Raw genomic sequence first — 576,716 nt, 5'->3', positions numbered from 1 at the left:
ACAAATGCTATACCCTCAGCTTAGAGCATTCTTTCCATCTCCACATCCCATCTAAGTAACTCCCTTTTCATGCCTTTAAGAAGCAGCTCAAATGTTGACCTAATCAATAAAGCCTTCCCCAAACTCTCTTTGGCAAATTTCAAATTTTTGTGTATCCTATTTCATTTATATCTCAATTCTAAGTCTAACATGTTATTATAATTTCTCTCTTTACCTGTCTCTCCATTAGATTTTTAAGCTACTTAAAGGCTGGCTTTAGTGTGCTATTCACATTTAAATCTCAAACATATCTATCTGGCACATATTAAGCCATCAGTAAATGTCTATTGATTAAAAAAGAATAAATAAATGAACATGCATATATTTATTTCCACATTTCATTTCAATAGTATTTATTGATTGTCTGTTATATAGCAACCACAGTGCTAGACGCTTGACGGAATCTTCACAATTTTTTAAGTAAAAAAAAAAAAAAGGAAAACATAGTTCAACTATATTTTCTAAACATTTAACCTCATTTATCTTTTGGGTATTTTGTTTAAAGACTGGTAATTATTTTCTAATGAAATTTGGAGTGGGACAGTGTCATTTTAGGATATCTTTTGTCATCAAAGACCCTTTGCATCAAAAGATCCCTTCCCAGGAGTCAAATTAAATGAATATATTAAAAATAGTTTATGCCTGTGGTTCTACCTCTGCACCCTTATCTAGTCAATACACATGAAAGGAAATTAGAACAAGAAATGTTTCCTCACTTGAGCAGAAGAAAGCAGCTTGTCTTTTCTAAGATAGCTTGTTATAAAGTCAAACTAATTACAGGGCCATTTCCTCTTTTAGATGTATTATTTCCAATAATTCACTGTGGAGGTGAGGCAAACGGTAATGGTTCATGTCCCATGATTTGCATTTCTCACTGTATCTTTATCTCACTTATTTTTCATTTCAGCCTATTATAATGACAAGGATAAGTTGGCATTTTCTTCAAGTGTTGTCCTTTAAATACAAATCTGTGGCAATTTTGCTTTTCTAATGGGGTTGTTTCCTGATTCCAAACTTAGTTTATCTAAATGTAATTGCTACCTCAGAGTTCTTGTAAGAATTAAATGAGATAACATATGTAGGTACTCAATAAATGTTACTTCTCTTTGGTCCCTCTTCCTCTGAAACACAAATGACCCAGAGAATATGTCCTAAAGCAGACTATTGTTAGGGAACCATGTTGACACTGTGTGCACAATTGGCTTCCACTCTGTAGATATTTAAGATGTTAAAAATAGTAAAAAGTGATGTATCTATCTTTGTTAGAAATAGTTGAATGACAAACTGTGAAATTAAAAGTGATAAAGAGTGGAGATGAGGTCTGCCTAAGTAGAAGTGTAGACTGCTGGTCATGTATCCATTTTCACTCCACCAATTTCTCCTTGTGACCAAGGAGACTGACCAGAGTTAGATTCTGAATCTATGCCCAAAGCATAGAATAAAACAAAGTTAACTTTCACATAGGAATCAAATTCATATTTTCCCTATCAGAAAAATTCATTGATTTTAGTTAACTTAAGGGCTATTAAAACCAGTGGTGCTTTAGGGAGGCAATATCTTGATAGCATTATGTGATCCTAAGATCCAGAAAATCCTAAATGAAGAATAAAATCTGATTAAGTGGAACCTAATTAAACTTATAAGCTATCATACAGCAAAGGAAACCATAAACAAAACAAAAGAAAACAACCTATGGAATGAGAGAAAATATTTGCAAGTGATGTGACTGACAAGGGCTTAATTTCTAGATATACAAACAGCTCTACAACTTAATTAACAAAAACAAACAACCCAATCCAAAAATTGGCAGAAGAACTAAACAAGCAGTTCTTCAATGAAAACATACAAACGGCCAATAGGCACATGAAAAAAATGTTCAATATTGCTAATTATCAGACACATACAAATCAAAATTACAATGAGGTATCACCTCAAACAAGTTAGAATGGCCATGATTTTAAAAGTCCACAAATGATAAATCCTAGAGAGGGTATAGAGGAAAGAGAACCCTCCTACATTGTTGGTGGGAATGTAGTTTGGTTCAGCCATTACGGAAAACAGTATGGAGATTCCTTAAAAAACTAAAAATAGACTTACCATATGATCCAGCAATCCCACTCCTGGGCATGTATCTGGAGGGAACTCTAATTCAAAAAGATACATGTACCCCAATGTTCACTGCAGCACAATTTACAACAGCCAAGACATGGAAACAACATAAATGTCCATCAACAGATGACTGGATAAAGACGTTGTGGTATATTTATATAATGGAATACTACTCAGCCATAAAAAGAATAGTCATTTACAGCAATATTGGTGGACCTGGAGATCATCATTCTAAGTGAAGTAAGCCAGAAAGAGAAAGAAAAATATCATATGATACCATTTATATGTGGATCTAAAAAAAAAAAAAAAAGACACAAATGAACTTATTTACAAAAAAAAAACAGACTCACTGAAATATAAAACAAACTTATGGTTACCAGGAAAAAAGGAGTTGGGAAGGGATAAATTGGGAGTTTGAGATTTGCATATACTAACTACTATATATAAAATAGATAAAGACATTTCTACTGTGTAGCACAGAGAACTATATTCAATTTGTTGTAGTAACCTATAATGAAAAGAATATGAAAAAATATATGCATGTATATATATGACTGAAACATTATGCTGTACACTAGAAATTGACACAACATTGTAAACTGACTATACTTCAATTTTAAAAAGAAGGAAACAAAAAGAATAGAATCCAATGTATAAGCTTGGATTCTATCTAAAGATTCACATTAAAATATATAAACAAGACAATGCCAGAGTAACATAGATCCATTACTTTATACTTAATAAATCAGGGAAAATGTAACATATAATCCACCAACTCTAAAAATTATTTGCCAGCTAATAGTGAATTGTTGCTCTCTTTTATCTCCAGTCTTATCTAAAATACATATGCTTTATTTCTTGTTCAGCCTCTCACTCTACCAACACACTCAAAATTGCCCCATTATTTGTATATTTGTGTATTTGCCCAACATGGTTGCAGCCAGGATCTGTGAGTGTTTTTGCATCCATGTTCATAAACCAAATCTGTCTACTCATAGAAGTATTTAGGAGTTTCATCAGCATCTTCCAATCATGTACTTATTACTGATCATGTTCTTATTACATTCTCCCATCACTGAAAGTACTCTTTCTTAAATTCCTCTGGACTTCAAAGTATGTTTTTTGTTGTAGTACCTTTGAATCCAAGTTCATCTTATTCATCTTATTCCACCTTGTCTGAGTACCCTTGAGGAGGCTGGTTTTAGAATCCTGAGTTCAATGAGGCTTAGATCTAGCACACCGGCCTGCTTTCAAATTCTCCTCTGGGGTAGCATCACATAGCAATTACATATTGAACAAGTCCATCTCCTTGTATAAAAGTGTGTCTACAAAGGTTCATTTATAGTTAGTGTGGCAGAAGTACCTGGATCAATGCCAATTTTTAGTTTGGAATCTTTGGTTTTCTCATTAATGGTCATAAAATGACCATAGGTACATCTCACTCCCAAGAAGATACAAAGTAGAAAGCAATATTTCAACATTTTCCAAAAATAGGACAATAGATTTCTTCTGAAAGTGTATGTCTGGCTTATGGGAGAGAGAGAGATGCAAGAAGGTAGAAAGGATGTTATTTTTCTAGATCATCATTTTAATAAACAGAAACAAGATCCATTTGCACCTTACTTAGAAGATTCAAGAATCATCTTTCCAGTACAAGAATGAACGTGATAATGGAGATTATAAGGACTGTAAGAATGAAAAAATGAAAGAAGGGGCAGAGGAGATAAGGTAGAGAGGAGATTAGCAGAGAGAGAGAAAAGGGGACAAGAGGAAAGTCACAGGAGGAGAAGAGAAGGGAAACAGGGAAGAGAAAGAGACAGAGAAAGGAGGGAAGAGAGAAACTGTCTAGTATTAAACCTAGGAATGTGGCAGTGGGTGGGACGGGGAAAAAAGAGGTTATAAAAGCCAACTGTACCCATTATTTTCTTTCTAAAATACTTACCACTTTACAGAGAGAGATTGAAAAAATGAGGTAAGTGAATTACCTTCACAAAAACTTACTCTTGTTTGACTTAATTAGTTTCATGGAGCCGACAGCCCCACACCTTGCTTAAGAATTTCAGTGGTCATATTTCTGCATAGTCAAAGTGATCCCAAACAATTTCTCCAATGTATTACACATATAAACAAGTTTTTCTTGAAAACCAGTCACGATGGTCATTTTTTCCTCCGTTTTTCTCTTCAACAAACATAGTTATTATAGAAAACGAAAGGAAAATTCCACTCTTCATTCATGTTTGAGTTCCTCTGACTTGCTAAAATATCCCAGCCTGTAGCATAAGATGTAATTCCATGTAATGTATTTCTTTTTTCCTTAAAAAGAAGACTTTTACAAGATTCAATTATACAAGATTTAAACAGAGCATCAAGTTTTTCTATTCATGGCTCTGGAGAGGCTTTTTTTGTTTTCTTTCTCCTATCCTTTCTTTTTCTATTTTTCTTTACAGAATGAAAATTATTTTATTTCAAGGAGTTTATATTCAAGAAGTTTCAATTTACATTATTAAAAATATGTGGCAATCATCATCACAAGTCTGTTTTTCTTTACTTTATGATATATACTCTTCACAAAAGCACTTAACTTTTTTTTGAGCTAAAATTAAGACATTATTAGAGTTGAGAGAAAAAGTATGGTCATGGAGTAAAACAATCATGATTTTTAATTTGGCCACTATCATTTTAGTATGTTATTCAGGAAAGCTGATATACCACTCTGAGCCTCAATTTCATCAACTATAAAAATAGGTGTAATAACAATTTCTACCTCACAGGATAATCATGAGGATTAAATAGTAAAATTCTCGAGTCAAGTATATATAAAGCATTTAACACAACATTTGGCACAATTAAGCACTCAATACATGCTGTTATTAACAGATTATATATGCAACTAGTGGAGTACAAAATGTATCTTTCTAATAATAAACAGGCAGCAGAATTAGTATCCATTCACTTCAACAATGAGTGAAGGAGACTCATTGTTTAAAACCAACAATATACCTGTTCATGAACTATACTTCAATTTTTTAAAAATGGTAGACCAAAAAATATGAAGATCAAGACTTTTTTAGGAAGTGCCTGCTTTAATGAAATATTTTTCAAACTATGGGTTGAATGAGTGATAAAATCAATTTTCTGAGTGCCAGCCAGCATTTTTTATTAAAAAGGAAAGGAGAGAAGGGAATGGAGGAGAGAGGAAGCAACAGAAGAGGAAAGGACAGGGAAGAAAAGAGAAAATAAAATACATTGCACATATTAAGGATAAGTATTTTTCGTGAAAACTTTTTATTTCAGTTTTATTAGACTGCATACTGGGTCAGATTATAAATTCATTTCCTACTCTGAGTCACAACCAAAAATGTTTGAAAGCCTCCTGACTTAATGGAAACTAGAACATGTGAATCCATAAGCGTTTGTCTAACAGGGAAAGAGCCAACCAACCACCTCGCTCCTTCAACAGTTTCTCTTAATTCATGCAGTGTAGCAGTTGAAGCTATCTAGTGCCCTTTGGGATATCTTTTGATATCTTCTTATTTGAAATACTACAACACAGAAGTAGCCACCTATCAGAGTTTACCCAAGGACAACAGAGAGAGATTAGATGGCTTCTGAATAACTATTCTAGTTCTAGAATCATGAAGCAAGCAGTGAAGTAAAATGAAGAAAAGTTAATAAAAGTAAAAGATTTGAGGTATTTTTCACATTCAACAAATTCAGGCACTTACAAATAAAAGACTGAGGAAACGATTCTTCTCCTAAAAATCTGATGGATTTGTGGAATAACCGGACAGCAAAGTGCCACCCAGTATGCTTTAACTTAAAGAAACTCAGTTATATTTATCTATCCTTTTGCAAGATACATAGGGTATGTGTGGAAGTTGGGGTGGCAGCAGTGGAGAGAAGTGTTCAAGTGGAAGGTGCATATAAATGGTTACGTTCACTTCAGTCTTATTTCAAACCAAACCAGTATGGTGGTCAGCTGTCAGCCAAAGAGAACAGGGGCAGGAACAGAGCCAATCAAGCTGTGTTAAGTAACCCAGCCATTCCATAGAAATCTGTACAGCTCTTGTTCCCTGGCAGTACAGCTGGCAACAGCACAGCAGTAATTTGAGGGGTTTTCTATAGGGTGCTTATGAGTTTGATTTCACTGTTGGCTTCTTGCCATTGCAACTTATACACTGGGTAGCTCTGTTTGTGAGTTACTCAACTATGTGCTTAGATGATAAAGAATCAGATTTTTCACTTGGTAGGCATGAAGTCAGCTGAGTTTTCACTTTGCCAAATGCTTCTTTTTTATTTTTTTTCAAACTCCCCAGGTTAAGAAAAATACATGGTTTGTATTGCCAAGCACTTTTCCCCTACACTTTGAGCCATGTATTTCTTTGGGAAACTAAATTCTTTCTATTTTACCCATAATTCATCAAACTGTTTTCTCTGACAGCTTAAATCTTTAGAGCCTTTTAAAATACCACTTCTCTCATTTTCTCCCCACTACTCTCCTTTTTTCATACTTTCCCGTTGGCAATCAAAAAAAAAATACATAATCTGCCAGATTTGAAGTAAAAAGGATGAATAGAATTCAACTGCTCAAGTTCAAGATGATGTTTTACATGTGACCAAATAAACTTTCCATTACCTGTCTGCACTTTCATATGACTTTCTTCAGATACTCTTAAAGAACATAATGTAGTTAGACAGTAATGTTATGTAAATAGTTTCCAGTGTATGGGAAATTCAGGTTTTGCTTTTTGGAACTTTCTGTAATTTCTTTTTCTGAGTATTTTTGATCTGCGGTTGGTTGAATCCACAGATGTAGAACACTCGAATATGGAGAACCAACAGTATTTAACCTTGAGTCAAACTTAGATGCTTCTTACATGTATATAGCATCTCATCTTATATGAGACCTTATCAATAAAACATTACAAAACTGTTCTGATATTAGAATCTGAACTACTATTACCAGTACTACCATTTAAAAGCCAAAATTATGGGAGTGGGTGGGGGAATAAGAAGAAGGTATACAATGAAAATACTTGGAATACACTGTAAAGCATGGTGAATGAGCATAAGTACTGATCTTCTCCACACTTTTGGCTCATCAGTGTAAAACCAGAAAATGCTCCTTTTTCACCCTCAAAACATATAAACCTCCAATGGGAAGTCTTTCGTGTAAACAGACATACATCTCCATACCAAGGCCACCAGGGTCATCCATTCCCTCCTACTTCAGCCAGGATACCCAGTTACTCTCTTTCCGTAACTAGGGACATCAGGAAGTCTTCCCAAATTCAGTTTCAGTGGGTGTTTCATTTTCACTACTGTTCACTGGTAGAGTGGAAGTAGGAAAAGTCAAATCCAACCATCAGAAATTTGTCAAAAGAATGTTATTAAAGTTAGATTTCAACATGAGATTTCATATCAAAACCACTTAACAGATAGTAGTTAGCTACTTGGTACTCTCAATATTATAATTCAGCCATATAATAAGGTAAAAGGGTTTCAACAGGTTGCTCAAGGAATCAAATCACCATCTGTAACATGTTTTCTGTAAGAATATCCATTCCAAATTTCAAGCAACAAACTTTCAGAAATTTATCCATTAGTAAGTTGGAAATTGCCTACAAATACATCCCTGTGAATACTTCAGAGAAGTCTTTTTATGATATAGATTTAAAAATACTAAAAAAAAAAAAAAGGCAACTGACTATTAGCCTTTATTAAGTAGGTCATATGCTTTACAAAAGGGGAAGCACAAATTTTAAAAAGCAAGAATTCAATGTGAAAGTTATAAATTATGTCCTTATTTACTATATATGAAGTCTGGGATTTTCAAATAGAGCACTTGGAAGTATTTGTGAAAAAATGATTATTTGTGGCTGTAACACATTGTTAATATGATGACAACAAGAGTTATAATCAAGCCAATACTATGAGTTATGAGTAATGGGGAAAATATAGGCAGTTTCTAAACCTACATATATTATTATCTTCTCCTGAATATAAGTGATTCAGATGTTGCCTAAAAATGATACACAAGGTTTCTAAGGTGAGGGCACTAGGAAAGTTAACACAACTACAAGTCAACTCACTGTCGTGAAAATTTGACAGAAGTAACTAACAGCACACTTAATTATCTGTATGACTCAGTATTTTCTTTTCCTGTATAAGCAAGGCTGTGTGGATCCATAAAAATGTTACCTGGGCAAAGCTTTGAACATCTAGCATCAGAACTTCTTAAAAAGCCACCATATGTGCTACACTAATATATGTATAGTAATGCCTAAGTGATCTTCTAATATAAGCCAATTTCAAACGATTAAGAAAAACTAGCCTGCTCTAGGAAGGCAAACAGCATTCACAAAGCCTGGATTCAAAACAAAGATGGATGGGCAAAAATCATTTAACTGTTTGTAGGAAATAACATATGGACCTTTTGGCACAAATTAGAACAGAATTTCAATTGTTTAAGAAACTTGGGGTTGGGGAGAGGGAAATATTAGGCCTTCTCTTGAGGTAGCACAAGCCACAACTAAATATATCATTGCTCTCCCATTTATAACATAAATCAGATATTGAGACTTGTAGTATGAAGTCAGAAGTATTGCCTGTAACCAACTGCTCTGTGACATTCTCATCCAACTCCTGAGCCTGAAGTCCCACAACAGCTGAAGACTCTGATAACACCAAACCTTCCCCCTGAGCACACTGCTAGTGGACACCACATTGCACATGCTCCTCACTCATTCTTTACACCCCTCTCTACCATCAGTGATCACTTTATTTACCAGCATGCTGTCCTTCAGCCATAGAAGATATGCTTTAAAATTGGAGCTCTGCTAACAATTTCTGTCAGTTCAGCTGGGAATGGAAGGTTCACTTATTAGGTTGTATCCATTGGAGTAGTTCATCATTCCGGGTAATCTAAACAATTCTAAATTTCTAAACAATTGCATTCTAAACAATTGTAAAGTCTCCACTGAAGAAGCATGTTTGAGTGGTATGCCCTCTTTTTGTGACTGGGCAAAACTATCAGTATATGTGCATTTTGAGTAAAGGGGTGTGTGTGTGTGTGTGTGTGTGTGTGTGTAATCATAGTACATATTCAAACATCTGAGAGTATAAGATTATACAGGAATGAGAAAAATATTCTTACCAAGAGGGTTAAATTCAAATGAAATGTTGTTTATCAAGAACGATTCTGAAGAAGGCCCCAGTGTTTGACGTTTTCATTAGTGGTTCTAAGAAAACAATGTATAGTGCTTTAAGTGAAATAAGGGTAAATGGCATTTCATTGCGATGTGTTGCTGTGGTCTGTATGACTCAAACTGTACAAATGAGATTTTCTGGGATTTTGTCTTCCCTTAGAAAGGAAAACAGGAAGAAGAATTTTTTCATAGTGATGAGGCATAGGGCAAGAAATGGACATATAAATAACCGTTAGCTCAGTGTAAAGGATCCCTGAAGAAAAGAGAAGAAACCCAGGAGATGTGCACGTCAAATAAAAATGGAGAATATGGCTCTATTTCAGCTCAAACCAATATTCCTTTTTCAGGAATCATCCCCTCTGGCTCACTGCTGACAATCCACAGATAGCATATGAGTGAGATACATTCATGAGTAAGATGAACAGGGATGTTCCACAGCAGGTAAATAAATTTGTTTCCACTGAGATAATTATTCTTACCGTGTGTCACTGCTCTCATGACATAAACAGGACAGGTGATGACATCCTATAAAATGCAATTTTTATTCCTATACTCCTGACATCAAGATACATAACTCATTCAGCCCTCATGAATTTTTTTTTTCTTTTGCTCTAAAGCTATGAGTGAGTTTTTGTTTGTTCTTGTTTCTTGCCTTTTAGAAAAGTGCTATCATCATCTGTGCAATACTGTTGAGAGGATACGGGAAAAAATGGGACTGTCATTATTTTAGACTACCTGGTCCTTTACATATGTTACATAGGATTACATATGTTATTATGTGAGATAGCTGAATATAGCTATTTTACTTGGATTTTTAAGGTTAACATCTGCATCATATAATCTCTATGCAATACCTATATCCTCAAATCAAAGCCTTCTCCCAAACCTCATGTCTTTTCAGACCTAACCTAGGCAAGAAACAAGGAATCACAAGCCTTTGTACCAACAAATAATTTTTCCAACTATAATTCATTAGTACCTTATTCCAAAAGCATATGAATACTTACAAGATGGTTAATCCTCATTAAAAACTAAGATTACATGACATAATTACTTGTAAATAAGAAAAATGAATTAAACTCTTACCCTTTCCTATGTCGGGCACTAGTTGTGAATCATATATACAATTAGAGTTACATTGCTAAGCTAAAAATATTGGTAAAGATCTAAAAATGACAAACAGTGCCTTTTAAATTAATGTCTTATTAGTTGAGTGAAGTACACTGACAAAGAATAATTTATGCTTATTCAAACTGCACTCGACATCTTCAGGTGTTTCCAAATGAGCTCACAGAAGAGTGATTAAATGCATCTGATAACAAGCCACACATTGCTGAAATTACTTACCGCCTCATTTTATGATTAATTAAACATGTAGATTAAAGTTGCAAAAGAATTTAGATTAATGAGCAAGTTAAGTCTTGCTGATATAAGTGAATTGGGAATTGGATGCTCTGTGGAACTTTATAAACATGCATTTTATAATGAATAAGACAAGGCTACATGCAGAATCGTGGCCACCAGGGCCTTTTGACGATGCAGTCTTTTTTAACATGGTTTGACAGCTTTCAAATAACATTCTTCTATAGGCTTTAAACTTTGTGCTTTGCTGTAAAATACAAGACTACATAACTCATGTACCAGGAGTGCGATTATTTTCGAGCTCTCCAAGGTAATGACCCCCTGTAGTAGCAGCTGTTCAGAAAAAATTACAAGCTCAATTGTTATTTTAATCAGAGATAGTTTTGTAGTTAAAAACAGCTATACAACTTGTAAAATTATATGACATCCTCATCAGCACCTTCTCTTCAACACTCCTTCCTCCAGAAGTAAAAGTATCCCCCCAAAAGTCACAGCTTTCTAGAGGACTTATTAGCAAGGTAAGGTGCTCAGTCATTCATAAAATATTCAAAGCCATTTATTAGTGAAGTTTCTGTGCTAGGAAAGGTAATGTTTAAATTTATAACAACTCTTATCAGCTCCAAGATTGTGTCAAAATATCTGCTGGGGTTTGCTGAGTATCCAATTTTTCTCTTTTAAGATCAGCTTTACCTAATCTGAGTAGTTTAGACTGTGTCAAAAGCCAAGTTGGACTTTATGATTTTGCAGGGCAAGAGAAATTCAGGTTGTTCACAGAGATGTAATGCATTCTCCTTTGCAGGGGATACAGAAGTGGCAAGAAATTCAGCCAAAGTTACTAGCTTTGGGTTTAAAGCCTACTTTATTTTTATTACTAAGCTTGTAGCACTTATAACTACCAGAGAATAATGAAGACACTCCTACAAATTCTTTGAATGGATCCAATCTGCTATCTAAAATAAACCTCTGATTATTTTCTTCTTATTTTCAGACCTTATGTGTGATACATTTTTTAGCAAGAGTGAGATTTTTATGTTAACTTTTTTCCTTTTAATTCAGATTTTTTTTTATACTCTAAAGACTTACCAAGAAAACTATGGAAATTTTTACAAAGATCAAAAGGATCTGCTTTCATGACACAGGTGGAAAATTACCATCATTAACCCTACATGTTTATCAAGTGGACATAATGTCCCATTTGAAGATTTATGTGAATGAAAATACAATATTGAGACATAAGTCTGACTATACTAAAACTTATTAAAAGCTTATAAGCAACCAAAACAAATAGTCTCTATTTGATTTGTTTACTTCCTTTCAGTTTTAAGTCAATGCCTTTTACCAAGTAATGTAAACCACATTTTATCACCACAAAAAAGTTATTTTCTTAAAATTTATAAGCTTTTTCCCCTTGTAGTACAACTTGAACATAATAGAATTTCTAGGTAGAAATATGGACCCAAATACTTCAAGGACCAAATATTATACTTTTTCTTCAGATAAAAATTCAAATTCATTTATACTCCTTAAAATAGGAAATCTGACAACACAGTGGTTATATCATATCAAAACAAGCTAAGTTAGAGATCTAAAAATAATTCTTTTGTGATCATAAGATGTATTTGGGTATGTGCCAGAAGGACATAGATTATTCAGATAGCTCAGCAAGCCACCAAATTTTAGGGAGCAAGATCTTTCCACTCTAGTCATTGCCATATTATTTCTAGGCCCCACAAATTATGAGATGTGTCATAGATTTACTAATAATTTAATAAAATTGTGTCATTCCTGTGGCATTTTAATATAAGAAGATACATTTATTTCCTCATGAATGTAATTTTGATAAAATAACTGTCCTATACTGACTATACTTAGCTATTATATGTACTTATTATTAGCATGTTTTAAATTTTATGATAAATATACAGTTTACTTGCATAGATTACATAAAGTTATCAGTTATTTAAAGTTAACAGTATATGTTTAGCGGAAATAACAAAATAGGTACTTCACTCTGAAATTATGAAAAAATGGGAAATTTAAAATATCAAAAATCAGCCATGATACAATATAAAAATTCTTAAGCATTTATTTCATTAAATCAAGATGGCAATTTATTATAACACATTTTCTTTTTTACTTCAGAAGAAGACATAGTCATGTGGGCTATGAATCTTGCATTTCTAAGAAGCAATCAATATCTTCTCTATTTCACCTATAGTTTGAAAAAAAGTATAAAAATACTCACCAGAAACCAAAATTAGAAGACTAAACTCATTTTCACACGTGATTGGGCCCAGGTTTGTCAAGGTGAACTATGAATGCATTAATATCCATAATACTGCCAAATGCTGAACTATTAATATTATTAATATTGTTGTTGTAAGATTCATCAAAACTCAGCCTCTCAACATGTTTACAAGCACCCTGGAGGCAACATGTCTCAAACTAAAAATAAGGTGACTCTCAACCAAGCAAACTGTCATCAAGGCCAGACTAAGGTTCATAAATGCAAAGAACCAGTTTATAATGAAACCAGCAAATGAAGTCAGATGCCACCACATGCCAGATCCTTGCCAACTCAGCACCCAGCAGTTGAGATCCAGGCAGATGACTATAGGTGGTTCTTCACTTGGCAGGATCAGCAGCATTATGCACTATACATATGAGCTGTATGTATCAATGGAAGTATTCAACAACCAAAAACAGTGCTGAAAATTGGCTCCAAAACTACTATGGTTTATCAATTTTTATTCTATTAACTGTGCAAATTCTTTAGTTCTTTTAACCAAGCACATAGTTAGTTAACTGGAAGAGTCCTGAATTTTCCCTTGAGGGAAAAAATAAAATATTACATGGCATTAGTTATGCTTGAATCCCTTTTAAAATCCCCATACATCCAAAATATTTTGTGAGTAAGTGCACATTAACAATGGTTTTTTATAAGCCAATTGGAGATTTAAAGTATAATTATTTTTTTAAGTCAAAGGTTTCTAAACTTGATTCTGTACCTTATATTATATGAATTCTATGATGGGAAATTAAAATTGAAACTAATTTTATTTGTAAAATAAATAACTTAAAAGAATACAAGTGGTTTCAGAACTCGGAAAATTTTAGGATTTCGGATACTCATCTTTCCATTTTTTTATTCAGTAGATATGTTCCCTATAAATAGAAACATTCCTGAAAAATATTGAATTGTAGTAGTAAAATTGTTTCATTTGTATGTAAAATTTAGCCAATAATCCCAATAGTTACAAACACAAGTTAAAACTAGAAGATGTAAAGAAATTGGGTGTTAAAGTTACCTAGGCCTTAGTATTGGACCACAAAATGCAATGCAATCCTCATTTGCCATGGAAATAGGAAATAAATGGGAACATTAGTTACACTCACAAATTATATATTATACCTGGGCTCTTATACAAAGTGATGAGGGGTCACAAAGTCCTTCTTGAAGCATTTTTCTTTCCTCATCGGAAGATATAGAATGTCTAAAAAGAAGAAACTAATAGTTATCAGACCCACTATCTGCCAGAAATAAAATAAATTTTCTCTATGCATCATATAATCTTTCCAACAACCACACCCATTTTACAGATGAGAGAATTGAATCTCAGAAAGGCTAAGTAATTTGTCCAGAGTTACACCAAATGGCAGAGATAAGAGTGAAGCCCTAGTGATCTCAGCTCCAAGGTCCATTTGATGTTACATTATACTTATTTACAGCCTATACTATTCTTTGGTTTTATGCTATTCTCCATTACCTAGAATTTCTTTCTGCTTCTTCTCAGTTAATCCATACCCCTCTCCTCCTTCTAAGTTTCACCTACTCCAAAAAGTATATTATTTTCTCTCAGCACTTTGTTTAAAAGCCTCTATTACAATTCAAGTTATACTGATTCACACAATATATATTTATGTAATGTCACCAATGTTACCATCTATATTATAGCAAGGTGCTGAAGGTATCACAAAATCGTTCCATTGACACACTACAGTATGTCTCTCTCATTGTCCATGCTATATTCCTCTATCCTCTCTCACCATCACAGTAACTTTAGTAGTAGTAGTAGTAGTAACAGCAGCAGTAGTATTTACTAGTATCATCATTATCATTATTATATATTACTAACCTCAACCAACCACTTTCTGCTCCCATGTTGCTCTCTGGAATCCCCAAATCTTACCCCCTCTCTCCTTCATTCTACTCAAATGTTATCATACTATTAAACTATCTCTTTTTCCTTCCTAATCAAAAATTCTACTCCTGAATATTTCATAAAAGGTGTCTTGACTATTCATTTATGCAACAAATACCTAAGCATTTACTAGATGCCAAAAACTAAGGATAGATAAACAAGATAGATCTTATTTGTTTAAGGGCTTACAATCTACCACAAACAGCAAACACATAAACCAAAATTTATAATGCAGATGTGTGTCAAATGAAAGTATAAAAAAAAGTTATGTGAGTACAAAAAATAAAGAGTAATAATTCATCTGGAAAGCTTCATATAGAAGGTGGTATACAAAATAAGGCTTATTGAACAGGATGCAGGCAGAGAAATGACAATATTAATGATCAATTACTGAATACTTTCTCAATGTGTGAAGCACTCAATATACTGCATGCTTAATATATATCATATATTTTCTTCCTATATGTGGAGATTTCTGTTACTGGCGAAGATGGACTAACAGGGACTGGATTTACTCTTCTGGCTTAAACAACTTAAAAACTGTAAAAAATATATGAAAACAACAGTTTTTAGAAACTGAATATCAGGCAATGAAGAACAGTGATTCTTGAGAGAAGAAAAACAAATGAGGTCATCCCTCTAGTTGTCCCAGTTTACTGCCTCAAGAAAGAAATTACCAACTGCAGTGTACAGAGGCAGAGCCTAATGGTCTCAATGAATTAAGAAGATAAATCTGGGCGTCTAAAGAGGCCAACGTGGCTGGAGTTAGTAACACAGAGTAACAAAGGAGAGACCTGCACATAGACTTCCAGAGATCTACAGAGAATCCTCCACAAAAATTTAGACAATCACTGATAAGCACACATATGTGAGGAAACTAACCAAGATTAGGGAAAGATGTACCTAAATGGAGCAGAGAAAAAAATCTCCAGAGCTCATACAAATCCAGGAATAATTCAGTTTCCCATCATCAAAGTGAAAAACTTCATAATGTCAGTGCTGGGCAGAGTACTTGGAAAAGTATTGCCTCAACAATGCAGAAAAGCAACCCTACACTAGAGGTTGTGTTGGTTCCAACTGACAGTGCTTAAAAGAAAGTACTGAAAAGATCAAACTATTTCCAAGTATCTTAATTGCATACCAGAAAAAAAGTCCAAAAATATTTATAGGATTCCTGATAATTCAGCACTTAACTGGGTAAAATTCACAATTTCTGGCATCTAATAAAAAAATCACCAGCCATGCAAAGAAGCTGAAAAATACCACCCATTATGAAGTAAAAAAAGCAATCAATTGAAACTAACCTAGAAATGATACAGAAGATAGAATTAGTAAACAAGGATATTAAAATAGTTATTAGTTGCATTCTATTTGTTCACAGAACTTGAAGGCTAAACATACTAAGTAGAGATATCAAATACATAATAAAGACTCAAATGTAACTACTAGAAATAAAAAATACAATGCCTGAGATTAAAAAAAAATACACGGATTAGAATTAAAATCAGATTAGACACTGCAGGACAAAGACAAGGGAATGTTAAGACTTAACAATAGAAACAATCTAAAATGAAACAGAAACAGAATGAAAAAAAAAGATGAAGAAATGTGAACAGAATCAATGAACTGAAGAACAACTTCAAGCTGCCTAATATATGTGTATTTGGATTCCACAAAGAATAGTAGTGAATAAAAAATTCTGAAGTAGTAACAGATGAAAACTTTTTAAATGTGGTAAAAACTATAAACCAAGATCCAAGAATCTCAAAAAACCCCAAGCTCAATAAACATTAAGAAAACTACACTAAGGCACATAATAATCAAGTTACTTACAACCAATGATAAAAAGAAAATCTTGAAAGCAGCCAGAGGAAAATGGCACATCATATACAGATAAATATATAAAAGAATTACAGCAGACATTTTTTTTAAAACAATGCAAGCCAAAAGACAATAAATCAGTATTTTTAAATTATAGAACAATAAAACATTAATCTAAAAGTCTACACCTAGCAAAATAAAGATTTTTCAGAAATATAAAAAGTGAAGGAAATATCATTATCTCACCAGCAGATATAGCCTACAAGAAATATTAAAGAGGTCCTTCCTTCAAGTAGAAAGTAATATTATCAAATGGAAATCTGAATCTAAACAAAGAAATAAAGTACAATAAAAATGGTAATTATGTGGGTAAACATAAAATACTTTTTAAATTTTTTAAATATCTTTAAAATATTATTGAGTATTCAAAGCAAAATAATTACCTTTAGATTTGTAACATGTATAGAAGTAATGTGTACAACAACAATAGCATAGAGGCCAGGAGGGAGAAATGGAAGTATGCTATTGCAAAATTCTCATGTCATATTTTATGTGGGATAATGTTACTTGAAGTAAGACTGTGATAAGTGGTAAAGGATTGTTATAAATACTAAAGTGACCACTAAATATAATAAAATAAAAAAAGAATCAGGATTAACAAGCCAGTAAGGGATTTTAAATGACATCATAAAAATTCTCAGTAAATTAAAGTGAAAGCAAGAAAAAGGGGAAAGATAATAATGAACAGATGATATAAACAGAAAACAAAGAGCATATATATTTAAACTCAACCCATGTCAATAATCACATTAAATGTAAATGGTTTAAACACCCAAATTAAAAGGGGGAGATTGTTATATTGAATGAAAAAGCAAGACTCTACTGTATGCTGGCTACAAGAAATTCACTTTAAAAATGAAGACACAATACTTTAAAAGTGAAAAGATGAAAAAAATATATATATATATATACCACAGCACTACTAATAAAAGAAAGCGGCTTTGGCTATAAGACAAATTATATTCAGAGCAAAGACTATTACTATGGCTAAAGGGATTCTTGTACGATGATAAAGGGGTCAATTCACTAGGAGGACATAATGACCCTAAACATGTTTCTACCTAATAGAGCTTCAAAATACAAGAAAGACAACTAATAAAATTTCAGGAAGAATTTTAATCAAAGATCTCAAAATCTCTCTTAATTAATAACAGAACAAGAAAACAAAAAATCAGTAAGGATATAGAAGACCTGGACAATATTGTCAACCAAGTTTATCTAGTTTACATTGATAGAACTTGTCAACTAACAAAAGAACTAGGAATGCAACACAGAAAGATATCTGGAAAATCTGCAAATATTAGGAAATAAAATAACACTTCTATATTACACATGGATCAAAGAAGAAATCAAACAGGAAATTAGAAAGTATTCTGAACTGAATAAAAATGTAAACACCACATATTAAAATGTATGGAATACAGCTAAAGCGTAAATTTTATAGCACTAAAACCTATATTGAAAATGAGGGTCTCAAATCAGTGACCTCAGCTTTTGCCTAAAAGAAGAGCAACTTAAGCCCAAAGTATGCAGGAAAAGTGAAATAATAAGACTAAACAAAGAAATCAGTAAAATATAAAACAGAAAAGTAATATTAAATTTCATGCTGTTTACATTCTCATATCATAAATAAGAGAAGTGACAGCACTAAAGATTCTACAAATATTAAAATTATAATGAGTAGATATTATGAACAAATCTATGCCAATAGATTAAACAACTTACATAAAATGCACTTAAATAAAGTATATAATTTAGATGAAATACATAACCTACATAGCCCTGTATCTATTAAAGACATTGAATTTGTAGTTAAAAACCTTCTCAGAAAGAAAACTCCAGGCCCAGATGGTTTCATTAGTGAGGTCTTTGAAGCATTTCAAAAGTAATGGTACCTATTGTACACAAACTTACAGAAAATTGAAGAGGAGGTAATACTTCCCGACTCATTCTATGAGTTTATAGTAATCAAGTAATCAAGATAATGGCATAAAAAAAATAGACAAGTAGATCAATGGAACAGAATAGACTCCAGAGATGAACCTATACATATATGGTCAACTTATTTTCAACAAAAATGACAAGGCAATTTAATGGAGGAAAAGATAATCATTTCAGATAATGGCACTAAAACAACTGGACAGCCATAGGCAAAAATATAAACCGCAAACCTCATCTTACCCTATTACAAAAATTAACTAAAAATAAATCACAATCCTAAATTAAAAACTAAAACTATAAAACTTCTAAAGGAACCCATAGGAGAAAATCTAACCTTGGGTTTTGCAAAAATTTCTTAAATGTGACACAAAAAGCATGAAATACGGAAGAAAAGCAATAAACTTCACTGAAATTTAAAACACTGGCTCTTCAAAAGACAAAATTAAAAGACAAGCCACAGACAAGTAAAAAATATGTGCACGCATATGACTGACAAATAATCTGAATTAAAATAAATATAAACAACTATTACAACTCAATAAAAAAGAAGACAACTCCAATTTTTCTAAAAAAAAAAAAAACAGCAAAAGATTTAAAAGGCACTTCAACAAAGTAGATAGATGGATGACAAATAAACATATAAAAAGATGCTCAACATCATCAGTCATTAGAGAAATACAAATTAAAACCACAAGGAGCCACCACTACAAACCACTTGAATAGCTAAAATTGAAGACTAAACATGCCAACTGTTATTAGGAATGTAGGGCAACTGGAACTTTTACATATTGCTAGTAGGAAAATAAAATGGTAAGCCACTTTGGAAAAAATTAGCAGTTCTTATAAAGTTAAACATGCACCTATGTAACCAAGCCATTCCATTACTAGGTATTTACTCAAGAGAAAAGAAAGCATACGCCCACCCAAAGACAAATGTTCAAAGCAGCTTCATTTGTAACTGCCAAAAACTAGAAAGAACTTAAGTGGATAATCAAATTATGATACATCCATACAATAAAATACTATGCAATTTAAAAAATAAATTATTGACATGCACAACACATGTACCTTTTCAGTGAATCTCAAAATAATTGTGCTGAATAAAAGAAACTAGACCAAAAAAAGAGTACATAATGTGTGATTCCACTTACATTTAAAAAATGTTAAATGCAGTCTACAGTGGCAGCTGATCAGTGATTGCCTGGGGATGAGGTTGAAAAAAGATCAAGGACAGGTAGGAATGAGAGACTGTGATGGGGCATTAAGAAACCGCTAGGGGTTATGGATATATAAACTATCTTGACTTTGGAAATGGCTTCCGTGGTGTATACTTATATCAAAACTTATCAAACTATATATTTCAAATACTAGATCATAGCCAGTACACAGCAGCAACCAGGGGTGGCAGGAATTCCACACGGTATGTTTTTAAACTAATATGAAGTATCTAATACAGTTCTAATTCACAGAAAGCACTCAAAAGCTGTTTTGGGGTTTTAATTCTTCCTTTACCATTTTAAATTCTTCCCTGCGTCCACAAGAATCCTGAATTAATATTGTTATTGAGTGAATGAGTAAATGAACGCATGCATGTTAGTGTCAGTCTGAATGATAAGGTAATGAGGATAACAAAATAAACTTGACTTCATTTCACTTTCTTGAGAAAGTCTATTTTTTAAATCTTATTTTAATGTCTTTTCTTACTTATGAATATATTTTCCTGCACTATTTCCTTTTCCCTTGAAAGAGACAAGTAGAGAGGGCCTATATCCAAAGTGTAATAATTGCTGTGACTATACCTTCTGTGGAAAAGGACAGAATGTAGTGATACAACCAGGGAGATACAGTCATCACTTTGTCTAAAAGAGTCTTAAAAGTAACGAAACTCTGTGCACACCTGTTTTATTCCTCACAGATGTCATGTACTAATCCCCATGTGAAAGCCACCTGATAGGGATGCCATAATCTCCAGTATCTTCACTTTTCTCACTCATGGTAGCCAAGTTTTACCTTACGCCTCTGAAATCAACAGGGCTCTGCCTGTGCACTTGAGCTTCTAGTGTTAATATCTTTTGTGTTTATGTTATGCCTCTAAATCCTCAAAGTAATTTTATCTTTAGGTATATTCTCATTCCCTTAAAAACATACCTTACTCCCAGGTCTCCATGGGAAGAAAAAACTATCCTTGATTTTCAATGGGTTTCTAACCAATGAGATGCAAGGGATTTGAGCCCTGACAAGAGATAATTGGCATGATATTTTCCCTCTGCCTTTTCAAAAATTCAATGTTGTGATGAATCACTGGAACACGGAGAAGCAATAAGCAATTTTGACTCCCCTCTTTTCCTCATACTTTCCACCGCATATAATCCAACCAGTCTTATTGATGCCACTTTGGCAAAGTCACTTCCTTCTGTTCTAATGTTCTGTTCTAAAATACCCATCCTTGTTTAAACCTCTTACCTCCTGCCTGAACTATTGTAATAATCCTTACAAGGTGTTTATCTAGTTAAAGTCTTTTTTCCCCCTCTAATCTATTCTAAAAACTGCTGGCTGAACTAATTTTTCAAAAGCAACATTCTTGCCATACCACTGGACTGTTTAGTTTGATGGCCCCCTAAGATCTACCAAATGCCTTAGCTTAGGTTTACGGGCCACAACGATATGATAATACTAAATATTCTAGTTTGTACATACCCTGAACCTCAGTCAAATTGGACTTCTCATTGTTCCCTATCCCATGCTTCCCTGCTTCCTTCTATCTGTTCCATACCCATGCTTGTGCTATTCCCCTCACCAACAGGATGCACCTCTCTCCTCATTCTCTATTGCACTGAAAAAATTCTACTCAATTTTCAAAGAATATCAAAAAGTCTGCTTCCTAAATTAAGGTCCTTCTTCTTAAAAGGATGTATCTTTAATTCTTTCACACTCTCTAGAGTACTATTTTTTACTTTATTAAGGCACATAACATATTCTGCATAGGAAATTACAAATCTCCTCTACAATAATCAAGGTAACTTAATTAACATTCATTAATCCCTCCTTTGAGCCACACACTGAGTTAGACACAGGGACACAAAAAGCAGTAAGAGAGTTTAATAATTATGTTTAGATGCTAAGGTTCTTGATGGCAGGACCTCTGTACATTTGTATTTGTTTCTAATGCAGCATCTAATGTTTTGAATACAGTCAGTACCCAGTATATATTTGTGGAGTTGAATTAATTTCCAACAGATGCTAAGCACACTCCTTGAAAGAAAATATTTGCTACCAAAAAAGGATTTACCATAACTGGGAAAACAGATAATCACATCTTTAAATAGTTTTCAGAGGGCAACTTGGAGATTAGACTGACCACTGATTACACCATCCAATGTGAAGACCCTAATGGCTCAGATCACTCCTCACTAAGATACTAACTTCCAAGTAGGCCAGGCTGCTTCAAATGATAGATTCCCAGATGGCCAGAGCTTCCAAGATTATCAGTTTGGTCCAGTAAAGATGGTTATTGCTTCATATTACAGAAATCTATTTCTTGTACCCTCTTGGGAATTTATATAGGACACTTAATATCAAGTTTTAAATTAGGCTCCATTCAATATATCTGGGAGATACACACTTCCTGTTTGAATTAACCACATCTAAACAGCCTGAAAAATGTATGCTTTCAAGGCTACTAGCATTGCTGAAAGACTAACTAAAATGACACCTTTCTGCACTGAGATTAGGCAAAGCTTGCATTTACTCTCTATAGTCTTACATTTCCTCCCATTCTGGGAAATAGAATGGAAGGACACAGTAAAGTTTTCAAAAGATGGCACCGGGAATAAAATGAAATGAAAATGATCAACAGTGTTATGCAAAAAACCCAATATTAAAATAAAATCTTCTTAACAATGATATTTGTCAAGAAAAATTCAAGGAAAAATTGAAGCAGCAAAATGAGGTAAATGGAAAGAGATCACTGCTGAATGACCAAACCAAGCCCCAGTGCCTGGCACCTGCCAGGATAAGAGCCCCTTGGGTTGAGCCCAGCAACTCCCACAGGCTCTCTTTAAATAAGAGTGACACATATCTCCTCCAGCAACAAACTCAGCAGGGCACTCAACACTCCCTCTGCCATTACTGAAAGTCAATTCAGCAGCACAAGGAGCTAAGTTAAGGGCCAGTCTCAGAGAAGGAAAGAGAAATTCACTTCTTGCGTAGGAGGAACAGAAACCCAAATATCTAGAATATGAAGTCTGTATTTCTGGAGAGAATTGTTAGCATAAATTGGCTGTAATATTCCAACAGGATGAGAAAAAGACAGGACACCCTTTTTCATGGCATTCAGTCTCAGGATAAGATGTAAGAGTTCTCATAATAAGATGTAAACAGATTTGAAGTGCTCTAAGACAGCTGAACCTAAGGAAATTTTATCAGATAAGTTCATAATCAAGAATATTCTACAAAAGTGAAACGCTGGTGTTCAAGAGTGGGAAAAGATGTGTTCTCAAGTCAAAGAGACTGTGTCTGAATCCCAGTTATGCCTTTTTCTCCCTTGCATTCCTTCCTTCCTTCTTCCCTTTATCTTTTTTTTTTTTTTTTTTTTTTTTTTTTGCTGTTCATTTGTTTATTTATTCAACAAATATCTATTGGGAACTAGTACATGTCACTCACTGTGCCAGAAACTGGGTATACAGGTTGAACAAAATATTCATGGTCTTTGTCTTGACAGAGCCTTTAGTTTAGTGAAGAAAATAGACATTAAATAAACATACAAATACATGATAATTAATAATTATTTTAATTGCTATGAAGGCAAAAGGTAAATCGGAATTTAGAGAAAATAACCAGGGATTCGGGGGATTTGTTGAAAGGATTAAAAACAACAAGATAAAAGTGCCTTGCACAATTCCTGGAACATACAGGTGTTTAACACTAGCAACAGTTGTTTTTAACTTCTCTGCCAAATATAGACCCTTGATTCCCTCCCCTTCCTCTCCTGCCACAGAAACTGTGGAGGACTAGAGCACTGGTAGGTGCTGTTGGAGGAGAGTTGCAGCCTGTTCACTCTAGACACTTCACATTGCTGCACAGCTTGTTGTTCTGTTGATTTTCTGTATACTCGTACTTTTGGCCAATCCACGACTTTCTTTCAGGAATATCTGGGTTTCATCTCCTGCTTAGTATCCTTGAGATAATTTGTAAATTTTATCCTTTTGTTTGCAAAGGATATTTAACCCCCTTTATGCCTAAGTCAAATTATTCTCAAGAAACAACCTACAACAAGAACTGAGAGGGATTCATCCCATGTAGAAGACTCACCAGAAAAACACAACTATGGACTTCCCTTAAGGTTATAAGTATATGGTTGTATATAATATCTCACTGTAGGAAGTCTTTCAGAAAACTTAAAAATTCTCCTTTAGACCATAATTATTCCTCTATCTTGTTCTTACGGAGCAAACACTCAACAAGCCTTAAAATCTGACAAATCCTAATTCAGGTTTCATAAACTTCTGGGTCAATAAAGACTGTAATTTCTTTCCAATTATCTTATCTTCACTTCACAGTAGTAAAACTAATTCCAACAGTTCCCTAGTTCCTTTGATTGCACAAAACGAATGCAAGTGCTCTTAGTTCATACAAGAAACTCAATCAGAACTCTAGTCCTTAATCAAAAAGGTATATAACTTAATGAACACATGTTAGGTATTATCTTACAGCTTGGCAAGAAGCATACACACTAATTGAAAACTGTCTCTAAATTAAAGAAAGGAGTGAAAGGATGGAGGGAAAGGAAAGGAAGAAGGGAAGTGGAACGAGATAGGAAAGGTAGAAAGATTCATTACACTAAAAGTCACTTCACAGAAATGTGATTCAAAGAGTTTCCCAACCTCCAAAACTAAAAACATCGTATACCATAACTGAAACCTAATTCATGTGATTCTTTCCTTCTAGAAGATATAAGGGTGCTACTTGGTGATAGTTACAGTGAAACTCTTCCAAAGGTCTCCAATATAAGACATAGAGTGTGATAATAAGATGACTGTATTCATATATTTATTTATATTTATATTTATATATGTATGTTTGTGTGTGTATTCATCTTTACCCAGATAAAGCAAAATTATTCTTACTGTTTTTTTTTAACCAGGGAGGTGCCCATTTCCTAAAATTCCTACAGTTGTCCTTAAAAATACATTGAACTGAAATCAACAAAATTGAAACAGATTAGGGAAAAAAAAAACATATAACTCTTTTTAAGTTACTACTGTCTGAGCCAAATAAGTATTTCCACATCTTAAAAAACAATCCTCAAATCCATTTTCTGATTTTGCAAAAACTTCCTATTTCAGTCATTTCCTGTTTCACTAATTTCTCTGCGTTTTATCTCCTCTCCTCAATTACGGCTGTGAAACTTGAGGGACAGGTATTTCTTCCATTTGTTCAACCATGTATCTTCTCCTCAGAAATCTCTAGGACCTCAAAGATTTCTGACACTCAGATCTCTTGTCTACACCCACATTTTTCATGCCTTACTTTCTCTGTCTTCCCCCAGATATTGTCTTGCAGCTATCTATTCTGTGACTGCAAGTCCAGGGAAAAAATTCTCTGTAACTATCACAAAATCAACAGTGGCCTCCACATACTGTCACTACCAGGGACAAAGCCCAGAATGCTTCCAACCCTTAAAGTTGTCAACCATTCCATGTGTGTGCACCTACTGCTATATCAGATATCAAATTATATATAACCAATCTCACCTTAAAAATAACCCATTCTAATTGATAATGCCATATATATGTATTATTGGAAGAGAAATAATATTTACAAGAAAATGACATCTGTATTTCTTCCATACTTTGTTCAGTGAAACTCAGAATACTAGCAGCAATAATTAAAACCAAGCCATAAGCTTGTTACCAGCCGCCATAGCTTTAGGAAAAAAAGAATCCATATTCTGCTTAATGTAGAGAGTTATGACTTGGATGCAGACTTGGGGTGCAGACTTGGATTCCATTAATGCTATTGCTTAATTATCTACTATACATGGGTCAAAAAGGTAAAAACAATAATTAACTGTCAAACATACCTTTTTGTTGTGCTTCTATTTTCCAAAGGTATAAAAGAGCCCAAAGATGAAATAAAAATAGAAAATCTGCTTTATTAATGAATTCATTCACTTAAGTTTATATGAAACTGTGTGAGCTGAAAAGAAAAAGAGCTAACTCCAGTACCATTTATATCCAAAGAAAACTCCACCCACACAAACTTTCCAATAATAAATCAAGTTTTAAGGCTTTACTCTAGAGACCACCTTTATTTTTCTCTTGCAAGCACTTTCTAAACAAATAATAATAAAAAAACAAGCATTAGATCATGTGGATAAAACTTCTGACTGATTAAATATTAAAGATAAGTCTTTCTGCCAGTCATGTATAGAAGGTAATGCTTAGGAAATTAATCTTTTTACATAATAATTGCTTTGCATCTTTGAAAAACTCCAATAAGAAATATGGAGAACAAGAGAGAGTAGGGCAAAAGGGAAGGAGAGAGAAGGAAGGGAGAAAAAGAGAAGAGAATGCGGAAAATGTTTTTATCTTTACTGGTAACATTTAGCTCACATTTTAATGTTTGGAGCTGGCAAAAATTTGGTGAAATGATAAGCATTTATATCCATACTCCAAGATAACATAAAATATGTACTTCAGACAAACTATGTGCTGAGAATGATGTGTAGAGACAAGTTTACAACAAAATGAACTCGATTTTGTTGATTATTCAAACAATCTTTATAAACTGAATAGTTACTTAAAATATTTCTATCTAAATGCTTGAGTAAAGCACTGACTTTACTTTTTCCTGAATTATAGACAGACTATATTTCACACTTTATAGATTTTTATATTATAAAATAATAGTTAGCTGTACATAATTAATGCGTTTATTGGTTCTTCTTCACTTCCTATACTTGAGACCACCACCCAGTTCAAATTATGGCTTTATTTCCCCTTCTCTATATGCGTTTAATTCCTTTAAACATTAATAAAAATATGTAAGAACACTGAAAGACGATTAAACCTATCTTCTTGGTTAAAAACAAGTTCAGAGAACAGCTTTAGGGGGAATATTCAGATTTATTAGCCATTCTTAGCAAACTGCCCTCAAGCCCCACATTGTTTCCAATATCAAGTTAAGAAGAATTTTTCTCCAACGGGCACTGAATCATTTTAATGTTGACTCTTGTGCTGCTCTACTCCACCTTCAAATGTAGCCAGTAAATTCAGCTTTACTACAGTACCATAAAAATGTGAAAGAACCATTATAGCAACTAAAAAAGAGCTGTTGGCACTATATTAGTTTAGAGAAAACCCTAAACTGAATACTAATGCAAAATTTAATGATAGTTTGCCTAGTTGCCAAAAGAGTTACAATAATTATTTTGCCATAATGTGTAAGTTATCTTGAAGGCATCCAAGAATATTACTGAGTAGGATATAGAAAAATTCCCCAAAGTGTCACTGTTCTCATGGGGTTTTTTTTCAATATAAATAAATCATTAACATAATACCTTCACTCTAACACTGTCTTCTGATTAGAGGATTGTGTAAATGAGTGCAGAAACATTATAAAGAGATCATTCTCCTTCTTTAGTAAGTCAGCTTCCTTGATTGGTTTCCAATATGGATCCACCTCACACCAAATTCCACTTTACAGTGAACATCGTGATTTTGAGGTTCCAGTAAAACATTAGAACAGAATCAATACATTTTTACTTCCCTTTTCCCTTATGACCACATCCAAATTTTTAGAGTTGAAAAGGAAACCAAGATCAAATTTAGATACGTTGTTTGAAATTAGCAAAGATGAAACACTTCAGTGCCAGACAAAAGCCCTGATTTTAAGAGTAGGTTTTTGCCTTCCCTGAAATGCCTAGCTCAGGCAGTGTATTTTTATGATTGCAGATATTGGCATGTTTCACATTTAAGATTATAACACACCAACTTATTTTGAAATTTTTAAAATCTTCCACTGCGCATGTTTGAAGTGCTTCATAACTATTACTGATAATTGAGCAATTAACTTGAAATTACTAAATGTGCTGTGATGGCACAATATGTAGTAAGCAACATGAAAAAATAAAGAACAGAGGAACTTAGTATAGTGAAAAAATGTAATAAAGGGTAAAATAGGCCATAATAATAATAACAATACTGAGTAAGTTTTAAAGGTCCCAGGTCTCAGTAGTTTAATGGTGCCAGTAAAATGGTTTAATGAAGTAAGTCCAGAATATTAGAATTTTTTAGAGCAACTTTTTCTGATGGTACAAAAAGGAAACTTCTTTCTAACTGGTCTTGTGTAATACACAGGGATTGGTCCAAAAGTATGTGTGAAAGTTTCATTAAACAAAAAGGACGAAACAATTGGGTTACAAAACCTGACAGGCAGATTCTTAAGAAACACAAATTTACAAAAAATAGATATAAGATCTTCTTTTAAGACAGACAAAGCAAAAACTCTATGACTAAAGATGACTCAAAAAGTCATCAAGCAATTGTGAACATATTTTAAAATCAAAAATTAAAATACATGGTTTGACATCAAGAGGGAAGGATGAATCTCAGCTACATTAGGAAAACTAGAATGCCTCTTCACTGTTCATCACATCAAGGTCTCTAATACTGAGCTTTTCTGGCTAAAACCATAGTGTGATGGTGAAGAGTAGCTCTTTAGTGCTTAAATATAGCCAGTGAAGCAAATTCCATAAACCTAAATCCTACCTTATTTCAGTGTCAGGCCATCTTAAAGGTTTGCAAGAAAAACCAACAATTTAGAAAGTCAGAGAGGGAAAAAAGATTCAAACTACAGCAAATAAAAAGACACTATTAAAAACCTTTTTTTCTCAAAATTCCAGCAATATTGCTCCAAAACACCTCTAGGAGATTAAAAATAGACTAGGCTGTCCTTTCAGGTATAAATTAGAAACAGAAAGTAGAAAGAGCAGAAAAAACAAGTATCTAAGGGCACTAGTATATAAAACGTAAAAGCTTAAAATGTAATGGATATACACATTCAGATTAGCAAACTGCTTTCAATTAAAGTAGATTTCTGGCCACAGTTCACAAATGTATAGTAGCTGTGTGTATTAATGTAGATACTTCAAATGTCAGTATATCTCTAATTAACATGAGCACACAACTGTAAAACTGAGAAGGCACAATTTTAAATTCCTTACATTCCCAGCATTAATGCTTTCATGGGGCAGCTCCCGTTGTCATGGAAAATGGCATTCAAGCCCTATTTGTGGATTTTCACAGCTCATCTTTTTTATTTACCTGCTCTATGTCAAGATTAGCCTGGAATAATATTTTTTAGAGATAATGCACTTAGACCTACTTGTCCTTAAAAGCACAGATGTTCTCACTGAGGGCGAGCTTTGGTCTGGGCTATGCTCAGTTTGAAACAAATTTCTTTCCATTTTAAAATACCACAAAGAGATGATTTCATGATTCTTTTTGTTTGTTTCCTAAAAAATCTATGCAATTCAAAAAATTTCAGCTGAAGCATGACATGTGGCAGTTTTGGAATAGGGGGATAGGAAAATGTCAGGGAGGAGTAAATGATCCAGGAACATGAGGAAATAAAGCGGTAGAAGGATCTCCACAATCTCCTCCCTGACTTACTCTACCTCAACTTTTCAAAAATATTTGTATAGCAACTGCGTAGAGACTGAGATAGTGATCAAGTAACAAAAGAAAGAGAGCCAAAATACTCTCTGAGAGAGGATAGATTGGTGTTATGAAAAGAGCACTGCATTTATACTATGAATCCCACGGTTTGAGTCCTGCTACTCTGCAAAAATGAGGATAATAAGTTTCACAAAATTTAGCCAATTTAATGTCTGCAAAAGCAAGTGTTATTCCAAATTAAGATATTATTATTATTACCCTAAGCAGGGGGCTAAGCAACCATCACTTTTTGTACCAGACAATAAAATATTTTTGGACCTTTTCAGGGAAAAGATTGCCCTTAGACATGAACAGAGACAGAATTTTATAAAAGGGAATTCAGTATCAAATTTCAAAGCTCGGGAACCTGAAAAAGCAGGCTATCTAATGATCTATCTCTGTTTTTTTTGTTGTTGTTGTTGTTGTTATTGTTGCTGTTTTTAACCAATCATTTATTGCCCTGGTAAAACTGAATGGTCAGAATTAATTATTTTTTAATTAGAGATGAAAAATTAAATGTAGGATATTAGCATGCAAAACAGAATCTTCTTATACAATGCTTATTTTGGGAAAAGAAAAAGATAGTTTTTTTTTTTAAGAGAAAAAAAATAGAATAAGATGCTTTCGGCTTTTGAAAAGATAACCATTTTCCTTCCCAATGTTTTCCTACTCCAACCTAGATAGTAGATGTGGGTAGGTAAGATTCCAATCGCTTCTCAAACACCCTTGGTGTGGCCTATTCATTATGAATGTGCAAAACAATATCCCACCTTCCTTATCGCAGAGATCGACTTCTGCACACCTTACTAAGAAACCTTCCCACGGCCATGAGGTATAACTTTCTGCCTTAGATCATGTAGCAAATAAGCAGTTCTAAGACATGGAAATTAAAGTTCCTAAAAGAAGCCATTGTCACTATTCCCATTTGTTTGTTTTTAGCCTAGACTAGATAAATATTTCTATTGTTTTAGCTGCCTCACCATTCAGTGTAAGTGGTGGACAGTTTCTGCAATAATTGAAAGAAGTGAGAACTCAAGCATTCTGGATGCCATGTTAATTTTATCTGACTGTTCTTAGTCATAATAACCTGCTACGTTCCTTTAATAAGAAGGTTCCACAGTGAGATGGCCCTAACAAAGCTTGAGACCACTGACCAAAGGAACAACAAACTCCATGCCCTAAACTACCATACGGACATTCTCAAAACTGGAAAACGAAGACTAGGCCTGTATGATTAATATGGCTTCTACCTAAGTGATTAGACAAAATCTGACTAGAAGATTTTGGAGCTTTTTAAAATTTGAACTCCAGAAATAACCATATGAAAACTATCCCTGCAATGCCCTTTCTTCTGTTTTTAGCCTCTTCCCTTGTTACATCACAAGAAAAAAATCTTAGCTAATTGGATCACCTCTGTTCAAAGCTAGTCTGTGTGTGTCTGCTCAGGGGCTGGGGGTCGGGGAAGAAGTGAAGAATTCAGGAAACAGCCTTTGGGTGATGAGAAATGTAAACTACATATTTTAATTAAGGCCATCCTGTTTGAAATGCTGTTAATTATCTTGTATTTATCATTTTTAAAGTTTATTTATCCTAAAAACTTAATAGAGGGAATGACTGAATGATATGACAGAAGAAAGAAAGGAAGTAAAAGAAACAATAAAGCAACAACCAGATTTAGACCGCTCAGCATTATTTCCCTTCACTCAGATTTCAAATAAAATAAGCTCAGGTCCTTGGAATCATCCTTTTCCTTGAGATATTTTCCTTCAAAGATACTTTACATTATTTTCTCCATCTTCTTTGCCTCCTAATCCGCACTATGATACCTTGCACAAATTAAAAGCTTATATTTAATCCAAATGAACCACACAGTTTAATATTTTGTGTTTTACATAAGAATTAAGTCTTCAAATAATAAAATGTGGATTGACAGTTTCATAAAAATAACATCTTATTCATTCTTTAAGCATTAAAAATATGCAAAATATATTCAACTATATTAATATGCACATCTTTTTTTTTAAGTTGGTTAAAAATGCCTGCCCCAATCAATGCTACTACAAAAAGAAAAGTAAAGCTGGTTTTAAATTAATTTTCACTGCTCTCTGCTTAAATACTGAAGCATTTAAACTCTAATTTATAATGTTACTTTTTTTCAAATACTTTCCTAGAAGTATATTATCTAAAACTCCTTTATAAGAGTACACTGACAGAGGAAAAGTTTCCTCTGTCTTTGTTATTATCAAATGTAAAAGATCACCTTAGATGCCAATGGTTTACAACAATGTACACATATAAATATACGTTAAACTCAAGTTACTTAAATGTGGTCTTATATATGCACAGGCATTTTAATACCTGTCACATACTCTAAACTTCTTTTATATTAATCAGTACATAACAATTCAAAGTATTTCAGTTGATCATTAAGGTTCATTCCATTTTTTTCTTGAAATTGACTTTCTTTCCTGAGAAAAATTATCTTTGTTTCTTCAAAATATCATTTAAATATAATGGTTTTGAGGATGGTGAAGAAGGCAGGAACACTCCAATTTTGATATACATTATACATTCACTAAATAAGTCTTTGGTTCCTTCTTACATAATATCCTCATATACTGACAGCTCTTTGAATTTTGTATGATCTCACGTCTTTTCAATGAGTACAGACACACGGCACTTTTCAAGACCAGACAAGCAAGAAGACTGTACGAAGTTATCAGGGTAAATTATTCATTTGTATATAGACTAGCCCCTTTAAGGTAATCCATTCCTACAATTGAGTCCTGTCTTCAAAGAGTAGATATTTATTCTTTCAGCCCATTGTAATTACCCCAGCTATTGTGTTATTTCATTGGAAATAACAACAAACTGAGGCTTTTTTCACCAGCTGATACTTTCCCATACTCCTTTTTAAAAACACTTACAAAAAACAAACAGTACTTTAAGAACACTGTAACTGTTTCATTACACAATAAGAAAAGTAATAGGAGTAATAAATAAACCAATACTTACAAATACGCACAAAAAAATCAGCCCAGCACCCAGAATTCACTGGTAAATTGCCTTTGAATTCATGAAAGTGACCTGAAAGTTTAGATAGAAAATGAAAGGAAAAAAGGATAAGTAAATTGCATTTACATGCTTTATTAAAGAATACATTCTGGCTACAAATTATTCTATTTTTAACTCAGGCAGTTGTCCCCATCTACCCTAACAATTTTTTCCGAGAATGATAATACCAAAAGAAACAATTATTTCATTGTTCTGCATCTACATCTAAAAGTACAACATCTCCATCCACTATGGCTTTTTCGAAAAATTGTCAGTAATAAAGTAGGTGTTTAAAAATATAAGTAAGTAAGAAAAGGGGAGAAAATTTTGAAGGGGATAAAGGCTTGCAAGTCACATTTGAAAACATGTTTAATTTCTGTCTGCAAGTTAAAATAAATTAACTTCACAGAAAATATTTTGGATATGTCCAAGAGGAACACCTTGTAGGTATAATAAATATGAAAAGATGCAGTTTTTGTTCTACCCAAGATATGAAACCCATTTAGATGCTTAGGCTGTATACAGTGCATTCTGTATGAGCCACAATTCAATCCAAAATTCTTTTGCTTGCACACACTTTCGTTCTGGCTGAAGAGGTAACAGATGCAACTCAAACACACAGAGCTAGCCTTGTAAAGTTTTAACTAGCACAATGACTCACTTTATGCCTCTAAATATCTATGGTTTCCTCTCTCCAGAACCCCCATGCATTAGAAGGTAGTTTGGTAGTTTATTTTTATTGTTTGGTCTAAATACAGCACATTTTCAGTTCCATGAAAACAAAGAAACTTTGTTGCAAAGGCCATATTCTTTCCAAAATGTGAGGATGGATATGAGTAGTGTTCAACTGAAAATAATAATGGAACTTGGATTCCTAATTTAGGTCAGAAACTTTCCTAGACCCTGGGGATTGATTTGATTCAACCCACATATTTTAAATAAAGCCAGTAAACATCTAGGTTGGTTAACTAACCTAGTTAGTTAGCTAACTAGATTTAAATAAAATTCATTCTGGAAAAAAAATGGATCTAGATCATCATCACTTATAGGAACTATTACTCCCAACATGGCATTTATAGCACAAATGGCTATAATAGATTAGGTACTGGCATCTGAAATTAAGTTGCACTATGAAATAAACATATAATTCAGCCCTTCCCCAGCTCCTATGATTTCCATATGCTTTTGCCTAAGTGACCCAGATAATTTATTCCATTTTCTAGTCAGAATTGATAAAGTCTGGGGCATCTGGACAGCTTTAAGTATCTATGGCTAATACATCCATTAGTTTTCTTCACCAAACCTCCTTCTCTTTGTAGGGAATGGTGTCTCAGGCTTCCCCAATCTAGTTTCACCAGTTTCTAGCAACTCTGTAATGCCTACTTCCATGGGTACGAGAAGTACAGGAGAGTCTGACCAGAGGAAGATAGCTCTGTCATTTATTTTTGGCATTTCACCCTTTTCCTCTTCATGGCTTTCTGATATTTTGGGATTCAGAAGAGCAGTTTTACCTCGGACTCCACAGAGCCCTATGTGGACACACTTTGTGTACTATTCAAAGCCAGTAAAGAATACTGGTTCTGATATAAACTATTCTCACATTTTATCCAATATTGAATTATAAATTATAACTTTGAAGTTACCCACAAAATAAATCTATAGCAAAATGCTGTATATACAAAAGCCTAAACTCATAAAGAATCCAAAAGATTCTTAAGTACTCACATTTTTAAAAAATGATCTTACCTTGTCTCTCTAGAAACTATTTTTTTAAAAGTACGGATTAAAATTATGCAATATACACAATACATCCCATTTCTTCATTTGCATTTAAACAATGGGGGATAGAATAAAATGCATCCAGAAAATAGTGTGGCTGACATATGTCTCAGTTTTTCAATCACTGGACTCATTAGGAGTTAAGATCTCTAACTCTGGAGATACTTTATATTTGGAACAAGTTGGATTCCAGAGATTCAGGGCAAATAATATTTTAATATATGTCAATATGAAGTCAATAAATATCATCTGTCATATCAATTCAGTCTTGTTGCATATATTAAAAACAACAAACAACTTTGAATCTCATTATCAACTGATTTACACTATTGGTGAATTTTACAGCAAACAGGTTAAAAAGTACAAGCTTCCAAAATCACAGAGTTCATTATTATAAAAAAAGGAAAAAAAGACTTTAATGCATACCTCCTCCTGCAGAGAATTTAGGAATAAACAAGCAACATTTTATGATGGGCAAAAAATTAAGAATTATCTCACAAGAATTAATATGCAACTTGAAGGAAGCTACTTCTTTAAGAACTAGAAAAGTTCTAAGAAGACATTTACAAAATAAAGGTAGCCACTTTGTTCTTGAGGGCAGCACATTTTCTTCTCTATCTTCCATCTTTCTGGAAAATCACAATCTGTTTAGTAAAACGAATCTTCAGAACACCCAGTAATCATGGATTGTTCCATTCCTCTATTAGTTCATTTATTCATTCAGTAAATAGTGACCATGTGTTAAGGACTGCATTGGACAGTATGAACATGGAAGTTTTTTAAAATAAATAAAATCATTATGTTGTACACTTAAAACTAATATAATGTTTAGTGTCAATTATATCTCAATTTTAAAATCAATATTTTTTTTAATCATGGCCTTTCCACTCAAAGATTTTTCAAACAAGCAATAATCCAAGTTGGACAACAGACTGTTATATCTGACCATGATAATGAAATCCTCCATATTATTTAGTCATCAAATCTTTTGCACATTCTTAGTTTACTAAATAAAAAGTACATTGCTGCAAATACTTCAAAATAAAAATGCACAAAGAATAAAAAGAGGAAATGTGCAAATGAAGAAATACAAATGCCCAATAATAAAAATATGTACAGTCTCCCTAATAATCAAATAAATGTAAATAAAATATTTTCAGCTATAATATTTTTAAAATATTTTGTAAACTGGACAAAAACTAGTATTTGGAGGATGTAGAAAAATAAACAGTTTCATGTACCATTCATGGGATTATAAATTGGATATAACTTTTCTAGTAATCTGACATAAAGTGTTAAAATTTTTAATATCAATATCCTTTGAGTTTTAAACACTACTTCCAAAAATTATCCTAAGGAACTAATCACAAAAATGTTTAAAAGATATATACATGTAATACACATGTTCATTACAGATTTTTTATAACAGCCCCAAATTAGAAATAACCTACTAACTGCAAAAGTAAATTATGGTACATATATATAACACTACCCTGTAGTCACTAAAAATTATGATATAAATCTATTTTTATTGACATAAAAAGATGGCCACAAAAATCACTGAACAAAGAATACATGTATAAGAACCAGCTTATATAAAATCAAATGTGTACACATACACACACACACAAACACAAAGTACAATTTAACAAAAATATTAACACTGAATGAGATACACTTTTTTTTATTCTTATGAGTTGGTATTATTTAGATTTGTTATGCTTAACAGGTCCAATTTGTTCCAAAACAATAAAACTATGTCTAAAAGCCAGTATATCATTTACATATTCTAAAGTAGTCACCAAATCCAGGCTAATTTGCTATTAATCTAGCAGCAAAAGCCAAACAGTAATATTAGCCACTAAAAGAAAAACCTCTGAATTATAAGGCAACTTCAAACAAATATCTTGACATCAAATGAAGAAACCATAAACATTTTCACAAAGCATGTCCCACTCTACCAAAAATAGGTAATAGATCAAAGGTAAACAGCAAATAAAAACACTGCCACCTCCCTGTATAATAGGACTTTAAAAGCTTTCAAGCTACATTTTTAAATCCTGCTTAAAGCTATCTTTAAGCCACACCCATTTTTCTTTTTTTAAACACAGAACTCCTTTTTTTTTTTTTAGCAAGAAGGGTCAAGCATCAACTGTGGTTGAATTAAATGACCTTCCAACTCTGAGAGTCAATAATCAAAGGCATTTTTTTAACGTACCAGAGTGCTTCCAAAAATACCTGTAACAAAATTTTGCCACCTTTACATTAAATTATAACACCACATGTTTAAAACTCAAGTCAAAGACTGATTCATTGATTTAATAATGTTATACATAATGAGCCACTGAAGTTAAAACAAACTACTTTAAAACATTTACTTTCTCAACTAACTTGAAATACATCAATATATCAATGCCTTGTCTTTTATACACCAAAATAAAAATTAGAGAGACATTTAAAAATATTATGTGTGCAAATTCAAATAGGTTTTCCTGGAAATGTCATTTTACATTAAAATTACTATTCTCCTCCAGGTTGCATCAATTTTAAAAAAACGCAAAACCCTCCTCACTATTATCTTTTGCTGTGTATAGCATTGCTAGGCTGAAGCCGTGTTTTTTAACTCTATCATTCTTAGCTTTTCTTTTTCTCTTAATAAACATACTAAATTATGTAGAATTTGAATGAATATAAAAAATGAAATGCAAAATTCATCTTGCAAAGATCCAGCAATCCCATTCCTGGGCATATATCCAGAGGGAACTCTAATTCAAAAAGATACATGCAACCCAATGTTCACAGCAGCACTATTTACAATAGCCAAGACATGGAAGCAACCTAAATGTCCACTGAGAGATGACTGGTAAAGAAGTTGTAGGTATATTTATACAATGGAATACTACTCAGTTATAAAAAAGAAAAAATAATGCCATTTGCAGCAATATGGATGGACCTGGAGATTGTCATTCTAAGTGAAGTGAGCCAGAAAGAGAAAGAAAAATACCATATGATATCACTCATATGTGGAATTTTAAAAAAAGAAAAGAAAAAGGACACTAATGAACTCATCTACAAAACAGAAACAGACTCACAAACATAGTAAGCAATCTTATGGTTACTAGGGGAAAGGGGGTGGGAAGGGACAAATTTTGGAGTTTGAGATTTGCAAAGGTTAACCACTATATATATAAATTAATTTAAGAAAACAAATTTCTTCTGTATAGCACAGGGAACTACATTCAATATCTTATAATAACTTTTAATGAAAAAGAATATGAAAACAAATATATGTATATATATGCGTGACTGGGACATTATGCTGTACACCAGAAATCGACACATTGTAACTGATTATACTTCAGTAAAAAAGGAAACTGATACTAATTTAATGCCCAAATTTTTAAAAATGCAATTGCTAACGATTAAGAGTATCACAATAGTAAATGGGAAAATGAGGTTTTACTTACTGATATTTATATCTCCTAAGGCAAAAGAAGAGTATTTCTGATGTATCAAGGAAGGTAACTTAGATGCTACTTAGTGCAACATTCTGCTTTCCTGGAACAAGAACCTATTTTCTCATAGAAATAAGAACTTCCCCTAATCTTAAAAATCTCACGATAGTTATTACTGAAGCCTACTCCTAGTCGCCTATCTATGTATTCTATGCAGCTTAATCTACATTTTCAATATAATTTCAGTATTGAGGTCCACAATTTAGAAGGGACATTGGCAAGCATACAGAGGAGAATGGCTTAAAAATTTTAGAGGAAACATTTTATATTAGAATGGATGTATGTTCTAAAGATAGTTAGTTGGAATGAACTTTGGAGATCGTCGAGTCCAGAGGTCCTCAAACTCTTTGGTCTCAGGACTCCTTTACATTTTAAAAACTTATTCAGAGTCTCAAAGAGCTACAGTTATATTTATCAAGTTATTATATTTGAAACTAAAGCTGAGAAAATTTTCATTATTAATTCATTTAAAATAAAATAAATGATTAAATAACAATCATTTAGTGATAAACCTATTACATGGCAACATAAATAACATGATTTTAAAATATAAGCATATTTTCCAAAACAAAAAGATTAGAAGACTGGCATTGTTTTGCATTTTTCAATATCTCAAATGCCTAGTTCAAGAAAAGACAGTTGGATTCTCTTAGGTGCTACTGCATTCAATCTGCTGTGATATGTTGGTTTGCTGAAAGTATGTGAAAAATATCCATCTTCACATATATATGAAGTTGGAAAGAGGCAGAGTGTTTTAATAGCCTTTCAAAATAATTGTAGCTATTCTTCTTTAATACTATATCAAAATTTGGCAAGTCATAGTTTCTAAAAGGTTCACTGTAATATTGAATCCAAAACCTGTTATCAATGAACTTTTTATATTCTGTTACTTTAAAAACCATGTCTTTAAATGTATCTTTTACTTATGCATGATTGTGCAACATCATGCATTGGTTCATTTGGAAAACATTAGTTCACTAAGTTGTGCAGATCTTCAAAACATTGACATTTCATTGTTCAACATTTTTAAAAATCACATTTGTTAATATCACCACCAAACTTAGCAGAAAAGTTTTTAAATATTGGAAAGCATCAAGCTGATGGTTGTGGCTACAAGTTTTCCAAACAACTAATTTTCTTTTGAAAGCTCAAATTTTATTATTGATAACAAATAGTGTCAGTTGCTTTTCTTAAAATGGTAGGCTCATTTTGCTCATTTTTGAGAATATATCTGCCAAATATCCAAGTCTGAATAACCACTGTGTGTCTGTTAGTCATACTTTCAAGTAAAAATGATGTTTTATTAAAAAAAGCAGTTAGTTCAGCTTGCAACTCAATCTTACAAGTGATTTTCCTCACAATAACTTCAGTACTTGGATGGGGAGCATAAGTGCTTTATGCATACTTCCCAGTTCATCACAGAGTATTAAAAAAATGTACTTAAGCATCAAGAATTAATAAAATCAACAATTTATACTGCTTTATCTACAACATTCTTAATCAAAACTAGGGTTTTTTTTTTTCTGTGAGTGGCCATGATTTTAAAAAATTCAATGACTACTAACATAATTTGGTGCCGCTGCCTTGATCTGTGCTAAGGCACCAACAGTTCTGCCTAAAATCACTTTGCATCCTCAGTGTAAATGTCAACACAGTGAAAAAGGCAAATAGCATCATAGTATTATGTTGAAAATAGTTTTGACTTTTTAGACCCCTTGAAAGGGTCTCAGGGGTCCCTATGTGTCCATAGACCACATTTTGATAGCTGCTTATCTACTCTGATAATCCATTTTGCAGCTAAGGGAAGTATCTCATTTAATATCTTCAAGACAACAAAGGAAAGATAGCACAGTGAGTGTAATATGGTAAATACTGATTGAAAGTTAGTTTCTCTTTCTTCTTTCCAAAAGAAAGAACAACACTAGTGGGTGGGAATTACAAGGTGGTGGATTTTTAGCTCAGTCCAGACAAATCTTTAAAGCAATAGAATAAGCTGCCTCACAAAATAGAGATATATTCCTGGAGTTGTCAGAGTTAAGGCTGGATGACTGTTTGCCAGGGATGCTGTAGAAAGAATTCTTACACTAATTTTAAAGTTGTACCAAAACTTAACTGATTATATAATCACCTGGAAAGCTTTTATAAAATTTAAATATCTAGGCCCCACCCCAAACCTACTAAACTGGAATCTCCTTGAGTGGGCCAGGAGTTTCCAGGTTTTTAAAAGCTCCAGAAGTGATTGTTAAAACCTGCCTGGCTGTAGATGGTGTTCAAGAACTGCTACAGCAGATCTCCTCTAAAGTCACTACCACTTTAACATTCTACAATTTTATATTTTATCCACATCCACTGGGAAGTATACTCTTACACTTTAATATAACATTTCCTAAGTACTTTAACACATTATAGATGGTCAAGATCAAGGTATTTCTGGGTCAGAAGAGGAGGAATTAATGTTACATTTCCTAGACCTGCCATTTCTCCCCTGCCAACATGGGCAGAAGAATAGTAAATCAGAGATAGAATTGCCTAAGTTTGACACATTTTCACAACTGCTAACACTTTATTACCCTCTGAAATAACACTTTAAGAGATCTGTCTGTGAACAGAATGGTCAGTATAAAAATAGTATCTACATGAAAAATGAATGAGATTATTTAGAAGAAGGCAGCATGTCTCCCACTTTACAAAGGCAGCTTATTGCCATGAACCAAAACCAAAATATGGACCACAAACTTCCAAAGCTATTTACAGAATTACCGTGTGAATTCATCACCAAAAGTCTTTCATCTTGAGGTCTTGGCTACAGAAAAATTCTATATACTTCATAAACACAACATAAGGCAGCTTTTCCACTTGATCAGAATCAAACAAAAATTTGGCAGGTCAAAAAAAAAAACTTGGAAAATATTTTGTAACTTTTCACTGAATAAATTGTTCTCTTTTATCCCTTCCTTCATGTCCCCTGTTTTCTTAGCAAAATAGAATCCTTTGAAATAAACCTATTATTGTGTTTTTAATATGCTTTTTTTTTTGCAGCCTGTCTGATTTCAGACATATACGATATCGGCTTAGTAAAAAATGTCAGAGAAGGTCTTGTGTGAGCAGGACTGAAGAAAAAGTGATCATCAAAACATAATCTTCAGACCCCATGCTTCAGAAGTACTGGGGTCCTTATAAAAAAAAAAATTTTTTTAAAGATTGTTGGGCCCCAGTCCCTACCCAGACCTATTGACTCTGTAATTCTAAAAGTATGGCCTAGGGGTCTATTTTAAAGCATAGCCCCCAGGTGATTCCTATGCACACTAAAATTCAATAACTGCTGGCCTAAAGGGCAACCATGTTAAATGAGGGTAAGCTCACAAAAACTTTTGTGCAGAAACAAAAATTTTATAACTCTACAAAATATTTTTACCTTACTAAAAAGATTCTCAATGTTTTTGGATTTCTTATTTTTTTAATAAAATGTTTTCTTAAACGTAAGGATGAATCAGAAACTAGGCATGGAATTTAACTTAAAAATTAAGTTTTAGTTATTGCAGGGTTTTTTTTTCATTTGATAACGATGCATGCAATTCTCCACAGAGAGCCCATAGGATGCATAGCGTGAGTTAGAATCTCTGGGGATACAGAACAATAAAGCACAATCCCAAATCTCCAGCAACTGACAATTTTAATATTTATCTTATTATTTATTTATCTTATAATATTTATCTTATTACAAATTATAATATTTATCTTACAATTTGGATTCATTGTAAGATAAATATTATAGTCAGAGTAGTCTCAGCATTTGCAGGTGCATTATCATATCCAGAAAGAGTAGAGGATTCCATCCCTGATGAGTTTTCTCTCCCTGAATCCAGCTCACAAAATAAAGTGGCATAACATTTTAAAAGCAATCATTTAACCAAAAGTTTGTAAATAAGTACTAGTTTTTTATGACTGTAATTTTTTATAATCAGGCCACTATTTCCTATATGGTAAATTCACAGAAAAATGAGGCAGGGCTGTTCTTTATACTCATTCTAGATAGTTAAATAAAGATAAATTTAAAGACATCTATAAAGGGTCCATTTTGATACTCATTTTAAGAAACTCTTCTTGTTACCACTCTCCGTACCACTCCCTCTTAACCACAAATAATGACTTTGGTAATGGAGCTCTGTAATTTAAAGTATCAGGCAAACAACACCAAGTTACTTATATGAATTGACACTGCCTGTTGTGCAAATATGTACTTAGGATGAGATTATAAAAATAACAGCTGCATTATCAACTGGATTCAGACCAGAACAATTTCTGTGAATGCAGAGTCAGCACAGTCTGAACTTGCTACATAGCAGGTATGCTGCACTTTATATTTTTTAAGCATTTCTCAACTCGTGATACAAATTGAAAGGTAAAGAGATGCTAAAAGTAGAAGAGAAAAATAAAGATTTGGTGACTATGGGCTAATTATCTAAGGGTCCTAATTCCTAAAGTAAATCATAGTTACTATCATTTATGTTTGTTCTGTGCCAGTACTGTGTTAAGTACTAGAAAAACAAAAGTGAATGAAATAGACTTGGTGATTCAAGGAAGTTCACAAAGTAGTAAAGGAGAAAAGTAATTACAGCTTTGTGTGAGATACGTTAAGTAAAGAAAACATTATTAAACTATGCAATCTCATTTTCTGAAATAAAAATTATGCATAGAAAATGGAGATGTTGCCATTTATCGCCCAAGATTTTTGTGAGGATTAGAGATAAGAAAATGCTTCCTAAATGGGATATGTCTTCTATAAGTGTATTTCCCTTTTTGCTTTTTCCCTGAGATTCCATTGAAATGTGCCAAAGTCACAACTTACACAGATCATCTAGTGGCTAATATAACCACCCACTTTTTGAAGAATGTCTTAAGGGTACATGACCTTGGCAATGCTACCCCATCATCACACCTAGTAACTACACACTGCATATCCACAGGGAGCTCAGTCATACACTATGGATTAGTCCTTCTCAGACCTAATTAAGTCTTTTGCTCACTCTCAAAAACACAGAAACAAACGAAGAGACTCATGTAGAGAGATTCTGCTTATCTTTTTAATGTATACCCTTCATAAATATTCAAAGATTTCACTGTAAAGTCCAGATAAGATCTGGCCTGGCATCTCTCAGAGACTGTCTCACTTCCTAAGTGAAAAATATCTGGGGTAGCAGGATGAGATGCACTCAAGTTTACAGACACATAACTCACATGACAAGTTAGTGACAGAGCTTTCATTTTACTCAGTTTCCAATTACTGGGCTCATGTCCATTCTATGAGGAATATAAATGTCTCCTGTTACTTCATCTGTAAAATGGGATACTCAGTATTCACTTCTCTCATAATATGTCAGTTTCATTACTTTTGACAAAAGACATTTTGTAAAATGAAAGGGGATAAATATCCGGGGTGAAATATATTTCTCTGGTGCCAGCACCTTCCCATTTCCCCCAACTGCAGTCAACCACCAATTTCTACATCTTCTCCTTGGAAGCTTTCTAATTTCACTTTTTCTTTTTTCTGATTCACAGTGAGATTGATGGGAGTGTGTGTGTGTGTGTGTGTGTGTGTAGATATACTTAGGAAAAATACCCTACACTCATAATTCTCATTTCCCTTCATTACTGCTCTCATGCCACCACTGGGACAAAAACCATTGCCTTTTTTAATGTGAGGAGATGAAAGAAAAGCACAGGGTTCTCCACTACTCTAATCCCAGCCCTAAATTTTATCCTTATCAGTGCTGTTTCTGCAGAATACTCAACAGAAGAAAGAGGAGAAGGAGGAGGAGGAGGAGATGACTAGGCATTATTAAGCAATAGGCTGATATTTATTTTCTCATTAACTCTTCATAATTACTTTATGATGGGATTACTACCCTCATTTAAAAAAAGAAAACTGAAATTCAATGGGATTAAATATTTACATAGGTAGTAAGTGGCAGGGGTTGGCACTCAAATTCACAATCTCTGGTTTCAAAGCTAGTGTATTTTCCATATTTCATTAAGTAGCATTCCTTAATATTTCAAATCTTACATTTTTCAAAGCCTACTGATTCTGAAGCTGAAAGAGCTTCTTTTAAGAAATTCTAAATCTCACCATTTCTGTACACTGATCCTACTCCTGCTCTTCAGCCACCATATTTCTATGGGACAGGCACCATGCCAAGTCCACACATCAGCCTATAACTCAAAGCCTCCTTCTTGCACTCTCTACTTCAGAGTAGTTTTCCAGGACAATCTTACTGGACAGAGGAGTCTTTCTTCTAAAAAAAATGAAAATATTCACCATGTAGATCACATATGTAATAAACAAACTTCCAAAACTTAAACAGCAATATTCTTAAGATCAAGGAGGTTATTTTATATATTAAATAAATTAAATTTAAGGTGGTTTCAAAATTAAATATGCAAATTTAATTTATTTCCAAGAACAAAATAATCTAAAATTTTAGGCTTAAAATGTGTAATGTAAAAGTACAAAAATTAAAACAGTATATTATTGGTATAGGAATAATAGATCAATGAACAGCAAAAAAATCTAGAGACAGATGACAATTTATAGAAGAATTTAGTCTATGATATAAGTGACTTCAAATCAGTGGACAAATGATAAACTATTCAACAAATGATGCTGGGAATGGGTAGATATTTGGAAAACTAACACTGAATCTCTACCTCCACTTTACGCTAAAGCAAATTCCAGATAGATTTTTTAAATGTAAAAACTAAAAACATAGAGAATCCTCAAGAAAATCTAAATGACTATATTTATAATCTTTAGATAAGAAAGATCTTTCTAAGCATGACATTAAAACAAGAAAAAGATTAATAAAATGGACTGTATTAAAAATGTTAAACTTCTATATAAAAAAGAGGCCATTAACAAAGTTAAAAAATAAACCACAAACCAGAAAAAAAAAGTCTATTTTTGGTATCATAAGGCAAAAGGGAACAACAAATCAATAAGAAAAAAAATACAAAAATAGGTCACAAAAATAAATGGAATATTTACAAATGAGAAAATAGGAAAAGAAAATAAGCTTTAAAAATGTATTAAATATCACAATTAATTTTTAAAATGCTAAGTAATATAACAAATCATATTTCAATACAAGATAAGAAAGATTTAAGATATTGTTAATATGAATGTTTATGAGCATAAGGAACTGGGCATTCTCATTCACTGGTGAGAATGTAATATAGCACAACTTTTCTGGAGGGCAGCTTGACAATTCTGCATTCCTTGTATCATTTACAGAAAAAATTTAAACAATATGAAAGAGCATAAGAAAAAGTAAAAGATACTCTTTCTAATACATTCCAATTTTAAATGCACATGTCCTTTGATACAAAAATTTGACTTCTATTTTATCCTAAGGAAATTATTGGACAAGTGGGTAAAGAGCACACATATAAAAATATTCACTGAAGTCTTATTTATAACAGCAAATAGCTGGAAACAACCAATTATTCATCAACATTGGAATAAACAGGGTATAACCATAAAAAGACTACAATTAAGTCATTATAATTGTGACATATATCCATAATTCTCAAGAAGAAAGATACCCACAGCATATTGTTACTGAGGGGAAAAAACGCTAAAGAAGCATATGTACTTATTCCAATTGAATAAAAACATATAAACTATTATATAGGTATGTATGCATATGAACACAAAAAAGGATATATAGCAATATTCTGTTTATGAGTGTTGCTATCTATATCTATGTATATAATGCATAAATAGAAAGAGAAAGGATATACAGCAAAAGTTATTAATGAGTGCTGATATTATCACTGAAATTTTCTTTTTTCTCTACTCATTTCCTTATTGTCTGAATTTTTTAAGTGCACTGACATTCATTTCTTGTATCATCAGAACAAAAAGGATATTTATTTTTAATTAAATTTAAAAATAGGTAAAGGTTTAATTAAGGTTCAAATACAACTTTTTTATACCAAACTATAACCCCAAAAAAGATATTGAAAAGGATAATCCTGACTAATATCAATAAGAATAACAATGCTAAATCTAAAATGTTAGGTTTAAATCTACTGTAGGAGGAAAATGACTAGATCCACCCTGGTTAAACAAATTCGGTGTGTGTAAATATACATATTACACATGCACAAATAATCTATGTAAATATGTTATATCCATAACAATAGCATGATCTAGTATTTGGTGATATTAGCATACTCTTCCTAAAACAGCAGTGTTTTACGTTGACAGCACTTAGTAAGAGTCTTCAAAATGTCCATCAGTTTAACCCAGCTCCACTGCTATAAATCTAGCTTAAGGAAAAAGTCATAAACACAAAAATAACTTTTACACAAATATATTTATTCCATAATTATTTAAAAGAGTAAAGCCAGAGAGGCTGGTTATAGATCCTATTTCTGTAAAATAAGGATAGATATAAATGTGTTTACATAAGCATAGAAAAAGTATAAAAGAATACCCAGAAAACTCTTCATAGTGGAACAAAGTATTGACTCTTCACTTCACATGTTTCCATATTTGATTTTGGACATGAGCAATATTACTTTCATAATTTAAAATGCAAAAGAGTAAAAGAGAGAAAATGGCAATAACAATAACAATAATTTAAAGCAACCTATATCTAAAAGTAAGGGAAAGTTTAATTAAAATATAGTCTACTCACTAGGCATAACATTATGTGGTTATTAAAATTCTTATTTAGAATACTGGGTAATAGCATAGAAAAACATTTATGTCATAATGTGAAGCAAAAAAGGGATAAAAATTATATTTACATACTTCTAAAAAAATAAAGCCAATGCTTAAGAAAACAACTGGGAGAAACCATTAAGCTGTTAACAAGGGCTGCCAATGGGTATGGGACTAGGGATAAATTCTTTCTTTTCTTTCCTCTTGTATTTTTCTAAATTTCTATAATGCTGGACATTATGGGAAAAAATGAATTAAGCAGGACAAAAGTATGCAATTCTACTTTATACAGAGTTCACACTTGCACATGTCACTATCTTGACCAACTTTCAGGGAGTTTTTTCTGAACTATAATTAGCATGCAAGTAAATCTCTTTAATTAGTAATGTGAATTTTATATCCTACATCCAAAAATAAGGGAAAGTTTCAGTAAACTATAGCTCATTACTAGGCATAATATTATGTGTTAATTAAAACTTTCATTTGGAATGCTAGGTAATAGCATAGGAAAATGCTCATGTGGCACATATTCACTCTATCGTACAAATAAAGTTTTAATTTAGCCAATAGAATTACCTAACTTCCTTTGAATCAGCAATATATCTGTGAAGTATGGAGTAAGATTAACTGCTTTCTCCTGATAAATAATTTCAGTTTCTGCATCTATAAAATGCACATAATAATACTACACTGCCTCACAGATTTGTTGCTAAGATTAAATCAGACAATATGTGTAAATCAATTAGTACAATCACCTAGTACTTATTATACTCAATTAATGGTAGCAATTATTACTATTATGGGCAACTTACTCTCTCCTTTCTATTAGGATAAACTCTATGCAAGACAAATCAGAATGAAAGAAGGATGTTTTTAAATTAAAAATAAAGATTTAAGTATCAGGATCAACCTAAAACAGTTAACAGTGTGAAAATACAAAATTATATCTGGGAAGTTACTTATTTAAACTTTATTCTGCACATGTACATTTTTAAAAGAATGTAATATTTACTCTTCCTATGCTCAAGTAATTGTTAGCACACAGAATCTCAAAATAAAAGAAAATCACCTGTCCTTGCATAGTTAACCTCCTAAAGTAAGAATTACATTGCATACTATGAGTTTTTTAATCTTCCTTACTTACAAAAATAAGTAGTGGGCCAGGTTCTGCCACCTGGACATAGTTTGCTGAACCCCGATTTAGTGGACTCCCCAGCTGGATATCCTCTAAATCACTCCCTAATTTATGACCTTCTAGGAATACTTCTTCAATAATAATATCTTCTAAATCAGTGTTTTCAAAGTGTGTTCTATATTACACTCATTTCCTGAGATATTAGTAGAAGTTACACTTCAATAAAATTCTTTGATTATAAAAGCTTAGGAAATATTGGTTGAACAAATTTTGTGTCTCTAGAACTTCTTTATACTTTAATGTTTTTCAAAATCTCCAAAAAGACCATACAGAGTGCAACTCACTGAGTCATTATTTTGGCAAAAAATTTTGAATGCCTATTCAACTAGTGATGTGGATATATAAATAAATCACATAGGCAAAAGTCTCTGCCTTCATTGAGTTTACATTCTAATGGGGGGGGTGCCAACAGTAAACAAAATAACTAAGTAATATGAATAGTATTTTAAATGATACAGAGAAAAGTGAAGCAGTCAGAGGATAGAGCATGCCAGAGTTGGAAGTATGATGCACAGGATGTTCAGAGATTAAATGTAAATGGGAAATACTCCAATTTAAAATCCTCATTAAATGTGGCTTATCAGAGACACTTCTAAGTCATGATAATACAAAAAGATAACAGTAAGTGGGTTTTAAAATATAACATGCAAACACTAACCAAAAGAAAACTTAAAAACCTTTAAAAAATTAGGAAAAATATATGATTTAAACGATCAGCAAATTTGACTTAATTGACATATTTAGACATATCTAGAATGGTGCACCGAACAATTGAAACAACTACACTATAAATATTATTTTAAGCAAATATTCATCATACTTAGTGGTAAAATGTTGCAAGTTTTTACTTTGAGGTAGAGAATACAACTAGGATGCCCACCATCACTACTTCTATCCTCAACATTGTATTAGAAGTCTTAAACAGTACAAGAAGGCAAGAAAAAGAAATACAAGGCATAAGGATTGAAAAAGAAGAAATCAAACTGTCCTTATGTGCAAATCATATGATCATATAGGTAGAAAATTCAAAAGAATCTACAGAAAAAGGAACTATAATTAAAAAGTGAGTTTGGCAAGTTTGTTTTATGCAAGGGCATTGTACAAAGAAGTATACTGCATTTCTATACACAACCCCAAACAAATGGAATTTATAAACCCATTTACATGAAACCATTACAAATATTTAAGTAAAATTTCTAATGAAATATACAAGACTTCATTGCAGTAAACTATAAAATGTTTTTGAGTAAAAAAAACTTAGAGTGCTATTCTATGCTCATGGATTGGAAGACTCAAATTGTAATAAAGTCAATCTCAGATTCAATGCAATTCCAATCAATTCCACCAGTTTGCTGCATGCGTATGCATGTATGTATGTATGTATGTATATATATATACACACACACACATATAACTTGTTAACTTGATTCTAAATTATGAAAATCCAAGTATCCAAGAAAAGCTAAGAAAACCTGAAGAAGAACACAAAGGATAGACTTGGTCTATCAGATATCAAGATTAATTATAAAGCAAAAGTAATTAGGACAGAAAAGAACTGGCCCTGGGTAGGGGGAAAACACTCCAAAGGAACAGAATCAAGAGAGGAGGAAGAGGACAATAGCCAAGACATGGAAGTAACCTAAGTGTCCATCAACAGATGAATGGATAAAGAAGATGTGATGTATATATATACAATGGAATATTACTCAGCCATAAAAAAGAATGAAATAATACCATTTGCAGCAACATGGATGGACCTAGAGATTATTATACTAAGTGAAGTAAGTCAGGTAGGGAAAGACAAATATTACATGATTATCACTTATATGCGGAATCTTTAAAAAAATAGTACAAATGAACTTATTTACAAAACAGACTCACAGACATAAAGAACAAACTTATAGTTACCAAAGGGGAAGGGGGGGCTGGAATACATTGGGAGTATGAGATTAACAGATGCACACTACCATATATTAAAAAAATAACAAGTATTTGCTATGTAACACAGAGAACTATATTCAATATTGTAATAAAATGTAATGGAAAATAATCAAAGAAGAATATAGATACATACATATATGTATAATTGAATCACTTTGCTGAACACCTGAAACTAACACACTATTGTAAATCAAGGATATTTCAATTAAAAGAAGGAGGAGGAGGGGGAAGGGAAAGGAGAAAAAGAAGAGGAGGAGGAGGAGGAAGAAGAGAAACTAAGCAAATATAGGTACTTGATTTACAACAAAGTTATAAGTTGGCACTACTAAGCCATGGGGAAAGGATAGGGTTGATTTTGTTCATTTATTTTTTTCAATAAATGATCCTGAGTCAATTAGATATCCATATGGAAAAACAAAGTAAAATCTGACCCCATCCTCATATCATACCAAAAAAATCAGTTCCAAGTGATCTATAGATCTAAATTTGAAAGGTAGAACAACAACCAGAGACTTTGAACCTGAGATCAATGAACTTCTAGGGATTCCATGGGAAGATTTCAAAGGTTCCATAAACACCACAAAGTTGTACATAAGCATGTACATATTCCTGGGGAAATTATCTATACCTTCTATCACCTTCTCAAATAAAACAGACAAACAAAAAATGTATAAGAATGTCCTCATGAATTCAAGGTAAGATTTCTTAAGACATTGAAATCATTAACTAAAATGAAAAAAATAGATAATTATTAAATAAGTATATATAATATAATAAATATTAAGAATTTCTGTTCATCAAAAGACATCATAAGAGAGTGAAAGGGACCTCAAAGTGTGGGAAAAGATATTTCCAAGACACAAAGGACACCATTGGTGTCCCTACTTAAGAGTTTCCTGGCCCACTTATGATTTTAGCCAGATCTGTAATAGACAGTTCCATGTAAGCTCAGACTCAACTGGTTCTGGCAAGTATTTCATCTTAAGTACTCACTAAACATCCTGCCAACTTCTGCTTCAGGACCTTCTTTAAAGGCTTTGGGAGTACATTTATCCCAACAGAAGCTCAGCTTGGGAATTAGGGGAGTAAATGCTCCTAGAGGAAACTCTGAACCATACTGAATAAGTGCTTCAGACTCCTTTCCTTCAGGAAGGCATTCTGTGCTCTTCTCAGAGGTCCTAGAGAAATGAAGTCCTCAGTGCCTATAGTGGTAACCTTAATGATGGCTTTTCCTTCTTCCCTGATGCACTGTCACCACCAACTCTCTTCTACTTCCTGGAATCACTCCCAAAAAGCTATCTGTACCCTGGTCCTTGTCATAGGCTCTACCTCTGCTGACATCCAAACTAAGACAATATATAAAATGGTTTGAATCCAAAATATATTAAGAATTCCTCCAAATCATTAAGAAAAAGATAAGCAATTGAATAGAAACATAAGCCAAAAAAAAAAAAAACTTTAAAAGGAACTTTACAAAAGAGGATTTCCAAATTGCCAATAAACATACAAAAATGTTTAACTTCATTAATATTTAGGGAAATGCAAGTTAAAATCATAATAAAAGGTACATCATAACCACCAGAATTCTAAAACTACAAAGACTGATACTCTCAGTAACGAGAAAACTTGTATGACAGGAAGTTTTATGTATTGCTGGTGGAAGTATAAATTAGTAAAACAGTTGGCATTATCTAACATAGATAAAAATACCACATCCTATGATCTAGAAATTCCACTTTTAAGTATTTACACAACAGACTTGCAACCAAGAGTACAAGAATGCTTATAGCAGCATTATTGATATTGGCCCCAAATTAAAAGGGTCTATTAACAGTAAAATGAGTAAACCATGATACAATCATACAATAGACTACAACAATGAAAATCAGCAAATTACTGCTACACAAAATAATAAAGATGGATCTCAGAAGTATAATATGAAATGAAAACATCCAGACAAAAATAGATACATAATGTATGACTCCGATTATATAAAATATAGAAAACATGCAAACCAAAACTATATTGTTTAGGGATGCATGCTCTGGACATAAAACTTTAGAGAAAAGCAAAGAAGTGACAACTTTATCTCTGGAGGAAGAAAGTGAGTAGTGGTTGGTAGAGGAGCAAGAAGGACTGCAGGGGGTTTAGAAATGTTCTATTCCCTAAGCTAGGTGGTGGTTACACAGATACTCACGCTATGATAAAACATCTTTGCTGTGTGCATCTTTCTACTTGGACATTATATTCCATAATATAATGGTCAAAAAAAGTTTTTCTTAAATGTCTGACATTTATACATAAGATAAGCAATCTAATACAAAATGATAAAAATGCAAACTAAAACTATGAGATACTAGTTTTCACTTGAATGGTTTAGGGCATGAAGAAATAGGCATTCAAACATTATTGTTAGGAGTACAAATGGGCACAGTATCTATGAAAGGCAATTTGATAATTCCTATTTAAAATTTAAATTGCATACAACTATTAACCCTCAATTCCACTTCTGGGAATTTTTCCTACAGATATATTTGTACATGAAGGATGTACATAAAGGATATTCAATGCAACATTGTTAGTAATACCTAAAGATTAGAACTAAACAAAAAGTCCATTAAAGAGAAAGGGTTAAATAAGTTACAATATATTAATACATTGAAATATTATGTAATCAGTTAAAAGGAATGAGAAAGCATTATATGTCCTAGTAGGTATATCTTTTATATGTATATATAGTAGGGGTGAAAAAAGCAAGATACAGGCAAACATGTACAATATAATACCATTTGTGTTAAGAAAGCACTTCATAGTATATCTCTAAATGGATCCATAAGAAACTGCTTATAAAATGGCTTTCAGGGAGGGAATCTGAGAAACTGAGGAACTCATAGGAAATAAATAGGAGATCAACTTTTTACTCTATACTTTCTATAACTTTGTAAATTGTTACCATACATTTGACCTATTTAAATAAATAAATATATTTATTCTGTTTTCTTTTTTGTGTGTGTTTTTCACTTGTTTTTTAAAAATATATTTATTTTGGAATTGAGTTTCACAAAAGTCTCATAGTCCCTGAAATATAATAAATATATTATTTTGTGAATAATAATAAGATATAAAGATTACCTGGCAAGGCTTTATTTTTAAAGTATGCTATCCTATGCAGAATTCATATATTAACTACAAACATCTTTTATATTCCCTGGAGTCAGTATAACTGACTAAATCTAGGAATGAAGTTTTGGGATTTATCATCCTGGTATGATGATCTCAGTATATGGAAATACCTTTAAGATGACATGCTGTTTTTCAAATATACTACAAAATACTGTAAAACAAAGCAAGAATGAGGGATATTTTAGACTTGTACTAATGAATAACAGAATAAACACTATAGAACAAGATCATATAAATGACAAGAGAACAAGTCATGACTATGCCTAGACAGGTCCACTAAACATATACTCACTCTTTTTGTAATTTTAGATAATTTTTTAATTTTACTGAGGCACAGTTGAACAATTCTGTCTTCCAGCTGACTTAACCATTTATACAAAAGTAAAATGACTGCTATAAAATGGGTGGAATCAAGCAGTTCATTCACTTCAACTTGAGCCCTTTCTCTGTTTACAAAAAAAAACAAAAAAAAACTCAATCTATTTGGCAACACCCCAGATCATTTTAACAGAACATTTCATTTAAAAAATTCTTGAATCTAACTTTATCATGGCTTTTATGAGTGTCTGTTTCATTTCAATTAGTTTCATGTCTGTCTTTTAAGCTAATTCAACTATCTAAGGCCTCATTTTGTGTATAATCATGAAGAGTATGAAAGATTTACCAATCTCATGTCACATCAAAACAAACAGGAATGAATGACATCTGAGAAAGGAAAATGTTGCCACTCTCAAAATTCAGAAGCTGTTAATTCTCAAATTAGTAGACTGCAGCATGGTTTTGGCCCATTTGTTCAAAAACTTTGAAAACTGCAAGTTCCTGAATTCACATTTAAATCTACCATTAGTTACTTATTTACTCATTTCTTCAGGTCAACAAAAATCTATTATTCTGAACTAGCTGGAGTCAATGGTCTTATTTATCTTCATCCTATGTATAGCTGTATTTTTTTTCCTTCAACATATATTAAGCACCTGATCCTGGCATACATGAATAAGGCAATTCTTAAATTGATTTAATATGCATTTCTTCAGATTGCAAATCTCTTAATGGTAAACCAGTATATTTCTTTCCTTTTGTAAATGTATACAGTACCTTAGCATAGAGTCTTCAATAATATTTTTTATTATACCATACTTTTAAAACCAAAGGACAATTTAGTTAACCTATTTGGTGAAAACAATATTTTGATGTATGTCAACTTATTAATCAAACTCCATCTTAATAAGAGCTCATCTTTTTATGGTAAATTATGATTACTGACACCCTGGTTCTTACTTCCATTACAATACTCTTGTCGGGTAGGTTATTCTGAACTTCACATGTTGTCATAATTGTTGTTATATGTGGTTACATCTTGGAGATTAGTATCACCATTGCCTTAGATTTGAGGTCCATTACAGAAACACTTCTGATGGGTAGCAATTAATTTTAATTCTCCATTTTCCAGTGTAGTAAACTGATTAGGAGGGAGGGATAGTAACCAATCCTTCTTGCAGGCTAACTGAAGGTAAATTTTATCTCAGTTAAGAGTCTAATTCTGTTGAGATGGATGGAGAAGATGTGGTGTATATATGCATATAATGGAATATTACTCAGCCATAAAAAAGAATGAAATAATGCTATCTGCAGCAACACGGATGGACTTAGAGATTATCATACTAAGTGAAGTAAGTCAGACAAAGACAAATATATGATATCACCTATATGTGGAATCTAAAAAAAAAGATACAAGTTTTATTTACAAACCAGAAATAGACTCACAAACATAGAAAACAAACTACAGTTACCAAAGAAGAAAGAGTGGAGGGGGTAAATTAGGCATTTTGGGACTAACAGATACACGCTACTATATATAAAATAGTTAAACAGCAAGGACATACTGTATAGCATAGGGAACTATATTCAATTTCTTATAATAAGCTATACTGGAAAAGAATCTGAAAATATATGTATATGTACATATATATATAACTGAATTGCTTTGCTGTATACCTGAAACTAACATTGTAAATCAACCACACTTCAATAAAAAATAAAATTTAAAAGAAAGAGTCTGATTCTGTTGAATAAAAAAATAAGTTAACAATTTGAGATAATTGTCAGGGCAAAGGGAAAAGCATGGTAAAAGGAAAAAAATTAAGTTTCCAAGGCAATATGTACAAACATATTTCTTTGATGATTATACTACAAGAGGGGCTTCATTCTAAATGATACCTCCTTACTGCATGGCAGTTTACAAGCAACTTAAACTCTTTCCTCAGAACTAATAGTACTTTTTTTACCTTAATATGTTACTTAATTGTCTATTCTTCAGTCACAAAAGCACATGTTGCCATGGATGATGATGACTATGAAACTACAAAGTTTACCACAGCTTCAGTCACCAGTGCTCCCACCCATACGGTGTCATCCTCAGAAACCATCTGGTGCTCCTTCTGCATAATTAGTGAAACACTTAACACTGTAGGGAGGATTAAGCCAATTTTTTAAGCAAAAAAATTCTGACCAAGTCAAATAGAATTGTAATGTATCAGAACTTTATCTAAAAGAAATCTTTGTATGTCCAGGCTTTACCTGTTTCTTTTATTGCAGTACCTAAACTCTGCAAACAGTATATTCTGTGACTAGAATGCTGACAAAGCAGATGTTACCCCTTGCATCCTCTGACTAAATTCTTATTCCCAATTTGGTTGTCCGCAGTGGTGAATCAGAGCAAGGTGACCCACTCAACTAAAGACAAGAAATTTGAGGCTAACTTACCTCCCAGTGTTTACCTTGAAATAAGACTATTATGCTACTGAAACTTAAAAGCACAGGAGCTAGCCAAGTTGCAAAATAACATTCAGGGTAAGACCACTGCATCATAATTTTTCTCTAATTATTTTTCTTAGAATAGATGTCTAAGATTAGTTCCTCACATTGAAAACAAATGGGAAGAGATTAAGGTTTTGAACTATGCCTCTGACAAGCCCAGATGAGTGTCTTACAATTGTCAGAACTCATTTAGGAGGAAAGCAAGAAGCATGGCAAAACATAACTCAGCAAAGTACTGCACTTGAAAATATGTCTTGCACCAGAACTGTTATTTTTTTGTCCTAATTTCTGTGAAACAACTGCTTGCCAAAGGACAGTGGAAGCCAACCAAAATTTCATGAGTGCCTACCATCTTTCAGACACTTTGATGCATACCAGAAAAACACGATGTCACGCTAGACAGAAGTGCCAGAGGCTGCAGTTCCTGCATCATGCATCAACACTCCCCTTGTGCACCACAGAGAACTCATAGAAATACTAACAAATATTTCACCTTTTTAAGAGAAATACAGCTCTGCACGACATCTGTTGATCACTCTGTAAACTACAAAAACAAATTAAAAGTAGTTCACAGTTTCAACTTTGTATCACACTACATTCATCTCTACGACATCCTATCTCTGCAAAGCTGGTTTTCAGTGGCAGTGGTAAAAGGCAACAAAGCTAAAACCAATGTGGAACGGGAAATGAAGGCTGCAATATAAAATCTCTTCTCAGTGTTTGAAAAAGTTGTGAAAGTTGAAAAAGGCACACACATATCATTAGTAATTGTGACTACTTAAGGATGAAATTGAAGTAGTATCTTTGCTTTCAGTTTATCTGTATTATTTTTTCAAAGAACTACTAAGTTTTTAGTACATAAAAACTTGAGTTGTTTGATCCAAACTATGTGCTGAAGTGAACTGTTAGGTATTTCTTTTGGACTAGAGTCACTGTGAAAAAATTACTGACACACTGAAGACACCATGAACCAAGTAAATTTGAGAACTTCTGGCCTAGAGCCTTAGAAATTTCTTACTTATGAATAGACAAGACTCAAGTAAATAAAAGAAAAATCACTGTTGATAAGTAAAGGAAAGTAACAAAAGTATCTGAAAATGCACTATTCCAACCAGTGTCTAAAAAACTTGGCCCACAAGAAGGGAAAGACTCTAGGGTGACTATGAGCAAAATCAGTAGTCTCAATGCCAGTGCCAAATAAGTCAATGCCTTGAAATACATATGCAAGCCAAAAAGGAAAAATGTGAGATGAAAGTGGTGAGACAACCAGAGAAAAGTAAATCAGAAGCACTCTACATACCAGAAGAACAACTCACTAGAAACACCACATTGTTAGGTTAGAAAGTGACAGAGACATAAATAAGCATTTGTGTAACTTCACGCTCAGAGGTGTCCTGGCAGTGTGTGGTAGTATTTCTGTTCCTAGACCAAAATGTAACCAGGAAGTGTATCTGTGCTCATGGGAGAAGCAGATAACTAATAAAAAAAAAAAAAAAAAACAAAGTCATAGGACTTTGAAATATTCACACACACAAAGAGGAACATTAGAGATAAAACAAAACAGTACAAGGGGAAGGATCCTCTCAACGCAGAGTGAGAAGGATAACAAATCTAAAACAATCTATAAATTCTCATCTAAAGTCAGGGGAAGGCAGACTACAGATGAGGCCGGCAATGCCTAGAACTGTGATTCCAGCAGGAACATCACTAGCACATTATGGCAAAATACCATGTCAACTGATATGAAGGAATGATCTTTATTCCCAAATAAAAAAGCATGAGACTTGAACCTGATTGAAAGTTACACTTTCTTAAACAGGACACAAAGAATTCTAATGTAAAAGCAAAATTCCATCTAAACATAAGTCTGCAAATATTGGTAAAATGTTATTTTTAATGCCACAAAGTACACTATTGATATACACGTGTTATTTAATGGAATTGGAGGCAATGGAGCAGTTACCTGGGATATCTGTGCACAGTTATTTTACTAAAACTAGGTCACACAAAAAGAAAACTAGGAAAAGCAGAGTAAAGTTGGTACACAAAAGTGGCTAATAGTCCAAAGTTGAGCACTCTCTTCCTTTCTCTGCTACTAGCTAACTGTGTAACCTTAGAAATATCACTTAGTCTTATTGTTTCTCAGTTTCCCCTAGCTTCTAAAGTATATAATATATGATATTTATTGTGTAAAGGTTGTTGAAAGAACAGGATATGATGAGAAAATGAAAATTCTTCAAAAATATAAAATTCTACAACAAGATATTGTTATAACCACTCAAAACAGTACTTATACTTTCACTCTCACATTAGCTTTACGAACAGCCAGACATGCTAGTAAAGCAGTTTCAATACATCTTGTAAGTAACCTACAGATTTTACACCCCGAAGTACTAGAACTTAAACTCATGGACACATCAGACTTCCAGGAATCACAGAAGACTGAAGAAAATAATTGCTACTGTGATTGGGTTAATTTAAAATAGAACATTAAAATTATTTCTGAATAATCAACTGGTTGCCAGATCAACCGAATTCTACCTACAAAATGCATCTTGAGTCTGGTAGCTAATCTGTCATTAAATTATTTCATTTCCAAATTAAATATTTATTATTATTTATGTCATCTCCAAAATGATTCTCTAAATTGTTAACTCCTTCTCACTCTCTCACTACCCTCGACTAAGCCCTTATTGTCTCTCAACTGAACTTCTGAACACTCTAATTGATATCTCTAATTCCAATCTCTTCTCCTGTTAATTTATTGCTCACTTCATCCATAACCTTTCTAGTTATCTTCCTTAAATAAAGATATGATCACTTCACTACTATGCTCAAAATCTATTCATCCCTCAGCATAAAGCCCAGAATCTTTGCTATCCTATTCAAGGCCTTCACAAATCTGGCCACAGTTTCCTTCACAGCTTCATCATCCTGAACACAGGCAAAACTTCAGCCAAATAAGATTGTTTCCTGCTTCCCCAAAGTGGGTTTCATTTTCCCACCTTGAGGCCTTTGTTCATGTTCTTTCCTCAAAGCAAGTGGAATTCCACTCCCCTCCACTTCTACCTGTTGAATACAAATGCTACTTCTTCCATGAAATCCTCCTGAGAGTTAAGTTTTCCAACTGGAGTTAATCTCTCATTCCTCAGCATGCTGGCAGCATGGGTTATATATTTTGCTTGGACACATTAGTTTTGCCTTTTATTGTAATAATTCATGTAAGATCTGTTGTCTCTTATAAAAGGCTATAAGCTCATCAAGGAGAGAAGACTTGTCTTGTTCATTTTAATTTTACATGCAAAGCCTAGAAGAGTGCCCTGACTATCAGGAGCTCTGTAATATGTCTTTTGAATTTAAATATGGAAACCTTATGCAAACAAACTTCACCCAGAAAAATCATAGCAAAGGAATGAATAGAAATACATTCCTACGATGGATGGAGGGAAATATTTGCCATGATGTGTGTCATATCATAACATACATCTCATCTTCAATCACTGGCAACTTTTAAAAAAATTAACAAAAACAAAACTTAAAAAGCTGCACTTATATCCTTTATTTTAAAAGACACAACAGTAACTTTCTCAGTAATCATGCATCATGGGAAAAGAAGTGTATCTGTCTCTCCAAAAATCTCTATTTCTTGAATCAATTCATGAACATAAGTCATTACCCTTCAAAAGCTAAACAGAAAACTAAATTCATCATTGAAGACATAATTTATTCACATCTGGACAGACCTCCCCTTTATACTTATATCACTGATGGACTTCTTGTTTCACCTTTCTTCTGAAGGCAAAGTGTTCTCAGATCTACTAGTACATATCCCAGTAAGAAAGGGAAGGAAGGCTATTGATCTCTTCCACTTGCCAGATTTAAAGAAAATGAGGATCAAAGAAGGGAAATAACATAAATATGTTTTCATTTTCTATGACTAGGATAAAAATCTAATTTATCATTAATCATGTCTTCCACGTTCTATTTCAAAAGTCTAAACTTCTTAAAGAAAACCTCTCTTCCAAATTTCATGACATGATACTAAATTTAAAATGTAATAATTTACCTGAAAGTTAATGCATCTTCTCCTATATCAAGTTTGCTTAAAATAAAACTCAGATATTTTTTAAGTGACAAGAAAATAGAGACAGAACAGAGAAGAGAAATTAAGGTCACAAATGATTTTAAATATAGCATTAAGTTCAAGTTTTTCCCCAGACATTTCCTAAGATACTCTGACCTCCACAGACATGTATAAAGATAGGGAAAGGAAACTTTGGCATGTTATGTAATAGATAAAACACTATTTAAATGAGCTTTTACTCCCAAGTACAGTGAATGCCAATCCAAAGAAGAAGCTCTAGTGGCCAAAGGGACTTTTCACTAGGGGCAACAACTAGACTACAGATATCACCTGTTCGTTGCAAGTATCCTGACTGGCATCTCAGTTACTTTAAAGAGGCTCATAAAAATTCCTAGAGCACTGAGGAGGGGAAAAAAAACATCAACCTAGGCAATTAGTCAAAAAGAAAGGGTCACTGCCACAACCATTTCATTTTAGAATCCTAGAAATCTCACAGCATAATAAAATTACATTTCCAAGATGAAAAGCTTTCCCCAATGCTTTTTGGGAATCATATTCAATCTGCATGGATCCAAAACACTTCCTAATACTTAACTATATTTTAAATTCTTTTTTGTTGCCATTATACCTTCAGCTGGAATCTGCTCAAAGTACATAATAGTTCTACCTTGAGTGAAATTAAATTAATCAATTACCTCTCTCAGATATATTTGTATTTTATATCTGCTCAGAAATCCTGCAAAAGAAAGAGAAGTGCTGAAGACAAGAAATCTAACGTGTGTGGAAAGCCTAGTGTGGACAATTGTATTGTGTTCCCAACTATCTGTTTGCACGCTTTGATTTGTAACTTCCAGTGCCTCCCAGTAGATGGAGTATATTTCCCTGCCCCATTGTTAGGCTTGGAAAAGTGACTTGGCCAATGGAATATGAGAAGATGTGACATATGCCATATCCTTATGGAAGCTTTATTTGCACCTACATGATTTTGTTCAGTCTTTCGTACTCCTTGTCTCTGCTATGAGAACAGCATGTCCCAGATAGGAGCTGCTCCTTCAACCTGGAAAACAGATTGAAATGACATGTGACCTAACAGAGCCAAGCTCAGTCACAGACAACCTGAAGATCTGTGACTGAGAAACAAATGTTTGTTGTTTTAAGCCACTGTGACTTTGGAATTCTTTGTGATTGCAGCAAAGCTGACAAATACAGAAACTGGTAACAGAAATGGTATTACTGTTGACCCTGTATTTGTGGGTTTGATATCAGCAGATTTAACTAACCAACAAAGAATTGAAAACATTTGGGAAAAAAATTCGAGAAAGTTCCAAAAAGGAAAACTTGAATTTTCCACCTGCCGGCACCTATTTATATAGCATTCACATTGGATTAGGGATTATAAGAAATCTAGACATTATTTGAAGCATACAGGAGAATGTGCATAGGTTATATGCAAATATTATGTCATTTTTATAAAGGATTTGAGCATCCTTGGATTTTGGTATCCATGAGTGGGACTGGAACCAATCCTCCGTGGATACCAAGGGACAACTGTATTCTGCATAACAACTTCAAAATCTTAGTGACTTACAACAACAAATATTTACTTCTCTGCTCATATTACATGGTGGAAGGAGGTCAGCTTCTGTGTCTCATTCAAGTCTGTTCCATTGTCTTCTCATTCTAGAACCCAGGCTGAGGATATATCCTATGTCTGAAACATGTTCTTTTTATAACAGAGGGTACAGGAATAAGCAGTCTGGTGGAAACGTGTGCCTTCTAAAAGATTCTGCTCAGAAATGACATGGCCAAGACAGGCAGAAGTACACTTCATCTATAGAACTGAAGGAATAAATAATTTTGATCAACAGTACAATATGCACATTTATTATGTTTTAGTCATTGTACTAATCGTACTTTATGTAAGTTATCTCACTTATACTGCACACCAACCCAGTAAGGAAGGCATTATCTCCATCATCTTCCAACCTGTGGCTCAGAGAAGTAACATAAATTATCCAAAGGTATTCTAAGGATGTGTGAATGGAGGGTTGGTGTCCCACCCAGGAATACATGACTCCAAAGCGCTTGCTCTTACACTTACCTCACACTCACATGCTGTTTTTCTCCATCAAGTTATAAGCATTAACTTAACAGATGGGATCTGTTCTTGTGTAAAACCAGTACTGGTTTTAAAGACTTCAATAACTAACCTTTCTAAGTGGAATAAGGCAATGTAAAGGTAGTAAAAAAGAAAGAAACATCTATGGAAATAAACTTAAGGAAAGATAGACAGGAATGAGTACAACAATGAGAAGGTGTGTGAATGAGAACCCAAGGAACTGGAAAATAAGAAGAGAAATTGATAGCAGTTCTCTAGGCAAGAGCACTTACAAAAATAGCTTGCCTCGGGGGAAAACATCTTGGACTCCGATTTCACAGGCTGTAAGAAAAGCACTAGGGTGTTTCCCTTTCCTTTAAAAAGGGCACACCCAGTTTTTTCACAGCTGCCTGAATATTACCATGTACTTACTACAGTGACTGTTTTGAGACTGATGGTCACTCACTTAAGTGCATCACCAGTGCTTTTTAAATTTAAAAACAAAAAACAAAAAAATGCAATCCCTGATGCACCTGAATGGGTTGCTCTCGACATACTTAAGGAGTCATTTTTCATCTGAGTCACATCCTTGTGACTCCAGACCATGATATGCTCTACCTGACAATTTCTACCACAATTGTAATTCTATCTGAAGTATTAATACACTATGACAGCAGTGTAACTTCTAGGTGTTATTGTTGATTTTTTTTAATTCAAGAATTTAAAAGTGATAAGATACATAATTATGCCAGTAGAAAACTTTCTAACCATTAGGTAAGTTGTAATTAAAGTTGCAGAGGCACCAAAGTACATTAGAGCTTACAATAGAAAGCTGGATAATCTTATAGCAGGCCCTACACCAGATAACCAGACTGCTACTGGAGAAAAGGCAAACTATATCAAAGTAGCACCACCCACTGCTAGTAATTAAGCCTCTTACAGGTGTGCCATGCTATTTTGTTTGTATATGTTTGAAGACCCTGTTACTCTATAACACAATAAGAAAATTTTTTTTGAAAAGAAAACAAGCTAGTTGTCTCCTAGATGTACAAAGTAAAACTGGAGCAGTCAGTTGTCCATACAACCTGGGCCTAATTTTTCTCTCCTTCAGCCCCCACCTACTTTTTCTCTAAATGTTGCTAAACAGCTCACCATTCAATAACTTCCAGTACAATGATAAGCTGTGTTTACCTAAGATGGCTTTGGATATTTTTCTGCAATTCAGAACATCAAATAAATCACATGGTAGATTAAATCAGAATAGGATCAACTGGTGCATGAATAATCTATATCAAAATGTTACCTTGTTCGTGCTCAGGCACCAGTAGATTATTCTACTTGGTGCTACTTAAACCTAAAGTTCCACTGCTTCCTTTGAAAGATAACCAAAAGGTGGGGTGGGGAATTTTACCAATACAGTCTGTATCTGTGCATACTCAGACACAAGTCATCAAGGTAAATTTATGGCCTATTATTATTATCATTATTATTAATGCATGCGTAAATGATGTGTACAGACACATTTATCACATTCAAATTAGCCAAGAGGTAACAGTGAAAAGTCTAACTATGAAATATGTACAAAATCTCTTATTCAGAATTTGTGATTATGCAGACAGGGGCTAGGTAGGGTATAGCAGAAATAATAACAGCTTTGGAGTCAAATAGACCTGAGTTTTAATTCTAGATCTTCTATTGTATGACCCTGGACATTTCAATTTCTCTGAACCTTGGATTTCTGATTTTTAAATGAGATAATACTGAAAACATGCAGGATTTTTAAGATTATGAGAGATAATAGTTCTATAAAGATCACTGAACACGGTTTAACACATTACAGATACATAATACATGTTAGGAAATGTTCAGTTGACTTAAAAGGAGTAGAGAATATACTCATGAATATTTTTTTAAAGAGCCAGTTCAGAATTCTACTCAAAGATGAAGGAGTAAAAGCCATTTTTTCTTAACTCTTCTCTCTTGAAAACAACCAAAAAGAATGAAAAATGGGAGATGGAGAGATCTTCAGTGAAGCAATGAAATACCTACAAGCTCAATCACAAAATGAAGAACATACGCCAAATAAATTGAAATCTAAACCAGAAAAAGGAGAATACTATAAGCTGACACCCACCTCCTCAGTCCTCAAGCAAAAATAAATTTCTCTAAAACTAAATGCCAGTCTGAAAGGGTTTCAAATCACCCTTTGATTAAAGTGGTAAGATTTAAGGGCATGAGAGACAGCAGAACTAGTAGGGACTATTCCTGTGAAGACCCAGCTTCACACTGAGGAACTACAGGTGAAGTTGAGCTGAATAAGGAAGAAACATGAAGATATACCATCTTGTCTATAATCTAATCTCCTAAAACACTATCTGAGGTGAAAGACAGGAAGCAGAGATGACCAGACCACAACAGATATCATCTGACTTAAGGTACTTCATTGTAATCCACATCAAACTTTCAATTTCAGAACTAAGGAGTGATATAGGCAGAATGCAAAAAAATAATAATAATAATTGAGGTTTTTCAAGATAAGTGTCAATTTTAAAGCTGCAAAGACTGCCTCTATTCACTCTATACTCCCACTTCTAATACTGTCTTTCAGCAAATAGCTATCCAATATAAATATGCCACCATTTTTAGATAAGCAATAAGAAAGGAATTAGCACAGAATCCAAATATACTTATATAACAGAAAACATAGGATATTATTGAAAGACACATTAAAAAATAATGATTTCCTCCTCTACTCAAGGAAACAAAGGAAAAATTTAGATAAATATTTCTCCTTAGTCTTAAATAAAAATAACATGATTCTCTGTGGGGGAGAAAAAAAGAACTCAAAGAAAAGAAAATGAGATCAAGGAAGAGATAAGACAACAGTAGTTGAAAAATGAGCTTGCAGACCTCAGGAAAGAAATGGAAGAAGGAAAATTAAGTCATTACATAGGTAAAAAGTCTCACTAGATAAAATAGAAAAAAAACCTTTAAATAACTGAAACTAGGGCATAGAGGAAATATTAAGGAAATCATTAAAAGAGATGGTAAAAATGAACAGAGAGAAAGTATTGGAGGTAAAACTGATAACTAGGAAAACAAGGAGATACAGCATATTTATAATAACTAATTCTGAAGAAGAGGATTTTTTTTAAATGGACCTCCACAAAAAAAAAATTACTTAAATAGAAGCAGCTCATGTCCCCAGGAAAAGGTAAAGAATGACAATTCATATATTAAAATATATCACAATAAACTTTGTACTTTAAAGGCTTACAGGTAAAAACAAAAAAAGTCACCTGCAAAGTTGGAGGCGGGAGGGACTGTTGCAGAAATCATGCCTTTGCCTCAACAGCATCAAATGCCAAGGAAAAAAGTGGAGCAAAATGTACAGATTTTACAGATCTTTTAGCTAAGTGCGACCCAACAGTATTATACTCAGCCACGTTATCCTTCAAGTATGAAAGCAACAAAGTCTAAACATATGAAAATACATAACCTTATAAAGATTAAGGAAGGCTGCATATAAGAAAACACTACCTGAAGATAAATTCAGCTAATCAAGGTATGAATCAAAATGAAGCTAGGGCTATATAATATTGCACATCAACTATAACTCAATTAAAAATTTTAAAAATTTAAATTTTAAAATAATTTTTAAATAAGAAGCTAGGGCTACAGGGTGAGCACTAAGCAACACTGTAAGTTATGATACAATTGGAAATAATAAAGCCAGAGAAAGGGAGGAAGTATAAATTAATTATCTTTCATTCAGAGAATACTATCTGAAGTTGAACTAGGTGGTTTTCCTTTTTGATGATATTTACCTTATCTTTTTTTTTTTAATTTTAGAAAGATCTTTAGGAATTACTATGTCTTGCTATAAATATATATCTGAAGTTAGAAACTTATTTAGCTTTATTTGAAATTTTCTTTTTTAAAATCAGAGAAAAATTAAATTTATAATTTTATGAAATATAGTACATGTGGAATATGATCCAATTTTTGTGAAAGTATTTTCTCTTTCTAGGCTTCTATTTGTTCTCATGGTTGGTGATGTGTCTGGAATACTTACCAAATGTGATTTAGTTTTTATTTCTGGGAGGCAAGATTTGAAGTAACATTTTTACCTTTCTTTTTGTATTTTTGTATTGGTTCAATTTTCTATAATGAGTATAGTTCATTTTATAAAGTTTCTAATAGTATAAGGTGGAAATAAAAAGTAGAAATTTAGATGTAAACATACAATTTCATAAATACAAATCATTTTTTCTACTCACTAAAATAAGTTAAGAGTCTGCACTTAACAACAGATCATAACAAAATGTTTTATATTCCTGATTTGTGTCGCTATATTTATTTTAAAAAGTAAAAATCCCAGTTTCTTTAAAATAATCCATTAGTCAGTTTTCCTAACTCAGACAGACCAGACATTAATGATGTTTCATTATACATACACATTTCCTCACATAAACAAATAATACATATACATAATATAATACATATAATTTAACACAATATATGTGCAACATACAATATAAGAATAAATCCTAAACTTTTATAAAAACAGAAAATAATAGGAACTAAATATAAAACTTTTATATTTTTATTTTCTCTTAAAGCTATTTTCCTAGGAAAATATAGTTTATATTCTCCCTCTCCAAAACTTAAAAGTATTTATTTTTCTAATATTTTTTTATGAAAAAATATTTATCAGTTAATTCGTGGGGAAAAATTATTTCTTGGGCACAAAAACTCAACAAGAATCTCACTAATGGACACTTAGACTCACTACATTAAAAGCATGAGAGATGATTTCAGTTTTATTTTATCACAATGTCATACAATTATGATAAAAATCTTATTTCAATAGCTAAAAATTAAACAACAAATTACTTGAAAGTTACTAATGGTGTTCTTGACAGTTCTTAATCATAGGACACTGACAATGATGAGGACCTGAGGGTAACGTTGGATGCAGAAGAGAGGATAACCATCAGCTGCATCTAGCCCATCATATCTGCTATATTACTCCCTGCATTTGGGAGAAAAAAAAAATCTGAGTCCTGATGGAACCACAAATGGAGACAGATAAAGGTCCCCCTCTTGGCTGGAAGTGGGGAAAATGGAAATAGAATATAGATTGCCTCCTGTAATGCAGGTTCTTTTAAATTTATAATAATTATCATGAAAAAAATAATACCTCTTAAAAATGTTAACAATGCCTTTCACATAGGAAATACTCAATAAATATTTACTTTAATAATAACTTCCTTAATTACTTAATATAATTTTGGCCTTGTTTTGTAAATAAAAGCTAAAATCCCCTGAGTATTCTATGGGAAGCAAGCCAGAAAGAGAAAGAAAAATAGCATATGATATCACTCATATGTGGAATCTAAGAAAAAAAAGAATAAGAAAAAAGAATACACTAATAAGAAAAAAGAATACACTTTCCCCTCGGTTACCAGAGGGGAAAGAGGGTGCAAAGGGATATATTGGGAGTTTGAGATTTGCAAATATTAACTACTGTATATAAAATAGATAAAAAACAAATTTCTTCTGTATAGCTCAGGGAACTATATTCAATATCTTGTAGTAACCTATAATGAAAAAGAGTATGAAAACAAATATATGTATGTATACATATGACTGAAACATTATGCTATATACCAGAAACTGACACATTGTATCTGACCATGCTTCAATTTTAAAAAATCATCTAAAAAAATAAATAAAATAAAATAAAATTCCCTGAGTAGAAATGTTCACATATTCCCCCAGAGGTCATAGTAACCACAACTGAAAGATATAACCTTATGATTTTTCACACTTCTCTAAAGGTAACAAATGATAATAAAACTGATTTAAGAAAATATATAGACATATAAGAAAAGACAAGAACAACATGAGTTACACAATATAACAAAGGATTAAACTTTGTGAATGTCTTGATGTGGGAGCAGGAGATAAAATAAAGTGGATCCAGCAAAGAAAATAATTTATTATATAATATGGACTGCAAATCAATGGACCCCAGTTTGAGAACTCTCCTTAAAAGAACCTGAGACTGGGTAGAAGGATTTGATATGGGCATATATTCTAATTCAGTCTACATTTATTTAGTTCTACTAAGTGCTAGATATTTCCACTCATGTCATAACTAATGTAATTTTAATTTATACATATATATATATATATATATATACACACACATATACACACACACACACACACGCATATATATGAATCCTGTGGGATAAATCGTACATCCAATTTTTTAATAAGGAAAGTGATGTTTAAAGTCATACAGCAGCTATTAAGTGTACAAACCTAGAGATAAATTCAAGTATTCTGAATTCAAAATACATACCGTAAACTGTGCTTCAAAGCTTCTACATAAACCACTGAATATTGTGGGGTTGGGGTGGGGAGGGAGAGCTAACATGATAGCTAAATCCATTTTCCCTTCATATATATTCTTTATGAGTATTTTTTTTTGTATATGAGTATTTATACTTAAATCATCCACTCTCAGATTTCATCTTTCCAAACCAAAAAGTTATAAGGTTTTAGTCTATACTGATGTGAATTCACTCACACTTCCTAATTTTTCTGGATTTTTTCTGGTTCTGCTTTCTGAAAATGTAATTTTTTTAAATGTGGTTTTCTAGTTTGGCTGCTATATTGTTTTGCTTAAAGACAAGATTCTGCTGTATTTTGTTTCTAATACCTTTTCTGAAAATATCCATTATTCCGTCTGATTTGGGACTCTCAAATACAAGGACAACAAAGCTTTAACTCTTACTTATTACACAGAATAAGCAGAATTATTTTAGATCTTTGTTGTCCTTGTATTAAATAGGAAGAAAAATGGGAATAATCACCACTTTGGACAAGTGAAGTTTTTTTGACATTTTTATACTATTTACCTATGTTTGATATCTTAAGTACATTACCCATTCTTTATTTTCAGGTTTTGCTTTTCTATTTTATTAATTACAAAATACATTTTCCTTTCTTGATTAGCATGTTGCTACCTGAAAAAGCTTGGAATAGACTTCCTATTCCAAGAAAATAAGAAATTTCCTTGTACATTCTCTCTTCAAATCATAAAGTAAAAGTGACTATACTTAGAAATAATCCCCAAGGAATTCTGTTAACACTACTCTATTTAGGAGTGGGGTCTATTTATCCCTATTCTTTAGGACTTTTTATTTCACAGTATGATCAAAAAATAAAGCAAAGCTAAGTAACTGGCTTAAAATTCCACGACCTTAATCTCATGTGCACTGGGCCCTAAATTCAATTCTCTGAAACCATAAAAGTTTACTTGGTTCTGTAAAATCCCATTCAATCTTGGTGCCTAATATACAATTATATCTAGTAGTAATCTAGTTCACTTAATAATAAAAGGAAATTTGGAGTTCCTATAGTCGCCTTAGCAAATCTCAGTTACTGAATCTTACCTAGAACATGTCCACTATATCATGATTCAAAAAATTTTTAAATAACATCATATATTCCAGAGTAATTTAATGAAGTTACTTTGTAAACACAAACCTATACCTTATTATATAAGTCTAAATAAAATGCATTCTCACTATCATCAACTCCTAGTCTCAATGAGACAATTGTAGAGTTTAAAATATCCTAAATATCTTTTGAACATAATATGTCAATGTTTTTAAGCATCAGGTACATAAAGCTATGAGTTGTGAGTTACAAAGGTCTTAGAACAAAATTTACAAAGTGTAATCACCCTTTGCAGGTGAGATTTTCTGTTTATTCTATGGAGAAATATTTCAGTTTAAATTAAACTTTTGAATGTTTTGGCGACTGTCGAAATAAGGACATGATAAGGGAAAGTGGAAAACATTTCATCATGCTCAACATAATACAAGTAAAATATGAATTTCTGAGAGAAGTGTTTTCAAAGAAATGTAATCACTGGATTAAAATTTCATTTAATACTGATGCCCTATATTATCAAAAAAATACTTAGACACAAAATTACATATTGGCATCTGTTTAAAAAGTAATACTTAGCACAGTGATTATATTTATTCAGCAAAAAAATCATTGAAAAGCTCAACATAAATTAAAAGTATATAGTATCAGTACCTTGCAATAGAAACATAATATTTAAAACTAAATGAATATATCTTTAGTATTTTGGGCATAATTTAGTCTGTGAGACTGGGTCAAATGCAATGTGACTATGGTGATGGAAAATTGTATATTCCGAAAAGTTAGGTAAGATGGAGGACTAATAGAAAGCTCAATGAAGAGGATCAAGACCAAAAACTCTTGTATCTTAAGATATGAAATGTCATAGTCTGAGATTTGAATTCTGAAGAAGTCAAATGTGAAAAACATGCTTGAAAGTCACCTATTAACTCCTTTCCAGCAGCAGAAAATGGTTGCTATATTTGCAGTCTAAAATTAAGATATTTAAAGTGAAAAAGCTTTTAAAGATAGTATACCCTTAACAAAAGTATGAGATTTTGTCTTCAGTATAATATTAATATCTCTAGCTTTTTATTTTGACTTATTAGGGAGCATGTTAGAGCAGGAGAGAGATGTAAAAGGGAAGTTACCATATATCATAATAATAATATGTCATTTGGTGACAACAAATTTGTTTAAAATGTCATTTTTTAAAATAAACATATTCTTTTAACAAATAGCTTTACTGACACACTTTAAGATACCAAGAAAAAATAACACAAAAATTAAAATGTACAGTTCCAAGCAAAGATAGTTTTGAATTATGGTCAGTTTTTGAAAACCAGTAACACTACATTTATTGAGTATGTGTTCTTCTCTTGCCCACTTTTAACATAACATACCAGTCTACAGAGCAAAAGCACATAAATGTTCAGGTTAACACATAATAAGGAATTTTTAAATAAATAAGTTCAAGATCAATAACTGCCATTTAAAGCAATGACTCGTCCATCAAAACATTTTCAACACTGTGTCAGGAACAATTAGTAAAACAACACAGCAGAAGAGATAAGTCCAACAAAATAGACAAAGGCTTATTACCTTTTAATCTAAAGATCATATAATATTGGTTAGTGATACAGAAGTCCTCAAACATAAACCTGGAAAATTCTTTGACCTGTACATCACAACACTATGAAAATTTTGTAAACCAACAGTCCTGGAACTTAAAAGAAATAAGCTTGTAGTTAAAAGCATTTTTTAATGTCTTAAAGACCATATCCCATGGGATGATATTTTTCCAGCCAAACTAGACTCAAGTTTCTTCTAGAATTTTGTCTTCTTATCTATAAAATGAATTTAAAATAGATGACTTCCAGGATCTCCCCAATTCTAAAATAATGTAGAACGTCCTATATTTCCTACAAGAAACATTTAAACATACAAATGGATTTAGTTCAAAAAATTTTTCTTAGATTTTGGAATGTACTTTCTCATAGAAACAATGATATTAATAGTGGTTAGACTTCTATGCCAGCCCACCCATAGCATAGCTAAGCACTGAATTATATGACACTCTAGTCTCTATAAGAAAATATGCATTAAGTTCTAGCATAGCTAAGCACTGAATTACAACACTCCAGTCTCTATAAGAAAATAAGCATTAAGTTCTACCTCGGGATCCCAAAGTAAAGTATTTCCTGATCCTAATTCCCTACCACCCAAAAAGAAGTAAGGACTCCCCTGGTTTGGGCAGCAGCAATTCCAAAAGCCAAGCATAAGACATTAGTATAGCTTCATCCCATCACATCTCCAACTAAAACCTTGATGCCACCCTCTTTTCCTCCATCTACAAAGGCCCTGTCAATAGGACCCTCATCAACCAAGGTATAGCCATGTTGCTAATGTCCTTGCAGCTGCCAAAGAGGAAAAGGTATCTACAGAAGATTTAAGATGAGTATTAAACAACTTGAACAATCTGATCACTAGAAAGGAAATAGAAATAGCAATTAAAAACCTCCCTACAAATAAAAGTCCAGGACCGGACGGCTTCACCGGGGAATTCTACCAAACATACAAAGAAGAACTCATACCAGTCCTTCTCAAACTCTTCCAGACGATTGAAAAGGAGGGAATACTCCTAAACTCATTCTATGAAGCCACCATCACCCTGATACCAAAACCAGGCAAAGACACTACAAAAAAAGAGAATTATAGGCCAATATCACTGATGAACATAGACGCCAAAATCCTCACCAAAATTTTAGCAAATAGAATCCAACAACACATAAAAAAGATTATACATCATGACCAAGTGGGGTTCATCCCAGGGACACAAGGCTGGTTCAACATACGCAAATCAATCAATGTAATACATCACATCAACAAGAGAAAGGACAAAAACCACATGATCATCTCAATCGATGCAGAAAAAGCATTTGATAAAATTCAACACCCATTTATGATAAAAACTCTCACCAAAGTGGGTATGGAGGGAACATATCTCAACATAATAAAAGCTATATATGACAAACCTACAGCCAGCATAGTACTCAACGGTGAAAAACTCAAAAGCTTCCCACTAAAATCTGGGACAAGACAAGGATGCCCACTATCACCACTCCTATTCAACATAGTCCTGGAAGTCCTAGCCACAGCAGTCAGGCAAGAGAAAGAAATAAAAGGGATCCAAATTGGAAAAGAAGAGGTAAAAGTGTCATTCTATGCTGATGACATGTTACTATATATAGAAAACCCTAAAAGGTCCACACAAAAGCTACTAGAGCTGATTGAAGAATTCAGCAAGGTAGCAGGTTACAAAATTAACGTTCAAAAATCAGTTGCATTTCTTTACACTAACGATAAATCAACAGAAGAAGAAAGTAAAGAAACAATCCCCTTTAAAATAGCACCCAAAGTAATAAAATATCTGGGAATAAATCTAACCAAGGAGGTGAAAGAATTATACACAGAAAACTATAAACCATTGATGAAGGAAATTAAAGAAGACTTTAAAAAATGGAAAGATATTCCATGCTCTTGGATTGGAAGAATCAATATTGTTAAAATGGTCACACTGCCCAAGGCAATCTACAGATTTAATGCAATCCCTATCCAATTACACAGGACATATTTCACAGAACTAGAACAAATCATAATAAAATTTATATGGAACCATCAAAGACCTAGAATTGCCAAAGCATTACTGAAGAGAAAGAAAGAGGCTGGAGGAATAACTCTCCCAGACTTCAGACAATACTATAGAGCTACAGTCATCAAGACAGCATGGTATTGGTACCAAAACAGACATATAGACCAATGGAACAGAATAGAGAGCCAAGAAATGAACCCACAAACTTTTGGTCAACTCATCTTCGACAAAGGAGGCAAGAATATACAATGGAATAAAGACAGTCTCTTCAGCAAATGGTGTTGGGAAAACTGGACAGCAGCATGTAAAACAATGAAACTAGAACACTCCCTTACACCATATACAAAAATCAACTCAAAATGGATTAAAGACTTAAACATAAGACAAAATACAATAAACCTCCTAGAGGAAAACATAGGCAAAACATTATCTGACATACATCTCAAAAATTTTCTCCTAGAAGAAATAAAAGCAAGAATAAACAAATGGGACCTAATGAAACTTACAAGCTTCTGCACAGCAAAGGAAACCAGAAGTAAAGTAAGAAGAAAACCTACGGAATGGGAGAAAATTTTTGCAAGTGAAACTGACAAAGGCTTGATCTCCAGAATATATAAGCAGCTCATACGACTCAATAAGAAAAAAATAAACAACCCAATCCAAAAATGGGCAGAAGACCTAAACAAGCAATTCTCCAAGGAAGACATACAAATGATCAAAAAGCACATGAAAAAATGCTCAATATCACTAATTATCAGAGAAATGCAAATCAAAACTACAATGAGGTATCACCTCACACCAGTCAGAATGGCCGTCATTCAAAAATCCACAAATGACAAATGCTGGAGAGGCTGTGGAGAAAGGGGAACCCTCCTACACTGCTGGTGGGAATGCAGTTTGGTGCAGCCACTATGGAAAACAGTGTGGAGATTCCTCTAAAGACTAGGAATAGACTTACCATATGACCCAGGAATCCCACTCCTGGGCTTGTATCCAGAAGGAAATCTACTTCAGGATGACACCTGCACCCCAATGTTCATAGCAGCACTATTTACAATAGCCAAAACATGGAAACAGCCTAAATGTCCATCAACAGGTGACTGGATAAAGAAGCTGTGGTATATTTATACAATGGAATACTACCCAGCCATAAAAACCGACAACATAATGCCATTTGCAGCAACATGGATGCTCCTGGAGAATGTCATTCTAAGTGAAGTAAGCCAGAAAGAGAAAGAAAAATACCATATGAGATCGCTCATATGTGGAATCTAAAAAACAAAAACAAAAACAAACAAACAAAAACAAAGCGTAAATACAGGACAGAAATAGACTCACAGACAGAGAATACAGACTTGTGGTTACCGGGGGGTGGAGGGTGGGAAGGGATAGCCTGGGATTTCAAAATTGTAGAATAAATAAACAAGATTACACTGTATAGCACAGGGAAATATACACAAAATGTTATGATAACTCACAGAGAAAAAAATGTGACAATGAGTGTGTATATGTCCATGAATGACTGAAAAATTGTGCTGAACACTGGAATTTGACACATTGTAAAATGATTATAAATCAATAAAAAATTTTTAAAAAGATGAGTATTAAACAATTAGGAATTATCTTTAACCTAAGTCAGAAACCAAGACATGTCAATGTTTTTATAACAGAGTGATATCCATGATGACGGGATTTAGCCTGTATATTGCAGAGCAGTAGTACATTAGTTTTGAGACACTAAATATATTATCACTAAGATCTTTCTAAGAACAAATATGCTAAAGAACATAAGCTTGTGAAAATATCTACCAGATGCAGGTGTCCTTAAATTTATTTGCAAAATTGGTACAGTTCTTTAGCTAGTAGACTACTATCCAGGTAAATCCAGGCCAGACATGGTCTAGCAGGGAAAGCTATTATTTATACACATTCTCCAAGAATCAAATAAGCAAACTGCTTATTCCTTGTTTCTTTCTTTTTTAAAAGCATGATTGATGCTTTAAAAAATTGGTCTTAAATGCTAAATAAAATTTTTAATTTTTCATAAATGTAACAACACTGGGAATGTCTACAATCCAGGCATTGGTTATTTTGCTTTTTTAGTTGCAAGAATTGCCAAATACTGATTTAGAAGGGCATTTATTTTAAGGAGCATGATAGACAAGTATATAACCAAGGAACAACTCCCCCTAAAAAAGGCATTGTGAATCAGGCATCTGTTAACATCTTCTTTTCTCAAAATATTTGGTTAGATAAGTTGTTTTCATTACTTTAATCTAGGATCTAATCCAAGCATATTTCAATTCTGCAGTTTAAATTTGCAAATGTTATTTTCCATCATGCTGGCACATTGTTATTCCCCAGATCACCCTCACATGAGGGGACTATTACTGATTGTGAAAGCAAAACAGGTGGGTCACATCAAAGGTCACATTAGTTTTGTTCACAGGCCCAGACACAAGGTTTTCATTATCCTTAATAAAAACGGAAGCTAGTAATAAAAACAGATCATTGAAATAACATCTCTCTGCACTCATATGCAATAACTTTACACACTAGACCCTACCATTTCCAAATCTGCTGCTAACTACTGTATTTTCTAGTGTTACTTATAAAAATAATGGTATAAAGCATGACTTCATAAATTTCTAAAGCAATTGTTAAGTTAAACTGTTGATTCACAAAAGTCTCCCAGAACAAACCTGTCCTACAGAATTTAGCAAGGTAAAAAATCTTGAGCATTTTAATCAATAGTATGACTAAGAATTTAATAACTCCAGAAGCAGCAAATCAAGAAGACTTCAGAATCAAGTATGCAGCTGCATTTAAATTCTGCTGAGCTAAAATAGAAATATTACCCAATCTTAACATAACATGAACAAAAACACTAATGTCTTAAGTAACCTCAATACTCTGCACCATTAGAATTCAAAAGTTTGTTCAATAAACAGATGTTATTTTAAAGACTGACTGATCAAATCAGTGGAGTACTTTTTTCGAGTATCAAGGGCCTGATTGGTAAATGATAGCTAACATTATATTTATATTACCTGTAGTTAGTCTAATAACTCCACTTCTGAAAAGGTATGGTATTTTATTTCCAAATTAAGAGTAGTCTACACACAACACTTCTACAAAAAATTGTTTTAAAAGTTAACTTGGTAGAGGTGTTAATTGAGCACTTACTAATATACCACATAATATCTATTATTAAGGACTCAAAAACATGTTCTTTTTAGTAGTATATTCCTCCATACTAAAGTTGGAAATGAAAATAACCAAATTGAATGAAAATGCAACTTTCTAGAATATATTTACTGTGTAGACTAATATATACTGGCATATATTTTTGCCCAAAATCTAACTATAATATCATTTTTAGAGTTTAACAATATCAATAACCTGAGCTTCTATTTAAAATGTGAACGGCTATGCTATAGATCTTTTAATTTCTAGCCCAGTAAAAATCTCAGCTTAGTTTCCTTTCAGTTCTCAATATTGATGATTTCAGTAATGACATCACAGATCTAAGGAAAAAATTTGCTAGCTAATATACTCAAGTTTCACAGAACCATAATTCTTTGTTGAGCTCTATATTACTAGCCCAAACTCCAGACTGTGTCTTCAACTCTTCATGCCAAGGATATTCAAAATTAATATATCCAGGAATAACTTGATATTAAATTATATAAATATTTTATAGCTTTAAATTTAATGATTTAATTCCCTCCATGTCTCCTCATATGATAATAAAAATAATTATTATGATTAAGATAATAATAATGTTTCACACTTACATAGCACTTAGCATATGTCTGGTACTCTCCTAAAAACACATACATATATCCCATTACATATATCATTTTTTATATATCAGAACTATATTTTTATTTTCTTAATTTTAAAGATGAAATTGAAGCAAGAGAGTTCAAGATCATATCTCCCCTTCCATCTAACACACACACCTGTCATCATTAAAATGTTATGCTTTTAAGGTTGAATTTTTTAAAGAATTCTTAACATTGTGGACATTGTGTCATTAAGCCAGTATTTACTTGGAAAATGGCACAATTAAAAAATTCTCAATAATAATTAACTAGCATTAAGGATGTATTCAACTTCTAAGATAAATTTATTAAAGACAGTGCCTAAATTCTTCTAGGCACTAAACAAGAATTAAGGTGTTCTCTTCATTTTACATCAGTGAAAGTTCAACTTGACTTTTCTTTGACACAGTTATTCACAACTTCTACTTCTGACAGTATTGAAGTAACCTTCATGCTTTAAATAACCAGAAACTGAAATATACGAAACTATGATTTTCAGAAACTAAACAATAGGCAGTACAAGACTATCATTCCTGAGAAAAGAAAAACAAATGAGGTGAGCCTATGATTGCTTCTAGAGTCTTTAGGCCACAGTACAGACAAGGGGATCCCAAACAAGAGTCCAGAGGTCTAGTTGAGTTGAAGAAACAAAGATGAAAGACCAGAAAGACCAAAAAGACTAGAATTAACATGGGAAAGTACTTTTAAAAAGAGGAACACAGAACAGAGAAGGGGATTCAGAGATGTGCAGAGGGGTCCCATTCAGTTTCTGATTGAAGAGAGATTTGCACATAGGTTAGAGGAAATTATCCTATTCTGGAAATGTAACTATTGTAAAATAATAGGTTGAAAAATATATGAAGCCCACCCAGGGCTGACAACAGTTTGTATTCCTTCAACTACAGAGGAAATACATGGACACTGAGAAAAGTCATCAAAAAGGTCTCATCAAGTAATGGGCTTAAATTATTACTAACATGTGCTACCTCACTAAAAAAGTTTAAAGGCAAGCCTCACTTACCTAATTCCAAGTAATTTTATGTTCCAGACATATCATAGTATTATTAAAAGGAACAAAACAAAATCTAGCATTCAATATCATAAAATTTGCAATGCTCATCATTTAATCACAAATTACAGCCTTACAAAACATTATTGAAAGGGAGTAAAGAAGACCTAAACAAAGAGAAAGACATCCCATGTTCATAGATTGTAAGACTTAATATTATTAACATGGCAATACTACCCAAATGAATCTACAGATTCAGTACAATCCCTATCAAAACCCATGGCCATTTTTGCAGAAACGAAAAGCTGATCTAAAATTTATATGAAACTGCAAGGGACCTTTAATATCCAAAACATTCTGGAGAAAGATGAGAAAAGATGGAAAACTCATACTTTCCAATTTCAAAATTTACTACAAAGTTACAGTAATCAAAACGTTGTGGTATCAGCATAAGGATAAACATATAGATAAATGTAACAGAAAATGAGAGCCTAGAAATAAACCTATCCATCTATTGTCAGTTAATTTTAAAAAGGGTGCCAAGACCCTTGGGAAAAGGATAGTCTCTTCAGCAAATGATGCTAGGAAAACTGGATATTCACATGTAAAATATCCTTACCTTACACCATATTAAAAAAAAAAACAGAATTAACTCAAAATAGACCAAAGATCTTTATTTAGGAACTAAAACTATAAAATTCTTAGGAAAAATATAGGAATAAATCTTCATGGCTTTGGATTTGGCAATGGTTTTTTAGACATGATATCAAAAGTACACGTAACAGAAGAAACAATATATACATTGGACTTCATCAAAATTAAAAACTTCTGTGCATCACAGAACACTATTAAGAAAGTGAAAACCCAAAGAATGGAGAAAATATTTGCAAATAGCCTATCTAATAGAGGTCTAATGCCACAATATATAAAGAACTTTAACAACTAAACAAAGAAAAGACAAACCAATTTTTAAATGAGCAAAAGATTTGAACAGATATTTCCCAAAGAAAATATACAAATGGATAATAAGCATATGAAAAGATGCTCAACATTATTATTCTTTAGAAAAATTCTAATCAAAACCACAATGAGATACCACTTAATATCCACTAGGATAGCTATAATTTAAAAAAAACAACAACAACAGAAAATAACAAGTGTTACTGAGGACGCAGAGAAAATGGAACCTTCATATATTGCTAAAGAGAATGTGCAATGGTGCAGCCACTGTGAAAAACAGTTTGGCAAGTCCTGTTATGATAAACAGAATTACCATAGGACCAAGCAATTTCACTCCTAGGTGTAATCAAAAAAAAAAAACTGAAGACAGATGTTCAAACAAAAACTTACACATGAATGTTCATAGCAGCACTCTTTCACAATAGCCAAAAGATAGAAACAACTCAAGTGTCCATTAACTGATAAATGAATAAATAAATTAAGGTATAGACACAAGAGAATATTATTCAGCCATAAATATAGATGAAGTACTGATATGTGCTACAGCACAGATGAACCTAGAAAATATGCTAAGGAAAAGAAGCCAGATACATTGTATGATGTCATTTATATGAAATATTTAAAACAGGAAATCCATAGAGACAGAAAGATTAGTGAATGCCAGGGGCTGGGAGGAGAGATAAATAGAGAGCAACTGCTTAAAAGGTATAGTTTTACTTCTGGAGTGATGAAAATGTTCTGTAACTAGATAGTTACAGATGGTTGCTCAACATTATGAATGTACTAAATACCACTGAATTGTATACTTTTAAATTGCTGAAATTACTAATTTCTATTATATGACTATTATCACAATAATTTTTAAAAGTTTTTAAAAATTACAGGCTTGCAAAGAAACAGGAAAATATGCCTCATGACCAGAAGAAAAATCAACCAACAGAAATAGACCCAGTAGTGACAGAGATGATGGATATTAAAATAGCTATTAAAATATGCTCCATATGTTCAAAAATATAGAGAAAAACATGAACATGTTAAGAAGATACATGGAATATATTAAAAAGATGCATAATTTCTAGAGAGGAAAAATACGTGAAATAAAAAACACTGAATTGGATTAACAGTTGAAGACATAGCAAAAGAAATGATTCAAGTTGAAGCATTCAGAGAAAAGTAGAATCTTAAAAAATGAACAGAGCATCAAGTAATCTAGCATACATGTAAGTGGAATCCCAAAAGACAGGAGGAAAAGTGAGAAATACAGCCTAAGGGATTAAACTTGGAAGAAAACTATAAACCTATAGCGCCAAGAAGTTTAATAAAGCACAAGAAGAAACATAAAGAAACCACATAAAGAAGACATACAGTACATCATAATCAAATTGCTGCAAAACAGTGATAAACAGAACATTTTAAAAGCAGTGGGGGAGGTGGGGAATGACACAATACATATGAGGGATGGGGGGAAGAGTGACAGCAGACTCTTCATTAGAAGCTATGCAAGCTCAAAGACCATGAAGTAACATCTTTAAAATATTGAAGGAAAAAAACTGCCAACATAGACTCCTAAGAAAAATATCTTTATAACATGAAGGTAAAAAAAAGAGTCTAAATGGTCTAAGAACTCTAAATAAAAGGCAAAGATTTTCAGATTGGATAAAAATCAAGACCCAACTATGTGCCATCTATAAGAAACTCGCTTTAAAATAGATTCATACCATGTGACACTCTCCTATTTGGCATATATGCCATAATATTTATAAACATGGGGTTAAATTTAAAGCAGTAACACAAAAATAATTTTAATTTTAATTTTGGTTTTATCCAAAACCAAAAATGATCAAATAGAATATGTTTTATGCACTTCTTAGTTAGCAATTCAGAGTTCTCTATAAATATTCTAGACCTTTTTAACCAAATTTGTAGTGTACATTTTGCCTACAGATCTATATCTCTTCGCTTACAAAAGCTATACCTTCTACTTTGCATATTTCATTGGCACTTAAATACTGTATGCAGAGAAAAACTACTGCAGTAATATCTAAAACTGTCTCCAATACCTTAATAAACTTTAATATATATAGCCCCAAAATAAATTAGTACTTTTTTGACAAACTATAAAGTAAAATACAGAGGTTCTGTGCTTTTTGAAATCTCTGTTAATCATAAAAATCCAGTGAGCTAAAATAATAACAGGAAAATATATATTGTATAGCTGACATTTTACAAAGTCCAGTATAAAACTTAAATGTGGGATGAAAATTCTCAGAATAAAAGTGAGATCTGTGTAATTTACAAAGATCAGCCTTATTTACTAACCCCTCCCCACTAAAAAAGGCAGGCAACTAAAATATGTATCACTCTATGAGTTAGTGTGGGAGTTTTGTTTTTATCTATTCATACTTAAGAGTCTATTAGTTTGGTCAAATGATAAAGGCTGAGTCAAACATTTATTGCACACAGCAACAATTAGAACTTTCCACAAATGAAAGTAATTTTTCTAAATATTTAGTTACAAAATGTTGCTACCTGTGCACTTCATAAAGAAATACGTACTGTATATTGCCCAGTCCTGGAAGTTACAAAAGAGTGAGATTCAGATCTCTCAGGAAACCAAAGGGTTTTTTTAAAAAGCTTTATATAACATTCTTAAAAGTTACACATTCAAGTCTAACGTTAGAATGAGATCCTCTATGCCATAAACAATTACAGCCTACTCTGAGCTGACACTCTTAAGTTAAGTTGATTTAGTAAACATCATATAGTACTATGACACAATTAGGAAAACTGGAAAATTAGTATGGTGTTGAATAATACCTATCTAGAAGGGAATAAAAAATATTTGATATGGGGAGACTACCAAAATGGCAGAGTAGAAGGATGCATAGCTGTCCCTCTCCCACAAATATACCAAAAATTATATCTAAAAATTGAACAATCCACACAGAATACCTACTGAACTTTGGCAGAATAGCTCTTATTTTGGAAATACAAGAAAATCCTCAAAAAAACCAGGTAGAAGGAAAAAAAAAACAAAGAAAGAAAAATGAAATCAGTGCATGATCTGTCCCCCAGGGAGGGAGTGGCAGAGGAGGAAAAGCACCCTCACCCTGAGAAGCCCCCTCTCCAGTGGGAGATCAGTAGGGACAAAAAGAGCTCTGGAGGCTTGGAGGAGAAAGCAGTAGCCACTTGGCAGACAGAACTGAGACAAACCAGCCAAAAGGGTCCTTGCAGTCCCCATCACCAAAATGTGAGCAGGCAGGGGCAAGCCAGGCCAGACTGCTGGAGCTCAGGCTTCTAAGGATGAGCCCAGGGAGAGGACTGGGGCTGGAGTGTGGTGCACACTGGGGTTGAGAGTGCGCAAAACAGAACAGTCTGGGACCCCAGCTGGTATAGGTGTGGAGGAGGGGCACAACACAGCCCAGCCATAGCAGTTATCTCCACCAGCTCAGAAGGCATTGCTTGGCATCATTGTTGGCACACTTTCTCAGAAGCAGAGAGGTGTGATTCAGATACAGCCGTCTTCTTGGCTTGCTCTGGAGGGACATAATCCCTGGTACATGGATCTCCAGTGGAGGCAGGGCTAAAACTTGAATCCTGCAAACACAGAACCTGGGGGACACCAGAGCAGGTTGCTGACATTCCCACAGCTGAGGTGGGGACAAGGGCAGCATCAGCAAACTGTACTTTGTAAGCCTGTGTAACAAGTGACAGACACCACCACTGAGGGCAATCAATGGTGGACATCTTCTGTGGAGGAATATTCAGCAGCTCCTCTTCCAGCAGAAGCACTGCAATCCTGTCGACTATACACTGTTCAGAAAGGGGTCTGGAAGTCTCTATTCTAAAAACAAGGGCACAGACCCAGCCCCTGTTGGGGCTGTGACAACCAAAGAGCAAAGAGAAGGCCCCACTCAACAACCAGGGCAGGCTCTGGTCACCACAACACCAACCACACCCCCAGTCAAGGGGATAACAGCCAGCACAGATAGAGGAAAAATATGTCAACTATTCATACTAAAAACAGCCCACACAATAAAATTATTAGATGCTCACAGTCTACAGAGTAATGCTTCCATTTTTAAAAATAAAAAATACTTCAAGACCAGAGTAGATAACTGTTACTCCCAAATTCATAGAGTCAGAGAACTGTAAGTAAAATGAAGAAGCAGAGGAACCACTCTCAATTAAAAAAACAAGAGAAGTACCCTGAAGGAATGAACAATGAAATAGACCTCTACAGTCTACTAGATCATGGCTTCAAAAAGGAGGTGATAAAAGCACTGAAGGAAATAAGAGAGATTATCAATACAAATGCAGAATACTATGAAAAGGAAATAGAAACAATAAAGAGAGACAATTAAAATCAGAAAACTCAACTGCTAAGTTAAAAGCCAAGGTAAAGGCAGCCAAAAGCAGGCTAAATAATGATAAAAAAAAAAAAAAGCAGAAAAATGAATAAGTGATTTAGAAAGCAAAATAACAGAAACCTCCCAATCATAATGGTAGAGAAATTTCCAGTCAAGATGGTGGATTTGTAGGACCACAAGCTCACCTCTCCTCATGACTACAACAAAACCACAACTGACCGCTAACCAATCATCAAAAAAAAAAAAAAAAAAAAAAACAGGCTAGAACCTGGCAAAAAAGCTTTTCTTCAATTGGAAATATAAAGAGGGAATCATAGCAGGATGGTAGGAGGGGCATGCTTGTGATGTAATTGGGCCCCATACCCTCAGGTGGGTGACTCACAACCTGAAGAATAATTAGGTCACAAAGTCCCTCCCACAGGAGTGAGAGTTCTGAGCCCCACATCAGGCTCCTCAGCCCAGGGTTCTGGCATTGGGAGTAGGAGACCCCAGAACATCTGGTTTTGAAGGCCAGTGGGGCTTAACTACAGGAGCCCCATGGGACTGGGGGTAACAGACTTTATTCTCTTGGCAAGCATACACAGAATCTCACATGTGTCAGGTCCAAGGGCAGAGGCAGTCATTTCATCAAGACCTGCCTTCTGGTTTTGGAGGGTCTCCTGGGGAGGTAGGGGACGGCTGCAGCTCACCCAGAGGTCATAAAAGCTGGTAGTGGACATTCTGGGATTGTTCATCTACATGAGCTTTCCTAGAGGCTGACATCTTAATTGGATCATTAGCACCAAGACCTAGCCCCACCCAACAGCTTGTAGGCTTAAGGGCTGGAAAGCCTCAAGCCAAACAACATACTGGGTAGGAACACAGCCCCACTGATTGGCAGACTTCCTGAGCCACAAACGCCTCTAGACATGGCCCTACCCACCAGAGGGACAGGACCAGGCTTCACCCAGCAGTGGGCAGGCACTGACTCCTCCTGCCAGGAAACCTAGATAAGCCTCTAGTCCAGCCTCATCCACCAGGGGTCAGATACCAGAAATAAGAAAAAAACAATCTCAAAGCCTGTGGAAGGAATCCACAAACAGAGGCCAGACTCTATACTGGGACCAGCTGGATCCTGGCCCTTGGGTGACAATAGAGGAGTGTACTGCTAGAACATGTAGGACATCTCCCACAGAGGGCCACTTCTTCAAGGTCAAGAAATGTAACTAACCTACCTAAAAATATAAATAGAAAGATAGACAATAGACAATATGAGGTGGCAGAGGAATATCTTCCAGGCCAAGGCACAAGATAAAACCCCAGAAGAAGAATTATGTGATGAAGAAATAGACAATTTATCCAAGAAAAAGTTTAAAGCAATGACAGCGAAGATGTTCAGAGAACTCAAGAGGAGTACAGATGCACAGAGCAAAGTTTTTAGCAAAGAGTTGGATAATATAAAGAATACCCAAAAAAAGTTGAAGAAGAAAATCACTGAAATGAATAACACACTAGAAGGAACCAAGAATAGACTAAATGAGGCAGAAGAATGGATAGTGAGCCAGAAGACAGATTAGTGGAAATCACTACTGCAGAACAGAAAAAAAGAAGAAAAGAATGAAAAGAAATTAGGATAGTTTAAGAGAACTCTGGGACAACATGAAGCACAATAATATTCACATTATAGGGGTCCCAGAAAGAGAAGAAAGGACCTGAAAATTTTTTTGAAGAGATAATAACTGAAACCTTCCCCCAACTTGAGAAAGGAAACAGTCACCCAAGTCCAGGAAGCACAGAGTACCACACAGAATCAACCCAAAGAGGAACACACCAAGGCACATAGTCATCAAATTGACAACAATTAAGGATAAGGAGAAAATATTTAAATTAGCAAGAGAAAAGTAACAAATAACATACAAGGGAACTACCATAAAATTATCAGCTGATTTTTCAGCAAAAACTCTACAGGCCAGAAAGGAGTGGCATGATATATTTAAAGTGATGAAAGGGAAAACCCAAGAATACTTTATCCAGCAAGGCTCTCATTCAGATTTGATGGAGAAATCAAAAGCTTCACAGATAAACAAAAGCTAAAAGAATTCAGCACCACTAAAGCAGCTTTACAACAAATGTTAACGGAACTTCTCTAGTCATCAAACCACAAAGTAAAAAGAACAAAAAGAAGAAAGGGCGGGGGGAGACCTACAAAAGACTGCTTTGGCAATTCGGGATCTTTTGTGGTTCCACACAAATTTTTGGAATTGTTTGTTCTAGTTCTGTGAAAAATGACATGAGTATTTTGACAGGGGTTACATTGGATCTGTAGATTACTTTGGGTAATATGGCCATTTTGATAATGTGGATTCTTCCAATCCAAGAGTACAAGATATCTTTCCATCTCTTTGTATCATTTTCAATTTCTTTCATCAATGTTTTACAGCTTTCAGAGTATAGGTAACCTCCTTGGTTAAGTTTATAACTAGGTATTTTGTTGTTTTGGATGCAGTGGAAATGTTTATGCTAGTTATAAAATTCTGGTTTTTGAAGTTAAAAAAAAAAGCAAACAAAGGACCACAATGGCAAAATAGCCTTCTTTTTTATGAGAGAGTTGTATTCCATTGCATACATATGCTACATCTTATTTATCCATTTATCTGTTGATGTGTACTTAGGAGGCTTCCATGTCTTGGCAATTGTAAATAATGTTGCTGTTAATAGCAGGGCATATGAATCTTTTTCAATTACCATTTTTATTTTTCTTGGATATATGCCCAGGAGTGGAATTGCTGGGCCATGTGGTGGTTTTATTTTGGGGTTTTTGAGAAATCTCCATGCTGTTTTCCATGGTGGCTGCACTGTTTTACATTCCCACCAACAGTATACAGGGGTTCCCTTTTCTTCACATCCTTGTCAGCATTTGTTATTTGTGTCCTTTTTGATGATGGCCATTCTGACAGATGCGAAATGATGCCTGATAGTGATTTTGATTTGCATTTCCTTGATATTAGTGATGTTGAGCAACTTTTCATGCTCCTGTTGGCCATCTGCATTTCCTCTTTCGGAAAAATGTGTGTTCAGTTCTTCTACTTATATTTTAAATGGGTTGGTTGGTTGGTTGTTTGCTTTTTAGTTGAAGTACAGGTGATTTAAAATGTTGTATTTGCTCCTGGGGTACAGCATGCATGAACTTGGAGGGCACTATGCTAAGTGAAACAAGTCAGACAAGGAAAGACAAATAAATATAAGATATTACTTACATGTGGAATATAAAAAAATACAACAAACTAGTGAATATAACAGAAAAGAAACAGACTCACAGATATAGAGGATGAACTAGTGGTTACCAGTGGGGAGAGGGAAAGAAGAAAGGTAAGATGGAGGTGGAAGATTAAGAGGTACAAACTATCAGGTATAAAATAAGCTACAAGGATGTATTGTACAACATGGGGAATAGAGCCAATATTTTATAATAACTATAAATGGAGTATAATCTTTAAAAATTTGTGAACACTACATTGTATACCTGTAACACATAATATTGTACATCAACTATACTTCAATTTAAAAATATGACATTGTAAAATAAATACATAAATAAATTTTTTAAAGGGTCTAAAAAAAAAGACAAGCAGACAGAAAATCAAATGAAAACAATGTCAGGAACCTATGGGATAATATAAAGTGTGCCGATCTACACATAATAGGGGTACCAGAAGAAGAAAGAGAAGAGGGGATTGAAAAGGTAGTTTGAATAAATCATGACTAAAAACCTTTCAAACATAATGAAGGAAACAGATATCCAAGCAGAGAAAGCACAGAGGGTTCCAAACAACATGAACCCAAACAGACCTACACCAAGTTAAAGATAAAGAAAAGATTCTAAAGGCAGCAAGAGAAAAAGAGTTAGTTACAAGGGAGCCTATTAGGCTTTCAGATGTTTTCTCTACACAAACAATGCACGCCAAAAGGGAGTGGCAAGATATATTCAAAGTCCTGAATGAGAAAAATCTGCACCCAGGATACCCTACCCAGCAAGACTATCCTTTAGAAAAGAAGGAGAAACAACAAATTTCTCAGACAATCAAAAACTAAAAGAATTCAGCAATATTAAACCTATCCTAAAAGAAATACTGAAAGACCGTCTCTGAATAGAAAAGAAACAGGATGCCATAGAAAAGATAACACCATAATTGGAAATGCAATAACTACAATGAGCTGCAAGAGAATAAACATGAAGTTGTAAAAGAGGACATTAAAATCATAAAATGTGGGAGAGAGAAGCAAGAAAATGTAGATTGTCTTTTCATTCTTCTTAGAATATGTTTGAGCCTATATGACTACCATTCTACAGCAAACAGATATAGTAATGGGTTAACATACTTGAAAAACAGGGTAACCACAAATCAAAAGCACACAATAAAGTCACATAACCAAAAAGAAACCAAGCTAATACAAATGAAAATTATCAAACCACAAAAAGAAAAAGAAGAAATACAAAATCAACTGGAAAACATAGTTTAAAATGGCGATAAACACACATCTATCAATAATTGCTATAAATGTCAACAGACTAAATGCTTCAATCAAGAGACACAGAGTGGTAGACTGGATAATAAAACAAGAGGTTACAATATGTTGCTTACAGGAAACCCACTTTAGGTTGAAGGACACACATAGATTGAAAGTGAGAGGATAGAAAAAGATATTTCATGCAAATGGAAATGATAAGAAAGCAGGGGCAGCAATACTCATATCAGACAAAATAGACCTTAAAACAAAGGCCATAAAGAAATATAAAGAAGAACACTATGCAATGATAAAAGAAACAATACAAGAAGAGGCTATTACACTCGTTAACATATATGTAGCCAATACAGGAGCACCTAAATATATAAAACAAATACTAATAGACATAAAGGGAGAAATTGATGGGAACACAATAATAGTAAAAGACTTTAACACCCTACTAACAGCATTGGACAGATCTTCCAGACAGAAAATCAATATAGAAACTGAGATACTAAATAACACAATAGAATAGCTGGACTTAATTGATATTTTTAGGATATTTTATCCCAAATAAGCAGAATATACATTCTTTTCTAGTGTGCATGGAACATTCCCTAGGATAGACCACATACTTGGACACATAAGAAGCCTCAACAAATTTAAGAGGACAGAAACTATTTCAAGTGTCTTTTCTGACCACAATGGCATGAAACTAGAAGTAAACCACGGGGGGTGGGAGGGGGGAGTGAGGAAAAAAAAAATGACTGCATTGAGACTACACAATGGGCTACTACAAAACCAATGGGTCAACAATGAAATCAAGAAGAAATTTAAAAATACTTTGAGACAAATGACAAAGAAAATATAACCACACAAAATCTATGAGATGCAGCGAAAGCAGTCCTAAGAGGGAAGGTCATAGCAATACAGGCCTTCCTCAAAAAACAGGAACAATCTCAAATACACAACCTAACCTACCACATAAAAGAATTAGAAGAAGAATAAACAAAACCTAGTCAGCAGAAGGAAAGAAATAATACAGGTGAGGAAAGAAATAAATAAACTAGAGATATAAAACAACAGAAAAAAAATCAATCAAACCAAGAACTGGTTTTTTTTGAAAGAGTAAACAAAATCAACAAACCTCTGGCTAGGCTCACCAAGAGAAAGAGAGAGGACACAAATAAACAAAATAAGAAATGAGAATGGAGAAATTACAGCCAACAACACCGAAATATAAAATATCATAAGAAATACTATGAACAACTATATGGCAACAAATTGGACAACTTAGAAGAAATGGACAAGTTTCTAGAAACATACAGTCCACCAAAACTGAATCAAGAAGAAATAGATAGTTTGAACAGACTGATCACTAGAAGAGAAATAGAATCAGCAATTTAAAAAAAAAAAAAAAAAAAAAAAACTCCCTGCAAACAAAAGTCCAGAACCAGATGGCTTCACTAGGATATTCTATCAAATATACAAAGAAAAGCTCATATTGATTCTTCTCAAACTCTTCCAAAAGACTCAAGAGGAGAGGAAACCCCCAAACTCATTCTATTAAGCCACCATTACCCTGATAACAAAACCAGACAAAGACACTACCAAAAGAGAAAATATCATTGAAGAACATAGATGTAAAAATCCTCAACAAAGTATTAGCAAACAGAATCCAGTAACACATTAAAAAGATTACACACCATGATCAAGTTGGGTTCATCCCAGGGACACAAGGATGTTTCAATATACGCAAATCAATCAATGTGATACACCACATCAACAAAAGGACAAAAATCACATGATCATCTCAATAGATGTAGAAAAAGCATCTGATAAAATTCAACACCCATTTATGATAAAAAAAAAAAAACCTCTTACCACAGTGGGTATAGAGGGAACGTATCTCAACATAATAAAAGCTATTGATGACAAACCCATAGCCAACATAATACTAAACGATGAAAAGCTGAACGCCTTCCCACTAAAATCTGGAACAAGACAAGGATGCCCACTCACACCACTTCTATTCAACACAGTATTGGAAGTCCTAGCCATAGCAATCAGACCAGAAAAAGAAATAAAAGGGATCCAAATTGGAAGAGACTGAAGTAAAACTGTCACTATATGTGGATGACATGACACTATATATAGAAAATCCTAAAGGCTCCACACAAAAACTACTAGAGCTGATAAAAGAATTCGGCAAACTAGCAAAATACAAGATTAACATACAGAAATCAGCTGCATTTCTTTACACTAACAATGAAATATCAGAAACGGAAAGTAAAGAAACAATCCCTTTTAAAATTGAATCCAAAACAATAAACTACTTAGGAATAAATCTGACCAAGGAGGTGAAAGACTTATACAGGGAGAACTACAAAACACTGACTAAGGAAATTAAAGAAATGGAAACATATCCTAAGCTCTTGGATTGGAAGAATTAATATTGTTAAAATGGCCATAATACCCAAAGCAACCTACAGATTTAATGCAATCCCTATCAAATTATCCAGGACATTTTTCACAGAACTAGAACAAATAATCCTAAAATTTATATGGAAAAGATCCAGAATTGCCAAAGCAATACTGAAAGGGAAAAAAATGAAGCTGGAGGAATAACCCTCCCAGATTTCAGACAATACTACAGAGCTACAGTAATCAAAACAGCATGGTATTGGCACAAAAACAGACACATGGATCAGTGGAACAGAACAGAGAGCCCAGAAATAAACCCAGGCACTTATGGTCACAGACTTACATGGTCAATTAATCTTCTACAAATAAGGTAAGAATATACAAGGGAGAAAAGACAGTCACTTCAGCAAGTGGTGTTGGGAAAACTGGACAGACACATGTAAATCAATGAAGTCAGAATGCTCTCTCACACCATACATGAAAATAAACTTAAAATAGCTTAAAGACTTAAACATAAGACAAGATACTATAAACTTCTTAAAAGAAAACATAAGCAAAACGTTTTCTGACATAAATCTTACCAATGTTCTCCTAGGGAAAATAAACAAATGGGACCTAGTTAAACTTATAAGCTTTTGCACAGCAAAGGAAGTCATAAGTAAAGCAAAACAACAACCTACAGAATGAGAGAAAATATTTGCAAATGATGCAATTGACAAAGGTTTAATTTCCAGAATATATAAACAGCTCATACAACAAACAAACAACCTAATCCAAAAATGGGCAGCAGACCAAAACAAGCAATTCTCCAATGAAGACATACAAATGGCCAATAGGCACATGAAAAAAATGCTCAATATCACTAATTATCAGAGAAATGCAAATCAAAACTACAATGAGGTATTACCTCACATCAGTCAGAATGGCCATCATTCAAAAGTCCACAAATTATAAATGCTGGAGAGGGTATGGAGAAATGGGAACTCTCCTACATTGTTGGTGGGAATATAGTTTGGTGTAGCCATTATGGAAAACAGTATGGACATTCCTCAAAAGACTAAAAATAAATTTATCATATGATCCAGCAATCCCATTCCTGGGCATACATCTGGAGGGAATTCTAATTTGAAAAGACACATGCACCCCAATGTTCATAGCAGCACTATTTACAATAGCCAAGACATGGAAACAACCTAAATGTCCATTGATAGATGACTGGATAAAGAAGTTATGGTATATTTGTACAATGGAATACTATTCAGCCATAAAAAAGAATAAAATAATGCCATTTGCAGCAACATGGATGGAGCTGGACATCATCATTCTAAGTGAAGTAAGCCAGAAGAAAAAGAAAAATACCATATGATATCAGTCATATGTGGAATCTAAAAAAAAAAAGATACAAATGAACTTATTTACAAAACAGAAACAGACTCACAAACATAGAAAACAAACTTATGGTTACCAGAGGGGGAAGGGGGTGGGAAGGGATAAATTGGGAGTTTGAGATTTGCAGATACTAACTACTATACATAAAACAGAACAACAGGTTTCTTCTGTATACCACAGGAAACTACATTCAATATCTTGTAGTAACCTATAATGAAAAAAATATGAAAATGAATATATATATATATATATGTATGACTGAAACATTATGCTGTACACCAGAAATTGATACAATATTGTAAATTGACTATACCACAATAAAAAAATTGATATAAAATTATTTGAGAAATAACACCATATGAACATGGGAATCTTTTTACATAATGACTATATTTCATAATAAAAATTACAATTGTTAAACAGCAGTATCAACAATAGGATCAAAATCTGCACTTTAAACCTAGAAATTTATCATCTTCAAAAATACTTTTTCTAATAATTTTCCTTTTATTAACTAAACTATCTGTAAAAAGAAGACACTTGATGACATTTTAAAACAGAAATGCGTAAATGACTACAATCCACTAGCCACATCTCCCAATAGAGACTATACCTTTAAAGAGGCATTGATCCTAGGGCCATCTATTGTAGACCGGTGTCTCTAACTTCAAACAGAGCCAGGATAAAATTACCAGTAAATAAAACGACAACAAATTCATAGACAGGATAGATGAGTTTCATTGCTGACTTACAGCACAAGGATGAACTCTATTACTCAAGTCCTTTACCTGTCTTAAATTCTAACACCACTTCATCAAAGACCTTATCTAAAAGATGAGTAATAAACCACTTTCTATCAATGGGCTAACTAGCAGGTATCTTTGACTCTTAAATATCATATACATGTTACAGAGTATTTGAAGTGTTTTAGTGCGGTCAACAAGCCTGAACAGGAAGTGGTGGCCCCTATTGCCAGAGGGCTCACAGCCCATTCAAAAGGAGAACTGGTCACAGGGATCTGCAGTTTTAAGAGAAGAAACAATAAGTGATACTTTGATGATACTCATCATCAAAGCTTTCCTTAAAATGTCATATGCAACCCTACATATATTGTTTCCAATACTATCCAACCAAAATGAACAGGAAGAAAAAGAATTGAGCTACCGTGAACTAACAGCAAATAAAAGTATCTAAACCTTTGCAACAACAAGTTTCTCAAAGTTATACCATGTTTGTGCTCAGTGTAAAGATCAAACCCCTGTTAGTGTTTGGTTAGGGAAAGCAATGCAACAGACAAAAAAAGAACACAACAGGGTAACATAGGATTTATCACTTTGTCCAATTAACCTAGGTTTTTCTCTCCTTCCTTCCCTCACATACTACCTTCCTTTGCTCTTTCAGCAACTATTAAATATCTACAATGTACCAGGCACAGTACTATGTACTAGGTTGGAAAAGTTAAGAAGTTGTAGTGTCTGCCTTTATATTGCTCACAGTTGGATTTTATTCCAAAAGCAGTAACTCTGGAAGCTAACTGTATAGTATTTGGTCCAAGGTTTTAGTCATTTCCCCAAGATTACTCAAGACTATCCTTACTCTCTTAACAATTGAACTGTACCATAAATATTAAGGATTTCTGAAAATATGAAGCAATCACAAACATAACTTTTCTTTCCAGTTCTATTTCCTATAAACTATTAAAATTCAAACTAAATCTTTCAAGAAAGAGGTCAGTCTGAACTGTTCCAATAAATCCTACATGTGATGAAAGGAGAAAGGGGGAGGGGGAGGGAAGCAAAGGAAAAAAAATCCTTTGTACCTGCCAAAATTCAGCAGTTGTGTGATCTCTTAAAAATCAGTTGTTCTGCACGTAGTGATATAATGATGGGGGGAAAGTAATTATAATTAGGTGTCTATTTTGATTCCTCTCTCCATAGTATCAGTATTGAATGTCATTTGATTTTGGCAAAAGATAAGGTCATTGACTGCTTAAAAGATGTGCAGGATTACTTCTCTGAATGTTTCACATGAAAATAGCTAAAAATGGAAGACATCTCAATCTCAATTATATACTAGTCAGCAGGATTATTTGCAAAATTCACAACCAAAAATAAATATATAAATAAACAAACAAATGTCAATAACATTTTAAAAATCCAACAATCTAGAAAGGAAAAGAAATTTTTAGCTTATACATTAAAAAGTGGACAATGCTATGAAAACTCATTGAATCTTTCAGTGTGTATGTTTACTGAATTTAAATTAACACTAATTAGCTGATCATCGACCAAGATAACTGTATTTCTTTTTTTTAATTATTTTTGCTTAGGTATGATGAGTAATTTAAGCATTTAGATGTTTTATTAAATAAAATATATTATCATTATTATTATACATAAAGTTTTAAACATATAAAAATTTTTACCAGAAGAATTTCACACACCAGAAAATTAAATAACTTTTAAAAGTGGAGATATGATGAACATATTCATAAAAAGAAGTGCCTTCCACCATGTTCTCTTGACTAAGTAAAATTATGAACAAATTCATATTTACCAATAATTCAGTAGTATGTTTTGCCAGTTCTATAGCCAGATGGGCTTTTTAATACACATATTTCCTTCTCAAGATTCTGATCTCAATATCTTGCTTGGAAAAGCTGACATACTACTTTCAGGTTTTTGATATTTATACATTTTAAGTAAAAGAAAAATGAATCAAAACTTTATTGTTTGATTCAAAATAAGAACTTATGCAAAAGAATATCATAGCTCTTAATTATATTTTATAGTATCTTCTACCTTAAGTATCTAACAAAAAGTCCTTAAATGAATATATAATCATCACTGGAAAGATTAGTTAGTAACAGGTTCAAAAAGCCAGAAAGACTGAGGATATTATTCATTCATCATTATCAGAGATTCATTACAGCCATAGCCTAAAAATGAGAAAGAAAACAAGTCAAAAGCACTGAAATTACTTGTCCCCAAATCAACAACATTCTCCAATCACTGGTTAAGTTTGACTGATAAAGGAACTATGGTTGAAAAATACACTAAATGGTTAGATATTCTAAAGGTACCTGCAATGCTGATCTAACTCACATTTTTCTCAGTGAACATCATATTTTTCATATTTCCTCCCATAAAAATAAAAATACTTTAATAACATCTTTTGGCTCAAATATTGAAAAACAAAGGATAACTATGCCATCCTCTTTAAAGGTATATTCAAATAGAACCACAGAATCACATATAAAAGTGACCATAAACAATTAGTTATAAATCTAGGACAAGTATCTCTAGCATTTTATATGTTGATTAAAATATTTAACATTTCAGATTAAAGTATCCAGTATCAAGCCATGTAATATGGCTTTGCATTCAGCAAATAACATTTTATCTGGATCATAAATTTATGTTCATTCAAATGCTGCTAATATTTAAACATTATTGTTCTTGCACTTTGTTTTATTGCTTTTGCACATAATAAAAAGCATTGGAAGTTAATTCATAAAATATAAAATCCTTACAAATTTTATTCTGTAAACAATGCAACACAATTCATAGGCCTTAGCTGTGAGTGCTTCTGGGACCAAATTAAGTAGTTTCATATGAGGAATTTCTGACTTTATTCTCCAACTTTTCATTACTGTTATATACCATAATATGATTGCCACACATAAGTTTCCTTTTCCAGCATTAGTTAAATGTCTTCCAAACTTCAGAATCCCAGACTTTCTGATGATATTCTCAAAATGTAGTATTTCCAGTTAGTCTTGTTAAATATACTATTGAGAACTAGTAAATATGACTATAGTTTTTCATAAAATTTTATCTTTCTTTCTTCTCCTATATACTGGAAAATGTTATCAAAGATGTCAAAAGTCTCCTAAGTGTATATAATTAAAGTGTATCTTTGTGTGTGTATGTGTGTATATGTGTGTGTCCTCATGGAGGTTAAGATGGACAAAGTAAGATAAGGAAATTTTCCATGTGGCATCTGCACTGCATTTGACAAATGTCTTAAGCCCTTACTCTCCAATTTGTCCCTTCGTACCTGTTTCTTCTCTCTACTGCATAAAGTCCCCACTGGAAAATTTACTCCACACTAAATGTGCCCAGTAAATCCATTCCCTCATCCAAATTTCTTCTTGACTATACACTACCCCCAGAATGTCCTCCCTGGCAGTCCCAGCTTACCAATTTTCCTTTCTTTCATAACTAACATAAGACTGGCAATCTCCACATAAGAGTTAATCTAAACATCAAATTCCATGACTCTTTTATGCACCATTCCTTTGCTCATATATAATTATCTTATGTATTTATTTCAAATATCCTTATTTCTCATCTGAAAATATTACCTTTGTAATTATAAACGATAACATTAGCAACACTATCATTTATTATTATTATAAATTAAAATATCAGTTAATATTATCATAATTATTAGCTCATACAAGCTATGGAAGTATTTCCTGCCTTATATAGCATAAGAGCTGTGCCTTTTTCTGATGATAGTGTCTTCTTATCTTTTGTATAATAAAGATATCTGATTAGGCCCTTTTGTTATGTAGCTACATCATAATGACTTATAAAGGCCCACTTAGTGATATGATTAGCTCAGTCTACTAAAGACCCCTGTTAAGGTTCAGATGTTGGCCCTATCTTCAAGGAGCCAGAACACAATTTCAAAAATTAGCCAAACATCTAAAATATTTTTTCTATGCAATATCAAATATCAAGAATCTCTGAGTATATTCCTGACTTGACTAGATGTTTTGGCACTATGTAAATAGCCTCTAAGAACTAAAGCAAGAAGAAACATCCTGGAAGAACATCTTCCTGAACACTGTTCATAGTAGGACTCATATAGCTCTATAAATTCTGCTAGCTGGCCAAAACTTTAAGAAATCAAATAATTTATTCTTAACTTTCCAACCTCTTCCCTTCACAACCTTCCGTTCACCAGAAAAATGTCCTTGCTACCACCTGGGAATTTTTAAATCTTCCACCTGTCTAGAAAGACATTCTACCTTTTTCTATGCCCAATCTTCAAGCAATGCCAAGGATTTCTCTCATACCATTCAAGTCCTACAAACTAGTGGGAACTTATGCTTGCCTAAGTGGAAAGGATAATTTACAAAGAATGAAGCTATTCACTATGAACTACAATTGCTGGTTTGCAACTGAGAATTTAGTCAGGTTTCTAATATGCCCCTTTGGAAACTTTTGTCCAAAGCAAAAATCTAACTTCACTAATCTGTTCTTTCTCAAGACTTCCAACATCCCAAAGATGAAGGGGTTGTAATCTAGTAAACCTAGAAGGCAAGGATAAGGCCCTTGTTTTTCAGCTATGATTAGATCAATGCTTTAGTCCAGGGACTGAATGAACTAGTTGTGAAACCTAACCCTCAAGAGCAAACTAGCTTGTTTAGCAATACAGTAAGTGTACCCTCTTATGATTTTCCATATGGAGCACCAATTTAAAAAATAAGAATTCTCAGCTAAATAGCAGCTTTTCTTTCAAAGTAAAAAACAAAGCCCCTCTCACAGTGCTTACATTTGTGATACATCTGTAAAAAGTGATTTTTTAGCATCAGAAAGCATTTTAATTGTAGTAAACTGAACAATGCTGAAATTGTTTGAAGAGGAGATTAAATTTAATGAAATTCACAAACAACCCCTTTTAGGAAGTAACAACAATTTTTTTTAACATTAAAGAGGAGCTCATTATATCGAGACAACTCCACTGTAAAAAGCAGTCTGACTTCAATCACTGCATATCTACATGTTAATGAACTTGCTGTATAAAAGCAGGGACTGAGCAGAAGTAATAGGAAGACTGTCTTAACGCATATTTGCTAGAAAAAAATCTTCTTTAATCAATAAAACACCTTTTCACTAGTACCTTAATAGTATCTGAAACTCTTTCGAACAACACAAAAGGAAGATGATACTTAAAAGTTTCTTTAAGACCTTACACAGCTTGCACATTCCTGCAGTGTTCACATGCTGTCAGCATCACGGTTCCAAAGACTTTCAAGTTTCAACAGACAGATACAGCCTAGTACAAAGTCTTTGTCATAATAATTTCGTTGCTGCCCCCTGATCAAACAGACAAATCTGAAACTGAAAAGTGAGAGCCAACCAATGACCTTTGATTAGAACCACAAGCCTCAGTTTTAATAAAATGCCTCATTCATTGCTCTTTGGTGCCAACAAGGAAGGTGTGTTATAGACTGAAAAGAGCAGTCAATACAGCACTTACACCCATTCAATAGTTTCCATTATTCACAGCTGGAATTTGTGATCGTAGCAAGTGAGACACAAGTCTTCAAAATATCAAAATCAAAACACAAAAAAATGCAGCTTTCTACCTTTAAAATAAATGAAATCACTTTACCTCTGCCTCTTAGTATATCTGCTAATGCCTTTCAGGCTTTATTAATTGTATAGTACTATTGTCTTTCCTAAACTGCAATTTCCACAATATTTGTTGCTATTACTTAAGAGTCTAACGAGTGCTGGCAATACTAACCTTTGAACTTCTGATTTTTCTAGGCTATCAGTGCACCATTAAAATGCATGTCTATAAAGCTTATTTTAATTAAAGCAAAAATTTGAAATTCAGGTTTATTTTATTTTGCCTTTTTGGTTTTTGCCAAGGGAAAAAAGTTTCCGACTACAGCCATAGCTAGCATATTTTGATTGCTAAAGACTACCCTAGAAAGCAATGGCTCCAGAAAATGCAAAGCAAGTCCAGTTTATATGATTTAAATGATGAGGGTGGGAGACAGGATAGGGAAATTTTCAAAGCTAATCCATTCAGAAATATTGTACATTCACACAAAGAAACTGTTAAAGCCCGTTAAAACTAGAAACGAGAACAGTTAGGGAAATGCAACCTCTCAGAGCATGCCTTAGAGTGATCTCTTTAAGTCATGATATTAAAATATTCCAATTCTTGCTCTAAGAACAGAGGGTCAAATTCAATTGCCAGTGTTACTGCTAGTACCCAGCAATTTGCCTGAAATATAGCAGGTGCTTGGTGTTACACATACATATGTATTCTATATATGTTTATTCTATACATTATATATAATTTATTATATATAATATATTCTTTATTATATATAATAAAGAAGCATAAGGCTATAACTTTTTGAGAGAGTGGTAAGATTGGAGAGGTGATCTGAGGAAAAAGTCTACCTACAACTTAAAGTGGAAGGAAGGAAGGGAAGAAAAAAGGGAAAAAGGAAGGAGGAAAGAGGTGGCGGGAGGAAGGGAAGAGAAGAGAAACAAGTATCTTAAAAAGAATCTTGCTGTCAAAAATCTTGCTGTCTGGGATGCAACTAAATATTGTTGTCCACTCGCTTTGGGCACCGCAGTCTTCCATTACTCTGAACTCCTGTCAACAAATGCAGCTGTACTGCCTCACCTGCTGTAAATAAATAGCCCCCCACATGCCTTGACAAATCCTGAGATATGAATGTAAGGACTTAGCTTAGTCAAATAGAAAACTCATGACTTCATTCAGTTGCCAGATCAACTGACTAGAACTCAAAGCTCATGAGGGCAGGAACTTTATCCATCTCCTACACTGCTATATCCCCAGAACTTAGATCAGTGCCTGATTAGAACACAGGTATTTAATAAAAGTTATTTTAAGATTGATATTGTCAACATTAGTATATTTAGATCCCTGGATACATTATAATTTAGGACAGCAGTTCTCAAAGTATGGTCATGGATCTATAAGTATCCCCAAGACTCTTTCAGAGAACTGCAAGGTCAAAATTATTTTAATGAGGATAATAACATGTTATTTGCCTTTTTCACTTTCATTCTCTTGCAAATGTAGAGTTTTCCAAATGTTATATAATGATGTCATTCCTCTAAAAGTTAACAGAATATGTGCTTCTATATTCTTGTGTTTTAAAGTTTCTATTATAATGGCTTCCATTTCTGGGAAGATAAAGAAGTTTAGAACTTCTGATTTAAGGCTCTACTTCGTTAGTTTACTAATAGCTACCTAAGGTGCTAAAATGAAGCCTTCAAGAGTCTTCTGAAGTATGAGCAACTCCTCTTTAAAAGGGGCTTATCTTCAAAGTAAGCCCTGTGAGGATCCAAAAACATTGTTGCCAGCCTCTACAACATTTAACTTCATCTGTCCTGGGGTAGTTAGGATCCTGTTCTGTTGATAACAGATTGTGGGGAATGAACAATACTATGAAGTACTGAGGTCTGATCAGCCTACAGGTATCTCTGGGAAGCTCAGGATCTTTCCTGCTGAGAAAGAAGAAATAGATTCAGTGACGACTATTGTAAGCTCAACCAAACCCATCACTTCCCCATGGTTTTCAGAGATTCCTAGTTCTGACTTCAAAAAATAGGCATCAAAATAGTATCTGACACACCCAGTAAGATGGCTATCATTTTTTTAGTGGAAAATAACAAACATTGGCAAGGATGTGAAGAAACTGGAAGGTTCGTACATTGTTAGTGGGAACGTAAAATGGTGACGCTACTGTAGAAAACAGTATGGCAGTTCCTCAAAAAGTTAAACATGGAATTAACATATAACCCAGCAATCCCATTCCTAGGTACACATCCAGAAAAATTGAAAACAGGTACTCAGACAAATACATGTACACACATGCTCACAGAAGCACTATTTTAAATAGTCAAAAAGTGTAAACAACCTAAATACCCATCAATGGATGAATGGATAAATAAACTGTAGAACATACACAATAGAATATTATTCACTCATTAAAAAGGAATAAAGTACTGATGCATGCTACAACATAGATGAGTCTAGAAAACGTTATGCTAAGTGAAAAAAGCAAGTCACAAAAGGTAATATACTGTATGATTCCTTTTATATGAAATATCAAGAAAAGGTAAATCCATAGAGACATAAAGAAGATTAGTGGTTGCCAGATGCTGAGGAGAGAGAGAAATGGGGATAACTGCTTGATAAGCATGGGGTTTCATTTTGGGATGATGAAAATGTCTGGAACTAGGTAGGTGTGCTGATTGCACAACATTGTAAACATACAAGATGCCACTGAACAATTCCCTTTAAAACGGATAACTTTTATGTGATGCAAATACTATCTCAAAAAAAAATTTAATGTGAAAATACCATATTGAGCTGACCTTAAGGCAATGGGGTGAACAATAAAAAATTCAAGTTATATGCATAAAAAATAGTAGCTCAGAACCCATCATTCAGTCAAAATTAATATTATGCCTTATGGGCTCCCACAGACCTCTGCCCATTACTCTATTAAAACATTCTTCACATTATTGAACCTAAAAATATTTTTGATGCCTTTTACACTGCCCATCTCACACTCCTAATGTATCTTTTATCTCTACTTTCCTTCATTCCCAATCTTGCCTCTCCCATCACCCAGTTGTGAGTTTATCCAGGGCAGTATCCACTTATGTTTCATCTCTATATCTTTGATGCCCGATACAGTGTATATGCTCAATAAATTTGTCAAGTGAATGAAATAAGAAACAAATTAAAAAGTGCAGTATAGATCTGCATACATAGAGGCTGAAGGAAATTATCAAATTATGCACCTTGAGTTGGGATTTGTTACACTAATAAACTCTAAACCCAAGTATTTGATTGCTAGTATTTTTTAATGTGAAAATGACTGCAGTTTCAAAGAGTTGTGAAATTCTCAAAAAATCTGAAGTTAAAATTAATTTCAACCACTTAAACTTTTAAATAAATAAACGTATTTTGCCCTTTTTTGAAAGAGTATACCTCAAAATTCAACAAAATAAAATTGCAGTATAGTAAAATAGTCAGATTTACTTTATACATTGGTGCCCTTTTAAAAGACAAAGAAATTCAAATAGCAACAAAAAATATTTTTAAATGCTCATCTATTTATGTTGAGAAATAATTTTAAATATAAAAATTAATTACCAAATGATAATAACTAATAGGATCATCCTTTTAACTGATTATTCCCACCAAAAATCAGAAAAAATATATATAAATGATAAATTTTGTTTCTTGGATATAGCAATGCACCATCTGATATAAATGAGACTATTTACTTGAAATAATCTTGTTTCTCTTACATTTATGATCTTCTGAGTAGTCTTTGGTTTGAATGTTTTCTTTCACTTTAGGTAAAAAGAAATCATGGCTAATTAAATAAAATAACTAAAACTGAAGCTAATTTTGAGCTCTTAAATCACATCTCAGTAACTTAATTTTTTTTATGTTTTAACTTTAAGACAAACTGTTAACTTTTGGGTATCTTGGCATTTACCAGATATATATTTATAATGCTATAAAAACATAAATTAGGGTATTGAATAGTAATAACAATCTCTAGTCCAGAGAACTATAAATATTTGCCAAGAACTACATAATATAATTATGAGTTTCTCTTTATGTGCAGATTTGAAATGGACTTAACATAATGTATGAAAATGTGTTACATTTGCAGTAGGAAGGCAAAGATAGTTAGAAAAAAAACAAAACAAAAAACCTTCTCCTCTGTAAACTTTCAGCCTTTGGAGATTTTCTCTTAGCTTTCACTTACTAAACAAAATCAAAACTAGATTTTTGAGGATTCACTTCAATTATATGACCTGTTTACTGGTGGAATTTTCAAGTCATTTTTGCCGCTATTCATTAAAAGAGAAATAAGAAACTATGTTAGTTAAAAAGGTATTCTATGCTGGAAACTAGGCTTCTGGATTTTTATGGGAGAAAAAATTCTGAATGCATTTCCTTTAATAAGTTTAATTAAGGTAAGCTCAAAGAAAAGTTCCCAAATAATATAAATTTGTAAACACAGCAAAGTCAAAGGCAAATTCACCCACCCTGATATGTTCACTCTTCAACAATGCCAATTTAAGTCCTTTAAGGCCTTTAAACTTCAATTCAGAAGTGTACTTATAGAAGCCTACCCTTATTTCTCAGTAGCTGATTTTATTCTTTCTCATCTCCGAAGATATAGTCTAACCACATATTCTAGCAATTGATTATACATTCTCTTGTACTGCCCTAACAACTGTAAAGTTCTTTGAGTTCAGAGATGCACACTAATTATTTTCTATTCCCATAAGGCCTAGTACATAGTCAGCACCTAACAAATTATTTGTTGATTTGAAAAAGTATGAAACACATATTTAAACCCCAAACAATACAAATGAATATAGAATGGTTTCTGATTATTAGGTTTTTTTCTTAAATGGAAGATAACTTTTATTTAAAAAGGCATCTGTGCCTCTCATAACATAATGTCCAACAAATTCTCCTCAAAATGTATTTCCCAGTAGCCTTTAAGTTAAATGCACAAAATTTTCAAAAATAAATAAACAACCCCTTTTTTTTAACATTAATTTAGCAGTCCCTTGGGAATAGCTGACTGTACCTATAATCAGCTCTCCTGAGAACACCAGTGCTGATCAATTGTTTCATAGACAGTGTGACAAACCAGACTTTAAAAGTTTTTCAAAACAGTTCAAATTAATTAAAGTACTCACACTTTCTTTCATCATCCTATGAAAAAGACTAAAATTTTTTATAGTCCTTCAGTCCTTCAGTAAGTAAGTATACTAGAAAATTTTAAATGCACCTATGTAGCTTTTAGCCAGCTAATGGCAACATTGCTCAACTCTATGTATCCTGTTTGTAGAATGGCAATTCAAAGCATTTTGAATTCGGATGCCTGCAGTTGACAGAAGTAAAAGGATTGAAATACTATTGATAATATAAATATCTATATAGGATTACTGCTTTTAAATGAGTAAACATCTAACCCAACAGTCACCCTTTCCTACCAAATATTATAATTTAAAATTATAACATTTTAAAAGAAAAATATTTAATCTATTTGGACATTTCTGAAATATAAGATTTCAGGGTCCCCAGAGAAGATATTATAATATCTTTTTCATATTTGGCCTATTGCTTCTTTTGATTTTTTATCACTGCATTTTGCTACACCAGAAGTAAAAACAACACAAAAACTTGTAAAGGGTGAAAGCATTTTTATATAATCAAATTCATTTTAAGTATCTCAATTTCAACAAGTGGTATGAGAAATAGTAGAACTCCTTGGCCATTTTATTTCACAGTAATCAAGTTTAATGATTTTTAAAGGATGTAGCAATATTTCCTGGTGCAATCCAATCTATCTGAATAAAATTGTGAGATACGTCAGAGCAAAGACCTTTAAATTCAGTTTCTAAATAATTGTTTTCATGATTATATTACAGAATACTTTCAACTGAATGGAAATTATCTTGAAACATGATCAAACACACAAGTACCTATAAAGAAATTTTTTTCCTCCAGTTGCTTCTCAACTGACAGTATTAGTATTATATTATTTAAAATAAATGTATCATGGTATTTTATTGAAGTATAGCTGATTTACAACATTGGGTCAGTTTCAGGTATAGAGCAAGGTGATTCAGTTATTTTTTTCAGATTATTTTCCATTATACTTTACTGCAAGATTTTGAATATAGTTTCCTATGTTATACAGTAAATTTTTGTTGCTTGTCTATTTTATGTTTAGAAGTTTGTATCTGTATATAATTTTTAAAAAGTTTTATTTACTATTACTTTAATAAAAACAAAACTACAATACTGCGTACATATTCATTTTAACATATGATTTATTTGCTTAATCTCAAAAATTGTTATATTGCCTAAAATGTCCAGTCATTGAATTGTGCTTATAAAATTGACATTTCATATTACCAAGATTATTTCATGAAAATACAGTAATGTTACAGTTACAACAATGCTTAATTGATTTTTCTTAAATAGAAAGCCTACACAAACAAAAGTGACTAATAATATTTCCCAACATTTAACAAAAGTTAGCCTTTTCTAAAGATAATATTGTAATCTTATTAATTTTTAAGTTACCTATATTTATACAATTGCTATGAAATATTAAGCCTTTTTAGTCACAAGACTTTCCATCTCTTTACTTGCAATTTAAATTATACTCCTGTAACTTTAATAGAATATGTAGTTTGATTCTTTTAACTAATTAGTGGATCTTTTAACTAATTGTAGTCAGGCCATTGCAATTACTGTCCACTTGTTCATTTATATCAAATACTCTACAGGTCAACCTAACCATTTTTTTAAAAAGGCTTTTTTCCTTATTCATAATGTCTTAAAATGACCAACTATCCTATCATTAACATAACAGTCATTTGCACTTTTTGTAGAAATAGAACATAATAAAATTTGGCTTAAACAAGTGGAGACAAAGAAGCCAGCCTGTAGATTCATCATTTCTTCAATCTTCTTTAAACCATTCTAATTCTGCCCCAATCTCTTATATTAAAGTCTGACCATATATATTTAATTTCATTCTTTAAAATTTCAGCAGACAACTTCAGTGCTAGCCTACCACTGCCCTGTCAGAAAATCTTTGATGTCACAGCATAATAGCTCCTGAAAGAACAGCACTAATACTTAATGTAACATGAAACCAGGTCTCTGCAGTGGGGCTGTCTGCTGTCAGGAACAAACAATTTCACTGCTGTTCCTCAGAAGTGACAAGGTTAGGACCTATCTGTACAGCAATCGTCAAGACCAACAGAGATTTATTTTTATTAGGAACTAAGAATGCCACCTAATTCTTTTAAATATGCCAATCTCTATTTTGAAAATAAAAATAAATTACATTTTAATGTCAAACAATGAATGTGGTTCAGTTCTCCCCTGAAGCCTATAAGTCACACACTGAAGAAAGTCTCTGATGTTTCAAAGAATCAATACGCCAAATGGAAATGGCTAAACTTACCACTAAAAAGCAACTAATACACTATTTCACTATTTCAGAAGTCACACCAAACATTCATGTTTCAAAGACTTTTATAACATACTTGGGTTGGAAATGACAATAAAGAAGACCTTACCCTTAAGATATTTTTACATGATACCAAAATATCTGCTTAAGGATAGCCATTTCAGCCAAAAGATTCAACAGAGAAAAAAAGGAATCAGTAAAATAGTGACTGTGCAAATAGTCAATGAAACAATCAGTACATTAGTTCTTTTTTAATTTCGTAACCAACCAAAAATATGAAAATTAATTTATATACATGTATATAACACCTATGAGGGAACTAAGATAATACTGTTTATTAATATTGGACCCAAAATCTCTTCGAGTTTCATCTATCATGAAACACTAAAGTATATCTGTTCCCTTACTGAATTCTTAAAGCAATTTATGGTTTGTATTGCTCATTTAACAATTAACTTTCTGACCTCTCTGTTACTATTGTCTTGAAATGTTATTTAATTTTCTTAACATTAATGCCGCATTAGACCTGTACAGGAAAATTTATAAACTCCATTGGGACACTTTAAAGAGGACTGAAATAATTGGAGAGAGATAAATGTTCATGGGTTGGAAGATACAATGTTAAGTATCATTTCCATAAAAATTGACTTATTGATTAAATGCAAACTGAATTAAAAAAAATCACAACAGGTTTTGTCTGTGGAACTTAACAAGTTAATTCTAAATTTATATGGAAATGCAAAGGATCAAGAAGTGCCAAAACACTCTTGAAAAATAAAAACAAGGTGACAGAACTTATTCTACAAGATAATAGACTTAGTATTGAGCAAATATAAGTAAGTAGGGTACAAGGAGAGACAAACACATCAAGAGAACATAATAAATGACCCCAAAATAGACCCATGCTTATATGGGCATTTGATATATGACAGAGGTAACTCTGCAGAGCAGTCAGGAAAGGATGGATTTTAGTAAATTATCTGGTACAGCTGGATACCTATAGAAGGAAAAAAATACAACTACACTCCTACATCAAACAATATCCCAACACAACTGCAGCTGGATTAAAGGTCAATGTGGAAGTCATTGAAGATTATCTTCATAACCTCACATAGGAAAGAATGTCTTAAACAGCACAGGTTTAACCAAAAAAGAAAAGATCAATATTCAACTTTATTAAAATTAAGAATGCCTGGTCATCAAACAATTCCATAAAGAGAGTAAAAAGCAAACCAGGAGTGGAAAAAGATATTTGCAACACATAAATAACAAAGAATTTATATAAAGAATATATAGGAAGTTAAAAATCATTTTTTGAAAAAGGCAGACAACCCAAAAGAAAAATGAGTGAGCAAAAGACTTGAACAGGAACTTCCCAAAAGAAGAAATCTACCAGATCAATAACTTTAAGAAAAAAAAAGTGCTTAACAACCATTTGTAATCAGGAATACAAATTAAAACCATGGTGAGATATTACTACACAGCCAGCAGATTGGCAAATATTTAAAGTCTGACAACATCAACCATTAGCACAGATGTCAAGGACGGGGTATGCGCATAGACTATTAGTAGCAGTATAAATTATCACTTTTTTTTTAATTTTAGCATTATCTGGTAAAATCCTCTGATCCAAGAATTCCATTCCCGCAAATACAACCTCGAGAAACTTGTCCATGTATGTCAAGAAGATACATGTACAAAAAGGTTCATAGTAGAATTGTTCATAATAATCAGCAACTGAAAATAGCCCAAATGCTCACTGACAATAGAGAGGACAAACTCTGATACTCATAATACTCATACAATAAAGAGCAAATTAATAAACTAGGATTTCATCATGATATATGTTGAGCAAAAACTGCAACCCATAAAAAATGATTCTGTATAATTTACATAATGCATTAAAAACAGGCAAGATCAAATCATATTGTTCAAAGTTGCATTCAAAGACAGTAAAACTATAAAGCAAAGGAAACGACTAACATTACACATACAATGGTGTTTACCTTAAAGAGAGAGGGTGAGGTATGACTGGGAAGGGACACAAGTGGCTTCTGGGATGACATTAGTATTCTGGTTTTTTTTAACCTGGATTACATGGTTACATGGAATTCACTTTGTAAGTATTATTATATATACATACAATTATATTTTATACATTTTGTATGTTTACACTTCAGTTTTTTAAAAGAACAAATTTACTTCACACAGAGTTACTTTGAATATAAGTGAAGTAATGTATAAGAAAAGCCTTTGAAAACCACAAACAACTACACACATACTCATTTTTTAAAGTTAGTTAAGGACTGAAACCACTCTCATTCATAGACCAACCAAGCAATAAAATATATGGTATAAAATCCCCAACCTCAAAAACACATGTTGTCACTTCAAATAAGAAAAATCTTCTGTAATATAATGAAATAGTATTTAACATTTTTCTTTTAAAGATTCATTCCTTTGTATTAAAACATTATTCTTTTTTAAAATCCAAATGCTTCTTGAGAAAATATTCTAAGAAGAGAACTGAAACCGTAAAAAGTTGCTAAAAGAATGGCAATAGGAAGACCTGGGAATTTTCAAATTTAGAGTAAATATACTCTCATGTCTCCCTACAACACTCCTACGCAAAGGTCTTTACCCCCATTTAATAGCCTCTCCAAAATAATACAGATCGGATAACTATCTTTAAAAACTAAAGAGGAAATTTTGAAAAACATAAATGACTAATGGAAATCAACTTTTAAAGTGAAAGAAAAAAAAGAAAAGAAATAAGAAAGAAGGAAGGAAGGGAGAGAAGGAGAAAGAGGGAGGAGGGAGGAACTGAAGAAACTAATTAATTTACACTTACTAATTTCAGCTTTAAAAATAGAATCTCACACACAAATTCCATTTTCAAATGTATACACACAAATGTATATTATCTCACTTATTAAACTGGTAAGCAAAAGGGGCATGACTAGATAATTTTTTAAATATTTAACTTTATTATATTTTATAAAAAGCAATTTAAATATGTATTGCTTTGCACAATATTATTCATTATATCTTTCCTAATTTCCCTTCTTGCTATATAAAAGCTTTCTTTGTCACCTATTCCATTTCTGAGGGGACAATGTCTCAGCTAGTGGGAGTAGAATTCCTGGGTCCTATAGCAGTTACGTGTCTAACTTTTTGAGAAACTGCTAAACTGTTCTCTAAAGTTGCTACAACATTTTATGTTCCCTCCAGCAATGTATAAAGGTTCCATATTCTCCACATTTTTGCCAGCTTTTAATTTCAGTTTTTATGACTACAGCCATTCTAGTGTCTGAGAAGTAATATCTCACCGTGATTTTTGATTAACGTTTCCCTAATGACTAATTATCTTGAGCATCTTTTTATATGCTTATCAGCCATTTGTAAATCTTATTTGGAAAAATATTGATTCAAATCCTTTGCCCTTTAAAAAAAGATTGGGTTATTTGTCTTCTTATTATTGAGGTGTAAGAGTTCTTTATATAGGTTGAATACTAATTTTTTACCAATGTATGACTTGCAAATATTTTCACCCATCTTACAGGTTTTTTCATTTTCTTGATGGTTTCCTTTGAAACAAAATTTTTTAATTTTGATATAGTTCAATTTATCTTTTTTTCATTTATGCTTTTGATGTCATACCTAAGAAATCATTGCCTAATCCAAAGTCATAAAGACATACCCCTATGTTTTCTTCTAAGAGTTAGATGGGAGGCAGGAGTCCAACTTTATTCTTTTGCATGGGGATATCCAGTTGTCCTGGTACTATTTGTTGAAAAGATTATGTTCCCATTGAATTGTCTTGGCACCCTTGTCAAAAATAACAGGTGTTAAGATGTCACTACTGTTTCCTTTTAACAGGGAATTTTGAATTGTGGCTACCTGTCTATAAGCACAACATGAAAAGCAGATTTTTGGAATGACTATACTGATTATTCAAACTGTATGTAAAGATTTTTTAAATTTTTTCCCACATTTTAATTTCACTACCTAGCAATTGAGACTAATTTTATGACAGCCAGAAGGAGCTGACCACTAGTAGCTGTGAAGCCCATTCAGTACTTCAGTCTCCTCTGTAAAGTATAAAGATTGGGCTAGGTTACGTTTGATTGCTTTTCCCCCTGTGTATGCCACTCTCCAGTTGTTGTGGGATAAAGAGGGAAGAGTAAGTTGAAAAGGAAAATTAAAGGAAGAGTTGAAGGGATCTGAGCAGACAAGATTTCATCCAAAGTTTGTATCATTGTTAGATTTCCATAAATAAGGATTTACTTGAAAAATGGGTTCTAATGCTTACAAAAAGTCTGAAAGCTATAAATTCCTGTGGCTCTGAGAAGAAAGAGAGGCACAGAGAAATAAAGATAAAGATACATTTAAGAGCCATCCAGAGTAAGAAGTCATGGGAAATCCTAGGCAGTGAGAAATTACAGCATGAGTAATAAGGCATCTGAATGGAGAATATAAGTTACAAATTAAAAAGGAAAGTTTGAAGAATAAAAAGACAAAGGTATTTTTAAATTTGATTTCCACAATAGCTAATGAGAGTTTGTTTTCTTGGGAGTTTCACATATCCCTTCAAAACAATGGAAATGTTCTGATTTAACCAAAATTTGTTTGAACTGTGATTCTATTATCCTAAAATCCAATGACACCTATACTTATTATTTTAAGGAATCAGCTGGCTACATTATTTCACTACCTTTAAATACATTTTTCAATAGTTCCATGCAGTAAATGAATATGAATGGGAACATATATAAACTCCCTTGAAAATCAGTTCCACTGCTAAAATAATATATAGCCCTGCTTAGATTTCAAAAGGTATCCCCTTTTTAATGCTCTATTTCTTTTATTAAAGTAAAAAGTTTATTAATGGATAATACAGAGGGTAAAGTGCACTAATCTTACGTTCAGTCAGTGAATTCACTCATAAGCTTTACATATGTACTCTCCCATATAAATACCACCCTGACTAAAATATAAAACATTCCCAGCACCCTAGAAAGTTCTCACATGCCTCTTCCTTACTAATAAGTTGGGAATCTCTCTCTCATCTCCAGAGATAACCACCATTCTGATTTTTATAATTACAGAGTAGTTACACCAGTTCTTGAATTTAATAAATAGAATCATAGTACATACTCTATCTCTATCCTCTGTCTCCTCTAATCTTTATCAAGCTCTATTTCTATCTCTTTAACCGGTTTCTCTCGATTCCACATAATGACTGTGAGATTCATTCATGTTGTTGTGAATATCAATACATTTTTTATTGCTGTGTTGTATTCCACTGACCAAGTTATACCTCAATTTATTTATCCATTCTCCTGTTGATGGATATCTAGGTTGTTTACAATTTGTGGCTATTATGAATAAAATGGCTATGAAGATGCTTTGTATGTTTTTTGGTGGACATAAGCACTCACTTTTCTTGGGTATATACCTAGGACTGGAACTGCTGTCATAGATAGGAATATGTTTAACTTTGGTATATAATACCAAATAATTTTCAAAATCAGTTGTAACAGCGGGGTTGTGGGTATAGCTCAGTGGCATAGTGCATGCTTAGCATGCAAGAGGTCCAGGTTCAATCCCCAGTACCTCTGTTAAAAAAAAAAAATCGATTATAACAATTTACACTCCCACCAGCAGTGAATGAGAGTTTCAGTTGTTCTACATCCTCACGAACATGCGAGGTACTGTCAGTCTTAATTTTAGCATAAATGCCCTATTTGTTAATTTCCTAAAATCTAGCCTCTTACTAACTGTGAATCAGAATATATACTATCCATCTGTCCTCAAAATGTGGTCCCACTCAGTATCCCTGAGGAAAGCACCAATGATATTACCTGCAGGCTTGTTAGAAATACTGAATCGCATGCCCCATCCAGACTTACAGAATCAGAATCTGCATTTTATTAAGATCCCCAGGTAATCTGTATGCCTAATAAAATTTAAGAAGCACTTCACCAGGTGATAAAATATATAAGTTCTAGAATGATTTAAGTATTTCCTAAAAATTTTTCCAATAGAATCTCTATTAATGAGCAAGATATGTTCCAGTAACACATTCCTTATACTAACTTAATTATCAGGAAACAATTCTAGAATGTATAACTGACCACCTACAAGAACAAGAGATAATCTTTAGGACTAAACATGAGTTCACAAAGAACAGGTCCTGTAATATTAACCTCTTTTTGTTTCTTTGCCAGAAGTACTTTATTACTAAATGAGTAATGTAATAGAAATAATGTATCTGAATTTCAGCAAGCCATTTGACAAATGGTCTCCAATATGCTTGCTATACCATAAATGTCTTAGAGTAGGACACTGTTTTAATCACCCTTTATATCTCTAGCATCTATCTGGTATATAGAAGATAGTGAATAGATGTTTGTTAAATTTTATTTAATTAATTAAGCCTTATGGATATATGGATAAATGCAGGCTAGATGCTAGCATGTTCAAAGTTTCTAATAATTAATAGGTTAAATGACAGAATCAGGATCCAAAAATATCTTAACAAAAATTTTAAAACATGAGGAATAAAAAAGAGACTATAACCACAGATAAGGAAAAGAAAAACATAAGAGAATATTGTGTCAATTTTACCCCAATATATTTTTTAAATTACAAAACTGACTTGAGATAGGGTAGAAAATATGAACAGACCACTAAAATACTGTTAAGTACCTATTTCTTTTAAAGGTGTGAAGACCAAATGGTTTTACAGGTACTTTTTTTAATGTGTAAATAACTAATAATTCCTATGCTCTCCAATAGACAAAGATGGCACTAGACAATTCCTATGCTTCCAGAGTATAGACAAAGACAGAAAGCTTCCAATTTGTTTTATGCAATTGGCATGACCTTACTATCAAAACTCTACAAAAGACAATTCCAAAATTAATGAATACAGATGCTCACTGATATACTGTATTCAATTATAATTCATATACACAAAATTCAAATTCAGCAGCATGAAAATATATATATGTATGTATAAACATATACTGTAGCTAAGTAGCTTATTTGAGGAACATAAGGATAGTTAAGCACTAGAAAAATCTATCAAGATTTTTTACAGAATATTAACAAAACTAAAGAATAAACAAGTTATTTTACAAAAAAAAAATGCCAAAAAATTGTTGATGAAATTTTAAAAGCATACTAAACTAAAAAATCTTAATAAAGAAAGATCAAATGAATCCAACCAGAGAAAAATCTATCTGGAGTAAATGCAAGGTCCTGAACCACTTACCAAGCACAAAAAAAAAAAAAAGTAGCAGCTCAAGTATAGGATGGAAGAGACATGGTAACTAAAAGGCTTGTGAGTTTTCATTGGCAGTAAGATTAATGAATCAACAGTGTGATGTGGCTTCCATAAGAATTTAGGCTCCATTAATAAAAGAATATTATCTAGAACAACAAAGGTGATAATTAAACAGTACAATGTAGGGGTTATACTTATAGATTCAAATCCTGACCATCATGTTTTAGTAATGGTCACTTGAGAAAATTACTTAATTTCTAACCATCATACACTATTGGTGGGAATGTAAACTGGTGCAGTCAGTATAGAAAATGGTATGGAGGTTCCTCTATTAAAAATAGAACTACAATATGATCCAGCAATTCCACTTCCAAGTATCTATCCCACAAAAATGAAAACACTAAATCAAAGAGTTGTACACAACCCTATGTTCATCACAGCATTATTTACAATAGTAGAGAGATGGAAGCAATCTAAGTGTCCATCAATAGATAAATGGATAAAGAAGATGTAGTATACATATATACCGTAACTAAGTAGACTATATATATATGGAATATTAATATATATTGGAATATAATGGAATATTTCTCAGTCATAAAAAGAATGAAAAAAGAATGAAATCTTGCCCTTTGCAACAACATAGATCTAGAGGGTATTATTCTAAGCCAAATAACTCAGACAGAGAAAGACAAACACCATACAATTTCACTTACATATGGAATCTAGAAAACAAAACAAATGAACAAACAAAACAAAATAGAAACAGACTTACAGATACAGAAAACAAGCTGGTTGTTGCCAAAGGGGAAGGAATGGGAGACTGGATGAAATAGGTAAAAGGGTTTAAGAGGTACAAACTTCCAGTCATACAATAAATAAGTAATGAGAATCTAATATGCAGCAAAGGCAATGTAGTCAATTATACTGTAACACATTTGTATGGTAACAAGTAATTATTAGACTCATCATGATGATCATTTTGTAATGTATATAAATGCCAAATCACTATGTTGTATACCTGAAACCAATATTATATGTCTAATACTTCAATTCAAAAAAAAGAAAATTACTTAATTCTTGAGTCTCAGTTTCCTCATCCATAAATTGGAAATAATAATACATACCTCACAGGGTTAAGGTAAGGCTTAAATGAGATAATACTTGGTACATAATATTGTTAAATATATAAAACAAAACTTTTAAACAAGTCATCCAAGCATTCTTTCATTCAACAATATCTGCTGAGTACTATTAGGTTCCAGGAATTGCTCCAGTCACTAAAAATTAAACAATTAACAAACAAATGAAATTCCTATCCATGTGGAGATTACATTCTGGTGGAAAGGAAGAAGTAACTTCTCTAACATTGCTCACCCAGAATGGACTGGATGATCATGTACATGAAATCATACCATTTGAACACCCTTTCAACTCTGAGGTTCCATGATATAAAGACTATGAGTTCATGATTTGAGGTATAAATACTACAGGAACACACAGAAATGTATTTCCAAGTTCTAACTATCTATGAAAGGCTTATAACAACTACCATACCATGTCATCTCCTCCAGCACAATCATGGCATTGCTGCCTGCAGGCAACCTCTCTGATTTCACAGCTGCCCTCTCAGATACTTATATCATATATCCATTTAGATGCTGAACTGATAGATACCTCCACTGTCATGGCTACTTTCCTTTTTTCCACAGGCGCCCTCTTCACCAGGGAAACCGTATGCAGGCGTTAGTGGAAAGAGCTTAGCTTTTGTCAGAAGATGAACTTGGGTTCAAATCCTAGATCTAGCATAGCCAGAATGCTGCCTCCACTAAGAATCTTCTGGGACCTGGAGGTCAAGCCTACAATCCCTGGCCTTGTTTGGCTGAGGCTGAGCTCCTCCTGGAGGATGCTGCCTGAGTCCATAGGATAATGAAGGCTGCATCAAAAGAGTCTGGAAGGCAGTAAAAAATTACCAACTCCACACCCTAGTCTCAGCCAGCTGCCTCTGAGTGTAACTTTCTAGGGACTGGAAGCCAGGTTTACATCAATGATCAAGTCAGGCTATACCTGGACCTTCCCTGGGGGAAGTGGGGTGGGGTACCTCCTGGGTCAAACTCCTTGCCTGCTGTCACCTCTTTAAATTCACCACTGCTTCTTCAGTTATTGCTACTGTCACAAATCTAGCCCCAAGAAAACTCATACCCCAACTCACTCTGTACCCAAGTCAACTAGTCTCCATAAATTATGAAACTCAAAAATAAAGGTGTTGACCATATTGTAAAGAAATTTTAGTTCCAATAGATTTGTTGGTTTGCATTTGAAGAAGTTCTCAAAGTACCTATTACTATAAAACAGTGAGTATTCTCTCTTAAAAATACTTGAGAGTCATTGTGTTGGGGAAATTGTGGGATGATTTTACATTAAATTCTAATAGTATTTATTTTTACTTTCTCAATAAATTATTTTGAATATAATACTCTACTTTTGGCCAGATCCTCCTTTTAAAGACACTCACTTTAATAATAGCTAATGCTTATGCAGCACCTACGATGTGCCAAGCACTGTTCTAACCACTTATATTTATTCATTTAATCCTAAAACAACTCTAAGAAGTGGGTGCTGTCTTACAGAAAAGGAAACTGTGTCCTAAAGAGATTAAAGTACCAGGTCCAAGTTAAAGTTTAAAGAAAGTGGCCACAATATCACAAGCTCACTTTAAACCCCAATCTAATTCTCCCGCACTGTACAGGTAAGAGAAGAAAAATCAGAGTCAGCAAAAAAAAAATCTACTCGTCAGAACGCTTGACAAAGAAAACTAAGAACAAGTTTTAAAACATAACCTTAAAGGAGGGGCAGGGGGAAGGAGAACAATAAAAATTCAAGGGAGAAGAATTTATTAAGCATTTAGGACAAGAGTATGTTCAAAGCATCAAAATCAGAAGTATATTTTCAATCTTATTTTGCCCTAAAATTGACATCTATGTAATCTATCCATCTATCTTCAGGTTGAAATTATTATTAAGTGCTTAAAAAGAATTTAAGCGTCTATATTTTAAAAGAAATTTAAATAGATTCAGTTCTTGACTATTGGCTGCTCTCTGTCAACTGCAACTTATCACTTTTCATGTAGTAAAACAACAACTGAGAGATAAGTGGCCTCACTGGATTTTCTCTGCATTGCTGGAACAGACAGAAAGAAACACATCAATTCAGAAAGAAACTTAGACATGTAATGGAGACTGGGGAGAATTTTTTTTTTTTAAGTAAAGGATATGGGTGTTTCTGTCAAAGTCCAGAGAAAAATCTACCGCTGTATACAATGTCAGAGGTAGTGTTCCTATAATCCAAGAGCCAATCATCAGTGACCTTCAAAGACCCTACTTAAGCAACATAGTGCTCTCCCTTAGCAGGAACAGAAACTTGTAAGCAAAAGAATGCAAAAATAATGGGTCATCAAGTGGAAATGAACCACCTAACTGACCCAAAGGAAAGAAAATGTGAGAATATTTGTGTGTGAATGCGAAGCTCACAGAAATACCAGCAGTTCTCAATTTGCATTATACCATGTTAACTGGAACTAGTGCATATGAGAGCCAGGCCCTCATTTTGCAAGCTTCTACAGTAACTGAGATCAAACCATGACATTCAAACTATGTAAAGTTGAGATCAGAACTATGCAAAGAGAAGATACGGTTCTGATACAGATGAGTTTCAGCTAACATGGAGCCATTGAAAGCAAGGATTGCCTTAATAACAAAACCTACTGAAATTCAGCATCACATAATATGTTCAGCTTCTGATTACCCAAGCTTTTGATTATCTAACTTGTAGATTATCTGGGGGAAATCTCATGACTTACTTGGCTGTTAGAGGCAAATGTATTACATAGCAAAAATACCATATGACTTCAAGCCAGGACATGTGGGTTTAGATTATGGTTATGGTTCTGCCACTCAATGGCTATGTGATCTTGGGCAAGTCATTTTCCCTCCCCAAACCTTAATTTCTTTACCTATAAAATATAGGATAATGACATATACCTCCCAGAATTGTAATGCAAATGAAATAATAAAATAATAGTCACCAATGTTTAAAGAGAGCTTACAATGTATCCGGCACTCTTCCAAGGGTATTTTGTATATTGAAACCTCTCAAAAACTATGATACACAGGTTATTATCTCCAACTTATAAAAGCATCCAGAAATATGTGGCTATTGCCCAATAAATGTTTGGTGACATGCATCTATTTCATTACTCAATATTGCCTCATGGCAATGAATAGGTACTAAAAAGAAAATGAGAAAATCTGAAATCTGCTCAGTCATTTAATGCTTTAAAAAACTATTGGAAGAAGAGAATTAAGTTCTTACTGAAAATAGGGGGGATTCTTATTCCTAGAGATTATTTTACCCTCCTCCTCTTGAGCATTAGTTGCACTCTAAGATTCTGGAAGAGGCTAACTAACAGACTTCAAAGACAGCCAGCTCTACTGGTGACAGAAACCATACTCAAAAATCCTGGCACTGTTCACGGCTGCCAGCTTGGCCAAACACATGCAAAGAATTGATGGCTGTGTCCCAATGTCCTGCCCATCTCATTGAGCCCAGCCTCCTTCACAGACACAACCCCTCAGATGCTAATACTTCCTTCCTAAGGTTCTTATTAGCCACTTTAGGTTAGAAAGCAAGAGCCCTATCTAGGATCACACTGTAGGAATACATTCTATCAAAGCTGGAAGAGTGAAGGGAAGAAGATAGAAATATTTTATAGTTTTTGTTTATGAGTCTAGCAGCTTGAATTAATTTATAAATTAAATTCCTGGCAGTTTGTCAGTTTAGAAGGCAGAGTGGACATAGTGCTTTGAGGTTGATAGTTCTGTGTAGAGGCAGCACAGAGCCCTATCCCAGAAGGTTATAAACAGGATGTCAGAGCTGTAACCTCTTTGAAGATTATCAAACTTCCTATTCTACCAGTAAAGAAACCAATTCCTAGAGAGAAGTGATTTAGCCAAAGTCACTCAAAGTTTATTGGCAGAGCTGAAACTCCCAAACTGGATCCTGGCTACTACACCAAGCTGCCCCCATAAGTATATCAAGTTAGAGAAAAGGGGGAAAGGAGGAAAGAAGAGAAAGTTGAAGGCAATCTTAGCCTACAGATATCCTCACTGCTGCCTTACTCACCTCTCCCAAATTCTGATTGTATCTAAATCCAAGGAAGGCTGCGTGCAGAAGCAACAAAGTGCCCCGGGCATTCACAGGAGTAGTGATCCTCCACTTGGTCCCCTCCCCTGCAACATGATAAACACACTTAACTATGGAACCTCATTGACTCCTTCATGCCAAAAAATGACTCAAATTGTTTTGCCTTGGAATAAAAGATGGCTTAAGCCTGCTTCCTCTCTCATATCAGAGCCCTATAAAACATGCCACCCCAATATTGATAAATCTGTAGCCCCATTCTCTGACCAGATTTTCAGTGACTGCCTACATATTTCAGAGGGATCCTGTACCAGGAGAGTATTTTCTGGAAACTATGCTTTTCCTCCTTGACTTGACTCATCATACACTTACCCTGCTTTCCCATTTACTCTTCTAATTTCAGTGGTCTCCAAAGTGAGCTCACACACCCTAGGAGTACACTATATAAATATACTTTCTATTTCTTTAAAAAGTGAGAAAAATTAATCCTTACTTAAATTTAAATACAAAATATCAAGCATTAATGTTATATCCTGTACCAGAGGAAAAAGAGGAGGCCGATTATTGATAATATTATCTGGTTTTTAACTAAATTAACCCTGAACAAATGCTCAAGTGGTTTAAAAAGACCCTTCCAAAGAAACCACAGTTTGAGGAACACATTAATATTATATACCTTAGTGACCCTAATACCATGACCCTCACACCGTGACCAAGCTAACATTTGTACCATAGTGGCATAGATCTTTAGCAGCCACAGTACAGGACAGTTCGAGCAGATCTCACAAGAAATAGGTCAAGAGTTTTTTAACTTATCAAAAAGAAAATTTGATACAGATTTTTATCTAGTACCATTAACAGTGTACTTTGAGATGTTAAATAATAATATGAAGCCTTTGCAATTAGCAAGGCATTTAAAAACAAAGTATACAGATATAATTTTTTGTACTTGCCATAATTTCTCCAATAACATTTAAAAATTATACAATACTCAATCCAATGGTTTACAAAATTTTCCCGAACAATGTTAAGTGTTCAGAAACCTCTCCTGAAGCTCCTTAATTGCAAAAGACAAAAAGCTACATGCTACTAGAAAAGTTCTTGTTCTTCCTGCTTATATAATAATAGCTAAAATAACACAGAGAAAACAATATGGTCACAAATTTAAATACATTTCCTGTCTAAAATGTCAGAGCTGCCACAATACACATCCTTGGGTAAGCAATTACCTAGAATGCAATGTGAACGATGTCCTCATGGGCTGTACAGTGAGTAGTGCCACGAACAATTTTGGAAGTTGCATAGTAAAAATAGCTAAAGATTTGAAAAAGAAACGTCTGTCATGTAGAATGTTTGCTCTTCAGATAATGAATGTACATATTTTGAACATGCCTCAGTTTACAATCTTTGATAGGCAAAGTGCTACTTTTGAGTGAGCCACCAAAATATGTACCAAAGAAGATATAATCTCAACAGTGTTACTTTTTTAAATAAAAGTAACTTTTAGAGAAAAGTGACTAAGTATAACTACTGGTGAAGTGATTGCCTTTGGCAGAACTAAAGGAAAAAAAATTGGGGATAAGATTACAGAGATAGCACTATGGACTTCACTAACTACATCATTCATAGCCAAACAATTTCAGCACAATGTTAAAGCCAAGTGCTACATGATGATGCAATTACTTTTTAAAATAGACCTGTAAAACACAGTAAAATCTTTAGAATACTTTGAAATCAGATGAGGAATAACCATTAGAATTGTCTGCACCATCCACACATTCCACTGCTTATCTCATGGCAAAGATTCCAAACTTAAGGATAAGAAACAAAAAAACTAGAGTACCAAATGTTTTGACCCTTCATGTGATGACAAGCAGCTGTGTGTGTGTGTTATCAAATAGCTAGACTAGACTAGATGTGTAGATACATACATACATACACATATACAAACATACACACTATCAAACAAACTTAATCTGTCTCTTCAAGGTGAAGGTGATATTTTATCAAATAAGAAAGTAAATGATTTTCAAAACAGATACATGCCATGAAAAAGTATTTTTGAAAACATATGTTTGGAAATGATTCCAACATAGTGTGATTTTTGTTACCAAAAATTCTATGTCTATCGCCTACAAAAACTCTCATCTGCTTTCAATTTAAAAATTAGGAACAGAATATTCTAACCTATTTAAGGATGTTCCAAAGAGTTTCAATGTGTTTTTGAGCCCATTTATTAAAAATATGAACCTCATTGGAAAAATAACTGAATGCTGTCAGGGAAAATAGAGATTTACTAGCCACATTTTAAAAAACTTTTTGCACATTTTATGCAAAGAATTAATAAATCAGTATCACATTTCATTAAGGGCAAACAATGATGTACTTCTTCCATTTGGATCTACTTTTCTTTCTGAGGTATCAGTTTCAGCTGTGGCAGTATTAAAACCATGTAGCAAAGAAAACTGAACTTAGAACCAAACCTTTAAATCACTTCATCACAAAGTGTTAAACTAAGACTTTTAAAAATAACAAAGCATATTAAAGTATAGGGTTTGGGGACCACAGTTTTAAAATATTATTTATTCTATCTATACCTCTTCCTTTTAATATCTACTTATGAATGTCTTATAGCATATACTAGCACAATAGTACATGTATATACTTTTAAATAAATATGGACATGTATCAGGGCACATGCTCAGAAGTATTTTGCTGATGGCATGCTCTATCCAAAAAATTTGAAGACCACTATTCTATTATAGTCAGAAGTTCTCTCAAATTAGTCTTAAAATTATTTTGCCAAGGAGAATTCTCCAGCCTCACCCTTACCAACAATACACTCCAGTTGCCCTTTAGGCTATCCCAGCCACCTAAGATTTCTATTTCCTTCTCTCCTTAAACATCCTAAGTTATGTTCCTTTCACCTCAGCTACTGAAAATGCTACATTCACCTCAATCAAGCAGGGAGGATAACAACTACTGCTACTATGTGATGACATTCAAACATTTTATTAATAATCAAAGTTATCTACTTTTAAGATGTAATAGCAATGTTCTCATTTAACATTAAATGGAGACTTCATTTGAAACATTTTAGGATGACCAAATGATTTAATTCCCCTCCTAATAAATTTAATAAAATTGTATTTCTGTTTTAAATTATCTCAGCTATAATCTGTTAAACAAGCAAAACTAAAAATTATGTAATGATAGCCTCACAAAATTTAAAGGACATTTATACAAATGTCCTATGTTTTTAATAACTAGCATAGATCAAAACAGAAGAAGAAAATAATCCAAAGATGTGAAACTGATATTAAGAAAACTCAAAAGAAAAAATTAGCATACAATATGAAGGCATATACATTTCCACATACTGTATTCGCACAGCTCCTGATGAGTTTTCCGTGTGGACATAACGAAGAAGTTAAACACAAAACTTCACAACTATGACATAACTAATTATGATGAGTGCTTTGGAAAAGGTCCCAAGGTGTCATAATTAAAAGCTGAGCTATTTCTCATTCTTTCCCCGTCATGCCATACATAAGAATTAATAGTCACCAAGTTCACTAGTCCCACCCAGTTTAGGCTGCTATATATATTTCCTTGGAGAAAATAAGCCTATTACAAAAATAAGATACAATTTAAAACACATAAATATTCAGAGTACATAACCCTACTTTCGCATACCTGTAAATCATACACTCTGTACAAAAAGTACAAATGGAAGCATTCTCTGGAATTATTGTCTGTAAAAGTTTACAGGGTCTAACCTCAGAAAAGCTGAAAATTTCTTTTAATAATGCCTCAGAATATTGTATTTAAAAATAAAATTAAATATAACATGCAAATTTAATTGTTCCAAGATTAAAATTCTTTTTAAACCTCAATATACCTATTTTCAATATGCATCTTTGTAGTGGGAAAGGACTACGGCTAAGAAATTTTAAAATAGTCCAGCTTTTCTCCAGTGCGTATTTAGATCCTCAGACTCAAGAATAAAAAATTTTCTTGAGACTCAGTTAACTAATATGCTGTGTTCTAGGTTAATTAAACTTTGTTCAGTTGCTATATTACTTCAGCTTTGGTTTGTTTTTGGTTTTTTTTTTTTTTTTTTTGGCTTGGGTTTTTGCTTCTTATTAAAGAACTCAACTGAAAGTCCTGAAGGAAAATGTTCTTAAAAGCATCATAACTAATTTAATATGGCTAAAGGGATGTTTTTAAGCTGTTTTATAGAATTTTCACATATTTGTTCCCCTTCTTTACTCAGCTTCAGAGCCTTTCTTTTTAATAGAGAGATTTCATCATATTTTTCATGGCATTATCAACACTTTGAGTCTACAGCATGGCAAAGCAGAGGTAAGGAAAACAATAAGTTAAGGCCATTGGAAATCAGGGCCGTAACTTCTCCAGCCTATGTGACCATAAAGCCCTTTTCAGAAAATGATTATGTCACAAAATCATACAAGCTGCAAAATCTCCATAGGTGTATTTAATTTGGAGAAACAAGTTATTAAACACCAGAAAATTTCCAGACTCAAAACAGAAAAGAAGACTTTTTGGCTCAGAGAAAAAGTATTCAAAAAGTTATTAGAAAACATGAGATCCCAGATTACAAAACTAAAAAGGGTGGATTTAGAATCCCTATTTGAAAGTTATCAAGAGTAAAGAGAGGTTGTTGCTGCGACTGCTAATTCTGCTAGTACTACTGCTTCATCATCATCATTGTATAATAATAATTTGTATTTCTTCCAAAAAATTTGAATCACTCTGAGGATTAATTTATTTTCACATTATCCCTCAATAAAAAATCAGTTATGGAATATACCAACTTTACAGTTGGAAAAATTTAATCATAAATGCGAGACACCTAAAGACCTATAACAAAAAAGGAAAACTCAAAAATAACACCCAGATCAAAAATAAATAAATAAATAACACTCAGACCTAAAAATTTCCAGATACTGCCCCTTTTCTAAGACGATGCTTGCCAATTGAAAAAAAAAAAAAGTTTCTTACAGTGCAAGATACAAGATTTTCTTAATTCATGGTCCAGATCATCAGTTCATATATTAATAAGCCACTTGTTTTAATTTTCATGCTTAATAGTCATATTTGAAGGAAGCAAAAAACTTCTCTGTACCTTAAGATGTACTCACAATGTCCCTGACCACAAAACTGAGCCAAGAAAGAGAAGTGCAGAGGTTAAGCTGCTGGCTTATGGTCACTTCACATTCATGATAGACATGGCCTTTCTAGGATCAGAAAGACACAAATATGAGACATTTTGGTATCAGACTTACAGAATAGTCAATAATAATATCAAATGTTTCCCCCATGTCCAATGCTCTTCAGGATGTTACTTCCAATAATCTACTCTTAATTATCCTTCAAGTCACAGCTTAAAGGCCATGTCCTACTAGAAGCTTTCCTTGGCATAGTTACTTCTGCTCTTACATGTATTTCCATTATAGCAACTAGTACACTGCATAGAATTATCTAAATTTATACCTCCTCACTAGGATCATGCATTTTCATCTTTGAAACCATGTAGTCAAGTGGTTCTCACCTTTTCATCATCAAGGATCCCTTTATTAGTCCTCCCTCATAAACCTCATATTTTGAAAAACAGTTGTCTCTCAAACTAGCCATACTTATTATATAATAATTAAATTATTTCCTAATTTTTTAATTATCAAATACATATACAAACTGACATTTAATGCTGCTGATCAATGTGGTATTATTCATTTACATTTGGTTTATGGAAAATGCAGCATTGGTTTGGCTCTGGAAATGAATATGAAGATAAAATAAACGAGCACTGACATTATACAGCAGAGAATGGAGGAAAAAAGAAGGCCAGAAAAGCCAGCCCTAATTTATGACACACAAGCTTTGTTTGTAATGAATAATATCCTGAAGCAAAACCCAGTTGAAACATTTATTTATATTAAGTAGGAAGTTAGACGGTACGACTGGTAAGGTTATCTACTCTGTATACCTTTTATTGAATGAGGCAATGAATATGAAAGCACTTTGAAAACTGAGTTCTATAAAACATAAGAAAATTAAGAGCGCTTTTCATGCCAAGGTTCTTCTACTGATCACATAACTATTGTCAATTAATCCTAACACAGTTGTCCAGAATTGTTCTATGCACTTCTAAATATATTATCTTCAAACTTAATCTTCCCAACAACCCTAACTGATAAATTTTATCACAATCCTCAATTTAAAATTAGGAAATTGAGGGGGAGGGTATAGCTCAGTGGTAGAGTGCATGCTTAGCATGCCCCGGGTCCTGGGTTCAATTCCGGGTACTTCCATTAAATTAATAAACCTAATTACATTCCCCCCAAAGAAAAACAAAAAATAATAAATAAATAATACATGAAAACATAAAAATTAAAAATAATAAATAAAAGTTCCTAAAATTAGGAAATTGAGACTTAAAGAGGTTGTATAACTTTTCTAAGGTCACATAACTAGTTTAGGAAATAAGACTTCAAAGGAAAGATTCAAGAAATAAAAATTGATAGTTTAATTTTGGTTTTTTTTCACATGCAGGTCTATCATTCAAATGAAGAATATGTTTCCATTTTTCCTGAAAATCAGACCAAAAGAAAGCAGATTAAGATATACATACCTGACATAAAGAACTTCCCAATATTAACTACTGAAACATAACCAACGATTATAAAATCTCTTCTTTGCTTGTTTTCCAAAAAAAGAGAGCTTCTTAACTGATTACAGCAGAGAAATACACCCTTGGAAGGAGGATAACAGATGAAATGACCTTTTAAAATCTCTTCTAGCCCTTAAATTGGAATATTCTCAAGTTTGAGAGCCAGACATCCAAACTCTACATTTAGTCACTACTCTGTCCCAAGTCTGCCAGACTACTAACGAATTCTTCTTTCTAGGAAAGGAAGAAAGGAACATACATTGCTGGAAAGATTTCATGTAAGAGAAAAAGAAACCGATTATATAATTTGCCAAAGATTACACAACAAATATGTAGTAAAGCTGAAATGGGAAGCCCTATCTGTACAATTCTAAGTACAGCACCACACCAATGTAATAAATAACATGTATTAAATATCTGTTTTATACCAAGCCCTGAGCTTAGTGCTTTGTGTTTTACATTTATTTATCTCATTTAATCTTCACAATAACTTTATGATGTAGATATTATTATTACTCCCATTTTTGAGATGAAGAAATGGAGAGTTAGAGATGAATACACTGGGGGTAGATGGGGTGTCTGAGCTCTCCTACATAGAAGGTTATTGCCCATGGAGATACCTGAAGATATTTCTGAGAAAATGACAACATTCCTGCTCTTTGAGATTCTTTCCCAAGAAAGAACAATGAACTATTCTCCCCTAGTTAGGAGCATTCTTCTCCACTTCTACCAAAGATCTGCTTAGCACCATGACAACTGTGCCTAAATTTCCCACCTACCAAATATTAAAAATCTTCAATAGAAGAGAGATGCCTTAAAAAGTAAAAACTTGTGACTTCAAAAATGGCCTTCAGGATGCCTAGAACTTAGTAAGTGCTCAATCACACTATACAATGATCTGTTTGTAAAGTATAAAAGGAAATGAGTTCCATTTGAAATCTATGCTTGTCATTTTTTTTTAATCTGTTGCATTTTCATTTTTCCACATATTGTGCTTGTGTAGTCGTGGAAAGTAAAGCATCTTTAATTTTCTTTGTCTAATTTTAAAGAACTACTTTTCAAAGAAGCAAAGAGATTGTTCTCAGTGAAGTCAAAATCACAAATAGCACTAAAGTCCCTTTTTGCATTTGAATGGATATATTAAAGATAGACAATTCAATTCGCCTCTTTAAGATGACTAGAAACAACAAATTATTGAAGATAGCAGGGATAATAGATCATTTAAAGATTTATCTTGTGAGATTTTCAGAGGAGAAAGAGATCAAGCAAGAACTTGAAAGAATATAAAATGTTTGCATAGACACTAATATGCACATCATATAAAGTACTTTGAATTTACCTAATATTTATTATGCTTATTTATACATATCACCACTGAAAAGCATCAAAACAATATACTTAAGTAATTTTGATTCAAAATAGTTTAAAACACAAAAACTCTTAAAGGATTTCATAATATCGTATTAGGCTTCTTCAATACATGGTGCTTCAATCAAGAGAAATCTTAAAAGATAAATCTAAAAGGCTTTACAGACTAGGCGAGCTTAGTAAATAAAATATACTAGTGAATTCCTCGCCATATGCATAGACAGAGAGCAAATATGGAAATAGAAAATCTAGAAAATTACAGAGCAGCGAATTCAAGTTAGTTACCAAAGATGCGAAATTTTCTAAAATATATAAAATATTGGACTACCAGTTGTTAGATTTTTTTATTTCACTATTCTGTCCCCAGATAGTCACAGGTTATGATGCTAACCCAGTTCTTTATAAATAAAATCAAACATCTCCCTATAAATGCAAAGAGATAACTCTTTAGATAAATATAAAGTATTCTATAGTTTTAAATAATTGTTTTTCACCTGAAGTAGTCTGAAAGAGAATGGCACTGTACATTTTCATGCCATTAAAAGGTAAAGAAGAACATTTCAGAATTCTTTAAACATTTTGAAAAGTAATTTATTCCAGTATTATGCACTGTGCAAATTAGTGAGAATTACTAAATATATTACCATTATAAAATAAAAATAACTGGGTAGTTGATTTTTTTAATGTAGTTTATTAGTTTACAATAGATTACAGCATCTACAATTAACCTCAGAAAATAATTTACTTTACTAAAGATGAAAGTTTTTTTGAGCGAATAGTAAAATATGGGTGATATATAAAGGGTCTTAAAGGAGCAAGAAGAGATTCTGAATATAAACAAGCCATCATTCTGGTAAAAGGAAATACAAACAAGTAGAATAAAAATAGTTGATGCACAAAAGCCATAATGAGGGGGTAGCTCAAAAAATAACTTCTACTTTGAATGGTTTGGATGAAATACAAATTATCCACAGAAAAGTGTGGACTAGCATAAATGTTTGTACAAAATTATAAGTGTATTTCAAGAAGTATGCAAGAAGCAACCGCCTGCATGATGCACAAGGTCCCGGCAATGCTCTGCTTAAGTGCTAGTGCACAGAGTCCAAACCACTGCATTTTAATTACCATGCAGCCTCAGATATATTGCCTTTGATATGGAAATGTTCTTGTTCTCTCATCTTCACATATGGTCTCATGCACAGAAATCTTTATCTGATTCATAAAAAATAAACTAGAATCCAATCTCAACACCTGACCTCAGTGCTTAGAAGTTTTTTACTAAGTATGGTGTCACTATAAAAAGAATGGCTAATATTAATGTAAAGTTGGATATTTTGAACAACGATATGAAGGATTTGCAGTTAAGCACGAATCAATACTGTTTCTCTGAGGTTTTAGAGTTTCGCGGTCCCTTTCTTAAGACTACCACAGATTTGAGGAAAAACAGACCAGCACCCGTTTTTGGAGGTGAGAGAGTCCATAGTAGGTTTAAATGATATTCCATCTTACAACTTCCACTTACACTCTCAATTGATATTTTCATCTACATCATGACAATGGTTATTTAAATTTGAAAAGCTCTACCAAAAATCCTAACACAGAGTTAAAATTATTTCCAGTTTGACTAAATGTCTAAACAAAACAATTAGTTGAAAAGCTTTTACCCTCTTCCACAGAATAAGGAAAATAAAAATTCTTCCTATAAATGAATAATGAATACATAACAACAGAATGATGAAAGTTTCTGATATAACTATTACCAGAACAATTAGTTTTCAGATCACAGTTGAAGAACTTCAAGTGAAAAAGATATGTTATACATTTAAAATGGGCTTACATCTAATAAAAAATTGCTTTTCATTGACTATACCTGAGTGCCAGTTTGTTTTTGTTTTTGTTTTACTTAAGTATGTTGATATTCAGAGTACAATCAGTGGAAAATATGGAGTTAGGATAAAGACAAACTGTTCAATATATTATTATTCTTGTTAGGAAAAATAATAGGGGAGAGCCGTATTTCTTAAACAAGAAGCAATCCAAATGCAAAGATAGTCCATTTTCTGCTCTTAAAAACAATGAATATTTGTTCATTTTTTAGCAAGTTTTCATAATCTGTTCTTATTCAATCTCATATACCTACATAACTTGATAATTCTGAAATAACCTAGATTAATTTTTTTAAAAAACAGTAATTTGACCCATCTAACCTCATGACAGCAGATAATACGTCCCATCTGCAAATCATCTTGCTGCATGTTATCTGTGTTTTATCATTTCTAGTACCTGTCTGTGCCTGATATGGTACTCTCAGACACATTAGCTTGATGGAATGTTTCACTTGACTTCAAAAACATCAATTGATATATATGCACCCCTTAACCAAATTTAAACAAATAGCTTAGATCAACCAAAATTGTAGTTGTACTGTACTCCCCTTTTGTAGAATGCTGCTTGTAAATAGTTAAAAGGTATATATGAATTCTCTCACTAACAAGAGAATTCTTTCAGAGATATACAATATAATACTGAAAAGTACAGAAAATATTAAAAGGGTTAAAGCCAATGTATATTAAACTTTGTTAAAAGAAAATTCATTTATTCCTAGTGTACTAATTGAAAGAGGATTATTTAAAACATCACTAATTTCTTCAATATATGATGGATATGTGTAAAAATTTCATCAATGACCAATAACATAACAATTCCTAAAAGGAGTCAAATAGACATAAAATCTCAATAATGCCACCAAAATTTATCATTAATGTATGTAAAATGATATATTTAAAGCCTTATAAGAGAAAGATTTACTAGCTATGTTAACTTATTTTAAGTATGTTTTCCCTTACTAAGAAAAATATCTGTTGCTTCCTACTACTAATGAAAAAATGTACAGCAGACAATATACCTACTGAATGTCATTTCTTCTAGGTATTCAGTTACTGAATCTACTATAGAATCAACTTAAGGTATAGATATTAATATTGCTTTATTATTAGTGTTTGTTACATTCATCTTTCTTTATAGTATAATATTGAGTGTTGTGGTTATACAATGTACTATAGGAGTTTGTATCATGCTCCATTATAATTTCTTGCATTTAAAAAAATACACATACACAAAATTCTTTTTCATTATTTCCAAAATAAAAACTAAGAACAACAATAAAAGGATAAACAATAAACAAAAAACTATCTAGCTTTGCCACTGTAAATAAAGGACTATGGTGGGAGAGCAAAGGAAAAAGGAGGTGTTGGGGGTACAAGAGAAAAGCAACAGAGGGTATCAGTTTGCCTAAAGAATTAATGACCTAGCACTTGTCTAGATCCTGGTAACTTACTGCCTTTGGTCATAAAGTATATCTAAGTGTGGTACATATTTGCTTGCTTTCAGTCTGAAGGTTTTTTTTTTTTTTTTTTTTTTTTTTTGGTTGGTGGTGGTTGTTGTTCTTGTTTTAGAAGGGAACAATCTCTCTTGATTTATGAGGTTTTCAAAACTGTAGGAGAAAATAATTTACATGTTATTTGGCCTAAAGCCCACGTACTCACATATGTGTATTCAGGAATATACACTCAAATATACATGGACAATACATTTATGGTCTTGTAGAGTAAAAACAAAATCAATCACAACTTTTCCCCTCCTAAAAGAAAATGAAATATTTCATAGATTCAATTAAAAGCAAATGCAACTAAATAAACGGTGTCCCCACTTCCCACCAGAAAAGTGCACTCTTGCTGCCATAGAAAAGCTAGTCCTACCCCACTAAATTTGTGGAGAGTTTAGGATGTTTGCCTATTTGTTTGTTTTCAAATACAGAGAATCTTCTAGTAGGTATCAGGAATATCTGAGTAGCCTAGAAACAAGGGGAGGAGGGAGGCAGATGAAAGTGCCTAATGCTGAGTGTTGAATTCCACGGTGACTGCACCGGGTGACAGAGGGAAGGTCATGTTCATGACTGCAGAAATCCTGGTCTCCACCAGAGTGCAAACTAAAGCTAACCTGAGGCTAGGGTCTGGGAAGCTAGGTAGGAAGCTCAAACAACAATCTGGATACAGATAGAGAAGACAAGGCACTGCTCCTAAGAATCCCATAGTGAACAGAGACAGGGAAAGACAGCAGATCTTTCCAGGTTCGCCCCACAGTGAACACTAGCAGCCCCAAGTGGCTAGGCCTGGAGGGGCCTGCAATCAGGGCACAGACAGTAATTTGCTGAAACTTCTGGGGTGAGTGTGGGAGTGTGCACAGAGACAGGTGAACAGTCCAACAAGAAGCTGAAGCTCCTACCAAAGCCGGGATACAATGCCAAGTCTGAGCTGGTCCTACTGGGTTCTCGCAGATAGAAAGCCATTCGCAGCCCTCCCCCATGGGCGGGGTGTGGAGAGTAGGTATATTGCCAGATTTACTCTGCATCCCCTTTCTTCACTCAGTCTGCGCCCTGCCGCTAGTGTCCGGTTTGCCCATCTAAGCAGTAGTCTGCCTTCAACCAAAAATAAAGAGAGAAGAAGCAGGAAAAGAAAGGGAAAATGAGAGAAAAATCAAAGACAAGGCTACATTGTCAGTCTTCCCTGGTGCCAGGGCCTCCCGGGGCTGTCCTGGCTGGTTCGGCCCTCCCTCCGGAATCCTGCAGCCCAGAACCGAGCTGAGTGGACCAGGTCCGCCAAACCCGTGCCTATGGGCCTTGGGGACGAGGTGCTGAGTGCGCAGGCTAATTATACATGTGGCATTTGGGCAGCCGACTGTCCAGTGACACCTTACCTTATGAGGAAACGTCAACCCCAGCAACTGTTCAAAACAAAATGCCATCGCGGGATCAGCTTCGCCGGCTCTTGGCCGGTTCGGGATTGCTTTTCCCACAGCCTCTCGCACTTAGCGCAAGAATGTGGCCTGGGGAGGCCAGTAGTGAGCGGGCAGACCGGCGGGGGGTGGGGGTGGGGGGACAGGCGGGGCGGTCTTTGCCAGGTGTCCGTCCTGTCCCCCCTCGCCGTGGACCAGCTCGCAGACCCGACCACTTGACCTTTTTATTCACTAAACCCACCTCCTAGAAATAGACTGGGCGGGGCTGTGTCTGTTCTCCTCCGGGACCCGAGAAGAAACCTGGGCATGTGACTATAAAGGGCATAAGGGAGGAGACCCTAGGGAGGCGGGGAGAGGGGGCTCTCTCACATCCCGACTCCATTGGGTTGTTGGTTGGGCTGCCCGGCCAGGATCAAAAACCCGGCAGCAAGAGTGCGCGCCGCGGTCAAGCGCCCCGGACATGGACGTCATCTGAGCGTCCCATTGACAGTGCAGCGGGAGGTCCCGAGCCCAGCCCAGTCTGCCGCAGCGACGGCTTTGGGCCATCTCGAGACCGAAACTCCAAGCACGGCCCTCGGAGGAGGTCATACACAGAGAAGCAGCCGGGGACAACCCATCTTGCTAAGAGCCCAGCCCCGCCAGCACAGTCGAAGACTTATTTTTAGTCCCCAAATAGGAGCAGCATTCAATATCTGGCAATTCATACAAACAAACGTTTTCAAACTTGGTCAGCCTAAGACAGCTTTTATTTAAAAAAAAAAAAAAACCCTCAAAACACGCCAGCAACAACCACCTTTTATCTATTCCAAACACCAATTCTCTTTTTATCTTAAAGCTCCGCGGAGCGCCCGGGAAACGGAGCTAATCTGTCCTCCGCAGCCCCGGGCCGCTCCTCTCGGTGCCCGAGCAACCCCAGCAACCTTTGCATAAGCCCCTTCCCTTTTCTGACCGGCCCTTTAAGGGAGAAGAAAGCAGCTCCCCCTGGGAGCGGCCAGACTCGGGCTGGGCCCCGGACGGGTGGCAGCACCGCCCCCGGGCCTGGGCCGAGCCCCAGAGCGGCAGATCTCGGCCGGTCTGCGGAGAGGGCAGCGGGAGGCCGGGGCCGGGCAGGGCGCCGAGAAGGACGGAGGGCGCCGGCGGGGCTCTGGGACTCCGGCGGGGCTCTGGGACTCCGGGTGGGAGAGCGCGGGGTGGGGAAGGAACGTGCGGGCGACCATGCGCCTGCCGCGCGACTCCGACGCCGAGCCCACGCGGGGCAGGACTGAGCGGACCCCTCACACACGCCCCCGCCGGCCCGGCACCACTGCCCGAGCGTCCGGGGAAAAGAGGGCCACGGATTAGCACTTAGGTTTCGGATTGTCTTGGAGTTCGGTTTGCTTATTCCTAAAAAGATCAAAAAGTCAAGTCCAAAAATGGGGGGAGGGGGAGGAAGCGAGATAGCGGAGGGAACTGGAAGCAACTCCCGCAGGGTCCCGGGAAAGTTGCAGCGGAGCGGCGGTGGGGTGGGGTGGGGTGGGAGTGGGAGGAGGGAGCGTACGGGTTTTCTAGCGACCCGGGTTTTCTTATTAACTCCTCCGGGTAAACTTCAACCGGGCGGAGAGCGCGGCGGAGATCCTCGACTCTCGCCCGCCATCGGCCAGCGTCAACCGCACAAATAGCCAAAGTTTCCAAACCAAAATGGGGGTGGGGTGGGGGTAGCGTTAAGAAGCCCAGAAACCCAGCAGGTCCTCCCGACCTCCCGCACCCCGAGCCTGGCTAACACTGAAGCGCTCAGGAAAACTGCGGCGTCGCAGTCAGTCACACGGCGAATCAACCCAACACTTTTCAAGAAAACAAAATATTCGCTGGGAAACTTACTTTGCATTTAGTCTCTATTCTTTGGGGGGATGCGGTTTAGGTCGGCTCGTAAGGGAAGCTCGTTTTGTCCAGGTTGGATATTGTCTACTTATGGATCAGCCCTTGGGTGAGGGTTTATTTTAATTTATGGCTTATGCATTCTTTTAAGGTCGATTTACATGACCTCCGGCTACAACTAAGACAGCCGAGGAGGGCACTCCAGTCGTCAGTCGGCCAAACCCACAATTAAAACAGCCCTCCCCCTAGTCTTGGTGTGACTAGGACTCTCCCGGGGTAGGCTGGCTGTCTGCTTTTCTTTTTTCTCTCTCTTCTTTCTTCATTTTTCTCTTTTTCCTTCTTTCTTTCTTTCTGTCTTTCTTTCTTAAATATCACGAAATAAGATGTGATATCAGTTTGAAAGTTTCGGTATAACTTTCTCTAAACCCAAGCCTGCAGCGATAACGAGAGATACAGCGCTCACAAAGCCCTCAGGATGCTGCCCTCTTGTGGGCACAAAGGGCCTTTCCACCCGGCGGTCCCATCTGAACCCTCACAGAGCACACACGCTTATGCTTACACAGTGGGGTTGAGAGAGGGAGAGAGACGGGGGGGGGGGGGGGGGAGAGAAGACTACACACGCAGGCACACAAGCTTCCTCCATCACATACTTGCGCAAACTTCAATGAAATACCTACCTCAAACTTCACGGAGACTTAAAATTTCATTCTCTAAGCCACCTGACTTCTTTTTCATATCATGCCCAGTTAATATAGATTAGAATATCTATACGGGGAGGCGGAGGAGGAGGAATAAGGTGGGCCGAGAGGGCGGACAGATTTCCGGACGAATACTTAGGATGGCGATAACAGCTTTCTGTTGTCAAAGGTTGCGTTGTCTGTCTCTCTCCCCTGCCCTTTTTGCCTTAGTGTCCCACGCACAGTTATCTACAGCTACAACATGTGTTTTCTCCTTGTGGATTTTGGGGGTGGGGGGTGGCAAGAAAATCAGGAGCCCGCCACGCAGATCTGTCACCGCCTCCGGAACAAGGCACAACTCTCCGAGAGGGGGACGCATCCTGGGGATCCGCGCGTCCACCAGCGAGCGGCAGACGCTCGGGCCCCTTTCTCAGCCTCTACTCCCCCCCACTTCTGCGTCGGCCCCGCTGAGCGCCCTCCTCCCGCTCCTCCTCCCTCCTCTCCCCTCCCCAGCCAAGTACGGAAACCCGCCCCGGCTGGGCAGCCGCGGCTCCCGGCAACCCGCGCCCTCTCAGGGCTCCGCGCGTTCACTTCTTGTCCCTCCGCCTGTCCCACCCCAACCCCTCAGTCCCAGCTCAAGGAAACTAACCCTAAGGGAGCTGCCCGGAAGGGCAGGAGCGGAAAGCGCTGGGGGGCCGGCGGCCGAGCCCGAGGTTCCTGCCCCTGCCCCCTCCGGCTCCCCAACAGGTAGCTCACAAATGGGCCGCGCGCTCTCGCTCTGCCTCCCTCGCTCTCTAGCTCGCTCGCTCCGTCCCGGTTACCTGGGCGGGCTCCAGGATGGTACTGCACGGGAGGGTTCCTTGTGCGCTGAGCCGCGGGAGTAAATAGCATTAAAGAAAAAGGGAAAGATACAAATAAAAAAATGTTTTGTTGTTTAAGGAAGGGGAGTCGTTGCTAGGTCAATTAGCACAGCCTGGGGAGCAAGGGAGCAGAGCCCCCCAGCTCCACGGCCGGCGCAGCCGGTTAACTCAAGTCTGCGGGGGCGTTCCGCCCCGGGTGGGGGGAACGCTGACCCGCAGAAGTTTGCCGCCGGGGTGTCTGGAGGTGCGCGCAGAGCGGGGTGACTAGGGGCTTCCCCCTTGAAACAAGTAAAGACGATGGTTAGTGCTGTCAATCTTGGCAATCAGTGTGAGCGGCCATGTCGTAAGTATTCAAAGCATTTCCCGTCGTGCAACATCAGAAAGTGAGTGGCCAGGGCATTGATCTGAGCGAGGGAGAGGAGGCAGGGCTCCCCTCCCAGACAACACAGGCAAGATGAGACAAGAGGCGAGGGAGGCAGCGAGCCAGGCAGGGAAGCTGGGAGGGAGGGGGAGGGCCGGGGAAAGAAGAAGGAGGGGAGAGCGGGAGGCAAAGGAGAGCGAGCCAGAGAGAGAGGGCAGAGACCGGCGAGAGCGGAGGTTGGAATTGGAGAAAGCGCCTGGGAAGAGAGAGTGAAGCAACCAGTAGGAGAGGATTGGAAAGGTGACAAAAAAAAAAAAAAAAGAGGGAGAGTTGGGGTCAGAGGGTAATGGTGACAAGTATTAAGTGGGAGAAAAACAGGCTGAGGAGTAAAGGACCCAAGGAGCGCTATTAGGGCTGAGGCTGCTGGAAGGAGGAGTCTAGAGGAGGCAAACTGAGGTGAGGAAAAGGTAGACAACTGGGGAGAAAGAAAGCACGCTGGAGAAAAGGAAAGAACAAAGTGAGAAAGGAAAATGTAGGGATGGTAGTTTGTGCTCCGAAAAAGTTATGTGACAGAGGACGAAGGGGCTGAATGTTAAGAAGTACCAAAATACAGAACTGGACCACAGAAGTGAGTCATGGCAGATACAAACAAGGGGAAGGACAAGGGCTGAAGCAGACCAAGAAGAAGGAGAAAGGGGTGAATATTAGGATGAATAATAAGAAAGATGAAGGAAATGAAAAAGAGAAATGATCAAAAGCGAGTAAAGAAAGAGATGCAGGAAGCAGAGATCTTGAAAACACGTGGGTTAATAGGATCTCAGTAAATAGAGGAAGAGAAATTTATTTTAAAAGATGGAGGAGGAGGAATTGAAAGAAAAAAAGAAAAAACAATTGACAGTGATTCTTAACATATGTAGGTGGCAATGTTTTGGAGGCCATCTGGATTATGGAATTTATGGGTTAAAATTATTATAAATAACAAGACATATACAAACTACCAAAGAAAATGATTATACTGTTACAACAATAAAAATAGTTCCACATTTATTATATGGATACGTTTGTGTTACATGGAATTGGGTAGGTGATACATGTGTAATACCTCAACTTTGTAGAGGAAAAGATTTAGAGAAACAATTTCAAGATGGGTGGCTGGGATGTTACAGAAGACGAAGAGTTTCAGTCACCCAGGACAGCATTTTACAGAAACATGTAAGTCAGATGTAGAAAATTATGTTTTTAAAAGCCCCCCCCTCAAAAAACTACACAAATTAAAGATTGTCTTTGATCCATACGTAGGGTAGATAAAAGATATGAAGGGTAGAGAATGGCCTAAAGGAGCACAGACCTGGAATTTTATCTCAGTGCAAAAAAAAAAAAAAATGGGGAACTGGGAGGGGAGAGAATAATCATGGTGTCAGGTAGTTGATAGAGATGCAGAGTAAAAAAGATAGATGAGAAAACCAGCTTTGACAGCAGCAGACAGAGAGCTAACGAGGGGCCAATGTGCACTAGGTGAGGTTGGCCTGCCTTAACACAGGGCCAAAGAAATAGATTTAAGAAACTGAGGTCAGTAGAGACTCCAAATTACATTAAGATTAAAAACTGGGAGAGAGGTTCTGCCATGACCAGCATAAACCTGCAGAGATCTGTGGAGGTGAGGTCCTTACTATGTAGAAACTGATATGAGATGGCCACTTTGAGACATTTCATAAACAGGGACTTTTTGTGAAAGAAGATATGGACCAAGGGAGAGAGGTCAGGAATTTTGACTAGGAAATTCACAAACTTAATGGTAATCTAAAGTTGCCAATTTGAGGAAGATCTCTCACAGATTAAGTGACAAAAGATACAAGGGAGAGAGCCTCATCTTTGTTCTATTAACTTTGAAGAAAATAGAATAAGCAAGCACAGAAGATGGAACAAGCTGAGATGTTTGTCAGTCATATATTGGCTTATTAAAGTATACTCTATGTTTGATTTCAGATGAACTCCAGACATGGGAAGGAAAAGGACAGAAATAAGGATGGGGATGAGCACCTCGGATTAGTGGGGCAGAAGGAATAGCCCGGTTCTTCTACCCCAATAGGAAAGATGATGTTTGAGGATTGAAAGCTTGGAGACTGCAAGTTAAAGTGACTTGATGACTGTTGGCTGAGAGGAGAGCTAGTCCCCAGCCAGAAATCTTGTGTCCCTATCGTCCACAGAAACTCTCAGGACTGGGAAACCTGCTTCCAGATGCCAGAGCCTAGAGGCCGGTGAAAAGAATACCTGGCACCTCGCATGCCAGCTTCTTCCGCCCTCGCTTCCCAGAAGTCCCGGGAGTGCCCCTTGACCTCAAAAGCCCAACGGGCAAACCCAGACCGGTGTTTCTATCCTAGACAAGGGTCATATCTTTTCTGGGGTTTGATTTTGTTTTTGTTTTATTTTGTTTTTGTGAATGAGTGTGGCCTGGCCCACGCTCAGTTCCAGAACCTCACGCTCTTCGGCCGCCGGCCCTGGAACTCAACAACAGAGGGCAAAAAATCTCTCCGAACCCTAAACAGGTCAAAATTGAATGACCTGTCCTAAATGTCTGCAGAGTAGGGCGGAGAAAAGAGGGGGTAGTTTAAGTCCCAAAGCCTGAATCCTCAGGGTAGAGCCACCGAGGAAGGTGAAACATAAAGGATGGAAATGCTGGGGCGCGATTTGGGTTCTTCAGAGTTGCTGCGACAAATTTGGCTTTGCAAGTGTCAGCGCATTCGTCTCTTTACATCACCCTGCATTCGGAAATCTGGGGAGTAAGACTGACCCTGCCGACCAGCTGCAGGCCGCTGGCGGGAGGGAAGAAGGGGGTAAAAAAGGCGACTTTATCAAGATCTCCAGCGTCCAAGGCCCTAATACTGGGCCGCGGTGGACCTTCAGAGAAGGAGCGGCAGGGATCCTCTTTAGATTTTATCTAATAAACTGATAACAAAGTAGACTGATAAGGCAGAACCCCAAGCCGGTCACAACATCAATCCCTAAAGGAAAGAAAGTAAAGTTTGGGGTCTCAGTGCCGCATTTCAGGCTGTGCATGGACTGACACGTGGCCCTTGGGGGCGGGGGTGAGCCCTAAGGGTTTCCTTTCAAACCCTGGGCGCGATAGTACAGAGCAGAGGGGCAAGGCAGAGAGCGCTGCAGCGGGTTAAAGTGCCGGGCTCTCCACCTGGTCCGCATTGGCCTGCGGGCTCCAGAAAGTCCGAGAAGGAGCGGAGGATACCCAGGCACCGTAGCTAGATCCCGGCGCACTATGCTTCATTTTCCCTGGGGGTCGGAGTCCCGTGAGGCGCAACAATCCAGGGCGCGGAACAAGGGGAACCAGGGAGGGAAGGAAAGGTGAGCAGGAAGGAGCTGACTTACCTGCCCGCAACTGTCGCTGCCTCCGTGCTGTCCGGGTGTCCCTGCGCACGGCAACCGGCAAAGGCAACTCGTATTTGCTAAGTTTGGCCTCGCACCTCCAGGAAAGAGGCGCGAACCGGGAAAGGAAAGGCGCGCGCGGTTCCTGGAGAGAGCTCCCCCTTAACTTGGGAAGGGCAACGCAATGAATTCTGCTAGAGAAGTTAATATTTAAAGCACCGACGCAAAAATCATAACGACTGTTAAAACCTCGTATTCCTGCCTTGAAAGTCTCCTTACACCAGCGAGGAGAACAATTCATACCTACATGACTTCATCCTAAGGTCGCTAACTTCTTTCACGAAGGGCTTAATAGGTACTGTATAAATAGGACAAATATAAATGTCTTCACTTCTAAAACACGGGGAATAAGAACTTTTACTGAAACGAAGAATAAGTGAAAGAGTATAAAAAGCGAAAAAGGAAAAAGTTGAAAACTTTAATTACAGCCCGGAGAAAAGTTTTAGCAATTGATTTCCTTAAACAGGGATAACAAACATACCAACACTCCAGCAGTCCATCGCACTTCATTTAAGTTTGGTGTAACCAAATAACCCGAACTCCCAAATAACAGTGCCCTTGGGACTCTGCCTCAAAGAGGTCGGAACTCGTGTTTCAACAACAAAAGCAAAAAACAAACTGTGAATAATGCTCTGCGTTCTTTAAGACGTCATTTTGCAAAGGACCAAGCATTGTCCCTCGACTTTAAATGGATAGAGAATAACAAAATTTCATCTGAATCTGCGCGTCTTCCTGTTGGGAAGACCACAACGGCGGCGACAGTAGCAGCAGCAGCAGCACCGCCATAAAGGAGGTGGGGGAAAGTGGTAAAAATGCATGAACTTTTTTCAAAGAAAAATAAAGATAAATCAAAAATAAGTTTTACAGACATGTCTTTCCTGGCTTAGGAAAGTTAATTTTTAAATGTTCTTCTGCTGTCTAAGGTGCAAAGCCGAGTTTAGGGGAGTGCGTGGCTGGAATCTGCATGCTGATAAGAGAAGGCTGATGTACTTACAGTGACAGAGGGCAGGCTGCGGGAGAAAAGCTGTTTGTGTTAGCCTGCGAGTTACCCAGGGCTGCAGTGAGAGCAGAAGGGAGGAGTGGGAGTGCCAGTCTGCGTACACCTTCACCGCGTCTCATTACATCTGCCAGCCTCTCTCTCCCTCTCTCTTTCATTTCCACATTCCCTTTGTTCCTGAAAAAAAAAAAATCTACACGTCACATCAGAGTCCCCAGATGCAGTCTACACCAAAGAAAAAAAATGAATAATTCAATCAAACTGTGCATAGTCTCTAAGGCAATAAATCTATTGCACTTAAAGAAACGAAGGGTAATTACCACCATGGAATTAGAATAAGGCCAAAGACCCAGAGATGTCGTTAAGTCTCTGGGTAAACTCCCGGGTCAAATAAAGTTTCATTTATTTAATCCTTTTGACATCTCAAATGCAAAGTCAGAGAAAGATTTTTAACTTATTTTAGAAGGATAGTCACTTCTCTTTAAACACATTTTAGAAGGGGGTTAAAAAGAAGGGGAGAAAAAGCCTCGGACGTACTACCCTGCTCAAGAGGCTCCCAAAGGCTTCAGCAGAGAGCAGGAACAAACACGAACCAAGACAATGTGTCCGTGGAGCCTGCCCAGGGTCAATTTCTCCTCCACTCTACACTCCTCCACTCCTCTTTAATCAGAAGAGGATCGCCCTCCACTCTCACCCGACACCGCAGCTCGACTGAAGGGCAGCTGGAATCTGGGAACCTTACCTGCAGGAGCAAGACCTAAGAGAAATCGCGCTTCCCTGCCACCAAAACCCCATGCCATCCCCATGCACCCCTCCAAGTCCCATAACCATCTACTTCTTCCATCTGCTTAAGAGAAATTGTAAACGGGATCACCCCCACCCCCATGATTGAATGGAAGCTCTGTACTGTACCGACTTCTGGATTTGCCCTGGGTTGAGTTTAGGGAATGTCTGGAAAGAAAAAAGGGAGGAAAAAAGGAGGGGGGCAGCTCAAGCCTTGTCCAAGTTAGTCAGAAGGCTGTGTTAGGCAGGAAAGAGCCTACGGGAGAAACAGCTGGGATGCAGACTGGCTATGGAAATCTCAGTCCTAGGAACCGTGTCCTTTCGTCCCGGAGGTAAGATTATGTGACTGTCGCACGTTTATTCTTTCGCTGTCTGTGTGTCTCTCTTCCCCACCCTGAGGGACCCCTCCCACTCATGTCAGCCGGCAGACACCCGGGAGAAGGACACAGAACGACATAGGGCTTTATTTTCCAGGTCTCTCTACTCATAAATTGTGGGTGTCACTGAAACAAGATTAGCAAATCTTTTACCGCTGGCGGCAGGCACCAGACCCTCTGTCCGTCTGCCGGTTGCACACTGGTCGCGGCATCTCGGACTGAAGAGCGGTCCGGAAGACCGAGCCCGCTGGGTCGCCTGGCCTGAGGTCTCAGGTGATGCAGGGGAGAATTGCGGCGTCCCAAACGGGTTCCGCCGGGAGTTCTCCTCCCTATCACTACCTCCCTCCACCTCCACGCGCGCGATTGCACACACACACACACACACACACACACACACACACACACACACACAGGCACACTCATTCTGCTGTTCTGGCCGAACTCCTCATCTCAAGTCCCTTTAACAGTCAATTCAGCCTGCTTGAGAGCAGCGGGAAAACTAGGGTGATACGTGGATGAACCGCGAGGGTGCCAACCGTCCGGCTTGGCCGAGCTTTGTTTACGTGCCTAAGTCGCCACCTTGAGGTCGAGCGGAAGACTGCGCCCGGCTTCTGGTTGTCGAGACCAACCCGGCTGACACCGGCCCGGCAGCCTTGGAGACTGCCGGGGACTGCTTTAAAGGAAAGCAAAAGGAGGGCACCCCGCGAACGGACCGTCTGAGCGAGGCATGGCTTGCCCTCTGAGACCTGGGCTGAGAAGAGTGAGGGCTATATCTGCAAGTTAGCTGAAACCAAGAGCCGAGAACCGAGCAAAAGAGCACTCTTCTAGCAAAGTACAAAGCTCCAGGCCAAAGAGTCTGCAGCTCCAAAGCAGGCGCTGCTGCCCTGAAACTTCAAGCACAAACTCCCAGGGCAGTAGCGGTGGGTGGAGGCAGCCTTGGAGAGGCGTAGCAGCAGCTCAGGTCCCGACTGAGGACCCAGCTCCCTTCTGTAGCGACCTCGGCTCAGCTCGAGCTCCGCACTCCCCAGGGCTCCTCTCCCGCTTGCTCTCCACCCTCGGGACAGGAGACAAAGGGACTCCGGGACGCGGCCAGATCCGAGGTCACTAGCAGGGGGCTTCCGGAAGAGAGCTGCGTGCATAAGCTGTGCTCTGGCAACCCAGCCGCCTGCTGCGAGGGCTGAACACTTAGCCCTATAGTCGCCCATTTCTCAGGAAGTCAGTCCTTCTGATTGTCTAACAGTGGATTTGGTAAAATAGTAATGATTGCTAATTATATCAGCGATTTTCAACTTTCCCACACCTACCTCTATTGAAACCCTTTTTCGCACAGCGTTCTTCCTGTACTCACGCCTCGCATTACAAGGATCCAGGCTTAAGAATACCCTAGCTAAATTCTGAAATAACTTGCGGTTGTTCTTTGTTATGCCTGGACACTGCCTCCAATGCTTAAGGACGTCTGCAAGGCCACTCCAAGTCTATCCTTCTCCGTGAACTGTCCCAAGGATGCCTCAGTCGTTTCCCTGTTACTTCAGTGCATACATTGTTTAAATGTAATGCTTTAAAAAAGGAGAAGAAGAATTTTATTTATCTCCAGAAAGAGGACACTCAGGGACGATCTTGTGCTATATGAGGCTACAAGTCATCCCTTGCTGACTTCAACTTGGGCGTTTCAGTATTTTGCTCAGAATAATAATTATTATATTTTATTATTATTGAAATATATTTTTTAAAGAGAAACACAGCAACATAGTGCTAATGATGGACAACAGGAAATGTCTCTTCAAAGAAGAGAAGCAACAGGCCCCCAAGCCAGACCCCATCCCCCTGTTTCATGCCACCACCTAGCAAATTAACCTTGGATCACTCCTCCACTCATGTGGAAAGCTGAGTGTTATTGAATACAGTACTGAATTTTCCCAGGGAATCCCAATTATAGAAACACCTGTGCTAAGTAATGCTATTTTAATCCACTATGAAAACCTCAAGCATGTAATAGCCCTCAAATCATCTCATTTCTTAGATGTAGTGGGGTGGGCCAACCTCATGGAAGAATTGCCCCCAGAGCCTTATCTCAGAGGGACCTTGGTTTTACCACACATAATCCTGGCAGTTCATCTCTTAAATGGAAGGGATATATACATGAAGTCTACTGTAACTGGCAGAAACTAAGCCTGGGTAGAAACCTCACAAAGAAAAATCAAATCAAAGGCCAATGACTATGAAACTGAAACACATGGCACATGTGCCGTCAGGCACCAATTCCATGATCTTTAAATCAAAATCCTAACAACATAGGAGAAGTTATCGCTATTCAGCACATATGCTTCACTTTACTATAAATAGAAAATCAATGGCAAAATACAGTGAAATAAAACCAACTAAGAAGGAATGTGGTAGAAATCAGAAAATGATAAACCTCTACCAATTTCCTCCTTAAAATACACATCAGACCTAAATATTGTTAAATGCCATATCTAATAGTTTTGAAATGCTATCTGAAAGAAAATTATTTATTAAAGTAATGACTGTTTTATAGCTTAAGGCTGCCAAAACTAATGCCACTAAAAGATCCGTATGAAAAATGAAATTTTTATCAGTCATCCAAATGTTTATCTTACAGTGATACACAGAATTATTTTTCTAACTAAAAGTGATCTAGATAATTACACAGGTAAGCATGAATATTGCAAAAACCACAGACAGTAAAAATATGATGAAGAGTTATAGGATAATCAACCACAGAAATAAACTTTATTCACTAAAATTCAAAGAATCTCACACGACAGGATCCTTCTGAAATATTGTTACCTTGTCATCATCAAGGAATATTGCTCAAGCATTTGCATTCCTTCCTATGTGCCACTCTCTGTTTAAAGAAATATTTACTTCTTGCCAAACTAAGGTTTACAATTAGCTAAGATAATTACCACTCCATTCACTATATATTTTAGCCACACTAGAAACATTTTGTAAATCATGTAGATCCATTCCAATGCCTAATAAAAGACAAGCAAGGGACACAAAAAAATGCTGTAAAACTGTTCACTGATAAATATCAAACAATAAAACAATAATCTACTAATATTACTAGCCTTTAAAAGTTTGATAATTTACCTCAGAAATTTTGTGCTTTATGTATTATTATGCATTAGCATTGTTTTTAAAACCTGAATTTGACTAAATTATATAATTTTAAAATTTGTTACTTAAAAGTCTTTCTTCCAAATTCCAGATTGCTATTTTTAAAATTTCTAAATAGAGGATTTTTTGTGTGTTTGTGTTTAAATGTCACATTCATGTTGAAGATTTTGCTGTTTTCCATATTTTTAATTCATATTAAAATATTTATTGAGGACCTAATATGCAAAAACCAAATAATTAAATGTGTTAACTAAGGCTCTATCTTTGGCACTTTTATAATTTAATAAATATTAAGTAAAAGTCTATTATATATATACTGAAAATTATTTTTTACCAAATATATCAGCAGAAGTATTCTTTTCAATATAAGTACATTTGATAATTACATGTGATGTTAATTCATTTTATTTGGTATATACTATTTAAGTTACCTCACATATTTTTATTATCCAACAAACTATCACACTTTAAAATGCTTTTCTGATTTGTCAAAAGATATATCTTTAAAAAGCTTTATTTAAAAACAGAATCCATAGTTACAAATCAATTCCAAATAACATATTTTGCACATTTTACTTTTAAAGGAGTTCTAGAAGAAACTTCAGACCATAACTTCAAATCAGTCTTTAATGTAATTGCTATGCAAAATTATTCTATAACTTACTAAGTTTTATGTCTCCAACATGTATCATAGTTGTACATACAAGATAAAAATATTATCTACCTAAAGTCAAACTAACAAATAAAGGCTAAAAAACAAATCAGTGTTCCAAGTATCTGGATGTTTGCTATTATTTAAATAACTCATTGGACTTTACTGAATTTTCAACTTTGCATCAAGATGTTTTGCATGAGGTTCAAATATGTTTTAAGTCAGGGGAAAGGGGAGGACAACAACATTGGGAATCTGCAGCAATGATCTTCTTCATGTTAATTCATGTCTCTTTAAGACAATAATAAGTGAAAAGTTTCACTTATTCATACTTAAAGTTCAAGAATAGTAGTCTCCTGGAGAAAATATTTAAACTCAAGAGCTCAAAACAAAACCTCTTTTAATTGTATACAATATGTTATCAACCTACTTTCAAAGTTGATGAAGTTTAGTACTAAACTGAATATTAAGCAAATAAGTGTTAACTATGTTCACTAGAATTAGCATATTTCAGATTATAGTTTATAAATTTTTAAGAACATCAGCATCATGATATGGTTGCCATAGAAACTGCAACAATATGTCATTTCAATTAATTTTATATGCAGTGATAGGGCCTAGTTCTACATCACTTCAATACAAGTTTGAAAAGCAAAGACCGAAAAGCAATATAAATAGCGAATAATGAGTTTCCAGTTTATCCAGTTTAGAAACTAATAAATTACAAGCCTTTTACAGAAGAAAAATGCACAATGCATTCTAATTGCATGAAAGGATAGCAATTTAATAAAGGTTATAAAATGTTTTTAACTGGGTACATTCTGAAAAAAAAAGTTTTCATTAACAATCAGCTACTTCTCTTAGTATTCCATACTCTTGTTACTTAGGTTTATTTATAGGTAACAAAAATTATTGGTTATTAAATTACTTAATTATTAAATTATGAATGCTCTCTCTGTTCTCAAGAGATAGGTGCATTTGCTTTTACATTATAAATTCAAAACAAGTAGAGCAGAATTTTAATATTTTTAAAGTAATTATTGCAACAGATCCTTTTCACTTAGAAGGAAGACGCAATGTATTATTGCAAAAGCCTTCTTAGTAGATCACTGCCAGAAATATTCCACTGACATTAATGGCTTGATTATTGAAACAGAAAGAGCCCATGAAAATAAAGCATATATTTCCTAAAGAATAAATATGGAAAGAGATTTGGAGCTCTAAATTAATCTATTCTTTGACTAACACATACCTTTTTCTTATATTTTCTATCATTTCACATTTTGAAATGGAATATGCCTAAGAAAATTCTGAAAATGATTTGAAAAGGCACACTATATTTAAATCTATATTTATCACGCATCTTTTTTAGTTACAGTATAACCTATATTGCTAATAATTTCAATTAATTTCTATAAAGCAATGTCCTCAAAATAGCTATAAAATATTATAATCCTAAAAGTAATTTTTAGGAAATAAATGAAGACAGTATGTGTATTTTTCTTCAAATGATAAGAAACAATCTAAAGAAGAAAAGATAACCATATATAACTTATTCTTCTTGATAGGATTAAGAGGATTCCGAAGAAGCATTTAAATCCCTAGTTTTCCTGACAATTAACAATGAAAAACAGATGTTTACAAAGCTGTTTCATTTGCTGTCTTAAAAGACGATAAAAGATGGTTTGTGGATAGTAAGAACGAAGAGCCAGATAACTGCTTGTCGGGTGTATATTTAAAAAGCGTTTTCATTGGCTCAGTTATTGTTAATAGTGAAAGAAAACACTCTGTGCTTCACATACTGTATGACTGTGACTATAGAAAACTGCCTTCATAAAGTCCTCAAAAACTCTTAAGATGTAATTTACAAAGATAATAATAACACAGAATTATTTCACTTCTCTGAATGCTACACATTTGCATACCAGGATTGTGTACAATATACTCATAATGCACATTCATAATAACAAGGACTTCTTAACACTATAACTACAGATCTGTGTATTAGACAATCTATCCTACCAAGTTTTACTTATTGGTGTGAAAGTGTTAGTCTGAGTAAGCCAGGTGTTAGCTGTCTACACAACCAACCACATTAACTACTACATCACCATTGTGAGAAAATATAATGATACAATTGAAAATCATGTGACCCTGCAAGGCAATAACAGTATCATCTAATATATCTAGTATTATATTGGAAAATGTCAAATGAATACTTTAAAAGTTGTATGTCATAATCATGGGCCTATGTTACCAAAAAAACACTTAAAATATAACTGATGTTTTGGATATATTACTATTTCTTGAACCAAGCACCGTGCTAGGCTCTTTAAAAATGTTTATTTTTTTAAATATTAGTTTGTGTATTTTTATTTAGTGAAACTAAATCTTAATAATAAATCTTCTTCATGAAGCTTTTATCTCCTGTCTTCAGTACAGGAACTGTATATTTGATATCCACTACAGATAGTAGGTAAGTTCTCATTTTGGTTATTGTCCATGTTGTTTCTTGTTCTTATTCAACAGAGAATAAATATAGCTTAATAAATAACAGAAATATAGTGTTTTTACTGCCCAGGTGGATTATTTTCTAAATTTACCCCTGATATTTTCTAATTAGTCAAAATGGAAAATATATTTTTGAAAAAAGAAAGAAAATAGGTATATTGCAACAGGTGCAATATGTAACAGTACCTGGATGACATAAACTGAGCAAAAATATCTAATTAGGAAAAATCCTGAATGTATTAAAAATTTACATTTTAAATTAAAATTTTGTTTAATATGAAAAATGCAACAGAAGATAATTACTTGTCCTTAAAATTTTATTAACTATTCAGTAACTCATAGACATTTATATGAATATTATTATTGAAATTGAATGTAATTTACTGAAGCTTGAATTGTCATCCAAATTATAAAGTATGAAATATATTCATGTATTTGACTTCATTCAATTAAAGTTTTTTAAATATTAAGCTGATTATTTACATGAACATTTCAAATTATGTTAGACATGTGACACTTATTAAACATAAGGAACAAAGAATCCACGTTGAACTAGCAACATTTTGGTTCTTGAAATTATTATTTTAGTTTAAAGATTGTTAAAATCATCAACAGACTTCTATTACCCTACCCTTAAAACTCAGGTTTAATATACTATACAATAGGGAGAAATGACTTCGATGTTCAAAATCAATAGTTGTGCAAAATCTCTTATATATATATTAAGTTTTATGAGTAAGATTCCAATGTTTTTGCTCCTATTCTCTTTTTAAAGTATTTCTAAAATAATATTTTATCTATTAATGTTTAAGAAATAATTTTGCATAGTCAATGAGACAATTTTATCACTGATATTTTCTTGTGAGCATACATTATCTGTCCGGACAGGATAATGGAGAAAATTGCAATGACTTCCTGGGTGGCAGGAAATGGAATACACTGTAATAGTCAGCAGTGGAAGACTCTTTAAGTGTAAGATATGTTCAAGGTTTCATCAAAATCAAGATATTACACTTAATATCAATAAGACTATACACATATGTGTGTGGGATAGGTGATCAAATATAATTGTTTTATTTTTACTTTTTAATCTTTTGACTCAAAATGTTAGCAATTTTGTGATTTTTCCAAATATAGAAATAGGAAAATGAAGTACCAACCCACCTTTTCTGAAATAGGGCCATATTGGTCTGATCTGGACAATATGTTACAGGACCTACTCATTTTCTTTTAATTTCATTAACTCTTTTTGCCATAATTTTGTTTGAGCCACTCAGTCACCATATTACAATTTTGTGTAGTTGTTCTTACTTTTAATATATTTCCCACTGTTTCACAAATTATTTCTGCACAGTGATTAAAAATACTATTTCCCTTTTATCATTTGACAAATCTGAGCACCTGAAATGTGAACTTTCTCATTCTTTTTTTAACTGTGTGCCTATATTTGGAAGAGCATGAAATCTAATTTTTTTTCTACCAACATGTTCAATATTTCATCTTGGAAACTTTAATAAGATATGTCCTGCAATTAGCAAACTTGGTTTTGGTCTGTTTGCAATTAGTATTTCACACACAAAGTTATACATACCACAGCTAATATTCTACAGCTCTATAGTTATATACAGAGTGCTCATGTACTGCTTACAATTACTTTGAGGTATCCTTAAGTAAGCCAAAAATCTTAAAATGAAGAACTAAGAAAAATGTATCCAAGCTATATCCAAATGTGCAAGGCATGGGTGCTAAGATCTAAGAAGAGTAAGAAAAGGAATCACAGTCTCTGGATTCCATGAGCTCACAGTTCACAATCATCACAAGTCATACTAACAGATGTACTGAAAGATGCATCAGATACATTGAAATGCACAGTTACTCAAATGTCACAAAAGGCAAATACAACCTAGAAGTAGTGGGAATAATATTCCAGAGAGTATAGAGCTGTACTTAGAAATGACCTACAGTATCAGATTGTCTTAATATTACAATTTTGTTCTTGTTGACTATGTATATATAGACACTACCCTAAACTAAAGACCAGCATATAGTTTAATAAATCAGTTTCTAAAATAATTTATACAAATCATTCAACTGCAGAATTTTTTTCAGACTGCCAAGTTTGTAGTCCCCTTTAATACATCTATTAATAATCCTGCATTCTAAGTCATTTCTAGGGCCTAAGTACTACTTCTACATTCACAGAAAATAAAAGCATCTCCCTATAGCAGATATCCTAAGAATGCCTATACACAGAGAGTCTTATGAAATTCAGTCAGAAAAAAAGACAGAAATCTTCATATTTCTTTTAAAGCTAGTATGAAATTATCTGATGTGACTACTTTTTTGTCCAGGATATGATTTCTTTTTGGAGCTAGGAATGTACATGTTTTCACTTACTTATGACAATCACTGAAAGGATCATTGCCAAGTCATCCTGTACATACTTTGTTTTTAATTTTTAATTAATTTTCATTTTTGTTAAAGTAATGCTTGAAAAAGGTAAAAGTAGAATTTTACTTAAAAGCTTATATTATAAAACAATGGATCTTTGCCACACCCTTCCTCATCCCATTTACATAACCTAAAGACAAGCACTTTCAAGTCTTTTCATTTTCAAGTCTTTTAGTATTTAACTGTACATTTCTAAATTATGTGCTTATAAGTATATTTTAAGCTTTGTACATAAACTGATTTTTAATTTTAAAATTTTAGCTATTTTCTCTATTGTCTTCTTATTTTACAGGTGAGTGTTTAATTCTTATATAGCATCTCTCCCATCCTCCCAATTTAATTATGTAACAACTCACTGACTCTAAATCAAGTCAATGCTTTATTACACAAAGTAAATCTGGTTTATGGCTGAGCCAAGTAGTATACTATAAATAAACATCATTTATTTTACATATTTTTGTTCTTCCTTATTAAAAGCCTATTTGCAACAATTTACTTACTTTTATGGAACTATCATCGCCTTATCCACATGTTTTTGCCTATCGGTATTGTTTTCCAAATTGTCAAATATATCAGATTAAAATTTTCCTTGAAAACTGTAATGATTAATTTTATGTGTTGATTTTGCTGGGCCACAGTGCCCAGATATAATTGGGTGAACATTTTTCTGGGAGTTTCCATGAAGGTGTTTTGGGATAAGATTAACTTTGAGTAAAGCAAATTGCCCTCCAATGTGGGTGAGTCTCATCCAACCAGTAGAAGACCTAAATAGAACACAAAAATAAAAAAATTTTAAAAAAGGCTGACCCTCTGAGTAAGAGAGGATTCTCTAGCAGACAGATTTCAGACTTGAACTGAAACATCAGCCTTTCTGGGTCTCCAACTTAATGGCCTCTGGACTAGAACTGAGGCATCAGCTCTCAAGGGTCTCCAACCAGTCAGCTCCCCCTGCACATTTTCAACCTTTCAGCCTCTGTAATCATGTGAGCTAATTCCCTATAATAAATCTCTTTCTGTATATATGTGTATATATATATATATATATATATATATATATATATATATATATATATATCTCAGAACAAATAAGATGTATATGTATGTGTGTGTGTATATATATTTTAGATATTATATATGTATATATATAAAATATTTAGATATTATATATACACACACACACACACACATACATACATACATATACATCTTATTCGTTCTGTTTCTCTGGAGAACCCAGACTAATACATAAACTCTGTCTTTCAGCTCAAATTCAGACTGATTACTCCTTATGCCTTTAGATAAGTCATCCTGGTATTTGCCTTTATGCTTTCTTGTGTTGGGTTCCATGTCTTCCTTTTTTTCTTGGTTTACTTATTTTATTGAAGTACATTCTCTAGTAACTTCTTTAACAAAAAGAATACATGAGAAATAAAGTTCAGTTGTTGCATACCTAAAAATTTATCTATCCCTCATGACATTCAATTGACAGATTGATTATGTACAGAAATCAAAGTTGAAATCATTTTCCCTCAGAATTTTGTGAGCAGTGCTCTATTGTACTCCAGACTCTGTGTTGGTATTGAAATGTCTCTTTCCTCATCCTACATGATCTACTTTTTTTTTCCTCTCTGGAAACTCTTGTAGTCTTTTCTCTATCCCTGTTGTTTTCAAATTTTACAATAATGTACCTTGATGTGGATCTTTTTTCATTCATTGTCCTGGGCACCTGGATGCTCTTTCAATCTGAAAATTCATGACCTTTAGTTCTGAACACTTTTCTTGTATTATTTCTTTTTCTACCCTACTCAATCTCATATTCACTTTTTCTGGGATGACTATTAGCAGGAGGTTGGATTAATATCTAAAATATATATTAAACAGCTCATACAACTCAACATCAAAAAACCAAACAACCCAATTAAAAAATGTGCAGTAGACCTGAGTAGACATTTTTCCAAAGAGGACATGCAAATGGCCATCAAGCACATGAAAAGATGCTCAACATCGCTAATCATCAGGGAAATGCAAGTCAAAATCAAAATGAAATATTACCTCACGTCTGTCAGAATGGCTATCTTCAAAAAGAACACAAATAAAAAATGTTGGTGAGAATGTGAGGAAAAGGGAACTCTTGTACACTGTTGGTGGGAATGTAAATTGGTGCAGCCACTGTGGAAAACAGTATGGAGGTTTCTCAAAAAACTAAAAGTAGAACTACCATATGACCCAGCAATTCCACTCCTGGGTATATATCAGAAAAAAAAAAAACAAAAAAAAACAAATTTGAAAATGTACATGCACCCCTAGTTCATAGCAGCATTATTTACAATTGCCAAGATATGGAAGCAACCTAAGTATCTATCAAAAGATGACTGGGTAAAAAAATATGTGATTATATATATACACACACACACACATACATACATGCAATGGAATATTACTCACCCATAAAAAAGAATGAAATTTTGCTATTTGCAGCAGCATGGATGGACTCAGAGCATATTAGGCTAAGTGAAATAAGTCAGACAACAGAAGACAAACACTGTATGATATCACTTCTATGTGAGACCCAAAAAAAAGATGCAAATTTTATTTACAAATCAGAAATAGACTCATAGACATAGAAAACAAACTATGGTTACCAACGGGGAAAGGGGAGGGGAGGGAAAAATTAGGAATTTGGGATTAACAGATACACACTACTATATATAAAATAGATAAACAACAAGGACCTACTGTATAGCACAGGGAACTATATTCAATTTCTTGTAATAGGCTATAACGGAAAAGAATCCAAAAAAATACATATATACAGTATGTATATGTATAACTGAATGACTTTGTTGTACACCTGAAACTAACATTGTAAATCAACTACACTTCAATAAAAAATAAAAGTTAAATAAATAAATAAACTAGTGAATATAACAAAAAAAAAAAAACCTGACTCACAGATATACAAAACAAACTAGGTGCAATATAGGAATAGGGGATTAAGAGGTATAAACTATAATGTACAAAATAAGCTGTAAGGATATATTGTACAATAAAGGGAATAAAGCCAATATTTTACAGTAACTATAAATGGAGTAAAACCTTTAAAACTGTGAGTCACTATACTGTACACCTGTAACTTATATTGTACATCAATGATCAATAAGATAAATAAAACCATAAAAAATTTTAAAAATCAATAACATTCATCATATTAACAGATAAAAGAGAAAAAAATACCATTTTAACAGATGCAAAAAATTGTAAAAATGCAACTGAAGTTCATGATTTTAAAAAATTCTTAAAGATTAGAAATAAAAGGAAACTTCCTCAATTTTATAAAAGGTATCTGTGGGGGAGTAAGAAGGAGATGATAGCTACAATAACATTATACTTAACAGTGAAATATTGAATGAAGACTCCTCACTTCTATTTAACATTTCACTGAAGATCCTAGCCATTGCAATATGGCAGGAAGAGGAAATTAAAAGCATGAAGATTAGAAAATAAAAGTAGAACTGTCTTCCTTTGGTGATGTTATGACTATATTTTTTAAAGGTTAAGAAATATACCAATCATGACATCTAATAGATAAATTTAGTAAGGTCACAAGATACAAGGTTAATATTTTTAAATTAGTGCATTTGTATATATTTGCAGCAAATAAAAAATTACGTTAATGCCAAATATCTTGTTAAATTTCTTCAAATTATGGTTTCAAATTTTATGATCCTTTTTTATGCTTTATTTTATCTCTTTGGACATCATAAACATACTCACTTTAAAGCCATTATCAGACTCTTACAAATTCAATTTCATATGCAACACATTTGTATTTCAATTGTTGATTTTTGTTGGTTTCACATGTCTGCCTTAACTTTGATTTTTTCATATGTTTTAAACTTTAGATTATAATCTTATTTTTGGTAGAAAATTTAATTTTGTTTTCTCCTCTCTCTCTCCTTACTCTCCCACTTAGTTAATATATTTACAGTTATATCCATCTAATCCAGCAGTCCCCAGTTCAAAATCAGATCATGCAACAGTGGTTGGGGGTCTTTGCCGTACAATGAGAAAGAGCATATCAGAGATCAGCCAATGAAATCAATTTCAGAGAAGAAAACTTGAGCGAGTTCCTAATTAAACTATGACCTATAGCCACAATAGGCAGCAAATTTTATAGCCTCCTAGCATTAGTAGCAAATCTCAAAATCAGCCCTTGAAATATCAGAGTTCTTTACATATTCTTTATGTATTATGAATACTAATGTTTATCAAAAATAATCTCCTAATTTATTTGTTTCCTTATTATTGTTCTTTGAAAATTCCTTATGTGGTCTGCATACAAGTCCTTTAACATCATATAGTTTTGGAAATATTTTACCCAATCTGTGGTTTGCTTTCCCTTTTCTTAACAGTGACTTTTGAAGCACAAAAGTGTTTAATTGGATGAAGTCCAATTTATCATTTTTTTCTTTTATTGACTGTGCAATTATGTCATATCTAAAAAATATTTGTCTAAACAAAGCTTACAAAATTTCTCCTGTTTTCATATAGCAGTGTAATAAATTGAAGTTTTATATTTAGGTCTTTGATCCATTTTGAGTTAAATTTTGTATATGGAGTGAAGTATTGCTCAAGGTTCTTTTTGTTGTTTTTTTTTTTTTTTTCTATTTTCTCTCCCTCTACTATACCCTGCATATGGAATTTCACTCTCCATTTATTGCCCTGCTCTCTAATGTCACTTGGGGTAAAGATTAGCTACTTGTACAAAAAATCTTGTTGTTCTGGAGCACAGAATTATATTACATTTCCAGCATCCCAAAGTGATGGAATCCTAGTGGATGAAATGGGAGCAAAAGTAAAGCCACACCATTTCCACTCCTAGCCCACAGGAGTTGCTAGTTCCTACCCCCTAGCAACTTCTCTTACATGATCCTCCATGTCTGTTTATTACAGTAACCTTCGAAGCCACATGTTAAATATGGCAGATCCAAAATAATGGGAAGAGCCTGAGTACCTAAATCTCTATTTGGTGGAAAGCCACCCACTAATCCAGAACATCTGTTTTGGATTACCCTGAGAAAGAAAGAAATATCTGCTATACTAAACCACTGGCAAGTGGAGTTTATCTGTTAAACCAGCATAACCCTAACTAACACATTATTCAATAAAGTTTTGTAATATTACTCTCAAAGATTTTTGCACATCTTCTGCTAGATGTAGTCTTGGGGTTTGGTGTGGGGTTATTTTTCTATTATAATTGATCTTTTGCTCCATTTTCTAATGCTTTGCTGCTAGCTTATAAATATATAATTATTTTTCTAATTTTGTACACAGCAATACTACTAAATTATCTTATTGATTCTAATAATGTATCTGTAGATTAATTTTGGTTTTCAAAGTACATACTCATATTATCTACAATGATCCTTTTATATCTTAGTTCTTTCCCTGTGTATACCACATAAACTACACTTTGAATAGCATAGTACAAAAGAGGTAACAGGCAGCATCCATGACTTATTCTTAATTATAAAGGGAATACCTTTACTGTTGCAAAATCAAACATGAACTTTAAAAGAGGGTTTTTGGTAATATCTTTTCTCAAATTAAGGATATCCCCTTATGTTCTGGATTTGTTGAGTATTTTTATCATAAATGAATTCAGAATGTTAGCATATAATTTTTCATCATTTGTTGATATGCCCCTGAGGTCTTCCTCCTTTAATCTTTTGTTGTATTGAACTGTTGGAGCACAAACTGCTGTCACCCTGTGTCCATTCTTCCCTCTTTCCTTTAGGCAACAGGACCATCTTCAGTTTTAATAGGACAATTGATTGTTCAGATAAGCCATAAAGATGAGAAGCTTTTCTTGATGGAAAAATTCAGGTTCCCAAAGCTTAGGTTTCCTCTTCTGTACTGCAGCCTACTCTATGTGCAAGCATCACCTGACCCCTGACATGTCACGTGTTGGATTTTAGGCTTGGGACACATAATAACCAGATTTAGCTATTGCTGTTGCTGAGAGTCATAAACCGTCCTTTGTGGCTAATCTAGGATTTCATATATCCTTCCAGGATCCATAAAACTGTGTCAGACTCATTTATTTACTTGCAAGCAGAGCAAAATACCAGCTTCTTCATAATTCTTGACAATCCTCTAATAGATTACATTTTTAAACACCCATGCATTATTGAGATATTTATAAGTTTTCCAAATATATGATTTTTCTTCTAGTTATATTTTTCTTATTGATTTCTAACTTACTTACATTGGGATCAGAAAATAAAGTATTACTTTAAATGTATTTCAAAAATTGTTTTCTGCCTAGTATATGCTCAATATTGAAATATATCTCATTTATACTTGAAAATAATAAATATTACCCAATTGCTGAGTGTAACATATGTCCATTGGATTGGACATATTAATCATATTCTTCAAATTTCCTGTATCATTACTGCATTTGACCTGCTTGAAAAATTACTGAAGGGGTTGTGTTAAAGTCATCTGTCAGTTTCCCCTTAGGTCCTGTGTATTTTGCATTTACACATGTTGAATCCTTGCTACTTAGAAAATGTAGTCTTCTGACTGGGACACAAACACCTTAAATAAAACTGAGGTTCTGTAACTAGGATACAATGGATATTTGACTCTCCCATAAAGTTATAAATTCTATTCTATCCATTTTGCGATTAATATATAAAATCTAAAAGAAATCAATAAATTTTATCCAATAAGCACATTAAAAAATGCTCAGTATAATTAGTTATTCCCAAAATGCAAATCAAAACCACAATGAAAGCCACTTCACACATACTATGATGGCTACAACCAAAAAGATGGACAAATTAAGTGTTGGTGAGGATGTGACGGAGAAATTAGAACTTTCAAACATTCTGAGCTGGAAACTCAATGAAGACAAGTCTGAGAGCTAAAAATTCAATGGAACCCAGTCATGGGATGCCCCCAGACTTTTGTGTTTTAACTCCAGAGCTTGATCACATTCACAGTAAATATCAGAGAAAAATTCCCTCATGCTTCTGGCAAGGGGAGATGGAAAGGAAACTTTTTGAAATATGCCAGAACACTCTGTTCCTCCTAAAAAGGCCTGACCTCAGGAGCTAGTTACCCAGAGCCTAATCTGCTCGTATATTATCAGAGCCTAATTTCCTGAGGAAAAGGGAATAGTTAACTCTACTCAGCTCTATTCCTCTACTTGGGAGAAGAGAAATACTGAATTTCAGCCCACTCTACCATTATGTACCCTTTAAGAGGGAACAAAAAACTGAGAAACAAAACAAACAACCCAATCCAAAAATGGGCAGAAGACCTAAACAAGCAATTCTCCAATGAAGACATACAAATGGCCAATAGGCATATAAAAAAAATGCTCAATATCACTAATTATCAGAGAAATGCAAATTAAAATTACAATGAGGTATCATGTCACACCAGTCACAATGGCTGTCGTTAAAAAGTCCACAAACAATAAACGCTGGAGAGGTTGTGGAGAAAAGGGAACCCTCCTACATTGTTGGTGGGAATGTAGTTTGGTGCAGCCATTATGGAAAACAAAATGGAAATTCCTCAAAAAACTAAAAAGAGACTTATCATATGATCCAGCAATCCCACTCCTATGCATATATAGGGAGGGAACTCTAATTTGAAAAGACACATGCACCCCAATGTTCATAGCAGCACTATTTACAATAGCCAAGATGTGGAAACAACCTAAATGTCCATCAATAGATAACTGGATAAAGAAGTTGTGGTATATTTATACCACAGAATATGACTCAGCCATAAAAAATAATAAAATGCCATTTACGGCAACATGGATGAAACTGGAGATCGTCATTCTAAGTGAAGAAAGCCAGAAAGAGAAAGAAAAATAACATATGATATCAGTTCTATGTGGAATCTTAAAAAAAAAAAAAAAAAGGCAAATGAACTTATTTACAAAACAGACACAGAAAACGAACTTATTACCAGCGGGGGAAGGGGGTGGGAAGGGATAATTTGGGAGCTCGAGATTTGCACATACTAACTATATAAAATAGATAAACAGCAAGTTTATACATATGGAACTATATTCAATATCTTATAGCAACCTATAATGAAAAAGAATATGAAAACAAATACATGTATATACATGTAGGACTGAACTATTATGCTGTACACCAGAAATTGATACAACATTATGAACTGACTATACTTCAATTGAAAAAAAAAAAAAACTGAGAAACACTTGTGAGGTTCATGGTCCAGAGGCTTAGGCTGATACCTAATCACAGGATTATACAATGTTTTCCTTCCCCCAACACATTACCATCACATTACTGAAGGCCTATTTATAGCAGTTCTTTTTACCTAGTACCTCATGTCAGGCTATCAGGAAAAAATTACAAGCAATACCAAAAGAGAAAAAACACAGTTGAAAGAAACAGAGCAAGTATCAGAACTAGATATATCAGGGATACTGGAATTCTAAGACCTGGAACTTACAACTATGATTATTATGCTAAGGGTTCTAACAGATAAAGCAGACAGCATGTAAAAACAAACGGGCAATATAAACGGAAAGATGGAAATCCAAAGAAAGAACTAAAAAACACTTGAAATGGTTAAAATGGTAAATCTTATGTCTTGTATATTTTAACACAGTAAAATAATAAAGATTCCAAAAACAAAGAATTAAAAAGAAATGTTAGAGATCAAAATCAGTGTAATAGAAATAAAGAATGCTTTTGAAAGCCTTATTAATAAACAGCTGAGAAAAGAATCTCAGAGCTTGTGGATATATAAATAGAAACCTCTAACCTGAAAAGCAAAGAGAATGAAGACTGAAAAAAAAAAAGCAATATTCAAGGACTGTGGAACAACTACAAAAGGTGCAACACATGTGCACTGGGAATACTGGAAGAAGGAAGGAAGGGAGGGAAGGAAGAAGTAAGGGAGAAAGAAAAAAAAAGAAAAGAAGGAAGGAAGGAAAGAAGGAAAGAAAGAAAATATTTGAAACAATAATGACTGAGATTTTCTCCAAATTAATGCCAGATAGCAAGACACAGATCCAGGAAGCTCAGAAAACACCAAGCAGAACTAATGAAAACAAAAACAAAAACAAAAAACCTGTACCTAGGCATATCATATTCAAAAGACAAAAATCAAAGATCAAAAAAAAAATCTAAAAGAAGCCAGAGGAGAGGGGAACACCTTACCCACAGAGGAAAAAGATAATAATTACATCAAACTTCTCAAAAACCATGCAAGCAAGAAAAGAATAAAATGAATTATTTAAAGTATTGAGAAAAAAACTACCAATCTAGAATTCTGAGAAAATTTCATTCAGAAGTAAAGGAGATGTATCACATTGTTTGACTTGCAGATATTGAAAAATCCCTACGTCCCTGGGATAAATCTCACTTGATCATGGTGTATGATCCTTTTAATGCATTGTTGGAGTTGATTTGCTAGTATTTTGTTGAGGATTTTTGTATCTATATTCATAAGTGATATTGACCTGTAATTTTCTCTTTTTTTTCGGTGCTATCTTTCTCTGGTTTGGGTGTCAAGTTGATGATGGCCTCATAGAATGAGTTTGGAAGTGTTCCTTCCTCTGCAAGTTTTTGGAATAGTTTCAGAAGGATAGGTGTTAACTCTTTACTAAACGTCTGGTAGAATTCACCTGTGAAGCCATCTGGTCCTAGACTTTTGTTTGTTGGGAGTCTTTTAATTACTGATTCAGTTTCAGTACTGGTAATTGGTCTAATCATATTGTCTATTTCTTCCTCATTCAGTCTTGGCAAATTTTACTTTTCTAAGAGATTGTCCATCTCTTCTACCTTGTCCTTTTTGTTGGCATATAGTTGCTCATAGTAGCCTCTTATGATCCTTTATATTTCTGTAGTGTCAGTTGTAACTTCTTTTTCATTTCTGATTTTATTAATTTGGGCCCTCTTCCTTTTTTTCTTGTTGAGTCTGACTAAAGTTTTATCAAATTTGTTTATCTTTTCAAAGAACTAGATTTTAGTTACATTGATCTTTCCTATTATTTTTTTAGTCTCTACTTCATTTATTTCTGTCTAGCCTTTATGATTTCTTTCCTTCTACTAACTGGGTTTTGTTTGTTCTTTCTCCAGCTGCCTTAGGTGAAAGGTTAGGTTGTTTACTTGAGATTTTGCTTGTTTCCTGAGGTAGGCTTGTATCACTACAAAATTCTCTCTGAGAACTGTTTTTGCTGTGTCCCAGAGGTTTTGGATCCTTGTGTTTTCATTTTCATTTGTCTCAAAGTATTTTTTTATTTCTTCTTTGATTTGTTCAGTAATCCATTGGTTGTTTAGTAGCATTTTGTTTAGCCTCCTCGTGTTTGTGGTCTTTGCAGTTTTTTTCTTATAGTTGATTTCTAACCTTACAGTGTTGTGATCAGAAAAGAAGCTTGGCCCGATTTCAATTTTCTTAAATTTACTGATGCTAGCTTTGTGGGCCAGCATGTGGTCGATTCTGGAGAATGTTCCACGTGCACTTGAGAAGAATGTGTATTCTGCTGCTTTCAGATGGAATGCTCTATAGATATCAATTAAAACATTTGTTATTTGTGTTCTTTTTGATGATCGCCATTCTGACAGATGTGAGGTGATATTTCATTGTGGTTTGACTTGTGTTTCCCTGATGATTTATGATGTTGAGCATTTGCATGCCCTCTTTGGAAAAATGTTTACTTAGGTCTCCTGCACATTTTTTAATTAGGTTGTTTGGTTTTTTGTTGTTTGTTTGTTTGTTTTTGATGTTGAGTTGCATGAGTGGTTTATATATTTTGGGTATTAACCCCTTATCAGTCATACCAGTTGCAAGTATCTTCTCCTATTTAGTAGGTTGTCTTTCATTTTAATAAAGCCCACATACGACAAACCCACAGCTAACATCATACTCAGTGGTGAAAAGCTAAAAGTATTTCTTCTTAGATCAGGAACAAGATAAAGATACCCACTTTCACCACTTTTATTCAATATAGTATTGGAAGTCTTAGCCACAACAATCAAACAAGAAAAAGAAATAAAAGAAATCCAAACTGTAAAGGAAGGAATAAAAGTGTCACTGTTTGATGATGACATGATCCTATACATAGAGAAATCTTAAAGATACCACCAGAAAACTATTAGAGCTCATCAATGAATCTGATAAAATTGCAGGATACAAAATTAATATAGAGCTATCAGTTGCACATCAAAACACTAATGAACTATCAGAACGAGAAATTAAGGGAACAATCCCATTTATCATACATCAAAAATAATAAAATACCTAGGAATAAACCTACCTAAGGGGGTAAAAGACCTATACTCAGAAATCTATAAGACACTGATGAAACAAACTGAATTTGACACAGATGAAAAGATACACAGTGTTCTTGGATTGGAAGAATTAATATTGTTAAAATGGCCATACTACCCATGGCAATATGCATATTCAGTGCACTCCCCTATCAAAATATCAAAATCAATGGCATTTTTCACAGAACTAGAACAAATAAGCCTAAAATTTGTATGAAAACACAAAAGACCCCAAATAGCCAAAACAATCTTGACAAAGAACAGAACTGGAGGACTCACACTCCATGACTTCAGCCTATACTACAAAGCTACAGTAATCAAAACAGTATGGTACTGGCACAAAAATAGACACATAGATGAACGGAACAGAATGGAGAGCCCAGAAATAAGCTTATACACTTATGGTTAATTGATCTATGACAAGGAGATAAGAAAATACAATAGATAAAGGACAGCCTCTTCAATAACTGGTGCTGGGAAAACTAGGCAGCTACATGTAAGAGAATAAAATTAGATCATTCTCTAACACCGTATACAAAAATAAACTCAAAATGGATTAAAGACCTGAATGTAAGACCAGAAACCATAAAACTCCTAGAGGGAAACATAGGCAGAATACTCTTCGACATGAATTTCAGGCAATATTTTTTGGATCTGTCTCCTAAACCAAAGGAAATAAAAGCAAAAATAAACAAGTGAGACCTAATTAAAATTACTTTCATTTTTAAGCTTTTCATGAAAAACATATTTTTTCCTATTCATACTACAAACTCCTTAATGGCAGGAACTGTTCTTCAAAGATCTGAACATTTCTTAGTTTTTATATCTAACTGAGCATTAGCGCTTAATAAATATATGTTAAATAGACCTAAATGAGTCACTCTGGGTAAAGTAACAGAAAAATATTTTAAGAATTTGCCCTAAATCATTGTTAGAAAAAGGTAGGAGTATACATAAACTTAAAATAAACTACGTACATAAATATATAATACAACTCTCCTTCCAAAACAAAGTCTAGTTTGAGCTGAATTTCTCAGTCCCAATAAATCCACAGTCTCTCCTTAGCCTATGAGAATGCAAGGGATTTCTCCCAAACTAATAAATACTGGAGTTCTCTGGACTGGCAGCATTAGCCCCAAGTCCAAAAATAGTCCATTTGACGGAAGCAGTTGTCAACTTACATGCCTGTAACAGAATAATATATAGTAGGAAATCTGGATTACAGGCTATACATATAATGCCCCTTGACTACTGTGGAAATCAAGACCATTTTGAGCACCTAGATCAGTGCTGTACAATAGAACTTTCTACCATGATGGAAATGTTCTGTATCTGTCTGGCGACTAGCTACTAGTGACTATTGAGAATCTGAGTAAGACAAATGCTAAATTTTGAAATTCATTTAATGTTTGTTAGTTTAAATACAAACTTAAATAGCCACATGTGGTTAGTGGCAACCAAACTGGTTAGACAGCATATACCTAGATGTTTTGGTTTCCTTGAAATAAATTTTGATTTTTTTATAAACTTGTTTGTGAGTTTTATAACTTTGGATACTATTATTCACTTCTAATTAATTATTCATTATACTGTAGTTTTTAGTGTGAAGTTTACTTTAAAAACATAGCATTCCTCGAAAACTAACCAACTAAAACTGAGACCGAGTACATTAATTTCCTAATGGAGAGCAAAGACAAAAACCAAGGTCTTTTATTACAATTCTAGTACACTTTAAACTATATCATACTGTGTTATCACCTCCTACATTGTAAATTCTAAATAGAGAGTAAGCTTTTCAAGTGTGATATACAATTTTTTCCTATTACTGACTTTCATCCTGATTTCAATAAGGATTTTACAGCTATGAAAGGCTTACAAATCTGGTTCAGCAAAACAAAGTAATCAGTTAATATTCAATAACATAAGCATGCAGTTCTATCTGAAATAAAATCAAATGTTCATGTTCAGAAGATAATAATTGAAAGTTTCCTAAAATAGCACACTTCATTATCTGGTTCCTGAAATTAACCTAAATTTAAATATTTAAATAATTTTATTTAGCTATTTTAAAGTGTTTATGAAACTTCAAGGAAATATTAATAATTTGAGAAAATTCACAAGTGATTTACAAATTAGTAAAAGTTAAAACTGATGGATTATCTAATTCTATTTTTATTATAAAATATCAATTATGTATGCTAATGTTCATGCAATTTTGCTAGTCACTATACATATTCAATACAAATTCCCAAATCTTTGTCATCTAAGACTCTATATTTTTAAAAAAAGTTTCCATGTATTTTTTAAAAATGCAATACTGGTATTTATTAGAAGAGATAACTTCTTTGAAGTATATTAACACTCTATGAAATAAAGCATATGTCCCTGTAGCAGCAAGTGATGAGTATTTACTTGGGAAAAACACAATGACTATGTAAATTGTTAAATTTACTCTATATGACTTCTTGAGTCAAACCATTGGAAGGCACTTCTATAAACATCAGAACCCTCCTCTTACAGACCATTTTCCAGTCCAAGGAACTGGCTAGCTCTGAAGTTCAGTTGCTTTTTTCCACTAGTATTCTTCATTCCCTCTAGGAATGGAGAATTTGGAACAGTCCCCATTCCCAGCCCACTGGCCAGCCTTCTTGTTTTCCTGAGTTCCCCAATCTTCTGAAGGTGTTTGATGTCCCAGACACCTTCAGAAAGCCTGTGTTGTACTGTAATATTTTATGAACAAGGAAAAAAAATCCTGAATATTGTATTTCACATCTCAACTGAAATAGTCCATGTCAAAGAAACTACCTATGTAATAAACACATACATAAAATTCTTCCCTGCACATCTGTTTAAAGAATAAGTTTCCCTTAAACATTTAGCAATAAATAAATAAATAAATAAATAAATAAATAAATAAATAAATAAATAAAACAATTGTTATAAGGCCACAAATAGCATGAAATTTGAATTTACTTTCCTGCAGCATTAAAAATGTGCCTTATATGCTTATACTTTAATAAGTTACAGAGTGTATGCATAGAATGTACTTTACTACATGATCAAATCACACTGATCAGTGTGTACAATACATGGAAAACACATAATTCACAAATATGAATTAATGACCATAAGGGTGTCACAAAATATTTCATATAAATGCTAAATAATATAGCTTATAATTGGTCATTATAAAATTCCCTGAACACCTGGTAATGAAACATTCAATTATTTTGCAACTGCTAGAAACTTTCTTTCAAATTTTTGTTTGATTAAAAAATGGCTAGTGATGGGAGAGGATATAACTCAGTGGTAGAGTGCATGCTTAGCATGTATAAGGTCCTGGGTTCAATCCCCAGCACCTCCATTATATAAATAAATAAATAAACCTAGTAACCTCTCCACCTCTCCCCCTGCCAAAAAAACAACAAAGTTAAAATAAAAAAGAATTTTTTAAATGGCTAGTGAATATTTTTTATGAAAAAGACTACTCAAGATAGGAGACTTCTTTGCCAAGTTCTAGCACAGAGGAATTTTTAATTACAAAGACTTACTTAAATTACAAAGACCTTTTTCACTTTTGAGTTTCTCAAAATATTTCATAATAATATAAACTAGAAATATAAGCTAGAAAGTAGAGGGGAATGCTAATGGAAAGCTTGAGTGCTATAAAATAAACTTGACACATTTTTGGCTCTTACTTCTCCCCCCATCAAAAACAAACTTACTTTAAAAAACTCATTTGTGCTTATTTGTTTATTTCATCTTTTTAGTAACATGCTTAATCAAACCTGATAGCTTGTTTTAAAATTTTACCCATTGGTGGGGGTAGGATATAGCTGAAGTGGTAGAACACATGCTTAGCATATGCAAGGTCCTGGGTTCAATCCCCAGTACCTCCTCTAAAAAAATAAATAAATAAACCTAATTATCTCCCCCCAGCAAAAAAAGTAAAAAATAAATAAATAAATAAATAAATAAATAAATAAATAAATAAATAAATAAAATTTTACCCATGGAGCATCACTTGTGAGTTACAATACAGAGGAATTTCAATGAAGACATACAAATGGCCATTAGGCACATGAAAAAATGCTCAATATTGCTAATTATCAGAGAAATGCAAATCAAAATTACAATGAGGTATCACCTCACACCAGTCAGAATGGCCATCATTCAAAAATCCACAAACAATAAATGCTGGAGAGGGTATGGAGAAAAGGAAACCCTCCTACACTGCTGGTGGGAATGTAATTTGGTGCAGCCATTATGGAAAACAAAATGGAGATTCCTCAAAAAACTAAAAAGAGACTTACCATATGATCCAGCAATCCTACTCTTGAGCATATATCTGGAGGGAACTCTAATTCGAAAAGACACATGAACCCCAATGTTCACAGAAGCACTAATACAATAGCCAAGACATAGGAACAACCTAAATGTCCATCAATAGATGACTAGATAAAGAAGTTGTAGCATATTTATACAATGGAATACTACTCAGCCATAAAAAGAATAAAATAATGCCATTTGCAGCAAAATGGATGGACCTGGAGAATGTCATTTTAAGTGAAGTAAGCCAGAAAGAGAAAGAAAAATACCATATGTTATCACTCATATGTGGAATCTAAAAAAAAAGGGAAAGAAAGAAAAAAAGAGGACACTAATGAACTCATCTACAAAACAAAAACAGATTCGCAAACATAGTGGACAATCTTATAGTTACAAGGGGAAACTGGGTGGGAAGGGATATATTTGAGACATTTGCAAAGGTTAACCACTATGTATAAAAGTAGATAAAAAACAAATTTCTTCTGTATAGCACAGGCAACTATATCCAATATCGTGTAAGAATTTTTAATGAAAAAGAATATGAAAATGAATATATGTATGTATGTGTATGGCTGGGACATTATGCTGTACACCAGAAATTGACACATTGTAACTGACCATACTTCAATTAAAAAAAAGCACACACACACACACAAACACAGAGGGTATTTCTCTCAATAGTATCACTCTGTAATACACCTTGCAAATAGCTTTCATAATAATAATTTTTCTATTTTTCTCTCACCAACAGGTACTCAATACTTGTTGAATAAATGAATAAAGCTCAGTTGAAGTGCCTTAACTTCTCTTGCCAGTTATACAACTTCCACTTCAACCTCTCACTTTTAAACAGTTACCATGTCAAACCAACAAATCTAATTTGCTATCGAAGGAATCATCAATTTTATTCAGAATCAGTTACATAAAGATCAATGCAATAAATTCCTCTTAGAATTGAATGCTAGAGAAAAGTTTGTATCATTTGAGAAACAAGTATATTTCCTTTGTTGGATAACAATACCATGATTTTCATTTACTCTGGGTTGCCAAGTAGCCTAAAACCAAATGTTATACTCAATTCAGCTAAAATGATCTCCTCCACTTCATTATTTGAAAATAATTTATTTTGTTTCAAGAATTACATGAGTTTCCTTTCTGAAGTACATGGAAACCTAAACATAGTATATTTTCAAAATACTGTAATAGACATGGGTAGTAGAATGATAACAAGCTAAGCAAACAATAGCAACCTTTTAAAAAAATAAGTAACCACTTATAAAACTTCTCTGTATGAGATTCTTAGCACAGGATTTGGCACAATAGTATTCAATAAATAACTTGTTGGATGAAAAAAGCCTAGTGAAGTGCTATTATTACGCAGGTAAGGAGTTAACAAAGGGTTGAACTTTATATGTAGCTTGAGTTTCCTACAAAACACCCAAATGTGCTGTTCAGAGGTTAATAAATCTAGACTGGGTTCTCCCAAGCTAAAAAGTGTTCATTACAAAACACAGTTCAGAACTCAGCTCTTTTTAGGTGCAAAATTATAGGGAGTTTGGGGGAAGGTAAAGGAAATTTAAAGAATTTTCCAGCAAGAAAATATTCAAACACTCTCTCGGAAACTTGAAATTTTATTTAACGAAAAAAATCCATTTGACATAAAGCAAATCAAAAAAACTAAAGATCATCTAGTCTTCCATCCCTTCTGCTCATATTCATAAAGGAGGAGTTGCCTAACATAGTATGATAAAAAAAAAATTACCTTCTACCCCTTAGAGAAAAAAAGTCAAACTTTCTAATCAGACGTCCAAATTCCATCATTTAATATCTTTATGTTGAACACTGCTTTCTCCTTACAGTCGTCTTTAAAAATAAAAGAACTTGAAAGGAGGAATAGCCTGGCTCCCTAACCTTTAAGAGTAAATGAGTTGACCAGATCTCAGACTAACAATAGGGAAGGACTGGGTGTCTGATGGGATGGAGCTGCTGAAGAAAGAAGAACCAGAAAAAAGACCATGAGTGCCTGAACACTGAAAACAAAAGAAAAGGTCATCAACATCACTTCCTCTTACCTTCCCACCTACCCCTTCAATCCCTGTCCTTCTTATCTAATTAACCCTCTTACACTTATTTTCCTTTTTCCCTCAACCACCTGTACTTTGACACATCCATTTGTTTTCTTATATTTATTCGATAGTTCTTAACTCTTGCTCCCACCTTCTTTCTTTCACCCACATAAAGGACTATCTCTAAAGCAAAATTTATCTATAGATTTTTCACTCTTACTTTAAGTACCTGGTGTCCTCTTACTGCCAGTCCTAACCACTTCTCTCCCTCATTCCCAGAAACTCCCTAATCAAAAGTAAGAAAGTCAATTTGCCCCATTTATCTGCCACCTGACAACCCAGTTTCATTACATCTTCCCTATCCTCAAAATCTCCTCTGATCCCCACTTCCACACTCTTTCTACACATATCTTTTCAAAACTCTCATAGAATGCTCTGAAAGCATTTATGTAGCACTTTTATTCAGATATAATTCACATACTATATAATTCACTCATTTAAAGTGTGAAATTCAGTGGAGTTTTATATATTCACAGAATTGTGCAGCCATCACCACAATCAGTTTTAGAATAGATTTATCATCCCCCAAAAGAAACTAAGTACCCATCAGGTATCTCTTCCCTTTTCCCCCTACCCCACCCTCATGCCCTAGGCAATCACTGATCTACTTTCTGTCTGTATAGATTTGCCTATTTTGGACATTTCATATAAACAGCATAATATAGTATGTAGACTTTTGTGACTAGCTTGAACTCCAAGAGAATTTTGCTTGTACTTTTGTTCATGCTTCTCATTTTTTCCTTCCTTGTTACTAATTTACATATTTTGTCTTTCTCCTAGATTTAACCTCCTTCAAGGCAAAAATGAGTTGGGAACACCCTTAATGCCTAATATGCTCCCTTATATATGAGGTGTTTGATAAAATATACTGAAAGTGAATGGATTAGGGTTTTTTTTTTTTTTCACTGTAGCTTCTTCTTTTTCATTCTTTTTCCTTTTTAACTTGTTGATCTTACCCTTCTTATATGATTTTTTATTGTGAATCATTTTCTTTCTACATGAAAAGTCAAAAAATTTTGAATATTTCCTCTGATCTTTGATAAATAGGTTTTCTTTTTTTTTCTCCATTTGGATTCTCTGTTGTCTTGTGTTGGTTCTTTCTTTGGCCTCCTCGTTATCCTTAAGATTTAATTGCACTTGGGATGGAGGGGTAGAGCATGTACTTGGCATGCATGAGGTCCTGGGTTTAATCCCCAGCCAGTACCTCCATTAAAGAAAAATTTTTAAAAAAGAAAAAAAAGATTTAACTCCACTTACCTGAACTACTCTGTACTCATGGTAAATAAATGTTAAAATAAACAAGGGAGCCCACTATACTTCATTCCTTTATTCTATAAATTAAAGCACATTCTGTGCACCAGGAACATCCATCTAGGTAGTAGGAATATAATATCAAGTAAGATAAACAAGATTCTTGCTGCATGGAGCTCTTATTGAGAAGACATACAATAAACAAAGCACACAATAAATAAAATAATTATAGACTGTGATTAGAGTGATTGGAAGGCAATAAACAGGTTGTAATATTAGAGAATTAGGGGAAGACAAGATCTCAGAATCTCAGATAATCTATAATCTATATGTATTCATGTATTTCTTCCATTTGTAAGGTTAAATAAGAGAAATCTTACTGAGCATGAATGCTTGGGTAATAAAGAATTCATTAAAAGTCTGACTCTAACATCCACAATTTCACATGGATTGAAAAATGGGGTAACATTTATATAACATTATATCATTTAAAAGTATAACTCTGTGATCCAAACTGGTCACATAACTTTGATCAACTGAATTCAGGCCCTGATTTCTATAGAGAAGACTCAGAGATTGTATGTACTTTGACTTTCTAAAATTATAACAATTAAATTGTTTTAAGCCAATGAAAAAAACTTTTTATCCTTATTGATAAATTATTTAGCTGTTTTAAAATGCTTTTTCTAGTTTTTAAATTTACAGCATACCATTAGAAAACTACTGTTTTCTACTATACCTAGGTGATCATAATAAATTATTCTAGGCAAAATTCTCCTATCTGTGCATTGATTCTTTGTCAACTTCACTGTCATTCCTTTATCCATGTTACTGCTTTATTTTGCTTTTGCATTTTTTTACTTTCAGAAAAACAAAATACATATTGGTGAACAAATATACTTTTCCATAATACTATTATCAGTTTAAATAAGCAAAATATTTTAATAAAAGATGGTTCGTTAAGGCAGTGTTTATTTCCTATTTATATCCCAGTTCTTTACTCTTTCCCAGTACTCCAAAATAAATTCCAAATGAAATCCTTAATATGGAATTTCAGCTTAAATGCTCACAAATTGAGTAAAGTCAGTGTTTTGTTTAAAATAAGTCACTTTTTCCACTTTCAGTTTCGGCCCTAAGAAATGAGATATAGTTAATTTTAAATGTAAAATGTTGTACACTATGCAAATCATGTCTGTGTGTCTAAGAAAAATAACAAACTTAATGAGGAATGTTTTAAAAAAAATCAGAACCCATTAGTTTAAAGATACATAGGAGCAGCCAAAGATGACAAACATGCATAAAATTCAAAACATACTGGGAAAAGGGAATAGGCACTGAAACACATAAATCAGTGTTTTGAATTCTTTTTCTCTGTGGGTATAATTGTACCTTAGTTTCTTATAATGATTTATTGAGGTAAATATTCTGTATGGTTTAACAGCTACAGCTTCAAAGTGTCAGGCACAGGCTCTCCTTTATTCATGAGGCAGCTGAGTATTGGGATGTGAATTCACTTCTGTATTCTGGGACTTGGCAAAGTTTGTTTTTAAGGTCCTTATAAAGAATTCATGTTGATGCAGTCTATTCAAATGTGAAAAACACTATGCTGTAATGAGTGAAGTAGAAAATCTTTACAGTAATTCTGGAGAAAAAAGTAAATAAATTGAAATAAGCCACACAGAATTACTTTCAGCAAGTAAAAAATGCCCCTGAGTTCATTTCAACCATTTTTTCAGGTTTAGGGATGCCTACAAACCCCATCATTGGATGGGCAATTAACCTGGATACTGAATCTAATATCATACAAAAAGAAAATGATCACAGAGAGAAACAGAATGAAACCTCACTTTGTGATATTCACATAAGGAAGTATTTTGAGTTGATTTTCAATTTGCACATGCTACCGCTCTGGGACCAAGGTTTAAATGACAGAAACCAGTAATAACAGTTGCACAATAGATTATTAAAGCTACCATATAACAACCTTATAGTTTGGAGGGGGAAATGAGTAATTTACCAAATATATCTTCTTTTAAAGCATTATGCCAATAGAAGTTACACATGGATACTTAAGGCACAGAGCCCCATCTTGGAAATCATTGATCTTATGCTTGCCTATGCCAAGACTTTCAGCAGGAAATTCAGATTTTTCCAAGAAATACATGTGCCTTAGATGTATAGGCTTAGATACAGAGGAAATTCAACCTGCCTGGACAGGACAACCTATCAGTGGTTCTCTGATACATGCATACTCCTACCCATCTGCCAGAGTAGCTTTATCATTCCCCACAAGAAGGTTTGCCAGTTTGGGTGTTTAAATGATAACTAAAAGAAAATTTAAAAAAAAAAAAAAAAACCACACAGCTTAAAAACATACCTACTTTTTTCGTAATGAGATTCTTTCATTTCCAGTCAATATAAACTAGACTTTCAAATTTTGTTCAATTGAGAGAGCATTTCACATTATTAGAGAGAGATACCACTAAAAAGTGACTTTGTCTTTTCACTATTCTTCCTTTAAAATTAATAATTACTTAAAAATTCTGCTTTCTAAAAGCGACTCATTAAATTATAAGCTTTTTAGTTATCCTCACAGAGCCTAATATAGCCATGCTTGGGGTAGATAAACAGTAAATAAGGACTTAAATCAGATAGCAACTTACTATTTTAAAACAGCTCTGAAAAAGTTTTATCACTTTTCAGATGACATTGGTTTTTTTTTTTCTAGAATAACTTCTTCACCCAAAACACACTAAATAAATATACTATAAGATGTGATATTTAGATATTATAATTTCAGGCAAAAACACTCACTAGTTGACTGAACAATTTCTAGTCAGAGAATATCACCTGGAAAATTTCACATTTTTACCATGTTTAGATGACCCAAAATGTTATGCCCTGCTAATGAAGAATGAAGAGGTAGCATCTTGTATAACTCTAAAAGTGTGCCATAACTCACACTTCTCTTCCACCACCCATTATCCATTCTTGTTTTCTTCCTTCAACAAGTATAATAAAACTCTATTATTTTATAGTTTATGTATAACCTACATTTATATACTTTTAAATGTTGTCTATTATTTATATAAATTTGTTTTCATTGTTCCTCAAATGATATATTTTCCTATCTGTGAAGAGTTTGGGTATCTTGGGTTGGGATGAAATACATCCTAATTTTTACCATTAAAATTAATGGAAATTTTTTTTTATTTTATAGCTTTTCACTAAACAGCAGAATTTTCAGAAACAAAGTTAACATCTTTAACCAAAGGATAAGTGTACCCTATTTAAAATTTCAAAAGGCATCATACAACTTCAGAAGAAACAAACTAATATCAATTGAGTATCCCAAATTTGTCAGGCACTGTTTCAGGGAAACACATGTTAGTTCTTCACATACTTCACAATAACCATGTGAGAGAAGTATTTTTATTCCCTTTTCTGAAAATGAGAAAATTGAGACTTAATAATGTGAAATGAAGTGTTCAAGGTCACTCAGCTAGAAAGTAGCAGAGCCAGAATTCAAATCAAATGTTGCCAAATCCAATGGTCATCTCTCTGTGCTCATCCAAATCGCATTTCTCACCAGCATTCAACACAATCAACACCTTTCTTTGTCTTGAAACACTGACCTCTTTACTCCAAATACTATACTCTCTTGGTTTATTTCATCCTCACCAGCTACTACCTCTTAGTCTCCACTGTTAAATCTACCTCTTCTATCTGACTTGTAAGTTCTAGGGTTCCTCAGACTCAGGCCAGAGCCCCTTGAAACTTGTCTCTTGTCTTAGAATATTTCATCCATTCCCATGGATTTAAATACTGTTCTTATGCTGATGATGTCCAAATATGTATCGCAAGCCCTGACTTATGTAAATTTCATGTTTGAATATTTAATTACCTACTCTGTTTCTTGACATCATCACCTAAACATCTCAAAGACACTGTAAACTTACTGAGTCCAAAGAAGAAATCAAAAAAGAAATTATGATATCTATTCACCCAAACATATCAATCTTCCCCTATCTGGGAAAACAGAAATTCTGTCCATTGGTTGTTCAAGTCAGAAACCTAAGAATCATCTTCTCTTCTTCCTTTCCATCAAACCCAATATACAATCTATTAGCAAGTTCTGCTGTTTCTAATTCTAAAATATATCTTAAATTGTTCCACATTTCTTCATCTACACCCTATCACTTTAACACAGGTCCTCATTATTTCTAAACTGACCATACAAAAGCTTCACTTCTACTCTTAAATCTCCGTTAATCCTTTTTCACACTGTAATAAGAGTTTCTCAAAACATCAAGTCAATCACTGTTTTGCTAAAAACCCTACAATGGCTTACCATTGTACTTAGGATAAAATCCAAACTCCATATCATGATCTACAAAACCCTGCCTGTCTTTCCAACCTCATCTTATGCCATTCTCTCATCTTTTCACTTCACTCTAACTCACAATGCTCTTCTTTCAGCTCCCAGACCACACTAAGTTCTCTCCAGCTTCAAGGCCTTTCCAGATGCTGTTCCCTCTACCTAAAACACCTCCCCATTAATCACCTAGCTATCTCCTTCTCATCCTGAGTCACTACCTCAAAGATACAGTCCTAAACCACACTGTCAAGAATCCCTTACAATGTTGTAAATTTACTATACTTCAATAAAATTTGAAGAAAAAAAAAAGAATCCCTCATTTGTTTCCTTATGGTAATTATTGTATTTTATAATTGTTTTATGTATTTGTATTTTTGTTGTCTACCAAGATAGAACATAAGTTCCACGAAGGTAGAGATTAATTAGTTAATTTATTTATATTGTTAATTACTATTTCCAGTATCTGATATAATAAAGTTCTCAATAAATACTTGCTGAATGAACGAAAACCAGATAGGTCTGATTCTAAAACTAATATTCTTTCTACTGTATCATGCTACCACCTTAAAGGATAGTAGAAATTATCTAGTTCAAACCTCTCATGTAAAAACTGAGTTCCAGAAAGAAAAATGATTTCCCCAAGGACACATCATAATAAGAGACAGAATCACAATGACCCCAGGCTTTCTGACTTGATTCAGGCTTTTTCTTCTATACCACACTGCTTTATGCTGATAGCCCCACCCAAAAATATGCCTAAGAAGTTTATTGCAAAGTGGCCAAAAATACCACTAAAAACTTTTGCAACCATTTACAACCTCAGGTGATACAAGAAAAAAAATATATAGTAGCAGTAGTAGTAGTACACAAAGCATTGACTGTCAAAATCTTTTACATAATTGTTTTTCTTTTTAAAGAAAAATTTCAAAATGTAAACAAATGGTTCTCTATTTTACATTGCATAAATCATTTACTTCACAAGATAAAAAGTTTTATTTCATATGGATAATACATTTAGAATACTTTCTTAGGGAATCATACTTTGTCCCTAAAAATTTACTGTAAGTTTTCCCAATGCCAGTAACACTCTAAAATTCATGCAAAATATAAAATTCATATAATTTTGAAACTAAACAAGAAACTGAGCAAAATATTTACAGTTAATAATAACTACAGATAAAAGAAGAAACAATCCAACCCAGGAATCCTATACTGCCTACTAACAGAATCTGATTTCTCGTCTGTAAAGCATTTAGCCATGTGTCTATTTACTCAGTCCATGAATCAATACAGCCTACGTTGCCACAACTGCACACTACCTCCCGCTCCTTCTACTCCTTCAGAATCCAAATTAACTAGCTACTAAACTATCTCAAACTCCAACTGTCCCCTTGGGACTTGTGGAGGAAACTCTAATCTAACTTTTCTTTGCCAAAAACTTTTACTTTCCTATTACATATATAGTATCAATACTCACTTGTGTATATGTATTTAAAATTCCATAATAAAAGGTTAGAAAAATTAACTTCTTTCATTAATCATTTATTCTTTAAAAGTAGCTATGTCTTCATCTACTCCTTTCTCATAAAGAATTCTACATAATTTTCAGTATTAAAATTTATAAAATATGAATTATTTTCCTTTACTTTTATCATTATAATAGTATTTATTACTGCAAATGATAAGTATTTCAGCTATATTATAGTTCAAGTAGATTTATGTAGACTATCCTAGTGAACAAGACATTATTTACAGAATTGTTCTCAAAAAAAGAATCCGCTTTTATGGGATTTTTTTTTTACTTCCCCAAAGTTACTATGCTAAACTTTCATAGTTTGTCTTAGTCCATCTGGACTGCTATAACAAAAATACCATAGACTAGGTGACTCAAACAGCAAACATTTACTTCTCCCAGTTCTAGTGGCTAAGAAGTCCAAGGTCAAGGCTCTGCAGATTAGTGAGAACCCACTTCCTAGTTCACAGGTGGCTGTCTTTTTGTTATGTCCTCAAAGGGTAAAAGGGTCAAGGGAGCTCCTGTGGTCTCTTTTAAAGGGGCACTAATCTCATTCAGAGCCCTCATGACCTAGTCATCTCCCAAAGGCTCTGCCTCCAAATACATCACACTGGGGATTAGGTTCTAGCATGTGAATTTGGAAGGACATAAATATCCAGTCTATAGCAGAGTTATTTTCATATAAGTCATATCCATTGTTTTTCCTTTATAAAAATTTCACGATTATTATATATACATTATATATACCTTTGTTTACCTACCAGTTGTTCTGAATGCTGTGTCTCTTAATTTTCATTGGGTCTTTTTAGTCCACCAGATGTGTGTCTTGCCACTACTCATTAGTATGAAAATTACTTTGGAATATACTGGACTCCTATAGGTTTCAAGGTTCTGATTTAAAAGTAGTCATTTAAACTCTGGCAAAATAGTCCTGTTGGAAAAGTTTCAAAAAATAAATTTTAGTAGTAGAGTTCAGAGTTCTTTATTAGCCACTTTTAGAAACTCAAAATCCTATATCTCAAACATAAACTAACAACCCACTATTAGTATATATTACAATGGAATATTGCTAAAAGTATGAGTAAATCATGTCTAGTCTGTACAGCATGGAGCTATCTATCATGGAAAACCTCAAACCTTCCAATGTGGTAGCCAATAGCAACCTGTGACTTATTGGGCTACTAGAAACATGACTAGCCCTAATTGAGATGTGCTGTAGTATAAAGAATATACCGGATTTTTGAAGACTTAGTATAAATAAATAATGTTAAATATCTCCATAATTTTTATATTGATTGCATGTTGAAATGGTACCATTTGGATATACTGGTTTTCATAAAATACATTAATATGTCACGTGTTTCTTTTTATTTTTTAGTGTAACTACTAAAAAATTTTAAATTACATATATGAGTCACATTGTGACTCACTTTATTTTTTTTTATATAGTTCTTTTTTATTTTTTGGGGTGGGGGTATTAGGTCAATTCACTTATTTATTTTTAGAGGAGGTACTGAGGATTGTACCTAGGACCTCATGTGTTCTAAGCATGTGCTGTACCACTTGAGCTATACCCTCCCCCGTGACTCACTTTATATTTCCATAGGACAGCACTGGCCCCACTGAATAAACAGAGTTCTACTATCTCTAAGCTGTTTATTCCTCCCCCTCTTACAAAAAAACTAAATTATCCCTATGGTAATAGTGATCATGATCATGATAACACCTTAAATTTGAACATGTACTTTCAAACATATGACCTCATTTGATTCTCTTGATTTTCTATTTTGATTTATTACTTCTTTCCATATCAACTCAACCATCATCATCTAGGATCCCTGCATTTTTATAATGCTTTGGTTGAAGAAAATCTATTTTCCAGAATTGAATTTAAAATGGAACAAAAATATCAGGACACTAGTCAATAAAGTCTTTGAAAATATCTGGATTGCTACAATTAAGTTAGTTATTGGTGTTTGTTTTCCCCAAAAGAAATGGCTTTTGATTAATGTGTTGTAGTAAACAGCCCACAGAAGCAAAGTCCTTAAATGAAAATACATACTTTCAATGAGATTAGCCAAAAAAAAAAAAAAAAAAAAGGGGGACATAAACATCATCATAGGAATAGATAATAAGTATTTATCTCTTCTCTGCTCAAAGCAAAAAGTACTATATATTCAAGAAGAACTAAAGGAATTTATTATTATAACATTGCCTAGCCAAGGGAGTAAAGAAGAAAATAAAAACAACAGTTCAGTTATTGTGAAGTTTTATTTTTCCCCAATCATTCTCAGTTCTCTGAGCAAACAAAAGTTGGCCAAAAAAAGAAAAAAAAAATCTATTGCTTTTCCCTGGATCAACTGATAGGTGAGAAATTCCAGAGTCCTAATTGCCAAAGAGTAGAGTTATGACATTTTCAAAAGCAGGCATTAATAAGCTTAATTAGTATCCATATGCAATTTTTTTTCTGGGAAATATCAAATGTTTCATTGAAGAGATCATTCCATTCCAATAATAATAAAGGAAATTTTAACATTTTATGTTCTGAGCAAGTGGGAGTATAAATTGGCACATGTGCTTTGGAAAAAATTTTGGCATTATTTTCTACTCCTAAGCATATATCCAACAGTAATGAATGCACAGTTCTATCAAAAAAAAACCATATACAGATGTTATAACACCATTATTTACAATAGCCCCAAACTGGAAACAATGCATATATCCATTAATAGGTAAATTCATATAATGTAATACTATACAGAAATAAAATGGGCCAACCACTGCTACATAATGACAAGTAATGATTCTCACAAATACAACAGTGTGTAAAAGAAGCTAGATATAAAATAATACATACTGTATGGTTCTATTTAAATAAAACTCAAAAACAAGGAAAATTTATTTATGTTCTTAAAAGTCAAGATAGCTATCTTTGAGAAGGATCAGAAGGCAGTAATGGGGAGGGAAGAAAGACTTAAGGGGCACTTAAAATGTTTTATTTCTTGACCTGAGCAGTGGTTACATAGATATGTTCATTTTGTGACAACTAAACTATACTCTTAAAATTTGTGCAGTTTTCTGTATTCTAGCATATTTTGAAAAAATTATTCAAAAAATAAAATTCTGTGTTCACACTAAAATTTTGTTTTATATTACTAGTTAAATTAAGACATCATGTGGAATTTAAGAATTTTTCTAAACTGAGATTTGCTTTTTAAAGAAGATTTTATCCTTAACATTACTTTCACATTTTTTTTTTTTAAAGGAACAGAATTACAGAGCTTTGGAGATGGAAGAAACAATGAACTAGTTTGGCTCTGAGAGAGGTTAGGTGATTTGGCCATGATTAAATTAATAACAGTCATGGGACTAAAATTCAGAACTTTCATATTACACTGCAGGTTTAAAAGTTTTTAATTTAAGTAGAGTTAGACTCCATTTGAGAGACTTAGAGTCCCTCTACAATCTTGATGGATTATAATGTTAAAAGGACAAAAACTAAAAGTCACTGAATGTTGGTCATTCATTCTTCCATTTCAGTTATAATAAAATAATGAATAAATCATAAAACAAGGTAGAAAAGTCATACTTGGCCTTCTGGTGAGAACTTTATAAGAATTAGCAATCCATGTCCTTTGAACTTTTTTTTTTAACTTATTCTTTATGAAAACAGATACAGAACATTTGTGTTCAACCAAATACTGTACTAAAAACAGAATAGTCTCAATGTACATTTCCACTTTTACTTTTTGGAACTTGTTCACAAACCAGTTTTGTAGCAACAAAATCAAAAAGTGCTGATTCCTATTAGAAATGCACCTACATTTGAGCTACGAGGAATTTGTAGGATTCAAAGATATAACCACTTATTCTCTTTGTTTCCTTTGGACTTTGAAATATGGCAATTCTTCCTCTTTGTCCTTTTTTTTTTTTTTTTTTTTTAAGAAGCAGCTGTTTTTCTGGCTCAGAAATTTAAAATAAGCTATTGTAACATCCTTTAGGTTTGGTCTTTTCCTGTTTAATTTCTTTCTTTCTTTTTTTAAACTATTTTGTTTTGGGGGAGGGGGAGGAAAGAGAGTTCTAAGAAAAGCTTTCATAACAGGTTCAAAAGTATAAAAGCCATCTCAAGCTCCAGACATTTGTAGCCTTTCTTTCTTTAGTCCTTGAAAGGGTTTTTTAAATGTTAACAGCTAGGATAGGACTGCTTTTCTATACTGATATTCCAGGCTTCATTTTCTTTGTAGTCTATGGTTCTTCCCCACCCTTAATCCCCCAATAACCTCCATGCCATCTTCTTTTTTAAAACAAAACAAAAACAATTAAAAAAAAAAAAAAGATTTCATTCATCATGCTATGTGTACAGGCAGACTTCTAAGATCCCAGAGAGGCCACCTCTTGAAATTTAAAGTATTAAAACATTTTTGCTTTAATTTCTTCTGTATTTAGTGATTTCATGTGCCTATTTAACATCATTTCATTTTTAAAATAACATATCACCTGCAAAATTATTGGAACTAAAATAGCTAACAAGAAGCTTTGTTAGCTCCCTCTCTTTAGAAATGCTGAAATTCAGTCTTCAAAAATTAAATGTCAAAAAGGTGCTCATTTGTATACTTCTAAATTTTAAAAAAAGGTGTAAATAATTTAAATCAATATAGAATACAGTATTACCCTATTTTACCTTTTTTTTTTTTTTTTTTTTTTTTGATGTGGGTAGGCAATTGGGTTTGTTGGTTTGTTTGTTTGTTTTTAACAGAGCTACTGGGATTGAACCCAGGACCTTGTGCGTGCTAAGGATGCCCTCTACCACCAAGCTATATCCTGCCCCCGGAGTATTATCCTATTTCAGAAAAAAAATTGAATAAACATGTATTCCAAGGTCTTAACAGTGATTATTATTTCTGGATAGTGAGATCATAAATGTTTTTATTTTTTAATTTTCTTTCTGCTTATGAATATATTTTAATTCATCTTAAGTGTGTATGCATTGTTTGTAGTAAGGGGAAATGTTACTTTTAGTTTAAAAAATAAGTGCTGTTTCACTACTTTTCAGCATATCATATGAGTACATCTTAAAAATTCATATACGTATATGCTTATAGTTAACTATATGTGCATTATATAAGAAGTTAAAAGTTCTAAAGTATAATTTCTAAAACGATAAAATCATGTGTCCCATAGAAATGTTTTTTTAAAGCATGAGTCAAAATGTTAAGTGCCAGGGATTTTATTTAACTTATTAATTAATGAGGAAACCAGTAAGAAGTGAAAACCAATTCATAACAGAGTTTGTAAACAGATTTATCTTCTCTCCTGGAAAAAAATCCATTTGCACTGCAAGAATAGGAATCATTTGCATTGTTATGGGCAGAAAACACTTGCATTGTTTTCAGTTCTCTACAATTTAACTTTTATCCCTACACAGTTGTAAAATAGCCTAGTCAATCAAAGATGATCAAAAGTGCACTCATTTAGAATCAGATAAACCTTGGAGGTCCCTAGACATTCAGCATTACCTTGAAAAGAAACCCAGTGATTTATTTTTTGTCCATTTCCAACTCTTTGACAAATTTTCCTGATACATTTTACTAATTAACTGAATTAAAACTGTTACAATTAAAATTTAAATTCCTTGAAGGCAAAAAACTGTGTCTCTTTTTTATGCATCCCCTAGAAATGTTTAGTAAAGTGTTTTGAACTTAATGTGTATATAATCAAGGTATATCACAAAATTTTTGAGGTAGTACAAACTTTAGAAACTTTAGACAGTTTAAATAATGAAACTAACAAATTATAAAGCATCATGAAATACAAATATATGAAATAGGAGAAACTATAAAGAAATTACTGGTAAATTGTATGTATACAATATAAAAGCACAATCACAACAAGCTGTCGAAGTATGATCAACTGTGTTTTTCCATCAGTAACTTTTCTAAAGTTGAGAACATTTTAAGGGAGAAAATCTTAAAACTGAGAAAATCCCATCTACTAAACTAAATTCCCCTTCTCAACTAAAAAAAAAGTCATCATAATGAATCTTAAAACAAAACAACTAAATCCAAGTCATAGAAACATAGTCTGATGTAGAACTGAAGCCCAAAGAATTTGTTACTCTCCAAGGTCATACAACTACTTAGATATTCAACAATACTTGCTATTATAAAAATTATAATTCACAGTAGTCCTATATTACATAAAATATAAAATATAATAAACATAAAAACATAAACTAAAAATATTTTTTTAATTACTAGACACAGTAATGAATGAATTGATTACTAGACACAAGCCCATTGAGGGAATCCTTGATTTTTTAGATTACTGTCTTGAAAGAGAACAAGTATTCCTGGGAACTATACATCCTAAATTATAGGAAATTGATTATTTGCAGGTTTTCACTGAGTAAACATCATATATACCATGTGTGAATTAACTCTACATGCAGCAGCCCAGCAGCATAACATAGTAATTAAGAATATAAACACTAGAGCCAGAGGAAATCATCATTTCCACTATTTTTAGATATGTGATCTTAAACAAGTTAGTAGCCTTTATATGCCTGAGTTTCCTTGACAAGTTTCTTAATCTGTATATGCCTCAATTTCTTCACTTGTAAAGTGAGATAATAAAAGTACCTACCTGTGTGAAGATTATATAAATTAACATAGATAACACTTAAGGAAGAAACTGGGCACAAAGTAAGCACTGCCAACCTGTTTTCAAATCACTGGTTCTAAAAACGTGGTCCTTAGACCAGCAGCAGCATCTACAAACTTGTTACAAATGTAAATTTTCTGACACATCGCAGTCCTACTGATTCAGAAACTCTAAGGTAGGGCTCGACAACATAAGGTTTCACAAAAAATCTTCTAGGTGATTCCAATGCAAACTAAAGTTTGAGAACCATCAGTGTTAAATTAGTAAGATTTTATCTTTCTCTCTGGACTTTAATATAAAGGCATTAGTATACATAGCCATTAGTATGCTTGGTTTCTTGCACACCTTGATTTTTGTCACAAAACAACTCAAAGATTTGGTTTCAAAACTGAAGGTAACTTCACATCCACTAGGATACTTATAATCAAAAAGACAGATAACAAGTATTGGCCAGGATGTGGAGAAACTGGACCCTTAATGCACTGCCAGTGAGAAAGTGGTACAGTCACTCTGGAATACAGTCTGACTGTTCCACAAAAAGATAACCACTGAGTAACCTGATGACCCAGCAATTCCACTTCTAGACATATTCCCACGAGAACTGAAAACATGTTCACACACAAATTTGTACATAAATGTTCATAACAGCATTATTCACAATAGTCAAATAGTGGAAATAACCCCAAGTGCATATGAAGTGATAAATGAATAAACAAAATGTGGTGTATCCACATGATGGACTCTTATTCAGCTTTAAAAAGGAATAAAGTACTGATCTGATACATTCCACAGCACAGATGAACCCTGAAAATATTAATGTTAAGTCAAACCAATCACAAGAGACCACATATGGTATGATTCCATTTATATGAAATAGCTAGAAAAGGTAAATCTACAAACAAAAAGTAGATTGGAGGCAAATAATGTAAGATATCACTTACATGCAGAATCTTAAAATATATATATAACTAACTAGTGAATATAACAGAAAAGAAACAGACTCAGATGTAGAGAAGGAACTAATGGTTACCAGTGGGGAGAGGAAAGGGGGAGGGGCAAGATGGAGGTGGAGGATTAAGAGGTACAAACTATCAGGTATAAAATAAGCTATAAGGACGTATTGCACAACATGGAGAATACAGCCAATATTTTATAATAACTATAAATGGAGTATAACCTTTAAAAATTGTGAATTACTATATTACATACCTGTAACATATAATATTGTACGTCAATTATATTTCAATTTAAAAGATATGATATTATAAAATAAATACATAAATAAATGTTAAAAATGAAAAAAAAAAAAGAGAGTAGACCTGTGAGTGTTCATGGATGCAGGGTTTCTTTTGAGGATGATAAAATTGATTGTGGTGATAACTGCACAACTCTGTGACTATACTAAAAAATATTTAATTGTGCATTTTAAATAGGTGAGTTATGTAGCATGTGAATTATATCTCAATAAATGTGTTATTTAAAAAGTTTAAGGCATGTCCCAAAATATTATTGATGGAAAATATCTGTTATATAAAAATTAATGCAACAACAAAAATCTGTACCTAAATCCTAAATTATATTATCCTGGAAGTGAGGAAGGGAAGAACAGAGCAAAACAAAAGGTGCTAAATTCTTTATACATCTGACAGGGGAGTCAGGAGCCACTGAGACATTGTTTCACCCTTGATTAGAATTAAAACTAAAATATAACCATTAGTAGTATTGAAAACAAAAAGCATATCATCCAAATCAATAGAAAAAAGAAACCAGAAGGGATTACACTTAAGATGTTAACTGGTTACCTTACAACTCTGACCCTATGAGTGATTTTTTATTTCTTCTTTGTCTTCCACATTTTCTACAAAGGGTTGTTTTATCTTTACGTATGTGTGCTTACCTTTGTGACTCTGTCTTAAAATTCAAGTTTATTTACTTATGTGTTCATTTATGGTTTATATTTTAATATGTTAATAGATTCAGATAATTTAAAATTCAAAAGATACAAAAAGTATGGTGAAAAGGCTCCTTGTTAACAACGCACCTCAGTCTCCCAGCTACCACCACAAGCATGGAGTATATGAATATTGCCAGTTACTTCTTGGGTATCTTTGTGGGAATATTTGATGCATATATATTAATTTTTTTCTTTTTAATATAAGTACAATGTAATATATACACTATTCTCCACTTTGCTTTTTTTATTCAACAATATATCTTAGAGATTGTCCCATATCAGTACCTGCAGAGCTTCCTCTTTTTAATGGCTACATGCTAGTCCACGGTATGGATTATCACAATTTATTTACCTTCATATTGACATATTACTTTTATAATTGGTAAGAACAGCACAGTAATTTTGGAGAAAAAAACTAGAATGTTCTCATTCACTTTCCCCTCCACCAAAAAAAAGACATCATCCACTGATTTAAACTTATAAGCTCTCTTTGATAACAACTATTAGAACATTCTGCTTTACGTGTATATAGATCTTATATATAAGATCAGATTAGAAAATCCATCAACAACAATTTTGTTGAAGAAGTTTTATAAGCAAATACATTTTCATTTCCCTTTTCATTCTTTACTCTTTCAAGTGTCTGATTATGTGTAAAACAATCAAGCCAATATTTATGTCATGTTTTACTTTTTTAATTTTTTAATCTTTATTTTTTTCTTTTAAATTTCTTTATGAAAGTATAGTTGATTTACAATATTGTGTTATTTTTGGGTATACAGCAAAGTGGCTTTTGTATATATATGCATTTTTTTGGATTCTTTTCCATTATAGGTTATTAAAAGCTATTGAATATAGTTTCCTGTGTTAATATAATAAATCTTAATTGTTTTCTATTTTATATATGGTAGTATGTATCTGTTAATCCCATACTCCTAATTTGTTCTTCCCTCCATTACCCTTTGGTAACCATAAATTTGTTTACTATGTCTGTGAATCTGTTTGTTTTATAAATAAATTCATTTGTATTATTTCTTAGATTCCACATATAAGTGATATTACCTAATATCTGTCTTTCTCTGTCTGATTTACTCTACTTACTATGACAATTTCTAGGTCCATCCAGGTTGCTGCAAATGGAATTATTTCATTCTTTTTCATGGCTGAGTTATATTCCACTGCATATATATCTCTCTCTCACATCTTTTTTATCCATTCATCTGTTGATGGACACTTAGGTTACTTCCGTGCCTTGGCTATTGTAAACAGTGCTGCTATTAACAGTGGAGTATGTCATCACATTTTAAATTACAGTAGCACTGTGGCAAATCAGCATGTCCAATGAACAGAATAGGAATTTATGTCATCATCAACCACAACCACATTTATTTTTTTAAACCTTGTCTTCAAATATTTTTCCCTTGGCTTCAATGACACCTAACTCTCATTGTTCTACTTCTACATCTATTTTTTAATTTCAGGTTCTTCTCCCTCATTCTACTCTTAAATTTTTTCCCCTTTTCCAAGTACCTCTCTTCTACATGCTCATTGAGTGAACTCAATCACTCTCCAAGTTTGCCCATCATCTCTAGATGGGTGATATCCACATGTATGGCTCTCTCCTAACTTTGAAGCTCATATTGCTAACTGTCTACTAGATAACTTCACTTGGTATCCCACTAATACTTTAAATTTAACACATCTAAAATCAAAAACTCATTATCTTACCACATAACCTGCTCCTCTTTAACCACATCCATTCATACATTAACACAACAAGAATTAGAGTCATGGTTTATATACAAGTCATAATGCTAAGCTTAGATCCTACCAAAAAGAATCTTACAGCCTAGAATAGCCAGCAAGACATGTATCTTTGTTCATATCTCTATTATAGCACATATATTTTTGTTGTAACTAGTGATGACAAACTAACCAAGATAAATAAAAGGTAGTAGTAGAAAACAATATTGCAATGGATCATTGAAATCAGAATATAGACCCTCAATTATAGGCTTAATTATATCAACTTAAATCTGTATAAAATGGGAAGCTCCAGGAAGTTTTTGAACAAGAGAGCCTCTACATTCCATTTTCAAGTGATGGACCTGGCCATGATGTGTAAAATGGATTTAACTGGGTAACTATTAGAGGATGGGAGGTTACTATAAATCTGTGAAACAGATGCTCTGAACCTGAGCACATACAGGGAGATTCAAACTCAAGGTTTTGATTAGGCTGACTTTGATAAGCCTACACAGTTGTCTCAGAATATGATACTTTTGTGCATATCGGGTTTCAATCACACAGGACACTAACCATTCCTGACTATATGCCCCACCCTGCCTACACTATTTTTCAAGGCCTAGCTCAAAAACTTTTGGGAAGAATTTCCCTATTTCCCTCAGCTAAAATGAACTGCTCCCAGAGCATTTCATCTGTAACTTATTGGTGCCACTTAATCATTCTTCCCCCCACTGAGATGTAAACTCCTTGAGATAAGGGATTACACATTATTTATTCTAGTTTTCCTCAAATTTAGCACACTGCCTGACACATACTAAGCACCCTATATAAATGTTGAGTTATACTGGAACAGTGGAAAATGCCTCGGTTTTTGGAGTTAGACTTAAGGATTGAATCCCAGCTTAGCCACTCACTTACTAGTTATATGACTATGGGCAACTATTTAACTTTTCTTAAGGTTCATTATCTACAAAATAAAAATTCTTGCAAATTGTTGTGAAGCTTTGAGATCAATTATAAAGAAGCACCTAGCAAAGTGTATAGTGCATAATGGATATTTAATAAATAATAGTTATAATTAAGGCACAAGGAATTTTTTTTTAAAGTCTCAGGTAAAACAGCAGATTTTTTTGTACAGAGCGTATTCATCAGAGATTTTACTTCTTTTTAGGTCTGTTAACTATGCTCAGTTATGGCTACCCTTGGTTGAGGGATATTAATGTATGTACTCAACACTTACGAATGCCAAATGGTAAGCACTAGGTAAATAAAAATGAGGGAGGCATGGTCTCTACACTCAGGAAAGTATTTTAAAACCCTATTAGTAACAGGATATCCTCTCCTTGTCTTTACTACCCAAGAAAGAAGCACATTGCTGAGTTTCTGGGCCTTTTATGAGACACCACTCTGTTACATTATACAATTTCATACTTCTTATATTAATTCAAAAAAACTTATTAACTACCATGTGGCAAGCATTGTGCTAGAAAATACAGAAACAGAAAAGGAAGATGGAACAGTCCCAAAACTAAAGAAGGTATTTCAGAGTATCTTTTTGTTTTTACAAAACCAGGAAGAAGTGTATTAACCAAGTTTCTGTGCCACATATACGTTTCTATAACACTGTATCATATCATCCTTACCTATATCCTTCTGTATATGAAACTGAGTAAAATCTGATGAAATGATCCAATCCTTATTATTTCCTATGTTACTTTTTGGCTTTTAATCTTGTTTTATAATAACTTGAAGGTTTAGCCATCCAGGAGCCAACAATTCTGGTGAAGAAATAAAAGACAAGTTGCTAGCACATTAGACTTTTCTGGACTTTCACCAATTAGTAAAGTTAGAACTATATAGTAACTATTAACCCTACTGATAGCCCTTTTTTATTTCAGAATTCTCTTAGTGACCTAAATTACCTATTCAGCCATCCTATTTTTCTACTGGCAACAAAACTAAGGTTTCTAAATTGTATATATTATAGTCTGTCAAACCCTTTGGATGTGAATTGTAGTCCATCCCAGAAAATTCTTTAAGTTAACTATATCTCATAGTAGTTATATTTATACTCTGTAGAATTATAGTTAGGCAAAATATTTTTAAAATTTAAAATTAAAGAGTAAGCAACCACTTCCAAAAATACTTTTTCTCATGGGTTAATTCTCCTCCTCCTTGATTTCTGGTTTATTCTCACCACAGAACTAACTGATAAAGGTACCTTTGCTTGGTTATAAAATATGACCCCATCTGAGGTTTTTCTTTCATATCATCCTACCTAGAATTGTTATTCCTTTGCTTCAAAATAAAGTAATATTTAAATACATGACTGCATAAATTAAAGAATTGTCTTCCACTGGTCAGAGTTCTATAAAAGGTTCAATGATCACCTGAAATCTAGGAAAGTATTATTATTTCTACATAGGCAGTCAAACTAGAGTAATTGCTGAGTTCAGAAGCTAACAGTTAAGCAGTTTCACAGGCTGCTGCTCTCAGTACCAAAATGCACTCTAGATCTGTATTGCCTGTATAGACTGTACTTACTGATTTTTGTTCTTTAAAAAAAATCAAAAAAACTCTGAACAAGGTCAGAAAGCTTCAGATTAAGTAAGGGAAAAGGATCCTGACAGAATGTTAGGGTTGAAGGCACCCAGGTTCAGGCCTGGTTAGAAATTTAGACACCTTGATACCACATGAATTAAACTCCAATATCCAGATAATACCTTTAGATTCAGTGCTTTCTGAGTAGATTAGCGGTTGGTAGGGAAAAGGGAGAAGGGGGAAAGGCAGCTTAATGGGTATTGAAGTTCCTTTCTGGGTGAGAAAAAGTCTTAGAACTAGAAAGAGGTGATGGTTGTACAGCACTGTTTATGTATTAAATGCCACTTAATTTTACACTCCAAAATGGTTAATTTTATGTTAATTTTTTTCTTAATTGAGGTGAAATTTTAAGTATTTTTTAAAGGAAAAGAAAAAGGTACAAGACTTTCTGGCAGAGACGGACTTCACTTGGTGAAAGCCCCTAAAGTACAAAGCCTACACACCAGCAGTGAGGTCGGAGAGGATCACCCCAACCTCACAAGGTCCTGTGAAAAGCTTATAGAATTCCCTCAGGTGGACTCTAGTTTCAATTATAGCCAATTAACTGGCACGTAACACCAATACTGAACTCACTTTCATGAGAGTAAGAAAGTGAAAAAACGTTCGCCGGTAACTTTCCAAAAGCTGCACCACAGATCTAGAAATATCCTGGGTGCAGTAGAGAACACTACGGGGGAAACAGCAGAAGCCATTTTTTTTGGAAAGGTTTTTGTCTTCCGATGAGCGTACGCGTGAGGATTCAGTAGGCCTCAAACACTATATTTCAATCTAGGTGCTTAACTGTAACAAATTCACTTGTGTCAGTGGGGCAGCGTCTCACAGTACAACGCGAAAACCCAGGCTGAGTTTCCTTCTGTGGCGACGAAGGTTGACTAAAGCTCACCGCCATTCTCATCCGCGAGAAAGCTCCCTTGGCCAGCCGATGGAGGCGGAGCCTCGAAGGGCACTCCCGCCACACAGCGCGGGCTGTGCCGCTGAGCTTCCTGGGAGTTGTAGTTTTAGTTACCCATCCATCCCTTCTTCAGAAGGGTGTGGAGTGAACCAGAAAACTATAACTCCCAGAGTGCTCCGGGGTGGCGAGAGGCCGCGGCGGTGACGACCGTGGCAGAGAAGGCCCGGAGGGGCTCTGCCTTCTGGAGTGGCGCTGCTTGGGCCGGTGGCAGGTTGCGGGCTGTTGGAGCCGCGACTGAGGAGAACGGCGAGTGGGTTCGGCATTTCCCGTCTGGGTCTCCACAACGATGAGTGCTGCCAGGGATTCCCATCCGCACGGGGTGAAGCGTTCAGCCTCCCCAGACGACGATGTAAATAACAATGGCGGAGTGGATGAGGGTTGAGGCCTACTAAAGGTTGGGGTAGGCCGGGAAGGGTGGGTGCGGAAGGAGGAAGCGCCTGAGGTGGCCTGGGGGGAAGAGGTGAGGGGGAGGACCCAGAAGAGTGGGAAATGTCCGCTTTTCCTAATTAGGGTTGGAATGTTTGAAGAGGTCCACACGCTAAGAGCCGGAGACCTGCGTAGGAAGGGGGTTCGAGGAAAGAAATACTGAGTGGTCGAGAAGTGAAAGAGCTTAGTCAGAGAACCATATTTGCCTGTTTCGGGGCTGATGAAGCTTCTTTGTGGGGCCTTTCTATTCACAATAGAGACGGCAAAACCCTCCTCCCTGTTTTAGGCTTTAAATGCTTCTGTGACAAAGTCAAGATGTTCGTGCGAATTTGGACATTTTCTGGCCGGGGTTATTTTTGTAATGCGCTGTTAAGAGTTAAACTTAACTGTACTGTTAAGAGTAAACCAAGAACAGTATTGAATGGAAAAACTGTACCGGGGGAATAATAGTGGTGCACGGTGCTGAGGTCTAAGACGTTGAGACCTAGAGGCCCGTTTTCACGTCAAGTACCTCTCTTCGCGCCCCCCCCCCCCGCCCCCGGCTCATCAGTTTAAATAGCAAACCATTCATTCCTTAAAGTAAACAAATATTTACTGTTGTGTCAGCTGTTGAGAATTCAAAGATGAATAACTCTGGTGCTTATCCTAGGCTTTTTGTATAGTTGTACTAGCTCCTAGCGCAGTGTCATGGAGACTGCAGTAACGAGTAAACGTACAACTAAATGAATAAATGCCATGAGAACGCTGATGGGGGAATTTGCGGGAAGGGGACATAGGTCATCATTAAAGATGTCGAAGGGAGGTTATGTAGTTTTCTTTCTTTTATTTAAAGCGGTATCAATTTATGAATGTGTAGAGTGTTTTATTTTCTATAGTGCAGTTAAGTGCCTTTCATATTATCTTACTTTGTGAACCATAAAAGGCTCACTGAATACTATTAGTGCATCAGTTGTAGCAAATGAGATGACGTTAAGACACATCCCCCTTTTGAGTAGGTGGTGGGGTTAGGTTTGGAATAGTAAGGCCCTTTAAGAAAATTGATTTTAGCTCTTCAGAAAGATTAGTAATCAGTGAAGATTTGGAGGTGAATAGTTATATAGTGAGATTTATTCATGCCTACTGTTTGGCCCTACAGCTGACTTTGAGATCTTTTCTTGTTAATATGGTAATCCAGTACTTATCAGGAACTTATCTAGGCTTTTGAGTAACCTGGGTGCCATTTTAAAAGCTATTACATTGTTTTCCTCCTGGTACTTAGCTGTGACTTGATTGCTTGAAAGTCAGGCGCCTGTTTTGCTAGGATCAGAGACATACTCTTAGTTGGACAGAAAACTCTTGGTGATACTAGGTAATTTAACAAAGTTAAAGGAATTAAGTAATTAAACCTTTACAGTTTAATGGGATCAGTTTAACTAGATGACCTTTAAGACCTTTTCCAATCCTATAAACATTCTCTTTGAAGATGGTTACTGTTGCAATTCAAAATTAGAGCTAGGACCTTCACACATTATCTAAAAATGATTATGTTGCTAATTTTATATTTTAGTGCAATACAGTAACATGTCCCTTGATAATGATCTTTTTAAGCCAGTTTCATATTTTTGCTGGTGATTGGGAGTTATCTTTAAGTGCTTGTGTTTTTAATATTTTAAAAATAATATATAATTTAAAAATTTAAATATATGTTTAAGTTTATAAAATCAGCTAATTATAATATGTAGTTGATCCGCAGTTTCTAATGAACATCTGCATGTAAAAGATAAAGTTTTCTTTGCCTGCTAACTTCACATGTTAAATGGGGTAACAGATCATGGAATCCAACTCTAGAAAAATGCTGACAATGGTAGAAATAAATTCTAAGAGTTACTACAGTGTGTGCTGAGGATGAAGTAAATTAATTACAGTTTTATAATAAAGGTATTAAGGATGAAGCCAACTTAAAAATGGTTTCATTGGTTTGAATGGAATAGAGAAATGAAAGCTATCTTTTAGGAAGACGAATGAGGGATTAATTTTGGTAAGTGGTGGAGAGTCTCTAAGAATGTATCAGGCACCCATATGCTTTTCAGAATGCAGCACTTAGGCATGGTACTTGCTGCTGTATGCTAAGGTCTGAAAGGGAGAACTAGAAGGACTTTGTGGCTTAAAAAAATTAAGATTATAAATTGTAGATAAGTTATTTATGTAAAGGCATTGAAGATACTTGCCCTTTTAAAAGAAAGTTTGGGAATCTTTAATTTTTACTAAAGACAAATTGTTTTTACCTTAATTATATATATATATATATTTTTTTTATAGCTGTAATTCATAAACTACTTTCATATATCTTGTCTCATTTGATTATGTACAGTATGATGTGGAAGGAACAGAGGATCAAAGCAAGTCAGTTCGCCTCTTTGCCTCAGTGTCCTTATTTATTAAATGGACTCTTGAGATAATGTACGTGAAAAGTGATTTGTAAGTTGTAAAACACTATGCAATTCTTAGGTGTTAGTATTCTTAAGACAGTCTTTCAAAGAAGACTTTTTGTTTCAATGAGGAATTAAAACTAAGAAGTTAAATGCCAGGTCTGGTGATTTAGTGAGAATTAGAACTTAAGCTTCACTAGTACTTTTTTTTTTTTTTTTAAACTGTATTGAGCCAGAAATAGTTAAGAACTAACCAGTTGGAAAGAAGTAGAGATTTGGAACTTCATTAGCCAGAATCATGAGAATATATAGTAAGCCCGCCACCAAAAAGAATTTAGAAGAACCGTAAGTGGGTGGCCAGTGTGGTACAAATACTTCAACAGTCATATGCCCAGGAAGAATGGTCATCATTGTTTTTATATGTCTATTCTATTCATCTTTTATGAGTAATTTTCAAAAGTAAGAATAGAAGAATAGTTAAAAAAAACAACTTTATTAGAAATTTTGATATGAACTTAACCATAGCAAACCAAATTTTCTTGGTTTTCACAATATATAAATTATATATTTGGGGTATATGTATTGTGAAAGCATTCTATGAATACAGCTAACTGCTTGTCAGTTTTCATGTGTGAAACTGAAACAATTTCAGATTTCAAACCAATTTCTGATAGATTTTAGTTTTATTTTAGTTCTTGAGTTCTTGCATTTGCATCATTAAAATACTTGAAGAATTTTTTGAAACCTTTGATTGCTCATAGTTTTGTGTCAAAGGAGTGTTGTCTTCTTTGCTCTGTAATTGCAAATCATTTTCATTTTTAGATTATAAACTCAATTAGAATGATCAGCCCAGTGAATGTTTTCATTTCTGTATTCCTTCTCGTCTACCCTCAGCATTTACTTAGTATGGTGCTTATAGACCATGCCAAGTAAATTTTAATGTACAAATGCCATGAATGATAAAATGAAACATATGTAGCTTAGAAAAACAGGGTGGTCCAGACTGTTACTGCAATGTTGCAAAATATTGCAAGATAAAGTTCTTCCTGTTGAATGACTTTCTAGATGAGAGTATCATCTTTTCTTATCTTTTTTTTTTTTTTTTTTTTTTTTTTTTTTTTTTTTTTTGGTCTCTCATTGATTGCTGGATTGGAGAAAAGTGATCATCCAAAGACTCATAGTCTAAGATTTTGGCATATACACTTAAGTTTGCCATTATCATTAGTTTAAGAGTCCACTTTCTGTTATTTTGTATTCGCCTAATTCATCAGTAATTGTGAAATGCCTCCTGTCAGTTTTCAGTTTTCTACTCAATTGCCATTATGAGTAGAAATGTAAAATTGTCAACTCTGTCCAAAGAAGGCTTAGAAGTATACAACAGGAGTGATTTCTTCTTGAAAAATGATGCAATACTTTGGACAACATGATGAGAAAACTTTTCTACCATTTTTCTATGTACTATTTTTGTCAGTTTGAGCATAATTAGGATGATTAATGACTTGTAGTGAAATAAATCTTACATTTGTTTCAAGATGTAGGGAATTATAATGAAGTAATTCTTATATTTAAGATGCAGGGGAAAATATAACTAGGATTCCATAGTATTTCTTAAATTTATAAAAGGGTTTAATAGACCCATTTGTTAATCACAAAATAGAATGAGTTTTATTTCTTCCTTTTTAAAAAAAAAAGTAAATTTTCTCATTGTTCTTTGGAAGACCTTTAAGGATCAAGGTCATAACACATCAGTCCTTACAGGAACTACTCAAAAAACTGAAAAACTAAAATTGGGTCCGATAGACTCTGATGTTATACTGTCCTTTAAAGTATCACTAAAACCAGAGTTTTTAACTTCAGTTAACAACTGTAGCAGTAACAGCCTTCTGGGTTAAAAGTATTAGGTGCTCTAAGGCCCTACAAGACCCAAAGACAGTAGGTCTCAAAGTGTGGCCCCTACATCAATAGTGTCAGCATCTCTTAGGAATTTGTTAGAAGTGAAATAAATCCTCAAGCCCCACCCTAGACCTACTGAATCTGAAACTCTCAGGGTGTAGCCCAGCAGTGTGTTTTAACCAGTCGTCCAGGTGATTCTTACAGGTGTAAACTTTTGAGAACCAAATTCTGGCTGCAAAGGAACTAAAGGAGTTTGCCTTGAGGTAACAGAAAAGGAGTGTATATATTCATTCGAATATCATGCTTATGCTTAACTTCCTAAGCAAGAATGAGCCCTGTTTATAATTAAAACTGACAGGGAAAAAGCTTGGGATTTAATTTTCAATATTTATTATTATGCAAAAAAATTAATTGGCCATTTTCTTTTCCAGCTTGGATCTAGCAATTGGGAGGCAGCAGACTTAGGTAATGAAGAAAGAAAACAAAAGTTCTTGAGACTTATGGGTGCAGGGAAAGGTAAGCATCCGGCAGAATATATTTTTATTTTTTCTTTGAAAATAATGCCCTTTTTTTTAATGTATGTTCAGTGAGAAGCAGTGAAGATACTTACTGTTCTGCATGATTACTTTAGGCTTTCAAAATATAGCTGACCTAACTGAGCACTTAAAATTTATACTATTTCTGAGCCACTTCTGGGATTCTCAGTGCCACTGGGCGGTAATGTTTAGAGACTATACAGAGAAAAAAAATTGGAGTTTATGACTTGCCATTTGTTAGCATGATGAATTGATACAGAGTATTTCTGGGCAGACCATTTGGGAGGCCTTTCATATTTTTTACCTCCTTCCAGCCCTTGAAGTAGTAGCCAAGGGAATGGCCTTTATCAAAAAATTAATTTTAAAAATGTTCAGTATATTTTGAAATCTATTTCAGTTTGATTAACATAATAGAAGATATAAAGTATAGGTGCCAGGAAAACATCCACTGAGAAAAAACTTGTTCCTAGCAGTTCATTTTTACATGGAAGTACAGTGATTTCTAAACATTCATTTTTTTTGTAAGCAAGTAAATTTATTTTCCTACCATTGTCCCAGTAGTCTTTCTGCAAACCTAATGTGGGAGAAATAGGAAGACTTTTTCTGTTTTAAGCATTTTGGGATGAAATTTTGCACTTTGTTTTTGCTGTTCATAGGGGAATGCTTCATGCATTTTACCAATAATTATTGACTATCTACTACAGGCCAGGCAATATAGTAGGTCATGGGGGGGTCACATAGATTTCAATAACATGTTTAGAGCCATTATGTGATGAAAGAAACCAGATAATAGCAATATAGAATTACAATTGCTATGAGAGAGTTACGCACATAGTGCTGTGAAATTAAGACGGGGTAGCCAACCTTGGCTTAGCAGCACAAGAAAGCTTCCCGTAAATAGAACTGATCTGAATCTGAAAGGATAAAGAGTTAGCCAGACTAGAACAGTGGGGTTCAGGATAGGGAGAGATCATGTAAGATGTTAAGTCCTATGCAAAGGAAGGAGAGGAGAGGAGCCACTGAGTATCCTTCTGTAGGAGCTGTCTGCTAGGACGTGCACTATGTGACATTGCCTCACCTGTGTGCATACAAAGTACAGTGTCATTGGCACTGTCTTGGCCATGGGAATTCAAGGCATTAGCCCAGATGTCCCTCGTGCTGTGCACACAAACTCACCACACAAATCCGCTGAAGTCAGTCACTGGCACCTGCTATAGTCACACATCTGGACTCGCTGTGGAAGCCATGGAATCAGCCCAGACACTGGTCGCTGCTCACACCAGATCTGCCCCAGCCACAGGAGCACCAGTAAAATCGCTTGGATGTCCCACAAGCATTGAGTTTACAAAGCCACAAGTGTCGTAACTCCACCAAATTTATACAGCCCCTGGGACACAGCTTGGATTTCAGCCCACTTTCCTTCTGAAGTCACATGGCCTCTGGGGATTGGCTCAGATTTCAGCCCCGCCTCTGTATGGGCACCCCGCCAGTGCTTGTGCACTCCCAGATGTCATAGAGGCAGAGCTCCGCATGCTGTGAGAATGCGGCTGCTATGGCGGGGACCTGCCCCTCCCTTTTTTGCACATGCGTTAACAGTAGGGCTATATCGTGGATCCAGGCTTCATCCTGTGTACCCACTCAGTAGTAGCCTGAAACACACTTTAGTCCCTTCGAGCTGTCTCCACACAGCAAATCCCAGTCCCCTCCCTGGATCTGTTGGCTAAAGCCGGATGGCAGCTCCCATGCCCACCAGCAGTCACACATCTTGGCCTGGGGAGTGCAGCAGGGTAGCCAGGACCATCTGTGCTGGTCTCTATTCTGCCTGTCATGAGCCAGCTGTTACACTCTCCTCTGAGCCTCGGGAGCTCCCTATCTGTCCCAGTTGATCTCCCAGCCAGTGAAGGGTATTCCCAGGGTGAGGATTGTTTTTTCAAAGCCTCCTCCCACGGGTGTAGGTCCTACCCCGATTTCCTGGGGTTTTTTTCCCTCTTTTGTCCTACCTGGTTATGTGGTGATCTTTCTTGCAGATTTGAATTTTTGAGATCTGCCAATGTTCAATAGGTATTCTGTGAGGGTTGTTCCACATGTAAATGTATTTTTAATGTATTTGTGGGAGGAGGTGAGCTCCATACGCTTCGATTCCACCATCTTGATCTCTCCCATTTTTTATATTTTAAATTTCTGTAACTTTGTATGTTATAAATATATTGATTAATTTCATTTTTTAGCTAGCTAAATAGTGTCATTTGCTTTCTGTCCATAAAATATGTGTGAGGCATCAGAAAGAGAAGGTAGGAAAGTTAAAGCAACTCATTTAACTGGTCTTTTAGGAAAGAAACTTGAGGTTGATTCATTTTTCTAGTTATCTACTCATCCATTTAAAATTGCAGCTTGATCTTTACATACTCTCTATCCCCTTCCTCTGCTTAGTTTGCTTTAATGACATTGCTTGCAGACGTACTATAATTTACTTACTGATTTTGTTTCTCCTCCCCATCCCTACACATGCAAAAATGGTAAGTTCCATAAAGTCAGGGATCTTAATTTAGTCCTTTATCTTAACTGTGTCCTGCAAGTCTTGAATAGTGTAGGGCACATAGTAGACACTTAATAATTGTGTTGAATTAGTGGTCTCAGATTCTAATACATTTTCTGCCTTCCTATTATAGAAAGAACATACTGGTCGTCTTGTCATAGGAGATCACAAATCAACATCTCACTTCCGAACAGGTGAGAAAGTAAAATATAATTAAAGTGGTGGTGCTAAATTTTGGAAGCATTTGTACATATTTTAAAATATTCTAACTTCTGTGTATAATTGATGATTAATTTTAATGATTAAAATATTAGAAATACATAGTATATGTAAACATATATCATGTAACAATATATACTTTGATTTTTAAAAGATTTGAGAGTATTCATCAATATATTTTAACCAAGAAACTGACCTATTTCTGTCTTCATTTTTACTTATTCACAAGATGTAGTTGAGGTTTATGCCTTGTCTTGTCTGTAATATCTATAGAATTTATATATTTTTTATGAATTATTTAATATACAGTGTCAGAGTTGGCATATTATATTGGTTTTTAGCTTACTGAGTTTTGCTCTGAAATCTTTGAAGAATACTCATTGCAAAGCCTGAAGAAATTAACTTTTTCTTTTAATTTGGGGGGGGGGGAATTTTTTTAAATTAAAAACTAAAAATGAATTAGAATTTGGATTTGAATTCACCCTGCTGAAAAGTAAAGTTTGCTCCTATTTAAAGTTGACCCTAATCTTGGACATTTTTAATAATAGAGTATAATGACCTAGATATATTTGGGAGAACTGTTAATCATGTTATTTAAATTAACTTTACACTGATCTAAAATATGTAGCACATTTTAGACATCAATAGGTCTTTTTTTCTAGCGTTGAACAATTATTTCAAATTGATTTGTATCGCTACAAAAGGCAAAAGAGTCTCTTAGCTTTGGCAGAATAGAAATATATTTAACTGCTGCATTTATTCTTTTAAAATGTGAAATTCTTCTTGTATTTACAAATTATAATGTCACGTACAGAAAGCTTCAGTGGTATTGGTGTAATGTTCTAGTTTCTGGGTGATAAGTATATAGGTGGTTGTTTAGTATTCTGTTTCATAACATACAATGTATGTTTATATATATATAAAATCAAATGTTGCATGGTAAAATAGCAAGTTTATATTGGTTCAATAAAAGAAAGTCATAAAGGAAATAAAAGAAAGCCAATACAACGTCATTGTATTAAGCCATTCTCTGAATAGAATTGTGTGCCTTTTCATTATTTTTGTTCAAAGACAGAAGCTTTCATTTGTTAGAGGGTTTTTGTATGTGACTAGGAGAAAATTTTACTATCAGAAGAACTATCATTAGACTATAAATAAGCTAAAACATATAATGCCCTAAGTTCTTAGTAATTAATATTTATAATATCTGAACTTCAGGGAGTTCCTTCTGAGACTCTTGTATCTGGTTTGAATTACTACATGGAAAAATACAAGTTTTTCATCTTTTATAAACAACTTTCGTAGTTCAGGGGGTTGGTTACTAAAGGAGTAATCATAAATAACATCCTTTAGTTATTTTGTGTCTGTTCAGTAACTACTTAATGGTATATAAACCCATACACAAAATTGACTGTAAAATTAGTTACAGTTGGAGAAATCAGCCCTGAATATAGTAACGTCTGTACTATGGGTTTTTTGTATAATCAAATATTTTTATTAATTTGACTGAAACATAACCAAAGTACACTGGACATGCAGGGGAAGAAGACAAGAAAATTAATGAAGAACTGGAGTCTCAATACCAGCAAAGTATGGACAGTAAATTATCAGGAAGATATCGACGACATTGTGGACTTGGCTTCAGTGAGGTAGTAATTAACATATTTTCATTAAATAGGAAGATAATTTCCAATTTGATATCATTTGTTTCTGTTATATTACTCTAGCAGTCAAGAATCCTATGTAGAAAACCTTATGGTTACTTAAAATATTTTTCTGTGGTAAACTAGGTCTTTGTAGATAATGAAAACCATTTTTGAGAGTTTTAGGATACTAGCTTAATGTAAATTCTGTTCAGATAATCATTAGAGCACATCTTAAATAGGCATGAACAACATACTCAAGTTAGGTCAAATATTTCATATAAGCAGTGGTTTAGGAGAGTTCTCTCAGTTGTTTCCTAAGTTGTCTCTTTTCATATTATAACTACTGGTTAATTACTCCAAAGTAATGTAATATGTAAAACATCGATGGCCGTTTTCCACATTTCTGTGGATCAGTGGTTAACTTGCCTTACTTACTTAAAAAAATAGATTGTTTCCTTCAGGAAGATATTATAATAATATGTTGTTTTCAGAGTGGGGGGAAAGGAGACAAGTGAGTGGGCTTCAGAGCCCTTTCTTAAAACAAAATCCTACTCAAGTCCCAGTGTATAAAACACATGGAGATGCCTGAGTCCTCAGTTCTTCCTTTGGCAGCCTCTGATCATAAGACAGTCGGAAACTGTTAATTTAATGGGTAGTGAGTGGGCTGTTTTAAGACTGTGACAAAAATTAGTGTCTTTCCCAGTTTTTATAGTGGGTAACTTATTTTAATAGCTTGTTAATTGATGGTTTTAGGTAGAAGATCATGATGGAGAAGGTGATGGGGCTGGAGATGATGATGATGATGATGATTCACCTGATCCTGAAAGTCCAGATGACTCTGAAAGTGATTCAGAGTCAGAAAAAGAAGAATCTGCTGAAGAACTCCAAGCTACTGAGCACCCTGATGAAGTGGAGGATCCCAAAAACAAAAAAGATGCAAAAAGCAACTACAAGATGATGTTTGTTAAATCCAGTGGCTCATAACTCCCAAACACTCAGTCTTTGTATTAAAAGTAAGCCTTATTGTTATAATGCACAGTGGAGGACTGCTTATAGAGCACAGACCTTTGTATTATAATTTTTAAAAAGGCCCTTTTAAATGATTACAAAGAGTGTTTGCTTTCAGATGCCATGGGTTACACTTTTATGGGCATGACTATAACCATTTTTGTAAAGAGTAAGAGTTGTATAAAATAAGAAATACAGTACTCAATTTCCTTTCATATTAGCATCATCAAACCTTTAATATCACCTTTTTATCCCTTCAAATACAGTTATAGGGGAGACACTATTTTTTGTGTGGTAGCTGTTTCATCTCTTTTTGTTCCTTCATGTTTTTCTCTTATAAAAAGTTTATCTGGTACTGTGATGAATTCATGAAAAATATTCTTTTATTGTACTTATAGTAGAACTATTCATCATGGATATTTCTGCTGCCAATAGCAATCTAAATTAATGTTGGCAAAAGATTTAGGTATTTACAGTTTACTCTTACTGATTCAGCTCTATTCTTTTGGACCAAAGCAGCATGAGAGCAAATACCACACTGGTTAGGATGGAGTTTCAACTGTCATATATTTGAAATGTTATGATCCCAAGCAATCTTTACATAATTTGAATTACATTGTATGTTAGATTTTTTATAAAATTTGGCCAGTTTTTACAGAAGAAATTATTTCTCTGATCATTTGGTTCTGTTTAGAAATATGTAAAACTGGATTTTTTTTTTTAAGGTAATATGTGACCAAAATTAATTTTCTTCCCAAGGCCTAAATAAAGAGAAAGCAGTTTCCCATATTTTGTTGTGACACCTTTATCCTCATTATCTGAAAATGAGAAACAGGCTCATTGAACAAGAAGCTGGAACAAGAAATTCTCATTTTACCCAAGTCTTATTATCCTGATTATCTAATTACTAGAAATAGTATTGCTTTCTTTCTTATTGTTGCTTTTGTTGGAGTAAAAAGAATCACCTGACTACTGTTACATGGTTGATTTGTACAGCAGATTAACACAAACTGCATTTTGGACTAGTCAATGATCTATGAGTAATTGGGTCCAAAATCTTAATGTTTCTAAGTGACATGTTCAAAGGTTTGAGTTAAACTTGTTTGTTTGCTGAACTGTTACACATCTAGATACTTAAGTATGTGTTTGATTTTTTAAAAGAATTATTCCTTTGTCATTTTGAAATTTAGAATGTCTTAGATGAGTGCAGCAACTAGAACAGGTCATTTCTGGTTTATGCAATCCATCCTGAAATATTTTTCATGTATCAGACCCCCAATATCTTGCTTATTTTTTATTTCTCACATTGTTTTTGTATGTGCTACCCTGTACAGCAAAAAGGTGAGTCAGAAGGTAGTACACAGAATGTATGACATTTAACAAATAATATTTGGTTTATACAGTATGGTTTATTCAAATTTCAGTTTGGCCACTGATTTTCAAATATTTGATCTGTAGGGTTGCTTAAGACAGCTAGTTCAAGTAGATAGTGAAAACTGATGTATGTTTAAGAATGGAAGAAGGCAAGACCAGTATTACGTTTTTAAAAGTATTTTCATCAATTTATTGTTTGTGCTAGGTTGTTTATAAGACTTGGTTCTTAATCTGTAAATAGAACAGTCTTCTAAAATAACTACACTAGAAGACCTTTTTTTCTTAATCTCCAAATAGAGACTTCCATTCCAATTCACACATTATTGGACATTAACAAAATTCAGAGTTGGAATAAATTTGGGTCTGTTGGTCCATGTGGCCTAGTGTCCCAACACCACATTAAATATCATGGCTGTCTTTTAAGCAGGAACATCAGGTTGTTTTTTGCTTTGACTTCTCAAATTGGGCGGTGGGGGTGGGGATAGTAAAAGGAAGACAGATGCCATGCCACCCTAATAAAGTACCAGGAGGAAAAAGTTTATTTTTGTGCAGTGAAACTTGCTATTCAGTGGAAAGTTGAATGGCAACTTTTCCCTATTACTGATCATTTCTTACCTGAAATACAGTTCTCCCAAGTGTTTGACTATACCAGTGATCTAAAGATCTTTTTATTGTAAAGGTTTTCCAATTTTGTGTGTATTACTAGGTAAAATTCCTCAAATCTGTAGGTTTTCAAACCTGAAAGAATTCAAGATATAGAAAAAAGTTTGAAGTGATGTTTTGATTAAACAGTAATTTGAAAGGCAGATAGGTCACATTCTTTTCTTTAGCTAATTTTTATTTTAGCTGTAGCTTTTTTTAAATTGAAGTATAGTTGATTTACAGTGTGTTTAAGGTGTATGGCAAAGTGATTCAGATATATATAATATGTATATATATTTTTCAGATTCTTTCCCATTGTAGATTATAACAAGATAATGAATATAGTTCTGTGTGCTATATACAGTAGGTCCTTATTTATATATTTTATATATGGTAGTATATATCTATTAATCCTAAATTCCCAATTTATCCCCCCCGCCCCTTTCCACCTTGGTAACTATAAGTTTGTTTTCTATGTCTGTGAGTCTGCTTTGTAAATAAGTTTATATGTATCTTTTTTTTAGGTTTCCCATTTAAGTGATATGTGATACTTGATTTCTCTGAATTACCTCACTTAGTGTGATAATCTCTAGGTCCATCTATTTTGTTGCAAGTCGCATTATATCATTCTTTTTTATGGCTGAGTAGTATTCCTCTGTGTGTGTGTGTGTGTGTGTGTGTGTGTGTGTGTGTGTGTGTGTGTGTGTGTATAGACACATATATAGATATAGATATATTCATTCATCTGTCAGTGGACACCTAGGCTGCTTCCATGTCTTTGCTGTTGTAAATAGTGCTGCTGTGAACATTGGGGTGCATAAATCTTATTGAATTACTTTTTGTCTTTTCTGGATGTATGCCTAGGACTGAGATTGCTGGATCATATGTTAAGTCTATTTTTAGTTTTTTAAGGAACCCCATACTGTTTTCCATAATGGCTGTGTTAATTTACATTCCTACCAACAGTGTAGGAGGGTACCCTTTGCTCCACATCCTTGCCAGCGTTTGTTGTTTGTGCTCTTTTTAATGACAGCCATTCTGACAGGTGTAGGGGATATCTCACTATGATTTTGATTTTTATTTCTCTAATTAGCAACGTTGAGCCATCTTTCATGTGTCATGAGCCATCTTATGTCTTTGGAGAAATGTCTACTTCGGTCTTCTGCCTATTTTTTGATTGGGTTTTTTTTGTTTGTTTGTTTTTTGATGTTGAGCTGTATGAACTATTTGTTTTCAAAATTAACCTCTTCTCAAGTGCATTGTTTGCAAATATTTTCTCCCATTCCATAGGTTATCTTTTCATTTTGCTTATGGTTTCTTTTGCTGTGCAGAAGCTTTTTTAAGGTTAATTATATCCCATTTGTTTGTTTTTGCTTTTATTTCCTTTAGGAGACATCCAAAAAAATACTTATATGATTTATGTCGAAGAGTGTTCTGCTGATGATTTCTTCTAGGAGTTTTATGGTTTCTGGTCTTATATTTAGGTCTTTAATCTATTTTAAGTTTATTTTTGTGTATGGTGTTAAAGAATGTTCTAATTTTTTTTTTTTTACATGGAGCTGTGCAGTTTTCCCAGCACCATTTATTAAAGACACTGTCTTTTCTCCATTGTATATTCTTGCCTCCTTTGTTATAGATTAATTGACTATAAGTACTTGGGTTTATTTCTGGGCTTTTTATCCTGTTCCATTGATCTGTATGTCTTTTTTGAGGCAAGTACCATACTGTTTGATTACAGCAGATTTGTAGTATAGTCAGAAGTCAGGGAGCGTGATTCCTTCAGCTCTGTTCTTTCTCAAGATTGTTTTGGCTATTCGGGATCTTGTGTGTTTCCATACCATACAAATTTAAAATTGGTCTTCTAGTTCTGTGGGAAAATGCCATTGGTAATTTGATAGGGATTATGTTGAATCTGTAGATTGCCTTAGGTAGTATGGTCATTTTAACTATTGATTCTTCCAGTCCAAGAACACAATATATCTTTTCATCCGTTTATGTCATACTCAATTTCTTTCATCAGCATTTTTATTGTACTTTTTGGAGTACAGGTCTTTTGCCTCTTTAGGTAGGTTTTTTCCAAGATATTGTATTCTCTTGGATGCAGTGGTAAATGGAATTGTTTCTCTTTCTGATATTTCATTGTTAAGGTATAGAAATGCAACAGAATTCTGTGTATTAATTTTGTATCCTGCAAATTTACCAAATTCATTGATGAGCTCTAGTAGTTTTCTGGTGGCATTTTTAGGGTTTTCTATGTATAGAACCTTGATGTCTGCAAACAGTGACAGTTTTACTTCTTCCTTTCCAATTTGGATTCCTTTTATTTTTCTCTGATTGCTGTGGCTAGGACTTCCAATACCATGCTGAATAGAAGTGGCAAGAGTGGGGCGTCCTTGTCTTGTTCCTGATCTTAGAGGGAATGCTTTTAGCTTTTCACCATTGAGTATGATGTTAGCTGTGTGTTTGTCATATATGGCCTTTATTATGTTGAGGTATGTTCCCTCTGTGCCCACTTTCTAGAGAGTTTTTATCATAAATGGATGTTGAATTTTATTAGAAGCTTTTCCTGCATCTGTTGAGATGAACATGGTTTTTATTCAATTTGTTAATGTTTTGTATCCCATTGATTGATTTGCAGGTATTGAAAACTCCTTGCATCCCTGGGATAATTCCCACTTGATCATGGTGTATGATCCTTTTATTGTGTTGTTGGAACTGATTTGCTAGTGATTTGTTGAGGATTTTTGCTTCTATATTCATAAGTAATACTTATAATATTCTCTTTTTTTGTGATGTCTTTGTCTGGCTTTGGTATCAGGGTGATGGTGGCCTCAGAGTGAGTTTGGAAGTGTTCCTTCCTCTTCAAGTTTTTGGAGTAGTTTCAGAAGGATGGGTGTTAACTCTTCTCTAAATGTTTGGTAGAATTCTTTGAAGCCATCTGGTCCTGGACTTTTGCTCATTGGGAGTTTTAAAATTACTGACTCAGTATCAATACTGGTAATTGGTCTGTTCATATTTTTCTGTTTCTGCCTGGTACAGTCTTGGGAGATTGTACCTTTCTAAGAATTTCTTCATTTCTTCTAGGTTGTCCATCTTGTTGGCATGTAGTTGCTCATAGTAGTCTCTTATGCTCCTTTGTATTTCTGTGGTGTCATTTGTAACTTTGTTTTTCATTTCTCATTTATTGATTTGGGCCCCTTTTCTCTTGATGAATCTGGCTCAAGGTTTATCAATTTTATTTGTCTTCTCAAAGAACCAGCTTTTAGTTTCATTGATCTTTTCTATTGTTTGTTTGTTGTTGCTTTTTTGTCTCTGTCTCATTTATTTCTGCTCTCTAATCTTTATGATTTCTTTCCTTCTACTAATTTTGGATTTTGTTTGCTTTTCTTTCTCTAGTTGCCTTAGGTTTAAGGTTAGGTTTTTTATTTGAGATTTTTCTTGTTTCCTGGGGTAAGCTTGTATTGCTGTAAACTTTCTTAGGACTGCTTTTGCTGTGTCCCAGAGGTTTTGGATTCATTGTGTTTTTGTTGTAATTTTTCTCTAGGTATTTTTTAATTTCGTTTTTGATTTCTTCAGTGATCCATTGGTTATTTAGTAGCATATTGTTTTGCCTCCACGTGTTTTGTGGGTTTTTTGCAGTTTTTCTTGTAGTTCACTTGTAGTCTCATACAGTTGTGATAAAAAGATGCTTGTTATGATTTCAGTTTTCTTAAATTTACTGAGGCTTGCTGTGTTTGTTGGCCAGCATGTGATCTATCCTGGAGAATGTTCCATGTGCGTTGGAGAAGAAAGTGTATTCTACTGCTTTTGGATGGAATGCTCTCTGTATATCAGTTAGGTTCATTTGGTAATGTGCTATTTAAGGCCTGTATTTTTCTTACTGACTTTCTGTCTGGATGATCTGTCTGTTGATGTAAGTGATGGTTAAAGTCCCCTACTATTATTGCGTTATTTTTGATTTTTCCTTTTATGTCTGTTAATGTTTGCCTGAGTGTATATATATTTACAATTGTTGTATCTTTTTCTTGGATTGATCTTTGACCATTACATAGTTTTCTTTTTTGTCTCTTGTAACATTCTTTAAAGTCTATTTTGTCTGATATAAGTATTGCTACTCTGGCTTTGTTTTGATTTTCCATTTGCATGGAATACCTTTTCCATCCTCTCATTTTCAGTCTGTATGTGTCTCTAGGTCTGAAATGAGTCTCTTGTGGGCAGCATAGATACAGGTGTTACTTTTGTATTTGTATTTAGCCACTCTGTCTTTTGGTTGGAGCATTTACAGTGTTCACATTCAAGGTAATTATGGATATGTATGTTCTTATTGCCATTTTGTTAGTTGTTTGGGATTTGTTTTTGTAGGTCCCCCCCCCCACTTTTGTTTTCTTGTGATTTGATGACTTTTTTGTGTTACGTTTGGATTCCTTTTTCTTTTTTGTGTGTATATCTATTATAGATTTTTGGTTTGCAGTTACCATGAGGTTTTCATATAGCAATGTATATCTATATATAATTGTTTTAAGTTGATCTCTTAATCTCAAATAAATTTTAAAACCTCTGCATTTGTACTCTCCTCCTCCCATAATTACTTTTTTGATACCCTATTTTACATTTAATTGTTTTGTGTATCCTTTAACGGCTTATTGTGGATACCAATGATTTTACTACTTTTGTCTTTTAACCTCCCTACTAGCTTTGTGTGCGGATAATTTCCTACCTTTATGTTTGCCTTTACTGGTGAACTTTTTTATTTCATCATTTTTTTGTTTATACTTGTGGCCTTTTTCACCTAAAGAAGTTCCTTTAACATTTGTTGTAAAGCTGGTTTTGGTGGTGCTAAATTCTTTTAGCTTTTCTTGTGTCTAAAGCTTTTGATTTTTCCATCAAATCTGAATGAGAGCCTTGCTGGGTAGAGTATTCCTGGTTGTAGTTTTTTCCCTTTTATCATTTTAAATATATCATGCCACTCCTTTCTGGCCTGCAGTTTCTGCTGAAAAATCAGCTGGTAGCCTTATGGAAATTGCCTTGTATGTTATTTGTTGCTTTTCCCTTGCTGCTTTTAACATTCTCTCCTTATCTTTAATTTTTGTCATTTTGATTACAGTGTGTACTTGGTGTTCTTTCGGTTAATCTGGCATATAGCTCTCTGCACTTCCTGGACTTTAGTGACTGTTTCTTTTTCCAGGTTAGGGAAGTTTAGCTATTCGCTCTTCAGATATTTTCTTAGGCCCTTTCTCTCTCTCTCCTTCTGGGACCCCTATAATGTGTGCTTGATGATGTCCCTTAAACTATCCTCACTTTTTTTTTTTCCTGTTCAGTGGCAGTGTTTTCTACTGCTTTTTCTCTCAGCTCACTGATCTGTTCATTCTTCTGTATCATTTAGTCTGCTATTGATTCCTTCTAGTGTATTTTTCATTTCAATATTGTATTCTTCAGCTCTGGTTGTTCTTTATATTTTCTAACTCTTTGTTAAAAACTTCTAACCTCTCACTCTGTGCATCCATTCTCCTGAGTTCTTTGATCATCTTTATGATCATTACTCTGAACTCTTTCTCAGGTGGATTGCCTATCTCCACTTCACTTAGTTCTTCTTGGTGTTTTTGGGGTTTTTTTAATCTTGTTCCTCTAAAACATATTCCTCACTTTGTCCAAGTTGCTATTTGTATTTTTATATATGTGATAGGTTAGTTATGTTTCTCATCCTTGGAGAAGTAGCCTTCTGTAGGAGATGTCCTGTGCGTCCCAACAGTGCACTCCTCTCTTATCACCCAAGCCACATGCTCTAGGGGTTCCCCCAAGAGGCTGCATACATCCTATTGTTGTGGATGGCTGACCATATACATGGGCATACTGGTAGGCTTAGTTGGCCCCTAGTCTGGTCGGTTGCCTTACCCTGCCTTGTGTGGATGCTGCTGGTTGCTGTTTAGCAGGGCCTGGTCATGAGGCTGCTGGTTACCGAACCCTAGGGGGTCCCTAGGCTAGTGCTGGCTCACTAGTGGGTGGTGTCAGGATCCTGCAGACTCTGGGACTGTTTCCTACCCACTGGCAGGTGAAGCCAGATCCTGATGACAGTGTCCAGACTACTGACAGGCAGAGCTAATTCCTGGAGTCTGGTTCCCAGAATTTATTTCAAATCATTGGTTGTGGGCAGCTGTTTCCTGCAGGATCATAGTTTTCTTGCTTCTGGTATTAGCCCCCTGGTGAGTGAGGCAGTCTAGAGGCTAGTGTAGGCTTCCTGGAATGAAGGGCCAGTGCCTGCCCCAATAGTGAGTGGAACTGGGTCTTGGCCCTCTGATAGGCAGGGCCATGTCTAACGGCATGTCTGGAGGTGGCTGTTGGCTCAGAAGTCTTTATGTAGCCTATCTATCTGCTGATGAGTGGGGCTGTGTCCCCACCCAGTTGCTTATTTAGCCTGAGGAGTCTAGTACTGGAGTCTATAGGCTGTTGGGTGGGGCCAGATTTTGACACTAATGATCCAAGATGTTAGCCTCCTGAATACTCCAGAATATGTCTGCCACTAGTGTCCACATCCCCAGGATGAGCTGCAGGTAACCCCACTTCCCCAGGAGACTCTTCAAGACAGCAAGTAGGTCTGGCCCAGGCTCTTTTCAAATTGCTGCTTTTGCCCTGGGTCCTGGTGCACATGGGATTTTTTTGTGCACCCTTTAGAAGTGAAGTCTTTCCTGTAGTCCTGTGGGGCTCCTGAAATTATCCCCACTGGTCTTCAAAGCCAAGTGTTCTTGGGGCTCATCTTCCTGGTGCCAGACACCCTGGGCTGGGGATCCTAACATGAGACTCAGAACTCTCACTCCTGTGGGAGAACCTCTGCCATATAATTATTCTCCAATTTGTGGGTCATCCACAGTGGGGTGGGGGTGATGGGGTACAGGATTTGATTATATTGCAAGTCCGCCCCTCCTACTCATCTCGTGGTTCCTCCTTTAGGTCTATAGTTGTAGATCTTTTCTGGTAGGTTCCAGTCTTTTTTATCAATGGTTCTGCAGATAGTTGTGAGAGAAGGTGAGCTCAAGAGTTTCTGTTTGGCCATCTTGGCTGCCATCCCAGATAGGTCATATTTGAGTTAATTTTGAGGAAATAAACTTCAACTTCCTGTTTAACATCAGTGACCACTTACAGGGCTTTAGTTCCACTACTTTGTCTCAACAACAAAATCCAAAGACAATACCCAGTATGCAAAGACAACGTTACCTCTGAAGTCATGAATGTAGAAATCTCACCTCTGACCGTAACAGCTCTATTCCTTTACACATGTTCAAATCAGGTCATTATCAGTCTGTTTTCACCTCTTTCATAAGCCCTGTCTAGATTTTTAACTGATCTATTAATTCAGTATCATTGTTGTCAGTTAGTAACCCTCCCCAATGTCATACCTTCCTAGAAAATACAGCCCTAGGTGTATCCAGTTTCCTATGGATTATTTTTAGAGAAAGACAACCAAATGTGTAAAGCAGTATTACTAAAAATTAATGTTAACTGACAACATTGCATGTTATCCTTACTGTTTTCTTTGCCATTCTTAACTGCTGAAAACCCCTGTTCTCAAACTTGTGACACTCTCTTCTTCACTCTTAAAACATGTCTTTGCCTTCTAGCTTGCATTAAAAAGAGATTTTATTAGACAGAAATTTCCTGAACATCCATCTAAATCAACAACCATGGAGAAGTGCTCCACTGCTCTAGGTCATATCCCAACTCTACTAACTTAGTGATGAACTGAGTGACCCTGGATATAACTAGATCTGAGTCTCCTTTCCTCATCCGTAAAATGACAGCAATAGCAACCACCTTGTATGGTTATTGTGAGAATTAGTTAAAATAGCTTTAACACTCTGATAGGTAATAACTACTCAGTTAATACCAGGTACTATTAATCCTTCGCATTTTCTTGTGAACCTAGTACTTTTGATTATATTCTTTTATATTCTCTCTTGGTCTGTTGACCCTATTTTGTCAACATTTGTCCCCAAGTCCCTAGGTATTTCACATCTTTTTAAAAAGATTCTTCCTAGATACCGTATACTTCAGCTCTAATCTTATTTCCAGTTTTATTAACTTGTTTCTATTACTGTCTCAGCTTCACTACTATCTCCTTTCTCCTCAGTCCACTCCAGTATGGTTTCTACCCAACTTTAATATAACTGCATTGAAAATACGTTCATCAAATCAATGATTCTTATTTTCCAAAACCATGTTTTCAGTTCATTCCTTGCTTGACCTGTTAGCAGCACTTGGCATTGTTAACCAGTAGTCTTCAAATGAATATACATTCCTAGGGTGCATGAAGAGGTTCAACAGAATCAATTCTCCCCTGTACATCCATATGTACTTACTCCTAGCCTTTCGAGGCTCCAAACAAAAGGACAATTTGGAACGCTGTTGAGGCCTGAAAGACTCCTTTTGCAAGTCAGGTGGTTTCTAGTTCTATGCCCTCAATAAAATTGGTAGAGAACAAAAGTGAATTGTCAGCTGATAGATTTATTAGAAATACTATTTGATGAGAGATCTCCACTAGGATACTTGGCCTAAATTCCAAGAGTTCAGAGGATTGAAGTTTCTAAAACCTATTACTGACTTATTTCATATGAGCAAGTTTCCTCAGTGCTTCCACCTATAAAAGTAGGAAACAAATTTTCTTCTTTAGGAACACCACTTGTGTGTGTGTTGCATCTCCTATCTCTATATCATTTTTTTCTTTATTTTTAATCTGATCTAAAACTGTTCTCTGTTCCCTTTATTGTTTGAGCACTGTATACGCTATCATTCCAATTTTATATTCATTTTTATGATTATTATGTAATCCTTTCCCCTGCATCCTGCTGGCTCATGTTTCTCTTTTCTGTCTCCTCATAGCCTCTTATAATTCTGATGTAGGCTCTTATTTTATAGAAATATTATGATATTAAGGTTGTCATGAGATCTTTGATCACAGTTTAACTATTTTGAAGCAGCATTCTTCTGGTGAGTGTTCTTCACCTGCCATTTTATTTTTTCTCGATCCTTTTCTATTTTAATATCCTCATACAAAGCCTGTGCTAGTTTTTTTTTTTTTTATTGTTTAGTCAATTGCAAATATTTACTGAGTACCTACTATGTCCCAGGCACTGTTCTAGCCACTGAGAGTACAGCAGTGAACAGAATCAGTCCCTGCTTTAATGAAGCTCACATTCTGGGGGAGAAGGGCCAAAAATAAACAAATATATATCAGATGTGATAAAAATTGTGATAAATATTAAGGAAACAAGGTAAAGGGATGCAGTGAAAGTAATAAAATAAGCTAGGGGCAGCAGAGGGTTGTGAGATGAGTTCAAGGAGACAGCAGGAATAAGATCATTATAGCCATGATGTGAACTCTGGATTTTATTCTGAGGAGACTAAGAAGACATTGGTGAGTTTTTTTTTTTTATTAGATTGACATGATCTAACTAATACAGCTTAGGCAACTGTGTTTGGGGGGAAAAAATGCTATAGGGAGTCAAATATGAAAATGGAGAGCACTGTTACGAAATTATTGCAATATTCCAGGTGAGTACAGAGGCTTGGACTCAGATGGCAGTAGTGGAAGTGGTGAAAATTAGATTTTGGATATATTAGACCCAAATGTATTTGCCAAAAATTTGGATGTAGCATGTGAGAGAAGAGTCAAAAGTGAACTCTTGGAAGAATGAAATTTCCATTTACCTAGATGAAGAAAACTGATGACTCACCTTTAAGTGAAGTTTTTTCCAGGTATTTGCAGGCTTTTCATGTTGGGGAAGGGTCAAGCTAGCAGAAAGTTTTTTCATGATCCAGAGTTATGTGTGTGAACACTTGTAGCCCTGCCATTGAAGACCAGAAGCTAAAGGCCTCTTAACATTGCAGGGGCTTTCTTTCCTGCTGCTCTAACAGACCGGTCCTGCAAACGGCCTCACCTTAAAGACGACACTAGTTAGGTTTCTCAAACCCTACAGAGGCAGGCATCTCCCTGTACTCTTCTTTGATACTCACTTTTTCAACTCTTGCCCGTTTTAGAGTTAAGAATTTCCAGTGCCTCCTTGTTTTGTTGAAGCTGGAGTCGGAACTTTGTTTTCTCATTCTCTTGTTGCTTTGGGGTGATTTTCAGGAGAAGAATTAAAGGACTTTACTCTTCTGTCTCCAAATTGGAAGTACATACTAACTTTTAACAAATTACTATGCCTTGAATTCCTACTTATTTGATTTCTGAGCTTAGCTACTAACCCTAGTCTGAGGAAGCATTCCACAATTACTTCTAGTCTGGGAAAAACCAAAGGAGAACCTCCTGAATGCTCCCACAAGGTACACCGCCCACAGTTACCAAATAAACAATGCCTTCCCTATTTTTCCCACCTCGCAAAACTCACTGCCCTCAAAGCTGCTTCAAGGAGCCTAACCTGCACTGCTGAAAACAGTGCCTCTTGTGCTGTTACCAGTATCAAGATGTTCCCTCCTAAGGGTGCTTCACATGGAGACAGTCTGCCAATCTTTTCAAATTACTTGAAGCCTTTTCCTAAAAGACTGTTACACTAGAAATAAGATCAGTCCTGAAAACTGAGGCTCACAGTTCATGTAGTAAACAGGAAATTCGGCTTTGAGCTTGCAAACAGCCAAAGCCGAAGGAAAACATGCCCGTGTCTCTACGTTAAATGGGTGATGTGCTCTCCTTGATGAAGTGGACTATTGGTATCATCTTCCAAGTGGGTCTCTCTTGTCTGGAGCAATATCCTTAGACCAGTAGTTCTCAGGGATTTTGCCCCACCAGGGAACATTTGGCAGTAATCTGAAGATATTTCTTCTCATCACAACTAGGTACCACTGGTGCATAGTAGGTAGAGGCCAGTGATGCCACTAAACATCTTATAATGCACAAGACAGACTTTCACTGCAAAGAATTGTCTGGCCCAAAATATCAAGTGTTGAGGCTGAGAAACCCCGCCTTTAGACCTGGGTGAGATAGACTCCCTCCTTGGGGCCTATGCATTGGAGAACCCTGCATATCACAAATACACACATTTATCAAAGAGCATGTAAGTGCCTCAGTCACTCAGTCTGCCACTGAGGACAAGCATAATGCAGCCTAAAACCTTAAATATTGAACCTTGTGATTGGAAAAATCCTCCACATCTTTTGCCCTATGTCCTTGAAACAAAAGATGACTATGTCCAAATCCCATAAAGGTTTGTGGGCTTTATCACTGCTGATGTCAGAGACAGACACGTCGTAGTACAGGAGAATTCGACTGGCAAAAGCATTTCAGTAAGAGGACTACTTGATTTGTCAAATTGTTTCCACATGGATGTAATGGATTCTTGCATAATGAGATATTGTTTCCCGGGAGTGGAAAGTAGAGTGAAAAGGGCTAGCAATCATATCATTGGAGTCCCTGAGAGAAGATAGAGTATGGGGAGAATCAATTTTCAAAGAGATAAAGGTTAAGAATCTCCCCAAACTGACAGAAGATACTCACCCATAGACTGGAGAGCTACAAATCCCAAACTGGATAAAGACAAAATCACATCTAAGCAAATTATAGTAAAAGTGCTGTGAACCAAAAACAAGAAAAGTGCAGAGAGAAAAGAGACACATTAAGCTTACAAGAATAAGGCATTTAACGTCTCAACATAAACAAAAGCCAGAGGACAATATAAAGAGATCGTTAAAGCACTAAGAAAAAAAAATTTTTTTAAACCTCACTAATTTATAGTCCTTCACCGAGTGAAAATATCCTCCAAGAATAAAAGTGAAGAAATTTGTGTTGGCCAGCCCACAAAGGGCTTCTGATCACTGAAAGACAAGCACACGTAGTGAGTCCCACATTCTACCCAGATATCTCCCTGAGGTCATTTATCAACTGCAGTAAAAACAAAAAACAAACAAACAAAAAAAAAATGAGAGCCCAGAGGGGGCAGACCCGTTGGATGGAAGAAGCAGAGACATTCAGGGCTGCCAGCATTCAGCACAGCATTCAGGGCTGTCAAGGACACCGGGGTTTGGAGAGAAGAGCCCCAGAGACGGGAGCTGTAGCGCCCCCAGACTCTATAAAGAAACTCTCCTGGATCCTTGGCTGACTCCTAAGCTGAACATAAACAGGGTGAGACTAGGAGAGTCCATCAAGAAAAAATAGTAAACAAACCAACCAACCAACCAACCAGCTACATAGAGACTAACAGCTAAAGACCTGCTCAGATTCTTTTCGGTCACAGTTTCTGGAACAGGCAGCCCACGTCAGGGGGGAATGTGGTGCCAAATGCTGACCTCACGCTTCCTGTCTTTCCTCCTTTCCTCTGGCTCCATACATTTTCACACCTTTGATAGCCCTCCAGTGCCTTCAGTTATGTGTGTGTGTTTAATATTTTAGCCTATTTGTTCTCAGTGGGAAAGCTGGTTCAAAGCAACCTTGTCTACCATTGCTAAAAGCATAATTCTTTCCTATAAAATAATTTGGAGAGAAATATTTAAAGTTTTAAATAAATGAATATATATATATGATGTTCATAGATTAGGACGCCCAATATTGTAGAGATGAAATTCTCTCCAAAGTAATCTACATACGATGTAGTCTCAACAGAAAAAAATCCAGTCAGGGTAGGGGGTGAAATTTGGCAAGCTAGTTCTAAAATTTACAAGGGAATGCAAAGTCAAAAAAATTAGTCAAAATACTTGTGAAGAGTAAGAACAAGACTGACGTTTTGTTTTTCTGGGCATCAACACTTACTATAAAGCTTCAGTAATTAAAATAGTGTGATGTTGGCACAGTAACAGACAGACAGACATGGAAAGGAAAAAAAGAGCCCAGAGATAGATTCACACATAGATCCTTGACTATGACAAGGTGGCACTACACAGCAGTGGGGAGGAAATGAGACTCTTCAATAAGTTGGACATCTATATAGAAAAATGAAGCCTGATGCCCACTTCACACCTTACTTAAAAACCAATTCCAGGTAGACCGTGTATCTGTGAAATGCAAAACAACAAAGCTTCTAGAAAATACCAAAGGAGAACATTTGTATGACTTAAGTACAGGGAGAGTCTTTAAACAAGATGGAAAAACCCACAAACTACAAAAATCTACAAACTCAATTACCTTAAAATTAGTCATGTCTCTTCATTAAAAGTCACAGTGAAAAGGCAAGCCAGAGTGGGGCAAGATACCTGCAATGCATATTATCCATAAGAGGTTCTGTGTTAGATACTCCTTGTGCTCCCCGGCACCTCCTCTCAGCCCCCATTTTACTCTGTTACTACGGCAGGAACTCATTTTAGCCACGCCTCTCATGTGATGCCCCAGGCCTTCTTAGCAGCCCCAGTGTGGGTTCACAAGGGAATCACTCACACATGTGGGATCTGGGACACATGGGACTTAACACCCCATGGGGAGCTCTTGGTCAAGGAGGGGCCCTGAGCTAGAAGATCCATGTTCTCTTTCATACCACAGGTGGATAATTTTGAGGAGCATTTTACATGGCTCTTCAGAAGGTCCCAGTGAGACTGAGCCCACGTTTCCCACAACACTAAGCAACTTGAGAAGGCATTCTTCTTTTGGTTTCCCTTCCTTTCCTTTCCACTTCTGTTCCATAGGATCATTTCCCCTTGCCTCGGGCTCTACTTTCTAGGGGTAACCCAGGCTAAGATAGGGTTGTATCTAGAACTCCTGCCAATCAACAAGAAAAAGACATGTGTGTGTGTCACACACACATACACATATATATATACATATACACACACATACACCCATGGAATATGACAAGAATCCTGACAGGTACTTCACCAAAAAAGGAAATCCAAAAGGTCAATGAGCATTTGAAAGATGCTCAGTATCATTAATAACCAGGAAGATGCTAATAAACCTGATTATACACATCAAAATGGCTACAATAAAAGAAAGTTTTGTTGCATATACATCTATTGCTGTATAACAAATTACCTCAAAACTTAACAACTTAAAACAATAAACATTTACCTCACAGTTTCTGTGAGTCAGGAGTCTGGGCTCAGATGGGCTGAGGGTCTCTCACAAGGTTGTAATCCAGGTGTCAGCCAGGGCTGTAATCCTCTCAAGGTTGACTGGAGGGAGGACTCATTTCCAAGCTTAGTCACATGAGTTCTCAGGTCCTCACTGGCTGTTGGTCAGAGACGTCAGTTCCTTGTTCTGTGAGCCCCCCCGTAAGTTAGTTCACAGCATGGCTTCTCTCACAGTAAGCAAATAAGCAACGGAGGATACCCAAGATGGAAGCTACAGCCTCTGCGTAACCTCATCTTCGAATCCTGTTATGTCCTGTCACATCCTATTCACTAGAAGGGAATTGCCAGCTCCAGCCCACACGTAGGGGGAGGGCCGACAGAGGGTGCAAGCCATTTCAGACACTGCCACCACAGCTAGCATGTGGCGCCACTCACAGATTGACGGTAGGAGCATAAATTATACCATGACTTGGGAAATTCTTTGGAAATGGAAGTTCAGCATTTTCTACCTCAGTTGAAGGTATGCTTACCTTATAATCTAGCAACCCCACACCTAGGAATATACCAAAGAAATATGAGTGCACGTGCACCGAGAGATATGTAGATAATGCCCACAGCAGCACTGCTTGTAACAGCTCCACCCTGGGAACGCCCAGATGTCCTCTGACAATAGAATCGATAAACACTTGTTGACTATTCCTGCAGTGAATACTACTACACAACAGCAAAATGAGGGAAATACAGTTACGTGGATGAATATCATAAACAATGTTTAGTGAAAAGAAGCCAGACAAAGGAATATATTCTTTATTATTCTCGTCTACTTTTCTATCCATACACATTTCAGAAAGCCAGTAAGACTAAGTTACAGACTCTGGCAATGTCTGCTTAGATAGTAAAACTATAAAGAAAAAGAAGTAAGTAGTTAGAACAAAAGTCAGGAGCGTGGTCACCCTTCATGGGAGGGGTGGGAAGGGGCATGAGCAGGGCTTCCTGCATCCTGGCAAACTGATTTCTTGGCTAAAGCAGTGATTGCGCAGGTGTTCGTTTTCTGATCATTTACTGCGCTGAACGCTGTTATTTTGCACTCCTCCTAAATGCATGTTACATTTTGTCATAAAGAGAGCTTTCACAAAACTACACACATGCCCACATCCTATAATCCAGCTGTGCACAAAAAGGGGCCTAGCAGAGGGCCTGGCCTGAGGTAAGTGCTCAGTGGCTATGAGCCGGTGTCCACTTTCAAGGCTCCTTCAGGTGGGAAATCCTGTCTGCCTCTCCTCTTGACCATGCCAGGCCCTGGAAGGAAAGGAAGACAACAGGGCTGTGCCTCCTGGAAGCCCTACCATTTGCAGCAGGGTTTGGCCTGGAGGAGGCTGAGGCCCCTCTTCCTGTGGGAGGGCCTGATCTTCTCCCAGGCTCCCCCATAGGAGGCAGCCAGCGTGAGGGGGAGCAGGGCGGGCTAAGGGGAATTCGGGCTGGGGTCATGGGACAGGGAGCCCTCCTGGAGAAGTCACTGGAGCTCAGCTCTTAGACAACCTGCCTGCCCCATGTGACTTCAGGGAGAAGACACGAAAACCCTCCCTAACCACCTCCCCCCAAGAACTTCAATGAAAAGGTCAAGGGAATTTTCCTCCCCTATAAATGGAATGAATCTTTCTTGGGCCCAGAAAGAATTATTTATCAGGTGTTCATGGCATTACGCGTGCCTTTACAGGGCCCAGCCGTGCTCTGAGGCACAACAGACAGCTTTCTTCCTGAAAGCTCAGTTTATAGACCAACTTCAAAGTCCAGGTCCTCAGAGCAGGGGACGAGGCTCCAGTTTGGGAACTGACATCAAAGGGGCATGCACAGGTTGATCTGCTGTCGGGGTGGACAGCCGCAGGGCTGCAAGGGGAGGCCTTAGAGGGTTCGCCCGTCCTCAGCCCCTGGAGAGTTCAGGGAGGCAGCCTGGCAGTGGCACGGCCTTGTGAACCCCAACTTCAAAAGCCCTCAGCCCTTGCTTTACTTGCTGCAGGCAACTGTCTAAAATGGCAAGCAGATAGCAGAGGGCAGAAGACTAGGGCGGGGGTTGGCAGCTGACCCGAAACCCCTTTATCCTGCCGAGCCAGGGAAAGGAGACAGGGTTTGAATGTGGAAGACCCACCTGGAGCCTTGCTGTTCACACTAAGGATCATACACAAGGGCAAACCAGCACGATGCCCACTGGCTGAGAGGGTCCCACGCCAGGGGCGGTGCTTAAGGATGGTCTCATGCAGTTTCCCGTCACCCATGTAAGGTAGGTACTGTTACTCACATTTTTCAGAGGAGGAAACTGAAGCTTAAGGAGGTCCAGTGACTTGCCCAAGGTTGGAGTTAATATGGGTGGATTTGTTTTCCACAGTCCCTGCTCTTACCTACAACTCAAGAAACTTAAAAATAGGGCACTAGGGATGCTCTCTGGGGACTAGAGCATATAACATGCAACTGATCAGAGCAGAGAGAGGCAAAGTGATATGAAGAAGAGAGAGGGCTCCCTGGCCAACAGCTTTTGACTTCTTTCACTCCCTTATTCATTCAATGAATTATTTCTCAGCACTCTGTGGCAGACATTGTCCTGGGCACTAGGCATAATATACTGAACAAGAACCCTTGCTCTTACCAAGCTTATATTCTTGTGAGGGAGACAGGCAATAAACAAATAGACTAATTAAAGAATGAGAATGTGATATGTGTTAAATAATTGTAACTTAAATGCGGGTAAATGATAACTTACATTTTTTTCTAATGCTTCCTATGGGGCCAGGAACCATGCCTAGCACTTTCTACATAAAAAGTTATTTAATCCTCACAACAACTCTCCTGAGGTAGCTGCTAATATAAACCCTTATTCTACAGGTGAGAAAACCGAGGCATGGAGAGGTTAGGTAACTTGACGGAGGTCACAGGGCTGGAAAAATAGTACAACCAGGATTAGACTCTAGGAGGAATCTGAATGGGGCTGGTGTTCCCAGTTGTGGGCAGAGAAGACTGGGTGTCTTACCTTTTGTTACTATGATCCTGACCCAATTTTGACCTCCCCAGGCCAGTCTTCTAGGCTCGAGGTTTGGCAAGGACACAAAGGACTTTGCTGAGATACTCAAACCTGGGTTCTTTCAACATAGGACCTGAATTTCCAGCTCCTCCTACAGACAATTCTGTCTCTGATCCCGAATTCTGGGTTTAGGAAGGAGGTGCTTTCTAGATCCAAGAGGCCACCAGAGGCCACCAGACACTCGGCTCAGTCAAAAGGGGCTGTGTGCCTTCAGTGGGAGAGGAGAGGCCCCCGGTGGTGGTGGGGAAGAAGACCTGTGGATGCTTCCAAGGGCCAGGCCAGGGTGGCAAGAGAGACACTGCTATGGCCCCTGCAACTAGCAAAACATCCCAAGATGTTGAAACAGCTAAGGACTGAGATGTAGCTCAGGGCTCAGTGGGAAAGTACCTGCAATTGTGAAGTGATGTCAAGGGCTGAGGACAGTGGCAGCTTCTTGTCTGACTCTGTGACCTCAGCCAAGGGACTGTGCCTCTTACTACTTCTCAGTTCTAAAGCACAGTGTGCGAGAAAGAGAGTGGCTGAGTAAGGAACCCCTGATTCATGAGGACAAAACCCTCATCCGTCAGGAGACCCCAGCAAGTACTTCTCAGCTGGGAAGCCCCTTGCCCATCTCCGAAGCTGTCCCCCTTTGCAGCATCTGTGTATGCTGCTCTCTCCCCAAAGCTTGGCCCTTCCTGGGCTGGTCCGCACACTCCAACCACGACCTGCACTCTCCACTGTGCGGCACGTCCACCCCCACGTGCACCCCTGCTCCAGCCTCATCTGCATTTAACATCCCTTGTTGAGCTGTGGCAGAGAATACTCAACAGACTCGTATTAAAAATGCCCTTTAAAATTCAAAAGCTTTGAACTAAAGAAATACCTCGAGAAGTTTTCATGGAAAGTTCAGCTCCGCTGGTTCAATTCACTACACTTAGATGCACCTTTTCAAATAATAGGGAAAAAATGTAACAAGGTCAGACCCAATCAATATGCTTGTTCAAACAGAATTGCAGGGACTGTGATGTGCACACATTTTGTACTCTGCCTTTGTACCCCGCCACTTGCTCTGAAGAAAGGTTTCTTTGCTCAGAGAGCAATGAAAGTGGTAGCCTTTGGAGTAGAGGCGGCAAAGCAATGGCGTGTTTACCAGGCCGGGAGGGGCTGCCATTTTCCGCATCCCCCCAGTCTCCTCTTTGTTCTTTTCATAACGGCGCACAACCCACATGGGCAAAGTCCCTCACGCGCCCCGGTGTCTGATGCTGGATTCGAAGCAGAGGGCTCCTAGCATTTGCCTGCCTCATCTCAGAAATGTGATTTGTGGATTAGACAAATAATTTGCTGCTTCTTTCCCACCCTTGGTGTGAACACAAAAGGACTCACCATACAGTACAGCACTGCAGCTGGGGAAACTCCCAGAGTCAAACATGGGCTCTTGTCTGGCTGAGCCAGGGTCCCCATCCACTCCACCCCCCACCTTCCATCCTCCAGCTGACCTTGGGCAGATGGAGGTTTCCCCAGCCTTAGGCTGCAACCTACAACAGCCAGGAAAATTCTGGAGAAACCAGCGTAAGTGAAGGTGGCCAAGGGGTTTGAGGGAAAAGGGGCAAGCTGCAGATTCTACCCCGTGCCCCGCTGCCCCGCCAAAGCCAGACACAGAGGCGGGAAGAAAAAGGAAGGAAAGGGAACAAAAAGGGCCAGCTTTCAACCTCTACATCAGCCTGGGCACACCTACTTCACATGCACTCACACATGTACCTACATCTCAGCTGTAATCCTTTAAATAACACCCTGGACATGTTGAGAATCTGGGCAGTCCAGGAGGATCAAGTGAGGGTTAGGGGAAAATTATTTCCAACCCCCATTTTACACCAGATCCTAAAATGTTCTAAAATAAGACAGAATAAGACAGACATTTTGGGCTCAACCGGAACCTGGGTTAAAGTTAAGATCAGGAAGCCAGGAATGGATGTCAGCAAGAGATGCAAAAGCATGTTCGCGTCCCTGCTGCCAACTGAAATCCCACTGTTTAAAACTCTGCTCAGGCCCCATGAGCCCCTTTAAAGAAGTGAAGCTGGAATCGCTGGGCCATGTGGAGTTTCCCAGGATGGCCCCCAGCTGGAGGGTCCCTGGTCAGCCAGTACCTTCGCAAATGGACCCATCTGACCTAGAGGGGGCTGGGCCTTGCTGCCTGCTCACACAGGACTTAACTGGAGCTACGGGCCTCTTCCCAACCACACGCTCTTTGCAGAGTCTGAGCTGAGGGCCTGTCATGAACTCTGTTTGAAACCTGGGCCACAACTCTTAGAGAACAGGCTACCCCTCCTCCCAGCTGGAGCTGGAGTCACCACGTTTGCTCCTACACAGGGTGGGACGTGCAAAACAGAAACTGAGACCAACTAGTAAGAAAACCACCACCGCGCTTCTGCTGAGAGAATGTCTACAGGCGGCCACCCTGTGTTGGGGGTTTTGCCTCCTGTCCCTCCTTCTCGCCTTGCACTCACTTGTGGACAAATCCTTCCCCCATCCCTTTCATCTGTCGTGGAGATACCTCCAAGTAATGCTTAACAGCAAAGAGTATTTTTCATTTTAAAATTCAAAGAGAGATCTGTAGCTAAAAAAGCAGCAGTGTCCCCTCTTCCGAACGCCTTGGCATCTATTTTCTCCAGTTTAAATAGTTGGAAAGTCACTGTAAACCTCGGGTGCTCTTCTTGGCGACAGAGAAAAACTGTCATGACAACTAACTTGGAAACGTACACATCCCTAAACCGAACTGGCCTCCTGCCTTCTGTTTTAAGGATACATCACAAGTCAAAACGAATTAAATACAAATCCAGTTTGCAATGGTCCGTCACTAACCCGCCTCACTGGAACAAGCTGATGGCATGCGGGTTGGAAGAGGGGCCTGTGGAGCCCCTCCCGCCACCTTGGGTTGCAGTCCGCCTGCCAAACCAGCCCCACATGGGAGTCCACAGCCCGGCAGCCCCTGGACAGGGCGGGGGTGGGGCAGGGGGCCATCCTGAGCAGCTGCTGAAGCCCAGCCAAGGGCCCAAGAGCACAGGCCTTCCTCCCCTAGGCCTCCAAAGTCAATGAAGTGTCAAGGAACTGTCATCAGGAGAAACTTCATAGGTGAACATGGCAGGATCGAGAGCCGACACTGGGGATTCTCCAAAGAAATGGAAAAAAACTAACACAGGCCACTCATGAGAATATAGCCAGCAAAAAGCATATCAGGTTAATACTTTAATCTGTACATCACATTTCTTTTTTGCAAACCATTACACTTTTATTTAAATTAACTTTTTCTTGCAAAATATTCATTTCATTTTTCCAACAAAATCTTATAAAGGCAAAAATAAAATCTTATTTTGGCAAATGTCATGAAGTCGATACTGGCAGCATATGGAGTTAGTTAAAAATAGACAGCAACTTCTAAATATATTCAAGATTATTTTTCTGACCATAGTCAAAGACAAATTTTCATTTAAAGTGTGGCTCCACCCAATGGAGTTTTTTGTTTTTTGTTTTCCTTTTCAACCTCCTTTTCTGTATGCAGAATATTATGAGCTCATGACTTATATAAAGGGCCACAAACACTACGCCTGGCTTGGCAGTCCCCTCCCCATTTTAGGCTGGAAGTCAGGTCACGGTCCTGCCATCATGGCCCTACTGGCTGCTGGCCATCAGGGATGGTGGGGGCATGCCACCTGCCCTCCTGCCACCTGACCCAAGTCCTCAGGAAGTTGACCTGTGTTCTCCAGGGCAGGCCGCCAAGGTCCCAGGGTTCCTATCACAGCCCAGTGTGGACTTGGGGAGTTGTAGGCCACCCAGGGTGACCATTATTGCTTATGATACAATCAAAGGTGCTTCCTCTTACCTTTTCTGTATTTCAAAGCATATTTTTTTAATTAAAGCGAACTGCTTATTTGGGGTGGGGGGCGGGGGGAGAAGAGCCCTTTGCTGAGAGAGAACCTCATGGGTAGGTTGGGAACCAAAGTTTATGGATACACCATTGGCCCTAAATCAGACCCAAGGCTGAGACACAGCCTTGGGCTCCACGTGCCACCTTGGTGGAGTTTCACCCTCCAGAGCTGGTCATTAGGCAGGTCAGGGATGGCTGATCTCTGCCCCAGACAGCACGCCAACGAGCCTAACACTGGAATCCACTGGAAGCAACCAATCCAACCTCACCTGAGTTCATCAGACGTTGAATGCACCTGTTCCCCCACCCTTGTCCCCCCACCCACACCCACCACCCGGACGGTACCTGAATCTGTATGTGCAGCTCCAAAATCTTGCATCCTCACCTTCTCAGCCACTCAGCCCTTGAGGTGAACATTATAAAATATATTCTGATTCTAAAATACAATGTCAGTATTTTACAATGTGTATCAAAAGTGCCTCTGTCACATGTAAAAAGGAGTCTGAACTAAAACAAGTGGGGGTATTAGGACCTAGCCCTGTGGTGAATGCCCCACAGTCAGTGGGCTGCTCCGTCCTCCAGCCGGAACCCCTGCTTAGCTGGAAGGGGCTTCTCTGGAGGAAGAAGGATCAATCTTCTCAGAGGAAACTGGTTCCACTGGCCCCTGGCTCCAGACTTCTCTGCATGTTGGGTCACGGGTCAGTCACTGCCTGGGCTGGCAAAAAGCACAGGAGACAATGAGAGGCTGCCAGGACCCCAGGCCACGTCTGGGGAGCAGGCGGTAGGCATGTCTGCACACACATGTGACGGGGAACAGCAGGCTGACAAGACAGAGAGCAGCAGAGCAGAGGGCTGGGGCAACGCGGCCGCCGCTGGGGGACCCTCGGCTTCTAGGACTCATGGGTGCCCCAACCCACCCTCCAACCCCACCACTTCTAGGAAGCTCACCAGACACATGCTGGCCCTAGATTGGGTCCCTGCTCCGAAAGGACAAAAGTCCTGAGCAGAGAGGACTCGGGGGTCCAGTTCTGACCCTGCCCTTCATTAGCTGAGCAACTGTGGGTAACTCAGCCTCTGCAGATCTCAGTTTTTTTAAATCTAAAAACAGTGATCATACCCATCTTCTAATGAGGAGGCTGGGAGGGTAAAAGGAAATGTGGATGTGCTCTAAAAAGACAGTAGCCTCCCTCACAGCTGCGGAGGCAACAGAGGCCGGGAAGGACAGGGCCTCTCGCCTGCCTCTCTGTGGCCTGGGGTGGCATCACCACGTCAGATCTCACACACCCTCTCGTGGCCCCAGAGGACCCTGTGGCCTCTACAAAGGACCTGGCTGAAGCATTTCCCTGGGGTTCTTCAGTCCTGGGGTCCCCATGGCACACGTCCTGAGAGCCTGGCCCAACAGGCCAGCCTCCTCCTGCCACCCTCAGGCTGACGGAGCGCCCGGGGAGGAAGGAGTGGGGGAAGCACCTGCCCAAGGTCATGCCTCCGCCCTAAACACACAGCCCCATCCCTCACTTCACTCCCTTCTCCAACACCTCGAGTTCCTGGGGGTGGCCCAGATGAGCCCACCAGTGGTGACAGAACAAAGGCTCTGAACTTGCACAGTGGTTCCAGCCCTGCCTCTGACGCTCACAGCCGTGCCTCCCTGGGCAAGTCCCTCATGGTCTCTGAGCTGCGTTTCTTCATTTGTAAAACAGGGTGAGTATCTCCCTAGGGATGTTGTCAGAGGAGATGCTCAGCACCATGCCTGGCATGTCACATAGAAGGTGCTCAACAACATTACCATTAAGAACTCAGAGAGGAAAGAAAAGGCAAGCCCTACACTATTGAACGAGACGGGACATCAGGGAAAGAGCTGCTGAAACCCCTGATCCGCCCTCCCGTCCAGGTCAGGCAACTGGGCTCAGAAGCAACAGCCGACAACTCGCCACAAGCCAGAACCAGACGCCAGCCTCCTGACTCCTGGTCCAGTGCTCCCTCCTTAATCTCATGCTGCCTCCTCTCCTCACTAAATGCTCACGTGGGGCGAACTCAGAAGGGGTGGTTCTGGAACATTCTGCATGGCTAAGGCCACTGCCCCAGGCAGATTCCCCTGAAGCTTCCCTTCCTCTCCCTCCTGAGAAGCTCAAGTAGCTCAAGTGACAAAAGGGCAGTCCTAGTCCTTGCTCTGACACTCATTCCATGGGACCTGGAGTGAGCCCCCATCCCTCACTGGCCCCATTTCCTCATCCGCAAAACTGATTTTTCTAGGCCTCCGTTTCTCCAATTTCTTTGGCCAAAACCTGGACAGGGAGAGGCTGAGATCTAACTCTTCCTTTCCAACTACTATCCCCCCTCCCCAAAGCTGGCAGTCTGGCCTGCACTGGTCCCCTGGGGCACTGGGCCGCCTGCGGGAAGGATAGCAGGGTGAGAAGGGGTACAGCTCTGGCTCCTGAGATTTTAGGGAACCAGGAGTTTTGGGTCACACGGTCTCTATCATATCGGAGCCACTGAGCACTAAGTTCCTAAAAACCATCAGCCCCCGACCTGCCTCCCAATCTTGGGTGGTCCCCCCAGCGGCCGCTTTGCCCGTGGGAGGGAGCGTCGGCAGGTGGCACTGCACGCATCCCAGCAGCAGAGGGAAGGGGGCATGCTCAGCACTAGGCGAGGGGCCACACCAGGCGGGGGCTCTTACTTGGAAGGTGTTAGACAAAGGTGTAGTGGAGTCCGTTGCTTAAGGGGGGGTAGGGTGGCACCGTCCTGGCGGACAGGGGGGCTTTAGGCGGGAGGAGGGCCAGCTGCTGCGCTAGACGGGCACACAGGAATTAAGCGGTGCGTTAGGCCCCTCGTCTGCTCCCGCAGCACCAGAAGCCCCGCTTAGCAGGGCCGGGGTGGCGTGGGTCCCATTGTTCACCACTAACGGCTTGGGCTTGGGGGGCACATCCATGGGGCCTGACTGGGATTAGCCTGCAGTTCCCAGAAATGTCTCTGAGGTGAAGAGAGGGAGCAAGAGCGAGGAAAGACTGCAGCAAAGGTGGCCATTCAGTGGGGACATGACTACCGGGGGTTAGAATGTCAGGTCTGAGGCGCGCTTGCCTGCTGGTGGTGAGGAAGCCGAGGACAGCAGATCCACACAGCCAGAGCAAGCACAGGCCAGAGAGGAGGGCACTTCACAGTGGGGAGGGGGCCCCTGCTGGACCCCTTGACACAGGAAGGAATTCAACTTTGCCGAGATGGGCCACAGGGAGCCACCTGCTGTCTCCTCTACAGTGACCCCTCTCAGCCCATTCACATGTCCTCCAGGGAGTCAGGACAGCAGAGATTTCAGGGACTCCGTATGGGATCAGAGCTTAGGGACAGAGAACAGGGTTACCCTTGTCCTCGGTCACTCCCATGGCTTCTTGAGGAGATGTTAAAGCTCTGCTCCCCAAGGACAGTCACCTCAGAACCCAGCAGGCCCCACCCTGGGTCACTGCTAGACCCTCTGGCCAGGGTTGGAGGACTGGTGGGGACTGTGACACCACTTAAGGCTCTATGACCACCCCCTCTCACACCTGGCCAAGGGCAGGGGCACCACCTGGACATACAGTGGCATCTGGGAAGAAAGAGCACTGGGTGAAGTGTGAGGGCGCACACGGGGAGGGCGGATGTGGGTGGAGAGAGGGGCCAGGAGCCTCTTTCCTGGCTGAGAGAGAAAGCCTTTTTTACACACACGCACATGCATGCATACATTCACACACACACCCTCCCATCCCATGGTGCTATTTCTTCCCACTGGAGAGCAAAGTCGCACTTTCCCAAGTCCTGCTTTTTGGCACAGGCCACTCTGATAAGGTGAATAGCGGCTTTGATTTTGGGACCAGAGCAGGGCCCCCAGGAAGGTTAGAGGGGGCCCCCTTCTGCCTTGTCCCAGGAAGAAGTCCAAGCACCAGCGGCTCTCCTGCCCTCTTCTTTGTGAGGCCAGAAACCTTGGCCTTGGCCCCTTAGCTCAGGAGCCTAAAAAAATCTGTTCTTACTCGAAATCTCAGAGAACGCTGAATAGCACCGCTCTTAGATTTAGGAGTGAGCTACAGACGCCCCCTCCCGGCCCGCTTTCCTCTGACAGTCCTGAGCTGCAGGTGCCCCCACAAGCCCCGAGCCGCTCACAGGTCAGAGGAGCCCACCGCTGGCCCTCAACTGCCAAGCCTGATGCCCGGTTTTCCACTGACTGCCTGACAAACCACACTGAGCCCTGAGCCCCAAAATGCAGCGGTTGGGACCCGACCTCAGAAGCTGAGCCCGCGGCCTCACCTGCCACCTGCTTGCTGCGCTGGGAGGCCTCGGAGGCCAGGGCGTAGGAGATGGTGATGATGCGCTCCTGCTCCTGCAGCTGCGTGTCCACGTCGGCCACGCTGCTCCAGTCCTGCCCAGAGGGTGGCTGCAGGTTGCACATGCTGCGGGAGGGCCAGAGAGCAGGCTGAGGGCCTCGCCACCCCGGGGCACCTGCCTCAGGGGAGGAGGCTCTCCCCGGCCTGAGGACCTCACCCTTTTGGGAGCATCAGAGAAAAACGGTGCACTTTCTCTAGACGAAGGTGCACACGCTTCTCTGCAAACACCCAGGCACAGCTTTGTTCTTCCTTTGGCGGATCACAGACCTCAAGATAAGAGTTCTAGCTCTAGGCTCCTATTAAATCCAGACGTGGAAAGGCTAACCTCGCTCTGAAAGGAAGGCCCTCAGGTACCAGGTTTAGTTTCCAAGGCTACAGAGGATGAGGGGAAGGAAATTCCATCCCGGCCTCCAGGAAAGTGGGCGAGGCCTCTGGCACCTCAGGACAAGGCTGGGCCCCTAGCTCTGGTCTGCGAGGAAACACAGGCCCTAACACTGAGAGTGCCATCCGCGGGGCCAATCTCCAACTATGTCCACCTCACTGCCATTCCTGGCTCCACTCCCCATGCTCGCGAGGGCCACAGGATTTGGGGCCAAGGGCCCAGGACGGCCCTCAGAGTGTTTCAGGACCCCTCATGTGACCTGGGCAATCTTCCCTGCTGATCTGTTGGTGATGTGCCGAGAGCCAGCCTGCCCCTTCCAGCGAGCAGGCTTGTCTGAGACGGAGGCCTGGCACAACACACATCCTGGGCAGCCCGGCCCAGGGCCAATTCAGTGGAGACACCCCCAGTCGGCCCAGTGGGCTGTCAGGACTCGGGCAGTGCGTGGGCTGACCTGGACCGGGCGAGGATGTTGCGGATCTTCTCAGCTTTGCGGTACCGTGCCTGCAGCTCCTCCAGGCTGGGTGGCTCTTCAGGATCCAGCTCCACATAACGCTCAGGGATGGAGACCTTCTCTGGTTTGGAGAGCTGAGAAAGGACCAGGAGGTGGTGGGGGTAGGGGGTACAGATGTTTAGGTTTGAGAGCTAGTTGCTCCCCGGCCCTGTCTCCCACCAGAGGAAGCGCATGGAGCCCACAGACTGAAGTCACGTGCTAAGATCACAGCAGCAGTCCATGTGGAGTCGGGATCTGAACCTGAGTCTGACTCCAAAGCCCATGTTCTTTCCACCATATCAGGCAACCTCCTCCAGGCCAAGGGAAGAGAAGAGGGAAGGCAAAAATAACTAGACCAGAAGCTCTGAGGATAAAAATGATCACCCTTAATGCCACCCTTGACGTGACCTGACCTCTGCCGACCTCTCCACTTCACGGACCCACCTCCATCCCCTCTGCCGGGGATGCTGCTCCCTGTGCTTCATGAACTCCTTCTCACCCTTCTGATCTCACCTCCAGAGCCCTTCCCTGCCCCTCCCCCGTGTCCCACCCCTCCACTCCCTCTGTTTTCCATTTGTCTCTCCACTGTCTAGCACAGAGACCTGGTACTTGGTAGCCCTTCAGCAAACACTCCTTGGATGGGTGGGTTGGTGGATGGGTGGGGGATGAAAGAGAGCAACAGTGTGTTCGGTCCCTACAAAAGCCCCTCTGACCCAGACAGGAGGCAGCCATGCTGTACTTGCTGCTTTAAAGAGAAAAATGGCCCAACTCCTCCCCATCAGTCTCTCACACAAACCAAACAGCAACCTCAGCTTGGTGAAACGCTGCTGGGGCCAAGAATCCTAAAGGGAACTTTTGCACACCAAAAGGAATTTTTTTCCTCCTTGAACTACAACAGCACATTAAAACAGGGTTTGTTGAAGCTTCTAAAAACAAGCTAAATTCAATCCCAGAACAAATCTGGACTTGAATTTAAACCATGGCGAAAGATGGCAAGAAATAAGCTCTTCTCTGTTATTTCCAATGAGAGCAGATCCAGAGGAAGGAAGAAGATTACATTGTAGCAGGAGGGATTTAGGTTAGAGATAAGGAAGGACTTTTTCCCCTGGCTGGCAGGCCAATTAGGACACCACAAAACACACTTTCATTGCCAAGGCAGCGTGCAAAAGTTTCTTTTGTGAATCTGAGAAAGCACAAACCTTTGGCTGTTTTAGAGGTGCCAAAGGGAAAAGGTCTGAAGGCAGGGGACTGGCCTCGTCAACCCCTGAAGTTTCAGCTGAGCCGAGAACTCAGCAACTCCACAGGCATCAGTGTGTCCAAACCTGGATCTGTCCTTCATGTGGTGACAGCATTTCCTCTCATGCAGTTTCAGGCCAGGCCAAATGTGTCTGGGAAATCTATCCGCCACTGTGCACTTCAGTAGAATCGTCATTCAGCGAACATTTACAGAGCATCTACTATGTGCCAGGTCTAGTGCTGGGTGCATAAAGGTGAACAAAACAGCTACAGACACTGCTCTACAGAGCTTACACAGGCCACCGGAGACCACCACATGTCTTGAAGACCTTGAGTCTATGTCACCCTCTGACCCCTCTTCTCTTCTCTTCTCGTGGATAAGATACATTCTTGATTGGGGTTACTTGCTTTCCGGGGCCTGCCTGGTAATGATACACTTTAGCCACCAGAGGGCGAAAGAATTCAGACCAGAACTATGCAGAGCTGCCCGCCGCTATCTTGGCTGGAAATTTTGTCTGTGATTTCCAAACCTGTCTCCCCACCCACTCTTCTCTCTAAGTCCGATTGCTCAAGTTGGCCTGACCGGCTGGATGCAAAACCAACCTCTGGTTTTGCAGGGTACATATCCTAACAACTACCTTATCACATGTCTATTATGTGCCAGGCCACGTTCTCACGGCTTTCTGATCCTTGCTAATCGCTCCGGTAGTGTGCTGGGTCACCTAGCCCTCACCACAACCCACTTCACTGCTGCAGAAACCAAAGCACTGAAAAGTTAAATGACTTGCCCTAAATTATAGAGAGAGACAGATCTGGACCTGCATCAAAATGCCTCAGCTCCTCTTACTGGCTCAAGCTGCTGTTCACGCATCCTCTTGGGCCTCACTGAGGCTGAGCCTGTCCCCATTCAGAACGACACCCTCCCAGGGCCACTGGGAGGGTTGGTCAGGCTGGGAGTCTGAAGGCCATGCCTCCTGGTGGGGCATGAAGGAAGCCCCTGCCCTCACCTCTCTGCTGATGTCCAAGTCATAGTCTTGTGGTTCCAGGTCCAACTCAGTGACAGGCATGGCCTGCACCTTCAGCCAGCCATTCTCCTCTTGGTCCTTTCTTTCCCCTTGTACGGCCCGTTCCAGCAGCTGCAGGTCAAAGTCCTGCTCGCGCTTCCACTGGCAACAGAATGAGAGGATGAAATGTAGTCACTTCCCGACTCCCTTTTGGGTGGGTCTTGCAGGCAACTGGGGTTCTTGGGAAGATGGGCCTGTGACTCATTAGGGAAAAGCTATGTGACCAAGGACCTCAACCTCATCTCTGAAATAAGGCAGCAGTTTTGTGATATGTATGGTCTCTGCTGTGTGCTGAAACTGTGAAACAGAGACCAAGGCTCTGCCTCTCTGATGCGGCCTGATTCTAGACTGCTGATTTCTCTCTGATCTGGGTCCCAGAGTGTACAAACCTCCAGGGCACAGACTTTAGACTCACAATGGTCCTCGGGGACATAGGAGGCTCCCAGGTCCAAAAAGGTGACCCCAAAACAGAACCTGGGACAGAGCTCCAGAGAAGGGATTTGCTGCTTCTGCTGCCTGACAGCTCATGGAAGACTTTCTGGTTCAGGAGCCATATGTCCCAGCTCAGAAATAATGGGGAAAACATGCCCTTTGAGGCCCTGGTAAGCAAGTGAAGTAGCCAAGAGCCTTTCCAGTAGGTATTCTCAACAGGACAAAGTTAAGGGTGGGGAATACTGCACCCACAGTGGCGTTGGGGAGGTCCAAATGGGAGCAGCTTGGGCTCAGTGAGGCAGATAAACCGCTGCATAACACGTATCTATTTGGGGCAGATGTTTTATGTTAGAAAAAACAAAACCATGTAAAATTAAAATGCTAAATCAAATACAACATTTCCAAGGCTCTTTCTCAGTACCAACTCTGTAACAAGCAGGCTGCACAGAGGGAAACAGTAACCTAGTCACTTTAAGATCCCGAGCACAACAGTTCAGCTCTTCCTGATCACCTGTGGCCTCAAAGCTGAGCGGGTTGTTGAGAGGAAGGAATGGGCTTAAAGCCTCTTTTCTCTTGAGCAAAAGCCAAGCAGATGTTTCTACATCCCAAGTCACCTCCTCCCTCCCACCCCATCCACCTCAGAGCCCTAAGTGGTCACAACAGGTCTTTAATGCCCTACCTAGCCCCCCACCACCCCCCAGTCCCATACCCATTATCAGCACATTTCACCCATTCATGCACAAGCTCTCAGTGATGACTCTAAATCAGTGTAATTTCTCTTAGGTGATAGTTTCCAATTATGGTATGAAAGGATTAGGCAGCTGAAAATTCAGGGGTCAAAAATTAATTTAATGATTCACAAAGAAAACGCACATTTTCTTACACGCTCACTGGTGCCCCAAATAGAGACAAGTCCTCACATAAACCCAGCCTGATTGTTTCCACAAACAGAAAAAGTTCACTAGATTTTACAATGTTTCCTGGGGAAGAACCACGCCAATCCATTATCATTAAGCAACACGTTTATTGGCGCTGAGGCAGAGACTTACACAAGTCTTCTTTTCAAGAGAAAAATTACAAGGTATTCAAGTTACGATTTTTAGATCACCTTTCTACATTTGAAACATCAGGTTGTAAAAAGTCAGTGTTACCCCACATGACATTTACTTAAAAAGTTTAAAAGTTACTGGCTTTGCGGCTTTTCAGGTTACGTGTCCTGGGTCTTACCCCTTTGGTGTCTGAGCTAACCAGCTGCAAGGGGCCCCCTAAGACAGAACATAATGTCTCTTCTATCTGTTCATGTTATTAAATACTAGAAATACAAAAAGTTTTCCATAAGAAATTGTGCTGATGGGACTGGAGGAATTAAAACCGAACCACCTCAGACCTGGAAGAACTTATTCAAACATGCAATCTCTGAAGTCCACATCTACTATCTAGGTGTAAGGCATGGACTTTGATAAATGCATCATGCACAGACCTCTGCCGATGACCACGGCCCTCAGGTAGTGGGGCTGGCTTAGCCTTGCGGGGCGGCCTTTGGGATCGTGAATTATGAGTCAGTAGGCCTACATAAAAAGGGCAGCAGAAAGGTGAGTCACACATGGAAGTGCTCGCTAGGCTATGGAGAAAAGAGCTGCTATTATAAGCCTGGTAACAAGAGCACAGGCCAGTTAGAGAATGCTTGATGCAAATTAGAAGCTTCTGTAAACACAATCAGGCAGGGTTAGAGGCAATGAGCGGTAACACTAAAAGCAAAAGAGCTTGTGCAATGAATTAGGGAAAGAACAGTCAGGCTAGCAGTCTAGGGAAACACTTGATGTCAAACAACAGGGAAAAGTCAAATGGAATGTTTCCAAAAGGGACCTAAGGTGACAGTGGGCAGGGTGCAGTGACTGGAAGCACCACCAGGGGGCAGCGTGGACACCCTGGTTCTCCTGGGGCACCAGGGGGCCAGCACCACAACTGTGGGAGACCCCCAGGCCTCAGAGGTGTGGGGCACGACCCTGTGCTCAGCTGACCCACAGGGCACCTGCTCGGAGGTTTGGGAGGCTGGCTGGTTTACGCTCCTCCTCCTCAGATCATAGCACCATCTTCCTCTTCCACCTGCCAGCCCTGCACTCTCAAGTCCCTGCTTCGCCGAGACTCTGGTGCCTACAGAGTCCTCCCTCAAGCTCCACTGGAGAACTGACTTTGGACATTTTCTCCGGCTCCCAGGCTCCTGCCATGACAACCTCACTCTTGCTCTAGTTTCGAGCACTCTGACCAAGTCATATATGTGTCCCGGGTTGCGGACACACAGCCCACGGGGTGTTCTCTGAACCATCCAGGCCGACGGCCCATTGTCTCGAGGGTGTGATGTGCTTGTGTCTGGGGGACTCGGGGAAGCTCTGCTCCCTGTCCCAGCCCCGCCTGCCTGGACCCTCCTAACATACTGAGCCGAGGTCTCCGGGGAGCGGGTGGCTGAGGTAGCGGGACGAGGGCAGCCCCGCCCTCTCTCCTTGGCTCAGCGTCCTCTTGCGCTCCCGGACCAGTGCCTTCTGGTGCCTCTTCATGCGCTCGAGCTGCTCCTCCGCACTCATCTTGCCCCGCTGGTGGTCTCCTGAGTACAGGCGCTCCAAGGCACTCTTGGGTCTCTGAGGGCAGGAGGGTGAGAGACGGAAGGGCAGCTGGGCTGGGAACACACTAGGCAGCACCCTCTCTCTCTCTCACATACATATTCACACGCACAGTGGGCTCCACTTGGCCACTGAGAACCACTTCTGCTAAGCACACTCATGGACATGATACCCTTGGCCCTCACGGGCTCTCAGGGCAGTGCCCCAGCTGCAGATGTGACACTGAGGCCCAGGCCTGTCCAGTCGGGCACACATGCAGCACATGATGGGCCAGAACTCAGGGTGTACACTTCCTGGGCGAGCCTCACAGACTAGAGAGAAAGGTGGGGGAACTCTGGGCAATGGAGAGGGCAGTGTGATGCCCTTCTTGGTGGGCAGTAGGGAAAGTGTCATGAGCACAAGGTGACAGGGACTCTGAGCTCAGGAAGGGCTGAGGTCACTTCATATGATCTCCAGTCACTGTCCACCTCGGAGCCCTTCCCTCTGTGCATGAGGGAGCAGTGAGCCCCTCGAGAATTTCTCAAGGCCACTCACAGGGTAGGTCACCTTGCTGCTTTCGGCATCTAGGCCCCTCCGGAGTGTGACGTAGGGAGCAATGGTGGACGACTGCTGGAGCCTCGACGTGGACCCTGAGAGCCCTTAGTGAGGAAAGACATGCAAATGGATTTGTGATGAGGAGGACAGACCACCAGCCCCTCCCCAGTCACCTCCCACTCCCGTGAGGGGACCACAAGGACCTAACCAACAATCTGCTCTCCTTCCTGCCCAGGACCTGGAAAAGCAAGTCCCCAGGTAGGGAATGAGGGCCAGCCCTTGGGTGCCCTCTGTCCCTAGAGATCTGTGGACTACCCTAGTCTTCCCTCACATGCAGGAGACCTGGGCTACTTGGCAAAAGGAAAGGATAGAGGTCGAGGAATGCCCTGCATCCCTTTTTCCTGATGAACTCCTATGAATCCTGCATGACCCAACCTGAGTGCCTTGTCTGTGAGAAGCCTTTTCAAATGCCCCAGGCAGAATCAGTTATTTCCCCACATCCTTCAGTATATTCACTGGTTGCTGCACTAACCACAGAGTCAACATATGTCTAATCAGATTGCAGATTCAACACTGCCAGGTTGACTGACTGACTGAATATATGAACAAATGAAGAAGGGAAAGAAGAAAGCACTGAGCACAGAGTACCTCCTGTACAGCAGGCAGGCATGGCGCCAGGTGTTTCATATAGATTTTGTCCCACTGGCCCTACCAGGTAGCACTGCCTAACAACACAGAGGTGTGCAATCTAAAGCTCAGAGAGGTTAAGCAACTTGTCCAAGGTCACGTGAAGCCACAGCCTGCGCTTTCTCCACTAGCGGCATTCTTACCAAGGGTGGTCCCTGCCATCCAGAAATGGGCATCACACTGACTGAGGACACCACTAGTATTCAGCACATGGGAAGAAGACTGACAAATGTCCTGCAATGCCCAGAGAACCTTAAGCAACAAAGAACCATCCTGTCCCACATGCCACTAATGCTGCACTGATGATCACCACTAGACTGTGATGAATGAAGGGGACAGCATTCCTGGGCATAACACCAAGGGTTGCTGTGGCCCAACTCAGCAGAAGTCAGAGCCCACCGCCTCCAGGGACCAGGGCAGGCCACAGCAAGCCTAGACAGCATGGTGGGCTGGAAGTCACATAACCCCACAGGTGCCCAACCTGCGGCTGTGTGGCCTCCCGCCTCCACATACAGCCAACGGGGGAAAGCACCTGACCTCCCACGTAGGGAGCAGACAGGAGGATCAGGTGAGGAGCAACGAGGGAGTGTGGTCAGCCTGCTCAGGGGTTCCAGGATGCCCAGGTACAGAGATGTCTGGTGTCCTCCCTTTAAAAGGAATTCTGAGGAAGAGGGTCTGGCTGTGGGGAAAATGGATGAGTCTAAGGGCCCAAGTCTGTTCCCACCCCTATCTCGAAGGGACAGAGGAAGGGAGTGAGAAGGGGGTCAACTGAGGAGAAGGGTGTGCTGGTTTAAAGAAAGGACTCATTGAGTCTTGGAGTGGCACAGAAGAGGAGAAAACCCTCCAGAAGGCCTGAGATGGCCACGCTGATGGCAGTCACCCAACATCCCAGCCTGCAGGAATGCTGGGCTTGTATTCTGGCTCCATTCCTTATTGGCTAATTGGCAAGTCATTTAATTTTTCTAGGCCTTAGTTTTCTTATCGCTAAAATGGGGATAATAACAGTACTTTTCTCTAGGATTATCATGAATCTTAACTAAGTGAATAGAATGCTGGGCTTTACAAGTAATTTCTATTATCATTGTTCCCGGGGCCAGCTGTAATAAAAGAGGAAGAGAATCAGGATGTGAACCAGAGGAAGGAAGGACAGGCCCTCCCTACATCCCAGAGACTGTGACAGCTGCTAGTCACACCAAGGCCCAACGCCATAGAGAAGGGTGTGAGGACCGGGTGAGGGCTGGGAAGCAGTGGTGTGGTAGTGGCGGGGTTCCCAGAAAGACTCCATGAAGAGTCCTGCCTTACCTCTGCCTGGCAGCGTCTGGTACCTGCTCTCGGGGCCCACGAGTCCCAGGGAGGGCGGGGCCATGTCCCCACTGAAGGTCGCCAGCTCAGGCTCACTGACATATGACCGCAGCTCCACCTGCGGGCAGAGCCTAAGGCTGTCATACCTGCCCGGTGTCAGGCCACCTTCCCTCTCCCCACACACAGCGGGGTGACCCCTGGGGCCCTGCCTGCTCACCCTCGAGTCCCCGTTCACACACTGCCCCTGCTCCCGGTCTCGCTTCCTCTCGTCTGACTGCCGCTTGAGGCCCCTCACTGAAGTGTGCCGGATGATGGTGGCCTCCCTCGGCAGAGGGGGCACGGCTGGGGGCTGGTCCTCCGGGCTGTAGAGCTCAGGCAGTGGGGGCCTGGGAGGAGCCTCGTCATCCTGCTCAGGAGAAAACCCCAAATGAGTGCCAGTGAAAGGATGCTGAGGGGCGCCATCACAGTGGTGGCCCAAACGGCCAGAGCTGGCCGCCTTGGCCTACAGAGCATAAGCACCTCAGCACAAAGATGCCAACACTTCCCCTGCTGAGGGTTGAGCCGTGAGCATGCCTCTGCTCCAACCCCATCCTTCCCTGATTTACACATCTTGTGTGTTTCAGAGCGTTGACTATACACAATTCAGAACCCAGTCTCCTGGGTCCATGCTCTCCCTCCACTGTTCAGGGTGCACCATCAGGGGAAGCAGGCTGGTAACTGCACTTATTTGTATGTTTATGGCAGCACCCCACCACCTCCACCCGACCCCCGGTGCTCAGACTGAGCTGGCTCACTGTCCCTGCACAGTCTCTGCGTCCTCCCTCCAGCAGGCGGGGGATCTGAGCAAGGACAGTCGACATCCTCCTGCCCTTTCTATCAAAAATGTGCATGGTTACAAAATATTTCCTCCTTCCTGACGCAGGCACTGAATAGGCAGTCGAGATGGGTGACTCACTGCCTTCCCTGCAGCCCACTCCCTGCACTGTGATGAATGTAACTATTTTCCTTGAACCCCCAGTCCACAGTGCTCTCTCAAGGCTGTGGCTTCTCTACAGACCGACAGCCTGGCCCCCGGCTGCCATGAACACCCACTTCTGGGACAAATGACCATCAAGACTCCTTCCTCCTAAACGCCCCTTTTCTTGGTCTAATTTTGCTTTGTTTTTCAGAATTTTTCAGAATTCAGGGAAGGGTTCTGCAAGCTTGTTTGGCAAAGGTTTATCAGCATTCTTTTAAAGCAACACATTTCATTGTTGTGAGAAGTTTAAACCGCCTACCCAAGATACCCATAGGCTCTCTGAGCATCAGTAATTTCCAACCCTGACAAGATCTCAGAATCACCAATTTGTAAAAAGCCCCACAGAAAGATACACACAAACCTCTGATTGCCTTTCATTGAAGGCAATAGAATGTCTCACGATAGAGGCTGGGAGGGAGACATTTTACATACTTTTTATATCCTTTTATTTTGCACCCTTTCAGGATATTGTCTAATAAAAACATAAATGACATTAAATACAAGAGAAACCAAACAAAATGAAAGAACTACAGCTATATGCACAGGGAACCATATTTAATATCTTGTAACAGCCTATTATGAAAATGAATATATATGTATAACTGAATCACTATGCTATACATCAAAAGTTAACACAACATTATAAACTGACTATATTTCAGTTAAAAATTAAAAAAAAAAAAAAAAAGGACTACAGCTTATATGCACCTCTGGCAGAAAGAGAAAGGGCCTGCACTGAGAAGGGCCCCACAGGCTCCAAGGGCTTCTGGTTGCTAGAAAAGTTCTATTTCTTGGTCTGGGTGTTGGTACAACGTAAGTGGTCTCTATTACTATTTGCTAAATTATATATTCATGCTTTATGTCAATTTCAGGATGCATATCATTATTTTACAAATATAAATATAAAACAAGCAACCAACAATTTAAAAAATGAACACACATACAGTACTAGGAGGGGAGAAAAGATCCTGTCCCCTCCTTGGTAACCCTGTTGTTCAACCAAGTTGAAAAGCCCTGGCTCGAAGCCACAGAGACTAAGCTCTGAAGAGGAATCTCCATGATCGTCTATTTCAAGCTGCCTGTTCTGCATAAGGGGAAACTGAAGAAGCTGAGAGAGGAGATGGGTCCTGTCTGAGGACCCAGAGAGAGACAATGGCTGCGATCCAGGCAGCCCTGCTTGTTTCCCTTTGCTCCTCGTCCCAGCTGGCAGCAGCCGTCTGCCCCAGTCATTCCTTCTATTTGTTTTGCTATTTTCTACCTCCTATTTGGTGGCTGGTGCTCCATGACTCTTTGATCTGGCACTGGGAAGGAGATCTCAGGATAAAGAAATTCACAATGACCCTGGGTCCCAGCACCTGTCTTCTAGCTCTGGGCCCTGGGCTGTGGCTGGAAGCAGGTGAACAGTGAGGACCAGGTACGGGAACTTGTGTGTTTCAGCCAGCACCGTGCACCGATCTCGTCAGACGTCCTAAACACACACGGTGCCCAGGCAAAGCTCCTCCAAGCCCTTGTTGGCAAAAACCTGGAGGCCCCATTCCAAGGTCCCCTTTGCCATAGCTCCCCTGTCACTTGGACCAGGCCCCTCGTTTTTCCCAGCCAAGGCTGGCCTGGCCCTGGAGACATGAGCCCGGACCATGCCTTCTATTTCCTTAGAGCCTCCTGTGCTCCCAGATTTGGCCAAGGGCTTGGCCCTTCTCCATGTCAGGCAAGCCAAGGTGCTGGCCTCGGCAACCTCATGGGCCACAGGCCTGACCTGAGGACCAGGGCTGAATGTCTAATTAGACGTCAGATGGTACAAAGAATGGCCGGGAAATGCGGATTGGATCCACTAGCATGGAGACCTTATGCAAATGTTAACACTGTAAGACCTCAGTTCTCTTGTCTGTGGGATGGGGATACTGCCCTTCCTGCCTCTACTCCATGATGCTGTTGTGAAGATCACATGCATCCTCGCAACCCAGCATGGTGCTCAGCTACAGGTGAAGATAAGGACGCTCTTCTGCTGAGATGCACTCACTGCCCACAGGCTTATGTAACTGCAGATATGCACGAAGCCCTGCACAGGGCAGGCACACACCTCCCTGCACGATGCAGATCACAAATTCCGCCCTGCTCAGTGCAGTCACTTCCTCTTACTTGGCCTCAGCCCTCTCAGCTGTAAATGGGGAGGGCTGGGCTAGACCACCTCTCAGGGCCCTTCTAGCTCAGAGAGACTAAGCACAACGGCAGGGCCCCCATCACTCCTTAAGTGCTCACAGCTCAGGAACCCCTCAGGACTCTGCCTGGTTCTGTCTCCCCAAGTTTCCTAAAAAGCTTCTTTCCCAAGAGAAGCTGACCTGAGGACAGAGAGGAACAATCATCCACCAGAAAGGAAACGATCGTGCTCGGCTCCTGGTCGTCAATACTCACAACTTTGGGCTTCGTCTTGGTTGGTGAGTGCAGGGGGGACGTCACCTTCCTCAGCTGGGGCGGGTGAGGTCGGTACGGCAGGTAGGTTTGCAGCTGGGGGAAAAGTCGAACCTCCAGAGGGGTCCGCACTGGGCTGGTGGGAGGGCTGGGCTGCGTGGGCGGCTTGCTCTCAGAAGTCGAGAGTGAAGGCACAGGCGGGTGAGGAAGCAAAGGCACCGTTTTTCTCTCTGAGGGGCACGGAGGGAAGCAAAGGGTGCGATGGAACAAAGACCCTCTTCCTCGGAGGACACAGGAGTGATTTACGCCATGAAGATCCAACATTCCCAGGGGCCATCCCACATCCCTGGGTGCTGGCCTCCAACACCCTCACCCCCAGGAAGATGGCCCGCTCACCCGGATTTTTGACCGATTCCACCAGGATTCTAAAGTTCTCTTTATTTGCACTCAGGCCTGCAATGACATCTTCAATCCTCCAGAGATCCTTCTGTATCTGCGATTTCTCCTGAGGAAGATGAGGCCAGTTGTTCATTTCCTTTTTAGCTCCTTACCAGAATGCTGTCATTTCAGACAGAGCCCCTGACCCTGGGGGTCAGTATCCCCTTTGGAAATCCCACCGGGGCTATAACCATGCCTGCTTCGCAGCTCCCTGGAGAAGTGCAGGCGTGGAAGATGCCCGAGGTCCAGGGGAGAGATTTCAGAGGAGCGCTCACCTGTTCACCTAATTTAAAAACAGACTGTCTTAAATACTGTATGATTCCACTTATACGAGGTTATCCAGAGTAGCCAAATTCAGAAACAGAAAGTAGAAGGGTGGTTGCCAGCGGCTGGGGAGACAAGGGACTGGGACAGTTGTTTAATGCGTCCAGAGTTGCAATTTTGCGAGATGAAAAAATTTCTGGAGATGTGGGTGTATAATAACGTGACTACACTTAACACTACCAAACTGTACACTTAAAAATGGTGAAGGTTGTAATTTTTATTTTATGTGTATTTTACGATTTAAAAAACAGACTGTCTTAGGCAACCACGGCAGAAGGGAAGAAAAGGCAAGGACTAGAGGTTACACTATCCCCAGGATATAAAGAGCATCTATCCTGGGATCTGGGGTTTAGTTAAGAGTACATGGGCAGTGGATAGTACCTGGCAGCAAAAAGGAATGAATATATGTGCTACAACATGGATGAACCTTGCAAACATTATGTCACGTGAAAGACGCCAGACACAAAATTCCACATATTGTATGACTTCATTTATATGAAACGCCCAGTATAGGTAAATCCATAAAGACAAAAGTCGATTAGTGCTCGGCTAGAGCAGGCGTTGAGAGCTGGGGTGGGAATGGGGCGTGGTTGTTACTGGGTACTGAGTTTCTTTCTGGGCATGATGAAGATGTTATACAATTAATTGTTGGGGATGGTCACACAACTCTGTGAATGTAGTAAAAATCACTGCATTTAAATTTAATTCACTTTAAAATAGTGAATTTTGTGGTATGTGAATTACATGATAAAGCTGTTATTTTTTTAAAGCACAAGGGAAGAAGAGCCAGGCTATGTGACCTCACTTTGAAAGTTACAACCAAAACCACCTGGGAAGAGGCCCTAGAAAGACGTGAGCAGGGGTCGCGGGTTTCTTTTAATTGAGTTGTTTAAACATCAGATATGGTATTCTTCTAATTTTAAAATTATCACGGTCCCACCCCATGGACTTAAAAAGGAAGGCTCCACTCCCCTGTCTCCTCTGAGGGCACCTGGCCACCCTTAATTGGAAGAGTTCTCACACGTGCGTTATTTACGGATCTGCCCGATCCTGCACCTAGACCACTGCTCCTGGATACATCCCCACAGGGCTGGGTACGGAGCAGATTCTCAGTACGTGATGCTGAATAAATAAAGGACCAACCACATAAAGTTCCTTGATCAAATACTGACCAACAGCTGTGACAACAGACGTCTGAGGCCTCCCTCCTCGAAGGGGCTCACACTCTCATACTCTCCCCACCCTTCCAACGCCAGTGCATGTCCTCAGGGCTGTAAGCAAATATAAGGCTTGATGCTCAGCTCCGCACTGAAGTGCAAGTGTCCTAGGACAGATGTACGCCTGGGCAAACTGGGACTATCTCTAGAGCTGAGGTCCCTGAGCAGAGTGTTAGGGAACAGGTGAAGGACGAGCCTGAGGCTTAAGTCATCTCTCTCCTCCCTGGCCGTCTACCTGGCCTACTTCTGTAAGTTCACAATGCTGCCCCCGTTTTGCCTGTCACCCTGACATGTAAAAGAAGAGCAGAGAGGAGCAAAGGCCAGAGAACTTCTATCTCTCCCCAAAGACAATGGAATTTCAGAACTTAATGACAAGGTGAATGAAGCTTTTGGGGAGCACAAAGGTGGGGTTTCACCCCTCTATCCTCACATCACACTGTGCAGGAAGGCTCCTATGTTCCACATTCAGCAAAGGCTTGAACTCATTGTCCAGAAGCAGGGACACCTATAGGTTGCCTCACCTATTACTGACTCTCACAGTTCCCTGGAAGTTATTTTATCCTCCGGTTTCCCTGCCTAGTGGCCATGAGGATCTTCATAAATAAAGCTACTCATCTTTACCAAAAAGGCCATGGATTTTCTCACAGCCAAACCTGGCTAAAGAGAAGCGAGTTTCCCAGCCCCATTACTAAGAATTTGCATCTGGGGACTGCAAGCCTGTCTCCGGTGTCAATGATTTATTCAGGACTCTAACAGCTTGTCTGGCCTAGAATTACACCAAAGAAGTTAGCATGGAGCCTGCTCAAAGAAGGGCTTTGTGAGCTTCCCAGGTCACTGTGACACCCAGGTAAAGCCTGGGCAATGCCACTAGGCTGGGTGGAAACAGAGCTGCAGGAACCAGGCTTCAAATTGGCCTGTCTCCTAGTAACTAACAGGGCTAGGTTCTCTAGAAGTCTGTGACAAGACCTATTTGGTTTTTGGAGGGGAAAGAAGGACTGTGGACCTGCTGTACATTAAATCATTGTTAAATAAGGCACAATAGAAATACAAATAGCCAATAATCATATGAAAAGATGTGTAACCTACTAGTATTTAAATATACGCAAATTAAAACAAGATGTCCTTTTTTAGCAGGCAAGCTGGCAAAAGCTAAAAACACTGATAACATCAAGTGCTGGCAAGGATGTGGGTAAACAGGTTCAGTGCTCTCATGCACTGGAGTGGAAGGGCAAATGAGTGCAGCCCTGCAGAGAGGGATCTGGCAGTATCTGTCAACATTTAACATGCACACTCATTTCAACCCAACAAGTCCACTCCTAGGAGCCTATCTTAGAATGATGCTTATAAACAAGCTTAAAAAGGCAGTTACATAAATGCTCATTGTGACACTGATTATAAAAGCAAATCACTGCAAATAACTTACATGCCTATAGAGGAGGAATGGCTAAATAAAAGTATGGAGTATCCAGACTACGAAATACTACGTAGCAGTTAAAAACTAATCTCATTGACTCAGACCAACAATGTCCAATACAATTTCTGAAATTATGGAAATTTTCTACAATCTGTGCTGTCCAATATAGAAGCCACTAGCCACATATGGCCACTGAACACATGAAATGATTCTAGTGTGATTAAGAAATGTATTTTTAATTTTGGTTAATTTAAATTAATTTATGTTTAAATTTAAATAGCTATTGTTGTGGGCAGAATAAGCTTGGGGGTATCTTTCCTGGAAAGATTCCCATAACAAAGTTATGACAAAAAAGTGGGTTATCAAATAATGTGAAAGTATGATTCCTCTTTAAGTAAATCCAACTCCCACCCGCAAATAAATTATATGATACTATGTATGTACATACATTTGGAAATGTGTAGAAAATGATCTGGAAGGCAACGCTGCAAACTGATGGCACTGATTACGTACAGGGAAGGCGATGGGACTGGGGCAGAGAGAGGAAGGGAGGAGGAGCTTTTGCATCCTTTTTTGGTTTTGCTTCTCATTGTATAAATTTTTCAGAGAGATGCATTTGTGTTATTTGTATGATTAAAGAAACATAAGGAATGAAAAGCTAAAAAAAAAAAAAAATACTGCTGAAATTCATGTGAATCACTGAAGTCCAAGAAGGTAAATATTATGAGACAGGACAGTTCAAGGAACAAGTAACTAGAGAACTGTTTGAAGGACTTTGCCAACAATATTCATCTATTTATTTCAAGCCACTATGTTAAATGCTGGGGATTCAAAAAGAAGAGGAAAATGTTAGTTCAAATGAAGGCAAATTATGGGGAAAAAACAACAGCTACAGAAGCTAGACAAGTTCTGGGTGACCTCATAGGCCAACCTTAGCCACAGGCAAGAGTCTCTTCCATGTGGTCCTGGACCCGGCTCTCTGGGACCAGCTCCAAGTGGTGAGTGGAGGGATAGCAGCGCCTGGGAAAACCTCCTGGTCCACAAACCTAAACCCCCTCTCGAATTCCTTCTCTTTTCTCGGGGTGATGCTGGTGTCTAGATAGTCAACACATTCATTAAATCACTTCAGTGAAGAGCGCTGGCTAGAGCTACTTCATCAGTTAGCAACTCTAGCTCCTAAACTGGCCCAGCACAGGGCCCTGTACACAAGAAGCCTCAATGCTTGCTGAATTCAAATAAACTGAATTTATGTCAGAGCCCTGAAAGAGGAGACATGGATCTGAAGTTGGGTTTGAAAGTGGGTTATTTTCCATTTTCAAAATCTTGAGGGTGGGGTGGAAGCCTGGCTGGGCACCCCAATGAGGGAACACTGACAGCAGAAGGACCCAACCCGCCGCAAGAAGGAAAACCACACAGGACTTTCACTCGCTCACCTTTGGAGTCAGAGGCAGCTATCAATGGGCGGCCTGGCTTTAAAGTCGAGGAGGCAGGGCTCTAAGGCTGCCTCTCCTGAGCGAGGCAGGGGCCGCAGCCACAGGCATCGCCCAGCCTGGCCTCCAGAAATGCGAATGGCCACCTGAGACCAGAAGCGCCTCGATGAACGTGAATTCACACCACCGATCCGGTGAGGGCTTAATGACATCAATCCCCAGGAGTCAGGGAGGGAAGGAGGCGGGGCTTCCTGCTGCTAAGTGAGCAGCTAGGACCCCAAGACCAGGCCAAGAACCACAGAGGACAGATGACCCTCAAGTCTCCGTAAGGTTCTTAAGGTCAGTAGTAGTGTCTCCTCTGAGGGAGACAGTAGTCTCAAATGATCAGTACAGTACAGCATGGTACTACAAATGATCAGTAGTAAAACCTCTTAAAAAAAAAAAAAAACACCCAAGACCTTGTCTTTGAGAGCGGAGAGGCAGAGGGGGCTGAGGTGAGGCTTCTCACAACTGTCTGGCTGGGGGAAGGATTCCCCAGAGGAGAGCCTGGGGTGGTGAAGGGCCCCCACAGGGGTAGGCTCTCAGAAGAAACCAGAGCTCAGAAGGGATGAAGAAACCTTGGGTCACCTGGAAGAAAAAGGCTCTTCTGTGTTGCTCCTGCAGCGTCTGTTTCAGCTGCTCCACATCTCTCTCCAGCTTCAGGTATTCATTCCAGGCGTTTTCCATCTCCTGTGGGATAAGGAAGTGCTTCTCATTCTCAGTGGCCCCCCAGAAGGGCCCATAAGCACCTGTGCTCCTGCCCTCTGCTGCCCCAGCCGGGAGAAGGGGAAGGGGAGCCCAGTGAGCCCCAGGCAGGCCTCGGCAGAGAGATAGGGTTGTCTTCTCATTCACGCTCTGACCCTGGCCACCTGCCCTGTGCCCTCTCCCACCCTTGAGGATGCTTTGGTTCTCAGCTCCAGCAGACAGGGCCTGTATCACATCAGATGTACAAATAAAAAAGCAGAAATTCTGACATCTTAGAATTAACTGCACACGGATCAGGGGAACAACATGGCAGGCTGTTTTGAGACATCTGACCCTTTGGGTGTCACTGTAGCCATCCAGGAGTCACTGATAGAACAGCTTAAGGCACCAGTAGAGATAGACTTGTCAACCTGGACAAAGTAAGCTACAGTCAGGAGGCAGCCTGGAGGAGTTCTGCTACTCCAAGACTCTCACCCCTGGCCACCAACTCAACTACAGCTTGGGAGATGAGAAAAGTGGCCTCCTGGCTAGCCCATCCTGGGAAGGGAACGGATAGGGTAGGGGGGTGTCTGCCATCCTCCACACCCTCTACGCACTGTGGACTCTCTGGAGAGCTCTGCCCGGATGTGGACAAGGTCCTCCTGCAGCAGCCTCTGCTGGTAGGCAATCTTCTCCAGGTGCTGGGGCTGGTCTCGGTACTGTTCCATCTGTCTGTGCAAGACCTCCAGCACGGATTCTAGCTGATCCTGCATCAGACCAGGGCCAAAGAGCAAGAGGATTGTTCAGGACAGTCCCTTGAGACTCCCCCACCATGCCAGGAACTAAACAAACCTGCTGGATCTAACTGAGGCTGAAGGGCCAAGATCCAGCTGGGGGCCTGAAAGTCAGGGCCTCTGATTCCAGCTCTGACTCTGCCCACTGGGAGGACTCCTGGGACAAAGACGTAACAAATTTGCACCTCAGATTTCTCATCTATTTAGTAGGCCGAAGGCCATCCACTTCTTATGGGACAAACTATGAGGCTAAACCAACAAACAGATGGAAAACTTGCTAAGCTCTTGAAAAAAGAGTGTATTATACAGAAACCTTGAGTACCACAAACTTAATGCCACTTAAATGCAGAAAAGAAAAAATTCACACTAAACATCAGTGGCCCCCAGACCACTTCTCCCCTCCCACCAGAGTTGCTTCCTCTATTTCCCAGATCTCAAGGGGAAAGGAGCCTTAGGAAGTGAAAACCCCAGCCCTGTTATGACTATGGCCACCTTCTCCAAGGCAGCCCCCTTCCCTTGGGTTTAGGGGTCCAGGGTCATCACAAATAAGCCAGTGGAGCCCTCCGCTCCCAGGCTCACCTCACAGGGCCTCCAAGGAGAGACGGGCCAGGGCAGTATTAAGGTCGGGGAGGTGGTACTTGAAATAAGTATGCTGAGGTCTCCCTATACAGTTTCAGATAGAAGCTCCACAAAAAATACCCTTTAAACCCAAAGACACTGTTCTGGATACATTAATACCTGTTTTTCAATACTAACATGAGACTAGGCTACAGAGCGGAAAGACAGGATGACAAATCCCACACCACCCAGCCCAAGATTATGCAAAACTGGTGCATACTTTGTTCTCCTTGAGGGCTCGTATCTTGTCTTCTAAGTCCTGCAGGATCCTGTCTTGTTCACAGAAGACACTCAGTTTGACCTGTGAACAGAACAGGTTGGAGAGGGCCTGGGATGATGAGAAAAGTGCATGGCCTTGGAGTGTGATCAGAAAGCCGTTGGCTACAGAACCATCTAAACCCTGCCTGAAGCTGCCACCCCGGGTTTGGAGGTAGCAGGCAGCCAAGGGGTCAGCCTGTCACTCTGCTCACTCACGTCAATGTCACTCTCGGCAATCTTCACCGGCTTCAGACTTCGGTCCTTGAGAAGATCCCGGCCTGTCATCTGGGAGGTGAACAATTTAAAGGAGATTTAACTACAGGGTTCAGGATCAGAACTCAGGAAGAAAAGTTAGCCCTTTAATGGGCAGGTGTGGAAGTCTTGGCAGTGGCAGGTAGGGTCACAGCATGGAAAGGGCAAAAAACTTGGGCAATCCCTGCTTTACTTTTATGTGTATTTCATTTTAGGGAAAAAACAAAACCTTTTTGAGATCTTATTAGTACTCGTAAATTTCTCAAATGAACAAAAACAGACTTTCAAGTTACAGTATCTCCAGTGTAAAAAGCTTAAATTTTCCCCAAATGAGCTCAGTATGAATCTCAAAAGATTTGCCATTGATTTAAGAGAGAGTTTTGCTACTAAACCTGGGGTCAAACTCAGATAACAGAAGTCCATGACCCCCACCCAGGGCTGTGGGGTGGGTAGGCCAAGAAGAATGAGCAAATCCCCTGGGTATCATCAAGCTCTGATTTAAGAACATCTGAGCAGCCCACCTCCCCATGAGTAAGACCAGCCCTCCTCACTCTCCACTATTTGGGAAAAGGATCTGGCCAAGGGAAGAAGGAACCCAGAGAATGCCTGGTTGGGGTTTTCAACTGATCCCTGAATCGCTAAGGTTAGGCCGTACTTGTAATACAAGTTACAGGTTACCCTGTCCTGTCAAGAAAGGAAACCACAAAGCGGTAGGAAAAAAAAAAAAATCACTCAGACTTACAGGCTAGTGGAATCCCACATTTGCCATCTTTCCCAGGACCCAGTGTGGGCAACATGTTGCCCATCTCTCACTGACCCATACAACACCAAGGCCTAACTCTTGAGTCCATGTTTTCATTTCCTCCAAATCTCCTTCTTGCCAAAAGCTGTGCAGGGGCAGGGGGACCCTTTTCAAAGACGCACCCCCACAGCTAAGCCATGGTCAGGGACAGCTGGGTCAAATGTGCACCATGTAAAGGAGGCCGTCTTGCTGAACTCCATTTTGCGATCTGACCAGAAAAATGGAGGGTGGAGCTGACCACAGCAGAGACAGGTGGCGTGTGTACTTTGCAGCAGGTCCCAGTGCGGATGAACACACAGCCGCTGGAGACACGGCCCTCACTTTCTCCCTGCTCTATCAAGTTTGTGAGTGTGAATCACAAGCAGAAATATATTAGCAAATATTCCCCTCAACTCAAGCCAGCCATGTATTCAACTGGCCGACACTCCCTTCTCCCTGACAAGTATCACCAGCAAGTCCAAAGGTCAAGGTCAAGGGAGAAGCCCTCTCCATGCCTTGCGCTGAGGACTGCGCCTGGGCTGTAGCCCCGCCCCCACCATTCCGATGCTCTGGTGGCACAGCAGAGGACAGGGACCACTGTCTTCTTCATCTTGGTAAAGTCAGCCCTGAAAGGAAGGCGTGGCACACTGGAAGGCACTTGGCAAAGTATTTACTGCCTTGCAGGTAGGTCAAAGGGAAATACATGCAGGTCAGTCCTAGAGAAAGAAGAACTCCAAATTCTGCTCCTCAAACTGGCAAATTATGTGTACATACAACCATACACACAGTCACAGAACACACTGACCACAGCAACAATCTACAAAAAACAGACTGTGCTGGCTCCTTGGGGACAAGGGGTGGGGGGTGCAGGAAAGGAGAGAGGGTTATTAATCACAAACAGCAGAATTTCCCAGACAAGACTTGGGCCTTTAAACCCAGGGGAACCCAGCAGGTAGAGGTGGGGAAGTCTTCGCTGTGTCACAGTCCTTCACCAGAGTGAGGGGTGATGAACTTGTCTACTCTCCAGGGCGCTGACCCTTAGCGCATTTCCCAGGAAGAAACCATTTTCAAGTGGAGACATGCTTTGGGGAGTTTTCCTCTTAGCAAAACTCTTCCCTTTATGCCAGTGAAGCTTTTTCCAGATGATATCTTTTTTGATACTGAAATAGCAAGGCAGAGACTCTAGCTGAGCAGGGCCTCATTTACCCAGCACCATCAGGCAAGGAATGAGGTGTTTCTACACAAAAAGGGCACTTTCAGAAAGCTGAGTCTTTCAAACTTTTTGATGGAAAGCCTTCTAAAAGTATGTCCTTCACTGCCTTCACAGAATACTGAATATAAATTCAACCTTGTGGGGGATGAATCAGAGTCATGATTATAAAAACCAGTAATGCAGAATTTCTTAGAAGTCCGTGTTTAGGACTATTTGCCTACTTGGTTAAATGTTCCCAAATTTCCGTGCTTTCACTTCCACTTCAGACTGACATGTTTCTCTTCTCTCTGAGGATGTTAGCACTCCCTCTTTCCTAAGAAGTCACTTTCTCTTTGTCCCCCTTTTAATGTGCTGCTTTTAACGTGCTATGAATTAGGAATTCAAATGACTGAGTCCCTTAGGATTAGAAACTCAGCAGAGGTGACACATTTGCTGTTCTTTCCTGTCTCCCTTGCTCCATCTGGGTTTGGTGCCCATTAAAGGACATTGTCCCACACCTGGGTCTGCCACTACTATGGGCCTTAGTAGCGATACGTTCCGTCTCCCCTCACTAGTCGGTAACCTAACTGGGCTGACTGTGGGGCCTGTGATGCATTTTCTCTGTATCCTCAAAGCCCAACCCAGGGCCCAGCATACTGTGGATATTTGAGAAGCATCTGCTTAGTGAGTCTGTGAATAGAACAAAGCAAGGTGACCTGGCTGTGCTCAGGGCCTGAGACCATTGCCTAAGGGTTAAAGGTCACAGGCTTTGGAGCACGGGCTTCGTGACAATGTTCACACAGCTCAGAGGTCCTTTAAGCTTCTGAATTCAGCTTTGTTCCAGAGCGCCAAGGCTACTAAGACACAGCCATATCTAACTTTCCTTTTCAAATTGCCCTTTGTGATAGCAATGTTTAAATCTATTAAAAGAATCAACTATGGGTCCCTGGCATCTCTGTGACCAGGAAAAGTGAAAGTCAGTGGGCACTCATCCATTTGAAAGAGTCTCTGCTTCAGAAAGGAATTAAAGGCTGCCCAGGCATCTTACTCCCCTCCACCACATCCCAAGACACCTGTACTCAGGGCTCAAGATGACTGGACACACACCTGCTTCCCAGCCTGCAGCCCCCTCTGGAATGCTGTAAAAGCTGGCCACATTTCACGCACCACTTCTGCACCACTCAAAGCGGGGCATGGTGAGGGTGGGCATTTTACCCTACTCCAGTTCCAGACTGTTTTCAGACAACACCCTGCCCCGAAGAAGAGCCACGCTAATCCCAGGGAGGAATCTTAGGACACCCGGCTCCTCCAAGGTGACCAGGAACTGCTGCTCCCTCCCAAGGAATTCATGCTCTAGGTCAGCCCTCACCGCGGAGGCAGACAAGTGACAATGGAAACACAACACAAGCTGGTGGCAAGCTAGGCAAGCCCCACCCCCTCCCACCACCCCCCATGGCAGCACAAAAGATGGAGCCACAGAACACCACGGGTGAGAGGCTCAGCCTGCGCACCAGCCAAAATGCTGAGGGAGCTTCAATAGAATGAAAATAAACCAAAATGACTTGCAGGAAGCCTGGGGGCGGTCAGGAGAGCCCCTGGTTAAGCAAGTGATGGAGTCGGCACTGAGCCAGAAGCAATGGAATGGCCCCGCCTGGAGACACAGATCAGATCATCTTACGCTTCTCCTGGGCCGACAGCCCCGTGCTGACTTCTTCAGCACTTTGTAAAGCACGTTGATCAAAGGTTCATTATTTTTTATCTGTTCCAAACAAAAAGGCAAATACAACAAAACGTAACAGGTGAGACATCAAATGACATTTGAAGGAGCCAGAATCTGGGGAACTGGCCAGGGGAAGCCTGAAGGAGTATGTGAGGGTTGTGCAGTTCAGCTGAGGAAGTCTCAGTCTGGCTACGCTGCTTCCCAGCTGGGGGACCTCTCCAGACTTCAGTTCCCTCCTCTGTAAATGGGGGTTCATAAGCGCTGCCTGATGGATCTTCGCACAGGCCAGTTTATGCGAGAGTGCCGATTTTAGTGCCCGTGCCCTCCCTGGTTCTGCCTAGGAGGTGAGGGGGGCCTCTACTTCTTCCTTCATCCTCCCTGGTCACAAACTATAAGATACCGAATGTTCAGAGTGAAGCATTAGTCTCACCCCTGCCCAACATTTTCCACCTTTGACTCCACACTTCAAAAATGATGTCTTACCAATGATCCCAAAGGCTTCCAGCTCCTTTGAGGGAACACTGTCTCCATCCACCAAGACGCTGCATCCCAACCCTGGCTCCAACACTGGGACCACCCAGGAGCTTTAAAATGTATGGACGCCTGAGTCCCACTCCAAGAGAATCGGGATGTAACTGGTCTGGAGTGGGGCCTGGGATTCTTAAAAGCCCTCTCCTGGAGGAGACTAATGTGCCGTCAGGATTGGGAACCACTATTCTAAAAGTGGCTCTCAAACTTGAGCAGGCTTCAATCACCCAGAGGGCTGTTAATATTCAGACTTGCTAGGCTCCACCTCCACAGGTTCCCACTATGCAGCTCTGGGGTGGGACCCAAGGTTTTGCATTTCTAACAAATTCCCAGGAACTGCTGATGTTCATTTGGGATCACACTTTGAGGACCATTGCTTGGAAACCATGTTTCTCAGCCATGGCTACATATTAGAAACACCTCAGGGGTTGTTTTTCTTCTTCTTCTAACTTTCTTTTTTAAAGAGTAATATCTGAGTATTACCAACTAAATCAGAGTCTGTAAGGGATAGGATCCAAGCATTCATATTCATTTAAAGACTCCCCTAGTTGTTCTAGTTCATGACCGGGTTAACAATCTCTCTCCAGAACAACAGACCTCAATTTAGTGTGCACAAGAATCACCCCAGCGCTTGATTTTAAAAATGCGGAATTCTGGGCACCATTACCAGAGGTTTTAATTCACCGGAACCCTCTAGATCTGCAATTTTTTTTTTCATCAAGCTCTCAGGTGATCCTGAGATAGATAGTGTCCAGACAATGACTTAAGAAATTGCTCCAGAAGCTAACTGGAAACAGACCCTGAACAGAGAAGCCCAGCTCTCAGGCTTAAACAGGAAGAGTCTGAAGGCCAGGCACTCGGCATCACTGATGACATCCCCCGCCTCTGGGGCTGACTGCAACTTGCTCCTCCTAAAAGGCACCACTGCCGGCACCCTCCACCTCACTTTCCCAGCTGTGCTTCCCCGCTGCATAAAAACAATTCAAGCTGTCAACAGCTGAGAACCTGCACACTCCCTTTTCAGACCTGGCTGGGGTGTAAGGGACTGAAGAGCAGAACTTTAATGCCAGAAACACAATTCAGTGAATTCAGCTTTAGGGTGGGCAAAGGACATGGTATACAGAAGAAAGAAGGCAGGTGTGGAGTTAGTCACTGAGTTCACACCCCAGTGCAGAACTCTGCAGAAGTCACCTCTCTGTTACTTGGGTTCCTGGTTAGTAAGGTAGGGATAATAATCCTTATTTGCTCAAAGTTGCTGGGAGGATTAAGTGAAGCAATGAACATCCGGTGTCCAAACATTGCCAGGCAGGAACAGACGCTTAAGCAACATGAAATCCCCTCCACCCTGGCACCGCCAAGTAAAATGCCAAGGCAGTAAACGTTTCCAGAAAGAACAGTAATACAGAGAGTCTTCTAAGACAGTGGAGCCTGCCTTTATTTGATCACTTGGCACCCCAGCAGGAACGCTCACTTCAGGAGAGCAAACTCCACAACACACGGGCAAGCAAACACCACCAGCTGGTTCTGAAAGCTGAGTGTCAGCTGATGGGGGTGGAAGCGACACTGGACTCTGGATCCCTAAGTCTGTGGCCTTTGGGACAAGGACACAGGGGGACTCTAGGCCTCCTAGGGGCAGGGCAACCACACCCTTCTCCAGAGAAGTTCACCTTCTTATTCTCCCCACAAGGACCCAGGAGGGACTTCTCACAAGAAGATGGTCACAGTGGGGTGCGTTCATTGCCATCTCCACACCCAGGCTGGGCTCCAGGGCCCAGTTCACTTGTGTCCTCAGAGGCCCTCGTCTCAGGAAGCCCAGCTGGGCTCAGCATCAGCTCCTCCTGTCTAGCGTATCAGAGGCTCTCAAGAGCCATCGGGCCTGAGGGCGTTCCTGATCCGGTCACTCCTCCCATTCAGTGCTCACCTGGCCTCAGCTGCATCCCAGTGATGGGGAGGTCACCACGACCTATGGTGGCCCTTTTAGAGTTTTTCTTCTACTACACTGAAACCTGTCTACTTGTAGCTGCTATCCACTTGCCTTAATCCCCACCTTAGACCACGGAAGACACATGGTAATATTTCAGAGCTTTACAGACGGTCTCTGTGTCTTGCCTGAACTGCCCATTCCTCCGCAACCATCCGGCACTGCAGCTGTGTGGCTGTTGATGCGTTGCCTGTTTCTGCCCAGTGTGCTTTCCCATTAGGGAACCCTTCCTTCTCTTCACAGGGAGGCTGGGCTGGGACAAAGCGAACCTGGGTGTGCAAGCGGCCACTTTTCTTCCCTGGCCACGTAGGAAGTAGAAGAGGGGCGATGTGCCCAAGCCCCTGGAAGGCAGGCCCTGGCCACGTGAAGCAGCAGATTCCCTTCGTGGCTCAGCCGGCTGATGTGGGGTTTAGACGCTGTGAACAAAAGCATCCCATCCCACCTAATACACTTCTTAGCCATGGTTCTCACAGTTCCTCAGCACCTCCTTTGATTCCAGCCCTTTACTCAACTGGATCCTGAAGTGAGACACCCATCTGGGATCTGAGCAGAGCAGACCCACTGCCTCCCTGATTTGGGTGCCCTGTCCCTTGGAAGGAGGCCAAGGTGGCATGAGCCTTTCTGAATGATGACTCACACACAGCACAAACCCCAGCATCTTTTCCCACACATGTTGCTGGTAAGCCAAGCGTCTCTCACCTGCTGGTGCTGTTCATTTGGGGGACTGGTTATCTAAGAGGAGCTTAGCAACTGGAGTAACAGCTATAAGACCAGGGAAGTTCTGGTATCAACACAGCTGTTTTCCATGACAAACAGTGACAACATCTAATCACTAGTTAATGTCCTGGTCACATTCAGCTCCTAGCTGATGAAACACCCCAAGGATGCACCTTGCTTGTACCACATCATACATACTTCCTGGCAGATGGACCCCAGTTCAGCTCCATAAAAGACTTAATGCCTTTGGGTCCACAGTAGAAGCAACATTTTAAGAGTGGCTGGGAGGCAGGGTGATTAAGAGCACCAGCTTCAGGGTCAGCCCTACACCCAGATATCAGCTCTCCAGTAACTACTAATGTGGCCTTGGCTTTGGGAAAGTCATTTACTTCTCTGAGCCTTAGTTAGTGGGAAAAAGGTAACACCACCTCCCTCAGAGGGCTACAGCAAGGGTTACATAATTTAAGAGAAATAAAGTAAAACGTGGTGACTGACACACATTATACCCTCTACTGCTCTTCAGTTTATGCAGGCAGTCAGGACACGTGAGGACTCCTGGCTCTGCTCTGCTATCCTGTGCCTCAGTTTCTCTCTCTCCCTAGATCCCCTTTATTTAGCTCAAGTTCTACAGTCTTTAAACAAAACAAACCTGAGCTGGATCCTCTCTCTAGATCAACTGTGAGTTTCAGCTATCCCACAAACAGGAATCAGAAGACAGATGTTTCCTGCACCTTCCTTCCTAAAGCCCAGGACAGAAGCAGAAGCCTGGACTACCTGCCTCCACTTCCCCCTGCCCCAGACATACCACCCTCACCCTCGCTCTCCTTGGCTCCCACTGTTCCCTTCCCTTTAATCTCAACCAACCCAAACCCTCTGGTTCTTTAAGGCTCCAGACACGTGCCATCTCCTCCAGAAGCCTTCCCAGTATCACAGCCCACAGTGATCCTCACCCTCTCAGCTCTGAGCCAGACAGATCTTTGTATACTCACTGCAAATAAATCGGTGTTGTTTGGGGATATTTTCTTTCCCCAGCCTAGATCGTTTGGAAGTTTCTCGAGTCCAGAGAGCCTCAATTTTTCTCTTGCATCTCCCTTAGGCTTCTCCAGAGGTGGGTATACTGGGAGTGCTCAGCTTATTAACAGATAATATAAGTCAACTGAGCGATTCCTAACCAAAGGCCCCGATCTTGCCTCAGAGTCAGGAGGCCCCCCATCTGCTACCTTGGGGCCTAGTGTTCATACCCCTGCTTTTACAAGGCTGGGTGCCGATCCCTGGGTTAAAAACATCTCAAGCCAGGTACACTGGGGGCTGGGAGAGGCATGCCCCCATGGCAGTCACCTGGGTGTCCTTCCACGGGGCACCTCGCCCGCCCTCTTACACCCGTAGTTAATTAAAGGTCACATTCCTTCAGTCTGTGTCATGGCTCAGATATAAGAAGAGCTCTTCACAGTGGGAGCTTTCAGAGAGCTGTGGGGAAAAAAACAGCAGCAGCTCTCTTCCAAGCAGAACGTCTCTAGCTTCCACAGCAGCTTTCCTGGGCTTTCTCTGTGTTATGGAGGCTGACTTAGAGCCTGAAGCTTTGTCATCTACAGGGAGGGTGTTCATCTCCTAAATGCAGATGGGAGACAATTGCGCCCCTCAGAGCCACATAAGTCCATCTGGAACTTGCTCTCCCAGCAACAAAACTGAACAATCCACCAAACTGCTTGTGCCTGAAAACACACATCAGTGACACCCCGTAAACCAAACCCATCCCCACCCCACTGGAGGCTCTGAAGAAGCCACTGGTTACTATTTGGAGGGAACTTGAGGTTCTGACCAAGGACAAGAAGAGATCAAGCCCTCATGCCCACATTCTGTAAGCCAGAGCCCTTACAGCAGAATTCACAAGAAACTGGGAAGAGCCCAGAGTCTGAGACTGTAAGAAATAAAACTCTCCTGAAAGGTACAAACTTCTAGTTATAAAATAAGTTAAGTCATGGGGATGTAATGTACAGCATGGTGACTATAGCTAATAATATTGTATTACATATTTGAAAGCCTCTAAGACAGTAAATCTTAAGAGTTGTCATCACAAGAAAAAAAATATTGTAACCAAGAATGGTGATGGATGTTAACTAGACTTGTGATCATTTCCCAATCTATACAAACATCAAATCATCATGTTGTCCACCCAGAACTAATACAATGTTATATGTCAACTACATTCAACTTAAAAAGTGAACTTTTCAAAAGCCACAGCAACATAGAAAAATAAAAAACTCAAAAACAAAAAACTCCCTTCTGATGACAGATGTCTTCATTTGGAACCCTTATTTGACGAGACCTGCACAGCCTATGGCTTTGGGCTGGGCTCCAACGAGGCTGACACCGTCAGGAATCTAAGCATCCAAAAAGCAAGGGAAATCAAGACCCCTGCAGCCACTCACCTTTAGGTCCAGGTACTCCAGGTCTTTCTTCAGCTGGAGGTAGGTATCGTCAGCCTTTAAGTGAAGCACAGACAGAAAAAGACAGTTATAAACACCAAGGGGTCCGTAACTCAGGGCTTCATGTGTAAATCATTCACACCGTGCAGCTTCGGGGGCAAGAGACCACAGCAGACAACACATCCGGGCCACAGAGGAAGCGCAAACGTCTCGGTGCAGCTCAGAGCCCTTTCAGCATGGTGGGTCCTGCGGGTCCACCATGTGGGGAAAGCCAGTTTGTCCCCTCATTGGATGGGGGCAATTTGATGGGGAGGAGAGAGAAAGCACGGACAGAGCTAGACAGGTCTACCTGGAAGAGCCTCAGCGCTCACCAATGCTCCAGTTCTTGTCATCAAACCTCTGCACTGGCCACTTCACATGCATGAAGCAAAATGACCCCCTGATTGGTGTGGATGGATGCCTGCAAGAGGCAGGGAGATGACCTAGGTGACCCAGAGAGGTCCCCCTATGACCTTGTGTTCCAGAAAGATAAGCACCAGTAGCCGCTACAAGTTCCCTGGAAGTTTTGGCTGCCTTTGCTCAGCATGGAGCCAACGCGGCTGTGTCATGAGCTAGATAAGGAAGGCGGAGGCAGACCTACCTGCCTGCATCGTCTCTGACAGCCCGCTGGGTTCTTCAGTATGACTACCAGAAACACTGAGAACAAGGAAAAGATTCTTTGATTTCCTAAAACTTGTGCTTCCCATGTAACAGATCACAGAAGCTAACTGTGAGCAGAGGGCCTATAAAAGCTTAAGAAAAATAGTGTAGGCATGACTTTCTCAGACGACTAAGAGACTTCCCAGCAAGCCAAAGCAAGCCAGGGCTAGGAAGGTGGTCCAAGTTTACAGCTCTGATGTAAAACAGACACAAAAGTAAATAATGTGAAATGCTCAGGCAGTGCTTTTAGGCATGAGAAAACCTGAAGGACCACTGCCGGGGACACCAGTGACTTGCACGATCTTATTTCTGCCCCTAAACTGTCCCCTTACCCATCCTTACTTCCTCAATCAGCCCAGTCTGACAGCAGTAAGAGGGACAGAGCAGAGGAATGTTATTAAAATATCACTGGAATTAACAATGTAAGATTTCTGCACATGCTCCCTTACATTCGTTTTTCCAAATACATTTCCTGAGTCCCCCAGGCCCCACTAAAACAGGACAGGTAAGGAAGGTGACAGTCTCATCATTCGCCTCATCTGCCCTCTGCCTACTTCTGTGCAGCCTAAAGGGCTCAGCCTCATGTGGACCAGCATCTTCTCTAAGCCGCTCAGGATGCCCGGCGAGAACAACCGCCTGGCCGCTCTTTGAGGAGCACGCCTACAACCCGTCATGCCTTGGAAACAGTTCAGAACACTGTGCCAGACAGGGCGTGGATTTTGGCTCTAGCCTGCATGCCACTAGCTGAGGGATCCTGAACAAGTCACTTTGTTACCCGCCCCCTTACCTAACCTGTCCCAGGTTACAGTGAAGTTCACCAGGTTGAGGGATGTGAGGACGCTCTGTCAACCAGCAGGGCACTGTCTGGATGAGACAGCCTTCTCCCTCCAGGCTGATGCACACCTCGCAGCATCCCAAAGAGCGCTCAAGGTGGCAACAAGGATGACAGTCAGCACAGCCCTTTGGACATGACCACACACCAGCCTGGCAGTCACTACTCACAGCCACAGAAGCCACAGTTCAGGTTCCTCACACCACATGCAGCCTCCTCCCCAGCACCAGGGGCTTGGGCCCCAGCACGGCTGCAGTGGCTGGCAGCAGCATCCAGAAGCAAACAGGCGGGGGACAAGGGAGAGAGCCAGACAGCAGGACAGACTAGAGCACGGGCACGAGGGAGCACGGGCCAGCATGTCACTCCTTTTCCCCCGGGGTGGACCCCGGCCCTGAGAGAGCCCACCAGAGCTGACCTGGCAGGTGGGGAAGGTCAGCTGGTGCTGCAGCAACTGGCCGATGGCGAAATTTCGCACACTGGCCAGCTTGGCCTGGTGCCGCCGTAACCGGGTGAGAAGCAGTGAGAGCTCCTCCAGCTGCAGGTGTGTAGACACATCACGAGGAAATTAGCCACCGCAAGAGCACGACGCTATAACTACTCTTCACCCCGGTGCCGGGACAGCACTGATGTGACACCCTGAAGTAATTACTGCGTTAATTCTCTCATTAGGACAAAAAAAGTGACTGGCAGAAAAAGCGGCGGCAGGAAGTAGTTTTCTCAGGAAACAGCCACCAGCAATGCAACCTCACCCAGACTCAAGCTCTGAAGACAGTGAACTAATCAAAGCAAAGATCGGGAAGAAAGGACAAGAGCTAATGGGAGAAGAAAACAGGTGGCTGGAAAATGCTGCAGACTAAATGCTGCCCGAAAGAGAAGAAACACCACATTCTCCTCCACTTCCCCCAAGCAATTCTGCTGACCTTGGGAAGACCCAGTGCCAGTGGGCTGAGCCTGAGCAAATCATTTGACTTCTCTGAGCCTTAGTTTCCTCATCTCTAAAATGGGGTTGATAGCTGCCCTTTGGATTGCACCTGACAGGGTCAGGGGAGAACTCTGATGGGATTAGCCTTTCGCAGGCTATATCAGATCATTCACCAGGAGGTGGAGAGGAGGCACCGCTTACCGATTTTCCATGTAAACTGGGAGCGCTGACAGTGTGGGTCATGTAACCCATGGAGGGCATGGAGCGTCGGTCCATGTGAGAGGAGTTCTGCAGTGAGGAGACAAGAAGTCACGTGAGACAGGGCAAGGAGACGGAGCTGGGGCCAGAACCTCTGCCACTCACTGCCAGGGCAGCCGAGCACATGGCACTGCACCTCTCTGAGCCTTAGACTCTTCTTCTGTCAAACGGGGATCCATGTCTTTCTCACCAGGTTATAACAACAACAAACTGTGAGAGCCCCTCAGAGAGTTAAAACTTAAGTCAAGTTAGTATAAATAATTGAACTAGCTGAACACAGACATCTTTTCCTGCCTTTCAAGCTGCGAGGAAGCAGACTTCTAGTTGTGTGACCCTGTGCAAGTAACTTCATTTCTTCATGCCTCAGAGTTCTCATCTGTGAAACAGGCATACAGGTATCCCCCTGTTTCACAAAAGTTTGCTTTATGCCACTTTGCTTTTACAGAAGACCACCTTACTGCCTCTTCTTGATAACCGAAAGAAATCCAAAGAGGATTTTCACTTTTACAGAAAAAGGTACTTGCCTCTTCACTTCACACCATTTTGGCTTATGAAAGGTTTCACAGGAACACTTTACTTTTAGGTAGTGGGGAGTGGGGAGCCTGTAATATGAGCGCCTACCTCATAGGGGTGTTGTAAGAATTAAAGCAAAGCCTTTAGTGCTGCACTCAGCACCTATACGTTCTGTGTAAATGCTACCTATCATAATACCAAACTGCTCAAATTTGTGTTCAAACCATGTAAGGCTCCCAGCACCCTAATGCTGGGCCTCCGGAGTCTCACCTTGGTGGTGTGGCCCCATGCCTTCCTGGGAGAACCCCCCAGCGAGATGTCCACACTCCTCCTCTGGTCCGGTGGCTTCACAGTGACCCTCTCTGCTGGCGTGTGTGGCCGCCGGGGTGGGAAGACCCTCGGGGGTCCCGGGGGAGGGATGTCCGAGGGAGATGGAGGCACAGAGATGGAGCGGGGCACCTCTAACATGCTCCTGCTGCGGCCCTGGTCAGTGAACTCCGGGGAGCCAGCACCGATGGGTGCCGTGGGGCTGCCGTGGCGGAACTGCTGGCGCTGCTGCCACTCGTAGAGCTGCCACACGGTGCCATCGCGGTGTGCCCGGCGCTCCTCGCTCGACATCTTCAGGTGGCTGGCTCGGTCCTGCGCGTACTTATAGTCACTCGGCAGATTTCGAGGAGGGGGCGAAGAGCTCCCTGAGGGGTGTCGGGTGCTCTTGGGAAGAGTCTGGTAGTTTTCTGGGAAGGACAGGGGCTGGCTGGGACCCTGGCGAGGAAGGGTCTGGTCCAAGGGCAGGCTGAGGAGAAAGGAGAGGACAGGTAAGAGGACCAGCAAGGGGTCTGCTAGGCTTCTGGAAACACAGCCAAGTAAAACCACAAAGCCAGGCATGTGAGAAAAGCCAGAAAGACCCCCACAGAAACAATCAAAGGAGACACCCAGGACTTCAGTCATTTCTTCCCTTCGCAGCAGAGTCCAGAATCATTTTCTCTATCAACCTTGGAGTGTCAACCCCCCTACTGGGCTGACCTGGCTGTACTATACCCATCACTTCAAGTGCGGTGTGATTAAACCTGCCCTCTTTTGTTGTCAGTCAGCTCTTCCAATAGGTGTGCATATTTCTAGGAAATGCCTCCTCCCAGTCACCAAGACTTTCCCTAGCGCCAAGTTCTGAAGGTTCTTAAAGGAAGTGGCTGGCATTAGTTCTTTTCTTTCCCTTTTACTCTAGTCCAGATACTAATTAATTCCCTCCCCTAGATAACTCTGAGACTTTCCTAAGTTTCCATGCCGTACACAGTCAGCTGCTTAGATCCAGTCACTCCTGCGCTCCAAAAACTTCAGTGGCTTCCTGCTGTGGGAGGGGAGGGTACAGCTCAGCAGTAGAGTGTGTGCTTAGCATGCACTAGGTCCTGGGTTCAATCCCCAGTACCTCCATTAAAAATAAAATAAAATAAAATAAACGGATATTACCTCCTCCCTGCTGCTTATGAAGTTCAATCTAAACCCCTCTGCCTGGTACTTATAGCCCTCTAGCACCTGACCTCAACCCACCTTGCCTTCCTGCTGTTTCCTCACTGCCCCTCCTACTGGGGCCAGGATCAGACTGGGGCAAGTTGGGCGTTGAGGGTCAAACACTTATGGAGGCATCCCCTCCCAGGTGCACCCCTGCACCTGCTGGGCCCTAATCTTGCCTGGCCTCCTACACACCTGGGCAAAGGAAACTTTTTGCAGTGGAAAAAGCAGAGGTAGTCTGAACTAGGGTTGAGTCCACCGGCTGTGTGACCCTAGGCAGCTTACCTGACTGCTCTGAGCCTCAGACTCCTTAACTGTAACATGAAGACAGAAACACCTGCCTCATAGGGCCGTCCTGAAGAATAAATGAGACAAGAGAACACAGGCTCCACGCCTGACTCGCAGAAAGTACCTTTACCAGTGGGTGCTCCCTCCTGCCTTCTCCTTATTCTCATAATACTGTTCCTCCTTCCCCTCCCTGTATGAGCCCCCCTTGCCATATCACCAAATCTCACTCATTCCCCAGGACACTGGCCCACGCCTGTTCCACGGAGGCAATGCCATGCCCTCGGGCTTCCTGCTCTGCTCTGACCTGGTTACTGTACAGTCTGTAGCTTTTCCAAGGTACTGTGTTGACGTAACCTTCTCCTATTTGCAAGATGTCTCTTATCCAACCAAGCAGGAACTGTGTCTCACATTCTGTGCTATTGTCCACAGTCTGAGAAAGTCCTGACGCACAACCAGCCCTTCAGCAAATACTCCGGCTCGCAAAAGCTGGACAGGATCAGGAAAACTACTATGAACCAGCCATTTTATTTTCTGAAATAAAAATTCAGCAAGGAGCCAAGGAGAGAGTCTTATTAAGCCTTATTAAGCCTTGAGAGGCAGCATGATGTAAAAAGACAGGTTTTGGAGTCAGGCCTGGGTTGGAATCCTGACTCCACCTTCATCTATCAATTTCATCTCACAAACCTTCACATAGTGCTTACCATGTGCCAGACCTTATTCTAAGCCAGCGCTACTCAAAGTGTAGTCCGGCAGCATCAGCACCATCTGGGAACTTATTTGACATGCAGGTTATCGGGCCCCCACTCGAAACCAGAAACCCTGGGGGTGGGGGCCCAGCCACCCGTGTTTTTAGCTATTCTCTTCATTTTTTTTTTTTTAAATTTAACGAAGGTACCGGGGATTGAACCCAGGACCTCGCGCACGCTAAACATGAGCTCTACCCTCCCACCTGTGTTTTAACGTGGCCTCCAGTGGCTGATGTTTGAGAAATGCTGCTCTAGTTGTTTTTAAACTCATCTCATCACTTCCTACCTATAGGACCTCAGGTTAGTGTCTTTTATGTCCTCCCTCTCCTTACTGTAAAATGGGGCTGTGAAGAACCATTTAATAGATTGTTGTCAAGATTAGAAGTGGCTGTCATTCAAAAATGCTAGCTTTCTTCTCCCTTTTTATCTTTATCTTTACAATTACAGGAGGTAATTTTAAGATCTCTTCAGCCCAGACTTTCCTGGCTTGTCTGCTTGCCACCAGGTGGCAGGGTTTGCTATTGATTTCCCAAAGACAGAGAGAAATATGTCTCTGAGGAAGGGGCCGTGCCTGACTCCTCAAACAGCAGTGCTGGCAGCGGCAGAAACCAGGCTGGGGGCTCCCCCAACGGAGATCATGACTTTACCATCCACTGTTCACTCTGCCTGAAGCAAAATGCCAACCACGCACAGCAAGTCTTAGCCACGCTCCCACCATACCGCCCGCAGTCTGGTGCTGTGGCCCACTCCTCGTTTTGCCAGTCATGCCCAGACAGTACGAGCCCCCAGTGGGGCAGTGCCACAAAGCCCTCAGCTCATCCTCTAGCCTGCGCCCTCCACTTATGCACTGCCTGCCATCCCCCCAGTGCTAGCCATCTGGGGGTGACCCTAAAGACCCCAGTGCAACAGTGAGCCCTGGTGCCAGAGACCAAACCATGGTAACTAGCTGACGGTGGAGGGAGGGACACAGGTGGTAGGGTTGTAAAATGAGGTAAAGGTCCCCTTGGGAGCATGCAGGAGCTGCTATGTCCCTGAGAGCAGATCCACTGGCTGGCCCCCAACCCAGCCTTATCTAAAAAGAAGGCTTGGGGTCTCCTGCCCTCATACCCTGCTCTGTGCCATGGGGCCTCCCTGTTCCAAAAGGCACCAAACAGGATATTTTGATACAGCCACTATAAAATGGTCATATTGAAATGTGAAATCAATTTTTATAACCAATTACTTATGCAGTAGATAGTCCACACCCAAACTTCCATATCAATTGTGCAGGAATTTCACATTCTACTCTGTTCCTCATGGTAATGTTTGCATCCCTGACTCTGCCCCTACCCCTGCCATTTTACTTCACAAGTATGCATTACATTAAACACCAGGAAAAAATTAGAAGGCTAGAATTTCAAAACAATCTCATAGAATGTGGTAAGATTCTAAGTGTATATCAGTCTGTCCTCCCAAACCATCATTATAAAGGAGTTTAATAAAGTAAAATATATACATCTCCAAGTACTAAAAGAATAGTTAGAAACAATGCCCTGTGTGGTCTAGAGCCGCAAATATGAGATCATATTACAGTTCACATAACCCTCCTTCCAGTGTGTACCGTGCTCCATCTAATGAGATCAGCACTGTCTCAGTCCCACAGGGCAGGGATATCCCTCCGCTGTAATTTCACAGAGGAGGTTCCTTTGTTAACCAGCCAGATATACTTAAAACTTGACTGTAAGAGATTACAAACTCATCTTTAAGGAAAAAAAAAAAAAAAAAAAAGATAACTCTGGGATGCAACATGCAGTCCTTCCCAGATACAAGTGAATGATCGGAGACTGAGCACTCTGCTTCCTCACAGACTGACAGCTTTCTTCTCCAAAGGGTCATCTTCAATCCCTTTTACTTTTCAGCCCACTGAGAACAGCTTCTACCACTGGACTGAAATTCCTCTCACTGAGTGCTCAAGGCCAATGAACTGTTTTCATCTAGAGACCTAATGTCACCCTGTCCCTTAGATAAGAAAGGCTCAAACTCCCATCTCACATCCTAGGGACAGTCCAATGCCTTCCCCAACCACCTTTATCTCCTTGTACTTGACCTCTCATCCTTCAGCTCCCCAATTTGCCCCCAGCCCCAGTTATGTGTAGCAGAGTAACGCAGGGCTGTGGGCTGCCAGAGAGTTATGTAGAGACACTTCCCAACCACAACTTACAACTGCCTATCAGTTTCACAGCTTTTGAGAGCCCTTTCTGTGCCCCTGCCACAAAGGGTTTCTCACTGGCCATGCCATCTTTCTGGTTCCCTTCCACCTCCACCTCCCCCTCCCATTACCCTGCCTCCTGACTTCACTTCAAAATTCTAGCTCTGTTAAGGTCTGCCCATCTGAGCCCATCAAGCTCAGGGGAACCAAGGCCTCTGCTACTGGGCATAAGACCAGCAGAGACCCCAAGGTTCCAGACTCCTTTGGTGGTGCCCAGCCCCCTCAGAAGGCACCATCCCCAGGCAGCATCTCATGCTGCCAACTGGACTCCTTCCAAATGAAACTCCCTTACACTCTGGTTTTCCTCCTCTGTCTCCTGCTAGACTTCTATATGGAGACTCTGCTTTTGCCCACCCCCTTGGGCTGGGGATCCTCAGGGTTCTGCATTTGGCCCTCTGCTATTGTTCTCTCTAAGCTAGGAATTCTCAACCCTAACTGCATGTTAGGACTGCCAGGGGTAGGGATGTTTTGAAAACTCCTGATCCATCAGAATCAGATTTCCTGGCACGGGACCCAGGCCTCAGTAAATGTCAGACATCTCTCATATATTCGTATCATCTGGGGGGCTTTTAAAACAGACTGGTTCCTTCCTTGACCTTGCCCCAGACCACATATATCAAATTCTCTGGGGCAAAGCCTCAAATGATCAAACCATGCAGCCAAGATGAAGAATCACAGCTCTAAGCATTCAACCGTGGGTGATCTCAACTACTGCCAGGACATCAGCTACCACCTCCAGGGCAATGACTTCCAAATCTCTCTGTGATCTGAACCCACATTCCCTATAACATACCGGTTACCTCCACCTGGCCACTCTATGGGTACCACATTCCTCTTCAAGCTCATTTCTCTCTCCCATGCTCACATCTTTCACAGCACATCGACCCATTAATCAAGTCACACTTGAATGTTAGCCTCAACTCCCCCTGTGGCTCTCCCCACCTTCCAGTCCTGGATAAATCATTTTACTAAGCCCTAAACCTACCCAATCTCAACATCCATGCATCTATCCATCTCCTCCTCACAAACTGCTTTTGTTTAGGTCTCCCTCGCCTCCTACCCAAAATATGACTACCTCATATTTGAACATGTTCTCTTTCCAGACTTTTCTCCATTTAACCATCTTCCATATGGTCACCAGAGCAAGCAGTTAACCTAGCATAGCAGTTTTCAGTGAGGATATGGGAGTGGGGAAACAGGAATACTTTTGGTGGGGTAGAAACTGAAACAGCATTTTTGGAGGTCAATTTTGTAATATCTATCAAAATTAAAATCACATATATCCTTCGACATAATCATTCCATTTCAAGTAATCTGTTCTTCAAGTATACTTGGACTTGTGTGCGAAGATGACTGGGCAAGGAAGGATATTCTTCGCAGCATAGTTTGCAACAGCGTATGTTTATAACCAGCCTAATTGTCCATCAATAGGGAAATGGTATAAAGAGCACTGGAGATCCGTACAACGACATACTTTGCACCATTTCAAATTAATATGTCTGTATGTGCTGGTATGGAAAGATAATCAAGATATATTAAAATATCTGTATACATATATATTTACTGACAATATTAAATGAAAAAAAGCAAAATGAAGAATATGGGTTTTTTGTTCTGTTTTTAACACAGTGGCCTGTGTTTTAACCTAGTGGTCTCCTAGTCTGTCCCACAACAATGTGTCAATTGCTGAGGGGGTTTCCCATGTGAGTTCTTCACCATCATCCCTCACAACTGCCCTCCAGGACCAGATTAAAGAAGTTACACAACCCACACGTGCACAAGAAAAAGAGGCCCCACCCACTGAAAAAGAGGCCTAGGCTCTTCCCCTTGGAGCACTACCTCCTCCAGAGCCCACAGGTGGAAGGCCTGGGCCACACAATGGGGAGAATGAGGGGGGTACCTCAGAGCAGATGTGTCAGGTCTGTGGCCAATGCGGCCTGAGCTCTGGCACATCTACTGCGCCCCTCCAGCCGCGGGGGCTTTCTGAACGCACCGTGGCTTTGCTATCTCTTCTCCAGTTCACGGTTTGTTTTAGAAGCCTGAGGATGGTGAGGGGGGTGTGCTGTCTTCACAGTGAGGACAACACACAGTGGCTTCTGGGGACAATGGGGAAGCTGAGTGACCCTGAATTCTTCCCATTCATAAATGTGTCCTAACTGATCTAAAATTATAATAAAAAACAGATGGTGCTTTGCACAAAGCAGGATATGCATGCCTCTAAATAATTAAAATCACTTCTTAAAGGAATGGGTATGATAAAGGCCAATGTCAACAGTGCCTGAGCACTTCTCTACGTGCCTGGAATTAAACATGGATCTGTATTACTCTAGTTGCTACAAATGTTTCCTGGATGCAGAGAAGTAGCCAAGCAGAGAAGATCAGTTACTGTCCCCTGGGTTTCTCTAGGGAATGGGGAAGCCCTGGATGTAATTAATCTATGTGCCCTGGGCAGGTTCCCTCACTTCTCTAAGCCCCAGTTTCTTCATCTATAAATTGGGGCCACCACCCTTCCTTGCAAGGGTGTTGCAGGGATTTATGGAGATAACGGAGGTAGAGAGTTTAAGGCCAGTATGTACCAGCACATGCTGGGTAAGCGATGGCTAGTGTCATTGTGTTATTATGCTCATTAGTAGCAGTGACGTGAGTCTCTTACTGACCTCCTGCTGTCCCCCTTCTGGGCCTTTGCCCACTGCTCCACCTGGGCCAGGCTGCTCTTCCTCTGACTGTGCTTTTCAGCATTGGTCCTGGGAGGAAAGGCTCGCTGGTACCCGCCAGTCCCGTTCTGCTCTCCCGGGCCATATGTGGCAGGCAGCACACCGTTCTTCTCCACCCGCTGGGGCTGAGCCTGCTGGCCCCTCGGGCCACTGGGTAAATCCACGAACAAGGCATCTTCCTCAGCTGGCGAGTATGGAGACCTGGACTTGCTTCTGTCCCGCTTGCCCTCCAGTGGGTCCCTCTGGGGGCGGTACCGATCTTCCTCCTGCTCCCGCCTCTCGAATCCGAAGGACTCCTCATGGCTGCGATGCGGACAATCCCTCGTGTGCCCGGGTCCCACGCGGCCACACTCCCGACAGGACTCTGCGTGATTGGCCTGGGGGACCGCCTGCCGCTCCACTTTATCCACGTCCCTGCAATGACAGCAGCACATTCAACTAGCTCTAGACAGCACGGCTGCAGCCAAGACTCCCCAAAGGACACACTTTATATTCTAATTACCTCCAGGCCTTTGCATGGCCTCGTCCCTCTGCCTCAAGCCCATTTTGTGCCTAGTCCCTTACTCTGCTGGCCTAACTTCTACTCCTTTGGGATCTAGCTTAAATGTCACCTCCTCCAGGAGGCCACACACACACACACACATCCCCAGTCTAGATCAAGATCTTAGCTGACTGCACTGTCACACTAATCACACTGGATCATAACTGTGTGTTTACTCAACTAACGCCCAGGTAGACTATGAGTTCCTTCAGGCCAGAGGCCCAGCTGGCCATTCACAGTATGCCCAGAACATCTCTGCAGTGACAGCACAGGACAGAAGCCCTACAGATACCACTGAACAAATAAATGGTACATGCGACATTCTCACGCTTTTCCTCTTTGCTATTTTTGCACCTGTCTGTCTCGGGCAGGCCAGTTTGAATAGAGGCTCCTGAGCCCAGGGTCTCTCCCACTGGCAACAACCACAGCCCAAAGTGCAATGAGCAACACAATTACATTCTTCCAAGATAATAAGCAGAGAACTGGCAGCAACCTCTTTATACGACCACTTACCTATCTCATCAGGGAACTGCTCCAACAGGAACCCAAAAGAGCACTGACCTAACAACAGTTCTCTGCAGTATTATTAGTCAGATTTCAGAGATAAGGAAAGTGAGGTACAGAGAAGATAAATGATTTGCCCAAGATCATACTGCCGGAAAAGAGAGGCACCGGGGCTTGACCCCAGGCAGACTGCCGAGCCCACGAGCCTTAGCCACTGTTCTCTGCCAGTGCTCCACACACATGTCCTCGGCCTACACGCGCAGACCTGGAAACGGCAAAGAAGGATGGGGTGGGAGTGACAGGTCGGGATGGCAACTGAGGCTAAAGAGCTTCAGGGCCACAGCGAAGAACTCCCCTCTCATGACCATCTCCCACTGGAAGCCACCTGCTGGGTCACGCCCTGGCCAGGTTTTTGAAGCTTTATAACCTGGTTGCTCCAATTGTGAGACCAAAGTAACCATACCCTCTTGTTATTCCCACCCCAAAGATAAACGGAAAAGGCCACGCAGGGAAACAAATATGCACTTAAATGGGTGATATTAGAACTGAAGGGAAAAGAGGGTTTCTTCAACAGTATCTCAGCCCAACCAGTTGTAACGGGGATTTTTCTTTCTTTACCGATCAGCTTCCACATGTTTACTGAGCACCTATACGTCCCCACTGGGATGGGCACTGGGGGGCAAAAGAAAGCAGTGGAGAAAATAGCTGCTGCTGTCAAAGCCAGACGCCCTTAAAGTCCAATTTACTCACAGTAACCACACTTAATACTGTTCTCACAAGCTGACCCTAAATCATGGATTTTGCTGTCTCTTCCAACCTTGGAGCTAATTTATAACTATATATCTTAGTCCTTACTTTGTGTGTACATATGAGCGCAGACACCCCGATACATGTCAGTGCATCCTAAAAATAAAGCTGAGAATGATAAATCCTTTTCTCAGATTGACACCAGCATTTCCTCTCAAACAAACCTCTAGAGGGTAGGTAAAAGAATGGCAGTCTGCCTGCCACCTGGCAGCTTTCTAGGCCCCAAAACTTGGGGTTATGAACATCTTCTATTTCCACAGCCGCTGGGACTTTCATAAGATGCTTTTAGGCCCTAAATGTTCAGGCTAAGGCAGCAGGTAAGAACGGTGAAGGGAATGATCTCCACTTCCCCACCTTACCTGACTTAAACATTTAACTTACTAGGTCACAGGATTTAAGACAAAAATATTTTTTGGTTCTCTTCCTGTCTCCATTACATTCCCACCAATGTAACATACGACTTCTCAAACCAAGAGACCTGTTACAAAATAGATTTGCTATGCTCGATGTAGCACAATGGTGGGAAAGAATGAAGTACCCCCTCGGCTGTAAGTGACTGTTTCATCCAGAGAAGGTGGCCATGCAGGGCACTGATGTTCAGCTATGACAATACAAGCCCTTCTTGTACAGGTCATTACTGTCATTGTGAAAAGCTGGAATCAGTGATGTTCAAAAACACAGGGAATTCCTGACACTTGGTGACCATTTTGGCCAGATGAGTCACTTCTCAAGCATCACAAACCCAGAGGACATAGGTTTAGAGCCAGTCAGACCTGGATTCAAGAGTTGGCTTTAGCCCATATAAGCTGGGTGACCTTAGGCAAGTCCCTGACCATTCTGGTCTCACATTCTACATCTGCAAAATGGGAACAAACCTCATCTTCTTGGGTTGTGAGGATGCAAGATGACGCTCAGGAAGTGCACAGCACCACGTCTGGCGCACAGCAGGCCCTCAAACACAAATGTATCAGCTCCCAACATCTATTCTCTTCCTCCTTGCCCTAGTTTTTCCAAAGCAACAATAAACCTAACAAAAACCTCACACTTCCTAACTTCCCTTGGAGCTGAGGGTGATGGTGTAACATAAATCTGGATAACAAGACATAATGCAGAAATTGCTGGATGGGTCTTTCAGGAAAGTCTTTAAAAGAAGGCATGCTTAGCTGGCTTAGCTAACCCTTCCCTTCTTCCTGTCTGGAATTTAGACATGCTGGACCGCAAGGCGACAAAAATGAGGACAAAAGCCACCTGCCAAAACCTGGGTAGAAGGTGAGAGAGAGTTCGGTCCCCGATAGTATCACAGGGCTACCATACCAGCCAGAACTAACTCTGGATTCCTGTTCGTAAGAAAACTAAAACACAATTTGATTTCGCCATCCTAAGTCGGGTTCTTCTATTCTGAGCAACCAAACATAAACCCTAACTGATATAAAGGGTGAAGCTTATCATTAGCAGGGACCGGGCCCCTCCATTTTCAGCACATCACAGCAATGCTGTGTACCTGCTTAGAGCAAATCCTTGCCTTCCCCCGCAGTGGAAGGAGCATGTATCTCAGACTGAGGACACTTCTACCTTATTCCTGTTCTTCACAAGAGCTTGGAAGTTAACAGAACATACCAAGCAATTATCCACTGATTATTATTTTATTCTGCCTCCAAAGCCTTTATCTCACCAGGAAATAAGGAATAATATTTACTTTCATCTTAATGTTAAACACACCCACATACCCCACATGCATGAAACCTCACTCAGGCTGGGGCGAGAAGTGGAACGGCAGCGTGTAGGGGCTTGTTAGGACCTTGGTCCTGTTGGCACACGCAGCCCCTCTGTCTCAAGCCCACTGGAAGACCTCTCCCTACTCACCATACCTAAATGACCACACATTCAAATAACCCAGGAACAAGGGTCAGGCCACTGATCCTTGGAGAGTTTGGTCTGAGCCAGGTCAGGTGGCAGGAGTCTCGTCCTGGAAAACCAGCTCAGCCTGTGCTAACAGACGCCTAGTCCTCAGCACGGACCCTTGGTCTGAGGAGGACAGTAGGCTTGAAAGCCAGAACCCACCCCGGACACAGTCCACACACTTGTACAAAATGTTGATGGGAATAGGCACAAAGCTTCTAGAGAGTTCTAAGATAGGCCTGCTCACTTAAATTAATTCCTAGATTTGAGGAAGGAAATGGCTGGAGAGACATGGGGACAGGGGCTGGTTTCTTCTTTTCCCAGACTTAAATAGGGCAGTCCCCCTGGGACGGGGGAAGACATCCAGCTACTGTTCATGCCCTGCTCTAAATTAACAACAGGGGGCCTGCCATCTCTGGCCACACACTCCCTAATTCTCCAGGCTGCCCTCCTCCAGAGAGGAGTGAGGCTGAGGGATTCATGAAACACCAGACAGCCAAGCTGAGGCTGTCGCTCGCCTCAGCACACAAAGCGGCTACTGGAAAAGTCCCTTGTGAAGTGTTAAGGAGCTGACAAACCAGACAAAGCAGCAAGGAAAGATGTGTAACGGCTGCCAGGCCTCCTCACCCTGTCCATTCCTGCCTGGAGAATCCTCCCCTCTTCCTTCCACCTGGGTACGTCACACGCAATGGTCACAGCCCAACCTGAGCCAGTCTGGAGTCCTGGCACGTGCCGAGTTCACTCAGTTTCCATCTCCCTGTGGCAGGTACAGTCTGGGTCATTCACTTTTTGTGGCCAATGCCTGGTCACTGTATGCTGGGTCCTACTGTGTGCCAGGACCTTGACATAGACCTATTCCCTACAATCTTGCAAGGTCAGTACTGTGAAGCCCAGGGAGGCTGAGGGCAGTCACACGTGTACCAGATTACTTACAATAATTTGCCCCTCCTGAAGGACAGGGACTCTGGCAGCAACAGCCATCGCTGAGCACTTAACCAACTGCAAAACCCCGAGCTAAGCACTTTAAATATATTACCTCTTCTTATCATCGCACAAAGCTAGAGATATTATTCTTTCATCATAGGTAATGAAAGTGAAGCTCAGAGAGGTTAATCAATTTGCCCTGGGTCATGCAAGCAGTGACAGAGAAGCAGGGCTCAAATTCCATCTGGTCCAACTCCAAAGCTCTGCACCTGGGCTGCAAACATGTCTATAAATGGCTTCTGTCAAGGGTCCAAGGGGCTTGTCCAACCTCAGGTGTTGTCCTGCCACACTTTAACCAAAGTGATCAAGGTTTGGAAGACCAAAGATTTTGTTCTCTGAAGAGAGTGCAGAGAGCCAGAAACGTGTGAGCCACTTCAGAGCAGGCTGATTCCTACACATCAATCCCACTACAGTGCTTGGATTGCTCTCAGACATTCTGAGTCCTTTTCCAAACATCTTAGAAGTAGAAGTTCTGTTCATCCATCCAACCACCCATCTGCCCAGCCAGCCAAACATCTAAGCACCCATTCATTAACTGAGCATTTCCTATGTGCCAGGCACTATGCTCAGCTTCAAGGAACTTACCGTCTAGCAGAGGTGACAATGTGTCAACACAACTTCAGCATAAAAGTTCTCTGCATAAGGAACGACAGAGTGCTTCAATCAGGGGCATCTTAACACACGGAAGGTCAAAGAAGGAAGAAATAACATGGAGGCTAAGAATGAAGGATGTGTTGAAGTTGTCCTAATAAGGGATCCTGGGCCTCATAAGATGGACCTCTATCCACCTTCCAGAGCTCGTCACAGTCTTTTCCGCCCATTGCTAACTTAAATGCAGCCACAACTCCCCAGCTTTCTGTTTCCTGAACTAACCAAGCTTATTCTTGCCTCAGGGTGTTTGTAAGTGCCATTCCTTTTGCCCAGAATGCTTTTCTTCAAAGCTTTACATATGCAACTTTCTCGTATCAATCAGGCCTCACCTGCACATCTTCCCCATACAGAGGCCTCTCCTGACCACCCAAACAAAAGCGGCTACTCCTGGCCCCCTAGTGCCTTCTCGCCCCATCACTCCATATGATCACTTCATGCACTGATCAGAAAAGAAAACCATCTTGTTGATTTGTTTGCCTATTTACAGCCTGTCTCTCCTACCTTCACTCAAGAATGCATGGAACTTTGCCTCTCTCTTGAAGACTGCTTTACTTCTCAGTATCTTTAACGGTGTCTAATGCACAATACGCCCTCAGTAAATATCTGTAGAATAAAAGACTAAATGGATGAATGCACAGACAAATGCACCCAATTCAATAATTTGAGCATGGCTGGGGCAGACAGGATGGGGAAGACAAGACGTGAGCCAAAGGCACCTGCAGGAGCCAAACCCAGACAGGGATCAAAAGCCCTACTAAGGAGATTGGATTTTACTGCAAAGGTGACTAGACTATAAATTCCTTCAGCCCCATGACAGAACTGTGTGATGCCAGAGACCAGAGAGGTTTGGAAACTGAAAAAAAGAGATAAGTGGTCTTCCGACAGGCCTCCTATCTGAACTGCTTGTCAGTTTTGTGAGCTGTAACAACAAGCTGACCTCCGTGCTCAGTGCTTTAGCTTGTTCGGGAGGACAAGACATCCTTAGACAAGAGAAAGAAAAGCGGTTCAATGAGGGGAACTTGGAAGACAGATTTCAAGGAAGCTGTAGAGAATCAAAACCCAGACTCTCAAGTCCGGCAAGTGGAAGAATGTGGAAACAGGGATTCAAGAACGAATCCAACCCAGGGCTCTGGCAGGGGTGCTTGGTGCCCCTCACAGTGTGGGGTGCGGTCTCAAGAGCATGTGTCTATTGAGGGAACCTGAAGCCTGTGTAGGAAGCAAGAGGATGGAGGGAGGAGGTGCAGCGAGGGTGCTCGGCTCCCTCTGGGGTCAGAGGAGTGATGCAGGAAGAGCTGGAGGGGAGGAGCAAGGAGCAGGCCAGGGGCCGGGGCTGCAGAGAGCCTGGGCTGTGGGGCCACACGCACACTGCTAGGTGATGGGCACACCCCAGCAAGGGAGACAGTCTAATGTGCTCGTGGGAGATTCACCATCAATGTAACCCAGGGGATTAACGATGAGACTGGAAGAGTGTAAAGAAAAAAGGGCGAATGACATTGTTAAACCAAACCCTATGGAAGCTAGCATACCTGACATGGAGTGCCTACTATGTCTCAAGCATGATAAGTAAGCACTTTGAACATCCATTTAATTTAATCTTTGCAACAACCCTGTGAACCTAAACTGAGGTTTAAAAAGCATACCTAGATTGCACAATGACACAGACAGAAAGCAGTAGAGCTGGGACATGAACCCAGGTCCATCTGACTTCAGAAACTAAACTCTGGGAGGAGATGCTTAAGGCAAAATAAGTCGATACAGCAGGAAGTGTCCTGGACATTGGTTGTCTGCACCCCCTTTACCACATCCCACCAAGTCACTTCTCCTTTCTCTGCCCACAGCCCTAATGTTACTTGGGAATCTACCCTACCTCACTCTCAGTCCCCATGGTCTGGTTCTCAGAAGGGAAGCAGGTATCCCAAGCCTGTGTCAATCAGCACATGCATCCCCTGGCATGTGATGTAAGGTACAAATGGGCCCTGAGCCTGTCTGATCAGAATAGATCTCAGAGCTTCTGGACAAGACTTTGGCTTTTTCTTGCTGGACTTGAACTTGGATGATGTGAGTCTAGGGCTACTGTACCTATCTTGCCACTAGATCCTAGATCTGCCAGGGACCCCCACATGGAGTTCAAGAAGGAATCCAGCCCAGGTGGGCAGAGTCCAGAGCCTGAGAGAATGACATGTGATGATACTGCCTTCACCTTGAACCTAGCTATTTCTAAAGCTAGATCTATCCTGAATTTTTCAGTGGCATGAATCAGTAAGTACCCCCTACCCTTTAAGGTAAATCTGTCTTCATTTTCTGTTACCTACAATCAGAAATCCTAATATACCACATCCATAAAGAAGGCATCTGTCTGTAAGAATAAAGATGGAACATTTGGGTTGAGAATCAGGGAGGGATGGAACAAAAAGCTACTGTTGATGGGCAGGGGGGAGCACCCATGTAACAGAGATGGAGGTTTTCCAGTGCAGATCTCAAACACGGAGGAGAGGCAAGGTGCAGTCCTGCCTGATGAATAATTCTAACTAACCAAATGTCTGAACATCTTATTCCGGGAAAATAGAACATTTAATAAGTCTCAATTTTCTTGGTTGATAATTTCATCTCTCAAAAAGTAAAAGGGAAATGCTATTCTGCTTTTAGTCTGAGTCAGAAGGTAGAACAAGTTGGGTTTTTTTGTTTGGTTTTTTTTTAAAGAAGGATCTTTGGCAAAGATGATTATAGGATTTTAAGAGATTATTAAGAGCATAGTAAGAATACATCTTAAAAGTTCAGAAAAAAGCTAGTGACAATACAATGGCCTGAGATCCTAAAAGGGAAGGCAGCCCAATGGATAAGAGAGAGGAAGTCCCTCTAAAACCAAGATCTGATAATTACAAAATCTGCAGGTAGGAAGAAGTAAAAAAAAATTTTAAACCCTAACCTCGGCTAGCAAGTTCATCCTGAATTGTGCAAGGTAGACACCACTTATAAATTAGAGCACTTTTTCCTGTTAAGCCTGATCTCATACTCCAGCTATCTTCGACCCAGTGCACTTGTCAGGCATGATGAACTGAGCAAAGCTGGGGCTCAAGAGTGAAGCCATTGCCACTGCTGGTCGGAAGAAACCAGTGTAACAACACAGGGAGCTCTCAGAACTCTCGGTATAAAAGGACACAAGAAGTGCGTGTGGGGCAAAAATCAAGCACAAATCCAGTGGAATGGGCCCACATGAACGATGGCAAAAAGGGTAAAGTCTAGGGGGAAGGATATAGCTCATGGTAAAGTGCATGCCTAGTGTTCATGAGGTTCTGGGTTCAATCCCCACTACCTCCTCTATAAATAAATAAATAAGTTAATTAATTAATTAAGTAAGTAAGTAAGTAAGTAAGTAAATAAATAAACAAACAAACAAACAAACCTAACCCACCCCCCCAACAAAAAAAAACAGGGTGAAGTCTAGAAGCAACTGAGGTTTGTTTATTTACATCAAAGCAGAACAAACCAAAACTTTCTATTTTCTAAGAATTAAAACAAAGGAGGGGAGAGCTTTAAAAAAAAATTTCGAGACATAGGCATCTCTGCTTGGGAAGATGACATAGCACAAATTCTTTAACTTCTGGATTTAGTTCCATATCTTCATCAAGATGACTGGCCTTCACCATGAACAGGAGAACAACCTTGGTTAAGAGAGACTGAAAGTCCAAGATGGGGAGGAAGATGGGAAAGGCCCAGCTGTCAGCACCCCAGGGCCCTAAGGGACCCTGGAGATGGGCTCAAGAAACCTCCCAGTTGATCTCTGAGGAATCCAAGAGGACAGAGAAAATGCCGGAATACTACAGACTGACAAACAGCATCCTCATTTTCAAAGGAAGGGAAAAACAGATTCTCTTAAGTCACAGGACTGGTGAGCCGGAGAACCCACCACCAACCTCTGCAAGAGGCTAAGCTGCATTCCTAAGTGGGCAGATTTCAGCACATGTAGTAAAGGAAGCACCGAGGAAAAGTAAGCAACTCAATAGAAAGATGGGCAGAGAATAGGTACCAGTAATTCACTGAAGAGAAAATACAAGCAGCCAATAAATAGAAAAGGTTCCCTTCGCCTCAGAAATACACATTAAAATAACCAGATACCATCCATCTACACAGCAGCTCAGCAAAAAATGAAAAAGACTGATAATATCAACTTTTGGCAAAGATGTGGGGAAATGAGTACACTCACCAGTGAAATATACAACTTTCTTTAAAGGGCGGTTTGGTGGTATTGATTAAAATTAATAATGCACTGTATATTGACCCAGCAATCTGAAAGCCTCACACATGCAGAGGTTTATAGAAGGTTTTTCATTATATGACTATTTATAACAGTAAAAAAGGACAACAAAATAAACTATCTAAGGTGTGGCACATGCTTAAATATATTACGGTACATCTACACTACAAAATACCATACAACAGTCAAAAATAATATCAGCCCATATATACTGATACAGGACGGTTTTCAAGATCAGTATCATTCATGCTATTAAAAAAAACAAAATAACCCTTATACAGTATAGCACAGGGAAATATATACAAGATCTTGTGGTAGCTCACAGTGAAAAAAAATGTGACAATGAATATATGTATGAAAAATTGTGCTCTACACTGGAATTTGACACAACATTGTAAAATGACTATAACTCAATTAAAAAAAGTTAAAAAAAACAAAAGTAATCCTTTATATTTCTATAAGCACACATATGCACATAAATGAATAGAAAATAGTTTAAAAGGACCTCTATTAACCTAGCAATAAAGGAAACCCTAAGAAGGTTAGTAAGGATATTTCTGTCTCTACTTTTTGCACTTTTTATAAGAAGAACGTCTTCACTTATTATATCACTAAATGTATACAATTTTTTAAAGAATGAAAAACAAAGACTAGGAAACAGTGAGCTTGAGGGACCAGCACGTGCACTAGGAGGAAGACGTGGCAAGTTTCCTTCTCCCGGTAGGATGATGGACATGCCAGTGTCCCTCTGAACAGACTGCCTGCAGGCAAAGAGCACAGCCTTTCGTATTGTCATCATGGACACAACAAAAATTCAGACTGGATGACGATGCTAGGAGGTAGAGGCAAACTGACTGAATACCTGGTTTAGTTACTGATTCAGGGCCCACTGAAAACTTCCAGGACAGTCTTTGGTCCTGTCCTACCCAACATGTTAATTCAATCTTCCAAGCTCTCACTCACTGAACAGACACATGAAGGCCTACTATGTGTCAGGCGTGCAGAAGATACAAAGACGATCCTTGCCCTGAAGCCTAGGATACTGAAAAGCAGACAGAAGGGGGAAGAAAAACAGTGTAACAGGTGCTTCCTTAGCCGTGGGGTTAAGGAAGCTCCAAGGGTGGTGCTTGCCCCCCACCTGGCCTCTTGAAGGGATCACTCTCTATATTAAAGGTCTGTTCGCCTCAAGAAAGAGGGCATGAAGCTAGGAAGTACCACTAATACCAAAAATCACATACACGAGTTGGAAAAGGTGGACAAGATGAAAACACCACATGATATCCATTTGCAGTCACTGAAAAATCCTGCCTTTAGGTTGCTGAAGAATGCTACTCTTTTGTTTTGAGGAATCACTAACAGACTTTTGTCAAAGAGGCCTCTAGGCAGAGCAAGGTGTCCGGACAGTGAAGAACGGGGCTCACGTCAGATGAGGACTGGCTAACGGCACCCTGGCTTTTCCAGGGCTACCCTACGCTCTCCGAGCCCTACTCCACTCATGTTCCTCCTCCGCTTTCTCTCTGGGAATCACGCATGGCCAGTAGACTCCGAAACTTCAAGATCCCTGATGGTACCATTGACTGGCCCGCTTGAGGGAAGGGGCAGCAGGAAGACAGCTCCCAGGTCAGCTCTCAACAACAAGGTGGGCGGTTGGTGGCCCATTTCTAGTTTGCAAGACCGTTCTTGCCCATCCGCTCCCTCCTCCCCAGTCTTGTGCCCCAAGGTTGTCGCTTCCACCACACACAAGAGAAGAAAACCTGAGAAACACACAACCAGGTTCTAATGCTGAGTATCCTGAGAATCTCCCCCCACCCCCAGCACCCCCTGTTTCTCTGTTCAGTGAGGACAGTGGACTACATCATTTCCAGGGTACCTCCCAGCTCTGCCTGCAGCATGTGCTGGCCATGTATGCATCCTCCTCCCAGAAGAATTCATCATTAAAAAGGACTTCCATGAGAGGGTAATGCTTAGTATGTGTGAGTGAACGGTGGAATTTTGGGCACCCAACCAAGAGTTCTTATTTGGGTCCCCCTCCTGTGTAGGAGGTGCTCTGGCAGGGACCCTCCACGGGGACTGACCTCTTCAGTGATGACCGAGACAGCACCTGTGCAGCCTGGTTCATGGCCCTGACCCAAGCGTTCATGTCCTCCTGGGTGTCGGCGCTGAAGTAGTAGGTCCTCATGCCCGACTGCTCGGCCTGAGAGCCCCCAGCGGAGCTGTTATAGATGAGCGCTCGCATGCCCGTGTGCACAGCCTGTGAGCAGGAGACAGAAACCCAGGTCGCAGAGGTTAGCACACGCTTCACTCCCAAGAGCAAAAACCAGGACCACCCTGGCCAGGTTCTGCCCTCTTCCAGAGGGAAACCCCACGCACCACCCGGCTTGTTTCCACACCTGGAAAACGTCATGGGCTGGGCTCCCCTTTCTTAGTGCAGCCAGGCAGGCCCAGGAACGGCTGTGTCTGTTCCCCACAGCAGAAGCCCTGCAGCTGTACCTGTTCCCTATTATTTCACTCCCATTTAGGGAGGGGCACACAGTCAATTCAAGGCTTAGGTGAGAAAGAGATTTTTTAAAAAGGCCTTCCTTCCATAGAGGCAGACTCTCGGGAATCCCTGTTTCGGTTCTTCTGAAGCACCTGATGGCTGGAATTGATTCAAAAATCAGCAGCAAGAGCAGGCGACCTGGTGCAGATATTCACTGTCTTCCCTACCTGGGCTTGAAACGTGATGCGTGCCCATCAGGGACGCTGCTCTTCCGTCTCTCCAAAGCAGCACCACAAAGCTCACCTGAATGGGTCTAACACTTGACGGAGATCCTGGCACACCTGCTATGCACTAGGAAGCCTCAAGGTGCTTTCACATGTTCCATGCGCCCTGGGAATGACCCCTGAAAAACAACTGGGACGGACTGCGAACGAGAGGCAGCACCAGTTCTCCCCTTGTGTCGTTTACATTTGCAAGGAAAGAGCTCATCAAATCTGCACGGGAAGGTAATGTGGAAAGAGGAAGATTTACAGGGTGCCTCTTGCTTACTTCTGTGACTTTAACCTTTTAATTCCAACAGCCTTGAGTCATAGGAATAGAGTCTCTGTTTTACAGGAGTAGCTAGTAGAGCTCTGAGAAACGAGGTAACTTTCCTAGATTTCCATGTCTGGTCACAGATTCTTCACAGCACTTACCATTACCTTGTATTGTTTACTTTACACACTAGTTTATCGTCTGTCTCCTTCTTGCAGAATATAAACTCCATAAGAGCAAGGATTTTATTTTGTACACTGCCGCACCCCCAGGAACAGTGCCTGGCACACAGCAGGTGTCCAATAAATATTTGTTGAATGAATGAAAAGCTGGAGCCAGGATTTACACCCACATCTGTCAGACTCCGAGTCCAAGCTTCTCTGTACAATGCTCCCAAGGTCTACCCAGAAATGAGTATGAGGATACAGATCACTGGCATGATAATCTGGATCCAGAATGAAAGGCAGGTGCCATGCAAGGAACAGTCAGAGAAGGCAAAATGAGAGAACCAAATAGAATCTGGAAAATGACTTGTTTCCAAAATCACCAATGGTCATGGATGAAACCTCCCAGATGAACCGTCAGTGTCTACTTCCCCTCTCACACCCCTAACATCCAGGTCCAAGAAGGACATTAAATATGGGCCTGCTTCTGACATTCACATATCTGAATCCACCCAGCCTGGTGCCAAGGGAGTCCAGGCGAACCTGGCCTGCAGCTAAGGGTCCCTACAGTAGCCAGAGAAAACCTGACTTGCTTCCTGACATGTATAAGCAGTCACAATCTGTCCCAGGAGGGATTCCTCCTTCAGCAAGGTGGAGATGTGGCAGAAAGAGGAGCATGAAATGGGACTTGTGCCTGCCTTGCTGTGTATCAGCAGAAATTCTTGGAAAAGTTCCCTTGGACAAAGACCCGGTAAGATCTCTGACACTCCCTGTCCAGTCACAGCGAGTTCTAGGATAGGCATTTATTTGAGTTACCTAAGGTAGTTCACTGAGTGAGCCTTCTGGAAACTTTAAAACACTATTCTCTGCCCTCCCCCAAAATCACTAACTTATAGGGGACTAACCATGAAATACAAATAAGCCTGAACCTACCTTAACTTGGGAAGCAGGATCGTCACTGACCATGACTCCTATGACAAATGACTGTGCCACGTGATCTGTTTGCAGAATGGGACTACCTGCATCCACTCAGGCAGAACTGGCTAATGACTAGTTTTCCTGGAGAGAGCTCTGCATGCGTAACCAAGCATTTACAGTGCAGTGATACCAGCTCCATGGATGTTCAGAAGAAAGGGACCCAACCTGTCCAGAGGGCTCAGGGAAGGCTTCCTGGAGTTGGGGGAAGGTATTCCAGGTTGTGATTGAAGCTTAAGCAAAGACCTAGGGAGAAAGAAATGTCCTGGACCTTTAGGCAACTGTATATGGCTAGAGGGAAGGTATAAGATGGAAGTGGGAAAGGCAGGGAGCTTAAAATGTGGCTGGAGAGATAAGCTGGGACTTCCAAGCCAAGACTGGTCTTTATCCTAAAGGCAGTGGAGAGCCACTGAAGGGTGGATGGTGGGTGTACAACCTAAGCAGGTGTGCAATGTAGGAACAGTGTGAAGGATACTAGCGGCTGCAGAGGAGTTTGCAGGCTGAAGCAGGGACGGCCAGCGCCCAGGGTGCTTACTACGTGCTCGGCGCGGGTCCAGCAGTGAGCTAGTTATCTAGCGGAAGGATGACGGCAGCCAAGATGGAAGGGCGACAGCAGCAGTGGAAAGGAGAGAGATGTGAGAGATACACAAAGCACAAAATCGAAATGGTAGAGGAAAAGACAGCTCTTTCCTGTTCTCTTCTTATCCCCTAATAACCTCCATGCCGATGCAGACAAAGGCAAGGACTCTGTCCTTTTCATTGGTGTGTCCCCAGCATCTATATGCATCTATATCCAGCCAAGCACAACAACAGAGCACAATAAATATTTGCTGAACAGACATAAGTAAAAAAAAAAAAACCCTGTCTTTTGTCTGGCATTCAGCCAGAATCTAAAGCAGCGGGTCCTAACCTTTTCATGGCATCAACCCTTTGGACAGTACGGTGACTCCTATGAACTCTTCTTAGAATGTTTTTAAGTGTACAAGTAAAACAAAGGAAATACATTATATTGAAACACAGTTATCAAAATATGTTTTAATGTTGTGATATAGTGATACAAATGCCTCTTTAATAATGTATTGCATATAAAATCTAGTGACAGATATAATAATTATTGTAATCTCAAAGTGGTGATGAGCATAAATGGTATTTCAAGGTATTTCCGACTGTAATGTGATATAAGGATATCTCTGGTTTCTATTGGTGACCAAGCACAGGTTCTCCCACTACCTGCTGGTGCCTGCTTTCTTAATCAAAGGAAATGTTATGGGTTACGAAAAAGAAAGATACGATTTATTCATCGACATGTAGAGGTTAAAAAAAGGAAGGTGTGATTTATCTACTTGGGGGTCTGTAGAGCTCAGGTCACAAACCCTTAGCCTTGGACTTGAGGGAGGGAGAACAGCTAAAAGGGAGGCAGCTAAGGCTTTTCTCCACTGAAGACTCTTAGACCCTTGGCTGCATGGGGAAGTCTTCTGCTCCAAGTCCTGGATCTGAGGGGCTCCTACTGGATCCACAGGCCAAGGGAAACTGTGGATCCAGCAGGAGCTCTGTGGGGAGCCTGCAGAGCACAAAAGGCCCTCTGGTCGGGGGGTGCACAGTGGCTCCTGGAGGCCACCCTCAGCCCTGCCTGGCCCATCCTGCAGACCTGGCAGAGCCTCAGGGTCCATCTAGCACCCCAGCTCCCTGGCAATGCCTGGAGGCTTCCAGGCTGCGAGCACAGTTGGAGAAGACACACCTTCTGAACAATCTCAGGCAAGGTGCCCTAGCAACAGTCAGAGAATTTCAGCTCTGGAAATAGAAAAGAACTGACAGCAGAGGCAACTATAAGGCCTGGGACACGGAACAGCGCACAGTCCTCAGTGTACCCAAGAACACGGATCCTGAACTGCCCCAGGGCCCATCCTCTGGTCCATAAAATGATGGTGCTGCAACCCGAAGGGAAAGAGAACTGTTCCACACTTAGGAAACCACAGCCCTTTCTGGAGAACCAGCTGAGCATCACCAGATCTCTCTGTAGTAGCTTTTCTCTGCTCTCAGACTCTCAAGACCCTAATGACTCCCCCCAAACGTGCATGCCTTCTGTCTCCCAGACAAAAGATTTAGGGAACACTCTTGGTGAAGTCTTTCTAAAAAAAAATTTTTTTTTGGAAAGAAAAGAATCTATGACACATAAAAGATGTTTTCCTAGAATCTATTTTCACACTATCCAATGAAGTGTTAAGATGAAATATATATAGTTACTATAATCAGTTACTTTGGGGATATTCCAAATGCTGCTGCCCAAAAATCACAGACAGCGTCATTACCCCAACTGTTTGCCCAGTAGCAATGCTCAATCCTAGAAAGGAAGGTTTTTTGAGAAAGACTTTCAGGCTGCAAAAAACCACTCTGAAATTCATTGAACAAAACATTTGCAGAGCCAGCAACAAGCAGGAGAGGCTCCTGAACCATTAAACAGAAGAGTATTCCTAAAATGATACCAATAAACATTAATGCAAACCACCTCCCACCTCCTGCAATGTGTGTGTGGAGGTGACCGGAATAAGACGTGGAAGAAAAAGCAGAGGAAGAGATAGAAATCGTCCTCCCTCCCTGTAACATCGTCGGAAGGGCATGGAGTTCAGGGTGCAGCTCTGCCTCTAGCAGCTTCCAGTGTGGGGACTTTGGGCAAGTTTCTTTACCTCTTTGATCCTCATGTTGCTAATTTTTAAAATGAAGGTAATTATATTGACCTCACAGGCTCCCCACAAGCATCAAACGAGGTAACATGGATAAAAGCACTTCTTAATCATAAAAGGTTTTACAGACACAAGGCAATACCGTTTCATGCAACGTGACGTGAAGGAGGATCTAGAATCTTCAACCCACAGCAACTCTGGACTCACCAGGGATGGAGACAGTGATAAGAAAACATGAGAAGGGCCATGCTCGATATGTAACCACAGGATGAACAGCGATAGGAAAAGAGGGGTCTAAATACATCAGTAAGGCTGGGGCAAAAGCTCAGATACAAGTGAAAGCACTTGTGATGTGATATTATTCTTGTTTAACATGAGTCTGAAACGCTCAATTTCCTAACTTCTTCCCCCTTCCCAAAAACAATGGCTTTTGTGAAGCCATTATTTTTGGGAACATGACGTTTCTTAGGACGGAGGTGCTGCATTAGCAGAGAGGGCGCAGTACCTTAAAGGAATACTTGCGACTGATGCGGTCCTCAGGGGTCACCGGCGAAATCACGTAGCTGGGCAGAGGGATGCTCCCAAGGACCACTTCTTCTCGGCTGTCTTTGAATGCAAAAACACATCAGAATAACCTTCTGTGGCACTTCCCTTGGGCTGGTGCATCCACTGCCCAATTCAGGGCTCCTCATCTCTCCCAGGATGACTGCAATTACTGATGGTCTAGGCAGGTGCTCCAGGGACCTTTGTGCTAATGCTGGAACTACACAGGCTGCATCAGACAGGCCCCACCCCTGGGGACGGGGACAGGCATGTAAACACGCTCAGCTCCACCTGCTAACTCCTGAAATACAGCAGCATACCAAGTGCTGCGGGAACACAGAGGCAGGAGCGGCACAGAGTCTGCGGAAGTTGAGAAGGCTTCAGAAGGTGATATTTAAAGTGTTGTAAAGGATGGGATAGGGACATCTGGGTGGGGCAAACCTCACAGGCAAAGTTAGAGCAGGTGTGACATACCCTACCTTCCACGTCCATTCTCTTCCTCCCCCAAACCATCTTCATTACCAGAGGTAACTGACTTCCTCATGACAGAGTTGGTTCCATTGCTCTCCTGCTCAGAGGTGCTTGCTGACTGTCCACTGAATACAGAATGAAGCCCAACGTCCTCTGCCTAGGGTCACAGCCCTCTTGCATTTTGGTCCTGACCTACCTCCTGGGCCTCATCTCCCAGTATATGCTCCATGCAAGTCTCACTCTAGCCTTGCAAGTCTGTCATTCCACTTCTTCGGATTCTACAACTTGAATCATGTTGTTTCTTCTGCTTGAATGCCCATCTTCCCCCTGCACACGGGCAAAGCTCTATCCAACCTTAAAAGCCCAATTCAAACCCTATCTCTTCTAAGAAGCCTCCCCCAATTCTCCAATATGGGATTAACTTCTCACTCCCCCTGAACTACCTAAGCACTTTGGATATCTTCTAACGCACCTATCACCCCCTAGTCTTGTCTTAAAAGTAGGCTATCTCTTCCTCTGTATTTTGAGCCTTACTTCCTTCTCACCTTTGCACAACCCCTAATTCTATGCACTGGGGCTTCACAAATGTTCATATGGCCATTCACCAGTTACCCATCCAATAACAGGGGATAAATCCAGATAACAGGTTACAAAATACAGTGGCTCATTTACACTTCTAGCTCTCTAGATTTCATCAAAGGCGTGCCTATGCCCCAAGGCGGGGCAGAAGCTGGAAAAACTCCAGACCTTGAGACCCTTAAGTAATAGGCAAGCCAGATTCTATTATTTCAACTCAAAAAAAAAAAAAAAAAAAAAAAGGCACTTCCAGTGCTGGGACTGGTAAAAATGAAGTCACCAATCATCCATGAATGTAAAAGTGAACACTTCGTCAGCTTAATGGGTGATTAATGAGCTCAGGCCGCTGGTCCGATCACTGATTTGAGAAGACCACCACTTGCATCACCTCACCACCCCCTCCAACACAAAGAGCCCTGGTGGCCCGAGCTTCAGCTCACCTTTATAGTAAAATAAGCAATAATCAGCAAGCACAAACCACCTCCTTTTCCATAGCCTCATCCCAGAACTGTCCTGCAAAGCAAAGAAAACTAATCAGGGCAATATCTGAGCAGTGTTCCCCGTCCCCAGTCATGTAAAACCTGATTCTGGAACCAACACTTGCCCATATTCATTCTTTCTTTAAATAAATGAATAATATTTTATTGCATAGCTATTCTTTGGGTAGGACATTAAAACTTAGATCCAGTGATGGTTTATCTCCAGGAAGTTTTGTTTCCTGGAAACAGATTAATAGATCATAAGCATCCTTCTTTTAGAAAGGAAGAAATGAATTCAAAAATACAGTTCTTCCATGTGACAATAAATATATGTATGTTCATGTATAACTGAAAAATTGTGCTCTACACTGGAATTTGACACATTGTAAAATGACTATAACTCAATAAAAAATGTGAAAAAAAAATACAGTTCTTCCATTTAGAAAGAAATCAGCCTTTAACAAAAAGCAAGTTATTTATTTATTTACTTAGTTAACCTATTTGTTCAGGTACTATGCTGTGGAATACCTTCACTTGTACTGATTAAAAAATTGATTTACATAGTATGGAACAAAGAGTTTAAGTTAGCTAATTAATCAGTGAGCCGAAGTTCTCGTCTCAGCAAGTTCAGTTCTCTACCACCAGGGACTGGTCCTGTTTTCCTCCACCCACAGAAAAAGACCTGGATTTTCTTGTTATCATAACAAGACTCTGTCTTTACTCATCTAAAATGTAAATCATTACATTTACTGAAAACATTTTAGGTGATTGCAAAAAATTTTTTTAAATATGGCTAGGGTAGGAAAACAGTAGTGTTTTAAGGTCACTTTTCTCCCAAGCCTAGGAAAATTCCAGAGCCACTTTTAGCTGTTAAAACTGTCTTCCTTCTGCAAAAGTTTCTGACAGGCTTAAATTTTTAAAAAATTTTGTTCATTCTCCACTTACTAAAGTGCTAAAAACAAATTTAATTTGTTGAGTTCGTGCATTTCTTGGTTTTATCTTTTGCATTAACCAGGTGGTCTCTAACGTCTTGGTATATATTTGCTTTGTTTGGAAAGCTCTTCTCCATCCTTTCATACTTGGTTCAAATGTCACTTCACAAGCACAGTACATTCTGCTGTGTGTCCACAGCACTCCACACAGACCTCTGTTACAGTGACAGCACAGCCAAAGGGCCTGGGCAAGGGGGTGGTGGTTGGGGAGAAGAATTATTCACAATCCCTTCCCTCTCCCTCCACATTTCAGAGGAGCATCCTTTTGTTTAATGGGGACAGGGATACAAACAGAAAAAGTCAGAGGGTTAGATTACTTAGATAAGAGATGGGCAGAGCTAAGAAAGAATGAGACCGAGCTGTCAGGGAAGGGGGTATTACTGAGAGAGGTGGGGTGCCAGACGAGTGTCTGCCAGAAGAGGCTGGGGAGCTGTGGTAGCTGCCATTGGGAACAGAATCAGGGGAGAGATTTCAAGGGAACTTTAAGGAATTTCTTCTGTGCAGTATACAAAGAAATGCCCTCTTCTGTCTTCCCATGAAGACTTTAGCAAAAATTTACATCACTTCTCTCCGAATTTGTGGTTTTTTGGATAATATGATATGTGAGAGACTGTGCTGGGTGATGACATGACGAGGGAGAGGTCCATATCTGTTTCCCCCCGTAGACTATGACATGAGTCCTCAAGGGCTGGAAGCACACATTGCTCTTTATAGATCCTGTGAAAGCACTTAGAACATGGAGACACTTGGTGCATGGGTGGGTGAATGGATGGATGGCAAGAAGGGAAGGAAGGAGAGAAAAGGGATGTGTTCTCTGCACCTTGGAGCTCACAGCCTATCTATCGCCAGAGGATCAGAGGCAGAACAACTGGTGTGAGGCTGGAGATGAAGGATGGCCTGGAGGGAAGGGAGATGGAGTTGACAGGACTTTCTGACCAAATGGATGTGGGAGAAGGAGGACCTGGTGATGGTGCTGTGGTGTCTAACCTGGGTGACTGGGAGAATGGTGGTATCACCACCAAGATCCAGAAAAAGTAGGTTGGGGAAAAAAGGCAGGTAAGGGGTGAGGAGATAATGAACTGAGTTTGGCTGATTTGGAATCTGAAGTTCTAGGGAGCTAGATATGTTTGCTACACTGGGCGAAAGAAAAAGACGGAATTTTTTTCAGCCAAATGTTAGCAAAGGCTCTTTAAATCAGGAAGAGAAGTGCTGGCAGAGGATTCAGTAAGGCTGGATTCAAGCTGACCCACCCACACTCAGGCCTGGGTCCCAGGACAGCCAACAGCACTGGGAACCAAAGCAGTTAAGTGGTTTGGGGAAGGAAGCTGCAGCCATTGAGCAGACTGTCCACTCACAAAAAGGAACAGCAAATCACTGAGCACGATGGGTGAAATCTACAGGCCTCAGACAAACTCAGGAACAGAAAGCTTATTACGAGCCTGTTCCCAGCTCCCGGGGGTCAGGGTAAGGAAGGAAACCGCCAATCTCCCTGCCACCCTCCCTCCTCAGTCTCCTCACCTGCTTGTGCAGCCAGCCCCTCACCACCACCGGAACATTGGGGTTCCTCCGAATGGCCTGGTCCCTCTTCCCAAAGCTGTGCACTTTATTGCTGGACTTTAAGATCTAGGAAAAGAGCAGACGTGAACTCTAGAAGCAGGGGGGATTTAGGGAGGCCCAAAAAAAGCACCTGCATGACATGAGGGCCGCCGGCTCCCTGTGCCTTCATCTAAGCCATAGTGCCCTTTGATCAAAAGGACAGCAAGAAGACGGAGAATGGGCATGCATGTGGCCACAGCATTCTAATTAAAAGGCAAGTCCAAGAGTTAGCAGACTTCCTGTCTGGGTCACAGAGAGAAAAAAAAAAAAAAACGTACAGGGGTTTTTCAATCAACTTTCACCAGCAGCTCCTGGCCCTAATGTGTCCTATGGCTTTCTGGAGCAATGCTACCTTTTGGTCACTGATTTTGCCAATTTCCAGGTATTTACCCCTCCTATCTGGTTCGGTCCTCAGCATTCTTCCCTTCTCCACATTGCTGGTTCTCTTCCCTGCTCCTCAGTCAGTAATTCCATATCTTGGGCACAGAAACCTCTGGGCCCCTCTGTCATGAATCTCACCACATGTGCACAGAGGTGGCCCTCCCAAGACACGCCGGGAAAATGAAGACTGTGTCCAAGGCCCTAGATGTCAATCCGGGTTCCGTGAGCAATCACCTGGCTTCTTGGACAAGTGACATAACCGCAAAAGACTCAATTTCCTGATTTGTCATTTGGGGAGAATACTTGTTACATGGCTCCCTCACAAAACTGGTGAAGGTCAAATGGGTCTCTGGCTACAAAGGGACCTGGCAAAATACAGAAGAAGGGAAGGTAGGGACAAGTGACCTAGAGCTCACCTTGGGGCCAGGCTTGGCCTCCACGGTGGACGTGGTCCCAGCCGTTGATGTTTCACTGACCATGCTGGACGGTCTTTGGTTTCTCTCTTGCTTTGACATATGTGGATTTGGCCTGTAGGGAGACAGAAGAGAACCCAGTGCATAAGTGGTCAGGCTGCAATGGGAAGTGGAATCTGATTTATTTCCAGTTAGAACTGGTTGATGAGCCTTACAGAACCCAGCTCGGATCTTCTAGAGATCACCGAATCCCAGACTGCAGCTGGAGGGGCACGCTGCCCAGCCTACCCATGAAAGCCGGGCAATCTCCACAGCCTGACACCCCATGAAGGGCCCAAGGCAGTCATTCCTGCCTGCTCTCCCAAGGTCCCCACATTTATTCTCTTCCTTGGGTGTCTGTGGCAAATCCCCCATCAGATGGGCACACACAGTCACACCACTCTTCTCAGCGAGAGCAATCCATACTCCTTACACACACACACCTCCATTTCCCTGGCTCCCAAAGAAGCTGGTTATACTTAGTAACAAGAAATCACTTGCGCACACATCCACACCCCCAGATACACATAGAGAATCGCTTACATAAATGCCAGTGGGGCTTGCCTCCCAAAATAGACTACTCAACAAAGAGTCCTATTCTAGGAACACTCCATTAGCCCCAAAATAGAGCCATCGGAGAGATTAACCCCTTGTGCCATGTCTGGAGAGCAAGAAAAAAAGAAGCATGCCTAGGTCCCCAGTGAAGAGCCCCTTGACGCATCCCCGTCAGTATCCAGTTACATCATGCTTCCCACCAAGGAGTCCCACCTGCCCTGGGAGGGCCAGCACCCTGGGAACATCCTGGTGCGGCACTTAACAGACATTGTAGAGAACCCTTCTCACCTGCCTCCAAAGAACCCCAGCATTTACCAGAGTCTTTCAAAGCAGCAGCGGCAGCAAATGACTCCACACAAATCCAATCCCTATCTGTGAACAGCTCGATGCCTGATTCCCAGACCCTGCTAACTCCAGGATCTGTAAGCCTTGCTCAAAGTATAAGTTCCAATGTTCAACGGTGTGGGTGTCTGCTGCTCTGATGGCCCAACAGGATCTAGGCAGCAGTAAACTGAGGTTTTTTGCCTGAGGAGTGGAGAAAACCTAATTTGGAGGCCTGGGCCAGGGCCCTGAGGAGATGGAGATGGAGGATCCAGGAAGAACACAGCTGAGAAAAATGTGCTCTGGATGTCCGTTCGCCAGGCTCTCTTTCACAGAGGTGCTACGAGGGAAAATCCTGGTTTCCACTTCAAAGATGAGCTGCTTTCTTCAAAACCACCACTGCTCAATGGAATAAGCAATCCTTCCCACGCCCCAAGACAGAGCCCAGATACCCTGCACCATTAGGGAAGTTCTTCGCAGAAGTAGCTCTCTGAGCTGTGCCAGCAGCAGGACCGCTGCAGTGGGCAGCAGCTTTCCAAGGGGCTGGGCCCTGCCTGATGCTTGGCAGCTAGAGGTGCAAGTCCCACCAGGCAGAAAGATCACTGGCTCCTTATCAGCTCAGGCACTCACTCCAGATTCCCCGCCCCCGGCCTCCATCCCAGCCAGACTTCTGTTACTGCTCCCCACTCAGAGAATGTCGCCACACTTGGAGCCCGCTCACTGTTGGCAGAGGCTGTGCAGCAGAGAGACAACCGCCAGCTGAGGGTGGGAAGGGGCTCTGAGAGGCTGCCTTGTCCAGGCCCTGCCTCCAGGCAGAACTATGCCCAAAACGTCTTCCTGGAACCTGGTCTTGCTTGACTTTTCAGATTTCCAGAGGTTGAGACAAGGAAGAAGAGTTCTTAGGTCATCTCAGTTATGGCAGCTGTATCTCTAAGCCAAAATGCAGGACACGAAGTCCAACAATAAAAAAGACTGGTTTGGAATTTTATCAAGTTTAACTGGTTCCAATTTAAGACACTGATAGAGAGTTATTATAGAATACTTGAGAAATATAAGGAAAAAAGCTAAAAGGAAAGAAAAAAATCACCATAGTCCTGTTATCTAAAGGAAAATCATTTTTAATACTTGGTATATTTACTTTCATTCTTTTTTATATGCCTGGGTTTTGGGGGGACAGGGGGCAGGGTGCTTTTTTGTTTTTATATAACTGTGATCATACTGTGCTTATGATTTTGCATCTTGATTTTAAAAACTTATTGTAATATAAACATTTTCTCCAGTTTTTTAACCTCAACCATGTCATTTTAAATGACTGCATCATATTCCATCAACTAGATATGCCATTCCTCCACGTGGGACAAAGAAGAGACTCTCTGGATTTGTGACTGGCCCAGGAAATCAGGGCAGATGGCCACTTTTGCCATTTCTGCATCTTCCAGTCTTGAGCTCTAACTTTAATCACCCTCCTGCATTCTAACCCCACGTCCCCTCCCCACACTAGCTTCTGGGATTTTGGCTGGCCAGGGAGCTCCTCCAGCCAAAAGTACTGGAAGAAAGATGACTGTCCTGCAGCCTTGGGTGGGTGAGAAAAGGAGGTACCACCATCACCTAGAGGGCCAGGTATAAACAGATTTCAGCTAGAAAAGGCCTGGCTGTGGCCCCAACACTGAACATCGGTGAGGGACAGTTGAGGGGCAAGGGTCAGGAAGAAACACATAGAGACAACTCTATTCTCCATGACTACAGAGACCACTGCTCAGCCTCAACCACAGAAAGCTGGCTTATTAGGAGATAGGACTAACGTCCAAACTCAGTCTGCTCCAGGGAGGGGACCATGTCACCTCTACAAACAAGTAGTATGTCTCCACCAGGGCTCCCCACTCAAGCAATAGACTCAATCACTGCCTGGCAGTCCCTGACCTGGCTCTCTGGCAGAACAAGGCACACAGAGCTACCCACTTGGCCAAGAAACAAGAGCTGCATTCAGAGGATGTTCCTCTGAATCTCTTCAGCATGGGTGATGGTCTCTGAGGTCCTCCAAGGGTGACTATGACTTTTGGAAACCTCTAGAAGTTATCTGGAACTTCAAACAGTTTAAAAAAGAAAAGAAAAAAGGATGATGAAGATGGTGGTCATGCTCGGGCACCACTTGGTATCCAAAAATGAGGATATTAAAAAAGTCTCAAAGTCTCACCAGTTACATCTTACAGGTGTGTTCCCCACTTAAGAGTCTGGCAGGGCAGACACTGATTTGTCCTCAGTTCCTCAGACTGAGTTACACTCCTGACAAGTTTCATCCAAGAACTGGCCCCTCCCCTAGCGAAGAGCCCCTGAGCTGAGCAGCTGTGAAGGCGGTTCAGTTCCCAACAGCATGCCCTCAGGCACATGAGTCACAACGATCCCAGGAGAGGAGACCAAAAAACCTGCACACGCTATGGGAAGACAGACTCTTGGTGTCATTAAATAAAATCTATTAACTTAAAAGCCTGTTTGCCAGGTTTCTGTGTTATCCTGATTCCCAAAGTACAGTGGGATGATTCGAACAAAGACTTCTCTTTCCCTGACTTGGGCTGCATGAATGCTGATTATTTTGCCGGAGGGGTGTGGGCTGAAGTTCAAAACAGTGAGCTGGAGTTTTAACTCTATTGCCTCCCATCTGAAAAGAACAAAAGACGTTAGAACCAGATAAAAATCAGTCTGGAGAAGCCCAGGAGGAAAGTGACTTCATTCTACTCTGAACTTCCTCAAGGATATGTCAGGTGAGCCTGGGCAGGAAGTCACTTTCTCTGTCTCTCAATTTACCCACAAAAGGAGCTGCTTCTGCCTCCTACGCATCCAGGAGCCAATGCAAATAACCTTCCAAAAAAAAGAAGTTATGAGTTAAGAAGCCATTTCCTTCTGTTGGGTCTGAATTTAGTGAGTTTGCTTAATGGGATCCTCAGCTACTTCCCAGCCAACTTCGTGAACTGAAGCATCCACCTGAAGTGGCATCACAGCAAGACCCTATCGCTGCTGTAACAGGTAGGTTGCCAGGTCAAGTGCCACAAACCCTCAGAGACAGGTACACAAGGTCAAGCAAGCAGAGGGACTGGGCTGTACTTGTCTAGTACCTACTATGTCAGGCACTTTGCCTGCATTATCTCACCCACCCCTGCAAAGCCAGTTTTACCATCTCCATTTTATCGATGAGGAAACCAAGGTTCAGAGAGATTAATGATTTACCCAAGACAAAAGCTAGACTCCAAAACTTGGGCTTTGCCACAGAGCCACCATCCTGCAGCAAGTCCCAAGGTCTGAAAGAGGTAGGCATCTGCTCTTCTCAGCCCCAAGACCAATCCTCAAGCTAAGGAGATCCTACGGTGGTGGAAAGACCACGAACCCAGAACAATGGGGTCCCAACAGAGCTCTGCAGCTTACTGCCTCCTCCACGAGTCATATCACTTCTCTGGGCCTCAGTTTCCATTTCTGCAAAACGGGGTGAACACTACTCTCATTTCACAATGCAGCTAGGTGGACCGAAGTTACGCTTCGAAAACCACAAAGCATTGCACTCAGTGAAAAGCACTATTTGTGACTGTTACCAGTGGACACTCCAGAATTTAAATCTCAGGTACACTTTATTTTTATTTCCAAGGTACTTTTCTCCAGAAAGGTCAAGTTGCCCAACAATTAACTTCTAAACAACAATCGTTTCCTACAGACACCCCTATAAACATCTTACTGGGGCTTCTATAAAGGGCAATATCCCTGTGGCTGGGGGATTAGACTCCCATTCCTTCCCCTGGTGAATGATGATGTCAAGAGTCTCCACGGCCATCAAGGGAGGTTAGAAAACTATGGGGAACTGGGGATCTCTTACTGAGAAGACGTCACCACCTGACATCTGTATCCCATTCATTCCTAGAAAAAACAGGCCCCAAATTGATGCTCTGTCCTCAAGGATTCTACATAGAGAACTCAGCTAAAATTACTGGGTGCATAAGAAGAGGCACACTCACAAACAACCAGCACAATTTTTAGGAGCTCACACCCACCACCTAAGCGGTTTGGGAAAAGAAACGCACAGTGTATACAGCACAGGGAACTATGTTCAATATCTTGTAATAACCTTTAATGAAAAATAATATGAAAATGAATATATGTATGTATATGCATGACTGGGACACTGTGCTGTACACCAGAAATGGACACATTGACTGAACTTCAATTTAAAAAAAAGAAAAAAGAAATGCACAGTGAAGAGCAGGAATAAAAGTTCTTGTCCCAAACAAGCAGACAACTCCACACCCCGTCTTCCCAGAGAAAGAGACACACAGACTGCCAACGCTCCCTGTACACCCCAACACCCCACAGGAGGCTGTCTGACATGGGTTTTCATTCAGCAACGGTGGCCTCATTACTCAACTATGGCTTTCTGTGTTCCCTTCCCTTCACTCCCAACTCCTCTCTCAAACACAGGCTCCAGGTTCTCCCCCTACCCCAAGTCACCTCGGGAGCTGGAAACCAGCCCAAACAGCACCCCAGCACCCCTCATCTAGCATAGAAATAGCCTAGTGAGCCTCCAGGGCTCCTCTCTCCCACCTCCAAATCCAAGCACTGCCTTGATCTTGCCTGAGCCCCGCTCTGCTGTATGAGCTTGGCCCAGCCCCTTCCACTGTCCAGGCTCCATGTCTCTGTGCCGAGGGAGAATCAGACCTTGACCTCTACTGTTCCTTTCACCTCTGTTCTGCTGTTTCAGAGATGCTACAATTCTAGCCCCAGCCTTTGGGCTAGAATTCTAGCCTATTTGCTCCCCCTGACTACCAGACAGCCACTTTACTCATTAGAAAAGAGCTTTTTCTAAGGGAGATCTGGACACTTCCAAGACAGGGGGAAGGTAAAAGAAGAGGACAAGAAGGGAAGTCACAGAAGAGACAAAATGACTGTTTGCAAGCAGCAGCTTCCCTTCCACACACAGCAAAGCCACCACTACAGCATCTTCACCTGGCACAGACAGCCGGAGACACGGTTGCTGTGTGGCAACGAAGGTATTCCCGGTGCCAATGCCCTTCGAAACATCAGCACCAAAAGCCAAGCCAACACCCAGGCACCTGAATGCACTAAGGACACTGTCACCATCTCTTCTCCTACCTGTGACTGTCACAAACGCCGTCTCCTTGACCGGGAAGGAAAACTGAACAGTCAAGTTTCTGCATCTGCTTGCCAGGTGTTCCTATTTTTCCTCATTTTTTTCTGCTGCTATGGCAACCAAATGCAACAGGCAAAGCTAGCCCAAGACTGCCAGTCTGGAAAGACAAGGTGCTGGCTCTATCAGCTGCAGACAGTAACACAGCAGCCTCACAGCCCAGGGCTTAGTAGATGAGCAACAGGACACACTCCTCCCCTGAGCTCCGAGTTGTAGTGCACCCCCTCCGCCACCCTGTGCCCTTCATCTCTCACTGCGAGCTTTCACCACCTTGTAACTGCAGGAGGAAAAGGAGACAGCCATCTCTAGCAGCAGGAGATACCCCACCCCTGGGCCCATAATCCGCGTATGTCTTGGAGAGTCTGGCTCTGCATCCTGCAAAATGAACCCCAAAGAGGTCAACGGTCAGGAAGGTAATTCTTACCTTCAGCAAGACAGTATCTTTTAAAGTCCTATCCTCCAAACACCACTCATGACCTTCCAGGCAATTCCAACTGTGGTTCTTTTCTAAACAGTCCAATGAGCAAATGGACGGCTGCTCAGACCCCAATGGAAGGAACAAGCTAAACTCACTAGGATGCCCAGAAAGGCAGGCCAGGCAAGGGTCCCCTCCCCAGTTAGGAAACTCCAAGGCTATCTTGGGGGCCTTGCTGCTGGCTTCTGAGCACAAAAGCAGCTTCTGAACTTCCAGAGCACATACTCTCTCAGTGAGGTCCCGCCTCAACATCAAATGCTTGACAGAGCCTGGGGATCAGTGCACACAGCCTGCTGCCAGTCAGCCGCCAGCGTCACAGCTCCAGAATGCTTCTCTCCTCTTCCCCAGGAGCTGCAGAGGCATCCGTCAGCAGCTTCCTGGGCATCCCAGCACTGAGGAGAAAATGCTCCTGTGCAGAGAACCAACCACCGAAACCACAGCCCGGGAATTCCCTGCACCCCGGCTTACACCTTTAGGAGGGCCCCTGTGTGTGGCCCTCTAAGCCACAAGCTTCCACTTCAGGAAAATCACTAAGAATCAGCAAAGAAGCCTTCAGAAGAAGAGACTGCATGATTTAATCACTGTAACTGAGGCTCTGTTAAAAGGCTTGAGAACATTTTCTGGAGAAAAGATTACCGAGGAAACTTGGTGCCTTTCAAGCAAGCATGAAGTTATTAGATCAAATTTCATTACTGCAAATACAATTACAATTAAAATCTCTAAGTAACAATAGCCTACTTAGTCAGCACATTAATGCCCAAGTACAGCCAAGGAAGGGGAATGTCCCTTGAAGACCACCGAAATGAGAGGCATTGCATCTGGGGCCAGACCACGTAGATTCAAATCCTAACTCTCTCACTTATTAGCTGTGTGACTTCTGGCAAGACATCTTAACTTCTATGTGCCTCAGTAGCCATAATAATAATGGTATCTTCTTCATAGGACTGTTGTGGAAATTAACATATGGAAAGCACTTAGAAAAGTACCTGATAATAAACCATAAGGGCTCTACGTGCTAACTGTGAAACTAGTATTATTATTAATAGAAAAAGCCAACTCTTATTCTAGGAAGTAGATTACTTCATTTAATGTTGAAGGTGAAATTCTAGATCCTGAAACAACAGTTGCTAGAAGATTGCTCTCCTGGAAGATTATGGACTGAGATGAAATTTGCCTGCCTATAACTTTGATTCATTGATCTGATAACTGCTTTTGGCAGCCACTTCCACCTTCTTGAAGACTTACAGCATATCCTCCTTCACCTTCTCTCCTCAGACTAAACATGATCAGTCATAGGACAGGGTTTCCAGACCTCTCACCATAATGGTCCCCCTCCACAGAGGAATCTCAATTGTTCAACATTCCTTTTGAAATTTAGTACCCAGATCATAATGTTTGGGGCTTGGCACGTTCCTGGACTCCACAGACTTGGACTGAATTAATGAAGTAGTCCACAAACAGCCTAGTATACCAGCTATCCTCCCCCTTTCCTCTATGCATTGTATTTTTATTAATGCACCATGAGCTTACATTAGGTCTTCCAAGAGGGATTTCCACATGCCTGTTGGCTTGGGTGTGCAGGGGTATCCCCTGGGGGTCAAGGCTGCAGGACCGATTGACTGACACCTCCTCACCTTGGGGGTTCTGACAAAGAACCAGGTAGCATAAAAGAAAAGGTGAAATGAGAAAGCAAACACTCTAGTTAATGCAGCAAAGAAAGTCATCAGTGACAGACTCAAAGGTCCTGCTTCCTTTAAAAAAAATTCTGCACTGTGGGTTACTAGGTGTGGTCATTAGTGCTGCCCAGCAAATGTTTCTGATTCTCTTCCCAGGTGCCCGGTAGAAAAGCACTTCCCTGTCCCCTTGGAGTTAGGGGTGGTCATGTCACCCCTTGCCTTAGCCAGTTAAATGTGAGTGAAAGCACCAGTGCAGAACTCATCAAGTTTCCTTTTTCTTGCCTTTGGAAATCAGGGAAGCACAGAGACGGAGCGTCCCTCTGTAAAGGTGACAGAGCCGAACCCCTCAGGTGACTTGTGACAGATATGGATTAAAAGTGAGAAAGAAATCTTAATTGTTTTAAGCCATTGAGATTTTGTCTGTCATTGTTGTTACCACAGCAGACACTATCCTGACTGATTCTATATTGCTGACACAGAACTAGAATACTCAGCATTCATGTCCTCTGCATCCACCAGATCACAGCTTTCACATTATTTCTCTTCCCCATGCTTCTAGTCTGTAAGACAGGAAACCATCTTCTGGTGGGCACGCACCTGGTACACCAAGCAGCCCAGGCGAGCCCCCCTGCCAGCAGTGAGGGAGGTGTTCCCTGTTCACATCAGTAATGCTCTAAAGAAAATCACCATGGAGACTTTTTTAAACTCTCACAGGAGAAGGAACCTGAGATTATTTGACTAAAATCCACCTAAGATTATCATTGAAACCCAGAGAACGACGGGTTATCTGGAGACTTCAAAATGAACAGAAGAATCTGGGAGTAATTTAGGAGGGATGGGAACAGCAGGTTGTCTAAGCTAGGGTTCTCGGGCTTTCACCAGAATTAGAATCCCCCGAAGGCTTGTTAAAACATACTTTACTGGGTCCTACTTTCAGAGCCTCTGATTCAGTAGGTCTGGGGTGGGGCTCGAGAATTTGCCAGGAGATGCTGGTTCAGAGACCATATGTGGAGAACCACTGCTCCAGAAGGAATCACTCAAAGAAACCAGGGTGAATGTTCTGGCAAGAGAAGTCTGTGTGACTTTAACCAACGCTCTTTGGAGAAGGAAAAAGAGCCAGCTCTCCTTTTTCTACCCAATAAATTAATCTGAGAGCTGATGTAAAGGACACAAATGATCATTGCAGCCTTTTCTTCTCACCACTTAACATACTACACAACAAAATGAAGCTCGTCTAAGGGAACAAAATAGGAATCATATTCATTGTCACACCTGGAAAAAAAAAAGGTTTCTGGAGGGGAAATTATGTCTCACCTACCTTCCAGAGCTCTCTCAGGATTTACCTGGACAGAAAGCCAGGTGTACTTCAGGAGGAAGCAATTTGGATAACCGGTTGCAAACTCTCTCTCCAACCTTACCTCCACCTTCTCCTTCGCAAACCTCCGCTACAGGACAGTCTCCTTGCCAAGGCAGGTCACACTTCCTTAGGCTGTGAATGAACCTCACACACGTGCACCCTTATCTTCACTTATCTAATGCTCCCCCTTCCTCTAACTTAGGGCCAGACACTTCAAAGAAGTCTTCTCTCTCTTGTCCCCAACACAGCCAATCAATCACCAAGTCCTGCCAACTTTACCTCCCAAGCATCTCCAGAACCACCTGGTGCTCTTCGTTTTTCAGCCTAACTCAACTGGTTTAGATCCTCCCTGCTCTCCCCTCTAGGTTTTTGTTTTTTACAATTGGGGGGGTTGTCTGTCTGTTGGGGTTTTTTGTTTGTTTGAGGGGAGGTAATTACATTTATTTATTTACTTTAATGGAGGTACTGAGAATTGAACCCAGGACCTTGTGCATGCTAAGCATGCACTCTGCTACTGAGCTATACCCTCCCCCCATCCCCTCTAGGTTTTTGAACATGTTGTTCACCTTGACTGAACAGATTTCAATTTAAACAAGATCCTTCCCAGGATGGAGAGGTCTTCTACGATCCCTAAGCCAGGTTAGAACCCTCTTTTATCAGCTCCCACTAAGCCCCATGCTCCCTCTACCCTCAACATTTGTCTCCTTTGTGATCGCCTGCTTAATTATCTATCTTCCCTACTCAACCGCAAGCTCTTCACAGGCAGGACTACATTTGTTTTGCTTGCTGCTTTAACTGCAGCGGCCGGCACAGCCTCTGACACACGGAAGCACCTACTAAGGGTTTAACAAATAAGCACAGGAGTCACCACATCAGTTCACAGGAATCCTCCCTTCCTCTCAATGCCTAAAGCACATTCTATCTCCTTCAAGGAATGTCTGGCCATATAGCTGCACCCATCATCTGAGACAAGCAAGCACCTCTTATGACATCGAAGAAATGGCACCTCAAGGGAAAAAGTGACCCTTGAAAAGAAGGAATAACTTTTCCTTGGAAACTGGATGGAAGTGAGATTAGAGACAGATATTTTGGGAGAATAAAGAGGCTACCTTCTCAGAAGTGGTCAGGATCTTTTGCTAACAATGAGGAAAGGAAGGTGTGTGTGACAGAGGTGTTTAGTGATGGAAAGTCTGCATTTCTCCAGAAGCTCTTATTATTATTAAAGTTGGCAACTTCTCAAGCTAAGTATTCTGAAAGATTCTGCATCCAGACCTTTAATAATGTCAGGCGCCCATGTCTCCAGGATGCCTAAGAAAGGGGGCTGAATTCAATGACCTCCCAAGAGCTTCTGACCTTCAGGAGTCTATAAACAAACTCACTCCAAGCTGGAATTCGGAGAATCCACATTCTGGCTTTGTCTTTACATAGCAGTTCCTATTGGATGAGGAGACAAGACAATCTTTACCTTCCACCCACTCTCTAATAGTATTAATGCTTTCAGAGTCAGGCACACCCCGTCACCTCGAAACCCACAGTCTGGCTGTCATGTCCCGTGGGCCACCAGCATTAAAATAACTGAGCAAACAGCTTCTGACTAGGGCAAGGGTTAGACTGGACTAAAGAAATCAAGCTTGGATGATATCCTGGTTTCTACTTGTAGCCAGGCAACTTTGGGCAAGTGATGTGACTTCTTTGAGTCTCAGCATCTTTGTCTCTAAAATGGTGATGATTGTCTACTTCTCAGGATTATTGTATTAAATGAGATATGCACATAAAATCCCCAGCACAGAGTAAACATGCAAGGAATGCCAGTACGACCATAATTACAGATTTTTAGTTTTTAAACGTTCTGTAGGATAATGACTCTAAGCTGAAAATATTACTGAAATGAAATGATACGTTTGGAATTTGCTTCAAAACAATCCCAAGGGGGAAGGGGAGGGTATAGATAAAATAAAATCAGCCATGCTTTGAAAACTGTTGAAGATGGGTGATGAATACATTGGATTTATTACCGTATTGCTCTACTTTTGTATATGTTTGAAATTTTCCATGTTAGTTTAAAACTGTAAGTATTGAGAGAGGGAAGTGCTGTCAAACTATAAATACTGATAATTTAAGATAGTATTTGAACATGTCTAAGTGACTGAACACAAAAAAATGACTTGGAAGAAAAAGAAAAAAAAATTAGAGCCAATGCCTCTATTAGTTTCTGAAACAGAATTGTTTTCTTCGACAGAACTGTCTCAAATGATCAGAAGGGAACACAGATACTTGCCCACGTTGCTCTGCCTTCATGGTGGGGAGAGCATGTCCTGTGTGGGCTGTACATGCATTTTTAAGTAGACAAGCCTTGGGTGGCAGAACCTGCCTCTGAGCACCCGGAGGCCCTCCTGAAATGGGACTGAGGGGCAAGAAGGTTCCCGCGTTAGGAAAAGCAGAAAGGACTCAAAACATTCCGGGACAATGGGTGCCACCAGCCCTCCTCTCTTCTAAGCCCTGGCTTTGCACTCCTATTTGAGGCTTCCTTGGGAGGCGGGCTCAGCTCAATCTGAGGTTGTATTCAAGGTACTTTCACAATAGATGAGTGGGTCCTCCCAGAGCACAGCTAGTGTGTTAGGTGGTGCTTGAGGGGAAAGGGTTGCAGGCAAGAGAGGGCTCTGAAGAGGCTCCGACAACACCCAACACAGCGCATCCCCATATCATCTTCCCCTTTCACATCCCGTATCTACCTGCTGAGGGAAGTCTGGACACTGGAAAACAAAATTCTCAAGTTTCACCTCAAATCAAACAACCTACTCCAACCCTCTATGTATGAGAGAGAAAACAGTCCAACAAGCTTCGTTTTGAGCAAATGCCTTTAAGCTCCCAAGCTCTGCCTGGAAAAGGAGAATATACAAATGTACTTACTCTTCTTGAAGAATAAATTCACTATTTTCTGGAGAAAACTGCCCACTCACAGGATGCCTGAACGCTGTGGTCTGCTGGTTATGGCTAAAAAGAGAGAGAGAGAGATAATGAATGAGCAGTCACGTGAAAGGAAAGGCTCATAGACACAACAACAGGTCAGCAAGGTCTGAGGACCCCTGACCATCAGATTCCTCCCAGGGTGAGACCACAGGCCTTTCCTCCAAGAGGCACTTTATCTGTCAGAACCCAACGCATTTAAACACCAAACACTTCCAGCTCAGGTGCCAAAGCCCATCTAAGACATGGAAATTTGAATTCTGGGCAAGCCTTGGCTCCAAGAGAACACTGCATCTTAGAGAGACAGTCCACGAAGCATTTACTCCAACAAACTGAATCACTCAGCGAAAAGTTACTTTAAGACGGCACGAGCTGAAAACAAGAATGAAGGAAAGCAGACGGCACTTTCAACAGCTTCCAAAACCCATGAACCAGGGAAAGAATTCTAAGAATTAACCACCCACCCAGAAAAATCTATCTTCTTAAAATTCTTCTTCCTACTACAAAATGTCTTCGCTTCGATGATGGGATATAAATGTATGGGCATGTCTCTGCAACATGACCTGTACAATTTCAACACTGTGAAGTTTCTATCACCCTTTTGAAGTGAGGAGGGATCGGCTTCCACGCTAAGTTGACAGACACAACCAAAGTGCGTAGGTGTTTTGTGTATTCATAAAAGCTGCCTGGTTCTTTGAAAGGAAGGAGGAGCTGGCTCTAAAGGCTCCATGAATAAACTAATCTAACCTTCTCATTTTTTAAAAAATATGATTTATTTTAATGTTTTTCTCAATCACAAAAATCATAGTCATTTAAAAAATTTTAGAAAATGTAGACAGAAAAAAAGTCACCCATGATCTCACCACCTAGAGATGTATCTGGGTATCTTCCTAGCTTTTTTATCCTTCTATATATTAAAAAAAAAGTGATTTTACTATACTTAGAAATCTGTATCCTGCTTTTTTCACATCCTATTAACTTAGAAAATGTCACATGTCATTCAGACTTCATTTGAAACAAGTGAGTAACAATCTTATCATATACTGTAAAATTGCTTTCATACAACTGTTCAGAAAATGTTTACTGGCCACCCGTGTGCCAGGTACTGCTTTAGATGCTGGAGATACACAGTAAACAAAAGAGCCTCACCCCGTGGTGCTTATATTTTAGAAAGGTTTACATTCTTCTAATGCTGGGCAGTTTAGGTGCTCCCCCTACCCCACCTCCACTGTTATAATCAACACATCTTTGCATATATAAGCTTTTTCTGCAATTCAAATGATTTCCTTGGGTTAAAGTCCCAGAAGTGAAATTAATCAAAGGGCATGGTCATTTTTTAAGGCTCCTAATACAGACGGTTAAAATGCTTTTACTGTCAGAGTCAATATATCATCTCAGTTTGACGGTGTAAAGATATCAATCCCATCTCCAAACTGAGCCCTGACTCACCACGGAGAATCGTAGGTTTAAATGAGCATAGTATAAAGGTTAAAAGAGAAAAAAAACTCAAGGCCTACAAAGCTTCCCTTACTCTGCCCTGGGGCCTGGTCAGCGCATCCTGTGTCCTGGTATCTGGGGTAAGCTGGCACTGAGGGCTGAGCAGCCTGAATCCTATAAGCCCTGGGGCCAGGCTGCTCCCTGGCCCTGTGACTGTGCACCCCCCCCACACACCCCCGCACCCTCTCACCCCTCCCAGCCACTGCCAGCCCTTGGAATCGTATGACCTCATCAGGCAGGCAGCAGGCTGCTCTTCCCAAAAAAGCAGAGTTAAGGTGTGAGCATTTAGCTAAGGATGAGAAGCAGGCCCCCTCAACACCTATTTCAGAAATCCCTGCACTGTGTTCGTGGGTTAGGCTTTATTTACACCCAGCTTCTATTAGAGACATCTTCATTCACCAGGGAATTTGAAAACACAAACTCTAACCTAAGCCTGTCTCATTTCCACCCGGCGAAGAAAAACACTCTGCTCATGACGGGAGTAACGATAAATCCTATCCACTAATTACCTTTACAAAGTCTTTTCTTACACAGCTGAGCGGTTAACACTGTCCACCCCTGTTTTATGAATGAAGAAATGGCTCAGAGAGGTTAAGTGACTTTCTCAAGAAAACTTCGTCAATAAGTGATAAGACTGAGACATAAATCCAGGTCTTCCACTTCTAAATTTGATGTTCTTTGCATGATAACCTGCTGTCCTCTTCCCTTAGGATTCTGTGGGGCTGACAACTTCCTGGCCATGATCACAAATCACTAAAGACAAAGCATCAGAAAAACAGCAGCGTCTACTGCTCCTCCCTCTCCTTCCTTCCCCTTATGCCCAGGGTCAAATTTCTGAATGACTGCATCTATATGGCACTTAGGAGCCCCCACACAGTCTTTGGTCCTATCACGAGGTCAACTTGGATCCCTGGTAGATGCGGGCAAAGAGCAAATCTTTCATGTGCCTGGAGCAGCACCCAGCATCCAACAACGGCTTCATATACACTGTACAACAGTAACAGCAACTCCTGGGCTCCCTACACCCAGCTTGTACCAGCGTAAATAAGCCCAGAGTCTTGAGTAAATGAATCCTGAGCTGGAAGGTGTAGGCATGAATTATACATTCTAACATTAGAAGAAAAATAGTTTTTTAAAGTGGACAAAAATATAGCTGTCATTTGATCAGATCTAAAGGCAGCTTCCCAACATTTCTTGCCTTATATGGTTGTTGCCCTTTTTGCCAAAAATAGTTATCAACCACAGCATCATCACCACCGTTTCTTGCACTTACACAAAGTTTGAAGTGTGGTCACGTTCATCATCATATTTGACCCTCCCAAGTACCCACAGAGGTAGGCAGGGCAGCTATTTTTATTCCCATGTTACACAAAAGGAAACTGAAGATCTGGAGTATGGGATGTTATTGGATCGTTAAATTAAAAAAAAAAAAGGACTCAATACATTGAGAAAAGAGAGGAATCAGAGTAATGCCTCTTGAATACTGAGATCTTAAAATTTGATGGCCTCCGATCAAACTCGCCTAGCTTGCTAACTGCAGAGCTTCTGGTTCAGCACTTTTTGAGCAAAGAAGACTGAGGTCCTTGCGCTATTTCATCTAATCTTCCTGAATACCCAGCAGGGCAGGCTGTAGTCAGTCACATCAAGCCACAGGTGAGGAAGTGCCCAGAAAGGGTAAATGACATGCCCACATCAGTCAGCTTCAGTGTCCCTACAACCACCGTCCTTCTGATCCTTCTACTACTCCAGGCTCACCCTCACCACGTGGAGGTTGCCTACTGAACACTGAAGCCCCACACCCATTTGGAGATACCAAAGTCCCCTGACTTCACCTGCTGTCCCTGACCCCTCAACCCCAAAGCCCCCAGCCTGCTCCATATCCTGATTTTTGATTTTCTAAAATCCATGAAGAATCTCATGTCCTATCACCCTGTCTCAAGACGCTGTTAGCAGGCACAGACAAATCCCCTGAAATACCTGTTCTTAAACCTGAATTGCCACCTTGCTCTCCGGCAGTGATGGAGATGGCCCGGCGGGGAGCCAGGCGGCTGGTTTCAATGGAGCACAGAAACTCTCTCTTCTCCATACAAAGGCTTCTGTTGCTCTTCAGGCTCCTGAGAAAGTACTTGGCAAATGAGGTAGAACACAACCTAGCCTTTATTCTCGGATCCCGCTCTTCCTCCCAGGAGCACCCATCCAGGTGGAATGGTAGTCAGTCTCGCCTGCAGAGGACCAGGGATTACAGGTGGAAGTCAGTAGGGAAGGACAACCCCTGTAAAGGCGGGCCACGTAAACAAGCACGTCTTCACAGGCCAGAAGGACTTGGATTAGGCCCCGAAGAAGTCCGACAGCCAACACAAGGGACTTGATAAGAGGACAGAGTGAGGTCCAGGGAGAACTGGAGATTGATTTGAGCTCAGCAGAAGGAAGAGCCCACCTACAACCACAGACATGGCCAGTCAAAACGTAAACGGGTCCTACAGTTTCTTGCAACATTTTTGCAAGATTAATCTTCAATTTATACAAATTTTGACTATAATGTGAGCAGTGACTCTGGCTGGTTAAACATAAAGGTTCCGATTTACTCAGCATGGCCATTTTTTTCAGCGTGGCAAGTAGTTCCGGAGTTACGTGAATGGTGCTCAGGAGTGGAGGTGGGAGCAGCCTGATAAATCTGCTTTTCTGACAGGGGTGGTATTGGTATGCTGAGAGCGGGCAGATCTGCTCTGTCAGCACTAGCTCTTATCTGGCCTATGCTATAGAGAGAAGAAACAGTTTAAAGTGTAAGGAAAGTATCCGACCTCAAAGCCCACGGGGGGACTCTATCAAGGCTCTCCTCACTGGTATGCTTGGCCACGGCCACCCCCTGGACTTTCTGGCTCCTCGATGCAGCTCCTGGAATATTGTTAAGAGTCACCCTGCAGATCCGAAGCCACATTCAGCACTGCCTCCAGGCTTGTTAAGGTACTTACTATCTTTGTTCTAAATCCCAGTGTCTCCAGAAAACCAAGAGTTCTGGGTAACCATATAATGCTCCTAGTTAGGTCCTCAAATTGATAATCAAAACTCCAAAAACACAAGAAACTGCCTCCTCGCCTTCAGCTCCCATTTGGGCTGCAGCCAGAAGTCAAAATGGCACCTCCACATTCCTTCAGCACTTCTTAAGCAACCTGTTTTATTTTACCTAACACTTTTACACAATTGCTCGCTTAGTACAAAGTGTCACTGGTGTTCATGTGGCATTTCCTATGGGGGCTGAAGATGTTACTGAAATGGTCTTTGGAGCTTGCACTGTTTTGAAAAATGTTAAGATTTTTAACAGCTCGCTGCACACAGGCATTATTCTGACAGGACCTTCTTCCAGAAGTGTGGGAATCAGGCCTTGAGAAGCCAACATATGGTCCCCATCCTCTCTCCAAGTGAGTGCCGTCAGCACAGTCTAACCAGCCTCCTTCAACTTCCGCCCTAGGCGACAAGTCAGCCCAGAGTCCTGGAGTGAGTAGATCTGGGTTCAACCAGAACAAGACGTCTCAGGTCTCTGAGCCTCAGTTTTTCCATCTGCAAACAGAGAAGAACAATAATACCCTTCCAAAAGGCTGCTGTGAGGACAGAACGAGGGAACATACATGAAAGTCCATCATGCAACGCCTAGTGTAACATTTGCTGAACCTGACTGTGTCCCGACTACGGCAATGATGAATAGGTGTCTAACTTTTAACAGGGCAAAAAACAGGATGAGTTTCCTCTCTTCACTCCCACCAAACCCAGTACTCCTCCTCTGGGTTTCTCTATGTCCATGAACGGCATCACTATCCAACGACCTTGGAGTCATCCTCCACTCTTACCTTAACCGCCACACATCACTGAGTAGCAAGTCCTGTTGCCTCCATCTACAAAACACATCTGTTTCTTTCCATCTCTACAGCCAGCCCCTTCGTCATCACAACAGCCTCCTGACGGCTCTTCCCACTTCCACCCTGGCCTCTGTACCACCTACCCTCCTCCCCGAAAGCCTGACGGATCTTTTAAAATGTACATTAGATCACGTCACCCTCCTCCTTTAAACCCTCCAATAGCTCCACATCACACACACAGTAAAATTCTAGCTCCTTACCTGGGCTTACAAGATCCTAGATGATCCAACCCCTGCCTGGCTCCATCCTCCTCTTGTACCACTCTCCTCCTTCCCCATCCTGCCCCGGCCACACCGACCTTCTTCGTGCTCCTTGAACATCAAGCTCCTTTCTACTTAACAACCTCTGTACTGGACGCTCTTTCCCTGGTACTCTCGCAACCGGTTCCTTGTCATTCAGACCTCAGCAGAATTATCATCTCAGAGCCCTTCCCAGCCACCCACTGAAGTAGGCTCCCAGTCACCTCAAACCACATCATCCTAATTATTACTAACTGTTATTCTTATTAATTATGTATGTGTTTGATGATCATCAGCCTCCCTGACTAGTATGTGTATTCCAGAAGAATAAGGACCTGGTCTGTCTTTTCACTGCTATCAGCCTGTAACAGTATCTGGCTCTGTTCTATTTGCTGAATGAGTGAATGAGAAATGACTGAGAAGACTCCTACTTTAAAGTGAGGCCGTGCCTCCAAACAGGCTGGCTAACCCACAGAAGTCTATACTCGGGTCACAAAGAGACAAGAACTTAAAGGGCCAGAAGCCATCAGAAGTTACTGCTCTTACCATCTGAGGAAGGAAGCACCAGACACCAATATGCTAAGAATGCTTCATCCTTGGCTCTCTCCTAACTGTGTTACAGAGTAATTTGAAGAAATTAGCCCTCCCCTGCACCTCCCCGCCACGCCCACAAAGGAGAGATAACCCAGTGGGCATAGAGAATCAAAGAACGGAATGCAAATACCCGAGAGGAAATTACCAAGTGATTAAAACCACACAGAAGGATAACACAAACATCACCTGTATCTCCCTTTCGTGAACTGGGAGAGCATTTGGTGTGGAACCTATAATTTGGTGACTGATTATACGCTCTCACATTGCTGTCTACTATTTCATGCGTTTGCTCTCCTCCCCCTCACCCCCACCTCCAGGAAGATCGTAAGTTCCCAGAGGGCTGGGAGCAGCCATTCACTTATTTCTCCCATATCTCCTGCAGCACAGAAGAGCAATACCCGTGGAGCAGGCACTTGAACTCCTTTATCTCAACAGCCTGCTCATAAACACACGTCACCTTCAGGGCGAGGCTGTGCAGAATCCATCTTGTTTTCTGATTTCAGCAGCCCAGTGTATCACACGTGCCCCAGAGAGAGTGGGAGGCAGGGACCCTGGGGCCCTGATAAAGGATCCTACATGGGAGACTCCACCAGCCCTCGGAAGCATGGCGCGCGGACCAAGGAAGGACCTCCCTCACTCCCACACTGCCCACAGCTGACTCACTCACACACCCAATGAGGCAGAGACACTGAAATCTGGCCAAACCTCAGACCCACCAGCTGGAGACGTAGTTAGTTCCTGCTCTCCTTGCCCAAAGGTGCCAAAAGGGGCTGAGCCTGGCACAGACCAAGCTGGGCTCAAGGGAGTCACAAAACTAACTGAGTAAACTGAAAGCTCTCACATCTTGCAGAGAGGGAGGTCTGTCCTTTCCAAACACTGGATTTAACAGACTGAAGTCTTCTAGCGTGATTTGAACAAGCTCTATATTTCATTAGGCTCTCTAGGTGTTTTCAGATCCACTCAGTCGCCAACTCACTTCATAAATTACCTCTTCTGACCCAGTAGCCCACATTGCAAACCTGTCCTCTTCCCAGGTCCCCACATGGGGCCCCAAGTACTTAGGATTGCTACTCGGTTAATAGGAAGTTTTAATTGTGGCTCCACAGGACTTCAATAACCATGAAAAGACTAAAGCCAAACTCCAGATTGAATGAGGAAATCAAACCCAGATAGCCTCCCCTCTCCTAACTTTTTTTTTTAAAGGAAGCTGACAGAGAAGCAATGAGATAGGAGCTGAGGTACCAGCTCTATTACTATCAACTAGTTTCACAACCCTGAGCAAATACTCAACCTCTCTGGGTCTTGGTTTCCTCATCTGTCCAACGAGGGGGTTAGACCTTCCATCTGAAGAGGCCAACATGAAGCCTTCAAAGCATGAACCCCAGGCTGTTCAGAGTTACACAGGCTAGAGTTCAAATCCCAGCTCTGTCGTACGCTGGTGGTGCACGACCTTGAAAGAGTTAATGACCTTTCCAAGTGCTGGTTTCTTTCTCTGTAAAAAGAGGAGACAATTCCAACCCTGCAAGATTGTTACAAAGAGTACTGATAATGTGACAGACCTAGGGCAGACACTCAACCTCCAGTGCCTGTTACATTTTTCTTTGCTAGCTCGCAAACTCCACTCTAATAGAGCTGTTTCGTCTTTTTCTATGTTGCAAACCCCAGTATTATTAGTCTGCCATAGGACAGTGGCTCAAGAACGGATTTTCTTCCCTTTGAATGAAGGCACAACACTTAGCCCCCTATTTAAACTTCTATTTAAAGAACTTGCCTGCCAGGCAAAGTGGTTTCAGATCAATAAGTACCTTCCTTCCTTCAGCCACACTTCTGTCCCTCACTGGGTTGAGCCCCACGGTTCGGAAAGTGCAGCCCAAGAAAAAAGCAGCCTCCCCAGTAGGCTGTGCTGAGCCAGGAACACACACTCTGTGGAAGTTTAACAACTTCACGGGAAACATTTTCGACCTCAGAGAACACCTGGTTTTATGCTTCTGTTTAATGCTCTTCAATAAGTCAGGTTCCTCAAGTGTAAAATGAGAAGGCTAGACCAGGTGATGATTTAGGGATCTTCCAGCTGTAACATCTTAAGACGCTGAGGTTCGTCTCAGACTCTTGCCGGAGCCAGAGACTGTAATGCAACAATACTGCAAGTAATTGAAAACACAAAGGAAGGAGGCAGAACAGCCGTCCTCCCCAGTTTCACTTGCCAACAGAATATCCTTTGTAATGACATTAGGGAGGTGCAGTTAATGACACTTTTGTCCTGTTTATTCCCAATTAAATTGGATTGTTTGGGGTTTTCTTTAACTGCAGGAACTCCCAACCAAGCCATCAAAAACTCCCTTCTCTCAGTCATTACTTGACTTTCTTGAACCCGAACACATCGCAGCAAACTGAAGCCCTATGAAACCAGTACAAGACTAACCTGCTCTCCCGTACTTCCTGGGAAACGCGGCAGAAACACTCTCTCCTCAAGCTCCAGGTTGTGTCTTCCCAGCCTTGGGCCTTAAAACCCCAGTTCAGGTCAGACAGGGAGGGAGGGGCCCGGCCGTGGGCCCAGGAGAAGCGGAGGCTCCCAGCCTGCCTGCTCTCTTTCAATTTTGGTTCTGGAGCAGCTGCCTCCCAAGGTGTTACAAATCCAGCAGCCACTTGCTCCTACTCATTCATTCTCCTTCCTCCCCACCCCACCATGCAAAAGCTGGCAACAAGGCAAAAACACAGTTCCAACTCTGAGTCACCGCCCTGCTGTGGCCAAGGGGAGCACTGGCTGGGGGTAAACAGTAAGGTAAGCACTTCGTGTCTCCAGGCCCCAATTCTTCTGTTCTTCTTTGAGACCATGGGGTTGTCTGCCCCTCTGGTAGCAGGACATAAGAAACACTTCCACTCGTGAGCCCTGGAGTCAGGATGAATTCCTCACGCAGTTCTGTTCTGCCACACTGTGGCTTTGACGGAGAAATGAGGACTCCTTTATCACTCTCTCTCACGGTCAGGGCCATGAAGGGGGTGAGCAGTTATAAGCTGCCCATACCCACTCCTACTCATAACAATCTATGATTCTTTCATCACCGCTTGGGATGGCCAAGGCCTTCTCAGCATCAGTTTAACCATGTGGCTCTCACTCCCAGCACAGGCCTGGAAAGGAGAAGGTGAGGGGGTCAGAAAGGCATAGCAAGGCATCAAAGTGCCTTAACTGCCACAGCCTCAGATCAACACTGTGGCTCTTCGCTGCACCTCTGTAGGTCTACAAGTCACAATGCAAGTGACCACCTGAAATATGAGCTCCACAGGACAAGGACTTCTGTTTTCACAGCTATGTTCCAATGCCCACACAGTGCCTGCACATAGTAGGTGCTCAATAAATATTTGTTGAATAAAAAAAAAACACAGGAGGTTTTGTTCTGAGCCTAATTTGGGGATGACAGTTTTACTAAAACCTGTATCCATTACCATGATGTTTTCCCTTTCAGAAATTTCCATAGCCTTCATAACTCCTACCACTGCCTGTAGGGAACATTCTATAAACCTTTAAATACAGAAATGATATACAGTGAAACTAATGAAGCTCAAGCATTAGGGCCCCTCACTTTCACAAGCCCCTTCCAAGGTCCTAGAAAAGGGCCCACCAATGTGTGTACATGCTTCCTGAAATTTTATATATTTTTAAAGAAGGCCTCCTAAATTATATAAACATCAAGCTTCACAAAATATAGATCTGCCAGAGAGTGAAAGAATGAAGGGATATGAGCCATCCCGACATGTCACCTTAACAAGGGCATTTGATTTGATAAAACTTGTTCTAACCACAGAGGAGATATGCCCTTGACTACAGACATCCTAAGTAATCACAAGCCAATTGCTATAAAGACTGGAGTAGGTTCAAGAGCTCCAAACTCCATTCGTCCAACATTTATTTAGCCTTACTGTATGTTCTGCACTGAGTGCTTTGGAGTAAAACAATGATTAGTACATAATTATCTCCACTGAATATGAGCTTACAATCCAACAGAATAGACTGATACGGTCATAAATAGATACAAACAAATAGGTATTTCATAATATTAAACATAAATAATATAAATATGTGTTAACTGCAGATCAGAGTGAGTACCACGAAGTAAAAGTACAGCAAGGCACACTTATTTACTAAGTATTAACCTGCTGGGTTTCAACAGCCCTATGAGGTAAATCGTTTCATCCCCATTTGGCAAATGAGAATATTGAGACCCAAAGGGATCATGTGCCACCCCGAGGTCACATAACCAGTAAGCGACAACGTCAGAATTCAAGTCCATATCTGCCTGATTCCAAAGTATGGGCTTGTTCTCAGTGGCTACACTTAGCCAGTCGCCCCACAGTACCTCCAAAACGTCTGGGGAGGCCTGCTGGTGGCAGAGGTACAGAACACCGAGCACCAGCAGAGGCTGGCCGACTTCCAGGGCCCACACTGCTGGGAGTGGAGGAACAGGAAGCCTCATAAGCTTATTCAGCAGGTGTATACCTGTGACCCTCGTCCACCAGGCAACACCCTAGTAGGGATCAGTGAAGCTACCTGCAAGCCGGAAGAGGCCCCATGAGAGGCTCCCACCCTGTAGTCCTGCCTCCAAACTCCCCCGTCCTTGTTGGTGGATCCGCTGGGGCATGGCTCGTCCCTTATCTCCTGGTACACAGCCCTCGTGGCTCCTCACTGCTAAGGCCTCCTATCTCTCATCTCTTCCCTAGACCCTCAGCTCCTGCCAAATTTAACCATTCACCAGTCCCCAAGTCACCCTGTCTCTCCCACCCCTGGGCTTTGGCTCCTGTCATCTTCTGCCCAGCCTTCAAGGCTCCTTCTCTTCCTGATCACCCCAGACCACTCAGCCTTCTTCCTTCCTTGGTACTCTCAGCACTGAAGGCCTATCCTCTTTATACTGCAATTATACTTCCCAACAATTTTAACTTTACCTTCCAGAATTTAAGTACAGAGGTCCCTGTATCTGGGGGGGATTGGTTCTAGGACACTCCTACCCCCAATACCAAAATCCACAGATGATCGGGTCCCTTATATAAAATGGCACAGGACAGTAGGCCCTCCCTACCTGCGGGTTCTGCATCCATGGATACAGAGGGCTGACTGTATTCTGTGTTGCAGATGGGTATAAACTAAAGCAGAAGGTCCCTTTCTTGCCTTGAATTCAGTGTCAATCTCAGAGGCAACACCTTCACCAGTTTCTTGTGTAGCCTTTGTTTTTGTTTTTTTGCCATATAAAATTTTTATGCATTTAAAATTTTATATACCCATCTTTTTAGAAAATTTACATATATAGAATAAAACTGTACACATCGTTCTATAACTTGGTTTTTAGTCTAAGTATCTTGAATTCTTCCATATTCATATGCAAGGATGAACATAAGCAGTCCCCTCCACACACCGCTCCCCTAGGACGGCCTCCCCCCAGCCCCAGGCCAGACCAACCCATACAGGGAGAGGACCCAGGAGCCCACCCCACATGCCAGTCTACCCCAACATGAATGTGAGGTTTCAAATTAATTACCTGCAAACCAATCCCAAAATTCATTTTATTTGAACCACACAGATTTTTTAAATTGAGCCAAAGTTTAAAAACAGGAAAATTTCATATAAAAATCCAGCTCATCATCTTGGAAAACCAAAAACTGTGGCAATACTGGGGCCCCATGAGAGGTGGAACGGGTTCACTGCAGTCCCCACCACTCCCCGCCGCCTCCCCGTGTCAAGGGTGTACACCTAGCACTATTTGTCACCACACCTGCATTTCTAAATTTCTTACAGGAAAGAAATTTCTTCGTACCCATGTCTCAACCAGAATTAGGGAAACAAAAGATACAGAGTGGACAGAGGACTCCTGAAACAAACGGGAGCACACACAGCCTGCTTCTCTGTTATCTGCTAAGCCTCTAGAGACAGCTGAGTTTGCAACCCCTACCCTGTACCAACACCACTGATTCTAGACAAGCTCTTCCTCTTAGAGGATATATTTTTTTAATTAATGGAGGTCCTGGGGATTGAACCCAGGACCTTGTGCATGCAAAGCATGTATTCTATCATTGAGCTATACCCATCTCCCTGGAAGAAGATCTATCTTAAAGAATAAAGATTCCTTGCATAAGAGTAAGAACTGAAAGAAGATGGCAAAAATAGGTTAGAAAAATTTCCTTCTCATGAAAAAACTTACAAGTCTTCCCAACAAAAACAACAAGTAGACTCGCCCTTAGCCTTCCCTGCCTGGTCTCCTGAAAAGGTAAACCCCACCACAGCCAGCACACGGTGAAAAATCCAGAGAGGAGCTACCAACGGTGCTGTCCCTAAGGAATCCAAAGGAAGAGAGGTGCCAGTGGCTGCAACCCCTTAGGGACACCCACAGGGGCCACTGACAGCAGGCGGGGGCTCCTGCAGCAGAAAACCATCTGAGCAGGTGCTGCCTCGAACAAGATGCCAGACTTCTCCCAACCTGAAAAATGCAGTCTCGCGTGGTGTTAAGAGCGCAGGCCCTGAAGTCCAGCCCTCACAGCCGCCTGCATCACAGACAAGGAAACCACTCTAGAAAGCAACTTTGAAACATTGCCACCATCTTTGAAAAATAATTGCTTCTTGGTTAGAGGAAGGAAAGAAACAGGTGAGGGAGATTAAGATGTACAAATTTCCAGCTGCAAAACCAATGAGTCATGGGTATGAAATGTACATGTGGGGAATACAGTCAATAACTAAGTAATTCCTTTAAATGGTGACATATAACTAGACTTATCATGGTGATCATTTTGAAATGTCCAGAAATAGTGAATCACTATGTTGTGTAACAGGAACTAACACAGTGTTGTAGCTCAATTATACTTCATAAAAACATATACAAACAAACCCACAGAAAAAAAATCAGATTTGTGGTTACCAGAGGTGGGTGTTGAGGTGGTAATGGTATGGGCGGGTCAGTTGGGGGACGGGGACTTGGATGAAGGCAGGCAAAAAGTACTACAAACTTCCAGTTATAAGATAAAGAAGTAATAAAGATATAATGGTCAACATGAAAAACATAGTTAACACTGCTGGATGTTATACATGAAAGTTGCTAAGAAAATAAATGCTAAGAGTTCTCATCACAAAATTTTTTTTCTATTTCTCTCATTTTGTATCTAAATAAGATGATGCATATTCACTAAACTTGTGATAATCATTTCACGTATGTAAGTCAAATCATTATGCTGCACACCTTAAAGTGATACAGTGTTGTATGACAATTATATCTCAGTAAAACTGGAAGAAAAATAAATAAGTGAAAATAACTGCATCTGGTAGGGACTCGGAGGAATCTTTAAAGGCCCACAATTACTAGATGATCAGACTTAATGATACTGCATTACTTGCACCCAATAACTATATGTGACATAAGTATTAAGTATATTTGTTCCTTCATGTAACAAATACTCAAGAGCCAACTAGATGCCAATCTTGTAGTCCTACACTGCGTGAGTAACCACGAAGAGGGAGGGGATGTGTAACAGCTCAGTCTCTATATCCTGGCAAAGGTGAACAAAAGGACAGAGTTTTTCAGATTTTCAGACTCATGAGTGATAATCTGTCTTCTTAGTCAAGAGCTGTAAATTCTCAATCAGTTTATTAAGCCAACTTAAGACCGTTTATCACCAAGGGTAACCCTTGCTTTCCAGAAGTCACTGTATTAAGAATTTTAGACCTGAAAATGACACAGAGCTCTCCCCATCCAATCTCTTTGTTTTACAGATGAGGAAATTGAGGTCAGGGAAGGTTAAAGAATTGGTCAAGGTCATAGCTATTACTAACCATAAATTAACACTAGGTTCCTGAAAACAAGGATTATAAAAAAAAATAAAAAGACCTCATCACATTGTTTTAAAATTAATTTCCTGCCTTAAAAAAAATCCATCTTCCAGTGATTAATTTCTACTAACAAACATGAAAAATACATTTTACAGCTAGAAAATCTTGGGTCCAGTCAAAAGACCTTGCACAGAATCCAGTGCTGTTGGTCTGGATTCAAGTGGCATATAAAACACAGGCTGGGGGAGAAGGCCATGTGAAAACAGAGACTGAAGCGAAGCACCTACAAGCCAAAGAAGACCAAGAATTGCCAGCAACCACCAGAAGCAAAGAGAGAGGCATGGAATGGATTCTTCCTGAGAGCCTCCCAAAGGAACCAACCCTACTGCTTCATTTGATTTCAGACTTCTGGCCTCCAAAACTGTTAAGAGGATAACTTTCTACTGTTTTAAGCCACCAGATTTGTAGTAACTTGTTATGGTAGCCCTAGAAAATAATACAGAATCCGTACTGGTTTAATGGCTTTGATTTACTACAAACCCAATTAGCTGACAGTGTAGAAAATCCATTGCAAAGCCAGTAGGACCTTGGGACTCACTTAATGGTAGAGTCCAAAACAAGGGAGGTAGAAAATGTTCCACTTTTAACTGATCCAAATATTGTGTTCTCTTCTGGTAACCACACCTACAGACCAGAGTGGAAAGCTGGAGCGTGTCCAGGAAAGACAGGCCAGGACTGCGCAGGACACCAATGGGTCAAAGCTACATCTCTGAAGGAATTGGAGTTTCATGGACTGAGAAGACTCAGAGCACATGACCACTGTCAAGGGTAATCTGACATGTTCCCCGAGGTCCAAGATGGCAGACTAGGATCAGTGGGTGGAGTCACGGGCAGGCCTATCTTTTAAAGAATTAAGTGTCAACAATGTCACAGTCAGAGTGGCCTCTGAACATTAGACTGACTGGCTACCTCCTGTTGGTGGAAGTTTTTAAGCTCAGGCCAAAAAACCATTTGGCAACGCGTTGCTAAGGAAAGAACACAAACCCCGGGTCTGCAATCTGCCAAGATGACCTTATGCTCCTCACTAGCTCTGTGATTCTCTTAATCCATGAAATATACTATTTAGCAATTATGTGAGTCAAGAGGTTTCTAAAATACATGGGTAGGATGGCGAGATCCTGAGCTTGAGAAGTATTTTGGTGGGAAAACAAAGAAACAAGGCCCTGTACAAAGCTATGGCTGAGAACCTATGCCCAACTCCCAGGAACCTGACTGCAGGAGCAGGTGGTCACAGCCCCATAGTGGAGGCTGGGTGAGGTTCCTTAAGCCCCTTCTCACAGGAAGCTTATACTGAGATTGGTAATACCTAAGTCAAGCTGTTTCTTCTATACACGGCTTTAACAGTCACAGTCCAATGCAGCCAGTATCCATTAACAAACCATTGAGGTTATATTATGTTCAAAGTAGCAGTCACCTTTTCCTGAATATCCACCATCATGAGTAACTGCTTGAGATGTTTGCCTGTATCACCTCTAATGGTCACTTCAACACTACACTGCAAGGCATTATCATCTTGGGAACAGAAGTGGAGAGGGATTAAGTCATTTGTCTGATGCCACACATTTCAGAAGGATTTAGGATTCCCACTGGAATCTAGGTCCAGAAGCCAAACTCTTTTCCTGCACCATGTTGTCTTCTCTGCATCCTACTTCAGGCATTTAATTTGTTCAATGTAAATAACAACACCAGGCAAGCGGGAAGCAAGCAAGTGGCTTTCCCTCTCTGGGCCTCAGTCTCCTTGTCTGTAAAATGGGAAAAGATCAAAGATGATGAGCACAAGGAGACCTTCCAGCTCTCACACCTGGTGCTGCTCGACGAGATTCATTTATTCCATGTCACCTCCACACTGGTAGAGCTGAGAAAGTGGTGATAGGGAAGGTGGTAAATCTGGTATTCACAATGAGGGGTACTCAGCGAGCAACATTTTACCTGCTACATGGAGGTCAGGGCAGTGATGGAAGGAGAAAACCAAGAAGAGGTGCACAGTCGGCTGTATTGGCGCGCACACAGGCATGTGGTGTAGAATGGCCCACATAAATCTTGACATTTAGCACTTCAGTCCACAAACTGGGCTGTGCTGTAAAGTATCAGCACAGGATCTGAGGGTTAGCTGTGCCAGGGCCCAGGGGATGGCCACATGGAATTAAAGCATGGGGTCTTTGTTTGGAAGAGATAAAGTTGTCAGTGGGGTGTAAGACATAAAGTAGTCCAGCCACATTCCAGGGGAGGGAGGAGCCTCCTGCAGCTGCTCTCACAGCACAGCCTCCGTGGATGCTGTCCTGATCTCAGATTAGGGCAGCCGCCCAACCTCCAAGGCTGCTTCCTCACGTGTCTGCTCAGGACCTCCTAAGGCCGCCTATTTCCCAACTGTCCCTCTGGAGTCTTCCAGCAACGGTATTAACAGAGCCAAGGGACTCTAGAGGCCCAGTCACTCAGGCTGGCCCAGCATCCCTCCATGACCCAGGGGAAGGGGACCACTGCACCCTCAGTGCTGGGCTGGGTAGCAGGGGGGACTCCAGACATCCGGTCAGGGAGGGGCTCTCTCTGCCTATCTCACTTCTAGCAAATGGCAAAATAGGATGATTTCGGAAATCCCCCACCCAAATCCATTTCCTTCTCAATCTTAGTGATGCCAGCTCAGGAAGGGAGCCTCAGGTTGAGGAGCACGGCAGGAAAAAGGCACCTGACCCACAGGACCCAGACTCTGCAGTGAGCAAACTACTGACCCAGACAGAATATCCTGACAGCCTTTTCTGGTTTTATTCTAGTGTTTCTTTCTTTTGTTCCTTTCTAACTTTTTGAGGGCAGAGGGAGGCAAAGCAGGCCTGAGAGGGGACGGGGCAGGGGAAAGGCATCAGAGTCAGTAGAAGAGTATGTGTTTGGAGCCAGTTCTGGTCCCACATTGCCAGTGTGGACTCTGTGAAAGACCTTCTAAATGGTGCGTGGCATCAAGGAAGTGAAAATAGGGTAGCTGGTCTTATCGAGGTCCCCTCTCCCTAAAGAAAACCTACTAGCTCTCCACGTCCCTAAATAGAGGGCTCACTGTGCAAAGTGCCAGACAGTTCTGCAGATAACCAAAAATGTGTGTGTGTGTGTGGCAGGAGGTGGGTGGTGGTAAAGAACCACACAAGGGGAGACAGAGATCCACAACTGTAACTGCAGCCAGGACATCACTCTGCAGGCATTATCTCATGCCTTATTACAACCCTAGGAGGTAAGCATTATCTCCATTCTACGGATGAGGAAACTGAGGATGAAAAAAATTAAAGGGTTTGTACAAGATTGCACAATTAGACAGGGGCAGAGCCAGGAGTCAAACCTAGGTCCTTTGACTCCAACTTTGAAAAGGTAGATGGTGAGGGCTCTACCATCTGGAGTGGACCCTGAAGTCAAAGGAAGGACTATTTGCCATGAAGACAACATGGTAAAACTGGCTCTGTATATTCCCAAGGCAAGACGAAAACTTTGGTACAGGGTAAGGGCTTACTAGAAGTCATTCTTACTAGAATCTTCATGCTCTGAAAATAAATCGCTAGCCCTCCACATCCCTGTCTGAAGTCCCAACCCCCTGGCATGGGTAGGGGTGGGTGAAAGCCTAAAGGCTAGAGGCCAGAACTTGTTGATCGTTAGCCTGGAATGACCCCTACCTTTGAAGAAGGTAATGGAATGGCAGTGGGTGTGCAAAGCTTCCTGGGCCCCTCCCCATCCGCCTCTCCAAGCACCCCTACTTTGGAGACAGCTGCACATCACTGACTCTGAATCACACATTCAAACTGCGCTTTTCCAGATCCAGACTCAATTCCCCAACGTCAAACTGTATCGGCGGGAAGGGATGCAGACAGAGCATCGGAGAGAGCTCAGTGAATCACTTTCTCTGCTAGTGATGGTATCTGATGCATGTTAAACGCCTCCCTGCAATTCCTCAAGTGTCTATTAATCAGTGAACCAAGAACACAGAGGGCGCCGAGGAAGAAATCTGCCACTGCAGGGGAAAAGCAAATCGTGAGATGCCTCCTTACGAATGTACACAGACATCTAAACCCAAGGTGACACAATGATTGTAACAACTAAGTCATTGAGGCACTTGGTCCAACTGGCCACAAAAAAAAAAGCATTAAAGAGCCCTCAAAGAAAAGGGGCAAAACCCACTTTTCCACTGCCTCATCTGGACACTGGCTGGGCCAAGTAGAGAATTTGTCAAAACAGACTTAAAAAGAAACTTGGAAACGACATTTGCTCTTGCCAAGCTTCCGTTTCCTCCTCCCTGCAGGCCCTGGAATACCATCTGTCCTCCCCAACACACAGTGTCGAAGAAGATTCACGATGGTCCCCAAGGTTCTGCCTTCCCCTAGCCCCTTCTCATGCTAAATATCCTCCCTGGAAAGCTCATTTGCTGCCATGGGCATGACTCCTGAAGCTGTATCTCCAGCACTGGATCCCAAGATCCAACCGCCTGTATGTCCACCAAGATGTAAATCAAACATAAAATCAACATATTCCCAAAGAGAACTCTTCCCACTCCTCCTCTTTTATTCCCTATGTTGGTGAAACGACCATTTCATGGTTTTTAACCAGGGGCATTTGGAAAAATTACAGTGACATTTCTGTTGTCATAAGAAGGGAGCTTTTATTGGACAGGGGATCCAGGGTGAGGACACTGTTACTCAAAATGAAAATCTGTCCCTCCCAAAATGCCAACAGTAAAACCATTTAGAAATGCTGGAGTCATCCTATGGCTTTCCTTTATTCCCTGTCAGTCAGACTAGTCCGCCTTACTTCCTATTTCACAGTCCAGCCCACCATCTCCATCCCCACGGCCACTCTCACTGGGATGACTGCAGCAGCCTCTAAGATCATCACCCCATCTCTGTACTCATCCACCTATTCCTAAGTAACTTTCAGTAATTCTCCACACAGCCACCAGCAGTATTTCTAAATCTATAAAATTGTCACTCCTGGCCTTAAAGCATCCGTTAGCTCCCCTCACCTTCTGGACAAAGGCAAACACCAGCCTTCTTTGCTCCCTGCTTCATGGTTCACCGCTCGGTAGGCTGCACTGGTGCCTCAGTGTCTTTGCACACAGTTCCCTTTTCTTGAAGGTTGTCTCCCTGTCTCTCTGGCTAACTTCTATCCATCCTTCAGGACTCAGGGCAAGGGTCACCGCCTCTTAGGAGCCTTCCCTGACACTAGGCAGGGTTAAGTGCCTGCTGGTGCACACAGTTATCACACATTTCCATCTTATTCTGATTGTTGTTCTGGCACTCCCTCTCTGTCAGCTCTGATTCTCCAACACAGAGCCTCGTATACAATATGAGCTTAAAGAATTAGAATTTACAGCTTATATATCACATACAGCCAACAAAGCATCATCTCACACAATACAATGACCTGGAGAGAGAGTTACTGTCATTGTTACAGTTTCATAGAAGAGGAAACCAAAGCTCTAGAGGTTAAGTTCTCGCCCCGGCTCACATGGCTAGCTAAGGGGTGGAGCTAACACCTGAACCAGTTCCCTGCAGGCAAATTCTCTGCTCTCTGTCATGACACCACTCTACCTAAAAGGTTATAGTAGAGATATCCTGGTGGGGTTGGGAGGTATCATAAGCCTGTCTTCTTCACACCTGCAGACAGAGCTATGGAAAATCCACCCACACTATGCAGCTGTGCAGCATCACTGGGGAAGAGGGGTGTCATTGTCCTTTCTTCTTCAGGCCTCGGGGGTGGGGGGTGACCCATGTGCAGACAAAGCTCTGAAAAACCCATCCATATTACCCAGCTGCACAACATCATTCTTCCCCCCTTTCCTTTCCTACACAAAATCACATGGTGCAGCAACCCCAAAGCCAGCAAGAGAGCCTGGTTTTACTGTCAGAAACAAGCACACTCTCCCTGCGTGCAGCCTGAAGGCTCTAGTGTGCCAGCTGGGTACAGGGAGGGGTGCCGGAGGACTGATGGTAAGTGGCAGCATTTAAAGTTGCCATGCATTAAGTGCAAGCCACATTCAAGGGGCTGCCCACAGAGAAGGTGTGTCAGGCAAAGACTTCAGAGTGCCTGGGAGCGGGCAGGAGGGCTGGGAATGGGAGGAGGCCTCCCAGGCTGTCCTGCTGTGCCACGTGAAAGGCTGGCAGTTCCTGATTACTTTCTGAGACTTTTCATGAGCACCTCACATATGCCATTTTGCTTCAGGAGCACAAAGTAATTAGAAGTGGGGTTCAGACTTTATGGCTCTAACTACGGTTGCAGCTCTTTCCCTCGTGCACACACACATTTGGCTCAAATTCGAATTTAAATGGCGATGAAGGAATTGTGCCGTATGGTTCTGCAGGCCTCTCAGGGGGCAAGGAAAATGATAAATGCTCATCTCAGGGCTCCGGATGGCAATCACTACCCACTTCAACAGCGTCATTCAGACATCACCATGACAACCACAAAAAGGCTTCCTTCCTCTGCAGCAAAGACAATAGAAATTTTAATTAAGGCCATTCTTTTTTTTTCCTTCTGACCAATGGATGAAAAACATCAACAAAGTGTCAGCCAGAAATACATGACCAAGAACACTTTCAGAATTCAGAAATCCTTCTGCTGCTCTCCACAGAGTCACATGATCTCCATCCCCAAAGCCAGCCCTGCTGCCCTCTCAACAACTCACATTTATAGATCTCATAAATTCAGACTTGTCTAGAGCTTTCATCAAATGTTATAAAACCAGGTAAACATTCCAATTTAATTTTCTGACTATGTGAACAGGATTTTCGTCATTTTTATTTCAGTCATAAAATTCAAAAGGTATGGCATATTTTCATAAAACTTCCAATAAACTCTGCAACAACCCAAGATTAGACAAGTGTTCAGTGGCCTCCGGGTGGGAGCAGATCAAGATCTGAATACTTGCTTTGTTCCCCAGGGTGACCTTGGGTGAGTTACTTAACCTCTCTGAGATGTAGTTTCCTCACCTGGAGGATAGAAGTCATGGTGCCTATCTGAGCACTGCGAGAAGGAATGAAGACAGGAGCACAACAAGCCGGCGTTTTGCCTGGTACACAGTGAGTTACGGCAGCAAGTGTTATTCCTCTGCCTTATTTTGCCCTGAAAGACTTAGTAAGGTCCTGTCCACTCTTCCAAGGAAATGTCTCTGGCATGTCTCGGCTCCTCCCGTCTCACATCCTAAATCCAAGCTTTGATCTTGTCTCCCCTGGGCTGTTCCAACCGCCTCCTCACTGACTTCCCCACTTCCAGACCCTGCTCTCGTTCACCGTCCTCATGGCCACCCAACCAAGATCCTTTGGTCTGTATGACCCTCTGATAGGGTGAAAAATGTGGGTTTACTGAAAAATACTTTAAGGCCTAAATGAAAAGAGAGCTAGAAAACCCCAATGTTGTAAAGTTGTTGCTTCTGCCCTAAATTAATCTATAAATTCAACATGAAACAAATCAAGATCTCACAGGATTTTTCATGGATCTTCACAAATCTATTAAAACCTAAGTTGAAAGAGTAAAAGGACAAGAGCACTGAGAACATTTCATTATCTTAGAAAGTTCTATTGGACAGGTTATTCTAGAGTAAACAGTTTTTTGCTTCAATGGGTTTTATTTTGGAGAAATGTGTTCAATAGAGACAAAAATTTAGCACAAAAATAGGTAGGTGGGAGAGAAAATACTTTAATGATACTGACAGGGGGCCTCGGGAGGTGGAGAAAATAGGATGACTTTCTTAGCCAGCCCAGTGTAGGAACCAGGAGAGGGAAAGGGGAGGTGAAGAAAAGTGCAATGGGAAAGAGGTAATGCTTAATGTGTCCCCGGCACTGTGCAAAGCATTTTCCATATGATTTTCATTTAAGACAGGCATACCTCGTTTTCAAATATTGCCTTATTTTATTTTTTTTTTTACAAATTGAAGGTCTGTGGCAACCCTGCATTAAACGAGTCTATCAGCATCATTTTCCAACAGCATTATTTTTAAATTAAGATATGTACATTGTTTAAGACATAATGCTGTGGCACCCTTAACAGACTACAGTATAGTGTAAACATAACTTTTACATGCACTGGGAAGGCAAAAAATTTGCAAGAGTCTCTTTATGGCAATATTCACTTTATTGCAGTGGTCTGGAACTGAACCTGCAACATCTCCAAGGTATGGCCATACTGACCACGAGCATGGAAGGCATAGCATTATTTCTATTAATGATTAGGAAAACCTTAAGAAGGATAAGTGATTTGCCCAAAGACAAAGAGCTCTTGTAAGTGGTAGACTGAGGACCTGAACCTTGCCCTCTGAGATTTCTCTTTCTACCATACTTGTGTGCTGTTTCAGGCCTGCTCTTAAAGGTCCCAGGTGTCAGCAGGGAAAGAGAGCTGGGTGCCAGGGGTGTGCAGAAAAGTGCTGGCAGGCTCACTGGAGTGAAGTGGCAGGGGGGTGGTCCGGGGTCAGGCACATAGTAGACCTGCTCCCTGGCCCTTACTTCTCACTCCCTGTTTTACCTGGAAGGCACCTGGACCTTACTTGTGGACAAACACACGTGTACACAGTAGACAAGGTGGCCTCAGGGCCCAGAGCTTGCTGCTTCCAGCCTGAGAAATCCAGGTCATGCTCCAAGTTGCCTACTTAATGTGTAATGGGAACAAAACTCTCCACATTTAAGCCTCTCCTGGGTTGTAAATCCTCAGCTTTACTCTGATTGCTTGAGAGCAAATTCTGCCCTCAAACATACAGCTGGATCTCAATACATTTCACTTCACTGATCCGTAATCCTATTAAAAAAATAGAACAAAACATAAGTATGGTCTTAGCTTAGGTAGAAAGGAGGGGGCTACAGTGAATTCCCCTTCTGTGAAGGCCTTGTAACTTTCATGATGTATTTCACTGGGTTAGAGTAGTCAACTAGACTATGAAATGCTGGTCTCAGCAATGGAACAAATTACCTAAGGGCACAGACCCCACGACATCTCTCCCTTTCACTAGTATTCAATTTGACCATCTATCCTCACTGCTTCCCCCACCACCACCAGCTTTCCCTCTAAATAAAGTTGGGTACAAAATTGTACACAGCACTGTGATCATTAACAACTTGGTGGTCCTTGGATATACTCAAAGAGGAGGCTTCAAGTGAATGGATTCTGACATCAGCTCAACTCAGGAACAAATACTTGTGGGACCTCTCACTTTTTTCCCCCCAAAAATGTTTTTCTCTAAGGACAACTATTCTCACACTAGTTGAAATGGCATACTGGGTGGAAGTCATGATGTTCTTTTTGCATAACTCAATGGAATACATATGACATTACTTTTGGTTCCCTACATATAAAAAGTAATAGATACCCCTGATGGAAAAATCAAGAAAAGTAGAAAAGCAGACAGCTGAGGAAAAAACACCTCTAAGTCCACCAACCAGACAGTCAACTGGGAACTAAGTATTTAATATTAAGCTGAATTACATACATTCTAGCGAGGACAAACTAATATAAGCCAAAGTTTAAGAGAACTGTATGGGATTTATTTACTATTTCCTAAATTCCATCATTAGCAATTCATTTCTTTGGGTAAGGATTGTCCTTCCTAGCTTTTCTTCTCTCTCTTTTTGGTCTGGTAACAATTTATTGAGACATAATTCACATGTCAAACAATTCACCCATTTAAAGTGTACAATGCAATGGTCTTTAGTATAGTCAGAATTGTGCAACCATAACCCCAATTTTAGAACACTTTCATCACGCTAAAAATAAAACGCATACCATTTAGCCATCATTCCTCCCAGCCCTAGGCAACCACTAATCTACTTTCTATCTCTACAGATTTTCCTATTCTGAACATTTCATATAAATGGAATAATACACTAGGTCACCTTTTGTGAACTGTTTCTTTCCAGGTTCACCCATGTAGCATTTATCAATACTTTACTCTTTTTATTGCCAAATAATATTTCACTGCACAGATACACCACATTTTATTTATCTACTCACTGGCTGGTGGATATGTGGGTTATTTCCACTTTAGGGATATTATGAATAATGTTTCTATGAACATCTACATATGAGTCTTTATGTGGATATATGTTTTCATTTCTCTTGGGTAGAATTCATGAAACATATGTGACTCTATGTTTAAACTTTGGAAGACCTGCAAACTAGTTTCCAAAGTGTTGCACATTCTCACCAGCAGTGTATTAGTGTTCCAATTTCTCCACATCCGTACCAGCACTTTAAAAGCATCTGTCTCTTTGAATGTAGACATTCTAGTGTGTGTGAAATAGTATCTCATTATGGTTTTGATTTGCATTTTCTTTCTGGCTATTGAGGCTAAGCATCTTTTCATGTGCTTATTGGCCATTTGCTCTTTGGCCCAGCTTTTAGTTTAACTACAAGTACCTCTGGACCAGGATACTGCCTGAATTCAAATGTTGCTTATTAGCTGAATTATCTTGGGTAAGTCACTTAAGAAGGCATATAAAGGACTTAGCACACACAGCTGGACACTCAGTGAGGGTCAGCAAGTAACAGCCATTATTATTAACAACAGATTCAATCATTAATACTTTACTATCCATTAGTCCCAAAAAGGGACAGCCTAAGATCTGGGACAGAGAAGCTGGGAGTAGGGGAGAGGGGGAGTTCAAAAGAGGGAGAAAAAGGGAAAAAGAAAACAGTTATCAGTGGACCGTTTTCAGAGTCTTGTTTTAAGAGTCCCTACCACAGGTCAGCTTAGATCCTGCTCCTTCACCATCCCCGTAATGATGTAAGCACCTAATTCACTGTACTCAATCCAGGTCTGTTTAGAAGAGCTAGTTTCTCATTACTGCCATTGAACTCTGACTGAAACAGGAAGGAAGTCTTAGTCACAGTTGTATCACTATAGCCTTGACACTGCATGACATACGACATTAGGTGATCATCAACTGAAGTGAACCAAATAGAATGGAATGAATAAATGGACAAAGGGAACATGTTTGGGATGTATACTCAGCTAGGGGAATGAGGACTCCCTTCCCCAGAGTCCCAGGAAAGGCTAGGAAACAGCACAGCAGGCCCCAGCAGCCGAGCTTCTCACTGCCCAACCACAGGCCAGCACCACCGCAGAGACGTCTACATTAGTGTATTTCTCATTTCCTTGTTGCTAATGCTCAGAAATTATGGAGTCTAGAGAATGCTGCTTTCCTTTATTTATTTTTTGAAGTCGTGAGTGAGAAGGTGAAAAGGCCTCTGCTTGTGCTTTTTTGGCATATAAATAGCTCAGTGTAAAGAAAAGGGGAGTCAGTGGTTCCAAACTCAAAATAAAGACAGGCTGTTCTGACAAGATCCAAATTACAGAGTGCTCCAGGCACAGAGACACTTTTTAGAGAAATTCTATTTTCCTCTCCAATTCCGAAAGAGAGAGTCAAGTCAAGAAAACCCTCTCAGCCTTCCATAAATTGATTTGATTCCAGCAGCTGTTTGGGCAGCACGCAGTCAGACCACAAACCACCTTTAGGCTTCTGTCCTTCCTGCCAGGTTCCCTTCCTTCAGAGCCTGGAAAGGCATCAGTGCCACTTGACCTTCAACGTGGCACAAAGGCAGAGCAAGCTCTCTATTCCTACTGGACAATTTTGCAGATCACTATCTTCCCCACAACACCTTTCACAGCCCAAACTGCAGAACCCTCTCAAAAACCTTAGAGCTATCAGGGGATGCCAGGTTTGGATTTCGCAGTCCATTCTGGGGTCCCGTGACAGGCCTTCACTGCTGTAAACATTCTTTATTCTTTCATGTTATCATTTATTGAAATCATTTCTAGAATACTCCTTCACTCATTCCCCTCATTCACTAAGCACAAGCAACTGCTGAGTGCTTGCTGCACACCTATCCATTGAGAATATAGTTCCTCTGAACTCCGAACTGATTTTTTTCAGGGTTGACACTTCGAAACATTGTATTTTCTAGGTTGCTCACTATGGCACTATTTAACAGTAAAAACTGGAAGTTACCTAACTGTCCAACCACGAGGGAATGATTAAATAAAATATAGTGTTTCTACTTGATAGAATATGGTACAGCCATTAAAAACAAAGTTTATAAAGAACCTAAGCTTAATAAACACTTATGTTAAATGAAAACCAAGCAGGATCCACGCTGACATAAAATATAATCTCAACTATGTTCATAGAATGCAAAGAATAAATACTTGATAAAAATAAGCCAAAATGTTCATTCTAAGATTATGGGCAGTATCTCCTCTGCATACTTCTCTAATAATTTCTGCTCACTGTAGAAAATTTAGAAATAAAAGCATGAAAAATAAAAATGAAAGGCACCTGTAACATGTCATCAGTGTTACCAATTTGGTATTTTGCTGTCCACTTATGTAAGAATAAAAATTTATAAATATATTTTGCATAGATTACTTGCAAAATTTTTCAAAATCTTTAAAATGGGGAAGAAGACATGTTTAAGCATATGAAGATCAAGTAATGTTAACCGAAAGAGTCAAAATCACATGTACAAAGTGACTAAAAACATGTTCTATAAGAAGACTTATTGTTCCCTGCTTTAGACCCTGTGAAATGTGTGCCATGTTATGTACACCTATTTAAAACAGATAAAAATGATTATTCCCCCCCAAAAAATCCAGAAAAAATACATTAAGGTGAAACGAATATGGGTGCATTTCCCCCTCTTCTTTATTATCTAATTTTTGATGGAATGTAGTTATACTACATTCATGAAGAAAAAAAAAATTTTTTTTAATTCTATGCTTTTCTCAAGGTCACCATAATCCAAAGTATCTATTAATAGCAATTTCCCTTTAAACAACCCAAGTCCCCCGAAGCAGCTCTCTTCACCCCAGGAAACAGCAGGATGGGGCCCTCTGGAGAGTGTCTGCAGGGGGGACCTGCAGGAACCTCCCAGTCCACCCTCAGTGCCTGTGATCACTTCCTCCAGAGCAGGTAGGGAAGTGGAAACATATGGTGCACTGGCGCTGCGTGAAGGTAGAAGGCGGGGTGAGAAGACATTTGAAACGACTGGCAAAGGGACATTAGTCTGCTTCTTCTTGTCCCTGCATTTCATTCCCTTGAACATTCTCCCTCCAGGTTTCAACTCTACCCTCCTCTGGAATCATGGCAGTGATGGATTAGGCACTGAGTAATCGTTAGTCTCACAATCCCACCTAAACCCAGAGTCTGTAAACACTTTCAAAATGAAGTGTTTCATTTAACACTCTCAGAAAAATAGAAACGAAAACAGAAAAACAAAACTGTGAGACAGGAATGGCCTCCACTTTATCACTGAGGAAGATGAGGTTCCAGAAGGTTAAGGGATCCATCCAACCAAAATCCAGGCCTCAGTCTCTAAGGGCCATGCCTCCCCTGACGGCTGGCCCCTAGGTTTCTGAGTCGGGGACAGCTTTTCTCATTCAGACTCTTGGCACAGACTGAGAGGGGATGCTCGAGGGGCAGGTGGTGACCTAGTGAGCTGAGTGCTACCCAGTCAGGGCAGCTCTAGAGGTTCAAACTGGGATGGGTGGGTATAGCTCAGTGGTAGAGCACATGCTTAGCATGTACAAGGTCCTGGGTTCAATCCTCAGTACCTCCATTTAAAAAAAAAAAAAGTAAAGCATAGAGGTTCAAACTGGCCATGTGACAAACAGTCGGTCCTTGAAGGCATGGACTTTGGCTGGAGGCGAGGAGCGGGCTGGTGGGTTCCCAGTAACTGCCCCTGTGGGAGTCAGGAACTACAGATCAGGAACAAGCCTATTCAGGCTTCATCAATTGGAAGGGTTTGAATCTCAGCTCACCCTCCCACTCTGTGAGCTTGAGAAAGTTCCTTAATCTGTTTCCCATTTGTAAAACAGAGACAGCTCTCGTACCCTCTTAGGAGAGATTTTGGGTGGATCAACTGAGATGCACATAGTGGTAAACACTTCATGCGCACTGGCATGCAGCAGACACTCAATAAACAGCAGCAAGTATTCAGAATACTAACAATACAGCAGTGATGATCACAGAGGAGCACCTCATAGTGGGAGAAAACGTTTAGCCGAGGGGTGGTGTTTGAGGTGAATGAAGAAAGGAGAGGGGATTCGGCTTCTCCTTCTTTTTCCTCTTCAGTATGTTCACACTGAAACTGGTGACTTTTCCCCTCAAAATGTCCTGCTATAAGAATCAGTGAATACTATGTACTGTGTGAATTCTGGTGAAGTTCCATCCATAAATTACTGAGCAAAAAAGGAAGATTTCATGAGACCTCCAGGCATTATCTGAAGTAAAACAGAACGCAGCCATAGCACCCTGGATACAGAGCCGGGTCTGGCTCTCACACCGTCCGAGGCAGCAAACTGGACACGTGTGAATACAGGCTAAGAGCTTAGCTGGCACTTGGGAAGCCCAGGCCTTAATCTCACTCTGCCCCTGTTACACCTCAGACATGTTCCCTCTCTGGGCTCAGTTTCCTTGTCTGCAAGATAAAGTCCTGGACTAGCTGAGTTTTGCTGTGCCAACAGATCAAAGACCTTTAATTTCCAAGTTCATCTGCATGCAACTCTTTGCAGGCTGATGCTGGCTTCACCGCCTGCACTTTGGCCTCGTGAACCAATTACCATGCACTCTCTAGGTACTGGCAATGAGGGAAAAGAAGGCACTGGTTTTGATTTTCATAACTATTTGACAGCCCTTCTGAAACCTCACCATAGAAAGAAACTGCGTCTTGCCAGTCACAGATAATAAACCAACAACTAATCTTGCAGACACCAAGAAGAAGGAGATTAAATCCAAAGTGAGAGAGGGGAAGATTAACTTTAAGGGCAGAAAGACGACAAGGGTGATGTACTTGGCCAAATACAAGTCTAGGATTGCTGTGCTGAGTTCCACCCTTTTGAATTTGAGAAAACCTCAAGTGCTGATAATTAGACCTGAATCTTACCATTGCCACTTAATATGTGAGTAATGTTTTGTAAACACTTCCACAGTCAAGGTGTCACTTAATTCTCACTCAAAACAAACAATTTATTTCTATCATAATCAGATGAGGGAAGGGGCTCAAGAAGGCAAGGGACTTGCCCAAGATTCTGCACAGCGAGGAAGTGCAAGGCTGGCAGGCAAACCTCAGACAAAAGTCCAAAGCCAGTGGTCTTGCCAAGCTTATTCATGCCTTCCCTCTGCAGGCCAAAACAGAAGAGGAGGGAGCTTATATTCAGCGTGACTTCATTAATGCATGTAATCCAGCACAGTAGCCAAGTCGGGTAGAAGCCAGCTATGCAAATTTTAAAAGTGAAGTCCCCAGATATAAAAATAAATGTCGTAGGATGCCATCAGGGGACATCCCGGACACATGGCTTCTGCTGTTAAAGCTGTGGCTCTCAGCTGGGATGATTTTGCCCCCCAAGAACATTTGGTAATGCCTGGAGACAGTTTTGATTGTCACAACTGGTGGATGCTACTGACATCCAGGGGGTAGAAGCAAGAAATGCTGCTAAATGCCCTACAATGCACAGGACAGTTCCCCACATCTGGTTCAAAACAGACGATGAATGATACTCTTCATCTTAGCAAACTAGAGAGGCAGAAAGATGGGCTATGCTTTCAAGGAACAAAGCTCTATACAACTATGAGGTGATATTAACATTCTGGACTTGGCTTTGGTCCTTCCAGGCTTGGCTTCACCCCTAATTCACTGAGTGATCCTGGGCAAACCACTTAACCACTCACTCTGTGTCATATTTCTTCTGCAAAACAAAGGGGTGACTTTTTTTTTTTTTAAACAAAGTGATTCTCAAACATTCCTGTACCTGATAAGGTCCTGGAATACTGGCTAAAATGCAAATTCCTAGGTTCCATTCCCAGAGATTCTGCTTTTAACAAGCACTCTAGGGGAATCTATTACAGATGGTAAGCAAGTTGAGTTTGAATAGCATGAGATAAGAAAGAAAGAAAGAAAGAAAGAAAGAAAGAAAGAAAGAAAGAAAGAAAGAAAGAAAGAAAGAAAGAAAGAAAGGAAGGAAGGAAGGAAGGAAGGAAGGAAGGAAGGAAGGAAGAAAGAAAGAAAGAAAGAAGGAAAGAAAGAAAGAAAGGAAGGAAGGAAGGAAGGAAGGGAGGGAGGGAGGGAGGGAGGGAGGAAGGAAGGAAATGTATAGTTTTTTTTCTAAGCAGGATTTGTGAATTTGAGAAATGGTGCCATCAGCACCCTAGGGGTTAATCCAGAGGCCTCCTCACCTCTGGTAAAACTATAGGGGGCTCTCTCAAGGGAGCTCCAACTTCTCCAAGGCTGAGAGGGCCTAGAGATGGCTCAGTCATGAGACAGAAGCCAAGGCTCAGCTGAAACTATCAATGAAGCCCCTCAACCTGAGAGGCTACTCATGGGACAAAGCCCCGACCACAAGCACCCCAAAGAGGATAAATGCATTAACCAACAAGAAGCATAACCATTCCCAAATCATGTAAAGTAACCTACAGGCAAATCCAGAAGCACACTTAGTGAAGGGGCTCATTCACTTATGGCAATAACTCGGTCTCCTATTGTCTCCTCTGGAAGAGGAGTCTTCAACATTCAAACTGAAACTCGTAGAAGTGAGGCCTTAGTGACCCAAGCCTGCAGGTGGTGACTGAGCCACGAAGAGTCGTACATCCACTGCAGGTACCTGCTGCTTTGATCTGTCTGTCTTCTAGCCCCAAACTGAACACCACCCTCTGCCATTCACTCACAGCCCTGCTACCCATCCATCCCTCCTGTGCCCTGTGCTCCAAATGTTTGAGAAAAAAGCAAACCTACGCCCTAGCTAAGGAACTAAATATAAACAGGCTCATACCCTGTTTGTTTCTTTTTATCTTTCACCTTAATTAAAGCATCCTCATCCTGTCCAGGTCTTCTGCTTAATTACCAGGCAGAGTGACAGCCAGAACACACCCTGGTAACAGAGAGGGATGCTAGATACATCCACAGGGCCTTCCCATCAAGCTGATACCACCCACGAAAGGCCTGACACAGTCCTCATTTGCCATTTTATCCTTTCTGCTTCCATAAAGGATGTGGAGCAGCCTACTACTACAGCTATCACAGGCTTCTAACACACATCTGCCCATAAAGGGAAACTGCTGACAGGACATGGCAGGAACAAATACCTTACTCCTTACTCTGGGAAGATTACTGAACACTAGAATCAACTGTGGAATGTTTTTAAAATAATGATGCCAGAGCCCCAATCAAGACAAAATAAATCAGAATCTCTGGTGTTGGGTCTTAGGCATCAATTAAAAAAAAAAAAAAAAAAGCTCTCCAAGGGAGTCTAACAAGCAGCAGCCAAGGATGGCCATTCGCTGGGCTAAGGTCTCACAGCGGGGACACTGGGCTTCGATTTGTCAAGGTAAGTGCACCAAGGACATCCAGCCTCAAAGTGTCTGTGGGATAACAATACGGAGGGGGCAGAAGGGAAAGCCCCCACCTCTACAAAAGGAAGAAAAACCATATGACATGGAATTTTTAAATGGAAGCCAAAGAACAGTTTCTTTGCTAAATGCATAAAACCTCTGGGTTTTGCCTTATAAATGCTTGCTTCGTTTCAATCATGCACCAGCAGTGTACCAGGCGCTGAAGGGGGAAACAGCAAATAGGAAACAAGGCATCTCGTCTTAAGGGTGCAGACCTTCCAAGGAGGTAAAGCTGGAACATCAAGCAGTGCACATTAAGGCAGGATCTCCAGGTACTGACATGGAGGGGAGGGCAAAGAGCTGGAGGAGGTCAGCCAGCCTGAGCCGGGCTCCAGGGACGCTTCAGGCTCCAGCCATTTTCAGATACTCCCACAGGTGCTGCAGGACTCAATTCCCTGTCTGTTTCCTGTACAACTTGGTCCACCCTGCTGGCCTATTGCCAGCCATCCCTAAAAGGCCCAAGAGAGGCGACTCCTGCTGCCCATGAAGTTACTGCTATATTCATTTCCCTTTCAAATTAACATCCTACTGCTAATAAAGCTGTCAGATCCCAACAAAGGACTCTAGCTAAGAAAGGTGGCCAAGGCTGTTCAGGCAAAGGGTACAGAGGCCACTTGATGCCAAAGTGGGAGGCCCAGGGTGGGCCCCTATCCCTTCTACACTGACAGCTGGCTCTCCCATCACCAGAATGCACACAAACTCCCCTCCCCGCCTGGCCGCCTCCTCCACTGCACATTTACCACTTGGCCAATGCGCTTGGGACTGAAAACACAATTAATCCCTGCTCTAGCCACATTTCTTTCTTCTCAGAGAATGAATCTGATAGACCCGCAGTGTCAATAGGAGAGCACACTCTGAATGCTAACTGCCCCCACGAGTTCTGCAGAGGGCACGGGAGAGGCCAGGAAGCTGGCCTCCACCGCGTGGACACTCTTGGGTTTGGAAATCCTACCTGGCGTTATCGGCAGCAACTCGATGCAGGGACCGCCCTCCCAGTCGTGACAGCAGTAGCCAGAGACCCTCAAGTTTCCTCCAGCGTAACATAAGGCTGGTGGCTAGAGCCGAGGAGGTCAGGCAATGGGGAGAGAGACAAGTGGGCTGCCTGCAGGTGAGCAGCTCCGCTCTGCTCCGCTCCGCTGAGGGGAGGCGGCAGTGGGTGAGGATTTAAAATGCAGCAGATGAGATTTAGGTTAGATTCACAGATGAACTTCCTGACAGAGAGGAAAGCACTGGAAAGCTGACCCATTACTTAAATTTCACTGTGGAGCCACAAGGGGCTATTGTACTGCCTGCCAAGAAGCAACTGAGTGACGAGGAGGCAGCCTCTTGTGCACAATGGTCAGAAGCAGGCACCACACTCAGCTGGCCCACAACCACCTAGGAGGCCACAACTTTTTTGCTTTAAATATAAGGTAAACAGGACAGCCTGATAATCCCCACCCATATGCACTTTTAAATGTACTTATTCTTTGGTCTCAGAATTCCAGTTCTAGGTATCTAAGAAGATGGTAAAATACAAACAAAACATATAGTCAAATATTTTTACATAAATACATATTTTCCCCTAAAATGTGTATTTCAGTAGTCACAATCTAAAAGCCCAACTAACGAATGGGGAATGATTTTAAAACTACTGCTCATGTACTCAACAGACTACTATATAGCAAATAAATTCTAAGGAATTCGTAATAATCTGGGAACTGCACATGATTTGACGTTAAGTGAATAAAGCATATTAAACTATGTATTTTGCAAAAAAAGTATATGTGCACTTCAAAAAATGGAGGGAAATACACTAAACTGTTAGGAGTAATTGTCTCTGAGTATGAAGTAAATGCTTTTATTTTCTTTTTAAAAAATATTTTCCAAATATTCTAAAATAAGCATTACCTTAACAATCAGAAAATGGAGGCATTAAAAAAAAAAAAGGGAGTCTACTCTTTGACGTACCTCAGCGCCATAAATCTACTTCATCCGCACAGCCATTATTCCCAGAAAGCAAAACGGTGCCACTCCATCTTGCACTTGGCAAGATGAACATATTCTCGCTTCCAACATGGCTCAGCAAACCCACTGCAGCCACCTGAAAACCACTCATCACTATTTCTCGCTGGGAAGCCCAGGGTCTTCCCCTCAAAGATTCGTGGGTCTCTCATTCTGTGGCCAGACCTCCCTTCACATCCAATTACAACCTGCCTAAGTGAGTCTGAAAGGCAAGGGAGAAGGGAGGAATCCTGCAAAGAAATAGAATTTATTGTATTAACCCTAAGAAGTCTTGAGTTGCCAGCTTTAGAGATGGTCACTATTTACTAAATGTTCACTATATGCCAGGAAGGGCAGGATGCTTTCACATACTTTGCAAAGTAGGAATCATTAGCCTATTTTATGCATGGAGAGACTGAGGCTCCAAACTCACGTCAGCTTGCCTCAAATCACTATATGCTGCTCACCCGACTTCCATGTCAGGAAGTTTCCTCCTCTGTCACCTTGAACATTAGCATCTTTGCGGGGAACACAATGCAGATCACACTTCTTTCTTCCAGACTTTACACTCCCACTCTTGGTATCCTGAGACAGGCCACCACCCCCTGTCTCTTGCCCATTTTCTATCTCTACCACCCCCAACAGATGCACACCCTCCTGCCCCATGTGGTCACGTTAATGATCCACTGTGGCCAAATTCCCCAACCTGCCTCATGACCCTTAAGGAAGATGAGCACCACAAGATGGGGCTCACTAACAAGCAGGGCCCTCCCTGGAGGCGTCTCAAGCTCTGCTGAGACGAGAGGAGTTCACAGCAAAACACATTCCTTCAGGATCTCTTTTAGGCTCACAACATCTCTGGAGCAAGTAGGCCTCTTATCCCATTCTACAGATGGGAAAACTGAGGTCGAAGAGTAGACTGATGTAAGTCTAATAAGCAGTACAGCCAGCACTAGAATTCAGGTCCCCTGATCGTTGGTCTAGTGACTTTTCTACCACAGCGGACAATACTAACTACTAGGGATCTAAAACCTGAAGGCCTGGATTCAAATTTCAGCCCCACTATTTATGAGCTATGTGGCCTTGGGCTCATTAGTTAATCTTAACTGTCCTCAATCACAACATGAAGAAAATAATAGCGTCTACCTCTCGCTGCTGTTTCGAGGATTATATGGGAAAGTATAGGTGAAGGAGCTGGCCGGTGCCTGCGATGGTGTTGAGTCTATTCTAACACAACCCTGAAGGCGTAGCACCCGGACTCTTCCATCTTACCTCCCACTATGCAAGGCTTTAGTCTGAAAACAGGGCCACCAGGGCCTCCTACTAGATGAAACCAGCTTTCTGCCTTTCAACGCCTGGCCAGTAGCCTCCACCTAGTTTTCAGATCTTACTGAGATGACCTTGAATATGCTCTTCTTCCTCCATAAAGGCTCTTCCCTGGCCCCTTCATCCTGTAACTCCAACTTTTCTTCAGCGGCAGCTCTGAAGTCAGCTCATCCAGGAAGTCTCCCCTTATCTCCCCAGGCTGAATTCCCTTATCTTACAGATTTCTCAGTTTACAGCCCTGTTGGGATACTTACCACTATTATCAAAATTGGCTTTGTATTTGCCTGTCTCCCCCACTGGACTGAGAGCCACTGAAGCAAGGACTGTGCTATATTCATTATCCGATCTTCAGTACCCATCTGTACTGCTGCTGTAACAAACTATCACAAATTTAGCAGCTCAAAATAACACACATTTACAATCTTACAGTTCTGGGGGTCAGAAGTCCAAAGTCAGTTTCACTGAGCTAAAATCAAAGTGTCAACAGGGCTGCATTCCTTCTAGAGGCTCCAGGGGAGAATCCATTCCTTGCCTTTCCAGGCTTCTACATTCCTTGGTCATGAGTCTGCATCACTCCAACCTCTACTACTGTCATCATGTTTCCTGCTCTTCACTCTGACCCTCCTACAAGGACCCTTCTGATTACATTGGGCTTATTCAGATAATCCAGCATAATCTCCCCATTTCTCACTTAACCACACCTGCAAAGTCCCTTTTACCGCATAAGGTAACATACTGACAGGTTCTGGGGATTAGAACATGAACCCCTTTTGGGGAGGGGCCATCATTTGGCCTACCACACTGTCACAGCTCTTGGTGCACAGCAGATGGGTGGTGACTGCCTGCCTCGTGCAAGAAACCATGCTCCATGTGGTCCTAAACCATGGAGAAGGAGAACCTTCTGGGCTGCTTTATGAGGGACCAAAAGCCTACAGCCCATGTTCTAGCCAGTATCTCCCAAAGGGGGTGCTCTCTCCATAACCTGCAACACTGGGTTTCTTCAGCTAACATGCAAGCAGCCCACACACCTCCAGACCTCTGCCCTAAGTAAAAACCTACTGGTTGATTCTCCAACTCTGAAAGTATGGATAAATGAATCAGTCTCAAAAATCATCTGTTAATTGCCCTTTAGATAGACTGACAGGCACAGTCTATGTCTTCCCAGAGCTCACAATCCACACAGCGTCATCACAATGTGTACAGAAGCCAAAAGGCAGCAGGATAAGGGTTTTATCACTTACCAGCATGAGTCAGATTTGATAAATACTGCATATTATAAATACAGCACATTCTTTGAAATTCTATCAAAACCAGCGTTTAAATTAGCAGGCTACAGCAGCCACCTAGCAACCCAATCCCATTCATTTCCACTTGAGCCTGGTACCTGAACGAGGTGTCAGAACCCCAGACAACAAGGGCGCATCTACCTTGTGGAATGTGGCTGATGGCAAGGAGGTGCAATGGAAGGAGCCCAAGCTGGGATCTGAATCTTGACTCTTCAGTCTACCCTGTGTGACCATGGGCTTGTTAATCAACTTCTCTGAGCCTTCTCAACATACACACAATGAGCCCATTAATACTGACCCACAGGTACAATGCCTAGCAGGTAGCATGTTTCCACTAGGTTCTGGCCCCCTTTCTCCTGCTCCTGAAAGAATCAAGTTGGTAGGGCAAGCAAATCCTCTCAGAGTGCGATCTGGTGTATATGCACTGTTTCCCCAATGTTATCCACACAATGCCCACACACCGCCTCCACGATTCCACCACCTCTGCGTCCAACCTGCACTTCCACTTTTTTCTTTAAATAGACAGCACAGACTTTAGCTGCATCCTAAGCAACAGTAGTTGCCAAATGATAGATTTAATATTCTAGCTATATTTCACATGAAAAACAATAATTTCACATTAAAAAATCATTTATACTCATGTGTAAAACTATTAAAATAAAAAATATCCATGCCTGTATTATCCCATATCCTGTTACATTTTGGGAAACTGTGGTGAAAAAACCTGTGTTCTGGTCCTGAGTCAACTAACAACTGTTAGGTATGCCCAGGTCAGTTCCCTTCTCTGAGACTCAGTCTCCCCCAAATAAGAAAATAGAGAGGAAGGCCTAGACAACCCTTCCGTTTCCTTCCAGTTCTGAGATTATGACATTCATTATCAAGTGACGCAGATAAGCAAAAGAATCCAAGCAGGGAATTTTTGGAAAAGGTAATGAATACCACTCAAAATAATTAGAACCATTCATCTTAAAAGATGACAGAAGAAAAGGATGGGAGAGAATGACAGAGAGGTATATGCCACACCTTCCCTCATCTCAAGGAACTCCAGCTTTGTGCTTCTCTTTTAAGAAATTTATTATACCAGCAGTTTTTCAAGAGAGGGCACTTGGGCTTATAATGGAAAAACCGGATCTGAATCTCAGCTTGGATGGTAGTTTTATCACCTTAGGCAGGCCTTTTAACCTTGTAGTTACTACAATTACAAAATGGGTAATACCTCCTTCCCAAAGCTGTCGGCGATAAAGTGTGAACAACTCGTCTAAAGTACCAGGGACAGAGGGGGATACAGTCGCTGTTTGTATTACTATTATGCCTGGACTAACCGGGCCAGTACACATCTGCCTCTCCCTCTTCCGTACAAACTCTCTGAAGGCAGGAATGCCTTGTTCATCTTTCTCTCTTCCACTGTGCCTAGCATGGTATTTCACACAAAGAACTTGGCCTGAATTTGTAGGGAATCAAAGCTTACAGAAAGAGGGATTGCTCCAAGACAGGAACACCGGAGATGTATAAATAACCAGCAATTCTTCACTGACAAAAATGAACATTCCGTCTTCCTAAAAACAAAATCTTTAGAAATTCACCAAAATGTAAACAATGGTTGTCTCTGGTACTTGGGCCATGATCCTTTGCTTTGATCTTCCTTTATAATAGTCTACATTTTTCATCATATGTACATAACAGGAAAAGTTATTAAAGTTGTTACGAGGATAATGAGACTGCTTGCCTCTGAGTCAGAAAGTCAGAGACCTGGGGTCCAGTGTCCAGGGTTACATATCCAGCTACCTGACCTCAAGTAAGTCCCTCCACTTTCCAGTAAAATGACAGGAACAGTAACACTGTGACGACATCACCAGGCTGCTGTGGGAACCAGGGCACCCAGGTCTGTGCTGTGAAAATCTCTACTAACGAGAGCTCTGGAATCTTCCAAGCATGCCCTGAGCCCCACTAGTTGCTTTTCACTTTTTATTCCTAACCAGACCTTTAGTCCTTGGTGTCAGACACCCATAAATGTTATTCTTGTCATAAAAAGAAAGAACAGTCCACAAAGCTCCAGCCTTTTTCTTAACCTACAAACATGCTACAAAAGTAATGAGTGAATTTGAGGCCATGATCATAACTCTCTGTTAATGAGCACCACCCGTGTGGAAACACCACCAGCTGTGAGCCCTTATTTTCACATGGTGTTTTCGTTTCTTTCTTCCCTTTTTTCCTAACACTTAAAACTTCAGACAGGAGTGCTCACTGGCAAATGGTTGGGAGCTGAGGGAAGGAGGCAAAACAGCTAACCAGAACCATCAGAAGGAAAGATGGGATCTTGAAAACTCCAAGCCTAATGGTTGGCTCTAAAGCAAACATTTCCCCTGCCCAGAGTCAAACTAGCAACCTCTTTTTTTTTTTTTAATCCACAAACATTTAGTTTATTTACATGAATTACACTCAAGTCAGAAGGAGATACATTTGGTCCTCAGGATCTAAGTGTTGCCCAGCACTGAGGCAAGCTGATGTGTAATCCATTTTACATACCTTGCATTACTAATCTCAACCATCTTTGATCCATCAGCAACCTCATTCTTCAAAGGTACCATTAAACAAGTGAACACAAAGGGTCACAGTCCCACACAAATGACACTTAAAAGTAACAGCCAGGAAGGTACCTTGTCTGTAAGCCCCACAGAGCCTACGGATGAAAGGCAGAAAAGACAAGAGGGGGACACCAAAAAACCAAAATGACCAATAAGGACCTGTTTTACTCATTTCATAAACATATGCAGAATTAGCTCAGAATGTTAGAATAGGTTAATGGAAGAAAGACAGTGTGCAAATGTATTTGCAGAAATTTGGGGTTATTCCTACTCTGGGAGACAGAGGTCTTCAGATGCATGATTTCCACAGGGGATCAGCCACCCAACAATAACAATTTAATTCCTAACAGTCAACTTCCTTGTCAATAAAATGTGGGCAGTAATTAAGCGCACCATAAATTATTGTGAGAATTAAATGAGATAACATATGAAAGCACTTAGAACAGCAGTCTGGTACACAGGAAGCTACCAGTAATTCCTGTACGCTGCATTACAGCTCTGCATACACTCTCCCATTTGATCATAAGAACTGAGAGGCAGGTTTTATTACTCTCCCAGGACACTGGCTCAAAGAGACAAAAGGACTTGTCCAGAGTTACACAGAGAAGTGCCAGGTATCTGGTTGTTCTTGGCACTAACAATCCATAATCGTGGCTGGACCAGAGATGGCTGCATTAGCAAGAGTTTGTGCACAGCTACCCTTCCAGCTCAACTGCGCTATGTGCCTGCAGTCAGGGATTCATGGGTCTCCAAGGCCTCTTTGAATAATGTGAGACTGGAAAACAGGCTTAATGTGAAAGTCAGAAGAAACCCTTCCAGGACAGTTCTCACATCTGACCCTAGGAGTCCATATACGGCCTCCCAGGTGGGCACAAAATGGCACTTCTGACATTCTCATCTTCTATATAATAAAATAACTCTCAGCTGCTGCTCCAAGGATCCTTACCCTTAACTGATTAAAAATAACTACCAAAGTTAATTGGTAAGCACTGTGTTAAATCCTTTACAAACATCTTGTGGGGGAAGCGGGTGAAGAGAGGTAACCTTGTCCCTATTTAACAGGCAAGGAAACTGAGACTCAGGAGAGGCCCAGGGACACAAAGCTAGTTAACAGCAGAGACTGAGTTTGAACCCAAGTCGGCAGAGAAAATGCCAGAAACCATCTGCCTCAATTAACACCTCATTCTCCCTCCCCTCACCTGGATACCCACAGGGCATAGGCCTGGAATAACTAGCCTCTTTCTTCTTCACTAGACAGTATAAATCCCATGGAGGAGTCTGGTGCTTTTGCCAACCAAGACTGCAAAGGCTGCCAGGGTCTTTATTCTGTTTCTCCTCTTGATCTTGTGTGATTCAGAACAAACCTTCAGAGCACCTCTCTCTTAGCCTGGGTACTTTCTCCTGCTCATCCCAAGAAGAGGCTCCCTGCCAGAGCTGGGGCTGAGGAAAACAGTAACAGCTACCATTAAACCCAGCACCTCCATTTAGAGGGAAGGGAGAAGTCCAGGAGCTGGTGTACAAACAGGCTACCCCCTTTCCCAGGTGGCAGGGGCAATCAGACCCTAGGACAGAGGCCTCAGCTGATGCTGGACTCGCCAAAACCCACTGTGCCCAGCATGGACATTAGGAACAGGACACATGGAGGAATCTCCAAACCAACCCTGCTCAGTCCTCCGACTCTACCACTCATAGTGACCCTGATCTGTGGTTCACTCCACAATCCCACAGCCTTTCTAACCACTGCCTCACTTTCCCCACAACCTCACAATTCCTGATGACCACTGCACTTCACAGTGCCCCCATGGACCCATCTACTCTTTGCACAGTCACCCTGAGTAGCTTCTCCAGGCAGCGACCCAGCCATTATCAACGAATATTCAGCCACGACCAGCAGGGCTGCAAGGTGAGCAGACGTTAGGTGGCAGCCTTCCCATAATAGAGACAAAAATTGTTCTTAATCAGGACTATCTCCAAACCCTCACCTGGCAGAGTGCCAGCAGATCACCAGCAGCTCAAGGCACTGCTGGAGAAAGTGGTACTTTAAAAGAATGTGTATTGAGGGAAGGGTGCCATTGAGTGTACACGCCACAAACTCAGTGGGAGGACAGGTGGCACAGACTCCCCAATAACCCAGGGTGTCACGATTAGCAGCCTCTCTGAAGTCAAGCCCTCCTTCACTCATTTGCTCCCCGGAAGGCTGGGGTGAGATGGGGTCTGTGTCCCTGGGCAGCCATCAGAACAGTCCAGCCCTAGAAATCAGAGCCAGGAGGAATCCAGTAAGCTAAGTCCCTGAGGAAGGGGACAGAAAATTGAAGACAGGGATGTGGGGTACCACAACAGCCTGTCTCAGAGAACTGCTCTGATACAACGGACAGCCCACAGCTAAAATCCCCCTGCATTCATTCCTCACCTCCCCAAGCCCACCCCTTCCACACATTCCTCATCTCCATAGGCCCAGCCCTCTACTCACATTCCTCTCCCCTCATTAGTCCAGCCTCCTCTTGTACCCTCAAGAGTGTCAACTTCCAAGACATGCTCATCTTCTCATCACACTTACTGTACACATCTGTTAACCCTTTGGTTTGAAAGGCTGAGTCCTCTATCCTAAACTGACAAAGAAAACGCACTGTCCGAGGTCTCTAAGGCACAGTGCTACCAGGAGGGCTGAGTTTGGCAGCTCTCTCCAGGCCCTAGCCGGGGCAAAATCTCCTCAGGCCTCCAACCAGCCCAATCCCCAAAGCCAAGCCCCATCCACAGGCCTCCCTTTAAGCCGGGGCCCTCCCACTCCCATTCAATAGCACACACAGAGCACACCTCAGGAGACTACCAGACTTAGAATGCAGCTTCTCCCAGCCTACAGGGAGGGAAACTGAAACCACAGCGAACTCCGCCCCCAGCCCTTCCCCACCTTGACCTCCTCCTTCCTCTTGGCGCAGAGGGATCTGGGAGAAGCAGGTCAGGTGACCACCTGGCACACACTTAAGCCTGGGGCCACAGTCCTACAGAGCAGGGGCCTGAAAATACACCTCAGGGCACTTGTTGAGCGGGGCGGAGGTTCTCAGACACTGGGGCTGGGACAAGGCAAGCACTTTCAGAACGCTTCAGACTGCCGGCTGAGGACTCCGATCTCTCACACCTGGCCTGGAAAGCCATCTGGAAGCTGCGCTGAGGCAGGGGGTGGGAGTGAGGTTGGTTTCAGGAGGCAAAGGAGGAAAGGTACGGGCCGGTTCCAAACTAGATAAAAACCTGTCTTCGGGGGAAGGGACCGTCCCACAGATGGGGAAAGGGGACCCCTTCCGCGAAGTGCCGGTTACTCGGGGAATGCCAGCATCCTTCTCAGGAAATAGGCTGCAATATCCTGGGTTTAAACCTTGATTGCCAATGCCAAAAAAGGGAAAGAAAAACCTGCAACCCACCAATCTCATTTCCAGTTTCCCTCCCTCCAGCCCAGACACATTAATAATTAACTTGCCTACCCGGGAGCTCGCCAGCGTAGCCATAAAAGATGAGTAATGGCACTGGAGTCCCTGCCCCATGCCCGCGGGCTTCTGGGCTCGGGGCTGGGACGAGCTCCTGGAACAAAGCCTCCGCATTCCTCCGGGAAGGTGTGTCTGAAACCAGACCTGTCAATGACGAGAGGCGGACCCCTTACCTCCCCCTTAGCTGGTTCCCGGCTAGAAGAGGTGGGGGAAGGGGCCGGCGCCCCCCGCACTCCGGGCGTAACGCGTGGCGAGGTCGCCTCAGCTCACTCCTCCTCCCCCGCACCCCAACCGACTGGTGCCCCCAACCACAGCCGATTTCGGGAAGCCGCGCTGTCTGCTGAGAGATAATCCTGTTACCATGAATGCAGGCTGTACTTGGAGACCAATTCTCAAAACAACAACGCAGCTCCCTCGGCGTCCTTCCCAATGAGTAACCCAAAGCCGGGCGCCGGCTCAATGAATTCTCTCGCTGAAAACTCCAGCGGCGAGCTGCGGCTCCCACGCGCATGGCGGGCTGGGGACGCACCGGCTCCCGTCACGCCAGCGCCCAGGCACAAAAGCACCCCCAAATGCAGCCGGTGCACTCTGCGCCCTGCCCGCCCAACAGCCCGCAGCCCCCCGAAAGTTACGGCGCGAGGACACACCTGCAGCACCCCCGCGGCGGTCCCCGCCAGCCGCCCAGGGCGGCGGGACAGGCGTCCCCGAGCGGGCAGCGCCGCGACTCCATGCACCCGCTCCGCGAGCCGGGGCCGGCCACCGGTCAGCAGCGCTGGGCGGCGGAGCGCGCTGGGGCCTCACCGCGCCCGCGGCGCATCGCGCGCCCTCCTCGTCCTCGCCCAGCCTTCCCTAAGAGCCCACACCCACTTGACATCAGCGCGGATCAAAGCACGTGGCGCAGCGCCAGACGGCAGACCCCGGGTGCCGCCGCTCCGCCAGGACGGCGCGTCCGAGCGCCGCACATTCCTCTCCTTGCAGAGGATGCTGCAAGCGGGAGTGTGTAGGAAGATGGAGAAGGCGGAGGGAAACCGGCGGAGGGGGCAGGACCTGCGCCTAACAGCAGCGCTGCTTAGGCGCCCAGCCAGCCACCAGCTGACCTTACAGCGTTGCCGCAAGTGCCCACTGACTATGAAGACCAGGTTGCAGGTGACTGAGGATGCTGTCCTCTCCCCGCCAAAGAGTGCTGACCTTGAATTCTCTTGCCGATAATGACTCAAGGAGGCTCCTCTCTATCCACCCCTACTAAATTGTCAGAGCTGATTCTGCCAAGCCAGGAATGAACGGTTGGTTGCATGTGGCTGCTGACCCCGCCACGCAGGAGGCCACTAGAGGACGCCCAGCGAAGCTGACCATACCCTCTGGCTTGTGGCTATACCAGCAGCATCAACTGGGTCTCCTTTCTCTCTTCTCCCGATGCCCTTGGCAGTAAGGGACAGCGCTCCCGGTTCTGCAGGCAATCAGAAAACAGCACCACCCAGCAGCCCACACACACTTCTAATTCACTCATTAGCATCCATCCAAACAGTCAAACATTCAAGCATTTATTAAGGCTTAGTATATGCCTGGAGCAACAGAAGATAAACACCGTTCCTATACTCATAGAGCCCTACACTCATAGAGGGTATAGCCTAGTCAGGGAGAGAGAGATTAAAAACAAAGCAAGATAATTATTATTGTGACAAGGCTATTAAAGGTAAGAGTTGCTATAAGAATATACACAGGGACCCTAAACTATCTTGGCAGTCAGGGAAATTTCCCTGAGGAAGTGACATTTGAGCTGCTGAGGAATGAAGAGAAGCTATCCGGGGGAGGGAATGTTCAGGCAAAGACCCCAGTTGTTGAAGTGTAGGTTTGCTCCCCTTCACAGGTGGAGATGATCAAGCAGATGTGAACTGCCATGCTGGAGACACCTGGGCTTTTGTCCAGGCGGGGCATGGGGCAGTCCACAGGCCCTGGAAAAGAGCCTAGTTGTCTGTACAAAGAGGCCCTATGTCTGCTTTCTCATCCCCCCCAGAACCAGGCTGGCCACCTCATGACTGAGCTCTGAACAGGTCGTTGGGAGCCTTTACTCCTGGCTCCCAACTCCATCATCAATTTGCTGTGTGGCTTTACAGAAATCCCTTCTACTCTCTGGTTTCAGTTTCTCTACTTAAAATAAGGGTTTGGATTAGAACAGTGTTTCTACATTTATTTTTTTAAATCTATACTCCCTTTTGGATAAATATACAAATGTCATTCCTGTTCTGTAGTGTCTATGATGACAGGACATCAAATCATTTTCCAAATCAAAAATTATAATATCAAATGTGCTTTTAAAACTATATATGCCATATAAGTATTAAGCATTAAATGATGTCTGAAGCAGGAGTAAAGAAATGGTCTCCAAGCTCACCCCTTTCCTGTTTTCTGACCCCATCCCTCCCACATGAACCTGACCACAAGCGCGTATCATCTCTAGCCTCATTTCTTTTATTCTTTCCAGGATAAGTTGGCTGGGCAATGAATAGAAGCCATGGGTCATCCAAAAGGCATACTGTGGAAGGCTCTTTTGAGTGATAATTTCCAGTGATGCTTGGAAACAGACACTTTGAAGGAAGCATACAATGTTCTTGGGGACAAATTAGCTATACGATTTAAAAGCCTTAAAAATGTACATATCCTTTGAACTACTGATTCCACATCTAAGAATTTATCCTTGAGACATAATTATGGATGAACACAAAGATTTGTCCACAAGAATGTTCATTTCACCATTTTAATAAGAGCAAATGATTGGAAGTAACTTAAATGCACAACAGGAGATTGGTTAATAAACTGTGGTACATCTTTGCAATTGAATATATGAAACTTTAAAACTGATATATAGAATATTTACTGTGAATAAAATAAAACAAAGGTTACAAAAAATAATCCCAATTGTGTATACATGTGTGTATGTGGAGGGTTTTTTTTTTGGAGGAGGGGTGGTAAGCACCTATGGTGGAAGTGTACTGTGTTCATTTTTCTTACTGTTGATTCAGAACCTACCCCCTGGACCAAAAGATGATGCCACTGTGGCATGTCACCCTCACAAGTAAATCTATTAACCAATGTGAAAGTTATAGAAGCTTAATATTAAAACAGAATGAAATAAACCTTATAGGCAGGCAGGAACACAGTTCAAGTCTCCACTGCCACCCACTCACCTTTAGGGATTTGATAGTAATCTTAAAGGTAGAATGGTTTTTACCCCCAGACTTTTCATTTCATATAGATTTTCAGTCATTCTTTCCTTGAGTCTAGTTCAGTGGTTTCCAAACTTGAGATTGCATAAAAGTTATTGTCCATGGTGGTTTATGGTAATCTTGACTTTACGACATTTTTTTTTCCCCTTACACTCTGAGTTTAGAACCTAATCATTGTAGGACAGACAGTTCAGAAAAAAAAAACTAACAGAAGGATATTTACCAAAATGTTAACAATGTTGAGATTACAGTTGATTTTTATTTCCTTCTTTGGGATTGTCTGTTTTCCAAGTTGTCTGACAATAAACATATATTACCTTGGTAATCAGAAAATAAAATGCTGCTTAAAAATAAGTGGGTTAAAACCCCTCCAAAAGATAAAATAAGAAGAAACTATGCCTTGACTTTAAAAGGGGTGACTCTGACCATGCCTTTCGCATCTCTTCTTTCTCTATAAGCTCTGATACTGCCCCAGTAGGTGCCCCAACACCCAAGGAGAGACAGTACATCGTCGCTAGGATACCATGCAGGAAAAACTGGCAAGAAAATTATTTTTACATTTACCTCCTGGGCTGTGCTTATAATAATGATTAGAAGCTTAGACTAAAGGGTCCACAATGAAGCAGCCATGACCATCCACTAATGGATCTCCTACCTCTGAAACACTCTGTCAAATATTCTAGGTTCTTAATAAACTGAGGACATGTAAGACATATACCCTTGGTCCTAAGGACCAAAAATTATTTAGCCTGCTCTTCCCAGACCTGATGGTGCCACCACGCACAATGGCAAGGCAAGGACCAGTAGAAAAAGGACAGGTCACAAATCAGACCGGGCTCAGCCAATAACTGGTTGAATGATCTGTGTCTCAGTTTCCCCTGTTAATTAGCCTAATAAAGGCTCTACATTTCTTTTAAGGGGTGGATATAAAAGTCTTAGGACAAAGTGAACAGAACCACCTCAGTGTAGCATGTTATTATTTAATAAAAGTACACTCCAGGACTTTTGAGGGGAGAAGGAGCTGGTTAGTTTTGGGTTCTTTGGCACAATTTGCATCAGATTTCAAGCTTTCTAAGAACCTAGAGTGCTCACACAGCAGATGAGGAAGGTGGAGGTAGGAAACATAACTGCGCTGACTTCCTCTTATGGCGTAACTCAGGAAATCTTAAATCAAGGACAGAAGGCAGGTGGGATTAAAAATCCAAGCTGGAGGCCCAGGTTTCTCAAAACACAATAGCCAAAAACCACCCGGGCAGTATCTAAAGATAAGGGATGCTTGTGTTATTTGGACACTTTAATTCAATAATCATTCAATCCCCTATCAGGCACAGCAACTAAACGCATTCTCCGCTCAAAGAAAAGCACATGACTTCGAAGCCAGACAGAGCTGCAGTTAGGTTACATTTTAAATCCACCTAGAGTCTAATAAAGCTAATTTTACTGCTATGGCATCTATTAAAACATGGGGCCTTTGTTTACAGAGTAAACAGAGGGGAGGAAAGCACTGCCTTCAAGAGCTAGGAATTTTGATTATTCCAGAATTGTTTCTGAAAAGGAAGTAATAAGAGCAAACTTGATTTAAAAAAATAATGTTAATGGGGCCAAATGTATGAGAAGGTCTGCTCTTGTACAACTATCCAGCCTTCTTGAGAACAGATCAGCACCCTCCCCCACCCCCGCCCCCCAACACACAGCCAGGCAACAACGCACAGGCACAGAAATGAGGCACCCTGCTTCAACTAAGCAGGGAACATTGAACACACTGACCAAAGTAGCCCACTCGGGTCTGAGACTTGGAGCCAAAGAGTGATTAAAGTAAAGGGAAAAAAGCCTACTTGCTCTCTCGTCAGAGACTAAAAGCCATGCAAATGAGTTTTGATAAAATGAATAATTAATAAGCAAATATACAGTTTTACAAATTAAAAAAAAAATCAAGAACAAAACCAAATCACAAAACACCTAATTAGGTGGAACACATATCATTCACATGTATGAATGTAAATGATCTTCATACATTCATTTTAACAAAAATAATCTTGGTTGGTCATAAAAAACCAGACTTCAAGGGTCTATCCCTAGAGAATCTCATGCCACAAGTCTAGGGTGAGCCCAGGGAATCTGCATTTTAGCAAACAACCCAGGTGATTTGGCTGCTTGTGGTCTGGAGCCCACACATTGAGAAATTCGAAGCTAAAAGGCCGGGAGGGCCTAACACATCCATCTCCCCTTATCTTCTAGCAGGCATCACCCATGTGGGCTTGAATCAACTTACAACTGAAGCTGAATGAAAGCTCTTATGAAACCTCAACAAAATTACAACAAAACCAGGGCATGATGAAGAATGCCAGAAAAAGGCAAATATAAGGAAGCATTTGGCACATAGGAAGTGATGTAAAACTGTTATCTTTTAAAAGGATGAGGGTAGTGTACTTTTGATACCAGTCTAGTCTCACCTCATAGGCCAGGTGACCAGTGGGACAGATGGTAAAAGAGGAAACTGGGGGGTCACACAGCAAAGGTTATGGAGGCCACGTAATACCTGGTGGGAGTTTAAATTCTCTTCCAAACACAGTACGAAGTCATAGAAAGTTTTAAAAGAAAAGATCACGCCATGGAAGATGCATGATCTGATTTGCCTTTTAAAAAGACTTCTGTAGCTGCTATTTGGGGAATGGCTTTGGGGTTGGGGATAATAAACGACATTTCTTTAGTGCTTAACTAGTGTGCTCAGAACTGTCCTAAGAACTTTACACATATGATCTCTTTTAATCCTCATGAAAACTTTTTATATAAGTACTATTATCAGTTCAACTTTATAGATGCCAAACCCAGGCATAGAAAGATTAGGTAACTTGCTCATCACAGTAATTGAAGGATCCAATATGCAAACCCAGATGGTCTGACTGCAGTGCCTCTCTAATGCTTTGAAAAGATGTGAGGAGAAATAGTGACGCTAGGTAAAGAGGCCACTGCAAGAGTGCAGGCAAGACAGGGTGAGGGCGGACCAAGATGGCAACGGTGAAGATGCTGAGGGGGATGCAGCTGTGCAAATTGTCTTGGAAGCAGAGCAGGACTTACTGATGGGATTTATGACAGGGTGAAGGAAAGAGACAAGCAAAGAAGTCTCCCAAGTTTTTGGTTTGAGCAACTGAGTAGATGCCAGTGCAGTTTCCTGAGATGATTAAGCCTGAGGAAGGACAAATGAAAGGAGAGAGGAGGCATTAAAATCAATCAAGAACTCTGTTTTAGACATGGTAGGTCTGAGATGTCTGTTACACACCCGAGTGGAGAAGTCCTGCAGGCAGCGAGCTGCAGCAGTCTCCACTCAGGGGAGGGGTCAGGGCTGGAGATGTAATCAGAGGTATCATCGTCACATGACTCCCTACCTGGTGTACGTATAATTGTGAGGGTGGAGGAGGAGGGCTCTCTCAGCTGCGGACCTCTGGTTGGTTGTAACAAGCAAGAGCAGAGCTGCCTGTCAACACAAGACTACAACTTGCTGTGAGGCTGAAAGTACCCTGCCCAGCCTGTCCTCTGTGGTCCAGGAAAGTCTGCATCCCAGCCCATCCTCTGAACCAGCTTCCTGGGAGCCTATGTCAGCAGCATCCTTTCAAGATGACCACCAGTGTGTCAGCTCTCCAGAAGGCAACAGAGGCTGGAGGTCCTGGAGGAGATGCTGGAAATAGAAGCTGTGGAAGGGAGTTGATCGGGCATCCTGCTGGCTTGTGAGAAAAGGACTTCTGCCCCTTCTTCCACTTCAACACTTCTTTTCTTGGTCCTCCTATCATTGAAACCCGTCCGGTGTGAGGCCCTGGAACTGCTCACAAGGGCCTGAGTGCAATGATAATGAAAGGGTTTCCAAAATAAGCCTCCTACATTTGGGCTTCCCAAAGGCCCGGCTGACGTCCAGGCTACACCATTTCCAGAAATATAGCAACCTCACTTGATAAAATACTTTCGGTATGGACACCACCTTCGCTCAGAGGAAGTGGGTGTGTGCTAGAGGTCAGGTAGAGGTTGTAAAGGGGAAAGAAGGCAATTTTTAAAGTTCAGCTGAAATGTCAGGAACACGGAGCTGCCTATGTTTACATAGAGCTTTCCAAAGCTTTTCAAATAGCTTTTAAAAAATGGCTACATCAACCTGTCCAATGAAATGGCTTTTTAGCTTAACAGAAATGGTACCAGCCTGTTCTCACTCTCCTTCCTCCTTAGGCCTAATCACCTCGTATAATTTATACTCCTGCTGGTGCTGACTGTTTTATTTTTCATTCATATTTTATGCCTTTCCCATAAGCTGCTTCAAATCCACAGTGGAAGAGGATAAAGCAATAGATGAACAAATAGTGAGCAGTTCTATTGCTGGGTATCAAACATTCCTGGATATTAAACTTTCAGATCTATGTAGTCAATAAAGGTTGTTTATTGTGGATATTAATTGGAGGTTAGGGGGAAGAAATGCCCTAATTCATATGTAAAACACTAAAAATTTGATCTCTTGTTAAAAAAAAGAGAGGGAAAATATAGTAATAAGTAGTGCTTGAATGTTTCATATTTTTTTGGCCCTAATTGCCTGAACAATAATTTATAGGAAAAGTGGGTGAAATCTTAAGTCCTGTACACGTATGGATGATTGTTTGGCTCTTACCATTCAAACTAGGAACAACAGGAACCAGTTCAGTAACTGCGCTACTTCATCTCCCAAATAAGACCTGTCAAAGCCACTGAAGGAAATCAGAATAAGACTCAATCTAAGTCTACCCACAGGCAAAGCTGGAATCTGTCTGTCCCTTTCTGGCGTGGCAAGGTGAAGGCATGTCAATGCCCACTGCTATTCTTTAGTGTTCTTCTAAATGCAGAAACAAGTTTTAGAATATGAAATAGCCTGCAGCCTAGGAACACAACTTTGGAGACATAAAAATTTTTAGGTTTTCTAAATCACTGACATGAGCCAAAATCCTTACTGAGACTAGTGGGCCAAAGATAGAACTGAAAGCCCCGTCACATTCATAAGCATCCCCTTAAGTGCCTTCTTCGGGAACACTCTCTCACATAAACCTGAATATAGCAATTATTCAGATCCCCACATGCAGGCAGCAAATGTTTTTGAGGAGGCTCATTCTCAAGGGAGCAAAGGAAAAGTAGTATTTTTTTAATCACCAGAAGTCACTGGAACCAGTACGTTGGTGCCGTAGAGCACACAGTGATGACAGATACTTATAATGCTCACCCTGAGGACTTGCAACCCTGTGGAAGAACAGACAGATCAAATTATGCCTTGTTGCAGTCTGAAGATGTGTTTTATTGCCTTCTAATTTTCTGAAGATTGACACTCCATGTAGTACACAGTAGATGGCAACACTGAGCCATGTGAATCTCCCATTTGCCAGCCTTGTGGAATAGAGGTTTAACATAGTAATAAATCCCACTCTAAAAATTAGGTCTCTATTAAAAGAATGACAACAGGCACAAAGTAATCAAAAATACATGCCTAATAAATGTGGAATCCAATGCACTATCAAATGTACTTCCTGGCATGCTGTCATTTCCCCCTCCACTCTCCCAATCACTGGGCAAATCCAATTATTCCTTGAGACAACCGAATTGTGTCTCTTCTCCCTTTCTCCCTAGTGACTTTTATGAAAATAATATTCAATGTTAATGCACCTGCACTTCAGGAGACAGTGTGACAAGAGCAATAAACACATTCTTTGTGTGTAAAAGCCAGGGAAAATGAGTTCTGAGATGGCCATGGCCAAACCCAGGTGTGGGCTTTCTTTCCCCAACTCAAGTCAGACTGGAATGTTAACAGCTGTCAGAAAGCAGCAATGGCCTGTGCCAGAAATACCTTGCTGTGCAGCTCTAATTGCCAAGAGATAAGAACCCATAACTCATACAGACACTTGTGGCGGAGGCTCGGACACAGCAGGCAGAGAGGAACGAGCACGCACTGTGAAGTCAGGCAGACCTGCACTGTGACTCTTACCCACCATGTGACCTTGGGCAAGCCCTCTCCCTCCCCTGAGCCTCAGTTTCCCTCATCGAGGACTAGCTTCAACGTGTACTAAGTGCCTACTACAGGACTGGATTTACTGCAGGTCCACAAGACACTGGAGTTATTATTAACTATCTCTGAAGGGTACAGTAGAGTAAATGAACTTGGAGACGTCCTGAGGACCACAGTGGTTAAGCTCTCTGGACAAGATATAGTTTGCATCCTTGAAAGAACCTCGATTTTCTGTGAGAGTGCTACAAAAATCAGTCACATCAAATCCCTGGCTGCTTTTGCCTTATTCATTTGTTCAAACAAGTCTTGACTGAGGGCTCAGAGCCAAGGACTAAAGACAATGTTGCCCAGGCCTTATGAGATTTCCAGTCTAGTGGAGAAAGCAAGCTTTCAAAATAATCTCATGAGTGGACATAAATGTACATCTGTGACAAGTACTACAAAGGAGGCCACCTGAAATGAGGAAATCAGCTGCATGAGGAACCACGGGATGACAAAGGCTTAATAAGATAAAGAAACAAGCTAAAGAGGACATTGTCCTCCACACCCTCAGTGTGCCCTACATAGGAAATTTAACCTAAAGGAACAAACCTGCGAGCACTTAGGTTCCTCTTAATGACGAGGGGGTTTTTCTTCTCTAACAGTAAAATCCACAAAACCTGTACCTTTTTGTCTTGGCTGCCAGAAAGTTCCATGTCAAACGTGAAGCTTAGCAATTATGTAGACCCCTAATGCACGCGTATGTATATCCTCCCCATCTCCCTTGGTTTGTCTTCTCTTTACTTATATTTTCTTAGTCCTGATTTCAAATTCCCATTTCAATTTTATCTTTGTATCTAGTGTCATGAATCTTTGGCGAAAGGAGGCAGGAAACAAATAGAGATTTATTAATACTCTTTCTAAGGCAGAGGGGCTGAGCTGGAAAGAATTAACAAAGTGCCCTTTGTGTCCCCGCCTGGCGTGTTATCCCAGAGGCAGAGAAAGACATGTGGCTTGGTCCACTTTTATACAAGCAGTGAGCTCCTTGTGGTTTGTATGATCTAGCACGATGGTGCTTTTTTCCAGAGGCACTTTATCAAGTTATATTTCTACCCTAACAAGCAGCTTTCCTTTTGCTCATTTTTCTCTGAAACATTCAATGACCTATATTTATAGTGAACCTACATTCTGGATATTCCAGGATAGGTGCCTAAAACAATTTTTTTTTTGCAATGTCTTCTGTTTAATAAAGGCAACTCATTAAATATATTAACTGGAGTTTTTCTTTTATACCTCTGAAAGGCATAATATATACACACAAATTCTTTATTGGACCATACATCACAATTTTTGGATCAGAAAATAGTCACTGTACTCTCATGAGGAATTAACGTTCACATGCTGAAGGTTGAAAACAAATAGAGATGAGAAGATGTGGGAGAGGCCATTACCATTTTTCAATTTGCAGTTTATCTGCACCTCATTTAAAAAAAAAAAACAGGATATTTTATGAGTAAAAGGGTATTTTATGAGTAAAAAGTGCATTTCTCATAGAAAACTGTTCTTCCTGGGAAGATGAAATCTTTGTAAACAAAAGTTAGTTGTAATTCTAAGGACTGTAAATTGTGGCTCTTCTCTTTATCTGGTCCTGGCCTCCTTTATATGATGAAAACTTTGAAGTGTTTCCCCAGGAAAATGAGACATAGACAAAATTTTGACCAGTTGTAGGAGATTCAAGATCCTTCTGAAAGTCCATTCAGGAACGCCTTAGGCAGACTCTCCCTAAGAATGGAGCAAGTTACCTGAGGGTACCCGAGATGGCAGTGTGGCAAGAACATTTGAAAAATTATAAAGGCTATACTTAATAGTTACATATAATGTACATAAGAGCTATGAAGGTTAATAAAAAATGAATATGATACTTTTAAAATTCACTTATTTGTTGTTTGTTTTTTTTTTAACTGAGCCAATTATATATGGTTATTGCAAAAATGCAGAGGTGGAACAGAAATGCCTAAAGTTTGGGATGCCTGAAGTTAGGGAACACGGCATAGAGGATTCACAAAATCTAGGTTTAAAATACTGCAGATGTATTCTAAAAGTCATAAACATTTTTCCAAACCCATAGAACGTACAAAGAGTAAACTATGGACTTTATGTCATAATGATGTGTCAATGTAGCAACTATAACAAATGTACCACTCAGATGGGGGATGCAGACAACGGGGGAGGCAGTGCATATGTGGGGGTAGGGAGTATATGGGAAATCTCTGTACCTTCTGCTCAATTTTGCTGTGAACCTAAAACTGCTCTAAAAAATAAATTCTTTAAAAAAAAAAAAAAGTCACTCTCATAAAGCAGCTCATTCAAGTACATTGTTTCTCCTTTTCTCTCTCTTCATGTTCCCCTAAACCAGCTAGCTTGGCAATACATACCCCACGTCACTCATCCCTCCGAGCTTTCCTTCTGTTACAAGCCAGAGGATTCTGGTTTGTTGCAAAGATTATGAAGGCTGAAAGGCTGTCTGGCTAGGAGATGTGTGTGGGGTAAATGGTGGGCATTTCCTTTAGCTGCCTGAGCAGAGGGACTTGACCAGGGTAAGGGGACAAAGACTAGCTGCATTTCACTGACACTCAGGATTTGATGAGACCCAGACATTGGCACAGGAAGTGAGACAGGAACCTAGGAGATCAGACAATGTGCCAAGTTTGCCAAACCAAGGCCAGGGCCACTGGGGACTGGGACAAGAAGGGTAAGGAACAGCCACCATTCAGACAGTCTGTGTGGGTCTGTCTCCCCTTCACAATCAGGACCTTAGAACTCCTCACTCAATGCCCGTCTCCCCTGCTGGGCTGTAACTTCCAAGAAAAGGACCAATTGTGTCTTTTCTCAGCCCTGTATCTCCAGGCCCTCACACAGTGCCTGGCACATAGCAGGAACTTTGAAAGAACGGAAGAATAGTGGCTAGCAGGTACTTTGTACCATAGATGCTCAGGAAATGGTTTTTTCAAAACAAATAAACTGCTTATCATTAGAAAAGAGCAAATGAATCCAGCAAACACAGTGACTTTGCTTTTTCACTGCCTGTAGGCAATTCCAAGGTAGTAAACAAAGATGGAGGAGTGACTGAGACCAAAATTAAAAGCTGGTTGTGGTTTCTCCAGAGCTGGCCGGTGTTCAGACATAGGCATGCTCCTCCACTAGCCACCTGGCTCTGAAGTCATTTCAATCTATTCCATCCCCAGAAAAAGGAGTGCAAGGAGAAATGTGACGCCAAGACTCAGCTACCCTCACTCTCTGGATAAACAACATGGTGAAGGAGTGACATGCCTCTCTCCAGCTCAACCTTAGCATCAGTGTCCAAGAAATAACTACGCTCGGGAGAAGTAGTACTAGAAGCAATGTCAGAATGAGTGCCCCTCCTGGCTGGGCAGCAAGCCTCGGAGGTCACCAGGTGCCCTTTAGAAATGAGCACCCCCAAGGTGCTGGGATGATCGGGTGCCCCTCACTAGGGTTTCCTTCCCCAGCTGGATCAAATGTTGATGATCAAAGGCTCCGTAATCTTAGTGCTAGAAACAGTATTCAAAAACCATAGATGCGAGGCTCATTCCTTTACAAATCTCTGCCAACCGGTTGTCTACCCCTCATGACAAGGGACTCCTACCTCTCAAGAAAACCCGCTTCATCTTTGGGCGGCTTTATTGAAATTCTGGATCTCTACAGTTTTTCTCCAAAAAAGGTGGTTCCCAAGGCACTAGTGAACAACCATGGGACACCGCAGGAGAAAATGATTCAAATTCCTCTTCCACCAGCCTGGGGAACTTTTAACTTAAAACCACTGACTTCCAGAATCCCCAGAACTAAAAGCAAAGGCATAATAGCTAATATTTATAGAACCCTCACTACAAGTCAAACGTATGCTAGGAGCTTTACATGCATTGTCTCATATGATACAACATCTAATTCCCAGGCTCTCCTTTGTGCAAGGTATTATTCATTAACTTTTTTATACATGAGGAAATAAAGCCTCAGAGAGTTAATATAACTTGCCCAAGGTCACACAGTGAAGGGGCAGATGAGCTAGAAATGAAACCCAAGGTTTTGTATTTGCTTTGTTCCGTTTTTTTTTTTTTTTACCTTTTTTTAAAACAACTTTATTTAATTTAAAAGCTTGGGAGGTAGTCCCTATATGCTCATGATAACATGTCTACATATGAGTAATTTCATTAGTCCTGTTCTAATCAGAAACCATTTAATGATATTCCAAAGCTTGAGTGCTGTTAACAGTGCTTTGTTCTGTTTTTATTTTATTTTTCCCCAAACTTCTTTTTTTTTATTGTATTCTTTTTCTTTTTTTTTTTTTAATGGAAGTACTGGGGGGTTGAACCCAGGACCTCATGCATGCTAACCATGCACTCTACCACTGAGCTATTCCCACCTCATCCCCAATTTGTTCTGTTTTATTTAGCAGTACAACCCTTTAAAAAATAGAATCTTATTGTCAAAATCCAATGAATAAAATAAAGCAGCACTGTGTGTGAAGGCCCCTATGGCAGTGACATAAACTCTGATAATTATAATAAATAGAACTTGAACTCCTCTACTAAAAGGACCCCTCTCAAAGCAAGTTTTACTGCTTTATTCACTGCTGTGCCCAGTGCATAGAACAGTATCTGGCACATAAAAGGCACTCAAAAAATATTGTTGACTGAATGAATCCAATGTTCACAAGGTGTTCATTATGTTCCAAGCACTGTTCTAAGGATCTTCCAGGTATTAGCTCAAATAGCCTCACAGCAGGTTCTATTATACCCATTTTACAGATGAGAAAACAGAGGCACAGAGAGGTCAAGTAGATTTCCCAAGGTCACACAGCTATTAGATGGCAGAATTGGAATTCAATCTGGGATCAGACTTTGTGTCTTTTTAACTATATTGAACCATTCTATTCCCTTAGTTGACAAGAGGAGAAAGATCAGAGGCCTACAGAAGGTAGACTGTTTGCCACAGAAACAGTTAATGATAGGGGACCTTGATCTTCTGGGCTTTTATTATCAACTATTTGTACACCCCAGACATTCTGCCTTCTTATTTCTCCTTTTTATTTCTCATCATCCCACCATGAGGCAGACACAAGAACTTTCAGCATTGCCACTTTGGTCTGAATTCCCAGGAATGCTGCCATTTAGAAAGAAATTCAGGGACTGGTGCCCACTCCAACTTGGCCATTTCTTAGGAGCTAAATCTGCTTTTCTCAACCTGGCCTTGTGGCTGCCTGGCCAAGCCTCACACTGTAATCACTAAACATCAGAGGAAGAGAGAAAGAAAGTGGAGGGCTTTCCAAAAATGATTAGGAAAAAGGATAAGCTGTGCTTTCATTGCTATTTCATAGCAGTTTCATCCCAAGTCCACAGTTTAAAAATGAATTGCAGTGTCCACTATAAACTGCTGTCTTCTGGGCTTTGCAGCTCTGCAATAAAAATCCAATCAGGGTAAAGCAATGTCTCACTTAGGCTTTCTTCCTGTTCTTCCTAGAGATGTTAGAAGAATCTCTTTTAAAATAGTAGGTAAGTCACAAATGCCCTTCAGACTGAATTTCATGGAAGTCCCACTTCAGAAAGAAAAAAAGCACCAGTGATAATAAACAATACTGCAAACATTCAAGGTTGAATTAAATGATTTAGATAACTGTTCTGGATGTCCATTTCAAATGCAAAACTCACTTTTTGAATTTGCAGAGTAAACACTGTAAACTTTTTTAACTGACCCCCAAGACTGACGTAAAAGCTAAAGCAGCGCTGTCTGATGAAATATACTGCAAGCCACATATGCAATTTTAAACATTCTAGTAGCCACATTAAAAAGGACAAAAAGAAACAAGGACAATTAATTGTAATAACATACCTTAACTCAATACATCCAAAATTTCAACATGTGATCAGTATAGAAGTTATTATTGATATATTTTACGTTTTTTCTTTAGTATTAAGTCTGCTAAATCTGTCATGTATTTCGAATTCACAGTACATCTTAATCCAAATTTCAAGCGCTAAATAGTCACAGGTGGCTAGTGGCTACCTTTTAGGACAGCACAGACCTCAAGCTTTCGAGTCCCAGTCATAAATGCCTGGCATGGTCTCCTCTCCACAGATAGACCAAAGCTCAGAATCAGGGGCTTCTTAACAGCAAAACAAAACAAACAAAACTTGCTCTCAGGCCAAAGCACAGGCTCTTGCTACTTATTTTACAACATTAAATCCTATCTGAATCAAACAGCAGGCTTGAAAGATAAATGTTGTGCTGTGGTAACTACGATTGAATCATTAGGAAGGAGTGGACTGGGGAAAAGGGATTGTATTATAATGAGTAAGTAGGAATGATAATCCCTTACCTTTATTTACTCAGCTCACACAGAAGTGCTCAAACTCATCATTTCATCAGATACTCATGCCTGATAACCTGGGGATTCCCAGAGCCTGAGTGACCAGGAGCTCACCCATATAGACAGAGGCAGCAGCACCAGGAGAAATGAAGCCCAGGGCTTGGCCTTGGAGTCCCAGTTCTGTCCTGGGTTCCCTGAGCCTCAAAGCAGAATTGCCTGAAGGCACTTATTTAAAACACAGACTTCCAGGCCCTGTCCAGATATACTGCAGCAGTTTGGGGGAGGGGAGAAAGGCAGAACCCCAGGATCTGTATTTTAAAGGCACTTCCCAGGTGATTCTGATGTTGCCTCTCTTTGGGAATGACTGCACCAAACCACCTTAGAATATTAAAAGGTCTCTCCTTGGGGGTAGGGGTGGGGCACCAACATGCTAAAACCCACACTTGATAAAATAGGTTGTTACTCTTTATCCGGTAGATTTCTTTCACCAATGAACTGTTGGAGTTATTCCTTTCACTTATGCTGAGGTGTGTTACACCAGACAGGTTTATAAAACTTGTTGGATTCATGCTGAGCAAACTGTTGGAGATGTTTTTCTCTGCATTTTCAGTGACTTCTCTCCAAGGATCCTGGAGAAAATTTCTTCTCTGACTTTGATGATAATTACAATAGCCAATATTTACTGAACAGTTACTATGTTCCACAAATATACATTATCTCATTTAATCCTTAACAACAATCCTATGAGGTTGGTGCTATTATTGCGTCTTACCCAATTTACAGATGAGAAATCTGAGGCTCAGAAGAGTTAATACTTCTAGTCAAGTTTAATTTGAAGTAGATCTGCATAATGTAAATGCTTCATTATCATTATTCCTCCTAACACTAAAAATCACTAGCTTTCTTTCCAGCATATCGTGCATTCTGACCTTGACAAACACTGGATGACCATCATTAACAGATCCAGCTCACCTTTACACAGGTGCTCCTCCTCTGTCATCGCACAGTTCACCAAACTTGCCCCTGTACTTGACTGCTGTCTGCCTGGTCCAACAGCATCAGAGTCCCTTAAGGATTGTTCCTCCTTCTGTCATATGTATCTTTCCACCCAGGAACTTCGCAAAGCCCTGTAGTACTTAGTAAGTATAGGGTGGATGGATACGAGCCTGACAGGAGAAGAGGGAGATCAAGATCCTTGGATTTTATCAGCTGAGTAAATGGAAGCTCCATAAGGTTTCTAAGTAGTGGACAGGATAATAGCTTTGGTCCAGGAGTATCTGGCACTCTGGAGGTGGCAGGCTGCGTGGGGATGTGGGGGTGGGGAGTGGAGTTGGGAGGCCTTAGAAATAGCAGATCTGAAGGGAAGAAGGCTCAGTGCCGAATGCAGCAAAGGTCTTACTAAAAGGCAGTTTCAAAAGAATCAGGGATCTGGGCCTAGGAAAAGGCTGGACCATGGGCCCGGTAGGGACGGGATTAGGAAACCACGTCTTACAAAGTCTCGTACTTTCATTCTGGCCTCAAAGGACATTGCTGCTCTGCTCCCTTGTTTAGGTAACAGGTGTATTTGGTTTTGTTTTTAAGGGAACACCCTCAAGGGCTATCCCTGTCTGCTTATGACGGAGCCACAGACAGGAACCAGCCTGATTCCCTCCCCTGCGGATTCCTTAGCCTCTTCATTTCGGGGAAGCCAGAGCCTCCACCGTCAGGAAGTTGCTCACTTTCCAAAGTCCTCCTCACGGGGGCAGCAGGAACCTTCTGTGGCGCCACCCACACTCTCCTCCTCAGGGCACTTCAGCTGCTGGCTCCCAAAGTGAACTGGTACCCACGTGAGCCGCAGTCCAGCCGGCCTGAGGCTGCGGCCTCCCAGCTTTCTCCCAGGGCCTTCTCTCAAACAGTCCAGTCACTGGGTAGCCAGCCTGAAGAGGACTGGACCCCAGCCAGGGCCCCCAGCCCTGAGCCACCACCCTCCTCCACCCCGCCTTTGAGCGTGAAACCCTCCTTCCCCACTTCATTCATATCGCAAGGCAGGATTACATCAGCCTTAAAGTGAGGAGGGATAGGAACTTGGAAATTGAACACTGAATATTTTTAAGGTTTGGAAATCGCTGGGATTTTTGTTTGTGTTGAGTTTTTTTTGATGTGTTCAAAGAATTTTGCTTCAAGTGTCTCCCAAGAGGTTCATAGACTCGGAGGCACAGAGGGCGCCACAAACCTGCCCACAAAGCCCGACTTCAGTGCCTAATTGGAATGGCAAATCAGGGTATCTGAAGGCACATCAGGTTTTTGAAGTGAAATTTCTGTAGAAAACAGCAAAGAGGACTCATTCCTGACAGGCCCCAACTTGGTGTGGGTCTTAATGCGCATCCTGTTAGACTCAGGCCCTGGCAACACACACCCACCGCACAGAGACCTGGGGGGACATTCCCTCCGCCACCTCTCTGCTCTGTGAGGTATTTTCCTCTCTGCTGATCAAAGTGGAGGAAGAAGGAGTCATTCTCAAGTTTAAAAAACCCCATCCGCGCCGAGGAATTCGCAGGCGCTTAATCCCTTGGTAAAAGGACGAAGTGGCTGGGTTATCTGGGCAGCTGGCTCCAAAATGCATCTACGTCAGCCCCAGCAAGCTCCCCTGGGAGCCTGTGAAGAATACGGATGTCTGGGCCCCGCAGGACCTGGGGAGCCACAGCATTTGTCAGCCGCCGTGGTGGCCGCCGAAGAGGCTGCTGTTTCCTCAGCTAGCGGCCTGTGAAAACGTATCTGAATGATTCACACTGCCTCATCCTCTATTTCTCTCACACCAGGAAAGTGACAGCAGTTGTAGCAATGAGAAAAAAGGAAAACAGAACACAGCATCTGCACAAATTCATATACACGTATAACACACACACACACACACACACACACAGGAGCTCCAGGTTTCCCACAGCCCTCTCCATGAAAGCCCTTCCCCAAACCCCCTGCTCCCCAGTCCCCAGGGACATCCTCAATACAGAGGGAGAATGGCAGGCCCTGCAGGTGACAGGCCACACAGATGCCCACACTCCCGCTCTCCCAGTGTCATCTTTAGGGCAAGAAGTGACCACTCCTCAGGATGGCGTTTGAGCCCTAGTAACCTGAGTCTTTCTTTGCCTCCCCTCAAGTGCTTCCATCCAGCCCACCCCAACCCCTTGTCACTCCCACACCCTGGACTTCGCACCCCCATGCCTTGCTCATGGTGGCTCCTCCTCCCAGAAAGCCCCCCAAGCCCCCTTCTCTTTACCTTCTCCCCATCTCTACTTAGCAAGCCTTACCTGTCCATCTGGTTCAGCATAACCCCCTCACCTCCCTTGCGCTCCCCTCCCATTCACCACTTCCCAAAGCCATGCCTTCCACCCAAGCCCCATCTCCCCTACAGGTGGGAAGGGGTGGACGGGATCCTGCTCACCTCACGGGCCTCATTTAGAAGATATTATATTTGATGCCCAGCAGCTGAAATGCATTTATAAGACTGGCTCAATGTCCATTAAACCATGAGTTCTGAGTTCAGTGTGAATAAAATCACCTGAGGGGGGTTAAAAATGCAAGTTCCAGAACCACACTCCCAGTGACTCTGGTTCAGTCAATCTGAACAGGGCCCTAAAACCTGCATTTTAAACAAATACCTCATTATACACACATGAATCTGATGCAGACAATCTGTGGAAAACACTTTGAGAAACACTGAGCAGTTAACTTAGAATAAATCCCCCGCAAACTGTTTGTTCATTCATTTATTCCAATGTCTGACTGCCTAGGCACTTCGGGGAGTAAAGAGGAGAATTAAGGACCAGATCTCGCTCTGAGAGTCTAGCATGCAGGAATTAAAAGATAAATATTAATCATCAAAGTAAAACCAAAGTACAAGAAAGTAGCAAATGCCATCAAGATATGGAGATCATGAGCCACAGAAATTCAGAGAGAAAGAAACCAAACTGGAGATATGAGGGTAAGGGAAGATGAGACAACAGAACAATCACTAAGATGAGGTTTTGAGAAAGAGAGACTGGTCACTAAAGTCAAACTCTATAAAGAGTGAGGGGAATTAGGCCTGACAATATCCTTTGGACCTGGTGAGTAGGAAGCCAAGGAGATCTCAAAGAGTGGAGGGTGAAAACCAGACAGCAAATGTGAGAGTGAGTGCATGAGTGCAGGCAGAGGAGGTCCATAGAGGTGGGAGAAAGAGCAGAGAACTGAGAACAATTTCCCAGAAGCTGAGAGGCGTTTTCCCATTTGCTGCAGGCCACGCCCTAGCATGTGAGGTGAGACAATGGAGAACCAAGGGGCACAGCCCTGACCACCATTCAGCTGGAATCTTAGGTTAAGGCAGAGTAGTCCTCAAAGGAATGCAGGAAGAGCTCCCACACCAGTGATGGGAAGAGATGCCCACTCTGGAGAAGGTTCCAGGGATCTGGTTTCTCCTGATAAAGAGTTTCCCCCTGATGTTCCTAAAGATACAACTCTGTGTGTTTGGGGTGGGGTGGGTAGGGAGGTGATCCTATCCTCTACTGTCTGGAATACAGATAGGATGGCTGGAGCTCAAGCAGCCATCTTGGACTTTGAGATGAAAGCTATGTACTACAGATAGCAGAGCAAAATTAGAGTTCCTGAGGCCCAGAAGACTTCTTGAGGCGAACCTAACAGCTCTGGAACGACTACCTCCAGACTTTTGTGTGAAACAGAAATAAATTTCTTTAAGTCTCTGTTATGTCAGGTTTTCTACCATTTGTAACTAAAGATAACCCTAACTAAAACAAAAATAATGATTTTTAACTTAAAAAATTCATATACCTCCATCATAGTGGTTATACTTTTAGTATTTGTTGACTGTAAAAATATAAAAGGACAGAGAGCTACTATGCATTCAATCAGGTGTTTAACTAATTAAATATATTGAAATAAATTTTTATTTCATTTTTCACAATGCCATCTACATACATCTGAAAAGTAATTTTTTTTTGAAAAACAGTATTTTTGACAAATGACATATTGTTTATTCAGTCTGCAGATACTGTTTAGTATCCATGGAAATTTGCTGACCCACTGCAATAACTCCAAGGGTCCCCTCAGGAATCTACAGCCCAAAGATGGGGATCTACTGCCCCGAACAACACAGGGAGGTTTGAATTATGCCTTGAAGGCTAAGGATTAAGTTGCCAGATGCACAAGAGGGGACAAAGAAAGGGCACTCCAGGCAGAGGGAACAGCTTATGTAGAGGCATGGAGATGATAAAATTAGATTCCACTGGATTATACATTCTCATAGACAGTCTTAAACCTTGGTCTTCTTCTCAGTAATCAGCTAAATGCTTTGTATTGGTTAAATGATCAGATAAATATAAGAATAAATGAATATGAAGAAATCAAAGAAAAAAATTTTTTTAATTCTTTTGTGAGTGCTAGAGGACTAATCTACAAGAAGCTTAAAGGTTCCAAAAATAAAATTAAAAAAGAGCAATTATGAACACCACCCCAATTTAAAAATTGAACAAGCTAAACCAAATTGTGAGGACCAGGGCTCTTCATAGTAATAAACTAAGACCCTTGGTCACATGTTCAAAATTCAAGATTTTATTTTATGTTCTACATATTTTTGCACCAAAATAGAACTTAACACTGACAAAGTTTACATCAGAGCCCTTTACTGGTTAACTTTTAATGTTTGAATAAATAGTACTGCATTTAAGGGCACAACTCAAACTACCTGCTAAAGGTACATTTGGTTGATTGGCCAATGTTTTTCTAGTTTGTGTTTATTTTATTTTACTTTTGTTGTTCAAATAAATGAAAAGCCTATTACTTACTCTGCAGGAAAATGCAAAGCAGATATAGAGGGTGCTTATGTTTTTCTTTCCCTTCCCCCTCGAGAAACTGGAAAGATGGGAATGTGATAAATCACAAAGGTTTATAAAAGAATAATTTGGCCTTTATCGTGATCAGAAAGTTGACTCACCAAACAGAAACATATAAAGTTCAGAAATTGACCCCTCAGACCCACAGGAAGCTAAAGTAAATGGAGGAGTCAGAAAGGAAGTTCAGGGCTTTAAAGAAGCAAACTTACCACAAAGACGATGGACCTCCAAAAGTTAAGAGGAATTTGTAGGATTTCTGGACCTATTTATTTTGTTGAACAATAACAAATAATCATGAAATAAAATAAAAACATCACCATAAATGTTCTCTTATCCAGCACTACTGGAGCACAAAATAAAATACTAATGATTACAGGATGCTGTAGTTATTTGAAAGGTCATAGAAATCCTCCAAATAAATTTCTTGGGAAGAGAACAAAATTAAAACAGCTAATAAGAGAGGTAAATGTTAAGTATATATATATTACAGTTGTCTGATACTTTATTTCCATATATATTGTTTCATTTGAAATTCAGTTTCTGTAAATGTCAGAGTAATTTTTACTTCCCTTCTCTATCAGATAGATTTTTAAAAATTTACTCCAATATTTCCCAAACTATTATATACAAAGCACTATGTGAGGCACCCTAGAGAATATAAAGAAAATCTAAACTCCTCACAAACCACGGTACCTGGACTATGGCAGGCTAACAGGAGAGACTTGCTGAACAAATGAATGGAATGAAAGGTTCTTCCCAGAATACTCCTCTCCTCCTCATCCATGTGGCGACATCCTACCCATCCTTCAAGGACAAGTTCACTGCTGCTCCCGAATGAACCTATCCCATGGAATGGATTGTCCTCCCTTCTGCATTACTGTTGCATCCTACGCAAATCCACATAAGGACACCTGTCACATTACAGTTGTTTATGTATCTGCTCATCCCCACTGAGCTGGGACATGTTGAGGGACCAGGATTTACTTATCTTTGATTCACTAGCATCTATATAGTGCCTGGCACACAGTAGAGGTACAGCTAATATTTGAATTAATTGAATAAGTCAGTTGTCTACAGACTAATAGAGGAGATAATGTATATAGTTAAGCTCAGAATCAATGAAGCTTAAAGAAAGTTACTGATCTAGATAGAGTTCTAAGGTTTTTTCCTCCAGGCTGTGTCAAACTTGAGCCAGCAGTCTACCTCTAGAAAGCTCTAGAATTGAGGGGGGTGGAATTTTGAGGACTGCTCCCAGTCATCTCAAGTGAGGGCAGCTTTAGTGAGCCCATACAAGGGATGTAAAATTGACGGAGGCATGGTGAGACACCCCAGTCATCTAGAAAAGGTGAGATTTTAGAGAGCATACACAGCCACTTACAGAGCAGAGTAGGGGGAGGATTACGCCCAGTGATCTACTTGTAGGAATATGTCCTTTTTGGTTGACTTCTATAGAGACCAGGAAAATAGGTACATTCTATCATCGTAATGGAGCAGCTCAGAGGAGTGAGTGAGAGAGAGAGTGAGTGTGTGTGTGTGTGTGTGTGTGTGTGTGTGTGTGTGTGTGTGTGTGTGTGTGTGTGTGAGTGTGCTCAACACTCACTCTGCCCCAGGCACTGTGCTAGGCTTGGAGGGAAGAGGCATCAGTGATGGTCTAGCAAATGCAGTTCTGAAGTGGGGCACTAATGCCCAGGGAAGTCAACACCCATCTACAGTACAGACAACCTGATTCTCAGAGGGCAGAATGTCTTGCCCAAAGTCACAGAGCTCATTAACAGCACAGCAAAGATTAGACCTCACCTCAGTGTTTCTCCCATCAGCTGGTTCTGTGGCATGCATGCTCTTTTTCTCTATCCACAGAGTCAGCTGATAACCCTTCAATGATGCCACAGTAAGAGTCAAAGGTAGCTCATATTTTAATAACATCAAATCCAGGTCTGTGACAGGGACAAAGGGACATCCTGCCAGTCTTGGATCCTGCAGGAAGTCTGAAGCCTCTCCGGAAGTCTGCTCCTGGCTGAGCCCTAATCTACAAGCTCACTACACAGGGCATCTCACAGCCAGCCTTACTCTGGGACTTCCTGCACCTGGATGAGAGACAGGAAGCAGCAAACCGCTACTACCTACTACAAGTCCCACAAGCACTGGCCAGCCCTGTCAACAAAATCTAAAGCAGTTCAACCAGTTTCTGCGAAAGTTATGCTGCCCTTGAATTACAAAAAGGTTCAGCAAAAATAGCACAGATGATCCCAATGGAAGCGGCAAGTTTAAGTGCTACCTTTGTGTAATGTGAGGTATTATCACTTTGCATGGTTTAAGGCAGCATTAGTCACCCTTGCCAAGGAATGGCTCTGATGAAATAGAGAAAACTGTCAAAAAAAAAAAAAAAAAAAAAGTAACAGGGAGCCCAAAGGTTAGAGGCTAGAGAATCTTTCATTCCAGGAGACCAAAAATGTTCACATTGCAACTATTTTCAAACTAAATTGCATGGGACATTCAAGAATGTGTTTCATTGACAATCTGAAATATTTTAAAAAAAAAAGGTTTAGGCACAAAGATGTTCAACACATTATTACTTATAGGCATTAAAAAACTGGAAACAAACTCAGTTCCAAAGATAAGGGATTAGATAAATTATGGTATATCCGTGTAACAGAATCCCAGCTCAGTGATGGTAGCACCTTATGCTGAAGACCCAGGACCTGTTCAGACAGATCAACAAAAGCACACTATGCAGCCATTAAGAATCATGTCTTGTGTATGATCCCATTCACATGAAATATTCAGAACAGATAAATCTACAGAGATAGAATGCAGGTTGGTTGATTGTCAGAGGCTGGATGGGGAGAAACTGCTTACCTTTTACCTTGGAGGATAGAAATATTATGAAATTAGATAGAGGTGCTGGTTGCACAACACTGTGAATGTACCAAATGCCACTGGGTTGCTCACTTTAGTTAATTTAATATTACATAAATTTCATGTAAATGAATTATTTTTTTAAAAAATCATGTCTCAAAGGAAAATGTCATGTAATGACACACATTCATGGGATATTTTTAAATAAAAAGGGAAAAGAAAGGGTGTCTGTATAAGCATGACCCCAATTTGTGGCGAGAGAATGTGTGTACGTGCCTGAGAAAAGAGACTGGCAGTGTACACATGCGAACAGTTGCAAAGAGTGGTCTCTCTAGATGGAAGAATAATTAGTGTACTTTTTACTTTTCCTCTCTTTGCTTTTTCTCTGTATTTTTCAAAGTTTCTACAATCAAATATGCAATATTATATGTTTCTATAATAAGAAATAACTACTTAGCAAGTGTAAAACATATATATTATATATATATATATATATATATATATATATATATATATATATATATAAACTTTTGTGTGTAAAGTATAAGACCTCAATAATTTTAAATGCACCACAAAAATCTAGAAGGTACTATGCTAAGATTTTAATTATCATTATCTAGGGGTGGAAGGATACTGGGTGACAAATTTTTTTCTTTGCTAATTCCTTAATTACACAGCAGATGTAACAGAGAAGAAACATTGAAAAGAAAAAGAATCATGAAGTCTGTCACCCAGAAGCACAAGCAGTGCCCACTGCAAGAATGGAAGTGTCAAGCTGGGGGATGGTGTTGAGGGGCCCAAACCCCTGCCCAAACCAGGAAGCTCCCTGTCTTTGTACTTGGTGACCCGCCGCCAGCCACAGTGCCCCTTCCTACTTTCAGCCTGGCTTCCCTTCCACCACGGTCTGATTCCTTTCCAGTGTTTCTCCAAGCGGCAGAACTGATGGAATTATTCATATACACGACAATTGGAAAGAACATTTGAAGCCCATCGTGTTTGTGACAGATTACCTCAGAAAACTGAAGAAAACACGTTTGTAAGTGTTTAATAAAATTCACAGGGCCAAGAAAATGTGCCTACATGCTTGGGTTATCTTTTTCCAGGCTCAGCACCCTATGAGGGTGATGCCTGAGAGAGATGCCAGGCCAGCAGTTAAATCAAGTTTGAAAAACTGGACCTAGTGGGGCCGTAAGTAATAATACGAGGGCTAAAAACCCGAGGTGGTAACAGACCAGAGTAATGGACCTGAGCTGGCTCAGTGAAACCGCAGCAGTACTGACACTACCTGGATTAGACAGGCTCCCGCAACAAAAGGCCCACTCAGTTGAAATCTAATCTGTGTTAATTAACGCCCCCGAGAATGAAAACACTTCTTTATCAGTGTGCAGTTCCTGGCTCCAGCTCTACCATAAAATGTGGCTTCTGGGTGGAAGGGCCCTCCGAGGCCACAGAGGCCTGCATCTCACATGGGGCTCACCCAGGCCAAGCCAAGTGGAAGGAGCCCAGGTGACACTGGTGGACTCTTAGAGCTGAAACCTACTGTGCCCAAGGGATGACAAGAAGATGAGTGATGGCCCAGCTCCTGTGCACCCAGCCCTCCACTCTCCCGTCCAGGCCCAGCACGTGTACACACTCCCCTCACATCCCTCAACGGCTCCACCAACCAGACCCCTTTCTGTGAACTGACTACTCTGCCCACCTTGGGCCACACATCCTTTCTGTCCCCATGGCACCTTCACTCCTGGACGCTGACTCCTGTGTCCTTTTGTCCTGTATGCAGCCACTGGCAGCCCCGCTCCCACTTCTGCAGCCATCACAGCCTCAAGTCCTGCCAGTCCTGGAGAAACCGGCACAGCTACCAAGTGTGTGGCACTCAGAGCAGAAGGCATGAGCACCCAGGAAACAGGGATAAGAAGAGAAGACATTGAAGATCAAGAGTCCCACCCCCGGCCCTGGTTTACTCAAATGTTTCCTGAGACCTGGGTGCCAGGAACCAGGAGAGTGGGGATCGTGCCAGTCCCTGGTGTGGGGGAGAACAGGAGGAGAAGGCAGGGAGGGGGTCATGCACACCTGCAGTGGCAGAAACAAGCGCTGCCAGAGTCCACAAGAGGGGGGAAGAGTTTTCCCGGGGATTGCAGGAAGGCTCCTTGGCCTCTGCGACTAACTCCTGTGAAGCATCTGGCGCAGTCCCCAGCAAGCAGGAGGTGCTAACTACAAACAGGTGATCCAGGGTCCAGCAGAGAAACGGGCCCTGCTGCCCAAGGTGACACTCCACCCTCAGGCCCCTGCTCAGCCACAGGAGAGGTGCTTGAATAATAAATAACAACAACAACCCCAAGGCTGAGGCCTCTCGAAGCCCCAGGGCAGGAACACTGCAATGAGAGAATGTCACCCCCAACGTACAGATGGGGACACTGAGGAACACAGGGGGCTGGCCCAGGGCAGGGAAGAAGCTCACACTCCAGTCACCTGCCAACTCCTTGAACCCTAACTTGTCCTTGAAGTTCATATTCTTTTCATCACCTCAGTTCCCACCACTGACATCTCCAGTCCATCCTCCCCAGGAACAGCCCGGCCAGCAGCTCGCCCTTGTACCCTGGCAGGAAGCCCATTGCCGGTTGTGCCCTGGGGAGGGGGGTAGCTCAGACTGAAGAGCCTGATTCTCTGAAACATATTCCTGCTCACTTTCTGGCTACAGCTTTTTCCAAACCCAAAACACAAAGCCCTCAAGTTTTAGAAAAATCAGGTCATCGAGCAAAGTTCCTTCAGTGAGATCCCCAAACTGCCCCCGCCCTGGGCTGGTCTCTCAGCAACTCACCAGAATGCTCCTAAAGAAATGACAGAATCTCGGCAGCTCAGCCAGGAAAGGCTGTGGAGAGGCCTCCAGCTCCTTGAGGGGACCCTGAGGCCAGGCTCTGCGGCTCCTTGGAGGACAAGTCTCAGAGGCGGAAGAGCACCTGCTTTTCACACCTGTCCTGGCCCCTCAAAGGCACTGACCCTGCCTCAGCCTCCAACGAGACAGCCAAAAGCTCTGTCTGGAGAGTTTACAGTTACAGCTGCAGCAACCGGAGAAGTGGCCCAGAAAAGGGGCCCTTAGCCCTGACCACGCCCAAAGCGGGGCATCCTAGCTGTTTCTCTCCCCAGGGCTGGAGCTTCAGGACACCTGCGGGAGGTCATGGGACCCTCCTCACCCACCTCTACCCCCAGCATCTTTCCTGGAAAGGGCATATGTTGTTTCAGCCTTGGCCCTCCAACCTACCCTGGCATCATAAAAGCTGGAGATAGGATTTTGGCAGAGCTAGGAGTGTGGAAGGTCACGGCAGCCCCACTGCTTCCCCTGGAAGAGGCTGGAAAGGCCACGGATTTTTAAATCAGATGGTCTTGAGATCAAATTGAGGTTCTGCCGTTAATTAGCTATTTAACTTGGGCAAGTGATTCACGTCTCTGAGCCTCAGTTTTCTCATCTGTCAGTTGGGAGCCAGGAATACCTAACTTGTTGACGGTTGTGAGACACTATGAATGAAGCACTGAACACAGGGCCTGGCACACAGTAGTGCTTGATAAGGATGTCCGTGGTGGGTCTGACTAAATGCAAATGCAGAAAGCAGAAGCCTGTATGTCAAAGTCAGGCTCACATCATCCCCACCCCAGAAGGGGAATTAATGAGGGCGAGAGCAGGGCAACTTTTATTCTATCCTTTTCCCCGAAACAGGAGGCCGTGGGAAGAGCAGCAAAGCCCTGAGTCCTGACACTGGGCCTCAGGAGTGAGACAGCCCTGCGGCTTTGACAGAAATGACTGACTCAAGTGTAGCTAGGTGCACAGACTGCACGGGTTCAAATACCATCTTTACCTCTTAGGAAACTTAGCCTCAGTTTTCTCACTCTAAATGGGCATGATCACAGTACTCACCTCATGGGGCTGTGAGGCTGTCTGCATAAAGACCCCTGAGCCAGGCCCAACATGCAGTAAGTGCCCAGTATCTTTCACCATTATTACTGCTGTCTCTGTGGAACACTCACTCCCTAAAACAACGGGAAGTCCTCTTTCCCGCAAACTCAAGTTCTACCTGTGGGAACAGGCACCTTGATGTGGTCTTTGGGCAATCTCCTTAAACCTGTGTTTCTAAGACCCTCTCGTGCACCCTAGTCTGCCCAGGAGCAGCAAGAAAAATCAAGTGCCCGAGATGTGGCACTTGGCTGCTGGAGGCTTTGGAACAAGGTGGCATCAAGGGTATTTCTGAGTTAAAGGCAGCCCTCCCCAGGAGACCCAAGGGCTACAACAGACATTCTGGGAAAGAGGGTAATGAGGAATGGGATAGCTACCGTGACCCCAGGGGACAGTGGCCAAGGCCCCTCTTAGCTTCTGCCTCCCCATCTGTAGAACAGGCAGCCTCCACTCCCCACCCCAGGGACCACACACCATTAAAGGCAAGGCCGTGTACACAATCCAGTCCTCCGGGACAAGGGTGACGTCGTCCCTGTCCAGCTGCAGTCCTGGGACAGGGGATGCTAAAAATAGAAAAGCAGAGAAGTGAGCACCTGACCAAGCAGCCATATTTGGTATTTTCCAGATTTCAGCATCTTTTATTTTTAGAGGTACATGTTCCAGTTTGGTTGAGGTATCTTCACATTCCATGTACCTTGCTTAATTTAGGACATTTTTTTTTTTTTGGTGGTGGGGTAATTGTTAAATACAGCTTCTCTCAGCCACCCCTGGATTCTAAGCCCTAAATTTAACTCCAAAGAAACCTGTCTGCCCTACTTCATGATTCCAGCCCTCAGAGGAAAACGATTACCTGCTTCTGAAAATCTGAGAGCTGACAATGGAACATCCAGAAAGGTGTGCCCTCGATCACAGGGTACTGAGCTGCAGTACCAGAGCTGTCATCAGCTGACTGGGGACAGGGCAAAGAAGGGGGACAAATGTCCCTACTTCATGGCCTAAATCTTGATGACCAGTCCCCTGGGGGGCCTGAAGAGCTACTTGTACAGCTGCTCAGAATGGCCAGGGTGCGGCCACAGGTGTCCCATTCTAGTGGCCCTAATGCCAGGCAGGCGCAGGTGCCCACAGGGAAAGGGACAGCCTGGCATCTGATTGGCAGCTGTAACACATTCAGACAAAAGAATTAACTGCCTGTCTTTTCACCCCAGCGCCCCCGCCTCCTCTCCTTGCTTCTTCTTTTTTGAAAAAAAGAGTCTTTTCTTAAAAAAAAAGTCTTTACTTATTTTATTATATTCACAATGTTGCATAACCATCACCATCATTTATTTCTAAAACTCTTTCATGACCCCAAACAGAAACATTATAATCATTCATTTAGCAATAACTCCCCACTCCCTCTCCCCCCAGCCCCTGGTAACCTCTAATCTTTCTGCTTCTATGTATTTGTATGTATCTATCTTAGGTACCCCATATAAGCAGAATCATACAGGACTTGTCCTTTTGTGTCTGGCAGCATCATGTCAAGGTTCACTCATGTTGTAGCGTTTAACAGAATTTCATTTCTTTTTATGGCTGATTTATAGTCCGTTGTATATATGCCATATTTTGTTTACCCATTCATCTATTTAGACAGACACTTAGGTTATTTCTGCTTTGGGGCTACCATAAATAATGCTGCAATGAACACTGGTGTACAAGTATCTGTTCGAGCCCCTGCCTTCAATTCCTTTGGGTATTGAAGAGAAGAGAATTGCTGAATCATATGGTAATTCTGTTTAGGTTTTTGAAAAAACACCAAACTGTTTTCCACAGTGGTTGCACCAGTTTACATTCCCAGCAGCAATGTACAAGAGTTCCAATTTCTTCACATCCTCACCAATCTTTGGGCTATACCCAAGCCCCAGAACACAGCCTTTCCCTTGTACCCGAGGATGTCGGCAAGCTGTTGGGATTGACTGAGGGGCTCAGGAGAAACATCAAAGGGCTGCAGCCAGAGCAGCAGCTAGGAGAGTTTCCCTGTTGGTTCTAGGCAATTTGGTAAAATTCTAAGCAAAAACCATGAGAGCTGGAAGGGCTGGGCCTGCCTGCTTCTGAAAATCAGAGCGCCTAAAAATGGAAGGTCCAGCTAGATACACCCTCCGTCCCAGGGCACTGGACTACAGTAGCAGAGCACTCGTCCAGTAACTGGAGGGACCCAGGGGTCTCTAAAGTGGGCACTCAACCCTGAGGTACTCAAGATGACCCTCTGCAGTTCAGAAAGAAAACATTAGAACATCTCTTCATGTTTATTTTTACGTCATCCTTTTAAGCATATGTGTGTGTGTGTGTGTGTGTGTGTGTGTCTTACAGGTATATTAGCACAGCAGTTTATGAATATAATTTATAAATGAGTATATGTATGTACACGCTAACTTATTAATGGAATATACATGATCCAAAAAGTTTGAAGACTCCTACCTTAGACCAATCCCTCCTTTGTTGCCTTTTTTCCTTCCTGACTTGTACAGTATATTGTACCAACAGCAATCATCATGACAAAGGGGTAAATAAACTCACAAAACCCACCATCCCATCCCCTCAGAGCCTGACACCTTCCTACTGCCAACTCATCTTTAGGGAGCTCCTACTCCAGGTGGAAGTGAGAGGCAGTGGAACACAAGGGAGGGGAGAATGCGCAGTGTTTTTTCCCCCCAAGGTACTCACTCCACTCCAGCTCAAAGCCCAGAAAAGGGAGGTTTGTAGCCCAGAAGTTAAGAACTCAGCTTTTGAATCAGAGATTCCCATGGGTGAGCAGCAGTATCACCATTAGCAGACACGGCAAATTAACCTCCTGACCTTGACTTTCTCATCTGTGAAATGGCAACATTATAATACTAGCATCTACTTTGTAGGTGGCTATGGGCAGCAGATGAGTCAGTTGACATAAAGCATTAGCGCAATGCCTGCCTGGCATACACTAGGTGTTCTAATAAAACAAGCAGGAGTGAGGACACACAAGACCCAAAAAAAGAACTCCAGATGGAGCTGGAAGAGTGAGGGCAAACTCAGGGACAGGACTGGAGGCGTGGTGTGTGCACATGTGTACTGTGCACACCGCTGTAATTAAGCACCCCAGGCATTCCACAAACATCCACTGAGCAACCACTGGTGTGGGACAGCTTGAAGGATGCAGGCACGAGCCAGGCAGAGTCCACTGTCTGAGCTCATTTCCAGGTACCACACTGAACCACGAGCCCACCAGGGCACCAGAGAGAGTGAGCAGGGCGCAGGGACACCTGGAGTCACCAGCCAGGGTGTGAACATGAAACTGGAAGCCTAAGCTAGGGAGGGCCTGAGATCCAGGTCCTCTAACAAAAGGTACCAATCTCCTGCAGTAACACACACCCCTTGGACTCCAAGAGGAGCCTCTGTTTCAGTTTCCCTAAATGTTCCATTCAGAGATGTTTTTTAAACCTCTTCTCTTTTCCAAAGCAAACTCTGCGAAAGAACTCTGTCATCTCAGATTCCAGACTCTCTGCTTTATTCCTTGGGTCAGCCCCACCCCTGTTCAGCCATGAGGGTTGTATCACTGTTGTGTGCCTGGACATCTGCCCACATCACAATTTTGGGGCTCCCTTTCCTGCTGCAGCCATCTTCACTAGGCACCCCACCAGGGAAAGAGCTGCCCCAGCTCTGCGGCTTTACAAAGTGATGACATGGTTTATCTACAAACGGGCTGCCCAGTAGATTACTTTTCTGGGACAGGGAGCCTGGTATCAGGGCCTCCTGGAAAGGCCACCACCATAACAGGACCACTGAAACCCTCCTCCACTTATCCCAACAGAAACACTGAAATCATTCCAGGACACGCATGCTCTCAATGTCCTATTTTTTAAACTCCCTACCTTGTTTTTTAAACTGGCTGTTAAACTTCAGCTCAACAACTCACTAGGTACATCATTAACTGCAAACACTTCTGTGGCTTTGCTAGTTAAAGATTAGAAAAGAACATTCCCATTAAAATATAATTTCTCCAGCAACCCCCAAGAACAGCCTAGAGCACATTTCATTAGGGCAAATCTCAACTAGCACCCCGCTTCCTCCCACAGGATTTCCCCAAACTGGCATCTGCCCTCCAATGGCAGAAATAAGGGAAAATCTGGACAATTTAAATTGACCCTCGGCTGGGTGTCTGAAGTCTGGGCAGTGCTGATCAAGGACAAGCACTGAAGAGATACTCATGTATGGCTCCACCAGGCTGGGGAAGGGAGAAAACAGCTCTGCTTAAAGTCACGAGGCCCTCCACACCTGCGGCCCACTCTTTACAAGCCATGATGTGGACGTAAGTCGCCTCCTGCCAGGAGAAAGCAGCCCATCACCTCTCACTTCTGCTTGCCTCCCTCCACTAACTCACCTTCTCCAACGCACAGGCACGCTCCAAACTGGGTCCCTCTGGCATCACAGGCCAGGAGCCCAGAATGAGACCCAGACAAGCATTTGTCTTGTGCCCTCCAGCTACCACAGTGATTTAGGCATTTGCCTTAGACACACAGACTTGCCAGCCTGCTGCCTCAACCCCCACCCCCTCAGCCGTCAGTCACAGCACTGGACTTGAGGTCCTCCTTTGGACCAACCTGGCAGGAAGAGGGGCTCATCTAAATATGAGGATGCTGTTCCCTGTCTAACCAACCCCCAACCTCCCTCAGGGTGGAACGGGGCTCGGGGCATGCAGGAAAAGAGGAAAGAAGTGAGGCAGATAAGAAAGGGGAGAGAAAAGTGGGGATGAGAGGGAAAGGCAGAGACAGAAGACAAGCAGACAGAACCTCATTCAGCCCAAGCCAAAATCCAAAGTCCAACAGGGATCAGGCGCAGGCAGAGAAAATAGACAGCTACCAGGCTCTACCCACAGGAAGTCATCTGGAGATCAAGAGGACAGGCTGCCAAAGTACTGAGTGGTTTGGCAAAGTCAGCACAAGGTGAGGAGGCCTCAGGCACCCCCAATGCTCCTCAGCAAACTAACATGCCTCCATCTCCTCCCCAGCGACCCCTAGGGAAACTGCTCCCAGACTCAGATCTGGACACAGAGATGCACACACAGCACACATGAGGCTCCAGCAGACCCACCGGGCCACGCAGAGAAGACCACTCTCCAGTCTCATTCCTGCCCAACTCACAGGCAAGCCGGTGCCTAGATCAGGCCTCCCCCCGCCATCGCCTGTGGTCTGGGGCCTTCCAGGGCAAGGCTCCCGCCACTGCCCTCAGTTCCCCAGGGCTCTTCCACGGGCTGCTGTCCAGCTCTGCTCCAGCCAGGCCATCTGGGTGGTTCACCCTGTGCTGCATCAGATGAGTGTGACACACTGCCAGCACTGCCCCACGCCCACCCACCCTCTCTCAAGGGCCGCTTTGTGCTTCTTGCTAGCAAAGGAAGAAAACTGTTTTTGCAGCTGAACAACACAGTTTGGAGTCTTCAATAGAATGATGGAGGCCAAAAGCCATCCGGCACACCCATGCCACCCTCCTCGCTACCAAGAATGCCCGTATGCCAAGGCTGGCACGCTCGACCTGCAACCCTAACAAGGCTCTTAGTGACTTCCAATCCCCTGCTAGCCACCCTACAGCACCGCAGACTTCTCAGGAACCTGCTGGTACCTGACAGCCTCTGGAAAGGGACCTGCCACTTTCTCTAGAATGCCTCCCCTACCCACCCATGACAAGAAGTGATTAATGTCTAACTTAGAGCCTTCCTACTTCAACTGAAGTCCATTTGGGGCCTCAGCAGAAAAGCAGACTGCCGATGCCCTTCCTGGTGACCTGTGACACACCATGAACCCAGAAGGCTGACCACATGGGCCATGGAAAGGAAACTTTAGAGGTTTGGGAAAGGGGAAGGCAGGAGAAGATTCTGGCTCTTTTGATGCAGATGACTGCATGGAGCTATCTACTCCCTCATCTCTCCCTCACCCCTCACCAAACGTCACTCACATCTTATCACCTGACTGCAGAGAGCACTGAGCCGGGAGGGAGACCAGTGACAGAATTAGGGCTAAAGGATCTCAACAGGCCGATTCTCTACACCCAGTACAGCCATGGGGAATCTACAGGGATGAGCTGAAAGCCTCATATTGAGTCCAAAGTCTCCCAGCAGAGGCAGCACAAGAGGGGAGAGACACGCTGAGCAGCCGTCCTTGATGTAATACGATTAGTCAAAGGGACCCTATTCTGATTTTAGGCAACACTAATAGAAGTGTAATGTTGAGAAAAAGAGAGCTGATGATCCCTCTCTCTTCTGAGCTGGCCAGAGGCCACCTGGCACACTGTTCATTCTACATATCACAGCGTGATGGGCTTGCACTGCTCACAGGCATCCCTTCACTACAGAAAGCCATGCCTCCCCAGCAACCAGAACGTGCCGCCCCAGGGTGGGCCCCTGATCCCAGCAAGGCCAATCAGAATCTTCTCTAAGAAGTGGCCTATAGATCTTGAGCGCGTGAGCATCTCTCTGACAAGGGGGTTAGCAGCACTGAAAGGAGAGAGAACAAAACCATCAAAATGCCCTCTGGGCACTGGGGTTCAACAGTGCCAAGGCCAGGTCAGATCTACCCTTGAAGTTTCCAATTACTGGAGCCAATATATTTCCTTTCCTGTTTAAACTACTTTGAATTGGGTTTCTGTCACTTCCAACCTGAAGAGCTGACTACCACACACACTTTAAGAGGATTACAGACGAAGTGGAATATGCCCAGAGTGGCATCAAAGACAGTATGTTTGTGAAAAACCATGTTTCATAAAAGAACAAGAATGATTTAATTTGGAAAAGGGAAAGCTTAGAGCCACAAGGGAGCTTCCTGAAATACTGAAAGGAAGACTTCTTCTAAGGTGGGCCAGAGGACAGACCCAGGATATTAGCAGAAGTTACGGAAAGTGGAATGTCTAGGAAATCTGAATAACACAACAAAACTGATGAATCTGGACCCATCTCCTACTCTACGCCCTCAGACTCAATGGATTGAAGCAATTCTCTGTATCATTCCAAAGTAGTTTCTCATCTTGAGCAAACTGCAACTTTTACAAACCTCAGCTTCCAATGTGTACAATGAGGACAATAGCCCCTCCTGTATGAGCATCAGGGTTTTCTTTCAAAAGAGAAAATGTAAGTGAAGAGTGCATTACCACAGGGAGATAGCCTGGGACCCATCAATGACTCTCCTAAGAATTTATCCTGACAAAACAACCAGATGTTCATAAAGACAAGGGTGTTTATAACAGCATCATTCATAGTAATGAAAAAATCAGTAACCACCTAACGTCCAACAATGCCGAATCACTCATAAAAACCAGACACTGTACAGCCGTTGGAAGCCACGTTGGAAAAGAACATATTTCTGATAGGGAGAATGGTCTGTAACAGATTAGTGAAAGAAGCGAGAATCAAAACCCTATGTACAACATGATCCCAAGCTTACAAAATTTATAATATATCTGCAGTGAGAAAAGACAGGAAGCAACAGTGTTAACAGTCATTATCCCTGAGGAATTATAAATATTTATTCCTTCTCTGGACTTTCCTCTACTTTCCTGATTATATAATGAATATGAATTCTTTTTAAACTCAGGAAAAAGTTGTATACGCTTTAAAGCACTTTACTAACTGTAAAGAGTTATAGAAACAGTAAAGTGTGTGTCAACCAGGTCTCTCTGCCTCATTTGTCTTTTTTGCTCTAAACAGAGCAGTAAGCCATTGATTACAGAATGTCTTACTTCTCTATTTTTTTAAATAACAGAAACATGAGGATGGTGAGAAACACACTGGATTCTTAAAAAAGACCCAGATCCAAAATTCTGTGTGACCTTTAGGCAAGTCAGTTTCCTTACCAAGAAAATGAGGAGGGTGATAGTACCACTTTGTATGTGGATTTAAACATTCATTGAGAACCTCCAGGTGCCAGCCTGTTTTGCAATTTTCTTTTATCTACTAGGGTACAAGGAACATTTTCCATATCACTGGTTAATATTTTACAGCACCACTTAAACAGATGCATAGCAATTCACTGCATGGAGGTATCATGACTAATATAACTAAGAGGTGGTAAGAATTTTTTCCTTGGTTTGATTTCTGAAATAGAAATAGTACGCATATATGTATGCATATGCATGACCGGGACATTGTGCTGTACACCAGAATTTGACACACTGTAATTGACTGTACTTCAATTAAAAAAAAAAAAAAGAAAGAAAGAAATAGTTAACCTCCTCAGCAATCCTTTGAGCTTAGGTGTTCCAAGTGCCAGAGCATAGTATACACTCAAATACAAACCATTATTACTATCAGAGCCACTACTACTATTATCACTCAGGTTCCAGTCAGATACCCAAGTTCTGTTGACTATCTTAAGCTTTTGGAAATGTTTCTCTGGAAGCCAGGAAAAAAAATGCTGTTATATGCATATTTTAAAATCAGCCCTTTCCTGTTTTCCAGGCACCTCCGAACATTCTGATGAACAGGCACTAACATACCAATACACATGTGCTGTCACTCAGCAGCTAGTTTTCATAAATGCCTGAAAAACTAGAAACCTTCTGGCCAGTAACCATACACCTTGCTATAATAAAACAAAGGGTTTCCCGAAGAGCCATAAACCTGAGGCCTCTAGCAAACCCACGGACCTATATGGTTTTGTGGAAAAAAGTGGACTAGTAATCGACAGGTTCAACTCTGACTCACTCCTTTGAACCAAAGACCCTCGCAGAGCCTCAGTTCCCCCAACTATAAAGCAGGAGTAAGACTGTCTGGGTTGTCCGCTCTACAGGCTGCTTGTGAGGACTGGGTAAGCCCATGTCTGAAGGCACCCTGTGACCTAAAAAGCACCATGGATATGTAGAGAGAATATCACCGTCTCCCTCTGATCCCTCCAGACACTCACCATGCTCCAAATCAGCTCTCTTCGGGTCCTCACCAGCCCCTCCCCACCTCTGGGTGGGCAAGGGCTGGGGCCACATGAAGCCATCAACTGCAGTGTTCAAAATTAGCAATCATCACCACATACGGTAAAGAGGAGGTAAAGAGGAGACATGCGGGCCAGAATCCCAGTTAAAGGGCCACCAGCACACAGACATCAGACTCATCAGGGGCCACAGTGGGGAGCCCCCAGATCGACCACCTTCACACCAGCCTCACACTCCCCTGATGGCAGCAGCGGGAGACAACGCAGCAGTGAAGTGAGGTGTTTCCCTCTGTGCCTCTCCTCAACGCCCTGCACTGTGCTGAGTCCTGGGGAGAAAGCGCCGCTTAGGTGTTCACAGTCTCCCCACATGGTTCTCAGCCCTGGCTGTACAGTAAAACCACTGGGCACTTAAAGAAGACACTGCCAGGGGCCCAGCGTCAAAGACTCTAATTCATGTGTTTATACTATCATCAGCTACCACAAGAAAGAGACTCCATTTGGAAAACAACCCCCTAAAATCTTATCTATTACTAGTGAGGTAAATCACAACACACCTGTACAAGGAAATGTTATGCAGCCATTAAAACTCATGAGATAAATGTTAATTAATGACATGGAATATATAAAGTTAAAAAAGACAAAATAGTATTATATACTCTATTATCCTGTTTTTGTTAAAACATACACATTACACAGACAAACAGATGTAAAATAAAACACTAACAGTGATTATCTCTGGGTGACAGGATTACAGGAGATTTTTATTCCCTTCATGTTGCTTGTCTGCATTGTCTAAATTGACAACAATGAATAGGAGAGACTTTATAATACAGAAAGTAATTTTTTTAAATACTTGGTGTAAAGCTCCAATTTTGTGACTGTTGAAACTTCCAGCCAAAACTGTGTCCTCCTCCTGTTGGCGGAAGTATACGGGGCGGGTTATTCTAGGACCCATTCCATTCAGAGCACAGCTGCTGGAGGGCTGGCCCACCCCATTTCTGAGATCTACCTCTCCCGGCCCGGGGGGCCACCCTTGCAGGGGTGGAACACAGATACCTAAGAAGGACCTGAGGTGGCAACCATATCAGGGGCTGTTTGGCCAGAGCCCCAAGGATCAAAGGAAAGCCTGTGGAATTTTTGCAAGGTATCTGGCCTTCTGAAGTGAGTGACATGTTGGTCCCCACCACCAGGGCCTTCAGAAATAAGTCCTGGAATTGAATCATGGGTAACTGGAGAAGATTTGAGCCCCACCTAAGCCTCCTTGAACTTCTGATTTGAAGCTTCACTGGCCCACAGAGGATGCTTCTGTGGGGCTTCTCCTGTTTGAAATATTTCCTTGTTCCACTTTTATCCCCTCTTCTCCTCCAGTTCCTTCTCCCACCCAAGGGCAGAATCCAGCCTGGAAAGACTGGCTCAGCCAGAGAAGAGCCAGCATAGTCTGGGCAGGTGTGCTGGGAAGCAAGGACAGACAGGAATGTGTGGTGCAGCTCCAAGGAATTCCCCCAACCTCTGGGAGGCCCCACTGTTCAGCTCACCTCGAAATAAAGGGAGTTGCTGTCTAAAACCCCACCCCTCTGGGCAAGCTCTGTCCAGCAGCTTCCTCTGCAAGACCTCATTTCTGCAGTGAGAAGCAATGCTTTCACTCCGGTGGAATAACCAGGCTATGGAGCAAATTGGTTTTTTTTTTAAAAGCAGCTTGGGTTTTTCTTCCTGTCACTTTTTTTCCCCCTCATGACATTTACTTTTAAAGCCAGACCCAAGAAGAAGATCACGTCTATTTTGCTCACTACCATATGCCTAGCTTAAGCGCCATGGTACACACTCAAAAAATAATTGTTGACTGAAGGCACACATGCATGCCAATCGTTTCCTAGGCTGAGCACCCAGCAGTGTGTGGTCATACACCCTTGGACCAGAGCACACACAGCTGTCTGTTTCTTCCTACTGTCAGGACCATCGCACACCCATGTCAAAGCAGATCTGATCTCCCCAGTCCGCCTCAGCTGGGGCAACCCAACCCCTCCCACTACTACTCTTGCATGTGGGTAAACATTCTAGAGGGGTGAGGCAACTCCTCCTCCCTCACCCCATCACTCCACACTTTACAGCAGGGCTAGGTGCATCACCCTAGAACTGTCTCTCTCCATATCAACTCTCCATTCAAAAGCCTTCAATAGCTCCCCATCACCCAGAGAATCAGGCGAAGCTCCTTGGTCCAGCATCCAAGGGTTCCCAACCCACCACCCTCCTTGCTTCCCAACCAAGCTCCCACTCACTCCTCACTTCCAAGAAGCCCCCACTTCAGCCCAGACTCCCCACCTTCACCCCTCTTCTCCCTGCCCACCGCAGTCCCACTGGCTGCTCCTCTTTAGACTGCCTGCACCTCTTGTTTTCCGTGCCCCTATTCATCCCCCATCACCCCTGCTGTATCTCTCTTAATAAGAATCAGTGACTTCAACCAGATGGTAGACAAGGACAGTGTCATCCTGGCCTCTTCTCTGTGTCCCCAAAGTGTCCAGCATCATGCTGCATACACAGCAGATCTGAAACACGCACCTGACTGGTTAATTCTCACGCTGCCCCAGGTCAGAGCCTCCTACCCCTAGCTTATCACCCAAGGCCAAACCCACAAGGCAACAGTGCCTACCTGCCCAGACCATGGCCCAGTCTCTCCTCTAGGGTCGTTGGTGGCTAAGGCAAAGCACACCTGCTCACGGGCACACAGACCTGTGGTCAAATCTTGGCTGTACCCATTCCTAGCTGGGCAACCTAAGCAAATTATTCAACCTCTCTGAGCCTTGGTACCCTCGTCTGCAAAATGAGGGCGAGTATTTCCTTCAGCTTCAGGTTGCTGTGAGGATGACACAACACACGGTACCAGCACTCAGCAGATGCAAGGCAAAGCCTTCCTCTCCCCCTCTGCCATCCCAACAAAAACACACCGACTCAGACGTTATGCATGAAAACCGGTTGGACGGCAGGCATACCTCATCTCCCCTCACCTCCAGCTGGCTCCCTAAGACAGAGGAAACAAAGCCTGAATTTACTCCCGCTCCCTGCCCCCACCCCCCCAAGCAGGGAGGTCTCTGGAAGAGGTCTTTGTTAACACAACTTTAGTTTAAAACCTTCTTTATGGGCCAGACACACTGTTTCTGTTTGTAAGAGGGAGGGAGAATCAGCCTACAGCTTAATATCACATAATGCTGATAACAAGGCCTTTTGTTCACATCCCTCAATTAAATTCTGCAATAATTAGCAGCCACCTACTCCTGTTGCTTGAGGGAAACAAGGGGGCAAGAACAAGGCATGGTCCTTGTACATAGAGACCGGGACACAACACAGTTATCAAGTAACATAAGATAGAAAGTCACATACAAAAGAGCAAATCCAACCTTGACGGACTTTCCAATCATGAAGAATAATGGCAAAGCGGTGGCAGGTTAAATGCTGCACATATGTGCTTCCTTTCCTTCATTTGATATATGTATGTATCTTGCTGTGTTCAGAAAAACAAACCTGCAGCATCATTTGGGGTTGCATGGCTCCCTAATTTAGTTATCTGGTTCCTAATTGATAGACGGGTTGTTTTCAATGTCCTAGTGCTATAAACAAGGTTGCAATGAACATCCCTGAACATGTACCTCTGCAATCCTATCTACTTACCCTGGAAGAATAGAGCCATAGTGATGGAACTACTGGGTGTCTGTACTTTTGATTATTTCAGTAAACAAAACTATCCACTGGGCAGATAGAAAGTTTTAACCTTTCACAGAACATGTACAAATAAACTCGCACATTCACATACACACAAAGGTGCCTCATGTCTTTCTCCATGCCCAGTTCAGGCTCGCATCATCTCTCACTGTGACCATCACAAGGTTCCCCTAGCAGGTCTCCCTGCCATTGGTCATATCTCGCTCCACATGGACACCAGAATGAGATTTGCAAACTACTGACCAGATTCTGCACTCCGGTGCCTCGGGTCATTCTGCCCCCATGCCCAACATCTTTAGGGCAAAGCTCCAACACTAAGCCCACCTCCAGCCTGATCCACAGGGCGGCCTCTTCCCCAGGTGCCCACAACCCCACCTTCATCCCTCGGCCCATTTCTACAATGCCAACGTGTGTCTGCCTCTACCTTGTACCCCTAGCTTTCTTATCTCTGCCTCACTCAAGTGTTACCACTTCTGGGAAGCCTCCCCTGACCTCCCAGACTTAAGTACCAATGTTTCTTTCATGTGCTTCTAGCAAAACACTCGCCAGACTGTCCTGTTCATGATGTCCATCCACTCACACATTCCCCCAGCTTCACCTCCATCTCTGGGCTCCACGAGGAAAAAGACGATATTCTATCCATCCCTAGATGCCTGGCTCTGGAATACAGTAGATTGAGCAAAGGTTGGTTGGTTAAATGAATAAGTATGAATCCGCAAGAACATGCGATTTTTAGCTCCTGAAAACAACTCTGGGAGACAGGCAAAGCTAGATGGTTATTCCCATTTTACAGATAGGGAATTTGAGGCCCAACTTACTCAGGGTCACATAGTCAGTTGGTGACATAAAGAGGATAAAGCCCCAGCTCTCCTGACAATTGAGCCTCAAAATCCAAGAATGAGGTGACACATGCCAAACATCACCATAGCTCCCTGAAATTAAATCTTCCACTCTTTTCTCTTTCTAAAGCATTTCATCATTTTTGTTGTTTTCAATGAGAGGTACTTGCAAGATACTCAGTCTCTGAGAACTTTGCCCTAATCAACTCAGCAAGATGGAAAAAAGACATATTCCCCCCTTCCTGACCAGAGACTGGTTATCTGGCTAATCTCAAATCAGAGCAATTTTTTCCTCCAGTCCATAAATAATTCCCATTTAGATACCAAGTGTCCCATTCATGGTTGGGCAAGTCTATCCGTAGTGAGCAGGTTTGTGCACACAGGGTCTCCACATCTTGTGGAGCAGCCACCCTGCCTGGTACCCAGCTGCCACCACAAGGAGCTAAGCCAGTGGCTGAGAAGCACTGACTCCTGCCAGAGACAGAGCGGAGAAGGCAGGACAAGGAACCCCTGCTGAGACCTCCCTGATCCACTGTACCTCTTCGATTCCTGTTACCCTCAAAGAAATAGGTCCAGCGTAGAACCTAGAAAGAGAAATATCCCAAACAGAAAAATGCTACAGCAACCTTTGGAAAGAAATGCAATAGTAAAAACAGCTAACACATGCTGAACACAGTTTGTCAGACGTTGTTCTAATGCTTTATGTGGATTAACTTCTCACAAGAAACCTATGAGACAGGTGCTATTATTAGCGCACACTTGGGGCCACAAAGTTAGTGGGGGAGCCAGGATTCACTGAGAGCCAGCCTGGCCAGGGGGCTCTCACGCATCCTGGGCCCACAGGGGATGGTGGTTAGGGAATTCCCAGATTCTCCCCTGGTGTAGTCTATTTCCTGGGACCACAGCCACCACCCACAGGGCATTCCTGGCAGAAGGCAGAAGATGCACCAAGGCACGGAGGATGGAAACCAATGAGACGTCAGGGAAGAACAAATTATTCTTTGAAGTAGAGTTATGTTTTTCCTTGGCTTGGTTTTAGGGGTTAGGGAAGAAAAGACAGGCAAGATAGAGCCAATTGATGAAGGGTCTTACACATCAGGCTAGACTTTGGATTTAGTCTAAACGACCAGAAGTGCACCAAGTGCCCAGGACTTAGCATACAGTAGGCTTTCGATAAACAAAAGTTCCTTTCTCCTTGTGCAGAGAGATCAATGGGGACTCACTGAGGCTTTCTAAGCCAAGGAGTGACAAAATCAAATTTAGAAATTTTAGAAAGAATTTTGCTCCGTTTGTCTTATAGTCTTAGATAAAGGCTTGAAGGGTGAATGTAATATTGATGATGATCAGAATATAATATTAAAATGATATAATGATAAATACATCTTTTGGGTGTTTATCTTCCGCACCTTATATATGTTAAATGCATTTAATCCTCCTAACAATCCTATGAGTTAGACACTACTCTTATCCCCATTTTGCAGGTGGGAAAACTGAGGCCCAGCGTGAGACGTATAACCACTGGGATTCCAACCCAGCTGGTCTGACTTTACAGCCAGTGCTCCTGTGTCCCAAGCAGCTGTGTCCCAGGGGAGGAGAGCTTCCTATAGCATCTACGATAACACTCCAGCCCAGGTTACAGGGATGTCCCCCAGGCCCTCACCCCCACCCTCCTCCTTTTCACCATTGCAAAGTCAGCCAAATGCAAACTACTCCCAGGCTGGAAACACATTCCCCACCCTCACCCCCGCAAGAGGCTGGTGATATTAGAGGTGGTAAAAAAGGAGCTGCAGTAATAAGTTGGCTCCTGAGCTGCAAAGAGAAAATGAAGGAATGAGGAGGAGTGGGCCACCAGATCCCCAGGTTTCAGGGTGGAAAATGTTCAATTAAAATGCATTCTGCCCGAGCGCAGCAGCAGCATCTCAACAGAGCCTCCATTGTTCCCATCTAAGCTGCCGCTGCCCGCAGCCCAGCACGCAGCAACAGAATAGGCTGTCGTCATGGAACCGGAATGTGGGGTCCTGGCCCTCCGACAGCACCGAAAACACCGCTCTGTTTACCCACGTTGCCCCTATTTAAAAACAAAACAAAAAGCCCCACTCCACCCTCAGCCCTTCAGCATCCAAGACCCTGGGGAAGGACAGACGGTGGTGAGAGGGCACTCCATATGCCAGCAGTGCAAGGCAGGTCTGCCAGAAGTTTCCCAATGAGCTGGCCAGGCTGGGGGAGATGGACTTCCCCGATGACTCTTGGAAAATGCTTTAGGGAATGTATAAAAATCAGATACAAACAGTTATCTGTGTGGGGCATAAACAGCCCTGGGGCGGCCCCAGGCCCCTTCAGAAAATCTTTTTTTTTAAGATGTTTTTATTTTATTTTTTCTTTTTGTTTTGTTTTGGGGGGAGGTAATTAGGTTTATTTGTTTGTTTGTTTTTAGAGGAGGTAGTGGGGATTGAACCCAGGACCTTGTGCATGCTAAGCATGTCCTCTACCACTTGAGCTATACCCTCCCCCCAAGAAAATCTTTTATTCCCAAAGAATCTGGAATGTTTGGCCAAGGGCTCGGAGTCCAGGCACTGTTCATGAAGACATGACGAGAAACCCTGCAGGCCTGTGTGTCCGGCCAACTCTGGGACAGAGGCAAGCGGAGGCCAGCTGACCATGGCTACAGCATCCATATCTCCACTCCAACCCAAGGAAGGGGTGCTCCAGAGGCAAGGGCTTGGAGCAGGCTCAGCCAATGGTCTGAGTTCAGACACATGATGTCAAGGGCAACTGGCACATTCAAGGTGCTAACTTGTCACCACTCCACTCCACAGAGGTCCCAAGGACACGTTTAATCAGTAACTCCAGATCAGAGCATGAAGGAGAGTTAGAGGTGCTCAGAAACTCATCCATCAGTTCTAGGAGAACGTGAAACCTGTGCTACCTGGGCCCCCAGACAAACCTGTTTTAAAACCCATTCTCCTGGGCAGCCCTCTGACCTCAGGTTCATGACCCCTGGCAGGTGGTCCTTCATGCTCTGGGTCTGGCCAGCCTCTCAGGCTTCACTTCCCTTACACACACAGACACACAGACACACAGACACACACACACACACACCCTACTGCTCCTGCGATACAAACTATCTAGAGTTCCTGGACTCTACACACTATCAGAAGACACCACCTTACCTTCTGCCTCAAAGGCTTTTCCTGACCTGGCTCACTCCTCATCTCCAGGACCCCACTCCAGCATCATGTACTCTACAATTTCCTTGACCTCCCCAACTAGCTGATCACTCTGAGTAACAGAGCAAGAACTACAAAGAGCCTCCTGGGATACGAGTAAACTTTTCCCTAATTGGGAGGAAGTGAGGGGTAGGGGATAGAAGGGGTGAGAGAGACTATAACTGAATCCCTGTATTTCAGAACTAAAAGCAACGAGGGAAGTCAGAGCCCAAAAGATTTCAACTCCACCTAAAACGGAACTTCTAAAAATGACATGACAATTACAGGAGGGGCTGCCTTGTCAGGTAGCAAGCTCTTCCTGTTATCCAAAGGAGTCAATCAGAGGCAATTTGATCAGCACTGCTGCTGAAGGGATCTCTGTATGGGGTGAGCAGGTAAACCGCATCAGAGACCACATCAGGGTCCCAAGACCTTTCCATAAAGGCCTGAGATTCTGGGGGTGGAGGCAGGGAGGACAGACGCTCATGAATGAATGAACGACCTACAAGGTGGGTGTTCTTACCAGCCACTTATTTATAGATGTGGAAACGGAAGCTCAGAAAAGTTGACTCACTTGTCCAAGGTCACACACTAGCAAGGGACAGAGATGGGTTTAAAAATCTGACAACCTGTCTGACAACCTCCTTAACTCTGTGGTGTCATCTTCTTTGATCAAAATGAGAGTCTGGGGATCCTACACCACAAATATCTTGGGTGCCAGCAGGCTGGGCACCTCCTCATCCTATCTGCGTGTTCCTCCGTCCAGGCTCCTCAAGGCAGACGGCTCTGCCTCATTCACATATGAATGCTCAGCACCTGGCCCAGGGCTGGCACATAGCAGGTGTCCACCAGACATCTGTGAATAAATCAACTCACCTCTAGGCTCTTGGTCTGTCCTTATATTTTTATTTCTTTACCCTTTCACATACTGCTCTTCATTTTACTGAACATCAGAAAGGGCAGAAGTTCCAAGTACACAAAGTACACAAAAACTGAATTAGAAATGGCCCTTGCCTTGAAGAAATTTGCAGCCAGGTGAGGGAGAGAGATTGCAGACACAAAAAGGTGTAACATGAAGCAGGACGGTCATGTGAGCAGCACACACAGCGCCAGGATATGAGGGGGGAGAGCGCCGGGGGCGGGTGTGTGCTGCACACAGCAGCTGGGCGTTCACACCCCACCATCAGGGAAGAGGGGAGAGGACGCTGGGAAGCCTGCTCTTTCACTCTTCATTCAACATTAACTTTTAAAGTTTTCTTTGCCAGACACTGTGCTGAGTGCTGGGGATAGAGAGACAAATGAATAAAACATGAGAACTCACAGGCTAATGTGGGGACAGAGGAACATCAGTGTAAACTAAGGTGAGAGGTAGCAGGAGAGGAGGCTAGGATGGACGCTCCGCCAGCACAGACACCTCTATTCCGTTCACGGCTGTAAATGAATGGAAGAACCAACAGAGGGATGTCACAAAGCCTCGGTGGAGGCGGGTCAGTGAAGGCTTCCTGATGAAATATCTGAGTCTTACGGAAGCATACAGGAGTTATCTTGATGGAAAGGAGGCATGGCTGGTGCCGGGAACAGCAAAAGCAAAGGCGCAGAAGGAAGAACATTCTATAAGCCCCATGATCCTTCTGGGTTGTTTTCAGGCCTGGGTGAATGCTGTAATCTGATAGCACGTAGCCCACATGCAGAGAAGCCCCAAGTCAGGAATACCTTAGAAGGCCCTGATCCAGAGGCACCATTTGGATGAGGTCTTTGGGCCCCTGGAGGGAACACAGGACCGAGGCAAGACAACCAGTCAGGACCAACTGCACCAGTCCGGGTGGGAGCTGGTAAGGGCCAGGTCCTCAGTAGCTACCAGAGCAAGGCGCTGTGCAGGAACCTTCACCAGCCACAGGCGCCAGAGCCCACTGAGGAGGCAGACAGCCAAGATGAGCCACAACGCACTGTGAGCACACAGGAGAAGGGCCGCCCCACCACAGCCCTCATCAGAATGCTGCAAAACTCCCTGGGGGGCATGGGAGCGGGACCATGTCACTCCTCATACAAAATCACTGAAGCAGGGACGCCTGTGACTGGCTGGGAGCAGAGAGAAACCAGAAAAAAAAGTCCATGATTTATTTCACTTTCACTTTGAGCACATCAGAACTGGGAATAAGATGCCCTGGCCCAGGAGTGGAGAAATCTGGCTGGAGTCCCAGGTATCTCCAGTGACCTGAGTGACCTTGGGCAGGTTACCGCACCCCTGGGGCTCAGCTTCCCCATCTATAAACTAAGCTGCCACCACAAGCCCCAGCCCATCCCACCCCTAACAGCATCCTGGAAAGGCTGCAATCAGATAAGTACCAGCTCTAAATGGTACTTTATACTCTATAAAGCACCTACTGTGTGCTGCTCCTTGTACCAAGGGGAGGCAGGAAAAGGACATGCCCAGCCCCTGCCCCCAGGTAGGCTTTAACAAGCGGTGCAAGCAGGCAGTGCGGGATTCCAGGGAGGGCATTCTTAGGACATTCTCTGGCCAGTCTGACTACCCAGCCCAATCCAGGGAGGGGGAGGAAGTGGTGAGCTGTTTTACAATCCATCAAATTAATTGCCCCAAATGGGAAATTTACAGGCCTCCTACAGCCTCCTGTGTATCCCATAATCTCCCATGGTCCTAATCTCCTGAGAAAGAATGTGTGGGCTGTAATCTTTCCAGCCCACTGTTCTCAGGGGCAGTGTCTTGGAAAAATCTCAGTTCCTACCGGTGGTCAACTCCAACCAAAAGCCCCCTGACTCCACCTACCTCCACCCACTAGGAGCCAGCCCAGCTGACTTTGGCCTAAGACTCTGGCCTCAGCAAGAAGACCTGCCCAACCAGCCCCTTTGGTAAATACAACTTTGCCCTCTCCTCCTTTTCCTTCTTAAGAGGAACAGCCTGTCAGGAAACAGAACCAGGAAAAACAGTCATCTGGGCCAACTCATCCATGGAATATGGTGAAAACCTGGAGGAGGTGTCACGCATTGGTACTAACCTCAGTTTACTCTATACCTTCTGGGAAACCCTCTTCCTCTCCAGGCCTCACCTTCATCTGAGAAATGAAGGGAACGTAAACAGCCTCCCCAAACCTTCCCACCCTGCCTCCTTATGACCCATGTTTCACCAGCAAACTGCAGTAAACCTGGATTTCTTTCAGCCACCAGAGAGTTTAATGCTCCATTTCAGGAAAGGAAGGGTCTTCCAGCTGGTAAGCAATACCCTACCCCAACAAGGAGACTCCCTACCCACCCAAGCATCTGATTCTCTCCCTCCACGTTATCCATACCTCGCACATGCCCTTGCCTTCTCCAGGCCTTTGCCCCCTTCCTTGCATAATGAAATCCGTGTCTAGGCCCTACTCAAATGTCACCTCTTCCATGAAGACTTCCTGGATCCCTCACTTCTCAACATCTGCCCCAGTTTCTCCTCTGCCTCCTCCACTCAATGGGCTGTGAAAGCACGGGACTCTCTTGCTTATCACTATTAATGGAGAATGCACTTTATCACAAAATATTTCAGAGGGCTCTGCACAAACCTGGGGCCAGTTCTCTAAAGCACCTGCACCTAACAGGTCCTCCATCACCACTGGGTGAAGTTTCATAGACACAGCTCAGGCAGCCAAGCTCCTTGAAGTTCATCATACTCCTGGTGGCCAGAGCTGCACCTGCTAATAACCAGTGTTTGAACCCTCTCTCCTTGACAAAGCACTTGCTCACTCACTACCTTATGAAAGGCCAACAGGTGAGGGGCTGACATGATCAGGGGATGCACTGTCCAAGGTCACACAGTGTAAGGGGCTGAGCCAGGATTCAAACCTAGGTCTTCAAATTCTGATTCTAACTCTGTGTTTGCCCCACCACTCCTGGAGGCGCATGTAATCCTGGAGTCTGCTGAGGAGATCTGGGCTTGGGAGAGACACATTTAAACCCTTCCCTTCTGTATCCTCTCCGAGGACCCATACCCAGGAATGATAGAGGGCATTTACTCAACGCTCTCCACTTGCTTTCACCTGTGCTTGATTACCTCTGGTGACAGTGAACTCACTACACCCCTGAGATATTTTAGAAGGTTCTGTTATAAAACTGGAGTCCAAACTTTTCTCTGTAGCTTTCCCAGAGACTGAGATTGTTCTACATAACAGCCCTTCAGGTATTTGTAGCCAGCCTTCATTTCCCTGTGGGCGTCCTCTTCCCCACATGAAACACCCCCAGTTCCAGCAGAAAGCACAGGAACTTTGAAGTCAGACCCAAGTTAGAATCCTGGTCCTGCCACTTATTTACTGAGTGACCCAGACAAAGTACTGGCCCTCTCCAAGCTTTAATTTCCTCAGCTATAAAATGGGGGAAAACTTTACCTCACCAGGCTGATTTTAGGAATAAATAAGATAAAGTACGTAAGCACTGAGCCCAGAATAAGAGCTTGCCCAACGTCCAGTGACTGGTTGGGTTGGGATAAGAGTCAAGCAAAGTCAGCCAACCCAAAGCTCTGTGGCCTTAGGCACCACGCTCCTACTCCACCCTGTTTTCCTGTCCCACAGCCCTTACGTGCTGAATATCATCTTTAGGTTTGTCTTTCTCCCTGCTCTGAACTGTGAATTCCCTGAACACATCCTTCTCTTTGTAGCACCAGAATCTGGCATGGTGCCACCTGGTACAGAATAGGAGCTAATAATATATGCTGATGGATGAATGATTATATGAACAAGTTAATTAAATGAATATCAAGAAAACAGGCCTTTTCTCAGCAGCTCCAATCCCACCAGCAGGGGCTAGGTAGCAAGAAACATTTAGTTCATGCCAGCACTACCACCCCCACAAGACAGGGAAGCCCATTTCACAGTCCCTATTCTTTCCTCGGGCTCTTCCCCTACCCAGAACATAGCAAAATTCTGCCTTCTCCAACTACAAAATGGCCAAGACTGGTGAGGTTTGCTCTAAGCTGCTCCTGAAGCCAGACTGAGCTGCATGTAGTCAGATGAGCGATGTCTGGGATGGTCCCTGGTGACCCCGAGATGCACAGGTCCTGTGTGGGGAAACATTGGTACTAGGGCTTCTCTAGCCCCAGATCTCCGGGGCTTCATTAAAGATACCCTCTCTCTGCTCCCAGGTAAGTAACAACTGGGGAAAAAAAAACAAAAACACCTGTTCATATTCAACAAGCTGTCTCAAAACCATCCAAGCCACACTTGATAGAACATTCCTGTTTCTCCATCTGTGCCACTGCCTGATGCCACACTGCCCTTGTGACTCAGATACTGACAGGCCTTCACAGCCTGGCTGTGGGTTCCCCCTTTAGATCCTCTCCTACTTATTCCCAAGGCTCTGGAGTCAGTGGGAACCTTGACTTCATCACTTCGGAGCCTTAATTTCCCCATCCCATCAGAGAGGCACTCCAAATCAACCTCAAGGTTGGAGCGTGGTTAAGAGTGAGATGACTACATAATCACTGCAGCCATGTGCTACACACAACAGGTGTTCACTCAGCCTTGCCGCTTTCCTTCCAGTCTGTTGCATCAAGCCCTGAATCACGCTGTTGTCCTGGGCATGGCTCAGCTCCAACTCCGCAGGGAGAACTTCGAGAGATGATAACAGCATCTCCTCTGACCACCGCAAGAATCTGGATGGCTTTGAGAACTCAATGGGCTTTCAGATGCTCCTGATGGTGAGCCAGTCAGCAAACCCATTTTAATTTGCTGTGGTCACTGTAAACAGGAGTGACAGAAAACGCCTATTTTCAGATAATTCCCCAGAACCGGTAACTGGAAGCCAGCATGGAGATAAACAAGGATGCCACATGGTCCCCACACTGAAGAGGAATCTTTGTGGATACTTGAGCCAGAGCACCCAAGGCTGGTGCCTCCTGGGCCACAGCAGGGAGGCAGCACTCAGTGGCTGACTGGCTTCCTAGGCAGAGTCCCAAGGAGAGACTATCACAAAGTTCACTGAACAATTTGATAAATTCTTTAACAATTATTTTCCCATACCACACACACACACACACACACACACACACACACACACACACACACAGTAACCATGTGAAGTGATACACGTGTTAATTAGCTTAATTGTGGTGATCATTCCTCAATGTTTATGTATATCAAAACATCAAATAGTATGTCTTACATATGTACAATTTTTTTGTCAATCATACCTCAATCAAGCTAAAAAAAAATATTTTCTGAACACCTACTTGTTCCAAACACTATTCCAGGCACCAGAGGTACAGCCTTGAACAAAACAGGCACTATTTTGTGTCATCACGGACGTTAAATTCTAGTGGGAGACAAACAAATTAAAATATAATATGCCTGGCTCAAGTTGAAAATTCTAAAAAAGAAAAAAAAAAATACAGAGACAGGCTGTGCTAGGGAAGAAGAGTTGAGAAAGGCCACCATGAAAGGGTGACACCTGAGCAGAGACCTAAGGAAGAGGAGGAGCAGCAGGCCATGGGAATATCTGAAGGAAAACATTCCAGACAGAGGAGCGAGGCCGGTGGTGCTCACACTGCAAGGAGGCCGACGTGGCTCGAGCAGAGCAGTGGGGAGTACAGGAGTAAACGAGATAATGGGGTTAGGGGCAGGAGCAGATGGCACAGGGCCTCAAGGGCCACTGTGAGGACTCTGGATCCCCTGTGTGTGAGATGGGCACACTCAGGTGGTCTGAGCTCATCCAACGTCCAGGACAGAACAATCTCTGGCTACTGTACTGGGGGAGGGGGAGAGAAACACAAGGACTAGTCAGGAGGGGACTGCAGTTGTCCAGGCAACAGACGACAGTGCTGAGGTCCAGGTAACAGGTGGTGAGAATGGTTTAATTGGGGATATATTTCAAAGGAGGAGAGGCGGCAGGTTTTAAAAGTTCCAAAGTCTGATGCAGGTGGTCCTGGGCATTACCAGCTGCGTGCACTGGGAGGACCAAAAGATAAGGCATACAAGTGTGGAAACTGCACGGCTGCAGAGCTGTAGGCAGGAAACCAAGTGACTCTGTGTTTGTGTGCCAGGGAGATGGGGACACTCTCACCTGGCCAGGAGGGGCCTCTCCCAGCAGGACTCACCACTAGTGCCACCTTTTCGCAGACCCCATCCCCATCCCCATCCCCACCCTGAAGAGCTGGCTGGCTCAAGGGCAAACCACTCCAGGCAGAAGCAGAACTACCTCTTAAGGAAGCCGAGTGAGGCACCTGGAGGTCTGGGTCCAAGGCCCAGCACCTTCCACCTTCAAATGTGTGACTCTGGGTCTCAGTTCCACGTATGTACATGAATACCATAATACACCACCTGTGGGGTTCTTGTGAGGTTTAGATGAATTAATATATATCATGATGTACAAAAGCTGGCTGCCAGAGTCATAACACACCAGCCATTCCCAGTTGTGTGACCTTGGACTTACAGCCTCCCTGGGCCTCTGCATCCTCAATCCTCATTTATAAAAGGGGGGTGGGGAATAACACCTTTTAGTGCTACCATGAGGAGCAAAGCAAATAATCTGTGAAAAGTGCTGGTTACAGAAAAGTACCTCAATGTCTGCGAAATCCCCTCCAGACCCTTAAGTGATATTTGATCTGATCCTGTGGAATCCTCTTCCATGCCATCATCTCACCCCTGAGCATTCTGTCTACCTTTCCCACCTTTCACCCATGCACGGAAGCGGAGGCTCTCACCCTTTCCTCCCGCACATTCCCTCAGGCTCGGTACCAGAAGCCCACTCCTGCAGGCTCAAAGTTCCCAGCACTTTAAACGTGGCCTCAGGCTCCAATTCACCAGATACAACCATCCACCTGCTGGTCATAGGTGGAGGCAATCCCTGCTGTCCACCCAGACCTCACAAGGCCATTCAGGCTGAAGGGCCGGCGAGCACATAGTAGGTGGTGAAGTGGTGGTTATGTGGTTACAGAAACAAGCCTGGGGCACCTTCCTGACTCAGGAGTGCAGACCAGAAAAACACCACCAGGGCAACAGTTAGATGGTTCCACCTCACATATCTGCAAATGGCATTTTCACACAACTTCTGTCATACCCACAACCTCAGCTAAAGTTTAAAAGTCCTAGGAAAGGGCCCTCAGCAGACTCTGCATATGAATTATCAGCCACAGAAATAAGTCCCAAAGGCTTAGAGAAATCAGGACAGACCAAAGGAAAATGAAGGCAGAGTCTAAGAGAAAAGCGAAAGCCTCCTCCATTCTCCTCTTTCCTGCTCCCTCCGGGTGGGATTAAAGGAAGCTGGAGGGAGAAGGGACAGGGAGTACAAGGGTGTTACTGCCTGCCAGATAATTAAGTCTATGAGGAATTACGACACACTGTGGGGGAAAAAGCCGACATATAAACAGGTTTTCCTCAAAGCCTGCTTCAGTTGGAATTGCTAAATACATAGGTTCCACTAACCTGATTCCATTAACTTACTTTCATCCCCCTATTTCTCTAACCCTCAGCCCCCACACCCGTCCCCTGAAGCACACGGGCCCGGGACCCAGACTTCCTCCATCAGCAGCGCGAGGCCTCCTCCTGACAGGACCTCTGCACGTGGCTCAGGGCCGAGCAGGGGTGAGAGAGGTAAGAAGGGCGAGGCCGCCCTTGGCAGCTGCCCCTTAGAAGGCTCTGGTGTTTGAGCGAGGGTGGCTCTTACACTTCCAGGGGGTCAGGTTCTAACTAGGTCACCCCTCGGACACTCACACCACCACTCACTCTTTATCTCCATCTCTTTCTATTTTAAGGCAGGAGTGCTGCCAGACAGTCGTGTGGATTACCTGACTTCTCCCCCTTTGGAGGCCAAGCCCTCACCTGCCAGGTGGGATCTCTCTCAGGCTTCAACCTACTTCCTCCAGCCCCACCTCAATGGTCTCCTGAGCTGGAGTCTGGGAGAATGAGCAGCAGCCCCAGCATATCCCACCTTCCTCCCCCACAACCACAGTGGGGCCGTCACACCCCTGCGTAAGCCCAGGTCCACATCACCTTCAGGGTGAAGGCCCAAATCCTCTGAGCAGCCCTCTCTGCAGCCTCCTTCCTCTCCCAATGTCCTTGCACATGTGTACTCATGCTGCTTCCTCTCTCTTGAACATCCAAACTCTCTGTCATCATCCAACAAATCCCTGCTTGTTCCTCAAGGTCTAGCTCAGGCTCCCACCACCCCCAGGAAGCCTCCCCTGGCCACCCTTCTCTGTGCCCCTCCAGCCCCCATGCTTCCCTTATCAAATCACTTGCACAGTATCCTCTAGTTGTTGACGTCTGTGTCCCCACCAGAGAACAAGCTCCCAGGCTCCTTGAGGACACCAACAGCACCTTGATTCATTAACTGAATGCCTACCAGATACCAGGTACCTTCTGGGAGCCAGTGGACGAGCAGTGAACACAACAGACAAAATGCCTGCCCCTCTGAAGCTCATATTCTAGTGATAATAATAGCCAACGCTCAAGAGCACTTTCTATATTCAAGACTATTCTCAGTATTCTGTATTAATTCATTTAATTTCCACCACAATTATTATTATGTCCATTTTACAGAGGAAGAAACTGAGGCTCCATGTTACACAGTTTGCTCAGGATCCACAAACTAGTAAGTGGCGGGGCTGGGATTCAAACCCAGGTAATCTTGTGGTAGACCATGTTCCCAACCACTGGGCCCTTTTGCCTCCTAGTGCTGATTTCTCTACTCTGCTTTTCCCATTTTGGTATCCACAGTGCCCAGGTCGGTGCCTGGCACCCACTGAGTGCTCAGTATGAAGGGACCCCTCTAAATGAGGAATACTGGTCCCCCTGCCTGAGCCACCGGCTCCTCCTCTCGTCTCTACCCAACCCAGCTCACAAGACCCCCCAGGTCTTCCCTGACTCCTCCAGTCCCTGAGTTGTTTCCTCCTGGACACTCCTTTCCATGCTGTACCTGCGCCACTTCCCTGACACTTCATTACACACCGCCTGACCATCCTAGCACCTGAGGCTGTGCAGACATCTCACTTAGCTAGCTCCCTGGGCTCCCTGATAGATCCCCTCAGAATACAATAAATATGGTGCCAGGCTCACAACAAAATTGGACGCAAATGCTAAATTGAACCCTGCCTACCCTATTTTTCCATTATCACCAGGGCTACTTTCCCCCTTGCCCAGGGGAAGCAAGCCAGGGCTCAGGCCAGACACAACCTTTGCTGCAGCTGTATCTGACGTGCCGAAACCCATAAGGTTTTACGGCCAAGGTCATAATTACGGTGCAGCTGTGGTTAAAAACAGCAAGTAGAGTTGGACGTTTTCAACCCCTTGGGCAAAACGCATCAGGATGTTCAATGCCCTCTGTTAGAAAACACCCATAACTAAAGAATCTGAGCTGGGCAGTATCCACAGGTACCCTCTGTGTACATCAGAAGACAAGAGTCACTGCAGGATGTGAAGACAAGGAGTTGCCCAAATTCACTTGGACCAGCACAGCCGCTACGGAAAAAAGACAGAATACCCTGTGTTAATGGAAATATTTGCCAAGCTTCGTTAAACTATACAATGTTTTGGGGACTGAGTACTTCACAGTACTCAGTTTGTAGCCACTGCAAGAGTCCTATGGAGTAGGTAGATACCCGCGTTTGCCCTATTTTATTTAAAACTTTGTTCTGCAGCCACAAAGTTGGGCTGCCAAGCCCGGGTGCTCATTCATGACCCCATAGGTGCTCTATCTAAAGCCTGGAGTGGAAACAGCTTAACTATGTGTGAGTCTGAGTCTGGTCAGAAGCTCTCAACACTCAGGGAAGTGGTTCCTCCACCCATCCCTCCTGCTAACAACACCCGAGGCAGGCAGAGGCTGCCTGGGCTGGGGGGGATCGGGGTGGCTGGTTGGGGGTTATCAATGAGCAGGAAGGAAGTCAAGAACTTAAGGTCTTCAGCAAAGACAAACCGTCTTGGGCCACAGAACACGTCACACCTTAAACTCTGACTCTCTGCCTGTAAGTCCCAGGCTGAGCTACAGGGCCCTTTTCTCACATCATGCAAATTGTGGATCTGTCAGAACCCAGCGAGATTCCCCTGCCCAGAGGCTCCACCCTGAGCCAGACATTTCTGCCTACTCCCCCATGTGGCCAGTACTCCCCTACAACACCCCTGAGGTGACTATGGGGACAGAAAAGCCAGCCGCCTTCTCCCTGCTTCAGCCCACAGACTGCCTCCCCCTCCTCCCACCAGGAATGCATGAGCACTGGGATCTGAGCAATAACCTGGAGGTACACAGGAAAGCACAAGATGTGAGGTTTTCCTGCTAACGCTCCTCAAAAGGCCACACCTTTTCACTATGAAGAGGAGTTTATTTTCAAAATCTTCTTTCCACTTTGGATGGGACTTGGGGAGGGGAGCATCCATCCCTAAAACGGGCAATGCCAGCCCTGCCACCTAACAACTTTGCTGCGAATTCGTAACCTCCCTCATCTGTAAAATGCAGATCATAAGAGGACCGGCCTCACAGGGGAGGTACGAGGATTATATAAGCCTGTCTGTCAAACCCCTACAACAGTGCACACGGTGTGCACCAAATAACCATTTGTAAAATAAACAAATAAATAAGGACTCAACAAAAGCAATTGGCTTCTCAGTGTGACAGTCCCCCGCCCCAGCGCTCAGCTTACTGCACCCCCAAACCAAGCAAAATCCAACAGAGGCCTTAAAAAAAAACTCAAACCTTTCCATGAACTCAAGGAGGCAATCCAGCATCAACCAGGTCCACTCTGCCCCAAGGAGCAGCCTGGAAAGGCCCAGCAAGATCACTGCATGACACAATCATTACCTCTCAAATCACTGGGCTCCTCAGAAACATGGAGCTTTTCAAATAAGAAGAGCGTGCTTTGGATTCTAATTTAAATATCCATCTATTCACAGACCAGGAAGCTAATTACTTTTCCCTCCCCCAAAGAATTAATATCACCTCTGAGTTTTAGAAACCATATGGTGCCAAACACACCAACACATCCATGCATTTTCAGGTGAGGAGGGCTGAGAGAAAGTTGAAGTAGAGGCCGACTGAGCTCTCTCCAGCTCCCACCTACACACCAGGGCTAAAAAAAAATGTAATTACTCAAAGCCTTGGTAAATGGATGTAATTCCAGGTGCCGCCAATTCCGTTTAGAAATGCATTAACGGGTACAGTGATTATAGATATTTAGCTTCACAGCATTCATGTGTCTAATTTTTTTAAATCCCCAGGTCAAAATGTGTGGAGAAAAAAAATCTTTCCAAACATTTTAATGGGCAGGAAAGAGAACAAACTGCTTTCCCAGGGACCCTGACCACTGACTTTGTGCCCCTCCTCACCCAGCAGCTTACAACCCCAATTTACTCCTAACTCCAATCAACGCTCTCTCCTTGTGTACCTGCCAGTGTTGAGAGGATCACGCCAAATGTCAAATCAAATAAGCCACACCGATTTGGTTGAGCAACGACTCTGTGCCTGACACTGTCCCCAGGGGGCTAGTGAGCCCTTCATGGCACTGAGTCACAGTCCTGCCCCCACCCGTCTCCCCCAGGACCAGCTCAGGAAACACTGCAACACTAGATGCCTCTGCGACTCACTCATCATAACTGTCTGCGGGGACACATTTATTCTCCCACACAGAGGAAGCATTCGCATTTCTCAACTTAATTGCCGCCTGCTTGCCTGCTCTGGCTATCACTGTCAACCACTCAGAATAAGCCACCCCTTGCCCCAGCCCCTCCTCTGTCCTCAGAAGGCTCGCTAAGTGGTCATGGGGTTCTGAGATGTGGACCAGCCAGCCTGCACCCCCGGCAGACACAGTCTCCACTGAGAGGTCACCCAAAAGACCAGCCCCACTGCCAACCTCAGGGGCTGACAGCACCATCTGGACAGAGGGGAGGGCAGCACATTGCTAACCTCCAGGGAGGAAACAAGAGGCCCCCGGGGAGCCCAGCCCCCCAGGATCTAACTGGGATCACAGGCTGGGCCTTACAGACAGCTGTATCCACGGACACTCTCTCAAGGCTTTTCTCACAGCTCCATCTAATTAATCCCGACAGACGTCCTCTGTAAAGAAAAGGGCTCACAAGGCCTGAGCACCTACTATGTGCCAAACAGAAGCTAGGAGCTTCAGATAGGCCATCACATTTAATTCTCAAATAATACTAGAGAGGAAAGCAGCACTGTCGTCACTGCACAGAGCGGGAAGCTGAAGCTCTGAGACGTTTTCACTCCCAGAGCCCATCAGAGTCACCCGCGGAGCTTGTAATAATGCTCATCCCCAGTCCAGAACGCCACGCCTACTTCCTGTCTCCCCCCCACCCCGCTGCTCCCACATCAAGGGCTCTAACACAGGTACCAGGGTTATTGCCTCCAAAACCTAGAGCTCAGATGCCCTGCCAGGCGGTGCAAACACTAACACTAATATCTGGGAACCCTCTCCCTGAGGTGGCGGTGGAGGGCGGGCCAGGAGGAAATCAATCACACCCATTTGGAAAATGTGTCAAACACAAGTGCGAGGAACCTATCAGTTTTCTCTCAGGTTGGACAGGGCTTCGAAGATGAAGAATCATTTCATTGACATTTAGCCCCGACCACTTAGTGCCCAGCCTCCTTTTAAAGACAAGTCTCCACAAGAAAGCACAATTCTCCCTCCTGCTAGTCTGATCTCGGGAAGAGTCCCCCAAAAGAATAAGCACTTCTGCCAATGGTGACACATTCCACCATAGAAGGGGGCTTCCTTGTAGGAGGAACAATGGTTAACAGCTAATGCTGGTTATACAGCACGTACGATTTGCTAGTTACTGTTCTAAATCAGCAGTAACTCCCTGTCTCCATTTTGCAGATGAAGAAACATTTGAAGACACAGAGAGCTTTGAGGGACCTGCCCAAGCTGGCAGCAGAGCCAACATTTCAACCCAGGCACTTGGACTCTGGAATACATATTTTTTAACCAGCACACAGCACCATCCCTCAGACACAGAGGTTGGGGAACCCCTAGGCAAAATCCCTGATTACATCACTCTCCTAAAGCCCAGCCACTTCCTACTACTCAACTCAGTGCTGGCCTCTCCAAGACAGGCACTCACATACCCTCACCCCCAGCTCCTTCGTGTTTCCTACACTGGCCCCTCCTGCCTCGGGCTGCCCACTGCTCCTCTCCACAGCTACCTCACACTCACCCCCTGAAGCTTCCTAGGGCTTCCTCCTCAGGCCACCAGCCCCATTCACCCATAATGAAACTGCCCAGTGTCCCTCTCCTCTCTTGGACTGGGCACTGCTGGAGGGTGGAGACAGTGACCTCAGTTTCTCTCCACATCAGCCAGTGTGGAGACTGACATAAGAGTAGATTCTTCATCAGAGTCTGGATAAATCCTGGGTCAAAAACCATCCAGCCTCTGGTTAAACACTCCTCCAGCCAGGCACTATCTGTGGACATGCACAGACAACTCGGTTCGGAGAGGACAGGATTATTGCAGAGGTTACTGTATTAACTTAAAGCGTTGCTCTTCCTCCACAGCTCCCAGGATGGAGATAATCTCATCTCCCACTTCACCCAAGGGTAGGGGCCTGGGTATAAAGCTGGAAGGGGACCTCGGTCCCCTTCATCCCTCAAGCACACTGTCCACCACCCCCACCCCTGCCCCGCGCACTGCAGTGTTCTGGGGAAACACAGGAGGTAGCCAGCAACTGCTAGAAGAGAATGCATGCTAACTTCAAGCTGTCAGACCTCAAGAGGCTGAGGGCTCTGCCTTGGCAGGAAAAGCCCCTGAAATACCCTGAGAACACCAACAGTGATGTTGGAAACGCTCTTCTGGCAGAACCTGAAAGAGACAGCCTGGCTCTAAGCAGGCTTAAGAGGCTCATCAGCCCCTAAGCTGTGGTCAGCTGACATCTGGGGGGGAAGTCGGGGGGATCTACTCCCCCAGAGCACCAGGAATCCAACCCACTGCCCTGCCTGGGAACCATCTACCCCATCCACCACTCTTCTATCCTGCAGGGGACTTTCTGAGGGAGGCCCAAGGAGGCTTCTGCCTCAGGGTCATCAGGGAAGGTACTGAGGACCAGTTTTGGGGAACAGACTGTAAAGGGAGGATTCAGGGTAGAAGAGAGGTGATGGGAGCCAGAAGACACCTTGTACCATGATAGAAACAGTGCACAAATTTGTAGTCAAGAAGACCCAGGTTCAGGTTCCAGCTCCCCCACTGATGCTCTGGCCTTGAAGAGATCTTTTTACTCTTCTCGGACCCCTGACCTCAAATGCTTGATCTGCAAAAGGAGGACAATAAAATAATAAAAATACCTACTTCTAAAAGGAATGTATGTGTTTTTCAACTATCAAGCACCCTGGAGATTATTACTGTGACATCTGTGGCCCAGGCAGCACCAGACAATGTCCGTCCTTCAGCAGTGAGAGCCGATAACCAGGTGGCTGCCCAGATTAAGGATCAGACATCTGTGCAGCCCTCTAAATGCCCAGAAAGAGACAAACCAGGAGCCGTTTTCACACCTCATTACCCAGGGCTCTTGGTCCTCAGGTCCCCACAGCCTGGACAAGGTACCCACGACCTTGGGACAGCATAGCCCTTGTGGGACAAGGTTATATAGTGTAATTTTTTTAAATAACTTTTTATTTGGAAAAATTTCAAACGTGCTGAAAAGTTGCAAGAATAGTACAAAGAATATCCATATACCCCTCACCCAGACTCACCCACTGTTAACACTTTGCCCCATCTGCTCTATCGTCCACTCCCCTGAATACACACATGCATATTTTTTAGTTTTTTCCTCAACCACTTAAAAGCAAATGCTTCAAGAACATCTTTTTAATAAACAAAATGGTTACACAGTTTTTATTGATCCAAACGAATTCCTGAGTTGAGTCCTAGAGTTTGCATGCTCCTAATAAGCCAGGCAACCCCAGTCCAAGGGCACCAGACTCCTGCAGCAGCAGCTGAATACAATTAGGACCCAGGAGTCACATCTCATTGCTTAATGGATGTACAGAAGAGAGGCTCACATTTTGGGGTACTTATTATGAGCCAGTCACTTGCTAAACGCTTTTCATCAATTAATTCATGTATTTATCACATTTATCCCCACTTTACTGGTGAGGAAGTGAGGCTCAAAGGGAGTAGGTAACCTGCCAGGGTCAGGGAGCTGCAAATGGAGGAGCTTGAATTAGACTCTCAGGAATCGGATTCTAGAGCCCATGCACTTATTCACTGCCTCTTTACACAGGCTACCACCACCTAACAACCCCCACACATTTTTCTGCATGACAAAGTTGCCCTGCTGTGCTTTGGGCTTCAAGAAAAACCAACCTTGCCGCCAGGCCAACATCCAGATGACCATGAATAGGCTGGAGTGAGAGAGAAAGGTGTTCTGGCACAACTCAGTCCAGACAAGAGACGACTGAAGTCACAACAGCTGCTGGTGTCTTCCTGGAAGCCTGCGCATCCTCCTTCAGAGACGTACAGCCCAGAGGACCATTTTGAGGACGTTTTCTGCCACCCAGTCTCCCAGGTGAATTGGCCTTAACCCTCTTGACATTAAACTTTTGGTCTGAGAAGCCTTGGTCTGAGACAACATGCCCATCCTCCTCCCTGAATCCTGAAAAGGCTGAGCTAAAGTAGCACATGACTTCAGGAAGTCACTTCATCCCTCTGAGCCCACATCTCTGCACCTAAAAATGCCATAATTGTGAGCCTCCAACCAAATAATATTCATGAAGCACTCCATAAACAATAAATCATTAACCCAAAACACTTTTCAGTTCAGAAAATCGACAAGTAAATGTTTTGACAGTCACTTAAAAACAACAGACAAATAAAACCATACTCCTCCATGTTTTCCCCTGTGCCAATATTTACTGAAGACACCCTGCCCGTTTGCTGAGATGCTGCTGTCTTATATTGAGCAAAAAGACTCAAAACACCCATGCTCTTTTCTAGAGACACAGAAAACTAAAGTAGGCACCTCACTAAATCACCAAATAGTCCACATCACGAAGTGCTTTCTTAATATAAGCCCCTTTTTCCAAAGTCCTCAATTTTGAAAGCCCAAAATTTACTCCCATAAACACCAAAGGAATGGAGAGAAAGCCATTAACTCACAAGAAACTCACACTCACCCTCCGTACATGCATGGCATGGGAGTCAGGAAGAGGGGGTAACACCCTCACCACCCACCCCTGTTCTTTCTCTGAAAAAAAAAAAAAAAAAAAAAAAAAAAGAGCCTCAGAAAGCAACTCGCCACCGTTTGTCTTAAAGAGGTTTTCCCAGATCTTTTCTGGGTTGGTTTTGAGACCGCGGCACAAATCACGGCTCTTAATCCTCCAGCTCTCTACACAACACCTCTCTTGTTCCTTTCGCACAGGACCCAACGTTTCAATCCATGAGCCAGTTTTCACCCTTGATGAAACAACCAGGAAGTGAAATATAAATTGTGGGATTATGCCAAAGCTTGCCAAGCTGGGAGAACCTTTTCTTAACCTTCGACAACAAAAGGTTTCAGAATTTCCCTTCTAAATAGATGTAAGCTGCTAGTTTCCCAGAAATTCTTTGTGGAACTGTTGCTTTCTGGTTCAAAATAAAGTTGCTGCAACTGCTGTTCCCAGCAGTACCTCAATGAGAGAGACGACAAATACTTGAATTAACAGGTTGGCACACTACAAGACAAATTTCAGCACCATGAAGTTCAACATTTGTCTGGGGAGGAATGCATTGCAGACAGGACATTTCTCTCTAGAGGTGGCCTGGAAGACTGTCCCTTGGGTAATAGCTTAATTAAACCTCAAGAGGGCAGCTTCCTGGGCCATCCAGTATTCACAGGCTTTCCCGAAGGGCCTTCTACACCTGCTGCCTGTGGCCAACTGGGGCCCCCACCTGGACATCCTGTCACCTTTGATACAGCCTTCACTCCCAACTCCTCCTCTCTCGCTGTAATTTCAGACTGGACAATGGGTTTGCTGAATATAAAAACACACAGCTTAGATATTTAGCATTACTCCAAAAGGGTTTGAAGCCTTGGTTCATGCCTGGTCTTCATACCCTGTCCCATTAGGACAGGTTCTTAACTGCCCACTGCCAGGCCCCTGGAGCCCCAAGCCCCACCAGCATGGCTGCTCCTCATTCATGTCCGGGGGCCTGAGCACCAGTGCTGTTGCCTCGTGGTATCTCAGAGTGGGAGGTGGTGGTGGTGACTCAGCCTGTGAGGTCAATGCCCTGATGTTTGCATTTAAAACTTTATACTGTACAATATAGAGATGAACCATAAAATTTATGTTATGATTTAAATTTTTAATTGTTTTAAACTTAGAATGACATTAAATAGGAAATAAAAATGTCATGACAAGTTGAGGCAAAGACTGCAAAAGAAAGGAAAGAGGTTTACACATTAATATCTTTAATGGCACTTTTTTTCAGCTTTTTGAACAAGTGGCCCTGCACTTTCTTTTTACAGGGTCCTGCAAACCACGCAGGCAGTCCTGCCTCAGGACCTTCCATGGTCTTATTCTGAGCCTCAGAAATGTCTTCCCCAAGAGCCTCACTGCCTTCCCTTGGAGGATGACACTTACACAGGATGGCCTGGGAGGCTCCAAAGCTAAAACTGAGAGACATAAAGCTAGAAGAGACCTTGTGCAATCAGCTGTTTCCCACAGGGACCCTGAAGCCGAGCGACAGCAGACACCAAGGCCTGGCAACCAAGGAAGGAGGAAGGCCTGGTCTAAAGGCCAACAGACGCCACATTCCCCAGATGCAGAGCATGAGACTATGAGGTGAAGAAGCCAGAGGAGGCCGGGTAACTGCTCTGAGTGCTGATCTTGACAGCAACCAAGAAGCCTGCGGTCCGGGCACCAGCCTTGACAGGTGTGATTCCTGGCTGCTTTGCTTCCTCCACCTTACCCAGTCTCCTCTACCCCTGATCTGCTTCAGTAAATACCAAGTGCCTACTCAGTGCCCAGCACTGGGCAGGGTACTGAAGTCTCAGAGGAGCCAAGACCCCTCCTCTCTGCCATTTACCCTTCTTATCGACTCAGGACTTTTCAAAGCCCGCTGGAGGAAGAATCCAAACCACAGGGTTCCATGAAACCCCTGAAGACCAGCCCACTGTAATACTCTAGCTCCCAAGGCCTCTTCTAAAACTTTTCCCTCATGGGTTTCATGTTTGAAAGGCTGTGTCTGCCAAACTATTTTTACTATGTAATAATTAATGTCTTCCATTTCTTACTAATCAGAGACGTGCACCATCTCCAGTCAGCATGGGACACCAAGGGCTGCTGCTCTTCCAAGGCACCTCAACTCCCAACAAAACAAAGAAGGGGTCTGGCCCCGTGAGCCTTGGGTGGCCTGACTCAGAGCAACGGCATGTGGCACAAGTCTCCTTCAAGTATTGATGCCGGCTCCCACCTGCGACCTGAGGTAGGAGCCACCACCACTACCATGGTGACCATATTAGAGGCTGAAGACCTACAGTCTAGTCCCAGCTTTAACACCTCAGCCAAATCACTGAACCTTCATGGACCAGAGCTTCATCATCTGAAAAATGGAATAACCTCTGCTTTGCTGCTTCTAGGGGCTGTTAGAAGGATCAAATAAGAAAAGGTACCGGAAAAAGCCAATTGTCCCTTGCTGCCCGAATGCCCAGGATTATACGAGTTTCCACATGGATAAAATGGGACTGGTAACAGTTCCGACCTTGTCAAATTGTTGTGAGAATTAAATCAGAAAACAGTTGTAAAACAGCTCCTGGCATTTTTCAAGGACTTGAAAAGATGAGGCTATTACGTAATTGCTACTACTATTACTGCTGCTGCTCTTAGTGACATTGTTCTCACAATTACTGTCACAACCTGCCAGCTGGCTAAGGCATTCATGGAAAAGTAGAGAAGTTTTAGAATACAAGAAGTCTTCTTAGGGCATATAGCATTGCCCCGTCCAGAACTGGGAGACCCAGGAGTATACTCCTTACATGTTTTATCCCGAATTAATCCAAAACTGAGCCAAAAGTGCAGAAATCAAAACTAAAATCCACCTGCCTTAGCTCAAGATTTTCTGCTTCAAGAAGTGGACTTTGGAAAGTATTCAAATATGTGCTAAGTATCAGCAGTAACTGATGCATCCTGAAAACCTCACACAACTTTCTAGTCCAAGGATCCACTGGGGAAAAGAAAAGCATCCGTGCCCATGCTTTGTCCCTCTAGCTGAGCCCTATTCCAGGAGGGACAAACAAAGAAAAAAGAAAACCCCCAAACACTCAGAAATGCTCACAGCAAATCTAAGAAAGCAGACTGAAGCAAAACATTTTTTAGGTACGGAAAAAAATGATTAATCCCAAACCCTTAAGTCTCTCAAGAAATTGTCACGGAGGTAGTAGGAAATATAATCAGCTGTCGCAGGGTCTCAGCTTCCCCACGTGGTTCGCCTTTGACAGCAGGGGACCCTGTCACATACTGCTTTCCCTCAGGTCTGGGAGGACTCAGCCAAGGCCCTGGGGGGTAGGGAGCCAGGGTTTGCTGTAAGACGATCACCAGGGACTCGATACACAGTTACCATAGAAGAGTCAGCAAAAGACACGAAGGTCGAGAGGCTGTGACTCTGGCGTCCTACACACCCCCGAAGTCCCCCAGCCCAAGATGCCTAGTACACCTCATGAAAAAGGCAGAAACCATTAGACAGGAACAGGAACACCCACCTCTCCCCTTACCAACCCTGACCTCCTTGCATCAGCCCTGGCACTCAGCCCTTCCTCCCCTCAAATGGATGAAATGCCCTGTTCCCGTCTGAAACTAGTGAGACTTAAAGCTCTGGATCTCTTCCCTCCCACCTTCTCAGAAACCCTGCTCCAGCAGCTGGCCCACCTGTTCCTTGCATCATCTATTTCTCCATCTCTACTGGATCATTCTCATCCAAACAAACCATGCTCTACGATCTCCCTCTAAAAAAGGACACCCTCAATCCTCCCACACACACCCTCTCTAGTTCTGTTAGTTCCTCAACTGTACTTCGTATTAAAACCACATGAAAGATTCCTTCTACCTACTGATTCCATTTCCTCACCCCATACGTTCTCTTCCACCTGTTCCAGTCAGGTTCTGCCCTTTAGGCTCTGGGGTCCCTCATTCTCCAGGGTTTTCTCCCAGCTTCTTACTCCTTCTCAGTCCCCTTTGCTGGAGCTGCCTCTCTCCCCAACCCAGGGCTTTGGTCATCTTCTCTTTTCTGTCTACATTCTCTTCCCAGGTGATTTCATCTAATCCTGTGACCCTGAATCACACCTATAATACCCAAATGTACCTCTTCAGTCCTCTCCCCTGGGTTTCAGATTCATATATCTAACTAGGATAAATTCACATCTCAAATGTAACATGGCAAAACAAGATCTCATGCTCTCCCCCACCCCAAACCTGCTCCTCCCAGCCTTCCCATTTCAATGATATGAGCACCATCCACTCAGGTGCTCAAGCCCCTAGGAGTCATCTATGACCCTTCTCTTTCTCTCACAAGCTGCATCCTAATCACCAAGCTGGATTCTGACCACTTCTCTCCATCTCAGGTGCTATGACCTCAGTCAAGCTGTCATTAACTCGTGCCTGGAATATTGCAACAATCTCCTACTACTATCCCTACAGTTGCCCACCTACAGCCCACTCTAGAGCAGGTAGAGTGACTGACCATTCTAAAAATGCAAGTCAGATCACATCATTCCCCTTTCAAAACCCTGCAGTGACTTCTGACGGAGCTTAGAATAAAGTTTGAAAACTCCTAACCCTGGTTCACAAAGCCCTACAGCATTCAGCTGTCTCCTGTCTGTAACCTCTTCTGCCACTTTCTCCCTTGTTCACTGCACTCCAGCCACGCTGGCCTTTCCGTTCCTTAAACTTGAAGCTCTTTGGTGCCTTAAAGCCCAGGCATTGGCTGTTTCCCTCTTCCGGAGCTGCTTTGCCACCTCATCAACACAAGGATGGCTCCTTCTTGTCATTCAAATTTTACCTTAAAAGTTCGTCTATTCAGAAACACCATCACTGACCTCCTTATCTGACCAAGCCGCCCAATTACTTGGTATCATATCACTTTATTTTAATTTTCATATAGTAGTTATCACTATCTGACATTACTCTTGTTTGGTTTTTTTGCTTATTTTTCTGCTCCCTCCCTTCTACTCAATTGCCAACTCCATGAGCACCCAGACCAGCGTCTGCCTCATTCAATTCTGTAGTCCCAATGCCTAGAACAATGTGTGGCATGCAGGAGAAATCTTAGAAACATCAGCGGATGCAGTTATGAGCCTGAGAGGGCCACCGACCGAGAGGTGAGAGGTCCCAGCCTGATCCCCAACTTCTCTCTCAAACACCAATGTGAGGCACAACAGCAGGACCACAGCCACAGTGCTAGGGCTCATTTCTATAAATCTCATCCATCAGGGCTTCAACCATCCTGCCTGAGCCCAAACTGGGGAGGGAGGCTCTGGGATTTTCTAGGACCATCTGAGCTTCGAATATGCTGCTCCATACTGACTAGCAGTGGGTTGTTGTTTTTTTTTTTTTTTTCAAGTTATTGAGGAAAGTAATTCTGACTCACAGTCCTCCAAAATACAACACCATCCATCCTCTGGCTAGTTTATTCATTCAGTGAACAAACATTCTCTGCCTACTCTGCGCCAGGCACTGGGGTAAAGGATCAAAAGCAGTTTCTGACCTCATGAGCTCACCGGCCAGCAGGCAGAGGGTTGCTGAGAAACGCTGCAACCCAGGTACAAGCCCGGAGTAGGCAAGTAGAGACTACAGCAGTGTTCGCGTCAGCACAGCGCTATAACTTACTGTCCCTGAATTTCATTTCTACAGACCTAGGTCTAGGGTTCCTGACGAGTAGGGCGATGCTCCCGGGCTTTTGCGGAAAAGCTACTGCTTGACTAGTGGAGGTGAGACTGTCCCTGTAAAACACCAGCCGAAGAGACAAGGAGTCTTCGAGGAATGTTATTGGCTGACTGGTTGCCCTCCCCATCCCCACCTCTCCCCCGCAGGCCCGCGCTACATAGGAGTTGGGGGTGCGGTTCCAACTCCCCCCCACCATCCCAGAGAACGCGGCCGAAGTTAAAGTCCCCCAGACGAGATAAGCTTTGTTTCTTTTCCCCTCTCCCCAACCTAGTTACCGGACCCCGGACGAAACTCCTACTTCTGCTCTCCCCACCCCACCCATCCCGGTGCCGGCACCCGCCAGGCTCCCCGCAGCCCGAGACCCCGCGGCGGAGGTGTGTCCGGCCCATCACACCAGCGCCGAAATCCCGCCCAATCGCCGCGTCCAGGGCGCAGTTCCCGCAGCGGGCCGAATTCTGACCCCCGCCCGGGTTCCCCCACGACGATGAGGCCCCTCCCTCACCCTGCGCACCCACTGGAGCCCGCCACACAACTCAGGCACAAAACACCGCTACAGAAGCGCGGCGACGACGCAGTGCGGGCCAACGCGCCAGGACCCGAGCGGGAAAAGAGGGAACGGGGCGGGGGCGCGGCGGGAACCGGGTCGGACCGCTGGGCACAGGTGCGGTCGCGGAGTCCGGGTCACTCACTCGATGAAGTAGCTGGCGCCCTCCTCTGTGAAGCCTTCCTCCCAGCCGCGGGGCAGGTCTGCGGAAACGCGAGGAAAGTCCAGTCAAACTTGGGCCGCTCAGGCGCGCGCCCCCAGAACGCCCCACCCCGCCGGCCCCGCGCCCACCTGAGCGGATCATGTGGCCGGAGTTGACGGGCTCCCCGGTGCGCGGGTGCAGCCAGGTCGTGCAGCGGAGCTGGTCACTGCGGGGAGAGAGGTGCACCTGTTAGCGCCGCCGCCGCTCCGGGGGCGCCCGCCCGGCCCCACACCCCTGCCCGGCCCACGCCCTAGCCCGCGTCCCCGCTTTCCCGCGCCGCACTTGATGAAGAAGACGCGGCCGTCCCGGCACACGCCGTAGGACCAGTGCTCAGGTAAAGTGTCCCGCCCGACCGCCGCCGCCGCCATGTTCGCCGCGCACGGAGCCGCCGCGGCCGCCGCGGGGCGGGAGGGAGAAGGCGGGGGAGAGGGCGGTGCGGGCGGCGGGCCGGCGGGCTCAGCCTGCGCGGGCCCCAGCGGCGTCCCGGGGCGCTCTATCACGGCGCGGACTCCTCCGGACGCGGGTGCACGGCCGGGTCCCGGGCGTGCGGAGTCCCGGCGCCGCCGCCGGAGTTCGCCGCCGCACCGGCCCGCCGGAGCGCGGTCGCCGCGGCCTTTGTCCCCGCGCCTACCCCGCCCCCAGCCCGCCGCGCGCCCCTTGGCCCCTGAGGCCCCGAGGCTCGAGAGGGGCGGGGGCCATCTTCGGGGCGCAGCGGGCAAACTCCTGAAACATGGTGCTCCCCGAATGAGTCGGTAAACCCCACCGGACCCCCACGACATAGCTCTCTCCCGGAACTGTACTTTCTAATAACCTAAACAGGTTACTTCCATATTCCGAGCCTCGGTTTCTTTTTCTGTAAAACAAAGTTAGTAATAAATACTATACGGGATTATTCTGTAGATTAAGTGGAATAGAAATGGTGTAAAGTGCTTAACTGGACCCTGGCACGTAGTAGGTGCTCTTATTAACCCCAGGTCTGGCGTGATTTCATTTTCCCAAGTTTGCACCTGGCATGTGAAGCAGGAGGGCGCAGGTCCTTCCCCGACACACAGACACACAGCCCTGAAGTGGCAGGAATCAAAGGCTTCTGCCTCTAATTCCTGTCAAGTGACAGAGAGGTGCTGAGAGCTGAGCTGCATCTCATCCATCTTTAGAAGAACAGACCCTACAGGTGGGGCCTCTATTGGGGGCTCTGGAAGCTTCTTTACATGGCTGTTGCCTTCTCATATTCAGGTCTCTGCTCTTGTCTCAGCCTCTGGAGGATCCCTACCCTGACCTCACTGTCCAAAGGAAACCATTCCCGTCCTCCACTTACTATCTATTTCTTTACATGTGTGCACTTTGACAGTTATTATTTGTGGTTTTTTTAAATTGCCTTCTTGTTGTATATTAACACACACACCAGTAAAATGTCAGTTGGATGTGAAGAAGGGCCTTGGTCTGTCTCATACACAGCCGTATCCCCAGTGCCTGGAATAGCGCCAAACTCATGTATGCAGTCAATAAATGCTGGACGAGTGCATGAAACACACTCCACACTGACAGCCCTGCACACTGAGCATGGACAGAGACGAAGCTGGGCTCTGGGAGATGTCAGCCCCAGCCTTTGAGGGGGAAAGTGAGACTGTAGGCTAGATTCAGAAAGGCACCCCAGACAGGTGGAATTCAGTTGGATACTGAAGGACTGGTCAGATTTGAGTGGGAAGAGAGCACCTGAGAAGGGAGGGATGGGAGAGCAAACACGGGATTGTGGGAGGGGTATGGGATGTTAAGGAGACCATAAAGGTGCCCTTCCTTGGGAACACACAGTGTATTGGGGAATGGGGCTGATATGAGTTAGAAAGAGAGAGTTGGTATGATTGTGGAGGACCTTGAAACCTGCTTGAGAGGGCCTCCTGCCTTTGACGAAATTCTTGAGCAAATGACAAGGGAAAAGTAGTGTCTTTGTTGTTAAACATTAATTTAAAAGAATGCATTAAATGGGCAAAGGACATGAACACACAGTTCACAGAAAAGTAATGCAAGTGGCTTTGAAACAAATGAAAAAATAGTCAACTCCCTCGTAATAGGAGAAATGCAGATTAAAATTAAGGTAAGATACTGTTTTTTATTATCAGATTGGCAGAAATGCACATCGTAGGGAAAGACATTCTTGTTCACTGTTGGTGGGACTATAAGATGGTTGTCTCTTTGAAGGCAATTTGGCAACAGCTATTACAATTTAAATGCATGTCTCTTTTGACCTAGCAATTCCACTACTAGAAATTTATCCTACTGTTAATGCTTACACAGGGGCACAGAAACATATGTGTACTAGAGTATTCACTGCAGCACTGTCAATAGTTACAAAAGATGAAAAACAACCTAAGTATCTATCCCAAAAGAATGGGTTTATGTGGTGATGGATGTTAACTAGACTATTATTATTGTGCTGATATTTTGCAATATATACAATACTGAATCATTGTGTTGTATGCCTGGAACTAAAATAATGTTATACGTCAGTTACTCCTCAGTTTTAAAAATGAGTTAAATTACGTCATACTCCTACAGTGGGATGCTATAGCAGCTGTTAAAAAGAATGAGCTAGATCTCTATGTACTGATATAGAATAATCTCTGAGATATTAAGTGAAATGCAAAATGTAGAACTGTGTATGTGGTATGCTGCTATTAACACATAGGGTGCATCATAGCTGAACAAGATACCCTTCATTTGTGTTCCCTCTTCAACAACAATATGGCATCCATCCAGGGACAAGAGTGCTTTTGTGGGAACTGTGGGATCCAGCGCCATGTGCCAAGGGACCCAGGAGGAGATCTCACCCACACATGCTTCAGACAATTAGGTATACAGACTTGGGTCCCAGCTGTGGACCCTAAGGGGCCCATGAACCAGCTTCAGCCCCTCTCAGACTTGGTGCAGGAGCCCTGGAAAACACTGTCTTAGAAAGTCACCCACAGACAAGAGGGTCTTTGTGGAAGTCCAGGTTTGGTGTGAAGTCCCAGCACACCACTGGAGCAAAAAAATACAAGTTTGGATGCACTGAAGAGGGCAGTTAATAAAAACTGGAAGAGAGCACTGCTCTTTCAAATGCAAAGACAGCAACTCAAAACTTCAAGGAACATGAAAAATCAGTAAAACATGATACCACTAAACGATTACAGTAACCTTCCAGTAACCACTCCTAAAGACATGGAGATATGCAATTTATCCAATAAATAATTCAAAATGCTGTTTTAAGGAAACAATGAGCTGCAAGAAAATTCAGAAGGGCAATTCATTGAAATCAGGAGAACAATATATTAACAAAATGAGAAGTTCAGCAGAGAGACAGAAATCATAAAAAATAATTAAATAGGTAATCACTTTGTAGTGTGTACAGCTATTGAATTATAATGTACATTAGAAACAAAAAAAACAAATTCTGGAGGTAAGAATACAATGAGTGAAATTTTTAAAAATGCAAAAGAGCATCAACATCAGAATGGATCAAGAAGAAGAAAGAGTTTGTGAGTTAGAAAGTAGGAATTTTGAAATTATTGAATCAGAAGAGAACAAAGAAAAAAGAATGAAAAAAAATGAAGAAAGCTCACATGATCTGTAGGATACCATCAAAAGAAATAATTTGTGAATTATTGGAGTTCCAGAGGGAGAAGTAGGCAGAAAGCTTATTTAAAGAAAATGGCAGAGAACTTTGCAAATCTGGGAAGAGATTTGGATATCCAAGTTCATGAAGCTCATAGGTCACCAAATGAGCTCAAAGAGACCTTCTTCAAGGGTGTGGAGAAAAGGGAACCCTCCTACACTGCTGGTGGGAATGTAGTTTGGTGCAGTCATTATGGAAAACAGTATGGAGATTCCTTAAAAAATTAGAAATAGACTTGCCATATGATCCAGCAATCCCACTCATGGGCATATATCTGGAGGGAACTCTAATTTGAAAAGATACATGCACCCCAATGTTCATAGCAACGCTATTTACAATAGCCAAGACATGGAAACAACCTAAATGTCCATCAACAGATGACTAGATAAAGAAGTAGTGGTATATTTATACAATGGAATACTACTCAGCCATAAAAAAGAATAAAATAATGCCATTTGAGCAACATGAATAGACCTGGAGATCGTCATTCTAAGTGAAATAAGCCAGAAAGAGAAAAACACCATATGATTATCATTCATATGTGGGATCTAGAAAAAAAAGACACATGAACTTATTTACAAAACAGAAACAGACTCACAGACATAGGAAACAAACTTACGGTTCCCAGGGGATAAAAGGAGTGGGAAGGGATAAATTGAGAGTTCAAGATTAGCAGATAGTATCTACTATATATAAAATAGATAAACAAGTTTCTACTGTATAGCACAGGGAACTATATTCAACATTATATAGTTGAGTCTGCAGCCCACAGCCCTCCACATGGAATCTGCTAAGACAAGCTGGCTAGGACCCTGGGCAGCCACTGGGGAAACTACTCTTTGTCCCTCCCTGGCACAGTGAAGTAGAGAGGGTGGGGAAACAGACTGCACTGAGCCAGCCAACTGCATTACCCACACTGTACTGCATGTTTAGTTGCCTAGTTCTCTAGGTGAGCCTCATTCCCTGAAAGGAGAAGGATGATAATACCTAAGTACAGCCTAGCCTGTGGAGAACCATGCTAGAAAAGGCAACTGACATTTATTGAATACCATGCACTAGGCACTTACATATGTCATGTTTTCATTAGAGTATAGAAATCAGTAGAAAGAAGAATCTTGGGGGCCTTCCATGTAATCTGCCTGGTCATCTCAGCTCATCCCTGTACTACTAGTTTCATACACTTAAGGGACTCCAGTGGGACCTTGCTTTCTCCCCCATACTCCTCCTGCCCTCTCCCCAAAATAAAATGCAATGTTGAGGCGAAAATACATGTGTATACTTACAGATAAAATACAATTCATCAAGAGATCCAATATGAAATACCTGAAATTATCTCAATAAATGCCAAAAGATGTATTTGAGAAAGCCATCATTTTTAAAATTATGTTAGAATCTACAATATTATAAATTGACTATACTTCAATAATTTTAAAAAAGAGTATATTGGGAAGGAAATTTTTAATTTTGGAAAGACTTTCTAGTAGTCACTGTATTTTTCTCTTTTATTCTTTACAAAATAATTTGTTTTGATTTTTTGTTCAGTGACAGATACTTAACATATTTTCTATGTTTATAATAAATTTTTATAATATCACAAAAAATAATAAAAGTAAAATCATTTTCAAATCTAAAATTTAAAACAATGATAATATCAAATGCTGATGAGTGTACAGAGAAACTGTCTCTCTCACACATTGCTAATGGAATGTGAAATAGTATAGCCATCCTGGAAGACAGTTTGGCAATTTCCTAAAAAACTTAACATTTACTTACCACATGTCCAGCAGTCTCACTCATGGACATTTGTCCCAGAGAAATGAAACATATCTACATAAAAACGTGTACATGACTGTTCATAGCAGCTTTTTATAATAGCCCAAAACTGGAAACAAACAAAATGTCCTACAGTAGTAGAATGGCTTAATAAATGGTGGTTCATCTATACCATGGAATACTTCCTGGTAATAAAAAGGAACAAACTACTGATACATACAACAGCTTGAATGGATCTCAAATTATTATACTGAATGAAAAAAGCCAATCTAATAAAGTCACATATTATATGATTTCATGACATTCTCAAATTTTAAAAATTATGAGGATGGAAAACTGATCAGTGGTTGCCAGGGTAAGGGATGGAAGGGGAAAGATGGTGGTGGGAAGGGGAAAGATGTGGGTAAAGGAACAGCATGAGGAAGATTTTCGTAGTGATAAAATAGTTCTCTATCTTGATTGCAATAGTCGTTATACAAATCAATAAAATGACTATGGAATGATATAATCTGTATTCTGTAGACTATAGAATGATACAAACACACACACTTTTCTAATTTTGATATTGTCCTGTAGTTACGTAAGATGTAACCACTGGTGAACTGGGTGGAGGGTAAATAGAGACCTCTTTACTGTCTTTGCAAACTTGTTTGCAATATACAATTATCTCAAAATAAAAAGTTTAAGAAATGTGCCAGAAAATTACAGATAACCATATGTTTCTATTGAGAGTATACTTCTGAGACATATACAAACATTCTTTAACAATGAAATATTTAAAGACATGCTCATTACAATAAACATTTTTTAAAAAGAACAAACATACCTATGGTAATGCTATTATTTAATGTTGTTTCAGAATTTCTTACCAATACAATCAAACCCGAAACAGAAATAAAAGATTTAAGTATTGGGAAAGAAATAAAATTACCTTTATTTGCAGATAATATGGCATAATGCCTTAAAACATGGAGAACAACCCTAAACGCTTAGAATTAATAAGGGAATTCAAGACCAAGATGATATTACAAAATTAATAGTTTAATAACCTGTTGAATTCTCCCCATTATAACAGTAGCAAACACATAAACAATTTAGGAATAACCCTAATGAAAAAGTATATGCAAAACAGATGTATAAAACCTATGTGATGGAAACTACAAAGCTTTACTGAGAGATAGCCAATCCTGTAACAACTTTGTTTCAAAGTTAAACCTGTAAATGTAAAAACAACCATAAAAACAATGCATGCATATAATTGTCCTTATAAGATTTAGAAATTCTTGCAAGTACTAGTAATATAATCCAATGAATTATTAGCAAAAATATTTATATTATATATTCTAGCTCTGTACTACCCCAAACAGTAGCCATTGACCACATGAATTATGGCTAGCCTGCACTGTCTAAATTTGATATGTGCCCTAAGTGTAAAGTACACAGCAGATTTTCGTTATTTATTTATTTAATTTTTTCTTTGGAGGGGGGAAGGTAAGTAGGCTATTTATTTAACTTTTTTTTTTTCTAATGGAGGTACTGGGGATTGAAACCAGGACCTCATGCATGCTAAGCATGTACTCTACCACTGAGCTATACCCTTCCCCCCTAGTACACAGCAGATTTTCAAGACTTAGTATGAAAAATCTAAAATACCTCATTCATAAAAAAAAATAATAATATAATTGTTTATAGGGATTACATGTTGAAATAATATTTTGGGTATATTGGGTTATGTAAAATATATTGTTAAAATAGTGGTTACTACAAAATTTAAAGTTACATATAAAGTTACATATATATTGGCTCACCTTTGTGGTTCACATATTTTAATTGGACAGTGCAGCTCTAGCTTTTTCCTTTTCTTTCTTCCAGTTTTATTAAAATATAATTGACACATAGCACTATACAAGTTTAAGGCATAATGATTTGACTTACATGCATCATGGAGTGATTGCTGCAATAAGTTTAGTGACCATTGTACCTTTTGATTCCTTCATCCAATTCCGCTTCCTCCCATCACCCACTTCTGCTAAACACAAATCTGATCTCTTCTATGAGTCTGTTTGTTTGTTTTTAAAGTATAAATGACCTACAGCACTATGTTCGTTCCTGTTGTACAATATAGTGATTCAATATTTCTACACATTTCAAAATGATCACCACAGTAAGTCTAGTTACCATCTGTCACCATACAAAGATATTACATAGTTAATGGCTATATTCTGTATACTGTACATTTCATATCCATGACTCATTTATTTTGCAACTGGAAATTTGTACCTCTTAATCTCCCTCACTTATTTCTCTCCTCCTCTGCTCCCCTCCGCTCTGGCAACCACCTGTTTGTTCTATGTATCTATAACTGTTTGTTTTGTTTTATTTGTTCATTTGTTTTGTTTTTCAGATTCCCCATATAAGTGAAATCACATAGGATTTGTCTTTCCCTGTCTGACTTATTTCATATAAAATAATACCCTATAGGTCCATCCATGTGGTCAATAATGGCAAGATTTCATTCCTTTTTACGGCTGAGTAATATTGCATTGTATGTATATACACATCTTTATTCAGTCATCTATTGATGGGTACTTGGGTTGCTGCCATATCTTGGCTATTGTAAATAATGCTGCAGTGAACATAGGGGTGCATGTATCTTTTCTAATTAGTGCTTTTATTTTTGGGGGTAAATACCCAGGAGTGGTATATACTTAGTGCCATTTTGTTGATTTGGGGGTTGTTTTTGTAGTTCTTTTTTGTTCCTTTCTTCTTCTTTTGCTCCCTTCCCTTGTGATTTGATGACTATTCTTAGTGTTGTTTGGATTCCCTTCTCGTGTGTGTGTGTGTGTGTGTGTGTGTGTGTGTGTGTATCTATTATAGACATTTGGTTTGTGGTTACTATGAGATTCATATATAGCAATCTTCATATATATGTGATTATTTTAAAGTGCTGATCTCTTAACTTTTAATGCATTTTAACAAACCTGCATTTTTACTTCACTACTACACCCCACGTTTAACATTTTTGACATCATATTTTACATCTTTTTGTTTTGTGTATCTCTTAACTAATTACTGTGGAAATAGATGTTACTACTTTTGTCTTTTAACCTTACTCTAGCTTTATACTTGGTTAATTTACTATCTTTACTGTATATTTGCCTTTACAAATGAGATTTTTCCTCTCTTACTTTTCATATTTTTAGTTGTGATCTTGTCTTTACTGCCAAGAGAAGTCCCTTTAACATTTCTTGCAGAGCTAAACTCAGCACTAAACTCTTTTTAGCTTTTGCCTTTCTGTCAAACTTTGTGTGATTTTGTGTGTAACCTTTTAAGAGTGGAGTCTCTATTTCCCACAGCCCTCTGGCTCTTCTAAAAGTAAGCCCTGCTGGCCTTCAAAGCCAAATGTTTTAGGAGCTTGTCTTCCTGGTGCAGGAAGAGGGCAGGACCCTTAGGCTGGAGACCCTGATGCCCTGGGGCTCCAACCCCTCACTCCCTGGGGAGAACCTCCACAGCTGTAATTATCCTCCCATTTGTGAGCCACCCACCTGAGGGTCTTGACTACACCATGTCTCCACCCCTCCTACCTGTCTTGTTCCTTCTTCATATCTTTAGTTGTAGAAGAACTTTTCTGCTAGACTTGAGACCTTTCTCATCAATAATTGCTGTGTAAATAGTTGTAATTTACTGTGCCCGTGGGAGGAGGGGAGCTCAGAGTTTTCCTACTCTGCCATCTTTGCCCTTCCCCCTGTTTAAGCTTTTTCATGTCACGCTGTCATGTACCTATAGGCCTTACTGCCCATTAGAATTACTTGGGAGCTTTAACAAAAATGCCTGTGCCCTACCCCAAGCAATACAGTTGGCATTGGTGGCATTGGTATGAACTTAAATCTCTCCAGGTGATTCTAAAGTACACCCAAGATTCATAAGCACCATGGATGACCCCAAGGTATCAGGCCCTAAAGAATTCTTTTTCACATTTTTTATTTTATTTTATTTCTTTTTTTCTTTTCTTTTCTTTTCTTTTTTCAATTTTCTTTGGGGGGAGGTAATTAGGCTTACTTTAATTATTTTTTTAATAGAGGTACTGAGGATTGAACCCAGGACCTCATGCATGCTAAGCATGCACCCTGCGTCTTGAGCTATATCCTCCCTCCTTCTCATTTTTTATTTTAAATAATTAAAGAAAGGCATTCTACAGGCTAAGAAGTAACATTTGACTTGGAGCGCAAAGATGTGATGCCAATTCTATTCTGGATTGATACTTCCTGTGATTGATCAAAACAAGACATGAATTTTTCCCAGTCAGTTATTGCCTAGTCATGGCAAATTTTTCAGTTTATAAAAACAAAGTAATGAATTTTTTTTAAGTTTTACATGATCCTCAGCTGGGTACAATTACAAATATTGGAGAAGAATGGAATTTATGATGGATTTAAAACACAGAAGGTTTGTGTGCTTTCCCCCCTCTTCTGATCGCAGCATCTCTAGGAGGTAGGCAGGGCAAGAGTATTTATCCCCATTTTCAGAGGAGACACTGAGGCCCACTGAAGGCAAGTGGGTCACCTAAGATTGTGTGGCTAGTTACAATGTAGCCTAGACTCAAACACCTCTCTACACCTGTCCAAGGCCCTTTCCAACCTAATTTTTTTAGGACAAATCACCACCAGCATCTGCAATAAGAGAAGCTGTCATCCAGAGGCTATTTCCCTTGACTGGCCCTGGGGAAGGATTTTAGTTTATACTAGACAGTTCTGTAAATGTACATGGCACTAAGCAATCACCTTAAATGCAAAATAGTTTATGTTCAAAGATGAATTAAAATGTGATTCAGTCAACAAAACATGTGCCCAAGAATTTTCAGTTTCCAGATAACCAATAATGCAGTATTCTCCAGTGAAAAGTCTGCTGTTACTATCAAGTAGACAGGGTGGTGTGATGGCGGAGCATGGACTTTGGGGTCTGACAGTCGTGCATGTGATTCTGGTGCTGCCCCTCATTAAGCCGTGTGAACTTGGACATGCCACTTCTCTTATTATTGAACATCTATTGGCAGTAGACAGACACCATGGTCCCTCCCCTCAAGAATTCTCAATACTGGGGGATAATACCTTTAAATACCAGAAGACCATTGCTGCCCTCGAGCTGCTAGGGGAGCACTACAGGAGCCTGAAGACAATGGTTCAGGAAAAATATATATACAGATACATGGAGAAAGATAAAGCAAATGTGGCAAAAGTTTAACAATTGGTGAATCTAGGTGTATGGGTATTCACTGTATATTTTGCCACTTTTCTGTAGGTTGGAAAATTTCCCAAGTAAAAAGTTGAGGGTATAAAGGTTAAAAAACAAAAATTAAATATTAAAATATTTAGTAATAGACTAATGAGAACTATGAAAGTTTCATATGAAGAAAACTCCTAATTATTACTGAAGTTTATAAAACATGACTTGAATAAATGGGAGAGACCTGCCTTGAGTAGGAAGACTCCAGATTTGGGGAGGAGGCAGGAATAAGAAGCGTATGGACTGAATTGTGTCCCTTACTGAAGTTTATAAAACATGACTTGAATAAATGGGAGAGACCTGCCTTGAGTAGGAAGACTCCAGATTTGGGGAGGAGGCAGGAATAAGAAGCGTATGGACTGAATTGTGTCCCTGTGCCCCCAAATTCATATACTGAAGCCCTGACCCCCTATGTGGCTGTATTTGGAGACGGGGCCTTTAAAGAAGTAGTTAAGATTAACTGAGGTCATAAGGGTGGGGCCCTAATCCGTTAGGACTGGTATCCTTATGAGAAGAGGGAGACCAGACCTCACTCTCTTCCCAGGTACAGAGGAAAGATGTGAGGACTCATGGAGAAGACAGCCGTCTGCAAGCAAGGAAGAGAGGCCTCCCCAGAAACTAACCCTGCTCGTACCTGGATCCTGGACTTACAGCCTCCAGACTGTGAGGGAATACATTTCTGTTGTTTAAGCACCAAGCCTGCGCTACTTCGTTATGGCAGCCGGAGCCAACTAAGACAACAAGTGAAGTGCTTCACCCAGGGTCAAGGTCACCCGATGAGGAAATAGTGGAGCCTAGATTTGTACCGAGAGCTGTCTGGGCCATCTCCCCATGAAGTGATGTGTGAGTCAGGTCAGTGCTTCTCAAATGTTGGTGGGGATCAAAATCGCCTGGGGCAGAAGATCAGGGATTCCCTCACCCTGATTCTGAGGGCTCTACGTGAAGCCTGAAATTCTGCATTTTAGTAAGTGGTATCCCTACCAGGTGAGTCTGTTGAAAGCGGTCCCAGAGTACACTTTAAGAAATGCTGCTCTAATCTGAGTCTGGAGGTTCAAAGATGCAGGAGGGACCCTCAAGGGATACGCATATAATATTTCTACAAAGATAAGCAAAAACCATTGTTAGCCTCTGAGGATTCAGGGCTGGTATGAGAGTGAGACGTATTTTTAAATTTTTGTTTTGCTTTGTATTTTTTAACCTTAAGCATGTACTATTTTTTCAATTAAAAAACTAACTTGAAAAAAGAGGTCATGAATTTAAAGAGCTTATTATTAGTCCATTAACCCCAAAATAGTAGGTGCCGATAAATAAAAATTCCTTTCTTTTTTGTCTTCCACTCAAAATTTGCCATCCCTTTCCTTCCCTCCCTTCCCCCACGCAATGGTATCTCCGTCTGTACATTTGGTCAATATGTATTAATTTCATGCACACTGTATGCCAGGCACGGTTCTAAGGATACAGCTATTCACATAAAACAGACACTGTCCCGCCTGCCTGCACGGAGTGTCTAGTCCCCATCCTCACCTCTGGCAATTCTGACCTCTTAATTCCTGCCTCCCTAGCTCTATACTGGTCATCTCTCCACACAAACCTAAAGTGTCTTTCCTACTCTCCTCCTTCAGAACCTGAGGGAAATTCTCCTGCATGGAGCCTGGGGACCCCCAGGGGCATTCTCAGCAGGACTCATTGAGCCTAGGGCCAGCTTCCTGCTGGTCCCTGGTGGGGCTCCTGGGGCTCACTGTCCCTCTAAATCTCTAGGGTCCACCTCTTCCCTCTTAGCATCTGCTCCCCACCTCCCTGGGGTGGACAGGGCCCAGGGATTTGTGCACCAGAACATACTGCCTTTCCCTGGACCTTGGGGCTCAGAGCTGGGATCTGTGTGACCCTAAGTCTAGAATGTCCCTAAAGGCCATAGTCTTTGGAGAGGCAGCGCTGTACGTGAGGGCAGTAGTACTGCCTGTGTGTACATGTGTGTCAGGGTTGGGCGAGGGCTTTAGGTGAGATACCTTTCATCAAATTCTTTATTCTTTCTTTTACTGTTCGTTTTTTTTTCTTGTGCCCAGAGCAATTCACACTGTTACATAAACATCAGAAACTAGACGTGCAAAAGGGAGATTTAAACAACTCCCATAGTCCTGCCTTAGGGACCATTTCTGCTCACACCTGGAACAGGAACAGAGGGGAAAGGGCACTAGGCCAGGAGCCTGGATAGTCCTCACTGTCCCCTCACTGTGTGACCCGGGACAAGCTCCTTCCTTCTCAGAGCCTCAGCTTATCCTCACACAAAGTGAACACCCCAATAAAGGGCCCCCTCTGGCGTTCCTCCCCTGTGATTCTGAGCCCACGGTCCCAAGCATTCTCCTCATCAGTGAGACCTTCAGGCAGCTGCAAATTCCAACTATTTCAGATATTCAAACACAGTAAAGTAGGCTAAAACCAATTACAAATAATTAGGGGTAAAGTCCTGAAAAGTCCTGAAAATAGGCAAAAATGCATTAAAACTATTAGAGGGTTGAAAATTATCTATGAAGGATGATAACTGACACTGTAGGAAAAAAACCCCAGCAACTGGGGAATATTCATTTTCAATCAAATCATTGTTTCAATCAAAATGTTGTATTCACGAGAATGCTTTCCGAAAAATTGCTTTCAGCCCAATCCTCTGTCTCTGTGTGAGGCAGCCAGCAAGAGCTTCCGTCCAGCACCCCCGTGTCCTTGGAAGGGGTTTGAGATCCCCACTTCCGGTGAAAGAAACATCAGACCAACTGCAGGCTGCACGTCCCCAGCGAGCACTTTCTGATTCTCTCCGTGTCAGGCTCCGTGCTGGGCACCGAGGACTCGAGGCAACCAGGAAGGTCCTGCCGTCCTGCCCAGGCAGGGCTTACAGCCTGTCTGATAGGGCAGACAGACACATCCACGGACGCCTGTTCAGAGTGAGGTGAGGTGAGAACTGGGAGGGTGGTGCGTGGAGAAAGGCCGGGAAGCCGCTGCCCTGTCCCTCGAACAGCCTTGAAGCTGTAGAAACTCAGCCTCCCCGTCCTTAGTAAATGTTCCTGTTATTTTTGCTGTGAAACAAGTTATCCCAATATCTAATGCCTTAAGACAATCATTGTATTGTTCTCAAGGTTCCTGTAGGTCAAGAATTCAGATAGGGCATGGCAGGAATGGCTTGTCTCTGCTCCAGAATGTCTGGGGCCTCAGCTGAGCAGATTCAGTGGCTGGGGGGCCTCACGGGCTGAGGGCAGGAATCACGTGGAGATAACCTCACCCACGTGCCGGGGGCTACTACTGGCTGCCTCCTGGGCCTCCAGTGTGGTTGTTTTCCGGACCACCTGTGCATGGCTTCTGCAAGTGGCCTCGGCTCTCTCGTGGGTTGGAGGCCTCAGGGTTGGCCTTCCTACCCCAAGCATGAGTGTCCTAGGTAACCAGGCCTTTTCTGCCCTAGCTTCTAAGTCCTAAAGTGTTACTTCTCTGAATTCTGTTAATTATAAGCAAGTCATGGGCCTGGCAGATTGATGGGGAGGGCAGTGAGACCCCACCTCTTGAGGGGACAATGAATAGTTTGACACAGACAGTCTCCACACCTAGGGTGGATCCAGGCACCCCATGTCCTGCCCAGCATGGGACAGCAGGCCTGAGGGGAGCCCAACTCGAGGTGGGTAAGGAGAAGAGAGGGAAGAAGCTGGGCACGTCTCTCTGTGGGCAGTTTCATTTGACCATGGGTTCAATTTCTACTCCTCCTGGAAACCTTTACGTCTGCAGCGCAGAGCTTTCTTCTGAGCTTCAGGCTAGTCTGTCCAGCGGCCCGCCTGCTCTCCCTTTCTGCGCCTCAGTGTCTTTTGAAAAATGAAGATGTTGATGCCTTGTGAGGATTAAACAACATGATACTTACAACGCCCTTGGTGCAACACCTAGCACGCCTAAGTGCTCAGGAAGTGTTGTTATTTGGCCTCGCCAACTGGGTATCTTAAAGACAGTTCAAACTCAACATCTCCAAAACTGAACTCATAATGTGCTGCTCACACCCGCCCCTCCCTCAGTGTTCCCTGTCTTCACAAATGACCCACCATCCTTCCTTTTGCCCATGCCAGAGACTGGCAGTCATCTCTCATAACTCTCTCTCTTTTATACCCCATGTCCAACCCAACCCCAAGTCTGGACAGATTTACTTTCCAGATACTTCTCTAATTTGTCCATTCTTCTCCATCTCTACTCTGACCCCTTAGGCCAAGCCACAGTTATCTCTCCTCTGGACTCTGGCCTCCTCTCTCTGGTCTCCCAAATTCACCAGGTCCAGTTCCCCTTCTACCAACCCTTGTCCACTCTTCACTCAGCAGGCAGCCAGAATATTTTCAAAATGTAAAGCTGATCATGTCACTCCCCAATGAAAACCCTTTATCCCTGTTGCTCTAAAGAAAAGACAGTTCCTTTCAAAGGCCTATAGTCCTGTGAGTCTGGCCCCTGTGTCCTGTCCTTCCTCCTTTGCCCCACTCTCCCTCCCCCACTCACTGGGCTCCCTTCTGCCACAAGGCCTTTGTACAGGCTATTTCCTGTGCCTGGAATGTCCACTACATACCCCCAACTCCACTCCCCCTTACGTCAGATAACAGCTCAAGAGCCACCTCCTCAGGGAGGCCTTCTCTGCCCCCACCCCCACCCCACCATGTTGGCTCTCACAGCACCAGGCATGTCTCCTTTAGTCTCCTTTGCAGCACTTCTGTGGTTGACATCTACATCTGTATAGTGATTATTTGCTTAATACCTCTCCCCTTCAAAACTATGTAGGCTCCATGAGAGTAGGGACTATGTTTGGTTTTGTTCGCTGTTGTATCCCAAACCCTAAAATAGCAGCTGACATAGTTCAATAACTATTTGTTGACTGGTTGGATGGATGGATAGCTGGATAAGAGAGGAGAGAGGAGGGGCCAGGGCCATCGTAAGCTTTAGAGAGTGTTGCTGAATGAATAAATGGGCAGGCTAGGCAGAGCCTAGGAGATGACGCATGGGTGCACCTGAGTTTCCAACCTTCAGCCCAGAAAGGAATCTGTTCTAATGTAAGAAAAAGTGATTCAGTCAGGACTGGAAACACTCATCCTTCCTGTCCCCGGGCCTCTCTTCTAGAGGTGCTGGAGACTTGAACCGTTTCACCTGCTTCCAGAACTTGGCATGGCATAGCCAGGGAAGCCTACCTGGTCCAAACTCCTCTTTTCTAGTAAGGATCAGCAGGGCAGTGAGACTTCCGAAGTTCACACAGCACCCCTTGGGGGCAGTGCATTGATGGGGAAAACAGGGCTCAGACTACTGACAGCCTGGGTTCCATCCTGACTGTGCTATTTGCAGACTCCCCAACCCAGGCTCCTCGCCTGGGTAGGTAGGGGGGACCTCAGTCTCATCACCTGAACAGCTAACTGACCACATTCCCAAATCCCGGTTCAGTTTCCTCAGTGACCAGCCTGACCTGCACTCCAGGTCCATCACACACCCGCCCAAATGACTTTCCCTTTCCAGCTTCACCCATTCTTTATCTTGCTTTCAAAGGTCAGAGACCTGTCCTTCCATAGAGTTGAGAGTGTCACACTCCAGGCTGCTTTGAGAAAATAGGAAGAAATAAGTCCTTCTGTCTCTAAAATCTAGTGTCCTGTCTTTGTGGCCTCAATTGGCCATATGACCTTGGGCAAGGGCCTTTACCTCCATTTCACAAGAGGAAACTGAGGCAGAGAAGTTTAATACTTCCTGCAGTACAGGTTTGCTATAAGGTTCCAGTGAATCATGGAAACAAAAGGGTTTGCGACCCGTAACTCCCTGATCCTGAGTTAGAGGTGGTTAGTGCTCAGGGGTGATTTGCATAAATAATATCATTTTAGTTAGTGTAGAGCTTTGCTGTTTACCTTTGGATCATTGTGAATCTGTTAGCTTATAACTGTATCTGTGCAGGCTCTCAAAGAATGTGCCAGACCATCTAGGAGATGTATGTTCTTTTCCAATGATGGGATTTCAGTCGCTGCAACAAGTTAGCTAGAGATTTAGGGCAATGGGAGGGGCTCTGTCTAATGCCCCTCACAGGGTAGGGTACCTACCTAACCATTCTTCTTTCAAGAGTGCTGCTCCAGTATTTCAGCGAAAAGCCATGTTGGTGGGGTGTGAGTGCCGGTGCTGACGACCCAGGCTGAGAGGACCCCGGATCAGTCCAAAGTGCCCTGTCCCTGAACTAGAAGAGCAGATACTGGCAGAGCAGGACCGCCAGGGTGACATGGACTGTCCCACACCTCCAGCACTGGATGGTCTCTCTGTCCCAAGTCCCCCCTGCATTCCAGGCCCAGCACCATAGTGTCCCCATACAGGCAACGCAAAGGCAACCCAGAAGCTCCAACCTCCAGCCTGTTGGTCGGTGCCTGAGTGGAGAGGCGCGCAGCCCCAGCGCAGCCTCTCCCCCGTCAGATACCCAAGCCCGGCTCACCCTCAGGCACACTGGCTGCTGGAACCGGAGAGGACCGTCCCCTTGCAGAGACAGATGCTTTCTGTTTTTCCAACTTCTTCCTCCTCTTCCATCTCCTTCCCTCTCACCACAGCCCTGTGAAATAGAGCTCCGGGTGAGACCCAGTAGACACATGAGGAACTGCTACCCAACAGTAAAAACCAAACCTCTTTTGAGTGGTGATCTTCCTGTCCCTGGCGGAGTTAAAACAGAAACTGAACAGCCATCTGTAACGACCCCAACCCAAACCAAACCATAGGTCATGTGGACTCTATTTGTGGAGTAAATGAACTGCTTTTATAACTCTAAACCTCATAGTGACTTTTAAAATGAGTTAGGTTGAGCATAGAAAAAGAATATAACAAAACCCCTTGTACCTACCTCTTAGCTTATGAAATAAAACATTATAGACAGAGTTAAAACTCTCTGCCCAATCCTGCCACCTCCTTTCCCCTAGGGAGGTAACACTATCTTGATCTGGGGGCTTACCATTCCCAAACTACTGCTATACATGTCACTGTGTTTGCAGCAAAGATAATAGTATATGAAATAGTGTGATGGTAGGTGAGGCTGGGATGCTGGGAATAGCACTGGCTTAGAGCTGAAAGTACTGTTATCTTTAGCTTAAGAGATCTATGATTTCTACTCACAGGTAAGAAAATGAGAGAGAAACAATATAAAAAAGTGCTTAAATTCACTTAGACTCCTGGAGATTTAAAATTTTTATTTCTCTAATGAATATATTATCATACATTAGGAAGTAGCTAAAATGTTAACTGTTAATAATTTTTAAATTGATTTGTCCAGAAGAACAAGAACAAAGATAAAGGTCTTTGTTAATTTGCACTTCTCTTTAAAAAAAAAAAAACCTGAGACAATGGATAAGAGGCATAAAGGGACAGTGATACGAACACCAGGCATCCTAATGACCTTAGTTTGAGTTACCTTTTCTGAGCCTCAGTTTCCTCATCTTTAAAATGGGGGCAATTTTCTTAAATGAATTTATGCCAAACCTCCTCCCCAAGAAATGTGGAGTCAACTTTTTGGGAAGTTGAAAATCAAAAAAAATAACAAATGTGAGAAAACTTTTAAATTTTAAGAAGCTGCAGGTATGGGGTAGTGTCAGCATCCCCAGCAACAACAGCAATCAACGCCACCTAGTAGTGAAAAAGAGGAACTGCATCTGGATACAATTCTGTGCTGTCTGTATACTGTAGTGGGCATCACAATTCAGATCCTTACGAGGATTATCGACATGTGAGGAAACCCTCTAACATAAAAGACAAGCAAATAAAAAAGGAGCTCAGAGAAAACAATGTAGAGGCAGAAAAAGTTTAAGATTATCATTAATGTATTCAGAGATGAGAAGGTATTTCATCTGTGAAACAACAGGTTTCTGTAAGAAGAAAGTTCAGGGTACAAAGATGAGCTCTGAGCGGTGGTGAGCTAGATCTGGCTCATAAAAGCTCGCCAAGAGCCAACTGTTACATTTGCAGGAATTGTGCAAGCCAGTTAAGCACAAGGAGTTATTAAAAATTAAATTATATAAACTCAGGTAAATAAATTATTTCAAAACAAATTATATTCAAAACAAATACTCAAAGCTCTTCACTTCCTAATTATTTTATATAGTTTTGTTACTATCCATGATCTTGAAGTCACTTATGTTTGTTGTTTCTGTATGGGGGAAGTACTATGTAATGGTCTACTGCTAAGTGATACCATATTGGTAGCTTGAAATTGATCACAGAGGGAGTTTTTCTACCCCAGAAATAGGTAAACTACACAAATCAGAGTTGTCCCCTTCACTTCAGAGTTGTTAAAACATTTACCAACACACAACATGCAGACATATATACAACATATATATGTAAATACTATGTATATATACATACATACAAACACATACCAACATACATATAACAGCATTTACCAACATACCACTGGCTCTGAGATTAAAAATATAAAGGTAGAAATGGAAAAATTAGTAATAATTTTGGAAGATAAAGTTGAAATCTCTCGTAAAGTAGGAAAAGAGATGGACAATAGTTGGTAAAAGATGCAAAAATTAGAGGCTCAGTCCAAAAATCTGATGTGTAAATAACGAGTTCCAGAAAGATAACATAGAAAATAGTATGGAAGAAATATTAAAGGAATAATTCAAGAAAATTCCCCAGAACTGCAAGGCAATTTTGAAACTGAAATAGCTCACTAAGCACATTGCAGAACAAATGAAAACAGACAAAAATCAAGGTATTATTGCAAATCTCAGAACACTAAGCAATAAAGAGATGATCCTAAAAGCATCAGGTCAAGAAAAGGAAAAAGGAAAAAGAAAAAGAAAAAAGATTACAAACAAAAGAGTGGGAATCAGAATGACATCTGATTTCTCAACAGCAGTTTTTGTTTGTTTTTAGCTAAAAATAAGCAGTGATAAGTTTTTAGGAAAAATGATTTCCAACTAAGACTATTTCCATTCAAATTTTATCAATCCACAGTGGGAGCTGAAAAAGACTTTTCCCAAGATCTCGAAAGTTTTTTTCATCCCTTGTGTGCATTTATTTAACCAATATTTATTGAGAACCTACTATGTGCCAGACATTATTCTAAATACTAGGGATATAGCAGTGAACAAACGGGGCTTTCATATAATCGGAAAATAACACGTGAGGTGGTAATCAGGACTCTGAAGTGGGGGGATGGAGTGCTGGGGGGGAGGGAGCTCTTTTGGATAGGGCCTCACTGATTGAGGTCAGTTGAACCTTAGTGAAGGAGCAAGCCACACAGATATCTGGGGGAGAGCCTTCCAGGCACAGGAATGAACAAGGGCAATGACCAGCGAAGAGTACTTGTGAAACCAGGCCAGTATGACTGGGAAGCGTGGTAGGAGATGAACGCATAGGACAGATCACAGGGCCCTTTGTCCTGAATACTTTGCTTTTGTCCCCCTAGACCCACTATCCACCCTGCTCTGTTGCCTGGGAAGCTGATTATGGGCCATGCCAACAGGCTCTCTTGATGTCTGGCTTCCTATGACATTTAGCCAATGGGAGGCATCTGCAAAAATCAGAGGGCAGGTAGAGTCTTTCTGAGAGCCACAGCTTCTGCCAGGTGATGCTCAGCAGCTCTGAGTTCCCTTCGTTCTTCAGCTAGAGTGGGAATGCCTAATGCCTTCCCATGATTGCCAGCTCCAGGGAACCTCACATAGTTTGCCCGTGGCTTCCCTAAACCCCACTCACACCTTTGAAAAGAGTTCCTCTAGTAAACAGTCTCCAAATTCCTCAGTTTGAGTGTGACCCTCACCTGTTTTCCTGCCAGGATCCTAACACTCCCTTGTAGGGCAAGGTATGGATTATAAATTTTATTCTAAAGGAGACGGGAAACCACTGGAAGTTTTTGAGCACTTGGGACACCATGTGACTTAGATTTTAAAAGACCACTCTAGAGGGGGAGGGTAAAGCTCAGTGGTAGAGTGCATGCTTAGCATGTACGAGGTCCTGGGTTCAATCTCCAGTACCACTATTTAAAAAATAAAGTCTTAAAAAAAAAAAAGCACTCTAGATGCTGGATGTAGAAGATGTTGGTGGAGGTCAAAGAGAGAACAGTTAGGAAGGCTTTTACAATAGTAAGGGTAAGAGAAGGTGACTCAGACTAGGGTGTTTGTAGAAGAGGTGGTAAGTGGTCAAATCTGGGGATATATTGTAAAGATCGAGCCAAGAGGATTTGGTGACCAAGTGGATATGTGGTGTAAGAGGGAAAAAAGGCAAGGATGACGCAGGTTTTTGGTCCAAGGATGAATCAAGTTGCCATTTACTGAGATGGAGATGTCTTGGGACAGAGGTTTGGGCTGCAAAAATCAAGTTTAGTTCAGGATAAAGTCCAGGTGTATATCAGAGATCCGCTTGGGGATCTGAATAGGCAGATGCATATCTCAGACTGGAGTTCAGAGATCTGCCCTGGAGGTAGAAATTTTAGCATAATAACCTCAGATAGCATTTAAAGCCAGACTCAATGTTAGTATAAACAGAGAAGAAATGAGGTCCAAGGATTGAGCCCTTTCTTCGGGAGCTACTAGAGGATGTTTCACCGAAAGGAAGCAGTAAACAAAGAAAGAGGAAGACGTGATGTGGAAACGGGTACTCTGACACTGGAAGCAAAAAGAATTCTATACTGATGGCAAAAGGAGACCCCAGAACTATAGATCTCAAGAGTAACCTGTTTGAGTTGGAGCTAGAGGATAAGGGTCCTGGGAGGGGTATCACCACATAGTAAAAACAAAAGTAAAATTGATTGAACATATTGAGATTTGAACTATGGTTCAACATTTAGGGATGAACACATGAGACAGGAGCACAGAACACTGAGCAGATGGAAGAACAAAGTAATTACTAACATTTTATGTAAATGTATCTACTTACAGAAACGTTAAGTGTAGAATTACATATATTATATGTAAACATATAATTATGAGGATTCCAGGGGAAGAAGTATAAACTAAAATCAAGAAATCATAGTATAAGAATGTTACTTAGAGCAATTCCACTTCCAAGTATATATCCAAAAGGACTGGAAACAAGTACATGTACATGAATGTTTATAGCAGCACTATACAAAATAGCCAAAGGTAGACGTAATCTAAATATCCATCTGCTGATGAATATATAAAAGAATTATGGTATAAACATAAGGTGGGATATTAGCCATAAAAATGACATACAAACACATGCTACGTCAGTGAGCCCCAAAAGCATCATGCTAAGTGAAAGCCAAACATAAAAGGTCATACGTTGTATAATTCCATTTATATGATATATTCAGAATAGGTAAACCCATAGGAAAAGAAAGCAGACTGGTAGTTGCCAAGGGCTGGAGGGGAGAGGAGAATGAGGAGTAAATGCTTTGAGTAAGGGGTTTTATTTTGGGGTTATGAAAATGTTTTGGAACTAGATAGGAGTGGTTGTTGCACATTATGAATGTACTAAATGCCACTGAATTTTTCACTTTAAAGTGATGAATTTTATATGTAAATTTCACCTCAATTTAGGAAAAAAAAAAGTTATTTAGAAATAAGAAGGCATACTGTATGTCAGAAAAACAGCTGAGTACCCCTGAAACTAACATTGTTAATCAGCTACATGTCAATAAAAACAAAATTTAAAAACAACAAAAAAGAAGAAAAATAGTGGAGTTGAAGTGGTTGCCCTGGACTTTAGGCTGCAAAAGGAAAGGGACTATTTTTAGTCTTAAGTCTCATAAAATCAAATATATGCATAACTTCAATTAAAAAATAAGACAAACTCCTGCCATTTGAAGAAAGGACTATTTTTAAATGAAGAGAACAGTTGTTAAAGGAAACCTTCAAATCCTAGGAGCTCACATATGGGTAGATTTGGACAAATAATATGCATATGCTGATTCCAACTGTCAAAATAGATGTGACTAAGAAAAAGCATATGGGAGCTCTCGTTTGAAAAGGAAGAATGAATGTCTAAGTCTACAAGACAGATGAAGACCATACTATATTTAACAGAAGGGAGAACCCCCCCCCCAAATAACTTAATTAATGATCCATTTAAAAAAGAAAAATATCATTAAGGAAAAACATCAGGGACAGTGTCCAGAATTCTTAGACTTACACAGCAAAAAGACCATAAGATCAAAGGACAAAGAATAAGCTGGGGAAAATATTTGTAACACATGATAAAGGGTTAATAACAGTGTTCTGAAAGAGAAACTGGAATAGGGTCCCCATAGGCAATTCACAAAAAGTAAATGTACGATATTCATTAGCCATCAAAGAGGTAAAGGAGAATATCAGTTTCTTAAAGATGTAAACAAAAACAATTTTAAGAGGATGTAAAGAAATGACACTCATGCACTTTTTGAGTACGTATCAGTACACTGAGTTCTGCAAAACAGCACAAAATGTAAAATATACATACCAAAGATCCTGTTTCTGGAAATTTATCTCAAGACAACAGGACAAATTAGAGTACATAACATCTTCTATGAAATACCCAAAACCAGGACGTAACAAGTGAAGACTATGGAATGACAGTCATAATACCCATGTGCAAAAAGCGCCTGTGATTACATTAACAGGAAGTGGTCTGGAGGGATGGTCACTGAAGGGATTGTTAAAATTTTCTCTGAATGATTTAACTACTGCCACATATTAAGAACCTCATGTGATCCTCACAGTAATTTAGAGATTGAGATCAGACCCCCTAAACCACACAGCCTTTTAAGTAGCAGGGCTGTTTCCGAAAACCAAGTTTGAATCCTCTGCCCACACTCAAAAGGACTGCAGGTGGTTTTTACATTTCCTTATTGTTTAAAACCAAGTATATTGCTTAATGCATTAAAAAACCTCCCAACATGTAGTCACATTTAGTATTTGCAGTAATTCTTTTGGTTTGATGGCAAGAATTATAAAGATGTAAATACTTCTTGTAATTAAAACCTAGAGATGCTTTGAAACATCTAATCTACTACTACTGACCAGTTTTGGGTCCAGAACCATCAATACCCATTTGCCTAGCTTAACTGGGGTTTTCAAAGCATCATGCTGTTGTTACGTTCTTTTACTTGTTCACCACTCTTGGAGATGTTTGCCTTATTACAGTAAGTTTATTATTTGGTTCATGACGGTTAGCCACTTTTACGACATGAACACAAAAGCACAGGGATCAGGAATTCACATCTAACACTAGGTAAGAATTGGGTAAAATACTGAAACTGGCTTATTCCATTCCTGTTACCCCAAAACTGTTTGTGAGCCCATCAGGAGGTGGGGATGAACCAGTTTACGTACCCATCAGAGCACAGAGAGCAGCATACCCCGCACAGAGCAAATATGTGAAGTGTCCTAAAGAACAAGGTGTCTGTTACCCCCAGAGCCTGGCACCCCACAGGACATCAATGCTAGTTGTTAAGACTGGGTTTCTTGAATACACGGGACTTTGCCTTAGAGTGATTTCAAACACAACTTTGATTTTACTGCTTTGGGTAAAGCTTAAGTAAAAAGCTTACTATTAAATATATCCAAGTGATAAACACTTAGAAAATAAGGTAGTATATATGTATGGCCTGCTTAACTTTTTCTGAATTCTAGAGTATGGCTCTGCAAACCAGCTAGACCTGATCTTCTCATTTACTGGTCTTCAACCTTAAACTCACTCCAGTTGTCCAAGGCTGCCTCTTTCAACAGGATACCCATATACCTCATTAGTTAGGTTTTAAGAATTAAATGGAATATTCTGACAACACTGAGGTACATAAATTTTATTCTAACCCACCCAAAAGTTGCAAGGCTCAGGGACCTGAGCTCATCTTAGGTAGGTCTTCCTGCTCCCTCTGCTCCAACTGTGCTTGCTTATCGTTCCTTGAATCCCTTCTTCCTCATCTTTTAAACTTTAAACTTCACCTGCAAGACTGGGACTGCCCCTGATGTCTGTCCATACTAAACATGCCCAGCCCCCCAGAGAAACCTACATGTATGTCTAACATTATACTATGGATAACAACTATCACAGATCTACCTCAAATACATCTAAGTGTATCAAAATTACTCAGAAACATTTCTGCCATAACATCAGAACAGTAAGTCACTACTTCCTAATTTCTTCCAGTACCCACCACCCACCGTGTATACAGCAACTGCTCATAAAGGTTATCAACTGCTCACCTAGTTGAGCAGTGAAGAGGTATTATCTTATTGCTCCCTGTGATACCACACAATTCTAATTCTGCTAAAACACTTCCAAATCAAAAAAGAAAACACAAACCAGACAATTTTGTAAGGGAAAGAAACACAAAACATGCTTCTACTTAAACAATGATTTTATTGCTTGAGTACACACAAATTTATGCAACCAGGGCAGAAGCTGTGGATGACTCACTGAAAAGAAAAAGAGGGGAGAGGAGAAGAGCTGGATTAATAAAAGTCCTCCATATTCATTCAGATGCTCTCAAAATAGAGCCGTTTCCTAACAGCTAAAATAACCCCCAAATATATAAAATGCACCTGAGCTCCTGAATCAGTTCACTGTGCCCAAGCACAATGAATAAAGATGCTCACTCAGACATCCAAGGAAGAACTAGCGAACATAAAGAAAAACCTTTTTGGTGGAAACTGTGAATGTCCAGAAATTAATCATCACAGTGAGCAATCTATGCAAAAATTAAGGTAACATACACACCTGGGAGCAGAGGTAAGTGAAACTTTACTATCTAAAAGGGAGTCAAATAGCTTGTGTTCTACATCAGTAGTCTACCAAATACCAAACTATGTCCTTTGCTCATCTTCGTAAATAGTTTCAAAAGAACACAGCCACACCCATGTGTTGATGTATCCTCTATGGCTGTATTCTTGCTATGAGAATTGACCACAAATCCTCAGCCTAAAACTTTTACTGTCAGGCCTTTTTATTACTATATTAATATCTGGCCAACTCTTGTCATTAACAAAAACAGGTTGATACTTACTATTTCCAATTGGGGGGAAGGACTCGTTTGGTCTTGTAATAGCGAGCCAACCTATGAATACGGCTCTCAATCAGAATCAGACGGAATTTAGCATCTTTATCCTAAAAGTAAAAGTTGATAGAATTCAGGAAAACTACTCAAAACTAAACATTATTTCAACCAAGGAATGAACAGAATCATAGGCTAAGATTCATGTGGCCAGATTAAGTTCATAAGGCTCCAGAAGACTTAACAGGAATGACAGAAAATGCAAATAAACACCTCAATATTTTCAGCCAACTGAATACTCTGCGCCTAGGGAGCCAAAGCTCCCCCTACAAATCTCTCCTGGTAGAATTTTTATTTCAAAGCCAACTGCAGTGTGACCTGTTTGCACACTAAGCCACCTTAGAGAATTCAAATCAGATGCACTGTATTTTACTGAAATGAGTTAGCACAAGCAGTTCTATTCTCTTACCTTCCTGTTTCTCTCAAGATGCTTCCGAACAGCAACAGCCTTCTTAATTAAATGATAAAGATCCTCAGGAAGATCAGGAGCAAGTCCTCTGGACTTAAGAATCCTCAAGATTTTATTGCCTGTCACAAAACGTACTTGTGCAACACCATGTGAATCTCTCAGGATCACACCTGAAAAGGGAATAAAATAATTTCCCAAACCAAACACACAAACTGGCAAGTATCATGTCAAGCATGAGATCAAGTCACTTTCCGTGTTTCTTACCTGTCAAAACAGGGCTTACTTTCATACATCACAAACAGGAAAGTGAGAAAGCACACCAAGCTCACTCAGACATCCAAGGAAGGTTAACCCAACACCAAGGAAAAAACCCTTCTGGTGGAAACTGCGAATGTTGGAAAACCATCATCATAGTGAGCTTGCTGAACTACAGGCTACCAAGGGAATCAATGGTATTCTTCGTAATAGCACCATCTCACCACCTAACAATCTATTACATGTTCCCTGTTGTGTATGATACCTCCACCATCTTGTGAGCAAGTGTGATGAGCACTCTGAGTAGCCAATCTGATTTGGGGCTAGTTGTATAGCTGCAATGTGCCTCAGTTTCCTCAACTTAAGACAGGGAAAACTACTAGCATTTACTGAAAGTATTTTAAGTCTGGCTATCAGAATTAAACGAGGACAGTACAGGTAAAGTGCATAAAATCATGCACCCAGAGCAGGCAGTGCCTAGCCCAAAGTGAACGCTGATTAGATTTTGGCGAGCATTTTAATCATTTTACCGTCTCCCTAGTAAGAACTTGAGTTCAGCAGATGAAGGCTAGACCTCGGTCATCATCAACAGTAACGACAGGAAAATGGGCAGAAAATTTTCAGGCCACTTGAGACACATTTACTGTCAGTCTATTTCAGCAAGTTATGCAAGGGCAGGCGGAAAGCGCTACATTAGACAAAAACACTCACCAATTTGTGAGGGAGTCAGGCCTTTCTTGGCCAGTTTGTAGATCTGCTCCTTCACGTCATCAGACGTCAATTTCAGCCACTGTTTATGGAAAAGAAATTCGCCTCAGAAAGAGAAACTGGGGATGGTACCGAAGCATAGCGATCCCCTCCGAGTCAAAACCGCGCTCCTCGTGCACACGTGGTCTCCATCCCCACGCCGCTTCTCCGGAACGACGAATGGCACCCCCTCCCGACCTCTCCTCGGTCCCCCCATGTTACTTACGGTCGGTACGCTGCGGCGGTAGGGCAGAGCTGACTGGGACAGGCCCTTCCTGGGGAGAGAAGCAGTCTGGGGGTGAGGAGGCGGCCCATGCCACAGCAGCCCAGAACTTCACCCCCTCGACCCGTTGTCCACACCGCCTCCTTTGTCTCCACCCCCGGATCCAGCCCTGTAACCCGCTCAGAAACCTGGGCTCACCCGGGAGCGTGCATGCGACCCATGATGGCGACGGTCCGGCAGCGAAAAAGAGAACGAGGCTGGGAACGCCGCAGGAAGCTACCCTCCGCGCAGGAAGTGACGCAACACGCCGCTACTTCCTCGTCCGCAGGAGGCGGAGCTGAGCTACGTATTTCCGGCGTCGGCGTAACTACATAGCCCGAAATGCATTTCAACGTGGACTACATATCCCGGCATGCATTGGTCTTTGAGGCGGCTACACGCCGGAGCGGGAAAAAGAGCCCTCCTCCCCACGCGTCTGTTCACTTGCAAGACAAGCTGACTGCAGTGAGGTTGTGCAAATTCGGATCCCGGACTAGGAGTGCGCAGAGCAGATATGACTGCACGGGTTGGTGGATTTGGTCCCCGCCTTATGGAAGGCCACTATCTGCGCGCTCTTGCCGCCTAGCGAATTTGGGCTCCTGACGTTCATACCTACACAGTTGCTGATTCACTAGCGCCAGGCCATGTCTCGGCACTGAAGACCTCAGAGTCTGTCCCTGCTTTTGAAATATTTGCAGGTACAATAAATACTAAGGTGATAAGTGCTTCACTGGAAGTAATGGTAGTGGCTACTGCCTTGCCTAGCAATACCATTTCTTATCTTTCAAGGGAGGGATCATTGACTACGGAGACTAACCTGCGGAGGGACTTGAACTAGGCCCTGGCGGACCTCTACCCTATACCCAGCCCTCCACTTGAGACCTCGTCACTCTCCTCTACATTGGGCTGTGGGGCGTTGCCTGGGGCGCTAGTTTCGGCCGGGAGAAGTGTTGGGCAATGGAGCCGCATCCGGAGTGAGAGAGTTGGTGAACATGGAAGAACCTTGGGAACACGATGGCAAAGGCCGGAGCTGGATGTAGGGAGGTGAAGGGAAGTGGGGCGGATGAAGGGGAAAATGAGGCATTTGAAGTTGTTGGCACAAGGAAACTGCCACTGAAACTCTTTTAAGACTCAGTGCTGTTACACAGGAATGCGTTGAAAAAATGGGCAAATGAAGGAGCTTGTTCAAATACTGCGTGACATCGGGGAGGAGGAAGGTCAGAGAAATTACTGTCTACAGGTTTAAAGTAATTGGTTAGATTTTAAAGAAACCTTAAGCATTGAAGCATTCATCACCACTCTTTCCATGTCACTACTTGATGAGTAATTTTCCCCAAAGCATTAGGAATTTCATTCAAATTGAGTAATCTTTTTTTTTTCTCTAGCAAAGATACATTCTTATCATTAGCTAAATTTACATCTTTAGCCCAGATATGGGGTAGGTATCTCACTTTAACATGGCTCCAATTCCCAATCTCCACCCCTACCTACCTACTCCAGATCCTTTATCAATTAAACACTACCCATTTACTCAAACCATAAACCTTGAGTCTCAATGTTTCCTCATCTTATTCCGTTTAAGAGTCATCTCAGCTCTATCACAAAAATATATCACGAATACATTCACTTGTTTCCGCTGCTACCCCTAATCCAAGCCACCATCATCTCTCACCTGGGGAACTCTGGTATCCATGCAATTTGTGCTTTTACTCATGTGCCCACCCCAAACACATGTAACCTATTCTCCACCCAGTTGTCAGAGTGATCTAAGAAAACTTAAATCAGATTATTATTCCCCTGAATAAATCTCTACCATACTTTCTCAGTGCATTTAGAGTAAAATCCAAACCCCTGACCTCTTACCAAAATCCCCTTGGTTCTAAACGCTCCAGCCACATTTCTTTCTTAACCTCCAAGGTAACAAGCGTGTTCCTTTCCTCTTCCTGTTACCACTCCCTGAAGTGCTCTTCTCCAAGATTTTCTCAGATCTGGCTTTCAGATCCTGGCCTCTATGTCATTTCAGAGAGGACTTCCCTGAGGAAGACTAAAGGAGATCTTCTCCCTCCCAACACAGTATCTTACTGATTATCCTCATAGGGTATCTTTATTTTTATCATTATCTTTTTCTTTTGTAGTTTGTGCTTTTTGTACATACTTAAACTGTCTAATCCTAGGTTTCAAAGATATACACCTATGTTTTCTTCTAAGAGTTTTATAATTTTAGTAATGTTTAGGTCTTGGGTCCATTTTGAATTAATTTTTGTATATGCTGCAAGTGTCCTACTTCATTCTTTTGCACATGGTTATCTTATTCTCCCAGCACCACTAGTTGAAAAAAACTATTCTTTCTTCACTGATCTTGGCAGTCTTGTGTTTTTCCTTCTTGGTCATGATTGAAACAAACAAAAATAACCAAACAGTTGTTCTAGAAGTGACAAATACAATAACCAAAATAAATGCTCAATGGAGAGGTTAAACAGTTGAAGAAAGACGTAGTCAACTGGAAAAGAAGTCATAATAAATTATTGAAAACTGAAGAAAGTTACTGATCCATACATTTAAGGTCCCAAGTAGAAAAAATGATATCTACACCTAGGCACATCCTAATTAACATAGCTCAAACAAGATTAACCTTAAGGTAACTGTTGAAGGTGTGGGATGGGATTCATTCATGGAGGACATTATACTGTCGTGTAACTTTGTACATGTCTAAAATTTACATGATAAAGTGTTCCAAAGAGTAAGGGTAAAATAAAGGTGTTTTTGTTTTTGTTTTACCTGATAGAAACTGAGTTTATCAACCAAAGTAACTGGCTCTAATTTCCTGCTCTTTCATGGTCTCTGGGCTCTTTTACATGTTACCTCTAGGGTCAGAGAACCACAATCTCAATGGTATCATTCCAGGATGGAGGTATGGTATTATGAGTCAACATTTGCCTGTTCTGTAGGTATGTCTATAATATGGCTATATTACCCTACTATTTAATACTTGAATAAACTACTAAATCCAAGGACCATACTCACAGAAGCATTTCACTTCTATGAAATGGTAATGGGGTTCTAGTTAAGTGGCAGTCCATACCTTCTAGACACTCTACTTGGATATTTTTAGGGGCAAATGACAGGCCAGTCTGAAATTCAGGATTATTTGAACCTAATAAATTCCTGGGTGAGACGCAAAGAACAGTTAACAGCTCATATTAAAGTTTGGAACCAAAAATGTTAATGTTGATGAGGAAAGAAATAATAGCAGAGATCCTTTGTTCTAGAAATATTTTAATACAATCATAGTACAGTTATGAAGTCACATTCAGTCCACTGAATATATTCAAGATATTAATAAAAATATTATACATCTCTACTAACTACCATAATATAATTGAAGTGTTTGGTTCTTATAGATGAGACTAATTGCCATATTCATTCATGTTTGCACTGCTAGTCAAACAGCATGTAAGTGAATCCATGGATTATGATAGTGGGATTTCATTCCTTTTTAATCTAAAGTATCAAATTGAATGTTTTCTTTTTTAAATCCACAATACTTGAATCCCAGAAAGAACAGTCAACCAATTTAAGGCAAGATATTAAAACTTTTATACAACATTAATTTGAAAAGATAAAATACTTTATCAAAGGTCATACATGCCTTAATATTTAAATACCTATAGATTCTTATAAAGGCAGTAATAAAAACATCAGTGCAAGTTCCACATTGGGTTCTTCAGTAGAGAAATAATAGGTTCTTTGAGTAAACCATTATTTTCAAATCCCAAACACTGCAAGAGGAAAGAATTCTTCTGGTGTAGGACCTACCTGTAGCATAATTATTTTTACTCAGTAAAGATAGGTATAAACATTGTGATTACACATAAAAATTAGTGTCTTCGCCAGTTTGTTTAAACTTTTGTTTCAGATTTACTTTACTGCAAGCTTTAAAAAAATGTTTTAAAAAAACTGATTTAAAATTTATTGATAGTAAGTAGTGCAAAGAGGTGCCTCTGTCAATTTTCTGGGAGGGGGGAGCAGTAAGGGCTAAGATTAGCATTTCATAAAGAAATAACTTACATTTAAAATATATGTGAAGCATGTTTGTGTGTTTATTAATAACCAAAGAAGGCACATAATGAATTAAATTAAGAGAAAACATTACCACTTCTTCTGAACTCTGGTTGAAACTGTACAATATTAATCATAATATACACTTTTAGATAAGAATCCATATTTCTTGTCATTGAAAAGTGGTATTGTATTTCTAGCTCTGTTATTTGTGTAAAAGACACTGCTGTAACAGACTGCAAATAGGCAGTATACATTGAGTCCAATTAACAATGACCTTTTACTAAGACAGTACTTTTTTTTGTTTGTTTTTAAACAGTGGCTAAGTGACAACTCATGGAATGGAATTAGGTCTCAAAAACTTAAGTGAAAATATCTAGTACTTCTTTACATTTGCAAAGCTACTTATACACTTTAAGGAAATGTTAACCGTATATGGAAAAAGCAAATAAACGGCTTTGATCTGCATTTTAATTAACTTATTAAATAGACAATACATCTTAACATAAAATTAAAAAAAAGACATTCATAAATCATCCTCATGGGGTTTCCTACAAATGGACCATTAGTGTTAGGCACCGAAAATTTCAAGTTTTTTTTATAACCTGTCCCACTGATACATCATCAACTCTTCTATATCTGTTCTGCAGGTATATCACCATTTATATCAAACATTTACATAGTTCATAAAATTCTGTTCTGGGCAACTGAATCGGAGATTGTCCTTTCTTTCTTGATATTTTTCATTGCATATTTTGTCAGTTATCTCACAGCAACCAGACTGCTACAATCTCTTACCATTTAAAAAATGTCTGATTTTCTATTCTAGACATGAGAATATACAAACCTATTTATCCAAACTAAACACAAAATTATGGGTAAAGTTGAATGAATAACTAATAAAAATGAATCTTACTGGTTACTGTAGAATAATTTCAATCATGTCCCTTGTGCTTCTGAATCCCATTATATTAAGGAAAGTAATTCATGTGAATGCACAGTGTTTACAAATGTAAGTAAGACAGCTTACAAGACAAATTTTGTCATAAAGTTCTACATTAAAATTCGATCTGGACCCTAGAATTCTTGTCCTGGGTCTCTTGTGAAGAGGCTGCTCTACTCATGGAGTTCTTCTACCTAACAGGAATGGGCACATGGGTGAACATCTTCCCTTGTTTAATAAGAGAGTGGAGTCTAGATGTATGGAGGTAAAATTATCAAACTTCAACTCACACTCCTAGGAATAAATGTAGGATTATAATGGAATGGTGGAATTTAGTGTATAGCTTTGTCAGTGAACCTCATTCAGTTACTGGACAACAAAAACATAAATCAAATGGCTGATACTTAAATAACTAAGTCACATATCAGAAGTAGAGAAAAAGATCTTTCTGTGGGAAAAACATTAGTAAGTGTATATGATTTCTTCTGTTTAGTAAAAAGTGAGTGAAAACTACTTACAATTATTTATCAAGTTACAAAAAAAAATCAGAATGAAGTGCCAAAGAAGCATATGAAGTTAAGGCACCATTATTTACAACTTCAGTGACTGGCACTTATTCTGGAAAAGGCTTTAAAGACATGTTTAATAAAAAGCAATGTTATTTCCCCCTAATAAACTACTTAGTAGTTCTTAACATAACTATCTATGATTTGTGCTTTGCCTCTCGGCCCTGTGAATTAGCAGCTGCATTTTTTTATGGTAACATCCTGCACCTTTCCTCTCCTTTGGTGTTTGTGAACATACACAGTGGTAAAGGCTGTAAAATGTGCAAAACAGAAAAACAAACATGCTGTGTCTGTAAGAAATAATGCAAAGTAGATGGTTGAACTGACACAGTACTATCAGACCACACTAAAGCTATTCCTCTGAATTACTCAAGAAAGGAGTAAATCCTTCACCAACTCAAAGTCTTTTTCAGGACTTTTATATTAGGTTTAGGATTATAGCATTCTATGTGACTTTAAAACGACAATGGCGACAACAAATTTATAAAAGTTAGTTAAGTGACTGTTGGTCCAACAGATGTGTTGAAATGCAGCAAGTACACTTACTTTACAATTTCTGTCAAAAGTATAAAAATACTATACAGAGTTCACATGTGTGTGCGTGCACATGTTTATAACTGTTCTTGCTTCCAAAGCTCAGAAATTCACTAGCTTACAAATAGGTTGCTGCAGTCAGCTGATACCACTTAACCGTCTCTTTGCTCAAGTTGAAATCTTTCAAAGGCAGGGTTATTCCACCCAAAAAAAAATTCTCCCGCAGAGATTCTGCACTCAGTACACTTAGCTGAAGTTCTCTCTGTCTTAGGGTTTCTTTGCTATATCCGCTGTACACAAGCTATAGCAAAGGCAAAAAGAAACAGTAGATTATAATTTGTCTAGTTTCTAGGATTACTGTAAGTAAAAACAAGTGAGATTAGTAGTCAAAGAGTGACTACAACTAATGACATTGATTATAACATATGTCGTAGAATCTGTGTCATACTTTAGATGCACATTTTGTACTTCAAGAATCTTGGCTTGTATTATCATTCCTCAGGGTGTCTGACACAGGAGTGCACGAAGCAGAAAATTACTATTGGCTAAAAAGTAGAAACATGGTTTTTCTGAAATGGAGGTATGGGGAAGGGAAAAGAAATTACATAGTAGCCTGCCTTAAGATGATCTAACAGATCATCTTAAAAAGAGAAGTGAAAGGAAGAGAATGGGAGAAAAATAGAGTGAAAAGAAACAAGTTGAAAACATATAATTATAATTATTTTATAGAAAATGAGGGATGGGGGAAGGTATAGTTCAGTGATAGAGTGCACGCTTAGCATGCATGAGGTCATGGGTTCGAATCCCTAGTACCTCCGTTAAAGAAAAAAAATAATAACGATAATAAATCAAATAAATAAATACTACCTTCCACAAAAAACAAAAACAACAAAAAAAGGAGGGGTTAAAATTTCCTTTGTCTTTTTTCTGTTGGATTTTATGTACCATGAAATGATAATTTCTGATTATTCATAATTCAGTGCAAACTCACCAACTCCAAATGCAGTTTACAGCAAATCTGGTGTTGAAAAGCTATTATTCTGTTTCAAACACCACATTCAACACTTAAGAATTTTTTTTTTATTTTCAAGGAAGCCTCACCATAACTTCTGAGAAACATCTCCTTAATCTAGTCCTTATGTTTGACTAAAAGAACTAAAAAAACTGACCATACTTCATTTTCTTGAAACTATAACACTAACTCGAAAAAAAGCCAATACTAGTTTTTGAGAATAATACCAACTGGTTTTCACCAAACATTTTTTATGCTTTTAAAGGGCTGAAAAGATATTCTATAGTTTTAATAAATTTATAGCTTTGGATTTAAAAAATCAGAATTATTTGCCACCAAATCTCTATCCAGACATTTTCATGTGGAAGTAATAGTAATATACACAAATAATGTGTTTATCCCAAGGTAGTAGCTGACTAAGGATTAAGCAGGTTTTAACAGATGAGGAGATTTATAAGTTGACCACGAGTAGCTCAGCAGTCACAGTTCTGCTCTAGGCTGTTCAGCTGATGCTTTGCTTACTGCTTTCAGTTAGGCTGCTGATGAACTAAGACAAATCAGAAGGATGATTTTGAGACTACATCTTATCAAACCAAGGTAAAGATACTGAAGATATTTTTAAAAGCATAAAGAGGAAGAGCATCTGAACTTCAGTTATCTGAAGGGATGCTGTGTAGAAGAGGAAAAGAACCAAAAGAAGTGTATGGTTCCAGCAGGTACAACTGAGACCCACAGGTACAAACTACAGGAAGTAAAGATTTCAGCTCAGTAAAAAAAAAAAAAAAAAAAAAAAAAAAAATCTGAGTTGGGGTTGCCCGAAACAAACTGGATGGCCTGGAAAGTATTTCAGTACAGATCAGACATGCACTTTTTGAGAGAGTTGTAGAGGGGGTTTAAGCACTGGAAGGGTAGTTGAATAATGGATGTTAAGATCTTTTTAAAGCCCAAGGGTCGAGGGTTCAATTCTGCATCATTTTGTTAAATACCATTGGACTGCTATTGGTATGCTTTACTAGTACAATAAATAGTTCAGTTGCTGAAAGCTAAAGAAATTTACAGTGTTTAAAATTTTAAAATCTCAAAACAAAAATCTAGGAAATTTTTAGAAGTGATTTTTAACTTACCATTTCATTGAATGTCGGATTCCTAGTTTTTCGTGAAATTTTGGTTTTACGTTTGGATGTTTTGTGGGTATCTGGAAGTAGGTATGTTTTGACATATGGATTTGGATCAGCCCCATCTTCAGTAACCTATAAAGAAAAGCATTCCCTTAATAGTAATGCTTCCTACCAAGGTACAAGTTTCGTCTACAATCATCATTATCTGTAATCACTCACGAGATCTTTGATGTGCATCACCATGATGAAAAGAGTACCATTTCGGTAAGAGACAGATAATTTCACTGCTCCTCCTATTTGGCCTGGAGTAGGACTGAAGGGACCTGCATCTGAAAATATAAATATGTTCATCTTTATTTTATATTGCTTGCAGTGGTTCAAGCTGCAACAAAAAATTTTTTGCTTTAATTCCAGGACCATCACATGTTGGAGGAAAAACGTAAGAACCTGGTAGGCCACTGAAAAATACTTCTTTAGCAGTCACACGCCATTAGGTAAATTATGTTTATCCAGCAATAGACTGGCTTAGAAAGACTACCCTTCTCTCATTCTCACTGGTTACAGACAGTAACCCCATTGTCACTCTCCCACACCCACTGAGAAGTTACAGACTTGCAGGTCATAGGAAAGCCATGAATTATCAATAAGGAGAAAAAATCATCTCACCTGCAGACCTAGCTATTCCTTCAGCTTTCTCATCACGAAGTAAAGGGTGGAAAAAAGTACAAACAAGATCACACTAAGACAGAAGGGGGAAAAAAAAGACTCATTAATTTAAATATAATGTAGCACAAAAAATAGTATGTTATTATTTTTCAGTTAGGATAGTCACCTCTGCTACATCCGTTGAAGCACTCATCAAGCTCTGTAAATAACTGTTTAACTCAATTTTTCTTTTAGCTGCTACATCTTTTATGTGTGTTCTTCCTAGAACCATTCTATTAGGAAAGCTAACAAACAAAAAACACAAACAAAAAAAAGTGGGATTTAAATTATTTCATCTAGGAGTATTTATAGAGTCAACTACAATATTTACTTAGAAATGTACTTTTATATACTTAAATACGAAGTGGAGTCTTAATTCACAATGTAGTAATTTTTGTGATTTCTATTCAAAGTACTAGAGGTGAAATAGTTCAAGTATACATTATCCTTTTATGAAGTTGGTACAAAATTTCAGTTTTGCTATTTTGCTGTATTTATTACTTATTTCCTACTTATTTCTTCTCAAGAGTCTTCACAAATATTATATGCAGATCTTATCCTCCAAAATAATCATTATTCAATCAGCCATAGCTTATAGTAGATACTGGTAAAATCCACAAATGCCATAGGGCTCTTATCAAGATCATCTTAACTCTGCTTACTTGGTGGCAGTGGAAAATGAGACTGCACATGGAAATAAACTCTGATACCCACTTTGCTGCCTCCTTATTTTTGAAATCTAGTCTGAGAAGAATATGAGCAATTGGACACAGGAAATCTATGGGTTATTAGCTACATTAGAAACTGAAGGTCTCCAAAGCATATCAAATATAAAACTAAACACTAAAATTCTGATTAACAGCCTCTATGCCTTAGCTTATTATTTTCAAAGGAGCTCAGTATGGCCGTATTTCTGCAGTGATTTAGAAAGCTGTAAAATTCCATATTATAAGTTTAAGATCTTGATTGCTTATTCATCCAAAACAAACTTACAGTTCCTTGTTTATGTCTAGTACTGTATTAGGCCCTTGTGATACAAAGGAAAATAAGTCACACATGGTCCAGTATCTTACACTAACTTACACAAAGCTTTTGACCTATACTTAATAATAAAAAATTGTTTCCTATAAAAAAGGATTAATGTACAAGGATGGGAACATACCCTGGTAATTTCCAAAGTGGAAAAATAATACTGAGTTTATTGTGAAGTTCCTGAAACTCATCAAATGTCCGGAACACAAATGATGGCTCAAGCTGTCCTTCCCGCAAAATTCGGACTACATAAATCTGAAAAGAAATCACACACCAAACACATTAGATTTATAATATAACGTTTCTTGACAAAAATAAAATTTTCAGCTTGACCATTATATGTACCATTATATATGCTTTTCACTTGGTAATATATATGTCACCAATAGTAAACAGCAAATATAAAAATTATTGTATTTATAGCATATCTAACTACATTCTAAGAGTAATCTTATTGTAAGAAATAAACAAGTACGAAAAGTAAAAGTCACTTTATTCCCAGGGTTAACTATAATGAATATACTTCCCAAATCTGTAACTTTAGTGCATTTCCAATGAAAATATTAGTAAATTAATTTAAGAGAGCAAATGAGAAAAAAGGCAAGGGGGGCTAAGGGAAGACCCATCTTACTGGATATTTAAACTACATTATCAAGTCACCACGCTATAAAATACTTAAAAGAGTAAAATACTGGTGGCACAAAGAGTCAGATACATATATCTATGGAAGACCAGAAACAAATTTAGTATATTTAAAGGTGGCATTATAAATCACGGGGGAAAAGAATGGTCTCCTCAATAAAATGGTGTTAGGATAAAATACTCCATAAACATATAAAAATTTATTAATAATACACTAGATGAAAATTAAAATAATAGTGAAGTCACTTTCTAAAATCTATCAACTTGTTAAAAATTTCAAGGCTGACAGTGCTATAAAGTATTATCCAACAAAAATATTAGCACAAAAATAACAGCAAAAAAGATGATAATGCTATACAATTGAGCAGTGGTGGGAAGCACACTGAGGATCCTGTTTTTGTTCAAAAACAAACTTTATGTACATGTTTTATATTACTTCATCCCTGGAGAGTGGAATAAGAACTTTGATTTTTATTTTGCATGCTTGGTTGAGTTTGTTACAATGAGCAAGCTTTACCTTTGAAATTAAGAATAAACTGAAGGTAAGGACGGGGAAAAGCAAAACAGCACCACCCTTTTAGTCTAGTCTCTGAAAGGAAGAGTATCATTTGTCCCTCATGGTTCTGGAGAATAATTTACCAAGAAATAAATACCAAAAAATAATTAGAAATGCTCCAAGTACGCTTATTTACTTTTGGGCCATCCATGGAAGAAAAAAGTATGAAAAGAACAAATGCTTCTCAGAGTCAATGAAGGAAGTAGGAAAGGACAACAACATTGCATGCATGAGTCTCTACAGATATCAAACCAAGCTTACATAATGTTTATCTGGGTTGTATTTCTTATGGTAAGTGAAAACAGAGACTTCCTTGATTCGACCATCTTGTCTAAAGGAGTAGGTTTTGGGTGAAAATGAGAGGATGGGCTCATCATTGGAGGGAAGACCAGAAAAACGCAACTGAGCAAGGTTGTGAATGAAGAAGTTAAACTTTGTGGCAATGCTTCCCAAACTTGATTCAATCAGCCTACAAAATAATTTAAAAAATGTGTTAATATTAAAGCTCATGAGAAAACATTCTTAATTTTTATAATAAAAGGTAACAAACACTTTCATTCCTTTAAAAATAGTAAGCAGATTCTCACTTTGTCAAGGATTCCCTTTGTTCTATATGCCAAAACCCATTAAAATATATCTCACCCCAAGAAGAAAGTCTCCATTCCACCTCATCCCATTGTCTCCAAGAAATGATGGTTGGATTTCTTAAACTCTGTGGGGTCCAATACTAATTTACTTTTTTTTCTTTTTCAGTTTTATTAGGTAGAATTATTAGTTTGCACATATACATTATATTGCATGTAAATACATATATACAATATATTGCACATTTTTTTTAGTTTACATATGTGTACTGATCATTGTTTCTAAGAACAGATTGGATTAGCTTTTTAAACTTACATAGTTATCCAATACTAATTTAAAAAACTATTAGGGATAGAAGATGGTTGCATAATGGCAAAAGATGACTTGTTATTTTATATAATAAATGAGGAAGGTGGCAATTAAACAGGTATAGAAGCAAGTATCCAAAGTAATCCAAACAATCTATTCCATCAAATAGTAGAAGAGTAGAATCTGATATCAGATTACTTCTTCAGAAAGTCATAATTTTCCCTCAGTTGGAAAAAGAAGTTTTAACAAGATGGGGAGTTTGGTGTGAATAAATTTGGAAGGCAGGCCTGAATAAATCATTTTAGGCAAGCAAAGGCAACAAGAAATCTCAAAAACAGAATAAAGAAATAACGAAAGAGATTCAAAAAGAAAAGTCAGGGAACCTCAGAGGTTTTTGCCTTGCTATGGACTGAATGTTTGTGTCTCCCAAAATTCGTAAGTTGAAGCCCCAACTTCATAAGGCCTTTATGTAGTCAGTGTCCTTATAAAGAGTGATTTTCTTCTTTCTTTTTCTTCTCCTTCCTCCTTCCTGGGAGGAAACAGTGAGAAAGCTAAAACTCTCACCAGGAAGTGTATCGGCTGGCACCTCAGACTTCCCAGCCTCCAGAACTATGGAAAATGAATTTCCTTTGTTTAAGCCACCCTGTCTATGGTATTTTGTTATGGCAGGCCAAGTTGACTAATACTTATATGCCTGCTTTATAGTTTTGCCCAGGGGAGACAACAAATCTCTTAAAAAACAAAACCCACCAATACCTAAATTATCAGGATTAGTTTGGAATGGCTATACAAAAATCAGCTTCCTTCAGTTCAATTCAGCCCAGACTCTTGAGACTAGGGAAGTCCAATCCAGTGTTTTCTACCTCTTCTCCACTGAGAGGAAGAAAGCAAGAGAAAAAGAAAGAACATAATCCCATGTGCCCTTCCCTTCTGTGGCATTTAATGAAGTGGTACCACAAGTCTGACCAATCTGGTCACCAGACCTTTAGAACATATTTGCCAGGAAGATCTGCTTTTAAAGCAATAATCACAAGTTCAAGTGCCAGTTATTGGTGTATGTATTTCAAGTACTATGTCATGCAGTAACAATTTACTATCGCAGTGTCCCAGAGTTTGCTGTTTTAAGCTCTTATGATATCCATGAAAATTGGTATGGCAGAATCCTGAAAAATACATTAGTACAGGTATCATTTCAGGAAAAAAAATCTTGTATTTGGCACTGTAGAAACTATGTTTTGCAGAAATAGTTCATAAATAAGATGTTTATAATTGATATATACTAAATAAAACTTGAGATCATATTTTGAGAGAAATAGATGTATTTTTAAAAGTCCTATTGCTGATCCTTTACATTTATTCAGTAAATAAACCTTTTAAAAAATTGAGTTATAGTCAGTTTACAATGTGGCAATTTCTGATGTACAGCACAATGCTTCAGTCATACATGAATATACATATACTCATTTTCATATTCTTTTTCACTGTGAGCTACCACAAGATATTGAATATATTTCCCTGTGCTATACAGTATAAACTTGTTTATCTATTTTATATATACTTGTCGGTAAATAAACTTTTGAAATAAACTTTTGATAAACCTACTATTTGCTAATACTGTGAATCACATTTTCCTGTAATTCAGAATTTTGATATACAGCATTTGTTTACCCTAAGGAAAACAAAGCTAAACAGTATGTGCCTTCTCTAATATACTTAAATATTCCATACCTAGTAAAGAAAATTGTAGCTTCTGCATCTGTAGTTTGGGGTTGAAGAGCGTCTCTAACATATTTCAAATCTTGAATACTTGTGAGTTCTGGTAACCCTGAAGGAATCATCTATAGATAGGATAAAGAGTTTGTAAGTTGAATTTCTTAAAAGTCTGTTCCCCATCCCTCCCTAAAAGCTGGCCAAGTAATCCAAAATAAAGCAAACAAAAATGAAAACAATCACAGTTTTGAGGAGTTTGTTAGTGTTTTAGGGACCTAAATGATTCTCTTATAAACGAGAAAAATCCTGGCCAAGGAAGTCAACTGTTTATGGAATAAAAGCTGTGAAATCCAAACCTTTTGTCTAGTCTTCTGTTTCTACTTTAATTTCAGTCACAATAATAAAAATAAAGCAAGGCTTTTCGCTTTGTTTTTACTTTTTAAATAATATGCATTCAGAAAAGCACAGAAATCTTTAGAGTAGAACTTAATAAATGTTCACAATCTGAAAACATCCAGATTAAGACACAAAATATTTACCATCATCCCAGATGACCCTCTCTAGGTTCCTTTCAGTTACTATTACTCCTCATCCACAGGGTACTAACGCTAGTGACTTATTTTTTTGTATTATACATAAACAGCATCTGGCATATTTCACACAGCAGCAGTTTAAAAATATTTTGGTAATAACATTATCTGATATTTGAAACTACAATAAATTTTACTCCAAAATCACAAAATCTTTTTTTAGATACTGAAAAAGAAGCATTAATATAAAATTAATTAAATGCTTGTAAATAACAGAGTTACCAGTGAAAGGAGGTTAAGAAAGAGGTTTGTTTGCTTTCTTATCAAGTTGTAGGCCTGACAGCAGAGGTCCACAAACAGCTGGAAGCGAATGGTGGGCTTCTCACCCCCATTAATGACATACGCCATATCAGAGGTTAGCACAAAAGGAGCACGATCCCTATTTAAAAAGAAATGTCATAAAAAGCATTATTTACAGAAGATATTCAAATAGTGCTATTACTATTGCATGGGTATTGAACTAAAGCTATCTGAGTCATAGCAATTTCCAACGGAGAAACTTAGTATAAGGCACTTCTGAATTTGCATAATTCTGAAAAATTCACATTTTCAGGAAAGCCATCATATAATCTCATTATTTAGATAGAACTTACGTATGATATTTTTTCCAAGGTAATATTTATCAATCCACACACCCAAAGAGAGAGCAAATGGTAGTTACAAACATACACAGAGAAAAACTTTGTACTCATTGCTACTATACAAATGGGAACATTTCTAACAGATACTATTAACTAGATAAAATAAAATACACCTTAATTCATTTCAACAAAGGTTACACACTCATACTCATTCTTGTCTACTACAGGGTAAAGTCATCTTTTAGGGCCTTTTTCATCCTTATGCTCAAAGGAAGCTACAAGACAAAGAACAGCAAGAAAAAAAGTAAAGTTTGGGACATCAACTTGTGAAATAGGAATGCCTCTCTTTTCTTTAGCAACAGTAACAATATTAGTACCTTTTGAAGCTACCAAACATCTGTGCGTGGCCCAAAAACTTTCCAAAGTCAATGTGAAACATATGTCCTGTACTTCGAAGCATTATATTGTCATTGTGTCGATCACAGATGCCTAAAACATAGGTGGCTACACAGCACCCAGCACAAGAATAAATAAAATTCTCAGAAGCCTATAATAAAGATATAAAATCATATTAGGAAAAAATTATTTTTAAAGGAGGCAGGGTTACAAAGATTAAAGTAACTTACCACTCTTTGAAAACACCATTGTAATCCACTTTCTCAACAGCTTATAAACTGGGTTTTTCAAAAATAAAGTCTTCTAAAGGTGGTCACTGCCCCTTCTTTCTAGCATTTGTCTTCAACAGGCAGAGAGATCCGGCCAGTCCCTACTTAGAGTATGCACTGTCTTTGAACATCTTTTAAGCATCATGTTTGTGGAACCCTGCTCGTCACGGGCTCTACTGCTTCCTACCAGTGATAACACTGGGACAAAGATTAATCTAAATAAATGAGTATTTTCCCCTTTTTTTGGCTTGTAGGAATGGCATGTGTAAAGAAAGTCAGCTTGTATCTTTAAACATCCAATAATACAGCAAATGTGTTATGTTGCCATTTGGTGACCCCTTCTATGTCACCTGCAAGTTTCTCCAAGCTGGAAGACCTTCTTTCACTTTAGTCCTGCCCATCCTGGCAATTAAATTACTACTATAATATCATACAAAAGGATACAAGTTGCATACAATCAATATTTTAATCTAAAGGAGTGCATTTAGTTTATTCTCAAGATACTACATTTCTTGGAGAATGGAGTCTATGTGGTTAATTTTATTTCATAACCCCCTAGAAATCATTAGTGATGATGATGACGATAATGAAAACAACCTGCTTACATGGTACTTACCACAAACCAGGCACTGCACTACTCCACACACACACATACATGCACAGTCTGTATACATTAAACTCATTTAAAATCTCACAACAAAACAATGATGTCAGTACTATTGTTATCATCATTTTACATATGAGGAAAAATGAGGTTATGTACTCAAGATTACATCACTGTTAAGCGGCAGAGCCAAGATTCAAATTCAAGCAATGTGATCCCACTATGTTATATTCCCTCTTACTGGGCAAAGCATGTAAAAGAGTTAAAAGCATTAAAGACACTCAGTGTATGTTACTTGGCAATCATTGTATACCAAACAACTTACATGAATCACAGAGCCAATATTACTATAAACAAATATTGGCTTCTGCTATACTGCTTTCCCCAAACCACAAAGAATTAAGAAAAGGGAGTGCTCTTAAATATTGTAAAAGACCAACAAAGGACAAAATTCCTCTACTTCATTTTATTAGGTCAACAGATAGTATTTGTACATATCTGTAAATGTGGTACATTAATGATCTGGCATAAACTAGTCAGGCAAATGACATTGAAACTGGGATCTGTATCACCGCTGAAAGTGTTCTTGAGTCATCCGTAGGCCGATTTAGGATCATTAGAGTTCTTATGTGCTAAGAGATTTCCTTTTCCTAACAAATTGATGCCTCCAATAATAAGAATATTCATTAAAGTATTTACTCTATGTAGCTCTTTATATATTTTAATTCATTTAATTCTCACAATAACCTTGTAGTATATTATTTTTTTACAGCCATAATATGTACTGTAATATTTTATAGCAGAGGTCACCGAAGAACAAGGGGTTAATCTGCCCAAGACTCTAAAGCTGGTGAGTGACTTGGGACCTGAATTCAAGCCCAGGGAGTCTGGTCCATAACCTTGTTCTACAACCACATGATGCAGCCACTCTTAACTAATTTCCATAGCTCTTTCCAGGATCTATGTGAAACATAATATTTTAGGTTTTCAAAATACCTCTGTTTTGCTAGCTTCTACGTACATGTCTGGAAATCTTTGGTAATTTAGCATTAGTTTTACTCAGATTCCTGCCATTAAATGCATTCTGTTTGTATATTCTTTTCCTTACTTGGACAAAGATGCTATTTCCACAACTTAAACTTAATGACTAGTCACCAGAGCTGGAAAATGAAAGCACTTAAGACCTACGTAATACATTTTTGACAGTTATTTAGAATAAAGAGACAAGCTAGTCACCTTTTCATATTCCTCTTCAGAGGGATTGTATTTCCTCAGCCACTCCGCAAGTGGTTTATCTTTAAAGGATCCAGTCACACCATATTCCACTTGGATTTTCCTGAGGGTATCTGAAGCTGGAACTAGCTCCACCATGCCTTTAACAACAAAACATTAAGATATGTAAAAATGTCTCCCAAAGTAAGCCTTTAAAAAATTTACAGCTTTCAATCTGTGACACAAGATACCAGCTAACAACTATCATTTCAAAAAAAAATCAAGTCTGGAAGGCCATGCTAGAAAATATGAGCAATCAAAATAATTTTTTATTTTCAGAAGTACCCGAGATACAAAAGTTGCATTTGACTATTTGAGACTCTAATCTGTACATTCATGTGTACTCCCACAAAGAATAACAATTTTATTTACAAACTAGATTACACTGACCTCGCTAATTAAGTTACTTATAAGATACATGCTGTCCCATTTCAGCACAAAGAACTTTCTCTAATTGTGTATTTGGGCAATATAAGTAGTGCTTCAGAGTACATTAAGCCCTTTCAAAGGGAAGAACAGATTAAGATTGTCTTTTTGATGTGTTTGAGTTTCAAGTATGTGTTTTATTTTCCTTACTGAAATATAAATGTCTGGCTGGGCAAATCATTTTTTGTTTTCTCTGTAACTCATTAAAACAAGTATCAAATTATGGAACATCTACACAATGGAATACAGTGAGGTAAATCTCTATGTGCCTATATAGAAAAATCTCAAAAATATGTTTTTAAAGGCAAAATTTACATGGAGAACTGTACCCTCTGTGTTTACAAGAAAGACTTACGTATGTTGGAATATACACAAAATATTTTCAGAAAGCTATGTAAGTGGTTATAATTTGGGAGCAGGCTGCCTAGGAAGGTGTGGGAGAAAACTATGATTAACATTTCAATTTATTCTATTATGTGCTATACGGATATTTTATTTTACTATGTGTATATTACTTATATATTGTAAAAATTTGTTTTATATATTTTAAAAATCTACGCAACGCACTGCTATCAAAATAAAAGATATGGATACAGAGACCTGCTTTGGACTAGAAGGAACCAAGGTGGCCAAGGTCTGTCTAAGTTGGCCAAGTCCATCCTAAAAAGAAAGTATGCCAGGCCAGGTTGTAATCCTTGTAGTCTGGTCATAGCAGAATGGATTCATTTTGATCTTTTATGTTGTTTTGGTTGCATCATCTAGTTTACAGTTCACAGCGACATCCTTTTTCAATGAATACCTGCATCTTGATTCAATGACCATGCTTATTTTTAATATATATACACAAATTTCTACTTTATCAAATATACATATAAATTATTGTAATTACTATGTACAAAACAGTGAGTAAAATTTCATAGATATACAAAATACTACTACCCCCTGACAGAACTTAAAATCAATCCAGCATGGAAGACACAATGTCTAGTGAATATTAAAGACTAATTGCTAAATCTGGAGAAGGGAGGGATTACTATAAACTAAAGTGCTTTTTAAAAACCTCACAGAGGATGTAATGTGATTTTGTTATTTGGAAAATAAGGATACAGTGAGAACAGTGAAAAGCTTAGCACAGGGCAAGGCACAAAGTAAGCACTCAATCACACGAGTTAGAAACAACATAAAAAGGGAGGAATTTCACTGCCTACAAGTAACATGAAATTCCATAAGAAGAAAGAAGAGTTCAACTTCAAGATAAATATGAGAATAAACAACTGAGATTTAAGAACTGGCCTTTGATTTTAAATATTTAATTTATTCCTATAAACCCTGTCAATAAAAAAAAAACTTTATGAAATTATAGTGACAGAAAAACTAATCTAATGAAATGGTAGGCTCCTGTTGAGGAATCTTACAAGACTTATTATCTTGCAAGCATTTATTAGGGCTACTCATTGAGCTAGAGCATGAAAAACAATCAGCAAAAATTCTTAAACTGATCTCATTTCCTTTTGACAAGACAAAGTTTGTACATCCTGACCTGAGAAAGGAAAGTGATATGGCTGAGAGCGTAGTGTACCAGTATTAGGACCCTTAGGACAGGAACACTCTGAGCTAAGTTCATGGATAAAAAAATAAGATACAGCTAACAGATTTACCTCGATCTCTGCCAGTTGAGAGACATTTGAAAATTACCATCCTCAGATCCAGTCCTTCTTTAAGCCAGATCTTATCCATAATCTTTATCATTTGTAAAGCTAGCATATCTTGCCGCAGATCTTCACCAACCTCGAAATCAAAGGAATAAAACTTGTACATTTCCAAAAGACTTAATAGATTACATATAATAAAAGGGGTTTGGGGGTGGGGGGGGTGGGAACAGTGAAAAGAGTAAAGAATAAGATGAACAGAACTGCCTCTCTGCAGCATTCTAGAGAAAGTAAACTTTTCATGTCTCAGTTTCCTGATCTGTACACTTTAAAAGGTTTTATGATATGTGAATTATATTCAATTTTTTAAAAGTGCAACATGGAGTACCCTTCTCATGATAGAAGTATTCCATATCCTGATTGTATCAATGCCAACATCCTGATTGAGATATTGTACGAGTTTTGAGAGATGTTAGCATTGGGGAAAACTGAGTAAAGGATACACAGGATTTCTGTATAATTTTGTAAAACGAACTATGAACTATGAATCTATAATAATCTCAAAATTAAAAGTTTACTTAAAAGAAAATTTATCCCTCCCCTAAGTGGAGGGTATAGCTCAAGTGGTAGAGGGCATGCTTAGCATGCACAAGGTCCTGGGTTCAATCCCTAGTACCTCCATTAAATAAACAAACAAACAAACAAACCTAATTACCTCCCCCCCCCCAAATACATACATACATACATAATTTAGCCCTCTCAAAATGAATTCTAACTGTAATCACATTAAGTTTTCATTTTCTTTTTTAAATTGGATAAACTAAGTTAAAATACATAATGACATTTTTGAGACTAGCTTTGAAAATGATGAAAAAAATAAGGTGATTTGCCTTAACAACTATTAAAATGTATACAATTTCTGTATTCAAACAGATGGTACTGTTTTAGGAAAGGGCAAATATATCAGTAAAGTAAAACAGAGTCCAAAATCAGATCTGAGTTAAGGGAACTTGCTATATATCAAAGATGGTTCAAGAGAAACTATCTTGATGAACCACTAATAAAACTCACTGAATTAACTAAACTTTCTATTCTTAATTCAAAATTTACTAATTTATGATCACAACACACAAAATTTTGACTGGAATTAGACTACTCCAAAATACTATAAGCCTGCTGCTTCCTACAGGTAAGGTATGTTTCCCAAAACCAGTGCCACTGCTCATAGTTTTGCAGTTTTGCAAACTCTAGGGCACATCATTTACATCACAGTCTGGGTGAAAGGCACTGCCTGGAGCTATTATGTACTTAACTAGCATGGCCATATGCAGAGGCTCTAGGCCAGAGTTGTACTTGTTCCCAAGTCTGTTTGGGAACCATTTATGTCAGTGATAATTTTTCACATAATTATTCAATTTAATTAAATACTAAATAAACAAAATTACTTTTGCAATTTTGGAAAAGGAATTTGAGGAAGGAATTTTAAAATTACTTTTTAAAAACAAAGTCACCTTATTTTGCTCACCTTAAACATGACATTAATTTCTTCCCCCATTGGATCAGCATTCACCATTGTGACTTTCAGGGGCACAGCATTAGAACTGAAGAAGGAACATGACTACAAATACAACACATTAAGCATTAGAAAGATAACAGTGGAATAAAAATCAAAAAATACTTTTTGTCCTAGGAATTTCTCTTTTCACTTTTTCCTGTAAAAAATTTAAAAACTTGAGACAAAAACTATTAAAAGTTTGAAATATGACACTTTGAAACTGTCAAAATTCTTCAACAGAGCACAAAATTTTGTGTATGTTTATCCTTCCTCTAAATCAGTGTGATCTGGAATGAGATCTCTAATTCTTCTATTTGTGGTACTATTAAAATTAACATTTAGCCACGGAATCAAATAGTGACACTAAATTTAACAGCTTCATTAGCAAAGATCAAATCTAATATTAAAATTAAACTGGTTAAAAGACTAATTTAAGACAGTGATAGCAATTTAAGGAAAACAACAAACAAAACCCGAGGAGAAAATGTAATCCCCTCACCTCCAATGACATAATTATATAACTCAGGCACCCACTGCTGTATTTCAACAAAGAGTAGCCATATGGCAACTAAAAAAACAAAACAAAACAAAACAAAAACAAAACAAAACAAAACACCTAATTGAGACTCCTTTATGGATAGTCGTATGTTAGCCCTTTAAAATCAGACACTAGTGGATAAATTATCTGGTTACTTTTGCTGAACTCATGTTAGAGAAAAATCCACTATTTGTATTGCTATTAGCCCAATTCGAAACATAATTACTCAATTTGGAGATTACAAGTACTTTCTGATGATTCCCCAAAAAAGTGTTGTAACATAGAAGAGTCCATATGGCCATTCATAAGGGAATTAAAATAATGCCTACCCGTGACTCGGTAGTCTTACTGTTGGGATTAAAACATGTGCCTTTTGGTGGGGCGGGTATAGCTCAAGTGGTAGAGGGCATGCTTAGTATACATGAGGTTCTGGGTTCAATCCCTAGTACCTCTGCTAAGAATAAATAAATAAATAAACCTAATTACCTCCCCCTCACCAAAACCAAAAACACATGTGTCTTTTATGTAGCTATTATACCACAATAAACAATCATTTATTTTGAGCAGTAAATAATTTTACTTTTTTTCTTTCATGAATAGTGATTATGTAAGAATATACTGAGATAAATATGGATCCTAAACACAAACACAGATCTATAAGTACTTATAACCAACCTATGCAGGTTTTATCCTTAATTTCTTTAAGCATACCTGCCCATTTGCCTTCTTCCTACACATTATTTGGAAATATAATATGAACTTAAAAGTAATTTATGTCACCTTAATATTTAACTCTTTCGCCACAAGACTTGGATTGAGAGGGAGACGGCATTTATTTCTTAGAAAAAAGGACTGTATTCGCTCCATGCTCCTTTGGAGGACAACCTAGGAAAAGAGATTGATACTGTGAGCAGATAATGAAAATGAAGACCTTATTTTTAAGACAACAATTTTTTAAATGCCCAATTGTCAAATGGTCAAAAAAAGTTGTTGCTAAAGAGGTTATTTTTACTATGAAAATAAAATTTGGATGGGCAAAGGCTATAAACATAGGGAGGAAAGTACATATGGTCATATTTAATATATCAATTAATACTAACAGTCAAATAGAAATTAAACAATAAGGAGTTGCAATTTGTTTTTAATCTAACAGACGAAAAGTTTAACATAACACCAATGCTGTCAACAAGGTAGAAAACAGGTACTTTCATAATCTACTGGTAGGGAGGAAGGCATATACAGGCATAGTTTTATTTTGGGAGTTCTTTTGATATTGCAAAATAATAGACACTATTATAACTAAAATTATAACTAAAAATATACTGTAGGAATACACTATAAAGAAATATTAGCAAAGGGGCAAAAACTTATATCTTAAAGTTTATCACATGACTGTTTGGGAAAAGAAAAATGTATAAACAACCTACATAGAGGTAACGGTTCATAACTTATGATACAGTATCAGATAATATTATGTACCCATTAAGAAACACGAAGCATAACTATATGCACTGACATGAATTCCCCAAGGTAAAGTTAAAACAACAATTTACAAAAACAAAAGAAAACAAAAAACACTGCTGAAGGAAATTAGAGCTCTAAATAAATGGAAAGACATCCCATATTCATGAACTGGAAGACAGTATTATTAAGATCGCAATATTTCCCAAATTGATCTACAGATTCAACACACAATCCTTATAAAAACTCTGCCTTTTTTGCAGAAATAGGTAGGCTGATACAAAAATTTATTTAAAACTGCCAGCGACTTCCAAATATTTCAAAAGAAAAAGTTGAAGGATTCATACTTCCTGATTTCCAAACCTACTACAAAGCTATAGTAATGAAAACACTGAGGTGTATAGAGATATATATATATATATATATTTATCTCTCAATGGAATAGAACTGAGAGTCCAGAAATAAACCAATACAACTATAGCCAACTGATTTTTAACTAGGGTACAGAGATCATTTGATAGGAAAGAACAGTCTCTTCAGCAAATCGTATGAAAACAACTGGATAATCACAGGTAAAAGAATGAGGTTGGACTCCTTATAGAATATAAAAAAGTAACTCAAATGGATCAAAGACTTTTTAAGAGTGAACCTATAAAACTCCTAGGAGAAAACATAGATATACATCTTTGTGGCTTTGGGTTTGACAACAATTCTTAGATGTATCAAAAGCACAAGCAACAAAAGAAAAAATAAATTAGACTTCATAAAATTAAAAACTTTCATGCATCAAAGGCTACTATCAAGGACATAAAAAGACAATACATAGAATGAGTGAAAATATTTGCAAATAGTGTATCCGATAGGGGTCTAGTATCCGGAATATATAGAACTCTAACAATTCAACAACAAAAAAGCAAACCAATTAAACAGGCCTTAGAAAAGGAATTTCCCCAAAGAGGATATATAAATGGTCAAACACATGAAAATGTGCCCCAAACTATTAGTCATTAGGAAAATGCAAATCTAAACCACCATGAGATACTACTTCACACCCACTAGGATGACTATAGTTTAAAAAAAAAAAAAAGAAAGAAAGAAAACAACAAATGTTGGTAAAGATACGGAGAAACGAACCCTCACACATTGCTGGTAGGAATATAAAATGTTGCAGCTACTTCGGGTAACAGTTCAGTGGTCCCTCAAAAAACACAGAATTACTGTATGATGCAGTAATTCTACTCCTAGGTAAAATGAAAAAAGATGCTCAAACAGAAACTTCAACAAGTAAATCAACTATAGTCCAATAATAATTTTTTAAAAACCACTAAATGATACCAATAAAAACACAAATTTTAAAAGAATATTCATAGCAGCATTATTCATAATAATCAAATAGTAGAAACAAGCCTAATGTCCACCAACTGATGAATGAACAAAATGTAGTATTATCTACACAATGGAACATTATTCAGCCATAAATACACATGCTAGAATATGGATGGACCTTGAAAACATTAGACTAAGTGAAGGAAATCAGACTTAAAAGGCCACATGTTCTATTATTCCATTTTTATCAAATGTCCAAAAAAGATAAACTCATAGAGATGGAAAGCAGACTAATTCTTACCAGGGCCTGGGAGAAGAGGGGAGTAAGGAGTGAAAGGTTAGTGGGTACAGGCTTTCTTTCTGTTGTGATGAAAATGTTCAGGAATTAGATAGTGGTGGTAGCTGTAAAACACTGAATATACTAAAAGCCAATGAATTGTACACTTTAAAATGGTTAAAATAGTGAATTTTGCCTCACATATACCTATGTTTCTACAAAAATAAATTTATTTTAACTCCGAAAATATGTATATATACTGAAGTGTACACATGTGTAAAATCATATTAGGTGGCCAAGAAGGACACACAGCAAACTATGAACAACAGATACCTACAGGAAGAAAATGAAACTATAATAGTCCTATTTTTTTTACTTTATAAACTTAATCCTAATTTGGACTTTTTAAACATTAGTATCGACTCATACTTTTATTATTTTTATAGTTACAAAAAAGTTAAAAAGCAAAATTATGAAAAAGAAATTCAAGAGAACAATTCTGATCAGAAAGGAATTAATAAGCATAGGAATTAAACGGTACTGAGTTAGGATATGAAATCTTTTTATATAGATTTTAAGCAACCTTTGAATTAAATCTGCCCAGAACAGCATAGGTGTAGATAGAGTACTAATAGATATCTATTGATAAAGAATAACAACTTGTCAGCGCTGTAAATCCTTTCAAAATATCTATGTTCCTTCTATGGGTACATACCTGTCTTGCTGATCCATTGGCCTGCCTTACTTTTTCTGCTACTCCTCCTAAAAGCTGTACAAGTTTTGTCTGCTTCAAAAGTTCTTCTCTGAGTCCTCTTCCTCCCACTGAGAGGAGAGCACCCAAAACATGTTCATATCGTGCACCAAACTGTGCATCATGCAGGGCATCCTTGAGGAGCCTAATACAGCAAAATATCTATGTCAGCCACTTCTGAGAACTGGAATAACATCTTTCCATAATCAATTTATTTAATACATTCAATTTTTGATAACTAGTAATTAATTTTAAGCTATATAAGCCTAAAAACTCATTTGTTATAGGTAAAAACTCATTCAGTTCTATAAAAACTACAGAGTTCTAACGTGCCAAATAATTTTGCAATAGAGGGTTTTATTATTTCTGGTTTTATTTCTGAAGACATAGAAATTTAGCTTCCTTATAATAATGCCTTCAATCAAACACCTGGTATCCACAGCAAATAGTCTGAGCATATGATTTAGACTTTCAGAGTATGTCCTCTCTATAAACAATAGAAATAGGAATTAAGTATGTAAGAAAATTTATATCTTACCAATACAAACTGTGTGCTATCTGTATATTTCCCAATGCCCTGGACAGAAGGAAGCGCACTAATGAACTGTTCAAGTAAATTTCATATTTCAAAGCCTACATGCAAAGAAAAATAAACACTTGTGGTCAACTCCATACTACATTGTTAGGATAAAATTATCAACATAGAAAGTATATAAGGATTATTCTTTTTGATAAAAGATGACACTGATAAAAATGAAACAGATGAATTAACTTAGGTGAAATTAATGAAATCAAGCAGAAAAGTACAGACTTCGGAATAACATTCAATTAACAATGTTCAAATGGCCAAAACGAAAACAAAAACAAAAACCCAAAGGAAAGCTCGACTCTGGTTTATTCTGTGAATTAAAGACCCAGGTACCATACATAAATGTTCAAGTGGGGCAGCTAACATAGTGGAAAAAAATTCACAGTAAATCCAAATGCAATGCACCTCAACACTCCTACACAACAAAAGTACTTTTAATAAAAACAGAAAGGGAATCCCTTAGCAAGGTCCCTATTCATAAAAACTGGGGATAGAGTAAGCAGGTAGAAATCAAATAAAAAAAACTTGCCTGCACAAACTGTGGAAGAAGATCTGTTAGCTCATCATCACTAATAGCCTCCATCCAGGTCACAGCGAGGGACCTCACTTCCTGATCAGCAAATCTAGAAGAGTACCACAAAAATCAAGATTTGACAGTGATTTCTTTATAATGAAGCTTCATTTCTGAAAAACACAATCTCAATCTATTTATGACAAAATACTCAAATTAGCTACTAAAAAGCAATGTGTTTCTTCTTTTTTTTTTTTTTAAAGAAGAAAACCTTACTGTTCTATATACAAATTCAATTTCATGACTATTTAGAAACCTTTAAGTTTATGGTAATTAATTCTGGCCCTTACAAAAATATAACAAATTATTCAAAATTTATAACCGCTCTAGGTTAGTTTTAAATGATACAACACCTCTTTTTAATAACCTCAACGTAAAATATGTTCGTAGAAATACACATTTATACATTTAGATTGTATTGAATTGCTTTCATCTTAAAGGGAATTAATCCTACAACATAATATCTTACTGGAAAAATTGAAACAATAAAACAGAGCAAATAAATTCAGGCACAGTTGACTTACTTTGAATCAAGAAGCTCCAAGGCAGTCAGTGGGTGCAATGGAGGCCACTGCTGAAGCAGTGAGTAAGTTTTGGCAAGATTAACCCATTTCCAGTTTGGAGCACTAGCTAGTACTTTAGGAAGACAATTTGGGTGTTTGAGGCAATAATAACGCTTCTCCCACAAAAAAGCTTTCTCTTCTTTAGAAAGTCTGAATACATAACAGAATTAAATTACTTCTCATTGATATCATAATGACAGTTATAACTCTCAGTGATTAAAAATACAAAGAAGAAATTTATTCATCTGAGGACAGTCATTTCCTGGTAGAATCATTAATACCAATTTGGGATATAGAAAAATGCAATGTACAGCAAACATCATTAATTTACCCTAATTTAAAGGATAGAAAGAAATCATTCTGCCTTGATAAAAGGGTCTTAGATAAGAAAATGAATGATAATTCAGCACAATAAAATTTATTGAGCTCTAACCAGATGCCAGGCACTAGAAATCAGAGTTGAATAAGCAGAACCTACCCTCCTAAAGAGATAGCAAGGACTTCATCCATTTTATAGAAGTAAAATCAAATGTCATGCCAAGAAAAAATGTTATTACAAAATTTTAGAAGGAATATTTTGAGAAATATTCAAAATAAAAAGGATTTAATTTGGAACTCCTAATTTAATCTTAAATTTTTTTTTCTTTTTTTTGTGGGGGGGGGGGGTTAGGTTTGTTTATTTTTTAATTGAGGTACTGAGATTGAACCCAGGACCTTGTACATGTTAAGCAGGCATTCTACTACTGAGCTCCTCCCCCTCCCAATTTAATCTTAATGACAAGTATTTATGTGAATGAAATATTTCATTATTTTACTACCCATCTACCTAATTTTGTGTATAACACATGCACTGGAATGTATTCATTTCACGTAGAATACTAAAAAAATTCAAATATTGCATAAAGGTTCATAATTAAGTTTCTCTCCTTCCAGTTCCCCTCCCAATGGCAACTGCCTAACCTTGTATATTCTTCCAGTGGTAGCTATTCATACAGAAGTATATACAAAGGTGTACATAGATTCTTTCTTCCTTTATGTTAATAGTAACAGACTATATACATTATTCTGCTCTTTGCTTTCATCATTTAACATCTTACATATTTGTACATATAGCTATTGTACATACTTGTACATATAATTCATTCTTACTAGTTACACAGTACTGTTAGATAAATATACCATAATTTAATCCCCATTGATGAATATTCCCTATCAGTTTTACAATAATGCAAATAAATACTGCAATGAATGATCTTGTCTCCGTAAGCAAATACAAAAGAGTTTTCTCTAACATATTCTATAAGTAACTGGAAATGGAATTGCTAGGTCCCAGACTATGGATACTGTGACCTTTATAGATTTTGACAAACTGCTCTCCAAACGCTTTTTAGAGTTCTGCCAAAAGTATAATTTCCAATTTTCTGTATCCCATCAACACTTTATTTAATGGGACATCTTAATTTTCAGCTGTCTGATGTGTGAAATGGTATCTTGTTATTAATTTACAATCCCTTGATTACTGAGAAACTGAACATCTTTTTCCAGATGTTTAAAAGGCACGGTGTTTCTTTTCCAAAGAATTAACTATTCACATTCTTTGTCTACCACTGAGCCATTGGGTTTTCTACTTATATGAAAAGGTTCTTCATATATTAAGGAAATTAATCTATAGATACTTACTATAAATGTAGTTTCCAATCTGTTGTTTGCCTTCTTAACATGTAAAAAGTTTGAGTTGTACAAGTTTCTAAATTATATGTACTCATATATAGTCTTTTTATATAATTAAAAACAGAAAACTTTCCTTATCAGGAACTAAATCGTGAACATGCTATATCATAACTAAACAAGGTAACTTAATAAACCATTAACTTGAACTTTACATTGTAAAGATACCCCAGCAAAGCAGAATCAAAGGAGCATACCCAAGTGATGAGTCTCTGTGAAGAATATCAAGAAGTTTCCCTTTTACATCATTCTCCAATATTTCAAAGTTGTGTTGCTGTATAATGCTTCTGTCAACTTGAGGAGTGGTATAAACGATATCAAATGCAGGAGAAGGAAAATCAACCTTAAAAATAGAAGTTGATCAAATTACAGCTGAATAGCCCACAGATTTGCTATATTAACTTCTTTGATTTTTTTCAGCATCAGGGTGATAATGTCAAATATTACATTAATGCTTCTTGTCCTTTTGTTAAAAGTGATTACTGTTATTGGTAAATTTCAATAGCACAAATATTATTTGGGATGGGTACAAGCACATCTTTTACTGTTTCATAGAAACAGGAAATGTTTATTGACATTTAAGTTAAAGACAGATCCTAAGATTGAAACAAGATCAATTAAGGCTTCTTTAAGTAACAACCCAAATCATGGTACACATATACTTTTTATAGAGAAATTCAAATTTAAACCTCTCCACATGTCCGGAAGTATCATTACCTGTAACACTATTCTTTCCATCACATATCCTTTTTTGGGAACTGTTCCAGGAATAGGATTTGTATGTGATGAAGTCCAAAGATACAGAAGCTTAGTTCCACATGTTAAAAACCTTCACGAATGTAAACAGAAGAATACCGTGGATTTCATTTTAAAAATTAATTCAAAACTCACAACACATGGTAATAAATTTGAAATAATATTCAAACATTTATTAAGCGTCCTCTATGTAAAAAGAGCATCACCTTTAAGAACATCTGAGAAGGTGTTGCTCTCCATAGTGTATTGACACTTAAGGTAAATATACTGGACTGTGGGAGTTGGAACAAAAGGAGTCAGGATGAAAGAAATGGGGTTCAGGATAGAAGACAAGATGGGTAAAGTCTCACAGTCACCTGTCCCAAAAACTTTTATAAATTGGAAGGTGAAGGAGTCTTTGAAGACCATCTACAAAGGAATATACTTCCAAGTGGTGGTTTGGATTACATAACTAACTGCTCCTTGACTTTTACCATAAGAACAAAAACACGTGCCAAGAAAACTAGTACCTACTTTGTGGCAAAGCACTAATCATTTGAAATGAAAAGTTGTATCCGTGCCCTAGACCAGGGGTCAGTAAACGTTCTGTAAAGGGCCAGACAGCAAGTATTTTGGGCTTTCTGGGCTATACAATCTCTGCCACAGGCTCAACCCTGCTGTTACAATGCCAAAGCAGCCATGGACAACCATTAAGAAAAATGTGTGCTGTGTTCTAACAAAACTATATTTACAAAAAAATAGGCAGTGGGCTGGAGTATGCTCACCCTTGCCCTAAACTACCAATTTAGGGCCTACTGAAATTAAAAATATTTATCAATAAAGATATTGATGTATCTTTACACAGAAAAAATATCTGAAAAATAACATGATATATATTACATATAAAAGCAGGAAACTATGAACTTCATCAAACCCTGTTCATTTTATTCAAACAGCAAATATCCCTTCCCAAACTAGACTCTAGTTTTCATATTTTTTCTAGCAGGTAACAGCCTTTAAATCTTTGACACATTCTATTTGAGAACCAACCATCCTTACCCTCAACTAGATTATTTTAAGGCAAATTCCCATATTATTTTATCTGTAATTACTTTTATGTAATTGATGAACTATTTTAAACATAATTACAATAAAATAAAAATAATTACTTAAAGGTATCAGCTATCTAGTCAGCATTCAAATTTCCCTTATTGTCTCATAACTTAAAAAAAAATAGTTGATTTGTTTGAATAAAGATACAAGCAAGGTCCAACATTTACACTGGTTGATAAACCTTTTTATGGTATTTTTTTTTAATTCAAGGGTCAACAAACTCCAGACTGTCACTTGGGTTTTTTGTTTGTTCGTTTGTTTGTTTTTGATGGACTAAATTTTTTTCTGCCATTTATTTATTTATTTTTAAAGTGAAGTATAGTTGGTTTACAATGTTGTGCTGTCACCTGGTTTTGCAAATAAACTTTTATTAGCACAAAGCCACACTCATTCACTTAGATATTGCCTATCACTGCTTTTGCCTCTGCTCTTGCATCTGTGAGAGATTACATGACCTACAAAGCCTTGACTACTTCTATCTGGTCCCCTTTACATAAAAAGTTTACCAACTCTTGCTTTAACCCATACACTCTTCTATGCTATCCCATCATTTGTTGAAGAATCCAGGTCTTTTGTTCAGAGGTTTTTCTATATCCTGGATTTTACTGAGTGCATTCCTCTGGTGTCCCTTTATCGCCTATATTTTCCATAAGAATTAGATCTAAAGGCTTGATGTGATTCAGGTTTAGTTATGTGGCAAGAATACTTGTTACTTTATAGGTGGTATCTTTATAGGTGATACTAGTTCCTGGTGCATCAATTAAAGAGGCACACATTGTGTGCTGTATCTCTCTTTCTGTGATATTAAGATAACAGTTTGTTCAAGTACTATCAGTCTAAACCATCCATTTTAAGTTCCAGAAAAGTTAATTACAATGGTTTTAAACAGGCATTGATCATCACTGTTTAAATCAACGTCAACCAAGAATGCTTTTGACCCCAGTGGATATTTGGCAGCGTGGAGACATTTCTGGTTGGCAACTAGGGAGCACTAATTGGGCATGAATTTGGTTGGCAACTAATGGGCAGAAGCCAGGGAGGCTGCCAAACATCCTACAATGCACAGGACAGTCTCTCACAGCAAAGAATTACCTGGCACAAAATGTGAATGCTGTCAAGACTGAGATATCCTGACCTCACTCTATTATTTCATTAGGGGTTACAAAACTGTAATATTCTGTCATTCCTTCTGCATCTATTAGCTGGAATTTTTCTATAAAAAACTTTTTTGCATCAATTATTTGGTAACCCTAAGATACAACTGTAAAAGAATGGCAGGTTAAATGCCTGATTCATTTCATGGACAGCTGCATGTAAATTAATGAAATTAGACTACTCCTTCACACCATACACAAAAATAACCTCAAAATGGCTTAAAGACTTAAACATAAGACAAGACACTATAAATCTCTAAAAGAAACAACAGGCAAAATATTATCCGACATAAATCTCAGCAATGTTCTACTAGGACAATCTACCCAAGCAATAGAAATAAAAGCAAAGATAAACAAATGGGACCTAAACTTATAAGCTTTTACACAGCAAAGGAAACCATAAGCAAAACAAAAAGACGACCTACAGAATGGAAGAAAATACTTGCAAAAGATGAGACTGACAAAGGTTTAATTTCCAGAATATATAAACAGCTCATACAACTTAATAAGAAAAAAACAAACAACCCAATCCAAAACAGGGCAGAAGACCTAAACAAGCAATTCTCCAGTGAAGACATACAAATGGCCAATGGGTACATCAAAAAATGCTCAGTATCACTAATTATCAGAGAAATGCAAATGAAAACTACAATGAGGTATCACCTCACAACCAGTCAGAATGCCCATCATTCAAAAGACCACAAATGATAAATGCTGGAGAGGCTGTAGAGAAAACAACACTGTTGGTGGGAATGTAGTTTGGTGCAGCCATTATGGAAAAGTTTGAAGATTCCACAAAAGACTAAAAATAGATTTATCATATGATCCAGCAATACCACTCCTGGGCATATACCCAGAGGGAACCTTAATTCAAAAAGATACATGCACCCCAATGTTCATAGAAGCACTATTTACAATAGCCAAGACATGGAAGCAACCTAAATGTCCATTGACAGATGACTGGATAAAGAAGCCGTGGTGTATTTATACAATGGAATACTACTCAACCATAAAAAAAATAATGCCATTTGCAGCAACATGGATGGACCTGGAGAATGTCATTCTAAGTGAAGTAAGCCAGAAAGAGAAAGAAAAATATCGTATATCACTTACACGTGGAATCTAAAAAAAGAAGACAAATGAACTTATTTACGAAACAGAAACAGACTCACAGACATAGAAAACAAACTTATGGTTACAGGCAGTGGGAAGTGGTGGGAAAGGATACATTTGGAGTTCAAGATTTGCAGATACTAACTAATATATATAAAATAGATAAATAACAAGTTTATACTGTATAGCACAGGGAACTATATTTAGTATCTTCTAGTAACTTATGGTGAAAAAGAATATGAAAGCAAATATATGTATGATCCTATATGACTGAAGCATTATGCTGTACACCAGAAACTGACACTACATTGTAAACTGACTATACTTCAATTTAAAAAAAAAAAATGAATGAAGAACTCATTTGTTGTTGAGGCTGACTGAAATGCCTCTAAGTCATCTGGCTTTCATGACAGTGACTTCATCAGGTTGTACCTTAAAGATCAATCAATTTTAAAAGAATTTCAAGACCAAGATTTCTGATCACTATACCACATTTACTAAACTAAATCATGAACTTTGTTTCTCTACATGTATTAATACAAAATCACTTTTCCTCTTAATTTCTGATTATTTCTTAAACGTTAAGTCCTAACATTACTTAGACTGACACTACTTGGCAAAGTCTCAAGCTTAATGGCATCAGCTCGTTGTTTTGAACAGTGGAATGTTGGATGCAAACTATTTAATTGTCTAACAAAAGCTAACGCCCTTCCCCTTACTCTTGAATTTTGAAAGAATGTCATTCACCCAATAAAAACATTTATTACTAGACAAAAAAAGTGGCAAAAAATGATGGTATTCTCAAATGAAGTAAAGACTCCTGGTGCTTTTAAGAGCAGGAAGGTTTTCAGAACTCAGTTTATAAAAATTAATGATGATGCAATTACATTTAATTTTCTCACATAACTATTCCCTGAAACTAACTTATTAAAGACAATTGAGAACACAATTCCTCCCTTTATGGGGCCAGTATTCTGTTTTAGAGTAGCTCTGGATTATATTCAGCAAAAGGTTCTAAAAGTACACACAATTAACAGCAATCTTTTCAACTGCTTTTCTCAAGCCTTATGCAGTTCAGAATTATATGAAGTGTCAAATAAAATTTGAGCCCACCAAAAGGTAGAGACTTAAAAAATTTTATACTGCCTCCTCAAATATGGAGGAAGTGACTAAAGGAAAGAAGTATATATGAATAAATGCTACATTTAAGAACACAGGAAAAGAATATTTTAAAAAAATGTATGAAGTCAGCATTTCAAACATCACATGATTTTTTTAAATGATTATTGGAAAATCAAACTGCCATTTAAGAGGAAAAAGGAAGTTGAACTAGATTAGTAGAATTTTTTCACTCTTATTTTTTAATTGTTTTATTATTGGTTAAATAGATCAGTTATTAAATCACTTCCCAAACTGTCCAATGGGACACAATGTTTCAAAAGATGTATTCTAGAACAAAAAATGTACCATGGTATCAAGTAAGTTTGAGAATGGTTTTAACATAAGATAATACTTAAGAACACAGACCCTGGGGCCAGACTGTTTAAATTCAAATCCCAAGATTCTACAACTTACTAGTTTAGTCAGTGCCCTCGGGTAAGCCACTTAAGCTCTCCATATTTTGATCACATCCTCTGTAAAAAGGGATAACAACACCTACCTTCATAGGGTTTGTTGTGAGGAATATGAAAGCTATGTATACAGCACTCAGACTAGTACCTAGCATGCAGCAAATGCTATGTATTTGTTATTACAGTAATAATGTTATTAACTACAATAGACTTGACTACAGAATTTTAGAGATACTTTAATATGCTAATGTCCATTATCACTCTGCAAAATGTTATGTGCTGTATCAAACATCCCAAACTTATTTAACTGATTTTTTTTTCCATTTAGGAAAAGTCTTGACGGTTTCATGGAACATATTATCACTTAAAACATAATTAAAATAGTCAACTGAAAGGACAGATAGATTACACTATCCCAGTGGCTATTAGTAGATACAAAACTCGAAAGGAATTCCTTTAATCCTAAGGATCAGTAAGTTCTGCACATAGGTGGGATCTTGAAGGTTAAAGACCAGGGGCCCACTGCAGTAAAGGGAGGGAGATCAGTCAGGTAAAGAGAAGGGAATAATATGCAATTGTAGACACTGAAACTGGAGAAGGATGGGAAAAGAATGAGAAGAGAAAAAACAGATTTTTTCTTTTAAACATCAAGTGAACTTATAAGACCATGAGTATTATGTCAATAATATAGTGCTTTGCATAAATGACAAAGAATAAACATTCTTGGAACAGTGTGTGGCAAACAATCCTCTCAATACCCATATAGCTATGTCAAACCATAGCAGAGTAACTCTGGTTTCCTCTCTGTTTCTGAAATGACCTTTTTATCACACTGGAAAAAATGAGGCAGCTCATTATCTCATCATGCATGTCATTGTTCCCCACCCCATTCTCTAGTCAATTCTGATGCTGCAGGTTTGTCCACAGTAACTTACGGTTACAACTCAGTAATACTTACCTTTTAAAGTCAAAAAGAGGTAAAGAAACTTTGCCCAAAGCTTCTGGCCCCTTTCTCTGTTTATTAGAATCAGGGGAACTTCCACTGCTCTGATTTAAAATTCCAAAAAGAGTAAGGTGAAGTAGTGATTCTAATGGCAATTGTGATATCTGGATGGGAAAAATGATTCTATGGGGGGAAAATGTATTAATAGAAAAAAACAAATTAGACTGAATATGAAGTTTAACCCTACAATAAGACATAATTTTAGGTTTTATTTGACTTATCAAGTAATCTTTAATTACTTATCAACTAATCTTTACTTAAGTAGCAAGGTTGGCTAATATATACTTGAAAAATCAAAGAAATTTCATTAAAGTTTCAAATATAACAGTTCTTTCTTCAAAAATTTGTTAGTGTTTTTACTCAAGACTTGTAAAGTCAATTTCACTTTTTTATTTCCTTTAGGAAAAGCTGGATGAATGTTTGAGTGTTTCTGATCTGGGATATGTGTATGCACATATATACAGACAGACATGTTTACCAGTGTCCTTTTTTTTAAAATCTGAAAGGACACAGAAGGTCAATAGTTGCCACTGTGAGAAGCCATGAAGTGGTAAGAGTTGAAAATAAAGTGACACTTTTTACCTCATAAACATTTTTGTATTACTTGATTGCTTTCACAGATATGTACTATTTTTGTAATTTAAGCAATAAAAGAAAAATAGGAAACCATTTAATAAATGAAGAATAAAACAAAGTTCTGCAGTTACCTACTTGCCTAAATAATGAAAGCATTCCCTTAGTGTAAAAATATTTCAAAAATATTAACAGTGCAAAATATTATCTTGTACATGGATTTAAGATAATTTTTAAAATCTGTTAACCAAGAACTAAGTTTCTTATAGACAGTGTTAAAGAATAAATACTAAACTAAAACAATGCTATAAAATACCATCTCTCTAGAATTATATGTAATTTTAACTTGACAAAGGCTAGGCTATGAAGAATTTATGGCATGTTTCTACAATTTAATATATGAAGAGTTAAAACAGTATATTAGATTTTTAAAAGAGACTTTCAGTCCATTTTACAGTATCATATCTAGAAGATACTTAAAGATGTCAATAAGAATTTAATGAATTTTAATGGAAATTGTAATAAAAATGACAGCTGAGATGCATACGTGGAAAAAAGTAAAGAACAGGGCATACTGAAAGAATAAAAAGCCAAAATTTTCACTTACAGTTCATCCCATTTAATAAGGTAGAAGAAGTTCTTATAAGTGCCAACCTTCTTTGATTGAATAGGTTTAAAGAGATCCTTTCCATTGTAAGACAGGGAACATATCAAGTAGTATTTTTCATAACTGAGAAAACAAAGAGTTTAATTTGATTTTTATTTGATAATATAAATTGGTTAACCAATCAAATATGTATCATTAGTCATTCTTCCCTAAAAGTGACTATTAGCTGAAATAATTTGATTACCATTCACTTGAATTTTTGGAAAGACGTCTAAAATTTAACTATTGCAAATTCTATAAAAACAGAGAAGAGGTTATAGCAAAGGGACCACAGAAAAAAACATATATTCCTAGGTGCCAGTCTAAGGGAGCAAAAATGATACCAACTGGAGAATTTATCTCAATTTTGTGCTCAGTTACTTATTAGCTTTAGATTTTAGTTAAATGACACAATAATTATTTCATTTCTAGGTAAATTCTAGGAATAAATAGTACAAACATTATCTTCCTTAGGTGCTATTTTCCTTTGCTAGGCCACTGAAATAAGAGTCAGTTAAGCATATTAATGGTGCATAGGTCTGACTTGCAATGAGCCAGTCTTCCTAATTTATTAGGAGGCTTACATCCATGCGGACAGATTCTACTGTATTCTTTCATTATAGGCAGCAATGATTTAGCCCCTAACTGCCACAAGTACAGAACTGGGTAATACAGTCAGGCAGCCTTGTAGGCCAGGAATTTTAGGTTCAATAAAACTATATTCTACTAGTATTCTAACTTACTGCTAGGCTTACCCATCAACCATTTTGTTTGTACAATCGGTTAATCATTCTAAATGTATTTCAAATTTAATCTCATTGTTCACATATCTAACTACTCGATTGCTTTTCGCAACCTCATTCCATCTGTCCATCTTTACATCAGCATTGTATTAACTTTCTTTCCACCTTTATTAACCCTGCAGTTTTCTGTACTGTCTTCTACTGAGCATTTGTTCTCATCAGTGTTCAACAGTTACTTACTTTGATACCCAGTTACTTGAAATACCATGTGCAGCAAAAATTGTAAACTGGAGCTGTTCTGTTGTGGTCCATGCTTCCTTGATGTTCCTGTTACTCTGGGCACAGTCTACAGAACGCCTACCAGAATTTGCATGGAGTCTGAGAAGATCATAAACTGCTGCAGTTAATTGGTCCATGCTTACTTGAACAGGATTTTCAGGATTCAGTGAGCCTAGATTTAAAGAAATTGTTAACATAATTCTCTGAAAAAGCAACAATTATTTCTAAAATTCAAAGAATTTAAATACATACCCCTGGTTGAACTCTTGCTAATGTCTCCTGCTCCAGACAATGAAGTCACCTGCATATACGCATATAAACTAGTCAGAAAATTGTCCATGATGTAGTATAAAATGTTTACGTTTAATTTCAATAAATTTATTGAATTCTTTATCAAAGAAACTCTTTGCAGGAGAAACCTCCCAAAAGTGTTTGCAGAATTAATAAAACAATAAAAAAGAATGCAAAAAGAAACCCAAACCAAATAAACAGACTTTTTAATATCAAGAAAATCAGAGTAATTGAAAAGTACTGCAAAGTAAAGCAAAATCTGCCTCATTAACCCAATTTAGTAATTACAATTTGAAATCCAAAAGTGATGAATATACTAACACAGTATTTTATTTTCTATGACTTGCTCTATTAGAATGTAAGAATATCCTTGAAGAAACTAGAACTCTATTACCATTTAGTGTCTCAAAAAGACTCTTATAACTATTTAAATTGAGCTCTCCTACTCTATTGTCCTTTATCCAGCAAATGAACACAATGAATATAAGCTTCAGACATCATTAGAACCATGGCGGCTAATCATCACCAAGTGGTTTCAGATATACTTTTTAATTTCTGAAAACAAGCACATAATAAGAAAGAGGGAAAAAAAAGAGTGACCTAAATATCTGTACACCACATGGATAGGCTCTCCGTGAGAATGAATGGATTGAGCTATCTCCTACATATCTGTTGAGGAACACACCATCAATAAAACTTTCCTTTCTTTAAATTTATCACATCCTGTGATCCTTCTCTCATCCTTCCAATCAGAGATATAAACATCTCTCTGAACATAGTTAATTAAATTCTTGTGGAAATACCATGGGGAGAACTTTTACTAAATGCAACAGTATGATATTAAGAGAGGGCTCCTAACCTGGTTGCTTCTGAGGCAATTTAAGTCACTATTCCTGAGGCTTCTGGGTCTTTCCATTGGAAGGAAGTATAGCCCAAAGTAGAACTTTCCTCATCGACAACCATGGACATTTCCATCCACATGGAGAAATGTTAGCTGTTGCAATCCAGGTTCTTCAAGCATAGTATCAACCTTAAAATCCCAACCAACTCATTTTTGCCAGAGTTCCTCCTCTACACAGAAGAAGTTCAGTTTGGCATCCACCCATTCAATGTCAACTCTCACAAAGTTCTTCCAAGGCAGTCCATCTCCTCTTAGGAATTTCCCGCCTTACCAAGACAGTGACCAAATCAGCTCAACAGTAAAAGCCAAAGTTAAAATGGTAACATTTTGTTTAGAAAGCAAAATCTCCCAGTTTAAATGACAGATGCTCAGTTAAGTCTATATTTGCATGTGACAAAATGGTAATTACTAAAAAAATACTCACAGCAGCACTTTTACTCCTTGGAAGATTAACTGCTCTCTTTAGCTTCTTTACCGACTCTGTAATGGCAAGGGTCTCCACACCATCTAAAGCACTACAAATTTTTCTTACAGCTTTAATTACTTGATCTACTGTTCTGTGCTGGTTCTATAAAAATAAAAAGCAAAACAAATATAAGTACGTGCAATTTAAAGGATCAACTTCAAAGACGAAGTTAAAAACTAGACATTTTAGATGTGCCTAAGAACAGACATCTTCTACTCCTGTGATGAAAAAGAAAAGAAACAAGATAGCTTTTCAATTACACAATTTACTTTGAAGTAGGAAAAAGCAGGCCTGGTTAATTTTCACCATGCCTAATTATTCATATGCAAATACCTTAGTTTCTTATGAAAATCAGAAGAAAAAGCAATTATTAACAAATTATAAAATCATTTAAAAAACTGGAGTTATCTTTTAAATTTTCATTTGGGAATAATTTCTGCATTAAAAATATCAACCCTTCTCATTCTTCTGCAAAAATTTGGTGTCAAAAGCCAAGTTGTTCAGAGACTGGTCACAAATTAATATTGGGCAACAGTTACTAAGAGTGAGTCAATTTTCAGCATCATTATGCTGCATCTATACAACCATCACTTTTTAAGTTCTGTCTGATGAAAAGACTTTCTTGAGGATGATCCTTCTATGCTATTCAATACCAGCTCACTTCACCATGATTCAAAAGTATACATGTACAAATAAATATATTATAAAATCATTTACCTGATGAGAATGATTTAAAAATTCTTTTCTACTCCCCTATCATCATTTTAAAGTACATTATCTCACTAAGAAACATTCTCATATAATGAACTAATTAATCAAATATTTATGCCAAAATGAAATGCCAAGTACTGTTAGAATGGGCTGAAACTCAGTACTGTTCCATCCCTTAAAAATTAAAATTTTTCCACCTTTGAGGCTTGGCTACCATAAACCAAATGTTCTCTTCACTTTCATGCTTTAAATGAAACCTCCTCATGTTCTCAAAAACCCAAAAACCTTGTGGTCTTCAGGGCTTGACGGCCCCCATTTCTGCTTGTCTGACTTGTATTTCTGCTTACTTTTGCTCCTCTACCTTCACTTAAAAACCTTCCCAGTTTTGAGGCTCATGCCATTCTCCTATAGTATTCTCCACCATTTTTTATGTACCACATATCAATTTATTGTCTATCAGTTCCAAGTGCACCCATCTTTGCTCTACTTTGTGATACTAGAGCTAGACCCTACAAACATTTCTCCTTAGTCAGCTGGCACAATGTTAGGTTTTGTCAATAGTGGGCACTGAAGGGATACTCAAAGGCAAAAGCAACAGGAAGATACTTCTCATCAGGTTTCCAGTCCTCCATTTAATTCAGCATAGAAGCCCAGTGGGCCTCAAAGACCATCTTCAGCTGTACCCTAGGGCCATGTTCTCTCAGTCTGACAGCTCTGCCAAGTTTCTTTGCCATACGCCACCTGTGTGTTCCTGTGATAGCCATATCCTCTGCAAGGAGGTTGAATTTCAGTCTGGGGAGAGGCTCTATCATAAGTCCTCAGAGTTCCTTCACTATCCACTGTTCCTCAACCTAGCTGCTATTTTAATAGCTGCTATTTTGCACCTGTTACTTCTGGATCCCTTAGAGAAAGGTTGCATTTTTTTTAAGGCCAAGTAGCAAATGTTCTAGGCTTTGTAGGCCAAACAATCTCTGTCACAACTCATATCTATTAGAGTGTGAAAACAGATACAGATAATACATAAATGAATGAGTATGGCTGTGTTCCAATAAAACTTTATTTACAAAAATGGGCAACTGGCCAGATTTGGCATGTGAGCCATAATATATCAACTCTTTATGTAATTCTCTTTTACCCCTTGTAGTAATTAAATACCTTTTACTATTTAACACTTCCTTAAATTTCCCTGTTCAAACAGCTACTATAGTTTCTGTTGCCTAACTTGGCCCCTGACTGATCTGCCTTGCCACTGACATGTGGTTATTTCCCCAATTAGATGCCTTATTTTTGCTCCAGACATTTATCTGACTTTCTACTCTATTCTATAAGAAGCCTCAGTTACATAAATATCCATGTGGAAAATTCACAGCATCTTCAACCTTGAAACAGTATCAATCAGAATATTTTTGTTTGTTTGTTTTCATTTTGAGGGGAGGGGAAGGGGTAACTAGGTTTATTTATTTATTTTACTGGAGGCACCGGGGATTGAACTCAGAACCTAGTGCGTGCTAAGCATGTCCTCTACCACTTGAACTACACCCTCCCTGCTATCAGAATCTTAACTACAATCTCATACTCTGATTACAATCTTCTTTGCTTCCAGACTTCACACTCTCATTCTAACCAAACCTGTTCTTTAGCTCAGAGACTTCTCTTCTCTGCTTCTTCTACTGGGCAGCTCAGTACTTCTAAGGAAAACCACACAACCATACACAAACCAAGAGTCTCCTCCAATTTCAGCAGGCATCTGCCTGACACTTAACATTCCTTTTATAAGCCCTTGGTCAGCTCTCTTTCCCATTCCCCTTAAACTACGAAGCCAAACCATTATTCCTTGGCTCAAAACCCCTACTGCCACTCCAAATTCATTTTAGTAAAATAAATTAACATCATATCCTTAGAAAATTAAGACCAGGAGGAATCAAAACATCAGCTACCTAAGAGAAATTAAACATACATCTACACAGACTTATATATAAATATTCATAATAACCAAAAACTGTAAACAGTTAAAATGTCAGTTATTGGGTGACTGGATAAACAAAGTGTGGTATATCCATATAATGGAAGCATTCAGCAATTAAAAACAAATAATGAAAAACAAAAAAGAAACTATGGATACACACTACAATGCAGACAGAGCTTAAAAACAATATGATATATGAAAGAAATCAGACATAAAAGATTATGTAGGATATGATTCCATTTATAGGAAATCTCCATTATAGGCAAATCTATACAGACAGGAACCAGAGCAGCAGTTGTTCGGGGCTAAGGATGGGAATGGAGAATGACTGAAAATTAGTACATGGAAACTTTCAGGAGTGATGAAATGTCCTAAAACTGGATTGTGGTGATAATTATACAACTCTATGCACTTGCCAAAAGAATCATTGAATTGTACATATCTAGTGAATAAATTTTATGCTACATAATTTATATTTCAATAAAGCTATATAAAATATGGGGAATAAATATGATAGTCACTATTTCCTACAAGATGGTCAGGGAAGAGCTCTCTGATTAAGGCAACATCTGAGCACAGACCTCAAAGAACTGAAAGGGTTAAGTCATGCAAGTATATGGGGGAAGAGCATTAAAAGAAAAAGGAACAAGCACAAGCATCCCAGTTGAGGCAAGCATCCAGTTGAGGTGCATACCTGCAGATCAACCAGAACAAAGAAAGGGGTAGGAAGCCAGATCAGAGAGGAAGTGGGTCAGAATGTGTAGGGCCTTAAAGCCACAATTAGGGATTTGAATTTTACTGAGATAGTAAACAGGATTTTGAGCAAAAGAGTGGCATGATTTAGTATTTTTAAGGGTTTATAAATTTTATTAATCTCTTCAAAGAACCATCTTTTGGCTTTGATTTTCTCTTATTTCACATTTCCTTTCCATGTTTAATTTCATTTTTGAAAATAAACTTTATTTTGGAATAATTTTAGATGCATAGGGAAGTTGCAAAAAAAGTGCAGAGTTCTCCTATAACATTAAAGGAAACTGGGTTAAGTAACTTCTTACATAACCATGTTACATTTATCAAAACTAAGACATTAATACTCATTACTATTAAGTAAACTGCAGATTTTACTCAGATTTCACCCATTTTTCCACTAATATATTTTCCTTCTTCCAGGCTACAATCTAGAATACCACACTGCAGTTGGTGATTTATTTTTAAAAGATCGTTCTGGTTGCCCATGGAAGACAGACTAGAAGGAGAGGCAGAAGGTGGGAGACCAATAAGGAACTGTTGTTAACTACTGTAATTGACTAGGAGTGCAGCTTTGGTAGTAAAGAGTAGTTGCATTCTGAATGTATTTTTAAGGTCGAGCTGACAGGAATGATACTGAATAAGGAATGTGAAAGATTTTTTTGAGAAATCAAATATGACTCCAAGGTTTTGGCCTGAGCAAATGGAACGACAGAATTGCCATTTATTAAGAAGGGGAAGATCAATGAATAGATACGAAGGGTAATATAAAAAAATTCAGTTTTGTATATCTTAAATCTGAGATGTTAATGAATTAGACATCGTATAAAAATGTCAAGTAATAGATATTTGAATCAACATACATAGGGTATTTAAGTACATGAGATTAAGTGAGATCACCTAAAATGTGAATATAGAAGACAAGAGGTCCTAGAACTAAATGCCCTGGGCATTCTCATGTTTAGAGGTCAAAATGATAAGGCGCTCTTAAGGAGGAAGCTAGAAGTAAGAATGAGAATAGAGCAGACACTGGAAGTAGGAAAACCAAGAACGTGATATCCCAGAGGCCATGTGAGTGATTCAAGAAGGAAGAAATTATCAACTCTATCAAACACCACAGAAAAATTGAGAAAAAGAAAGACTAAGAACTTAGTACTGGAATTATGATCACTGAAGTCCCTGATGACCTTAAGCACAGTTTCAGATAAGTGTTGAGAATGAAAGCCTGATTGGAGTGGGTTCATAAGAGAATGGGAGAGAGGAAGTGGAAGTAGCAAAACCAGAGCAACTTTCAAGAGTTCTGCTATAAGGAGAATAGAGAAGTGGGGTGGTTGCCGCAAGAGGATGTGGACTTTTTGTTTTATTATGAGATGGGAAATATACCCATGGCTCTGTCCTTGAATTCTTTTTTTTCTCTACTTGCAATGGTTTTCTTGGTGATCTCATCCAGGTTTTTGGCTACAAAATACTTATATTCTGATGATTCCCCAGTTTATTATCTCCAGTCTGGATCTCCTTCATTAAATTCCAGATTTATATCCAACTGTCTACTCAAGATCACTATGTGGATAAACAAAAGTCATCTCAAACATAATGTCCAAAACTGAGTTCAGGTCTTCCCTCCAAACCTGCTCCTCTTTCAGCTTTCTGTATCTCACTAAAGGCAACACCGAATTTCCTAATGCTCAGGTATAAAATCCTGGAGTTATGCTTAAGTCTTCTTTTCCTCATGCTCTACATCCAATCTATTGGTAAATCCTTCTAACGTTAACTTCAAAACATATACAGAATTCAACCCCTTCTCATCACTTCTACTGTACTCACTCTGGTCCAAGACACCATTATCTTTGCTGTGGTTAAGCAAAAATTTTCCTCATTGATTTGTTTCCACTCTTGCCCCTCTCCTCACTCTATTCCAGCTACAAAGACCTAGTATACATACCAGGCACACTCCCCTAGATAACCAGATACCTTCTTCCTCTCCAGCTCCAGTTCTTTACTCAAATTCATCCTCTCAGTGACGCCTTCTCTGAGTATCTTATTCGAAATTGCCAATATTATCCAGCTGCTTTATTTTTCTTTACTAGCATTCACCACCTGATATAACATATATTTTGTCAGTTTATTTCATTGTCTGTGTCCTCCAACTAGAATGTAAATTCTCAAAGGACAGGCATTAGTTTCTTTTGTTCACTGCCATATCCTCAGCACCTACAACAGTGCCTTGAAAAGAGGTGGCACTCAGTAAATAGTTACTGAATAAATCAATATATTTACATGTTAAGAAATACACTATTAGCTAGAAATCTGACAGTCATACTACACTATTTCTTCTTTTCATACATCTCATTACCTATCAAAATCTTACCAATTGTATCTCCTAAATATTGTTGATCAGTCCCCTCCTTTTTACCTTCACCCCATTAATTATCTTTTACTTGGACTACCATCAAAAACCTTCTTAAGTACTCTCCCTGAATCCAATACTGCCAGCCCTATATCTAACTTCCAGTTTGGCTAGGGTGATTTCAGAGCTTAGGACTAAACACATCGCCCACCCCATTCCACTCCACTTCCTAACCCCAGCTTAAAACACCTTAAATGGCTGTAGCAGGGGTCAGCAAACTTCTCCTGTAAAATGGAAAACAGTAAATAGTTTATGCTTTGCAGGACATATGGTCTCTGTCCCAACTGCTCAACTTTAGTGTTAGAACACAAATGCAGTCATAGAAAATACGTAAGTAAATGGGTGTGGCTGTGTTCCAAAAAAATTTTATTTTCAAGAATGGGAAGTGAATTGGACATGGCCTCCTGATCCAGAGGATAAAGTAAAACCCTTTAACACAGATTACAGGGTGTTAACTTACGTCTGTGTATCTCTAATTTCATCTCTCAACTTTCAACTTTGTATTCTATAATGGAAGTGCTTATACTTCCACATACATATTACACCTGTATGCTTTTGTTCACATGCCCTTCCCAACTATCTTTTAGTTAACTCATACTGTTTAAGACTTGGCTCAGGCAACATCCCTTCTTAGAGGCGTTCCTTGAACACTTAAGTTGGGAAAAGTGCCCTTCTTGATCTCTCAGAGAACTCCAATGCATACCTCTATTCTACATTTATTATACTATATTGAAATTTTGTTTAAATCTACCATCTCTAGCTTTAAATTCCTGGTAGGTGGGGATTAGATTATTCATTTTCGTAACTCCACCATCTAGCATATATTAAGCACTCAATAACTTTTTGAGTTGAACTAAAGGCTCCTCATAGTAATAAAGCTGAAGTAACTCAAGCATTACTGGGAATTTTTGTTAATATGCTGGGTCTGAAAAAAAAATCGGCAAACACCAACATCAAGAATATAGTTAAATTGTCATTTAAAATATTTAATCTAATGCCAATACTAGTATTTAAGAGAGAGCAGGCAAGAATCTTTAAATCATCGTGCCAAAATGCGAACTAAGACTTACTTCAATTTGAAGAGCCAGTTCCACTTGGTTATGGTAAGAATCTAAAAGTTCTTCAACAGGATGTCTGAAATAAAGAACAGTTATCGTGGCTGAAAAATACTATATACAAGAATGATTGTTTTATTCATCAAAATAAATGCATTCACATTCAAAAGTAAAGTCTGAAAACCTGCAATTAATGCTTTAGATGCCACACCTTGTCATGACTTCTTTATAAGGTTTTTCTATTTGATGCAGATATTTGTTTAAATCCACAGGTGTTTCATCATCTTCTGCCTAAACAAACATATACACAAATATTTACCAAACAATGAAATCCATTCTTTGGTCTTTCTATTGCCAAATTAAACATGGTTAAGTGCATGATAAATTCTTAAAACTGAAGTGATGAGGATTAAAATAGTATCAGTATTAAATATTATTCAAAATTGACTCAAAGTGTTTAAATCTTCTGAAAAAAATTTGTTTTTTAAATGGAAAAGACATAAATGCTTTAAAGTCTAGTTTCTGATATATAAATAGCTACTAAAGCAAAATCACTTCAGTTCTATACAAAAAGTATAGAGAGGGAAAAACACTTTTAAAGATGGTTGACAGTCAAATGAAGGTGGAATGGGGACCAGATGAGGAAGAGACCATCTCATTTTCTGCATTATCTTTCTAATGATAATCAAGTTTCCTTCTACCTTATCCTCAATAAATGAGGTACTGGTCTCTTTAATTGTTACCCTACTATGCAAAATACTCAAGAACATTATTCCTTAAGAAACTGAAAAGAGACGTTAATGATTGCTAAAATGTACTGAATTTTGTAAAACAGTTTCCACCCAAGTGAAATATGTCCTATCTAACATAGGAGCAAAACTTAGAAAAATAAAAGAAAGAGAAAGTAGAAATGATTGATAGTTTTCCAATCAAAATTCTACAAAATAAAGAATGATTCTCTTTAGAGAGTAAAATTCATCAAGTTTTATACAGTAACAAAATGGCCTAAGTTCTTGCATTCTGTTTTGCTTTAACCTCAAAAGAAAGTACTACACTTTTAAAACAGAGAATTAGTTTTCATTTGTGAAAAATAATGTATTTTTCTCAGTTTGGTGCAAAGGTCAATGGGGATCTTTTTCTCCCCCCAACCATACTTAGAATTCAAAATCTTTCTTCTTCATTTCTTCTTAACTGACCCTGATGATTTCATTGTGTAACTTATTTTAAACTATTGCAAACCAAACTTTTAATTCCTCCAGTTTGATTTTCAAATATGCCTCCAGATCTGAATAGTCTGTTATCTAAACCTCCACGATTGAAAGTCTTCCCACATCTGCTGAAAAGACTTAAGTAGGGGATAAAGAGTTCATCATTCCCAGTCAGACCCCAAAATCTTGGAGAACGTACAAACTGCAAATTGGCCACTAAGCAGAATTATTCAGATTCAATCACTAGCAATTCTGTTATAGGGCACACACTTACTGTTCGGGCCAGATTTTGGCACATTGCGCTTATGGTCAAAAGTTGTAGTTTAATCTCTGTGTCCCACTTTCGACAGTTTTGAATATGTTCATGACTTCCAAGGCAATGATTACTGTTAAAATATATCAATTATTCATCAATGTTATTCTCCTCAAACTAGAAATTATAGAGGTGAGAGTAAAATATAAACTGTATATGCATCAGAAATTGAACAGAATGGTAAAATATAATGATTTTTTAAGTATAAGTATTTAAATAGAGCGACAATTCTACCTGAGAAGAGTTAAAGGAAAGAAGATGACAAAGAAAATTTTAAAAAGGGACAGAGCATTTCTAGCAGGTTCAGAAAAAGATTCATACAGTGAATATGTCAGGCAAATAAAAGGAAATCACAGCTGACCACTGTATAAAGTAATTCTGCTTGCTACAAAAGGAAAATGGAGTCTATAACGATGTGACTATTGCCTCCTGCAAAAGAAAACATTAAGTCCACTTATCAACCAGTTGCCCACCGTTCTTCCCACCTAAGACAATAAGCTTCTTAAGGGAAGATCATATCTTAATTATCTCTCAAATCGCTCTACTGTCTTAGACATGATGTCTTAAACAAAGTATATTTCAATATAAATTTACTGATCCAATGAATCAATTCACTAGAACCCAATGTAATTTTAGATTAAAAATTTAACTGGAAATTTTTCTGATTTAAGGCATTAACAAATGAAATTTCAAAACATGTTGCTTAGTAATTAAATAAACTTACTTCTGCAGCACTTCCTCTTGACCACAAACTTTCAGAACATAGCTGCCAACATCTACTTGATTCAAGTCATCATGTACCCAGCAAAGGGCTTGCATTATAATGATTTCTACAGTAGAACTCACTGTAAAAGAGTTAGTCATCATTTTTATTCTACTCTTTTAACTCTTAAGGATACACTTACTCAGATTGTATTTCTTATAATCTAAGACAAGAGATATACAATGCAGGTTACATATATAATTTAAAATTTTCTAGCAGTGACATTGAATAAAGTAAAAAACAGCTGAAGCTAATTTCAGTAGTATGTTTTATTTAATGTAATATATCCAATATATCATTTCAACATATAATCAGTATTTAAAAATTACTAATGAGATAGCTTACATTCTCTTTTCAAACTAAGTTTTTGAAATTTAGTGTGTATTTTACACTTACAACACATCTCAATCTATATTAGCCACATGTGCATAGTGGTTACTATATTAGACAGGGCAGATCTAAAGCAAAGAAAGCCACCTCCCTTTTACAGACTCCTCCAAAAAGGATGACATTTAGCAGTATCTAGCAAACAATTATTTAAACAAAATCAGAAGGAAAAAGAATTACCATTTTAAATGTTTGACATTTGCTTGGTAAATTTTCCAATGGAGAATAAAAATACAGCAAGTAGGAAGTATTGTTCAATTATCACATGGCAATTGCTGAATATTAAGATTACAACATATTAGAAACTAAAGTAATCTTTTAAAGTAACCTCTTTCTACACTGAGAGCTATTAGGTTCAATTTAGAAGACAGTGACTACATCCAAACTTCATGAAAATTAACAGCTTGGCAGAAAAGACCATAAAAACCTCTATTTAATACAATAGCTACATTTCTAAACAGTCACATGTATGGTAATATTTATCATTTGAACACAAAGTACTTCTACTATAATATGGTTACATTTCTTAACAGAGATGTACATTATGAATGTGCACATTTATGAGAACCAAACAATAGGCATTTGAAATATTTTAAATCAATCAAATCTTGATATATCAAGTCAAAATTTGATACAAATTAAAACATTTGCTATCAATGTTTATCCATGCTTATTTCAATCAATTGATCTTTGTTTCCCTTCAATTTTGGTATTAATTCTTACTGCATACTTTATCTTGTAGTAACATGTAATGGAAAAGAATCTGAAAAAATATATATGTATGTATATGCATAATTGAATCACTTTGCTGTACAACTGAAACTAACATTGTAAATCAACTACACTTAAATAAAAAAAATTTTTTTCAATTCTTACTGAATACTTTAATGATTCCCAAAGCAAAATTTAAGGTATGTTTAAAAACAATAATTCTTGTGGGGAGACTACAGCTCAATGGTAGAATGCATACTTAGCATGCATGAGGTCCTGGGTTTACTCCCCAGTACCTTCATTAAAAGAAAGAAAGAAACAAACAAACCTAATTACCTCCCCTCAACAAAAAATAAAATTAAATTAAAACAAAACAAAACAAAACCAGTAACTCTTCCTTTAGGAAATAAAGAATTGAACTATAAGTAGCCTTTCTAGATAATGCTTTGGGGCTTTGACCAAGAGCCTCTGATTTACCAAGTTACTCAGCAGTTTTTAGAGAAATACATAGTTAAAAAGGTAAACTGTTTTCTCACTAATCCAAACCAGAAAGCTATCAATATGAATGGCAATTATGGGGAAAATAACTAATGCATGTTAAGTATATAACCACACACACACACCAATTTTTGAAGGATACCTAATGATAACAGAGTCCGTTAACTGAAAGAATGATAACATTAACATCTTAAACACTTTCTCCCCAGTCAAAGCAAAACAAGATTGCTGGGGAACTGCAAACCTACCATCGCATGTAAAGGTAACTGGTAGTTGAAATCCTTCAATTTCAATGGAGACCTTCACGCTAGCATTTTCTCCACATATGTTCCTTTGCACTGTGACTGGACTTAACAAATAGCCTGGATTTGTGCAATGATTGGTATATGGAAAGTTGGTCTTCAATCTATTCACAAAAAAGAAGAAATTAAATTCTTTTTTTGAAAGCTGCATTTGACAGCCATGAGCAAGGCTTTGCATGCTTACAGTCATCCAATTCTAGAGCAGCTCAGGAGAACTGCAATGAATGGATCCCTGTCAAAACTCTAAAATACCAGCATTTGCCTTTTAAGTAAAAGTAATTCAAAGAAAGAAATTAAGTACTGCCAGGATACCTTTGGTAACGTTATCAACAATAACCAAGCACACACTGGATACATAACATTAAATGAGGTTCACTGCTTCAGATTTTTCGCTAAACAGCATAATTACACAAAATGACACATTTTAAATGAACTACTGATAATATAGGCAATATAACCTTAAATTGTAATTGCCAGAGGTTAGAAAGTTTGTTGTCTTTTAAAAATCTTTCTTCTGAGATCCTTTTTCCTACACATTGTTTTTGGTTGTTAGACAATGATAGAGAAACATAGACAATGGGTTTTTACAGTACTATGAGGACTTCAGTCCCTCAAAGTGATTTCTAAAACTTAAGGAATGGCAAAAATTGCCTGTTAAGTATTCTTGGTACTAATAGAAGCAAAATAGTTTAAATTAAAACATATGAGCATGGAGTATGGCTTATCTCTAGACAGCACTTCTGTTATCTGAAAACAAAGGAGGATTTGATGCCTTCTTTAGACTTGTGGGCTTCCTTTAACTGACTTTTTTCTGGAAGTTAGAGGACAAGTTCCAATCTTCTCATCTGCTTTTCATAAGGCTATAAGTGGAATGAATGCTGGGAGTATTACCTATTTGCTTCTGTAGAGATTAAAATAATCAAGTCATAGGAATAGAATAAAAGTAGTTTGAGTTGACAAGAAGGAATGCTGCTCTAGAGAGGCAGCAAGTGTAACTGCACAGCCTCTAAAGCTGTGCACAAGCCTAAGTTAAATCTAAGTTTAACCTAAGTTTAAATCTTGATTTTACTGCTTAACTGTGTGACCTTCAGCAAGTTACTGAATCTCCTTGTCGCTTCAGTCTCCTCTTCTGTAAACTGCGGATACTACTACTACTAACCTTGTGGGGTTTTTGTGAGAATTATGTGAATTAAGTTTATAAAACACTCAGAACAGTGTCTAGTACATGGTAAGTGCTATAAGCATCTTACCAAATGAATGACTGAGTGAATAAATAAATCTGGTTTCTGCACTGTGATCTTAAGTGCCACAAAAGATCCCATATAAAAGAAATGTAACTGGAAAAAAGGTAATATGAAGTAATAAATTGATATTAGAAATGCACCTTTAGATGTGGACACATTACCTTCAGATATTTGATTGTTGCCAAGCTTACCCCTCTGCCACACAGTGACAAGACCATCACAGGACCAGCCTAAGATTCTTATTGTTTCTCACATACTTGGTACTCCCTTGTTTCCTACAGTATGAAACAGATGCTCATAGCAAATCATGAAATTAATTAATATATGAAATGGTAAAGAACTTTATATCCAAGAAAGCCTTCAATTTTCAGAAATCCTTAAGGATGATAAAAGGAAAATCAGAAATTCCTGATGATAGCTCAGAAATCAAGAATTTATTGAACAAAAATTCTAGTGATAAAAGATGCATTTATAAACTTGACTTTGAAGGGGAAAAAAAATCTTCATTTCTTTTTGCTAAAATAAGTATTTTCTTTTATACAACAATGTGAATGTCACTTAATATCACAGAACTATACATGTAAAAATGGTTAAAATAATAAATTTTTGTTATGCATATTTTACAACAATAAAAAAAAATTTAATGAGTCCTTTCTGTCTCTGCTTGACACCGTGGAAGATAGAACAGAAAAATACAGTAACTTCCTTTGTTTCTCTATAAAATTAATGACTTTTTCCATTCTCATAGTATTGTTTGCTTTATAGAATTGGGAAAAAATTAAGATGGTAATAGATTCCTTCAAGTTGGGGTTTTTTTCTTATAACTAAACTTTTAAACATACAAGAGCAGATTATAATTTATCAAATAGCAAAGAATAGATTATTCACTTAAATATAATAAGCCAGATAAGGTATTTTTATGAACACTCTAAACCATATATTGTAGTCTGATGTTCTTAAGTAATTACCTATAAAGAGCCTTTTTTTAAACTCTAATGATCATTTTCTCTTAAAATTTCCATTTCCCTATTACCACCAAAGAAATGGCTTTGTTTAATATGGCTCTATAGTTCAGGAAATTTAATATCTCTATGCATATACTAAAATCTTTCATGGTTTATTTTTCTATTGTGTGCTATCAAATTATAAAGTTACATCCAGATAGAGCCAAATCGGAGAGGGCATTGGTGGTTCAGTGGTAGAATTCTCGCCTCCCAGACAGAGCCAAATCATGTAAAATCAGGACAGAAGAGATTAAAATGAGGGCTTTAATGAGGGTTTTTAATTAAGCTGACACTACTTTTTAAGAAAGTTCAGTCAGCATTGTTTAGAATATAACTAAATGCAGAGGTGAAGTCCTTGAAAATCTACAGGGAGTCAAGACACTCTTATAGGATATAAGTATTAGGCTGGAAACATATATGAAGAAAAGAAACTAAAGGCTATTCAGAATGACAAGCATAAAATGCAGTTTCTCTTCTTATCCTAGGAGACCACAAGTGACTCCCAATGGTATCTAACATTCCTCTAAGAACTTTCTCTGGACCTATGTAACTAGTAGATACAGCAAGCTTTGTTAATTATGGTTAAGCGTGAAAAGAAAGAAAACCAGAAATAAAAAATGAGAAAATGCAGTAATAGTTAAATGTCCTGAATCACAGTATTTAGAAATTTAAACTGAAAAAAAAAAAAAAAAAAGACCCTTGAGATCACTAGTCCAATTCTCGAATTTTACAGAAGTAAAAAAAAATAAGGCCTGCAACTGACACTAATTCTAAGTCTGTTATACAGTATCCTTAACTGTAAACAAATATCATCCTGACAGTCTTACACTAATATCATAACTGAAGTAAAATAACTAAATGAATCATTTCAAGAGATTTCAAAAAATAAGGAATTGGCTAAGGATATAAATACTTGTTTTTAAAATCCACTGCAGAAATAAGCATACTGGAAAAAAAAAAATAGAAAGAGCCATTAGTTTCTTCAAGGGACATCTCCTGACCCCAATCTCCAAAGGTACAAGGAATAAGAGGAGTTCCTAGAACATGGCTTCAAAAACACCTCCACCTCTTACTTATCTGAAATATTTGTTGCAATCATACTCTACTAATGGAAATAAAATACAAAAAGAATTCATTCTCTCAAAAAAAAAAAAAAAAGAATTCATTCTCTCTAGTTCCTCTGGGGTTTTATATTACATAAGCCATCTGGGTGGGTGGTGGGTGTATGTGTTGTGTGTGTAAATAAAAATGATCATTTTAGCTTAGCGGCCAAGTTTGTGTAAATAACTCTAAGATTCAAATGTGGGAAAAAAGGCAGATTACAAATAGCCTAATTTCCCAACTTGCAAAGCTTAAATGCAACAGTCATTTGACACAGTCTAATAGACAGGGCTTGTTTGGGAAGACAATTAAAGTAATTAGATGAACACACAATAGATTATTTCCAAACCTTTAAGGTAAAAGAAAATCTCCAAATTGTTAACCATACAAACATAATGGTTTAACAGCATAGGTAATTTCTAATACATGCAATTTACATTCTAAGTCTATTTTAAATGCCTGCTGAAAAAAAATGAGTTTTAAAAATCCAGATAAGAGTAACCTTTGCAGGAAAGAAAAAGTGACTCTTCTGGTATTCTTCTTCTTTTTTCCCCAAATGTAGTCTAAAGTAGAAATGGAATACTGGCTAAAAGATGACATACAGGAAGACAGAAATATTACCAATAGTCTAGAAAGTCTATTAAAATATTAATAAGACCCTTGTCATTAAAATGATGAATATATTCAAAAGTGATCTGGAAATCCCAAACTCTGCTGTGCTTAAACCACACCAGGGGAAATACTGGATTCAGAATAAATCTCCCAGTAATGATCTATTTTTCCTTCTTTTGATAACAGATCTCATCCCCTTGGCCATAATGTCTGCTGTTCCACTCTTTCCTTCCGTGGGACTTTTATTTCTCATGCTGGCTGAAACAACTCTTTCCTTTCTGCTAACAAGACCATCAGAATATCAAGTCTAAATTATCAGTGGCTATATTCTCTGCCTTCAAATCCCAACTGCAGTAGAAGAAAATGAAGCCAACAGACATGGTAGAAAGGCAGCAGGGAAAAAGGGAAGAAGAAGGAAAGGAGAGTCCAAAGGGAGAAGGGATGAGTTACAGTGTGCAAATTCCTGGATCTTGCTGTCGCTCAGCTCTGCCCCGCCCTTCCTCTTTCTGCTATATGGGTTTGTGAACCAGTACACAACCTTTGATTTATGCTAGTTTAAGATGCATTTCTTGCACTCATAACAGAAGTCTTGACTAATACATTGATATAATGGAAAGAAAACACACTGAACCAGAAGCAACAAAGACCTGGCTCTGTTACAGACTAGCTGACTAAACTTTAGTAGGTAACTTCTCTGAGTCTGTTTCCTCATGTATAAAGAACATTGGACACATTTAAGACTAAAAGAACATTTTAGAAATGCATTTTTCTAATCTTCAGAAAATATATATGCTCCTCTAATCTTCCCTGTTATATCATCTCTTAAATTTAAGTAGAACAGTATTTTGAATGCTAGAAAATTTACAGAAAAATTAAATCTCCCTAAAACAAAAAAAGGCATTTTCTAATTTTAATGAAACTTTTATGTTTAAGCCATGTTTTCCCTTGTTAATACAGTATCAGAAACCTACTGTCTGATTTCATTGTTTTTCTTCTAAATGCTCAGAAACCAAACAGGTTCAACTATAGCTTGTGTTAATGTACCAATTCACTGTCCTGAAATTTTACCCACAGGGAGAAAATAATAAAAAACTTAAAATTTTTAGAATTATTAGCACTAAGCTGGTTTTCAAGTTAAAATTTTAAGAAACAAATATTTAATTAAAAAATCTTTATTTTACAAAGAAAAATTCCTTACTTTGTAATAGATTGACAAAAGGCTGCCACTTCCTCGTTCTGTATTTCAATTTCTTGTAGAACAGAATTTTCAGTTGGTAAAGTACTGGTCCCATTTGGGTCTCTCTGTAATGAAAAAAGTGTTTTTACTTTAAAAGTAAAAGATCTCCAAAATGCTAAAGAGCAATACAGCATAGACATATTTTTACAAAAATACATACAAAGAAATGACGGTAAAATAAATTGTATCAATAACAAAGTTTTAAAGTATGGATTTCCACCTTTGTAAAAGTAATGCCAACTAAACCTTATTTTAAAGTTCACGGGTTTTACTTGCTCAAAAGTAGAAACAGGCTGCATGTTGTATTGGTCAATAAGAATGGAATGCTAAGAACATTTCCATTAAAAATCTTCTAGAAATGAACACTTCAGAAAATTAACAGTCGAATAAAATGAAAGGATTACCCTCTGTTTTAAGAAAATGAAGAGATCAAGCCCATTTGGGACTCCTCTAGTAGGTCAGGAATTCTATATATTCAAGTGAGGCCCCAAAATCCAAGAAACAGCTGGTTCTTTATGTAAGAGAATGAGTTTTAGGAGTTAGTGGGCATTTTCTACGTTAATAAACATGTACAAACATCCTGACAGTCCTTCAAAAGTTTATGTCTGATCAAAATTTGTGTGCAACACTTAGGGAGATAAATTCACCACGCAAGCAGAGTCCATTTAGAGGTGTTTTGACTTACTACATAAAAATACTTGATTTAGCACAAATTTCAAATGTAGATTTCCTTTAAAATTAAAATGGGACCATTCTCAATTCAAAAATAAGTGAATGAGATCACCGTGTATAAATTTGAAGAACTGTAATGGATTTCAATGACCATGACACACAAGAAGATTTTGTCAGGAAATTAAACTGAAAACTCAGGGCAACAATTCCTTTATGAATTTGCTGCTTTTAAAATGTGGCAGAGCCCTTTCAGCTAGAATGTGATATGCACATTGGAGAGGGACCGCCAGCCTTGAATTCTAGAAAAATCGCAACTACAAATAACAGAGCTCATGGGAAACAGAGTTAAGGCAGACTACTCAAAATCAGTGTAACTGTAGTCAAAGCCCCAACTAAAACAATATCAAGTCCTTATAAAAACACTAGCACAATTAAATCTCCACTTGAATTTGCACCTAGAATTATGGTCTTCAATCCTTTGAAGCCTCCTTAAACTCTGGAACTTCTGCTTCCTAATTTGTTATATGGATTCTTAAGGGCACTTGCTTCTAGTGAAGACAAAATGAAGTTAAAAATATAATCCAGGATGTAGACTTCTGCACCAAGGTTCTCAATGCAAAACAAAATGTCTTTGACAACTTCTTTGTCCGTACTCACTGCTTCACCAGAATGCTTAACCCTGAGGAATGTGGAAGCAATCTTGAAGTTACTCATTCAACCACCATTTTCACTTCTGCAGGATTTTCAGTGTTTTCCTTAATATTTCCTTTACTAAGGCTTTCTTTTTAACTATGAGAGAGTTTGTTCTTGATTGCTTTAAACTGTTAACATACTGGAAAGATTATTTTTGAACTAATGTTACTTTCCCATTATACTGACATCAATCCCATTTACCAATTATATATGCAAATTTGTGTTACAGAAACAAGCACTATAGCAAATAGACCATACTTTCCTAAAAATGGATTTTTATATTTCAAGCCCTCTGGTTTGACACTCCAAATTTGTTACCATCTAATCCAATCATATTTCCCAGAACTTCCTAAATGAATACTATGTCCCAGTTAGCTTGAATCATATTCTGTTCCTATAAAACACAAACTGAACTATGTTGCCTCTGAAACTTTGTCTTGAATGCTGTCCTCCTAACCTTCCCCCACAAGTCAAAGATCTATTAGTTTTTAAGGCCCAATGGAATGTCACTTCATCTACAATATCTTGAGTATTCAGTATGAAGCATTTCTTCCCTCTTAGCACTTCTAAGTACTTAGTCTGAACCAAACACCATATCATTACATTCTGTTTTATATTTGCCCTAATGTGGAAGCTCCTTGAAGACAAGAATCAACTTTTATTAAATTGTATATTTCTGTAAAACTTTATATCCAGTACAGAAGGCACCCAACCATTGGTTAAATTGTTGAATGTTTTGCTTCCTCCAAAAACAAGTTATAATTTACTTCCATATAATGAACGAACTTCGCATAGCATTCATAAAACACTGAACGAATATAAGGCACCATGTAGTTCCTTTAAGCATCTCCTAAAAAAGAATAGTGGTAATTTTCATTATTAATATCAGATTCTAAAAAATAAGCTTTTTCTAATTATTATCACTACAAAAGTAATATTTAAACTACAATGAGATACCACCTCACACCCATTAAGATGGTTACCATTAAAAAAACAGAAAACAACAAATGTTGGTGAGGATGTAGAAACACTGGAACGCTTGGGCATTGCTGATAGTAATGCAAAATGGTACAGCCACTGTATAAAACAGTATGATGGTTCCTCAAACAATTAAAAATATAATTACCACATGATCCAGCAACTCCACTTCTAGATATACACCGAAAAGAACTGAAAGCAGGTCTTGAGATATTTGTACACCCATGTTCATAGGAGTATTATTTACAATAGCTAAAACATGGAAGTGATACAAGTATTCACCAACATATGAATGGATAGGCAAGCAAAATGAGGAAAATACATACAACAGAGTATTATTCAACCTAAAAAGGAAGAAAATTCTGCAATATGCTACTACGGATGAACCTTGAAAACAATATGCTAAGTGAAATAAGCCTGTCACAAAAAAAATACTATATGATTCCACTTATATGAAGTACTTAGAGTATTCAAAATCAGAGACAGGAAGTGTAATAGTGGTTGCCAGGGGCTAGGGGGAGGGGAAGATGGGGAGTTACTGCTTAATGGGTACAGAATATCAGTTTTACAAGATGAAAAGAATTATGGGGATGGAAAGTGGTGATGGTTGCACAGCAATGTATTTAATACCACTGAATCATACACTTTAAAATGGTTAAGATGGTAAATTTTGTTATATGGATTTTACCACGATTTAAAAAAAAAAAACTAGCAATTACTGAGCACTTATTACTGTCAGAGTCTGCTGTAAGAAATTTAGTTATGTATGCATATATGCATGTATTATTTATTTCTCACAAAGCTCTAGCAGTAGGGCGCCATTATTATTATTATCCCCATTTTACAGATTAAAACATGAGGCACAGAGAAGTTAATTAACTCCCACAAGGTCACACAGCTCATATATTTATCAGTTAGGATTTCAACCTAGATAACCTAACTTCAGAACTACATGCTTAATCACTAGGCCATTCTACCTCACAATAGTCTCCTAAAACAAACAAAAAACTTTAGAACATGAGAAAAAACAGCATTGTGACCTTTGCAGGAGCAATGCTATACAAAATCTGTACTTTTGCTTGACCCAATAACCATCTTTTCTTAATTCTGTTTTTCATATTCTACTGATTAACATATTTTGAATCTCAGTGGCATTCCTACACATTTTTCATGAACTAGGTCCTTTAAAGCAAGTTATAAGTTTCAACTGACATTGGCAGAAATAGATTATAATAACTAATTCTCTAGTCATACATCTAGATAATAATAGAATAAAAAAAATTAAATGTTCTGAAGTAAAAAAACAGCTGGGCTGAAATGATTTCATATCGTACAGTAACGTTAACATGTTTTGTCTTCTCCACTTTTTCTGGAACCAAAAAAAAATTTTTTTTTAAATTTTACACCTACTCCCTCAACTGTTGCTCCCAATCCCTCCCTCCAACTGCAGTCAGACAACCTAAACATCAAGTCGTCTCTTTTCTCCACTGATCTTGCACAAACTTTTATGTGGCTTTCTATTTTATAATACAGTTATATGCACATACATCCTATCTCCCTCTTCTAACCCAAGTTCTTTAAGGATGAAGCCTGTTAATGGTTAATATTTGTAACCCTCACATTTTGTCCTTAAATATTTTTCAATGAACAAAAGAGATAAGTGATAAAATAAAAAACTGCTAATGTTATTATCTAATATAGGAAACAAAGAAGACGTTTGTGGGGGAAGATACTGAGTTTTATAGTAAATATTTTAGACTTAGAAATCCATGTATATGTTTGGGTATCACCTAGAAATATTCTATTATAAAATATATTCTAGAGCTAAAGACACAGAATTGGTAATCATCCAATTTCTGCAACTATCATAAAATTCTACTCTGGAGCTAAAGACATAGAATTAGGAATCATCCAATTTCTGCAATTTTCTACAGGGAAACTTCTCTCTGCTAATTGCTGTCAGCATCCGTCAGGATCACTAAGAGAGCAATATCCCAACCTAAAGGATTCTGGATTCAAGCTCCATCAATAGGAGACAGTCTTTTTAGGAGGCTTAGGGATACCTAAGAGGCTGCATCCACTAGCATCATTTCTCTTGTTCCTGTTCTCTTTCTCTCTCTCTCCATATATATATACACACACATATACATACATACACACACAGAGGTATTTATAATAAGAAATTGACTCATGTGATCATAGATGCTGACAAGTCTCAAGATCTGCAGTTGACAAACTAGAGACCCAAGAGAACTGATGGTGTAGTTCTACATCTGAGTCTGGCAGGCCAAGGAAGATCCAATGTTTCAGTTTGAGTACACAGGCAGGAAAAACAGAAACAAAAACAAAGTTTCAACTCAAAGGGAGTCAAGTTGAAGGAATTCCCCCTTTTTGGTGGTAGGGTCAGCTTTTTTGTTCTATTCAGGCCTTCAACTGTTTGGACAAGGCCCATCCCATTAAGGAGAGCAATCTGTCTTTACTCAGTCTAACAATTCAAATATTAATCTCATCCAGAAGCACCCTTACAGACATACCCAAAATGTCTGACCGAATATCTGAGCACCTCATAGCCCAGTCAAACTGACACATAAAATTAATCATAACAGCATCTCAACCACAGATAGCCAAGGAGTCACACTGCTGCAAGAAGAGTCTAGACCAGTAGGTTTCAAACTCTGTATCTTGGAACCTCAAGAATAAAGCTCTGACCAAGAGAGAAAAGATGAAATATATTAAAGACAATGAAGGACAAAGTCTTACAGAAATGCCTATGTTTAGAAGCTAGACAAGGAAAAGGAGTCAAAAATTAGAGGAAGAAAAGTATTAAGTAGATTTAACTAGGGCTACAGAAGAGAATTTTCGGAATAAGAATTCAGTTAATTGTTGCAAATGAAGCAAAAAGACTTACAGTGAATATGGTCACTAGACTGGCAATTAGTATTCATATTACCAGAAACAAGTTTCTGCAATATGATAGGAACAAGAGAGGATGATAAGAGACTAGAAAACCAGTAAGTACAAATTCTCTTTGAAAGAATAATGGTTGAAATACTTTGGGGAGAAAGGAACAAGAAAAGAGGTGAAAAAAGTTAAGTTTTGGAAAAAGGAAAGAACAGCTCTTCCCTCCAAGAAAGAAGAGGCAAATAAATCTGAGGTGGGCAAGTGCATACTAAAAAAATGGCTTTGACCTCACTATTTTTAAAAGAAAGGTAATTGGAAGTCCTGGCCATAGCTATCAGACAAGAAAAAGAAAAGGAATCCAAATTGAAAAGGAAAAAGTAAAGCTGTCACTGTTTGCAGATGACATGATATGATATAGAAAAAAAAATCCTAGAGACACCAACAAAAAACTATTAGAATAAATGAATTCAGTAAAGTTGCAGGATTAATATAATTAATAAATTAATATACAGAAATTTCTTGCATTTCTATACACTGACAAAAACTAGCAGAAAGAGAAATTAAGGAAACAATCCCATTTACAACTGCAACAAAAAGAATAATATACCTAGGAATAAATCTAATCAATACAGGTAAAAGTCATGCTCTTGGAAAACTGTAAGACACTGATTAAAGAAACTGAAGACAACACAAATGGAAAGATACACTGTGCTCATGAAGTGGAAGAATTAATACTGTTCAAATGACCATACTACCCAAGGCAATCTACAGAGTCAATACAATCCTTATCAAAATACCAATGATATTTTTCACAGAATTAAAACAAATACTTCTAAACTGTGTATGGAAACACAAAAGATCCTCAACAGCCAAAACAATCCTGAGAAAGAAGCACAAAGCTGGAAGTATCATGCACCCTGACTTCAAACTACATTACAAAGCTACAGTAATCAAAACAGTATGGTACCAGCACCAAAAAAGACACATAGATCACTGGAACAGAACAGAGAGCCTAGAAATAAACTCACACTTTCACATGGTGAATTAATCTATGACAAAGGAGGCAATATATAAAGGTGAAAAGATAGCCTCTTCAATAAATGGTGTTTGTAAAACTGAACAGCCACATGAAAAAAGGATCAAACCAGACTATTTCTCACATCATATATAAAAATAAATTCAAAATGGATTAAAGACTTAAATGCAAGACTTGAAACCATAAAACTCCTAGAAGAAAATAGGCAGTATGTGCTTTGACATTGGTTTTAGCAATTTTTTTTGGATGTCTCCCCTCAGGCAAGGGAAACAAAAGCAAAAATAAATAAATGGGACTACATTAAATTAAAAAGCTTTTGTACAGCAAAGGAAACACCAAAAAAATGAAAAGACAGCCTACTGAATGGGAGAAGATATCTGCAAATGATATACCTGATAAGGAGTTAATATTCAAAATATACAAAGAACTCATACAATTCAATGTCAAAAAAAAACCTGATTTTTAAAATGGGCATTTTATGAAGGAAGACATGCAGATGGCCACAGACACATGAAAAAGATGCTCAACATCACTAATCACCAGGGAAGTGCAAATCAAAACCACAGTGAGGTCTCATCTCACACCTAGAATGGCTATTATCAAAAAAAAAAGACGACAAATAACAAGTGCTAGCAAGGATGTGGAGAAAAGGGAACCCTGGTGCACTGTTGGTAGGAATGTAAACTGGTATAGCCACTATGGAAAGCAGCATGGAGGTTCCTCAAAAAATTAAAAGTAGAACTACCATACAATCCAGCAATTCCACTTTTGGGTATTTTTCCAAAGAAAACAAAGACAGTAACTTGACAAGATATATACACCTCTGTGTTCACTGCAGTATTATTTACAATAGCCAAGATACGGAAGCAACCTAAGTGTTCAATGACAGATGAATGGATAATGATGTGGTATGTATCTACAATAGAATATTACTCAATCATAAAGAATGAAATCTCATTTGGGACAAAATGGATGAACCTAGAGGTTATTATGCTAAGTGAAATAAATCAGACAAGAGAAAGACAAATACCACATGATTTCACTTACATGTTGAACCTAAAAAACAAAACAAATGAACAACTGTAACAAACAGAAACAGATTCATAGATACAGAGAGCATGGGGGAGGTGGGATGTATGAAATAGGTAATGAAGATTAAGAGGTACAAGCTGCCAGTTACTAAATAAATGAGTCACAGGGATGAAATGTACAGCATGGGGAATATAGTCAATAATATTGTAAGAACTTTGTCTAGTGACAGATGGTAACTAGACTTATCATGGTGATCATTTTGTAATGTACAGAAATACTGAATCACTGTATTATGTTGTGCACCTGGAACTAACAGTGTTGTAGGTCAATTATAATTTAATTTTAAAAAAGGGTAGTGAGGTCACCTATTAGAAGAGAGGTGGAAAGGGTAGATTAAGGATTAAGGAAAGTGGTGAAGGTTTGAAATAATTCATAAAAACTTAAGAGTACATACTCTATAATGCAGTTTTAACAATATTGGAAAGCTTTACACCTACACAAGTCCAAGGTTCATGCTGTCTTACCCATGAAGTTAGATAGTATACCAAGTTTTCAAAGAACATATTTTAAGCATTGAATATAAACATATCATTTGCTATTCAGAACAAAGGTGGTTATTTCCTTATTTGAATTTTTTGAAAATTTTATAGACTTCAGTAAGCTATTCAAATAGTGTACTACATTCAGCTAGACAATGAAAATCATATTTTAGTGAAGTTTACTTCTTCTTTAAAACTAATGTTAGGAGGAAGGATACAGCTCAGTGGTATAGTGCATGCCTAGCATGTACGAGGTCCTGGGTTCAATTTCCAGTACCTCCACTAAAAATGAATAAAAAAATAAGTAAACCTAATTACCTCCCCCCTAAAAAACAAACAAAAACTAATGTTAGACATTGTGCTAATGGAAATATAAATTTTTACAATGTTAATGTAATCAACTTTTAGAATCAACAGCCACAGAATTCTGCAAAACCATTATATGAAAATAATTTGATTCATTACTAAAACCTTTGAAATCTGCTCAAAGTAGCTAAAGTTACAGCTATTAACTAAAAGCATGATTTAAATTTAAATTGCCAGAAGACAGTTTTAAGTACTATGCCTTTTCCTGATCTTGGTCACAAAAATTTCAACTAAAGTATTTAGATTATTATTAACAAAAGACACTAGAAGGAAACAGGAAGTAAGACTGCTGAGCAAGAAAGAAAACACCCTTCAGAGTTTTTACCACAAAATGTAAAATTCTTACAGGAAATGAATACTTACGTAAAGTAATTATAAAAAATAGGCACTGCTATCTTATTTCCCAACAAAAAATATGAACCTTAGGGAAGAGTTTTTAAATAGAGATGAATGGTGTATGAAAAATTAAAAGTTCCAGGCCAATGTTTGTACCACAGACTTCCAAAGTCAGCTTATTATTAGTGCTCTGTTTACCTCCCCCTTTTGGCCTAAATCAAACCAAACTTTATCTTCCTGTACACAAAATGATTAAACCTTAGTGTTAATAAAGGGGCTTAAAATTCTTATTTGAATATAAAAATTCTTTTAGAGCACCTTAACAAGTGCACACCAAACCTCTGATTGAAAATTTCCAATAACTATGCATTAACTACATGTGAAGGATCATTACCAAATGGCTATTTATAAGTTCCTTTATTCATATTTAACTATAATACCTGCCTCTTTGAATTTTCTTCCCCATTAGTCCTTGTTCTACTTTTTGGAACAATAAATTTTAAAACTGAGTTACTAAATTAAATTTTTTCCTTTAACAGAGAATTTTAAGCTTTCTATAAAATATATTTTAACTTTTAGCATCTGTCACCACTTGTCTATTAAAATTCAGCAAAAAAGAGCTACTTAAGGTAGCACAAAGTAACACACTCAATATATTGAAAAATTTAATACAACACTATTTCATCTTTTTTAAAAGAATATCATGATTTTAAGGTACTCTACTCTGGTTTGAGAACCTACGTTCAAAACCCAAAACTTTAAAAAAAAAAAAAAAAGTCCACTTTTTATCTTACATGGCAACTTTCCAAACTTTAAATATCATTCCTGAAAGGATCCTGGAAATCAACTAGCACAGCCAACTTTATCATAGATGAAGAAACTCACATCCAGAGTGTGACTTATCACCAGTATTATTCTCTTCTTCAGGCAAAGTATCTCCAGTCTTTTCAATAGCTCCTTTAACTAGATTCTAGATCCTTAACACTGTAGCCTTCTATTTTCAAGACACACACTGGTCTGGCAGTGGTCCTCCTCTTAGAATGTTGTGCTCCTCTTAGAATGTTGTGTTCAAACATAATTATTAGATGGGGTTTTAATAGAGCAGAGTATAATGGAATGTTCAAGAACTATACACCTCCTCAGCAATGCCACAGTTAGACTCCTCTAAGGAGCCAAAGCCACCTGAATTCAGACATTGTGCCATTTAGTAAAGTCTCTGACGTATACCTTAGTAATCTATCTCCACTCTAATTGATCAGCTGATCAAATCATGTTTGTTTTTGCTTACCTAGGCTTTGACTCATGTCTCTCACAACCAATTTGCTTACTCCTTGATCATTCCCCCTATACTTTAAACAAAATATAAGAGCATGTTCCTGCTAAAACTCATCTTGCCCAGAGCCTAGTTAATTCCTAGCATCTGAGCAACTAGCAATTTCCTGTAACTCTCATGTGATCTGATTCCCCAGACCCTGCTAGGGGAATTTTTTTCTATCTTTAGAAAACTACCAGTCCTCATTAGTCCTACAAGATGCTTTCTGAAAACACCCCAAATAAGGAAAATAAAGATGGTGCTGTGAGAAATATTAAAAATGAGTAGGAAAAGATGTATACAAAGAGATAATAAAAGGGATGTAAATGAGTATTACAGCCCTGCCCCCACCAAAGGAAAAGGTGGAGAAAACATGAGTTGAATCAGAAATAACCAGTCTAAACTACAGATTGCAAGAGGGAAAGCAGTGGTGTTTTATAGTGAAAGCACTGGCATTCTATGTTAGGAGTTTAAAGTTGCAAAGAAAATGAAGAAAATACTAATTGGAGATAAGTCACTTTCTGAATCTGAGTTTCTTCATCCATGAAACAAAAGTTAGTCAGATTAGATAACTATGGTTATCACCTTAATAACTCTAAAATATGAGTTCATTTAACTAACTACAATACCATTATTACATGAAAAAATTAATAATTCCTTAACCTCTTTACATCTTAGTTTCCTCAACTGTAAAACAGGTATGGTCGCTCTGGTCTCAAAGGATTTTTAGGAACTCTCTACCATCTCAGTGACTATAAAAAAAGAGTTCAGACTGAATATTTGCAGAATAGATAAAAAGCATGTAGCTCTTGGGTTCTGAGTTCCAGTCGTGGATCATTGGACAGTATATAATTCTGGTCAACCCACAAACTTCAGCTTGGTTAAGATGATAACCACAGTTCACCTGGAATGGTAATCTTAGCTCACCTGGAATACGCTGTTTCCCCTTAGTGGATAAATGATTTCCCAGTGCTGGGAAGGTCAGAATTTGACATATAGAGATAATGAAATAAACCAGATTCATTTATAAATATTTTATTAAATTCAAGATAATCTATGTATTATGGCTACAAAGCATACATACATTGTGGAGGTGTCTAAGTGTATATATATGGAGGTGTGATGAAAGGGCAAGGTTATTTGAAAGCGACTTGGATGCTTACGCTGCGTTGCCTGGACAAACAGGGGCTCTGCCTTCTGCCAGTGGAAGGGCTGAGCCTAAACTCAGCTCGCTAAAGGACCAGGGGCTTGCTTCTTTTTCTCTGATAGCAGAGACTGCAACTTTCCATATCTCCTGAGATCTCCAGGTTCTAGGCAGTTGTCTTTCTCAAACAACTCCTATAAGCAGCTAACAGCCCTAATCTAGACTGCATGGTGTCAAACACCATGCCTTCATGCTAAATCCATAAAAAGGAGACCCACAGTTCGGGAGGGATCTCTCACTCGAACACTAACCCAAATGTGAATCCAACAGTAACATGGCCTGAGCAGGATGGTAGGATCAGGGAGACCAGTGCCTTCCTTTTTTCTTTAAAAAAAAAAGGGGGGGGGGGGTAAAATACACAGAACATAAATCTGCCATTTTAACCTTTTAAAAATGTACAATTTGTTGGCTTTCAGTACATTCATAATGTTATGTGACCATCAATCACTACTATGGTAAGAACACTGAAATGTTCTAATTCCAGAACATTTTCATCATCCCCCGCCCCCCAAAAAATCCCCGTACCCATTAAGCAATCATTCCTCATTCCCTCCATCCCCTGGCAAACGCTAATCTGCTTTCTTTTTCTATGGATTTGCCTTTTCTGGACATATATAAATTGAATCATACACTTTTTGTGTGTCCAGCTTCTCTTATTCATAATGTTTTCAAGGGTCATCCATGTTGTAGCATATATCAGGACTTCATTCCTTTGTATGGGTGAAAAATGTCCCATTGTATGGACATAACACTTTTGCTTACCCATTTATCAGCTGATGGACATTTGGGTTGTTCCATTTTTTGGCTATTATGAATAAAACTGCTATGGACAATCCAATTTTTTAAATGGGCAAATGACTTTAAGACATTTTTTTTAGAAGGTACAGAAACAGCCAATAAGCATATGAAAAGATATCAAAATCATTAATCATCAGGGAAACGCATGTCAAAACTACAATGAGATACCACTTCACATCCATTAGAATGGCTATAATCCAAAAAAATGGAAAATAACAAGTGCTGACATGGATGTGGAAAAACTAGAACTCTCACACATCGCTGAGGGGAATGTAGAATGGTATAGTCACTATGAAAACAGCTTGGTGGTTCCTCAAAAAGCTAAATGTAGAATTAATTATCAGCAACTCCACTCCTAGGTATATCCCCCACTCCCTTTTTAAATTATTCTTGGCTTAAAGTTTTCCCTTCTCCTTTCAAATACTTTAGGAAACAATTGTTATTTTGTAAAAACAAAAACCACGACAAGATGACATGGAATAATTAGACAAAATAATCTGACATTATATTTATGATTCTAATTAAAAATGTGAAATTAACTTGTGATTTTTAGATTGAAAGATGTTAAGAAATTTGTAAACAGTATTGAAAAGCTTAAGAGAACTTAATAACATGTATTCCTTATGTGAGCTGTAGTTAAAATACATCTGGAAAATACTACACTGGTTAAGATTTTTCTGGATTCTGATCATGTCATCCAAAAAAATCTTCATCCTTTTTTCTTAACCTTCTTAATATCTGCTTCTCTCTCCCCAGACATCCAAAATGGCTTTTTAAAATCAACAATTCAACATAAATCCATCCAAACCATGCAATATTCGCTTCTCCTTCCCTAAATGATACTTGATTCTCAGTGCCTAAAGATAGCTAGGTGCTGATCTAATTAACTGAATGATAAAATTCACGTTAAGGTTGAGAATGAGCCTTAAACATTCCTAGAATCCACAGATATTATAAACGCAAAATACAAATCTTCAGTGGTGTACTACAAATGGAAAGGAAAAGTCTAAGCCCTGCTGCCTCTCTTCTGGGACAAGACATCCTGTCCCAGGCACCCTGACGTAATGTCTCCAGATAGTAAGACTCAGCAACTTTACCGCATAGACTGTAGTGCTGTTCTTCACTCTTATCAATATAGGTGTTAAAGAGGGTCCTTTAAACGGCTTTTCTCCCATCTCTCTGGGGTTTTCCTTCCTTCCTCCCTCATGGTTAGAACAACAAAACAGTAGACATGAGAACTTCTAAAATGGGGTTAAAAGCCAAAATTCCTTACCCTGAAAAATAAAGGCTATATGGAAGAGAAAGCAGGACCACATAAAATGAGTAGACACTGAGAGACAGATAAAAACTATCTTAAAATATCAGTGACAGTTGGATCCTTGTAGGTTTTTAAATGTATAATCCTAGAAAATACTAATAGCAAGCGATTTTTCGATTGGCCTAAACATTTAATCCTGTACCATATAATCTAGGATTCACACTATACTTAAGAATAAAGAAAATGATTCAAAATGAAAAATATTTCTTTTACCTAATAAATTATGTACACAAATACAAATTCTGTGTTATACTACTAGGTTTAAGACGTTAGTACGAAAAGACTATACCTGAGATATTTGGCCCTGGACTTTTGTAAGCTGAGTTGTTCGAATATTTAAAGACTGGCTTCTTGTTACTGTTGCCCCAGAAAGAGATTTTCCATTCAGCTTTCTTTCAAGGTGACAACTTGCTGGTGATCTCTCTTCAAGAAGAACAGCATCCCAAGGATCGTCTGCTAGCAAACCTGGTACATTTTTCTCTTCCTCATGGTCCAGTACCTCCACATTGTCCACCTTAGGCTTACTTAGAGGATCCAAGTCTAACCAGTCAAATTTACTGATATCTTCAGACTTTGGAGATACCTGAAGATTGCTGATTGTTGCTTTTGAATTTATCTCCAAATCAGTCCTTGCTTTTCCATTTTTTAAGAACTCTGATGTACTAGCTATTTTGTCAAACAGCTTTGCCATGTCAGGACTGACTACTGGACGATAGATAGGCAAGCTTCCTTGTGGATGAAAGGGTGTGGCGGGTGTCAAAGGATATGAAAAATATGGAGACTGTCCTGGAAGACTTAAATATATAGGTTCTGTGGATGGAAAAGTAGGCATTCTTGGATTGAAGCCATTTTGGAATGCAGTCTGTTTACTACTGTAACTTGACTGATAAATAGAAGGTAAAGTATAACTGGAAGGCCCAGATAATCCAGGTGGCCACTGTCCTCTCTGAACAGTAGGTCTAAGATAGAGCTGTGCTGAAAATGATGGGCTCAGAATAGGAGTAACTGGCAAAACAGGTGTTTTCCTAGTCTCAAAACTGTCATCCAGCAATAGTTTCTCAAGTTCAGCTTGGGTGAGTTTTTCTACATCAATATCTACTGCTCTTTTTTGGGTATCTGCTTCAGGAAACACCATGAGATCATAATCCTGTTTGTTATAAACTTGTGCTTTTTGTCTGGTGCTGTTTGACAACTCAAAGCCTCTCTGATTATCAGTCACTCGTCTGTCCTTTTGCAGTTTTGCTAAAGCCTCTGCTTCCATCTGTAATGCTTCTTCTTTGTCCACATCTTTTGTTCTTGTTGGTTCCGGATGCGAAGATGAGCACTGCTTAAATCCACTGTTGCTGGATATCTGAGCCATGTCCACTTAAAGGACAAAACCTTCCCCAATCTATTTTTTTTCTTGTAGCTTCCAAAATAGCAAAACCTATACATAAAAATAAACATAACACTCAATTAGACTTTTAAAGCACAAGTTTATTTCATTTGTAACCTAGTTCATATGATTTAGGATTTAATGCCACTTACAAATACACCACTAAAATAAAATGAACAGTTGGGGTAAATCTGGGTTAAGGAACACTTTTAAAACATCTTATACACTGTTGGGTTAACAGAGATGTTTCTACATACATGACTTTACCCCATTCCCTGACCTAATAGGAAAGCTAACACAGTAAATGAACTCAAGCAGCTTTCACTTCATCTGTCACAATGGCTGCTATTAACCAGTGGCACTTCTGGCAGAATTCTTAGCATGAAAGGGCTTAAGTGCTAGTCACATATTTTCAAGAGTTCAGACAGGGTTTACTGTTACGCAAACAGCAAGTCAAAACAGTTTAAATCTTTTGCTATTTGTTAAATTGCTCAAAAGCAAATTAGCAATAAATTCAGCACCTAGACAATACAATCAAGTAACTATTATTTTATCAAAACATCATATGAAAAACTGATTAAAGACTTGTAATAGTCCAGAAATTTTTACAAGGTATACTGTAACATATATTAGAAAAATAAGACAAAAGTGTTAAGTCTATAAGAAGCTGTAATGCTCTACTCAAAGGTCAAATTATGGCTGAATTTATCACTTCTATTTTGATTATATACAGTTAAATCAACAGCTAGTAATACTAAAATTTCTCCTTTTCAAATTGCTAAAATATCTATTCATAAACTAGAAGATAGTTTATTAAACTCTCTCATAGATCAGTTAATAAACATTTATATTCCTCTATTTAAAATAAACATTTAATTCACATCAAGATTATCCTATGAAGCAAGATGACCAATTAAAGGGTTAGTTATCTACTGTGTAACAAAGAACACATTTCCTGCTTCTAATCAATGATACAGGGATTAAATATGGGTTCTGGAGTCATACCACTTTGATTTATGAAGCTGTAAACCCTTGAACAAGTGAAAACTTTTCCATATGCCTTAGTTCACTAACTTTTAAAGTATGAAAAAGTACCTATCCCCTAAATTACAGAGGATTAAATGAAACAGTGTAACTTTAAGTGCCTATCAGTAACCTTAAGCATAAGCATTAAATGAATGGCATCTATTATTAATCTAATCTGGTTTGAGACAAATCTAGTTTGAATACCTGTTAATGCAAGAGAGCTCCTGTTTACATCCTTTTTTCTAATAGTGCTGATCTATAGTATGTGCTCAATAAATGCTTAATGAAAGGAGGTAGAGAAATGCTCAAAATAAAATCAAACTAATGTAACACAAATGAGAATCCTAAATGTTGAGGTAATACTAAATTTAAAAATTATTAATGATGAGGACATGAAGAAAGGGGTATTCAAGAAAAACTTTTTTTGCAATTCTTTTTACACAACTACAGTTGACTTTCTGAGGCATTTCACTGAAAAGTTATTCCAATTTTTCCCTTCTACTACCTAGTAGACTGCAAAACTAGGCATGGTGTACACTTAAAAGTTTGTACACTTCATTGCATGTAAACAATTTATCAAAAGAAAAAAACTACATACTGACTCTTGCTAAATATGCATGAAGTACCTAGAGGAAAATACTAATGTCTACAATTTATTTTGAAATGCATCCAAAAAATAAGAGAAATAACAGAGAAATGACAGATGGATAAGTACGTGATAAAGCAAGTACAGGAAAATGTTAATAGTAGAATCTAGGTGGTGGAATATAGGTATTCACTTTGAAATTCTTTCAATTTGGCCTCAAGACTGAAAATTTTCAGAATAAAATGTTGGATGGGGAGGAATGGGCACACATTCCTCCCATTCCAGTACACACTTCCCTTTGCAATGTGACTTTGTTGCTCCTCCCATAAACAGGTGTGTCTAGTTCTCTACTTGATCTGAGCTGGCCTTGTGACTTGCTTTGACCAACAGAATGTGAAAGAAGTGGCACTGTGGGAGTTCTAAGCCTATCATAAGAGGCCTTACTGCTTCATCTCTTCCTTTCCTGAGTGCAGTCACTGCCATGTGAATGCTCACAGAGGATAAGAGAGCACAAAGAGAGAGAGGTTCAGCCAACAGCCAGCATCAACCACCAAATATGTGAGTGCAGCCACCATCCTAGATCATCCATCCACAGCTGAGATGACCACAGTCACATGAGTGACCCATGGCAAGACCAGCAGAAGAAGCCACCCAGCCTGAATTCAAGCCAAACTGCTAACCTACAAAATCATTTTGGAATGATCTGTTACATAGCAACAGGCAACTGATAAACCTTTTCTTCTTACTTTTAGAAAACAAAACTGAAGTCATTTACCTCTTTAACAGCAAATTCGTTTTAACCTCCACAGTCACTGCCACTATCTTCCTTCACCTGGCCTCAGAGAATGAAGAGTTCCCTTTTTCCTTTCTAAAGATGCCTTTCCACTTATATCTTTAATCCCTGAATTTCCCTTCTTCATCAATGATTGCCTCTTTTGCATTATTAATTTCTCCCTTACTTGTTACCGCTCCTCTGCCATAAAAATGCTCAAGTTTTCTCCATACTGAGGGGAAAAAAATCTTAACATTCCCCTTTAGGCTCCAGCAGCTTTTATTTTAATTTTCTTCTTTCACTGCCAAACTTCTCAAATGAATGACCTAGAAAGTTTTTTCTTTACCCAGTCTGCCTTGGAAAACTCTACTTGTCCTTCAGGGCCCAATTCAAATACTGTCTCCTATCTGAAGCTTTTCTTAAGGAGCTTCTATCAGAATTCATTTTTTTTTAAAACTCAACTAAAGTTAATCATCTTTATTTTTGTAGATGTTATGCTGTTTTTGCCTACTCAGCATCCTTTCTTCTGGTAGTAGAATATATAACTTCCTTTTTGGAAACTATTTATCTCCCTTTTGTTCTACCTACTTCAAATTAGGTTGGACCATCCTTCTCCCTTCCCTCACCCTATCTCCACCCCCAACACCCCTGAAGATCCAAGTCTGGCCATCAGAGTTAACTACAGTATTTCTAGAACTATTTGGAAAGGAAGCTTATCATTGCAGTTGCTAAGCTGACTGGATGTAAGTCTGACACTGTTTTGTCTGTCTTTGCCACCACTTGACAGGATACCGCCTGAGAATGAATCCAAGCCAGAAGAAAACTAAGATAAATGAAATGAGGTGGATTCTAGATATTACATTAAACATGGATCCAACCCATGTGCAAGGCCAGTCTTTTCATTTATGTAAGCCAATAAATCCCCCTTCTTGCTTAAGCCAGTTTAAAATTATTTTCTGCCAATGAAAACCCAAGAGTATTTTTGATTTAACACAGAATCTGTAACCTGTATGTCTACCCAAAAGACTAGAATAAGCTTCTTTAGTGCAGAAGTCAACTTTGTTCGTTTTTTTCCTCCACATTTAAAAGCATCCTGCTTAATAAATATGGAATCTAGTTGAATGAACATGTGTTTTACAAGAAGGAATGAGGGCTAGTAGAGTGTCTTAGAGAAGGGATTTCAGATGGCACAAGAGTACGGACATATGATGCGAGAAATGAATCAACTGTTATTACCTGTTACTGAACAACACAACACATTGACTATTTTTCACAAAATCAAGTGGATTAAAACAAAACATTTTCCTAAAAGATAAAGATAATGAACTGCAATTCATCTTCCACAAGCATAATGCTAATTTGTAATTTAAGTATTCTCCTGGCTACCATATTTTACTAATGATAGTGAAAGGGGGCAGGACCCTGTGGGCCTCCCTGATACAAATCCTTTCTGTTGTCCATTTCTCTTTTGTGGGAAGTAGGCTTCATGAAGCCTCCTTGACCTTCCCTGAGTTTCAAAGGGTAGATTCAAACAGTTGCTAGTCAGGGAAGGAAGGGAATGCAGTAACAAGGGAGGAACAGTCCTAGGGCAGGGTCCTGGTTCTTCCTCAAGGAATATATATAATAATAACTTTAATATCTTCTGCAGGAACTAAGCCTCCCAACACCTGCCTCTTGTTTATGGCTGAGCAGAAAGTGCAGAAAGGTTTGAGGGGGAACACTGGGTCTGGCATTCTGATTAAAAGCAACCTTTTTTGGTTACCAAGGCTGTTGCTTCCAGGATTATACCCCTGGCCCCTCCCTTGACTAGAAACCAATTACTCTTATCTAAGTCTCAGGAGGCAGCTGCAATAAGAAACAAGAACTGGTTAGAACCAACAGAGCCCAAGATGATGGAGGATTCATCTTCCAGTGGACCTTGAGCTTCATTATAAGCTGACTGTAATGTATTAGCATGCTAAATGATACACCCAGCGCCAAGGCAGAAGACAATTGCCATGGCAACAACCAGAAAAGCCTGTACAAAGAATGATTGGCTCCATCATACCTGGAAGAAGGACATGACAGCAGAAGCCTCTCATAAAAATCCATGTGGTCTGAGCCCCAGCTGAGCCAGAGCTGCCTCTACTGGCCATCCTGGCTGACAGCTCCCTGCTGTAGTGCTTTTTCCTCTCTCAAGCGCTTTCCTTCCTTTTCCCCTTCTGAGCAACAAAGTGGCTGTTCACTTTGTTTCTCTGCCTCTGCTGTGCGAATTCTTTCACAATCGGTGGCAAGGACCCACACTTTGGTGGGCTTCCTAATTTAGGGGTCCCTCTATCCACTAACAATAGGATATTTTTGTCAAAGGGGAATCTGGAATTTTTTAAAGTGCATCTGAGATACACTTAATTCAATGGAGAACAGACTCTTATTCCAAGTATTTCAAATTAATATTATCTTTTACTTATTGACTAAGGTATAAAATTAATAGGTTAAAATATATTTTAACAGTATTTTAATATCATCAATTCATTTGTTTGCTCTATCCCTAATTCCAACCCAAAGCAGTATATGCTAATGTAAATTCGACTCTAAGCAGTAACAGATGTCTGTTAGCAGCTAAATCACCATATTTTAGTTTTCCAAAAGATTATTATGCATGTATACTCAAATGATAACAAAAGACTTAACAGGTTGTCCAAAAGTAACCCTGTGCTTCAGCTATTTTTCTAAGGCTGCTGCACTGACATACTCCATTAATTTTCAAAAATAAACTTCACTTGATGACAAACATTTAGCAGGAAATAACTTCCAACATGCTAATTCAAAATGAAAACTTCAGTACTAATGTTCCCCTAATTCAAGCTGGGAAGGACAATATAACTTGTTTTTGAATGATGATTGTATATCATCTGCCAAAAATTTCCCAAGATAAAGTAACCCAGTGCAGATCACAAGGCTGTAGCTACTTTAAAATTCTTCAAAAGAGGGCAATTAAACTATTCAGCTAAACCCTTGGATACCGTTTACAGACCCAAATGAATTAATTTAAAAGCTCTTGGCTTCTTTTGACGTTCATTTACAATTTAAATTTAAATCTCAAAAAATAAAATAAAACAAAACAAGTTAGTCCTGTTACCCATTTAAATGTTTTCTGATCTTAAAATTCAAGATACCTAGAAAATGGAGAAACAATTATTTGAGTTCAATAATACAAACATTCTCCTTTAAAATCAAAATTAATCTCAAAGAAAAATAAATTATGGTAGCTCCCTGGAATTGAATATTATGCCACTATTAAAAATAAAATTATGAAGACTGCAGTAAAACAGCTGTTAAAACTGTAGAAAAATCTATATACCTCTATTTATGCAAAGACCTATAATAAGTAGTTACTATTATTATCCCTAGTACACAAATGAAGAAATTTAAGCACATCAGTTATATAATCTGCCCAAGCTCATAGCAGCTAGCAAGTGGTGAAATCAGGACTCAAATCTAGGCAGTGCTAACTCACTAGGATATATTTTCATGTTAACAGTTATCTGGAGTCAGTAAGTGTCTAGACATATCTTATCCTTTATAAATACCAACTTTCTTCCCCAATCCTAGAGTTCTTTCTTTCTGCAGTAATAAATTATTTCTTTTAATTCTATCATGAACTAATTAATACTGCTATTTAGCTGTAACATGTACCAATTTATTACCACCAGCTCAGTAGCAAATTTATAATTTTATTGAGGGCACAAATTCTTATTTTATTCATCCTCTACTCTCAAATTTCTACTATAGCTGTTGAATGAAAGCACCATTGACTACAAAACTCAAGACACCATTCTTTTTATCAAAAAGAAGCACAAATTCTAAAACCAAAAACAGACTAAAGGAGTCATTTATTACTAATTCAACTAAAATGGGAAAATCATGTGGTTGAGTTTAGAATAAACAAGTGGTGGAAGAAAAATTATCTTTAAAACTAGGAGGGCTAGAGATGGCACCAGAAAACTAAAAATGGGAGATGCTTCATTTGTGCTTAAAAAAAAAAAAAAAACAACTCCATTACAGAAGATAACCTTCTTCTATCTTTACTGATTCATGAAGGGGAAAAACACTCGTGACCAAAAAAACAAACCAAAAATACCCCAAGTACTTTGGTATTAGGCACTATACAAATTTTTGCAAAAGACAAAAAAGAAGAATGCCCAGGTGTTGGATTAGGTTAGAATAGCATTATTCAACAGAAACAGAACGCAAGTCACATACGGAATTAAAAGTTTTTACAGCTACATTAATAAAAAAGAAACAGATGAAATTAATTTTAATAATAAACTTTACCTAGTCCAGTATATCCAAAATAGTATCATTTCAATAGATAATCAATATAACAATATGAATTGGATACTTTACTTTCATTTTTTTATACTAAGTATTCAAAATCTGGTATATATTTTACACTTACCACGTTTCAACTTAGACTAGCCACATATCAAGTGCTCAACAGCCAAAGGACAACAAGTCAGTGGACAACACAAGGTTATGATTTATGAGAAAAGGAACAAAAAACATGTGAACAAGCATTATTATCTTCTAGATGGTAAGGAAAAATTTATCTTCCCCAAAGTTACCTCTCCTCTCAAGTCAATAAAATATCTCAACTGCCAATTAGTTATTTTTCAGGAGAATAAAACTTTATTTTTTTAAGTTCCATAGCTGATATATGGCCTTTTAACTCAGGCCAGTTTTTATCATCCTTTGTAATTTTTTTGTATTTTCAAAGTTTATAATTTCCAATTAATCTTTTATAATTAGAAAACGGTTAACATTTCATAGAGAAATGTGTTTACAATTGACCACATAGGATAAATTAGAAAATGATTAAATATTTAAGTATAAAAAAATAGAATCATAAAGCCAAAAGAAAATATTGAGTCCCTATGTAACCTCCAGCATAAAGAAGGCTGCCATAATATGATTCAAAACCTACAAGCCATGAGAGAATATTCAAGGACATAAGCATTTAAAAAAATAACTTTTGTTTGGCAAACAAGCACCACTAAATTTATTCATTTCTTCAATAGTCACTGGGTGTATACCATGCACCAGGCACTGTTCTAGGTGCTGAAAAGTAAAGTAAAATAACTATTAGAAATGTCAACGGAAAAACAATAAACTGGGGAAAATATTTGCTATTCATATCACAGAGAAAGAGCTAATTTTACTAATACATAATATAAAGCCTGTAAAGAGAAACAACCCTATGGAAAAAATGGACAAAGAGTTGGAATAAGAAGTTCACAAAAAGTAAAGATGCTTAGCTTTACTCATATTGAGGCAATAGCAATTTAAAAATTATACTAAATCTAACTGTATACCAAATTGATAATGAACACACAGAGAAAGGTAAAAAATGTTCATCATACAAAAATTTGTTAGATACATAAACAGTAGATAAAGGAAAATTTATAGCTTTATATGATGTTAGAAAAGTGGAAAGGTTGAAAACTTAATGAACTAAGCATCCATCTCATGAAAGTAGAAAAATAACAGCAAAATAAAAGTATTAGGAAGGGAAAAAAGACCACAGAAGAAATTAGTGGCATAGGAAACATACAACAGAGAAGGTGCACAAAACTGAAAGCTGGGTCTTTTAAAAATATTAATAAGATACCTGGTGATGCTGATCAAGAAAAAATAATTAAGTAATAAACAATATCAAGAATTAAAAAAGGACATCCAACAGATGTCACAGACATTAGAAAGATAATAAGGATATTAATTTTAAAATATAGACAAATTCCTAGAAGATAGTAACTTACTAAAACTGACTTAAACAGAATTATAAAGTTGAATAATCTTATAACCATTAAAGAAACTGAATTAGCAGCCAAAAATATTTTCCTCGAAGAAAACTGCAGGGCCAGATGGCTTCCCTGGCTTCATAAAATAAAAAATATCTACCTTCCACAAACCCTTTCAGAGGACAGACAAGAAAGTACATTTCCCAAACATTTTATGAAGTGACTATTACTTTTGATAACAAAACCAGGGCAAGGATGAGACAAGAAAATTACAAGCCAATCTTACTCACAAACACCAACACAAAAAGTTCTAAACAAAGTAACAGCAAATCAAACTTAGTAGTAAAAATAAAATGCAATTTACCACATGGAATAATTAAAGAATTCAACAGGAAAAGTATGTTTTCACCTCAATAGGTATTCTTAGCCAACTATGAATAGAAGGGGAAGTTCCTTATTTGACAAGAAGTATCATCAAAAATCATACTTAATTGTAAAACCTTGAAAGCTCTGACCATGAACCTCCCCTCTGACCATGAACAAACACCATGATGCCCACCACCACTTCTATTCAACATTTTATAGACTCCTAGACAGAAAAGCAAGAAAAAGAAAAAAGAGGGTAGGTTCAAACAGGAAAACACAAAACATTATTTACTGATAAAGTAAAAAGTCCAAAGAATATGCAGGTAATTAATAGAATTACCTGCCAGAGTTTAGCAAGGTTGCTGGCTATGATACTTTAATACAGAAATTAATTGTATTTCTATATTCCTGCAATGAATGATTAGAAAAAGCAGTTTTCAAAAAATACTTACAATAACATTCACATACATGAAACCCACCAACTAACTAATAATACATGTAATAAAAAGTTGCAGGGGAAATTATAAAAGTTTACTGACAAATACTGTCTATTTCAATGTAATGGATATTTTTCCATGTTTACAGATTTGAAGACAATTTTATGCAGATGTCACCTCTCTTGAAATAAATCTATAGGTTCAATGCAATCCCAATCAAAATTCAAACAGATTCTTAAGATAAAATTTGGCAAGGTGATTCTAAAATTTATACAGTAACCAAAAGGGCCAAAATAGCCAAGACCCTCTTGAAAAAGAACAAGGTAGGAGGACTTGCTCTACCCAATAAAAATTTATTAAAACTGCTAACTTTACTTAGGATAGTATGGTATTTATGCAAGAGATAAGTCTAGAGAACATGTTAAGAGCCCAGAAATAGACACACACCTACACAGACAGCTGATTTAAGACAAAAGTGGCATCTCAGAGCACAGAAAGAAGTGTCATTTCAATAAATGGTGCTAGAACAAATGGAGGGACTCCTCCTTCACTCCTTAAGCAAAAATCAACTCAAAGCAAGCCCAAGCCAAACACCTAACTGTGAAAGGAACTATAAAGTCTTTAGAATCAGAGAAAGGAAAAATTTCTTAAATAAGATATATAAAACACTAATCATATGAAGAAAATAATAAATTTGACTATAGTAAAATCCAGAACTTTTATTCATCAAGAGACACCAAAGAGAACAATAAAAACAAGCCACAGGAAGGAAGATATTTTTATCATGTAACCAAAGGACTCAAATCCTGGGTAAATAACTCCTACAAATTAAAAAGAAAAACAATCAAAGAAAAATGGGCAAAGACAAGAACTTCACAAAAATGAAATCTAATGGCCAATAAATATATGAAAAAAAGCTCAAACTAATTAGTTATCAGGCAAATGCATATTAAAACCTCAGTGAGATACCACTACACACATGTAATCCTGGGGGTAAAATATTAAATCTTACAATACTAAGTAATAACAAGAATATGAAGATCTTGGGTTCCCGGGATCCCACCTCAGGTTTGATAACTTGACAGTAAGAGTCACAGAACACAGGGAAACAGCTTACTATTACCAGTTTACCATAAAAAGTATACAAATCAGGAAGAAGCAATGAAAGAGATGTATAAGGCAAGGTTGGGGGTGGGGAAATGTGTGGAGTTTCCACGGCCTCTCTAGAAGTACGACCATCCCCAGCACCGCAATGTGTTCACTAACCTGGAAGCTTCTCAACCCCATCATTTAAGAATTTTTACTGGAGCTTTCATTACATAGACATGGTTGATTAAATCACTGGCCACTAATTAGCTCAGGTCTCTAGCTCCTCTCCCCTCCCCAGAGGTCAAGAGGTGGGGCTGAAAGTTCCAACTCTATGATCAAGCCTTGGGTCTTCCTGGCAACCAGCCCTCATCCAGAAACTACCTGGGGATCCCAAACAGTAGTCATCTCACTAGCATAAAAAAAGACTTAATGCTCTAGAGATTCCAAGGGTTGTAGGAGTTGCAGGAACTTGACAGGAACTGGGGACAAAGAATAAATATTTATTTTTTATTATACTGCAGTTCATTCAGTGGAATTCTGCACATCAATGCCAATGAACAAATTCAAGCTATAAAAAATAAAACTTAGAAACATAATGTTAAGAAAATGGAGAGACAAAAATACACACAATGATTCCATTCAAAAACATGTAAAACTAAATATTGTTTAAGAGCGCTTACACAACAGAAAAACTTCAAAGGAAAGGATTATCAAAAGTTAGGATAGTGGTTACTCACGGGGAGGAAGAGACAGACAGATAAGGGAGAAGTTCACTGGGGACTTCTGGAATACCAGCAATGTTCTAGTTCCTAACCTAGCAAATGGTTACACAAGTGCTTGTTTTGGAATAACTTATTAAATAATCATACATGCTTTAGGCACTTCTCTGTGTTATTTCACAATAAAAAAGAATCCACTCCCCACATATTTTAAATATCACATTTTCACATCTATTATTATACATGGTATGTGAAAAATAACAAAAACACCTGCATTACTACTACTACATACTAATATAGTATGGTATTTATGCAAGAGATAAGTCTTAAGAATTTTTTTCTTACCCACGTGTGGCAAATTACGTGAACACAAGAACTTCAACTTTCTAGTGATGCCATAAAAATAATACAAGTTCTAAGAGCTACACTGTCCCTTTTCATTTGCCTAAATCAAGGACACTGTCCTAACTCATTAAGGGATATGTGGATAGGGTAAGATTGTAAAAGAAAAGAAACAAAGTATAAAATATGGCTTCTCAAATTCTTACCATCTGTGAATCACTTACTGTGCACAGCACATAAGATGATCATTTATGTAAAAAATATTTACTGCATTTAAAAATACAAGTAAAACATTTAAAAATGAATAGTAAGATACTCCAGTGAGATGAGTCTATATTCTCACCATTGTATGTATATCCAGTAAATTTATTTTCCTTCTTATTTGAATTAAATTAGAAAATTTTAATTCAATTATAGCTTGTCAGGAAGGTAGCAATGTTTGGTGGTGGCTCTGTGAGATAGTTATGGATATGTACATAAAATCTTACAAGCTCTACCTTCAAATATTTCTGAATTTGAGCATTTCTTCATTGTATTCCTGCTACCATCCTAGACCAAGCAACCATCACCTCTTGCCTAGATTAGAGAAATATCCTCCCAATCTGTCTCCGCTACCCCTCTATCCTGTACCTTCTAACTATTATCAGCACAGCAGCCAGAGGGACATTGAAAAAGATCTTCTCACCCCTCTGCTCAGAATTTCCAACAGCTCCTATTTCACTCAAAGAAAAAGTAAAATCTTTACAATAGTCCACTAGGCACTTTAATATCTGGTCCCTCTATTTCCTCTCTCCTGTAAGTCTCCTCTCTGCCCTGTCACACTAGCCTCCTTGTTCCTCAAATACTCAGAGCCTTTGCTCTCTGTTCCCTATGTCTGGACTGTTCTTCCCCTGGATAGCTGAATGGCTCACTCTCTCCAAGTCTTCACTGAGAAGGTAACATCTGAGTAAAGTCCTCCCTGACAACACAACTTTCTCTAACTTCACTGCCTATGCACTTAACTTATTTTCTTCTTAGCAATGTAGTACCATCCAATATACTGTGTATTTTACTTATTTTATTGCTTAACTTTCCCCACTAGACTATAAATTTAATGAAGCTAGAATTTATCTGTCAAGTTCACTTTTATATCTTCAGCACCCAGAACAGTCTTGGAATAAGCAGGAAGTAGTTCTTTACTGTAGAGTGTCTTCAGTATTCTGTAACATGTTCAAGAGTACACAAAACTATACTCAAAATGAATACTTTAACCTAAGAGCTACAACATTTTTAATCCACTACTGTTGCACTGATTTTTATTTAAAGTTCTTGGAAATCATCTTAAATGTGCCAAATAATAAACCATTAACTTCTTTCTCTGAGAGAAGAAAATCAATGTGTACACTGTGTACATATTTTCAGAACTGTTCTTCAGAGCCACATAGCTTTTTAGCCAGAGTGAAACACATTACTATTTCAAGTACTTGTGGGAAATACAATTCATGTCTGCTTGCTGATTGAAAGTACTGGCCTTGGGTATAACAGAGCAAGTTGGCTAGAGATGAATCTTTAGTTATCTATTTAAAACTAAAGACCTGAAAGTCATGAAAGAGGTTGATATGGCACTGGGATAACATGTAGAATGAAGAGAGAAAAAGAGATCTTGAGGGCCACAAAACAAAAGGTCAAAGGAAAATAACAGAAAAGTGTGAGGACTGCTATCAGAGAAATAAGGGAATAGAGTGTCCTAAAAAGGAGTTGGTCAGTATTGTTAGAAACTACTGAGATGACATAGGATGAAAACTCAAAAAACTCCAGATTTAAGAGCTCATTTGTGATCATTTTAAGAACTTTTTTGAGATATAATTAACCTATAAAATTCACCCACTTAAAGCATACAATTTAGTTGTTTTTAATATATTCAGAGTTGTGTGACCACCACCACTACCAGATTTCAGAACATTCTCATCACTCCCCAAAGTAACTCTACCCATTAGCAGTCACTCCTCATTTCCTCTCCCCTCCAACCCTTATTAGTGATTTAGAGAAGTAATAAGGAATTACAAGTAACAAGAGCATATTCTTTGACAGTGAAGAGAATTAAGAGAAGTAGGTAGATAGAATAGAAGAGATAGGTAGATAGGATGAGGTGTCAGGAATGGCTGTTTAAAATGAAAAAGGCCTTAAATATGTGGTAGGTTGAACAGAAGGATTCAGTGCACAAAGACTGAAAGGCACAAGATTTAGGAGATAAATTCTAGCTCAGATACTGGGTACAGTTGAGTAAGACAGAATCAGAAGCATAGATAGAAGGTCTGACTTGGAAAGGAAGAGACACCTTAGGAGACTGAGGTGATAGAGGTTAAGGAACTAAAAGTGAAGGACTGGAAGGAACCAACGGTGGAAAGCAGATTTACTTTTCACTATCTTAACTTTGGTAGAGTTGTAAATATTTCATCATTTGCAAGCTTTACTGTTTTAAAACAAAGGTGATAAGTAATAGAGGGATTTTCTCTTCTTATCAGGATATGCAAAGTGGCAAGAGACTGTCATTCTCACCCCAACAATGAAAAACAAGTCAAATAAGCTAAAAAACAAAAAGTTTTTAAGACATCAGAGAGCAGAGGACACAAAAATCCAATGAATTAAATTGCAGAAAATGATAAACCCTTCATAGGAGAAGCAGGCCCATCCCTACTCTCAGCCTGACACAGCAGGAAGAGGAGGAATGCACTGTATCCTGGCATAAGGGGGAGTAAGTCAGACTTTCAATAACCACATGTAGGCTAGCATGAAAGATCAGAATTCTGAGGAGGAGTAGAGGTATGACTGAGTGGTCTAAAGTGCTGGATTAAGAATTACAAGGAATCCCAGACATGGAACAAGTCTGTACCCATCCACCAACTCTTTCCCATGATTTACACTGTTCAAAGATCTCAATTTGCTCTGCAGAAAACAGACAGAAGAAAAACAAAAATGGAAACCAATTAATAAATAACTAAAATGGTTTAGGAAAGAATCAGTAATGACTTGAATTAGGATGACAGCAACGGAAATGTTAAGTGGTTTGATTTAAACAAGCAAACAAAAATGGTAAGTTTAGACAGTAAATGAAAAGGGAGAAAATCAGTAATATGACAGAGAATAATTTAGTTGGGGGGATACTATTTTTAATAGTGGAGTAAGGGGAAAAATGAAATTGGAGCCATGATCTGGGCATAAAAAAAGAGTCATCGGAAAAAGATAAGAGCCTTCCCAAGGTTCTTCACAACTGTAAAGATGGATTCTAGCCTGGCTCCCGCATTCCTTAACCTCTGTACCACACTTATACAACTGTGCTTTGCCCCACTACAATAAGCAATTAATAAAGGGCTTAATTTTCCTATTCTGACAAAAAGCAATGGCTACACTGTAGTCTAGTAAGCACTAGCAGTCATTAGACCACCTTCATCCTTTAGGAGCAACATTCTTAACATTAAGAGATCACAACCAAAGCATTCATCCAAAACAACTTTCTATATCTACATATGTGTATCACTGTATGTGTTTGAGAGGGGGACAAAGAGGAGGGATACTGTCACAGCAAGAGGTTCCTGTTCAAACACATTTTACTGACAAAGCAGTTTTCAATCTAACCCAGAATCCCAACAGTAGTGCTGCTCTGTGAAGATAATTACTGAACTTTGGACTATTTTACTGTTCATTCATTTAACATGAATCATTAAAAATACTCTGACATTACCCCAATTTCAACATGACAAAAAACAGTAAGCTTTTGTGCTGTTATGGTATATGCCTCCATTTTCAACATGGCTTAAGGCAGAAAAAAATTAAACTGGATTGCAACTAAGAACCCCCAAATAGGGAATAATAATGAAAACCTGACATGAATACGGCTGGAAATCTTCTCTCAAACTTCATCAGTTTCTATAGCTAACAAAATTTTATTTTCACATGACATCAATTGCATGAAATTGATAGTTTTGTACAACAATAGTGATAACAAAGGGAAAAATGAAGTAGTAACAAGACGTGAGCTCAAATATCCGACCTTTCTCTTATTAACTGTGTAATCCTAAATAAGCTACTTAATCTCCCTTTGTCTTAGTTTTCTCATCTGTAAAACATAGGTATTTCACAGTGTTGTCAGGGTAAATAAAATAATATACATATAAAGCCTCATATATAACAGTCATTAAAAAATACATATATTACCTCTGTTCAGTTGTTGGAACAACCATCAGCATGTTCCTATCATTAAAAAAGGCAGCTTATTGCCAATAAGCACATGAAAACATCATTATTCATTAAGGAAATGAAAATGAAAACCACAATGACATACCACTTCACATCTACTAGAATGGCTATAATTTTAAAAAAGGAAAATAAAAAGCAGTAACAAAGATGTAGAGAAATTAGAACACTTTTATACTCATATTTTGCAAAAGGGAATATAATGGTGCAGCCACTTTTTTAAACTTTTTTTTTTACTGAAGTATAGTTGATGTACAATACTATATAAGTTACAGGTGTACAATATAGTGATTCACAATTTCTTAAAGGTTATATTCCATTTATAGTTAGATTGGCTATATTCCCTGTGTATATCCTTGTAGCTTTTTTATACATAAGAGTTTGTACCTCTTAATCCCTACTCCAGATTTGTTCCTCCCTCTTCCCTAGCCCCACTGGTAACCCTAATTTGTTCTCTATATCTGTGTCTTTTGTTGTTACATTCACTAGGTTGCTGTATTTTTCAGATTCCACATATAAGTGATATCATATAGTATTTGTCCTTCTCTGTCTGACTGTCATATTTCACTTAGCACAATACTCTCCAAGTCCATCTACGATGTTGCAAATAGGAAAATTTTTCTTCCTTTTTATGGCTGAGTATTCCATTGTGTGTGTGTGTGTGTGTGTGTGTGTGTGTGTGTGTGATATATATATATCACATCTTCTTTATCTATTCATCTATCAATGGACACAGGTTGCTTCCATATCTTGCCAATTGTAAATAATGCTGCTATGAACACTGGAGTGCATGTATTTTTTCAAAGTAGTGGTTTTGTTTCTCTAGGATATATCCAGGTGGAATTGCTGGGTCATATGCTATTGGTGCAGCCACTTTGGAAAACACTTTGGTGTTTCCTCAAAAAATTAAACATAAAATTACCATATGACCCAGCAATTCCACTCCTAGATATATACCCAAAAGAATTAAAAACAGGCACTTACATACCTATAAAAATGCTCCCAGCAGCATTATTCACAGCAGCCAACATGTGGCAACAATCCAAGTGTCCAACAAGTGGATATACAAAATGCAGTATATTATATACAGTAGAATATTATTCAGCCATAAAAAGAACTAAAGTTCTGATATGTGCTACAACAGGTATGAAAACATTGTGCACAGTTAAAAAAAACTAGACACAGAAGAATGAATACTGCATGATTACAATTATACAAAATATCTAGAATTAAGTAAACTCACAGAGACAGAAAGAAGATTAGTGATTACCGGGGCCTGGGAAGAAGGGGAATGGGGAGTTACTGCTTAAAGGGTACAGAATTTGGGGTGATGAAAAATTTTGGAAATAATGGTGATGGTTGCATAACACTGTCACTAAATTGTTCACTTAAAAATGGTTAAAATGGCAAATTCTGCTATATATAATTTACAATAAAAGTCACTAGAAGGTCATCATCTTCACAGAAACCTTCACACAATTTCCACACAAAAAACTTAATTCTAGAATCTTGTGTTTTTGACAATTAGCAAATACAGTTTACATACATAAAAAAAATAATAGAAGAAACCAGGTCCAGAGTTTATGGGAATTCTCTGTACTATCTTAACGATTTTTCTGTAAACTAAAACTATTCTAAAAATTAACTTGCTTTTTAAGGGCTTATTGAATCTCAAAATATTATGCCAAGTAAAAAAGCCAGACTCAGAAAGCTATATATACTGTACGATGCCAATTTATGTGGCATTCTGGGAAGGCAAAACTACAGGAATAAAAAAAGAAAAAATCAGTTGTTGCTAGAGACTGGAAGGTGAGTGGAAAAGACTGATTACAAGGGGCATAAGGACACTTTCAGGAGTGGATGTAATTATTCCATATCTTAATTGTGGTGGTGGCAGTTACACATTGCCAGTAGTTGTCATAATTTAGAGTGCTGAACACCTAAAACAGATACATTTTACTAAAAGTAAATTATACATCTATAAACCTGACTCAAAAAAAAAAAAAAAAATCCTAAACAGCTAGTGTCATATCATGCATTTTAATACAGGCAGAATTCCAGTCTGATAAATGTCATCATGAGATCTAGTCAGATGAAACCATGCTATATTCCCTGAAGCCAAAGAGCACTTTTCCCAACTCAGCACTGTAGTCTAAAAACACTTACACGTTAAACTAAAAAGAGGTGTTAGAACAGTTATAAATTACATTATGAACACATAAAGTGACCTGATAAATCAATTTGGCTATGGCTACTCTGCCACTATGGTTTTGTTTACAGGTAATTAAATCTCCTTCACAGTTTATCTGGGAGGAACAATACATGCTTTGCATAACTTTCAAAACTGCAAATAAAATATTTGCATCAATGTCCATGTTCTTTTCCTACCTCACCAGAAGGTAAGTACCTCTTACCTTTGATTTCCTTCTATTGTTTCCCCCCATTTTCCCCACCCTTTTACCTACAAAGAGGACTGTACCTTTGCTTTTTCCTCTCTTTACACAGTAGAACTTTAACAATACTTAACGTCTTCCTGCTTCTATTGGCATTTTCTGAAGGTAAACTGCCAATTTCAGTCTTTATAGGGAAAAAAATTTTAAATGACCTGTTTTAATTAGGATTTTCCATTCTGCAAATTTTTTAACCAATTTTCCTTTATGAACACTGTCTATTCTTTTCTCTCCTCATAGTAAAATTCCTTATCAAATTTCTGCTCATTTCACAACAGGAGCTAATATTACTCTACTACTCATTTATAGCTAACAACCTCTTTTTCTGTACTCTTAACCATGTTTTCCACACTACTCATGACACAAGTTCATAGCATTTGCTAAGACTTCCTGAATCATCCAAATAATATAAAAGTTTTGACCACTGCCCTCAAATTCTTTATTGCAGATGTCTTTTTATTCTCATCTCCTACTTGACTTCTGTCTTGTCTTTATCTTTTTAAATAAGACTTGCAAATCCTTCCTTAAAGCTATACTTTATTTTCCCTTACCTAAGTTTCCACAAGTTGTTTCCTGTACACTGAATTACCTGTCCTTGACACCTCATCACCTTCTTTCTACAATAAGTTTAAGATCTAAACTCTACTCACAAATAAAAATTCTTGCCTAATTAACTCTCATCTATTTTAAATGAAACTATAACATCCCTTACATTTTTTCTCTAGGCTTAGCATTGTAAGACACTAGAAGTTCAAGCAATACGTCTAATATATTATGCTAAACAAATCACAATTTCACTGGGCCTCAATTTCTTCTTCAAGAAAACAAGAAAAATACCTGCCCTATTTACTTCACAGAGAATAAGGTCGGGGGGGGGGGGTGACAGGGAAGCATGAGTAACTCTATAACCAACAATCAATACAAATATAAGGATAGTATTTACTTTATCACTGTTAGTCACAGTTATCATGACTAAAATAAGCCTCTGGTGGTCTCTCTGAACAACCTGAAAGATATCCTACAGCAATATTGTTTCCAGGTATGACCATAACTCCAATCAGAAGAGCATCATTTGTGAATACTATCAAAATGACTAGAAATTATAAATTACTAGTAATACATTTCTCATAATAGTTGCTTCTTCTTTTCAAGCAGGAATCCAAGATAAAAAAGCAGAATTTTCGTACTCTAGATCTGCCATTGTCCAAAATGGTAGGTACTAACCACAGGCAGCTACTGGGTGCTGGACAAGTGGCTAGTCCGAAGTAATACATGCTGTAAGTGTAAAATGCACACCAGATTCCAAAGATTTACCAAGAAAATGTAAAATACCTTATATATGTGGCTGTCATTTAATATTTCTACTGGACAGCATGATTTAGATGTTGTCCCACTCTTGAATGGGAAAAAAACAAGATAACCAGATATATTAAACATCTTGCTTAGTATCTCATTGCTTGGTAGTATCATAGCAGAGTCTAGAAGCTGATCACCTCTATCCCACCCTCATTAATAAAAGAATTCATCCTTTAAGACTCAGTTTGAGCTTCACTGTCCTCATCAGATGCATTCACTCCCTCTTCATCTTCCAGCCCAGATGATCACATCCTATTTAGTACTTTGGATCCACCCTCCTTATATACCCATATTACCATACTGTTACAATTTGTGTCTGTCTCCCCAGATGGACTAGAGAACTTCTTGAGGACAAGCACCATCTCATTCACTTTTCTATCCCTGGAACCACTGCAGTATCAGGCACCCTTGCAGGCCCTCTGAAAGCAACAAGATCTTTCTTAGGGTCAACTCTAAGCCTTACTCAGGTACAATTAACAAATCAAGTCACTGTACTATGTAAATGAATTGCACTAAAACATTCACCTTTATCATTTACCTGCCTTAAATTCCTTTTGGAATGTGTCAAATACAATAAAATGGATAACTTATTTTATCAAAGCAACACAAGTTACAGAGCATTTTAAAAAAAAAGTGCTTTGCACTGCTGCTCTGAAAAGTTTGGTCTGATGCTGATAAGAACTCTGAACTCTTGGGAAATTGAACACTCTTGGTTAGGTATAAGTTCATTTATTCAATGTGCTTACTAAGTGCAAAAACACTGAGCTAGATTAAAGAAGGATTCCTGGACATTGGAATTATGCAGCAATCTTCAATTAATTGAAAATTTTAGAATCATTTATGGCAGAAGGGAGAAAAAAAAGAATCATAAGCTTAATATATAGGTAATTACATAGTATTGAATTCCTAAAATACAAGCATGTGAACTTTTATATTCCACGAAACAAAAAGTTGTGAAACCTATGAATGACAATAAAATATATTGCTTCCCAAGAAAAACTGCAAGCAACATGTATATGAAACAAATCGCAACAGAGATTTTCATAAGAAAAACTTGTTTTAGAATCTATTAATTTAGGCAAAATTACCTGAAGCAGCTCTATATGTGCTTTGTTCCTATATAAAATCACTCCTGAATTAAGCTTGAGTTAAATAATTTAGTCATAATGCTTTACCGTACTCAATAGTAAACAAGCAGTTATCTTCCACTGTATAAACCTCAACTAAGGCCCTTCGGTCTAATGTGCTACTATGAGTAAAAGCATCAACCCCCAACTCTGGCAGAACTGCTAAGAGGTGTCTTCTGTGCAGACTTAACCACAAGCCAAGGAGGCAAAGGTTACAAAGTCTCTCCTGGAATCAGTGTTTCTGGACCTCCCTACAGCCTCCGCCACTTTTTACACTACATCTTCACCACTCTTCTAAGAATAGCTTTCTTTTTTCTGCATCTCTTGTAATCTGTGCCTTTGCTGCTCCAAAGTAATACACAATTTTCCCAGCAGAACTTTTCTGCCTGACACCCACCTGAAGAAATTTTAGGATACTTCTTTAATAAGCAATCTTGTTCGAAGGGGAAGGCCTCCTTCCTCGCACTCAATTTAACACCCACTGTTTAAGATAAAAATATAATTACAAACTGAACCTCTATCAGGCTAATATAGGGAAAGAACTACCACGCTCTTTCTTCCATGTTCTTTATCTCCAGACTTTACTCCTGACTTACTTTTCTCCTTCCTCATTTCCCTCCTCAATCCCTGCTCCCCCCGGAAAAAAAATTCCACAGCTGGAGAACCTCGTTTTTAAAGCCAAACCACTGAGTGAGGAAAATAGTTATGTGCTTTTTTTCTTTATTTATTGTTCCGCCGTTACTCAAGAAGAGTTAAGCAAACATTTTTAATCTGACCGCTCTCCCAGAAAGATGATGCGCTAAATACACAGTGAAATAATTCTGTCTTCCTGAAGCAAGTGGATTCGCGGCAAAAAGGAAACTGGGGTGGGGAACGGGAGGAGAGAAAAAAGATCATTAGCCCCAAAGCCGGAGATGGGACTAGGAGGTGAAAAGAAAGGGCGGTGGGGAGCATTAACTGAGAAGAGCAACACACACACTTTCCAGACTCTTTAACAATTCAACAAGAGAACAGGACCGGCCACTGCGGCTTCAGCCGGGTCCCGAGAACAAGGGGGTGGCTTCCCCTCCCTCTTTGAGACAAAACTAAGTCCCAGGCGCTCCCCCCTCGCCCCAGACAAGAGGGTCCTGGTGGGGGCGCAGGCACCTTTGGCGGGGCAGCTTGCAATAGCCTGGATGGAAGCAAGGCCTGGAGGGAGGTTGAATCGGACTGGGGGCAGCGCCAAGAGTACGGGATGGAGGGTCAGAAGCGGGCACTCGGGGGATTAGGGGCCGCGGCAAGACACTCTCCCATCCCAGGATCCCTAGGGCCCCTCGCCCCCTTTGCAGCGCAGGGTCCTAGTTCCGGCCCCTGACGCTACCACCGCTCCTCACCTCACGCTGCCTGAGCCTCTGCCGCCACCACAACCCAAGTCACAACAGCTGCCACAGTCCGAGCCATTTTCCCCGCAGCCGCCTCAGCCGCCGCCGAGAGATTCGGCAGACTCTGCGGCCAGCCAAGCATAGACGTCACTTCCGGCCGGGAAGCACCGCCTTCCCCGCCCAGGCTTCTCGCGAATTGGCTGGCGAAGACGGCCTACCTGAGGTAGGGGGCGGGGCTTGGGCGCGTCTCTTCAGGCTCTAGCTGGGGTAGGCGGGGACCGAGTCCGGCTTTCCCAGAAGAATTCTTAGCTGGCTCTGGACGTCTCTCCGTGCTGCCCCAGACCTGGGGAGGGGGCCTCCGGGGACCCCAGCCGGCCACCTCTCCCGCCTGGCGTCCGAAGTCCCACCAACCACCGAACTGCTCTATTGTTCCCGTGCCCTCTCCTGGGACTCTGCACTCGCCTCCATCCGGGCTGCAGCTCCCAGATTCGTGGTTTTCGCCCCAGGCCGGGCGGAGATAAGTTTGTGATTGGAAGACTGAAAGGAACAGGCAAGGTATAAAATCGGTCACTCCTACCCGCGTTTACTGAGTCCTCGCAGTGGATCAGGTGCTGCGGGATGCGTGATTAGCCGCCCGCCCATCACGTGGATTGTGTAAAGTGCTTTCACATCAGTGTCTCATTTAATTCTCGTAACAGCCAGGTGAGGAAGATAGCTGAGTAATAACTCAGCCAGATGGCTCTATTCTACATTACAAAATATCTTCACATACAATCTCTGTAATAGCTTCCTCGTGAGAATTGAATTAGATTATGCTTGTAAAGCGTTTAGCCCTCAAATGTTAAATTTAAAAATTACATGACCGTATTAAACAGGTAGGAGAATTATGTCTGTTTACAGATGGTGAAGCTGTGGGCACGATACAATCCCTCCAATCCACAACATTTTACTACAGATAGTCCCTTAAACAGTAAGAGAACAGCTCCTTCCAGAGGCTCGCAATCTAATGAGATAGACTAGTTTGGACAAGAGTTCTTAGTTTAAAAAAAAAATTGTGAGAAAGCTGTAAGACAAGCAGAAGCTTATCTCCAACAAATAGTCGGGGGAGGGGAGCCTAATTTTTCTTTTTCTTTTTTTTTGGTGGGGGGAGGGAGGATGTGAAGTGGATGAAGCCCTCTAAACACTGCAATAAATGTACCTACACCTTTCAGGAAATGAGACTGCGTGGAGTTGCTACTCTACGAAGTCTAGAAGCAACTGTATATTCCTTGCGGCTGTGGCTACCAACTCTTGTCCACCCACCCTTCCTACTCCTAGCTTTCCCACCAACCTCCCCACCCCCACCATGTACACACTTCCAGTGAGGCTTTACACACCCTAGAAGAATGTCCCTTAGGAATCTGCTTAGTGCTACACCATTGTTCTGCTTTATCTTCTGATCAAAGGAGGAATTTCTAGAATTGGCAGCTCTTTCATAAGATTAAAAGGGGAGGGGAGACACAATTGTCTTAGACTGGTTTCCTAGCTTCTGGTCCAGAACTGAGTGTGCCTTCAGAAAAGAAGGAAGGGGACTTGAGAGAACACTGTGTCTTCAGGGAAAATTATCTGTTTGACTTTTTTGTATCTTTCTTACATTTTTCTTAGGAGAAATATGTCCTCTGGGTCCCAGCAGCAGAGGGCCCTTGCATGAGTGAGTTCCTTGTTGCAGTTTGGACTTCACTATTTTATTACAGCTCTTGAATGGCCAATATTTTGTAGGCTCTGATCCACCAGAAAGGTCCCAATAAGAAGAGGAAGAAAGGGAGCTTGATGGTTCTCCGGATTCCCCCAAAACAAACAAACAAACAAACAAACAAAACCCAGCATTCACAAATTGACAGGTGTCAAGAATCTGAACTAGTAGCCTTCGCTTAGCATGTGTCATCTGTCTGGCAGTGGGTATATGAAGATGCGTGTGCGAACAATAGAAACACCAACTTCTAGGAGAAAGTGCAAAATGGTGCTGCTGTTATTTGGAATCAAACAGAACACAGCTGGTAGCCATTTCTCCTCCTTCCCTTCTCCCACTGGCTTCAATATTGTTTTAAAGGTAGAGAAAATAATTGAGGAGGAGGCATTATATTTTTAAGTGTTCCAATCCTAACCTCCCACAGAGAACTTCACAGTACCACAAATATTCCCAAACTTCTTCCAGTACCAAATGAGAAATGGGTAACCTTATTTTACCACAGGTAAAAATAGTGGCTGACATTTGTTGAGCATTTGGGAAGCCCTGCTCTTAGTGTTTTACAAGTCATGGGGAGGGATCTACAAGAATGCCTCCAACAACCTTATAAAATGGTGCCATTATGATATCTTCATTTTATAGCTGAGGAATTTGAGGAACAGAGAACTTAAGTAATTTGCCCAGAGTCACACAGCTACTAAATAGTACAGTTGGGATCCAAAGCTGGGTCTGACTACATGGCTCATGCTCTTTTAATTTCACACTGCCCTGAACAGGCCAGGAAGATTTTAACAGCAATAAAGTTGCTATGAAAGGCCATTAATAAGTGAACCTATTCCTCTCTGTCCTTTCCCAAAGCTATATCCCCACCCCAGTAGAACTCTACAAGGTCCTATACCAGACAACTTAAAAGCTGGTCTCTACCTCTCAGAGATCATTACCTAAGATAGATAACACTGTCATAGAGGAATCACACTCAGAACATTAAATGCATAAATGAAGAAATGATGTGAACTTTGTAGAAGGAATAGGAAATGTTTATCCTCTGTTTCATTTAGCAAAAAAAGGGGGAAAAAAGTATCAAGTAATAAAAGTATTTTTTCCATTATGGCAGGTACTATCGTCTGTGCTAGGGATACAACAGTGAACAAGATGAGATGTCCCTGCCCTCACAGAGCTTAGAAGCCAACAGGGGAGACAAATATAAAACACCTAATTAAACAATCACTCAGTCTCAATTGTGATAAGTGGTGTGAAGGAGAACTACAGGATTCTTTGATTTAGAATGGAAGGCAGAAAGGCCTTCCTTCAGGAAGTGACAATGAGCTGAAATCTATATGATAAGTGGAAATTGAAGAAAAAAAAAAAGGGAAAGAAATTAAGGGAGGAGGAGGGGAAAAGCATCTCAGCCAGAGGGAACAGTGTGAGCAAAGACAGTGAGGGAGGAAGGAGAATGGTTCAACTGAGGAACTGAAAGGCCAGTGTTGCTGTTGTGCTGGGAACAAAGGGGAAGTAGCTTTGGATGTGGTGATGAGGCAGGCAGATAATGCCAGGCCTGGAGGGCTGTATTAAAAATTTAGGTCTTTATTCTACTGATGAGGAAAAGGATTTTAAGCTCTCAAATGACTCAAGTTGCAGTTTTAAAAGTTTCTTAGGGCTGGGTAGAGAATGGAGTAGAAGGAAGCTAGAGGGGATTTGGGCAGCCCAGTTTGGAGGTTATTGCAACAATGTAGGGAAGTAATGATGGTAGCTTGAACTTTGTATAAGACACAGTAAATATAAAGCTAACTCGGGCCTGGGTTCCTGTCCTTGGAGATAGTCAAGTAGGGGAAAGGGACTTAGAAACAAGTATGATGTAGTATGCTATGAGTATTACTACAGATACGTCTAAGTAACTTTGGAAGCTCAAGGAAGAGAAGAGGGGAAGAGGGAAGATATATTAGTTATCTATTGCTGCATATCAAATTACCCCAAAACTTAGCAGTTACAGCAACAAAAATTTGTTATTTCACAGTTTCTTTAGTCAGGAGTCCAGGCCTGGCTTAGGTGGGTAATTTTGCTTCAAGACTTTTCTCATGAGGTTGCAGTCAAGCTGTCTGCTGCCAGTCTCAACTAAAGGTTTAAATGAGGAAAGATCCACTTCTGTTTTCACTCATGTGGTTGTTAGAAGGTCTTGATCTCTTGAAACACAGGCCTCTCCACAGGGCTGCCTCACAACAGGATAGCTAGCTTCCCCCAGTTATGAGTGACCAAGAAAAAGCAAGAGAGATCAAGAGTATGTGAGAGCAAGCACTCATGGACAGAAGCCACAGTCTTTTTGTAACCTAATCTCAGAAGAGATGTCCCATCACTTCTGCCATACTCTATTCATTAGGAATCAGTAAGTACTGTGGTAAAGGGGAGGGGATACACAAAGATGAAGAATACACAAAGGCCTGAATACTAGGAAGTGGGGGGTCATTGGAGGCCATCCCAGAGGCTGACTACCACAGAAGGCTTCACAGAGGAAGCAGCACTTGAAGTGGTTCTATCAGAGTTTTTCAAGAGCATCTCAGGAAGAAGGGCATTCTAGGCAAAGAAAAGGATATGCGCAAAGATACAGAGGTGTGCAAGAACTTCATGTGTTCAGGGATCTGCTGTTGGCCATTCCATGACAAGATGAGGACTTAGGGAATATCACTGATTCAGTTGAAGAAACTAACAAGGAGGTAAAATGCCATTGGTTGAAAGATGACAGATATTTATTGAAGCATCATTGTATTAGTTTTCTAGGGCTGCTATAACAAAGTACTACAAACTGAGTGGTTTAAACAATAAATTAATTGTCCAACAGTACTGGAGACTAGAAGTCTGAGATCAGGGTGTTTGCAGGGTTGGTTCTTCTGATAGAGGTGAGGGAACTATCTATCCTAGGCCTCTCTCTTCAGCTTGTAGTTGGCGGTTTTCTCCCAATGTCTTTATATCATCTTCCTTCCTAAGTGTCTCTGTCCAAATTTCCTCTTCTTATAAGGATACCGGTCATATTGGATTAGGGCCCACCCTAATTACCTCATTTTAAATTGATTATATGACCCTATCTCCAAATAAGGTCACATTCTGAGATACTAAGTGTTAGGATTTCAACATATGAACTTTGAGGGTAACACAAGTCCATCCATAATAATCATATAGTAGGAAAAGAGTGAAAACAACCTAAATTTCCATCAATAGGGAATGGGTTAAATAGATTTGTTATGTCATAAAATGTGGGTTGGAATACTATGCAGCTGTTTAAATATGTACTAATAAGGAAAAATCTCCAATATAGAATAATCTCTAATGTATTCTGTTAAAGGAAAAAGCCAAGTTGCCAAGTAATCTGTAGAATGCTAGCATTTATGTTTAAAAAACTGGAGTGTGTTGTAATAGTACAGGATACCTCTGGAAGGATACACAAGAAATTGATAGTAGTGGCCATTTCTACAAAGAGGACCTGGGAGGCTGGGGGTCAGCAATAGGAGGGAGCCTTCCTTTTTACCATATATTCCTTTTATACAGACTGACTTTGTTACCATGAGCATATACTCCTTTCAAATTTAAAAAAGAAAAAACATATAAGAGCTTTGTAATTTTGTCACGAAGGATGCTAATACATTTTTATTAGAAACTGAATATTCAAAAAATTTTTTTAAGTTTGGAAGCAGTGTAAAACAGCTCTCGAAGTATGTGGAGTTGTGCAAACTCAGAGGCTGTGATGAAGGATGAGGTCCTGATTAGTTCTCATATTATAAACCTGTTATAAGATTACGGTGAGGTATTTAAGTTAGTTATGAATCCTTCAAGGACTTGTGCCTAGCAAGATTTTCCAACATAGGCCTAAAATTAGGTTCAGTTGAATTCAATAAACATTGGTTGAGATCTACCAGGAGCTGGGCTGGGTGCAAGGGAGACAACAGTGAAGACGATCTTGACCCTGCCTTTGGAAAGTTTACAGTCTAGTAAACCCCAAAACAACAGAAAAAACACAAAAGTTACACAAGTAGAAAATGTAAATACACTGTGGTAAAAGTTATGGTAAAATTGTGCACAAGGTGCCAACTGAGGAGCACCTAGCCCTGCTGGAGGGGAGGACAGGGCAAGGGAGGCTTTCCAGAGGAAGTAGTCCTGAAGCATGAGTAGGATTCACTCAGACAGAGGGAAAAGCATGAGCACAGGTACAGAGGCCTCAAAATGGCTCAGGGTATTTGGAGATACATGGAATTTAAATATTTCCAATAAAGTCAATTATTTAAGTGGCTGAAAGTTGTTTTTGTTTGTTTGTTTTTAATCTGTAGAGATTTGCAAATTTGTTCACATAATTATATTAACAGATTTTTTTCAACCCATTGTCATATGATGTGTTCTGATTTTTAATTGGGGAGTATGGTCACTGTGGCTGACAGTAATCTCTCCATGTTCTAAAATCCTAACATTTAATTACTCAGTTTAGTCCTTAATTACTTCCTATTTTAGAGTGTTTTTGAATTGTTTTGTAATTATAACTTCCTTCTATCTATTGAGTTCTTACTTTACTGTTAAGCATTGTGCTCAGCATTACAGATACTGTTTTATTTAATCCAAAGCCTAATTATTTTTTTTATCACTGCTAGCCTCAGCTTCTCCCAGATAAGATCATAAACTCCCTGAGGGCAGAAACCAAAGTTTAGATGTTTTCCTGTCTCACAACTTTGCTACCCAGCCCTCCTCCTTTAATCCCCTTAGGCACATAACTTGCCACTCTCCCTTGCCCTTACACTCCCTCCAGCTTCTGCCTGATTTCTCTGCTTCCTACTATAACAAAACTCAAGAGAACTGTCTGTACTTGCTGACTCTACTTTCTTACCCCATTGGACTTTCATCCCCTCCACATACTGAAATGTCTCCTATCAAGTCACTGTTGACTCATATCTTGCCAGAGTCAGGTCAACTCTCTGTCCTCTTCTTTCTGGACCATTCAGCCTTTTTTGACATTAATGATCACTCGCTCCTGGAAGTACTTTGTTCTCAAAGCTTCCACGATGCCAGGTCCATCTTGTTTTCCTTCTACCTTCCTGCTTACTTCTTAGTCTCTTATCAGCTCCTTCTCCTACATCATAACTCCAAAGTTAGGAGTGTTCCAAGACTTAGTCTTCAACTCTTTTTTCCTTTGTTTACACTAACTAGGTGAGCTCATCAAGTCCTGTGGCTTTAAATACCATTCCTAGACCAACAATTCTCAAATTTATACCCCCAGCCCCTGACTTCAACCCTGAACTTTAAACTTGTGTAACTGTATACTCGATATCTCCATTTGGATGTTTTATAGGCAATTCAAAATTAAGACGAGCACAAAATGAGAACTCTCAATTTATTATTTCACATCTGTTCCTCACTTCCCTAGCCTCTTACCCCCCCCCCCCAGGATTTATCCTTTCTCTTTAATTGACACCATCAGCCCAGTTACATAGGCCAAAATGTCAGGAGTTATCCTTGATTCCTCTTATTTCCTCACATCCCAATCAGTAAATCCAACTGGCTTTACCTCCAAAAGATACTCTAATGCATAAGCTGAGCCTCTTTGCCATCTCTCTTCTGTAATCCTGGTCTGAGCCACCCTCTAACCAGTCTTCCCATATCCAGTCATACCCCACTAAATTCACTCCCCATGAGTAATGGAGTTTATTTATTTTTTCAACCCTCCCTCCCTACTCTGGAGTGATTAAAATGGTAAATCAGATCACATTACCCCTGAGTAAAACTCTGTAATAGCTTCCCATTGCAGTGAAAATAAACCTTGCCTTTACTTGCAGAACCTCACTCTGTCTGATCCCTGTTTACCTCTCTTGCCAACTGTGTTCCAGCAACAGCAGCCTTCTTTTCATTCCTAAAGAGATAAGAACAGGTAAGCTCAGTCCTGCTTTAATGAAGTTGCACTAGCTATTCCCTTTGCCTGGAGTGCTATCCCCTTGTTGGCTAGCTTAATTTTGTTATTCAGATCTCTGCTTTTTAAATGTCACCTCCTTAGGGAGAACTTCCCTGACTACCGGATCTGAAATAACCATCTGATCCTTATGTATATAACGTGACTTTATTTTAATGCTCTGGAAGCATCAATCACCTCCTGATACTTTTAGTTCATTGTCTTCCACACTAGAATGTAAGCTCAATGACAGCGGGGACTTTAGGACATTATGCTGTATACCAGAAACTGACACATTGTAACTGACTATACTTCAATTAAAATTTTTTAAATTAAAAAAAAAAAGTGGAAGTAAATTCATTCATTCATTTAACAATTATTAAGTTCCTGCTCTATGCCCAGAACTGCTCTAAATACAGAGGAATTAGTGATGAACAACACAAAGTCCATGCTAAGTATATACATATATTCATTTTCATATTCTTTTTCATTAAAGATTATTACAAGATATTGAATATAGTTCCCTGTGCTATACAGAAGAAATTTGGCTTTTATCTATTTTTATATATAGTGGTTTACTTCCATTTATTTTTGATGTCTTCTCCCTGTCAATTAAAATGACGTAGCCAAGATTCATCTCTTAAAGGGCTTAGAAATGAGCATGAATTATGAAGGAATAATATTATCTAAATGGAAGCCCTGCTTTGTCAACCAAGGGCAGGGAGCACTTTTGTACTGCCACCAAAGCATTAAAAAAGATGCAGTTGGGAGTTACTTTATAAAATGTAAAATTAAATTGGAAACTTTTCAAGGAAGTTCCAGTTTCCTTCGTGTGCTTTAAAAAATGGTATCAATTTTGTGCATCATTTAAAAGTAATATGTGTAGGCTATGACTCACAAGAGGAATGGCTAACCTACTCTTCTCTCCCCTTCTCCCCTCCCGGTAAATAGCATAAAGAAACAGCTGTGACAGGCACTTGAAAGAGCATCTAACATTTCTGAGAGCTTACTATGTCCTAGACTCTAAGAGATTTAATGGATTAACTCATTTATTCTTCACAGTAATACTATGAGGAAGGAAAAATTATAATTCCCATTTTACAGACATGAGACACAGAGAGGTTAAGTAACTTGCCCTGGGTCACACAGTTTATAAGTAGTGGAGCAGGACAAGCTGACTCCAGTGCCCAAGCTCTTAATCACCTACCGTGCTGTCCCAGGGGATGGCATTTCAATGTGTCTGAATGTTTGTCACTACTGTAGTCCTGTTTGAGACTACAGAGGAGGGTAAATAAGGAAAAATACAAGGGGTATGGAGTTAAAGGGGGTGTGGGATTAAAATGTCAAACCTAATAACCCACAGGTTGTTCTTTTTTGTACCATGGACCATTTTGGCAGTCAGGTGAAGTCTACAGACTCCTCTTTCAGAATAATATTATTACATACAAACATTTGGAAGCCAATTACATTAAAATATAATTATCAGAATATCAAATCAGCACTTGCTATAGTAATATGCATGCTTCTTTATTAATGTATTCAATAAGACAAAGGAGAGGACAAATGGCAGGTCTAGCAACTTCTGTAATTTCATAGTAGTATGAGTATAAGAGATATTTCAAAATATTTTAACAGCCATAATGTGACACAGAAATATCTGTTGGTATATCTACTGGCAACAAAGTCACAGATACTGCTAATGCAACTATGACTTGTTGCCTACCTTAGTAATGAAAGGAATTGCTAAATTTCTATTAGCAGTTAGTAAAAGTAAAGTTTTTTTTCGCATCCAAGTTCATAGGTCTCCTGAGTTCTGTCCATGGATTTCTTGGGGGTTATTTCAGCTGGGTATGGAGGTCTGTGGGTCTTAGCTTAAGAATCACCGTCAGCCAAACCTAAGAGCAGTTACTGGGTATACTGTGGTGATTCAGAGTATGGACAGGAAGTGGGTTAAGAAGAGGCCCAGGCAACTGACCAAGAACTCCTGGTTTCAATGGTGTAGACTGATCACCCTTTCCCATAAGCCCGTGATTGACAACAGAAAATTAAATGAATTAAAAATTGTTCTGTGACATCTGAGAATAATTCCTCAAGTGTGTTTCTAAACTTTCCTGAAATCCAGTATATTATTACACTAAGTTTAAAAATTAAAGCATATTTGGAAAAAAACAGATACAAATGTATGGGAGTCTGTTTTGGCATCTTCAGGGTCTACAGCTTTAGAACAAATGAGAGGCAGCACCTTGGGCAGGATTAGCACACTGTGACAGCAAGCCTTCCTCATTCTGCCCCCTACTCCCTACTTCCCAGTAACTTCAAAAGTGGTTAGCATACAACAAAGTGGAGATGGGAGAATAATTTCAGAACATGTGTGGGACAACCCAAGGTGCCCAGGAATGTAATGAATTTCTGCAGTGATGGGGGCACAGATCAGCACAATGCAGATAGTAACATGAATATGACATTATTTGTTACTAGAATCTGAACAAGTCAGAGGAAATTTGAGTTATGGGGACCTTGAATCTTACTACTGGAAAAACTTGTAGTAATAACAATAATAGCTACACTGAATTGAATGTTTACTATGTGCTAGGCACTGTTTGAAGCACTTAAATGCATTAACATATTTAATTCTTACAGCAAACTTATGAGGTCAGTATTATTAATATCCCTATTTTATAGATAAAGAAACTGAGGTACAGAGAGGCAGAAGCATGTTCTTGACCTCATCGCTATATTGAGTGTACACTAGCTGCTGTAACAATATACTTTGAAATCTCATGGCTTAACACAATAGAAAGCTATTTCTCTCTCACTTAAGGCCAATAAAACACTGGGTGTTGAGGAACCTAGACTGATGGAAAGGTCCATTCTCTTCAATATGTTGCATCCAAAGACATTCTGAGGTTTCCTGCACCAACTTGAAGGTGAAATACATCCAATTCAACTGGCCAGAATGCTCTTGCCTACATCTAACTGCAAGAGAAACTGGGAAATGTTGAACTGTGGGCCAGGAGGGAAAGGAAACCAGTTTGGTAACAAGCTAGCCGATCTCCGTTATGCCAACAGATCAGATAACAGAGTTGATTCCAGCTGAAAGCTTATCCACCACCCCTCCCATTTTTTTTCCCCAAAATGTGTTCCTTAAAGAACTAAAACCGCTTTTAGATGATCTTAGTGCATGACTTTTTTTTTTTTTTAAACAGGGAGAGAGAATTATTTGCCTATATGCTGAGGATATGGTGTTATTCCACTAAGCAAGCTCTGAATCTTTCGGTATTGTCATAAAGCATGGCTTGAGAGCAACTCTTCTTACATTCAAATATTGCTTTTAGTAGCTGTCCTCCAACATTTAATTGATTTCTTGCCAGAAAATTTATATAGAACATAAACTATGCGATTATCTGGAAAGTAAATTTCTTAACTAATTGATTAATTTAGGTATTCTTTTGACTAACAGAAGCTAAAATGATCTTGACCACATGTGTGTGGAAGAACTTTGTCTGTCCATGTGATTAAGTTGGTACAGATCTATTTTTTGAGGAAAGTCTTAGGCTCACTTCCCAATGGCTATAGGATGGCCTTCTTTCAAGTTATCATACTGTTAGAAACCTTACTTCTTTGAAAGAATGTTAGTCCTGTCTCAGCTCCACTGATTATCAAAACACCTATTCATCTGCAGCAAAGATCATTTCCATTCTAGTGTCTTGCCAGAGAAATGACTTCAAATTCTCTACTGCACATTATTCATCAAAAGCTCAAGTGTAAGAAATAATATTCACTGAGGATTACTTGAAGGACAAGTAATCCATCCATTTCTGTAGACATTCTATATATTATCCCTGATTTATAGCTGCAGGATACGCTGTGTAGCTGGATTGCCTCTGGTCCCTTGTAGAATTGCTTGTACTGAGTTGCACTTTGGTTTTATACATTGACCCCCAGTTACGGGAGATGGCCCTAGGAATCGAATCTGGCTGTTGTGTTTATTGTAGGGATATTGTCAAGGACTTTGACCATTATGTCATAGAGTGACTCATGATGAAGGAACATTCCTCTCAGATCTACCACGAAGCTGTATTTTCTTAAGAACTACTTCATTTTTTTTTTATAGGGACACTGGATTTCGTAATTGTTCATATTTCCCTACTGCTTTGTTCCTGGAAGCTCAGAATCAAATATACAGCCCAGATCTAGCTACTGTTAAAAACTGTATAACCTGCACTTTGGTATGCCCATCCTAACAATTGACTTTATTTTCCTTCTCCTGTTTGTCTTTACTTTTCACCTCTACCCCAATTTCTTAACTCATTTAATTCCTGTCATATTTTTATAAATTGCTTTGAACCCTCTTGGGAACACATAAGTTATTTACATGTTTGAGAATGTATTTACATGTATATGTTTATTTATGAAGTAATGCTCAAGCATTTGGAATAACAAACAGAAGATGCTGAACTAGCTATTTGCTTAAACACAAATTTTACATTGGAGTTCATGTTTGTTTCTTTCCTTATACTCCACTGCTTCTAATATTTGTCCTTCAACCACGCTTTAAATGCCTCTCACCTTTGATTCTTTTTAAGCTCCTTCTCAACAGCTCCTCAAAGAGATTTTCTGACCCTCATATTCTCTCTAAAGCTAATGTTTGTCCCCTACTCACCTCACGTCATTATTCTCCCTCACAGCACTGTTTTTTTTTTCCTTCTACCTTCATTTTCTTTCACTTGCTAGTTATTTGTCTCCTCCACTAGAGAGCAAACATGTGAGGGAAAGTATTGTGTTGTTTGCTTCATCTGGGTCTTAAGACAAATGAATAAATGATCCAACCCCAAAACTGCAGAAAAATCTCTTCTGACTCTTCTATACCCTAAGGATAGTTCCCTCTTCTGAACTCTTGAATTTACTGCTGTCTGACCACAATTACTCACCACATTTAAAGGCTTTGATTCCTCTTCGTTTTGTGTTTCAGGATGGATTTCCTCAATTACATTGTGAATTTTTAATTATTTGACTAATGGATTAGAGGAACACTGGAGGTATAGCTAGTAGTATCTGGATTTCAGCAAGGGATTTAAATAGTTTCTTGTGATATTCATAAGGGCAATGATGACAGATGGGCAAGAAGGAAAGGTAGAAAGGGAGCTTACATTTATTGAGAACTCTTAAGATTAGGCAAGATAAGAACCAGTGAGTAATGCAAGTGACAGGGAGGCAGATTTCAGCTCACTTCTTTAACAATGAGGCTAAACCAAAAATGAATGAGCTTCCCTGAAAGATCATTCACTCAACAAAATGTACTGAGCACATTTTATGTGCCAGGGATAATCCTGGGTACTCCCTGGGTAATCCAGGGATGAAGCATGAATATGACCTAATCCCTGTTCTCATAGTGTGGACAGTCTAGTGGAGTCTAGGAGGAATCCACCTCAAGAAATAGGGCTGGAATCAGGGATTCTAGCCCTGGGCTGAAGCCAGATTCAGGGGTGCAATAAAGAAGTGAGTGAACATTTGTTGAAGACTTACTGTATGTCAGATATCACTCAAAGTACTGTATACAGCCTCCACATTCCCTTAAGACACACAGATCCTTAAGGGGAGGAACACTGTAGTGCTCTTGGGTTCCTCGGAGCCCTGAATGTTGCTATGCACATGGGAGACATTTGGTATTCAAATGATGACTGATATTATTCAAGTGCTTCAATGGCAATGAGATGCTAGTAGCATTCTTATGCTTATCACACAAATGGTAAAGTAAAAATTAACAGTACCACAAAAAACCAAGCTAAATTATTTGCCAGAGGCCACTTTTTGCAGTTGTCATCAAAGCTGAATATACTCTCAGGACTTCCTGGCTTGCGGTCCTGGACTTAGATTTCAAAGCCACACCTCTCCCTCTAAATATATGAGGTAACTGTAATTGTTATGTAGTCAGTCATTATGGGAATGCCGGAATGTCTTAGCTACAACTCTGTCATCAGTATTAAGAACCTTGATGAAAGCTCTAGATACTATTTTAAGTATGTTGCAAGTTTTGTTTTCTCTGCCTTTACATAAATAAATTGATTTTTTAAAACCGAGGTATAGTTGATGTACAAAATTATGTAAGTTTCAGGTGTACAACATAGTGATTCCCACTTTTTAAAGGTGATTCCCAAGTTTTAAAGGTTATACTCCACTAATAGTTACTATAGAATATTGGCTACGTTCCTTGTACTGTACAATATATCCTTATAGCTTATTTATTTTATACATAGCAGTTTGTACCCCTTGATCTCCTACCCCTCTTTTCCCATCCCCACTTCCCTCTCCCCATTGGTAATCATTAGTTTGTTCTCTATATCTGTGAGTCTGATTCTTTTTTTTTTTAATATACTCACAAGTTTGTTTTATTTTTTAGATTCCACAGATAAGTGGTATCATTCAGTATTTGTCTTTTTCTGTCTGACTTATTTCACTAAACATAATACCCTCCAAGTCCATCCATGTTTTACTTTAGATCCAGCAGGGGGAGCCAGGTCCATGTTGATTAAAGGCAAAAACCAAACCAAAACCAAGCCCCCCAAAACCCCACTAAAAAAATACTTTTTAATTTCCAAAGTATTCTATTTCTACTTTCCTTTAAGTGTCCCTGAACAGCTCTTTCTTTCCTCTCTGTCTGAGACTTTAGGGCATAAAAATGAAGTTGAAACATGTCACAAAAGAAAACTTTCACTCTCTTGAGATCCTTGGAAAACATCAGTATTCAATTTATCCATTTATTCCAACAAGCATGAATTGTTGCCTGTCCTGGAGCAGGAGGAGAGACAGCCAAAGTAGGAAAAGGTCAGACTAGAGGTCTGTGATGGGGCAGCTAGCAGGGGAGAGCAGCCACCGATAAGGAGGAAGAGATCTTTGAACTGAGTCTTGAAAGACAGTTTTATTCTTCTGTCAGTCATGGTTGGAATTGGCATTCCTGTCTGTGGGAATAATATGAGCAAATGACAGATGCAGTGTATTTGTATAGAGAGGAGAGGAGCATGGTTGAGGGTAAGTAAGATAATTCTGAAAAAGTAACCTAAGTAGGGTTTATTTCAACAATGTTGGATAATAGCTAAAAGTAATAACTAATACTCGTGTTAAATAAATATCTAATTTTCAACAAACACTTATATAGCACTTAATATATTCCAAATGCAGTTGTAAGCACTCTTTAAGTATTAAATAATTTAATCCTCACACGATTTGATTATTAACCCCATTTTCAAGTGAAGAAACTGAGGAAGAGTGAGGTTGAATAACTTGCCCAAGGTCACACAACCTAGGACGGGTGGAACTGGCATTTGAGCCCTGGCAATCTGGCTCCAGAGTCTCTGCTACTGATCTGAAAATTTGACCCAGTGTGATCTCTTTTAATTCTTACAACAACTCTCTGAAGTCCCTGCTATCATTATACCCATTTCCCAGATGTGGAAAGATACAAAAAGTTAAGCAGTTTTTGCCTAAGGTCACACGACTGGTAAAACGATGGAGAAAGGTTTAACCCAGGTAGTCTGACACCAGAGCCCATGTTTTTGTGGTTGGTTTGTTCCCTTGTTGTTGTTCTTTAAATTTTGATTTACATTCAAAATGATTCAAAATTCAAAATGTCTAAAAGAGTACACAATGAAATTTCTCTTTCCGTATCTGTTACCAGCTACCTAGTTCTCTCTCTGAAAGCCAATGCTATTAGTTTCTTACGTATCCTTCTAAACACAAACAAAAAATATATGTTATTTTCCCCATACTATCACACAAACTGTGTATACTGAACACAACTGTTCCACATTTGCTTTTAAAACCTAATGATACATCTTCTGAATGGCTGTGTAGTATTTCTGTGTATGGATGCACTATATTTGTGTTTAACTAGTCCCTTGCTGTTAGGTGGTTTTCAATCCTTTACTACTATAAACAATGAATGGCAAGGAATAAAGACTCTTGTGTGTATGACATTTCCCACAGGTGTGGGCCTATCTGCAGGATAAATTCCTAGAGTGTATCTACTGGTCAAAGATACCTGAATCTGTAATTTTGATTCAAGTTGTGAAATTGCTCTCTGTAGAGTCAGTACCGATGTATACGCCCTCCTGCAAAAGGAATGTCTGTTTCCCCATTCTTTCACCATCACAGAGTGTGAAGTGAAAAATTGTGATCTTAGTGCAGGTTCAACTTGCATTTCCTCTTATTATGAGTGAGACTGAACACCATTCCATGTGTTTAAGAATCATTTAATATTTCTCTTTCTTTTGTGGCCTATTTGATCATAATCTGTCTATTTTTCTATTGGGTTGTTGAGAGAAAGAGAGATATATTCCAGTTCCTTGCCAAAAACCGATGTGTGATTTTTCAGGCTCAGCTGTAGGCAACTGCAAAGCCTTTATGTGGTGGGCCTCATGGGGGAGCACTGTCCTCATTAGACTTGATGCACAGGCAGTTCACTGCAATCTCCAAAGGGAGTTTTAGTCAAGGGCTCAGGACCCATAGCCGCCCATGGTCTTACATAGCTGAATTTCTATACCAGGAGCCTCATTTGGAGTGCTCTTTCTCTAGGACTTTCCTTGGGCCCTCTACTTAGGCATCCTTACTGGTGGGAGAGAGGAGAGGGAGAAACCGTGAAGACACTTTCTCCTACTGACTCAGTACTAACACTTTTCCACTCTGACTCAGTACTCAGTACTTTCCCACTGCTAGCCCTCCTTTAAACCCCCTTACTCATCCAACCCCATATCTGTGCTGATCCATCTGACCTGCGATGTCCCACGGGGGAAAATGCAAGGAGTGGGAGTCAGAACTTTCTCTGGTTTTAGCCTCTTGCTTACACCACCGCAGTAAGTGATGAAAGACTTGACTCTTACTTTCATTTTAGCTTGTTGCTTTCATAGGGCACTCTGAACATCTGGCAGCTCAGCTCTCTCCTGCTCAGCTGAACGCTTGACTGTATATAAGTACACACACACATACACACACACACAATCAAGAATAGACATGAGAAGAGAAAACTGAGAGTTAGGATGACCAACCTCAGGACTAAGGGGGTTCCCAGGACCAGGGATTTACACTGTTAAAACTGAGTTTGCCAAACACTTTCTCGATTTTAAAACTGAATCACAACCTGAGAACTCCTTCAGTCCGGGGGCAAACTGGTTAGTCACTCTATGTGAGATTAAACACTTGTAGTGAACACATCAACCCCTGATCTCTGCAATCCAGTGGGAATATGAAAAGTGGACTTAGAAAACTATAAAGCTGAAAAGTGTGAAAAGGAATGATAAACAATAGGCTATGGGAGTTTGGAAAGAAAATTATTGAAGCAGAAAGTGTCAGCTAGAAAGGTATTATAGTAAATGTGGTTTGAAAGATGGGGCATGCTTAGATATATATTCTTCAGTAATTAACAAATGCATTCTATGCTGCCTGAAAAAAATATCATAGGCAGTTATGATGCTTACTTCATAAAATAATTGGCTTATAGTTTGACAGCTAATGAAAAACACCTTGTGGTGTGCAGCTTAGTGGAGATAATGTATATAAAGCTCCACAGTGCTTGGTACTCTATAGGCACTCAGACTCTGCTCTTCCTGACTTGGTCCCTTTCTCTTCCTGAGGTTGGCTCGTGAATTAAAAGGTAGTTTCAGTATCCAGCACAGTGCCTGGCACATAGACAGTGCTCAGTTAACATTTGTTGAATGAATACTGAATATATGTATCAATTAATTTGACATTGATTTTAGCTTGATGCCAAACCAGTTTCTAGGGATTAGTGACACTGCTCCAGTTGAGGATGACTAGAACTACCTCCTTTCATAGTCTAAATTTGGTCAGATGTTATAAGCAATATTCATCACTTAATCTTAAGAGGGAAAATATATTACATTCTCTTGGGCTATCTTTATCAATTTCCTGATATCTTAAGATGTACGGTTGCACTGCAGAGCCCAGCCAAGGATTGTTATACTCCACAAGGGAGTCTAACAGCAAAGCACATGTCATAATCATATGCAGTCTGGTCTGCATTCCAACTAATTGGGTTAATTTAAAACTTTAAAAAATTTGTGGTAATATATGCATAACACAAAATTTACCATCTTAACCATTTTTAAGTAAACTCCAGGAAGGCAGTGAGTCTCTGACCGCGGAAGTCTCCATTGACAGGTAAGTTGGGGTAGGTGAAGGGTGGGACTGAGGGGTGGCCAGGACATGGGGCGGTGGGGTGGAGGAGACCCCTACTCTCCACAACAGGCTCGAGGGATGTTCTCCCCCTTCCATTCCTGCCTCACAGAAACCAATTATGTTCACATTGTTGTGCAACCAATCTCCTGAATGCTTTTTTTCTTACAAAACTGAAACTCTATATTCATTGAACAACAACTTCTCTATTCCCTCTCCCCTCCAGCTCCTGGCAGCCATGGTTCTACTTTCTGTCTCTATGAATTTGATTACTTTAGGTACCTTGTATAAGTGTAATCATACAAAAGTGTTTGTCTTTTTGTGACTGATTTCACTTAGTATGATGTCTTCAACATTCATCCATGTTGTAGCATGTATCAGAATTTCTTTTTTTTTCTAAATTTATATTATTATTATTTTTAATCCCTTAATGGAGGCACTGGGGATTGAATCCAGGACCTCATGCACACCCAGCATGTGCTCTACCACTGAGCTATACACCCACTTCTTTGCTTTTTGAAGCTGAATAATATATAATGGTACATAAATACCACATTTTGTTTATCCGTTCAGCTATTGATGGACACGTGGGTTGCTTCCCTCATTTGGCTATGGTAGATAATGCTTCTATGAATATGTGTGCACAAATATCTCTTTGAGACCCTGTTTTAAATTCTTTTGGGACCCAGGAGTAGAATTGCTGAATTATATGGTAATTCTATTTTTAATTTTTTTGAAGAAACGCCTTAATGTTTCCCATAGCAGCTGTACCATTTTACTTTCCTACCAAAAGTGCACAAGGGTTCCGATTTCTCCACATCCTCATCAACACTTGTTATTTTCTGCTTTTGTTTTTGTTCTTTTAATAGTAGACATTCTCATGACTACGAGGTAGCATCTCATTGTGGTTTTGTGGTTAATTTAAAAAAAAATCAGCAGGGGAGGGTATAGCTCAGCGGTAGAGTGTGCATTTAGCGTGCACAAAGTCCTGGGTTCAATCCCCAGTATCTCCATTTAAACGAAACAAACAAACGAACAAACCCACCCATCCAACTACCCCCCCAAAAGACCCCCCAAAATAAAAAAATCAAAATAAAACCTTTAAAAATGGATGCATGGGGTTAAAAAGTAAAATTATGCAATTCTAAAATGGTTGTAATGTCCTCATTCCTATCTCATCCCTCTTTGCCCCCAATCCTGCTCCTTAGAGCAGTTTTTCAACTATTTTAATTGTTCTTCTTTTCCTCAAGTCCATAGTCTTAAATAATATGCTAATACTGTTATTTCTTGATTTATCTGTTTCGGTCATAATTATTTTGTAATTAGAACAGAGATTTAGCAGTCTTCAACCAATCTCTTCTACTCCTCCCATTCTTCCAATACAATTATGTAAATAAGTTTAGTTAATTCAATATAACTAACTATAATTTACTACTGAAGCATGTATCATACATGAATTGTCTTTCTTTTCTTATATATATTTGTTTTTTCCAGATTTAATTATTGTTTCATTTTAAAATTTGCTCAATTTTCTATACATCTGTTGCTAATTCTTCCCATATGTTCCAGCAGCTTCTCATTACAGACTTTTACAGAGTAAAATGGATGATCTCCAAGCTTTCCTGGAGGTGCTCCTCCTAGAATCCTCTGTCCTCATACACCTCCAATCTAGATGCGTCGTTTTATAAGCCTGCTACATGGTTGTTGTCTAGAGACTCCCCTTCCAACTCCCTCTGGAGTTTACATTTCACATGAAAAACATGTCTGACATTCATTGGCTTTGAATGCATCCTACTTAAGTTCTTAGGATGGTGAGTTCTAGCCTCCATTTCTTTAGTACAGTACTCCTTCCTCACAGCACAGCTCCTTAGGGGTGCTATTGCTCAGGGCTCTAAGAGTTACATAAAGATAATAAGAACAGATGAAGAAACATCAAGAGGCAAATATACAATGTGTTATTATGAAAAAGTTGCAAAAATACAAAAATGTGGGAAGAATGAGGGACAATAATCCCAGCCCAACCAAAGACAATCTCTATTCCCTTATTAACATTTTCATCAATTTTTTTCTCATCCTTTTTTTTTTAAAGATTAGATTTTTTGTTGTTATTGTGACCATATTTTATATCCAATTTTATTTTCTGAATTTAAAGAACAATTTTTATAAGCTTTTTCTAGGGGCTTATAAATTATTCAGAAATACCATTTTTTAAAATGGCTGCATAATAGCCTATCCAGTTGAAGTATCATAATTAATAGATCTTCTATAGTTGTATCTTTAGATTGTTATCAATTTTCCACCATTATAAACAGTGTTTTGGTTAACATTTTGTCATAAAAGCTTTTGCATAGTTGGAATTCTTTTCTTTAGATAAATTTTTACTAAGTCAAAGGATACGAACATTTATAAGGCTGAAAAAATTTTTTTCTTGATGATTTTTGTTCAAGGATGTATATTCAGAGACTGACACTCTTATGCTTAAACAATCATGATGCATTTTATATTCTTTACTGGCTAAATTTGAATGCAACTAGGATTAGAGGATTAGATGGCTAGTCATCCAAATTTAATTATGTACAGTTCAGAACAGAAAGAAAAAGATCAAAGGTCTTAGAAGATGCTCAAGATAAAACGGTTCAGAAATGTTACAGGTAGGATGAAATACATATTTTTCAGTCCTCATAGCTCAGAAGGGCTCTATCCTCTGGCACATCACAAAGAAAGCCCACCTCTGGGCTTGTATTTATAGTTTTCTTCCTTCCTTCCCCCTCCTCCTCTCCTCCTTTCCCTTCTTCTCTTTTTCTTTCCTTCCTGCCTTGCTTCCCTTCCTTCTTTCCTGCCTTCCTTCCTTCTAATAGCACATTATTACGACAGCATATTATGTAAATTGCAGTAGCTATTGAACCTGGAGGGTATGCTAAAATTTTATTAATCAGGATACTATTTATATTGTATTTGTACAGCTAAAACTAATATACTGTTATATGTCAATTATATCTCAATAAAACTGGAAGAAAAAAAAAAGAATCCTGCTTCCGTAATTTCCCTGAGTCAAACTCTTCACCTTTCAGGCTGCACTGCTGGCTCTAAGGGCTGAACTTTTCCTTGTGTAATGAAGTTTCTTTCCTGATTGTCCCCCACAAAGTGAATAGTGCTTCTCTTTAACAGTAAGCTTCTTGAGGGTGGTTATTACTGTTTGTTCATCTTTATTTTCCCAATAGTTTAGGCACTCAGTAAATGGACTGTCATACAACAGGATGAAATCTAACAGGCTCTCGTAAGACAGGATTTGTTTTCATAGCCTAGACAACCAGGATATATATATACATATCCAAGAGAAACATTTCATCTGACCTAGGAAGTGTATCTCTATGGAGACAGACAATTTTTTGGAGTATGTACTATATCCATATATCATGTTATCAGACTCTTTACAAACATTATCTCATTTAATTCTTTAAAAAACCCTGTATAGTAGGTATTATTAGTATCCCCAGTTTACAGCTGAGGTAGCTAAAGTATAAGAGGTCAAAGTACTTGTGTGAAAGTACATAGTAAGAGCAGACAAGGTTGGGGTTGAGGGGACAGACACAGATAAAGCTAGCTGCAAAGTTGGCAAGAACTATTGTTTCTCCCAAGAACACACTGCAGCTAAAGTGTCATAATGATCCCCTTCTGGAATGACTACTGCTTTCTTCCTCACTGAAAAATCTTGTTTTCTAAAATCAGTGTATTGGAAACTCTTTCATTTGAAATTATTTCAGTAAAAAGGAAACACACTACTTGAACTGCAGTCTCCCTCAGAGTAAGGAGTCAATTTACCTGACTTTGTTGTCTGCATGCTTGTTTGTCCCTGGTGGTTTTGGGCTGACTGGGCTACAGATAGGTTTGAATCCAGGTTTGCCTATAGCAGTCTAATTTGTAAATGCCAGGCTAAGCTGGAAATTATCTGATCTTTGTTTCACATATTTTGTCCATGCCCTTCAGCCAAATACCACCGAGTACACTCCTGTAGTTGCACAGGTTTGCTTTATAATTCATTGCAGCAGAGGAGAAGATACAATGTGGGGAACTGCAGGACATCTCAGTAAGAGGGTGTTAGAAAGGACTCATTTGCAACTTGAGCTTTGGTTGGCTGATTTTGAGGAGGGTACAAAGAAGAGAGGGTTCACTCTGGTTGCTAGAAACGGGGGACAGTTCTATCTGTAGGAAGGAAAACTAGAGCAAGGCTAAAGCAGCATCACTCACATTAGCCAGGGTAGGAGGATGTGTGATATTTTTTGACTTTGACAGAGTTCACGTTTTGTGTTCAGACATGATTACGAAGTGGTCTTGTTTTTGTATTTATGCATCATGGTCACAGAGTGGCCTCGTCTGATGTTGATGTTTTGTGAATTAGTTCAGCAGGAAAACATCAAACCTAGCTGTGAATGTCAGACCAGCTCATAGCAACTCTAAGGCCCAGCAGTGTTTGTTAGTACCATGCCAGTTCCCAGATGTCAGAGGATGCTTTTATCCTTTCTCAATACCTGCATGTGTGTGTGTGCACATGTGTGCATATGCATACATGCATATCTCTATTTAAATCATTTAAAATTCCAACTATAAAATTCAAACAAAAGCAAATTGATATTTGGGGTATTCTCCCATTTCATTAGAAGTGGCGTATATATTTATGACTTGGGCACGGGCTATATATATATTTTGCAGGTATATACTTATATATTTAGTTTATTGAATGTGTAATACATTCACATGGTTTAAAAAAAATTTTAAGTGTACAGAGAAAATCCTCCTTTCTGTCCTTCTGTCATCTGTTCAATTCTCACACTCTCCCAGTAGGTAACTACTATTATTAGTTTCTTGTGTATCTTTTCAGAGATATTCTTTATATTGATAATACATAGGAATGTGAATATATCTTCTTGTGTTTCTTTCTTAACCTTAAAGAGAACAGATAACCATGCAGTTTTGCCTCTTCCTTTTCTATTTATCTAGGGAACTTTCTGACTTAGTACATAAAGAGCTGCCTTATTCTTAGGGGAGTTTTGTTTGAACTATAATTTATTTAATGATGTATATTTTATCTGTTTTCAATCTTTGCTACCATAGAAATCATTGCAATGCACACCTTTGTTCATGCATGATTTCACACATGAATGAGTACATCCTCAGAATAAGTTCCTCAAAGTGAAACTGCTGTGTCAAAGGGTACATACATTTCTAATTTTGAGTTATTGCCACACTGTCTTCCACCAGGGTTATAGAAATTGACAGTCTTATCAGTGGAGTAAGCAAATGTTTGTTTTCCCACAGCCTCACCAACAGTATGTTATCAAACCTCCTATTTTTTGCTAATCAGATGGTGGAGGATGATATTTCAACAGTTCTAATTTGTATGTCTATTATGAGTCTGGATGATTTTTTTAATATACTTATTTTTTAGAGCAGTTTTAGGTTCACAGTAAAACTGAGCAGAAGATACATAGAGTTCCCAGATACCCCCTGCCCCCACACATGCACAGCCTTCCACTATCAACATGCTGCCCCAGAGGGGTACATTTGTTACCACTGGTGGACCTACTGATGAAACACCAACATGTCATTATCACCGGAAGTCCATAGTTTACATTAGTGTTCACCCTTGGTGTTGCACACTCTTTGTTTGGACAAATTTACAATGACATGTATCTACCTGTAGAGTATCATGTATAGTAGTTTCACGGCCCTAAAAATTCTCTGTACTCAGCCAGTTCATCCCTCCTGCCCTCCTAATTTCTGACAAACACTGACCTTTTCACTCTCTTCATAGTTTTGCCTTTTTCAGAATGTCATATAGTTGGGAATCATACTGTATGTAGCCTTTTCAGACTGGCTTCTTTCACTTAGTGACATGCATTTAAGGTTCCTCCATGTGTTTTCATGGCTTTATAACTCATTTCTTTTCAGTGCTCAATAATATTCCACTGTCTCTATGTACCAGAGTTTCCTTAACCACTCACCTACTGAAGGACATCTTGGTTGCTTCCAAGTTTTGGCAATTATGAATAAAGCTGCTATAAATATCTGTGTGCAAGGTTTTGTATGAACATAAGGTTTCAAGTCATTTTGACAAATACCAAAGAGAGCAACTGCAAGGTCATATGATAAGAGTATGTTTAATTTTGTAAGAAACTGTCAACTGTCTTTCAAAAAGTGGCCACAAAGTTTTGCATTCCCACACAATAAATAAGAGTTCCTATCACTCCTACATCTTTGTCAGCATTTGGTATTATCAGTGTTTTAGATTTTGGCCATTCTAATAGGTATGTAGTCATATCTCATTGATGTTATAATTTGCGATTCCCTAATGAGATATAATGTTGAGTGTCCTTTCACATGTTTACTTGCCATTTGTATATCTTCTTTGGTGAGGTAACTATCAGGTCTTTTGCTCATTTTTAAACTGGGTTGTTTGTTTTCTTACTGAGATTTAAGATGTCTTTGTATTTTGTGGATACATCAGATATCTCTTACAAATAGATTCCCCCAGTCTGTGGCTTGTCTTATTCTCTTGAAGGATGTCTTTTTTTCACATGATGAAGAGCCATTCTAGTTCTTTTATATGAAATGTCTGTTCAAATCTCTTGATGGGCTACATTTTAGAGTCATTTGGTTGTTAGATTTGAGCAGAAATTACCTCTTTCTAAAGTCACCCATCTCTCTACTCACAAATCCCTCCAAACTGGAGTCTTAGATCAACACATATTTTTGTATTTATACCTGGGAAGCTAATTCTGAATGAAAAGGAATCTGGTAATTAAACTGTCTTCTGCAAATTCCTAATTTTAAGACCAATAATTTTTGCTAACAATAACTACTTAACTACTGTCACTTAACTGATAGAGAACAAACTTTTGGCTTATAGTGTTATGCTGGAACTGGTTTGTTACAGCTCAAGAGAGTCAACTGTTCAACTTTTCAGAGATTTTGTGAGCCAGCTGTTAAACAATGCTGTTATTAAAAGTTAATTTATATAATCTTACAGTTAAAAAATTACATCAAGAACAAAGGCAAAAAAAAGTGATCAAAACGCATCACTTCCTTATTCTGTTACATTTTACTATTATCTATATCTACTATATCTGCAGGGTGGAAATCCTGTATAACAGTGTACAGTAACTGCACATCTCTTCCCAGTTCTGCACTCAATGGCATGGCAAAAATGGCCAGGGTAGGAGTATTTATCCCTGCAAATGCTCCAAATCAGGGCTTTTCACTCTCCCCCTGCCAGAGACCCAGTTGTTAACCATGAACTAGCACTCTATTCATTGCTGATGCGTTGTCTAGGGAGCATACTAAACATGTCACTAATTTATTTAAAAGGAGTTCGGAGGGTTCAGTCAACCCGGCTCCAAGTTTGCCTGTTTGTTAATTTAGAGAAAATGCGACTGAAACGGAAGCAAATTCGTTTATTCAAAACTGACTTTGGAGCAGCAGTGGTGGCTATGCATCTTAAAGTCACTGAACTCAGCAGTATGCAGATCGATTAACAGATTTCAAAGGGCTTGTTATTTCCACAACTTGGGTCATCGTGATTTCCATCTCCCTTCTTGGATTTCTCAGGCAGCTTTGGTGGAAGAATGTGTCAGAAGTGATCACAGGAGTGCTGGGGCTGATATCCTCAGCACTGCAACATTCAGTGAGCTCCCCAGGGAATCTCCTGCCTCTCAACTATTCCAGCCTGCTTATAGTTCTGACTCAAGCAAGTTTGCTAAGAAGAAAGATTCCTGCAATACAGTGAACTATCTTTTCTTTTTTTTCACATTCAAATCTCAAGTGACTACCCTTTGATTACTTTCCTGAAAGTTTCTTTTTTTCTCACTTAAAAAATAATCTTACTTTCATCCTGATACACTATTTGATTAATTTTGGACTTCATATTTTATATCCCAATGAGTTCAAACCCTCTTTTGATTTTTTTCTTTTGTGTTGAAGAAAACAAGATACTATTTGAGATAATTTTAAAGAAAAAAAAAAAAGAATGATTAACTGAATGAAAAAGAACCACCCCAGATTTTAACCTCCACCCTCTTACAGCTGTTACACTCTTGGACATCTCTTTTACTCTCTCTCGCTCTCTCTCTCTGCCAGTATTTGTCCACAGGTATAACATTATACATTTGAAATAATGGTATATATTCATTTTCATAGTCTGCTCTTTTTATGTGACTTTATATCATAAGCCTTTTCCTTGTGTTTTAGGACAGATATGTTTAAACAGTGGGCATAGGAGTAAGAGAAAAAAATGAACAAATAAGAGATAATGTAGAGGAGACATTTAGGATGATGCCTAGTATGTTTGGAACACAAAAAAAATGGCAGCTATTATTTGCTGTTACTCAAATGCTTATCAGCTGAGTGGCAATGTAGCATGGGCTCTGGAGGCTAACTAAGGTTTGAACCCTGATTTTGGTACTTACTAGCTGTGTGACCTTGGGTGAATTGCTTACATTCTCTGTGTGTCCTTTTCCTTATCTCTAAAATGCAGATAATAACAATACCTACAGATACATATTACTATATGTAATAGATAAACAACAAGGACGTACTATATAGCACAGGGAACTATATTCAATTTCTTGTAGTGACATATAATGGAAGGGAATCTGAAAGGAAAATATATATGTATGTAAAAAAATAACAATAACTAATTCACGCAACTGTTGTGATAATTAAAGGAGATAACGTATGTAAATTGTTCTGAATGGCATACAGCACAGAGGAAATGCTGAAAACTGGTCGCTATTATTCCAGACTTAAGCACTTTTACATGTATCTTCTAATATTCACAAATTAGCGGTGATAGACCACAGATTAACTTCCTAATGAGGTCTTTTCATTCTTTTAATTGAAAAATTTCAAACATATACAAAAGTAGAGAGAATAGTATAATGAGTCCCTGGGTACCCACCACTCAGCTTCAACAATTATCAACATAAGACCAGTTTTGTTTCAACTATATACCTGCCCACATTCCCCCTGTATTTGGATTATTTTGAAGCAAATCCCAGCCATTATATCATTTTACTCAGTATGTATCTCTAAAAGATAAGAATTCTTTTAAGAGTTTATTATCTCTTTCAATAAGTAGATTAACTGAGGCTCAGTGAAGTGAAGTAACATTCCCAAAGGGACCCAGCTGGTAAGTATACTAACCAAAATTCAGATATAAGACTGACCTTCTTTACATGGCCACTTACCGACTGATATAAATATCCACGATCTAAAGGTTAAGCAGTAAAACTCTAAATTTCAATAGTAAATCGTAGCATTTTAAAATTTAAAAAGAAATAAGAATAGAATGAAAGCACAGGCATTCAACATTGAGCAGTAATAGACCACAGATTAACTTCCTTTGAATTTATTTTTCCTCTGGTTGAAAGGATTTATTTTGATCTTAGAAGCCATCAAGCATGAAGTGTGAAAGTGGGACATCAATTGTTTAGATTTGTACATAGTGAATAAGTGAGCAAATGCTTTTTTCTCCAGCTTCCAGCACTAAAACACATGTGTCAGCACCTGCTTGCAGTTTGTCACACTTTCAAATGAAAATATTCCTAGTAATGTGATTATTTAAAAGGAAGAGTATACAGGCAGAAACTACAGGTAGGGAATTAACATTACAGTGTCCAGTACCATGAAAGCTTTCAACAAATGTCAATTGATAATGATGAAAATGATAGTAATCATAACAGTGAAGTTGTTGTGAGGCTATGTTGCACGTTCCTATGTCACACAACATATGAACCACATGAAGGAGCAGGAAAACGTATCAACATAACAGCTTGCAAAGCAGCTTTGGAGCATGCCTGAGGAAAAGGCCGAAGAAGTGGTGTGTATGTTACAGGTGCTAAAATCACAGGCTTTGGAGCCAGCAAGAATTCTGATCCCCTACTACTTGATGCATGACCTTGAATATGTTACTAAACACCTCTGAGCCTCAATTTCTGCATTTGTAAAATGGGGATAATAATATTCATACACAGTGTTGTTAGGAGGATTAAATGAGGTCATGTGATGGACATGATTATCAAGATTATTTGAGAGTTACCAGGAGATGTCCTCCAAGCTTGAGAAAATGAGGCAAGTAAAATTGCTTTTCAGAAGTGGAAGAAGGAGACTGAAGGGTTCCAAGGCTGGCAATAATGTATTCTGAGAAACACTGGATGATTTAGGAGGAAGAGTAAACATCCCACACTCTCCTGGTAACCTGCTGAGGATCTAGCCTCCTGGGTTCAGTTTGCCAATAGGGAGAAATGAGCAAGTATTCAGCCTTCAAGCACGTAAATCCTGTGGCAATGAGTCTCTCTGGATGACTGGATTAGCATTTGGCTCTGGTGCGTTTTGGGGGGCCCTGGTCTCTCAGGCCCTGGTCACTCTGAGGCCTTTCATAGAAAAAGGCAGATTGAGCCAGACTTATCTTAGACAGTGTGCACACAAATCACCTAGACATCTTATGCAGATTCGGATTCCATAGGTCTTGGGTGGGGCCCGAGATGCTTCCAGGTGATGCTGACTCTGATGATCCCTGGATCACACTGTGAGTAACAAAACCGCAGACAACACACCCCCACTTCCAGTTACACCTCTACTTTCAACAAGGATTCATCAATAGTTTTTATCATCCCTCTTTCTTTTGGTTTTCATAAATTTCCCATTCAGAATCTAATGCTTGCTTGCACAAACACTCAATATCTAGGGACTAGAGCAAACCTTTGATCTGCTTCCTTTATTTTGTTCTTCATACTTAGACAGAGGTCAGCATGGGGCAATAGTGGGTGTCTACATCTCCCTCTCTCTCATCCAGGGCAGGTCCAGCAAGGGCACTGGCTCAATGGCTGCTTTGGGCAGGTACCCTGTCTGAGGCAGACTGAAGCTGAGAGAGAGGTGGTTGAACATGGGTCAGAGGCAAGTTAGGGGAAGCTGAAGCAAAATTAGCTGGCTAAGTGGGAAAAGAGCACGAGACGGTGGTGAAGAGGTGATGGTAGGTGATTGCTGTGGAGCTAGGAGACCTCAGCTTATCTGGCAAACCCTGAACTTGCAGCTTGCATGATGGGATCATCACTCCTGTAACTAAATTTGAATCAAGCCATATTCAGACTTGAGTTTGCTTAAGTAAGGAACAGGCATTGCAGGGCATTTAAGGATATCCTATTTCCGAAATTTTTGATTTGCTCATCTGAAAACTGAGTTAAATAAATGGGTTATATAAAACTTAAGAATAGACAAGATCAAAACTCATCTATAACCTTTTGATGAATGGTGTTATACAAGAATAAAGTGCAACATGTCAGAGGAAAATTAATTACCATTCTGTTGATTATTAAAAAAACTTCAAGTCTTAAAAACTTGTCCCTATGGTTTTTCTCTCACAAAGGAAATCCTGTTATAATTCTTAAGTCCAAATAAAGGCACTTTAATATCCCCTTTTTTTCCTGCATGCTAAGCATCTTGTTGAATTATGAAATTAGAAATTTTTCATCTTCCAGAAACTTTTATCTAATTTTTTTGTATCCCACAAATAATGTTTAAAGCTATTCAAAGTTTTAATTATTATAATCAACAACATAAGATAAAAGCTTGTTACCCCTCAAAGTACATCACAGCAAATGCAAGGATTTTATTTCCTTCAAAAGGAACTATCTAGATAGAGGATGAAAACTGTGTATTAAGCCAAGCACAATATTGTTAGCTGCTACATAATAACCAATAGGCACATAATGGCTTGGGGTCTAGCAAACAACTGAGCACAGTTCTTTATCACACAGTCCTGACTTTGATCTCAGCTAGATGTCTGACTTTGTTAAGCTACTTTTATCACTATTAGCCTCATTTTATCCTCTGTAAAATAAGGGATTAGACTCGTTGGTGTCCAGTCCCAATGTTCCATTGATTCAGTAGAGGCTTACTTTTGATTGTGAGAGCATCAAAAAGCATTTACCATTTCCCTTAACCACTCAATGTTTTAGTAAGTAGGGACCCAGAGAGGTGAAGCAGCTCACCCCCAGTGCCAGAGGAGCAGAGCTAGCAATGAATTCCAAGATGCCTGATTTCCAGCTGAGGACACTTTCTACAATGTCAACTTAAAATTCTTTTCAGAGATGAACTTCCTAGCTATTAAAATGAAAATGCACCAGGAACAAAGCCACAGAAGATGTTGGTCTAACATAATTCCCTCTAAGGAAGTGGTTATTTTTCGGGTGGCTTAATGTAAGTCACAACTGACTGATTATGGTCAGAGATGTAGATATAAATTATGCTAGAGAACCACATGAAAGCAGGTCAAGTTCTCACATACAAATTGCTAGTTTCAACTTTACACAGTACTGATCCTCTCGTCTGTGAGTGACTTAAGGGCAGAGGCCATGTCTGACCCATCTGTGTGGTTAGCAAGGCGGATATTCTGTCTCTAGGAGATCCTCCCACTAGTTCAGGGTCATAGGGGCAGGGCTCGGGCAAAGGAGCAGGTCTGAAGCATTAGGGAGGGGAACTGAAAGGAAGGGTACTCTCAGGAGGACAAAGCAGGCTATGGAAGGAGATCTGACAATGGAACCGAACATGAGTCTGTCTTCTGTACAGATACGTGAGTAGGGGTGTCAGGTGTCCTCAATGGACATTCTTCACAATCAGAGAATATAGAAGGGGTTGGTGGTGAGAAAAAATAAACCCCATCCATTTTTTGTAGATATACCCTGTCCCTCCCCACTCTTTCTCCTTTGAGAAAGTTTTATATTATTATATACTTAGCATTAGTGTACCTGAACATATTACTTGAAATGGATAAACTAGATAGCGAAGTTATTCATGTATCTTTGTGTAATATTTACATAACACTTAATATGTGCTAGGCACTGTTACAAGTACTTCCCAAGTAAATATTAGGTCATTTAATCCTCATAACAACTCTATGAGATAGTGCTATTGTTATCCTCATTTTACAAATGAGGAAACTGAAGCACAGAGAAGATAAGTAACTTGCCCAAAGTCACACAGCTAGTAAGTGACAAAACCCAGGTAGTCTTCTAAGTCCATGCTTTGCTTTCTTCTTAAGGAAGGACTACAAAGCAAGTGATGAGAGTGGACATTTGTCCTTTCGGCTGCTTGGCTTCTGAACCTGAGTCAGGAAGGAAGGGGGCAGGACACAGCCACTGAAGGAATGATATGGCAATTAGCACCAAGATGTCAACTCTCAATAGACCTGGAAGCCCAAGATAGAAGGAGATTCAACTTCCAGTAGACCTTGAGCTTCATTACACACATTGTGATGTATTAGCAAGGCGAATGACACACCTGCAAGTGCCATGACAGTTCCGAAGCTAACCATGAAAGGTCAAAGAAAGGGCAATGGCCCAATTCCTGGGAATCCCTGCTCCCTCCCCAAAGTAGTTGGAATAATCCTCTTACTTGTTAGCACATAAAAGCTAGCAACACTGCATCTCATGGTCGCTCTCTCTTGCCTTCTGAGACAGCATGCATGCTGTCTATGGAGTGTACATCTCTCTAAATAAATCTAATGTTACTCAACTGTGGCTCGCTCTTCACTTCTTCCCTGCATGAAGCCAAGGACACTCTCTTGGAGGGGAGAGTCCCAGGGACTTGCCTGGGTCCTGGAACACAGCTATCCTCTTGTGCCCCATTTTCCTGTATCAAACCCACTTCTTATGTAAGGGGAGTACTGGTGAGACCTGATAGAGGCAGAGCCACTTCCTACTCTAAAAACGAATAATGGCAAATACTCATTTTCCAATGCTCAGGCTCAGCCATTCATATGAACTAAGCAGTTTGAATCCGGAGCAAATGCAAAACGAGGGAGAAGCCACAGAAAATCCTCTCTGAGGGCAGTGGTAACTGCAGTGGGCATGGTGCTGGAGTTGGTTTAGGCACCACAAGAGAGAGTCAAGTGTTATGGTAGGTAGGCCTTGGAGACTGGCTGCCTGGCTTTGAATTGCCGGCTGAAATAAAAATGCACACGAGAGCTGTGAGTTTCAGTTTTATTTGGGGACTTACTGAGGACTACAGCTCAGAAGACAGCCTCTCAGATAGCTCTGAGGCACTGCTCTGAAGAGGTAGGAGGGAGGTCAGCATATATGTGATTTTGGAAAGGGGTACAAGCAATCAAGTACATGTCTCAGTGGAAGGTTCCTGCTAGTCACTAGGAACAGATGTCTTAGTTAATGGTTTTAGTGCTTTTCTAAGAATGGGAAGATGTAAGAAGTTGGGTTCATAAAACTTTCTCCTGAAAGTATCTATCTGAAGATGTGTTCTGCCAGTTTTCCCAGAGTACAAGGTGCCTCCTTCCTGATCTCAGCCCTGAATTCCTTTCAGGGTGGGTTAAAAGTCAGGGATTGCAGCAATTAGTGACTTAATTCTTGCAGAACCAGAAGGAAAGCAACATTCTTTATTTGGCAGAATCCCAGCTCTAACTCTTCAGCAAGATGCCTAACCGACTTGTGCTTCAAATTTCTCATATGTAGAATGAGAATAACAATACTATCTCTTAGGTTGTTGGAAGAATTACATAGGACAACAGAGGTAAAATACAGAACTTAGAACAGAGTAATCTCTCAATAAAGGTCAGCAATTGTCATTTCCTTAAACATCCTATTTTACAGATCAGGAAATTGATGCTCACAGAGGGTACAAGAACCCTATACAAGAACAAGCTGCTATAAAGTGAGAGAGTTTAAGTAGACATAATTCAATTCACTACAACCACCATCTAATGAATGCTTACTATATCAGCCTGAAAACCAAGCTGGGAAAAACCATACTCTCCTTAGAGGGCAAGAGAAAGGGGAAGGTTTTGACACTAATACATTAATAATTTTTATAGTCATCACCCAAGCAGGATATGTGTAGCACTAAGGGAAAAAGAATTTTACAGAAATCTTAGGTTGGCTATCCTTCAAAAAGCAAGGCTAGCTGGGGACTCAGGTTATTTTTTATCATTCCTTGATATTTATCACCCCATTATTAATGGGACTTTTTCGTCTCTCTTATCTCTGTTTGTCTTTGTGTGTCTCCTCATATCCCCTCCTCCTGCCATCCAATGAATCTTTCAATATTGTCTCAAATTTCAGATTTCAGAAGCAGAGAGCCACACTGACTTAATTTCATTATGCCCATTGGTCAGAGCTTTGACCACAGAGCAATCTCATAGGTCACAGGCCAGTCTGTGGGCTTATGGTTCTTGAATCAGGTTCCATGCCTTGTCCAATCAATTGCCACCTCTGTTTATGCAAAAGCTTGGCTCCCATACCTTCCCTCAGTAGAGGGCTGGGTGAGGCAGCTTCTTCGGAAGGAAATACTGGGTATACACTAGAGATGTAAGGAGGCAGGGGCCATGTGGACTCTCTTCTAGTTAGGTGGCTGCAGTGATAACAGCTCCGTCCAGTTCCCAGAGGGAGTGGGGGCAGTGGACCTAGCGGCAGGCATTCAGTGTCATGTTGAGGGATCCATGACACAGGCTGTAGTGTTTGGGCCTAGTAGCAGCTGTGGTGTCTTCACTAGGTCAGCTCAAGGCTGTGTGTGCTTTTGGGCTCGGTTCCTGGCTGCAGGAAACCAATCTTGGTTTCCTTGCCCTCCTAGAGATTCTATGAACCACCCATATCCTTTTAATAAACTTCTTTTCCACTTAGCTTGGTTGATTTTTATTGCTTATAAGTGAGTGCCCTGACTAATTCAGAGAGTACGTTACAGAAGGGATCCAAGGGTCAAAAGGTAGTTTTGCTATTTTTATTTGTGGCCTCCCAGCATCCCTCCAAGTTCATACAGCCGGTGGCATAGCCATTACTAAAACTTCCAACACTCCTCCAATAGACCTCCTGATTCTTAGCCCTCTTGATCTTGTGAAAATTCTTGCCTTATACTTGGGAGTCAACTCATAGCTTCTTTAATCTGTAGTATGTGCTTTCTTATAATTCTCAGTTGCTTGAATTTACTGGATCTCAAATTGCATTTAATGCTCTGAAGTCTAGCCAGTTAAGTGAGAGGGAGTGAAAACCACATAAATAGAAGAGTTGGCCTTAGATGGGAGCTGCGATGGAGCATATAGGTCGATAGAGATGTAGGTCATCTAGCAGATTTTTTTGGTGAGAGAATATGGAAGTTCTCTTTGGTTCCTTCAGTTTTCTCAGTGAAATAAAAAGCAATGTCATCAGCTGGGAGTGGGAGTGGGAGAGAAAGAGGAAGAGTTAAATGACATGTTAGGGAAGTAAGAGAGTGAACTGTCTAGGGAAATTAGTAGGGTTGCCGGGGAGGACAGAGGGCCCACTTGAGGACTGTGGTCAGAAATTTAAAATCAGGTCAGTTAGCATGATTGCATATTTTTCTCTAGCCAATGTGCACACAAGATAATTATAATTCAAGGAATTAAGCAACTGAGAAACTAAGGTGTTGGATGGATCATCTGTATGTGTGTACTCACAAGTAGGAATATACCATATATACTGTTCTGCTTATTTTTTTTCATCTGACAGTATGTATTAGAGATTATTACATATCAGACTGTATCAGACCAAAGAGCTCCCTATAGCAGCTAGTATGAGTGACTGATGCTGCTTTATCAGTTATAGCTCTAGGATTGCAATAGTGGAGTCTCTTATAAGGCACTCATCCCACTCATGAAGGCTCCACCCTCATGATCTAAGCATCTTCCAAAGGTCACATCTCTTAATATTATCACCTTTGGGGGTTAGGATTTTAACATATTAATTTGGAGGGGGTGATACAAACATTTAGACCATAGTGCTTTGGTTTATACCACCTGAGTTTGGAAAGAAGCTATGAAATTGGTTAACATTTTAGTGAAGTTCACTCTGTCTTGAAGGGCTTGCTTTTATGACATTATTCCTCCAAGAGACCAGTCAGCTACTTAGTGGCAAGTTGAGTACATCAGGCCTCTTTCATCCACTTGGGTACCTCCTGGAATTCTTTTGCTCCATCCTAACTATGAATGGTTACACGTGGCAAACCTGGACTGAGAAGGGTATGGACTGTCAATAGATTCAGACCCCTCAGAGATAAAAGTTTCAGTTGCACTATCGGGTAAGCCATTCAGACCTGCTGAGGTGGTAGCTGAGGGTGAGGGGAATTTAGAATGCATAGAGGAGGAAGGAGAGGATGAGGACCAGTTGAGGCCTTGAGAGTAAATGCAGCAGTGGATGCTGTAGTTCTTCCAACATACCTCCCTTGGGAAGAAAGTTCCCCCTCAAGGAGAGAGGCCCGTGGGCAGATGGAGGAAGTGCTCCCTGAACCTGCATGGAGAAGTAGATCTACATGGTACAATGGGTGGGCTATGGCAGCTATGAGAAAGTGCCTCTTGGGTCTCTAACTACAGGGAGCATAAATAGCTGTAGGCTTCAGCTGCTGTGCTTGGAAATTCATTCTTATGTTTGTGCCAAGGCCATGCTTCCCTAGCAGGGACCTAGCACAGCAAGGATGCTAAAGTAGGCCCCTTCCTGGGAGACTTGTGGCTCTTCTTGTGGAGACCAGCTGGAAGATTACCTGATGTCCCGGCAAACTTTTCTTGTAACTGCATGGCAGTCCAAGCATTCCACCCTAACTAATTAATTTCTTTCCTTCTTTCCTTCCTTCCTTCCTTCCTTCCTTGCTTCCTTCCTTTCTTCCCTCCTTCCTTCTTTCCTTCCTTCCTTCCTTCCTTGCTTCCTTCCTTCCTTCCTTCCTTCCTTCCTTCCTTCCTTCCTTCCTTGACTCAGATCTCCCAGTCTTCTCTGGCTCCTAACCACTTTATCTTGAAAAGACATTTCCCTTAATAAATTCCTTGCATGTTTAATTCTGTCTTGATGTCTGCTTTCCAGAGGACCTAGGAAATGAACTATCAATTGACCACCATCTATCTATTTACATAAAACCATGAGTTTATACTGATTTCCCCAATTTCATTTTATTACCATAGGGTTCATTCTAGCCTTCTTCCTTTCCATATTTGAACTCTTCTCTGACAGTGAGAAATCTAGAAATTATCCTCATATGTTTACTAATTTTCCCTATTTCAGAATACACGAAAAGTTGTTTCAGAATAACTAACTTGTTCCATGGCAAAAAACCAAACCAACTAGAGTTTGATATTTGCTTATAGATTTTTTGGATTTAACACCAAATGCAAAGGCAATAAACACAAAAATAAACAAGTGGGACTGCATCAAACTAAAAAACTTCTGTACAGGAAAGGAAGACATTAACAAATGAAAAGGCAACCTATGGAATGGGAGAAAATATTTGTGAATCATATGCTTGATAAAGGGTTAACATTGCAAATAGATAAGGAACTCATCAAACTCAACAGCAAAACATCAAATAACCCAATTTAAAAATAGGCAAAGGGTCTCAACAGATAGTTTTCCAAAGGAAACATACAAATGACTAACAGGTACATGAAAAGGTGCTCAACATAATTAATCATCAGAGAAATGCAAATCAAAACCACAATGAGATATCACGTTACACCTGTTACTTAGTTCATGATTTCAGTTAAGGGCTAATTCCATTGCCAAGGAAAATGCCATGCTGACTGGAACCCATAGCCAAGATTAGATCTGCTGACCAATCCTAAATCAGTTCAGAAATCAATTTACAATCCAGTCAGAATCCCATTCAGTACCATCTCAGTACAGTGTGGTACCCAGAGTTGTGTTGACACAGTTAGACAACCATGTCCTTAGCTAAAAGATCAGCCCAACTCAAAATATAGTTACGTGCCAGGCCAGCTTGACAGAAACCAAATCACTCCTGACTAACCCCAGTTTAGAACCAAAGTCTGGTTTATGATGACCCAGAGCCCAGAATATTTAGCTCATTTCCAGACTCATTCCCTCATCAACTTATTCAACAAGTAATTATTGCAGGCCTGCCAGGCACTGTGGAAGGTGTTAATGCTTCTCTGGGCTTGGGAGGATTCCAGAGAGGCTTGCATCACCCTACCCTAGTGGCCTAAATGCAGGGTCCAGCTCCTCTTCCTGTTGTAGTCAACACTTCCAGACTACTGTCATGAGATAAGTTTTCATAGATTTTTCTCATGACATCATATTCTGTGTCATCCCGTCATGGTAACTTTTTATTACATGTTAGCATGTCCCATCATGGCCCCACCCCTAACCTTTTGACCTAGTAGACTTCTATACCTGCTTATGACCTCTCACTCAACATATATTTATTAAATATCTTTAGATTGCCAAGCCCTGGAGACACGAAAATACTGCCTTTAAATAACTCACAATCTTTAATTCTACCCAAGGAGATTAATAAATTGAAAAAAAAAAAAACTACTGCAGTTCTATAATAAAGGTATAAGTTCTTTAATAAAAGTATGTTCAAAATTCTATGAGAGCTAATGGAGCAATTTTTTCCTTAATGTTAGGAGGGTGTCATTATGGAAAGTGATTTCTCCACTATTCCTTAAAGTATGACTAGGAGTTCAGTGAGAGAAAAAGACATTTCAAGAAAAGAAGCAGTCTGTGCCAAGGCATGCAGTCAGTAAGGAAAATAGGATGCTCCAAGGACAAATAGCTGGTGACATTATGGAATAGCTTATCTGGAAACATAATGGTTTACACCACTTGGGGATAATGAGATTTGTTCTAAATCTGACCCATGGGTGTTTGACAAAAAGAACATTTGACAATGAACATATAATAAAAATGATGCCAATATTTGTGAACTTGGAGGGAAAGTATCTTGTGAATTAAATTCCATTGATCCCAGTTTAATTCCCTGACTAATGCATAGACTGCAAAGCTCTCAAATACATAATGCAGGCAAAATGCTCTGAAGTCAGAGTAGCAGGATCAGAAAGAATGTTCTTGGGTTAAAATGATGGGATAAATATCCTGTTGCTTCTACACTTGTCAGAATGAATTTTCCAAGGTCTATATACCTTATGTCATAGATTATCTTCCCCTCCATCACCACTGACTCACCTCTTTGTTATATGGAATTCCCCAAACCAGTGACACGAACTTAAATGCCTACAAGTTTTAGGTGGATAACAGAAGTAAAGCTGGCTAAGCTGGGATTGATAAACTAATGAGCATCTGCCTCGTCCAAAGAGGGAAGCTGTTACTTTGCTCCAGCCAGTCATTGCCATGTAGGAATGCAGGCAAAGGACTGTCAGAACTCCAACATTTTTAAGAAAAGCCAGAAATCCTGATTCTTATTATGGAAACTTGCAATTTGGTAACTAGTTGGTGGGAAAAAAAGCCAAACCTGAAGGCAGGCCAACAGAATGTGTCTGATGTGTCTGATTCCACTTCTGGGCCCCAGTTAGTGACCTTTTTTCCAAAACTTTCCTAGTTTTCTATGATATCATACTTGAAGGAATGAAGGACTGTTCCATCTCTTTCCAATACTACTGGCTTCGCAAATATGGACTCAACCTTTTTCTCTTGTGAAGAACTTATTTTGCATCACCTCCCAGTAATTTCAGAGTTTGCCCACTTCTTTAAGCATCAAGTGTTACCCTTCTCCTTGTGACAACATGAACTATACCAACAATCTTCCCCTCCACTCTTGAATTTGCCTGGCCACACCATTTATGACATCATGAATTACCCTGCCACCTTAGAAAGAACTCATTCCCCATACCACTGCAATCATTTGCATATTTCTTTGTAGCATACCCCATGACATCATGTATTAACCTCACCCTAGGACTGCAACCTGGAATGGGCAGTGGGAATATAAAATCTGTATGACATCACAAAAGGATGAAGTTATTTGGGGAAGTTCATGATGTTATAAGAAAATGTCTACATTAACAGAGATTTTTTTAAAGAATAATAAAAATTAGAGAAGGACATATAAATACTGTGATTTAGGTCACTTTAGAGTGAGTAAAAGGTATGGTATAAATTCAGTTTTCCAAGTATTTCAGGTAAACGTCTATCATAGCGAAGTTTTGTAGGAGATCTCTAAAGAGACGCTTTTCTGAATATACTGTCTGTTCCTTAGGGGGAGTGAGAGGTTATCTTTTTTAACTTCATAAAATGAAAATCCAGTGATTTGATATAAGATTTATTAGCTGTAGTCACTACACATTTTAAGCTGAATGGAAACAAAACTTATGAATGTAGCACACAATATTTATTTGATAATGTTCCTTACTGCAGCATGACTAAACTTTTTCTCACTAAATTCTTGTAATCATGGAACATATACTTTATACTACTTTGTCTTTGTTTCTAGTTTATCCTTTTCTATTTTTTAGGATTGCAAAGTAGGAGTAGGACTATTATTCTTAGGATACTATAAAACTTTTTGGGTAGAGATAGTCTATTTTTTAAAGTAAGGGACTCTTGAAATTATAGTCATAGTAACATGGATCTAGATATTGTCATTTGCTGCTATCAATGTTTGTCTCCTATGTGATGGTCACTATAATAGCAAGCAGAGGATATAATTTCCATCCTCCTTCTTAGGGAAAAAAACATAAAAACAAAAATCAAGCTCTTTGCCAAAACACTGAGAAAAAACACCCCCAAGAATGTGAAGACCCAAGATAATTAGGTGATTTTCCTTTCATTTTTTCATTCATTTGACAAATACATATTGATTGCCTAGTCTGTATAACAGATACTGTGCTAGCCTCTGGGTAAATGGTGATAATCAAATTAAGTATGGTCTATACTCTCATGGGTCTTCTAGTCTAGTAAGCAAGATAGACAAAAACAATTAAGAAAAAAGTGCACATATATGTATATCTATATATAAATGAATTTCATATATATGTACATACATACATAACATACATATACACACACACATATACTATTAGGGAGGATAATGGGAAGGAGGAGAGGGAAACTACTTTAGGTTGAGTGGTCAGAGTCAGTCTTTCTGAGGCAATGGCACTTGAGTTGAGTTCTAATGAATGAAAGGGATCCAACTATATAGAATGTAGGGGTAATAGTGGTCTCCTGAAGGAGGTACAGCTCGGCAAAGGCCTTAGCTGGGAATGGTTTCTAAAAACCAAAAACCCCAACATGGATAGAGTATAGTGATTGAGAAGGATGGTAATAAGAAATGAAGTTGAACAGAAAGGTAGGAGGCATCATGATGAGCCTTGACAAATACAGTAAGGAGTTTGGATTAGAAGCCGTTGTTTTCAAGCAGAGCAGTGCTGTGTTTTAAAGATCACCCCCAACTGCTCTGTGGAGAATGGATTGTAGGGGATCAAATGGGGGTGGAGGCCACTACTTTGGAGGCTATTTGCAATATGAGAAATGATGATGACTTGGACTGGGTTGGTAGCAGGAGAGACTTGGGGAGTGGTGTGGGAAGTAGTCACGTATTTTGGAGGTAGAGTCAACAGAGCTTGCTGATGGATTGGATATGTAGTATGAAAGAAAACTAAGAATCAGGAATGACTCATGGGGTTTTGGGTTGAGCAACTGGGTGCATACCATTTACGGAAATGAGAAAGAGAGAGTGCCGAACAGGTTCTCTGGGAGGCAGATGCTGAGACAGCTAGGTTTGCAAAAGGTTTCTCAGGGAATAACACTTGTAAAAGGAAAAGAAGCAGAAGCAGAATTGAACGGAGAAGCCACAGATAGTGATACAAATCTGACAAAGTCTCCACCAGCCCATGGGGAGTTCCAGAGCAAAGATTGCTAATTGGTGGAGTTCTGTGTTGGACTAGGTCTTTGTAATACCACCTTGCTCATTCATTAGCTGGGAGCTTCCCCAAGAAGAGTGTAACTCTGGCTCTAAAGTTGAGGTGGATCCTGAAGCAGGTAACAGCTGGAGGCTGTCGGTGAGCAGCCCATCTCCCTGTCCCCCACAGGGAACAACAGGTAGGGAAAAATCAAGATTTTCATTTTAAATCGGAACGGGGCTAAGTTAGTTAATTAGATCATTCATTCATCTAATATTTATTGAGCTTCCATAATAGACAATTCAAATGGAAATATCATGCACATAGTTGGAGGCAGTCTAGAATCCAAAAGAGGTGTTTGGGCCAGAGATATTTGAGATTTAGCATATGTATGATATTTAAAGTCATAGACTGGCTGAGACAAAATAATTTTTAATCATGAGAAGTATCACTTCTCTAGGGGCTGTTTGGAGGCAGTTGAGATTGTAGCGTTGACTTAGAAGGACAAGGAGGACACTGCCAGCATTTAGTGAGTAGGGTCTAAGAATGTAAAACATTCTGAAATGCATGGGAAATTCTGCCCAATGAAAAAGCGTTCAACACAAAATGCCAATACTGTCCCTGTGGAAAAACTGGCTGTAGACAGGGAAGTGGTCCCAGAACCAACCCTTGAGATAATCCAGTTTAGGAGCTGGGTAACGAAAAAGAAGCTGGTAAAGGAGACTGAAGAGGAGTATCTACAAAGGTAGAAAGAAAACTGGAAGCGAGAGGTGTCAGACGTCAAGAGTGCAAAGTGTTTCAAGGAGAGAGAAGTCAGCAGCAAAGGATGCTGCTGAACAACTAATAAGATGAGGACAGAAAACTGTCCATTAAAAGATGAGCTTAATAAGTATTAGCAATCTCAGAGGAGTGGTGGAGACGGGAGCCAGACTGGCATGAGCTGAGAATACAAGGGAGGGGAGCAAGTAGAGAAAGGAACTTTTTAAAGGAATTTGAATAAATAATAAGCAGAAAAACAAGTTGGAGGGTAATTTGGGGTCAAGGGAAGGATTTTATTTCAAATGTTTTATTATGAAAGTTTTAAACATACAGAAAAGTTGAAAAAAATTTGCAGGAAATCTCACTAAGTTCTATAATTAACATTTTACTATACTTGCTTTATCACATCTTTTTATCTATCCATAAGGAAGGGATTTTTAAAGATGAAAACCACTCTTAGAGCATGTTTGTATGCCTGGAGTGTGATTCAACAGCTAGGGAAGGATAATGATATAGGAAAGAAAGGATGAAATGTGAAAAAATGAAGTCCTTGAGAACTAGGGGAGGGGAAAGGATTCATTGTACAGGAAAAGGGATTGCCTTTTGTTGTTTCAGAAGCAAAAAAAGAGGAAATGGTTACAGAATCAACTCTTTATGGATTTATTATTGGGAAAACATGGCAAATACTACACTATTGCCTAACAGCTTACACACTCTCCTCTTGCTATATGGCATCAAAGGGCCCAGACCCAGGGCTTAATAGTGATTGGTCTAAGCCAGTCATGACTATTGCATTCCCTTTTGCCAAGTACTAACTTTCCCATCATAGCCTGCAGATAAGAGAATGGTCATACAACCTATTTCTGGTCAACGGAACTTAAGGTTTTTTTTTCTTTCAAAAAGGGCTTCAGTGAAAGCTTTTCCTTTGCTGATAAAAGGAGAGGAAACTTCTCAAATAATGTCCTTTTGCTTCTCTTCCCCCTCTCCTGTGTGTTTCCTACTTTTGAATGTGGTCATGATTCATGATGTCAGGAAGTATGACAGCCATCTTTCAACCTTCCATAAGCTTGAAGATGAAAAACCAGAGCTGACAAAAGGAAAGAGGCTGGGATGCTGCTGCTTGGTAGCTGAAACGATGCCAGTAGCTATCCACCTCTAGGCTTATTTTTATCATAGAAAAATAAATTCCAATTCACTGAAGCCTCTGCAGTCAGATTTTATGTCATTTTAGGGGAATAAAGATATAGAATATGGGGGAAGTATGGTAGCTATTCCTTTTTCTGCTGAACACCCCTTCCTCGCTTGAGTCTGGTTACAGACTCTATTCCACAGGCCACAAGAGTGAATACCTGACCTAACAGGACTTGGATTCTTCCTGCTGAGAATTTTACACTTAATTAGGAACACCCAAAGACAGACGGAGATAACCTAATTGTCACTTCTAGAAAGAAAGCCCAAGAATCTCCTGGTCCTGGGATTCTTTTCCCATTCAGTCTGCCTATGAGTCCCTCCAGTATCTTCCCAATAAATTCCCTTTTTCTTTGAGTTAGCTGGAGTTGATCTCTGGTGCTTTAAAACAGTGGTTGCCATTAGCGGAGATTTTGCTCCTCAAGCGATATTTGGCAACGTCTGGAGATATTTTTGTTTGACACAATTGGGAGTTGGTATTCTTGGGATCTAGAGAATAGATATCAGGTGTGTAGATGCTGCTAACATCCCGTAACACCCAGGGAAAATTTCCACAACTAAACATATTTGGCTCAAAGTGTCAGCAGTTCTGCTGTTGAGAAACCCTGCTTTAAAACAGGAGTTCTTTAACTTGAACAAGGAGGTCTCAACAAAGTTGACAGTCAGCTGAAAATGAGTGGGAAGAAAGAATGGGAGGTCTGAGGAGCAAGGAAGTGCGGGATGGCCTTTGAATAGGAGGAAATATTTGCAAATCCTAAATCTGATAAGGAGTTAATATCCAAATAGATAAGGAACTCACACAACTCAATAACAAAAACTAAAATAATCCAATTTAAAAATGAGCAAAGGATCCAAATAAACATTTTTCCAAAGAAGATACTCAAATGGCCAGCAGGTACATGAAAAGGTGCTCAACATCAATAATCTTCAAGGAAATGCAAATAAAAACCACAACGAGCTATCACATCACACCTGTTAAATGGCTGCTATCAAAAAGACAAATATGTGTTGGTGAGGATGTGGGGTAAAAAGAGAACCCTAGAGCATTGTTGGTGGTAACATAAATTGGTACAGCCACTATGGAAAATGGTATGGAGGTTCCTCAAAAAATTAAAAATAGAATTATCATATGACCCAGCAACTCCACTTCTGGGTATTTATCAAAAGGAAATGAAAACACTAACTTAAAAAGATATCTGCACCCCAATGTTCACTGAAGGATTATTTACACCAGCCAAGATATGGAAGCAACTCAAGGGTCCATCAATGAATAAATGGATAAAGAAAATATGATAAATATATAACATAGAATATTATTGAGCCATAAAAGGAAGAAAATCCTGCCATTTGTGACAACATGGATGAACCCTCAGGGTATTATGCTAAGTGAAATAAGTCAGACAAAGACAAATACCATATGATCTTATTATATGTGGAACCTGAAAAAAAAAACCCCTACAAACTCATAGATACGAAGAACAGATTGGTGGTTGCCAGAGGTAGTGGGTGGGGAACAGGTGAAATGAGTGAAGGTGGTCAAAAAGTACAAATTTCTAATTATGAAGTATATAAGCCCTGGGGATGTCAAGTACAGCATGGTGACTATATAGTTTAAAATACTGTATTTCATATTTGGAAGTTGTTAAAGAGTAAATCTTAAGTCTCACCATGAAGAAAATTTGTATCCATGTGGGTGATGAACATTAACTAGATTTATTGTGGTGATCATTTTGCAATATATACATATTGAATATATAATACTGAAACATTATGATGCATATCTGAAACTAATATAATGTTATATGTCAATTATATCTCAAGAAAAAAGAAAAAAAACTGATGGGATCAAGTTTGATCTAGGGACCAGCAATATTGGTATGACCCTAATGTCTGTTAGAAATGCAGAATCTCAGGCCTCATTGTAGATCTACTGAATCAGAATCTGTATTTTCACAAGACCTCCAGGTAATCTGTATGCACATTAAAGTCTGAGAAGCAATGGATTAGAGGATTTGATGAAGGTGAAAACTTCTGCACTGGGGATACTGACAGATGATTCTGGGTGAATTATCTAGTTCAAGGGTTAGCTTCTCTTTCTTTCTTTCTTTCTTTCTTTCTTTCTTTCTTTCTTTCTTTCTTCTTCCTTCCTTTCTTCCTTCCTTCCTTCCTTCCTTTCCTTCCTTCCTTCCTTCCTTCCTTCCTTCCTTCCTTCCTTCCTTCCCTCCTTCCTTCCTTCCAACAGCCAGTAGTAAATACTTTTGGCTTTGAGGGCCATGCTTTCTCTGTTACAACCACTCAATCCAGCCATTGTAGTACAAAAGCAACAAGAGACAATACATAGGCAAATGAGTGCAGCTGTTAAGAATGGGTATGTTCTAATAAACCTACTTAAGAAACAGGCAGTTGGGTGATTTGGCCCAAGGGCCATAGTTTGCTGACCACTGATCTAGATCTTAATAAAAGTATTAAGTCTCAGGTGCTCACGTAGAGTGTACTGTTGAGTTTTCTTCTTTCTGATTACTCACTGTGTGTTGTAAGTACTCCTGCCTCCCTCTCTCTCATTTCTGAACACAATGAAGAACTTGGCCAGTTGATGTCCTGTGGGATCCTAGAAGAAGTGAGAAGGGGAAGAATTAAAGTATTAAAAAGTCAGACTCTCCTTGACACCATTTTTTTTTTTTTTTCTGGAGTAGCAATATGGGGCAGACTTGACATCAGCTGGTTCTCTGGAGTTGTTTCCCTTTTATTTTCTCCTGGACTCCAGTAAACTCATTTTGAGTTTTTCACCTGAGCCAAAGGAAATCAAGCAAAGATATTTCATCCTTGCTTAGACCAGGCTAGCAACAGCCCCTTGATGGCAGTGGCAGTGGTAATCAGAGAGGGGTTCAAAGCTAGTAGGCTGGGGGCTGGCTGGGGTGGAGGGGCAGAGAAATAATATCTATTGAGCATCTCTACCATTTTACACACATAATTTGAATCCTTACAGTAAGTTCACTATTACGATCCCAGGTTGCAGATGGCAAAACTGAGACCAATTTTTTATTAAACATTAATATAGCACTTACTATGTGCCAGGCACTACTCTGCTTTACAAATATAAACTCATTTAATCCTCACAAGTCTATGAGGTAGCAACTATTATTTCCTCCACGTTATAGATGAGGAAGCCACGCTAAGGAGAGAGGTTAAGGAACTTGCCAGAGGAGATGCAACCAATAGAGATGGAATTGGATTTTTAACCCAGGCAGGGCTGGGACCCAGTTATGACTCCAAAGCTTTGTTTTTTTCCTTTGTACAATGTAGTAGCATGTTCTTCAGTCCTCCTCTCCATGAGATTTTTCCATCAGTGGTAAACCCCCTAGTTTTGGGTTCTGCCTATTAAGTAACATTTCCTTATAAGTTCCTCAGCTCCTAGGATGTTTCCAGGGCTCACTATCAACATTTCTATTTTTCTCTACCACAAAATAATCTTTACTAGTATAAGAGATGCTGTTACCTGATTTACAGGCACATGACATTTGGAAATACCTTCCTCATAGATTTCTCCTAATCCTGAATCTTGCTGTTTCATCTTTGTATGCCCTTTCTTGTCTTCTCTTTCTCCTTCACCTCAGAATATTGCTGAGAATAACACCAGCAATAGTCAGCAAGCTAGTGTACCTTTCTCTTTTTATTGTATTGTTGGACTAATACAATTTCTCATTTTCCATTCTTCTCCATTTGACTACTAGATAATAGTAATAAATAATATTTATCTAGATAATCTAGACAGATTATTACCAGATCTTTCAGGGGCTCCCTGTAAAGGGGCTATCCCAAGTTTTAGTGCTTGGATCAGGCACTGTGTGCTAGTCCCAATGGTAGATAATAGGTAATGAAAATGTGGAAGATAGCTCCTGCCTTTGATTTATTTACAGTTTAGTGTTTTCCACAGTGATGGGATGGGTATTGTCTCCTAACTAACACTAACATTGGTTACTAATGATACCTAACCAATACCAAAATAATATTTCTCATGTCTTTCAAATAGAAATTTAGTGCTTTTCCACCATAACCACTTGAATATTTTTTTCTTTTTCTAGTGCTTTTACTCTTCAATCTATCCATCAGAACTGCATATGATTATTTCCTTCACATATGCCTCTGCTATGAAAGCTTCAGTAGGGGCAGGGTCACACATTCTAAGACTTTCATGATAATAAGTTTGAGATTTTGATTGAAAGAAAACGAACAAGTGTTTCCTCCTGAACCTTAAAAAGGAGCTTAACCTCCAGGCACTGTTCTAAGTATGTAGATAAGAAGTGTGCGTGAGGAAAGATTGCTGGTCTTGGAATCCAGAGACCTGAATTATAGTCCTAGCTCAGTCACTAACGTGAGAAAGGCTAACATTTACTGAGCACTTACTACGGGCCAGTCAATTTTCTATTAACTTACGCTGTAAGGAGGAGGGTATTATTATTCTCGTTTTACATACATGGAAACTGAGGTACAGAGCACTTACGTTAACTTGCTGCGCGTCATGGAGTTCCTTTGACACAC

The 576,716-nt window shown here is 39.5% G+C and overlaps 6 protein-coding genes, 2 long non-coding RNA genes and 3 other non-coding genes across 26 annotated transcripts in view; 4 read left to right on the top strand and 7 right to left on the bottom strand.

The window, feature by feature from the left end:
* SOX6 (SRY-box transcription factor 6) overlaps nt 1-134,057 on the bottom strand; it is a 556,391-nt gene extending 422,334 nt beyond the window's left edge. For 2 of the 11 annotated variants that reach the window (XM_032488938.1, XM_032488944.1), the window contains exons 1-2: nt 133,940-134,057; nt 32,476-32,547 (exon numbers count right to left, since the gene is read on the bottom strand). The gene's annotated coding sequence lies outside the window, so the exon portion shown is untranslated. Of the gene's footprint in view, nt 1-14,130; nt 14,213-32,475; nt 32,548-130,548; nt 131,530-132,444; nt 133,040-133,118; nt 133,236-133,767; nt 133,791-133,939 lie in introns of those variants that run through there. The other 9 variants (XM_032488948.1, XM_032488950.1, XM_032488947.1 and 6 more) reach the window with 9 other exon arrangements.
* Nucleotides 133,256-136,391, top strand: LOC116666430 (serine/threonine-protein kinase AfsK-like). 2 transcript variants are annotated; one of them, XM_032488961.1, is made up of 2 exons: nt 133,256-133,865; nt 136,326-136,391. In XM_032488961.1, exons 1-2 carry the CDS (start codon nt 133,280-133,282, stop codon nt 136,361-136,363), a joined length of 624 nt encoding a protein of 207 aa, XP_032344852.1. In that variant the 5' UTR covers nt 133,256-133,279; the 3' UTR covers nt 136,364-136,391. The 2 variants fall into 2 exon arrangements, 1 of the variants encoding a protein (XP_032344852.1); XR_004323278.1 differs by lacking the exon at nt 133,256-133,865 and adding an exon at nt 134,224-134,321 and having other exon boundaries at nt 136,326-136,377.
* A 51,259-nt stretch (nt 136,392-187,650) lies between these two features.
* On the top strand, nt 187,651-198,990 carry C10H11orf58 (chromosome 10 C11orf58 homolog). 2 transcript variants are annotated; one of them, XM_032488933.1, is made up of 5 exons: nt 187,651-187,878; nt 192,688-192,772; nt 195,466-195,522; nt 197,087-197,196; nt 197,947-198,990. In XM_032488933.1, exons 1-5 carry the CDS (start codon nt 187,816-187,818, stop codon nt 198,175-198,177), a joined length of 546 nt encoding a protein of 181 aa, XP_032344824.1. In that variant the 5' UTR covers nt 187,651-187,815; the 3' UTR covers nt 198,178-198,990. The 2 variants fall into 2 exon arrangements, 1 of the variants encoding a protein (XP_032344824.1); XR_004323277.1 differs by having other exon boundaries at nt 187,654-187,878; nt 195,462-195,522.
* Nucleotides 198,991-220,461: 21,471 nt separating this feature from the next.
* On the bottom strand, nt 220,462-410,976 carry PLEKHA7 (pleckstrin homology domain containing A7). 3 transcript variants are annotated; one of them, XM_032488929.1, is made up of 29 exons: nt 410,671-410,976; nt 410,478-410,554; nt 410,332-410,389; nt 299,669-299,752; nt 287,154-287,265; nt 286,279-286,383; nt 283,730-283,802; nt 282,205-282,305; nt 276,942-277,117; nt 265,169-265,639; nt 257,994-258,516; nt 257,154-257,240; nt 254,503-254,556; nt 248,806-248,886; nt 245,119-245,187; nt 244,865-244,945; nt 243,850-243,999; nt 243,137-243,238; nt 238,083-238,191; nt 237,690-237,916; nt 234,480-234,668; nt 234,263-234,380; nt 232,274-232,377; nt 231,557-231,757; nt 228,633-228,791; nt 226,351-226,484; nt 225,441-225,583; nt 223,846-223,956; nt 220,462-221,886 (listed from the first exon to the last, which is right to left on the bottom strand). In XM_032488929.1, exons 1-28 carry the CDS (start codon nt 410,754-410,756, stop codon nt 223,856-223,858), a joined length of 3,975 nt encoding a protein of 1,324 aa, XP_032344820.1. In that variant the 5' UTR covers nt 410,757-410,976; the 3' UTR covers nt 220,462-221,886; nt 223,846-223,855. The 3 variants fall into 3 exon arrangements, with proteins under 3 accessions (XP_032344820.1, XP_032344822.1, XP_032344823.1); XM_032488931.1 differs by lacking the exon at nt 248,806-248,886 and having other exon boundaries at nt 410,671-410,975; XM_032488932.1 differs by lacking the exons at nt 223,846-223,956; nt 248,806-248,886 and having other exon boundaries at nt 410,671-410,975.
* Nucleotides 347,483-369,148, top strand: LOC116666429. The gene is made up of 3 exons (XR_004323276.1): nt 347,483-347,694; nt 368,189-368,192; nt 369,137-369,148. It is a non-coding gene; the product is annotated as an uncharacterized LOC116666429 (long non-coding RNA).
* Nucleotides 409,919-424,818, top strand: LOC116666428. Its single transcript, XR_004323275.1, has 3 exons — nt 409,919-410,722; nt 421,638-421,945; nt 423,747-424,818. It is a non-coding gene; the product is annotated as an uncharacterized LOC116666428 (long non-coding RNA).
* A 10,574-nt stretch (nt 424,819-435,392) lies between these two features.
* RPS13 (ribosomal protein S13) lies at nt 435,393-438,047 on the bottom strand. The gene is made up of 6 exons (XM_006195139.3): nt 437,936-438,047; nt 437,741-437,789; nt 437,479-437,557; nt 436,513-436,682; nt 436,056-436,156; nt 435,393-435,468 (listed from the first exon to the last, which is right to left on the bottom strand). The coding sequence occupies exons 1-6, from the start codon at nt 437,956-437,958 to the stop codon at nt 435,435-435,437; spliced, it is 456 nt and encodes a 151-aa protein (XP_006195201.1). The 5' UTR covers nt 437,959-438,047; the 3' UTR covers nt 435,393-435,434.
* LOC116666729 lies at nt 435,645-435,735 on the bottom strand. Its single transcript, XR_004323628.1, has one exon. It is a non-coding gene; the product is annotated as a small nucleolar RNA SNORD14 (small nucleolar RNA).
* Nucleotides 436,838-436,929, bottom strand: LOC116666730. The gene has a single exon (XR_004323629.1). It is a non-coding gene; the product is annotated as a small nucleolar RNA SNORD14 (small nucleolar RNA).
* Nucleotides 438,048-441,034: 2,987 nt separating the features above from the next.
* On the bottom strand, nt 441,035-530,218 carry PIK3C2A (phosphatidylinositol-4-phosphate 3-kinase catalytic subunit type 2 alpha). Of its 2 annotated transcripts, none has more exons than XM_032488928.1 (33): nt 529,967-530,218; nt 507,022-508,158; nt 493,509-493,612; nt 488,296-488,453; nt 486,413-486,533; nt 485,650-485,761; nt 484,379-484,458; nt 484,183-484,246; nt 477,240-477,383; nt 475,876-475,924; nt 475,585-475,795; nt 474,563-474,685; nt 473,338-473,505; nt 467,411-467,522; nt 466,891-467,036; nt 464,927-465,115; nt 464,361-464,454; nt 463,781-463,875; nt 463,207-463,387; nt 460,208-460,312; nt 458,860-458,952; nt 457,344-457,473; nt 455,224-455,360; nt 453,096-453,265; nt 452,360-452,516; nt 451,566-451,675; nt 449,205-449,412; nt 447,876-448,000; nt 446,841-446,958; nt 446,675-446,747; nt 446,228-446,337; nt 446,015-446,140; nt 441,035-444,179 (listed from the first exon to the last, which is right to left on the bottom strand). In XM_032488928.1, exons 2-33 carry the CDS (start codon nt 508,090-508,092, stop codon nt 443,997-443,999), a joined length of 5,067 nt encoding a protein of 1,688 aa, XP_032344819.1. In that variant the 5' UTR covers nt 508,093-508,158; nt 529,967-530,218; the 3' UTR covers nt 441,035-443,996. The 2 variants fall into 2 exon arrangements, with proteins under 2 accessions (XP_032344819.1, XP_014423574.1); XM_014568088.2 differs by lacking the exon at nt 529,967-530,218 and adding an exon at nt 529,761-529,906.
* Nucleotides 530,219-548,010: 17,792 nt separating this feature from the next.
* On the bottom strand, nt 548,011-548,082 carry TRNAT-GGU. Its single transcript has one exon. It is a non-coding gene; the product is annotated as a tRNA-Thr (tRNA).
* Between the last annotated feature and the right edge of the window lie 28,634 nt (nt 548,083-576,716).

This window comes from Camelus ferus, chromosome 10 (assembly GCF_009834535.1).
Source record: "Camelus ferus isolate YT-003-E chromosome 10, BCGSAC_Cfer_1.0, whole genome shotgun sequence".
Classification (NCBI taxonomy): domain Eukaryota; kingdom Metazoa; phylum Chordata; class Mammalia; order Artiodactyla; family Camelidae; genus Camelus; species Camelus ferus.
Note: the sequence above shows the minus strand (reverse complement) of the source record. Positions and strands in the feature narration are given on the sequence as shown.

Excerpts from the sequence above, each read along its gene's own strand:
- LOC116666430 (XM_032488961.1), top strand. The coding sequence starts at position 133,280 with ATGGCGATAACAGCTTTCTGTTGTCAAAGGTTGCGTTGTCTGTCTCTC. Across the intron at positions 133,866-136,325 it reads CCCCTCCGGCTCCCCAACAG|ATGAACTCCAGACATGGGAA; the intron begins GTAGCTCACAAA and ends GTTTGATTTCAG.
- RPS13 (XM_006195139.3), bottom strand. The coding sequence starts at position 437,958 with ATGGGTCGCATGCACGCTCCCGG. Across the intron at positions 437,558-437,740 it reads ACCGCCGCAGCGTACCGACC|TGGCTGAAATTGACGTCTGA; the intron begins GTAAGTAACATG and ends TTCCATAAACAG. Across the intron at positions 435,469-436,055 it reads CTTCCCCCCAATTGGAAATA|TGAGTCATCCACAGCTTCTG; the intron begins GTAAGTATCAAC and ends TTTTCTTTTCAG.
- PLEKHA7 (XM_032488929.1), bottom strand. The coding sequence starts at position 410,756 with ATGGCGGCGGCGGCGGTCGGGCGGGACACTTTACCTGAGCACTGGTCC. Across the intron at positions 299,753-410,331 it reads GGCGCCAGCTACTTCATCGA|CCATAACCAGCAGACCACAG; the intron begins GTGAGTGACCCG and ends CTCTCTTTTTAG. Across the intron at positions 237,917-238,082 it reads GGAATCGGTCAAAAATCCGG|AGAGAAAAACGGTGCCTTTG; the intron begins GTGAGCGGGCCA and ends CGTGCCCCTCAG.
- C10H11orf58 (XM_032488933.1), top strand. The coding sequence starts at position 187,816 with ATGAGTGCTGCCAGGGATTCCCATCCGCACGGGGTGAAGCGTTCAGCC. Across the intron at positions 187,879-192,687 it reads CAGCCTCCCCAGACGACGAT|CTTGGATCTAGCAATTGGGA; the intron begins GTAAATAACAAT and ends TTTCTTTTCCAG. Across the intron at positions 192,773-195,465 it reads ACTTATGGGTGCAGGGAAAG|AACATACTGGTCGTCTTGTC; the intron begins GTAAGCATCCGG and ends TATTATAGAAAG.
- PIK3C2A (XM_032488928.1), bottom strand. The coding sequence starts at position 508,092 with ATGGCTCAGATATCCAGCAACAGTGGATTTAAGCAGTGCTCATCTTCG. Across the intron at positions 475,925-477,239 it reads CAAGGAGTAAAAGTGCTGCT|GTGACTTCATTGTCTGGAGC; the intron begins GTGAGTATTTTT and ends GCGTATATGCAG. Across the intron at positions 458,953-460,207 it reads CGAAAGAGTTAAATATTAAG|TCATGTTCCTTCTTCAGTTC; the intron begins GTGACATAAATT and ends TTGTATTTGTAG.